The sequence below is a fragment of the Falco rusticolus genome, chromosome 1, assembly GCF_015220075.1.
Source record: "Falco rusticolus isolate bFalRus1 chromosome 1, bFalRus1.pri, whole genome shotgun sequence".
NCBI lineage: Eukaryota > Metazoa > Chordata > Aves > Falconiformes > Falconidae > Falco > Falco rusticolus.
In genome coordinates, this window is record NC_051187.1 from 121901792 (window position 1) to 122478507 (window position 576716).

A 576716-nucleotide genomic window follows, 5' to 3' on the forward strand; every position below is an offset into this window, starting at 1 on the left:
TTCTTATATAACTGTTAAGAAAGGGTTGTTAATTTTTTATTGTTCCCATCTCATTTGGAATTTTTTTAAAAATTGGTTTTTCAAGCTTAACAAATTCCTTTCAGTAAACTCACAGCAGGTTCAAGCACGCCACCTAGATATCCTTAGCCTGACATGAACAAAAATGAGGTAACTTCATGGGGCCTCAGTCCCCACAGAGTAAAAGCCAAACACCTGAAAATGTAACTCTAGGAGTAACAATTATCCAGTATGGTTTTCACTGTTCTCTCTCCTCATCTTACTTTTATCTCACTTCGAAATGTCAATCCTTTTCCCCATCCCAATTTGATAGGATGTATTGAAGTTCTCAAAAAATGAGTATTTTTAGCTAGTATACTGTACGATAGTAGGTATGCTTTATCTTTTATAAAAAAGCCTTTGCCCTAAAATGTAACAAAAACGGACTTTGTTCCAACAAACAAGCACAAAGCTTTAACAGAAATAAAGACTAAACAGTTGAACAGCTATTCCTTCCCTTTTCAACTGTTCAGAAAACACCGACTCAAATAGCATCGCCTTCCATTGTGTTTCCTGTCACACACCTGCATTTATTTGGCCTCATTTTCTTAAAAAGAAAAAAAAAAAGAAAAAAGGAAGAAAAAAAGGAAAAAAAATCCTTCAAAAATACATGAAAACAAATAGTAAGTGTCATAATACCCTGGAGACTTCAGGCATAAACTGCTCCCCTGTCCAGGATGGAGGGCGATGTGCAGGACAATGCTGCTGCGATCTCTCTCCTAGAAGACAAGCAGTTCTGCTCCGTCCAGCAGGTATTTTCCTCTCAAAAATAAGAGCCAGCAGACTGACTCCCAAGGAGCTGGATGTGCCAGTTGCCTCCTGTTAGCTCCCAAATAATTCAGTGGTGACAGACACCTGAGTTTGCAGCCTAGATCACCCTGTAGAAGTGTTTGGAGGGAAGAGCCAAAGGACCGGGTCTAATCCAAGCAATCCCTCCCATCTTTGCACGCAAGAAACCAGTGCGAGTCAAGTAATCTGGGATTCACCCGGAGTTAACCATTAGTCAAACCTGAGCCATCTGTCCACTTAATGAAGAGACACAGACTACTCTGGACCCAGGCATCCCACTCCCAACTAGCTATGTGATATAGGTGACTGGAGAAAAGCATAGGGAATAGTTCGCACTCAGATAACTACATATTTGATGCCTATTGCTAGGTATGATGAATCTCACACAACTACCTAGGATTTACATGCAAGCCAAAATATTCAGAATACTTCCTGTGGCTGATGCAGTGCTTCCAGGTGCATATTTGCTAAATACACTGTAGCCTCTCTTTCCTGGTATAAAAAATTTAATTTTGCACATATACACTTCTTTCATTTCTTACTTGCATCTTTCAGTATTTCCACCTACAGCTACAATCAAGTTAGAAAATACAGGAAAGAAAATGTTTGGAGCAGACCTTTGATTTTAAAATCTAAGGAAACTGAAAAATAAATACAGATTAAATACGTGAGCATGATTTCAGGAATATTACTAGTGGCTGCTCTAACAGTGTCTCTGCTGTGGGCAACTGATAGCGTCGACGTATCTTGACCTGCGTTGTGGGAAGCAAATAGACCCTGAATCCCCATGGCCAAGCTACTTAGTCTTCCTACGTACATGGTTCTTTATGTAGATGTAGTCTCACCACTCCAGTCAGAATATTATAGACCTCACAGAAGCTGAAACAGATCACACAGAAGCTTTAACAGAAGGCTTTAGGCTTGTGGTACATTCAGAAGGATTTGCTGGAGCAGAGCATCCCATGCATGCTGTGCGCTGCATGGATCGTGCTGGCACAGTATGCAACAACAGAGCCTCCCAAACCAGAGACAACGGCCCTAATGCTGGAATAGCTCAACTATTTAACTCAGCTGAGAAGCCTAGAAACAACGTGGCCCAAACTGAACGAGACATCCTTATAGATATAAAAGAATTCCTTTTCAGAGTTGGAATGTCTCGAGTATGTTGGTTTGTGCCGCATATGAACACCATGCTCTTTCTCTCCACGAAGTTTTTTTTTTAACATCCCTGAATATTGTCCCAACAGCTGTGGGGCCGGGGAACAAAACAAAAGCGCCCAACAGTGTTCACTGCTTTGCACTCGTGCTGCTGATCCACGCTGTACAAGGAGCACAGGTGAAAGAGAACGTTTCCTACTCGAACGCCTTTGCCCAAGCCAACGATCCGAATTGCTGCAGTGCCACCTGTTGATATGTACGGAAACTCAAGAGTTCCGGGTACAGAATCGGTAAACTGGAAGAATCATTCTCATGGCTGTGTGCTTTGAGTTACGCTACAGAGATAATAACCGACTTCCCATTCAGTTTTCCCTTTTCCTGCTTACACAGCTTCCCAATATTCTTCTTCTTTGTCCAATCGCGTTACTGCTGTAACAACATGAAATGCGTGTTTACAAAACCCAGCGTAAAGGCACCTGAAAAGTTACTCAAAAAAAGTTTCTATTTTCTAGGCTTCGGGGATGTTAAGAACCCAAAATACAGGGCATTACTCATACAGAATAATCTGCTCATTTCTGATGGAAGCTTTGCTTCTCTGCTCTATCTCACTTTTCTACCTATTCATGTATCACAGGACTCCGTCACTTCAGCACCTTTCTTGCATACCTTTTCCACCGCTCTTGAACAGACTGAAGTAACAGCAAGAACTTAGAGGATGAAGGGTTTAACATGGTAGCTAAAACTTCTGGAGTTAGAGAGGATTAAGATTGAAAGTATGGCAATATACAGTCACTCAGAAAATTAGAAGTTAGTTTAAGATCAAGATAAGACCAATCATCTCAAATCATGACCCATATGCACACGTCAAAGCATGCTACCTATATACATATATTCGGAGGCTAAATTAAAGTCTCCGTTTTCTTTTGGACAAGAGTATCTTTGCTGGGTTCAAGACACTTTAGCATGCATACACTGATGTCACATCATTACATTAGCTGGTTTATTTTTCCAGAGAATCACCTTCAAAATACAATTGGATCAAACCTGGTGCCCAGGTGATACCACTTACTGTTTATACTGACATTGGCTGGCAGCCCCAAGCAGCAAAGAAGTTTGCAGAGAAGCTAACAAGGACAGCAGCTACTTGCAGCATCCTCCTTGCAGCTACTTGCAGCATCCTCCTTGGGCAGTAACACCGCCACGTGTAACAAAATGCCTGAGCGAATAACCTTTAATGAATACCTCCAAAACTTCTTTTGGAGCAACACTGATTATGATGAGGATTTATATGCTGTGGCAAGAGAGAATACAGTTGGAGTCCTCAAAACTCATTGCTGGCACCAACTCGCCAACAGATAACAATTTATCTGTACATAGTCAACTGAGATCATGCAGAACATCTCTCCATGTTGTCTGTACATGGACCTTAAGACAATCCTCCTGAATCAGGAACTTGATAATGAAGTGAATACGCTCCCTGTTCTTATTGCCGTCCTTAGAAGGGAATAGATTCCTGCTTCTGAATTTACATAAACACCATATATTCTCCACAACTTGCCTTTAGGCACTTGCCATCTTTATGTCCAGCAACCTTTCCTGCAATTGCTGGCTTGTATACAGTAGCACAGCAATGTTTTCTCTCCTCTATTCTTATTTCCTAACATTTAACTTGCTTTCCTGACTGGCCCTGCACAACCAGTTGACTATTTTGTGCAAGTATCAGGTTACCCAAAAGTGTCATTCACGTGTGGTTAAGTAGAACTTGGAGCCCACTGTTCTACACAAAGTTCAGATTTCCCACACACAGACACGCAGATGTGACTTTACCTCTATCAACACTGAATTTCGCCATTCTTTTGCCCAGTCAGTCCTGCAAAGTTTTTCCAGAACTTCTTATGCTGTGCCCTTGCCCTCACTGCCCCACCATCAGCAAACTTCCCCAAGGCAAACTTCATTACAAGAACCGCATTTCCATCTTCTGTTCCATCTTCTGTTTGTTATCTTTCAACCAACTTGCTTCTCTTGCAATGACCCTCCTTTTGAGTCTACTGATGCTTAGAGTTATTATCCTTCAGGAAGGGATGCTGCCAGTTTTGGAAATCCACATGATTATGGAAGTCAAATCACCTTTTTCCATATGACTATCAATCATTTCAAACATTTCCAGCATACTTTGTAAGGCAGGATTTTTCTTTCCAAAAGCCACAGTGACTCTTCTTAATTACATTTACTCAGGTACCCACTAATTCATTTTTTTCCTCATAACATCTACTAGCTCTCAGTTTCCTAAATGCCCTGTGGAACCTCTTTAAACATTGGCTTCCCATGCACTGCAGCCCATCTCATTCTCAGTTATCATGGTAATTTAGAGTAAGAGGTTACATATCTCACTTAGCAATTCACCTATTTCAGAACCCCTGGGCAAATACCATCAGTGGCCTGCTACCATTTGTTGTAAAATGTTGTTCCACAGACTTGTTTTTTAGCCACTTCAGTTCCTGAGAGATCTTTTGGTTTCCTCATGGAGACAGTTGCAAACATTCTCGCTTTATTCCGAGTGGAACTTCTTAGTTTATTCTACACAGATAACTAATTAGCTTGCCTTTGATAGCCTTATCCTTTTTCAGCAGTCCTTTCATGGTTGATCATTGTGTTACAAACACTTCTGGAGCATTTCTTGCTCCTACATCTAAGAGAAGATCTAGTATTAATTTTTGCTAGATGTTACCTCAAACTCTTCTTTAGCCCATCTTTTATCAATTTTTTTTTTTACACTATATCTGCCAGTTTATCATCCTATTTTCTTCATTTGAATACATTGCCGCTTTCCTGAAGGATGTCAATAGCCCACTCACCATGCCAGTTAGCCTCTTCAGCTTCTCCTTTCCTTTTGTAATGGACTGCACAAAAGGATGCTGTGTTCATGTTCCCCTTCATTAGTTTTCCAACAACCTAGCAGAATTTCTCCTGCCCCTTTTAGTTTCTTTGTAAAGAGCTTTCTCATTTTTATCTCTTTTCACCTTTTAAAGATAGCCTTGTTCTTAAACCTTGCTGTCTCTCCTATTTGCTGTCCTCTCTCCATGCCCACCCTTGGGAAGGAGAAAGATGGAGAATCATTCTTTGAATTCCTAAACATTTGTTCTCCAACTCCAATTCGCTTTCTTCCTTCTGTTATGCTTCCTCCAATTTCCTTTCTGTTTTCATGGATTTTCTGACACATGGTGCATAAACATTAGCTGTATAATTCCATTAAAAAGGAAAAACTGTTGAACATAACTTTATAAGGGCCACTAGACATGAGCATTAAACTCCTTAGTCATCACAACTGCTGTTTATCAACTGGCGAGAAAAAATATGGTTTACGGCAACCTCTCTAGGCTGAATATCAAAGGATCATCCATGGGAGACTATCCTTAGAAGAAGGAAGTCAGCAAGATTTTAATTTTTAAGCCACAGAAGTGGAGGAACCACTCACGAACCATGTCATGGAATACAAAGTCCACTTCATAGAAAGCTTATCACAACAGATCAGACAAATGCCTTAACACTGTGACAGAACAGCTCTCTCCACCTGCCTTAAAACTTTCAACCAGATGTAGAAACAATAAATGAAAAAGGGATCAAGGCTGGAGTCGGTTTATATTACGACAGAAGTTGAATGGAAGACGCTATCTGCAGGGAGTAAAATACAGAAAAAGGTGTGAAGCCAGCACACCAAATCCAGCACTTCATCAAATCGAGAAGCAACTCCAGGCTCATGGCTGCCTTTACGGATGGCGAGTGAACGAACATACCTGTGAACGAACCACATCGTAGCACAAGAGGGCAGCAGGCAACTGAGAAAGGAAAACAGACCTCCTCCTCCTCCTCCCTCCCCCCCAGGACCCCCGGTCCCCCAGCTTTAAAAAAAAATCATCTCATCAGCCCTCAAATGTAGGGAAATCACGTACAAAGAGGCAGCTTTACTAAGAGCAGCTACGGTCCTCCCATTTCTGATAAAAGATTAATGATTAGAAGTTATGAAGCTGACTTCTTCAATACAAACTAAGATACTTTAGAGTTTGGTGAACTCCTTAGAAGGAAAATCCAACATTTACCCAACAACGACCCAAACTCCGTGAAACAGATCCGATCAGTCCTAAAAATAATTTTTTTTGATTAAGACATTGTCTGCAAAGACTATTAATTCTGACAGGTTAAAAACAGGGACAAGGAAAAAAATTAGAAAAAAGATAAAACATTATGTATCAGGTGTTTATAAAGCCTACTATCACTGCGTTACAGGACCCCACAAATAATTCATGTCATCAGTATTATCATTACTTCCTATTTTACCAGCGGAGAAATGAATCAGACACAAAGTAATCAGATGGCTTTCTCAAGCCCTTAGATAAACTCTGTAACAGAGGCATAGAGTGAAGTAAAACAAATCCAATCCAGCACCTTTACCAGACACCTATGAAGACACAAGCGTGCCACCCAGCAGGCGTGCACCCACCCTCCTAACAGCTCACCTGGTATCTTATGAGCACTTTTCACAAGGGCATGAGCCTCCATGTTCAGACAATGTGCACGTGCTAATGGTGAGGCCGATTTTAAATTCGGGATCTGTAAGGAAGTAAGCTGGAAGTTTCTATACTGTTTTTCTCCCTCCCACCCATATGATCTCTCTTTTCAAGGCTGCTTAAGAAGTGGAGTATATAAAGACACCAGTGAACTAAGCCAACACAGCAAGAAACATCTGGCTTACCTTGTGGTATACCAAAAACAGCATCAAAAAACTAAAAAAGGCTCTTTGCCCAGGTTCTGTGAGCAAGGAACACACAGAAAACCCAGAACACCTATCACATTTTAGTTTGCCACTCAAACACACCCTGTGATAAGACTGAACAGTTTTGCAATGTGGTGGGGTTGGTTTTTTTGAGTAAGAGCTCATTTTGTGGAAAACTGGTATTTTTAATCAAAAATATCTTGACATCAAATTTACTTAAACCGAAAATAGGCACAACCTTACCTATGAAGTTTTGAAAGAGTTCCTTGTTAGTTCTGCTTTGTGTTCTCTTCCACAGGCACAGTTCAAATGCCGCCTACTTATTAATTTCTATTCCCTCTTTCTATATTAATATCTTTCCCAATTTTACTTTACTCCCTCCTCATTCATTCTATCACTCTTTTTCTTCTGCTTTCCTTCCCTTCCTTAGATAAAGCCAGTTTAATGGTGCCTATTTACAACTGCTATACATCAACACCACACAGGAGAAAGCGTTGGCTAGTCCTTCCCCACCTTATGTCACAGGTCCTTTAATATTCAGAAAAAGCACTAAAATTATCCCCAGCTGCCAGTGCACCCTGCTTTTATAAAATGCTGAGACCAGCATGCTACCAGTACATAAAACCTTGGCTGTTTGGATACTGAGCAGCTAGGAAATATCCATATCATCGCCAGCTTCTCAGCTAAATACAGCCTGTTAATCACAAAATGCAGCATACGAAGGCACAGACCCCGAGTGAGATCCTTTATCGCATACATAAGTGCTGACTACATACAATCGCTCATCCACCCAGGTTCTGTCCTGGAATATGCCTACGTGCAGCAAAGCACCTTTGCGGCCACTTCACACTCCATGGAGCTGTTTACTTCCTCCGTGCTCATCTGAGGAGGGCTCTTCTGCCCCCATACTTACAACGTGGGAGCCTTTGGGCACCCCTCATTGGGAGGCCTTGGGCATGCCCCTCACTGCAGACAGGTGTGGTGGCATAATCACTCTGTAACCTGGCACCCAGACGGTGACCAAAGCCTTTTCTCAGAAAGGGCCCTTACAGCAAAAGCTGTTCCTATTTCGGAACCTACCGGTGAAAGCTCAGAAGCATTGATGCCACGCTGTACCGTTAGGAGAAGTATCACTTGAAACCAAATATACATATAAATCACAAATAACAAGCAGAAAAACGTACAGGTTCTTTGCTATCCCTGGAAGAATTTACACTTCCCTTCTAACAGTTTCTAACACAATTTCTCTCTGATAGCAATTATGAGCTGCAGCACAAATCAAAAGCTGATTTTTTGCAAGGGAACAGCTGGCTCAGAGTCAGGCCAGAGCTGGAAGGTAAGGCAGGGAGCCAGTGGGGTAGGAAGACATGTGGGAGGGCTCAGTGGTGAGCGGGTCCCTTGGAGCCATCCCTACACCAGCCCCCCGAGGGGCTCGGTGCCACAGTGGCCACCCTTCCCGTGGCATGGACCACTGCTGCTCTTCTGGCTTGGAGCGCTCAGCCTGCTTCTGAAATGCTGATACAGTATCTGCAGCCGAGCGATAGTTCTGAGCATTCTCCACCAGCTTACTGCCTTCTTTCTTGGCGGACACATCATTTTTGCTTAAATGTCTCAGTCTCTTCAGGTGTCCCACATTCTGTTTGACAGCTGCTACACTCTACTCCCCCTCTAGTTTTTTCAGTCCCTGCCTTTACAGGAATATTTTTAGAGAAACATAAAGGAAGTTTTGTTTGGTGAGACTAGCTTCAGAAATTTTTGTTCCTTTCCCCGTCCTCGTTTACCCTTTCAACTCAAGTCAATCCCAACCCTCCACAGTTGTCTTTGCTGGGCAAGTCTAACTGCAACTGCTCTTCAAACCTGAAATGATTCAGGTTAAAACCAGCCTTAGAGGGTTCTCTTTTCTTCCATTCTTTCCATTATCTGGTTTACACCATGGCCCTACAAAAAGCTGAACAAATACCAGGTAACAACCTCACCTGGCAGTAAGCATTTTTTATGGCACTGAAGAATAAAATACTGGCTACCGATTGCCTCAAGCTGTTTTTCCACCCGTGTTTCACCTGGCAGGGCTGGATTAAACCATTCCTACTTCTCCCTCCTACCAGCCCCCAACAGCTGCATCTTTGTGGGAAGGGGTGAGGAGGCAAGCTGTATTTCATCTGGGTCAGTTCTCTGACCCAGGCATGACAACTTGCACAAGGACACGAACTGGCGCAACAGCAGAAGCAGCCAAAGGATGGGAACAAGAACCAAGCACCAGGAGAAAGATGAGCCCAGCCAGCTCAAGGAGCTCCAACCATGGTGAGATCCCTGCCCCGGCCCCACACCCAGGACACCTACACCAGGTGAGGCTGCTCACCCCAGCACTCAGCACAAACACAGACCAGAACCTCACCCGGACTTGTTAATGCTTAACAAATAACTGCCTTTAAAACATGACCTCCTTAAGCATGAATGTTCCACACCATAAGATTTTCCTTAAAAAGATGTTGTACCAGGCAAACTCAGAAGTAGACTGGGCTGGGAATTTTTCAGTAAAATGTTTTTCCACTGGAGAATAACAATTTGTTGAAACTGAAACTTTTCTTTGCAACTTTCACTGAAACAGTCTGATAAAACTTTAAACAAAAAACATTTCTCAGGTCCAGGATGGAATTTCTGTTAAAAACAAGAGCATATGCACAAAAGCAGAGCAGACAGCAGGTTTCTGGGATGGGCATTCACCAGGGAAGTGACTGCTGGAGTCAGGGTCCAACCCCTGCTCTGCTTTATTTGGTTTCTCCATCTGGACATGCCCCACCACAATGCCAGAGGAGGTGCCTACGCAATGGGCTGTGGATCAGTATCTCTCTTTCTTGAGTGTTTTTTGTTAAAACAGTTGAAAATTTTCAACATCACTGCAGCATGACACAGTGGGGAAAAGGTCAAAATCGGGGAGAAAAAAAAAAGATGGGAAAATATTTTCTAGCTAGTTCTATCTGGTTCTCATAAGATTTATTTCAGCATTTCAGACAATTCTCTGGCAAGTTTCCCAGTCTGATGCATATGTTTAAATAAACATATTTAAATAAAATTCAGTGGGCAAGCACAGTGATAAAGATCAGATGAAGAGCAGCAGAGGTATACAGCAAACAGTAAATCCCTTTATGGAATAAAAAAACCCCACCTATAGGTTGAAAAGTCAATGGGAGAACAAAAATGGATAATCATCTCATTTAAAACTTCTCCCTCTGTGAAACTTTCTGTATGAGTATCGATCCATTAATAACCCATTTCACAATCAAAAGCACCCAAGGTGTTTTCCCAGCCCCCACAGATCTCCTCATTTTCCACCAAGACAAAGCACCAACACAACTAGTTCACTTCAGAGAAGTTGCTCTGCATCACCAGATCTCAGCAGTCACATGACTTTGGATAATTCATGCTCAGTTTTTAAATTAAAGGAATGATGATACATGCTTTAAAATATATGATAAACATATTTTAAACTCTGTAAGTGTAAGATAAATATGTAGCTCCATACATTGGTGACATAATATTTTATAATTCTCATCATAAGCTATTATTAGAATTGTGGTTCTTTCTGTTCTCTATTTTAATGTTAACTATATATAATAAATCATCCAGGCATACGTGACTAGCTACCATCACACAGTTCACATACATGCAGCATACACAGACCTTGATCCTTTTAACCCTAGAGATGGACAATTAAAAAATTCATGTGAATGTCCCATATTTCACTTATTGTAGGCACACTCTTTCACTGCCTGCCCAACAGGTAGCACTGAACTAGTTAGCGTGTCCCAACGTGATCGCACTACGCTGAAAATAAACAGGAAAAAAAACAGTCAACACCATACAGTGAAAAATAAACTTGATGTTTAACATTAGATTGCTGAAGTTGGCTGAGTTTTACTCATTGTGTAGCCAATGTAATTTCAAAACGAGCATTTTGGCCTTAAGCACTGTCAAAAGGCCCACACAACCTACATACAGACGGTGTTATATAGTAACCTCCTCTTTCAGCTGAATGCTTCGTGCAAAAAGGTTATGTTCCTATTTTTATAATTACTTCTAATAGATGTTTTTGAGATCGTTCTCTAAGCTTGCTGTCTGGGGATGTGAATTTTTTAGAGAGAGAAACTGAAGTATTGTTACAGGGGAATTTTTAAAACAGCACAGTGTTGACCAAGCTTGAATTCTACACTCTGAATCCTATTGCAACAGCAGCTGCAGAAACAGCAATTTGATGCTAATTACCAACCTGATTTTTTTTGCATCTTTTTGACATTATGGAGTTTTTGCAGTTCCAGATCCCCCCTTTCACCACCAACCAAGTTAATGAACACAAAGAATCAGCTAAAAATTGGTCATGTTGATGAATTTAAGCACATGATCTTAAAGAGAGTCAGACAGCAATTAGATCCCAGACTTTTGACATCCAAAATCATAGTAGATGTGGCCCAATACTTCATTATTATTTACACAGGTTTAATAAATTTTAGCAGCTTTGCAACCTAACAAACATGGAACCTGCTTTCCTGTTACTCCATATTTATACCTTGTTTTGCACTGTACAGCTTTTAATTCTTACCTTATCATGCAAGATTTACACGGAGAGGACACGTCCTCACCGGCAAAACAGAAGCACCACTTCCGACATCCCTCAAAAAAGCAAGTCTTAGTCACGGGTGTTAGAAGTAGAGCAAATTGGCTAATTTCACCTGGCAAGAGAATGCTGCTTAGGCTTACCTATTGCAGCAACGTTCAATTCCATCCCAGGAACTAACACACACAGGAGGTGGCCCCGAGCAAGCCAAAGGAGACAACAGGTGGAGATGATGCTCGTGTCACTTCTCACTACAAGTATGTCCAGAGCATAGTGAGGCAGGCTTGGAAAATAATCTGGTGGCGCTGCCTTTGCAGCTTCCATTAGTTGCATTCTCCACAGAGGCAGCATCAACAAATACGTGCCACCAGACATCGCTTTTGTTTGCGGTAGACTACCAGGGGAGGCTGAGGAGCATGAGGGAGCTATGCTGATGGCACATCTCCTGCCTTGGCAGTTAAGGGAACATCTCCTCACCAGCATGATGTGGCCTTCTGTTCCTTCGGCAGTAGCAAGGGGAGCAGGGCTGCTGTCTTATCATAAATCTCAATTTTTCACAGAAGTTATTGACCATTGTTACAGTGAGCTCAAATCGCAGATTTGCAAAAATTAGCAATATGATGTAGTCATTTCTATAAATAGATGGTCTTACCAGCAGACAACTATTTCACCTAACACTGAATGATCAACGTCACCATCTCTGGCAGTAACCAAGACACGGGTCTTGGATGCTTTTACCAGGAAAAGGTCCTATCCCAAGGCCCTGCGCTCAGTAGAGGCAACAGAACATATTCTTGTCTATCAACTGCCCCTTTGTACCCTACAGCTCAGTAAAAGGAGGCTCAGCTGTCGGCAGATGCCCCTGTGCACGGCTCTAGCCCGAAGGCTGCAGCAGCTTAACTCCCAGCGAAAACAAGGTGCCGTGCCCTGCTGCCGGGGCAGTCTGTTATGTCAGCAGCCACGGCTGCAGTGGCCAGAGCGTACAAATTCTTGGGTTCAGAGTTTTCTTAGATTTTAGTAAATACAGAGAGGCTTGACAGACCGGTATCCTGGCATAAACGCAGCACATCTTGCTTGACTCTTGTCAGCTGAGATGAAGCAAGGAAGCAAAAGTTTTATGACTTGGGATTTCAAGTTCTGCGATTTCAAACATCCCTGCCTGATACTACGATCTCATTGGAATTCTGGCCTCAGACACCAACGACTTTTCATTCTGCCTGTATCACTATGGTTAGAAGCCTAACCAGGCAATAAGCTGTTAAGAGAACATGACACTTTGCAGGACAATGCTTAGCAAGTGGTGCCTCGGCAGGGGCTCACAGCAAGGATAATGGTAGTTGAGAAGTGTCCGATGATTAGTAAAACACTGTGTATCCTACAGACTCAGGCTGAAGTGCGCTGCACGCTTGGCTTTGCAGGCCCTTTGCTGGCTTTCCGACTCAACTGAAGCAGCCTCGTGACACCTCAACTGTGGTCACCCCCACGCTACTCCCTGACCGCCCTCCTCACACTGCCCGATGGTGGTTCTTCCACGTCCATTTATTTTTCCCCACTCTCAGCACCAGGCAACTTCTTCACATAACTCAGTCTAGCGCTCTCAAATTGATTTCTAAGCTACTGTCTCCAGCCTTCCAACCTCCTACAATATCCAGCCCTTTTGCACAAAAGGCGGAAGAGCAGCAGACCCATGAGTTGGCAGGTGCATCGCAGTGTAAGCTCTGTAACTGTCTTGCAGCAGCCTGTAGTCTCATGCAACCTTCTCCTGCCTTTTGGAGATTCCAGTACATCAAAACCAGTTACACATTGCATGGGGAAGTCTGGCTCTGATATTTTAATTCATCTGGGAATACTGGCATCAACTCTCCTGCTCCTCTCTCCCGTAAATTCACTTAGAAAATATTAAAAAAAATTATTGGCACACTATATTAGTAGACCGAAATAAAAACACAGTAGCCAACACTTTGCTGTGCAGCAGTTACAGGACGTGATTGCACAAGACCAGGGTCAGCATCAAGCACCCTCACTGAAAGCAGAGGGACCCGAGCCCAAGGAGGACTGCAGCTGCTCCATGCCGTAAGGGAACGTACAGACTACAGTATGACCCACACCCCTAGGAAGCAGCCAGAGGAGGTGGCACCAGCAGATGGTGCCCCACAGCAGGTGCTGTATCATCTTCTGGAGCTTGCTGAGAATGCTCAGCCCCAGCAGAGACAGCTCCCTCCGCACCCTGCTCTGCTTGTGGCCCCGACAGCCGGGAGGAGGTAATTTCACTTTCCATAATTATCAGTTTCCCAAGTACCCATCCACTTCATTTAATATATACTTTTATTTCCTGTGATTACTTTTTTCAGTACTTACAAACAGCAAAGCTCCTTTACAAGAAGTCTTCCAGAGACTATGACTAATGTACCTGTACTTTTTAAATCTAATAAAGCCTTGAGTCAAGGCCTACTCATTTTCTTACTCTGATTTTTTTTTTCTTTTGTTGTTTTCTCCTTACAATCACACTCTGGACGGAAAAAAAACATTAGCTTAGTTTCTGAACACAAGTAGAAGTCCTTTCACTTCTACTTAGAATTCAGGATTCTCGCAAGCGCGGCAGCACAAGGGGTCCCATGCGCCCCTTTGGCTGTAGCAGCAAGAGAAATGCTGTCCATTTTCAGTACACTGCATGGTACACCTGGAGTTCTCCCAAATCCAATGAGCTTTTTCTTGCTTTTTTTCCCCCCCTTCTTTTCTCTGCTTCTATTGATTTGCGGAGAACATCCAGACACAGCTTTAAAACAAGTATTTGGACCTTTGTGTGTCTATAGGGACAAGGGGCAAACTACTTTGAATTCCAGTCGCCACTTGTGTGGACACAAAGGAATTGGCCTGAACTCCTAATCACAGGTGCAATGACAGTTACCTGGAGTGCATTTTAGTATGTTTTGAAATGCTTATATTAGTACTCTCCACTTCAACATTTTAGACATTCCATGTTATTGTGCTGCCTGGGTTTTGGCTGGGATAATTTTCTTCTCAGTAGCTGGTGCAACACTGTGGTTTGGGTTTAGTATAACGCTGATAACACACCGAGTATATCACCCAGCAACAACTAGAAACTTAAATCAAGGACTTTTTGGTTCCTCAGGCCCTGCCAGTGAGAGGGCACAAGAGACTGGGAGGGGACACAGCCAGGACAGCCAACCCAAATTGGCCAAAGGGATGTTCCATACCATAGAACATCATGCTCGGTACATAGACTGGGGTGGAGGGTGGCCAGGGGCTGCCGATCATTGCTGGGGGCTGGCTGGTCAGCAGTTGGTGGGTGGTGAGCAGTTGTTGTGCATGACTTGTTTGGTTTATTTGTTCTTTTGGATTTTATTCCTTTCTCCCTCTCTCCTTTTCATTACAATTATCATTATTATATTTAATTTTATTTCAGTTATTAAATTCTTCCTATCTCAACCCACAAGTTTTACCTTTTCCCTTCCCCCACCATCACATCCCACCATGGTGCAGGGTAGCAAGTGAGCAGCTGCATTGTTCTTAGTTGCCGGCTGGGGTTAAACCATGACGCGCAAACAATGAACTGCACAGAAAAAGGAATATTAAGCTATTATTAACATTGAAAAAAGAAACCCAAAAATTACTGATTGCCAGCTTTTCTTGTGCAAACATGCCCTAAGGGCCTAAATCCTGTATTTTCTGGGAACAGCCACATTCATTGAATAGTAACAATCCTCTCCCCATCACCTCCTAGGAGTTGTCACAGTCAATCAGTATTTCAGCCTCCACACCCACCCTCACACAAGAGCCAGAGCCCTTCCCAGTAACACCCTTCTGCCCAGCTACATCCATCTCCCAACCCACATCCTCAGGTAGCCCCAACCACAGCCTCTCACCTGTCTCAGACCCAGCTGCCTCCTCCCTCATTCTGTCTCCCAGCACCCTACAAGCATCCCTCCAGGCTTGTTTTTCCCCCCCCCGCTGCTCTTGCACCATTTCCTCTTCCAGACTCATTTGTTCTCTTTCAACCGTTCACTGCTACACCCCTGCTACCCATCTTGAGTCTGCTCTGCAGCCAGGGCTGCCTCACATTCTCACCTGCATCTCAGTCAAGCTCAAGGAACACCACAAGCAGCATATGTATAGACTGGCCTCCAAAAAAATTTGGATACAACTTTTATAGCAGTGCTAAACAGTTCCTGAGAGGGGAACTGGAAAAAAAAAATCTTAAAAAGTAAAAATCTTTAGGAGCTGAAAAGGTTTAGTTTTATATTACAGGCTACTTAAATATTACTCAATAATGCAAGTTTAAACATGAAATCAACAGGTTTTTTAAACATTGTTAAAAAAAATCACAGCCACGTGTGTTTTCTGTCTTTTTCCAGAAGTCACTGAGATAAAGGTAAAAATGAATCTATTAAAATAATCAGGAAATACGATACTTTGTACTGGCCTTATTTTTGGAAGTGGCCTGTTGCTTGCCCTTTCAAATGCAGATCAGCACAGACATCCCCAAGGCATCCATCAGGACCAAGAAACTGTGTGTACACTTCATGCAGCCACTATGTTTTTGTAACAGATGAACTCCATTCAGCTTTTCAAGCCAAACAATTTATAGGTAGCAATAACTACCTATAAACAGCTGAACTATCAAGACCAAGGTCATATAATATAAATATTGCGTAAATTCAGCTATAGTGAGGAGAAGTGTTGTTTACTTGAACAACTTTACATTTTCCTCCCAGAACCTGCATGCTGAAAAGACTTACCATCCCCACTCCATGTACAGTTAAGTTAAGACACAGTTTCCATTAGCTGTATTGTGTTACACAGCAACTCTAATGGCAGAATTGGCCAAAAAAAATTCCAGGTGTCCTGACCTTTCTGTTTTAACTCCATTACCAAATCTTTCCATTCCAAATTCCCATGTGCCTACGGCCATGTTGTTCCAATTTCATTCACTCAATATTAAACCTAACTGACATTTCCCTCCATGAAATTAATCATTTAAAAAGTGAATACTCTAAATACAGGAATTTCCCCACAGCTTGCTATTTGTAGCAACTCCATATAAATGACAAAATAGCACATCACAAATACAGCAACATACTCAGCCTCAGAGACTTCTGCCATGTTACTGATTTTTGCTGCTGGAATTTAAGAAACTCATATCACCTTTGTCTCTCCATTTCTACACGTGGAAAACAGGAAAAACTACTCATGTTCTTTATAAAGAACACATTAAGATGTACCAGATCACGCTGCTATTTAAGAGCTTGGTCTTATTACATCAAGAATAAGAAGCTACAAGAAACTACCTGCACAACACTAACATCAGATAATGTTAGTGTGGAACTCAAAGGGTAAACAGCTCCTTTTTCAGCAGTGGCTAAACCACATGGCTACAGTACTGGTTGATTTTCCTCCCACCGTTGTGTTTCGTAAACACACAGAAAGATTATTTCTTTTCACTGTTGTAATTTCCAGTTTTAATATTAAATCAGACAGCTTAGGTTATTTTAAGTTGCCCATAAATAAAATAATAGTCCAGGGGGGGAAATGAGTGAGAAAACCAACATGCGTACATCTATAGAATCGTTAATTATCTTTTTGCTAACATTTCCAACTCATATTTATGCTTCCTGTTTAACATCAGAAATTCATCTCCCCCAGATCTTGGTTTCACTCTTGGTCTTTTTCTTAGGCATTTAGACAGAACATTTTGACATTTTTATTTAGCCATGTATAGCTAAGATTTTTGGAGGCACGGTAATAATACTGGTCTATGAGATATATGCAATGCCTCAAAAATATTCCTTCCAGTTTCTCTGAATGTAGAATGTAAATGTGTAGATTTTCATAGATACGAGATGTCATTATACTTCAGGCAGTAACTGGAGAATTAAGTCTCGCAGAGGCATTGAACAAAGGGATTTCCCCCTTCCCTCCCTAGGCACGAACCATACAACAGATAGAAGCAATCCATTACACAGTCCCTGTGTATAACTTCAGCTCCCACTGCAGCAACAGGATTTGACAAACAGGACCTTGCCAGGAAAGTGCATAATTCTGCTTGCTAGGGCTATGATCTGAACTTAACTGTTGTGGGGGTTTTTTCCCTCTTTTTAAACTATGACTACATGGACTCTCCCATGTAACAGCTCATGAAAGAGCTGAAGAGCCATGAGCGTGCTACTTATTGCCACACTAGCAACCCAGCAACCATTTGTAAAATTTTACATGGGTGATGAAACGAGTGTCATGGAAAAATCATTTAGCCATATAATAGAAAATGCTCTGAAAGATTTAGTAACACAAGGCCTAAGTTGGGAAGGTAGCAGCGGTGCACCTTTAGCCAACAGTCCCTGGATGAAGTACCAAGTTCTGAATTTGAAAAAGCCCTTCTGATGGTCTGCAGGTGGATATGTACACTCAGCTGGATAGGTACAGTATGAGTGGCTTCAGCGCATGCAAGAAACTTGCAGCACCACAGCACAGAGTTATTCTGCATAGATGTGAAACTACGCAAGTACTCCTGGTAGTCAGAAATTGTCTCACTCTTGAGATCATGCTGCTCAGAGCAAGGTTTGGCAGCCAAGCTACAAAACTCACCTTCTCTCCACCTTCACTGCAAGTCTCAGGGCATTTCCTTGGAAAAAGATCTTGTAGCATGAAGCCTGCACTTTTTCAGGCAGAGCCATAATGAGTGCAAGAGAAAGCCATGGGGAGAGAGACCAACAACAGACCTTCAAATCTCCAACCCTTACGGTAAAAGCAGTGAGGGAATTTTAGATATGAGGTGTCACTGTAAAAACTGTCCTGAGACAGTGCTCATTTTTTTCACCCCTTATACAACAGTCTTCATTAAAAAGAAGTCACATAGCCTGCCTTCCTTTTGGGCTATGAACTAGAATTTAACCTTGGACCTTAACAGATACATCCCCGCTTCCTACTTTAAGGAATAATTTCCTAGGACTATGCAAACTTCTACTCATTACCATCGAAGATCACTGCCTAGTTGCTAAAGCAGTAAGGTGATGCAACCAGGATAATCAACATCTTAGATGCTGGTGTTTAAAAATCCATTTTTACAATGGCAATCCAGGAGTTAAATGTAATAAATAAGATTATTTTGGGAATAATGGAAGATATCATCCAGAGATATGGAGTGTGTTTTTTCAGAAGTACATGTCACCCTTACTACTGTCATTAAGCCAAAGTACATCACTACTTTCACCGGGAAAAAAAATCCAGAGCCAAAAATCAGGAGGTATTTGTAAGTACTCCAAAGCTGTACATCAAAACGAAGCAACTCATCAATGCAAAGCACTTCTTGGTTTCTGCGAGTTCAGGATTAGGACTGGATTATTCAGAAGTAGGCACAAAGTTCCTGCAAAATGTAAGTAGTGAAATTTCACTCTCACTTACTCACGAGTAAGATTAAAGCAGGAGTCAGCAACTTTCCCAGGTGACGGGGGAGGCAGTGTCATAGCTAGAATGACAACATGGGAGCCTCTAAACCACATCCCTGCTGAAGATCACTCTTCACCACACCAGGTAATCCATCCTACAGAAACCTATCAGGATTTGACAGAAAGGAAGAAATTAATATACAGCCATCCAGGAGAACAGGAAGAATTAGACTATACACCCAACTAAACAGGCAGGAGAGGAAACCCCCTTAATCACCACAAGCAAGGATATACCATACACCAGAGGGGGAAACCCCTGTGTTCTACACATGAATCACATTTGTTAATAATGAAATTATAACCCAAACCACAAAAGGTATTCTGCATTCAGCCTGACTAACTTTTTTATTAAAAAGATAGGAAATGGGGTCAAGATTGCTATTGCTTCTCACACTGTAAGAGATATCTTTCTCAGTCACGTAGAGTTTGTACGTTTAGTTTGAGAGACACTGGGAGATCAGTTTTAGCATGGAAAGACAACCTAGCATTTGGAATAGCAAGTATCCAAAATGAAACAACATTTTAGGCAGTTTTCTTGGTGTTTAAGTCAAGGATATCTGTTTGGCATAAAATAAATGACCCAACTCAAACTTTCATTGTACTAGAGCTACCCACATTACCTGAACTAAAAGCCCTTGGTCCTTCTCATTCTCTTGGTTCTGGTCTCACATTGGGCTGTGAAGCTGCGGGAGCTGCCACTGCCTGTGGTGTGGCACAGGACACCAACACAGCTGCAGCAAAAACCTGCTGTCCTGTACACCAGGAACAGCCAGGCTAGCTTTCACCTGTCGTGGTCCTGGCTAGGATTCAAAGTAATGCTTCCCATCTATTGAAAATATAGCCTATGAGATGAGAGAACCTGTCTCAATCCTCTTGTTAAACCATCTTACCTCTATGTTGCACTCCATACTCACACTACCCATATGCATATCCACTTCCTAGACGAGCCTCCTGAAATTACTGTCACTGGATAGCCTGAGATTCTACAGTGTTTTACTTCAGGCAAGGGCACTAAATTTTAAGTGCTGAAAGATTCAAGCTGAGATTCTCCACCTGAGATTTGATGCCAATTTCCACTGCTGACCATTTCTGCGTTACCCCTGCCCCGTGCATTACCAGCTGCTATTTCTCAACAGAGTTCCTCCATGAATCTGACAACACAGTCAAAGTCTAGGTTTAAAAAGCAGAAAGGCGGTGAACTCTTCTTAAATTCAAAGCTTCAAGCAGTCTTTTCAAAGTGACATTTTTATTTGGGGATAAATGCAAAAAACCCATTAACAAAAAAATATCATGACCTTAGGTAGCTTTTGTATAGATGTCACATACTGCTTCAGAAAAATCACACTGAAGATTATACAACTCTTACTACTCTATTTTCTACAGCAGCTGAGTCCCGTTTCACATAAAGCAGTCACAATTGTTCCGAATGACAGTCACTTCTGATGTTTTTGGCAGCAATTGCAAAAAGGGTTTTGCTATTACACTTACAAAAATGGAAGCAAAGAGGTGCTGTGTTAGGGCAAATCATGAACCTCAACGGCTCATTTTCACATGTCCTACAGAAGCAGGGAATGGATTATTGGATTTGAAGAGTCTGAGAACTCTCTTGCCAGCCTCTAGATGTTGGCATCCCAAAAAGTGACAACTTCCCAAGAACTTCCTTCTTTCCCTACATATGCTTCTTGCCTTTACTTCTTAGTTTTAGGAAACAGCTGGTCAGTTTGATTCACCAGTAAATTTTCTCATTTTCTTGAATGCTTAGTATTTTTAAGAGATTTTAGTTTATAATATTATCAGGTGATATCAGCTCCCTTTTTCAAGGCATGTAATGACTTGCATCTGCCATCAGGGAAAGTAATTTTCAGTCATGAAGTGTTTCACCGACTCAGAACTCCAAAACTAAAAGAAATCCCTCAGAAGGAATTATATGTATTTGTGGGATTTTTTTTTCTTTTCCCCATCAGCTTCAATTTTCAGATGCTCGTACTAACAAGTAAGTCTTACATCCATAGCCAATTATAGTATCTTGACAGGATCAGGAAGAACCATCAGCGTTAAATCTCTTTTCAAAACGGCAGGAATCAAGATCCGATTGTCATTTCATGTGAAAATATATAAAAAAATATGTATCGCACTACACCAAAACATAAGAACAAAATCTTTTGAACAGGAAATGTTTCACAGCGGTAACGTTTCATTTCCTTCTGGGAATGTCAAGAGCTTTCCCTGGGGCACTCAAAGGCTGATCAAAGCCTCCCATTTTGCACCAGAAAAGGCTTCTGCAAAGTAGGGATCATGAGCCAGCAGTAAAAAAACCTGCTACTTCATTTTAGCATCTGGCTCAAACCTTTATACCTCAGTTTAGGAATAAACGGCTTCCATTAGGTCACTCTGTTCATTAAACAATGAAAAATAAAGAGAATTATGTACAACAAAAGGAAAACATAATATAAATTCAGCATAAAAACAATGGCAAAGAGTTTCAAAAAGGGTCGAAATAATGACAATACTGCATGTTCACTTTTTTCTAGCCTCAGTCTGAAACAAATACACTGAAAGGTCCTTTTATCATTACTGTTATAATGCACAGTAGCAGTTCCACACAGGGAGCATCTATGGTGAAACTGTCCCTATACAAAATCCTGAAGCCTCCAAAATCTTTACATCCTATTTGTATCTGCAGTGTTAATGACCTATACGCTACATCAGACTAAAGTCCTTTGCTTTTCCATCTTCCCCAAGTGGAAGGTGCATTTATGTTTCCTGTTTTCATGGATTGGGGTTCCCCCCCTCCCCACTCCATCCTGTTCTCTCCCACCCTGGTTTCTCTTCTGTTCAGCCTTGCCTTTCAGAAAGCTGCACCTTAACATTTGGATGCAAATGTCAGGTCCATTCCATTGACAGCTCATCCCATAGACAAAAGGCATGATTACAGCCTAGTAAGCCACAGTCATTTTTGTACTTGTTTCAGTGACTGGTAGCCTCTGCGGTTAAAAAGAGAACTTTTCACTGATCACACATTCACTGTTCCCCAGCATCTCATGGAAGCCAGCCTTTCACAGGTGCTGTACTGATATGCTAACATTAAAGGGCAAATCCAAAAGATGTTTTTCTCAAAAGCTTTAAAATGGAACAGGCACAAAATGGACACATTCAAGGGCCTCTCTGCTCCTATTCATTTATATCAAAACCTTTACATTACTAAAACTTTTAAACTGGGATCTGAACAGGGCAGGGGGACAAAACGCTTACTCTCTCACGCATCTGGTTATGGAATATATGACTGAAATTGCTATGATGCATTCGCCACCAATAAATCACTGTCAATCTTTCCTTCAGCGAGATACGGAAAGTAAAAAGTACAGTAATTTGAATAATGGTGGGACGACCAATACCCAAGCAACTTTCTCCATCACTTTTGCTTCCACTGCCAAATTTGTCACTAAGAAAATCCAGAGACCAAGCGAGAACTCAGCACTAAAAGTTCAACCTTGCATTCCACAGTACAGTCTTCTAGCTTTCCTATATACCCATCACCCCAGATCAGCCTGCACTTTGTGCAGAGCTTGTATGCAATTTCAAGTCATACTTTGTGGTTTAATAGGCTTCTCTTTATAGAAAGATTGCAAGAACAGAGCAAGAAGAGAATAAACTCTAATCAGATATCTGTGGTCCTTTTGGAAACCTCTAACTACAATTGAAGTTTCAATTTCCTGCACTTTATTGCTGTACTTTACCATTTACTTTTGCTTATCAGATAGAATAAGGTCACAGACCAAATGATTTTATGGTGTTTGGATGCAGTAGCCCACTTTCCTCAGACTAGAATCCATTGCTTCAGGAGAGTGCAGTTTCTCTTGTGAAAAGCACTTTCTTTCTGCTACTATGCTGTTCAGTCTTACCTCTCTGGAAACTGCTTCCATGGCTGCAGAAATGCACAACCATCTTCCCTAAACTCCAGAAAACTTAGATGTGCAAGACTTAACACCTGAACTCTACGGAACACTAGTTCTCTAGGCTTTATTATTGCCCATCATTATTTAGCAGCATGTTCAGCGTAATACAACAGTAGCTTCTCTCCTGTGTTTATAAAGCGAACACAATGAATTTGGATTTCACTTGTCATGCCTAGGCATTATTATAACATGATTAACAAAATAATAGCGCATAAACAGAAAACACGTTCTAGGTCTGAAGTGTTTCACTTCCCTCTTGCAATTTTGCCAGGCAAGTAGTATCCACTGGTTTGGAAATTTAGTATTCCCAGTCTCCTAACTGGCTTCGTACCATAGGAACTTACTCCCCCCGCCACAACACAAATCTTAGAAAAACTTGCTTCTACCAAGGTCCACTGATTTTTCAGGGCATTTTATGATTCTCTTTAGACACTGAAGGGAAGAATCACACTCTAGTTTGATTTCTCCTGTTAGACTGAGAGATGGGCGCGAGCTGATATGGGTGCTGTAGTAATCATCCAGATCGCAACCTAGCTAGAATGCACAGCACCTCCTCCCCAGCCCACGCAACTGCATTTCCTTTCTGAGAAAACCAAGGTACAGGAGGGAAGGTGACGCACATATGGGTCTTGCTTGAATTACGGGGTCATGACGTGGCTGGGGCAAACATGCAGATCTAGGGACATGCACTCTTTTACAATTACCACAGATTTCAATTATGAAATATCATGTTACCATGCTATAATGCATAGTTTGTATTTTCTGTTGAGGCAACTATATCATTGCAGTTTTTTCATATACTTTCTACTTCCTCCAGAATTAGGTACAGAGCATATCCTGGATACTGCTGTCCTAGGTAGATGAATCATTTGGTAAAAGCCTTCTTTTAGGCATTTATACCTATGAGCGTACCTTCCACCCTTTTCCTTCAGCTCAGCCCCAAAGCTCTCCCCTTCGTTTGCACAAAGCTCGCCAACACTATGCACAGCTAAGCTATTTCTCACTAGTCTCCGCTCTAGACACGAGTCACGACAAGCTTATTTTTCCATCTCACAAGTACACATGCCACTGCTCTTCCATACTCTGTTACTACTCAGTTAACAGTGACTAACTCCTTTTACATTCCCTGCAGCTAGTAAAAGGCTTCCTCAACCAAGGGAACGAGGTAAACCTGGTCATGGAGTAGTTGCAAAAGAGCAAAACTGGCAACACACACAAACATCAAATGTAAACACACTTGTTATTTCATTGCAGAAAAGAGCACAGCATGACCCCGGTACAACTGTGGAAATCACCTGTGTGAATCAACCAACCTCTCTGAAGACCCAGTAGCAAATGCCCTTCTCCCAACAACTGCCCAAATATGTAACAAATCAAGCCCATCACCTGAGCTGTGCCAAGCCATACATGTGAGCCCAAGCTCCTGTTATCCCAAGGGCTTTACAAACAAAACAAAATGAGTACTCCTAACCTAAAGAGCAAGTCAGAAATTATATTAAGAGAGCTAGAGAAGTAGTAATGGTGAAGGACCTTTGCAGACCTTTCAATAGCCTTGTGATAAAGACTTTTAAGTCAAAAAACATCAAGAAAAGCAGGCATAGGTGTAGAACCACATCTACAGCTAGCAGTAACCACAGACCGAGACCACATTGTTAAAGTAAGGTTATAAGACAGAGGTCTATCTGCCCAGAAAGAATGGAACAGGCTAGGCATATTCTCATCACATTCACAAAAATATAGCTGTATGCTTAGAGCTAGGTAAGAGAGGGTCCTTCACTGAAGGAGGGTTCCTGCAGCCTGAACTTCGTGATGAGTATGGCCATTTCCCCCTGCAGGTAAAAATACCTTTATTTCCTCATAACATCATCTGAAACTTTCTTCCTGATAGGTTACCCATCTAATAAAGTTTTTAGCATTCCAAAAGCCCATAAAGATTTCCCTATTACCATTCTATTTTTCCTACTAAATTCACAAGCACCACATCGGTATTTCATGTACTGTCTTCCATGACTGATTATAAATTTTACTGAAAATACCCATTCCTTGGAGTACTTTCTTTTTCCTGAAACTAGTTCCTTGAGTTCTTTTCATTCCTACCTCCTGTCTAGAGGCCAACAATCAACAATCATCTGGGCAGCAGCAACGAAGTGTTGTGCCAGTTCTTAGCACAGAGAAACATCTTCTCCTTGTCTGGATTGCTAAGCCTCAAGTAATATGCTGCAAAGTGGAGCTGCACAGCAGGACCTGAAGGAGGTGTCTCCTCAGTTTCAGCCTTTTTTTCCTCATGCCAATATTGCCTTGACTGTCAACTTATTAAGCAAATGGAGAGATGTGTATAGAAGCTGTTGTATTTATTCTTCACCCCAATAATCAGAAACCATTTATTTTCTTTTTAAGGCTGTGTTTTCTAGCAATATTTCCTTTGAAAATGACACTAACAGGCAAAAGCAAGATAGAAGATGGAGTAAAAAAGAGGAACTCCAGGCATTTTTTGGTTCGGTCTTAGACGCCAGAAATCCGTGGCTATCCAAAAGTATTTTTCATACTATGCAGTGCAGGATCACAGAACACACATCTGGAAAGGAAACCACTTCTGTGTCATTACAAACATACAAAGAAGCTTTGATTGTGATATGATAACATGCACATTATCTGATTCACATCAGGTCTTCTGTACTTAAGGATATGCAAGATTTATATCACATTAAATCCAATACACCTTCAGTATCTGTCCAGAACTTCGCACAGGCAGGTACAGGTAAACAAATATCTGATGAGAGGACCGGCTGAACAGTTTATCCCCTTACATCAGTTTTTCTAACAGAACACAGTGCCCACCACCCCTTCCATCCCAAGATTCTCACAGCTTGCAAGAAACTACAACATTTTATCTATCTGATAATCTATCTGATCTAGCAAGATTTACCTTCTTCAATTCCCAGTACCGAGTCAAACAGTGCCATGTCATAAGGAACAAGTGAACAATGATGATTCAAGATTCATTAATTCAGGGGAATCTGAATGGGGAAGATATAACTTGTATCCTCTCAGAAATCCACAGTACAGTGGTCCCAATCAGTCAGCCTGCAGGTGAGAAGTACTGCAGAGCTTGTTTGGAGGGCTCCAGTCATACTATCAGCAGAAAAGCTCTTTCTGCTAGCTAGCTTCTGCCAGCATTTCAGCAACAACTCAGTGAAATTTCAGCTTCTGTATCATCACATCTCAAAAATCTCAAAAAAGTCCATTCAAGAAAAAAAAAAATCAACTGTTATGGCAAAAGTAGAATGTCTCAGAAAGAACCTTCTGACTTACTGCACATACTCCTTGCAAGCGTGTCAAGTGTTTAGTGTTATCCAAAAAAGGCACAGTGCTCACACCGATACTGTTGACACCTTGAACAGTATAAAAATTGAGCTCTGGTCACTGTACTACTGACCTTATGACACATTAACCGATTTTGTTATTTTTTCTACATAAAAAACCAAAACACTTGTGTAGAGCTTATGGTTTTTAAGTGAACTAGTTACTGATCTGCTGCACTTAATAGGAACATATGTAGAGCAAACTAATGAAAACTGCAATCTAGGTAGGGAAACATTTTTAAAATAACAAAGCATCGCAGACATATGATATTCAGCTTGTCTGTTACAGCGCTTGTGTTAGGACCAGAGATAGCTTTGCTCCATCTATCAGTAATGAAATGATTTTCAACATGAGTGGAAGGGAAAGAACCAGGAACAATGCTTAGCTCTGAATCAGCCACTGACACCCACAGAGGATTTTCCTAGCAAAAGATATTTTTTCTTCAGCTTTATGCTCAAATTCATGTTGGGCCAGGTCACTAGTACCAAAACATGCCTTTGTAACGAGTATCAAATTAGAGTTTTTATTCATTATTTCTGTGGTGTATCCATTAGAACTCCCACTCTTTAGACAAAAAAAATTTGCAATTTTTAGTTGTTCTGGGGACTCTTTTAAAGTTGATACATTAATCAATCTACTATGAGAAGACTAAGGCACTACCACAAATTTCACATGTTTTCTTTGGGACAAAATAGATATACTCACAAGGCAGAATTTTTCACACCATCTATACCCATTGAAAAAGAAACCACAGCCTCCTCATTTAATACAGCATCCTTCTTTCCCTTACCTGCATCATTACTGGTTAGTGAAGGTACAGTCATCTTAAGAAAGGGAACTGCTACAAACAACAGCTGCAAATCACCCATTCCAACTCTCTTTCAAAAAGGTCTCCCAAGTCTAACATTTTGTTTGACAGGACCAACAAAGGATGCCTGTTGCAGCACAAACAAACTAGTAGGCTACAACAGGGCCACCACCAGTCAGATTCTATTGTCCATGCTGTTTCTCCTTCCTCCAGAGGCCAAACAACACTGCTCCTCTTCCATCTGACCACCTCTCCCACCCTCCTTAGGGCTATTTAACTACTTAGCGGAACGAGCTACAGCTGCACATCATCCAGGTCAATCAACCCACCGCCTTCTAGGCAAGGCCACAGCTGCATGTTATCAATGCTAATCAACCCACTGCCTTCATTCCTCTACAGATGCCTGCGGAAGATAGTTCTCCAGTATAGTCTCTGAGTCACTTACAATTGGTGGTTTAAGAGCCTATTGAATAAAAGGCAGCACTTTTGTTTTTAAAGGAATGAAAATACTACTGGAACTTTTGGTATCCACAACATCCTATAGCAAGGAGGTCCTTCTGCTTAGCTACATGGAGATGGCAGAATGAAACCTTAACTTCACTTGGAACCCAACACCTCAACTTGTTTGACTGTTTATCTTCAACTACAGAAACATTCCCTCTTTACCCTCTGTCAGCTCAATGAGTTTATAGGCCTGTAATACCTTTCCTCATACACACCTCTTCCAGCTTGAAGAGTTTGATTCCGCTTAGCCATCTCTTGCATTTTCATTCCACCTGTAATCCACTTGGCCGTTATCTCTGTCCAGATATGGGGCCAGAACACACACACGCGATATTGAAGATGTGGCTGAACCTCAGGTTTACACAGCAGAGTTGTGTTCTCCTTTCCTAGTAGTACCTAGCATTCTGCTTTTTGATTAATGCCGGGTATTTAGGTGAAATTTGAACTGAAGCACTGTAATGCCAAGCTAGCCTTCCCGACCTGCAGCAGCTACGTTTCACCCACGTAAGGTCAGGACAATTTTTCAAATCCTCCTTAGTTTTAGGCCACTAAAGACCTAATTCAGACAAAGTTCTTTTAATAGATGACTTTCTGTTGAGTGTGAGCTGAAGTCTTACTTGACGTCCCCAACTGGCACCTGAACCTACCCTCTACATTCACATGAGCAGCTTAGCTGTGCCGCACTGGGCAGATGACAGCCTGCTTCTATCTGCAGAGAGTCGGTGGAGGGCCCAAATAAGTACCTTTGTCAGCGATGGCCCCGTTAATCCTCAAATGGGTCAATACAGGGCCGATTTATTTAAAATCTTCACTAATGACCTGCACAACAGGGCAGAGTGTCCTCTCAGCACATTTGCAGAGGATACAAAACGAGGAGGCATGGTTGACAGATGAGATGGTTGTGCTGCTGTTCAGAGGGACCTTGACAGGCTGGGGAAATTTGCCAACAAGAACCTTATGAAGTTCAGCAAAGGGAAATGCAGAGTCCTGCACATGGGGAGGACTTACAAAGGTGTATGAATATCTGATTTGTGGACGAGGGAGGTGTAAAGAAGAGGGACCCAGACTCTTCATGGTTGTCCCCAGGGACAGGCCAAGAGGCAATGGGCACAAACTGAAATACAGGAAATTCCACTTAAGCATAAGATGTAAAAAATTTTATTCACTCTCTTTTTTATTCAAAATGTCAACAGTGGTCAAGCACTGGAACAGGCTGTTCAAAAGGGTTGTGGAGTCTCTATCCTTGGAGATGCCCAAAATCTGACTAGGCATGACCCTGAGCAACCTGCTGTAGTTGACGTTACTGTGAGCAGTGGACTAGACAAACTCCAGAGGTGCCTTCCAATCTCAACCATTACATGAAAATAAGCCCTACTCCGATACTCTTAGTCAGCTGCCCCTTCCTCCCATGTCAAGCAGCACCTGAGGCGTGAAGACAATATTCAACAGTAGAGCACCTCCTTCCATTCCAGAAGCTGTAAGAGAAGTAATGTATTGAACATATAACAGGCAAGAAAAATGAGCAAAGCATGAAGAAATGTTATTTCTAGCCTGGGTAGAGCTACTACGTAGACTCATCTTCCTTGTGGCAACTGCAATAAGGATATGCACAATCCTTTCCTAAGAAGCCTTAAACTCTGTTAGCAGCTCAAGATGCATTTGATATTTATTACTAATTCATCACTCTGTTCCTCTAAGAATTAATTTCAAATGCACAAATAGAAAATGACAATACTGTCCAGCATTTTGAGACACTGGGTGACAAAGACTTAGGGACCAGTTTCTTCCCCAGCAAACACTGTATTTAGTCACTACTGTGTTACATTGAAAAAAATCCTTAAGAAGAAACGTGTCATGTGGTAGAGCACTCTACACTTGTACAGCCTTCCACATTTTAGATTTTGAAAGCACAGCAGGGACAAGTAACCACCAGCTGTAGTTGGTATTTTGAATAAAATACATATTTTTTATTCCTTTAAAAACACTTTTGAGTTTCTGAACACCTCCTTGCATGCAGGTGCACATACCGAATTCTTAGAATTCAGAAGAAGGGGCTGAGGCACCACTTGTCCCTTACTAGATAAACATCTTCACTTTAAGGATGAAGACCTCTTTCCTGCCATCACCCATCCACTGAAAGTAAATTTAATGAGGGTGTGCTCCTGTCTTTGAAACTAAGAAAAGAGTAAGACCAACCTATTCACCACCACAGCCAAAGGCAATATTGCCCCTCCACATTCAGACAGACAACTTGTTAGCTATGTCATAGTTATCAGAAGCCACCATGAAAAGCCACTTTAATGACAAATCTGCTGTCTTGACAACAATCTCATTTGTCCACAGTTCAAGCTGTGAGTAGTGGCATTTACAGTGTCACAAACACTACTTAGTTGTCTTCAACAGACCAGAAAAATGAGCAAGAACATACCTTTCAGACACCAAGGAAACACTAAGTCCTTGGACACCACATACAACAGGTTCACATGTAAAAAAGATATCTCTTTATGACTGTTACATACATCATCTAACAGGAACAGTGAAAATGCAACTCCTTTTACCTCTGAACCTGGAAAAATACTGCAATGACGTCACCTTTTCAGTTGCTATTTCATTACAAAAATTCCTAAGATTAGATATTAAGAAAGTAGATTCACTGTCATCCTTCCTTACATGGAATGACAGATTACATAAATGGTAAATGAAGGCTGCGTTGCTCTCTCTAAATAGCAGTTGTCACATTTTTTTTGCTGAAGGAGACACCCAACTAACCCTAAAGAGGCCACCAAACCGTGGCGGCAGTTAGTATCACTCCAAACAAAATCTTTCAGTAGCTGTGAGAAATACAGGGTAAGAGTTAAGGAGGGCTCTCTGCCTCGACTTGTTGTAAATCGCTTGCACGGTGGCTATAGCGAGCGTCGCTTCCCACCGACCAGAAGCGAGTCTTGCCGCACAAAATGGAAAAAGAGCTTTGTAAAATGCTTTTGGCGAGTAAAGAGAATCACGTATTTTTCACGCTCATCTAGATGAAGTCTTCATTTTAAAAGGATACGGCTTTGGGGTTTTGACTTGTATTCAAAGACAGCTGAAAGAAGAAAGCACGCCACCTCACACAATTTTGCCAGGAGTATATGGATTAGAGCGGAAGGAAGAGCAACACCCAAGCTGATGTTAGCACGGCAATGAAAGCAAACCCAAACACTGCAGAGATCACAGAGGCATAGAACGGTTTGGGTTGGAAGGGACCTTGAAGGTCATCTAGTTCCAACCCCCCTGCCATGGGCAGGGGCACCTCCTGCTAGACCAGGCTGCTGCAAGCCCTGTCCAGCCTGGCCTGGGACACTGCCAGGGAGGGGGCATTTAATTACCTGGTAATTATTAATTATTTAATTAATAATTTTAAAAAATAATTAATTACTGGGCTGGTAATGAACTACAACACAGCTGCTCGCTCACTCCCCCCTCACCCAGAGAGATGGGGAGAAGAGTTGGAAAGGAATGTAATACTCAAGGGTTACGATAAGAACAGTCTAATAATTGAAATTAAATAAAAATGAAAGAACAATAATAACAATGATGACAATAACAATTATAATGAAAAGGGGAAGGGAAAGAATAAAATCCAGAGGTGAAAGAAGAAAGGAATACATGGTGCACAATGCAACTGCTCACCACCTGCTGACCGATGTCCAGCCACACCCCAGAAATGATCGTCCCGCCCCGGCCAACCCCCCAGGTATATATACCAGGCATGATGTCCCAGGGTCTGGAATAAATTTTTGGTTAGTTCAGGTCAGCAGACATGGCTGTGTCCCCTCCCAGTTCCTTGTGCCCCTCCAGCCTTTTTGCTTTCAAGGCCTGAGGAACTGAAAAGTCTCACATCAAAGCCAAAACACAGCACCGTACCAGCTCCTAAGAAGATAATTAACTCCATCCCAGCTGAAACCAGGACTCTATTCACCCCTTATTCCATACAACTTGTGTCATGCCACATTTTCCAATACACCATCACCTCTCCTGTCCTTTAAGATAAATATGCAGATATCATTCCCTCAGTCTACGGACCATCCCTCTGAAGTCCATTGAGTTCATTTAGTCCATGATGTTGGGCTCTATCTGCTGTACCAGTCTTTCCGGGCGGGGAAAATGGTACAAGGTTTGGATTGCTGCATGTCGAAGCCAGTTCTGATTCTACTACAACGGCACTGATCTGGTTTCACCAAAGTCATTCTTCAGTTAAGGAGGAGTCAGGTTCAAATCTTCAAACCTAAAATAGTAGAGATGGGGGCCAGAAGGTATGCAGTACCAATCGCCATCCAGTCTCTACGGGGCTGTGGATCCAAATCCTACTGCTGCCACCAGGGACAATATACAACACAATGACACAATGAACATCACTCGGTTTATTGGCTGTTTTCACCCAAAATCAAATCCCCTCAAGGCACACATCTAATTTGCCCGTCCTCTTGCATTACCCACAAAATGCTCCCAGATCCTGGAGCAAAAACAATCCCATGAATGGGTTTGCCATTGCCTGGAGCAGGAATGACCCAGACCATTTTCCCAAGCATATTTTTAAGGTGCAGTACTGGAACTTTACCCTCCTCTACCATATGCAAAAGCTTTGATTGGGCAGGACCAACTCGGCTAGCAGATCCTCTGGTATTCACCAGCCACGTAACCTTTGCTAAATGTGTGTTCCAACGTTTGGAAGTCCCACCACCCGTTGATTTCAGTGCAGTCTTCAACAGCCCAGTACATCGTTCCGTTTTCCCAGAGGCTGGTGCACAATAGGGAATGCGATACACCCGCTCAATGCCATGCTCTTTGGCCCAAGTGTCTATAAGATTGTTTCAGAAATGAGTTCCGTTGTCTGATTTAATTCCTCCTGGGGTGCCATGTCACCACAAGACCTGTCTTTCAAGGCCCAGGATGGTGTTCTGGGCAGCGGCGTGGGGCACAGGGAGTGTTTCCAGCCACACGGTGGTCGCTTCCACCATTGTAAGCACATGGCGCTTGCCTTGGTGGGTCTGGGGGAGTGTGACATAGTCAATCCACCAAACCTCTCCTTATCTATATTTCAGCCGTTGCTCTCCACACCACAGAGGCTTTAACCGCTTGGCTTGTTTAATTGCAGCGCATGTTTCACATTCGTGAATTACCTGTGTGATAGTGTCCGTGGTTAAATCCACCCCTTGATCTCAGGCCCATCCATATGTCGCATCTCTTCCTTGATGACCTGAAGTGTCATGGGCCCACTGAGCTATAAATAATTCACCTTTATGTTGCCAATCTAAATCTGCTTGAGCCACTTCAATCTTGGCTGCTTTATCTACCCGCTGATTGTTTAAATGTTCCTGTTCATGTATAAATGTTATGGGTGATGCTGTTACTTTGGGGTGCAGCTTTCTGCTGTAGATTAGACACTTTAGATGCAATTGATTCAAAAGGTTATAAAGTCAAGTAAACCAGTGAAAAAACTCAACGAAATAAAGGATAATCTAAAACCACACCACTGAGTTACATTTACATTATGTAGCAAGTTTTTACAGGGGTAAATCTATTAATTATTAGTCCTACATCAACTGTCTATATTTTACTATCAAACTATAATTCTGTTTCCATTCTCTCCCTAATACTCAGCACTAGGGTGCAGGTCAGACCCACCTTGGAACAGCTTCCCAGACTAAGTTTCTCAGACACAGACTTGATGGGGAGCCCAGCCCGTGTCCAGGGGGGTCTCTGGGTTTGGCTTTGCAGGTTAGTGTCACTGCTAGGTTAGTGTCTCAGCGTTGCTCAGTTTTATTGTTGTGGTCACTTGGGTATGGGTGGTCTTGCAAGATTCTGCAACTGAAATTCACCTACAGTTGTCAGTACCAGTCAGAAGTCAGTAGTATTCATGTCATTCTGACATTCTTACGAGCGTTTTTAAGGCTAGGCTCTATCTCGTAGCCTCAGTGTTTCCTGTGTCTTGCTGCGTCATCTTGAAGGGAATTTTTTTTTCCATTCTTTTTGCATGCTGCTGTTAAGAATTTATCAAGAAGGAATCTATGTTAAAAGCATTATTCGACAAAGAACAACAAGGTAGAAAATGTTTATGAATGAATGCATTGCTCGTTTTCTCATCTTCTCTGTCGCACTGTGTTTAGGTATTACTGTTATTACAGGCTGTCGTTGGGAAGGCATCTGATTTGAGAAGAGGGTGGAGCTGATCTGTTTGTGGCTGGGATGACTGACAGTATTTCACTTTTCTGAGTCCTTGTGGGTGGGGACAGAGCACTCCTTCACTGTGGGAAGAGGAGGTAAGTAGAGCAACAGATACCAGATACCAGCACTGTAAGTATTTTTGCACTTTTGGGAGAAAGCTATCATTAACGCCTGTTTTCTCTTTGCAGCTTTCAAGAAAACTGCTGGGCTTTCCATGGCTGGCCTGTTTTTAAGTATAAGGTGAAATACTCCATACCACACCCACCAGCAAAACACATCAAAGACTAAACGATAGGCTGATAACTGTTGTTGTAGGCTTACTTTCATCAATTACAGCTGGCATTGTTTGCACTGAGTAGTGGGGCTGCGATTGCAAAAGATGCTCCTCTCAGTTGTTTCTTGCTGCATAAAGCTTAGCTGCACAAAGCTTACAACGGCACATGACCGACTCCATCTTCGTTTGAAGTAAGCACGTTGCTGAAGTTCCACAAAAAGATTTTTGTGAATACATAAGGCGGTATGTGTTCACATGGATTTATATGTTAATTGTCAATTTTATGTCAGTTGTTGCTGGGAGGAACTGGCTAAGTGTTCTGGGACATTGGTACCTCAGTTACCTGCACAGTTACTTTTTCAGGTGTGTTACTGTGTTCATGTTTCCCTGTCTCTGAAGATTTTCGAGAAGTACATCTTTTGCTTACACCAATGAGAAAAAGGCGTCCTGGAAAAAATATAGCAGAAACCCTGTGCAGCTAAGTAGGACAGCTCACAAAAAAAAGTTTGGGGTTTTTGGAGGAAGCAGTTTGGTGCTATTACTTCTATAACTTCTGCTCTATGCCGGCATAAACTGGTATTTTATATTGCTTTAACAAGGTTATCTGCAGGTGTCTTGTTTTGAGCTGGTACCTGTACACTTGTACGCTGGTAATGCTTTCGGGGGGTGGGGGTCGGTGGGATGTTTTTAGAAAAAAAGAGTTTAAGTCACCAGTGAAAAAGACAGCATCATTTAACAAAGAAGACTCCAGATGTGATTTTTATATGATACTGAAATTTATTAAATATAACATACAGGTAACTTTTAATAGTTTTTTTAATAAATAGTTGTCTCTATATGTTTATTGACAAAGCAAGAACCAATTAGTTTTCCAAACTACATTTTGAGCCCGTAGGGCTTACAGAAAGGATCAAATGTGATCTTAGAACAGACTGTCTTATCACCCAGACTAAGAACATACCGTGGTCCCAAAATGGACAGCAAGCTAGTAAGCCACAGGGCAAAATACATAAATTAGTCATAATTAAATATTTAAATAAATAATGTAGCAGTAAAAATAAGAATGGTTATCTGATTATTTTAGCATAGATATCAGAAAGTTTTTCAGTTCTTGGTGAAACGCAGGAAACTTTTTCTTGCCATTAGCTTCACATTTCTTGCATCCAGTTCCTCTGCGAATGAGGTCCTGCAAAACAGATATTTTTGTTGATTGGTGATAGCTCTCTTGCCAGACAGCTTTAGCAATAGCACATCAGTTTCTGTAGGTTAAGCTTTTCTTTTAAGAAAAAAACCCACCTTACTATTTCAGTACATTGGGTTTTTTTTCAGTTGGTAAGTGCTGAAGGATGGTATGATGAAGCTGCTGCTTATAAAGGAGATTTTTGTAAATGTAAAAATACTACAAGGTAAATACATTCACTCTCTATGATATATACTGCAGCAGAGGCAAATCTTAATTTCTAGCCTGAAGAAGATTTCTAAAATGATATAAGGACCTCTTAGCCATGGTATTTGTTTATACAGTGTATCCAGGTGTACTGTATTCATTGTTGTCCTTTACAGTCATAAATTTATGGCTCAGTTTTTGAAGTCATTGCTTGTGTAAATAATTGTTATGCCCCTAAAAGCAAGTTTTTGTCAGTATAAGATGCTTTGCATAGTTCAGTAAAGAAAATAAGTGTCATATTTTTCTAAATGTTGCCTTGTATAACTAGTAAAGGCTCAAATCTGTTTTCCTGTATTGGGGTATCATGCAAATAGATGTTGTCATATTGTTTAATGTTATATTTTTGTATAAAACCCTGTATTCTCAGGAGATGATAACATGTAGACCTTGAGACATAAAAATACTGATTCTGGCATTGTTTTTCACTAACACTCAAACACTTTTTCCCTTCTTTTTGTGGTTTTTTTTTTTTTTTTTTTTTTTTGTTGTTTGGTTTGTTTGTTTTTTTTTTTTTACCTGAGTAAAAAGATTGCCTACCGTAAGACTCTGGAGATTCTTCTTGATATTTCGAAGATTATCAATATCCTTATTTTCAATTTCATCCTCCAAGAGGTGCATTTCTGTCAGGTAACACTGTAGAGTTTGCCAGCTGCACTCCTAAAACAGTCAGCAAAATAATTATATATATATATATACAACTGGTTTACTGCAGACAGTTGATCCAATTAAAAAAAATTCTCAGTTGCCCATTGTTTTTGTCCTCATATCAGGAATTCAACTGTTGGTTTTCTGCAACATATAGTTCATTTGTTCCCCTTAAAAGCTGTACTGCAAGATGATACACATGGCCTTAGTCCTGTGGTAGATTATTGTAGCTTTTGAGAAGTGAGTAATCTTTCCAGGACACTCAAAGTGTTAGAATATTTCTTGGGAACACAAAATTGTAATACGTGCTCCTAAACCTACTCCTGGTTGTCATGTGGAAATCACAGCTTAAGCAAAAGGGTTAATAGTCAAAGCTGCTGTCAGTTTTGTAGTGGGCTTTTTAGGGCCATCTTTAGTTAATGGGCTTTAGTTGCATCTAATGTCTCCATCTGATCTGGCTTTGGAATATGATAATTAACTTTACACAACACTCCACAAGCTATTTTGAAGTCTCAGTGACAAGACGTTATTAATCAGCCTCGTACATTTGTATTTAAGCACTGGGGCTCTGAGATAGATACGTCTTGATGTTGCCACCATAGGAGAAAAATGACTCAGATAAGGAAGTGGTTGCAGGATCTGGCTTTAAATCTTTACTGAAACAAAGTTACTGTTAAGTGAGAATTCTTCTGGATTAAAAAATTTATTGGAGATTCAAAGTCGTTAACAGATAACTTGTGTACAGACTTTAACTGCTTCCCAATATTAAATAACTTGATGCTCTTGTTCCTTGGTCTACTTGCACATCGGATTAAACAGAAGACTAGCACAGACCCACAGCCTGTCAATGAGTAATAGCCTGTGGTAAATCTATACTTAGAACACTACCTGCACTCTGATGTGCAATTTTTTTAGAAAGAAGTGACCACGATATTAGTATTCTTGTGGAACTAAGTCTTAGGTATTCACTAAACATTCATAAAACGTGAATAGATAGCTAATATATCTAGAATGGCTTGGTAAAGTTTTGTTCCTGAAAAGAATAAGGTAGAGCATAATTGAGTTTCGTCATTGGTGGGACACAGAAGACTTACAGCATCTTAAACGGAACCTACCAGTGGCTCTGTGTCTAGTTTAGATAAAAAATGGGCAATTTCATGTAGATACTGCTTTATCTAATCTAAGTCTAGTTTCAATCTCAAAACTGTTCTTGCGTTAGTGTTAATACAACAGTATTGCCTCCTGCAAATCTAAACAATGCTTAAATAATTCATAAAGCATGTTTTCCTGTGGATTCAACCATGTATTAACAGGGAGGATTAATTTTGTCCTACATATTGCACAGAACAATGAAGTAATATTGTACATTAGCCTGTTAATGTTGGAGAATAGAAATCAAAAGCAGAAGTATCTTTCAGAAACTGCACTCCCTACGCTGAATTCAAACTGTTCAGATTTGCCTTTTATATCTGCCTTTCTGATAAGCAAATTGTTTTGGTGTAGCTCAATAATATATAATTTTAAAGTAGCCATACCTTAGAAATCTTTCTGAAAACAGAAAATTTAAACTCACCTTTTTGTCATTTGGTGTGTAAAGGTCAAGATCAATCTTCTGTAGAGAAGGGGGAGAAAAAGTTAATTTTTTCTGGAAAAAATAAATAGGAAAGATAAGTAGAAAAGGATCTTATAATAAAAGAAAATCAGCCACTTACGTCCTTGCTTTTTTCCAGGAGTTGTAAATCGCTTATCAAAGCTCTAAGAAGGCCATCTTTTTCTGGTGGCAGAGATGCTCCATAAGCTGCAGTCATAAGCATTACTGCTGAAATACAGCTGAAGATCAGTACCTTGCACATCATGTCAGTGTTCTGGTTATCTGTATGCTAGTATTTCAGTTGTGATGTATGATGAGAGCTGATAAGTTGTCACTAAGCTGTTTAGTGTATTTATACTTTTCTTTCTGGGGGGGGAAAAAGATGGGGGCGTCATGTAAAAGAGGTTTTATTACACATTTTTTCATATGTTCTACCTGTATGGCAAGAATCATTACTTTTGTTTTTCCTCCCCTGATGACACTTTGGAATTTTTATAAAGCAAGAGGGATTTTACCTACATTCACTGGTGTAAGAGAAGCCCACACTCACGTTTGGCAGTCTCTGTGCTTTCTGCATGAAACACTTTTTCCTTCATGCACTGTCCCACTCCTCCATAGAAGATGCTATAGAATATATCACTGCCACACAAAATGTTGTTCTAAAGGTGTCGAATCTAACTGTGTTGTTTATCTGTATGTATTTGTCCTTTCACAAGTCCTGAGGTATTGTTTAAATGAAGAAGAAAGAAGCATTCTCGTTTTAGAAATTGTTGATTAGACAACAGGAAGAAAGTTGGCTTCCTGCCTGAAGGTGGTTTTACCTGTCATCTTTTGCAAAGACAGTGTAAACTTACTTAGTTAGTCTTTATACTGTCAAATTTAAAATGTTTATGAAGGAAAACAACAGCAGGAGTCTTTGTTTTAGGATGTTAAACCATGTTTTCCGTTAATGTAGCTCTTAATGCTGTTCTTTTTTCCTTCTGTGCACCTTTCACTTTTCTCCAGCTTACAATGAAAATGCACTGCTTTTAAAAATATTTACAGATTTTCTTACTGATACCTAACCCGCTGCATTTTGTGGTATGTATCACAGTACTGACATTGAAAGTAAGCAGTCATTTGACTCTGAACTCTTGCATAATGTTGCTGAATTGTTATTCTTTTCTGGTTCAGGGGTCTGTTGGCCGGTATCTTTGGAATGCTACATGCCTTGTTTAAAACTAAGTTTTCTTCATTCTGAGTGTGGTTCTGAGATAAATACTCCCCCTGGTGCCCAGAAGTCTCTCACGTTATGTGACTTTTGCCCAGTGAACTTAGCGGCTGAAGCTGTGTGGAATAAATTCTGGGTTTGCACGCTATTGTGGTTTGAAGTTTTGCAGCGTTCAGGATGAGCAAGACTGGGTGGGTAATTACTTTACCTGCCATTGCATATAAAACTACATGTGGAAACCTACTCTATATTTTCTGATTATGTAATCTGAGCGGGGGTGGATCTGGTCAAAGTTGGTTAGAATATGCTTTCGCTTGGATTAAATACAGTCCGTTACTATAATTCTTTTTATTAGTGTCAGTTTGTCTGTTAACCATTAAACCGGTGTTAATTAGCAGTGCAATCTCAGCTCCTGGAGAAGTTAGTCTTCATTTTCCTGGTTTTGAAATAAGTACAAACATTTAATACGTATGGTCATACAGAAGTCCTAGTAGCTATTGTAGCTTGCAATATGTAGTATTTGTGTAGTTTGAAACCTTTTCTGGCACTATTACCTGCTGCCTTTTGTCTTTATCCTTAATAGTAACCAATTTCAGACAGGAGTTATGACTGCAGAGGTGAACTGCTGAGCACTGGATTGTCAGCCTTTCTCCAGGGTGTTAATAAAGTTAGGTCATTTTATTCAACATTTGTAGTCATTTGTTTAAGTTAATGTGTTTTGACTGTGTAAAGTATTAAGAAATACTGCAACAGTCAGCACAAGATACAATTTTGTTTGGAATTATTGCTTGCTGTTTCCAACACTATTCAGTCTTTCCTATGTCAGCTCTACAAAATTAGAGAGGTTTGTCTCTTCTTTATGTAATAGTCCATGGAAATACATTTGGAAGCGCTGGATTTCAGAATCTGAATCTGATGCCTTTCTGGAGTAGTTTTTAGCAGTTTAGAACAGAAGTTGCTCCGAGCACTTCCTTTGTGCTAGAGTATTGGGGATTTTTTGCGTCAGTGCTTAAAATAACACAGCCAGCACTGGATTATTACTTTATTTTCACAGCGTTCTACTGTTTTCTTTTACAAGTCTTGGAGAACTTAAAAAAACCCAAAACAACAACAAAAAAAAAAAAACCAAAAAAAAAAGAAAGCCTAAGCATTCTGTCAAATTTTTCAGCTAGTTTGAAGATTTGCAGATAGGTCCGCTAAAGAACTAACGCTGTTGATGTAACTCGCTCCCATGCATCTCTGACCATAGGGCTTTTAAGAACTTTTTCCTCTTAGGTCCTTTATAAGCCTTAGTGTACAAAACCACGATTTCAATTGTAGCCAAGGTGTAACTGGAATCAGATCTTTATCTGTTAATTGTTTTCAAAGATTAAAAGAGGCTTGCATTTCAAGGCAGGGAGGGGGGAATCTGAATATGCAGCATTTAATAAATTATTAATTAAAATTATTTATTAATAAATTATTTATTAGAAATTTAATAAGTTTAATAATAAACGCACAGCAGTTTTGAGTAATTAATTTTCCTATAACATTTCACTGCAGGTTTTGTGGTCCAATGGGAAAAAGCAACAGATCTTGTTTTGATGATTTGTATTGGATGTGCCAGGTGAGGGGGAGATGGCTTGGAGTTTATTGATAAACCCAGAAACAGCACAAACTTAGTTAATGTTAACACACTAACAAAAACTTCATGTTTGCATTATACCTTAAGTTTGGGGAGTCTGTTCTGCTTAAAAGCTTTAACCTTCACTCTGCTAGCTAAGCAGTTTCCAAAGGAGTTAGCTTGCTCTTACAGGCTATTCTGTTTTCATTGTGTACATGCAAGACAAACCAAGTCTGACCACAAGTAGTAGAGAGAAGTGGAATGTACAGGGACAAAGGCAGAAACGTTCATGGTCATGGTACTGGTAAGGCTGTATATCGGCTGTACGGTGCTCTTTGTGTCGTTGGTATGCTGACATGATGGCATAAGCCCCCCAACAATTCCCAACGGTACTGTTGTGTCTTAATAGGTTTGTGTCCCAAACATCTTTTTCTTTTTTTTTTTTTTTTTTATTATTATTTAGTGTTTTTCTTACTTGCATATTTTTCATTTAAGTGCTGTTTGTCAAATTATAACAAACCAGTAGTTCAGTGTATGCACAGGGGCTCATATTCTGTCAGAGGTGGATAGCTTGTTCAGATGAGAATATGCTGATGTGCTATAACTTTTAAATCCAGTAACATTTACCTCTGTGTGGTGCTGGACTTCTGTGCTGGTCAGATTTCAGTAATCACACTCAAACTGAGCTCTGGTTTTTTTTACTGGGCAAGGAATTACTTAGGGTTTTATTCAGAGGTAGAGTGGTTTAGATAGCCCTCCCAGCTTCACCATGGAGTTGATTGTATTTTAACAGGAAAGCAAATCACTCCTTTAAATTGCCTTGGAATCATAGAGGATAAAGTAGTGCTGCCAATGCTGATCCCCAAAATCCTGTCTTTAGAAAGTATTGGGGCAGATACCAGTGACCGTGTCATACCGTGGGGTTTTTTTGTTTTGTTTTGTTTTGTTTTTAATGCACAACTATGAAGGGTTAGTTTATTTCTATCTCATTTCCTTTCTAAATAAAATATCATTACACTACAACAACATTGTTAAGAAAAACACAGTAAAATGCACCATAACTGAAAAGCTTTAAGGAACACTTTAATCTTCCTTGACAATTTAGGTGAGGCTTTTAATTAGCAGCAAAGAAAATACATTAAAGGGAAACAATATTTGTAGATCAGGGAGCTGGCAAGGGAAAAGCATGTTTGTGTCTTTCTGTCATTTTAGTGAATTGTTTATACTTTTTGTAGTACTTGTGCCTAATATAAAGAATAAGGGCCCTTTTTCTTTATTTATAAAATGAATGGAAGTAAACGACACACAGAGACTGAATGCCTGATCTGTACAACTTCAGGTCTGGTTAAGTTTCTATGTAGGATATGACTCTTCTCAGTTCAGGCTCATTTTTTGTATCTTTCTGAACGGAAAGCTTGCATCTCCCTCTTCTTTTTTTTTTTTTTTTTTTTTTTTTTTCTCCTCCTTGCAGAGCTGATGACTCGTGAATTGTGGAGAGAAGTTTTGGGTTCATTGAGGTATCTGGCTTCTTGTTGATCAAGGTGCTTGCCTCCTTTCTCCATCACCAGAACAAAGTCTTCTTCAGCTGGAGCCCGTCACTGTGAATGTCTTGTTTGGTGTACTTAGTTCAAGTGCAGATGTTTTTCAGACTCCTACTATAGTAGCATGCTTTTACAAGATCACTGTCAGTAGAGTCACAGGAACCGCAGGAGTCTGGTGAAGGTGATAACCATCAATTTGTGATCACGGTCTGTTAACTCCTTCTAGCTGTGTTCTAGGCCTGTTTTCGAGTATTTTGTATAGTAAAAGTTGTCTTCTGTTTGCAGATCTCCTAGTTCTAAGCAATAACCAGTGAAAGTAAGCCTTTAGTATTCTTACTCCGCTCAGAAGGGAGAATCACATAAACACGCTGAAGTGAAGATCTGAATGAAGGGCTGAGTGGTGGTTGCTCTTCATGTGATTTCAAGCCATCAAAAGCAGATAGCCACCTCTTTGCTTCCTCAGCCTTTTCTTGGTCTTTCTCCTCAGCCAGGTGGTAGCAGAGATGCATGATCCTGCCTGCATTTAAGAACCAGAAAATTGATTTTATTGAAGGTGTTAGGTTAGTAACAAAAGACTAATAGGTTAAAAAAAAAATTAGCCCTACGCTGCATGAGCTTAATGCACCCTGTAAAATGGAGTGCTTGCTTCCCAAGTCCCTGTGATCCTAAAAATCCAGAATCTCTGACCTGTTGAAGAGGTGACTGCTCTATTTTCTGTTGAGCAAGAACAACCGTGGCAGTATCAAAGTTACAGCCAGTCATCCGTGTGTCCATGTTGCAGTACATTTTTAATAGATACTTGTACTGGGTTTGCGTGGCAAGGTTTTGGTAGCGGGGGGGTACAGGGGTGGCTGCTGTGAGGAGCTGCCAGAAGCTTCCCCCATGTTCCGCAGAGCCGATGCCAGGCGGCTGCGAGAGGGACCCGCCGCTGGCCGAGGCCGAGCCCCGGGGCGATGGTGGCAGCGCCTCTGGGGCAGCGCGTTTAAGAAGGGGGGAAATGGCGCAATGGCAACTTCAGCTGGGGGGAAGAGTGAGACTGTGAGAGCAGCAGCCCCCGGGCGGGTGCAGGAGGCCGAGGGGCTCCAGGCCCTGAGCAGATCCCCCCTGGCAGCCCCTGGTGAGGCAGGCTGGAGCCCCACAGGGTGCTGGGGCTGGCCAGGCCTGGGGCGATGGGCAGTGTTGGAGCTGAGGGAGCGCGGGGACCGTGTCCTGGGCCCAGAAAGCAGGCAGCCCAGGTTTTGTTGCAGCAGTTCCATATGGCTGCACAGGGAAGGTGAGGCCCAGCAACAGAATTCCTGGCGGGCAACTGGCAGCCAGACAAGTTTAACCCACCACCATCACGTAAAAATAAATGTGGTTTGGTTTTGGTGGGTTTTTTGGGTGGACAGCATGAGGTCTAGGAACAGGAGACTGCAATGACAGCCAGTGCTCCCAGCCTTGCGGAAAAGCATTGCGTGACAGCCATGCCATTGCTACCGCAAGGCGTCCTCTGCCTAGGTAAGAATGTGTGTACAAATAGTTACCACTTCTCTTGTAGCCGGTTCTTCTCAGTTTTACTTTCACAAATGTAAATATAAGTGAACTTGCATTTTGTAGTCGGTACCTTCCAAATTATTTTCAAATTGTGTGAATAAAACGTGAATGTCTGTGTATTTGTAAGCTAAGTAGTGTTTTTCACATTTAGTGTTGCTTAATGCTTTCTTTTAGATGTTTTTATAGGAATCTGCTGTTCTATAATGCAAATCCAGTGAGGATAGAAACACCTGTACTTGGCACTGCACCAGGCTCAAAGCTGCTTACATAAAGCAAAATACAGCTCGCTCGCTCTCTACATGAACCAGCTTCCAAAAGGAGCGGCTCAGGTAAAATCACAGGTGTGCGTGCCTTGGCATTTTCAGAGATGTTGTAGTGGAATATTTATTTGCAGTGACAAACACATTTGTGAGTGTGGAAAATACGCATTGTTACATGTTTCTACCATGGGGGGCTATCCTGCATTTTTTCTCGTGTTTTGCAAGCATTAATGTGCAGGGCGATAGTGATCAGGGCATGAGATACAGCTCAACGTGACAGCACAGGAACCTTTTACATGGGTTATAGCTTCAGGACGATGCTTTGTTTATTACAGATACCCACTTAACAGTTAACCCCCCTCCCAAGATAATCTTAACATACTAATAAATCATTAATTTAACCACTGAGCAAGTGGATGTGGTGACTGAATGCCATCCTTTGCACCACGGGCCTAGGCTATAAAAAACCTTGCACTGAAGCAGTTCCTGCTCTGCTTTGTGGAAAAAAAGTAATGAGAGAAACTTGATGGGACAAATATCCTCCTATGCTTATGTTTACACTTAAAACTTTCCAAAATTTAACAAAAGTTAGAATAGCTTTGACATTTAACAGCAGCAGTCACTGCTTTACTGGGTTACTATGAACATTATTTTGTGTCCCGTACAGTGGAATGATGTCCCTGAAAATCAGACTCATAAATTTTTCATGTAAGCGAGACAGCTGGCAGCTTTCATACTGCATATGTTTGGGTGCTGGGAAGGCAGAGCGGTTTATTGCAAGCTGTGCTGACAGGGGGAGCCCCTCCTGTTAGACCTGCAGAAGGCTTCAGATGATGTTCAGTGCCACAGGCCGCTCTTACAAGGAAACAGTTAATGAGACTTTTTCTGAACTGCTCTGTAACAGTTGATGGATTGCAGTGTCAGCACTTTGTCTCTTGGTTTTTGGCCATTCTGGCATGTGCTTCTTGAAACAAACTCTGGGAAGTATTTTTGTCTAACACAGCAGATTTGCTTATATATAGAGTTATTTAAAGACAGGTTTTAGAAGGGAGCTACTTGCTCTGAGTAGCAAAGTGGGGCCACTTAAAAGAGGCAGTAGTATGTTACTTAAGCAAAAACTAATTTTTTGCTTTATAATAATGTAGCAAAGCAAAGAAACCTTTGATCATAACTTTGTATGGGATCTTCCGCAAGGAATGGAAAGAGTTGATGAAGAATAATTTTCCAAAAAGGAGGCATCCAATGAAAATAATGCCACCTCTGGAGAAGAAACTGTGAAACAGTATTTTTTCTATGAACTGAATATTGGAATTGATTTTTCCAAACACTAATTTTGTGTAGAAAAATTAATATTATGTAGACCAATGGAAACATCTGCATTATTAGCCTTTTTCTTTTTTTCCCCTCTTAATTTGATCTTGTTTTGTTTAATAGGAAATGGAAATTGCAAACATAAAAGAGGGCTAGAAATAGCTATAAAACAGCATGTTGATGACACACATATCAAAGCTTCGCACGACTTATCTGGTCGACAAATGTCATACTTGCTTGGTAAATGCTGCATACCCAATTCAAATAGACTTCAAACAGATATCTCTTAGTTTGAATTGGTCATTGCCAGATATGTTACTGAAGGTTGCAGATGGATTAAATGGGAAAACCATAGAAAGGTCAGAATTTTTCTGTTATGTTAGAAATAATGGTTAGCCTTATTGTTTTGTGCTGGCTCAGTGGAGTAATATTTTTTTACTCTGTGTATGGAGGCCACAGTATTACCCAAATGAGAGACTCTCTCCTGTGTTTGGTGAACACATCCTATGACTAGATGTAGTTTTGGAGATCTTGTAACCTTACAGTGAGATACCAAGGCATGAGATTAAATAACTCTTTGATTTGAGATACCTTTATTCCATTGTCTATGATACAGAGCGTTTCAGTTTTCACAATACATAAAAACAATTAGCATCCTAGTTCAGATGTATTCCACTTTTGAAAACAGTTGTTGGTTGGCTTGTTTAAATTCTCATAACTGCTGATTTGCATTAGCTTTGTGTGTCGAAAGTAGAATCATGTGATCATATTCACAAAGCATTAGAGGGGTAGAAAAAAAAAATCCTGCCATGATCGGAGCAATATACCTATAATGCATTACTGAGTGTTATTATTCTCTCTTCATTTTGACTGTAGTTCACCATTCAGAAATGGCTCTTACATGGCAAGTTGCCTTTGCAAGGTGGCAATGTTTAGTTGCTTCAGATGTCTTGCCAAGGAAGGAGGATGGAATGATTTGCTTCAAGTTGCAATGTACCAAGAAGCAAAGGTAAGCTGGGGGTGGGGTGGGGCGGGGGCGGGAAGTTCTAGCAAAAGAATCTCTTAGTGCTACTCTCATACATATACATGTACTGCATAAAAAGAGCTACCTGCGAGAAGGAGGCTATGCACGTTAGGTGGAGCTATCCCCCACACATCCAGCACTGTCAATAAAGAATACCTGCTTAACAGTAATAGATTTGCTGTTGAGTGATTTTTCTTTGTTTTGTCATCATAAGATGAGGCAGCTACAAATTGCATACTTGAAACTATGTTGTATCAACTGTACAAAACATTGAATTAAACATGGGAGGAACAATAACAATGCAACACCACATAACATATAAGGATGCATTTGACCCATGGGGATACCTGAAAGCCAAAAGGGATCAAATTCCCAGCTCTCCCAGGTCTTGACAGGGACATGGGCCAGGTTTTGCATTCCTGAAGTAATATGTTGAACAACTTGACCATTATAATAAATTTTTAAACAACAAATAGAATAATTTATTTTACCACAGACACCCTGTTCTTTGGCTAGCAGGTAATTGAGAATCATTCAGTGTTGGAATATCATTGTTCACATCTGTGTGGCCTGATCTGCCGATAGATCAAGGGCACGTGCAGTCTCATTGGTGATAATTTCTAGGACAGCTTGTAACCTCATGATGCGATTTAAATTATAGATAGGTTCTCGAGCATCACTAACCAGTTTGTTAGGGTTCCATGGGACCGGCTGTATAATTTGTTCTGGTGGCCACTCCTCCTTTCCCCAATTCAGAGTGCTCCCACCAGTGACGGAGGTATCAATCAATCGTTTTTCTCCTTATTAGGTCATCATATATTCAGATTCCTAATCTCTTTCCTTGACAAAACAAGGGCCAAATACAATGTACTCCAGACCAATGAGGGGGAAAATTTTGTAGTCATACTGCCCACAAACCAAATAAGGGCTCTTTAGGACCCAGGTTCCTTTAGGGAAAGGACCAGTCCCTTTTTTGTCATTACTTAGGGCACTGTTAATATAAAATGTCCTTGTTTCCCAAGGGCCCACCTATAACACCTTTGGCAGAGTTGTAACTACATCTCCACGCTCCCCCATTTAGATTCCAGGAACAACTGGATACTAAGGGAGTTCCTGTTTGGTTGGTAGTAGCCTAGAATGCTTGCAAATAGGCTGTTTCCATTTCAGTATCGCTAAGCGCAACAGAACACTCATGCTGCGTACTTCTCTGCAGTGGTGTTACCTCACTGACAAGTTGAGAATACCCACATTAAATCCTTTATCCTTAACCACAAAACTGATACATTTGTGATTATTATAAGAACATAAGTGCCACTGGATAATGGAACATGGGCCTGATTCCACTTGTCCTTATACTTTGAACAATTATGAGGTTCACATTCTGCAGTTATACAATTGTAACCAGATGATAATGTCCATTCACAGATACTTTGTCTCAACCATACCACTACCAATTCTCCCACTTCAGTGCTACTTTCCCCTTCACTGATTATTTTCTGTTTGTTTTTTACTTGCAAGGCAGCAGCTTGATATTTCCATCTATCTTATCCTCTTGTTTAGCAGAAGCATCTGTAAACCAAACATTTTGCAAGTGTTCTGAAAATGGGGGCGGGGGGGAATGAAAGGGGATACAACTTGCACCACATGGGAAATTGTACCCTTTCCAGTTTTCAAGGCAGCATCTTCCTGAATAGCCAAGGTCTCAGCAGCACCCTCTGCAACCTGGAAAATATTACAGTAATGTTCGACCTGAGCATACCATTTCCACACCGGGGCTCATTGTGCCACCCTGTCAGGGGCTGGTGACACCATCAACAGAGGTTTTATCACCCTAAAAGGACCTCTGAGCACTATCAGTTGTTTATGTATGGCCCATTTGGCCTCTCACAGGGCTAAGCCGACCACAAAAAAACCCCAAACATTTTTCCAGGTGGGGTACCAGGTTCAGGGAGAAGACAGGTTCAGCCCGTCAACTGATCCCAGAAGTTATAATGGAGTCTTCCCGCCATAAGGATGCCTATGGCAGAAGAACTGTATCCTATGACTGACTCTTACTAGCTGATACTGTTATTTCAAGCTTATTTTGCTATCAGTGTACTACCATCTGCAATCTTCGAACCATATTCTGTCACAAACTTGTATGTTGTGTAATAACAACCTCTATCTGAAGTTCATTTTGTGGGAGTCCCCGGGGATTTGCGTAGTGGTTATAAGGGATGTGACTCGGTGATGCCATCAGCAGAGGTCCCTGGGCAGGTTACTCGAATCGCCCTCCGAAATGCGAAATGGTGGGCTGTCAAAAGGCAGGCAGTGGACAAGCCGGTCGGACACGCAGGGTCTCGTCGTTTTGGCGAAAGTGACAGGCTGATCAAATGCAACGGGTTCGAGGAAACCCTAGCGGTATCCATGGGCGGGGCTTGCTGCCAAGGGCGGGGCTACGCAGCTCCCGGGCGGTATCCATGGGCGGGGCTTGTTCCTACGGTCGGAGAACCGCTCTGTCGGGCGGTATCCATGGGCGGGGCTTGTCGCCAGGGGCGGGACCACGTGGCATCCCGCCAGGGTTAAACCACTACACTATGGAAGCTGTATTACTGATATGTAAAGAATCTCAAAATGTACATTACCCAACTCAGAAAGGAGGTCTTTTAATCTTATTTGGTATTAATAAAACCAAAACAGAGAAAGACTAAACAGATAAACAGAGCCTGCTTTCATGCAAAGGAAATGGTAGCAGAAGAAAACCAGGGAAGTGTAACCAGGTAAACAGGTAAAACAGCTTTCAAAGATGGCACAGACTTCTAAATTGCCTCATGTAAGTTTAAAAGGGGCTCTGCACCTTATGCTTCATCCTACATTTTGTGCCAGGCCAAGGAGAAGGAGCATTTGTTGTGAGTCATTGATTGCTACTTTGGAACGGATCAAGATGGCATTTAGGCATCTCCAGCAGTACACATTTACCTCACTTCTGAGGTGTTCACTGAGACAGGACTGCTGATGGCAGTAACATCTCCTTTTCATAAGCTCCTTCCTTCTGTGGTTCCAACCGAGTCACTCATGGACTGCCATCTTCCTGATGTGCAAGGGTAGACCCTGAACAGCTGCCTCACAGCTTCCTACCTGACTTTGTGAAACCCTTAAGAAGGCAACATATTGTTCACTCTGCTCCTTTTCAGTTCTAAAACTCTGGATTAGGAGAGCAATCTGTTCCCATAAAACAATTTCTCAGTTCAATAAAACCATTGCATATCTTCCTACTGATTGCTGCACCATGAACTGTATCTGCAGCCACTGAGGTTGCCTGAGTAGATGTGAGTGTAGGTGTACTCACAAGCCTACTGTATGAGCAAAATTACCATAGCAATTACAGCTCCCAGAAGTACTAGCCTATTCAGGCATTTAAAGATAAACCTAGCTTTGGTGGAACAGAAATTCAGCTGTGCATGCTAACATCACAGTGGTTCAGAGTGCACAGCACCAGGCAGAACCAAGTTTAGCATCTCACAGGACAGTTCTCTCCTTTAATAAACTGGGCCAGTATCTGCAATCCTGAATCTAGATCTATGAACCCAGATGAGCTGAGTAACAGCATAGCTTCAAGAAGTCTTCAAGACAGTACTGTTAACACAAGAACACTGAAACTCATTTCTTAAAAAAATCAGTGACTGTAACAGATCACATCATTCACTACCTGTTGCTGCAGCATACTTCTGTAGTGAGGGCTAAGAGAACTCTAAACAGCCATGAAAAATAACAATGTAAAACAATATTATCTTTTAAAGTAACTGTTGTAATAGCATAGGTAGTATCTTTCAAAACCAAGAAATCCTTACAATTATGAGTTGCAGCTTTCACCATAAAGATGCTTTGTAACAATTCCTCCAGTAGTTTACTTTTAGCAGGTTTTCAGAAGGATGAACCTATAACCTATATCTCAAGTAAAGAGGATTTAGGTGTTTAAGTACCACACTTACTTGTCAGATTTTCCCTCTGCATTTCAACTTTTGCCCATCACCTCTTCCCTCTACAGCAAACAAAAATTTGGACAGTAATCAGTCACCTTTGCCCTGGCAGTGAACATCCCAAGTATAACAGTGTGCTTGGCACAGTGGACAGTATTTGGAATGAAAATAGTTTCCTACCAATCAAGTTAAATTATAACCCAGACTAACCTCAGTACAAATTCTAAGATGACCATGAGCATTAGACAGGACAAAGTCAGGAATTCCTAAACTGGGAATTACAGCCAGGCACAGTGCACCAGTAGAGCCTTCTAGGCACCACAAGGACTTGCAGCTTCAGAGAATCAGCTTGCAAAAGCCTAACTGCTCGAGTTCATCCCTCTGGTTCCATCTTGATGTGACATAAAGGCAATAGCAAACAGAAATCCCTGCTGAGTTGAAGAGACTGGAAACAGGTAGGTGCTGAGAGGGGATGCACGATGGCTAGGCAATGCAGAGCTTGTGTCTCTGCTAGGCAATAATAGAGAAGGATGGGAAACCAATAACAAATCGAATTGTAATATTCTTAAAAGCTTGTGTTTTAAAGCAGGGAGTCAGAAGAGAATAGTTAGAGTAGAAGATAAAGCCTGAGGCGGGCTATGGTAGTTTGCTGCAAACTTGTTTCAAAGTGCTTAAAGTGAGGCTCAAGTGAGTGGAAGAAGTCAAAGAAAGCTGCCTCAGTCTAAGAGGTAGCTAAGAAAAATGGCACTGAAAAAGCCCACGGAAGGTAAGATGACATGGGATGTTACCTGTTGCTAAGGTTGTTGCTTAGTTTACTTCTCCCTGTAAATAAACCTAAAATGTGGGAAAGACAGGTGGAAGGTTAAACACAGAAGTTCAAGTCATCCTTCCTGCAGCTTATGCCATCATTGTAGGCACCTGCCACTCACAGGCAAGGGTCCATCTACCATTATCCCCACTTGCCTGAATGGTCTTTTCTCAAGATTAACCCCCTCAACATAAATCACTGCTCCCATTGTACTCTTGCTGCCTATAAGGTCCACACAGCAAATGGAAGTTGGACCCAAAGGCAGTGGTCACTCCAGGACAAGGTCTCCTCCTTACCCCACAGAACATACCTTTTTACATAGCTACAAGCCTGCCCAAACAGGCTTCACTTTGCTCATGGTACCATCACCACAGCAAGCTCTTGCCCCCCATATCTCACCTCACAGTCCCTGTCACCCATAGAATAGGCTCCCCCAACACATCCGCAGCCCTTCCTTGAGGCTACCTGCACCTGAGGGCCCCTTTTCATAGGGCTACATGCCTGCTCAAACAGAATAAGCTTGAATGCTTTAACACTGCTGCCACCACACCGTGGCCACAGCAAGTAGCAGCTGTGCACTGGCATTCACACCTGGACAAGGCTCTCTCCCAGTGGTCCCCTTCTCACAAAAAAACAGAACTGGACATGAAGCACTTTGCTTGTGAACACCATTACTAGTGCACGCTCGGCATTCCCTCCTCAGGGGAAAGATTTGGCCCTTGACAGAAAGTTCTCTATTGAGAGTATAGGTTCCCATAATCACTGATCTCTTCACTCCTCTGTGCCAGTGCTGCCACACATTCCTGCCACCTATGTCATCTTCACAGAATTTAAAAGCTACATACAGGCTCCTGCCCCACCTAGGGATGCCTATGCCCCTCCAAAGGATCACTTTTCACAAGATTACAAGCCCACTCAAACATGAGGCACTTGGCTCCTGGGTAAGGACCCCCCCACATAACAGGTCCTCTCTTGGAAGACAAGCCCACCTAAACATGAGGCACTCAAGCTCATGAATATCATCACTGCACTCTCCTTCCACCCCCACCACCCTCACACCGTATGGAAGCTGCACACACGCATGTGTGAGTCTTACAGAAGGCTGCCCTACCCCCAACAACTCTCTTCTCAAAAGACCGACTGCCAGCCTGCCTGAACACCTCTGCCCATGAACCTGTGCTACTGCAGCACACTTCACCTTGCCAGCCTCAAGGCAACTGCTCCTTCTGGACAAATCCCAGTCCCCCTCCCACCCCCCACCCAAATCTCTTTGCCACAAACTGCAAGCCCACTCAAATGCATCACATACTTTTCTAGTAAACATCGTCACCACTGCACATACCTGCCAGTTCTGCTGCCCTCCCAGACCATGTAAACCTCACACATGCATCTGGCCCTCCCTGGGGAGGCGAATCTTTTCTGCAGTGAACACTTTCACAATACAAGCCCTTAGAAACACTTTCTAGTTCACAAACATCATTGCAGCCAAATGGCAGCAGCACACAGGCTTCTGCCCCCGACCCCAGCTAAAGCTCCAACCCTGCAACAGGTCCCTTCTGCTGACCCAAGGCCACCCAAACATGAGACATTCAGTCTGCAAATGCAATTGCATGCTTATGCTGACCACATCACCGTCACAGCATATGGAAGCCACAAGCATCTGCCATTCCTGGGCAAGGCTTTCCCCAACCCCCAAGCAGCTCCTACCTTGGGAGACTAAGCCTTTCAAACTTGAGGAACTTCACTCAGAAACACCATCATACCCTGCTCCACAGCACCACCCTCACCCCTAACAGGAGGCATATACTAGGGTGCATTTTTGCCATGCAAAGCTTTCCCACCATCCTCCAGTGGGTACTTTCTCCACAAAAGCGACAATTCTTCAAACAGGAGGTACACAGCCTCTGAACACTAGTGCAGCCACACTCCTACTGGTTTCATAGCCACTGGAAACTGCTCACCAGCATGTGCCACTCTAGGGTACAGCTGCACTCCGCCCTAGCCGTTCACTTCTCACAGGAGTGCAAGCCTGACCAAAAACTAGTCCCTTATGTTATGAATACCACCATACACTCCTTCTGCCTGTGACACCCACACAAGCATGTGCCAATCCTTAAGGAGATTTCTCCTCCAGCCCCACTGCACATCACTTTTCCCTAGATTGTAAGTTCCCCTCAAAGACAAGGCTTTTAAGCTCATAGAGGTCATTGCCATAAGACACTCCTCCTTTTCATGTCATCTTCACAGCACATAAAAGCTGCACACAGGCATTGTCCCCCCCCAGGAAGGCTATACCCCACTCAGAAGGGTTCCCTTTAAAAAGGCCATGAACCCTTTTGGACAAAAGGGATTTAGACACCCCTGCCACCTCCACCACAAACTGCATATCAGGCATCTGCTTCTGTCCAGCAAGACACTGCTCCCTGACAAATTCCTTGTCACCAGACTGTATGGCCCACCAGACTTGAAGCGCTTAATTTAGAATACCACTGCTTAACCCTGCGCCTTCCTCAGGACACAGAAGCTGTGCACCACTGCTCACAGGTATCTCCCCCACCTTCCCCTCTACAACCCCAACACTTTACAGGCCGCTGTCACCATTGCACACTCCTGCCTCCTACATCACTCTCACACACCCACCACCCCTGGGAGAAGACTCCCTTTTCTCCATTCCCTTTTCTTATTTCTGTAACGTCACAGTTTAGTTCACTTGTGAAAGCCATCACACCCTTCTGCCACCCCCACACAGGTCTCCACCCTAGGTAACACTTTCCACCCTTAGTGCTCCCTTCTCCCTTAACACATGCCCACACCAATGCCTTCTAACAAGAGGACCTTTGCTCAAGAACACAGGCCCTGCATCACACAGCACCACACTCAAAGCGTATTGGCAGTCCTGGGAAAGGCTGCCCCTAGCACAGGAGCCATTTTATAAGTATCCTAGCTGCCAAGACACCTCCCAAACACAAGGCATGCTGTTTGTGAACACCACTCCCACTGCACGGTCCCTCTACCCCACCACCTTCGCAGCATACCAGAGATGCCCACATGCATCTACTCCTTCATAAGGAGACCTCCCCTCGTACCAGCCCCAACTCAGTCCCTTCCAGAAGCCCAACTGCAGTATTCACAGGTAACCTTGCACCTTTCTGTCATGACTACGAGCTCACCAGAGCACAATTCTGCCGCCTCCCCGGCAGAGACAGAGCTCTAAGGCACTCACCAAGCCTGGCCATAGCTCTCCTCCACAAGAAATTACCGTTTCGCATTATTACAAGACCTTCTGAAGGTACTTTGTTTAGCCAGGCAAGACCCTCACACTCTCCTGCCACCACCCAACAAACAGGATCAAGCACAGATGCCCACCACCCATCACCGCTACCAAGGATAGCTTTTCACAGAGCCACAAGGCCCACACCAACAGCCCCCAACACGAGGGCCTCTCTGCTCACGTACACCATCCCTGCTGCACACCTTAAAATCACCTACCACTCTTATGAAGTCTCCTCACATCTTAAGGTACTTTCCAGAAGGCCCCAAGCCACCCAGACAGTTGCCATACACCAGGTACAAAAGTCACAAACAGCAACACAGGCTTCCAGCTCCATGCCACCCCCCACAAGCCTCCTTCTTAAACAACTTCAGCCCCCAGCACAGTCACTCACAAGGGTACTGCGCTCAGCCCCAAGCACCAGTCCCACCACCTGCTCCCAGCAAATTCCCTGCGCCAAGGCACCTGCGTAGGGCTTGACCCTCCCTCAGAGTTTCTCAGAAGACCACCGGCCACTGCACACAGCTTCACAGCCCCCACAGCCACCCCCCCACAAGAGAAGGCGCGCAAACCGCCACCGGCCCTTTAACACCCACCGCCGCCGCGCCCCGCCCCCGCCGCCGCCACAGCTCTCTTCTCGCGAGATTATACGGCCGTCCGGAAGCGCGTGCAGGCTGTTGCTCCTCCATGTTGTGGCTCATCGTCATTTTCCCGCCTTCTGGCGTGTCTTCTCATGGCCACCCGCGCCACGGGAAGCTTTCGCAGGTACGTGGTGTGGTTTTAACTGTATAGGGTCTTTTGTGTTTAGTATAGTATGGTAGTAAAAGCTATGGGTGTGTGCGGTGTTTCTACTTGAAAATAGTTTGGGTTGTTTGTTTTGGGTTTTTTTTTTTTGTTTGTTTGTGTTGTTTTGCTTTTTTTTTTTTTTTCCTCTCCTCTGTTCTTTTTATAAAAGCCGACCGGTTATTTCTGGTAAAAGAAAAATGGTTATGGTCCTTGAGAAATGTTTCTTACGTTTCCTTTAATTTTGTAGCTCTGTGATTGCGGATCTGATCTAATTTAAAATCATAACTAAAATACCCAAACTGTTGGCCTAAATGGACAGCTATTTTGCATGTTTTTCTTCATGTTTGGTTCTCTATCTTAATGCCCAAATTGTTGAAGATATTGAGAAACTGTTTGAATACAGAATAGTTATGTAGGGCTTTGTGTTGTTTCTTTCTGTGTACTCAGCTGTAAAATAATTCTGCTTACAAAAAGCACGAGAAGTTCTGTGACTGTTTATTCTTGGCTTTTCTTGAGGGGCTAATGATTAATTTTTAAGGTTTCACACCTCCCCCTTAAAAACTTAATACAGGTCTGAGTACTTCAGAGTGGAATGAGTAGCTCCTTGATGACTGTTACTAAGCTGTTGTTTTACTAGCTATCATAATAGCTGTAAGGAAGCAGTCAGGTTAGGCAGTAAAGGCTTGTTTGGGAGAGTATTTTATCTTGTTTCATAGAAAGGTGCCAGTACTCTCTTGCTTTATAGTTGGTTTTCTCTTGTCAACTTTTTTGACCGTTTTTTTTTTTTAGCAGTTGTGTGCCAAGACTAAAACATTGGCTTCTGTTAGAAAGCATTAATTTTCTAACCTTTTACCTTCATATTAAAAGTTTGAATCTAGTAGCCATATGAGGGGCTAAAATTATGAGAAACTTAAATATGGAGAAAGCATATAGCTATTGTTTGGGGTAATGAGCTGCGCCAGTTCCTATAATCAGTTTGCTTTACTTTCTGCCAAATGAGGGAAGTGAGCTTTTTGGTATATTTAAGGAAAAGTTAAACATCTTAACCCATGGAGAAATTGAGTTTCTCAGTGAGAACTTAGTGGGTGTTGCTGCAGTGTTAAAATGGAGTGCCTGTTCTAGTCTACCATAAAGCAGAGCATTTAACTTGGCGATATTTGTTCCTTGTGGAAATGAGTTCAACTGTTCACTGTAATAACTGCTCAGTAGTATGCAAGTTCTAGAGTGCTAATAGCTATGAAAGCTTGTTTTCAAACCATAAAATCTCTGGACCTTGTGAGTAGGTGTGATTAAAAATGTAACTTGCTAAAAGTGAATACTGTGGTGTGAATGAAGAAAGCTTGTTTCTGCCCAGTTTCCTCCTACTTCCTGATTTTTCAAGTTATGCAGCTGTGTGATTTTTACCTTGTTTTTTTACCATGCCTTCCTGATTATGTTGATGATGAACTTGAATAGAGTCTTATTCCTCCTTAGAAGGAGAAAAGCCTTATGAATGAAAAGTTATATGTATTACCACATTAAGTTTTTCGTTTGCTTGCCCTGATAATTTGTCATCTACTTTCAAATGTTTTTATTGAAATTAATAACTGAGAAATTATTTCTGTGAGTTTCACTTCAGTGCTAAATTGAATTAGTAATAAAGACTTTGAGCTGGATTGAGAACATAGTCAAGATGTCTTTTTTTTTTTTTTAAACAAGTGTGGCTTGTATGCTCACTACTGAGGACAAGAACTGCTTCAGTATGTCTTCTAGACTTCTTAAAAACTTTTTATTGCTGTCATAATATTGGATTAAAGACAGCAGAGTCAAATAAAATACCACTAATTGGATGCTTACCAAAATAAAGTAATCCAAATACTGAAGAAAAAAAATCTTGCAAAGAACAAGGCTAGACTTCACACTAATAAGAACTTAGTACAGATAAAGTCACTGTAATTTGTCAAAGTTGTAGCAAGAACTACAGTTGACTTGACCCTGGGTAAAGCATCTGTAGACAGAATGTAGTTACGCCACTGTGAACTAGCTGTATATTCTGTGGCAAACGTGTTTTAAAAACTAGTTGATTATTGCTGGTAAACTGCTCTCAGTGCCTGTGGCTGCTGAGTAGTTGAGAGAACGTTTTATGCTTTTGTGGCGCTTGTAACAAAAGTGATGGAAGACTAGCAGAACACTAACTGTTCTACTGTGGCGAGTTAGTGAAAATGCAAGCTATGCTTGGCTCGTAAATAAGGTACAAGTTAGCCATCCAGACTGATCTTGGCATAACTCCTCTGCCTAGTGCTGCTGCGCAAGGCATGTGAGTTAAGAGTGCAGCCTATTATGTAGTAGTTAATTCCTAGTGGAATGGAAAATGAGCTGGGGTTATTTGTACAGTTTTACTGGTGCAAGGCTAGAGGGGAGTTTGTTTCTCATGGAAGGTGTATCAACTTTGGCAAAGGTAGAGAACTTTAATTTCTCAAGAAAGCCTTATATCTTTAATAGTTTATTTTTGAGGAAATAGTGAACTGTTTCAGTGCAGATTTTGAAGTGTGGTGTATGTGTAAAAATACCAAGCCAATCAAGTATCAACTAGATGCCAAGCTAAACTACAGTTACAAGCACATCTACTGGAAGAAAGGTAAAAGTGACCTTTCAAGAAACAACTGATAAGTGAAAAGTCTATGTAGTAGCACTTAAGAGTAGGTGGTTTTAGATAGTTCTGGATGCCTGTGGCTTAACTGAAAATTTTCTTGATTCTTCTGGAATACTGTTTCAGTCATACATCTGCAACAAAGTTAGTTAGCTGCCTGCTTTGCACTTCTTGGGGGTATGGTCTTGGCGTTACAATTGTGTTGGTACAGTCCACAGTGAGGACTGGAGACAGCAAAGATTGAAACTACAGTTGTACAATAATTGCAAGTTAGATGTGATAGGATAAGAAGTGAAGTCTTAGAATTTGCCTTAGTATCTACTGACAGAGAAGGAGACAAAAGCAGACGTTGCAGTCCTCGTAGCCTCAGGTAGTCCACTTCTGTTTAGCAATGTAACTAAATACTACAAGTAACTCTTCCTAATACACTGCTTTCATTAATCCCTTCTTTTGAACATCGCCTGTCTCCTAGGAACTACCTATTTAATACATTGTTGGGGAGGGAAGAGATGGAACAAAGATCCAGCTCTTAAGGAATGCAGTTCTGGGCAGGAGAAATGTAAAGTGTCTTTTGTAGTATAAATGGGATTTCAACACAAGGGGCTGCAAGCTTCAGCTGGTTTACTGACAAGGTGTTCTTAACTAGGATGAAGTGCTACAAGTAGTCTGTCTGCTCTTCCTGTAGTTACCCATTCTGCAGTTACATTCCTTGTTAACTCCGAGGCATTTTTATCTAGAGTGACCTCAGAGCATCTTAGTTAAAGGGAAAACTGATGCAGCAGAAACAAAGCTGGGAGGAGAGCAAGCGTTAGGTCCGGTGCTTCTGTTGTGTGAATTGGGAGGTAAAGATGCTTCTGAGGCAGGACAGTTTTACGCTTGTGTAACGTTCTGTTCCAGACTTTTTTTGTTATCCTTTTCCTCTCAGAGACGGCAACAGCTTGCAAGTCCTTCCAAGGACCTGTCAAATTTGAAATAGGCAGTGAAGATATTGGTGCTTTTTCTGCCCTAGACAGCTGCTTGCCTTGTGCCTTACGGTATTCACCTGGGACTAATAGTAAGTAGTGGGGTATCATGAACAACTGGAAGCTTGCACAATAATGTTATTCAAACCAATGTGCTATTGCCAATATAAACTCAAATATATTTAATGCTATCGTAATTCCCTAGCAGCCTTCCAAATTGGCTGGTAGACTCTGAAAGCCCTCTTTATTGTGACTTTGTGAAATCCTGGCATATTAGACTAAATAAATGGATGTTGTGTTCTTAAGCTTTTTAAAGGAGATTAAAATCTGTCAACTTTGCTGTCTACAGTGTAGCCTTGCATGGGCCCGCATGTTATACTTGAATGTGCTAGTGAGAATCACTCAGATTGGAAAAAATTACAGTCCCCTGGGGATGTGAGCACCTCTTAGGTTTTCATTCTTTAATCTCAAACTTGTACTTTTTATTTATTCATTGAAGTAGCGGCTGTTTTTTTGACACTTTTCATTTTGACACATAGGATACCAGCACAGACCTCTACTCAAGGCATTGCATTCCAGTAGTGTTGAAATCTGGCTGCCATGTATATTGTGTACTTTGAGGCTGGGTCCTATGAATAATTTCCAGAAACGCTATATTTAGGAGTAGGATTCTAGTTCCAACAGCTATTTAACTTTTTGAATGATGAGTGCTATGAAAATAACTGAGAATTATTTAGAAGAGCTTGCCATTTAAGAGCTACACAACTCAGTATTTAGTAGCCTAAGGGTATGGGGGAAAAAGCTTGTTTGTGGAACTGACATTGCAAGACAAGGCTACAGCAGAGAGAGGAAGCAGCTAATTCTTCACTATAAATGCAATGCAAATAAATCTGTCTATGCTTTTTCTTGAAGCCCAACTACTGCTTTCCAACCTAGCTCTGGTAATGTTCCAAGTCTGCAAGCAGGGCTAGTTCCTATGCAGAATTGAATCTGCTGTAGGACTGATGCTTCAGATAGCAGCAGTATGTTGGTGCCACTAGCTTTTAGCCTGTTAACACACTAGTTGGTATTTTTCAAGTGCCCTTCAAGTAGTGTGTAACATTTTTAATGGAAAACAGTGTTGAGCCCACAAAAATAATGGAATGGGGAAAAAAATACCTCATTTTTACTCTGTTAAATATTCATAACATTTACTTGATCAATGCTTCTTTCAACTCAGCAACTTGCAAACTTACAATAAATCTTGCTTTAACTGGAAGCAATTATTTTTTTAACAGCCAAAGCTGCTAGAATCATATGACACTTGACACTCTTGGTTTATACCTTAAAAATGAGTGTCTAGTTTTATGGCCACACTGAAAATATGAACCAAAGTGCACTGTAAAGGTGATACAAAGACTTCACCCCAGTTATTAACTTGACCTATTTGGTGAAGGGAGATAGCTGATCTTAGTTTTTAATGTTGAGATTTTGATTTAATAATGCAAGAATATTTAATTGTGGTACATGGTCTTCCTTGTTTCTGCTATGTGTTTGTTGTGACTTGAGAGATATTTCCTGTGGGCTTTTAGGATTTGTTACGATTATAGGCTTCTCTTCTTTATGCTGTCCTCCAAGCTATTGTTCAGGAGAAAAACCTACCTTTCAGTGGAACCTTGTAGATTCCCTTTTACAAGGTGAATTTAAGAAAAGATACTGTTCTTGTTTAAGGGGACTTCATGAGGATGACTGGCATAGCTTGTCAGAAGTAACTTAGCAGTCACATTAGTTTCCCCTGCAGACAGCTATGTATCTCTCATGCCTAGAGAATACCTGTGCAAAAACTTAAATCGTATGTGAAACTGCTTGAAAAACACCTTAAACTAGAATAATGACAAAGTAGCAGTGTTCTGAGATTAATATACTAGCTCTTTCTATGTTGAAGCTTAAGGTACGGATTTTATAGTTTTCTTCTTTTATCTTTATGTTTGATCTCTCTAACGAACCTGAGTTTAACTTTTTTTTTCTGGTTTGATATATCTTGATATTATCAGAGCTATGCATTTTAATTTCACTTAATGTACTTTGGCGTTATCTGTTTTATCACTGGAGAAGATTATGCACTGCAGTTTTCTCTACTGAATAGAAAAGAAAGTGTGTATGTAATCTACCAAACACAGATTTAGAATGCCAATTCAAATCCCCTTCCCTCTGAGTGCTGATTGAATTTAGCCTTAGTGAATTGTATTGCTCATGGATTTGAGTTCAATTGCCTTTACTCCTGTGGGATGACTGGAATGTGCCCAGCTATTGTCAGTGCCCCACAATTGGGCAAATGTAGCCAAAATTTTAAATAGATGATGGTTGACCTAACACATCTTTGTTATACATAAATGTATAAGGAAAACTTCAATTATGTAGATTTCTTTAAAAGGTTGAATGTAACTTGTAGTTGAATAAAATGCTTTATTTAAACTTAAAAAGGGAAGAAAGTATACAAATTGATCTCTGGCCACTTTGCATTTTCCAGTACAGCATGTGTAGTAAAAATGTTGAAGTTATTTGTAAATTGTACATTAAAAATAGAAGAATAGGTGTTGGGCCATTTACTTTCAAAAATGGAGATGTTGAAGAATTTCAGAGAGCCTCAGTTTCACATTCAAATCTGATATTTACAAGCACAGAACTTTAGATATTAGGTGCTCCCACTGGATTAAATTGTCCATGTACCTTTCACCTTGATCTTGGGAATCCTTGAAAGTCATTTCAGAGCTGGCTGCCAAACAGGATTTTTTGGAGTATAGTTGTCTAAATTCAGAAAAGTGATTCTGGGAGCCAGAGCTCAGCTGTTACTTGATCTTCAGTTAACCTTGGAAACTGGGATTTGTTAGTCTGGGGATTATAAAGTGGAGGGGGAAAAGGTTAAAGCAGGATATTATATGGCTTCTGTACATACTGAGAAAGCATTGTAGCTTTGGCAAGGCTCAGAATGTTAACACCAATGCACACAAAATCTCAAACTGGGTTCGTTGAACACTACTACCTGGTTGAATTTCTAAACATCCAGTTGTCTTACATAAGGAATAATGCGTAGAGATGACTGAAAGGTAGCCTGGTACTGAGAATTTACATAGTGTGTATGGTTGGAGCTTTTTCTCCCTCTTATGTGAGGAGGGTCTTAACCATGTTTCCCACTTAATTTGTGATCCCATGCTCCAGCAGGCTATAAACTGTTTTGTCTGCTTCTTGAGAACTCTTTACTGAAAAATGTTTCACAGGCAGGAAGCAGGGTATCAGTACAGGAGTGGAGGCCTGAGTCCTGCCTGGTTCCTGCTCCACTTCATGTGTACCTCATCCAAAGGCTACCCTAGATGTTTTTATGATAGCTACTGTGGTAGGAAGGAACCCTTAAAAGATGTGCTAATAACTTGTTGCATGTGTATGAAGAAGATAATATTAACTGAAGTGTCAGTGACACTTAGGTGCCCAAAAGCAGTGCGTTTGCAAGCACTGAAGGGCTTGGGGGCTTTTTGGGTGTGGTTTAGAGGAACTTCTGAGAAGTTTATACCAGAATACTTAAGGTTTTTAGTGGCAGAATTATCATTCTCTCTAAATGGATACAATATGACGATTTATAATATGCTGATATATAGTGCTCCTTAGTGAGCATTTACTATGTACTGCAACACCAGGAGAATGATCATCTTTATTGTTAAAAGATCAGTATGAATGTTGACATCAGGAAACACATTCTGGTTGTTCCTCTCAAAAACAACTGAGACTTGTAGATACATGTGATGTGCATGCCATTAGTTACATTGCATTGGTAATTTTATTTAGTCTAATAAAATCTAAAATAGATGCAAGAATGCTATTCTTGTTGAAGTGATGCCATACATAATACCCTTCTAAGATGGATTAGGTAACCTTATTTAACTCTATCCTCTAGAGGTCTTTAACAACCTTAACATATCTGTGATTCCTGTCTGTTTTAATTTAAGGCTGGTTATGCTAACATGCCTTAAAACTGGAAACCACCTGACCATTCAGTATTCTTTTAAGCAGATACAGCTTATAGTATTTTCAGAATATAAACACAAAGCTTGCTATTGTGAAGCAATTCATTTTATTAGGCTTGTTCTTGTTTAGTCTGCATGTAAACTTGGAAAGCTCTTAACCTTTTTTGAGAAGCTTTTCTTGTTTTGGAATTTACCCTCCCCCAAACCAGCTCTTGCTAACCTGCTCCTGTTTTTGTAACTGCTAGTTTTCCGAATGTGTCCCCCCTGGGAAATAACTGAGCTCAGCTGAAGGGTGAGCTGGGAGCAGTGAGCTCAGCAGCCATCCTGTCAGCCTTGCAAGGAGGTAGTTTGATGCTTCCCAACAGGTAACAGATTTGGTTATGTTTCTTCATCGTGCATGAATGCAACACACATGTTGTAAATGCCTTATGTGGTAGTAAAGGCTATGATGCAGATCACAGAAGAAAGGGCAACACTGGAGGATTACAGGCATATGCTGTATTATAACGCTATACAGTGTCTGCCAAGCAGACTGCAACGTTTCTGTGCTGGAGTGCTCTCATTTCAAGGTATTGATATTTTTATTATAGTTGAATGCTTCATTCAAAGGAGAAGAATTACAGGGATTGCCATAGTGTTGATGCATTAGTTAAATGATGTATTTCAAGGACGCACTTCTGTTATGTGAACTATCAGTTTGTTAAATAGCTGAATTATGTATTGCTAGCTGTTCTCCATCATTTGTTTTACCTCTTGAGTTTTAAAATAAGGCTGGAAGAGCTGGCTAATCACAGAAGGCTCTTGTTTCTGTTGCTTCTATAACTTGGTTTTGTGCGTTGCTGTAAGACAAGTGGCACTTATTTAAATGTGTAAGCAGAATCAGAGAGAAACTGCTGCTGGTGGGAAAATGCGTATCTTATTGCTGCTCTACATGAGTGTATTTAAGGAATGGTGAAAGGGGGACTGCAAACTGGAGACTAATGGCTGAGTTGAATCATCATGATTATGCAGTGGATTAGAGTAATGCAAATGGAAGTTCTGTGGAAGTGAACTGCATTAAATGTGCACAATGGTAACACTGAGTAAGGGCATGAGGACTGTCATAGTATTGTTGTTAAGAGTTATAATGAGCAAGCAGGTATTAGCACATTGAATACTTTTGTTCATTCCAGGACAATTTAAAAGACAGTTCAATGAGCTGAACCTAAAGGTCCACTGAAAAATTTACTTGACCAGGAGCTCTGCAGGGTGGTTTTTTTCTCAGTGAATATCATCTTTTGTCTTCTGTCTGTAGCATCTATTTATCAGCAGACATAAGTGTAGTTTGCTTGAGTAAATACAGTTCCTTTAAACTGAGGCTCACGTTTCTTGTTCTGATAGTTTTGGTTTTGTTGTACTGGAAAGCAATAACAATTGTATTTAATGTACATGTTCATAAATAAAACATGATACGTGGTCAGTTATGTTGAGCCAGTCCACATGTGCCACAGCATGGGGTTGTGAGTAGTGAACATTAAGTGTAATACAGAAACTGATGGCATGTTCTGAAATGATAGGGACAAATCAGTGTTCTGATCTTTGCTAACTTGCTATAATTTCAGCTTCTAAGCTCATCTAACTTTGTATCCTGATATGCAGGAATAAATCGGTCAACCGCTTGCATCCATAATACTCTATAAACTTTTAACTATTCCATATTCTTGCCACAGCACTGGCATCTCTGAAGTTAAGTGGATGCAGGTTATACCTTGTGTTATTTGTCAAAACACCTTTTATATCAGAAGCTCAGCAATCGCTATGATGGATTTCCAGTTGCAGATGCCATACCCTCTTTTAAAGGCTTCCAAACAAACTATTCTCTCTAAAATAGCCATGCAGTCCACAAATAATGTGTTCTCAGCTGAACTGTTAAACACAGGCAATTCCATTTATTTCTCAGCCAGTGGTCTGATCACACCTTTTTTTTATGTTGCTTTACTTTTGCTACCTGTCCATTTTTTTGTGTTTTGTACATATCTTTATTTGTGGATTCTCTACAGGAAAAAAAATGTTAACTTCTCATGATGATAATAAAGGTAGGAAGAGTTAGTTATTTTATAACCTGTCTATCTCTAGTATCTAAGAATTAGGTTATCAAATTGAGTTAGTGAAACCTAAATGTTCAAGTCTTTCGCTTCAGATATCTGTAATTGTAAAAAAAAAAAAAAAGTCTCAATGTTCTTCGAGCTGTCCTATAACAATTTTGAGTATTTCAATTTCCCCAATATATGAAAACAAAATATTAGAGGCACTCAGATAGCAAAAGGATTGGACAACTACCTTTAGCTTTTTTTCTTTTTTGTACCAAGTTAAGATAAGTTATCAGTGATTTACAGTTCAGAAAAGCAGTGCTTGCAGGGAATTTCTTGAGGTTTAGTAACTTTGAACTGCATATTTATGTGAAAGAAAAGCATTTTCTTTAAATAAATCCTTGATACTTTTCTTCTTAGGCAAATGTTCAACTTATTTCTAAGAACCAACTGCCTTTGGCACTGTGCGTAATGGAGAACCTGATCTTAAATAAACAGTAAGCAAAGCTATGCATGAGCCTGAAAACTGATTCCCCAGGGTGGATGTGGTAAAGACGAAGATGAGTTCTTTAGAAGAACAAAGGGGAGAAAATATATGGAAGTACCAATACTATTTAGAAAAGTCAATGCGCTTAATTTTGTAATTATATTTCTCTTCAAATGTTTTCCCTGGCAAAGGTACAAGATTCATGGGAGGTTCCTTCCAGGAAAGTTCAGAAGACTGATAGATTGTAGGTAAGCTTAGGCACAGAGCTTGGCATCTCTTTCTCTCCTTGTTAACGAAGGAGACTTTATAAAAATAGCGATTGTTTTGTAGCCCTCTTATGGATATGCCTTTCTAGATAGAACTTCTTCAGTTCATAAGGTGTTCCTATATGGTTGGAAGTCCACAAAGTACTTTTGTGGGTGATCATCTTGGCTAATTTTTTTTGAACCTGCCCAACCTGCCCCTCAGAGTAAGAATGAAAAATCTTCATTAGTCAACCACCTCTTTTCGTTCTAGTGAGCTTCGTTAAGCTACTTGGGTTTTTTTGCCTGTGTTCCTTCAGGCACTTCTTTCTGGAACAAGGCCAGTAGCATCCTGGCTTGCATCTAAAACTGCGTGACCAGTAGTGTGAAGGAAGTAATTGCCCCCCTGTACTTGGCACTGGTGACGTAGCACCTTGAATGCTGTGTTCAGATTTGGGCCCCTCACTACAAGAAGGATGTAGAGGTGCTGGACTGAGTCCAGAGGAGGGCAACAAAGCTGGTGAAGGGTCTGGAGCACAAGTCTTATGAGGAGTGGCTGAGGGAACCTGGGTTGTTTAGCTTGGAGAGGAGACTCAAGGGGGCATCCTATTGCACGCTACAGCTACCTGACAGGAGGCTGTAGGCAGGTGGGGGTCAGTCTCTCCTCTCGGATAACAAGCAACAGGACAAGTGGAAATGGCCTCAAGTTATGCCATGGAGGTTTAGGTTGATTATTAGGAAAAATTTCTTCACTGGAAGTGTGGTCAAGCATTGGACCAGTCTGCCCAGTGAAATGGTAGAACTACCATCCCTGGAAGTGTTTAAAAAAAATATGTGTAGGAGTGGTGTTTAGGGACTCGGTTTAGTGATGGACTTGGCAGTCCTCGGTTAACGGTTGGACTTGATGAGGTCTTTTCTGACCTAAATGATTCTATGATTCTAGGTCTGTAAAGAAATAATGGGCCGGATTTTTTGTTTATTTTTACTTTCTTCTTCCCATCTCTGGCAGTTCACAAGGATCACTTCCTTGGGATAACTTTATGTATTTAGCTTTCATCTATCTCCTATGGCATATGCTGTAAAGTGACTATTGCCTTACAAAGTACCTGTTTTCTGAAACGAGTCTCCCACATAAACACAAGCTGCTAATTGGGGATTTTATTTTTTTTTTAGACGTCTGGCATAGCAAGACTTTATCTTTCTCTGGATTTAAAATGCCATTTTACCTTTAAACGTAATGCTATGGACATTCTTGTTATGCTCTGTGCTTATGCTGACTATGCATATACATTATAAAAGATTCTGCAGAAATAACTTAAACTGAGGCATACCTACTCATTTCAGAGAGGGGAGTAAATTTCCTAAAATTCTGGTTCTGTTCAAAGATGGCTAAAATTAATCCTTTTCTGGGCATAAAATGCAACTCTTCTCACAGTTGGCTGCTTCTGGGCAGCTTTCTTCTCAGTGTGCTGGTTGCTTTAGATTGATTTGATAGGTTGGGTTTTTTTCTAGTTTGTGTCTTTTATTGGATTATAAATGCCTTAAATGGGTTCCCAGACTTCATTGCTGAAGCTGAATCCCCAGACATAATGGACATGCAAGTTCTATGTTGAGGTGCTGCATCCTATGAGAGAATTCATCCAAAGCTTGTATCTACAGAAGTGTAAGTTAAGCTACAAATAAATTTCAAATGTTCACTTCCTTGGTGTGCCTAAATCTGGATATAGAAGGGGCTGTCAGGTTAGAATAGCTTGCTTTTTCAATAAAGATTATTTCTTTTGTGCTTGAGAAATTGGGTGAGGTACTTCAGGTGGTCCAACTCGGCACCTTGATAATGAGATTGATGATTCAGTAGCTTAGTTCCGTTACTAAACTTGTAAATACAGGTCATTACTATATGTGCCCACATTAATGTTTACACTTAGATTTTAGACTCATCTAAAGTCCCAGTCCTGGAAATGGCATTACTCCAAGGTATATTTCAGGCCAGCAACCTTTGGCTTATTCAGGAAACTGGTAGGTGGGATACCATGGGAGGAGGTAACTCTGAAGTCCAAAAGCAGTGGAAAAAGCTGACAACTTAAGGCATGTGTAAGTGCAGGAACAGGCTGTCCTGATGATCAGGAAAGCACACGTACTGGGAGACTGGTTTGGCTAAACAGGAACTTATAAAAAATGCCAGTGCAAAAAGTATACTGGAGGAAGTAGGAGGGACATACTGCTGGGGAGGAATTTGGAAATACTGACCATGTAAGCATGTTGTTGAGAAAGCCATAGCTCAACTGGAATTGAGACTTGAAAGGGGAAACAAGAAAGGCTGCAGCTGCGTTAGTAGGCTGAACATGGGAAATGCAACTGCTGCCGAGGGGTGTGCATCATTGAGTGACAGTACACATGGATAAGGCTGAAGTACTTGCTACTTAGGTTTTACTAACAAGGACTCCCAGGCCTCTCAGTGAAAGGTTTGAAGGAGAAGAGCTACCAGCAGTAATTGGATGAGAGTTGTCAGGGATTTCTTCTGGAATTCAAAACAGAGGTTTTGGTGGGCTGTATGTAAGCTCGCTGAGAAAACTCTGTGCTGTCCTTTCAAGGCTGCTGTCTTTGGTCTTTGAAAACTTAGGGAGATCAGAAGTTCCTGATAACTAGAGAAGGGAAAATCTTGTATTCCCTCTCTAAAAAAGGCACGAGGGTTTAATCCTGTGAAGTACAGACTGATCAACTTGACTTTGATCCCTGAGAATATCATGGAATAAGTCCTCTTTGAGCACATGAGCACATGAAGGCAGTGATTTGGAAGAGGCAGCATGAATTTATCACGGGTAAGTCTTGCCTGACTAAACTTGATTGTCTTCTGGGATGATGTGACCATGTTATGGATAGTGCGGGTGAAAGTAATTTACCTTCACTGCAAGGGCTTTGTATACGGTCTCACATAGTATGTAAGCTCACATCCAAGTTAGGATAGTGTTATCTAGATGGGTAAACATCTAGAATGCGTTAAAAAAAAATAAATGAAACAAAATTGCATGACTGGGCTCAAAGGGTGGTGATTTATGTGTCATGTTCTTACCGGAGCCTGACAACAAGTGGTGTCTCATTTCGGAAATGTGCAGGTGGGAAAGAGTTTGTGTTTTGGTTTGTGTCAGTATTTCAGTGCAAGGTGACTTTCTTTGGGTTTTCACATTAAAATAAATTGAATACTACAATTAAAAAAACCACCAAAAATAGTTGAAGTTCCTGCAAAACAGAATATCTAACTATTTTCCAGTTTCGGTGCAGTCTTAAACTGAACTTTGTCATTTTTAAAGATTTGTGTGTAAGCTACTAATTTTCTTGCTAATAACAACATCTTTTGAATGGAACTAAGCAAATGCATCTGTATCTGTCTTTGATAATTTGTGTTAATTTCTCATTTGTCTAGTCCCTACCCTTCCTCTTTAGTATGGTCATGCCTTTTTGTCTTTAATGGAGGGCATGATGAATTAATTGTGTCAGTAGTAGCATAGGAATGCATTTAAAAGGCACAAATATTCTGTCATGAATGTATATTTAGTTAAATGGGATAAGGGAGCACAAAAGGGGCCTGCTTTTCCTATAGATCTACAAGAAGATAAAGAACCATAGTACTCCAGTTGTGGAGTGAGGGACAGGAGGTGTGGGAACATCTTTATTAAAACCTTATTAAGAAACTCCATTAGAAGAAGGTTAAGGCATCCGTTTCTGTTTCATCTGTAAAGTAAATAAAACCAACAATGTTTTCTTTATAGCTCTAGTGAGTAACAGTACAAATTTTAAGATCTCGCTGTTAATGGTACATAAAAAAAAATAATTTATAGAGAGGCTTTGGCTATGTTTCCATTAACAAGTAATGCAGCTAGACAAAATGGATATGTAGCATAAAATACATGACACCATAGACCTGTTATCCACACCGTGCTTCACAGGATTGTGCTAGAACTGGACCGAACTCTGTCGTGAAAGGTGTGCAGCACTCTAGTGACCCTGCACCTAGTCCAATGTAGTGTGTCATAGGATTAATGGCATCAGTGCCCCATGAATATGTTTAAAAATCAGTTTCCTTAGCAATTGTTACATTCTTTATTTCCCTACTTAAAAATTTGTGAAAATTGGATTACTTTTAGAGCTGAAACTTGTATTCGGTAGTACACTTGCATCTTTCTCTTCAAAAGTATTCCTTGTCTTGTGGTAAATTAGCAATTTATATCTTTGCATAATAAACTGAAGAAACTGTCTTTTCAGTAAAAAAATAAACCAAGATGGTCTATCTACCCAGCAAATGGTGTCATTGATGTTCTTGAGGGATACTTACAAATATTAGCTTATAAACAGATAAAATTCATACTTCAGAGCATATCACACACTAGGTAATCATAGCTTCAGTAAGAAGTTAAGCTTTTTGGATTTCTATATGTTTTCTTTCTTGTGTAGACCCTCAAATTGGTTATTACTTGTATCTCTATTTACACATATAACCTGATGTATCAGAGATTAAAGATAGTTTGTAATGTCAATTGCTTAAAATTAATAAATAGGATATTAGCTAAAAAGAAATACTGGCAAATCTTTCTGTAACCAAATTAAAACTATCTAATTGGTGATCTCAGTTATTTGTGTTAGCTATATTATTTGAGAGGAGATAATAGATGGTGTATTGAAATAAGTAAACAAAATAACTACTTTATCTGGTATTGCTTCATATTTACTGGAATTTAGCTGTTTGAGTAGCCAGCTATCAGATATAGTGTTTCTATTAAATGCCTTGCTTGAAAAACACAGTCTTTAAGTAATTAGTACTATTACTAGTAAGGAGAAAGGATAGTGTCAGGAGGGGAAGATTAACCTTTAGAGAAGTGAAGGATCAATTGACATAATCACAAATGCCTCAAGGTTATCATATAAATACATTATCTCAGTTCAGACAAAGCCAAATTGTTCTAAAATTTTTGTTTTAATTTCTTGTGCTTGTTAGACTTAAAATCGTGTTTTTTGTAGACATGTACACACTTTGTGTATACTTAATTGGATATTGAGCACATGTTCTTTCTGTAGAAATGTGCCTGCTTGTAAGTCTGACTGGTATGGCGTACAGAATGTGCCAAGCTGTTTTTGTATGAAGGTAGTGCTTACAACTGTGTGATAAAAGCTTAAAAAATGGGCTCTGTGTTTCATGGCAACAGACATGGGGAAGCAGGGGTTTGTAGCTCTTGCCAGAAAGTCTGTGAAACACACCAAATACTGCACAAAAGTGTGTGAACGGTATTTATATAGACCTAGAGTTCTAGTGCTTCAGGGAGTCCTTTCATAAAATCCTGCTTGCATTTGACACTTTGTAGCAACTTTGTAGTGCTCTAAGTGCCAAAACAGCATTTAGATATCAAGGAATTAATCCTCAAGATTAGTTTATGGAATAACTATTAGGAATAATGTATAAATATTAATATCACTATCCACTGTACAGGTGAAAACTTAGATGCATCATGAAGATTTAGACATAATAATCTGGAATCTAGAAGAACAAATCTGCTTTAGTAGTCTATGCAAGTGCTGTGTCCTCCTTGAGATAAAACTATGAGGAAGCTTGCCAGTACTGGTCAGAAAATGATCTGTGTGTCTAGGGATTCTCAAAATATCTCTCAGTTGTTGGATCGCTGTGCTCTGTTGGAGTGGTTAGGTGAAAGTGTATTTGGGAGGAGCAGTGAATGAATGGTGTTCTTGATGAATGGTGTAGCAGATCTTTCAGTTTTCCTGCATGAAAGTTGATAAGCTTATCCTGAGCTATAAGTGTTGTGGAGAGTGATTCAAATGCGACATAAGGTGTTGCCGTAACTTGGTGAAAAAGAAAAGCTGCTGCTTCTACTAGATTTCAAGATTTTTGAGGGAGGGAGGTAAGTGTATATTCATTCCTTCAATATACACCTTGGTTCTCTGCAACATGAAAATTCTAACCAGTCTCCACTAAAATGAGTAATATCATTTGAGTTAGCTTAGACTCTTGAAATAACTGAAATGAGTGTTTTACAAAACAGTCGCAATCCTTGCAGTATTACTGAGAAAAGCTAAACCAGACTGAACCTGTACCATATAATTATAATACATTTTATAGTTCATTTGTTGTATGCTGCATATAATCACATCTGTCAAATTAATGGTAAATGCTTTTCTGCAGTATCCTAATAATCGGGTTGTTCACTTTGTATTTCCCCAGAAGATAATTTTTTCCTTATGCTGCGTTCAATAATATACAAATCCTGCTCTGGCAGGGGACTATTACCAGTTGCTGTGAAATACAGGCAGACAAACTTAATAATGTCTTGTCTTCTCAGCCACATTGTTAGATATGCCAACATCATATTGATTCAGTATGGTGTTCATACAGATGCTGAGTTCTATTATATATGTACATATGCATTTTATGTAGTGTGCATTGGCCACGTGCAGGCTGTATACAGGCACTGAAGTTTCAAGTTCTTGCTTTTCCCTAATGTCACCATGCCTTCTAATATAGTGGCTTTTTCCACTATAGAGTGTTTTTTACATTTTTCAGGATAATGCTTGTATGTCTTCAGTGAAGAATTTGGCCAAGACACTAAATCAGAACATAAGGGAAATAGAATGTTATGTACATGTGCACTGATTTATCTAGACTTTGACAACTTTGTTTATAAAACCTCTATAGATAACAATGAACAAATGTATATGAAAGTAATGCTCAGCTTTTCTGATGGAGTAAGGAATGCATGTTAACCAGCTAGCCTAAACTGTCGAAAATCCTGTAGAATCAAGTTGGATGACAGTTTTGGTTAGAATAATGCTGTAGAAGAATAAAGCGCTCAGTTCCACCTCCACCACAGAGTTTTGGACCTAAATGTATTTAGGATTAATACCCCACGAAGGACTTTGTTACTTAGAATAAATACTAGGGTGTTTTGTTTTAATGCCATTACATTTAGTGCTCCGTGGTTAGTCTTACATCACAGTGTATAAGGGAGACTTTGGGACCTTAGAAGTAGGGTCTAAAATCAGAAATACATTGAGCTGTTGCCTGGAACCATTAGTTAATATTTCCTAGGATGATAAGAGGGTATCTTGACCCATGAACTAAGGCATGCCCTGAAAGAGCTGCTCTATGATTGTGAGAACTAAGGGGTGGGGGGGACACCTTTTCTGAAGGCCTGATAGAAAAACTTTTACCTAAAATAAATAACCTTGGCATCCTGCTAATGTGTTAGTGATGTAAACACATCGTAAAAGTCATGTAAAACTGATCAGGGTTTTTTGACCAGTAATGTAAAAATACACAAATGGCTGAAGCTTAAGGGTATCACTGACTAGGAGCACCTATGATGTCCATACTGGATTGTAATGCTTAATATTTTAAAGAGTCCTCAGTAGCTCATTTTTGTGTTGTTTTTTTATTTTTAAGTATTATTTTTAAAACTTGGGTTTTAACATAGCTGTTACTCTTATGTTTTTTATGTCCCCTAAAATTTCACACTTACTGTTTTAAATTAGGGTAGTTGTAACTGCTGTAATTCCCTATGGTTATTTCACTTTAAAAGACCAGGCAGAAATAATATTTTGCAGGCTCCTGTTAAATGAGAGAGGGTGTATTGAAAAGCTGAGGCTGAAGAGAATTTGCTGCTTTCAATGCATTGTGAATTGTTGGATTCAGATTACTTCAAGTAGCTATGTAATATCTTGCAAAAGTGGACTGCTAATGAATACGCAGATTCCAGGACAGAAGTTACTGTGTGCTGAAGTAAACTGATATTCTCCAGCTTCTATGAAACTATTCCCCTAAAAAGACCTGAACTAACATCAGAAATGGTGGGAACTGGCTTGCATTCAGGGTTTTGTTGTGGTCTATTCATATTTTGTGAAAGGGGATGGATTGAGAGAAACTCTTTTATATGCACTGTAATGGTTTACCCAAAAGGTATGAAAACATGAATAAAGATTTATTGAACTGAGATGTTTGAATGAAAATACACATGCTTTTGAGATGGAAGTTAATAAGCATCTTCTAGCCTTATGTTAGCATTCAGGTACACTCTGAGAACTGACCTAGCTTCATACTAGTTAACACAGGACTAGAAGCACTTAAACAGAAGTTATGCTGTACTTTTGCTGGACCAATTAGTTATATTGACACCATCAGACTGATCCAGTCCCTGAATACATGACCTCTGAGAACCAGTTTAATCTGCTTTGGGTATTTCTAATGACATTTTTCTGCACAGGTCTTTTCAATGCAACATTCTTAAGGCATGAAATTATTTTAATAGTGAGAATTCACTTACAGTAATAGAACTACTGTTATGATTCTTTCAAAAAATTAACAGCTGACATTTTGGAGACAAAAGCTGGATGAACAGATAGTCAAATGAGTTTCCATTTGGTGCTGAGGCTTTTATGATAAACTAGTTTGGGTGCTACTGAAACCTGTGGCAAACTAGACTTCTGTCCCTTAACCGTGACGTGTGTCTGAATTAATCTCAAATAAGTGCCTAGCTAGCTTTTACCTGAAAGACAAACTATAACCATTTAAATGCTCTTACACCAGTTTCTTATGTTAACTGTCTGTTGACTTGTCAAAGCCAAAACTTTGTGGGATGGAACAGTTTTTGAGTTGCCCCAATGCTGGAGGTGAAGAGGAAAAAGGAAGCATTAGAAACTTGACACTTCCGAAAGGGAAAAATTACCTTAAATTGAATACTAAGCTTACCAGATTTTTAAAACTAACAGTTTTGAGCAATCATGTTGAACATGAAATTAAAAGCTGTATGAAACACATATTTGGTCTGCATAAACCAATTTTTTCCAAGTTATCTTTATAAATGTTGTCACCCTAGGACATGAAATACGGCCCCAAAGGGGAAGAATGTGTTACAACACTCAACTGAAATGAGCTTGAAAGCAGTTTTCTCACTTGAACCAGCTTTCTTTAGAACGGAGTCAAGAAGGCTTCTGTCTAGGGTTTGATATATCTTTGGTAGAACATAGCTGTGACCGTGTTCAGTGTGCAAGCATAATTCTTCTGTAGAGTTGACATCCATGCAGGTGTGTATCCCTTCATGGCCATCCAGACACATTAATGGATGTGTCCCCAGTAAAACAGGAGCAGGAAAACCCTAGCTCTACTGTCAGATCTTTGAGATTATTTTTTAAAGGCCTGACTCTGTGCTTTGCTATAGTGTGTTAACCTTATCTGGCTGCCTGATGCCCACCAAGCTGTTCTCTCCTTCTCAGTGGGATGGAGGAGAAAATAAAATGGAAACCTCATGGATTGGGATGAAGACAGGAAGGTCACTCACCAATTAGCATCATGGGCAAAACAGACTTGACTTGGGGAAAACTATTTTTTTTCCCCCAATTGAATACAAAACTAAAAACTTCTTCCCCCTGATGCCCTCTCTGCCCAGGCTCAGCGTCACTCTTCACTCTTTTGCCTCCTGATATAGAACATGGTCTCTCTATGGGCTGTAGTTTGCTTCAGGGCATGTCCACCCGCTGCGGTATGGGGTCCTCCGTGGGCTGCAGTGTGTATTTATGTTCTGACATGGTCTTCCATGAGCTGCAGGGGCATCTCCGCTCACAGTGCCTGGAGCATCTTCTCATTCTTTTTCACAGACCTTGGTGTTTGCAGGATTGTTTCTCTCACACTTATTTCTCTCTCACAGCAATTTTTTCTTTTTCTTAAATATGTTATCACAGAGGTGCTGCCAGTATTGCTGATGGGCTCCACTTTGGCCAGTGGTGTGTCATTTTGGAGCTGGCTGGAATGGGCTGTGTCTGGCATAGAGGCAGCCTTTAGGTCTGGTCACAGAAACCACCCGTGCAGCCCCCTAGCTACCAAAACCTTGCTACATAAACCAAATACATCTGCATTTTTACCCATCTTACATGTAATAAGCTGCTCCACAAAGAAAGTAAGTTAAATGTTGGAAAATAGTTTTCTCACAATACATTTTCTGAAAGGAGTCTAATGATGCCAGACCTTGATTGTACTGACTTTTTTCACAGGTAGCTGTGTAGAAATACAGTTGTATTTGAGCCCACAGAATTTTTCAAAAAGGTGTCCCATAAGTGAAAATACCTCTTTAAGCACAGTCTCTGTGGGGAGTGTTTGGTAGGAACAGCCTATCAGTTACATGTGTAGGTTTCGGAAGCCAATGCAAATGTTTAATAGCTTGACCTAGCTGCTAAGCTATTAATGGAGCTGGATAAGCAAGATATTTTTAGTCTATGGAAATAGCTTCTTTTCAGTCTTTAGATTATAATATTAGATGGTACATAATATTTCTGTGGTTTGGAAAGATGTATAAATACCTAGTGTTTAATCCTGGTCTGTTGAAGTTGTACAGGAAAGCTTAGTTATAGGCAGTAACTTAAGTATTTAGTACAGGCATCCATCCAGACAGGTGAGCCTGGAGTTCTGTCTGTCACTCCACAATTAATATTTATATAATAAGTATTACTTCAGTTTGAGTATCATATTCCTAAGATGTAGAAAATAGGGGTGTGTGTCTACTTTTTAATGAGCCTTTTAAATGTGAAATTCTGCATCTGGTGTTGGGAACACAGATGAGGAGTTGCTTTAGTTAGAGGTTTGCCTGAAAGGCAGGAAGGATTTAAAGGTTTCGTTCAGACTGAAGAGTATGCTGAAATGTAGTTTACGCAGAGCACAGCACGTGGCATCTGAGCAACTGAACTCACTCTGTAATGTGTGGACTGACAACTGGTGATGCCACTATTATTATACAAGAGTAGTGTGAATTAGAGTGGATGAGAAGGTACTTCATACATGACTATGAGCCTATGAAGGTGTTTCTGCGTGTGTTGCTCTTGCCACTGTTCCAAGTCTGCTGAACTTAGCTGTCTTCCTGGAACTTAAATGTCTATGCTCTTCAGGAAGTACTGTCTACATGATACACTTCTTAAAAGGTGAGAACTTCCAGAGACCTGTAGATAGCCTGCCTAGTTTGGCACTTGTCTTTGCTATTGTTTGAAAGAACATGGTAGTCTTCAAAGTGAATCTGCTTAAGTTTGGCATTTATTTCTTCAGTAGAATACAAGGAAACTGCAGAAGATGGTAGATACGGCAATCTGTTCCAGAAGCACAGCAGGTTTCAAGACAGTTTTAGCTTAATATGCTACTTAGGATGGGTATCAGGGGGTTAAGGATATCAAATATCCCTTTCTTACATGGGAGTTATGAGATAAGTGAATATTTGAAAGGAATGATGTGGAGATACTAATTTTCAATTATTTACTTCTTGTCTTTAAGATCAAACATTAATCACATCAAACCCAACTATTTTCTTCCTACTTAAAGTGGGAAATAATTTCAGGTTTTACTTGCTGACAATTACTAAAAGTAGTCACTGGAGCTGACTAATAGTCTTTGAGTTTGGAGCATAAGCAGCTTCCAGATACTTGAGGAAGTGAGTAATTTTGTAATGCAAAGAAAGCAATATAAATGATGTTTCACAATACACTTATAAATTAAAATTATTTAGGCAGACAGGTAACTTCACATGTATGTTAAAGGTGTAAGTATAATGCTAAGCGAAGTCTGCTGTCTTAAGCAGACTTCTGTATTTACATGTGATGGATTTGTTTTAATGAATCAGATTTCTCTGCAAGGAAGAAATCTTAAGAATTTTCTTTAGAGACATTAAGGCGTTTTGCTCTTGATGTATCAAGACAATTATTTAGAACTTTGACTCAAGCAATACTTACGTTAAGAAATGTTTATTAGAATTAGGATATTATTGTAGGAAATTTATATTTACTGTGAGACAGGTGTGAGTCATATGCTAGGAGTGTTGATAATTTTGTAATCTGATATGCAACACACCTGGTATGGCTGCTCTGTACCTTTTCTTAGCTTAATTCCAGCAATACTAATTAGCTGCACATTGTAGCAGCCATGCACTTCCTAGTTTCTGAGTAACACCACTTTACTAAGTGCAGTACCACACCTTGGTGTCAAGATACAGCAGACCTCAAACTCTTCTATAGTAAAGTCTTTCAAAGGCTTTTATGTTCAAAAAGGAAGCAGTATCTCTAAAGCTGTTTATCTTCAGAGCACAAGGGAACAGAGCATATGTTGATCTGTTACTGTAAACCTCTACATGATTGCAACTTCATGGGTGTGACCAAGAAAGCTGTGATTATCAGTTAGATCTGTTTTTCAAAATAGTTTGTGCTGAAGTCTAACATGATTAAGATTTTCTTTAAGTATGTTAGGATTTATGAAGGAGTTGATTTAAAAAAACCCAAACAAACCAACCAACCTTCCCCCCCCCAACACCCTGAATGTATTATTTACACTGAGGGTTTTTTCCCATGGGGGGGCATAAAATCTACATAAAACTATACTTTCTACTTTTCTACTTTTCATTTCTACTTCAGGGGTGTGTGTACCTTCATAATTACAGGCAAAAGATGAATTCAGCAGAATCAAAATAAGAATTCTGCAGCACTCCTCTGGGGGAGTGGGCTTGAAAGGAACCTGGGATTTCATGCGACAGTGTCATTGGTGTCATGAGACTTATTTCCCTTGACTGTTCTTGTCTGGAAGGGTTCCTTGATTATGATGATGACCCTTAAAATACACTAATGGGAAAATGTATCTGTTAAAGATAGTGTCTTTTAGTGTCATTAGTAACTTACTCCAGGATCAGGGTTGTGTTGGCTTCTACTATCCATAGTGATGAAAATACAACAGAATCTGTGAAAACAAACAGTGGAAGCCACCTGTATGGCCTTTCATCCTTAGTTAATTTTCATGCAGTGATTTCAATACAAGGTGAATTCCTAGTGGAAATGGAGCAACTTGTTATTTTAACACAAGTTGGCAAGCAGATGGTTGAAAGTTAGTTCCCAAGTTCAGATGTTTCCTAGTTGGAGCCTGCCCCTTTTTCCTAGTGTGAACAAGTCCTACAAGATAGAAGGCTCGGAGAATTGTAGTATTCTAACATGGAAATGTTGTGAAAGCTAGGGAAGGGGGTTTCTTTTCTTCTATAACTTGCACTTTTCAACAAATTAACAGTTTCCTGTCTATCTGACATAGCGAGCAAAGTGGGATCCACAGTCATGAAAGAAACCATATTGTCGATAGTACGTTGCTTCAAGTATTAACTAGCTGATAGGTAGTGCTAAGCAGTTATCCTGTCTTGAATTTTCAAATTTATTATCAACCTCAATCAGTGTTTTCTGTTGGTTGTAATGCTTTCATTACTCTGTTCCATCTTTGCTGTGTCCTCTGTGGCCTTGATTATCCTTGGATGAGCTTAATGCTTATGACCCAGTCTTCCATAGCAATGAGTATGCTTTTTATGTCTGTCAGTTTCCTTTGACCTCATCTTAGTATTGTCTGAAAGAGTTTCCTGCTGTATTTTCACACAACTTTTATAAAGCAACCTCAATTGGCTTTGTTAATGCTAACTCATCTGTAGCTTTCCTGCCAGCATCAGTGTATGTTTAGGAGAAAAGTTTGTCCTGCTTTAATGTGACTGACTTTTCCTGAAATGTGGCTTCTCTGCTGATGACTGGATTGTCTTAAGCTTGATTGAGACTCAGTTTCCACTTGACTAAAGTGTTTTAAGTATTTCCAGTTCAAAACAAAAGGCTAAATTAATGTTTTTGTTGAAAAGGATGTTCTAATACTTTATATGAAGGTAAAGACAGGAGAGCAAGAGGAATCAAATCTCTTCTTTCCTTCTCTCATGGACAGAGCAGTGGACTGTATCAGGATTTGCAAAACACAATGATAACAAGAAGCCCTGAGAAGCCAGCTCCCAGGTTACCAGGTCCTCACCTATGTATGGTTAGGAGTCTAGATGTTCATCTGGAGCTTCTTAACCAGCACATGGGAGGAACGCAAGATTCCATGCTGGCTGGGGTGCGGCTGGAAACCTGTGTTGCTGGCAAAGAGCTAGGCAGGTTTCTACTGGGATCTCCCTCAGAGTTGGAGAAGCTCATCAGAATCAAAATATTATTGTAAAATATTGAGGCATCTACCCTTTTGTGTAAGAAACTAATTTTGATGGAAAACTTTCAGCAACTCTGGCTTCATACAGCCTGTTTATAAACAGGTATTTGAGGAGATTCTTGGGTGCCAGTGTGTGGTATTTACTGACAGATATTTGTATTTCTGTGAGTTTGCATGTTGCTTTGTGTAGTGCTTTTCATTCTGAAGAGCTGTCCCACGTAATTCCAAGTTGGATAACTGGTAGTTGCTCACCTTCATGAATTAGTTCATCTTTAGCATAACAGTGCATTCAGAACAACAATTTTCCTCATGTTCTATTTACTGTACAGCACTTACAGTACAGACTCTTAACTTTTTATAAATTGCCCAGAATTTATTTTCATGTTGATAATTACGTCAACTTCTTATTGTAATTCAATTTGCTTCCTTGAAAAAGATCAGATCCTGACTTGGTGCTATAGTTTTGACTACTTATTCAAATGAGCTTGATTTCAGTGCAGCAGGGTGCATCTGAAATAGTTGAACTTTGACAAAAGCCTTAGTATTTTCCCTGTGTTGCACTAAGAAGTGAGGTATGTTAATCATAAGGGCTTGATGACTTCATATGTGAAATGTCTCACAGTAAGAAGGTATAATGCCTGCACTATTCCATAAATTCATATAATCAAATATTATCCATGAATGGAAATGTAATACATGGTTTCATTCTAAATTATGAACGCGATCTTAAAGTTCAGAGTTCGTAGCATGTAAATGTCAGGTTTGGCAGTCAAAACAGTCTAAAACATAGCAATAGCTAGAACAGATAGTCCACTCTATTTTTGGGTGGGTTTTTTTTGGTGGCTGTTTTTATTAGTCTCCACACACCCTATGTGGTTGTTGCATTTATAGGTGTAGGTAAACTTTTATGACACAACTAAAACTCTTGCATTGATGGAAAAGTTCAGGGCTTTCTGTAGAACCTTGGAAAATTCTTTTATTAGACCATGGATTTCGTAAATCCGCACACCTCCCCCCCCCTTATTGAGAACTTAATATTTGCAGTTAGAAAAATTTTGACACAGATTTGTAGATCTGTTACTGCAGAATTGTAATCCAGCATAGACCTAGTAGGAGCTTTCAGTAGTTTGGGTTTTAGGGCACAATTACTTTAACCTAAAGTACGAAGCTGAAAAAACAATTTCCCCGGTTCAGTGAAATTGTTTATTGTTATGCATATGCACTGAACTTAGCAGCTGTTCTTATAATCAGTGGGTCAAAGTATGGTCTTGGCTATGTTGACCTATCTGTGTACTGTTACACCTTGTGTGCAAATTTGAAGGAAGAAAATAATCACATTACACACAGCTTAGAAACAGTTCACTTGAAGCAAGATGACTAAATTGCCACCACACGCTTCTGTACAGGGTATATCACAGCCATCGGTATGGGTAGAAGGAACAGGCCTTATAAAAGGAAAACTGCTGTTGAGGGTCACAGATGTCCACTCTGATTACCATTGCTAATTGCTTGAATTTTTGTTCTGAGCAGTTAGCTGTTTGCGAAGCATATGGTAAGCGTGTTTTTGTTTTCAATGCACTTGAGGAATAGGTTTGCTTAATGAATTAAAAAAGCAGTTTTGCTCACTTAAGAGCAGTGATTTGATTTATGGAAAGTGACTCCTAAATAAATAAAAAAAAAAGTCAATAAGAAGTAACTCCAGTCTAGGCCTGTTGACCAAGTGTTGCTGCAGGGATCTGGTACAGAGAGCCTTTTGGAGTCTGGGAGGAAGAGAGGATTACCAAGGTTAATAAAAAGAACTGCAGGGCAAGCCAGGACTTCATTGTGAAAGAGTGGCTAATTAACCAGATTGACAGTTCGATGCATTTGCTCTTCCTGCATTTGAACACTGAATCAAGCAAGGACAGATACATAAAACAGCTCTATGACAGGCTGGTAGAGTTACTTCATAGTCTTATTCAATAGTGGTAAAACCTTTCTGTGGTTTCTAACTTTACAGTGGTTTCACATGTTAATTTTTATTCTTATGCAGTGATGTCTGAAATTCATAGATCAGAATTACAAATCTGTAAAACTGAGTCATGAAAAGAATCTTAAATCATAACAACTCTGTTGTAAGGGTAGACCTAATTATCATTGCTTCAATAGCTGGTATTTTTTACAGTTATACAAAAACAATGGATTGCATTAGTAACTGGTCCCCAAAGATATTTTACAGCAAAACAGAACTACACAATGTCACATGGTGTGACAGGCAATACTGTCTTTACCCAGTAGCATCATGAGTCCACAAATACTGTCATTCTTCCTTACCCCTCGTTGGATTGGATGCAATAAATACCCAAGTCACTATTGTGTAAGATAGTTTGTTGCAGAATGAGATACACAGTTTTAATGGGAAGAGCACTCTGGAATCTTTAGTGGATGGCATTTTTGTTTCCAAAGTGGTGGGTTGGGGCTGGAATCTTTAGTGGATGGCATTTTTGTTTCCAAAGTGGTGGGTTGGGGCTTTCTGTTTGGGTTTTGGTTGGTTGGGTTTTTTTTTGGTGGTAGGGTGTTTTTTTTGGTGGGTTTGTTTTGTTTTGTGTGTGGTTTGGGTGGGTTTTTTGGGGTGGTGTTTTTTTTTTTTTTTTTTTTTTTTTTTTTTTTTTTTTTTTTTGTGGTTACCTTACTCCAGAAGGAGAATGTAGGATAGAATTGCAGAATGGCTGATATTGGAAGGGACATCTTCTGGTCCAACTTGCCTGCCTTGAAAGGACATGCAACTAGTGCAAGCTGCCCAAGACTGTTCTGATGGGTTTCAGACATCTCTAAGACTAGAGACTCCACAATCTTTCTGAGCAGCCTGTGTCAGTTTCTGATTATTCTTAGAATGAAGTGGGGAGTTCCTCTTATATTTAAATTTATTTTTCGGTGCTTCAGTTTGTGCCCTTGGCTTCTTGTCCTATCACTGGATACCACTGAGAAGGGTCTTGCCCAGTCTTTATAATTTTATGTGTGTGTATGTATGTATAGTGTGTGTACAAATACCATTAGATATTTATACACATAAGATCCCACAACATGAACCTTGTCTCCAAGCTGAAGAGTCCCAGCTCACTCTCATATGAAAGATGCTTCAGTTCCTTAATTGCTTTCATGGCCCTTTGCTGGACTTGCTCTAGTAAGTGCCTAACTTTTATGTAACTGGGGCGCCCAGAACTGGAGCCAGTATACAAGATGTGGCCTGGCCAGTGCTGAGGGGAATAGTCATTTACCTTATCCTGTTCACAGTGCTCTTCCTAATGTAGTCCAGGATGCAACTGGCCTTATTTGCAAGGATGGCTTGCTAGTTTGTGTTCAGAGTATTTTCCACTAGGATCCCAAGGCCATTCTCGGCAGGGTTGCTTTCCAGCTGATCGGTCCCCAGTGTGTATTAGTGCAAGAAGCTAGTTCTCTCCAGGTGCAGGACCTTATGCTTCCCTTGGAACTCCGTTAGCTGCTGCTTGGCTCCTTTCTCAATCCTGTTGAGGTCCCTCTGAATGGCAATACAACCAATTAGTAATATCAACCACTTTCCCAGATTTGTGTTGCCTGCAAAGCAGCTGAAGGTGCGCTCTGTTGTGTTGCCCAGACCATTAGTGAAGATTCACCGTAGGGTACAGCACTGGTGACCTGCTGTGATCATGCCTCTGTGGGCCTGGCAGTTCAACTGTTTTTTTTTAGACTATCTCACAAACCACTTACCTAGCCTGCATTTCATCAGTGTGAGGATTTTATAGGAGACTGAAAGACTTTATCAGGAGTGCAACTACTGTTCTCCCCTCATCCACTGAGCCAGTCATTTCCTTGTAGATGGTTGTCAGTTTGCTAAGCATGATTTCCCCTTCGTAAATCAAGGTTGACTATTAGCAATCACGTTATCCTGAACATGTTTAGAAAAAAAGAAAGCTAAAATACTTCAAATGAAATTCTTTATTTGAATAGCTGAAGGAATCTGATCCCTATGATTTTTAAAAATGTACTGTCAAACTTACTGCTGTCTGAACTGTACTACTCTGGGTTGTGTACATGTGAAATGTGTGAAATTGACCCTGTATGAATATATTTAGGCTGCAGAAAATGCAGGCAGAAAAAAGTGTTGATGCTATTGTTCATATTGGATTGATTGCTGGATTTTACAGGTAAATGGGGAGGAATCCACCTTTTCTGTAGAAAGGTGAGCAAAACTTAAATTCCTGTCAAGGGTAGCAGAGTTCTGTTTCTGGTGGACAAATTTGTAATTTGAGTAACATTAATCTTATGATGAAGCTGTATAGTGGTGTCTAGCGGTCATAATTCAGGCCTCCTATGTTTTCCCTTTCTGTAAACCGGAGATTTCTTTAGGTTGGCTTTAATCCAGTAATGAAAACAGCCGGTTACTTTCACTACATACTTTGAAATATAATTTCCCTGTAACTGGCTCAGATTTGTCACAGACATAGTAATCCTGTGAAGGAATTATTTGCTATAGAGGCTTTTCACTTCTGCTGTAGAAAAATAAAGGCTGGCAGAAACTACTTACCTTTCTCCGTTCAGCTTGGTATCTTATCTTACAGTGTGATTTGTAATGACATAGGTGGCTTTGTAATGACATACGTTGTACTGTTAACTGTGTTATTCTTCAAGAGAAGGTAGGAAGCAATGTTAAGTAAGCTTTTGTTTAAACAGATATGTTTACACTTATTTGTATGGGTAGGAAAGAACTTGAGAAATAGCTGGCAAATGACATGAGAGATAAAAAGCAAAACAACAACCCAGGATTTTTCAAAGGATGTTTACATTAAAATATTAAGTTACATTTTGTGAAAAATCCGAGACACTTTCATGGACATGTTTCAGTAATCTCTTGCATCTTCTGCTTTCCCAGTTTTCATTGTGGTTCAACTGTTTCATTCTACAGAGCTCTTAAATCTGCATGTTTCCTGACTGTCCTGAAAAATCAGTTTTTCCTAATGTCTGTCTAAAGTATCAAGAAACCTGAATGTTTACATGTGTTCCATAGGTGTGTATTCCTCCTTCTGTAGGAAAATTTAAATATAATTCTGCCCACAGTTAGGCTTCATGTAGGTGAAGCTAATATGGTTACAGTGATCCACAAACAGTGGGAATTTATGTAATCTACCTGTTTTACCGTCTGCATACCTACTAGTTTACCTTGAGACTCCTTGAAGACCCAGTTGAAGTTGTGTTGTGAAGAATCTTTGTCAAATATTCTTACTACTGGTATTTTACAGCCCTTTGGTCATCCATATATATCTTTGCTTTCCAGAATTTGGAAATCTCCCTACCCTTATCTGTAGGTGTGACTAGATGAACTCCAGAGTTGCCTTCTGACCAGAATTTTACTGATTATTTTCTATTTTTTTTTTTTTTAGCTTTTTCATTGCTGCTTTGAGGGATAAAAAAAAAAAAATGCTGATGAAAAAGTCCACTAATACTCTGTTGCATGGGAAACGTACATGGCATGCAAATAACCGGGCAGCCCGTACAGTATTTTCAGTTGGTTATTGCAAGCGAGTAATTTGCAAATGCTGTAAGAGCCACCGGGGGGGTTAAAACAGATAATGAAGTCAGTGGTGAATTAAGCTGATAAGGGCCTGTGTCCAGTGTGCAACATGTTCAGGAATGTATCCTGTGGCATAGTTCTATTGGGATTCTCTTAGATTACATAGCTTAAATGCTGTAACGCTTCAAGCAAAACCAATGTACTGAGCTTGCAGTGCTCCTGCAGACAGAAATTCATGATACTTGAGCCTTGTTTTTTTGGATACTAAAGACTTCTGCTGTACTTGAGTTATTTGATTGTCCTGAAGCTTTTATTCAGGTGAGGCAGAAGGCTATGCAATATTTTGGGCACAAAAACCTCAGCCTTTTCTAAAGACTTAAGGAGTTCCGCTCTCTGTCCATGTTGAGTTTTGTGCAGTTGCATATGTTTCAGACCCTGGTACTTGAAAGCTGGAAGGCGTGTAACATTTTTAGCAAAGATGCCTTTTGCAGACTGGTAAATCTACCTATGCTTAATCAAGTTAGAAAACTTTGGGAAAACTCCGAAGAGTAATTTAATTTAAGTTTCTAGATTTGAAGTGCTCTTAATTTTAGTCCTTCCCACTTTTGCCTGTGAGCATTGACTTTTTCAGTGCTACTAAATGCATTTTCCAGCTGTTACATATAAGGAAAAGTCTGATGGTGTATATCTAGGCACCATGGGTGTTTTGTCAGCCAGCCTCGGTAGAATGCCTACTGAGCATACTTTACATATAGGACATTACTAAAGGGAAGTAACTATTCATGCAAGTGAAACAACTAAGGAAATACAAATTGTTCTTGTCTCAAAGTAAAGCTTTCATAGAGATCTTACTCAAGCAGGTACTCAATTTTTTAGATGTAAATATTTAGTCAAGCGTGTGATTATACAGATGTGGGCTGGAGAGTTCAACACAGTTACTATTGTACCGCATGCGTACTGTTTGGTTCTAGTTTTAAGGTTGCTGTTCTGTTTGGTTTTTTTAATTGGAAAAGACAATTTTACCAAGCCTGAGTATCTGTGAGAGATAGGGGTGCACAAGATGCAGTAAGATGACTCTCATCCCCTGAAGATTTTGTTTGATGATAGAACAAGATGAGTTCATCAGGAAGCTGCCACCATTGTATGTGTAGGACAGCATTGTAGAAGCTCTCAGTTTAAGTGTTTGGTCCATTCTTGCATCCCCAGATGGGGATACCTAGGTGTAGTCTTTTTGAGAACAGTGTCATAATGATAAAGGGTATATGTTTGGGGAGTATTCCAGAAGCTACTCTGTAAACAGTATCTGGGTTTGGAAGTTTGCAATGAGTGCAATGAGAAGGAAATTAAAATCACTCCTATAAAACTTTTGGCAGCTGAGTTTCCCTGAAATGTGCGCTCAGAGCTTATTGTACCAAAAAAGAGTGATGTTAGGTAATTAACTTTGTACTTTATCCAAAATACACTCATATTTCTAAGCAGACTTTGTATTGGTGATAAACTGAAAACCTAGTAATACTAGCAAATTCTAGCAATGGATATTTCACATTATAAACGTGTTTTCTTTTAGACCAGAAAGCTATGGTCATTTAAATTGCAGTATAAAATGCTAGGAGTCTGCCAATTCAGCTCTCTGAACATGCAGTAAGTAGTTTAAAGCACAATGTGAGCAGCATTATAAAGAAATGTGGTTTTGGAGACAGAATGGCATCACAAAATTGTTTAAAATTGCTATTCCACAGCTACAAAATCTGATGTAGGACTTTTCTGTTTTCCTGTAATATTAGTCAGCTGCTGCAGGAAATATTTTATCTACTTTGGACTCAGAAGATTTCAGCTGACTTTGTGTTGTAATGTCATAATTATCCAGGTCAGACTAATGTGCTCCCTTTACCAGACTAGGAGTTAGTACTGAAGACTTAGATAACCTTCTTTGGCTGATGGAAAGTACGATAGGAAATGTGAAGCTGTAGAACCTGTCGGGGGGGGGGGGGGGGCAGGCTGGCTGCTGCTTTTATGGAGCAGGAAGCAGTTGAGAAGATTGTCTACGTAGCGTGCACAATCATCTATACCATTTTACCTGCTTTGCCAAGTGGTAGAAAGGGATTTTGGGGGATGGGCAAAACAGTTCCTTGAGTACAAACCAAAAAAAAAAATATCCACTGCAATACAAAGTTTCTGGTGTTTTCTTACTGCTCTTCACATGGGCTTTTCAGCTATTTGGGGTTAGCTAAAGAAAGGAAATTAAAGGTAGACAGTTGCTTTAGGCAAACATTCATTGTTCTGGAAGGTGCACCTGCAAACAGTTGGTGATAATACGCTTGTATTATTATTGTGTGCTTTTTGTTTTTATATTCCTGTACTTTGATGTGTGGATGAGTTAAAGGGTTTTATGTAGCATACTTGGTAAAAAATGTACCTAGTCTAGTATTCAGCTTCTTACTGTGGCAGACCATCCTGGCTGTACTTTCTTACTGCCTTTCCACCCGAGATCTGTCTGCAGTCACAAGATGTCCCCACCAACCTGCATTCACACCATGAACAGGAATAAGCTCAGTGTTTTGTACAGGACCTATTTCCATCTCTCATTGTCATGTCTCTAGGTGCAGCAATACTGGGCAGTTTGGATGCTTTCTGGAGGTATGGGGCTCCACTTCTACCTTCTAACCCTCAATACTTTACTGCTATGTGCATTCCCTTTCCTTCTAACTTGGATGCCCCTTTTATCTTCCTACCCCCTTAATCCTGACAGATACAAGCTTGAGCATTAGTACAGAAATCAGTCTTGGTGTGCAGTTGCAAATGCTTGAAAAAATAAATGGAGCAAGTACAAGTGCTCTTTGCTCTGTGTGTTCAAACTGTACTGTATTGCAGTATTGCACTGCTTGCTTAATGATTAACTATTTCAGTTTTGTCCCTGGTTTATTGACGATGTAGTAGGCTCTACTGGCTGAAAATTTAACTAAAAATGAAGTGGGTTGAAGTGGCTGGAAGATGAAATAAAGTAATTTTGTATTTTATTTCACTCTTGAAGCTTTGGATCTCTAGATGATTAATAAACACTGAGCTGATTCTAAAATGACAAAAATTCTTTTAAAAGGGTGTTTCACAAAGAGCAATTTTGGATATTGTTGCTATTTTGATCCAAAGTAGCTCATACATCTTGACATTGAGAACTCACTACAAAATAGCTTCACTGGCTTTTTTGATTAATGGGGGATTAATCAAGGGTTGGGGCAGTACTGGTTGGGTTACTATTTAGGATGCAGTATAATTGGTTAATATAACAAAGGCAGGAAGAGAATAAGTGCATCACTAACTGGAAAATGTACTGGAATGTAGAACGATTTATTAAAGTATTCATATATGAATTCTTCAGAAATTACTACATTAAGCATGTCTCTTGTTCTTTTTATCATATCATATGCTTGACTACCCTGAATTTCAATTAATTGCATTAAAAGCTTTGACTTCATAGTTCATACCAATTTTCATTCTAAAGAGCTAATTCTTTGTATTTACTGGACTTTGCAAAATTACACTTTGTTCTTTATCATAAATCAGTTATCTGTTTCTGGCACTCTTATTCCAGCCTGAACACTCTGTGTATTCCACTCTGTGCTTCTCTCCTCCATTTGCTTAAATAAATGGGACAAGTTTCTTTTCATCAGTAGTTTCTATGCTACTATAATATTCCCTTTGGCTTTTTCAATTAACTTTAAAAGGCTAAATTTTTACCCACCAGTTCTTTGGCTATTGCTTTGATTTGTTCTTAGTTGTCCTAAAATCTCTGGGAAAGCAATATGAGAGCTGTGCCGTTGGTATTTCAGTAAAATATATGCTCACTTCTTTTTTTCCTGGTGCTCATTTGAGTTTCATAAACTGTACAGTTCACATCAACAGCTTTTTAAAGATAGCATCAGTGGTCAGCATGGAAGCTTGGATTGCTGATGACTTCTATGGTGGTGAAGGCTTTCTGAACTTCATTTCATGTGAAATTTTGTCTGTAGCTTCTGAAAAAAAATGTTTAAATACCTGAGTTTCTATCCAAGAAAAGCCGGTAACACTTCTGGTGTGTATACAATTGGAATAGCCTCAAACTATAGCATGACTATGCCTTGCGTCATGTGGCTCTGTAGTTGAACCAAATGATGAGAGTTCACACAGCAGAATAGTAGAATTATTAATAATAGCAAAAATACAGACTGGTTCCTGCAAAACTGAGGAGGTGAACTTTGATCTGTAACTATTTTAAGTATATGAACACATGGGCTGAGATATTCTTATCTAATCATACTTCAGGTAATTTTTTACAAGGGCAGTCACAAACTATTTCATATGGCTCTTAAACTAGAATGGACAGATTCTAGGAAAAAAAATACAGTAAAGTGTAGTGGAAAAAGTATTTTGCCTCAGGTATGTGGCAAAGCCTTCTGTGTGGCTGTTACCCATGGCCAGAGGTCACACGCTGAACTGAGATTTAGTGTTTCTTGATGAGGACTGGTATTTGTTAGCAGTACAGCTTTTAAACACTCCCGAAAAGCAGTGGGGAACAGAGGACTCTTACAAAATTGGTTTGGATGTGCAAATTGTAGCAAATGTACTAGGAAAAGTAACCAAAAGTCACAGCAGAAGGCTCATGCTCATAAACCTAGTTCTCATTGTTAGAGACTTTTTTTTTAAAAGGGCAAAAAATAAAGTCAAGGGCAAAAATATAGAAAATGCTAATCTCTTTATCCCACTTATAACTGTAAAATAGCAGCTTTTGTAGCTTCTCTGTGAGCATCAAGAAGGGCACAGGTTTTGTGACATAGTGTTGAACTAGTTCCTTTTGGCGGAGACTGAGTTTAGGCAAACTGGTATATTAGACTGATTTTCAGTGCTCTTGTCCTCTAATTTCAAGTAGATTTTGGTTTTGTGATGGGAAGACAGGCAAAGACCCTGGCCTTGAGAGAGAAGTCTGCATGCATGCAGTATTTGACCAGTTCAGGTTCCTGTACTGTGGTACTGATGGGGAAGTACAGAGTAGTGAGAAGTCAATGGGATCTCTGGATGAAACGTAGATCAGGGTCTCTAGCGTAACCCAACATCCCTCTTTTCAGAATATCCTTTGTAGGGATACAGTTGGACACTGGAGAGAGTCTGTTTTTATTTAGGAAAGTGTGAAATTTAGTGTTAGAACTGAACTATGTAGTTGGGTGAACTGGAGATGGCTGTGGTAGGAGAGTTTAGAAACTGTTTAGTGAGACCAGCTTCAAACTTTAGAACAAAACTTTACTAAATTCAAGTGTTAGAATGGCATAGGGTTAGTTCTTGCCTGTAATCACATTGAGGTGCTGGAGTGAGTCCAAAGAAGGGCAACAAAAAGCTGGTGAAGGGCCTGGAGAACAAATCTTATGAGGAGCAGCTGAAGGAACTGAGGTGGTTTAGGCTGGAGAGGAGGAGACTCAGTGTCGGGACCTTGTTGTTCCCTGCAGCTGCCTGACAGGGGCTGTGGGCAGGTGGGGGTCGGTCTCTTCCCCCAGATAACAAGTGATAGGACAAGAGGAAGTAGTTTTAAGTTGCTTCAGGAGAGGTTGAGATTTGGAAGCTGGAAAAATTTCTTCACTGAAAGTGTGGTTAAGCATTGGAACAGGCTGCCCAGGGAGGTGGTGGAATTGACATTCCCTGGAGGTGTTTAAAATAAGTGTAGATGTGGTACTTAGAGGCATAATTTTCTGGTGGGCTTGGCAGTCCTGGGTTAATGATTGGACTGGATGATCTTAATGATGATCATCAACCTAAATGGTTCTATGGTTCTACACACCAGACTGGTCTTAATCATACCTTATGCTAGCTGTGAGTGTACAGTACATGGGAATTGATGAGTTATGTAATTAGAACTGGTGGCTGTGGTCCTTGATGCTCTTAATTGGAAAGGTTGAGATGATCAGGCTTTAACTCTGAGAGAATTCAGAACTAAAGTGAATTCCTTTTTCTCATCTTCATTCTTAGTTTTATACTTTTTGCCACTATTCTAAAAAGGAGTATGACTCCTACTTCAGTGCTGTTTGTCTTGTTTATAGTTTTGTCAGTCATCTTTCTTAGGTATTTGGCAGGATGTCCTGTTCTCTACAGTCCTTCGTGCTTATCTTCTTCTGATTTTCACTTTTCACTCCAGTGCTTCCAAAATGCAACTAGATAATCTTCTTTACGCCTTTGATGTCATGTTGCCCGTAATTGAAGTGGTTTTGTTTGGCTGCGTCATCAGTTACAAGATACTTGTGCTGTTTGCTATGCTTTCTGTACATGTAACACTAACTTGCCTAAAACCTAAATATTAAATATATCATATTTACTGCACATGTATATTTACAGACATCATAGCTGTCTGCTTTTAGCTTTGCAGGGGAAGAACAGAAAACCTTCTGTATATTGAATCTAAACATTCAGTTAAATTGAATCTTGATAGTACTCAAGTTGAGATTACTTCTATAAGATAATCCACATCCCTTTGTAAAATGAAGGTGAATTCAATTATGTTTTCATGTCGACAAATCACAGGCTCAGATGAAGAGGAAAAATAAATTGTGCAAACCATAGAAAATGTGAAAAATACTCAGTTGACAGGTTGATTAGAAAATGTACCTGGGCTTTTGATGAATTATGACCTGAACTTGAACTCCCTGGGTAATGTTGTGGTTAAAAGCTTCATGTCCTTTTGGGTTCTGGTAGCAGTAGATAGGATTACTTCCGTGTATTGCAAAGACCATGGAATGCTGTGCTCAGTTGTGCCTGTGTTTTCAGAAGGAATTGAAATGTGATGATGAAACTAAATATGGTTTAAAACCCAAGTTTTCTGTCCAAGAGGTTTTTTTTAAGTACACTGCGATACTGGGAAAAAGATAAAGCTGAGTCTTGTTCAGAGCCTATATATATAGGCCTAGAGTGTATGTATGTATATGGGATCTGAACCTATATACATAACAAAATAATAAGATACCTGATAGTGGTCTCCTCAAAAATGTGAATAGCTAATTCTTTATCATGATGAAAGTGTTAAGTCATATTTAAATGTCTTTATTATCAGTTGCAGACCAGTTGCTTACGCAGAGGCTACTGGTGTGTGAAAACTCAGAGTAAAATAAAGAACAGACTAAATGAAGATGGCTTTATTTAAATATGCACAAATTCCTTTCATAGCACAATTCTTGTTTTATATCGCATGTATAATAGGATAGTGCCAAAATACAGTGAATTGAAGATTAAATTCCCCTTTATTATAATTCAGCAGCAAGCTCCACTACTTTCTTTCTTCTGACATAGAATTTTAAATGTAACAGTCAGCAAAGCTGTGGGGTGCCTTAATCCTGCCTTTGCAGTTACTAGAAATATAACTTTGCATCAAACATAATGAAGCTTGAAGGCTATAGTTTGCAAAATATGCTTTATTTATTTTTGAGTAAAATTCTTAACTGGAAGAAACAATATTTGTATAAGCAGCTATGAGTTTAGTTATCTAATTTTTATCAGATAAATAATTAACAGATAAATTTATCAGATAAATTATAACAACCATGCATATATTTCACTGCTTTTCTCTGTCCTCTTCTGTATGTACAATCCATTGGGTGTAGTTGGGAAAGTTTATATAGAGGTACAACAGTCTTTAAGTTGTCTTCTGTGTGGGAAGAGCAGAAGATAAAATTATTTTATTACTGTGCTTTAGATTTTACATGTTCAATTAAAAACTATATGTATTGAGAATTGTTTAATGGGATTTTCGTAAATACATTGATAACTTCATGCTGCTTCTCCTGGCATGTAGTAGTTCAGAACTGTGGTCCTGTGGTATTAAAATCCATGATCTAGAACTATCTTGACTGCTTGTCATTGTTCAAGTCAGCTAAATTTTGTCTACTGTGATTTTTTTTTTTTTAATTTTTTTTAGGATACTGAGGAAGGAGCCCCCCCTTTTTTAATTGAAATTTTCTGCTAGGTTTTTTTTTATATCTGGCTTGAAATTGAGGGGTTTATTTGTGCTTTTGAATGCACTAATTTCTGTGCACTCAGATTTCTTTGACGACTTAATACTGTCACTTCAGAACTGCTACCATTGTTATAGCCATTTTTTGAATTCTGTAACAACTTTTCTGTTAGTCCAAGAACAGTGAATACATAAGACTATATCCTGAAGAAAGATATGTCAGGTGTTTTCTTGAAACTATGATTTGTCTAATCAAGCACTGCTTTCTCTACAGTGCTACAAAGAATCACTTGCCAAACCGCTTGGTCATAGACTTTTTCCAGCATTTAAACACAGCAGTTCTTAATCTCTGGAATAAACTGGACTTTTATTAATGCAAGTTCTGTCTGCTTTATACAGATCAATATGATTATCTACAGAAGCAGAAATAGCCTTTCTAGTTTGGTTGTTTGCTCAACAGAGCCAGTAATAGAAGCGTTTGCTGTGTCTGTGTTCTACCTAGGCCTTTGGAAAGGCATCCTTTCTTTAGCTTGTAATGCGAGTGAGAGGGATCAGCAGGGTGAGTGAAATAAGACAGATCTTTAAGGCCAAAGCAACAGTAGGACTTGAAACGATTCAATTTCTAAGCATGTACAGAAGTCAACTCTACAGTATGTGCTGGAAAAGATACTTGCCAACCAAAGAATTGGGTATGGTTTTCTTCAGTGAAGGAGAGCTACCCAGTGAAGAATGCTGATGGCAGGACCAGGCTTGCTTTCCTGAAGTTCTCAGTAGGGGCATATTCAGGGCTTGTAACTCTGAGGATTTTTCTGGTAGTAAACATTTAACTAAGTGCAGTTAAACAATAGAACTTTTCCTCCTTGTATAGCAGCATGATAAAATGTCAGGAAATGAAAGAACTGGATTCAGTCTCCCCTTGCCATGCGTTCTAGCCCAGTGTTTTGTCTTGCAGAATACTCGAGATTTGACTGCTCAAAGTGTGACAGTTAAGTGTGCCTGTTTTGTTAAGATGGCCTTTCACATTTCCATGGATCAGCAAAGGATCCAGAGCAAGGGCACTTACCTGGGAGGGCCAGTCCCAGGTTACAGTCTGCTTGAAAGGCTGGGTAAATACTCCAGCCTTTAATGCTTCAGTAAGTGAACATACAAGAGTCTCCCACACCCTCTATCTAACCACTGAGCTGTTCTATAAAAGGCTGACACCTCAGAAGGTAGTGCTGTTGTGCTGCACTTTGGGCCTTGGCTACCTCTGTAAGGAATGTTCCGGAGCATGCTAACTGCCTCTAGCCCACAGGTAATAAATAGAAATTCTTAGTTACTGAATCCTGACTGAACTGTTGTGAATGCTGTGGTGTTCAGCTGCCAAGATTGCTGATCAGTTCCAGAAGTGTGTTAGGTGCCTATGATTTTTTTAATTGACAAAATCTAGGTTTATTAGAAGGTTCCTCCAGGCTTAGATGACAGGTAAGAGTGATTGGTTTGGTCACAATTACACTTGCCCTCACTTCAAGTCAACCTTTTAACTTGCATGTGCATACTGTACCCTTAGCTTGGTATTACTAACAACAAGCAAATTTACTTCAGTATTACATGTCATGTCAGACCTACACTATTAACAGCCATTTAAGAAACTCAGTCTAGAACAAGAGTTAGCCATGGGATAAGGGACCTGGAGAATTGGGCAGAAGAGGAACCTCATGAAGTTCACAAAGGGAAATGCCAAGTCCTGCACCTGTGGAGGAATAACCTCCTGCACCAGTACACACTGGGGGCCAGACAGCTGGAAGACAGCTCTGCAGGGAAGGACCTTGGGAACCTGGTGGTCAGCAAGCTGACCATGAGCCAGCAAGCATTCACTCACAGCAAAGCAAGCCCATGGCATCCTTGGCTACATTAAGGAGAGTTTTGTCAGCAGTTTGAGGGAGGTGATCCTTCTGCTTCACACTGGTGAGGCCACACTTGGAGTATTTGGGGCTAGTTCTGGGCTCCTCAGTTACATGAAAGGCATGGACTTGCTAGAGCTCCTCCATGAAGATTAAGGAACTAGAGCATTTTTCATGTAAGGAGAGACTGAGAAAGCTGGGATTGTTTAGCTAAGAGAAGATAATGCTCATGTTGTGAGATCTTACCAATGTCTGTAAGTAACTAATGGAGTAAGTAAACACCCTTCCTGGTAATGCTCACTGACAGGACAAGAGACAGTGGGCGCAAGCTGATATATGTGAAATTCTGTCTGAACACAAGAAAATTTGAGTGATTAAACACTGGAAAAGGCTGCCCAGAAAGATCTGTAAAATCTCCATCCTTTTAGCTGTTAGACCAAAGTGGACATAGTCTTGGGCAACCTTCTGTAACTGACCCTGCTTGAGCAAGGTGTTGCTCTAGATGAGCTCCAGAAGACCTTTCCAACCTCACTGTTGCTGTAATTCCATGAATACATGATAGGGATCTTCAGACTTGAAGAATGCACAGAAAAGAACTGAAAAAGAATATAGTGCATCAGAACAATGCATTTATTTAATCTAATTGCTCCTGTAGTTGCTTTTGGTCAAAACTTTAGTAGTGCTAGAAATAAAATGAATACAGCTGATGTGGGAATAAAGTAGATACTGCACTATCTTCATCTGAGGATGAATTGCATGGTAATGTTTGACACAAAAATAGAGCATATTATCTTCCAAATACTAGTACATTTAAAAAAAAAAATTCTGAGCAGACAACATAACTAAACATTAGGAATAACAGCTTTAAAACTTGTAACCACATAATGTCACTGTATGTACATCACTCAAGCATTGCAGTAAAATTTCTACACCAACTTTGCATATTATGTTGGAATTGTACAACTTAAAGATATCAAAGATAACCCTTGAAACCGTAGGGGATGCAATGTACTTTTTGAGTTGTAAAAGGGAAGTATGCTCCAGGGTAATTTTTGCTACCTCAAACAAGCTGTGGGCTTACTGGAGGGAATAGTCAATAGTACAACTGCTGCATGGGAAATGAAATTAATTAAACCACTCTTCAGTTTTCTACTCATTTGAGCTCATTTTCAAATCGTGTTGTCTTGCTTTTTCTGGCTATTTTGTTGTGTGTGAATTTCATGCAGGTACTGTCTGTGTTATCTCCAGTTACTAAAGGCAGTTGGGAAATTTACTTCTTTAAGCACAAATCTTTAAAATGTGAGAAAAATACTATGTATTCTGGATTATGTGTTTGATATATTATGTTAGTACTTCATCTAAAATTAATTACATGCCTCTTGGGGAAGGCACAGATGATTTATACACAATAGCAAACATGTTCACAATACTTGGTTTAATCTTTAAGGACTTGAACATACTCCTACCCAGCTTGTTTATACTACAAACAATTTTTTTAGAGCATTTGAGGAAGACACTAAGTTGAAGCACTTGTATGCAGTGATGATCAGCCATTTTTAAATTATTCATTTTAGTCTATCTTGAGACAAATTTGAGATCCAGTTACATTGGTTCCTACTGGAATCACTCTAGAGTTCTGTGAAGAGAAATAAGTAATTTGAACTTACCTTCTGTATAGCAAATGTGCTCGGCACAACTATGTTCTTAAGTAGGTTGTAATTTTACAAAGTGCAGTGTTAAAGGTATTTACATGTTTACAAACATGGTTAGTATAGATTTGTTAGGTGACGCTGCTAGTCAATTTGAGAAATTCTTTTCTTTAGACTATCAGCAAAAACCAGTTGTCTTAATGAAATATTCCCACCCTGTCCACAAAAGGGTTTGGACTAGTGAAATACTATGACCATAATTATTTCTTTGGAGTGAGTTGGAAGCATATTTATGGGAGGGTATTAACCTACTGAATCAAGTTATATTTGAATTTCTAATTGTCATAAAGTCAGTCTTTTACGTATGCTAAATTAAATAGTTCATTAGAAAACTTGTCTTAATTTTAATCAAGACTGATTAAAACAGCACCAAAATTATTTTTATTTAGATACTAAAAATTAAGTTGTTTAAATGACTGGACCAAATTTTAGACTGCTTGAGTAGGGCTTCTTGAGAAATCTATTTTTCCACAGCTTTCAGAAGTGCATACACTGATTAAGGTTCTGACTTATTCTAATGTCTGTCTTTTTAAGCATTAAACTCCTTTCAGTCCTAGAGCTATAACTGTATTTGCAGGTAAAAAGAATACTTAAGACTTCATTCTTAAAATGAAAGAAGTCTTTACTTAAAAGCAATAGCCTCAATGGTTGCATCCCATGTTCAAGTAGTCTCTATAAATGCCATTTATCAGTCCAAAAGAATCCTGAACACAAACATTCAAGTCAGTAAAATACTTCAGGAACATGAACAACTCAAAACAGCGGTACTCAGCAGCCATTATACACTACCAGCTATCTGGCATTTCTATATAGCTTCCATTTACTACATTTCTGGGATTTACTTGGGCATCCACTTGGATAGATCAAATGTCATTACATTTTCATAGAACTCAACATAAAAGATTCAACCTTGCCATGTCTCTGTTTCTGTTGCATCACTCTCCGAACTATCAAGCTCCAACAAGATCTTTTTACCATCTCATACCAACATACTCTTCATGACAGTCCCTCTGCTGCCTTCTCCTGGTCTCTTCTCATCCAGGGCGCTTGTTCTCTTTTCTCTCCTCTCTGCTTCTTCCTCCTCTCTCTTCATCGGCTGCCCAACCCCTTAACAGAACCAGCCACACCTGCACCTTATCTACATTGGCCAACCCACTGCCCCTGAAGCCAGCCACAGTTGTAGATTATCAATGCTAATTAACCCAGCTTCATTCCTCTACATGTTTCCACTTTATAGTTTTGATTTGGTATATATTTGATCTGGGTTCATAAACCTAAAATCTTGTCTAACAGTTGACTGTCCTTCAGTTGTACTAGTCAAGTTCTGATGTGACATTTGTAAACTTACCATTTACTAATATATTTGAAAGCTATTCTATTTCTCAAGTACACTAAATCATCAGAATCTCAACTTAAAGCAGCCATTTAATGAAAGGAAAATACTAGTAGGGACAAGAAAGCGAATTCCATTTGCCAAAAGTGGGGTGGATTTCTGCCTAGAGTTTTACAACATCTTTGCATTGCATATATGTCTTGCCTCACCACTTATTTTTTTTATTTCCCTTTTTGTTTGGAGATTTTTCCATATGCATTTTTAAATACAAATGAGATGCATTTACATTGCACAGGAGAAAATGACACAAAAGGTATTAGCTGTTTTGGAACACCTTACATCCATGTAGAGATGGCACACTGTTACATTGTTTGGGACATTTAGCAAAGCTTTGTGCAAAGCTGAAACTTAAGTCTTTCAGGATTTAAAAAAAAAAATAAAAAATTTCTTCCTTCCGATAGTAATGTGAATTAGACTAACTACCAAAGACATGTCGCTGCACTCCATCCTGCTCTGGTCAGGCATAATTATTTTTTTTTTAATGAACTCTGCTTCAAATCTAAAATATTCTTTGCCACAGGATGCTGACTTACTGCTCACTTCTCTAGCTGGTAAGTTGTAATCACCATTTACACTATCATTCAGAAAAACCAAATGCTGCTGTGGTTTTTTTTCACTTAGAAAATGCTGGTACTCATTTCTTCATGGCCTACTTATGTAGGCAAGATTCTGGAGGTGTGTTGTTTCTGATGTGGCCAGTCTATAGTTTGACTTAACTTATTATTGTTTTGTTTGTTAATTACAGTGTCTTTGCCCAATTAAACTCAGCTCTTAAAGGACCCGAGTTCTCACTCATTTTCCAGGAAAGAGAGTCTAGATTTCTCATTTTTGCCACTAAGTAATTATACAAAGTTATCTAACTCCAGACTGTTGTTTTCGCCTAGGCTGTGCTTAAAAGAATAAGCATTTCTCAGTTCCCAAAAGGTGAAGTGTAACAGCCTACACATAAGCAGTAATTCCTGTGTGGATTCTGAGGCTTCTTTAACAGCTAGCAAGGAGATACTGGTGCATGAAATAGGGAGGGACATAAGTGCTTTCATGCCTTGCAGGTTTTTTCTGCCATTACTTTCTTCTCCTGAGCTGGCATCTCCTAATATATGAGGTCTGATTATATTGCTTGGTTGTGACAACTTTAAAAATATAAAAACTAAATCTGGTGTAACTGTGATAATTCTTGCAAGATTTCTTTATAAAAGGGAATATACCATGTCAGTTATATTCCTGCTCCTAATGAAATAAAATCAGTTTTTCAGGAATTACTAGAAATGGGATTTTCTGCACTGATCATCTGAAGGAATATAGTTATAGACTGAAGAATTCACTAGTACAATGTGCGTTCATGCCGGGGAAGCTCTGCCTCTAGTGTGTAAAGCCTGAGTCCTTTCGTGAGTGTGTACCATGCTTTAAAAATGTCATTATTAAATGTTGTTTCTGTTTCAATGTAGTTGAAATGGTTTCCAAGTGAGGCAGCTAGTGCCGTTGTGTTTACTCATATTCCAATACAGATTGTGGATAGGCTATTGCTTACACTTAGACAGGGATGCAGAAGAATACTGACTGTACATACCCTACTCTTGATAGTCTGTGAGTAGGCAGGTGCTTGCTCAGACTTGGATGGTACTTCCCCTGTGGCGCAACTTTATGTTCATTTGTCTGAAGTAATAGCTTTGTTTCCACAGTCCAGAGAATCTTTCATTTCTACTGTTCATGCTGATTAGTGTAGCTAATTGGAATTCCTGTAGTGACTTGAGCTTATTTTTCACAAAAAAATCAAACCGGTTTTCCATTCCTCCGTTCATTAATCAGTTATGTCAACTTAATGTTTTCAGTGTTAAACTCGAAAGCCCTAAAGCTTCTGTGGTAAGCAGTACATGGTGAAAATGCATCTACCTCATCAGTATGCTCAAGAACACATTTTCATATAAAAAATTAAGGAGTTATAAGAATTGGTGAGCTTTTATGGGTAACAGAGGCTTTAATCATTAAATATGGAAATAGATACTTGTCAGCTCTTTGGACCTAATGTGTAGTTCATAATAATCACAACTAGAAGTTGAGTAAGCATTGTAAGATTGAGCGGTTGAATAGAGGGATAGTTTAGTCTATGTTCTACATAGAAAGTAGAGGCAGGTGGAAATGTGCCAGATTGTGTATATGCACTGATGATAGCATTCTGTTGGTTTTCTACAGCTTGAAATGCTGTTTCTGGGTATATTCCAAAATAAATGCAAAGGGCGCAGAAAGTCCATCTCCATACACTTGATCAAGATCTAAATTGGAACGTTGCTGTCTTGAGTTAATGGTCCTTTAGTATTCAGCACAGGGCTCAGCTGCATCCAGACATAAAAGCTAAGGAGTAACAGCAGAAAAATGAGAGGGGGAGAAATGTTTTCAACAGAGTAATCTTGATGTTTTCCTTGTAATACAGCAACTATTTATTTTTAACTGTAAAGATAAATAGCTTATTTTAAAACCAATTGATCTGGAAGCCAATATACACAAATTCATATTAAAAACCTAGATCTTCTCCAAAACATGATTTGTAATGATAACATTCAGAATTTAGATGGAAAAGCAAGTTGCCTGTTTATGACAAACTATATTAGCAAATGTTGCTGCTTTTGTGGGGGTAATTTCAAGTACTAGAGACTTTTACAGCTGTTTCAATAAACACAATAGAGTTGTGATTTATGTGTTATGTAAATAACTATAAAGACTGCTAAGGCTTTGATATTTCTAAGTATAATGTGCCTGAGTTTTCCAGATGTGGATCATTTGTAGACATTTGCATTGTATGATACAATTTTAACCATTTTGTTCATTATCTTCTATGAAAAGCTCTTTGATAATTTTTTTAAGACCTCTCCTAAGTTTTCTAGTTTGGTGCTATCTCTGATTTTCTTCTGGAACTTGGTGCTTGGTGTTTAGATTTTTCTTTTTTTGTTTTGTTTTGTTTTGTTTGTTTGTTTCTCTTTACTTACATGAGGTGATTTGTAAGAATACCTGTGCTCATTTGGAAAAGAAATTCAGTATTTTCCTTTCTTCCGTTTGTGGTGAAGCTTTAAAATGAGACCTAGAAAAGCCTACAAAAGCCTGAAAAACAAAGTGGCTTTGTAAAACTGAGTTTTGAACACTGCAGCTAGAATTATTGGTAGTATAACTAGTTTCAGAGTTAGACTTCCTTTTTGTTGCATTTTGTTTTAATTGAAAGGAATTGGATAGCACGAGATACCAGATACATACTGAAGCCTTTGAACTGCTTTAAGGCTTGTTAATTCTATGGGGAGAGCTAACAACAGATGTTGGGTCTTAAGCGAATCCACTGGATCCCTCTGATACATAGATCACAGGTTGGAGTGATCTTTGTGCTACTTCTGGTAGGGATTAGAGAACACTTATTTCCAGGCTGGCTGTTGCTCTGCAGCATACATACCCTAGGAAGGGAGTTGGTGTAGTTTTAGATTATTAAGCTTTTGAGTGAAAGTGTCTAGTTATCCACTATGGTGTATATTTCACAATGTTCAATGTACATTTGTAACAAACTTGCGTTGAATCCCAACTTGTGCTATTAAGGAATGACAGACATGTAGTATGAGCTGAGGAATGTCTTAACAGCGTCAGTGAGATAAGCAGGTTGGTTTTTACTTGCTTAGGTTGGTGATAACTCCCTGAGACTGAATCTGATTTGCTTAGGTTCAGACTATGTTAGTACAGTCACCGAGCTCCTTTTCACAGCTTCAGTTACGAGATGAGTAAATTCGTGCAGATCTGCAGTACTGTAAGCATATTTTCTTTCCTGACTAAGTCAGTGGCGATTGGTAGCAACAGAAAGTATCAGGTAAGGGATATCTCTGGTATCTGACTACCCTGAGTTTGTGAACCTTGTTTTAAGATGCCTTGTCTGGAATACATATTTTATAAGCTGCATGAACAGCCAACTGATCTAGAACATTAGGACCTGTTTGAAATTTCCTAATACTTGCTGGGGTCTAGGAGTTGAGGGCAAAAAGCAAGGAAAAATTCACGAGGTTAAAAAAAAAATAATCTTTTGCCTTTTACATTCTCAAGACAGTGAAAACAAACTAGTCAGGGTCCCTTAGGAAAAGGAACTCTTGTCTCTGGTTTCTAAATTTGGACATTCTCTTGTTTTTTCTCTCTGCTTTTTCTTCCTTAAACTGGGTTAAGGTAACCTGACCAAATCATCTGTTGAGCTGAGCAGTTTATTGCTATTGTGACGATACAGGAAGGGTATAAATGATGAAGATGCTCAAAGTGCCTTATTCCCACACTCAGGAGTCACTTATCATGGACACTTTAATATTAATGTGGATTCCTGGGGAGCAGCAATTGATGTTTTACCAGTTTCCAGTAGCATACTGTATGAGCATGAAGAAAATAACCCTTTCAGGAAAGGCTGCAGTTTTTAAAGGTTACGCTCTTCATTTTTGAGTCACGGGAGTTTTAAGACCTAATGAACTGTTTATCTCTGAACTGAACTATGTTCCTGCAATGAAGAATCCCTCTACTGAGGAAATACCTGTGTTTCTGTATTTATACTGGGTATCCATTAGCCTGAAGGGTGATTTTTAACTGTGGTTGCTCAAATGCACTGAACATCTCTTCCCATGCCTGCACCTAAAGCTCGGTCAGTACAACTTCATGTGTCTTCCCCTGGTGACATTAGCAATAACTTTCTTGTATAGTTGCCTAACTCATGTTCTGTCCATTATCACAATTCAGAAACTACTTACTTCACATCCAAGTGAAGATTCCAGTAAAGGTTGAGCTAGAAATTGCTCTCTGAATATATGGCACTAATTCTGCTCTCTTATTCTAAACTACTTGAAGTGCTTTCCTCCTGTGCAAGGAGGTGGGATGGCGTCCTATTGTTTTTATTGTGTCCTGAAGTATCCTACTATCATATGGAATTAGTTAATTTATCTTTTTAAAACTACGAAGGGCAAAACTTCTTGTTTGACTATGAAACTTCACCCTATGTATGTGATCAGAAGGTTTTAACTGTTTGTTGCCGGTTTTTTTAGTACTTCCGGTTCAGAATGAAAAAAAAAAAAAAGTAGTAAAAAAAAGTAAAGGCAGTGCTTTTAACATCAGATAACCACTTAAGTGTTCTTTTTTTCCCCCCTTAGGCACATCCTACTTGCTGTGCTAGGAACTGCTTTTTTTCTTCTTTTTAAAAGGCTTTTAACATACTTCTTCAGATTAATCAAGAAGTGTTTAGATAAACGACATTGTGATACAAAAATGTTAGCAGCACAACTGGTTAATACTGGGGTTTCTGGTTTAGTAGAAAGTGGAGAGAATCATTGTCTGAAACTTCCCCTGAATTTGACCTTGTCAAACTTGGCAAACACTTCATTCTCTGAAGGAAGCCTATCCTTTTGTCTGATGTAAATAAAACTAAAGTGTAAAAAGTCTTAGCTTCACAAAAGCAGTTTTTACTACTTTATACTGTGTTAAGTGGTTACACAAAAGGAAAATCTGGCGGGGATTGCTGTGGAATATTCAAGTCAGTGTTTTTCTAGATTACTTCAGTGGAATACATACTTTTCTTTGGCAACTAAGATAACCAACTTCATATCACAAACATTTGCAGTGGATGTAATAAATTTAGGTTTTATCTTTGTTTAATATCAGTTTGGTCAAACTACTATCTGCTTCTTTAAATATAAGGGCATTCTTCTCCCCCCACATCTCAAAACAGTCGTCTTAGAATGCTTAACGCAAATAATGTGACCATGGTATTCATGTTTTGGAAAATCAGGAGTGCTTCTTGAGTGTTTAGTAGGTCCTATTTGTTTGATTTAGGATTTTTTTTTTCTTTTTTATAGAACTTAAGTTATTAACTTTATTATTGACTAGCTGGACTTGTTTGGCTGGTTGCTTCTGAAAGGAAAAGAGGAAGTTTTTTACTGTCAACAACTTATAGCCACTCTTGCTAGCCCTTAACAAAATGGCATTAGGCTAGTTTAAGGCTGTTGCTGTTGTTGGGATACTAGCCATTCAGGGCTTTCCAGGGCACTGGATATTCCATACAACTTGATTAGTACAACAAATGCCAAAGTAACTTCTGTTTGGGTTGCTGGAGCATTGACAGAAAACAAATTGAAGAAATCACAGGATTGCCACATAACTGCTCAGAACCATGTCCAGACAGATTTTGAGCATCTCCAAGGCTAGAGATTCCACAGTCTCTCTGAGCAACCTCCTCCGGTGTTCAAGCATTGTAAAGTTATGTTACGTTTAAATGGAATTTCCTGTGTTTCAATTTGTGCCTAGTGCTTTACTGTTCTTTTACTGGATACCACTGGGAAGACAAGGGGAAGGGAAACAGAGATGTCTTCCAACCTCCGTGCTGTGACTAGCCATATTCTCTGCAGCCATATACTTAGCCAGGTTAGCCTTGTCATTTTTCAAAACAATGCTTGTTGCATTCATGTGTTTTAATGGTCATTTACAAAAGCTCTCTTTAATGTCTTAAATACTTCCAGTGCAATGCTTTCTGTCTTAGAGAATCAACTACCCATTTTATCCCAGTGATGCAGGTTTCATCTTTATGACAAAACACCTGCTTAAATCTGGTAACTGTTGTTGGTTTTTATGAAGAGCAATGCCTGTACTGTAATACAGATGAGTTTTCATCCACTGCCATTGTGGAGACAGTTACAACCTGTTCTAGTGTGGAGTCTAGGATGTAGATACTCTTGGATGTCATGAACCTGTGTTCTCATGGTAGAGTTCTGAATGGAGTTCTTCACAATTAGCATGATTGCAATGCTCATGTCTATGGGCACAATAAGTAAAGTAGGCTTTTATGCAAGTTTTGGCTGAATCCTATAACCTGCAACTTTTGATCTAGAAGAGAACATTTTCACCCAAATAAACAAATTGTAAAAATGAACGTGTGTTTCTAATCTTAATTTTTTCTACAGTAGTGAGTGCACTGAAGCTAACACATGCTACAGGTGGCTAATTTACAGCTGTGTGCAGTATGTGTTCCTTTTAGCATGTGACTAACATTAAGTGGCTTCAGTGTATTAAATTTTCAAGTGGAATACAAAAATGCAATTAAAAATCCCTTTTAAAATTGAAAAACTGCATTTAGTAAACAGCTCAAACTGTTAGGAGGAATACTAGGTATATTTGGTAATGGTGGAGGTGGTTGGCAGTTACAATGCGTTCTTTTCTATTGACTTTCAAGATAGAGACTGTAAACTTAATGTACTTTTTGAAGTTATACACTGTATAAAAAGTAACAGCCAAAACTTAAAAGCAAACAGAAACCTTGTATCACTGCAGGAAAATGTTTAGAGGGGGACCTAGCAGACAGTAAAATGAGTATGCTGGTGTATTGATGTAATTTGTCCCTGAAATCTAACTTGTTTTTGGTGCAAGTGAAGATTGTATGTCATATCCAACAACTAAGTAAAGAGAGTTAAGATTTAATATGCATGAAAGCTGAAACAGCTATGCAATTTGGCCTTCTGAAAAATGCAGTCCACTTCATCTTCTGTTATTCAAATTAACTTTGTTGGATTTCTCACATTATCACTGAGGCAGTCACATAGAAATACACCCAGATTTTCAGACGTGGGTGGTGTTTTCAGGATCAGGAATAAAAAAGTGGAGTTGCTGCCATGCCAGTGACTACCTGCTGTGAAACCTGGCATACATTTGCCTTCATTCTTGGAACTGTTTCTGTAAAAGCTGTGCTTCTGAGAATGACAGGAATGAACTGTTCAGACAGGAATGCTGATTTGCCCAGCACAGTGATACACTGCCTAGAAAAGCTGCCTTTGTGTTTAAGGGGTGCAGATTAACACACACAAGAATTTCTAGTAAGCCATCTAATACCAGTTACTCATTTAAATATTTATCCCATGAAAATACAACATACTTTATATAGTCAAAATAAAACAGTAAAAAGTAAAAAGAAGCTGGTGTGTCAGAAGGTCTAATATGATTATAGACCTTTTGGACTTACACAGTTAAATTTCAGTCCTACAAAGTTGCTGGATGTTTCTCTACATGCTGATTTCCCTCTGCTCATGTTAACTTCACTGGGTATAAAGGATGTTTGTCTTCACCATCCAAATGGCCTGATGCTATGCAGGGCAAAATAGGCACTGTGTTCATATGAGTCCTCACTTGAGCCTAAACAAACACAGCTTTTAGTGCACATAATTTATTTCGGTGTTCTGAAATGTGCATATTCTTTTGAATATATGTTTTGAAATGTACCATGTCATTGTGTGGTAGTGATTATTGGAAGTCTTCAGGATTGCTTAATCTCCATGTACTTCTCTCAGCACTGGAAGCTTGCTGAGGGCTAAAGCTTATTTGTAAATGCACCTCAGAGATAAGATTAACTTGGAAATAGCAGCAAAGTTTCACAAGAAAATGCTTCATAGTGAATTTCCTAAAATATTAGTGTGATGGGAGGGGAGCTACGATTCATCTTGACTGAGGAAACAACTAAACACCTGCTATGTCAGTATTCTGGTTTATGATGCTAAGCAATAGACAAAGGAGTCTTGGCTATCATTTATGATGATCACTGATAAGAGCTACCTGTCATAAACTATGGCAGTGGAACATAAATTATGTCAGTGGAACTAAGAATTCCTGGGCAGGGCAGTTTCCAGCTGAGGAAAGGCTTTTCCAATTGTTATGGCTTTTGCCGATAAAACTTATTAAGGCAAAATCATAAGTAGACATCTTTGTGATGGATTGCACCAGAGTGACAGTATCAGTAATCGTAATACTGGGAATCCTGTTGCCTTGAGTCTGTAGAAGAAGGAGCGTTCTTCTCATGGGAGGGGATGCGTTGTTGCATTACTTTACAGTGGCAATACAGAAATCCTGAGGGGAGTTCCTGTTAAGCAGGACTAAATTTTAGCTGTGTACTTTAGGGTTTTTCTAGTGATGTTTTACATGTATCTTTCAACTTCCAGATTAAGATATTTTAACCTAGATTCAATGCTGGCTAGGTTGAAATAATCAGTGGAGGGCTGACTTAACTTTATGCTGAAATTTTTTCAAAGATCAAAGAATTTTTTGCTCGTCTTCCCAAACATAATCCATTCCCTGAAGCACAGAAAGTACATGTAAGAGAAATGCTGTATACTAATGATGCTCAGCAAAACCATTTGGTGTGCTAGAAATCGTAGTAGTAAAAGCTTTGTGTCATCTTAGTTCTGGGACTCATAACAGCTGCTGTACTACCTGAAAAAGATGTAATTTCTTACAGTTAAACATATTAGTCTTCTGTTAAGGTTTGGAGTCCTACTTCTTGAGAGGAGCAGGGAAGCAAGAAAAAGATAATTGCCTTAAAGAGAAGAATTAAATTCAAGGATTAAGTTTAATGTTAATTTTCAGCTCACTCTGAGTGTACAAGCTCTCCTAAAAATGAGGTGGTGATTCCTTATGCAGCAGGTAACTGAAAAATACAAATTCAAATTCACTTGTGATTTAAAGTGATTACATTAATCTGGTTTTGTGATCTTTCAGTCCATGTCATCATTGCTTTATTAATACACTTTAGATCGAGTTCTTTCAGGTAATGTATTCTTATGCTACAGAGTGCAATGTAATCTTTTTTTACAAAAAAGACTTAATATGCAATCTTACAGATTAATGCTGTCCCCATTTACAGTTGTTCTTCAGCTTTAAGTGTTGTGAGGGAGTTATTTTTTTTCTGTATCTTAAACCAATTGGTATATTTAACTGCAGTAATACCTAGGCCAACCCCACTACTCTAAATTGTACCTCTTGTTTGTTATATACTATTGAGAGAAAGGGTAAATGCTTGCACTGGCTAGGGACAGTGATTTTGCATAGGTAGCAGCTGGGATGATACGTGGCCTGTAGGATGTGTTCTGCAATCAGGCAAATCTGTATGGCCATAACTGTAGATTTCAACCTCTTTACAGCATAAGATCTAGCATTTTAGAAAACAAATGTACTGCTAAAATGTGGTGGAAGTGATCCAGAATAGAAATGGAACCTTACAATGTTACCTTTACAGGTATTTTTTGTAACGCCCACCTGTAGAACATAACCATTATGAATGCTGGGTACCCAGTGAATGCTTTTCATTGTATTAATAATCCACGTTTTTTAATGGAACTGTAACTGTTTCAACTGTGTAGATAACGCTGTCTAAGAGAATTAAATTATCTGTTTGGAAGAAGGCAAACTTATTTCTAAGTATGTTTTAGGACTGTGTCAGCTTTCAGTTATGCCACAGCTTTTTATAGCTTGAGTGGTGCTAATGATCTCATTCTCTTAACCTGATGATAATAATGGAGTACCTTGATTAACTGGAATGGCAGCTCCTAATTGATACGGTGGTTAAAATTAACAGCAGTGCAAGAAGTTGCCACCCTGTGCTTTATCTTACCTTATACAACCAAATAACTAAATAGGATGATAATTTGACTTAAGGAAAAAAAAAATCATTGGAGAATGTCATAATAAGTCTGTGAACAACTTCTTTAGGAAAAAAATCTGCACTATTTTTCAGAACACTTAAAAATAAGTGAGACAGATCCAATACAGATGTGACCAAAAATACTGCTAGTATTTTGACTTCACTCCACAGACCATATATAGTGCAGGCAAGAGGAGCACTACTGCTTCAAGGATAGCAGAGCTGCCCTGAGAGGGGAAAAGACTAGACAAATTTATTTGTAAAGGGAAATTTTAGAATTGGTACACTGAGATCTGGATAACTCCTTTAAAGCAGGTAAAGGACTTCATAGATCTTAGGAATACTCTCTTTGGGTGACTACTGTTAGTTTAGTTTAAGCTGACCTAGATGGGGAGAGGTTAGTGTGCTGTTAGCAGTTCTTTAGGTTGACTGCTACTCTGAAGTCCATCTGGTCTGTTTCATCCCTGCCCCAACTGAAAAAAAAAAAAAAAGACCAATGGGCAAGACTTGTCAAATTGGTAAGATACCTGGTTATATTTCTGTATTTCTGCAAGCTTTGAGATGCTAAAAATATAAGTGAGGTAATATAACTTTATAGACAGTTTGTTAGAATGGAACCAAATTCTTGTTTAAATAGACAAGGCTCTATAAGAAGACTTTGATATGGCTAAGCTTCTTTTTAAAGTGCTTTTCTGCGTTTGAGTTTACTTTTGACCATCAACTCACTATAGGCAGATGCCATTAAAGAGAGCAGAGGCTTTTCAATAGCTTCTAAAAACTGGCAGAAGGGATCTTAGCTGCATCATCAGCTTTTCAGCTGAAGTTTGAGCATCCTTATAGTGATATGTAAATCAGCATGAAATTATGAAAGGCAAATATGATGGTACCCTTTAACAGTAACTGGAAGACTTAGTTGAGTGTTAAAGCAGACACTGATTTCTCTTGCTGAAATGGTACTGAGAGGAATTTTGTGAGAAGTTAATGATAAACATCAATTAACACAATTCTGAAGCATGTTAAACTTGAAGGTACTAAAACTAGTGCAGGGCTTTTGAAGAAATTCAGACTAGGTCCTTCTCAGTTTAGCACATCAAACACTGACTTCTCATCATAGTTTTCTATACACTGATCCAGCTACTTACTCAGTTAAGGCTCCTACCTACCACTTAACCAAATGTTAGTGCTAATTCTGGCATCTCCTGTAGGTGGGAGCCCTAGCAGTGGAAGAGGCTGAGTTGTTTTTCTGTTCTCTTCTGAAGTATGCTCTTAGCAAGCCAGTCTTTCAACAGACTATATATAAACTAAGCTGATGAATCTCAGAAATGCACATACCACTTTGTTTATAGACCTTCAATGAATGCTAAATCATTGACAAAGTGTGAAACTGTAACTTTTAATCTAAAAAACCTGTGAGTCTGCTCATTTGTTTGGAATGTACAGTATGTGATTATGTAACTTGATGAATAGGTGACATCACTGATGACCTATCACAAAAGCTGCACTTTTGACTACGATTTCTATTTGTAGTATTCCAAATATCAAAGGTAAGAATATACGTTTGGCGTAGTTTTTATGGCAGTATTATCAACATAAATTGCTGCCAGAATCAGAAGTATTCAAAACCAGAAGAAGTGCTATAAAGTTTTGAAACGAAGTTCTGACTGCAGAGGAATTTTAAGAGGAAAAGGTAGAAAACATTTAAAGAAATAGCTATTCGTGAGGGCATGAGAGCAGTGTCATCTTTTAGCTCAACTGATATAATGGAAACATGTTCCTCAGGATGTAGGTAGTAATGAATGGATGCTTTTCTTAAACAGTGTTCTAAAAGAACATCAGCGTGGGGCAAGCTGCAGTAAGTGATAATAAATGATTCAATAAAGCTAACTCTTCAAAAGCTAGGAATTTTATTTGACAGACTTTGGCTTCCTTGAAAATTCCTTAAGTTTATCATTACCTTTCATGCTGGTGTCGTGTAATGTCCTGGACACTAGAGCTTTCCATTTGTTGAAGGGACTACAGCAACAGATTCAGAGTTATGATGAGGACATACATTATCACTCATACTTTATTCCCTCATTGTAGAATGCCTGTTGGAGTCCTTAAGAAACTAGCTCTGCATATTTCCCAGCCCTCACTGGAAGTGTTAGAAGGGCAGCTAGGTGCTGTGTTTCTGCAAGTTTTTGATTCTCAGCAGTGTTCTCAAAGTGTACACATTCCTGCAGTGTAAGTCTTCAAGTTCTCAAAGCAGATGCTTATAGGCAGGCTTGGTCACTGGGGTGCTGCTGGTGGAGCCTAGGGCACAGTCATGTTATTGGTAGAATGTGAAATGGAAGAGGTGGAATGGCTATATTCATGCTTATGTGTCTCGTGCAGGGTCTGATGCCAGCTGCTGCTGTTCAGGAAATAAGGGACAAAGACCTCGTGTTAGGAAATACAGTGATTTCATTGGCTTTTCTGTGAATGCATCTGAGACAAAAATCTTTACCTCTTCCCAACAGAATTTATCTTCAACTTAATCTAGTTGTTTGGTACATGATCTTTCTCCTATCATCTACCTGTCCTATGTGATAGGATATGGCTAATCCATAGACAACAAACCATTTTCATGTGGCTTTATCCATAACCATTTACATGCTTCAGGGTAGTTGTGAAAGAGTCCTGGTAACTGTAGTGCTATTGTCTAGAGGATCATCTGGCAGAATGCTTGCAACTGCCTCAAAGATCGCCAAATCGCTTGTTGACTTAGGTTTTCAGTTACTGCACAAGAGAGAAGTGCAATTTCTCAGCATTTTGAAAATTATCTTGCATCAGTATGGAACACTAGACAAAGTTTTATTTGGAGCCTGGGAATGCACATATACCCACCTAGTATTCCCTTGAAAGGTGTTAACTGTCCAGAATCAAAAGTAACTCCTCTGTTCAGAGTTGTTATCAGTAATTCAATTGTAGCTGCTGATTATGATTAAAAGTTCTTACCTTGAGCTATGAAGGTTCACACAGCTTCTCTGGTTGAACAGAGGTCATGCTTGCAGTAGTCTTGAAACACAAATCCTGATGCCATATGAAAGCATCTATAATGCATGAGGTCTTGACCTTTATTTTAATACATACATCAGACAGGGCTATCAGTGTAACTTCTGTCTCTCGTTTCACCTATTACTGGTACCAGCTCCCATTAATAAAGGTATATAAAGTGTAAAGGAAAATATAAAAAAATGTGAGAATCCTGAAAATCATGGCCTCTCCTACATCACTTAAATCTTTTCACATATCACTTCATGGTGAGACACGTCTGTTCACCTGTTCATTTACTGACTGTAGTTACCTCTTTGGGAAATAAATGTCTGTGAAGTAGCAAAAGGGTTTACTGTTTAAAATTTAGATAGGTGATCGCTGAATGTTGTCCTGAGGTTTCTTGGCACTTTGAAAATTGATTTTATTATTATTCAGGAGATCAAATGACTAGAACTTAAGGGATTTATTGAAAAGTTTTGGAAAACAAATCAAAAAAAGGCAAAATTGAGCATGTCTGATTCTTTTAACAAGGTACCTTTTAAAGCTTTGCTGCTTTGAATTTTTATTTCAGTAGGAAGACTTAGTTCAATTAAGGACCTGATGGCTTTGCACAGCTTTGGAATGATTTATTTTTTCCACTCAAGTTTCTAACTTCTGCCTAAATTCTAAAAGAGGGAAATTTTCAGCTTTACACAGTGAACATCTACCTCTTACAGGCTCTTGGAAAATGCTTTTCTCATAGGGAAAGAAAAATCATGACTATATTATCACTTTTTGATTCTTCTCTGCGCTGTGAATCATGCTTTTCATGTTCTTTTCCTTTTAACAAATTTAAAAAAAATAAACACTTTTCCTTTCAATAAAAAATATGATTTGCCAACATTTACTTTGGGGATTCCATGATTACAGTCAGAACAAAAGCCTCAAGTGTACCTCAAAGTATACCTCAAATACTTGTTAAAAATGAACTCCATTAGTAATTATCTGTAAGGGAACTTCTAGTACAGAAGCACTGAAAATAATTGGGTATGGAATGTGTTTTTCATTGCAATCTACAGAAATACTGAACAATGAAACTGAAATTTTTGTGGTGTGTTTTCTTAAGACTTACTGCCACTTATTTTCTTGATACCACAGTTCTTAATAGTAAAGTGTCTGACAAGAAACAATGTGTAAACACGTGACTGAGATTTGTCTTTATGCAAAGCCCATGAGCTATTCCATGGGCAATAAAATACTTTCTCTATTAATTTTATTTTCATATATGTTCATATCCCTTGCTATTCATAGCACAAATTATAAAGTCTCACTTTTTCAGTCGTGTATTAGGTTGTTCTAATTGGGAATACTAGATGTTGGGGGAAAATTAACCATCCACCACTATCTTTTTATTCTGACAAAGCCATGGCCATCTGTACCAACAAGGTTACAAAATATTTTTTAAAAGCAGAGCAGTGTTTTAGTTCCTGGGAAACAAGCTGTAGCGGTGCAGATGGTTATAACTAGATCTTTTTATTTGAAATTAAGTTCTGAATGACCTGGGAGAAATAAGGTAAATTTACAGGCCTTGTGTGTCAGCATTACTGTTCTGTAAATGCATGTAAATCAGATGGTCTAGCCTGGTTTGAACCAATTTGATAAAGCAGTGTTTAATAAGTCGGAAGAAATAAATAAATCTGGGTAGAACGTCTGCATCCTGAATGCTGAAGACTCTTTCTTCAAGAGTGACTCTGGCTGTGGTCCCCAACCTTTAGGGTTTTCCTAGCACGAGAGTAAATGATTTGGAACCGTGCAGCTGTTGTTCAAGTCCTAAAGCTATAGCATGGCTGACCTGCTCTTAACTTGGTGATTATTTGTACTTCTGCAGTGAAGAAGTGGCAGTGTGACAAAGTACTGTCTTGTGCTTTGTTGCTGCCATTAACAGAAGAGTCAATACTGGGGTTTGCACTGCGCTGCCAAATTCAAGGGGAGCAGTGACTGTACAATGCATTTCTCCTTCCCCGTTTTGGAATGCTGACAAGGGGTGGGGAAAATAAGTGGTTCCCATTTTCTCTGCTTTTGTAAAGGACTGGTATGGGTAAGAGATGGAGAGTTCACATGCCCTATTTTTTCCTTCTGTATCCTTGAATTTAGAGTTAAGATCTGGTACCTTGAGGATTTGCACATTGGAATGGGAACTGGGAGTGCAGTTTACAGTTGCCTTGTAAATGCAAACTTGTTATGTGCTCTGAACTGGAAAACTGAGTTGTATTTCAGATTGGAGCACTATACAGAAAATACTATAGTTCAGTCTCCTCACACATTTTCAAAACTTCAAGCTCTTGTTTCATTTAGAAGCTTGAACATTTAAAAAATTACCTTGGCCAATGGAAAAAAAACTTGGTACTCGTAAAAGGTGATAGTGTATTCAGAGTTTCTCTAGTTAAAAAAATACAACATTGGGAGGAGGAGAAGGGAGGGACAGGTCATCAAGTTTTCTGATAACTCAACAGAATTAAAAGGGAGGAAAATATTTGGAATTCTCCTCCAGACTAAAAGGTAATAAAATTTCTCCTGTCTGTTGCATACTTACTTCAGTCTTGTTGATTATAAAGTCAGGTTTATTGACTGTATGTCAGCATTTTCAGATGTAAAGCTAAAATACAAGGAGCTGGAAGCAGTGATAGTGTGAGGCAGGCAGCTGGGACTATTAATTAAGGCCTTGGCCACAGTAGAGAGGCCTGCTGACTGAAAGAGGTAGTAGTGCAAATCACGTATCTGCCTGTGAAGACTGATGGAGGGACCTGAGGTTGGCACTGGTATAATGTCAGATCACAGGGACTATCTGGGGAGGTGGACAGAAAAATGATGAAAGATGCAGGAACCTGAGGTTTCTCAATGTGGCAGTCATTGACCTGTAAGATGATTTTGGGCAAATTGCTTGTCTATGCTTGCTTACTTGCCTCAAAAGTGGCAGTATTTGTTGTCTTCGAAGTGCTTCTCTATTATACTAACATTGTTCAATTATTATTTTTTTTTAGCTTTGAGTATTTTGAAGTTACTGAAAATCTCTAGCTCAAGAAATCTTGATCTGTATTAATACTAGTTAGCTACAAAAACAAATGGAATGCATGTTAAAATTCGGTCCCAGGCACTGATAACTGTCTGAAAAAGATAAGGTATAAGTATATTGTAGATAACATTCATACAGCATGTATTATTACATCTAATGAAATGCTTACATAGGATTGATAAATTGAGTACTGCTGAATTTAGCCTGGCTCTGGTGAATAGCAATACTTAACAGCTAGCTTTGCAACTTAAGAAATGTTATAGAAACCTTGTACCTTCATCCTGATTGCCATCTCTTGCCATAAAATTAAGTCAAGCTTTTCTGTTCATTTTTGGCATTGAGACATCTTTCTCTCTGTTTCTGAATGAAAGATAAGCTATTCAGAAAGGATACCAAGAATTTGATCTTCCTTGTCCTGTTTAGTGACTCTCTGTGAGGAGGAAGTGTAATAAGTTCCTCTTTGTTCACATACATTCAATAGAAACCAGGTAACTTATTACCAGTTTCATATTTTCGTGGGTAAAGTTACAGGCCTGTCATGGAACAGTAGTGTATGCTGTGCCACTGTCCTGTAGTCAGAGCCAGAAAGATTTGTTAACCTTTCTGCCTTTTAACCTGTACCATCGTTCCTCTGCTTAATAAGCATGAGTGTGCTGTAGCTTCTAATAAGCAGCAAAAATACTGTAGCCAAAGATGATCAGTTATAAATTAAAAGTAGCATAGTGGGTTTTGTTTGCTTGTTGCAGTTACTGAGATTTGCACTTAAAAATGCTTGTGGACTGATTCACAAATATCTCTGAGTCTCTACTGAGGAGCCCTAAGAAAAAATGCAGTGTTTCCTGTCAGGAATATAATTTTGCCAACTGCTATTTACTAACTTCTGCAAAAACAGGAGCCAGAGTTCAGTGTGCTCTGTGAAGCCTGAACAGTGCAATTACACAGTGCACTTGGGCAAGAAAGGAAGGAAAGCTGACAAGTTATGTATCAGGACTACTAGTCTGCATAATTATTTTTCTCCCTGTTTTACTAGCCTAAAGTCTTACTAATCAAAACTGTCCTTCGTTACCTGGCAGGGCCCAAGCCTTCGATTTTTCCCTAGCAAAACCCATTTTCAGAAATGCGACCCTGAAACATTTGAGGAAAACAGAAATTTTCCCTAGAACTGCTGCTCAGGCATCGAACTTTTGTGGTATTACTCGTTTCAGCAAACGGAAATGTCCAGGTGCTGTTATAATCCCCTGGCGTGCACTCAGCATCAAGAATATGGTACTGTCAGGATGCTCCACTGCAGTCTCTGTGTTGTTTGAGTACTGAATGTGTGTGTAGGCAAAAGCTGGAGCTGATAGCATTTAAACTGACTGCTGCAGAACTACCTAGCATAAGCTGCAAATTAACCATTCACAGCTTCAAAACAAAATAAAATCTATACATAATCTTTCTGCAGTACCTTAATATCTGACTAGAAAACTGCAAAAAACTTGTTTTACATTGATTACAATGCGTGTGTCCAAAATTACATAAAGAAAAATCCCACTTAATTTCTTAGACTGTTTCATTTAAGGATTTTTTTTTTTTTTAAACTAACTTGATAAGTAGGGGTACATGGTCATATAGACTTCTTCCATTCTCAATAGTTCTGAGATTAAAATCAAAGCCAATGCCTTTTGGAATTGAGTAGCCTCATGCCTGTACTCTCTGGAAAGCCAGTAACTGGATTTTGGGGGTGGAATTTTCATTTCACTTACTGCACATCATACTTCTTGAGGGACCTACTACATAACAAATAATATTTTTTACTTGGCACTCTGAGTATCCTGGTAACAAATCAGTTATCAAACAAGATGTATCAGATCTCAGTTTGTTTTTCAGCAATAATAAAATAATTACATTATGCTATGACAGTTTTCATCTTTTAAAGGGGTGTTTCCTAAGACTCTGGCAAGCAAATTCCCAAATCTTTGAGGTACTATAGTTTTTAAAACTGCACAATCTGTTCTCATGTTTTCCATAGATTTAGACTTGTACTTTCTATGTGCAGTTTTTGTACAAAATGAGGTTTATTGTATCCAAAAATGTGCGCTGTAAAAACTGAAGACTTTCTGAGGGAGTTCAAAACTGAGTTGGAATTTTGTGATGTAGGTGTTTTTGTTTAGCTCTTCAAATGCAGAGAAGATCATGCTACCAAGTCATCTATTAGGTACTTAAACAGTAGTCTTTATTGAAGTTTTTTTCAGCACTACAGATATCTAGTGTTAATGCTACCTAATGTCTTACAATTTAGCTCTTTTAAAAAGACATCTGCTGTGCTGTGCTGTTGAACATTGCCAAGTGTGATTGCTAGCCAAGGCCTGTTTGTCCTTTAGTTACTGATAGTTTCATGACTGTGCTCCAGAGATGTGACAGATAATCAGCTGCCTCATGCAGCTGGTAAAAGGTAACCCTGACCTTTCCTACAAACAATTAGTGTCAATTATACTCACCACCTACATCCTTTCCTCCACTGTGGGGGGGGGGAAATGATCGTGCTTTTCCTTGTTTTGTTCTATAGTAAGTAAATTTAATAAGGAATAAGTAAAATTAGCAGCCCAGTACCAGAATTTTCTGCATAATTTGAGTACTGAATTGTATCACCTGGGAAACTGCTGTAGATTTTGTTTTTCAGGTATTCTATCCCTTGCATGAATTCCTGATTTCAAAAAGGAAAAGGTACTTGAAAGAAATTCCAGATGAGGAACAAGTCAGCTGATGAGGTCCTGGGTAGATACTGACTTTCCCTGTCCATTAGTAGCACAACACTTGAAAATTACTATTACACCAAACCAAGTGTTTGAAAATAGTATACTGAATTTATTTTACGTTGTAGACATTAATCGGGTAGCTGTAAAGATCCCAAGAAGGTTGTTAATACCCTTCTGAAACTTGGCTTTGGACTGATCTTTCCATGACATTTCCTTTTCATGATAAGCAAGAAAGTCTTTCTTGATCCTATTCTTGAAAAAGTCAGTTGCAAAGGGTAGAGGTCTGGCACTTGTGATTCTGAATTCCTTTGGCCATGTCCCTTGCCGTAACGAGGATGAAACTGGATGCATGTAGCAGTACTAGGTGGCTACATAACTTGCAATTGGATTTTGTCTCCCAACTTTTATGCAGATGAAAACTCTGAAGTTGTGCTACGCATCAGGTATAGACTGATGTTGTATAGAACTCTACACTTCGTAACGTTTTTGTGCGTTTGGCGCCAAAGTGGTTCCTGGAGTCTGGAAAGCACTTAAATTACAAGCTTATATTGTTTCATTTCTCAGAAATGGTGATATGGGAGCATTGTATACAGGGGGTTAGTTTTCAGAGGGAGGGGTTCAACTGGGTATAAAATGGTTGGGGTTGTATGCCTGTCACTTAACTATTTACTGTGAAAGAGACAGATGAAGGCCTTGATCTAGCAGAATTACAGTTCCATCTTCTCTGTACCAAGCATTGTTCCAATGCTAAATGTTATTTCTTGAACTGATACTGTTTTCCTTTGTCTACCCTAAGCTCAAAAAGTATAAATTCTCTCCTTTGCTTGTGTGTGTTATTTTTGGGTTTTTTTGTTGTTTTTTTTTAAATGGCAAAGCCGGTTGCATCAACTCTCTGAGCTGCCTGGAGGAGGAAGTTACAAAAAAGTAAGCATTTCAAACCTTTGGATCATCCAATTCACCTTGGTGCAATATATGCTGCTGCTTGTCTACTGTATCCTGTCTTTCCTTGGGGTCACTTAGGTCATTTATCCTGGCTGAGGAGGGAGATAATATTGGAATCTGCCTTTGCCAGTGAGTGGTGAGTGCACAAGGCACAACTGCATCAGCTGGTAGTATGTAGTACCTCTTGGGCTTAGCTTGCTAAGGAGTTGGGAGACAGGCTGTCAAGTACCAGTGGTGTTTTACTGTGCTGTTTTTACTCCTTCACTCTTATTTTTGTAGTAGGGTAGTTTCATAGGGTTTTGACTCCTTAACAAATGATACTTTTTGTGATAAATTGTATCAGTCCAAACCTCAGATCATCAGTTGATAGGCAATATCTGGTTTTAATTGGTGCATGGGGCTGTCCTTTAAAATCCTCACTGTGTTTTTGCTTGCTTTGAAGTATATTACTATGGAAACAGTATCAGTGTTATGAGCTTCTAAATCTTTAATACATTTGAGTTGTCTTGTTTTCTTTCGTCTTGTGTGAATGTAGTTGTTCTTTTCCTCCTGCACTATATCTGCAGCTTGTTTTGGAAAGTGATGCTGAGCAAACTCTTCACTGTTCCCTCCTTAAAGTTAAATGCTAGGAGACTGTAGTATCCAAACATTCTCCTACTGAAGATTCTGATGTTGCCTTTCCTGTTTCTGCTGATCTGAGTTTGATTCTGTTTGGAGAAATGAAAGATCTAAGTTTTTGTTCCAGAGAGGAATAAATATGACTATTAATTGCAAAGGAAAAACTTGGGCAGTTGTTTTTTGTTGTATCACAGAATGGTTGAGGTTGGAAGGGATCTCTGGAGATTGCTGGTGCAACCGCCTGTTCAAGGAGGGCCACCTAGAGCCAGTTGTCCCGGATGATGTCCAGAAGGCTTTTGAGTATCTTCTACGACACAGACTCCACAGCTTCTCTGGGCAACCTGTGGCAGTGCTCAGTCATTCTCACATTATAAACATGTTTGCTGATGTTCAGACAGACTCTCCCATGTTTCAGTTTGTGCCCGTTGTCTCTGGTTCTGTCACTGGGCACCACTGGAAGTAACCTGGCTTGGTCATCTTTATGCCCTCACTTCAGGTATGTGTACACATTGTTGAGCCTCCCTCTGCTGAAGTTTCTCTGGCCTAAACAGTCCCAGCTCTCCCAGCTGTTCCTCATGAGAGACCCTCCAGTCCCTTAGTCATCTTTGTGCCCCTTTGCTGAGCTCTCTAGTATGTCAGTGCCTTTCTGGTACAGGGAAGCCCAGAGCTGCACACAGTATTGCAGCACTGCAGGTGTGACCTCAGCAGCACTGCACAGGGGGGGAGGCTCACATTCCTGTTTGCATGTTGCAGCTTTCTCCTCTTTAGTGCTAAGTCTAGTTTGAGCTTCTATGACAAATAAACTCCTTGAGTATAAGTGGGGTACTTGATGGAAAACTGGCAGCAGACTTTAAAAATAATCGTGTTTCATAATTTTATACCTACTGCTTTAACACTGTTCAAGACCAAAAAGTAACACAGAGTTGAAAATCACTTCAGGCAAAAGGGAAGTGAATGGTGAATTAGATTTAAGAAGCCCAATCGTGGCTCAACCCAGAAGGTAATTAGAATCTGGAAGTCTTGTCACAAAAATTTGATTCATTTCCTTCAGGATAAAGGATTTATTTAGTAGGTGATCTGTGCTAAAGTTCCTAATGTGTTATGTTACATTCTGAAGAAAAAAGCTACCAAAAAAGTACAAACTCTTAACCTCTAAGTAGAGGTGGATGCTGCTATTATTTGTTTAAGCAGTTCTGGAATGCTTTGGCATTGTTTCACTTCCTAGTATAAAAGAAGAAATGACCTCTTCATGAAAAGAATGCTGTGGATAAGCTGGTTGGTACCTTATCAACTTTGCTATTGTGGTTATGCCAGCCAGACGTGTTAGTGTGACTTAGACATACTCTGCTATGGTATTTGTACTTCATCAGAGGTGTTTTGAGATTGATTGGTGACCTCATCTGGCATAGAGAGCTGCTGCCAAGTTCTCAGAATTGATAAAATGTAAGCCCACTGTACAAGGAGTTTTATTTAAAACTTCCTGGTTTCAAAGAACTTTGGAAAATATGATGATTTCCTAGCTTTAGCATACCTGTTTGCTACAGATGTGCTTACTCATCTACTCTTCCCAAATCTTGCTGTTTTTAACAAATGATGGTCTGAAGTATCATAACTGTTTGTATATCTTTCAGATGCTTTTGAGCTTAGGTTTTGAATATTCATTTTTTTAGAACTGTGCAGTGCAAAATCCTGCATGCAACGTGTGTGAGTTGTAATCTGTAAGGAAGGGCAAATTTTTACATGTCCTCTGATTCGCTCTGAGGAGTATCAGAGGCAGATAGGACTAGACCAACAAGCTTTCTATCACCTAATAAGCCAATCTAATCAGGCAAGAACACCCTTTTTGAGTTGAGAGCCACAAGTATGGTTGTGTGTCTAGGGGAGTCTTCTCTATTTTTAGTAAGCTGGTTATCTTCTGGCTCTCAGCATCATGAAATGTTGGAAGTACAGGGTGGAGGAGCTGAAAAGAGAACAGTTGGAGCTGATTTTGTAACTTAATTTCTTCTTTGCTTTTCCTATGCCAGATTGAACAAAACTAAATTGGTCAGAGGCATATTAAGAAACAGATGTAGTTTGTTGGGTGGTAGTGCATGGGGTAGAAAAATACAGAAACGTGTAGGTGGCTGACAGAGATTGATGCTGAGGGGAAAAAGGAATATAGATATGGACAAATGGATCGTTAAAAAAACCCAAACAACCAAAACCACCACCCCAAACCCCACATTCTAATTATTAGCAATGACTCTGCTATCGCTATATTTTAAGTTGCATAAAATAGAACAATTTTAATTACTTCTTCTTGGTTTGGGCCTTTGTTCCAAGCAGGCCTGAGGCAGAATTAATGAGAAGCTACAGGTGTGGTGTAAAAGCCTTTTGCAAAGCATTTGTTCCAAGAATTGTGGGCAACATTTGAAAAATCCATGCTCCTGCTCCACTTTCCCACCAGTGACCTTTTCTTCCTACCAATTTTTTTTCCATTTCTCACAATTGATATTCTATACAATTAGTGATTGGAAGTTAAGAATTGTTTCTCAAATAGGAAAAAAAAGAATGCATGTCCCAATTAGTAGAGCATGAACAAGTAGTCTAGAAATGTAGTGGTAATAAGGTGCATGCGAAGAAATTATATGAAGCCAGCTTTTGAAACGAAGGGTCAGGGGTAGATTGCCAGATCGGGATACATGGGCCTGAGCCTGTCTGGCAGCTGCTCTCAAGGAGTTGCAGATCTGAAGCAGTGGTTCGAGGAAGAGGAAGTGCTGCCGGTGAGAAGCTGCAGTTTGGTGGAACACTGGCAAATAGCTCAGGGCTGTGGCTTTGGGTTCAAGGCAAGGAGAAGGTGATGGCAGGATAAAAACAGAGAAGGTGAAAGCTTTGGATTTACATACTGCAAATGAAGGAAAGAGGAGGCTTGGAGACTGAGTGACAGCTCATCTTCAAAGTAGCTAACAGTGATATTTGATAAATACTCATACACTTCAGGCCGAGAGGAGACGACTGGTGCCAAAGCAGGAGGGAGAAGAACTTCTTGTCATGGATATTTGTCTATTTGCTTCTTCTATAAATTGCAATACATGAGGAACCTGTTATTAAGCAGTTAATAACATTTTCACTTTAGAATTCTAATTGCCCTACTCTTGTAGCAAAGATGGGAAAACATTTGCATTATGTAGCTATCAGTCTTATATTTGTACTTTTAGGCACGAGTGTCAAATATACAATAAGCCTTCATAATGCATGCTGTCAGGGTTGTTTTTCCCCTAAATTATGGAAATTTTGTGAATTTTGTAAATTTTGAAATTTGTGAAATTCCAAATTCCTTGTGATAAGTTCTTAAAATTCCAGCACTGTTAGCATTTCAGGCCTCTGTGAAATCTGATAGAGCCTTACTGCTGAGACTGATGTTTGGTGTCCACAGGAACTGAGGCTTGTAAGGATCTCCAGTTCAGAATGGAGACAAAACTTGATTTTTGGTGGGTACTGGGAATTGGGTGTTCTTCAGAATTTAAATCGATCTGAATTTCTGCTTAGGTTGTGAGTTAATGTAGCTTAATAGAACTGTCAGCACATGATAAAATCAGGACTGGAAAGCTTCCAAGTACAGATGGACCAGATAAACTATTAATTGTCTTGGCATTTGTGCATTTCAAGTAGGAGTTTTTCCTCGTTTGTTGTTGTTGTTGTTGTTTGGTTGTTTGGTTGGTTGGTTTGGGTTTTTTTATGTTTGTTCTGGTTTTTTTTTGTTGTTGTTATGTTTTGCTTTAGGTTGCAGTTGATGTTTTGCTTATTTTTCAAGAATTAGGAAGATAACTTTTATAGACACTTACTGACCTATGTGTTAGTTTTGTTTTGAAGGTTTGCTGTTTTCTGTTAAAACCAAATATTTTAGCACTGATTTTGGGGAGAACCCTGTATATTAATGAGCTCAAGTTCACCTTTTTATCCGAAATAGTGTCCTAGAGTTCTGAAAACAACATTCATCCATACTATAGCTCACATGATGTAAAGTCTGCTCAGTATTTCATAAAATTTGCGATGTCTTCTTGGGCTAAGTGACAGCAAAGTATGTAGGTGTTTCTAAAACATGGTATGTGAATGGATCCAACTGGTAACCGAGCACATAGAAACGGAAAATAATGGGTCTCTGTTTCAGGCTCTTCTTCACTTCACTTAAAATGAAGCTTAAATTAATACAAAACTGTATGTACAAAAGCTGTTTAATATAATTTTAGCAAAATTTCATATTTGAGAAACTAAATTTTTAATTTTTCATTTTTTTAAACTAAATTTCATCAAGAAGTAGAATACTGAATATGGGATGGGAAATAGAGTGGAAATTGCTCCAGGAATTCAGTAGCATCTTTAAGACTGCAGTAAAACATGAGGGATCTAGTCTTCCTAGGTTAAGACACTTTCATCTCTAATTACAGAAGAGCTTCAGGGTTTCTTTTAAAAACTTTTAAATATTTGCTTTAAAGAAAATCAAGGTTACTTTTCTCGTCTTTTTCTATCTCATTTTATGGCTGTACTACTTGTGATGACTAACATGTCTCAAAGGGCAACTGTGGAAAAAGTATATACATCCTGGGATAAAAATTTCCCAAATACAGCTTAGAAAATGTTTCTGAAGTGCTTTTGTGATTGTTTTATTTAAATGAATGCCGCATCTTAAATACTTACTCATTACTCTGTACAATCTAGATAGAATTCTCTGTCAGCATGTTTGCCAAGTATCTGATTGTATCCATGGTACAGAAAATTGATCAGAGTTGTTATTACTGAGAATCTGAAAATACTAAGCCAGTAGCTGGAGTTCTGCTCAGTGTTCAGTATCTGGAGGAGCTACAAACAAGTTTGACCCTGGATAAAATTAACTATTTTATGTTTGAATTCCAGTTCACTCTTCTGCAGGTTGTGTCTCGGGTAGCTAGTGATAGTGATGTCTTGGGAACTGGATGTCGGGGGTTTCTTCCAGTCACCTGGTGCCTTGGCAAAATTATGTTAACTAGTCTATACTTCAGCATACTCATCTAAAAATATCCATTCTGTTCACGTACTGCTTTGCATTTAAGCAGGTTGACCAACCAATATAAAAAAACCAAACAATACCCCCCCACCCCCGAAAAAAAACCCCACAAAAACAACAACAAAGACAAACCCACCGTGCTTTGGTCTTTTTAAGTTGTAGACCTTATAGTGACTTTTATTGATACATGATGCTTTCATTATGATGAGAGCAGTCCAATTTACTTTCATAATAGAGCATTTTTCATTTAAATATACCATCAAGTGATTACAGAGATGGAACAAGGATCAGAGAGATTTGTAATTGTTAATGATATTCAGGGTGGCTGAACCATAGGTCTTCTATTTGAATAGTCAAATCTAGGAACAATTACAATGCAATGCAGGAAATAAAATGCTGATTTTTATATAGTCATTGCTTCTTAACTAGAATCTGGTCTCTTGACATTCCTGTCTGTGGATGCCAATATCTTTTAGTATCTGTTCATGTTTTTTAAACTGTTTTAGAATGCACATTTACTTTTCATAAAAATGGATTTTAGTGAAACGTATGCAAATAACAGTTCTTCAGTTGATTGAAGAAGTTATAAGAATAAAATGTTGCTTTAATGGGGGTAATAAGTTCTACATTCTGCAGAGCTGGTTTGAGACAGCTGGATCCTAGTTTGTGAAGGAATATAGCAGGAAGGGCTAAATTACAATGGTGAAGGATACGTTGATACAGTATCTATCTATAGATGAGGCTGAGAATAATGCTTGTTATTTCTGTCTCTAAACTGAAGATTGCTAGCCATGTTCTGGTGAAGGATTGGTAAGTACTAGTTTTCTTTCAGCTCTGACCGTTTTTGATGTGAACAACTGTCCTCCGGGTGCTACAGTGGGATCAGGAAGCTTACTTGAATTCATGTGCAAGTAGGATTTGAGCAAAGATGCCAAATGACGTGTTCTGTTTTCAGATCTGTTCTAACACAGCAGGCAAGTGGTTATCTTTAAGCACTTAAATACTCATTGTAGGGTCAGTATGACTCTGTGCCTTGCACTTGAATTTTTTTATATGAGGGAAGTAGGCTAGCAGCCACAGTCTCAGATGCGTGATTCTGGGCCATTCCCAGACAGGCAGACACACCAGTGTAACTGAGCCTTGGGGGCCTATCAGAGGTTATTTGGTCTTTGGCAGCTGCACTGTGGGTCCAGTTCCCATCCTTGATGTCATGATTTCAGTGGGTTTTGCCAGGAGGAATTTTATGGCTGTGCAGAGCATGCAGCAGAAACTGTTTCTAGGACTTATGTAGAGCTTTTAGGTAATCTCAGACAGGTTAGGTGCTCACAATTTGTGCTTTGTTTGCTGAATTGGAATTATAATCTGCACTTGGATTAAGCGTCTTCTAACTTCTACCTAATCACTTACATCACTGCAGAAAAGTAAGGTGTGCATATGCATGTGTATCATGAAGTTCTATGTGCGTACTGCGAGCAAGAGCTCCATTACTCTTAACTGGATGGAAGTGTGCCTGCATTACAGAGTTCTAGACTGAATTACAAATATTGTAGCCTTCAAACAGGTTTTTTTATTAAAAAAAAAAAACACCAGCAAACAACTGAGCTTCAGGAACGTTTTTGTGAAAATACTGTGCTTCCGCTGTGTGTTGAGATACCTGTAGATGTATAGATATGGACAAACATCTTAACTTGAAACTTTCTGAGCTCAAGCCCGTTGATTAAAAACTCATGATTTCTGCTCTTTCAAAAGCTAAGGTTTTAGCCTCCCTGTAGAGAGTATTATGATAGTAACCATAGCAGGTTAGTGTGATAAAGTGACTGAAAACCTGCTTGCGTCTTTGCTCACTGAAGGTTTGGGGTTTTTTTTGTAGTCGGTGACTGTATCAATGCATTAAGAAGCAAGGGACTGGGATGTGCAATCTGTTTCACGTTGCTTATTAACAAAAAAGTTAGTGAATTAATCATGGTGAAATGGTATTCTTGTAATGCAGACCTGTTTTGTTTTAATGCTTACTTTGTGTGTAAATAATTTCTTCAGTAGTTTAATGTTTTCCAGCCAAGAGCTTCAGGATCAGGTTGCCAAATCAGCAGACATCCTTTTTTGATCAAAAACTACAGTGGGACAGTAATCATGGCACAGGAGGTGTGAGTTTCAGTAACGGGAGTTGGGAGTACTTTCACCTGGGGCTAACACAGATTCTTAGCCCCAGCTGCAGTTTGAGAGATGTGGACATCCACCTACCTCTTTTAAGGAAGGCTAAGAGGTCATGACACAAGGCTAAATCAGCATTATTGTTGAAGCACCTATTTAAATGTACCAGATGTTTCATCTCTGACACATTAGAAATCTAAACAGAATTTACCTGCTTGTTTCCTGGTGAGCTCCCCTACCCCCCAGACAACTTCCCTCTTGTAATACAGACTTTCAGAGAAACCAGCGCTTACACAAGGGAAGCAGGGTAAAGATGCTGAGGGGAGAAATGTGTAAAATCCACTGCGGTGGACCTTAGCACTCTGCCTGGGACTGCACTGAGAAACCACTGCCCTTGAACCCTGAGAGCAGAAACTCCACTTGGAGTGGCAGAGCAGCAGAGCGCTGTCTGCAAACTGTACTCGGAGGTGGAAGATCTGCTGTAGTCCTAGAATAGTACAACACCGAACAAGGAAACGCCATGATTTGTTACACATACGGAGCCAATCCTTGTTAATGCTAGGAAGGGACGGAAAAATCCTCACCAAACCAATACTCGGACATTTTATGTATCAAATGCAGCATGCTCCGGTCTATTTAACGTTTCTATATGATTTTCAAAGAACCTTAGGTTGAAGAGTGCTGTGTTTGCTTTCTAGCTCTAATTGCTGACTCCTTAGGCAGCTGAGACATGAGGGACAGTTCTTGAAGAGTGGGAGTATTTATAGGCAGTTTTCAGTTGTTTGCGAATGTCTCCTTTTCTTCCTACTGTGAACTGAACTGAAAAATAGTGTTATTCTAAGAAGGATAAAATTAGCTTGCATGCTGATTGCGATGGATGAAGTCGCATGATAAACAGTCACCTTTAACTCCTTAAGGTCAAGAAATGTGTTTACAGACCCGGGGAGTGACCGTGATAACGTCGGGGTTAGCTTTTTGGCAAAAGCCGGGGCCTTGCGGCTGGCGAAGGAGCTGACCATCGCGCGGTGGCTATCCCCGTTTCCCAAATAACGACGGCGGTTTACCCCCAGCGCTTACGCCGTGCCCCGCGGGCGGGAACGTTTCCAGGCCGCAGCGCAGCCGCCGGGCGCTGTGCCGCTCCGCGCTTGGCGTGCCCGCCGTGCCGCGCGCATCCCGGCGCCGCTCGGGCCCCGCGGTGCCGCAGGAGCCGGCGGCGGGGACGGGCGAGGGGGCGGTGCCCCCCCGCGGCCCGGCGGCGGTTGGCTGTTGCCATGGCTCCGGCAAGCCGGGGCGGCCCAATGAGCGGCCTGCGGCGGCGCTGGCAGCGCCAGCCATTTTGCTTATGGGAAACAATGTGATATATTATGCGCCGTGCTTTACCGGGGAATAAACAAAAATCTCGTCGGAGGCGACGGAAGAAACGGGCGTGTTAGTGAGTAATTGCAGCGGCTTAGCGTGCTCGCAAGCTGCCATTTTGGCAAGCCGGTGGCCGCCGTGCCTGCTTAGCCGATCGGAGGAGGTGGAATGCGGGGTGATAATGCTGCGGATCTGCTGTCAGGCAGCGGCGCGGGGTGTTGTCTGGTAAAGGCAAGGCTCCTCCGCAGTGTTGCCTCGGCCGCTCGCTAGCTGCTCCGGGGGAAAGCCTCTGATCCAGGAGAAGGGTGTTGCCCTTCCTTCTGCTGCCCTTGCGTGCCGCTGGCTCTGGGACTCGGGCGCCACTGACAAAGCAGGTGTGCGGCTCGGCTGGGCTCCCTGCTGCAGGCTGGCCACAAGCCCCTGCTCCGGCGGCCGGGCTGCTTGCGGGCGGGCTGGCTTGGGAGCTTTCGCCTCTGGACTCTCCTACAAAAGGCAGCTGCTGCGCATCTCCGCTTGTGCAAAGAGAGGTACGCCTTTGCCTAGACTATTTCCATTTTGTAAAATAAAACTGAGCAAAACTTCATGCAAGTCATAAGCTTCCTTAGATGCCTTGGCGCTTAAAGGTTGACTTCGGTCAGTGGCTTGTTTAGGGTGGTTGCTGAATTAATTTATCTCATTGCATTTTTGTCAGATATTTCAGTGTGATGTTCTGTACGGTTGCTGATTCAGAAGGACATTTCTGATAGGTGATAAGATTTCACACTTGCATTTTCTACTAAAAGGGAAGGATTTTTTGTTTTTCACTGCTTTTTACTGTCAGGATAACGCGGGTGAAATAAAACATTATAGAACTTGCGAGCATTTCTTAAAAGCCTTACGTCATTGAGTTCATCATTAGTGGAATTCATGCATTGTGCTCAGCCTCAATGTAACTCGATTTAAATTGTCCAACTGCTGCTGTGCAATATGTAGGTCATAATAAAAAGCAGCTTTTTCACCAGCTTTCAATGGACTGCATGCCTCAGTGCTGTGGCTGATTAGTTTGTGGCACATGTACTGTTAAAAGTAGTGGCATTACATCCAGCTCACACCTCCTTTTTAAAGATATTGCACATACCGTGCTAGACAGAGCACAACGCGCCCATTGTGTCCCTCCGTTTGGCGTTCAATAAAAGGAAGGAAACGAGCACTCCACATGGAGCACGAGCACATTAATAGTACAAGACGGTTAAACTTTTATTGAACAATCTCAGTGATTCTGAGACAGGCTAGAGAAGGTAGAGAAATATAAACATGAAGACAAATGTAAGGAAATAATTGAAATGGGAGAGGTCTTCTGGCTGGGTCTGTATGTTGCTGCTGTAGATTTTTGGTGTGAAATGAATTGTGCTGAATAGTTATTAATCACAGTGCATCTGCTTTGAGATGAAAACTGTAGTTAGACCCTGATCAATAAAACCACGCTCACCCACTACAGATGTTTGTGTTAAAAGTAGCATTTGATGAACTACTTTTATTCTCCCTGCGTAATACAGTTTCCTAATTAGCTAATACTGAAATGTATTAAATTATTCTGACAACTGACCAAATATTCTGATTCACCTTACATCTATAGAAAATGAAATGACATTTTGGTCTTAACTCTTATTTCATATTTATGTGGATTTAAGTCCCACTGAGATGAGCCATTTGTTTGAACAGTTGAGTAGGCGTGAAATCAAGTATTTGAGGCCTGTTATCTTTATAGTTAAATTAGTAACCAGTGCTCTGTAATTAGGAGCCAAATTCCAGTGTGTTATTTCTGTACTTATATCCTGCAGAGGTATTTGGACAAACATGTTCAGCAACTATCCCCTAGAAGAGACATTGCGTTTGGAAACAGCAATAGATAAATGGATTGCTAGCATGCATTTTTTCCATTAGAAAAGCTGCATCTTACTTGAATGGTTCCATGATTTTGTTGTTCAGTGAATGCACACCCCAACTTTTTTTCTATACCTCTGGATAGAGGTCACATAGTAAGTTCTTTAGAGAACTGCTTTGATCTCTGTTCTATAAAGTGGAATGTGCATTTACAGTTTGCTACTACATTAATATTTATGATTGAGTCTGTAATTATGAGAAAATGATAAATGAGCAGAGCTGGTATTTCCTTTAAGGTGTTTGTAAGTCATTAAGAAAGAGCGAGGGACCTTGTGTTATAACAATGAGAAATATGGATATAGCCATATACAATAAGGATCTTGCAGTACGAGGTGAACATAATCTCACTATGAAGAATTTATGGTATAAGAAAACAAGTGAAGACTAGCTATGACTAATCACTAAACGGTGTGCACCTATTAGGTGCTGATAGATGCATCTTATTAGTCTGTGTTTTCTAAAGCAAAATTCTGTGCTCTTTCCATTCTGCTTTTCTCCCTTTGTGGTTTGTTGGGGTTTTGTTGGGGTTTTTTGTTGTTTTGTTTTTTTTTTCCTCCCCCCTCATATCAATTCCCAGCTTCCCTGTGTTTCCTTACTGGCTCTTTGGCAACATCTGATCCCCTCAGAGCTATTTGTAAATCAAATCGGTGACTGTCAGTAATGGCCATGAAGGTGCTGCAATAGTCTGGTATGAAGGAAGAATTTAAATGAGTTAGAGGTAAGAAACAGCGACTAAGAGTGTATGAACTAATTCCAAATGCTATAAAGTGTAAAGGCACAGAATTGGGTCACTGATGTAGAAATGAAATGGGCATAAAGGGAGAGGGACAATTGTCAGCTCATGATGAACTTAAGTGTACTTATAAGCAGAAGGTTTACAAGAAGACCTTGGCAGTAATATGACACAGGAGACATTGGGTATTTTTGTATTGAAATGGATGACATCAAGTTCCAGTTGAAGTCCAGAAGTTTTTTCAGGTTTTAGTGGACCTACAGTTTTCTGACTAAGAGACGATTACACATGATTTTAAAGTCTGTAGGTTATGCAAAGTCAGGCTTTCTCTTGGTCAGCAGGGATGTAATTAACATCAGCTGTCATGCTTTAACATTACGGTCACTTCAAACACATTTTTTTTTTTTTTTTAGACATATGACCTTCAAAGGTGACTCTGGGCTGATGTGTTGTGCTCATAAACAGGATACCAACAAAGCAAAAGCAGACAGATGGATCCTAAAATGCTGTATCATAGTACCAGGTGCAAATAGTAATAGAAATGAGAGAACAGGATGACCAAAGAAGGTGGAATCGAGCATTGTAACAGGGTTTTTCTGTGTTGTTCATTTAAGGTAATCAGCTTTGAGCAAATAGTGATAAGCATCAAACAACCATGCCGTCTGTGGAGCACAATAACCTTTTGAGAGAGCTAGTGTGTGAATATGTTACCGACCCTCAGCCTATGGACTGTTGTCTGTAAACTTGCATACATGACCAGTCTGGGAGTAACAATACAGATGGCATGTGCCCAGAAAACACACTCAGATATCAAATTAAGGTACATTGTTACGCTGTGGAACAACCAAATGTCGCTTCTGTATGGGAAGGATCAGATATTGAATATAATACACCTGTTATGAGGTTGCACCTGGGAGCAGGCATCAGCTTGTGACCCTGGAACAGTTATTTCTGCTCCAGTGAGGCTGTCTGCACAAACATGGAAATAAAAGTTGATATTCCTGCTTGTTTGCAAACTAGAATTTTACAGATGTATACTTTGGTGTTGTGTCCTGCTACTCTGATACTGATCCTTTCCTGTGTCATTATTTCAGTATTGCATTAAGCATGGTACTCATTGCTAGTTTTTATTTTCTTTTTTTACTATTGGATGTAGTGTATAGACTGTACCACAAATACACAGTCTGTGTTCATTCTTCTTCAAATAGGGTGGTATTTTTTCATGTAAGTGTTTCAATAAGCTGATTGTTCTGAAATTATGAAGCTTTTAAACATTCTAGGGCTAAAACAAAAGCTAAGAAGACTTGCAAAGGCATTGATGTTAATGGAAAGCATCATGTATGGGAGGGAGAAAGGAGAGAAGTAAGTACTTAAAAGGGTAGCATGTATCTTCGAGTAAAGGCATGCTGGATGATCACATTCTAGATCCACTCCTGCTTTCAGGTTTTTTGAAGCATGAAATATATTTTCCTGTTCAGTTGTATTGTTCCATTACAGTGATACATCATAGCTAATGCTGCTGTAAACCAGACAATTCCAAAGATGGAGCCTTTTCTTCTGTTATTTCTAACTTCTTTCCCTATTTCTGTACTGAATAAAGATAGTGTTCTGATTCATCCACCCTTAAAAACCTCACCAACCACCATCAGGGGGTTGAATAGCACAGGTGCAGTTCTGTGTTCTTAAGTAACCTGAGTAACAGAGTACACTTTGGGTTGATGCTGAAGATCCCAAGCCTCAAAGGATTGTGGAAAACATTACGATGGCAGGAAAAGCAACCCTTCTTCCTCTCAACCTTCACGATTAAACTATGCAGTAAACCTTTTTGTTAGCCTTTTCCGAAAATAGCTGTTAAATAATGCTGAGGCATAAAATAATGAAAGCTTTACGTATTTTTGGGGCACTTGCCTTGGGTTTTATGTACCAGTATTAAAGCAGTGTACAGCTGAACAGTTTGGTGGGTAACTAAAACTATCCCTAGTTTAGCAGCAGTTGCTGATTAGCTAAGTTTGTCCACAAGTGTAGCTTGGGACCCAAAAGAAAAGGCAGGAATGCATGAGGAAACCCAAGGGGAATGGAATCAGTAGCTGTAATTCTCATAGCTGAAAATCAGATGCGTTGAGGCTTACATAAACAGTAAAATGCATTGATTTTTAAAGGTTGAATTTGTTTATAGGATCAACAGTTATGCAAATAGGAAGTGGGTGGTTGTGGCTGAAGGTCAAAATAGGTACGAGTCTTTGTGGTTTTTCAAACTAATCAAAAACAATGGGTCCTGTTTCTTACTGTGTTTTGGGGTTTGTTGGGGGCTTTTTGTGGTTGGTTTTTTTTTTTTGAGTGGCATCAAAAGGTGAGGTCCCAGTTCAACTGCAGTAAGACTGAAGGGTGATTGTAGGGTTGGATGGTGTAGCCCATGATGAGAAGGGTTAGGATCTGTGTCACGAGCAGGACAGCCATAGAGTGTTCTTTTCAGCACATTGCCACGTTGTCTGAGGACTCATTAGCTGTAGCCTGAATGTAAAGCTTCATCACCACAGTGTACCTTGAGTGTTATCATGTTTAATAAAGCCACATATCTCTGTGGGATAGGCACAAATGTGTGAAGCCACAGAAAAGCACAGCATGCCACCTTGCAAAAAGGCATAGGTACTACTTAAACATCATGTCCGTAGTAATTGATGATGCAGAAGGTGCAAATAGTTTTCCTATGTCAAGTAGTTATAAATATTCGTATCTTACCCGAGGTAAGAATTTGAGAGAGAAATTAGCCAATTATGGAGTTCTGATGGGTGTTCTTGATGAAATAGTGACCTGTCTCTCAATTTAGCAATAAGGAATACCAATACAAGAATAGAAATAGGGATTTCTGAAATTTAAATTGTAGAAGAGAGGTTAGTACTTGTGTTTATATATATAAAAGTCAGAATGAATTATGAGAACAGTGTGGTCAGATTTATATTTTGACTATGATTAGTCTCCTCTGCTTTTGCACTTCATCTCATTATATCACTAAACCTGCAAAAATACAAATTTCAATTCTTAACAGTTAAGATTAAGACTGCCTTTGATTGGAATAAAATACAAATATAAACAAAATGTCTCATGGCTGTTTACAGCTAATCTAATAAAGTGTTTTGAATCTGACTAGAACAAGGATATCCAGTAGAAGCCAAGGCTTTGCCAAAGTTTGGTTTTAGCAAATGACAGGAGGAGGCTGTCTGTGACTCAGTTTTGTCTAGATCAGTTCTGATATCTGAAAAATGCATAAACTAGGAATTACATGTTAATACAGAGTTCTCTGCATATGAACAATATTTTCAGTGTTTGAAGTGACCATGAGGGAAAAGTAGTGATTCAAGACAACAGAAAAAGAAAAAAAAAAAAAAAAGTGTGGGGTGGACAGTTAAATTGGATGCTTGAATGGAGCCTGGCTTCAATGTTCAGTTTGTCTTAATACTAAAAAATTAGGCATGGTTATAAACCAAAAATATTATTTTTTTTAAAAACATATACACAATCAGAAATCAAAGTATTGTTGGCACCAAGTTTGCAAGAAGGTGAAAATTATTTTTGTAAGGTACTAAATGCCTGTTTCTCACTGAATTTCATGTTCATTTGACAACCTCACATTCTCTATTATGCAGGTATAAGAGCTTTTGTAGTTTCTTGATCTATGGTAAATAATTGGCATGAGGTGATTATTTATTGGTGACAATTACAAAGAATTGTATTTTAGGAAGGTTTTTTTAGTAAATCTCAAGCACAGACTATTTTGCTCTTTGTGAACCAGCCAGTATGAGCCATCATAAGGGGTGGGTTAATGGATTAGATGGCCCCAGCTTTGGCTTGGTATTTTAGCTGCTGTTTCTAAAAATCATGAGAAGTCTATGGAAGTTTTGAATTTCAGAAGGACTTTAGCTTTGGAGGCAATCCTAAACTGTAGTGATTGGTATGAGAGAAGTATATAATAAATAATTCCCTTTTGAACATAGAGGTCACGCTACTGACTTCTGCATGGTTTGTGCTTTTCACTTAAAATCTTAAACAGCTGTTGTCTGATTTAGGCATTGACCCTGTATCTTTTCCTACTAATGGTAAGTATTTTCGAGACAAACAAGGAGTAGCAACCCAAAGGGATGCCAGTGGAAAACACTCCGTATGTATCATCTGAGTGATATATTGATCATATACATCACACTGCTCCTTCTAGCCAGTTATGCTTTTTATGCATTTTTAATAAGAAAATCCTAACAAGCTAACAGTTCCCAGCATGATTTTTACTTGGTTTAATTACTAGTGAATTTCTAATGAACAGGGAACTCTAAGCAATGACATTCTCTCAAATAATCAAATTCATGGTAATTGCGCTGTTTTTCTTTTGGAGAAATCTGTATTTGTTAGGAATCTTGAGGAAATAATAATTTCAGTGTGACTGATGCAATCAAATAGTTTACTCTGAATAAGTAAAATATAAAAGAGGCTAATTAATAAAGCGTTACTGTCTGAAAGCTAAGTGAGGTGCTGACTGCTTTGACAGTAGAATGAAGACCAAACCAAAGACTTTGTTTTGACATACGTACAGATCGTCAGGCAAATTCAAGTCTTTTTAACAGACCTCTTCTATAAGGGTCACTTTACAGATACAGATCGTGTAATCTGAGCCCTGCAGATTATCATTCTACTTTTAAACCACTACAAGAGAGAGGTTTTTAATTCCTTGTTTGCATAGCTGTAGGTTTACATGTTCACATGCTTTTGCCAGTGGCATTTGATTCACAGATGACTGATTTATGGTCTTGAGAAAAGGCCAGATTCAGGACATACTTTATTGTCAGGACTGCAAACTCTACAAAAATTGTTTGGAAGTCTGCACCTGTTCGAGTTAACACATAACTATAGCAAAGCATTAGGAGGATGCCTTCCAGCTTGAGGCAATAGTTTTCTTATGAGCAAGGCAGAAATAATTGCAGAGATGTTTTGCTAAATTAATCCAGGTGTGAATTTGTTTACTTTTTGTAATATTTAGTGGTGTAATTATATTAAACATAGTTCTCTAAAATCAATCACTGCTTAGCTAAAAACCACAAATGAAAACAAACATGTCAATGTGACTAAGAGCGAGCTACAAAAAAATAAAACAGCACATAGTTGTTACACTATTTTTGTGTAGATACTTGCTACTTTCAGTTCTGACATTCACTCTTCGTATCAATATCTTCGTATCAGTAGCCATCAGAAGAGAAAGGGCAGATGAATTATTTCCTAATGAATGGATAAAGAGACTGTCACCCGAGTTGCTGTTTGAAGGGAGACTCTTGTGTTTAAGTAATGGTGTACTTAATATTGCAATAGGTGGTGAACATAAAATATAAAACAACACTTGAATGCAAAGGTACACTGAAGCGCAGATTCATTAACAGGTGGCTTTGACCACTGCTTGGCCACAATACCAGTGATTTCCTGATTTCCTATAGCAGAAATAAAAATCTGTAAGAACTCTGAGGGAAAAGTGAATAGAAGCTTTGTAGATAAACCTGGGAAGTGTTCTTACAATAAAAGCCTATTGCCTCTTAGGGATGGATGAAACTTATGTGGGAAAATCTGAGCCGTTATTGTCCGAAGTTGAGATGAGAGTTTTGAGAGTTGCAAGAGGAGATGGGAAGAGAATTATGCAAGTGTTTGAACGGCAAAAGGAGAAAGATAATTGCTGCAGTGAGAAAACAAGGAGCCAGCTGTATGTGCCCACTGTTGTGAGGCAGAGACAGGTACGATGGCTTCAAAGCAGAAAACTAGACTGATCTCACAGGGTGCGTTTTACATAGATCAGAAAGCATTACCTAATACTGCGGGCCCAGATACTGTTTAAATTGTGTGATGACAGAGGCCTAAACAATAGCATTCCTGATGGAGGACCAAAAAAAGAAAAGAGAGATCAGACTTCAAAAACACCGTGGAGAAATCACTCCACTCAAGAAAAGCTATGATGTGCTACTTAGGAGAGTGAAGGGGAAGCAGGTGTGAGGAGAAATGAGCCAGGTCCTTGGGGAATTCACATGCTTGAGTATCCAAGATCTTTTGTGTTTAAAAAAAGAAAATGTAATGATATTTGTTTTCTTGTCAAATTTCTAACATACGCACAGTGTGCCAGAGATTCCAACAAATACTTTTAAGTTGTTTTTTAGTCTTCATATTTGCACTTAAAAATTCCAATCCCCATTTACATATTTGAAAACAAATTGATCCCCTCCTGTGGTTTTATTCTTTGTTGTAATTTATTTTTTGGAGACCCAAATGATCAAGTCTTGGGTTGCTCATAAGCACTTTAAATGAAGCATTAGAATTTGTCCATGTTTTCAAATATATAGTTATGTGAATATCCATTATGGAAATGGGATTCTCTGTAGCTGTCCTCCACCAGCAATGGAATAATGCTATTCTGAGGATGGGCGTCAGGCAGTAAGTAGTTTGGGGGCAAGGGTAACACTCTGTAAAAGAAGTTGCTGTGGTGCTTGGTTTAGCTGGCTGTTGTGGAAGAGGGAGCTTGATTCTCTGATTCTGAAGTCAGCACCCCAAACCATCTATGAAACAGCTATTTACACTCTGAGCTATCTGCTACTTTTGCTTTGCCTGTATATTTGCTGGCAATTCTCCATTTTAATTTCTGTTCATTGGTTTTGTACTAAATTACTGTAACTGGGGAAAACTTGTGTTAGAATGTTAGTGAGATACCTTGTGTGTTTGCTTTCTATACACCTGTGTATTAGGACTGCAGATTCTTACGGAAGGTGTCCATTTCTCAGTACACGTACTTGGTTTTCAAATGATCAGCTGAGCTGGAAGTCTGAAGGCAGCATGAGTTCAAACATGGCATAAAAGAATAATTATATTGCAAGCTTTCTTGTGTGTAGTCCTCTCAGAAATCTGTTACTGTACTGTCATCTTCAGTATTGTATGAATTTTAGTTAGATTTCTATGGACTTTATCTTCCAATATGTTTAGGAACAGCTTCTCTTTATGTTCATTAGAAGTATGTTTTCCTGAACTTATTGTAGATAATGCTGTGAAATTTCCATATTCGATAACTAAAATTCTAAAAACATTCTAATCATGTATGTAAATTAAATCTTCTTAAAAGGAGCCACTCCTTTTGTTATTGGACTTTCTCTAGTGTTGAGATGTAGATAATTTTTACTGAGGACCTTTTTAAAACACTGAAAGGGCTTTTAGCTTTTCAGTGCCCAAAATCTAGTACTTTTGTTAATTAACGTTTTTACAGGTAAATTTTGGAACTATATTCTGAGGCCCTTAGCACCTTTTGGTGGGTACAGTATATGACTGCAAAATTTGTAAGCTTAGATTGCAAAACTCTGAAATCCAGTTTCCTGTATCTCATAATCCCAAATCAGTATTTTGTGCTGCAAGTCCTGAAATTAAGATTCAAGTTTAGGCTTGTAAGAATCTAGTCTGGGTAAGACTCTCAAAAGCAAGGTTATGGCTTCAGGGTGGTAGTTCTTCTGTGACTTACCTCAAACCTGGGTGTATGTGGTTGGTTTGTTTGTTTTGTTTTTCCCCAAAGATACATGCTAAACAAAGAATGTAAAGTTTGTTTGTTTGTTTGAAAAGGGCAGAGATGAGTTTAGCAAAATGGAGCTTACAAACGAAATTAGTATAGACTATGGTATTTTCAGAAGCTCTTGTTGGTTTGGATTCTCCCTTTGAAGGCAATGATAAAGTCCTCCCTGAATTCATTAAAAATAGTTACAGGAAATTTAAGTGCTTTCAAAATGCCACTGAAAAGGCCTTAGTAACCAGCTCTTTACTATTCTAGTTTTAGGTTCAGCCCAAAATGCCTCGTAAATGCCTCTTGAAGAATACTGGAAAAAACATAAATAAAAGGTGAAAAAATGTGTTGCACTTATTTCAAGTGACAAAAATATACATAATGATGATTTTTTTAAAAATTCATGTAGGCATTTATGTTTTATTATCATTAGTAAGATCTGTGCTGAAAAGGTTGGCACCATCTTGAATGAATCTGCTAGCCTTATTTACAGTATGTTTATTTCTGGAAAAGGCTTTACATGCGTATACACACATTCTATCGTAATTTTTGGATGTCCTGGTAGATGCGTAAGTAGTTCTGCCTCTTAAAACTTGATGAAGCTCAGAAGGTACTTTGAAATTATGCTATGCATTTCAACCTGGGATCCCTCAAATGCTAATCAGACTTGGAAGTCACTGTGGTTTTAGTGTTTTATCATACTTCATTTTCTGTGCTGTGTCAGACACACCTGGAAGTTTGAAATGTCACTATGTCACTTGAGGTAAGGGGTCACCATAGTTTCATGAAAACAAATCAGGAAATAGAGATATTGTGTTGTCATTGCAAAGGCAGCATTGTTTCAATATTCTGTCATAAAAAAAATTGATTGACTTCTTTAGGTATGGATCACATAACAGTTGTTAGCGTAGAGTATTGTTTATATTCCAATGCTATTTTTGTTTTTAAAACTACTATAAAAATGATTTGAAGTACACAGCTTAGTAACACTTCAGAATTTGATCTCAGATCACATGTTTCTAGTTCATGCCACCAGTCTATCATAAGCTGATTTTGTTATAAATAACCAAAGGCTTCTACAGGCACTGTGTAAAACTATTAGTGACTTCCCCCACTCTGTTGTTGTACTCTGATTTCAAACTCTAGTCTTCAGATAACTGTCAATAGTATGTCGTTTCATCCTGCTGATCAGAATGCAAAACGTAGAAAATTAATATGAAATGCTTTTCTAATGTTTTCCTTATGAAAACTTTATTTAAATGCTGTAGGAATCAAATGTGTGTGATGTACAGCTCTGTAATTTGCAAACGTTATCTTTACATTCTCTTTCAGGAGGTAAGATAGAAAACTGGGATGATTAACTACCCTGTATAAATTTAGTACAGAAAATTTACCTTTCACCTTTCTCAGTTTTGGCTTTCCATATATGTAAAAGTTTCAAGCTGTTTTAGGAGAGGGTACCAGAAGTCACTGACTTCATCCTTTAGTTTTCTGTGATGCAAACGTTCATTAGTGTGTTGTTGCTTGTAGCGATCTTTCTCTAAGGGCTGGAACAGAGAATTTTTCGGTTTTCAACAGGACCAAGCTGATGGACAAATTGAAAAGCCTTGAGGCAAAAAAGGGTCTTTTGAGCTTTTATTAATAAGGGGTTGATAAATTTGAAAAATAGAGGATGTTAAAGTTCTGAGGAAGTAAACAGTTTCTAGGAAGGGAAATCCGCCTTTCCATATGTTTATTTTTCAAAGAGAGGAAATTACCTAATAAGTGTAAAACTTCAGGGATACAAAACAGAATATCTACTCCCAAAAGATATTAACTTTGACTTCCAGTTCTCACATACCTTAGGATCTACCTATGTGTTGTTTTCATTTTTGCTCCTCAAGCTGCCTTCTGTATAACTTAAACTGCCATGGTTTTAGGTTTATGGGATGGATACAGGTGCGTCTTCCTTTACCTAATGTGCAAAATAGGTATAGTAGTATGGTTGCAATTGTCAGTTTATTGCTGTTTGAGAATATTTTTGAAGACTCTTCTGTCCACCTCCCTAGTTGGCACTGGCCTTTGTTACATGAATTGGGATCTCTTAAAGGCCTGATTTTCGTAAATATACCCTGCATCCCTTGAAAAGTGTGTATACTCCTTCGTCCTGTGTCATACTGGCTACCAAAAACGGAGGTAGCAAGGAAGCATTATTTTAGATTTTTGTCTGTAGGCTGTCTTATGGAAGAATTTTTCTAGGTAGGGAAAAAAGTCTTTGGTAGAAAACTTGTTTCATCTTCTCACTGTACTTGCCACTTAAATGAGGGTCTGGGTTCTGTTAGCCAAAAAATTAGTTCTGGCCTGCAAGTAAGTCAACATAGAGCAATTAACTGGTGGTACAGCTGTAACACCTTGTGTTGCCTTAAACACATCAAACGTCAGCTTGTCTTTCCCTGGCTAGGAAAAGCATGAATATAGCTTGAACAAGTGTTTCAAACTAATAGCCTGTTCTGCAATTAACAGAGAACACAAATAGCAAACAAAAACTGTGAAAGAGCTCCAATGTTCACTTAGCTGAAGCAATACTGACTGAAAAAATGACTACATACCAATGTGCGTCTGTTAAAAAGAAGGCAAAAGAAATGAAAGCTCAGCACTGATTTCCTGAGCCATTCCCCTGGTGGGCTAGGGCTAATTAGGGTATAGAATATCTACCGAGCAACGTTGGCATTGCACTGTAACTTCACCTTTGGAAGCTGAAGAGCTTCCTAGAAGCCAAATCCTCCTTTCTGTCCAAGCTACTAGTGAAAGAACTGTGAAATCCCCAAAAATGGCGATCTTTGGGAATAAAGAGATTTAAACAGGAAAGGGTCAATTTTCTGCTTTAGGGACTTCTTGTTAATCATGTTACATAATACTACAGAAGACGACATTGCCCAGGTAATTTGCCATCACCAAAAACCAAAAGAGTTCAGCAGCTTCCTGCTGCTGCATCATGCCCTTTCTCTAACATCCGTTCTCAAAGTTACAATGGTCTGTATTTGGATTGTCTGGAAAGCATCAGTTTCAATAATGCTGCAGATGGACTGTAAAGACTTTTTGAAATCCAAAAAATTAGTTGCAGTCTCTCCAGGACATGAAACATTCTTGTATAATTCTGAACCAAATGTATGCAGTTATCAAGATACTATAGCTTTGGCCTGTCAAGACCATATGAGCATGCTGCTATCTAATAACATCCAATTGTATACATCCAGTGGTGACAGTCCTCTGACCATTGCAGGTGCACTTACATGTTGAGTCCTTACATATATCTACTGATGTGTGAGTGGGAAAGACAGCATGAGGCAGCTACTGTCTGTGTCTGTCAGGGAATCGCCAACAATTTGCTGCATGTTAAACCTTATTTTTGGGGACATGATCTATTTCATAAAGCCTGGAGAGCCTTGATGTTCCAGTGAAGATGTACATTGATATTGATGCTCTGAGTTTTCCATTCTGACTTTTGAATCCCTAAAGCTTTTGAACTTCTCTGCAGAAATTGTAGTTTGTCCTGTGCAAAATTAATCTGTTGTCTTTATTGTGTAGGCCTAACTTCATAAATTGTCGGTGTCTGCCAGTAGCACGAAGCCACAAGCTTGACAGCCCAGTTCTAGCTGATCAGAAGTGGAAAGGTGAGAAACACCTTTACTGTGCCCACTGAGCTGTAAATCTACTAGATGCACAGCAGCAGTGATTCGCCTCTACTCTTGAATGAGGTGATTTCTAAATCTGTAAGAGATTTTGAGCTGAAGTCCCAATCTAACGTAGCATTTCCTTAGTGTTATCTATTGGCTAAGCTTCACTGCTATCTGTGGCTACCCTGCATGCCCTCAAACTCGTTGTGCTGGCTGTGTGCAATGCAATATAAAGGTGTAGGCTGGCAGTTGGGCAGCTCTGGTCCTACTTTGACTTGTGTTTTGATGTTTGGAATTTGAGCTTGATTATGTATGTCTAAATCACTTGAACTACCATGTTTCAGACTTAAATTGCAGGAAAGGACACTGTGGTTAGAGCTAGGAAAAAAAATAATGCTGATGACTAGGTACTGGATTGTCTGAAGAAGCTGGGATATCTTTCTTGCTGGATGCCTTCTGAAACAGCTCGATCAAATGTCTGTCAGGAATGATATATTTACTGTAAATTTTTGCTGTTATGAAGCAGATGAACAAGATGACCTGGAGATCCTTTCTCTTTGATATGAGGGATCATAGGAAAACTGACTCAAATTCAGTCTGCTGCTGCTTCTGTTATTGCCTGAAGTCAGAATGGTTTGTGACTTCCAACAAGCTGATACGACTTGGTTTGTAGCCATATCTCTTTTTACACCCTTCATGAATAACCAGCCTGTCACTGCTATCCCATCAGAAATCCCTTCAGAATCACTCTATACAAACAGTTCATGTGAAGACATAAGAATGTGTGTGGTTTGGGAGAAAAAAGTGGTCATAAGGAGACTTGAAGTTGACTTCAAGTTCTGCCAAAATGTAATGCAGATAGAATCATAGAATAACAGAATGCGTTGAGTTGGAAGAGCCCTTTAAAGGTCACCTAGTCCATCCTCCCTGCAGTGAGCAGCGACATCTTTAACTAGATCAGGTTACTCAGAGCCCGGTCCAACCTGACCTTGATTGTATCCAGGGATGGGGGTGTGGGCATCTACAGCTTCTCTGGGCAACCTGTTCCAGTGTTTTACTACCCTCACCACAAAAAACTTTCTTCTATCTAGTCTGAATCTGCCCTCTTTCAGTTTAAAACCATTATCCCTTGTCCTATCACTACAGGCTCTGTGGAAAAAATTGTCCCCATCTTTCTTGTAAGAGCCCTTTAAGTACTGAAAGGCTGCAATAAGGTCTCCCCAGAGCCTTCTCTTGTCCAGACTGAACAACCCCCCAGCTGTCTCAGCCTGTCCTCATAGGAGGGGTGTTCCAGCCCTCTGATCATTTCTGTGGCCCTGCTCTGCATGTACTCCCAAGAGGTCCTGTGCTGGGGACTCCAGAGCTGGATGCAGTACCTCCAGGTGAAGTCTCACCAGAGTGGAGTAAAAGGGTAGAATTACCTGCCTTGACCTGCTGGCCACGCTTCTTTTGGTGCAGCCCAGGATACAGTTGGCTTTCTGTATTTTCTGTATATTCTGGAACTGCTGTTTGCCCAGTACCTGTGGTGCCCTCAGGTGTGGTGTGCTTGGCCAGCTTTCTGACAGCTCCCTAGTATGTGACAGACTGTGCCTCTTGGGTCAAGCATTCCTTGTGATGTGCCAGATGCCATGCTTTTCCAGTATACAGTAACGTCATTGACAAAGGCGTTCATGATGCCTGTGGCCCTGGTTAAGGTACCATCCTCTCGATGGATCTGCCTCAGTACCTTGTACTGATGGATGCAGTAACTCTCCTTTATTATTCTTAAGCTGCTTGTAGCATTCCCTCAGGTTTTGGTAACAGCATTCTTGGATTTCTTGGTGGCAGCAGGAGCTGACTTGGTAGACTCAGGCATTTTGGCAGTACCTTTTCTTACCAATAAGCAATGTGAAGGTGGGCTAAGGTGGGAGTATCGTGGCTGCAAGTGGCTTCAGTCCATTGGTGGCATGTACCTGAGCTCTTGAAATAACTACCTTTGCAACCTGAAGGACTGTCATGATTGTGTGAAACTGTGAGCTGCAAACTGGGAGTTTGCTGAGGCAATTGTATCTCAGTGAGCTTTGGCTGACTTTAGGTGTGTTTTTGATGTTACCATTTTATGTTGCAATTCGAGGTTGGAAACCCAAACACAAATGTTGGGTCTTGCTGAAAACCAGATACTGCCTTTGAGATCAGTCTCTTGAAGAAAAAAAAAAATCTGAAAAATAACAGACTCTACCAGTATTAGCTTGTGTTATAAAATGCTGAAGTGTTACATATCTGTAGCTGGAAGTCTTCAAAGCTTTGCACAGTTGCTTATGTCTTCAGGTTGTGTTTTCAGTTAAGTGGATTATAGTAGCAAAATGTATAAATTGACTAGAGGAACATGTAAGGAAAGAAGGTTCTCTATGCTGCTTTATCCTGTTGTTCGACTGCTAGTGGGAGGTCTTGCACTCAGTTGGGGTGACAAATATCATTCCCGTCACCCTGGGGTTCACTGCCTGAAAGCTTCAGTTGCAGTAGGTTTGCTGGCCCCTACCCTCAACGTTACAAGTAGCAGAAAATGTTAAAATTACTTGATTGCTAAAGTTAAGGACTGTTTTTCATATAGGTCCTTTTTTTTCCCCTTTACTAAATTGGCAGCTTAGCAAATTGGCTGAACACCATTGTTTTAATTATTGAGAATCCTAAATTCCTTTGTGGATTTAATCATGGTAATTGGAATAGAAACTCGGTGTGGAGGCGGTAAAGCTGGCCTAGCTGTAATCTGGTGGTTTAAAACCAGAATGGCATTAGGCTTTCTGTGCTCTGTAACGTCTTTGTGAAGCCGAAGGAGGGAACTGGGACTTGTGTTTTTTCTGTGAATTTCTTTTGCTTTGCATGGACTGACTAGCTTGAGAGTGGCAGCTGTGCACGGGAGCGTGCATGGTCTTAGAGCCTAGAGATGGCAGTTCTCCCTTGAGAAGGGGGCACAGTCTGGTCCCTGGCCCACTGTTGGAAATTGGAAATATTTTAGAGTATATGGTTTGGCTGTTAATACTTCAGAGTAACTGGAGGAAAGGCAGCCCCTCAAATTTTCCTTTCTTCTAAGAAAATTCTCTTTATTAAGCTGAGGAGTGCTAGTCTCTTGCTCTGTGAGCCACATGAAGTCTGTAATTACTCTATGAAAGGTGGGCCAGTGTCCTCAAAAGACCAGACAGTCGACTGATGCTTAGTATTCCGTGTCAGCAAAGTGGGAGATGTGACTGTAAATCTGTCAGGAAATGTAAGCCAGGTTTTCAGTAGTTGTTTTTTCTGTTTTTTTAATTTTTTGTTTGGGTTTTTCTTGGTGGCAGATGTTTTGATGACCATCAATACAGTGTTTTTCTAAAAAATATAATGTGGTGGGGTAACACCATCATCCATGTTTTTTATGAAGAGTGAAAAAAAACCTGAGAACATCTTATAGACATTTGTGCCTCAGACGCAAAGTTGATAAAACACAAGTTTGTACGTGATGGCTGTCATCAAAGTGTTTTTTCATCAAGGCAAGATGTCACTTGCTTGGTCCAGTAGGAGAGTTTTAGGTAACTGGGAACTTTACTGTTAAAAGACATATAGAGGGTTAGGAATTTGGGTATATGTGAAATGGGCATTTTAAAGATTGTCACTTTGGATTTGGACTCAAAAATCCTTTTAAGCAGCTAGTTCAACAAACCTAGTAATTTGAGTTGGTAAGTCACAATGAGCATTGCAGGTTTAGAGTCCTGGCTTGTTCACATGTCCGAGGTTTAGGCCTTCAGGGAAAACCTGCTCCCTAATGTGCCCCAACACCCTCCCAAAAAACCCTCACAATCTCACACAGTAGCTGAACACATTCTAGCAGAAAATGAGTCTGAAAGACAAATAACCTTGTACAAAGTTCTTCAAACAATGGACTAGTGATGTGTATCAAGACTGAGATAAACAATAAGGTTCTGTTCTCCATTTCCTGACAAGGCCTTTTCATATTTATTTCCTCATACATTTTTAACTGTTTACTCTTGGAACAGAGGAAGTTAGTTTTACTAGCAAAATAGTGCTTTTAGCAGGTATATCATTCTTTTGGTCCAATTTCATAGTGATAGGTGCAGTGACTGTAGTCAATTTTTGCATCATTAGGAGAGCAGTTAGGTGGTTTTCTGTCGGTTCTATGAAATAGGTGTAAGTATTGGAATTTGTTACAGTAGGTGACCAGGAGGCTGTAAATATTTAGATAATATGCTTTCATAGTTGGGGTTTTTTTAAATGCATGTGATTTCACTTCAGGCTTGAGCGTCTCCTTACGTTTTAATGTATTTATTTGGTACTCAGTTAAAGGTATTGTAATTTTTAAAGTATTCCATGTTATAAAATGCTGTTATGAAACATTAACAATTATAAATATTTAAATGACTGACAAAACATTGGTTTTGAATCCTTAGCTATCAAACCTAAGTCTGCAGCAATGAAATCCAATCCAGTTTTGCCAAAGGTAATTGGCAGAAATTCTGGTACTGGCTGTTTTTGCAGCTTCTATTTAGAAAACAGGTTAATTTTCCAATATCGATTTGGGTTTAGTATATTAGATCTCAGAGAAGTATAAAGAAGATCACAAATTCATAGGTGCTGATGCTATATTAAAGACTTCTACATCTTCAGAAACATCTAACCATAAAGACAGCCAGTGGTGCTTTGTACCTTTCCTAAAATTTATCAGATATATCAAGATTCCTGAAAAGCAAATTTTAAGTTGTATGTTAAACTCAGCTTACTGTGATGGCAGAGCTGGAGCTGCTTATTTACAAGATGTCTTTCACAAAAATCTGTCTAGGGGTTTCTGTCTCACATAATTATTTTTTGCTGTCACCAGACAAAATTTTATTATAACGGGGGAGGGGGGAGCAGACTTAACAAATCCCAGTGTAAAATACGAGAACTGAATATAGCTAAAGACACATGGTGTCTTTTAAAGCGAATGCAGATCTGCTGTTCTACAGAACAGCAGCAGAGGCAACTCTTTATCAAACATCTACCAGCTGGTGTTAATGAAGTGAGAGTGTGATTCTTCATACTTGATGTCTTGATCCATGTCTTTCAGATGTGTGAGTTTTCAGTGAAAGACTTCTGTAACAAATTCAGAAGGCTTCTTGGATATCCTGCTGGATCAGAGATTGCTTGCTAACTCTTGGCTGGCTCTGGAGTGCTTTCAGAGGAACACAAGCCAAACCCCCCTACGCCCCCAATTCCAAGCTTCTTTTTAGTCTTCCTCCCAGTTGCCAAGTTTTCTAATGAGTTATATAGGGATGAACCACTTCTATACCAAGCCTGGAGAGAAGAGTTTAATAACTTTATTATTACCTAATAGTATTAGTGAGGTGGGCCATCCTCCATTAATTGTTTGAAGGAAATGATGGAAAAAAAATTTCTTAGCCAGGACAGAGCACTCTGCTTTTTAATATGGAGACTTATTTTGGGATATACTGGAGAACAGAATTGCTTATGCGGAAACAAATGTGCTAACAGCAATTAAAAAATAGATTCCATTGTATGAATGTTGACAAATTTTACTCTCTTTTGTTGATGAAAGTACTCTAACCAAAGCTTCATTATGGGAATTATGAAGCCACAAATCACTGACAAATCCTGTGTGTGGCACTTCTGTACTATTCATGCAGGTTACAGTTTATTGTCGCTGAGGGATGTAGATAGTTTCCAACTTCTTGAAATGTCTTGACCGAAGATTCTATTGCCATGTCTGCTGGGACAGACAGAGATGTAAGAGCAAGACTGCTTTGTAGCCACTCTGGGAGACTTCTGAAGTATTCTAACATAATAACCATGGGTAGTTTATTGAGATAACCTATATTCTTTAGGGTTAGAAAAAATTCCGAGATGTAGCTGCCACAGTAACTTGGCTGCCTATGTACTCTTTCTTGCAATATTAAATCAAATGTTCTGAAAGCTTGAGTCAGTTTATTTTTCAATAGATGATCCACCTTTTTTCATGTATAGCTTTAATGAAACTGTAGTAGAAACTGAAATTCAGGATTTGTTGTTTATGAGGATTTTTTAATGCTGAGTTTTTTCAGGAGTTCTTTTTTGTATGATGGTCTAGAAAATTTCCAAAGTACTTTTTGATGCATATCGAGCTAAAGACGACTGCATGTGTCTTTGTAGTCATTGTTGTATATGCTGCTGTTCTACTACGACAGTTGTTAAGCTGCTGACACTACATGAGGCTGAAGCGTGCATGATGGCATAGGGCATCAAGATGTGTTTAGGAGTAACCTGGCTAGAGTGTCAAGTGCGTTTGATGGTAGGGGTGAGAGGGCAAGATCTCTTAATACAGAAGAAAGTTGTCTGCAGTGCTTTCCTGCATAAATTACCTACCTGTTAATCCTCAGTCAAGTCTTGATTATTGTACTTCATAGAAATTTCTTGTGACTTTTGATCAGTATATAGATCTGCTCTAGTGAGACTTTAAGAAGCTTTTATGGTTAACGAGGCCTAGAAATCCTAAGTAGCAGAAAGGAGCTGACATAATTATTTTATTCTTTTCTAAAGAAGTTTATATAAATGAAACTCTGGTGGGAAAATTATACCAGGTTTCCTATGCTAACACATAATGATTGATCCTAATATATTAAGTGGGAGAAAAAGTATAAACTGACCATCAGTAAATAACTTCCTAGTAGCTTTGTGGTAACTGTAAATATCTTGTGTCAGATATGCATGAAATAGAGCAGCAATGTTCTAAGTGAGGTGTTGAATATTTCTATCGAAGAAATTAACCTCAAACCAGTTCTCAAGAAACAGAGATACAGGTTTACATACATGTTCTGATTTACTTGTGAGCAATGTCACCCTTTCATTCCTGAGCATGTTCATGCTGAGCCTAGGTGAAGGCCAGTTACAACTCATCTGATGATGCCAAACCTAAAATACTAACTTGTAGCTGAACTCTAGAAATTAAACTGATGTCACCGGAGATTAATCTTTTCTCATCTATTTTCATCCTTTGGCTTTATAGGCATATGATGTGTTTGTCTGAAGATGAGCATCCCTGGCAGTATGTTCATTTAACATGTGTTCATGCATTTTTCATTTATTTTACATTAGTTAGGATCAACCACAACTAATGGTTTATATGATTGATGTGTAACTATGTATTCCATCCTGTCCGGGAGGAAAATGGCCACACTTCCTCATAGCTTCATTGCTTTTCAGCAGTGGAAGCTACTGAAAGCAGACCTGAGACATTGAAAAAAGATTCATTCTTATATGTAAGATCCTTCAGGATCATATTTGTCTAAGACTTGCAAGACTAGCTGAAGTTCAGGACAAAGCATGTGGTTGACAGGAATCTACAGAAGGACAGGAGGGAAGCTTTTTTTCCCTGTAATCTGGGACAGAATCATTTCAGAGATGAACATGATCAGTTGTATGGATGAACTCTCTTAAGGGACTTAAGCAATTGCACAGCACGTGCATTTTGCTTGCATTCTTTAATGTTAAATGTGTTTAATGCTGTCTGTCATAGTACAGTTAAACATGGTTATTTGGAAAAAATAAAAAAAAAAAAAAAAAAGAAAAAATCTTATGTGTACCCCTTATTTCTTCCTGGGGTAGGTAATATGCAATTCATGTAGATACCCTATCATATTACTAGAAGATATTACACTACTGTTAAAAGATCTGAATAGAAACATGTACAGAATAATACGAAGGAAAAATCATCTGGTTTGTACAGTGTTATGTACACACCTTGAAATTTACACAGGGAGACTTCTCAAAAAGAGAACTTTTCTTCAGCCATTCCATGTGAAGCTTCAGCGACTGAACTGTGTTTGAAAGGTTAGGTCTAGAAAAGTTGAGATTTCCTTTGGATGAATCGGTGCTGTGGAGCAGGTGTGCGGCTCTTCTGTCTGTCAGTGTCTTGAACAATTTTCTGTATCTCTCATCTATCAAGATTCTTTCCTCTGGTTTATCACAACTCTGTCCTGTCGTGTCAGGTCATGAAGCTTTTGTAGGAACTTGGTGCAAGTCTCCATTAGCAATGTGAACTGTACACTTCTTGGTCAGGTTTGAATTGCTTAATACCTACCATAGATTAAGTTGCACTGCAGCGTGCCACTAAGGAAATTACATGCTTTATTCAGTGTCGCTGATAGCCACAAAATGGGAAATATGATTATCATCAGCCTCTGAAAAGCATAAGGTGATAATCTTGGTGGTAGTGACATATTTGTCTGGTTTACTAATAAACATACAGATGTATTTTCTTCAAGACCTGCATCGTATATATGATATTTATGGCATTTAATGTTTCCTTTAGATAAAGATAATCCAATTTATATCCAGTAGTTAACACACATCTTGGTGTATACCGAAACAGTGCTATTTTCATGTTTAGCAAATACTATAATTACTAATAGGTAGAGCGTTATTTACACAAAAACAGTGCAGTATGAAGAAACAAGGTACCAAAATGGGTTAAGTGCTGACGGTAAATCAGCTAATGGTAAATCTGCCTTCTGAGAAAATGCTTCAGAAAAATGCTGCATTGCAAAGCATTGTGTGTTGTATTACTACAGCAGTAAAGTGATACTACTAATAATTATTTTAACACATTCTTCTGTTTTCATATTTGCATAGTATTAGTATTTGGTATACAGATATATATTGATTTAGCTTGTAACGGTTGGATGACAGCGTTACGGATAAGAAAGTAATGCAGCATATGACACTAGTGGTCTGGTGCATACTGGTCTTGTATTTATTGATGAACTATACTGTGTGATCTACCTGACTGTTACAGCTCTCAAGTTGGCTATAATTTACACATTGTCTGAAATTCAAGCTACTGGAGTTCTTACATTTCTTTGTTCATGGATCTCAAGTTAAATATAAACTGAGCCTTTTAACTTCTGTGAACTAGTTTTGTGGTAAGGCAGTAGTCCTAAACTAGCCATTTGGAATGAAGCAGCAATAATGATTAATATAATTGGTTGGTTTAATTGGGTTGGTGTTTTAGATTTTGTGGGGTTGTGTTTTTTGCTATAGCTGCTTTTAACTACAGCAACAGTAAAAACAGTTGGGATCAAATGGAAAAGGATGCTTTTGAGCTAATCCAGAAAGAATCTGTGGTATGTTTTTGCACATGGCAGCTTTTTCATTATTGTTATAAGTGTATTATAGCTAATGGGTTTTATGAGTCTTCAGGAACAGATAGGCTTTTTGTTTGTTTTTAAACAATGAGCATTGCTTTACTTTAATAAATAGCCTGTGTGCCTGGCATCCTGTTTCATATGTCAGTGTCACTTCCAAATAGTAACTCTTCACAAATAAATCAGCAATTAAGGTGACCCATGGCATTCTAAAATGCTTTCAAACGAGTGTGCTTAAGTAGTCTTGATTGGAAGTTTAACATGTAACGAAACATTTTGTAATTTTACCACACCAGTCTATTTTAGTTTTTGAGTAGAGAGTAACTTCAATCTCATAACTTTACCTTGAACAAAAGTAACAAGCTTTTCAGTGCAAGTGCCTAATAGTGTGGGCATGTATGAAAAGTTGTTCTGGTGAAGCGAAGTAAGTTGTGTCTGTCAGAATTGCTGAGACGTATATAGAGGGGTATCTTGGAAGTTTCTTCCTGTACCAGAAGGAGCTGCAACAAGTTAAATAACAATGGTGGTTTTCCACTGACTTAAGTTTTGTTGTATTGTCTAAAACTTGAAAGTAATTAGCTTTTATGTATTCATCAAGATGCTACTGGGTCTTTTCCTATAGCCATTAATTTGTATTGATACTTTGTTTTCCAGTAGTTTTTACACCATGGGAGGGTAAGCTGGCTGGTTAGGGATGTGGCACAGGAGGGCAGGCAGGTCTTTATGGTGACACTGAATGGCCCTGGCAGAAAAAACAGAGTGCTAGCAGCTTTAGATCACTAAACTTCCAAAATAGCACTAGTGCTGGAACTGGAAACTTAAGATGCAAACTAGAAACAAACTATTGGCTTCAGTCTTGTTAAACTGATTTGTCCTGTGCTCAGATGTGAATACCAGCCAGATATGATGAACTTAAATACAAATAGAAACACTTCTATCTCATATGAATGTTCTTGTAAAGAAGGTAAAGCATCTTCAGAAATGACCAAACTCAAAACGTGTTTTTCACAATAAAAAATATCCATGATGGCTCGTTTCCTGAACTGCAAGTAATACTCTTCAACATCCCAGATCTCCTTTTTACAGTATTTTCATTCATTATTCACAGTGGTTGTTCCCTGCTCTTTCTGTTTCTTTAAATAAAAATTTGGACAATGAACAGGGTTTTTTGCTATGGATTTCCTGAATATTTATATATATATATATATTTATTTATTTTTTTAAGCTTGGGTTAGGAGGCTGGTTATTCTGTCTTGCATTTTCATTTTGACTGTAGGCAATCCCATTGCTGCCGAAAATAGCTCAAACGTTCTTAGAACAAAAACTTCAGCCAGCAGCTCAGATTCTTTTTCTTTTTCTTTTGCAGAGTCTTGCATGCGAGTTAAATTCATTTCTTTAGAGAAACCTTCATAAAGGGCTAAATAAACAAGATCTACGTATACAGAGATTTCTTACTTCTCTGCATTTGAGACACAGCTAACCTCGTCTGGTAAGTCATGTTTTTCTCAAGATTTTGTCTTTCTCCCTGCCCTCATGACTTGCATTCTTGAGTGTCTAATTAGTGGTCAGGGAAAACCAGCTTCTGTTTGCTAGTAGTTCTGCTGCATGCTCTGTATAAAATACGGAGACTAATCTGTGAAGGAGTCACTACGCTGCTTTTACAAATCTCAGAATAGTAACTGTGATTCTGCATGGTACTTTGATGTAAGTAGGGTTTTAATAGTTTATAGAGTAGTTTCTTCTCAGTTTGCTGTAATGAAGTCATTAAATGTTTTAAAACAAAACTGCTGATTGTTCTGTCTTTAAATTATTTACTTGTTTGAATGTTCAGTGTTTAATGAATTAACTTTAGAATTTGTATTATAAAGTACATTCTGTGTCAAGTCAGAGTTCAAAAACAAACTTTCCCAGCAATTCATTCATGTCTCATTTTTTGCAGGTTTCATTTTGTGTAGTTAAAATAGGTTGATGCTATTGATGCAATGGTATATTTTTCTTGGTGATGTGCCTGTTTCATGGGACAGTAAGCGTGCTTGTCAGTAGTCTTTAATTTGATAATATCAATCTGTAACGGTTCTATTAAAGATACTTGTGGCTTACAGAGTTTATTCAGGGTTTGGTTGTACTGCTTGAAACAAATATGTTTTTCTTTGATTATGAAATGTTAACTGAGTACAAGGCAAACAAGAGAAAGTTTTGTCCTCTGCTTTCTATTTTTATTCTTTACTGTGATTAAAACGAAGAAAATCTCAGAAGAGCAAAAGATTTTTTTGCTCAGTGCTGTGGCTTTTCTAAGCAATTGGCTAGCATTAAATGGCAGCCTGTATACCTAGTCTGTCTCATTACATGCACTGTGGTGCTTTGGCTTACCGCAGTTACTGTGTACTTACGTACTGCATGCCCTTACTTTGTGCAGTTCATTTTGCTGCCTTTGATGTAGCCTAATGTTAGGGTTTTTTTCAAAAATATATTGAAAACCATGTCATATTTAAAAGTAGTTGTATATTTAATGTAAAACAGTAGTTATGCGTTATGTTTTTATAGGAAAAAAAATAGATCAGTGCTTTTCCATACAAGCTGTTTGGGGGCTTTCCAGAGAGGCTTTCCAGCTTAGTTTTGGATACAAAGAGAAAAACTGAAGCTTCTGTATACATTTTATATAGCATTTCTTCTTATTAAAAATACAAAATTTTTTGTAAAAAAAAAAATAAATTCTGGAATTTTCTTTGATAGTTTTTCAGAAAAACCTAAGTCTGGTTCAGTTGTAATGCAGTAATGTTTTATCCAGATATTTGAGAATCATGGATCTAGTTCTGCATGTTTTTCCTTACAGTAGCAGGTATTGATAGTGTAATGTAGGTACCCATTTGAACCCATAGGAATTTCAGCACCAAGCATACTTCGTTTCAAATGAGGCAGTTGGTATTCTTTTTCTCCTCTCTTATTTTTAATAAAGTACATTCCTCTTCATTTGAGATCTTCCCTGTTCCCGTCTTACTTGTCACATGTAAAGCTGCTTTCCTGATCCTGCAGATCAGTCACCCTATCGATGGGCTTCCTATGTTCTTTTGACCACCCTTGTCTTACATTGATGGTTTTCATATAAAAAGAATTTGTCACCTGAGACTCACTTCAGAAGAAGCTGAAGCTTCTGAAGGAACTTGAGACACTTGAGAAGCCATACTGTAAGTACTGTTTGACCAATGTAGAAATCTGTGATCCCTTAACATGTCCAGAAGAGATAGCTGGAGGAGAAATGACAGAAAATTAGGTTGCATAATAGACAAAATATTTACCAAGTATTTTCATTTGAAAGTGGAGCTTGAATTGTGTAAAGTAAGGGCCAATGATGGTTATTAACAGTCTTTTTTTTTTTTTTTTTTTTATTCATGTAACCTTGAAGTTACTGTAGTAAGACCAAGTTTTTGCTTGGCACTTAATTTTTGACTTAGTAATGGACCTGACTTACAGGAACTTGTATCTGGTGTGCTAACACAACCTGAACTTTAGTTGAGTAAACTTGGCACTAAATTCAACTAAAGGGAGGAAATCTCAAGAGAGCAGTGGAATTTCTTTCGTTGAATAAGTATACCTCTGCATTCATGGGGAACAAACGGTAACATTTTGTGCAGGTTTCTGCTTTTGACAGTGTGTCTTTGTTTGCTTCCCAAAGGTGGTCAAGTCAAATACATTGAAAAAATCAACAACTTTATTTGGATTTTTCATTTTACTTAATGATATGGTCCCAAGGAACCCATTAAGTCTGGAATGACCTAACACTGTTGTTTGTCATTCTTTGTGTGTGAAGAATAAAGGCTCACTTGGAACAATTTAGGTTACATAAACATGCTCTTGCCTTACTGTCTTTGTGAGCTTAGAGGGGTGGGAAGCAAGTGTATCTGTCAGCATTTGTTGACGGAATTATTTGATTAGAGCATCATAGAAAATGTTTCCTTCTTGCCAGTATAAGTGTTTTCCAAGCAGTGTATGATATTACTGAACTGTTACTTTGAGAAACAATATAGTGAATTACTTGGATTTCTTGTCAAAACCTTCATGCTGATAAAGATCTTCAATTAATATGCTGTTTAGTCACAGTGTGTCAATGTTGCTTCCACTGTGTGGTCTAAGTTCAATTTACTTATTGATGGCAACAGGGTTTTATGGTATCTGTTCTGTATGGAATTCTGATCCGCAAGCACAATTCCAAGGTGACAGGATTCTAGCAGCACATTATACTAATTTGTTGAAACTGCATAGGTTTAATATGCGACAATGGTAGAGAAGAAAAGGTGTTTTGAGAACTGGGGAGCAAGACGTGGTGATAGAGGAAATTAAACTGAAAGGCCATCACACAGGCACCTCTCCCTTGTGTTAGCCTCAGATTGAAGCTATACCAAATTGGAGGTGTTGAGAGCTTGTGTATTCTTATGAGTTGTCTGCACTGGGCTTACCTGGCCACATGCTATTCTCAGATAGCTCTGGAAAAAGTTTGTGATGTGATTCTGTATGTAACTACCTGCTTTAGAGGGGTGCAGATTTTACAGCATCCTGGTTAGCTCCTCTCTGCAGTAACAAAAGGTAGCAATGTGTCTTTATTGATTTTGGGGTGTAGGCTGTACTTGCCCTTTTGATCGATCCAAATGAACTAGGGAACTGGCAGGGCTCCCAGTTTCTCGCAGTAGCCTCTACTCATCATCATTAACCTGGGTTTTGGGGGAGGATGGTAAAAATTAATCACTTGGTCAAGCATAGCAATAAACATCTTCAGTCAGGATTAATAATTGTAACTGTAATGTCCAAGCTTTTAGTTGCTTAACCTTTCAAAAAAAAAAAACCAACCCTGTCCTGAGATAAACATTTTTCAGATTCTGCAACCTCAAAAGTAATAATTTTTCATCTTTAAAAAAAATATAAAAGTTGACAGTCAAAAGCAGATTTTTTTGCATATGAAACATACAGTAGTAGTTTAGTTTTCACTTCTGCCTCAGGCTTTGAGTTTCATTTGACTCTTGTGTTTGAATTTGAAAAATACTGATTTTGTAATAAACTTGCATGTTATGTAGTGGATAATTTTCTTGTTTAGCCACTTGTGTGCTTGTACTTTGAAGAGAAAACTGTGCTTACGTGCTGTCTCTTCTGAAGTAAGCGCTTAACCGTATTTTTAATAGTATGATTTAATCTGTTTTCAAGATGGCTCGCATAACCTGCTTATGTTTGTATGTAAGACTGCATTTGTCTCTGTATGTTAGGATCTTAAGAATTAGTGTTTCGTTAGTGGCTTGTGTCCCTAAATTTTTAATGCTGTTTAGAAGGCTGTGTTGTGCTTTACTACTGGAGGCATCTTGGGCACTTAGGCTGCTTCCACACTTGAGACTGCTAATGGCTTGTTCCACAGAAAGGGGTTTTTTTATTCCCTATAAATAAATCATTTAGTTTAAATGCATTTAAAAAGAAGCCAACCTGGTGCAATGGAGACCCTTAACACACATGTATCCCTGGTCTATGCAAAACCAACAGGTGACAAATGTGATAGCAGCTCTATCTTTTTGAAGCTAAAAGTGTAAGCAGCAAGTTCCTGTGTGCGAGAAGCCTCTTAACTTTGGAAGTGCTCCATGAGGCACCTGTGTAGGATTCTCTCACTTAGGTGATTCCTCTGAATAGATCTCAGTGAACTAAAAGGTGAGGTGTAGCTGGATGCAGCAGAACTGTATGTGTGACCCTGAATTTCTTTCAGGTGTCTGGATCTTCTGGAAAGCGGTGGATTTCTTCTCCAAAGTCAAAGGAAGTAAAGTGAGAACACCAGAGACAAAGAGTAGATATCTAATAAGATAATAGTATCTTCTTTACTTCCTGGGAGGGAAAGGAGCAGAGGAGGTGAGAACTGGAAGATAAGCTGTGTGGCTCGTGAGAAGGGACAGTTAATTTGGAACACCATTTGCTCAGTCTTGATAACTCTTAGTCTTGCAGTTAGAGTTGAGGTCTTTTCAGTAGAAGGAATTTTTCCAATAGTTTTCATAGCCTTCAATATACAGAATTAGTTGAATCTTCCACATGATGGTTAGCCAAATAAAGGCAGTTGGAACTTGCTATCGGAGGTCTCTTGGATCTCCAAATGGTGTAAAATAACTTTTTTTTTTTTCCCCTACTTCTGCTCTGGGTCCTGCACAAAGCTTTCTAGTGCTGAACAGGGAAGCTCATAGCTGATTTTTTTTTTTTTTTTTAATTTTACAGCTCAGGTCCAAAATAACAGTCTAAAAGTGAGAAGAAAAGAGAATAAAACTTGCATAAGACTTTGTTAAAAATGAGGATATGAGATGTGTGTTAAACAAAAAAACCTAGATGCTATGGCTTGAAGTACGTTCTGAAATACTGAAAGACTCTGCTTTTGTCTGTGACAGAAACAGTGATTAAAATTTACCTTAGAGTTCTGGTAGCAGAATTAAGCTAATATTGAAAGCTTTTGAAAAATATTCTGTGAAGTATTTCCCAACTGTATCTGCAGGCAGGTTCCTAGAAACCTACCTGCAATGTAAGAACGGAATGTTTAAAGCTAGATCACCACTTCATACAGGAGATGTCCTGGAGTAGCTTAAAGTAATTCCCATGAAGCATTTTACAGTAATGGCTTTGCATGAAATGAAAGATGCCTTATTAAAATTGAGCAGATGTACATTTTAATCTACTGTTTGAACTGGAATTCAGTTTTGTCTTAAGGGTGATGCTTCTGAAAAGCACCATCATAAACTAACAGTTTTTAAAAAAAGAAAGCTTGCAGTTTGCAGGCTTGAAAAATATAACTAGGCAAACATGTCTGAATTCCTAAAGAGCGTATGGGTGTACTGCAGATGGGCCATACTGAATTACTTCAAACTCCCGAACTTGACATTCTGTGAGTTGTGTATATGCTAGTGTCAAATGTTACTGTATGTTGGCCTCCCTACTCCGATCTGTTTTGACCTCCTGTATTTAAATAGAATAAATATAAATCCACTGACTTGGAAATAATTGTGTGGTTTCTTGCTTTGTAGCAACTGACTGCGTGGTGGTTTTGTAGCAAAACACTAAAGTGACGGGTGGCAGGTCAGCATGGTGTTGATCTGTCTTCCTGTGATCTTGGAGGTCTCATCCAAACGACTTACAGTGCCTAAATTTCTGTAGTGAGGTGTGCCAAATACTTGCTTGTAAAACCAAATGATTGATTGGTCAAGAAACATTTGTGGCTGTCTGGCTATATATTAAAAATAATAAGGAATTGGTGGATCAGCTGAAATGAACCAAGAGCTGACTTCTAAACAGAATTTGAACAAAACCTGTCAACTTACTTCCGATTGAAAATACTGTTGTTAGATGATATTGGTAGAGAGCATGCTTTTGTTTAGTTTTCAGGTCTTTGTATTCTTTGGGCCCAGGTAGAATGAAAAGCAGTAGTGTCAAGATAAAACTCTAAATTTTGAACTCTGTTCCCCTCTTAGCATTCTTAGGATCTGCTTGACCAAAACATTTATTTAGAGTTGGAGAACGTTTCCAGTGGAAATCTGGGCTCCTTTGAGTTAAGCCCTTTACAGCAGGGCAGTGAACACAATACTGCAAGTTTGAAAGACCTTTGAGTCAGCTGATTGAAAGTACTTACTACAAAATGCTTATTCATTGAGTTTGGAGTGACCTGGGCAAAAGGTTGTTCTTACTCTTAAGGCTTTAAAAGATTCATGTATGTGTCTGGGCCTATTGAACTGTCACTAACAGCTGCTACTTTGCAATTGTGCTACCAACACTTGAGTATTCAGTGTTACAAACTCTGGCTACCTACTTGGTCACAAATTACATTGTTTAGGCTGAACTTTGAGGATGACTAAACACTGATGAAATCAATAGGACACTGGCAAAACCTTTGTTATAAGAGAATGACATTAGGTGATAGTGTAGTTCAAGTTATTTTAAATGTTATTCCCTTGTTTTGTGTGAACTTGAAATAGTATCTTCAGGCTTTTGCATAAATTGCTGCATTCAGATTGAGAAAAAAGTTTAGACTGAGAAATTCTAGATTTGTTTTTCTTTTGAGGTTTCAGGATTATTTTTGTTTCTGCAAAGATGCGCTTCCCTTGATCACATGTTCCTTGCCAAATAGAAATGAGGCAGGTCTTAAAATACTTCTTTCTGCAAAGAGAACATCTTTCCCATCTGTTATACAACTGGAATGAACCACTTCATTTCTAAAAACCTTGGTAAGAAACACTGGCACAGTAGGCACTGAATGATACTTTGTGTTTTGTTGGACTGATGGAGTTCTTAGACTCAGTTTTTGTTAATTTCCATCCCCCTTTCAGTTTCGTGCTTGGTGCTCTGATGCATCCGTTTGAATTACATGAGAGTTGTTATATCCAAGCGCTTTATCATGCACAGTAGTGGTAGGCGGTGTTCTACAGCTAACAAAAGAGGAAATCTCAACAGAATTAAAAATGTAACATCCTGCATAAAGTCTGTGTGCTTCATCTATTAATTGTTTTTTCTGACAAGAAAGTTTCTGTGTGTAAACTTTCCAGTTTATTTTTCCTTTAACAATAGTATCTTAAGCAGACCTATTTGATGTCTAGTTCTTTCTCTGTTGTTATCACTGTGTAATTTTGCAATTGTTGTGAATAACTTTCATGTTCTGTTGCATGAGTTACTGTAACATTAATACTTGTAAATTCTTTTCTGAAAACTAGCAGTTTCTTTCTCAAGTGAGGAAAATAAAATGATTGCATGGATTAACTTTTCAATAAATTGTATAATGTGCAATCATAATATTTTCTAAATGCTATTCTAAGTCAATGGAAATGCATTGATTCTGGCATAGTTATTCAAATTACACAGAAATTTTTGTATCACTTATATGAAACCGGTAGAAAATATTCCTGGACATTTGTAGTAATACACAATTAAGGAAAAGTTCATCCTATCTGTCACTGCTGTAGAGGTGATGAACAAAGAATACGGATGTACTCTTTATTTGGACAGTACTAAGTGCAATGAAGCAGTGGTGGTAGCCCTGGCAATGAGAGCTACTAGTGCTGATAATCAACACCAAGACTGCTAGTGTTACCATGCAAATCACTGTTTTGCTATTGGCAAGTGGACAAATAAAGAAAACAAGGTCAGGTTTTAGTGTGAGACCGTTCAGTTTAGACCATGGTAGCTGGCTTGGCCCTTCAGATATGTCCCAGTTCCTGTTAAGCGCAGTTATGTCAAACCTTAGTTTTTCAGTTAGTTCTTTGACAGCTTTTTCAGTTTGTGCTGTTACCAGTTATGTGCCAATGCCTTTCACACTGACAGTGATAAAAGTCACTGATTATTTTCTATGTAATGTTTGCATGTACTGCATAGTAAATAGAATTGTTCTCTTTCATACAGAAGCAAGGAATGACAAATCCTGTTACTCTGAATGACATACCAAGGGAATTACTAACCATTGATTGTTGCCTTTTAATTAATAAATGTTTTGACTGTAAACAATGTCTGGAGATGCAATCAGGCCAAAAAATAGATAATAGCATATATAGGTCTAGGTTGCTAGTTTCAGTCTAATACAGGCAAGTAATGATCACACACGATTTACAATAGTGTAGCAGTTAGACCTTACGTGAAGTCAGTTAAATGCTTTAGTCCATTTGACACAGGGACTTCTCTGCTGGCAAAGCAGTGTTTCCTAAGGTGGGACCTCATGGTGGTCTGTGGCCTCTTCTGGGTCTGGAATAAGCAAGGAATAAAATCTGTTACTGTCCTTATAGGGTCAGCTCAAGGTATGTTTATCAAGTGAAGCTAGGATGTTTTTGGTTTTACTATTCATTATTCATCCCAAATATATTATGGGAAATAAATAGAGCAAAATAGAGCAATTAATTTTTTCTAGGCAATGGATGAGGCATAATTACATTTCAAAATCCAAGTGCGTGTTTACAAGACACATGTTGGACTAACTGGGAATTGCGTAAAGTTTCGTGCTGGATTTGCACATGATTGGAAGAGGTATAGGTACAGTCAGAGTATGGAGAATTGATCTGGTGTGTTGCATTCCAAAATCTGCAATATAAAGACCTCCTTTTGAACCCTATGTCTTTGGATATTTTGTAAATAGGCTTATTTTTGACCATAATGACCGGCATGAGAATTACCCAATTTCTAAATTAGGATGTAGATTTAGCTATGAATATGGATTTACAGGAAGGGAAAGAGACAACAAGCTGTAACAACAACAACAAAATCTGTTTCTCCATAAAAATGGGCTTATCTTGAGACTTCAATTCAGGCTGCTCATTAATTATCTTATTAGAATAATTGTGCCTTGACAGCTGCAGTAGATACAAAACTGACAGATACTGGGATTTTTTTTTTTCTTGCTTTCTAATAGACTTCAGAACTTGATGACCTTTGCTGAAAATAACTTGACTAGCTGCAGCCATAACAAGACAGAACTATTTGAGAACATGTGGTGAAGGCTCAGCTGTTTGGATGGTGTTTATCATTCCATGGATGTCATAGCTAGACAAATAGAGGAAGCAGAAAAATCAGTCATGACAGTGAAATATAAAACTAAAAAAATCTTCCCTACATCATTTTTTTTTCTAGCTACTGGTGTGTTTGAGGAGTATTTCCACTATTAAAATATTGTTACTTAAAATGCTTGCTGCATTTTCTCACCTATAATGCAGGTGCATATTGCAATAGTGATACTTGGTGTTCATGCTGAGGGCCATGAGAGGTCAAACTAGGTCTTCAGCACTGCCTTCATCGTTTTCTCTCAGCATTGCCATTATCAGTCAATGTTCAGTGACAGTTTCAGTTTTTGGGTTACAAGTACAATACTTGCCAAGAAAACAAGCAAAGATCTATGGTGGACAAATAATTGGCTTTTAGCAGTTCAGCTGCCAGTGAGAACATGTTAAGCATTCTTTTGATCATTTGAAGGGTTTCCTTCACTTTCATGTTCGCTGTGTTTGCCTACTAAGATTCTAGTGGAAAACAGTTTTCTTGTAACCAAGCAAAAAATACTGTTCTAATAAAGAATTTTACCAGAGATGTTACTGCTAGCTGTTTTATTTAAATGTGGTAGAATGCTGCAGAACTAGGTGGGTAGGTGAGAAGGGGCTGGGTCACAAATTTTTCATTTGGCGGTGGTATACCTAGGTAGGAATTCATTTCTACCAGTGTTGGATTATCACAGAAGGGTGGTAGGAAGGGCGATATACTTAAGCTGTTGTAGGTCAAGTTGTCTAAATATTATCTCTCTTCATTAGCCAATTCAAGCGTTAGAGCTGACAATGATACTGTTTATTAGCAGATAATTATTTAGAAGCTGCGTCTGCTGGTTTTGTTTATCTGATATATGAATTTCCTTGTGTTTGTGAAGGAAAATGCACAAGTGTAACATATGCTTTTTGCTTAAACATGCTAAAAATTACATGTACTGGTTATCAGAATAAAGGTGTGTGCTAGTTTTGTCTGGGACAGAGTTAATTTTCTTCATAGTAGCTACTATGAAGCTACATTTTGGATTTGTGCTGAAAACAGTGTTGAAAATTCCTATGAACTAATGGGACGTGGTTTAGTGGTGGGCTTGACAGGGCTAGGTTAATGACTGGACTTAATGATCTTGATGGTTTTTATCAACCTAAACAATTCCATGATTCTGTGATAATACAGGGATGTTTTTATTGTTGCTGATCAGCACTTACCCAGAGCTGAGGCCTTTTCTGCCTCTCACCCCCCCACCAGGGAGGAGGGCCAGGGGTGCACAGGAAGCTGGGGGAGGACTCAGCTGGGACAGCTGGCCCCAACTGACCAGAGGGATAGCCCACACCATATGGCACCATGCTCAGCAGATAAACCTCGGGGGAAGGAGAAGGAATGGAGGGATGTTCACAGTGACGGTGTTTGTTTCCCAAGTCACCACTATGTGTGACGGAGCCTTGCTTCCCTAGAGATGGCTGAGCACCCGCCTGCCCATGGGACGTGATGAGTGAATTCCTTGCTTTGTTTTGCTTGTGTGCGTGGCTTTTGCTTTACCTATTAAACTGTCTGTGTCTCAACCTATGAGTTTTCTCACTTCCACTCTTCTGATTTTCTCCTCCACTGCACCAAGGGGGAGTGAGTGAGTGGCTGCGTGGGGCTGTTCCCAGCTGGGGTTAAGCCATGACAAGGTAGATTCAGACTCTTTTGAAATACACATATTTGTAACAAGAGGGCCTTATAAGAACTGTTAAGTCTATTAAAAATTTAGTTAGTCTTGAGAAAAACTGCCCTGTGCTTGAGTTTGACAGACTTGATTGATACTGATGAGCTTATGAAGTAGGATGAATGTTGATCAAGACTGTAAGAAGCTTTAGCTGCTGTTGTGGCAAAGGATGTTTCTGTATCTTAGACCATTTGAGGTTTTGGGCTAAATCATCTTTAATTTGTCACAATGCTTTATTTCTGTAATGGAAGCCTGCCCTAGAAGATACTAGATTACGCTGTCATGGTACCGTCAACTATTCTGCTTGTTAATTGCCAGGATGTACTCTCATTGCCTGAAAGGGTGGGGAACTTGTTTAGTTTCATTATGACCTTTGGTACAGTCACTTGTTTTTCTGTGCTGATGTTTCAAGCCTGTCAGCTTGAAAGCTTCAGAGTGGCTTTTCAGAGCTGTGCCTTGGAGAATGCCGGGACCGTACAAGCTGCTCTGCAGAGGTCAGGAAAGGGCAGCTCCAGCAGCTGCTGTGGTGTGGCAGCCGCTGCTGCGCCTCAGGATACAAGTGTATCCTCAAAGATAACCTTGGAGCAGTCCCCATCGCAAGTCCTAAAAAGCCTTCAGTAGGTGTAAAGGGTAAAGTTTGTCGTGTGTGGGAAAAGCCTGATTGAAGGAAAGGAAGGAAACGGGAACTTGTTTCAGGCTTCTTAATGGTGCAAATATTACAGTGATTGTCAAATGGACGTTTACCTTTATATGTGGATACAAACCTTTGAACGTGTACCGAAGAGATTCTTATCATATTGATGCAGTGTTTCGTGTTTGTTTTGGTTTTGTTTTTTTTTTTTTTTAATCCACACCCCCCACCCCCATGACTGCAGCACACAGGGCCAGCTTTAATCTTGATTGAATTTACTTTTCTGCAAATAAGTGGGTTTTGACCTCATGGTGGACATGGTATCTCATCTCCTGAAGGAATTTGTCAGATTCAGGGATACTTGGTTGAATTAGAGGCACAATTGCAAAGTAGACTGTATCAGTTAAAGTTTTCAGTTGCTTCATTTTTGCAGGTGCAGTATTCCAGTTTTCTGCTATGTTTGTGTGTTGTGCTGTGGGTACCCTGATACTCAATCTAGAAAAAATGGCCCTGTATTTAGTCAATATTTATTTTTCAACAGTATTCCCTGTCTCATTGACATATACTTAATACTGAAAACTAAAACAGTCTTTGTGGGGAATTTGTTCTGTTTTGACCAGGCAATATACTTGAACTCATTTCTTACTGCTAATTCTGCAACTTAATTTCAGGTCACCTTTTAAATTGGACCTGATCTGGTAACTTGTTAGGTTTCTTGTTCCCATATTTTATAGATTAGGAGTAGCTTTAATGCAGCAGTGATGCATCTTCAGTCAATACCAATGCTGATAACAGTTTTTAGAACTGTTACTGTTTTAGGCATCATACTGCCCTTTTCATACCGAGCATGGTGTTTGTAATAAATGAATGGACTATTCTTTAGAAGTGCCAGTGGATTTTTCTTCTAAGTATGGCTGAGTAATGTAGTTTGTCCCCATTCCAAATGTCGGAATTTAAATACCTTAATTGATCTTTGTGCCCATTTCCCAGTCTCCTCCTCTTGCTGTTACAGAGCAGTAGGAATATTGTTGAAGTCAGTGTCTAGGGTGGCGTAAAGGTTGCATAGCGAAGAACAGAATTTGTCACCTTTATTACTGTTTGTTTGAAGTGGCAAGCTACAGAGCATTATATTAGAAAAAAATGATTAGAATATTCTGGCAGGAGATGGTGGTATTTGGAATATTAAGGAAAACTTACCTTTCAAAATTATTCAGTGTTACATCACTGTGTAAAGCAACTTGTGTGGCTAATCAGTTGTCATTCCTCGGCTTCCTTAGCTTGCCAGCTTTTTGGAATGATGAAGTCCTCCTCACCTAGACAGAAATACTAGGTTGGCAGTTGATACCAAGGTCTCAGAAAAGCTCATCTGACTAGTTGCTTGTTTTCAGTGGTGTAATTAAGCACATCAGGCTAGAGATGTAGTAAACTGTTTAAGCAAATGTAGTAAACAGTTAAAACAAATCTTTGAAAATAATGTAACTGCGTATGAAGTCTGTATGAACTGGAGGTCAACTATCTCTGTGCTTTCACAATCATTTTTAAGACAGTATAATGCTTGTAACTGAAAAAGGTATATGCAAAACCAGCTGTTAGTTTTTGGTCTTAGTTACAGGATTAGTTCTCATTTCTCATTTGGACCAGTGGATAAGCCCAACTCACAGGAAGTGATCAGTAGATCTAAAACAATGGAAGCAGAAGTTGCAAGGAAAGGAGATACACCTTTCCAGTGGAAAAGGAAGGATCCTAAACTGAGCTGAACCAACTTCAGAACTGGGTAACTTGTCCTTGGTAGCCTTTGTAGGAACTGAGAAAATGACTTTGTTCACAACCTTCAGACTTAATATACCCTACTAGTTCCAAATCTGTAGTCTTAATCATGTGTGTACACCATAGAGTGTTCATTGTAGGAATCCTCAGATGTACAGTTCATAGAAATCTGCTTCCTGAGGAATAAAACTTAGTTTCCAATAGCATTTTTTAAATACTTCATACTGTTAACTTTCATAGCAGAAGATAGGGGTGGTATTAACAGATGGTAACTCAAGCCTACTTGGGCCATTCTTGGTGACTGCTTTAACATGTGAAAGAACAGTGTTAGCAAAGGGCCAGGCAGGTTCTGATGTTTTCCTGTTGTTGCCCTCTGAAGAAAGCTTTGTTCATCTTTTTCCATAGACAGGGATGAAACCTGGAGGAAATAGCTGTCCTCACCATAACTTAGCCTGAGTTACTTCTCTTCGGGCCGCTGCATGGCCCACACAAACCTTTTTTTTCTCCTTTACCTCAGAAAGAACAGATGAAGACTCATTTGTGATATATATGACTATGACTGTCATGCCATGTTTGCCTGGGCCCCAGCAACCATGTGAAGTTAAAATACACAATATGAAACCTCCTTGCATATATGCAAAACAGTTTTCTTGTATGTTTTATTATCTGAACATCTTTAGTACTTGGTCATCTTCAATTTGAGAGGCTTTATCGACACTGTGGGCAGGGTACTGCATGTGCTGCTTCATGGCTGGCACACGGATCTGTAGCCGTAGTGGTGGGACCTGCTTTGTCCCTCCATTTGCACATATCTGGATGATCTGGGGACCCAGGCATTTCATGAAGAGTATTCCCCATGATGTAGAGACACAGTAACTTGGAGGCCAGGCTCTTCACTGTCTTTTAGCTATGGAATCCCTCTCACCTGATCAGAGCCGTTAATGACTTACAGTTACTCCCAGAATGTGGTGTGGGTTTTTGGTTTTGTTTTTTTTTTTGGAGGGGGGGGTATGTTTTGTTTGTTTTAACAAGCCTGTTACAAGGTTATCTTTTATTTTTCTCTCCTGCTGAAGCTGTATCTGAATCTTTCCCTTTGCATCAGATTTTTCACTCGTGTTTCAAAAGTAATCATTAATGTTAAGGTTTTATCGGTAAAAGCTGGTTTTATACAGTGTAACTGCTTGTGCAGTACTTCAAATGCAGCTCATTTCAGTGGTACACCGGTTCAGAAGGTGATGAAGAACTCTAGCACATGGATTGGAATAACTGGGAAGGCAGACACCTCTTCACCTCTTTAGTAGTTCTTCTGCCAAAATGAAGCCATTATTTAACTATATCTTTTTTTCCTTTCGCTGGGAGAATTTTTTTCCCAAAGGACTGTATTTAAGGAAATATACAGTGAGTTGGTTTTATGCAGGGTGCTCTTCAGGTGGGACCTAGTTGGGTGCTGATGGCCTCTACTGCTTGACATACAAATAAAATTGCCAACACAAGTCCTTTCACTGTTTCAGCACAGGCAGCACAAGAGCAGTGCACAGATAAAAGCAGTTCTGAGGTACAAGATTACCAAAAACCTATAAAAGCATGCTGGAGTAAGTAGAGAAGTCCCCCAAATAAATCACATCTTCCCACATTGTTGAAATGCCCTGATTTTTCTGCTGTAGTTGTAAATTGAGAGTGATCAAAGTTACTGTGTTTAATATGAAGTGCCTTCTTTAAACTGCTCAGGTGAACTCTGAGTGAACTAATACAATGGGAGAAAACCTGGTCTAGACAATCATTTTACGTCACTGCATGTTACAAATTAGTAGACATATGGTAAGCAACAGGATATTCGTCACACTACATAACAGATGATTGTCAGCTTTCCCGGTCCCCTGAGCCGGAGACGAGGATCCATTTGTTTCTTCTGTCAAGACAATTCTGTACTACCCCATATACTATGTTAGTTACAAGGCTGCTATTTAGTCATAAATGTGGTTGTTCTTATGCTGCTTCCTTAACAACAAAGTTTTAGCTGGCTTTTGTAGTGAGTCATAAAATAGGCAAAATCCTCTTCAGCTGTAGAGTTTCTTGATACATAGCTTACTAGTGCCACAGTAGGTTAGCCATTTTCTTAAAAAAAAAAACCCCCACACACAAAAAAAACCACCACACAAAAAAACCCCCCAAAACAAAACAAAAAAACCAAAAAGCCAAACCCAACAAAAAAACCCCACCACCACGGCTCCTACTGCCCTAAAAAGCAGAATGTGTTAAACAGAGATAGCAGTACATTTCAAATCCCAAATTAAATTTTACTGTATAGCAAAAATGGGAGAACAAACCAATCCAAATTACTGTTTTGATTATTTTGCACTGGAATTTTAAAAATCAGGAGTGTGCCTAGAATATAAAATATCCATAGCTTATGTGGACTTTTTGGAATCCCTTACACTAATCGGGTATGTGTCAAATTTTACTACTTATTAAACATTAAAATGACTTAATATATTGACTTCACAAATAACTTCTAGAATAGTGTCAGATACCGAAAGTCAAAACTTCTGAGGCTTAGACTGTGCATGCCGAACTTGCTTAGTGGTGTCAATCATAGTAGTGTTTTCTGCTGCAGACTTCAATGCTGGTGAGTTTAGAAACTTCAGGTGCAGTAAGTAGAAAATCTGGCATGTTCTGCAGTAGGTGAAAGACTTAACATGAGCAATGACAGAAGAAAATACACACTGAAAATGTATTAAAAACATAAACCATCTGAAAACCAGCAAAACAGAAGCAGTTTGGTGATGTGGATTTTGTTAAGCCTCAGTACAATACTGAAGACAGTGAAGGGAATTCCTCCAGTGTTGTTCCTGCTTGTTTAAGTTTTGCACAGGATGGTATATTCATACTGATTTGTATCCCATCAGGATCTCGGGTGCATCTAGCAAGAGGGGATAGACTCAGAGTTCACTGTGGAATCGGGCTGTTGGCAGTTGTGGAGAGTTTGGTTTTTGTTGGGTTTTCTTTTTAGTGAAAGCTAGCTTTTAATTTTCAATTTTGAGGAACAATGAAAAAAAATAAATTGCAACTCTATAGTATCTCCACCTACCTTGTGAATATCCTAGAGAAGGCTTGGTTTCTTTCTTACATGTTCCAGCATACAAACACCTACACTTACACTCTTGTCCCAAGAGACAGTCTCAGCCATTCTTTTAAAAAAAAAGTTTCATAAAATTAAATACTTAATTTTTGTTTGATCCTGTGTCTTAAAGGCTAAAAATTAATTACATGCTTCCCTTCCTCTTACTGGTTTTGTAAGTACTAATAGTTACTGTTATTACTTTATTGTAATATCTTATTTCATGTGTCAAGTGCAGTGGATTTACTGATGTTCTGATAGCTTCTACCTTACAAATTCCTTTTTGTTAGAGAATTTATTTTTTTTTATTGTTACCGTTTATTAGCAGAACACCTTCCCATGTGAATTTCAGAGGTTGTGCTTCTATTCTGAGCTCTTGTTTGTACCAGACTTCACAGCTCTGAAAGCTGTACCACGTCTTGGGTATGTAGTCCTACTACATTTGAGCTGCGCATGCACAAAATAACCACATGCGCTGCACACAAGGAGGCAAATCCGTCTGGAATCTCCTGTGCAAGGCAAGCTAGCTTGGCATTTAGCCATGTCCAGCATTCCTGTGAGATTACTAGCAAAACCAGCAATGCAGTCGATTACTGTTAAGAGCAACAGTTTATAAAGGAAAGTGCAATAGGGAGGTAGGTGCTATCATTGTGAAATATTTCTTACTGTCTGTTAGAAAAGTACAAGTGTTCAGGGAGAACTAAGTCCAAGATTTCAAATTCTCTTACAGGAAATCTGGCAGTACTTAACTGATACAGGAACTTGAAACCTATTTTATTAACCTTTCAAAGAAATATAATGTAATTCTTGAAGGGTTTACAGTGATAATATAATAAGGCTTGGGGCAGGTGCACAGTAGGAATTTCAAAAGCATCAAAGCCTGTAACTCAAATCACTGCGATGAGCAGAGATGCTTCTTGAAAAGGAACTGAGAATCCCGTGAAGTAATGTTTTTAGAATTGTACGCCTGAAATTCAGTATTTAAGCAAGACTCAGGTTGGACTCACTGAACTTCAGGCTTTTCACTCTTGTGCCAGAATTGGGATTCATAGGTAGTAAACAGCAGCTCAGTCAGAAGGAAATACAGTCTGGAATGCGCTTAATCACTCCTTGGAAGCGCCTGTATGGCTTGCTCAAATAAATAGGAGCTCCTAGGGAAATTATTCAGTTTTAAGTCAATGAATCCAGCTTGCAGTCCGCATTGCCATCTTTCATCATTTTGTGCACAAGTGTCTCATTTGTATTCCATGAAGTCCCACTTCTGTATCTCCTGGTATTAGCTGAGAATTTCAGCTTTGTTTAGTTGTGAAGTATCTACCCGAAGCTTGAAAAGACATTTGAGTTGTCCCCTAATCAGAAGTTAGGTTAGTTTCAGGTACAGAAGGTAAGAGTGTTTCATTTTAATTTCTTCCTAAGTTTTCATTTTGAAGTTTTTAACTGCCTTGGCCTAAATAGCTGATACTGGCAATACTGCTGAAATGTGCTGTTCCTGGAATTGCTAGATGCATGCATTAAAATAAATTAGAACTCCAGCAGGTGTCTGATGAAACAATTTACAATGTTTAGCTTAAACTAGTTTTAAGCACCCATTCTTGCCAGTATTACTTTACATAAGTGATTTAGATTCTGATTTTCTTTTATGGGCTCACTTGAGGGAAGAATGTTTGCCTCTGATTCTCTTACTTGGTTGGCTGGAGGAAAATGTGTGAAATATACCTTCTTGGAAGGGTACAGGATCGAGTCCCCAGAATAAAAGTTTTCTCAGGCAGCACCAGAAGTCCCAGAAGCATATGATGCTTCTCCCTTGGCATGACACCACTATGGAGCGTGCCCTCAGGGAAACTTTTTATCTAGACAAGTATGCAGTTCCTTTCTGTGCTGAGGCTGCCAATTAGTGCCAATTAAGATGGCACTTCTGGTTTTGGTCACTAGGAAATAAGCTGTATACAGACAAATCCATTCCACAATTTTAAAAATTGTGAATACTTTTAGGTGGGGGGAATGGATTGTAACTGTTCAAAATCAAAGGTTCTGAATCTGAGTAAGAGATGTAGAATAACAGCAAAGGAACAGCTGTGAAATTAGCTTAATATAGGACAGAATACTTTACCTGTTACACTATATTTTATTTCAGGGTGCCAGAGCAATCCCTGGGAAGTGTTCAAAGCAGTATGTTAACATTTCTTCTGATAAAAGAGAGAGCTTTGGGCCTTGGCATTTCTTTCCCCACTGCCACCTCGGATGGGCAGTGCTGACCACCCTAAACCCTGTGCGCCTGGCTTGGTTGAATGAGTTTTGTAGTCTTAATGTTAGCATTCCTGCTCCTAAGGGAAACAGATTAATTTTAATAAAGCTTTTAATTTTAAAATAAGTTATTTAATGTGCTGGTTTTAAAGAAAAATAAAAAATCTTCTTTATACAATGGTAGAAGTCTTTAGAAAGAAAACCTCCCTGATTAAACAGTTCCTTAATTAAAAAAAAAACAACCTGGCCAAACAGGTTAAAGTAACAAGCTATTTCTTCAGCTGTAAATGTGTAATCAAGTATTGACTGTGTTGAGAAATTATTTTGTATATGAATACTTAGATTACATTTCAAGTGGCCCAGGAGCTCTGAGTGGCTTTTGGTTCATTTACATGTTTTTTGGTGACAGGGATGTATCTAATGCAGTCTTCTGGAAAGCAACACGGTTTACTTAACTAACTTTCCCCTTTTAGAATGATAGAGAAAACACATTTTTTTTCATGTTCACTTATCTTTAAACAAATTTCACACCAGACTCTCAGAATTTTGCTTTGAAATAAACTGCTGTGCTAAAAAAAGTCTCTTGTTGATCTGCAGCAGCATCTCAAAAGCAGAGAAAATCATTGGGTTGAATTAGGATCAAATATTTAGTAAGCACTGGTAGATGAGTTGAGTGTATTCAATGATGGAGAAATTGTGGTAATTTGTTGTAGTAGTAACACACGAGGCATGCATGATTGAATAAATCTGAACAGATACTTTTCCTTGTGGATTGTTTTTCGTCTGGAGCACAAGTTTTGTTTACATAGTATATCATTTTTCCATCATTCTTGGGTATCTGAATCAAAAATTATTTTGAAGACTATCTTGTTAAATTGATAGGTTAAGGTGCCTAAGGGTATTGTATTTCCTCAAACATTTTTAAGTATCATTTTTCACCTGTAGTAAGTGCAAGTATGGGGAAATTGGTGAGATGATGAGAAATGAGTTTACTCATGAAGAGCTTGTGCACTGCATCTTTAGTGTCCAAGTACTGCAGTCTGTGATAATGAGCCAAACAAGAAGCATCTAAGAACCCAGGTGAGAAAACTAAATATGAATTATAGCTTACACTTTTTGTATTATAGCCAGTTGGCTAAATTCTGTCCCTTATCATTGGGACATGGTTCTTGTTGATTTACTAGAAATCAGTCACTATTGAGAATAAAACTTTGTTCTATAACTTAGAGATGCAACCTTGACTATTTACCACAAACACTGTTCTCTTTTACTGAAGACTGGAACTGTCACTCAAATTCATAACTGTGTCCTTTCCAAGCTACAATGCTTTATTGCATCTTTAGTGGAGACAGATAAAAGCAAGTGTGAAGTCACAAGTTGGTATGGCTACGATGAACGGAGGAGATGCTGCAGCCAGCAGTGGTCTGAACGTACTCATCAGCAATATGACCTTTTTTGAGATAGATGCCAAAGCTCTGCCAATGTCCCAAGATTTCAGAAGGAAGAATTGCAATCAATTTTATTGTTGAGTCTTACTTCTAGAATAGTATCTTAAGATTTGTAACAGTGAACAGTGATCATAGGACAATCTGCCTTCTTTTTAAAAAGAAATTTCGAAATTAGGGCTGAACTTTTCCAAAACCCAAGAAGCACTGCTCAAAGGGAGTTGCTTTCTCTACTTAGTCTCTGGACCTCAAAAAAAGTCTTTGCAAACTAATGTAGGTAAAATTAAACCGTGTAGCCTGTGGCACCCCCTTCAAAGCTTTAAATGTAAATGGAAGTGTTGGAATCAGGTAACTGTTTTCCAGCTATATTTTTTAATGGTGCTTAGCGTACTACTGAAACTATAGAAAGCAGTTGTTTCTGTCCCTGTAAAATTGTTGAGGAACAGTGGAAGGAGGAAACTGTCTGAGAGTGGCCTGATGGCAGAGAGTGCAGCATGTTGATGGCATTTCAGTTTCAATCTCTTAGACACCATTAAAAAGGTAACGGGGTGGTGTCATCCCTGCTAGTAAAGCGATGAGCTCAAAAACTAGAGGGTCAACGCAGGAAAGATGCTGAAGTGCTAGTTGTTATGATCTTCTCTGGGCAGCATCTGTGGTTGTCAGCAACCCACACTGATTAGTGCTTGTGATTCCAACAGCAGCCCTCTTCAGAATTTAAGTAACGAGCAAGAAGAGGCTGCAGTTTTTCAAGTTTAGTAAGGGTGCTGTAATGTCAGTGCAGTAAGGGTGCTGTAATGTCAGTGCTGTGTTTGGCCGGACCAATGCATGCAAACCCTTAGATGTTTTCTCACTGGGTAAATGCTTTGTGTGGTCTGTTTGTGACAGCACCCTAGCAGTGTGCGTTCACGTCCCCCAAGCTCGTGCGGTCTGGTAGCTGATTTAGCACAAGGACAAGCACCGCAGTAGCGCAAGGTGATTGTAGGCAAGCCAGAATAAAAGTGCTTGGCAGTGTTAAGTCACTGAGGTTTCTTTGTTAAGTAGGTGTTTTCAGATGCTCGAGAAACCCTAACCCAGGTTTCTGTGTAGTGCTTTTCATCCCATTGCATCTGATTCCTGAGTACTTTCCAGTTAATTGTATTAACTTTCTCCCTAGTGTACCAGGCTAGTGACATTAAGACCTTTTCAGAACTAAACCTGGTCAAATAAGGTAATTGCTAAAGAAAAAATGGACGTGGGAAATTTTTTGTGGCTGTTGAAGGAAAGGTATTTCCAAAAAGTGTTCTATCACAGGATAGGAATGTTTTCATTAAGTTTTACACAAATATTATTCTATTTGGCAAACTCTGCTTGACAATGCAGTAGATGCATGCTTTGTAACTTAGTAGTGATGCTACTCAAAACAGGCTTTAGAAGTTCATCTAGGAGGCAGACTAAGGAAATGCAGAAGCTACATGAGTGCTGGTAGTAGGGGAAGAGGTTTATGGGTGGAAATTTTCATTGTATTTGGCGATAGTATGTGGGTAGTACAAAACAGCAGTTACTCAGAAGTTTGCCGCCTCTCCCAAGCCTAGGCAAATACTTCATGGTTCCTGGTGTCATACTCAAGATTTACAGCCAGAAGTTGGAATATGAGTGCAGAAACACCCATTTATTGGTTTTTTGGGGGTTTTTTTGTCTTATTGTTTATTGTTTAGTTTATTGTTAGTCTGTCAATGTTTTAAGTTCAATCAAAACAAGTCAGTGCAAAGCTTGTTGGTGTTTACTATTAATGGCAAGAATTTTATGTGCTGGGCTACTCTGGACATGGCAAGATCGGCATAGATATTCCAAGTTTCCTGTGGCTTGTCTGTCATCTTCAGTTATGAGTTAAAGGGTGTGTCAGGAGATGCCTCAAATCTTAGATTTCTTATGTGCGTCTGGAAGCTACTCCTGTTGGAGCTGTTAGCTGCCTAGTGCTGTACGCAACCAGATTCATGTTTACTAAAGTGGGTGTCTTAAGAGATTTTCTGCGTCAATTTTATTTGTTACCAGTTTCCTAATCCCTTCTTGTGAACATTTAGTTATGAGGCCTCCAGTTCTCTCAGTGATTTTGGAAACATTTCATTAGTAATTAACTTTTAATTGAAACTTATTCTCTTTATAGCAAACCTGAGATTGCTGTGATAAGCAACTTGATCACTCTTCAGGACAGTAATTCTGAGGGAAGCTTAGTTACAGACCTTACGCAGTTACTTTATGCCATCCTGTAAGTCAGCTTTAATTGTATTGACCTTTAAAGAGAATTTAAGTGAAAAAAATCTACTATTTTTACCAAGGGGGGGGGGAATACTGTCCCAAAAGTACTTTTACGTAGAACTATGTTGTTATGGTGAGAGTGACCCTTAGTAGGTAAGAGTAATAAGTATTATTTCACTGTTTAAAAAAAATAATAAAAAATTACATACTGGAACTGCATGGCCTGTCAAACAGATTCTTGTAAAAAATGCCTTTGTAAACTTAAGTGGAAATTGTTGCCTTCACATTTGTGAACATTTTGGGGGTTTGTTTTTTGGTTTGGTTGGTTTTTTTTCTATGTGGGAAGAGTCTGTGTTAGAGTTTCTGACACTGCAGCCTTAGGACCAGAAAAATGTGAGAACTAAGACCTCTGTAAAACTGAAAGCAGACATGTCCATTTTTTCTGCAACAATGTCTTTTCCATTAGAAATAGGACTTAATATCATCACTGCCTAACAGCTGCTGCTTAAATACTCCACACTGAGGACAGCCGCTGAACCACTCGCTCTGTAGACTAAATTGGAAGAAGCATGTCTGATGAGCATCTGCAAATGATAGCTGGAAGGCAAAACTCATGACAGCTGGACCAGGGAATATAAAGACAGTCATGCTTAGTGTTCTGCAAAGACCAGCACTTGAGGCCCTGGTGAATAAATAGGGGTCATAGAAGATGCATTCTCACACACGGTCTGTAATTATACACACCATTTCGTGTATGTGATACTAATTACATACACAATTTCTGGCATGCTGGTCCTCATGTTTACCCAAGTACAGAATTTACATGTGACTTTTCTTTGTGTGTATGCAAGTTTTATCACTTTCGCACACAATCATCTGAAAAAGTGAGGGCACATTGTTGTATGTAGCAGGGTGTGCTCATCTATGGGCTGGGTCAAGACTGTCCCAGAATCATACCCAGCTCTTACAGCCTTGGAAGGATATGTGTTTTGATTATGAAATAAATTATTGGACAAAATATTTACCATGGTCAAACCATAATGTTTTAATTTTTTTTTCCTCACTTCTTGTATATTCCAGAAAGAGCGTGTCAGATACTGCATGAATTAAAAGCAGATTCTTCAGCTAGGTATTGGTAATGTTCTGTACAACTCAATGTGGCTAATGAAGCACTGCATGTTACCTTCGGGGCTATAGCTATAGCCTGGTGTGAAAATATGACCTTGACATGCTTTGAGTTGCACAGTGAACTAGTCAATAGGAAATGACGACAGTTCGTAATGCTGTGTAGTCACAGAGACGTATGTTCCCAACCACAAAGAGAAAGAAAAGCTGAGAAGTGACTTACCAGTCTTAAAATGTCCGAGTAAACTGTACAAAATACCCTTTGTTGGCAAGTTACATATTGGTTGAGATGATTGGGCAGTCCTTTCAAGTGAGTAACGGAATAGATGCCATCACGTTAGATATTCTAGTAAGACTTGATTCTGGCAAGATACAGTTTGTCGAAATGCCTCTACCTTTGTGGGATAATTTCCTGCTCATCTCAAAGGAAGTTGCTTCAAATTTGGGGGAAAACAACTACTATGGTGTTAAAAAATGAGGCCTGTATCTGTCGTAGTTTTGTTCATAACAACAAACAATGGGAACAACTCTGGAGTAGTGCATTAACTTTCATTTCTGTTTTTCTTGTGAAATTACTGACTCATGAAACTTGAAAACTGAAACAGTCTTTTTACAAGTTCAGTTCTGAGATGCTTTTGCAAATCATATGGATAGTTTTGAAATGGAATATATTGATCTTTTTAAGTATGCTTGTGTTCCTGAAATGACAGGGTAATACATTAATTGTGATGGAAATACATAATTTTAAACAAAATTCTTGACACCACAATACAGTTTATAGCTAAATTAACTTTAAATTCTTAACACTCAAAAGTTGTAGAGGTCAAGAAATTAAAAGGCAGTAGACTAGTTTTATGCCTCCTTTTGGTTTATGTCAATAATCTTAATTTTTAATCTCCTTTTCAAAGTAGTAGATCAGTCAAAAAAAACAGAGGTGAAATCTTTCTCCATGAGTTTGTTCCCATTTTCAGAATTGAATGTGTATTTTGACCTTAGCGGTGCTGTTATTGGAGATCTTGGAGTTTGTTACTGTCATAGGTGATGTCTGTGGGTTTTGCTCCTTCTTTGCTAAGTGTGTTCCTTCTCACTGTCTTCTGGTTGGAAGCTTTAGGTCTGTGCTTTTTCTTAGTGGACATTGGCTTTAACTCTTCAGCCCAACTGGATGCATTTGAGGAGCTCTCAGGGGTAACTGCTGAGCATGTGTAGACATAGGTTATTTTTTCGAGAGAGTGCTACAGCAGTAGAGCTCAACCAAGCTCTTATACTACTGTACTTCTATCCCATTATGTGAAGCTAAGTATGCTCTTAAATATTTCAGTAGGGCACAGGGCTGGCCCAAGATCATACAAATCTGACAAAAATGTCTACAGGCCTGGCCTCTCACCAGATCTTTCCCCAGCCATCTTTTTGTCTTAGATAAGGCTTGATGTCTGATATCCCCCTTTTGTAACAATCTGTCTTTTCCAGTTTGTGATTCCTTTTAACCCTTTAGCAAACTTTTTACTCCTTTTTCCTCTTTGAGATCCGTCTTCTAAAAAAGCAGCTGAAGATGGTTCTCGGTAACTTTCCTCACCAGTTCACTAGGTGACCTATTACTCTGACATTTTTCACCACTTTTATGTCTCAGCATTTTTAATCCTGAGTTTAACCGTCCCATGAGATTGCTCGCCTGAATGGGAACCATCAAGTGTTAGTGATTGTGTATTGTCCCTGGTCTGGAAGATGTGACATGTTACTTCATTCTGTGCTGCAAAAGTGTTAAAACCTCAATTAGAATTCATAACTGTGTCCAGAGGTTTCCCTGAAGCCATAGGAGAGTCTTAGTTTCTTTTCTGTAATACTGTGCTACGTATGGCTTTGCCTTCTGTATAAAAATACCACCTATGTTCTAATAGGTAAATCATGACTGTGGTCCTGATCTTACAGGCAAGTCTGATGTTGGTATGCTATGTATAGATTTATTCTGTGGCGTATATGCATGTTTCCCTTGGAAAACTTTTAAATGTTTTCTATGCTTAGAGTTGCAGCGTGCATGTAGCTTCTGTAGTCATACTACACATACAGCTACACTTGGAAGATTGCATATAGTTGTTAAACACGAAGTGGTTTCATTTATACTTTTTAAGGAGTCCAAATTCAAACCCCTAAGATGAAATTTCATTGTTATAAATCCATGCAATCATCCAATAGAGTTTGTTTACATTCCCACACATTCTGGTGTTTCTGCTCTACGCAGCGACATGCATAATTTTCCCTGGCTTCAAGAAGTAGTGTACTGCAAGAAGATGAGTTGGTTGTTTTGAAAACATTTGTCCAAACTCATAGCTTTGCCTTTGATTCTGTAATCTTAGTAAAGAATTTGGCTAGATATTGAATATCTGCATCTTAATGAAAAATGTAAATGCAGGGGAAAAGGAACTCTACAATTTAGCTGTGATGCATTTCCGTGCTTTATCCTCTTAGACTGCTGCTCTGACTGTTTGTGGTACCAGAGACATTCTTCCCGATATGACATAGGCAAGACTGCTTCCTAAACGTTACAGAGCCAGGGTCCAAGTCCCTGCTGCCAGAATTTACTTCAGTATAGAAATCCAACCTCTGCTGTATTCTATAGGGAACCTAGATGTAACAGTGAGTGGGCTTGAAATTTCTGAAATTCTTTAAGGGTCTGTGGAAAAAAAAGTTTATATGCAAGAAGGATTCAGATACCTGAACAAGAAGTGCAGAATTATGCACGTTCTAGGACAGACAACATGCAAACGTGGCACCATGCCTGAGCTAATAAGATGTGCTTCGGTAAAATGTTGGAGCTATGCTGCTCTTAGGGTAAGGTTATCTTTTGTGTTGTAGTGTACTTTAGAAACCTGGGAGTTTGGAGTGATGCTAGATTGAGGTTTCTATGCCACAGCAATTGAATGTTACAAGCATACACTTCGAAGGCTGGTTACACTAGACTAAGCAATACAATTATTTTATGTCTGGATTCTTCAGGTGAATTGGAATCCCAGTCTAAAGACTGTATCCTAGTTCTGTTGTTTCTGCATTACGTGCTTGGTGTCCATGGGAATTCTACAAGAAATTGGATAGCAGGTGTTGGCACTCGCACATCTCTTGTTAAAGAGAATTTACTTACATGTGCTCTGTCTCATTAAGAGACAGAACTGCATCTCTATTATGTTAGTAAAAGTTTAGTCAAATATTTGTCTGTTTACTCTTGTTGGCTGTTGTGTTCTGAATGTGAATTTATTCAGCAAGAGTTTTTCAGTGGTCTGTGTATTTTTCCCCTTGGTTTCTCTTGCAAGCCTATCTGATATTCATAGCATTGATGGTTATAGAAAGCAGTACTAAAAGAAGATACATAAAAGCTCAAGCCACTACCACCACCCATAGTTTTAAAAGCTGACACAGAAGAAACTGTCCAGTTCTTTTGTTTTCCTTTTTTAAAATGGAACAATCCTTTCTGTTTTGATCTCTCTTCTTTGAGCAGCTAGTGAAATACTTGTATGTAATTCAAAAATATTAAATACGCAGAATGGGCTGTATTTATGTACATTGTTCTCACAGCTACTGTATGTTGCACAGGGTGCCGTCGTCTTGTTCCCACAAGGGCTTGGGTTTTCCATCATCTATATTTTATAAGTGGTGTTACTTAACCCATTGGAGAGGGTAAAGGGGAGGCAGGAGTAGTAGTGGGGGGTGGGATCTGTTCTTGCAGCCATCAGGATGCTTGCTAATCTCATGAAATGTATACTGCTAACCTTTAATTTGAAAGAGCAGTCAGTGTACTGTTGAGTCTATAGAGCATGATTCTTAAATGCATAATGTAAGATAGGAAGGCCAAATTAGGAGACTGGATAAAAGTGAATATATCAACAAAATCTGGCATTTGGTATTAATCAAAGGCAGAGAATACTAAATCTTAGCAAGCCATCCCTGTTCAGCCCTGAGGTTTTGTCACCTTGTCATTGATGTTGCAAGTTCCTTGGTATTGCAGGTACTTTGTGTGTGAAATAAGGTGGGGGGAGGGTCTGAAGAAAATTACTTTTTTGTCAGCTCTTTAAATGAGCCAGGCACCTTCATCTACATCTGCTGTCGTCTTTTCATATTACCATAAATACAACCTCTAATGTACTTTATAAAGACAGAAATGAAGCAGAACCATGTAAATCAGTAGCAAAGGGGTTTGTGTTTGAGAGCCTTTGGGCAAAAATATACTAATAAAAGAGTCTACATAGTATGTGGTATAATTTTCCTTTATTTCTATGTGTATGTTAAACACTTCATTTTGAAACCTACTAGTAGTAGTTTGTCAGCAGAGGATAGCTATAAACACATAAATAGCCCACAATATGCGTGATGTCTGGCTTTAGAAACTAATTGTTAGGCTGTACCATGTGCCAAATGTTTAATAGCATTAAAATAAATTACTTTTTAATGCATAACATTTTTATTACTTTGAGAACACAACTGACACACCTTTCTGAATTCAGAGGCGTACTAGGGTTGTTTTAGGGTTTTTTTATTTGCTTCTATTTTGCAATACATGCAAAACAATTTTTCAACATTAACATTATTTAATCTTTACCATAAGGCGTGATCAGTAATGCAGTATCAAATGGTAGCTGCCAGCTACTTAACTTATTATTCTTTTCATTCAACTTGACAGCTAATTTGCAAGCTCCCTTACCCCACCTCATGTGATACTACAACTTTTAATATTCTCATAGCTGAATCCACTGACTGTAGCTGGAAATGCAAATTTAGTATGGTATCAACAGGATTCTTTTGCATAAGCAACCATATGCAGTGTATTAGAGGTCCAAGATATAAATGAGTTCTTATTTAATGCAAACAGGAAAAAAGATAAAAGAAGCAAAGGAAAAATAACCTTGTGGTTTTCACTGGAAATTTCTATAAGAGTGACCGATCAGGTATGTAGGGAAATCTGACTTTATAGGTTCCCATCTAATAGAGCTGCTCCTTTGTAACCACATACCAGACAAGAAGGCTTTGGATGCTTTTACTATATAAAGATATGTTCACATCAAGGAGCTTTGACTGACAGTTTTGTAAACTGAAATATTGTTTATTCTTAGAAAAGAAACAACATCTTGTGGCTAGATATGGAAAAAATACTTGGAGTGGATGTTTTTGGAATGAATTAAAGAAAGGAAATGGTATGTATAAAATGCTTGACAAAGCAGAAAGTATAAAAATATCTGTGAACTTGCTCCATTGCAAAACTTCTGAGTTAAAGCTGCTTTTCCAGTTCCTACAGTAGCCAAAAAATCATTTAGGCTGCTTTTAAGGTAAGCTAACTGTGCTCAGTTAACTGTGTGCAAGAAGAAAATGTCTGCTTCTTAATACGCAAAATCAGTACTCAAAATATGTTTAACAGGAGTTTTTTTCCTTAGGCCTAAATCTAGCAGATTTCTCCAGTGCATGCTTACTTGTAGCTTGGGAATAATCTCATCCTTAAACAGAAAAGCATTTGCTAAGGTCTCACAGAAGACCATGGATTGTATGAGCATGTATTAAGGACTTTGAAGCAGAGCCCTAATATTTTTAAACAAGAAGGCTAAGACTGGAAACCAGCTACAGGTCTGGTAGTTTTCTTTGAATCAGAAAACTGAATTCCTCCACAATATGCACAACATCCATGTCCACTAAATGCACCATAGCAATGTCTATACTAGGGAATATGTCAACACAGTTGCTCTTGGGGGGAAAAAAAAAATATATATTTGAAGGCAATAGTTTTTCTCCAACTTGATTTTCTTATTTTCTCAACTTCGTGCAGATTGCCTCATCAGAAAACTGTTGTCATATGGAATAATTATTTAACTCTAAGCTTTTTTAATTAGACTAAAATTGACAAGTAGGAAGTTCTTGAGCTGCTGATTCTGTTCAACAGTTTGGAAGCAAAGCTCACCCTTGGCCTTTCTCTGTGTGCAAATCCCAGGTGTTGCACCTGAACAATTGGCAGCTGCAGCAGGACTGTAAGATGCCTAACGGAGGGTGTGCAAGACCGGAGACTGCTCCGTTGCTGTTGTTTCAGAGCAGACACAGGCTCAGTACTGTGGTGTTGCTGTGAAGTTGTGGCATCATTATGTGATACAGCAGCATGACACAGTATTAGTATGAAGCCTTGAAGCTAGTGCCCTCATTTGAGAACCTGTGGAGGTGAAAGGTTATTTTGCGACCTTTGCATCCTTCGGGTATGGCTTATAGACATGTGTAGATGTGTTAACAGCATCATCGGTCTTAAGACAGGAAAGGGAACTTGCTTCGGGCTTTTCCATCATCCAGCTCGCAAGTACCGTCTTTGCCTACCTATCCTATTAGTGGAGGGTGGATTTTGAGCAAAGATAACTGTAGGCAGAGCACTAAGATCAGCTGAGGCTGCTGTGCTTTTGGAAGGACATAATCTGCCCAGGCGCTGTGCTGCCTGAGCCATGCAGGCTGTAGGTAGACAAGCAGGAGCAGTGTCTCTCTGCCTTTCCCGTCAGCTCCCCTCTCTTTGGCCAGCATGTCAGAAAGCACTGCGTTGCTTGGCCGGTGCTTGCTTATGAAAAATGTCTAGTGAAGCGCTTGTATGCCATGAAACAAAAAAAGCCTGGAAATTGCTACCATAGCTGTAAATTAGTCCATTATTTGAGGCAAAGTCAGGTGACACTGCAGTTTCTGTAGTACTTGGAATGTAATACCTTTTCTGTGACTCAGTATTTACTCTGGGAAGGAAAGCAAACCATAAAATAGTAAGCATACGTATCTTAGTATGGCTACTAATTTTGCTTCTGGTGCCTTGTGGCCTTCCTCTACATTGTTTTAATTTCTTCTTTCATGAGACAGCAAAAATTCAAAACATGCTTCTCTATTTAAAGTGTGTACTTTTAAAATTCTGTGGTATTGGGACTTTCATACACCTTTCTAGAGTGTGATCTGAACATTTCCTTTTAGTACATGCATGATTAAAAGAGTTTAATGAAAGGGTTTAATGAATCTCACCAAACAATTGTTTACATACAAAAAGCGGTTTGCACGTATGCAGTCTGGAGATGTTTCTGAATAGGACCCACAGTCATCTAATTAGACACGCATAGTATTAGTAGGCATTTGTAGTACTCACAGGACTAGTCCAAGGACGGGGGATCCCTGCTGAAAATATTCCATTAAAAAGATAATTGCATAGCACAAGGCCTTCCTAAAAAGCCTGCTGAAATTTTTAATTCTTTTTAATTAGGTGCTGAGATCTAGATCTAGAAAGACTGAAAATAGAAAAAACGTTTTCTTTCCTGGGTAGTAGAACTCATCATGCTGGCAGTGACTGTGGAATTGTGAAATACTCAAAACAGAGGTGCCTTGCTTATAGTTTTATGACAGGTTTTATGGTCTGATGATCCTGGTGAAACTGAATGGTCGGTATATACTGACAAAACATTTAATATTTTGCATTGCAGTATAACAGACCTACATCCAGTCAGTTAATAACTAAAGAACCTAGGTATACATTACCCGTACCAGGAGGCTCCAAACATTAGTTTTTCTGTAGATAAGATTTATGGGAAGGTTAATTCTTCACCAGCACCCTGTTGGGCTCAGTTATATGAAAAAGTGACAAAGGACGAGAGCATTGTCTGCCCTGGTATGGCCCTTATAACAGGAGATGATCAGAAAACATGGCTGGTGTCTGTGTTAGGTGGGAAAAGTGTACTCTGGTTACAAAAACCCAAAACTAAAATCAAAACAGCACAGACAAAATACCAGTTACTGTGAAAGAAGCTGTTAAATGAATTTAAATAGTTGTCATCACTGTGACTGGTAACATCAGTGTGAGTTACTAAAAGTGGATAAACGATTGAAGAGGAGTTTGCACATTTTCAGTCAGATTTGGAGAACAACCAAAGGAGTGATTACTGGGGTACTTTTACCGTGAAATTTAGATAGGACCCAAAAGTACAGTGAATTTCAGGGAAGTCGCAGCAGCTCAATATAGTGGGTACAGACTACATTGAAATAATCTGTTATTTTCTGTCAGCATAAAAGAAATTTAAAGACTGAGCTGTATCTTATTTATGAAGGGAATTAGAAAAAAATTGTGTGTGCAGGTAAAAACTGTTACAAGCCTTAGGTGATTGTGAGATGGTAATGGCGCTAGGGTATTACCAGGAGGAAGAGAGAAGTTGGAAAGAATTGTGTGAAACATCCTTTGGCTATTTATACTATTTTTCTGCTGAGTGTGGAGCATGCTTACTGAAACAGTAGCTTTTATTTTTTAATGAGGAAAGCACCTTCAGACTGAGGAACAGCAAGCGATCTCAAAGCATGCTCAGCAGAATTGTAGGATGGAAGTGAAATTTGCTTTTCAAGGACTGAAAGAGAAAACCAAAATACAGGTGATGTGGTGTTGTATCGATTCTCAGCCAAATAGTTGTTGCAAATTGGACCCAGCAAAGTGTAGTGGGTTTGCATGGCAAGGTTTTGGTAGCAGAGGGGGCTATAGGGGTGGCTTCTGTGAGAGTCTGCTAGGAACTTCCCCTATGTCTGACGGAGCCAGTGCCAGCCGGCTCTAAGACAGACCTGCTGCTGGCCAAGGCTGAGCCCATCAGTGACAGTGGCAGTGCCTCTGGGGTAATATAGTTGAGAAAGGGGAAAAAAACCTGCACAACAAATTGTAGCTGAGTAGAGGAGTGAGATATGTGAGAGCAAGAGCCTTGCAGACCGCCAGGTCAGTGAGGAAGGAGGGCCAGGAGGTGTCCAGGTGCTGGAGCAGAGATTCCCCCACAGCCTGTGGTGAAGCCCACGGTGAGGCAGGCTGTGCCCCTGCAGCCCATGGGGGTTATTGGTGGAGCAGGTACCCGCCTGCGGCCTGTGGGGAGGTTAACGGTGGAGCAGGTACCCGCCTGCGGCCCGGGGAGGTTAACGGTGGAGCAGGTACCCGCCTGCGGCCCGTGGGGAGGTTAACGGTGGAGCAGGTACCCGCCTGCGGCCCAACCCCACACCAGAGCAGGTGGATGCCCGAAGGAGGCTGTGACCCGCTGGGAAGCCCGTGCTGCAGCAGGCTCCTGGCAGGACCTGTGGAGAGAAGAGCCCTCACCAGGGCAGGTTTTCTGGCAGGGCTTGTGACCCTGCAGGGGACCCATGCTGCAGCAGTCTGTGGCTGAAGGACTGAACCCTATGGAAGGGACCCACGCTGGAGGGGTTTGTGAAGAGCTGTAGCCTGTGGGAAGGACTCATGCTGGCTCCCACGGAGGGACCTCGCACTGAAGCAGGGTGAGAGTGTGAGGAGTCCTGCCCCTGAGGAGGAAGGAGAGGCAGAGACAATGTGTGATGAACTGACCACAACCCCCATTCCCCCTTCTCCTGTGCCGCTGGTGGGGAGGAGGTAGAGAGTGAAGTTAAGCCCAGGAAGAAGGGAGGGGTGGGGGAAGGAGCATTTGGGTTTTGGGTTTATTTCTCATTGTCCTACTCTGATTTGAATGGTAATGGATTAATTTCCTTAAGCTGAGTCTGTTTTGCCCATGACAATAATTGCTGAGTGATCTCTCCCTCTTCTTATCTCAGCCCACGAGCCCTTCTTTATTTTTTCTCTCCCCTGTCCACCTGAGGAGGGGAATGATAGGGCAGCTTTGGTGGGCACCTGACATCCAGCCAGGGTCAACCCACCACACAGAGGTAGATGGTTTTCCTATCTCTGGCCCATACAAGAATTACAAGATACATTCATAGTACTGTTCTCCTTGGGCTGGGGTTGGTAAATCAGAAAGGCAGCCTCTGGACTTTGGAAGTCCTGGTTCTTGCACAAGGAGTGACTGACAGCTGTTTATTCCTGACACATGCATGGCCCTGCACATCTGTCCGTGCATGTGTGTCAAGTATGATTCTGTGCATGTTAGGGAGACCAGAAGACAGCCCAAGAGCATAATAAAACTGGGGAGAACAACTGATAGTCTCCTGTAGTAGACTTGAGATTTCACAAAAGTTTAGTTTGAAATGCTGTAAATGTACAGCAACTACTATTTCAAGACAGTGTAATCAGCTGAAGGTGTAAACAGCCGCACAATGGGATGTTCTAAAGGTGCCTTTCCTTCTAGATGTCATTCATGTTCATGAGCTTTTGAAAATTCTAAGAAGGTGCTTGAGTAACCATTATGACTTAAGAAGCAAATTAAAATATATGTATGTATCACTTTCACATCTTGGAATGTAGTTCCTTGCAGTAGTTGGCTCTTCCACCAATTTTTAGATAGCTTGGTATCAACGTAAAAATAGAGATGTCGGGAAGATTTTGAATGTTATTTTTTTTTCTCTCTCAGAAAAGAGATAAATCACAACAGAAGGATGCAAATGTAAAGGCTGAACATATGGCAGCAAATAGGTCCCAGGAAAAAAACAAATGGGGTCAGACGTCAATGAGCAAACTGGTCCCAGCTGGTGGATAGAGGAACTGTGAGTCAAAGCAGTTGACAGTTCTATTGAGGAAAGGGAAACATAGTTAAACTACCTGTTTTGTCTTTGCCGCTTTCAAATGTATGTGATGACCTGTGATGTGTTTTTAGTCTTCCATTAATCTTAACTGGAACATTGTCTTAGCAGATTGAAAAAACGTGATTTCCACCTCTTGAAAACAGGCTTAATGGCCTTTTTTAAAAGCGAGACAAAAATTAGCTACGTAGTTAATAAGTGGTTTAGATATGTTTAATGAGATGAAGAGGAAAAAGTTCAGCCTTGTGTTTTAGTCATGTTTTGCCTTCACTCAAGCCTTGTATCTGTTTTCAGCCACCAGCCTGTGGGTGGGTGGTTGCTGGTTTTTTTGTTACTTATATTAAGAAACTGAGAAAATAGTCACTGACAAAAATTATCCAAGCTCCTTTCATCACAAATGCTCAGTGAAAGTGTATAGCAAAAGGCTAGCTAAGACAGTTGTTACATGCCCAGCCATTTGCCTTTCTGGGTTACTGCTTGCACTGTGAGCTGTTTATATGATGTGGTGGCTTTGGTAGGTAATAAATTAGCAATAGCTGTTGAACATGAGTCTCAAAAGCTATTTTGCTAATGTGCAAGTATGGCCAATGCATGTATCTTTACAGGGGAGAATGGGAATCTTTCTGAATTTACTCTTGATTGGATATATCTTGAATATATGGCCTTTCTGTCATAAAGGCTGGAATACTAAAATTTCTGTAATTGTCAGGTTGGTCCAGGCAGGATTGTATATGGTGGCAGAAGGCAGTAATCATTTATAAAAAAGATAGTCTGTAATCACAGATTTTGAGTGTTTTGTTTCATGATTTTTCATTGGCATCTCTGTAGGAACTTCTGTTGGCTAATGGAAAAACAGCTCTAAAAAAAATAATCACCATCTTTTAGTAGACTTAAGCTTGTGCTGAATATGAGCTTCTGCATATTAAAATTTTCTGTCAACCCACTATAAGCATATCCCAGTACAGTTTATTGTAGGTGAAACCTGGAAGTTATATTCTAAAGCTGAGCTACAGAAAATGCAGTTCTCCCTTATGTCTGCAATGTTCTTTCTCACTCTGTTGATGATACACAGTGCAGTTGCTCAGGATGCTCTAGGGAATGGCTAAATCCATTCTTCTTCCCAAGCTTGTTTATTTCTGACTGCCATTTTCTTGGTGAGATCAAGGTGATTTTATGCTGCTTCCTCCTCTCCTGCAGTCTGTCTTTATCTTTGTCTTTATACAAAGCAAAAGAGCCACCCTTGTGTTTAACCCCTGCACATTTTCTGTCAATGTGCAGGTCAATCCTATTCAAACCTGACACTCTGGAACGTCTGGAGCTCAGACAGGTTGCCCACCTGTATTTCCAAAGCACAAAGATGGAATGTGTGTAAGAGTTAAAATGTGGCTGCAGGCCCAACCTGTAATTTCTACTAGTATGTCTCATTGCTGATCCTCCCCAAGCCCCATGATTTCAAAAGACTACTCAGAAGGTGTCAGGGAAGTTCACTTAGTGGCTGCTGAACTCAAGTGTTTTTTTCAAAAGGTTTTGCTCTGTGAAGAGAGCTGAAGAATAATCGAAACTGACCTATATGCACTTAGGGTACTGGCTGATACACTTACAATCATGCATCTAAAACTGAGGTTGAGGCCAACAGTAAAAATATTTCACTATTGTACTTTAATGGGTTGTCTTCTTTGTATTTAATAAAATAAAATTCTTTTTGGACTCCGTGTCTTAAAGAAAAGGTGAAACACTCACGGTAGTAGCATATTACATTAGAACCATGAAGAGGATCACATCAAACTTAGAATAAATTAGGTCATGTGGTATCTCTGGAGATCATGTAGTCTAATCTCCTGCACAAAGCATGGCTAATCTTGAAGTTAGATCAGGTTGCATGAGACTTTGTGTGGCTCAGCTTTGCCTGTTAGGATGGAGACTGCATGGCTGGGCCTGTTCCAGCGCTTGACTGCTCTTGTGAAGCTCAATTTTTCCAAGCATAGGATTCATAAGCACATCTGTTGCAATGTGTCTGTTGCGCCTTCTTCTTTCACTGGTCTTTCCAAGAAGAAATCTGGCTCTTGTGTTCTCTCAGCTCTTCTGTAAGTGACTGAAGACAGCAGTTGGAACCCCTGGGCGTTGTCTTTTCCAGACTGAACATCCACAGCTCCTTCAGCCTTTCTGCATGTGTTTTGTGTGCCATGCCCAGAGCTTGTTAGTCCAGGCTCTGCTGGACTCACTCTGCTTTTTCAGTATCCAGCTAGTACTGGGATGGTCAAAATTCAATGGAGTACTGCAGGTGTGGCCTTACCAGGACATTATACGAGGAAAATGACCACTTCCCTTGACCTGCTTGTGATGTTCTTGCTAGTGTAGCTTATATGCAGGTAACCCTCGTTGCTCTAAAGGCATGCAGCTGGCTTACGTTCAGCTTGATGTCCACCATGGATCCCAGATCCTGTTTTGCAGAGCTGCTCCTGAGGCTGTATGTGCTGCATGGAGTTATTTCACCCCTCATGCAGGACACTATTGAATTTCATGAGGTTCCTGTCAGCCTATTCCTCCAGCATTTGAGGGGTCCCTCCACTGTTACAGCAATTTCTGAAGGTTGGTGACCTCCACAAACTTGAATTTATTTGGTACTATTGCCAAGGTGCCTAATGGCCCATAAAAAACCAGCTGGACTTAGTTTCAAGGAATGTTTATTTTTTTTTAATAAAGAGCCAAACTTATAAGATTGGTAACCTGTCTTTTTGTGCCAAATGTACATGAAATTCCAGATAGTTCAATACAAAATTTCTGGCAAGCATTTTTCTTACTCCCTTGCAAAATACTTTGTTTCAAATATTTAACAAAATGACATTACCAGAATTCATATTGATTATTTGTTGAGAAATGTGTCCAGTACCCTGAGGTGCAGTCCAGTACCTAAAACCATATGGTTAATTTACTTTGAGATCCTTTATAGATGATTTGTTTAAAGGAAGCCTTAGCAGTCTAAATTAATATAGTAAAAAAGTTCATTAGCATGTGCTCCACATTGTCCCTTGTGGCTACTGTAAGTTAGTTCTTCATGTCTCAAAATTACCACTTTTTTCCCCTGGGAAGAATTTTCCAGGCTTCTCTCAAATGCCTTTTAAAAAGTCTTATCAAAAGCATCACAGAGAAAATGACTCTTGTAAAACCACTGCCTGCCTGCTCTGTTATTAAACACTTCCCATGTCTGTCTGCCTGGAAGCAGCTACATGAGCTGCAAAGATGAAACGGACGTGCCGTAGGGTAGCGTGGCTCAGCTAAGGGGATGCTGTGACAGCTCTGACCTCTGAATGCCTTCCGAACTCTGCATCCAGTGGAAGCTCAAAACAATGAGTGCCTGTCCAGCTACACCCAGATTTGTTTCCTGCTGCCATACTTTAAGGAAGTCTGCTCTCTGTGGGACAGCGGCTTGCAAAATGTTCTACAGCAGCCAAATGGTAGGGGCTGAAAACAGTGTGACTTACTGGTGTTGATGCCCATCCTCTTCGTGTATGAGTCATACATGCAAAACTGTGTGAAATGAAATAGTTGATAAACATAGTTAGCTGAGAGGCATTGGAGTGTGGTAATTCACTATAATTTAGGGTTTTATTCACCTAGCCTAGCATTCTTGGAGAAAGCAACAGGTGGTTTGATAACCTTCTTGCCACTCTGGGGATGAATTAGAAATTTGAAGTCCTGTGGTATGTAACTTCTTATAAAAAAAACCTTAAAGCATTGTTTTGACAAACGTAGGACTCCTTTTCTGTGACTCTACATCTCGGGTTTCTTAGAGTCCTCTAGCTTGGTAGGTGTTTTGAGGCTTTTTGACATAGCAGCTTTCTTAAATAGCTTATCAGCTCATATTTAGTACAAAAATTCTCAGACATAAGAGACTGATATCACTGGAGGGGAGGGTTCTTCATCCTCCCATGTCTGGGAACAAGGCTTGGGGTTTTTTTAGAAAAAAAAAGTGCTTTTTACTTGTATGTGCGGTGATGTTTATTTAACAGGTGACAAGATCAATCTTGGTTACTTCAGTAAAATAATGTTTTTACTACTGAAGTCCTCAAGACCTGGTTCAGATTTATAGATATGCTAATAATGGTTAGCTCTTAAAAAGAGTGAATTCTCTTTTTTTAAAAAAAGAGTTTATTAGGAGTACAGATGACGTTCTTAAGCTGGCACAGTTAGGTTTTCAGAACACAAGCTGAAGGAGTGAACCAGTGCAGGAGCCTTGCTCATCTGTTTCAAGTATCTACTAATACAACTGTGCTCACTGCATTCAGTTAAAAACTGCACCATTTGCTTTTTTAGAATGTGAATCTTAATTTGTGGAATTACATACTCAGCAGGGAAGAGGGAGTGATAGGTTTTTTTGCTTTGAGATAGCACAAACAAAAATGCTTTGTCTGTGAATCAGGCTGTGTCTGTGTTGGCAAGTTGGGAAGCCATTAGATACACTTGGCAGTATGGAAACATACTGGTGACTGTGATGGGAAATGATTAAGCCAGTATGAGAAAAATTCAATGACTTTGATAATCATTGATATATGTACAATGTATTTTGCTCTTGTAAACTATACTAAAAACTTAATTGATCCATAGGAGGAAAAAGGTGACAAAATTGCTCTCTGATAGTGGTTGATAGTTGCAACATTTTTGACACAGGTGACTTGAAATTCATAATAAGGTGATACTTCAGAGACTTTTGCATAAAAAATAATACAGAACTTGTCTTAAATCACTGACTATGCTTTGTGTATGAAAATTTTAAGAGAAATTCTGGTCCCTTGTTGTATGTATATTAATCACAATCCAAAATCATGACTTACCTGAAATGACAAAACCCAAAAATTTTTTCGGAGTCACTGAACAGCTTGTATCTGCTTTGTGGTGCTTCTGCAGCAAGTCCTCACACGGCAGCATTGAAAATATCAGATGTACATCCTATGTCTGCTTTCTGTAGGCAGAAAGGTAGTCTGTCGCCTTCCATTTGCTGTGGGGTGATACAACAATATATATCGTTCTCCATTAACGTTGACAGGCCACTACAAATGGTGATTTACCCAAGAACATTAAGTGTAGCCGTGTAGTTCAGTGGGTACTCATAGGTGACGTTAATGTATAGGTGTAGTTTTTTATTTCCATAGTCTGTTAAGGCTTAAATGAACGAAACAAGAAAGCCTGTGTTATGTTCAGTGTTGTAAGTAGTGAAAGAAATTCTATAGCACATAATGTCTGTTTACACAGGACTTTTTTTGTCTGAAAGGTGTTTTTTTTCAATAAATGTGCGATGATTAAGGGTTGGATCCTAAACTAGAGCAAAGGGGCACCGTTGACCTCAGCTGAACTGTGCTGTTTTGTAACAGCAGAGGAAATAGCAGGAAGTATTTGCATTCTTCACTGTTTCCAAGACTAGAAGATAGAGAAAAGAGCTGTGACTAGAGGACAAAGAAAAAGTTGGAGGTGTTAAAGAAAATAGTTTATTTTAGTTTGGGGTAGGACTTTTTCTTATTGCTTACATTATCCAAATAGGCATGTATTAACTCTGATGACTCACTTTTTACTCTTAGTTCATTTAATCGTTGATTGGGTACCATCTAAATTAGGCTGATACACTACTCTTGTGCAAAACTTCTGAGGCCATCAAGTTTAGGCACAGTTTCCTTACATTTTTAGCAGAAAAGGAGAGGACTTGGTGCTGCATGCTTACCCTAAGTGTAAGGTTTGTCCTTGGAGGGATCTACACTTGCAGCATTTAGTTCTATATGCTAATGGAAATGAAGAGGTTTTATGCATGCGTGGACAGCTTTTGTCCAAGTGCACACATTTAGAAAAGGTTTGCCTGATACTAGAAATGGGGTACATAATAGTGGCCTTCTACAGCCACTTAATTGTGATGGAGGATGTGACTGAGGTATGCATTTGTGTCTTTCTTGCTCATTAACTAGGTCATAGCTTCAGCTGGTATTAGTACTTCTAAAATCTACTGAACTGAAGCAAATCATCCAGTGTAAAGATGCTGGATGGAGCGGAAGGATGAATTGTATTTGCCAACCAGCACTGAGGCCATGAAAGACAATAAGTTATTCAATATAAAAAAGGAGTGCCAAGGGCACAAGGGAGCAGATAATCATTCTTGAAACCTACAGTGCTGGTTCACTTAATACTCAGAAGCATTTGCTGTTTCAGAGTTTGTACGCTTCATGAAAATTCAGTGGGTTTTGGATGGCATGGCCTTAGTTAATAATTCATTTCTGATGTATTCATAAGGCCTTATCTTCCACTCTGCTTTTTGTTTATGCTGATGTCACTCAGCCGAAGACTGTACGGAGCAGTCCTGCACTAGAGCACGGATCCAGTTTACAGCTTTCCTCTAAGCTACAAAGGGTGTAGCCACACTTGCTACCATGTCTAGTGATGGAGTGTTCTAGCATGTGACTTTTGTTTGAGAATTGCAGGCTTTCTTACTGGGAGAATGAATAATAAATCCAAACATCTTGGATTGGTACTAAATAAATGCTAGCATTAGGAAGAGGACGAATTTGTTTCTATAAAGACTGTTTTCACTAAAACAATTCACGTAAAACTTGGGTTTGTGCCCTTTTTTTAATTGATGGACTGTTTCACTTTCTGAAAGCTGGGGATGTACAGTAAATTCACTGACCTGATAACTAGAGAACGTTTTTTTGGCGTAGTCATTCTTGAGAATGGCTGCTTCCCATTATCATAGGTCCTAGGTAGTCTGGCTGTTGTTGTCATCATTTACTTATTGCGAAGGAGAGAACCCTAAGTTTCGCTGATTCGCTGCTGCATCTTTTCAAGGGCAGTGTGTATATTCAGTATGTATGATCCTTGCTGAAGTTAATGTGTATCAGTTCTTTAGTCTATTAGGGGGATCTCTCCTCCAGCTGTATTTCACCTAGGATCAAGAGAAGCTTACAATGAAAAGGCAAAGGAGGAGACCATTGAGAAAAAACTGAGAACTTAATACGACTTCCAGTCATCCCTTCCCCCACCCCCATTAATAGCATAAACCCAAATTCATCATCTGTTACCACTGCAGTGCAACAGCTTGCTTCCATCCTGGAATGTTGAAGGGTAGAAAGAAATGCAAACTTTTACACCCTTTCCATTGTGAGGAAGGTGTAGGACTGAACACCAAAGAAGCATCAATGTATGCACAACAAGAATGCTAGTGCTTTCAATCGATTCCATGTAATCACATACCATGTCTGTGACTTTGTTTAGGAGCAGGTGGTTTAGGTAGGCGTAAGAGGAAGCTGAAGTGTTCCTGTCACCAGTATTTCCTCTGAACTTCCCGTTATCAGTAGCTTAGGAGCCCCTTATAGCAGGTTTTGCATCTAGACAGTCATTTTTAATAGCTGCTGATGGTTTCATTTTCAAATATTTACTTATGGTTTATGTAAATTTGGAACAGATTATTATCCTCTGCTCAGTTTTTACCATTTTTCATATTTTTTCAGATCTGTGGTCCAATTTAGTATGCAAGATGTTTGTGTGTAACACAATTTTGACCAATTGCAAAATATGGAAGTATTATTCTCTTTATCTGATGCATATTCTAATGTCTTCAATAAGATGGAATAAATGTTTTAAAATTCCAAGGCCTCAGACCACAGTAAGAATTTTATGCTGCAGTGGTGTTTGCTTTTACATGTGTATGCTTTTACATTACAGTATGACTAGTAGATCAAATTTGATGGCAGTTGTCAAAGCAAACTAAGAATGCATGTATTCTCCTTTGTTTTCCCTCTTAGTTCAGAGTGACAGTGTTGATTTTCAAAATACTCACCGTTTTGTGGTATTAGCATTGGCTTACTGTCCAATATAAAAATTTCTAGTAAGAATTATTTATCTGTTGCACTGTCTTTCATTGTAGTGGTTGTGTTGAGACAGCCAGTTTTGCATTATTCTGTGAAGTAGTGAGGACATGTCTCTCTAGTAAAAAATAATAAAATAATTACACTGAAAACAGTGTGACAGAACACAAATGAGTTACAAAATGCATAGAAAGCAGGTGTCCCTTCCCCAAGCAACTAATGAGTTTCATTATTATGCTATATTTTAAAAAAATATTCAAAACAATAACACAGGTAGAAGCAGTGTAGGTGTTTAAAAATGAAGCATGATGTAAGAAACAATCTGAAGCAGCTGGTTTCAAGGAGGCAGAAATTACTATAAATAAGAGGTGTGGAGCAGATTCGAGTAGTAGAAAAACGCAGAGCTTATCTTCAATCTGGTGTTTGCCTTTTTTGGTTTCTTCAAGGTAACTAACGCTACATTAAAATATGCTTGAAGGCAAGGTGCTGTTGCTGTGCAGTATTTAAATGGAGGTGATTCATAGGGCAAAGCTACAGAGGTGAGGGGAGCTGCATGGGAAATTGTTACTTTGCTTTACAGGAATTGTTTCAAAATTTCAGGAAGTCTTCCTGACTTCCTAAGCAAATCAAAACCTGAATGTCAGTGTCAAATTTCTGTGAATGGAAAGAGCAGATTAAGACAATTTTTTTCAAACACTTAGTTTGTGTTGCTATTCTGAGACAATTTACTGTAAACTAACTTGTTTCTGGTCGTGGTTTAACCCCAGCCAGTAACAGAGTACCATGCAGCCGCTTGTTCACTCCCCCCTCATCCAGAGTGATGGGGAGGACAATTGGAAAGGTAAGTAAAACTCAAACAGTTGAGATAAGAACAATTTAATAACTGAAATAAAACAACAACAACAAAAAAAAAACCCCAACAATAATGATAGTAACAGTTATAATGAAAAGGAGGGAGAAGGGGAGAGAAACGAAATCCAAAGGGAAGGAATAAAAGAAAACAAGTGATGCACAGCGCCACTGCTCACTGCCTGCTGACTGATGCCCAGCGGGTCCCCAGGCAGTGATCAGCAGCCCCAGGCAACCCCCCTGCACCCACCGCCAGTTTATATACGCAGTTTGACATCCCATGGTATGGGTTAGCTCTGTGGCTAGTTCAGATCGGCTGTCCTGGCTGTCCCCTCCCAGCTTCCCGTGCCCCCCCAGCCCTCTCGCTGGCAGGGCCTGAGAAACCGAAAAGTCCTTGACTTGGTATAAACATCACCCAGTAACAACTAAAAACATCAGTGTGCTTCAACATTGTTCTCGCACTAAATCCAAAACACAGCACTGCACCAGCTACTGAGAAGAAAATTAACTTTATCCCAGTTGAAACCAGGACATTTCTAAACAAATATTAGACTAGCCTAAAAATCAAGCGTGTCATTTGGGGGGTGTGTGTGTGTGTCAAAACAGGACCTCAACAATTTTTCAACCTTTCAACTTACACACAAAACCATTTTCCAAAATTGCTACTCTTCTTTGCAATATTTTTTTCCTGTGAAACAGCATTTTTCTATGAAACAGTGGCCTTGGATGACAGTTCTGACCTCATCAAGATTCCAAAGAGATGCACATAGTGTTTATTAGCAATAAACTTATAAACAAGAAGTGTCCATTCTTTAGTAATAGAGGTGATACTTAAGAAATGGATGTTGAGTAAGAGAGGGAGGCTTCCAAGGGGTAGGGCAGAATGGGATGAAATCATATACAAAATATCAGAAAGCAGAGAGATGTTCACAGCCATACCTTTGAGATGAGAGGACTTTTATTTAGGAAGTGCTCAACTCAGAACAAGTGGAGGGGAGAAAAATTATCTGCAATCACTCTTCAAAAGCGAGGATGTCAGGAAAGCGAGATAGAGGTTAGAGGCGTTAGTGAAAACTGAGTATGAAAAGGATTATAGCACTGAAAGAAGGGAAGTAGAGAATTTCAGCAAGAGTCTAGGAAGAAACAACTAGACACGCATCAGCGATAATACAGCTAATTTGTTCTCTAAAACTGTTAGTTTCTCAAGTAGATCAGTTAATTTTTAATTATTGGAGAAGGTAATCAGAACATTAATCTGTCTTGGTCAAAAATTTCTTTAAAAAAATTAGTTTGTTCCTATATACTATGCTTTGCATGTGCATAGACTCAGAATTGGCTCATTTTTTGATTGGAAGTGCTCTGATTCCATTTTATTTAAATATGGGAAATAATATCTTACTACCTCAAATGTTATTGATCTTCAGATGAAGTGTTTGCATCACCTGGGACTAATTGTAAGGTGACGGCTTTGCAGAGATATTAAAATAGCTTTTTATGGTTTAAAAATTCCTTGTTTTCAAGCTTCTAGATTCTTGTATGCTGTGTTTAGTAAGCAGCACCAGCAACTGCTGTAAGGAATGAAAAAGCAATTGTGTTTTCAGTTCATTAACTTTACTAATTTGACAGCTTTTCACAGATAGCCATTTCATGACTTCAGGAAACTTCAAGACTACTATTTAGCATGATTTCTTTACTGGAGGAAAAAGATGTATTTTAAAAATATGTGCAGTGTAGTTTTAAACCCTCTTTTCTTCAGAAAGTTCAGGTGAAATATAAATAGCTTAAGCTACTCTGAATTCCTTAAAAGCGATTTAATATTGGTCTTTTAAATGTTGAGCGATCGGTTTGGTCCTTTAAGAAAGGAGAAGTTTACTTCTCTATCCGTCAGCCATACGGATAGAGAGTTCTGTTTTATTGTTTCATATGAATTCATTTCATGCATTTTTAAATGCAAATCATGTTAAAAAATGTATTTTTGGAATTAAATTATTGTAAAATTACAAAGTTCTGAACAACGTTGCTATGAGACAGACTATTAAATACAAAAATCTTAAAAAAGCAGAAGTAGAACTTCCTGATGAGTTCCACATTACCCTGTTTTCATGCCTATAGCCCTTTTTAAAAGGTGGTTAAAAATTTACCAGCCTCCTATATAGAACCACTATTTGCAAGATAATAAAAAATTTACCAATTACATCTGCAGATCTTGGCATTACTTTTCTGTCTGCAGAAAAGTCTGGAATTGGAAACTCTAAAGATGCTCTACTCTATTGTGAGGATCACTGGACTGCTGCTTCAGCATGAGAGCTGTTGTGATTTACGAGTGCTGAGAAGCACCCCAGAAAGCTGCTGTGCAATCCAAGTACTGCCAGAGCATCCCGACACTTCTTCCTGGCAAAAATCTCATGATTTTTTATATGGCTAAGCTGAAAGGAGGAGGTGACAGGCTGCCATGACAATATTGAAGCAACACTGTTCCCCTCACTGATCAGTATAAGGAAGATCTGAATCCTGTTTAAAATTTCTGATTTTCAGATAGCTGGGGGTAAAAGCAACAGAAAGGTAGGACTTGCCCATCCTTCTCAGTCTCTCTATTTTTTTAATAGTGAGATTTGTTTACAGTTAAATTTTAATTTTTCAAGTTACTTGAAATAGCTCTTCAGAGGGAAAATTACTGTAACTTGTTACGCCACATAACAACCAGGGTATTAATTAAAATCACGGAATGTCATTTACCTCATCGGTATTTTCCTTTTCTGAATGTTTCTAAAGAAAATCTGTGTGCCACCATGTTAGCTTAAACACGTTCATGTGAAATACATGTGTTAAAGTTGGAGTCTGTCTCCTTGTCACGTGAGTGTGGATTGGCATACAGTTGAAATCAGTTGTGCTTTACATAGCTGAGGAGTTTAATGAGCAAGTAACAGTGGCTTTTAAAATTATACACTGCAGTGCACTGTATGGTAGGTGATTGCAGTTGTAAAACTGTAATTGTGTTGGAACTGAGAACATCTGCTAAGGGAATGACACTGTTGCCAATTAAAAAACAAAAAACTTAATGCTGTAAAAACAGTATTGAGATATTAAGTATATGAGGTTAAGCTGAGGACATAATTTTAATAATTATATTAAGTGAATTAGGGGTAGTTCATGAAGGAAAATATTCTGTTGTGCTCCCTTATGTTATCTATCCTCTTTTTGTTATTCACACTGTGCTTGATGAATAGCTGGTATTTCAGCAAGGCATGTAACTGATCCACACAGTTTCATGAAACAGATACCATCTCATGTTCGAGCACTCCATGAATTAGTTGAGTGATGCTTACAATGCAGAACAGCGAGCCCTGAATAGCACTTGTGGTGGTGTTAGAACTGGGGCTGCTGCAGGTACATTTAAACCATTCTGATAACCTGGAAGTAACATTTCATTTGGGACCAGTACTAAACCGACTCAGTCAATTAAGGATTCCTGCTGGTGTCAGCACTCCTGGGGATGTACCCTTGGCAAAATTTCACTAGGTGGTTTAGAAAGCAAAACAGGCAACATACTGTGATACTAAGGAAACGAGCTTTGTCTTAAAACTTCAAAATACTGCAGCAAGTTTTTAGAACTGCATTATTAACCTCTGTAAACTAGCTGGAGTGGACTTACAGTACTGATTATTAATGAAGTCATTCATAGTTTCTTTTTTTAAGAACCTGTTTCAAGTTTCTTGTCAAAAGCTAGAGGTCATAATTCTATGATGTAATCATTTTGCCCACATTAAAAATTGTAGTCACCTATAGTTTAGCAAGGTTTGGACTTGGTGGGTGGAATACAGTTATAAACTTTTAACACAGCTTTGTTTTAGGGGTGTGACTTTTGCCTCCAGTTACAAAAACTGCACCACTGAAAAATCTGTTTGCAGGTGCTCAGTAGAGATTTGGCAAAAGCAGGGTATCTCAAAATCCATTCCCATTGCGTGTGAGTGGAAAATCAAAATTGAGTACTTGAATGCTTCTGAGTGCCAGGGTCGTATAGCGAATGAGTGGGACTATTCATGTAGTCGCTACTGCGATGAATGCAAGAGCAAGCTGAAAATAAGGTGATGGTGTTTGCTATTCTTTCAGACCCACTATAGACCAATCTTCGCAGAGGAAAAGGCTGCCTGGCTCTGAGATCGAGGGAATAAGAGCAGTAGACTGTGACAAATTGCCTCTGGCAGGGGAAGGGAGAGTCTGGTTTGGAGGGTAGCGGCAGAAAAACTGTGGTTGAAGTGAGTTAAACAAAGGTAAGACTGGCTGGGAAGGAATAAGGGGCTGCGAGCTGAGAGCTTACTGCAGCGGCTGGACCTCCACAGACGGAACGGTGGGGGCTTGTCTAGTGACTCCAGAAAAGTGATTTGGGTGCCCCTGTGGTGGCAGGTAATGAGACTCCAGGTATTTCCCCTTCCTTTCAGAAGGAAAGAAAATCTAGAAGGTGACATGAGAAAGTATTACACTAGCGCCAGTAAAAGCTGTCTTTGCTGCTTCAGTTTGTCCCCTCTGTGCGGAGGCAGTTATTTCAATAGTTTTATATCCAGCTGTTTCCTCAAATCAGCGGCCTCATCCAGAGCACAAGCTGGATCTCCCCCTGAGATGTGGGAGTAGGTTTGGGTAGGGAGCAGAGTCAGTAAGTAGACTTTTCAGGATCCTTCTTCCATTTGCTGATGTAGTTTGCTTTGGTAGTAGGGAAAGAAGTAGGAGATGGGGTGCTCATCCTGGTTTGTGCCCCTGCTGCTCTGTTGCTGGGGTGGTGGGTGTTGTGCATTGTTGTGGGGGAGCAGGGAAGCTCCCACGTGGGGTGGCTGCATGAGCTGCGCACGTTGCGCTGCAGGGCCACGCTTGGCAGAGCCGTGCGGGCACCCAGCTGCCTCTCAGGTGATGGCTGACTTTGTTCTGTGTTGGCTGCATGCCTGGCACAAACCTCTCAGCTGTGAAAATGCAAAGTGTGCGTGGCCACAGTTGCAACGAAGGGGGAGTTTGATGAGCACTATTAATGTTCAAAGTCTTCTGACCAGTTGGACCCCCAGTATCTCCAGTTCAGCTACCCAAAGTTACCGAGATCTTTATCTCCAGTCTGTCTCACTTCAGTGAGGGTACAGTAGTTTTCTGACCCAAAGTTAATTTGTTTGACGTGCATACCTGTTACAATGATCAATGTTTAAGGCAAACCTTGAGGAAGACCAACAGTTACAGATAAGGGGTCAAGGCTGTGTGCTGAGTAGTGGTCAAACATGGCATAGCTCCTTACAGGAAGAACATCATTCTTTCTGTACACAGGCAAATTAATTGTGGTGGGGTTTTTTGTTTGTTTTTTTTTCTAAAGCAATCAACAGTTTTATGTTACACTATTAAAATTCTTTAACTGTAGTTTGTTAAAAGTTACATGTATGTGTAGATTGCAGGTGAAAGATAACAGGCATGCGAGTATTTGTGTACATGTACAGGCACTTTCTGTACGTGTTTTCCCCGAGCATGTTTTCTCACAAAGAAATGCTGAGGGTTATGCTAGGTTCAAAAAAAGATATGGAAGTGTTCCTTAGAGACAGGTCTTTTAATTTTGCAGAATGTGTGTGGTCAGAGCAATTATGTCCTCTTTAAGCTGAATGAGAATTCCATTTAAATGTTCTTGAGGTTGTTATGAATATATGATATGACTCATAGAATTATCTATTATTCAATGCATTGTTATTATACAGTCAGAACTGAGAAGAGGCAATCTGACATTGATAAAGGATGATCTTGTCTTTGACCTTCGCTTTCTAGAATGCTAAACCAATGCATTGAGTGATTTCTTTCTCACTTAAGAGGAGGGAGACTTACAAGGGGTAAGAGTTGCTGCTTTATGCCCACACTGGAAGAAAATCAAATATTGGAATGGTATGTTCAGATAGGTGCATATAAAATCATTAACTGAGTGAGGGGCAATGGAATAGCATGATTAGTGATTAACATACTTAACCAAATGATTTACTATTTTACCCCATCAGTAAGAACATAGTATCTGTAATTCCTTTAGAAAACAGGGAACATCAATCCTCTGATTAATGAAGTTTTATCTGGTAATTGTAAATGTAGCTCTTAGAGAAATGAATGCTACTTACAGGCAGAAAATACAATTTGTATAAATTCTAATAGATAGTTGTATGGTTATAGGGATGATAATTTCTGTAGCAGAAACCATATACTATGTAGGTAATGGTTAGAGGAATTCTTACCTAAAGAAATGTAATATTAATAATCTTGGGAAGTATTAGTTTTAAAATGTGCTTAGAACAAGTTTTATTTTAATAATTCTAGCACAGTTTTGTGGTTGTAGAATCTTTCAGTGATTTTATTATCAACTCATTAATGTCTTCTCTTGGCAGCTGCTATTCATGCAATGAAGAAAAGGGTGAGCAGGTATAATGAAACTTCAGGCATTTCCTTTGCATTTGATCAACATTTTTAAAAAAATCTTTCTATAATATACTAGTGTTCTTTGTTATTTCCTTGACCACCATTGCAAATATCTGGAACTCATGCTCTCTGGTTAAACAGTCTCTCTTGCCAGCAACTGAAATATGAGGAATCAATGTTTATTGGTATTAGTACAAAGCAGCCTTCAGCCATTGAGGAAGGGGTACATGTTAGCAGAGACTAGGATCCTACCATGGTGTGTCTCTGGAAACAGCTGAGCAGAGGCAGTCCCTTTCCAGAAGTGACAGGAAGGGTAAGAGGAAGCTGAACTCACGATGTGAAATGATCTGTTGAAAATCAATGGCAGAGCCAGGTGTAGAAACCACATGTTAATGCCCTATTACAGGGGATAATCTGCTATACCATATGGCACCTGGCCTAAAGAAGCCTTGGAGTATGTAAGACTGCATGAAAAAATAGTTCAGTTCTGCCCTTGAAATGTCACTGAAAAGTTAAAGGGAAATGGTTTGAACTCATAAAAATAAACAAGTCCAATGCTGATTCTTGTAGAGTTATGAGTGACTAGATTGGCATGTGAAGCCATGAGAATGGCTATAAATTTAATATGTTTAATAGTGCACCCGTTTCATGAAGTAGAGTTTAATAGTGTACTCTACAAACAGATCTTAAATTGCAGCAAACAGTAACATCGATATCCTTTGTTTTCCTGATCTTTTTTACTTAGCGGATCACTGGGCAGTTCTGAGGAGATGGGGCGCTTCCCGTGAGTGGTTTTCAGCAGCAGGATTTGGTAATCATCAGTCAAGGGCCTGATAGTCTCTCTCTACTGTATAAGCAGATGCCATTTCCCTTTCAAAGGCTGATATTTTTAGGGTGGTTTTTTTTTCCCCAAGTTTTCCAGGTTGTCTTAGTGACTCCTGCTTCATGATTAGAACCAAGAACGCTAGGATAGTCTGCCTTTGGAATTAAAATTGCCACATAACTATCAGTAATAGAAATTTCTGCAATATGTTTTAATAAAATGCATTGACAGTTTGGTATAATTTCCGGGTGCAATTGTATCAAAAGCATACGGCAAAGAACTAATATATTTTTTACTTCATGTTCTTAAGTGCACTCTGCGTTGCTTTGTAGATTCACATTTGCCTTTGAGTCATTTGTCAGCCCCGCAGATATCAGACAGTATTATTCAGGTTTCTCATGTGCTTCTTTGTTCTCTTTCTGGCTGTTTTTGTCAAGTATTGTCACTTTTCTCCCAATTTAAAAGTTTTCTCCCCACGTTGCTGTGAAGACTAAGCCTTTTTGTATGCTTTCTCTCGTAATTTTTCCTATACCACTCTGCTTAACCTTTCTGAGTTTCAGTGTTATACGGTTTTCTGACTTGCTCTAGGATCAGCAAAGGATGAGCTCGGAAGCAGAAGTCTTAGATGTGCTGGTGGACAATTAAGAATTGAGAGGGCGAGAGAAAGACAAGCATCCAATCTTCAAAAATTTACCAAACTTCTAGAACTTTGCAATTCAGTTTGCAGGTACACATAGCTAGTATTAGCAGTTCTTAATTATGTGATTTTAACTGTGCTCCCAGTTATAATGGTTAGCAGTTCTTTCTTTTAGCTATTAACATGAGGAAGAATTGTAGCTTTTTTTGTTGTATATAGCATAGAGGCATGTTGGGACTTCGCGCAGACTAGCACTGTAAACAGTAGAAGTTGCGTTATTTTGATATGTATTATTTGGAAAAGGGGGAGTGAAGCTATGAGAATTCGAAATGAAAATTGGTAATTGTGCCCTTTGGGAAAGGGCAAAATATGGTATCAGCAAAACATGCAAATGCAAGCTTGCAAAGCTGATTTTACTGCTTTTCGTGTGTTGTATGTAATGAGTTTTCTTTGTTTTGAGAGCACATAATATTGCTGCTGCTAAATACCTTCTTTCCTGTAAACAGGTAAGTCTCTAACGGGACTACAGTTATGCAAAGCAATGCTAAGATTCTTCAGAAATGGCAAAGTGTGCTAAGAGTTAATGAGATAAACAGCATGGTGTATGGCAGGCTTTGTAGCAGGGGTGGAAGGTAGAAGTTTGTAGCATTTAACTTGCTTTGAAGCCTCCGAATGCCGAGTCATTTAAGTATCGAGGTATCAAAGTCTTTAATATTAAGAGAAGCTGAGAGAACTTCCTCTTCCAAAAGGCAACTGTGACTCTTGATGAGTCTTACTGGTTTGTATTTAAGAACAGTGCCACTTTTAACTTCTAGTTGATCTTTCTGTCACTAAAGTCTGATATGTTATCGGATTGAAAAGCTACCAGTAGTTCCCTGAGCAGCAGAACTGAGGAAACCTTATGTCTGTTCAGATAACAGCAAATGAGGCTTCTCTAGCGTTCGCTTCATAACTATACTCCTTAATCTGAACTAAAATCTTCTGATCATTCCCCATTTTATTGCTCTTTGGTTCATGTCATTGTGGGTTCACAGAATAGATCTGCATATCCACCAGCAAAACTAAAGTGGAAGATGGGCTCAAGGAAGGTGTGTGATGTGACTCCTCTGCTGAGAGGCACCTGGTCTGCAGGGCCGGAGTAGAGCTGATTGAAGTCAAGCCCCTCTGCAGGTGTCAGGCTTCAGCACCTACTCTTCTGCTGTAGAAAGTCATTCCTACTTGCTAGTGTTGACACACCCTTTGGAACTGAATCACACTAAGGCTGTTCTGTGAGTTCAAACTGTATGAGTCATCAGAGAATCCATGCAGGGCTTGGCATGGCATGAATGCTTTCGTAACCAGAAAAGCTTGAGTTCAAGTTACACCTTTTTAGAGAGCAGAAATATTTTGGTTATTTTTGTTGATTGCCTATATATATCTAAAAAGGCAAATTACAGGGGAGGAGTTTTGTGGCTGGGATCATAAGGTGTGTGAATTTATCCACACACAGCTCCTGACTCTTTCTTCCTGTATGATTTCACTTATATCTAATAATGCTAAGGGGTATTGCCCATTTGGCTTCGATATGATCTGTATTCTCCATGGGAATTTCTTCCAGAACTTGTAAGCCTTCAATGTTACTGAGACCTCTGCATCTCCGTCAGACTTAGCCAAAACTGGCCAACAGTTTTAAGTACTTAGTAGGGGTACTGAAAGTTTCCCTGTGTGAGCCCATCAAATTTTATTTTAGAAAATAAGGATTAAAATATTCCAGTGAATATCAGTCTTTTAAGTTATAGGTATTCTTTTTTTGTCTTTATGAGCATGTTACAAAAAATTCAAAACCATATCCTTTTGCTTCAGCATACTTCCTAAGTAAGGAATCTTACGTCACCTCACACATCGTCTGACTCTCTTAGCTAGACGTAACATTACCTAACTCTAGTTCAGGGGAGCATATTTTTATATTTAAGACAAAACCAATGGAAGGAAATTAGAAAAGGGTTTTTCTTTCATGAATGAACACTATTCTCACTGATTCTGTTGGGAGCGGTATTGACTCATGAGGGGAAAAAAACCCCAGCAAACTATTGGAATTCTGTTTAGGTGGAGATTTATGCACATTTAGTCTCAAATTGGTACATATTACATACCTAGTAGAAAGGACCAGAAATGCATTGTTTGTCATACTGTGTAAACATGGAAAATGTTTTAATACTTGAAGTATTCACATGACCAGTAATTTGTATAGTCGTGGAAGTGAGTGATGAAACTAAAACTTGCTTATGTTTCCAACTTTTTTGGTAGTTACTGAACGCTAATGAACCCAAATTTAACCCTCAACGGTATATTTTAAAGAGGAACGCTAATGAACCCAAATTTAACCCTCAAATGGTATATTTTAAAGAGGAACGCTAATGAACCCAAATTTAACCCTCAAATGGTATATTTTAAAGAGGAACGCTAATGAACCCAAATTTAACCCTCAAATGGTATATTTTAAAGAGGAACGTAGTTCTAATGCTACTTGTTGTTCATGTCTTGAGAAAGATGGAGAAATAGTTGGGTATTCTGGGAGTATTTGGACCTTCTGGGTAATAAAAATGTGAAGTAGATTTTTAAAGAATTTCTAAAAGATTAACGGTAAGGTGAATTCTGGGTACCAATGCCAAATATTCTATTTACTAAAAGATAGATACTTCATCATGCTGAAATGATTAACACTTCCTAATCAGGTTTCTTTTCTGTCACTAGTTTCTACATTTCCCAAGAGTGATGTAGAAAGCTGGTGTCTTGCTAGTGCTACATAGTTCCCTGTTCCACTGGGGAGAAAACTGGGCAGGTTGTGTCAACCAGAGGACTTAGCTGGGGGCCACAATGAACGCCACTTTCTGCTGGGAGTTCAGAAGCTGAAATATCTTCCTGAGCTTCTGCCTCTGAGCAGAACTGCCTTGCTGCCCGTCCCAAAGTGAAGCAACATGTAAATGAATGTCACAGGCATCCATCTCCTCTATGGGCTCTGGCTACCTGACAGGATCTCATTTGTAACATTTCAATTTACTCAACAAGGAAACCTTCAGAAGAACTGAGAAGAGGCATAGTGAGTTTTAGGTACTCTGTTTTGAAGGTTGGAGGGTTTTTGTACTTAGTCTGTGGACACCGATTACTGCATATCTGTTTCAGTGACGTGCTTTCACGCAGTAACCTTAAACCATTTCCAGCCTGCAGAACAAGTTAATTTGGACAAACACAGTTCCTGTAAAATAACAGGAAGCCAAAAGCAGGGAACAAAAATAACCACCAGTAAAAGCTTGAAATTTACAATTTTGTATTATTAAAACCAGTAGTAAATGTCTGGAGAAAAGGGTAAGAAATGTGACTTGCAGTCAGCAGTTAATGGAGCTTTTCTTTTTTTTGTTTACATTTAAGCAATAAAAATAAGGGGGGGGGGGGGGGAGTCACAAACACCACAAGCATGACTGGAATTATTAATAAAATTTGCTTTAGTGGTAGAGCATTAAGGAAATGCAGAATATAAAAGCAGTACTTTGTCCTCCTCTTTCCTTTTGCAGCTGTAAAAATAACCAGTAAAATGTACAGAATATTGTCAGCTTGAACAGCTTTCTTGGTATCCTTTTAGACTTGCAGTTATATTATTAGGAAAATGTTCTGATACTGAAGCATCTGAGTGGTATTTTGAGATGACAGCAAGTACCTATTTAGAACTAAGTGCAGAACTTTGACTTAAGTTTATTTTTCGGTACATAGCTGGTCAAAAGAAAACATAGCTAGTGAAAAACATGCTACAACAGGAGAAGTTTTAAGGTTCAATTTTTTTTTTCTAGAGAGAAAGACTTACTTTTAAGTTGATAGCAGTTTAAATACAAGTGCTTAACTTTTTCTGCTGAATACTGTATTTAATAACAAAGATTGCTGTAAGGAGCTTTCACTTTAGAAACATGTAGTCTTAGCTTTTGTCCCTCATCAGATACTTAGTTACTTTTCTCAATTTCATGAAGAAACAGAGGGAAAGGAGGAGATAATACCAGTTTCTCTTAATCTTGCATTTATAGGATTCTCAGAAAAACAGTATTAGAAAGAGTCCAGGGTCTGGAAAGAAGTTCCTGTGTGATCGGATTTATTCCCGTGCCTTCAGACAGCCACAGTTTTCACACACACTTGTCAAGTTCAGTGTCTCATAAGTTTGACCACAGCACTCCTGATAAGTGCTCCACACCTTAATTAATTGGCTTTCAGGAATAGAAACTACGTTATGATTTTTAATTTACACTTATGATAAATGAAATAGTTTAGTAGTATTTCTTGTGCCAACACTTTTCCTTTACTTCTTTCAGTTATGGCCAGTCCTTTGATGTGTCTATAGAGAATGATCAGCCATAGACTCCTGTGATGGATTCCCCTATACCTGGTGATCTTTGAACTCTTGCTTATGGGAATTAGAAATGTTTGTGATTTTTCAAGACAAGATCTTACCAGTGCCTTGAACAGTAATGCTAGTATTTGCTATGGGGAGTAGGCTTGTATGTCTGATAAGTCGTAAGTTAGATACCCACCTAAGTTAGTTTTTTAGTAATACTGTAGATGGCTGGAATATCTTCAAATTTTAATTCCTAATTACATCTTGGCAAAAACCATTAATTCAGCTTCCATGTCTGTTCTACTGCCTTTCCACACTTCTCAGAAATCACCTGTTTTCTGCTAGAATATCACTTATAACCAAAATTTCTCAACAGCTGTAGCGGGGTAACTACCCATCCCCTTCCAACCTTTTGACAGGTTCTCTGCAAGCACAGATCTCCTCATCTTCTCCCGGTCAGTTAAACCAACTCATGCTCTTGGCAGCCCAGACATGTCTCCTAGTATTTTGTGTCTCCCTAGATGATCCAGTAAACTGAGCTTTTGTATGTACAGTTTTCCCTGATCACGCACTTACTGCTGCTGACTATGATGTGACCTATATGTTGCATTCCAGTAGAAGTTTGTGGCCATGTGTAAATTATTCAGACATCCCAATTGTTTAATGACCTGATCAGTACATTTTCAGATGGTGTGCATAGCAACACGTGTACAGTGACACTGCACTTCACATGAGGATGAAGTCACAAACTTGTAAAGCATCATTTAAAAGTTAAAGTTACAGAAACTATGATGGCAGTTGTCTGTCTATGTTTTGTTCTTTGATTGTCTATCTGAAACCAATTAGAAATGGAGTGTTCAGCTCTTTGTAGGGTAAGGCAATGTGATCTGGGGCAAACAGTATTTATGTTTAACATTAAGCATAGAAATAGGCCTGTGGGGCCAACTTAAAGCATATGCTTAAGCATATGCTCAGCATATGCCTTGCTGGGCTGGATCTTAGTACAGGCTCCCTGCCATTTTGTTGTCTTGTTGTTGCATGTTAATGAAATTAAAGAAGGTTCCACCATGTCTCAGTACCTTCTCGTTTTTTATTAAGAGCACCGTTACCTATGCTTCATCAAACATTTTTTCATACAACCAATACATTTGCATATATGCCTGTCTTCTGCTTATGGGCTCATCAGGAGAGACTCTGCTCCTGGGGAAGCTTCAGATCAGTTGTTTTTTGTGTGAGTTGCTGTTGCTACATTCTAAACATTTTGCAGTCTGTCAGGCTCTCATTGCATTCTCATTGCCATAGTTGTCCTGCTACAGCTAAACATCTGAAACAATTTGGTTTAAACTGAAAGAAATAAAAGTCAGCTTCACTGTTTTCCAGAACTAATGCTTCATACTTTTTTCCCTCCTTCACCGAATGTGTAAGCTGGCGTATAAAGTATCTTGGCCTGTTACAGAGCTGCGAGCGGGAATGCTCTGCAGAGTCTGAATGATTTGCATTAAAAGAATTTACTACCACATGCAAATTAGGATATAGAATCCTGCCTGATGATAATATATGTGTTTGTAGATCACCTGCCATGTTTCAACGAACTAAATAAAACAATCCTTGAAGTAAAATCACAGTCTGATTTGGCTCTGTAATTTTGCAGATATTTTCTCGAGTAGATTACTGTCTCTAGCTCAATCTGTGAAACTGGCAAACAACATCGATGCAAGCCTGACACTCTTTCTCAAACAAATCTGGAAAGCTCCTGCCCTCTCCAAATATCTGGGCACTGCTGTCTACCTAAGACAGTGAAAATCAATCATTTTCCAGTCAGATCACACACACATCTATCCTGCTGTTGATCCAGCTGCACTCTGTATTGTAAACCAATAGCTCCTCTCACCGAAGGTCCTTGGGGTAGTATTAATTACAAAGGATAGTAACTAATAAAAGCATATACAAGATTTGGCTTTAAAATTAATACATATACTGTACCAGAAAATTACATTTTAAACCTGCTTTTTATAATACCTTTTGTGAAATGGCAGGGAGTAAATAACGGGTAACTTAGAATCTTTTAAAAAAGTCATTAGTCCGTTAACACTGTCTGGTCGATCTCTGTCATCTTAAAAAAGTTCGTTTGAATACCTTGGGGGAAAATATTTGGTTGGTTCAAGTCAATCAAACTCACAATTTACCCTACAGTACTCAGCACCAAGAATGCCTGTAATATAACTGTAAGGACCGCTCTTGGTGGGGAAGGGGGGTGGTTATGATAATTATTTTTTCTTTGAGCCTCTGTTCATACTCTGACTATATTAAGTAGAAAGGTCAAAAATATTTTCAGACACAATCTGTAGGGAAACTGCCAGCTTGTTTGGAAACAGTAGTAGAGTCTGTGTGTTCTGATTCAAAACATACCAGACAAGGTAACTTACCACCTTGTTCTTCAAGAGCCTTTCAAAACCTGTGTAAGCAAGCAGGCAACTAGCATCCTGGAGTTTGCCCCCTGGTTAGCTACACAGCTAGAAAACCTTGGATTTCAAAGGGGTCTAGGCTCCACAGCTACAAAGCAAGAGGCAGAAAGACCCCCAAAAGTTATCCATGAGCTTGGATACTTTTGATGTGATACTCCTATACAGCATTTAGGAATTTGCAATATATTAAGTTATTAATAATGCTGTAATGATAATTTTTGGAGTTTCTATAAGTGCTTTCAAAAAAAAAACCCCAACAACAAACCCCGCCAATCAATCTTCTTTCCTTTACCTCCCAGTTCTTTCTGGAATTTTACATGGAAAGGATATTCTAACCTGGGATGGTCTCTGTCCGTTGGTAGTTATGGATTGTGGTTATTAACAATTATTAACTTAATTCTTTGAACGAGGCATGAGCAAGCAATAGCATGTTACTATTCATTTAGGCGTTGATTCACAAAGCACTTGCTCACATTTATTAGTTGATGCTTGTTTGGATGTTAGAACTCCTCCCTTATGGCTGTAGGTGCTCTAGCATCTGATCAGTAATGGAATTAAACCTGTAACAGTAAAGGCATACGTCATATATTCATGAATAAACTGAGGGCGGGGAAACCTCCTCTGACTTCTCACTAACCCTTTTTATAGCTCCATATAAAGTGGAACAGAAGGGGTGACAGAATGTCTCCCTGCAGCACCCCACACTTCAGAACTTACCAGGAACAGAAGTGATTACAACTAGCTATCAGGGTCTCTTGCAGAAAATAGAGCAGGTGTCAATGAGATTCCCACAAGTATTTTCAGTAGCCTGTCGATGCAAAGTATTGCTGAGCTGAGCTAATCTTCGTAGTGCTATCAAGAAGTAGAGAGAGTTATCAAGAAGTCACACATCAGTATGTATTACGTATTGAAACCATAGTAATGGTACTTGCAGCTGTATTCAACCTGACGACCCGTTTTTGTGCATTGGCACAGTCATTCATTTCCTACTGCATTACCTCTGCCCCATGAAGCCAACTATAGAAGAATTCCATGAAGATTAATCCTGGATCTTCCCCTGCAAAAGTCAGGCATGCTACTGTGGTTAAACTTGGAGTTCTTTCACCTCAGCATCTAGGATCTGGTGTGAGCGTAGTAGAAAACCTGCCTGATCTAGGTGACTGAACAGCAGCTCTGATTTTGCAAACTCATGCGTTCCAGTAGCACTTTGTGTCTGCACAATAATTATGGGCATTCATTCCATCGCAGTGTTCGCTATCTATGAGCTGAGTGTCTTGGCCGATTGTTGGGCATCCTTTTTGGCAGTGAAGAGTATCTGATGCTTCCAGTGGAATATTCATTTTGCCTGTCAGAGGTCTATGTTAGAGCTACTTACAAACCCATTCACAAAGAAAAACTTTCAGGAGGTAATGAAGTAGGACCAAAAGTACAAAGCAAAAAATGCCCTTTGCTCTCTCCCTTCCCCCTTCTCCCCACTTTATTAAGTAAGGATCTTAAAGACTGCGTGAGAGAATGCTGAGTAAAATGCTTTCAGGCACATGGCTGTTAAGTTCATTCCATTTGTTCTGATCCTAGTGCTGGTATCATTAAGTATTTGAAGGCTAGTTTAGCTCCTTAGAAGCACAGAATTCCAAATAATTTTAGTATGAAATGCAAGTCTTACTATTTCCGTGAGTGCGATTTATATTGCCTTATTTACGTGCATACTTTTCAGGTATTGACTACCACACTTCTTCAGCAAAACGAGAGCGTGGAAGTGTTGTGATTTGTATGCAGTCCCTTGCTGTCAGCAAACCAGCCGAAGCTGTTCAGATAGAAAAACTCTGACGAGGACAAAACTGTAGTGCTAAAACTGAGTGTTGTCTGTTAAAACTTGAGTAGAGTTAAGCACGCTTTATGTAAATATATCAAAGCCACCTGCTAGAAATCATTTTGGCTCTGCAGTGTTCCAAAAGTTCTGTACTTGTTGGGTCTGAAAATAAATATCCCGTTGCATTTTGTTGCCTGCGTGTAGTACCATCAGTGATTCAGTTCTAAGCTAAAAGAAGGTTTGAAAATGGTGTCTCCTCTAGCAGCCTGAAAACACTGCAGGAATGTCAGGCTCTAAGGTACACTGTAGCTGTTATAGAAATTCACATTTTCAGTCAAAGACAACTTATCAAAAAATGAATAAAATAGAATTTGCCTTTATCTTTAAAAGGTCTTTTAGAAATTCTCAGAGGTAGTTTGCTGATAGCTGCAGAGTAAAACTTTATTCACTGCCACGTATCTTATTTCTGTAGATCTCAAGAAGTTTAGCGTGCATCTTTTTTTGTCACAAAACTGACTGAATAATAGCAGCAGAGTTCAGATAGTTTCTGAAAACCAGTAAGTTTTTCAAGCAGTGGAGAATCTGGCCTCATTATGAATACCAGAGAATGCAGCAATATACGTGTTACCTCAGAGGTACAGTTAATTCAGGCAGGGTTCCTGTTCGGTTGAGCTGGAATTCTGTTCTGATATCTTCTTGTATTAATTAGTATCTTGAGTCTCCCATTATAAAAAGGATCCTTCATGCGTACCTTCCAATTTACTCCAACATAGGCAGTTTATATTTTTAATGTATTTTTTGAAGCAGTATTGCATTAAAAATTCTGGTTTCCCCATTTGTTTTATCCTGAGCTCGATGTAGGAACAGTGTAGAGGGAGAATGACTTTTTTTAGCCTTCAGTATTTTGGCCTCCAGTGTGTGTGCCCGCTCAGTAATGATAGTGGGCAGGATATGTGTACCAGTACAGCTGAGACCGGCCAGTATGCAGAATACCATCAGAAAGCTTTTCTGCATTTATCTTTTTATCTCGAAAAGGGCCTGAATAGAAGAGGTAGTAAAGTTCCTGACCCTATGATAAAGCTGTGACGTAAACTGGCAGTAGATGGAAAATACTGTCTAGTTTGTCCTGTGACATACCATCAGTAGGTTAAAGTTGCCTGTTATTGTATGATGTCACGCTTTTTCTGCAGTTGTGGTTTGGTTTTGTGGGATTTTACAGTTTTGTTTGTAAGTACCGTATAGAGTTGAGATATCTAAACGAAAAGATTCATGTGCAATTTATATTATTTTGCTGCAAATTATTACCTTTTAAAAGTGCATTGGTGCACAGTGACTTGATTCCCTACCTGTTGACTCCATTGGGAGTTTTGAAATGGATTACTCTGGATACCAAGACACATGTCCTGATTCTGTGTATGGCAATACAGTGAACAACATTAAGAGTGTCAGTGCTCTCTGTAGAGGCATAGTAAATCACTGGATGAAAACAACCACATTTCCTGCTTATAAAACATTGAAAAAGACCTGATAACTTTGGCTGCTTAAAATTTATTTGGAGACCTACTCTCTATACCTTTAAGTTTGCACAAAGGAGTGAATAAAGCTTATAAGCAGCCTTTAAAATATTTCCCCATTACTGTATAGGGGAAATTTTTATGGTTTACAGTTTCAAGACCAAAAGTCAATCACTAGTTTTTTATCCCAGAGCATATGTTTACAACAGAGATACTAAAGACTTGAAAATAGAGTAGCTTATAATGGAAGAGACAGCTCATCTTTAACTTTGGAAGGACAAGCAGTACCAATTTAATTAAAGCTGTGTTAAAATAGGACTGTCATTTGTATCACAGTGATTCTCCACCCCTCTGAGAAGTCCTCCTGCCTGCCATTTTGTGCCACACATTCTTGTCTTGTACAAATTAATAGATCGTTTTATTTTCCGCAGGAAATCTGAAGACTTTTATAGCAAATCCTCCAGTGTCAAAATGAACACAGGTATGCTGCTTCTGCAAGATTTTTCTTTACTCTTCTGTGTTGTTTAGTAAGCAGAGAAGGTCCCTACTCTATGTAAATTTTCATGAACAAATTGCGCTTTAGTTAGTGGTGGACTCAATTTAAGCAAGATATTTTAATAGTATGTCTGCTTACGTGCATTTGTATTCCATATATAAAATTTGCATACATGTTTTTCTATGTATGGATATATATGGATATGTGAAATATACATGCATGTTTAGCCTTCTGTGATGAAGTTGTAAGTATCAGTTTTGTATGTGTATGTTTTCTGTAAAAATATGTAGTATAAGGCCATAACAGCTATGGAAAAGTGGTGTTAAAGCATCACATTTTCCTAGGAAAATGCACATGCTTTAAATATACTTTGTTTTCATTCTCTACTGTCATTAAATTAAGGCATATATATACACTACCATGTATTATTAGCTACATTTGTATAATCGGATGAGGGTAACTCTTTTATACTTGCAGGGGCTTGTATTTTCTCTCAAATTGCAGTGATAGATGTATTCACCAAACGAAGTACTCTATAAGCAGTTATCTTCATGATCTGTGACAGCATACTTATATTTGCTCCTGAATCATTGAAGTCGGTAGATCATGCTGCTGTTTTTGCTGGAAGTTGGAAGAGGCCTCCAAAAGCAGACTGCTGAAATCCTGGCCTCACTCGTGTCAGGTGTAAATTTTCAGTTGCAGTCAACTCTTCATACTCTATAGGGGAACTGTCTGGTTTGCAGATGAACTGTGGCACAAGAATAGGCACATCCATCCTTCGCAGGATTGGTTTTGTCATTGACTGTAGTGCTGCACCATGACAGCTTGAAATTAGCAAGATGTCTTATGTGGGACCCAAGGACCCGAACTACCTCTGAAGCAAGTTTGGGTGTCTCAGCAGAACGCTCTAAGTCAAAGGGATTAGCTTTTCCATGGCACAGGTTGCCATTATCTAGACCGCTGTATTAACGAGGCTTCCTGTTGTCTCGGTGAGTGACTGAAACTCAGTAGGACCAGGTTCTTGGAGGAATTTTTTAAGGCAAAGTTAAAATATATTGGCTCACTTGAAACCACTACATTTGTAAATACAGTCAGGAGGAGAAATGAAATTTCTCAGTTGGGTTTGTGGGTTTTTTTCCCCAGTTTTGGTTGTTCTTAATTGTTTTACAGGCACTAACCAGGGTGGTGTGCTTTTCATTTATGGAAATACTGTTTGAAATTTGTCCCGTTCTCTTTCATTTTTAGTGAAGACATCTATCTTAAATATGTCAGTGTGTAATTAAGGTAGTACTAAAATACTGCTGGCTTCGTAGCACCATAATTTCAGAAGTAACTCAGCTAATCATCATATGTTTGACTATGATTACATTGTGCATTGCAACCATATGAGTTAAAATCATATGATAGATGTCATTTTATAGCTTCCACTTTGAAAAATGTGGATAGAGTGGTAAATTGCCAGTTTGTGCAACTGCAGCTCTGAAGTATGGTTTTGTTCTACGTTGTACAAAGAGTTTTCATGTAAGCTAGAAATTCTCAATTTAAAGGAATCTCTGTGGCTGAATTACTTCTATTGGGAATTGGGAGTCCTCTTATCACACAGGAGCCTTGAAGAGAGACTTAAAGGATATGAACACGCCTGAAACCCTTTCCAGTTACCTAAGGGTATCATGACTCTCAGCTGAACTTTAATCTACTCTGCATTTAGACCGTAAAAATACTTTTCATCTTGTATGCTTGATATTAATGTGCATGTTACCAGCTGCACCAAAAGGAGGTATTGACAAAAAATGTGGTATTTCCAATCAGTTCTATTGATGTAGATTTTTTTTTCCTGACTGTAAAAACAAAATAAAATCTAGTGAGTAGGGTGTAAAAGTGAACATCTTGCACCTATCTGATGATAAAGCATCACTTCACTAATGAAGAGAGTGGGAGTGACTGAGGTGGAATTTGTTCTGCATGGTGTTCTGATCTAGTTGTTACCTCTTTTATTTTTCATACTATGTTGTCTTTAAACATAACTTGAGTGCTGCATTTTGTGGGTTTTTTCATATTTCACTGCTTTCTAACAGGAATTTCTACATGATGCAGTTATAGGTTATTTGATAGTATTGATTTGCCACTAGTTTGTTTTAAAAATACACATTTTGGCAATTACTCCTGCAGATAAAGGAGCACTCTAGTTTGATATGCCAGTAACTGCTGAAGTGGCAAAGCTAGCATATACGCAGCTCTAAAAAGAAAAAGTAAATCTACTGCTTAGAGTGGGCTCCTCTTAATCCAGTGTTCCCTGTGGCTGTAGACTTGGCAGTCTGTCTCAGCAAACCCTGCAGAAGATATTTTTGTCTACAGAGAAAATGTTTTGAAGAGCTTTGGTTTTCAGTAATCTACCATATATGGGAGGGATTTTTTAGCGTTTGATGTTAATTCTGTACCACATGTTAGGAAAGAATATTCAACATCATAAGGCAATGAAAAGTTTTGCAAAGGCAAAGAAAGAGATGTAAGATATAGGGGAGGTTTTCAGAAGTACCAGAGGTACTTTGGCTTACAGTTCTTTTGGTGTTCAAATGCTGTCATAATTTAAAAATAGTAGTCCAGTAGAATGTGTGCCTTTTTTAAACTCAGCATTCATCAACAGAATAGTATTTCAGACTATACATAGGAGTTCCCATCCACAGGTCTTCAGGTACGTTAACTTGGTGAGACATTTTGAGAAATTTAAGTCAGAAAACCTGAGCTGCCCATGAAGCTCACATCAGATTAAAACACAGGATAAATGTGCTTACTGTTCATACTACACATGTACATGTGTAGCTGATGTTGGGGGAAAGCTAATACAAAGAATGGATGCAAGCTAATATGCTAAAACAGATTCTTAGTGTCCATCCATAAATATTTTGGCTGAGTTTGACTCAGATAATTCTTGATAAATGCATCTAATTTTAAAAGTATTAAACGAGTTAGCGGTTTCCATTAGATGAAGCACATGAAGAGCATCTGAGTGAAAAAGAATGCAGTTCTGGAAGACAGAAAATATTTTGTGGTTGTTAAAATTATTAATGAAAGTCACCACATGGATTAATCGCTTACATTTTGTCTGCGAGACAAGAATAGAAAATCTTGGGTCCCTGCAGAGTTCCTGAATAGATTGTGAAGGCACTTTTGGATCACTAAAGCAGATGAGGTGGGCTTGAGTGTTTCAGGCATTCTACAAAAAATTTACTTTGTTGATCATTATTTGTTGTAGTTTAGCAGCAGCAAAGAACCAAGTAATAGTAGGTTCACGTGTGTAGTCAGTGTTAGGTTAGGTGATAAAAGGTGGTCTGCACACCCATGAAGGGGCTTGGAGCACCAGCGGCAGGAGAAGCTCAGACAGTAGCCTGCCCTGCCATGCCACTGCCGGGCCCACAGCAGCAGCCAGCAGAGGCCCATCTCCACAAGCCTGGAGGAGCACAGGGGGGCAGGAGCGGGCAGGAACCCAGATTAAGGACCTCCAAGGACCTGAAGGGAGACACAAGGGCCTCTCTTGTCCAGGCCCCTTCCAGGACTGTCCCGGGACATCCTCAGCCCTGGGGTCCAGTCATGGGACGAATGGCAGACTGAGGCTGGTTGCTGGAGGAGCACACCTTGTGCATGTGTGCATGTATATTTGTACTGGTGGACCTTCGTCCTGCTCCGCCAGAGAGGGGAAGGGGGTGAGGCCATTGTGCCGTCTGTGTTAGTGCGAGTGCTCTGAGCGTCTCTGATCTGCGTGGCCAGCCGTGTGTGTGTGAGGTATATACACGTGCTCTGGTGCACGTGTCTGCAGGGAGCACATCTCCAGACCTGCTACTGGTTGGACCTGGGGACATAGGGAGGCAGCGGTTTTGCCTGTCTGGGATGTTTGGATCCAGCGCTATGTATTTGCCTCAGAAGGTCAGAATGCAAACAGAGAGTAAGAATCCCTGGTCTAAAGACTTCTAAACTGAATTTACTGTGCAGGCAAAGGGGAAAATTATACCGTTCACAAGTACAGTGGCTAGAATAATGATCAGCAAACATCACGTTTGGGTGCCATTTCTCTTTGCTTATTAAAAATTTCCTGCCCCCTAGCTGCTGTGTCTCACCTCTTAGCAAGAGGTCACCATCCTTTCATCTTTGCCAACTTGGTTTATGCACTGCTTTTACTGATGCTCTGAAACAGGCTTTTTAAAAAGTTAACCAAAAAAAACCAACCCCAAAAAACCCCCAACAAACACCCCACGTTCCTAAATGAAAGTGGTGGTGGTTTGAATTGGCTTCATTCTGCTGTGGAGCAGGACCTGAGCAACAGACTCACTTAGGGTGATGCTGTCTGTAATGGGAGCGGTTGGTGGGATTGTGGATTTAGGGGGAAGGGATTAAAGTACTTCTTTGTGGAGAGAAACAGAATTAAGGGAGGGAGAGAAAGAAGTGAGGAAAGGTGAGGAATGGAGAAAGGCTGAAGAGAAAAATTGTAGGAGGGGAGTTGCCAAAGGGAGAGGCACTGAATGGTGAGCTAACAAGAGGGAGAGAGCATCCGGAGCCCCACCACAGGGAGCTTTAGCATGCATATGCAATTACACACATCCTCCTAGATGGAGGGCAAGCCACCACCTCACCTGTCTTTTCCAGTCAGTGGGTTGCTCTTTCTTTTTCTCTCTTTAAAGGTGAGTCTACAACATCGATCCTAGCGTTCAGGAGTTTGTCCCTATATGGCCCTTGCTCTGCAAGATACTGTCAGAAGCACATCTCACTAGATAATCCCCAGCTCCCCTTTCTCCTTCGTTTTCTGCGGTACCTGCTAAGGATGCTTATTTGTCTATTCATGATTTGATGGAAGTATGTAGGGCTTGCAAAAGAGTATCTAGGCACCAACCGTGCTAAGTCCTGATTTGTCCTGGACTTGCATTTTAGGCAGCTGTTTTGATTATGAATTAATTGCCCAATTTCATATTCTGTTATTGCCTGCAGACCTTAGCTGATTCAGGTCTCCTTTGCTTCAATGCTAAAACAGTACCTAGGAAGACAGAATTCTCGCTCCTGAAGAATTTGTCCTATCAAAAGCATAGAGAATTGTGCATATGTGTTTACATATTTGCACACATTTCATTTTTTATTTCATATGCATACATTTTGTATAGATTGTTTCACACATCCGCATTTGTTCCTTGAGTAAGAGCTGTAGGATATTAATTGCTTATAGTTTACAAGTGAAGTGAGCAGATGATCATTAATTCAGCCTGTCTTACTGTTTTTGAATTCTCAGTTCTCTAGACTTAGAGCTTTCTGGTGTTACGTGAACTTTAGAATCTGGGTGAATATAGTTAGTATTTGCTGGAAATTTGATGGAGCTACAGAAAAGGAATACAGGCTGGAATAAGCCTCTTGAACTTCCAGCTGTATAAGGCCATGCAGACAAGGGAAGCAGTTTGAAAACTGCCTCTTTTGAGGCAGCATGCAGACTCTTCTGATCCTCATTCAGATATGATGCCTTTAACTTAATGGGAGCCTGGCCTCAACAAGGATTGGAAGATGGAATTCATCACGCATAAATATGTGCTTGCCCATACACATTCATAATTTATTAGAAATTTTGCATAACTCTGTATGGAGTATCTGTGCACTTATGTCTTACTTGAGTGCTAATCGACTCTCATCATTTTGTACTGATACTGAGAACGTTATTGCAGGTACACACTTGCATATGGGCTTATATATATAGGGGTAAATGTTTTATATGTATATGTATATAGTCAGTTACAACGTCTGTTTTAGCTATCTTGAATGAAGCTATATCAAACAGGTCCACTAAGTATAAAACTGACTGAGTTCAGTTACATTAAAAATGAATTTGAAGTAGAATTTCTTGAAGTTCCAGTGATTAAATACTTGTAGTCAGTTTTCTCATTTTCTTCCTTTCCTGCCACTTCAGTTTCTCTGTCCTGAAATTCAGGAAGGTAACTCTTGAAAAAATACAAATAAAGTAATTGCTTTGTTTGATTAAAAAATGTGACAGTGTAACAAAATTATTTGTCTTTTAGCTTGTATTAGATAAAGTGTGCTGTCAAAGTCTGCTAATATTCAGATAAGAACAGAACCTCGATATCATCACGTTATCATATCTCCTTGGAATTACTTCTGGTGTATGTTGGTGGCAGAGGGAGAGGGAATACAAGAATGGAAAATGTGATTTTAATTACCATTGCCATTCTATATTTATGTAAGCAAACTAAAACAAGTGTGCAGATTTGATAGATGCTGTCTTTGTTTCACATGTACACCGCTAATAATTAATTGCCAGCAGTGTATTGCTTTCAACTATTGCTGACTGAAATGATTTGGCCTTTTGTCTTGGCACTTGGGATTGGCAATGAGTCTTTGGAACCACTTACACCTGAGGCAGTGGCTCTGATGTTTGCCAACGTTAACAGCTATTTAATGCGTATCCTGCAAGACCTGTGGCCAGAGGGCTCTGCTATTTCAGGGGAATATTGGAATGAGCAAAGACCGTAGCAGGAGCTCACTCCTCTGTCATCACATGTCTCTGGCTCAAATTACTGCTGTCATAGGAAATATTTTCTACTAACAGTTGCAGGGCTTCCTTAAGCATAATTTTATAAAAATCCCTGTCATAGGATACAGATATAAAAATAAGGCCTCTATCATAATCGTGATTCTTCTTGACTTCAGTGGGGCCCTGTATGAAATTTCAGTAATATCAAAAAAAAGAAAATCAAAGTAATTATTATAGTGAAGAGCAGAAAAATCTTCTAATTAAATATAATCAAGAAGAATATTTATTAACTTGCTTTTACAGTTACTATAGAGTTGCTGAAAAGCTAAGTTGTGGGAAAGATCCCTTCTAATAATAACACAGTATTTATAAAACAGAATGACAGCTCCAAATGGGTGAGAAGCAGAGACTAAGGAAAGAAAGGAGTCATGCACAATCCAGGAGAAAGGGGTTTTTTTCCATTCCTGTTTGTTTGGAGTGATTTTAGATTGCTAGTCGTTCCCTCGGGATGTTACTGGGTTCCAGACATACATTTTCTAATCTTCCATGAGATAAAATAGAAGGGGGGGAGGGAGAACAAGGATGTTCCGCCGAAACGACAAAAGAATCGTGCCATCCTTAGTAATTTTGTTTCTTGAGCTTAAAGGATCCAAAAGACTGAACAAAAGCACTTTGTCAGCTGATGAAACATAAGCTTAGTTTATGAATGATGTCTTTCTAATGCATACAATGAAATGATTTTACGGTGCAGATTATTGATTAATATTACTCTGGAATGCTTAATCCTTCATCTTGATTCCTTGTTTTTACTAATTAGCTATAATTAAGCAGTCGTTCAGGTAACAGGATCTATATATTTCCCTAGTGGATTAAGTATTAAATATTAACTTATTTTCTGTGAGGTTTATTGTTTAAAGCTTTTGAAATTCTATGTGCTCTGCTAATCTGTGAAACTCGCCAATTTACATGTTCCTGCAGCAGTTCCCTAACTGCATGCTAATTTTCATGTATGTTTGACGTATCTCACACTGTGATATGTTGCATGTGCTTGCTCCCTTTGTCTGGGGCTGCTGTCTGTATCGTTTTGTGCTTCCAGATAGCGGCGGGTGTGCTCGCAAACGTGCTGCAATGTCTGTCACATTAACAGCTGTGAAGAGAGTTCAGAGTTCTCCAAACCTATTGGCCTCAGGTATTGAGATATTACTCCTGTGAGTAAAAAAAAAACAACAAAACAAAACAGTGAGATATTACTCCTGAATATTATTCCTGAATTCTGTACTGTTATGCATTCCTGCAATATTGCTCTGCAAGGAGAAGGGTAACCGTATTTTTTGTTCCACTGACAAGTCTCTGACTTCTACAGTGCTCTTGAAAAGGTAGTCTTGATATCTCTCTGCCTATGCTTTGCAGCCATTAATGAAAAAAATTAGGAAGACTTAGGAAAAATTAGTTATTTATAAATTAATTTTGCCTTTGACATGTATTTTGGGTCTCATGTCCCCCGTTTTTTCTCAAGATAACATAGCATGAAAAACTAGGTTTTGCTTGTTACAAACTTTGTTTAGTGCAACTTGGAAAAAAAAGGAAAAAAAACTGAATCCTGTAGTAAAAAGATTACCAGAAGCCAGACTAACTTGAAAAAAAAATATTTATCAAGCATATTTTCCTTAAAATGTTTAAAACAATAAAACCGTGCAGATTATTCAGTAGACAGGCAGAAATGCTGCTTAGCAATACTCGTGTCTGGTGTTGAGAACTTAAATCTTAATGGGCATCAGCTGCCCAGGTTCACTGGTGAATTAAGTAGTTAGAGGTATAAATCAGTACAGAGTCTTGAGTGGTGTCGACTAATTTACGCCAATCTGAGCATGCAGTGTTCATACCGAACAAGTACGATACAGAAACCTGAATACAGAATGAGGCAGAAAATAATTGCAAGATAAAATCTTGGTTTATAGATCTCTTAAAATATAAGACTAATCCCCAGGAATAAGAACTGTTAAAATTTATGAAGCAAATAAAATATTTGATTGCTACTTTTTGTAAGGATAGTGTCAGGGTTGTTTGGATTACTTCACGTATGTAAATTTAAGAAAACATTGGGTTCTTATTTCTTAGCAGCTTTTCTAACAAATTTTTGTCATTTAAGCATGCAAAACAGGCCTCTTAATGTCTGCTGTTGCACTTAAAATTAGTGGTAAGGAGTGCTGTTAGTACTATAAATATTCTACATTAATAATATTTTAAATTCATTTAGAGATTTCATGCCTGTAGTTTCTTTAAGAGAAAAAAAAACACTAATATATCTACAAGTACTCAAAAAACCCACCAGAATTTCAAATCTGCTCAGTGCTGGCAGTATGTATGTATCAGTTTCTGTGTTTTGCTTTGAAGTGATGAAGAAAGCATCACACATTCTGGTGTGAAGGGGGAGAGAAAATCCTGACAGAACCTGTAGGCATCTTTCTTGGTTTTGAATTAAACCTTTCTAGTTCATCTTAAAGGAATGATACTTCTTTTGATACCTAGATTTTAGACAGTAGTATATCACAGTATTTACTGGGAAAAAAAACACCACAGCAAATATTTGTTTATTATTGGCTGCCTGAAATAGCAGTGATTAAATAACAGTAACTGTCAGCACACTACAACCTGTAGAAGTTGTGCCATAAACATTACACAGCTATCTGTGGTCTAGTATTCCGGGGTGTGCTTAGGTAACAGGAGGGAATCAAGTAACTGAACGAGACAGCTCCTACATGTTTTTCAAGTTGTGTTATCATGGTTTTACTTCTAACACAAATTAATATTGGATGTTTCTTTTTCAGGGTCTGATTCTCAGTCTTCAGATTCAGGTAAATATAACTGTTATTTATGCATCAATGTAATACCATGTAAGTGGACGAATTATAACAATCTTCCATTATATTTGATATTATTACTCCATACGTTCACATTCTTTAAGGGAAAGCACCACTGAAATTATAATAATAATTGCAAGCGGTTAAGACCGCAATTTCAGGTCTCATTTGAAAGCAGTATTTCCTATATCACAGTATATGTTGTCAGCAAATGAATTGTTGGGAGAATGCAGAGTGCTAATTTGCCACCTTTAGCTTCAGTGGCACTTGCTGTTTCATTTTTAGTCCCTTACTCAGCTTTGCAAGTTCTGCCCACCCCACGTAGCAGCCTGCTAACATAATGTGTTACTTTTCCCAGCCTCTTAAAATATTTTATCTTCAAATCTGTAAGTTGTTGAGGAAGGATAGTATCTCCTTCAATGTTGGGCAATGCCTTGAGGGCTTTTCAGCTCTAAGGATAAAGACAAAACATAGTTGGTTGGTTGGAAAATCAAGGTGTCATTCAGATTTGGAAATAAGATGCGTTATTGGAACAACTAATCTGGTACCGTGGTGAAATTTGGTGAAACTGCCGTGACAAACTGGCTTTACGTTAGCTGGAATGTTTTTCAAAATCGGACACAGCTGTGAAGTACAAGAACCTAATTTGTGAAAAATAGTTCAGCCTGCTTTATATGGGAGCTGAAGCACCAGTGTCTCAAAAGGACTCCCAAGGTTAAAATCCATAGTCTGTGTGAATGTTCTGGGGAGATACCAAACTGCTGCCAGCAGCATTGTCAGTGCTTGAGTTTTCTAAATTTTAAGGGTAAATGTTTTGTGAAGTGGCAGGATTAGCCCTGTTCGTGTAACTACCATGGTGATAACAGCAGCAACATCAGTTGCATAGTAGCTAAACTTTTCCACAGTTTAATAGCTGGGTTGCTATGATGATAGCAATATAAAGATCTACTAATCACAAAAAAAAAATGTTTCTTTTTTCGCCACAAAAGCTTGGAGATCTTACACTGATGGAAGTAGAGAGACACTGAATGGAGATGCTAGCAGTTCATCTCTTACAGCAAAAGGTTTTAGGAGTGTGCGGCCAAATCTACAAGATAAAAAATCACCAACTCAGGTAAAACCAAACACACCAAGTTTCATGCTTTGCCATTTGTGTGGGGGTTATTCTTGGGCATTAGCATCTGCAGATGGGACACCTCTATGGAACATTGTCCTGATGTCATCCAGATAGTGCGAATCATCTGTTCATATGGGTCATTACAAACTGGTTTACTGCACAGATGAAGTATACTCTGCACAGGATGCATGCCTCCAGGTTAATTACCAGAAATTGTGTTCAATGAACAAGACAGGCAGCTACATAAAAGTAGGTCATCCACAAATAAAAGCTTTCTAGGAGTGTTCCCAGACTTCAAAGAGTATTTATTAATATTTTACACTCAGAAAAATGCATCAGTCATCAAAATAATATCTGAGGATAAAGGTTCATTAATTATAAAATAGACAGTGTAGTGTTTCTGCCAGTTTTGCAGAGTACAAAGAGAACACACTAAAAATTCCCACCTAACTTGGAAACATTTATCTGTCAAAAAAAGATCAACATACTGATGTCAATACTCTCTCTGTTACTATTTTCATTCAAAGGTTTAAGAGGCTCTGTGTGTTTTATGTATGTCTGTTACCTGTGAATAATAGCTTGTTATCTAAGATCATGGACTGCATTTTGGAAATTACTTACATATCTGAACAATTTCACAGTAATAATTCTTATTCAGTGAATAATTGTTTTTCTGAAAGAAAAGGGACTATTGTGGGCTCTCTTCTGATCCCAGTTTACTCTGAGCAAATGGAACATCTGGCTTTCTAAACATAAGCTGTACAGCCCTACACAGCAAAGGTGGTGGGAACCTGACCAGTTCAATTGACCATTGAATTGAGCAATGTTGGGATGAAGCCCTTAAGTTGCTAGTTCCTTTATTTAAAGATAAAAGTCAAACCGAGTTATATCTCCTGCTAACATTTACTTTCTTTCTGTTTCTTCTTCAATGTTACTTTGCTCTGTGTGGATGCTTTTGGCAAATAAGGCACCTCTGCCACCCCCTAGAAAAGAAAGTTTTCGGAAAGCAAGAATAACTAATCACAAGAACAAAACTAATCTCCAGGCAGTAACAACTGGCCCAGCGAAACACCTTCCCACAGATACTGCCTATTACCCTAACGAGAAGTCTGTCCAGAAGACAATGTCTTCTCAGATATCTAACACAAGTGTCTCCTATGCACAAAAGATCATTAAACCACTGACCTCAGTCTCCAGTGCAGGCACAAGCACCGTAGCTGGTATTAGCACTACTCTCCATCACGGCCAAAGGCAACAGTCTCAAAAACGTAGGGTATCTACCCTGAAATTAACCCGGACACGTGACCCAGCGAGTAGGGTTCATTGTAATCCACAGCAACAGCTCAAGCCTGTTGAAGCGCCAGTATTTCCACAAAGGCCTCTCTCACCTGCCTGTAGCCCCGGGCCTGAGATACACACAGCATCTCTGTCCATTCAGATAGCTCCCATCCCTGACAATAAAGCAGGGCCTGAAATCCAAGAACATCCACCTAGTATTTCTCCAGACACTTCAAAGATGTCTTCAAAGGATTTGGGACAAAAGTCTACAGTTCTTCCTTCTTCACAGGCTGCAGAATGCCATGTGGTATATTTAATTTTTCCATCTTTTATTTTAGATCATTCATGAATCACTTAATAACAGTCTGTTTAGTTATACTTACATTATCAAAGTTAGACCTTGTGTTTTTTGGGTAAAACTACCTGTCACATGGATCAAAACAGAACTGAACAAAACCTGGAGTTTTTGGAAGGGTATTGCAAAATACCCTGAAAAGATTAACCCAGCTCTGAGCTGGAAAGTAGACTTCTCGGTTCCTCTGTGAGCACTTTCCGGAGTGCAAATGCACAATAAAAATAGTGAACTGTGGGTGATGCATCTGCTTAAGTAGCTCTTCCTGGAGGGGGCTGCATTAAAGCATTATGCTGCCATAGGTGCTGGAAGGATCAAGTATGGATAGAAGAGGATTGGATTGGGGGGCTTTCTACAGATGCAGCTCTACTAGTTTGCTAGGGCCGCCAAAAAATAAGTTTTGTCAGTTGCTTCTTTCTGCAAAGGCTAGTTCCATGTCTGCCCTGTGCAATAGTGGTTTTTAAAGAAAATGGGTTAATAAAAACTTTTGTCAAACACCTTTACGTGAAGGATCACAAGGCCCTAAGCTTTTAATTCCGTTTCCCCTATGCCTACTGAGACAAAAATTCTTTGTTAACTGTGGTGATCTCATCTAGGAGAAATGGAAGTATCAAGCACACGTATCAAGTATCAAGTGTAGGATCGGAGTTGTCTGAGCAGGGTTTATCGCCATTGAGAAAGTTACCAGGTCTTCACTCTGGAAGCCCCAAGTAACTGCATTAGCTGTAGGATAGTTTTACAAGTCGTAGTAGTGAATTCCCCCTTTCAATTCCCAAGTAAAAATTTTGATCAGAGCAAAGCTCTGTGAATTTGTATGGTAACAATTTGCAATGCTTCTTTTGAATTCATTAACAAATGGGAGCACAGAAGAATTAATCACATTTGTCCTTCTCAAGATTAGAGGCAAAGCTAGAATCTTAAACCCTCCTATTAGGCTACGCAAAATTTAGAACGTTTTGAGAAAAACAAGTTGCTTTACCCTTGAGAACTGGTTTGCTGCTTAGTGATTGTTGTCAGGTAGAACGAGTTGGTTCAACTCGAGGGGGAAAAAAAAAAAAAAAAGAGCCACAGCAAAGAAATCATGTCAGAAACGGTAATGAAAAAGGAGTAAGATCTTTTTCTGGTAGATAGGGGAGGTATGAAGATTATGGGAGGCAGGCTTGCAAGCCTTTAAACATGAGCATCAAGGGATATGGTCAGACAATATAACAGGTGTTGTTGTGGCTAGTACAACTTATGCATGTATGTTTTCACTTAAAAATAGTTTAGATTGTTAGCAATGTGATGTATTATATATGCTCAAATAAATTTCTCAAACAGAAAGTAGTTTTATGACAGCTAACAAGAATTAGGGGAAATACCTTTTTTATGATCCGGAATAATACTCAAACTCTAATCAGAATAATGAAAAATAATTTCTCTTCCAGGTAAACTTTTTATTTTTTAGAATTTTAAAAGTCAAAACGTGTTGCAATTTCATTTTATTTTAGAATCTGATTTAGTTTCACTCTGAGCTGGCAAAAGTCAGAAAAGTAGCTGCAACTTATGTGATTCTATAGGGGTTTTTTCTGCCTTCTCCTTGGTTTCAGTGCTTCAGTGTGTGGGAAGAATGATCAGAAATTTGGCAGCTGGGTTTCTTTGAATAAAATGATAAAAATTTCAGTTGATCACAGGGATCATTAAGGAATGTAGCCAGCTTTTCAAACTGCATACATTTATTGATCTCTTGCCTGCAAAATTCAGCTGACATCCTCTCTGATGTTCAACTTCGAAATAAATTCTAAAGATTAGTATGAAGAGGTGTATCTGGCACCACAACCGAGGCATGGAGCCAGTGGATTTTGCTAGCTCTGTGTTAAAATACGTGCCTAAAACTAGAGTACAAATCATCGTGTGAGGTGGTGTAAAATTCTGCATCAGGTGAGGTCCCAAATCCAAGATGCCATGGGCTACAGTTAGAAATAAAGGTTACAGTGATGTCTAAAAAGCTTTCTTTTTTGACTCAGTTCTCTGGTTGAAATGTTGGAACTATTCTAACTAATGTCAAAATTTATGATCCCCTTTAGCATTGTATCTTGTGGTATTTGCGAAGTTCACAATTTCTCTCATGTAGACAAATTGACTTTCAGTATACTATGCATGATAGTACTTTAATTTTTAAAATTGTTTTAGATTTGAAGGCTCTACAGGACTTCATACACCAGTTGAAGTACTTTTGTATATGCAGATCATAGGTTGTTATGTTAAGCTGTATCCTCTAGGGATGCTCTCAGACTGTAGATTAGGCCCACCAGGAATGTTCCAAGCTACCGCAGGAATTCTTAAAACCCAAATACATTTAGAAAGTTGCTGTAGAAACAAACAACTCTCCCTCTGCATCTGGGTTTATGTATGTGGAGGAGAATGAGGCAAGACTGGCTAATCATCACTTCTTAAGAGGTGGTAAATGAGAAATACTGCGCACATGTGGGTATCTATGTGTGTAGGGAACGTGTACAACTATATTACGTCATAAAGTATAGAAGGATACAGCCAAGAGAGTGCTTGTGCGGTCTAAGTTCATGTACAACCATTTTGCACTGTTTTTTAATGTATCTTGTTATGTTTGTGCTCCTATTTGCACTTTATTTCAGAGCTTATCTACTGAACCTGTAGGAGCAAGCAGAAGTGTGGTATGACTCACAGAGTGACATTTTGTAAACACTCCTACTCAGAGAAAGGTTAAACCCCTTACAAGTATATGTGAAAAGAGAAGCATTCAAGTTAACTCAATATTAGCTTTTTTACATTATTACAGTCTGGAGAGATGCTGCTGCTCTGTGCCATGCTGCAGATATGGGAGAAATAACCTAATCTATTCAGCAGAATAAATTAGTATTTGTTAGTATGAGACCAATGGAGGTAAATTCTGTTGTGCGAATTTCTCACAAGAAAAAGTTTTAAACTGATGAAGAATTCTGAGCTGCATCTTCTGAAATAAACACCTAGTATTTTTATGTTCATTTGTTCCTGGGTTCATAAATGTCCTCTTGTTCTGGACAACCATTCTCTAAAACTGAGGATGCAAAACATTTGTCATGTTTGTTTGAATCCCACGGATGAGTGAACACTTCGTTTAGTCCTGATGTCCTGGAGGAATAAAAACTAGTGTAATAGATGCTTATGAAAGTGTTTATTTTGCCAGCCTTATAGCTGTAGACAAGTGAATAAAGAGAGATAAGCCTGGAATTAAAAAAAATTGTTTCTGAATCCGTTTATCTAATACATTACTGTTCGGTAGGTATTGACAATACATTGAGTGATGTAGAAGGGAGAGAAGACAGGTTTCAGTGTTTTGGGGACAGATGGCAAGCAGAGAAAATTGCACACGTTTTCTTTCTGTGTCACCAGTGTAGTTTTGCACAAGGGCTGAACTCCACCTCCTATACTGAGTTTAGATTAAGAGGGCTAGGTAGTAAAAATGGAATGTAACTTGCAGCATCAGTTTGGAGAATTTGACATCAGCTTTTAACAATTAAAACTAGAGGTATTTTTACCCATTGGTGCAAGCGTATCGGTGTAATTTGATTGTTGACTACTAAACTCTACTTATGTATTAACAAAATGAGTTTATTCACTTATCTATGAGTCTCCGTATCTGTGTCTTGACTGTTGAAGCAAGGCCAGCACTTTGGTGTCATTACTGATCTCGCACAACTCCCCACAGAACTTACATTAAAATCATAGATGACTGGTTTTGAAACCCATGCTTAGGGTCACCTGCCTACTTCATGTTAATTGGGTAGCAAGTGTATTCCTCGGGCCTGACATTTTACCATTTGATGGAAGGTGAACACTTCTAAGGACCAGCAGAAAGCTGCACTTGAGATCTTCAATTCACTTCAAGGCTGTGATGACATTTCTCTCTCTCTCCACAACCCATGATAATTATGTAGTCTAACTAGTCTTTCATCATTCTAATTGATTAAGTACTTGTTTGGCATTTAATCTGCCTGATTTCTGCTAGCATTTCTTGCACTTTGACAATGACAAACCTAATCTGAAGCACACCGGGTGGAACTGGTATTAAAAGTTTTCTGGAATGCATTCAGCCTTGTCCTTATCTTATTTTTCAGTGATGAAAAATACGGATTATTAGTAGCCAAACATATCTGTTCACAGTTTACCAACACTCCATGTTTTATAAATGGTGTAAACCGTTTTTATTATTCAAAATATTATTCAAAAATAATGCTGTTTTAAATCGCCATTTCAGCCACTCTTCCCCAGGGTGATGATTGTACCTATAGCAGAATTCTAGAATCCGGCTGAATATTCAAGGTTTACTCTACAAGGCTGAGAAACTTCATGTTGGGAATCACTACCTAGAATTGCTGTATTCCTTCTATCTACATTGATATTCTCTTTAAGAATTTGGCTCGATGAAATCAGCTGTTAATTGCCAAACACAGTGAATTTAATTCTTTAAAAACTCAGTTTCACTAGCTCTCTGGATGCACCCTGAATATCTGTTCTTGTTTTGTCCATCCCATCTTTCCTCAAGCATGCAGGCAGTCTTCTTGGTTCAAAGCCAGAAGGCTTACTAGGTTTCTCAAGTCTCCAAAATTTCCTGTTATTTTAAAAATTTAGATACCAGATTACATAATTTGGCTCGGTCATATGTAACTTCTGGGAATGCTGAGAGCATATCTGGTCTCAAGAATTTCAGAGCTTCATATTGGTTCTGCCTCATAATTGTGTTATGATCTCCTGGTTCATGTGTTTTTCTGGAGATCTTGAATTATGACATGGGTGATGAAATTCATCATAAATGATGGTTCTTTCTTCCCTTTATGTATCTATGAGATGAAATTACTCTTTCTTATATGTGTACCTAAATGCACACATCTTAACCCCCCGATACGCTATGTTGCATAACCAGATGTTTCACATCTGCATATGATTGCTTCTCATGAAATTATTTTAATAGTATTCCATTGTTCTTTTGAAGTTTCCATTGGAAAATTAGTTATTTCTAAAAATCTTATCTCCTTTTATAATCATACACTCAATTATTGATTTTCTGAGTAAGAAGTAATATGTTCAGATTTACGCTATACAAAGATTTTAGTATGCTTTTTTTCTAACTGTATATGTGAAACATTGCTGTGAGTAAGATTTGGGTTTGAAGCTGTTTGAGTAAGTTTCTTCACTGTTTTAACTGCAGATTTGAACAGCAGCTTCTGGCTGTTTTTGTGTACCCCAGAGGTCCAGTAATGTCACAGAGTTCTTTTGAACTGTTTGGAATAAGTGACAGATATCTGTTCACATGCTTAAGATTCTTTTCTGAAACACTTATTCATAGGGATGGTCCCATTGACCTCACTAAGGTTATTTGTGTAAATTCTAGTTGATCTCAGCAAGAATTCTGGAACTGGACCCCCAGTGACCTCTCATAAGTAGCACAGTCTGGGTTGTGTTCCAAGTTTTCCATAAGGGCTTTAGAAGATATTTTCAGATTTTGGATTAAAATGCCAAAATGGCATTTTAATCTGATGGCTTGAAACATTTTTTGAATGATTAAAGACATCTGCCTATTCTGAGCACAGGAAACAACCATAATATTATTGGTAACAACGTGGTATCTGTGACTAATTATTACTTTTTTTAAGTAGTAATTACTGTGTATGGTATCTTACTGTCCTCTGTTTTACATAAATTTAAAATCCCAAACGCTCTTTCCCTGCAGCTCTTGCAGAGTTCCTCAGCCCTATCAAAAGCGAAACCGTTAGTGCTGAAGCAGGCAGTATTTTGACATACTCTAGGAACTGATTGAAAGCTTGTGGCTAATAGGCAGTATAGAAGGATTTGTGCAGCTGTTTAACAAAGATTGGATGCCAGCATGCTTTTCACGTATCCTTAATTCAAAAAGAAATTGCAGATGCCAAAAGCCAGTTTTGGGACTAGTTTAAACCCAGTGTCTGTGTCTGATTTGAAATAACGGAACGTAAAACCTCACACGTTGTGTGGCAGTTTTCAGAAGCACTCTCATGAGAATGTTCCCTTTTATTTTTAAGGAATTATGCTGAAACCAAACTAGCGTGTTTTGTTTCAGTATAAAGTCATCCCTGTCCTGTGCTTGTGCTCCCAGTCTTTGTTGTTCCTCAGATTTATACCAGTTACCCTACCAACCCCTGTGTCCTCTAATATGCGCACACCTTACCCAGTAGGCTGACAGGGTGCTTCCAGAGTGCTTGGAAATTCTAAGATCATCCAAACGTTTTTATCAGAGAGGCAGTGGAGAAGATGTATTCAGTCCCAAGAAGCAAAAAAGTCCACCACCTATTGCTTGCAGATCATGTGAACCCTCAGTACTAGTGTTTCCGTTTAGCTTGTGGTCCTGCCCATCTGTATATTACTGTTCATTTCAAAATTATACCTGTCTTTTGACAAAAGAGCGCGCAACATTTGCAGGCTTGCAGATCCCTTTTTCCTCTTACAAACAAAATGATTGTGACGTTCTCTAGCCTCATATTTATGTAAAGTATAAAATAGTGTGAACCTTCTAGAGGCACAACTGCGATCATTAATATATGCAGCACGTTATGAATATTCATCCCCAGCACACTATGGTTTCTGGCATTGCTTCCACTAGTGTTTGATGCATTCATTTCTTTCCTGTTTTCCTAATTTAATATAGAGCGTGGTTGATTTATTTCCTAATCCATGTGAATGTGAACTTCCTCGGGCTGCTGAAAAACTTATGCTTTTGTAATTCTCCTACACACAGCAAGAGGCAAAGGGAAAAGTTTTTTATTCATTTGGTAATCTGTTTCTTTTCTTATTTTTTTTTTCCTCAAATCTCAGCTTGGAAACCAGAAAGTAACTGCCACTGTGATGGAGGTAAATGCTTCACAGACACACAGACAAACAGCAACAGAAGCTTCTCCACTGCCTCTTCCTTCTCCTGTGGTACCAGTTAACAGAGCCTCTTTCTCACCAGACAGTGGCACCCATCTAGTACCATTTTCTTTGCCAACGCTTGATGAATTTTTGCCTTCACGCTTTTATAAAACCCCAGCCCTTTCACAATTGTCATCTAAATGCCCATACCTAGCTTCCGAAAGTATTATCCACAGGAACGAAACGGCCTCTGTAAGCGCAGATTCTGCCATGAGTGAGTGCTCCTCCCGCACAGTGAGTGAGTCCTCCACAGCCATTCTAGATGAGCTGCAGACTTGTAGCTATGATACTACTGACTGCTCTGAAACACCTTCCCCAACCTTGAGCCAGATGTCTGCTGTGTCAGATGGCACCACCTTAACCAACACTGCTGCCACTTCTCATGTAATTATGCTTCCTTTTTTCCTCCTCCATTTTGTTCACACAGGTTGTCAAAGCGGAAAAGAATTCAAACTTTTCTGTTAACGCTGTTACGCAGACAAGTATAACATTAGTAGTTTTCTGTGTTTGTAGTAGTCTGACAGTATGTTTTGCAACAGTTGTTTAAAAAAAGTCACAGATTTGGTAAGAGGAAAATGCTAGTAAGTTGTTGCACAGTTGTATGGTTGGCTAAGGCATGTCAAACACTTTGCTTAAAATAAATCGAATGGCTGTTCCAAATGCACTAAAAGCAAGCGGTCTGTAGAGTTTGAAGAGATTGGTTTAAAACAGTGTTAGCAACATACAGGTTTGTGGAGTTTGTAGCCTCCGGGCTACCACCATTTTTGGTTTATACTAGGTACAGATTTCAATAATATAACTTGTAAATTCATGGCAAATGTTAGCAATATTTAACACAGTTTTTTCCCCAGCCATGACCACTGACTGCATAAAGCTGTTTTTCTCTCCTCTAACTAACCTTTTCCTCTCTTAAGCACAGTTTCTTATAGGAGTGAACTTCATAAATAATCTTGTAATACCCAGATATCCTATTAATTTTCTCTTGGTTAAGTCAAGAAAAAATAGCATGCAATTAGATGTTTTATACATACATTCACTTTTCTGTACCTTGGTATGCTCATATATGGGTAGAAAGAAGGTATGGAATTTGGGTCAAATCCAGATCACTGCTGATTTCTTTTGAGATTATCTGCATGATTAAAATGAGCCAGAACAAAGCCTTCATTTAAATTGAGCAATTCATTGCTGAATTACAAAACAGAGAGATGTTCTGAGACCAGAGTTTTACTGAGTCACAACAGTGTTCAGACTTTGTTACAAGTACTTCAACATGCTATCATTTTCAAGTCTGAAAAGAACAAACCATGTAGACATCTTTTAAAGTTTCATGTATATTCTGTAAAAAGAATTTTGAGCCCAGACTTGCACATAGTCACCTGGAAAGTCAGTGATCCGTTGTCAGTGCTCTTGATGCTGTTAAAAACAAAAATAACAGGCATGTAAAAGCTGTCATTCCTAACTCTCGTAACAGCTTTGAACCATAATCAATACAGACTGGGGTGTGGAAGTAAGGCACAATTGCTACATGAGCATTTACTAGCTATGGGAAGCATGGAACATTTATATTTTCTTCTAACCTACTTCTAAAATAATCAGCTAACTGTATCTATTTTCTTTGAGCACCATTTTTGTAGCTTAAGTGAACGGTCCTTCCCTTTTTCTTTTTTTGGGGTAGTCTCCCTGGTGAGAGGTATTTACGGTCAGGTCTGACCACCACTTTCTTAGACACGGCAGGGATGAGCATAACAGTTGTGCAGTATTAATGGATGAAGAGGAAGGATGAGTCTCCCACCAAAGGACAAAAATCCCTAAGAATCTAAGATCACTAAAGCCCCACGGAAATTAAACTGCTGGCAAGAGCTACCTCTGCAGTGTAAAAAAGTCTTCATCTCCCACCCTCTGTAGGGGAGGGCCAGATGACTGTCAATGTATCTGGGAAATAAGAAAATGATGGGGAGGGTGGCACATCCACATGTGCTGCTCGTGGGTTTACTCCTGTAATGGTCGTCATCCTCAAAGAGGACTCGTGTTGCTTTTGTAGATTAAAACGGCGGAGGGAGCAATAAAAGTAATACAGGATGGTGCCATCCAGCACTGTGCCCACACAAGGTGGAACCATGCTTCCAAAGACGTCATGTCCCCGGTGGGGATGCTTGTTTGTTCTCGAGGTCCTTATTGAGAGCTTCGGCAAAAAGGGTTTACAGCAGAACTTCTGAGATGAAGAAACAGCATCAGGAAGAGCTGATTTACAACAAATTTGTAAAATATTCCAGGCAGAAGGCAGGGATAAACATAAAATGGCGCTTAATTTGCCATACTTTTAGTCACTTTAGATTACAGCTTCTTTGAAAACCTGAAGTGTGAGAATTGTAATTCTTGTTTGGGCTTATGCTTAGAATTGCAGTTAAAATGGGAGAACAGCTGATTTTGGAAAATATTTTTTCTGATTCTATTCCAATTACGAGCATTTCCCTTATAAAGTAATTTTCATGCGTTCTTTTTGTTTATGTAGTTTAAAATTGTGGAATCTAATGGAAACTTGGAAATGGAAGTACACGTTAGATTTTTGCCTTTTCCCAAGTGCCAGAACTGTCTTTAACTTCAGGAACTGATCCCTGAGTATTTTAGCCTGATTCAGAGTCTTGTGGCCAGGGCTGTGCTGTGCACAGCACTGCTCAGACATCCATCGTGGGACCTCTTTCCCTTTGCTGCCGGTCTCAGCAGAGAGAAAAGAAAGTTAGAAAGCCACTCCAGATAGGTGCTTTTCTCTGCTCTGATTCAGAAGTCCAGAGAGCTGCTCTTTCTGATGCTCAGGCAAATTAAAGGAAGTATGAGCCTGATACCTCGAAGGATTCTTTGCAAGAGTTTGATTGCACAGCAGCAGCAGGTGGCTCTGCTAGCAGTGGAGCCCAGGTGAAGTACGCTGGAGAAAAAAATAAATGGAGCCTAGGGAAATGAAAGAGCATGAATTAGATGAAGATTATCTTCCCAGTTAGCTGGGGAATAGGTGCATTTTGGCAAAAAAAGTTATTTTCTTGTATCATCTTATTTTGCCACAAAGGAGATTACGTAAGAAAGTAAAAGATCTAATTCACGAATAGGCGTCCTAAAGATTTTACTTCCTTGTATAATCTGGGAGCAAACTCTGTCACCTGAAACAAAAGCATTACATTCTCAGATTGAAATGTCAGTAGCTCCCAAATAATTCCAAGGGCAGGAGAGGCCCTTGAAACTTCACAACACTATCTTTTATAGCTAACCCTCTCACCAGTGCCAGATGCATCAGATAAGCAAATGCAGCAGCCACCTTCACAGAAACCTTCCTCAAAGAGAGTCATTAGGAAGTAAGAAATTCTAGCTGAGTTGAGATCTTCCCTAAGGCCTTTATAAGCAAACCCAAAAATGCCATATACGGACATGCCATATATATATTTATGAATGATGCAGGAGAGCTCCTTGTATGGATCCTGTTTTCATTATATTGTGTACTTAGCGTAAGAGCCTTACTGTCTAACCCAGCTATTTGGTAAAGCCCATCACAGAGGTTTCTTAATTTTTTATTACAGAAATCCATAGGAGTAGCTTTCTGGTCTACAAAGAGCTCCTGCTAGTTCTGCTCCTCTCTTCAGAGAAACAAAAGCTATAGTAAATTAGTAAGATTCTGAACATAGTTGCACCCATCCTTCCCTAGAAACAAACTTTCCCAAAAAGACAATATGCAGGAAGAGAGAATGGGTGAACTGCTGAAGTAGGGTATGGGTGGCGGGCTTCATCTAGGGACCTCATCTGAAATCATGGCTTCATACCTCTTGAAATGCTATCTGTGAGCTCGTGTAGCTTTTATATTCTTACTCCAAGTTCCCTTCATGGGGAGGATGGTGTGAGAAAAGCCAACTTAGTTTGCATTTTGGTTCTTGACTTTACTAAGAGATGAAACATTTAAAGAAAACAGTTTTAATGGAGACATCACCACAACGCAAACTTTTCAGTTCAGTTCTGAAAACGGGTGTCCTTAAAATTGAGGAACCTCTGAACGCACATAAGACCACATGTGATATCTGCTTAGGAGCTAGAATTTGTTTTGCTGTCTTAGCTATTGGAGGCTGAGACGTTAAAAATTTCAAGTCAAATCAGTAATCTCCAAAATATAAATGCATACAAGAGGTCACGAACCATTGCACTTTTAAATATAAAAATAATACGCCTTTTAGTAATGATTTTTACTTCTGCTTTACTGCTTCAGATAGTTTCATGTTTTACAGCATGTTTTAGTTCTTTTGTTATATAAAATTGAGCAAAGTTTGTAGCACTCTGATTTTGTTCAGGTTTAATGAAGAATTCTGCATTAAAAAGAGATGTTGCAGAGACCTTCCCTCCCTTTTCTGCTCAAGTATTGCTACCCTCTGATTTCATTCAGTGCTTTCTCCGTATCTGTTTTAATCCTGCAGTGCTCCCCGTAAAAGTGCTACAGCCCAGATGTGGGGATTCTAAAGCTGGGGGCAAGGAAGCAGGTTGTTTCAGAAGTACCTCTTGTGTCTAAAGCCTAAATGGCTTGTGATGCTGCTGTGATTACTTAGCTTTCCCATTTTATATATTTGACAGTTTTGTTCTGTTGTCTTGTGGTTGTGGTATTGTCTTTTTATTGGTGCTGTTTATTTTTGTTGTGATAGATTTCATATCAGCATCCCATAGTTACTCTAGCTGGCTTTAATTTTTTGAAGAAGTTCGGCTCACTCTCTTTAGCTAGTCTTAATGAGACTTTTCCCTTCAGTCTGCCCAGAAGTTCCCATTAATATCAATAGGGCTTGAGCATGTGTATTAAGGGAATGTGTCTCTTGGAGTGAGTGAGCAGTGGTAGGCAGCCTTTGTCGCACGATGAGAGGAACTTTCACTGCCATCTTCACTTTATATTGCTGGCAGACCTCTGCAGACCTTGATTGTGCCATCTTTGTTGCCTTGACCGTGGTGGTTCCGTCACCTTCCCATGACTTCAGCATGCTTCACACACAGCACTTACAAGGAGAGAAGAGGGGAGGCACAAGGTATAGAAGGAACACATTCTGCTCCCCTGGTGCCGAGTTTTGCATTTCAGTGAACGCAGATGCCGTTATGGCTAGGTACCTGACAACTGGTAATTGTTGTGTGGCTGACAGTCTTGCATCACTCTCTGTTTGGGATGGCAGTCGGAGGGCTTTGTGTGTAGTTTAATGGGATATTGTTTTGTTTCTCTCAGGCTCAGATCACAGTGAATGGGAACTCTGGCACTGCTGCCAGCCCAGTGAGTCACTTTCAAAGGCCTTTTTCCCCTTCTTCAGCTTACCCTCCACCAGCTTCGCTCAATTCCAACATTGTTATCATGCAGCATGGCAGAATGATGGGTAAGCCTCACACAGAATGTTTGCTTTATACATTATACAACATATTCCAATTCACGTGGCAAAGACTGCAAACAATTGCTGAGTGCTTCGTATCCATAATGAAGGTGTTGTCTGTTCATCTACCTTGGGAAGTAAATGCAAAAAACCCCAGCATTTATTGATAGATACAGTAGTGATCATGAGCTGGAGTTGCTGTTAAGTTTTATTACTTATGTGTGTGAGTGACCTCTTGCCAGCTTTCTACTAGCTTTGCCGAGGAAAAAGCATATAGCAAAGTAGCTCAACCCGTGCAGCCCCTTCAGATTTTGCCTTGAAGAAACCAAGGGTCAACTTTGTACATTGGTTCTCCCCACAAATTCCGTAATATTCAGTGGAAATACTGCCAACAAAGGGATGGGCTCCAGGCTTTTAAACACCTGTCATGTCAATCTATAATTTGTTTATGGTTGGGGTTTTTTTTGTAGGGCATTAATTAAAAAAAAAGACATGTATACATGTTCAGCCTTAGAAAGGTGCTTTGCCAGTATAATCCATTTTGCCAGAACAATCATTTGCTTGCTGCTTTTTCTACTAGTTAGTGTTTTGCATATTCAGATAAGATTATACATGCAAAATAATTTGAATGTGATCTTGAAGTTTACTTTTTTGTTGTGCATGCAGGGAAATTAGGTGACACTTCTCACTCTGAGCCTTATAGCTTAGACAACTGCTATCCCTGTCATAGTGACAAGGACAAAAACTGTATACAAGGGTTTCTCCACATCCCAGAATACTAGATTCTTTTGATTGCTTCTAGTTTGCTGATCTAAAGACCTATCAATTCTGGTTTGGATATACCTGAAATAAGTAAAGTGTTTTCCCATGATTTTTACTCTTGTGTGATGCGGAAGTTCTGTGTTCCACAATAACGACCTGACTTAATTCTCCTTGCTCACTTAAAAATGCTACTGATGGCCTCAGTTTGAGGTCTATGAAGAATGAAGGATCAAATCCAAAATGTTTTCTAAGTTTAGCATCATGCATTTTGGGAAAAAGGCCCAAATATTCAGACGTTTGCCATGCAGAGTTGCCCCTCGCCATATATGTGTAGCACTGAATTATTTACAGGATTTCAGACTTCTGTAAACAGCTCAAACAGCCATGCTAAATCCAGCTCTCTGCAGTAGAAGTGAGCTGAAGTATTTGAATTAAAATTAGAGCTTTCAGTCACCAGAGCTCCTTTTTCCAGTTTATACTACAATTCAAATATTTTACTTCAGAAGAATCAACGGATGTTAATGCACATGAAGGGCAATTGTAATCTTCACCAGTACTGTTAGAATATTTATTTTTACTCCCTACATTCGTTTATCCTGTGGTGGAAATGTCACACAAGCACTGTACCTGCTTTTGCAAAAAAAGATGATTTGTCATAGCAGCCTACTAATTTACTGAAACATGCTGCCTGAAGTACATCATTTGCAGCCATACAAATTTTCACGACATATCCCAGCAGTGAGGTGGGTTTTGTTAAATTACTCTGAATTTTAGAAAGAAATGGTAGTAATGACTTATTAGTTTTGTTAATTATAAAGGAAGATTTGGGAGAGAAGGGTCAAAATATTGCAAGTCACCACAAACCAGCAGCAGCCTGCAGGGTTCACCCAAATTATCGTAGGTGGATCATCAGATTGCTCTACAGATGCCAAGTTACTGAGGTCCATTTTTATGGACTATAGAGGCACTTAAACATACCAATGTAACTTTAAAGAATGAAAATTGTGTGTCAGAATTTGTTTTTAAAAAATATTCATGCATCAAAACTTAATGTTTCTAAATGTGTGCCACGTAAGTCTTTGTGGAGGGCTGTTTGGAATCTGTTCCTGTGATTAACAAAACAGCGATTTTCTAGTTTGCTAGAATGCATGGGGGTGGGGGGGTTGAAATTAGATCACTACTTTCAAGGAATGGGTAGGAAAGGTGCAAGAGTTTGATTTATAGGAAAAAGGCTGCTGCCGCTTTCTCAGTAGATTTTGGTGGGGTTGTGGGGTTTTTTTCCTTTTTTTTTCTTTTTTTTTTTCTTCAGCAAGATGCTATGAAAAAGTACACCTAATCTAAGAAGATCTGAGTTGAATAGCCTGTCTGGTCCTTAGATAAGTTTATAATCCTGTTAATGTAACATTAACCAGGGCAAAGCCCTAGCTAAGATGATTGTGGTTTTTAAAGTGTCGTATATGTGTGTGGTTAAGATTGTACAGCAAACATGTACTGTATATATATAAATATATATATATATGGGGAAGCATGTTACAACTGCAAAGTGTAATTATTGTATCGTTATACAATATTCTGTCATGTTATCTTTACAGAGTCCACAGAGACATACTCACAGCATGTTCAGACTGTTGGCAGTACCACCACCACCAGTACAATACCAATCTGCAGATCCTCAGAAGAAGAAAAAAAAATTACAGTCATTAAAGCTCCACATTATGCAGGGATTGGCCCGGTGGATGAATCTGGAATCCCTACAGCAATTAGAACGGTAGGAAATTCTGGGGAATCTGTGTATGAACTCATACAATGAATTGATTGTTGTTAATGGGTTTTTCACATTCTTCTAGTCTTATATAATGTGGAATACATTGTGCGTAATCAGCGAGCTCATGAATATAATATTGTGTGTTGACGGAAAAGGAGAATGCTGATGGGAGCATAATTGGGCAACCTCATGTTTCTAGCTTTAATTAGAAGTAGCCAAAACTCTGTGTCTCTTTCTTGCTTCTCTTGTAGTTCTTGCCTTTTGGAGATATGAAGTAATTGTGTTTGTTTTGTTATTTCTAAAATAAAGTTTATACATGCTATATATGTGTGTGCATACAAGTGTACAGATAGACACGTGTGTGTGTGTGTGTATATAAAAATCTCATGTTTTGCGGTTTTGGGGGCAACGGTTCTTATGTCATCAGGGTAGTGTAGGAATGAATAGTTTTGTTGTGACAGTGATCTAAGTGACCAGCATTTTCATAGAAATGCAATATATAATCATTTTCCGCCTTGAGTGACATGTCAACGAATAGCGTGGAAGCCCTTTCATTGTGACTAGCCCAGTTTTGATCATCTGCCACTAGTCACTGCTTGAGTGGTCCCAGGATGCCGAACTGAAGAGTTTTGTTTTCACCATGCTAAAGCATTCTTTCCACTCTGCTGTCAGGGCAGCCTCTTCTGGCTGGTCCAGAGAGCACAGTGGCAGCTGCGCTGGCTCTGTAAGGAAGTGCTTACTGGCCTCCCCAGCCAGAGAAGAAGTGCTGTGCTAGACGGAGAAAGAGTAAGAAGAGTGGGAGCCAGGATGAAGGCAGCAGAGCCCTTGCAGGTGAAGTCTTTGTGAGGTGCAAGGATGTAGCAGCTGTTGGATGTGTCCCCTCTGCTAATACTGATGTACGGGGCTGTGTTCTATTGCCCAGAACTGCTTCAATGGATTGGAAACTTAGGGGGAAAATCAGGAACTGATGGAGAAAAGCAGTAGGAAAAATTCAGAATAAGTGGTAAGATGGGGACAATTTTGATAAGAATGGGGGGAAACTATGGCATTTCTTGCTTTCTTTTTGACATAAAAAGTAATATGATCAGAATCTTTTAAAAATTAAGAAATTTCTTTGCAGCAATGCTCTAGCTTCCTACCCCATTTTTACGTAAATAGTCCCTATGCTTTATATAGGATAAAGTAGGGGGTTTTGTTCTTTTTTTTTTAATAGCAGATTGATCTAACAGGGTCCGTATCAGTTATATAAGATTATAACAGAAATCCCCCTGAAGTGTGCTTAACAGAGTTGGCAATCTGCCAACGTGTATTTAACTTTTGGATTATATGGTCTGAGTCTCTCCGATTTTCCCCTAAAAAAAACATAATGAAATTTGAATTAGCACATTTTTTTCAGCTGAACTTGTTCTGGGTTTTGTCATGTTTCGATTTCAAAATATCCTGTAGCTTGTAAACTTATTATTATAGAAATCATTCTCACAATGAGATATATGAGTTAAAAGATTATGCTAGCGTGTGTGTGTGTGTGTGTGTCTGTGTGTGTGTCTGTGTGTGTCTGTCTGTCTGTCTGTGTGTGTCTGTCTGTCTGTCTGTGTCTGTCTGTCTGTCTGTGTGTGTCTGTCTGTCTGTCTGTCTTGTGCTACTTTGTGTCCTTACTCTGCTTCCTTAGGACTTAGCTGAAAGTGAGATTGTTTTCAAGATACTGATTTGAGATTACGTTTTAAATGTGCACAAGTATATTTGATCCCCATGTATCCCAGTCATGTAAGAACAAAGCTGGTATAGTTACCAGCCAGAGACTCAAACATGCTGTACCTTGAAACCTCTCAGCAATGCAGTAGTATGCAGAAACGTGCAGAAGTGCTATAACTGCATTTCCCATGAACAGAAGAAGGTAGGATATGTCATTCACTCTTTTTCTGAGGTCAGTGGGCAATCCAAATGGAAATCTCCCAGAAAGTTCAGCCCTGCTCCATCTGGAGAAAGAAAGAAGTCTTCAAATTAGTTGACTTTGTAATTCCATGCAGTATAAAAGTTTCTTATTCTACCATCTTTATAAAAATGGCAACAGTCTATCAAAAAAGCAGTAAATGCAGATTCATGGGCGATAGGTAACGTATGCGATGTTCCCAAACGCTATTTGTACTCAAAGGTAAGCTTATAAATAAGAACTTATTTATCTGTAAGGAAGTATCTGTATTCCAGATTTGGAGTGCTTTTCAGGAGTAGAGAGATTTTTCAAGCTGTGGTTATCTCCTCCAAGTCTATTCTTCCTCTCAGAACATAGTTTGTGACAGCTGTTTAACCAAGGAAAGCAGAGCGATGTTCTCTTCTTCTTTTCCTGCAAACCCTCTCTGCCCAAAGCTGCTGAGAGGGGAAGGATTCCTGTACAGCTTTCCCATCTCTCAGAACCCCCGTGCCATGTTAGCATGTTCCTTCCATACCACTTGAGCTCCTGCCAGCTCTGGGAAGTGCAACTCTGAAGCCTGAAAATTCAGATCATTGTTAAGTTCTGCCACCATGCCAAGCCCTGCCCCAAAGATGGTGAAATTGCGAGGCATTAAAAAGGAAGTCTTTGAAAAGGGACGGTAAAATGCTGTTCACTCAGAAAAGCCTTCAGTCAAATGGCACCACCAGAGTTTACCACCAACAGGGTCACAGGAAAGGAAAAAACAGATTCATGGAAAGCAGTATGACTGCACTGTTTTAGACTAGCCAAAATGATTCCTTCATGTCTAATCATCAGAATCAATCTGTAGACTGAGAAGGCCTCTGTTTATGAAGAATGGAGGGGGGAAAAATCAAGTCCCACCAGATTTCTTTTCCATCCTTAGTGATGCAATATTTTAGCTTGAAAAAAACCACCACAGAAGGTCCACTGAAAGTCATACATGCCTCCTTTAATTGCGTACTTTCTGATGGATTATTAGAATACTTGCAGCGATTATGGGCTCTCCTAAGTACCAACTGCTGGTATTTCTTATGTCCTCTTCGTGCTGTTTGGCTGAGTGTTCATTCACGTATGGTGATACTGTGTTCCAACGTTTAATTGCAAGAACTATAATGTCTGCAAAGCAGGATGGCATCTGAATGGCTTCGTACGTTGTGAATGCTGTTGATTCCTCAAAAAAACGTTGGTATGTGGGATTAGTGAATATAAATTGCAAAAAAAATACTTTAAAATAGGATTAGTTAAGGAATAGAATAAATCCATCTGGTTTATAATGGAAAGCCAAATTATTGTCTGAGGTTTTAAACCCCAAGGGTGGGGGCTGGGGGGAGAGATGATGAGAGAAGCGTGTTCAAATGTTCAGAAAGATTTTGGGAGACCACCTTCTCTGGTCGCATGAGAGCTTCTTCATACTTGATCTCTATGTGGAAGTCTCCTGTGCTTTTTGTGGAGGACCTGACTCACCTGGCAAACAGATACCTACGTGCCTTTGTCCCTTGACAAGCAGTAGGGTTATGGAAGTAGTATTTATACGCTGTTTCCGTTCTATTCATCTATCACTGATTTGAGCTCTGTCGGAAGACTCTTCTTGGCCCAGTACAATCAGAAAGGCAGTTGTGGTATCACGGGACCACTGCAATTTCTGCTGCTGTGGGAAATGAGGAGTACCGCGGAGGCTGTGGCTATCACCATGAAGTCCTGTAGACCTTCTGGACTTCGCCTTGAACTTTTGAGTGTACATGATCTTGGAGCACCAAACAGCATACTTGATTCTGATCTACCTAAATTATTCTTACCAGAGTTCTGCTAGTGTAGATGTTTAATGCCTTTAGGGAAACAATGTTAAAATGGTCCAAACCTGCTTCCGAATATATTCTCTTTGGCAGAAGTCAGGAATATGTTGGTAGGTGGGGGAAGGGACTGGATTTTGTTACAAAATTATCTGTTTGTCATCTCTATCTTGCAAGCAGGTCTGGGTAAAAAGCAAACCTTCCACTTCAATTTCTTTCTTCTCCAGCAGATCCCAAATTCCTTCAATTGACTGTCAGCTCTTCTTTAGAGCAATTTTTTGTTGGTTTTAAATGTCATTTAGTAGCAATTTTATGAGAACTTATATTGATTCCTCAAAGTACGGGAGCATTTTCTACCTAGTCCCTTATAATAAGAGCTCACCATTGTTAACAAAAAAGATTGATTATGTACAGTAGCTGTAACAGGTGTTTAGGGCAGAAGTGTGATTCATTCAAGATGGCACAGAGCCAGGTGAGCACGCTAAGTTCCCTCAGTTTTGTAGAGAAGAATTTTTGGATTTTCACTTTTCATGGTAAAGAGCAGTGGGCAGAGTGACTGCAGATTTAGTATTAGCTAATGCAAGGTAATGCACATCAAGAGGGGTCTTTTGAATTACCCCTGTGCACTATGAAATTTGAAGATAATTCTGTACATCTGCGCTAAAACTTTGGCTTTTCTGACTGCTGTGGAAAAAGTAAAATTTTAGGACCTAAGAAGGATAAAACTGAAAACGTTTGCCTTTGTGTTACCTCCTTTTCTGAAATACTGTCATCCTATCTCAAAGAAAATGGCAGCAAAAGAGAAAATCCAGAAGGATAAGAGATAAAAATTATAAGAAGCATGAGCAAATGTTGATGTGAGGAGAGTTTGGGAACTTTGGGATTGCTTAGTTTACAAAAGTAAGGATAAGTTTAATTTAATGAGTGGTTATTGAAATGTATATTTTATTCACTTTTCTCAAAATAGAAAAATAAGTTAAGTTGTCCGGAAAGGGAATTTAAAATTGATAAAAGGAAGTACTGTTTGTTTAGAATCCAAACATTAACTCTTAAATATAACATTATCTTACTTATTTTCTCAGAAGTATTCCAAACTTTTTCTGCATTATTTAACAATGAAATTTTGAAGATAGAAGTTGGAAATTGCCAAGAGTTCAAAAAAAGCTTTTCTTACACACTGGTAATTGTAGTTGCTGAGGCATTTGTATTTCCCTGTAACGTATCTAGCTTTAATCATTGTCCAGTATAGGGCATGAAGAAGGTACACTCTTGACCTGGCACTGACTCCTGTGTCCTAACCGTTGTACCCTCAAGATCAGAGTCCAAAACTGACTTGGTCTTCAGTGTCTTTCAGAACTTGTTACAGGAATTCCTAGATGAAAAGCATAAGTACACCTTTTGAAATAGATGGTACACCTTTTGAAATAGGTGGTATGAAAATGATTATATTAAATAGGGGATAAAACATAATAGACTTTGTATCCAAATAACATTAAATGTCTTGATTGCATCTGTACACACAGGTATTTTTATTTCTTTGTTAATTATTAAAAACTTTATTTTATTTAGACAGTTGACAGGCCGAAGGATTGGTACAAGACAATGTTCAAGCAAATCCATATGGTTCATAAGCCTGGTAAGTATGCTTTTGTCTTTGCTGGGTGGTTCTCAGTGGCATTAAAAACTGCAGTGTTTTGCATTTTGATTTGTCTGCTGTGTGAAAACAGAAGTGTTTATCAAGTGTCAGGTAATGAATCAAATCAAATGGGTAAATTCAAAGACAGATTTTACTGCAGAGCACGCTATTTTCCTCTGCTAAAGGCTCATTAGCTCTAATGAGTTTGTTTTCTTACTAAAGCTAAATAAAACCTGAAGCGATTAGGATAGGTGTGCAGCCTGTATGATTCCGTGTCACTGGGGAACTCAAGAAGTGATCCTTATCTCCACTTTAAGGGTTAAGAAATTGGCCACTGTACATCTCCTAACATACCAGCTTTCTTTTGGAGAGCTCGTGTGTTAGAACAGCATGTGCTAGTAAACAGACTGTTTTAAGGATACGCTTTCTGTCTGAATTGCATTTTTTTTATAGAATGTCTTATTTGGTTTTGCTGAAATGGAGCTTTGGTGTCATCGCTAGTGTTAATGTACTTTATCATATCATGATTGTCCACCAAGGATGCCAAGAAACTGTATAAATGGCAATGATGCTCATTAGACCTCTGGAAGGAAAGAGACTATTCATCTGAAGTAGAGCTTTGCATTCAGTATGGTCATGCAATGTTAGTGGGAGAATAAAAAATGTAAGCAGGGAAATTAGGGAAATTTTGCCTTACAAGATCTATGTTGAGCACTAACCACATAGTAGATATTTGAGGATGCTTTTTGTGATAGGAACAATAATGTAGTAGTTTCTTGTAGAGGAGAGCTGGCAAAAGGAAGAAATTGAGCTTGGGGAAGGGAGAAGAACAGACAAAAAGCTCTAATTTGTGATTCGGTGCCAACAGTAAGGACACAATGTGGGCGGCGTGACCAGAAGATACCATTTTACCGATAAGGTGGTGGGATGGTAAAAATAGGCTATGGTAAGTATAATGGGAAGAGAATCTTCACAAAAGACCTGTGAGATGAGGAAAAGAAATATGGGGCTGATCGCCTACCAATCATTGTTTGTATTTGCAAAAACAAAGCTGCGTGGCTGTGATAAACTGGCATGTATTGCACTACTGTAACATGTGTATTTCTTTTTATAGATGATGACACAGACGTGTATAATGCTGCATATGCATACGGTACTGGTAGGAATTATTCCCTCACTTCAAAATGAGTCTTTTGTTAATGTCAGCAAGTAATGGGGTAGTTAACTATTCATGCTTGCTTTTATAATGCTTATATAAACACTTTTTATCATCTTGTTTGATCTCAGTTGGTGTTTTTTCCATGCCTTTTTCACCAACTGAAACAAACTTTAATTTTGGTTTCATTCTTGCCACTGAAATGAATTGCAGCTGTGGGCCTCTTACTGCAGATGGAATACACTGTAATGCTGTAGTTTCTTGATTACCTTGCATTTATTTTCAGTAGTGATTGTGAGTAACACAGCCTTTCCTTATAAAAATGAAAAGGGAACTGCGCTGTTCTGCTCTAATGCTAATTACTGACATGGGAAGACAAAAAGGTTGTAGTGAAAACACCTCTTAAAATACGCAGTAAGAGTGCCTAATAAAGATGATTCTGTGTTACGATCTACGAGTTTTTGCTGTAGGCACTGGTGTTGATATTTGGCTGCAAGAAAGATGTATTCATCTAATAAATATAATTATGTCTTTCAGAAGATTATAACCATGTGGTAGAATTATTTACAAAATCAAAAATGGAAGTGTGAATAGACCACATGTGCAAAAAATCCATAGTGCCTTGTGCAAAAATGCCATTCGAAATTCTTCTATTTCGGTGTTTGTTGCGTTCAACATGCTCTCATGCCTTTTTTTGTACTGTTGAGAGCATTTGTTGTGGGTCAGTTATTTGAGATCTGTTTGGACTCTTGTGATCCTCTTCAAGTTATCTTACTGCCTAGTTGTCCCAGAGTAACTAATTATTAAAACAATGGAAAAATGCATTTCTGCCTCTTCGCTTCCCTCTGAACACAGAACAACTGAGAGGCAGGATGAGCCTGGGGATTAATTACAGCTGTCATTAACAGCTCTGATAGACTTATATACAGCCATTAACTTCTCCCCTCCTCAAATTAATCATTAATTTATTTTAATTATACTGCACTTTTTCTATGTGTTTGTAGTTTTACAGAGAAATATATAAAAAGTATTCTAATGAGCTACATAGTATACAGCAATGTAGTTTTAGAAAATGCATTTACACATTTTTGTAACCTTGCAGCTCTGTTGAGCTACTCTGAGTTCTTGTAGCTTTCCATGTTGTGTTTTATTAACACTCATGCTGTGAATATTTCTGGGTTTGTTTTATATTAGGTAGCTACAGTCCATCCTTCTCTGCTCAGGCACACCCAGCTGCAAAGACACAGACATACAGACCATTGTCTAAAAGCGCTTCTGACAGTAGCTCTGATGCCTTTAAGGTCTCATCCCCTTTACCACCTCCACATGTGCCACCTCCAGCACCACCACATCGTCTGAGGGAAAGGTCTATACCAGAAAAGTAAGTTAGCGTATTTTCAAAAAGTGTTCTTGGTATGTACAGTAACCCAATTACAGGATATCACAAAGGATAAAATAACTGCTGTAGAATAATATGACTTTGAGGACTTTATTCAAGGGACAGTCAGGCGATGGGGGCGAATCTTCATCAGTAGTGTGGGCATCATGCATGGTGCTACCATTTCTTCAACATGCTAAAGAAGTGTTTATTCCTACAGGTGATACCACCATGAGCATTTAAAGATTTTCATTCTCATTAGCAGGATTGTCCTGCTTGTTGTATTTCAGAACAATCTGTGCTCTAGCAGCTGTTTTGACTAGTTAGTCTGTGAGTAGGAAAGGCTATTTATGACACCCAGCAGCAAGGAGGAAAGGATCTAAAAGATGCTGTAATTGAAATTTGAGGAAGAGCAAAACTGTAAGCGTGTACCATTCAATGCCTGTTTCCCCAGAGCTCAAAAGTGCTTTATATCCCCATTTTTTCAATCTCTGTCTCCATTGTTGTAGACCTGGAAGGCGTTTACAGATTAAAGGGGTATTTCAGATTTCTCACGGTTTTCCAGCTTCAAACTTGCTGCACAAAACCAGGTCCCAGCGGTTAGAGTCCTGTCCGAAAGATCAATACTTAATAACTCAGGGAAGAAATGCTTATCCTTCTGATAAAACCATGCAAAGTGCCCTGCACACAAACTCTGTAGACTCTTCAGCATACCTGTAGCTACTACCTCAAACAAAAAGCTTTTTTGTTAATGTTTACATTCTTGAATACTACATGTTAATGTAATATTATGATGATATGCATTTTTGTATTTATATTTATAAGTGCGTGTGTGTATGTACGTATATATTTTATATATGAGAAGGGTCGTTTTCCATTTACGGCTGCGTACCCACCTCTCTTGGTTACACTCAAGCAACGAAACAGAATTTGTCCATTTTTGTCAGCTTGAGCGTCGTACATTTTTTTATATGTCAAAATGTAATGGTATTAAGCGGTTTCAAATAACTTGCAGTTTGCATAAAACATTAGGAGAAAAGACCATACTAAGTGTTTAAAGATAAGACTATGACCATGGCTTTTTGAAAAATTCATAGGTAGTGGCAATCCAAAAGGTAATCCAGCAGGTACACATACTGCAGAGGAAAAAGGTTGCTCAGTAGTTACTGATTTTGGCTCCTCCTGTTGCTGAGGGCAAGCTGAGAAGAGGAAATGCTAGGGGTAAGAGTTCGGCTACCTCCTCAGGGTCGCGACGTTAGAATTGGGTTAGCAAGTCATACAGAAGTGCAGATTTTGTTAGCAAGGCACCAAAATGTGGATCTGCTTGGCTTTGATCTCTGAAGTGATGTGAAACTGAGGCCGGTTGCAGTTCCTTTTGCCGAGCTTGAAAATAACTGCTGCAGCACCGAATTTGAATGCTGAGCCTCTGCTTTTAATCTCCTGCTTGAACAGACAGGCAGTGGAAATCTCTGTTCTCCAGGCCAGGGGACGCCAAACATGTTAGTTATGCTTCGCCTGCTGCTGACAGCTATAGCTCGTCAATCTTTTCCTGCCATTGGGAGATTCTTTTTTTAATTGCCTATAAAGCCTGAGTATTTAAAATCTCACGTAAGAGGCTTAGGTCCCCATGTATCACAGTTTCATAGCTGGGAGGTAAGATATGGTTTACATTAACAGTTAGACTCCAAAATATATTCCGTAAGGGATTACAGGCTGAATGCTGTAAATTAGGTGAACTTGAGTGTGAATCAGAATTTCAGTAGCATGCTTTTTTCTTCAGTGACTTGCAGTATAATACAACGTGATCACAACATTGCCATCTTCCTGTTCATTCTCAAGAAATACAACCTTTTCTGCTCTGAAATATTTTTTTTCCTCAGTGAAAATAAACAATAGAGCCATGTAGAACTACTTCATTTGAAATGTAGGGCATTTTATAAATAGAAGTGTCCCAGAACTGGCACTCACAAACATACTGTAAACAAAAGCTACCCCATAGATTTTTTTTAAGGCACGTGATAATGTGCCTTGATATGTCAGGTCACATCAAACCAAGTCGCATCAGAAAGCCTGATAGAAGCAACAGAATTTAATCAGTGTATGCTCTTTCTTATTGTAAATACAGGCAATAGCTGGCAGGATTTCCTCTTTCCTTTCCCCTATTCTTTGAGATACTAGCTGGTCATTGTACACAGAGCTAAGCAAAAAGATGTGTGAGCTACAGTTTTTCAAATGCGTCATAGGTGGAGACTACAAAAACTGCCATGAAAAGATAGTGTTCACTGTGATAGTAACTAGCTAACTAGCCCCCAAAAATGTATTGGTAGCTATTAATATAATATGGTAAATGTCTGAAAAAATGTGGTAGCAGAGGTTACTCTTTATTCTTTATTCTTGCCAACTGCCAAATTCTTGTTCTGGTTTACCTATTGACATTTCCAAGGAAAGAGTATACTGCTCACAAGGATATGCAGGAACAGTCCTACTACAGATCAGGGTAAAGAGCATCTCTTAGATTTTCACACTGTCTTTTAAAATAATTTCGTTGGGTTTTGTCTCAGAAAATTTTTTAACTTTTTCAATACGGACTTAATGTTGTATTGGGTGATGACAAAAATATCTACCACTTGCCTGTATTAGTATAGTGCATAAAACAAAACACAGTAAATTTGCAATTGAGAAGCATGTCTTGGTATTTTGATAGTATGTCAGGGGAGTTTTTAAACTGGTCTGCTGGTTATAACAAAAGTATGAGTGATCACATAGGCTGGACATCTCTAGTATTTTTCCTGCTGTAGTGTATATACCTGCTGTAAACAGGTTAAGATGATACAGTGGTTAAAATATTGGGATGCTACGCCAGACATTTCACAACTGGAATCTGGAAAGAGAAACCATGCTGAAATTCATTTGCTTTTACGTATTTCTCTTGCACAGAGCTGTAAAGCAGATGATGATGATGACAGGAAATTAACTAAATTGCTCTTATTTGTTGTTTAGAAATGACTGGGATCCCCCTGACAGAAAGGTAGATACCCGCAAGTTCCGTTCTGAACCAAGAAGTATTTTTGAGTATGAGCCAGGAAAGTCGTCAATCCTTGAACATGAAAGACCGGTAAGACACATTAAGTGAAAGGGGTAATTCGGTAAGAGGTTTGGTGGGAGTCATCTTTTTATCATTTACTACTGATCATAACCACTTGGATGAATACTGAAGGTCCTTTTTCAAATATTTTGCAGCAGTTTGTCTGCGCTCTTTCTGATGGTTGTGTTGGAAATGCGGCTTTGGCTTATTTGCTAAAGCGAGAGCTTGTGGTATTTCCAAGAAATCAGACCACCATTGTGCAAACCTAATGGATGATGAGTAGAACTGTGAATTAGTGGTAACTGCTTTTTCTCATTGGCGTGCATCTCCAGCACTCATTTCCAGTAGTATTAACAGCACGTATGATATCTGAATAATCAATGCATAAAAGTCAACTATTTGTATTTCTAGGATGTGCCTGATTGTACATCTAAGGAAATTTTGGTTAAATACTGGTCAAGTTGCTCAGAGGGGCTGTAGATTCTCCATTTCTGGAGATCTTCAAGACTCAACCTGGACACAGCCCTGAGCAACCTGATCTGACTAGACCTGCTTTTAGCAGGTGGTTGGACTAGAGGACCTCTGGAGGTCCTTTCCAGCCTCACTTACTCTGTGATTACTGAGTGTACATTAACATGTAATTAGAAGTCTTTGTTACTGCTCTCTGAATAATGATTGCAATTGTGGAGTTTGTCACAAGCATGTCTGATAAAGCTATGCTTAATGCACGCAAAATGACCATTAACGGAAGTTCTCATTTGCTGAAAGATGCATTTACTCAGCCTTTCTAATTTACCTTTGTGCTTTCTCGGTACTTTCTTATTTTAGAGACACTGTTACGTGTCAGTGGCAATATTTTCTTTTCTTGGTCTTTTACTTTGAGGTTGAAATGGTTGAGGGAGTCCAGTTTTAAAGAGGGTGGTTATGTAATCAATACTGGATTATTATTTGCTTTTGTATTACTGTATTACATAATTCTTCACAGAATTTATTTCACTAATTTAAAATAAATTAAGCAAATAATGGAAATCCAGAATATGTAGTATGTCAACAGTGTGAAACACCTGTACTAAGAACCTTTCCCTTGTGTTTTTCTGGTCTTTGCAGGAATATAATTTTCATTAGCCAGAAAAAAAATATAATATGAAATTAAGTTCTTGCAGAACTGATCCATTTTTCAAAAAGAAAACTGCCATTTCTATAGGAACTGTTAATTAAACAATAGAATTAAATGGAATTTAGTATTTGTTGTGAAGATGAACCTAACAATTTTATTTCAAAGGTAGTGACATCTGTTCTGAGCACTTTCTTCACTGCTGTGGTTGCATTATACACACTGAGGTCATTTACTAGCCTTCCCAGTGCCAAAGAATAATAGCAGATTCAAATCAAGAGTAAGATAATGACAATGATGTTTCAAGAAAAGCCTCGCTTTTCTAATAAATTTACATTTTCTATTAATGTAATGTGAAAAAACTAATTCATATAGCAATTGCAGTGCTGATGAAGTGTCACAGGTGTCATTTTTAATTTTAGCAAACTAATCAAATGACAAAAAAAGCAAACTTTGCTGACTCTTCCTGAATCCTTCTTTTTTTTACCTTGCTTATGCATTTTATTTTTTATGTTCTCAATCAAGAGTTTGGATTTTGAGCTTTGTTTGGTCATTAAAATATTTTTATGCAGAAAAGCCTTTAGGTTGTATTTACTGAGCTGAAGCTTAGACTAGAAGTTTAGACTTAGCTGATGTAAATACAAGGAAACATCTTTTTGCTGAATACATTTTAAAAGCTGAGGAAATAATTTTTGCAGACAGAATGGAGAGGTATTTTATGTATGTATGAATCAGCTGTAAATATTGGAAGACAGGGATTAATGTAGAATATCAAGAGATGAAAGCTGTGCTGACACTAGTGTAACATTATTAACTGATATAAAAATAGTTGAAGTGAGCTATCACATTATGTCAGTCTGGAATTTCTGCTGCTGATAATGATGTTTAGCTTTATGTATTTAGATACATCCTTTGGACCGTGTTACAAAAAGAAAAAGATTTTGTATCACTAAAGCATTTGCTTTCCTTGTTTTCCTGGAATGGGTTATGGAAGGCAGAACTCATGACTTCTATCGGCAGAGTAGGTCATAAGATTTTTCCGTGTGTGTAGAAAAACCAAACATCTGAAAAGAATGCATAAGTTCCAAATTCAGATGAGAACGCTAAATTCTCAGCTGTGTCAGTATTTCATAAGTTATCTCTTTCATCTTGATAATCTCTAAAGGTTTGATTTTTAATGTCTGAAAAATTGTTCTCATGGTACTGGAAGAAAATACTAATCAAAATATGGAAAATAAATATGATTCATTAATATTGTAAAAGATGGACATTTATAGCATCTGAACTAGAAATTCTTACTTTATTAGTTTGCCAAAACCAAAAAAGTCAAAGGGGATTTCTCCAACACTCCAAATCTTAATTTTTTTTCTGAAGCCGCATCATTCCCATGTCTACAGGATTGCATTTTTGATGGAAAAATGATCTGGGGGGGGAAAGAATTTTTACAGCTACCGTATATGATAATAAACAGAGCAGATGAGGTTTGAAAGATAAACATTCCAGTTATTGATGTAGGTACTACATTGGAACCGGTTGTGATTAATGTGGAGATTATAAACATGGGGAGAATATAATAAAATGAGATTCAGTGTGAAACTAACATTTAGTGGGAAATACTATTCAGCAGATCCTGGTTCGGTAAGTCAAAAGAATATAAGAAGTATACTTTAAAAAAACTTTAAAAAAAATCCTTCACAATAAACATTAAATGGAAAGATTGGTTAGGGATAGATGATTATCTTTGTTAGGGATGTAGGAAGATGAGTGTAATTTCAAGCTGCAGTATCACATAGCAGTCTTCTGTCATGAAACAGGAGATTAATGGGTTTTTGCCTGTAATTTGAACTTGTAAGAGTGTAAAACGTAACAGAAAGGAGGGGCTTGGGATTGGGCCTTTGAGATTACAACTAAAAGTAAAGTGACATTAAGCTGTTGAATAGTCTTCCAAGCAACGATGCGGCAGTTCCTTTTTTTCTTGTTTCTATAAGCCCATAAAACATTACCATTTCTTCAATAACACAGCACTTGATCAGGTGGTACATAAGTTGTTCTGATGTATGTTTCCATCTCCGATGCCTGTAATTCAATAAAAGGCTCTTTTTCTCTAATATCATCTGGAACATGAATTTGTTTCCTAAAATGGATGTTTACTTTCGGTGTAAAATAAATTGTACTGTAATAATTTAATTTTACTTGTATGAATATGAAGTTAGATTTTTATTCTTTGCTGCTTTCAACCTAATATGTGTGAAGTAATTTGTTCATGCATATACATTTTTCTATTTCTGCAGTGAAGCAAGTTAGGAAAAATCTTAGTTTGCTGTAAAGAAAGACTGTAAAATTGGTACAAGCAATATTTTATTTTCATTAGGTGTTTTAGTCTAAGCATGAATGTGCACATGTGCTAGTCAGATAAAACTTGTCAGGTTAAAGTTTAGTTCTAGATGTTTTTATATATCATCAGTATACAAATGTTCTACTGAGTTTGTATGCAAGAGGATTTAATGATCAGAATAAATGAAAAAAACATTATTATTTTGTCAAATACCAGAAATGGACTGAGCTTGCACCATGATGTATGTCTGTTGGGTTTGAGGTTTTTGGTTTTCTTACTGTAGTGGAGAATTGTGATTTTCTTTAGAATATGCAGGTTCAGTTGCCTTTGACATCTCAGGCTGGTTATCCGAATATTCTGCTCAGTGTTGGTTGAGTTACTTGAGTAACACTTTGTCAACTAAAAAATACTGTCTGTGTGTTTTAAAAAGAAATCAGAAATTCTACATATAGGTATGTTTTGATACGACATTAAAAAATACGTCTTCTCATAGATACAGAGAGACGAAGTCAATCTGGTAGTGGACTTGGAGCTACAACAGCTGTTTAAAAGTAGGCAAAAGGAAAAAAGGAGAAGATAAGGCAAACTCTTCAGAGCTAATAAAATGCCAAAGCCAAATTTACAACAGACTTGTCAGTACGTTGTTCCAAAGGGGCTTCATTATGGTGTCTGAACTTGCACATGCAAAATACCAATTTGACCATGCAGTTCGTGTAAGAACCATTTAACTCAGCAGCTTAAGTACACACTTTTGATTATTGCCTGTGAATGTCTGCTTGTGTGTATCAAATCAAGCACGAGCAAAGCTGCTTGCAACTCTATAGAAGTAGTTTTTTAAAACGACAATGCTGTTTTGTAGTCGAGTGTGTCGATGCAGCGCTGTGTTGACCATCTGATGCAAATGGCAGAAAGAGTGAAGTTACTTACTGGTCTTTCGCATTACTTGGAAATATACTACTGATGTTAGTAAATGACTAGGTGAAGGATAGAGTGTAGGAACATGACTTGGTTTGACTAACAAATCATAAAAAAGGGAATTAGGTGCTTTTACCTTCTGTTCAAGCAGTTTGGGAGATACTGTGTGAGACTGAGCCAAGTTCATTTTTTTTTTTAAGTCAAAATTATTTGCTCCTTTGAAGTCTCTTAGAGGGGGAGATAATAGAAAAACGTCCATCGGGAAAATCAGATCTGAAAGCCAAGTGGAATCAGTTGCCTGTGTGGTGATCTGGTAGCCCGGGGATGCAGAGGCATCTCCAGAACGGCCAGGCAGCAGTGCTCAGTTTCTTTCAGTTTGCTGCCCTCTGCGGTTCAAGCTGAAAGCAAAAGTGGGACTTGTGTGCATGCAGTTAGAGCTTTACGTGCTTTCTCCTGTTCTCATTTTATTTGCACTCTGCCACACGAGGAGAACGCAGAAACTTAGAAACTACATAAAAATGCACTGTTTCGAGCATTTTCTTTACAAGCAGAAGCGCAGGGGGGTTAAGCTTTCTGCTAATTGCAAGGATATTTGAAAATAAAATGGGAGCCGACTCCCGTTCTCATTTTTATCTCCTTGACGAGCTGGGTGGAAGCGCAGCTGCTCTGATGGTGTGTTCTGGTGCCCTGCAAGAAGGGACACAGGTCTGTCAGTGTGTAGGGGGGGGGCTGCTGCCATCCGGGGGGCCTTGAGGCTGGCAAGGCTGATGCTCACTGCCCAAGCAGGTACTGTCAGTACGCCTGGATTTGTAGTGCCAACAGCTCCACAGTTGCAACACCATGGATCCATTTCAAGGGAGTTATTCATTTATTTTGTTTGTTTAATGTAGACACACCCAATTGTAGCTATTTCTGTGAAAATTAAGTCATTGGTATAATACAACTGTGAAAATGTGCTATAAATACTTCAACATAATGTAACTTAGTTTGGAGAAATAGTGAAAACGCAATTGTTTAGTCTTGTCTTTCAGATTATCCAGATCTAAATTGTGGAAATTTTGTTCAGGTAAACAAAAAAACTCGTGAATATGCCAGTCATTCTCTGTAATGGGAATCAAGCTGATGCAGAATGAAGTTATCTTCTGCGTTGTGAATCTGCCGTTTTTGCCCTCATGCCTCCATCTCTCGGTAGAACAGAACCAGATGTTTTTTCTGAAATCAATTGTAGGCTCTACTAAGGTCCCAAATCTTTTTTGGTCAGTTCATGGAGCTAATTTCAGTGGCGTTTTTCTACTGAAGACTTTGGTATGTATAGCTGAGTTGAAACAGTTGCCAGTAGTAGTGCTGAGTTAGGGCTGTGGATGGTGGAAATACGAGGGCAAAACTCCAGAGCAGCTTTACTTTCTAACCCTGCCATGGAGCACAGCAAGTTGTTCGCCACTGACATTCACTTCCCACTCTGTTCACAGGATTAATACTTCCCTTACTTGAAAGGGAAGTGTAATTTATCTTCACATTGTGAAGATAAATCTCGAAAACACAGTTGGAGTCCAGATTATTTCGTGAACAGCTCATGCATATTTGAGCAGCGAGGTGGTTCAAAAGGGTTGTTAGCCTTTCAGTAGAGCAAAGTTGGCAGTCTGTTCCAGTAAAGTAACATCAAAAGCAGCAAGAGAAGTGCCGTAAGATGTTTAATCACCTGAAATGGTCAAGAGCATGGCGTTATCTCTTGCAGAAAACAGGAATAGCTGGATGTGATTGCTCTGGTGTATTGGTGACGGCTCGACTCAGGAGGAAAAGGTGTTACATACTTAATCACCAGTATCATTCTTTATGCAGGACCCTGTCGTCATCTTTGAGGATTGCTTTCTAGGTCACACCATAATTACTGTCTATGCTCTGAGAACTACAGCTGTGGCAGACCAAATTTTACATTCAGAAATATCTTTAACAAGAGGCTTTCTCTGTTTCAGAGATCTTTAAGCCAACAGTTCACTGTAATTCTGTGCTGCGTGACAGCTTACATCAGACTGTACAAAGGAACTGGAGCTATTTAGAAAATAATTAATGCAGCCCAGTTTATGGTTGGTTAGCTGTCCCACTGGGAGCTCTACTGTTTTGCACTGTCATGTTTTCATGCTACTTGAATAAATCTGTCAATTATTTTTCTGTTCATTGAAGAATTTTCTTAATGCTATCTTCAATTGCTACTTTATCCCTTTGCTGTGAGAATTCTCAGATGAAAACAATGTATTTCACTGTGGAAAAAAATGCTTCGTTACATCAAGTGGGAGATAAAGCATTACAAAATACTGCTGAAACAAATATTATGGAATGTATCATTTTTTGTTCCCTATTGTTTGACCATAGGATTTAAAATATACCAGTTCCATTGCATATGCTGAAGTGGCTTTTTGATATAGTTATGCCTGCATGGTGCATCTCTTATCTCTGCTCAGCGCTTGCTTCAAGACAGCAAGATCCAGAATTAACATGCTTTGTGAGAAGACAAGGAATGACTAAAAGCAGTACTGATAAAGTAATGTCTTTATTGCTGATCAGGTGGGCACTTTCTTGCCTATGCTGAAGATTACAATCATTTAAACCATCTTCTTAACAAGGAATCTTTAGTATTAGCATTAAATGTACTTACGTTAATAGAGTGATGTTTACAGAAATGGTCTAAGAGCCCTCATAGCTTTAAAAGAGTAATTCTAAAATGTTTAACATCTTCCAGTCATTGGGAAGAACAGCAACAAAAAGAAAAGTATTAAAGCTACCGGTCAGTGACAGCTCTTGGACAAGAATATTCTGTCTTAAATACCATCTTCATTCTTTGATTTTACTCCATTCCTTTCCCCATACTTGTTTTGTGTTCGTGTGTGTGTTGTTGAAGTGACATGGCATTTCTAGCACTTGGCTCAGTGTGTGCCTTTTCCTTCCCTTTTCCTTCACAACTGCTCCAGACTGATCGCATAAACCCAGATGACATAGATTTAGAAAACGAACCCTGGTATAAATTCTTTTCAGAACTGGAGTTTGGACGTCCGGTAAGTGAGGACAGAATATTAATATTTAAACATTAGGATATTTTTTTTTTTATATAATGAGGAATTTACGAATTACCAAATTCAGCAAATATATGCCAGTAAAGCTAATATGATTTTTTTAAAAAAAGGTCAATAAAGTGATCTCACACATATAATTGGGTTTTTTTCAAGTGGCCCTTAACTTGCCAGAGTTGTGGCTTTAATAGCTTTAATACAGACTACATATTAGACACATAGTAGTGTGCAAATATTTAAGAACCACACAAATTGGATGTTAAACAGGCATGTTTACTAGTCTCCCTAAGTCTTTTGCATTTGGCTGGATTATTTTTGAACAATCTTTCAGAGCAGAAAAACATGTCAGTTTGCATTAGGGATGCTAAGTTACAAATCACATATTTTACTTGGAGGAATGTGTCTACATTTAAATGCATGCAGCCATATACAAATCTCTTATGGCAGTAAATAGTGATATTTTTTTCCTTTTTTCCCTCTCTTATATGCATACATGCAGAATATGTATTTTGTACCTGAACATAGAGATAATGGGTTTGCTTATTTTCAAGCTGGACACCTGCCTGAACAGACAGGCTTCAGTTCTGCTCCCATTTTCACAAACAGGCAGGTCCAAAAAAAGGACTCAGGCAAACAGATGCTACCTTAGTCCTACTGCAAGCATTTACGTTTAAAATTATAAACTTGGAAAGCTCCATGTGGTTGAAGCACCTGAATGTTGGCGATATCTCAGTTTGTCACCTTTAGTTGCCTAGGCACTTGCAATACTTCTGCAAAATACCACCGGCTTAATTAAATGTGAGCACCAAAAACTGTTCGTTTGTGTTATACAAGGATAAAACAGCGACATTGTCCTTGAAGCAAGACTGAGGACTAGGTTTAGCTTCCTCCCTGCACAGTGTGTGCCTTAATGACTAGGTTGGAGATGCACCTGCTCTTGCTTTTAAAAGCACACACCCTCTGTGGCTACATGGAGCTCAAATTCCTTCCCGTACCCTCTGACATCCTTAGGGAAAAGGATAGCGAATGCCTTCCTCCTGGAGGAATGCCTAACACGGCGGTTAGAGTACTTTCCGGGTGGGAGTTCAGATCCCCTCAGAAAAAGGAGGGGGGTAAACCCAAGCATTCCCTCGCTCTGGTAAAATATTCTCATAGCTTCCCAGGATCCTGCGGAGCTCGAGGGGGAAAAAACAAAAGTCCCTGCCCCGGAGAAGGAAATCCCAAATAGGCATGGCATTTGAGCTTGAGAGGATCAGGATTGAAAACATTCCCATTCTTGCATTTCCCTGTTAGTTAGCGGTTCTCTGGAGGCCCCCCTCAGCACGCTAATTACTGACACCCCTCAGCACGCTAATTACTGACACCCCTCAGCACGCTAATTACTGACACCCCTCAGCACGCTAATTACCGACATGCTGGGCTACACGAGGAGCCCAAGGAACTTGAGGCAGGGCCCTGGAGGGCGGTGTGGGAGCCCGGTGCCTTAGGCCCTTGGGGTAGCAGCCATAGGCCAGGGTCAGAACTGCCAGCTGCTACGTCAGAGCAGAAAAGAAAGCAAACCACATACCTTTTTTTTTGTTTGTTTTTAACTTTACTTTTTTAATGATAATATTTCAAAATATAACTCATTGGATACCACCTGAAAAAATTTTTTTTCATATATATTTGGGTTTCATTTGTTGTCCGGTGGTCTATAATATATCATGTTTTCACTGATTACCTTTTATCTCCTTTTATCTAGCCATTCAAGCTGTTTTGTCATTCCTCCTTCTAGGTGGGCAGAAACAGTCCAGATATATTCTTCTGATGAACTGTGTGTCAACAATACTTTACTGATAACGATAATGTGAGAATAGTATCTTCTGTAAGAGAAAATATGTTGAGATTTCCCCACTAGAACATAACTGTGGTGCTTTACAGTCTTCTGTCTCAGTATTAAAAACTGCTAGTATTGATTCAGCCATTCCGGTTGTAAATTTTACCACCTAGTTACTAACATTTTATTAAGATGCTTATAATTGAAAAAATATTGTAACACATTCTTCCTTCCATTCTACCCATGTGTGTCACTCTTTGTATCTGACGTTGTCAACACTTAGTTTCTAACTGTGTCACCTTCTCCACATGTTTCATTCCTTGCTGCCATTGATTCTACTCCATTTCATCTCTACACTTCTGCTTTTATGATGCAGCCACCTAAAAAGCTTTTGGACTATGTTCGAGACACTTCTTCTGGTGTTTCCAATGAGGTAAATGAATGATTCTTGTTCAGATGATTCTCTTGGGAAGAAGGGTTGGAGTGCTCACCATTTATGTCTCAAGTTTGTTAAAATTTAGTGGTTTCATTCTGATAGCTATGAGACGTTTCTAATTCACAATCACTGTATCTTTGTCTTCATATCTTTCCAGATCACTAGTGCATTTGGATGTTGATCTTATTGTCCTAGGAACTGTGAGTCCTTATCTCCAAAACTTCTCGGAGATTAACACTCAGAATTACACACAGCCCATTTCTCTAACTCTTCGACAAATTCCCACGTCTTCAGAGTTGGGCAGGTGCATTGCACAATTAATACATCAGCACAGTAGTATTTTTTATTAAAACAGTTGACTGCAAATTCTTCGTGTCAAGTGAAAGCCTTTTGGCTAAGCTATCATTTCACCAATTAAGTATTTATGACTAAGGTTGCTAATCAGGTAAAACAGCAATTAATAATCCTGTTGCAAATTTATGACTGCAGGATTGACAGTCACTGTCATTACTCTGAACAGAATGCATCAAGATCAGGTAGTGGGCTGTCATTGCCCTGCTCTGAGTGGGAGAGATCCAGGCTTTCATTCCTTCTCCCCTCCCTCCCCATTTTTAGAGCATTAGGGCAAAAGTCAGTGATTCCTGTAACGACAGCTTTACTTCATTCATATTCATGATTCACTTTCATCTTCCGTAGTCTCCAAAAATTAAGTGAAAATTGTGGCCTTGAATTGTTGACTGTTTGCAAGTTATTCTGCTTTGGGTTTGAGCTCTGTAAGTCCGGGAAAACCTCATGATTGTGAAATTTGGGCCCAGTTCTCTGAGACAATAAGTTTCTAGGCCTTCACTAATGCTTGGTAGTACCCTATTGAGGAAGACAATTTAATACTAGCATGATTACTTGAAATCTTACTGTGTTCAGTAGCTCTCGGCAAAATGGCTGTTAAGTAAAACTGGGGGGTTTTCTTGGTTTAATTTACAAAGACATTTATTTTTAGACTTTAAAAATCTTTGAATATAATAAATCATATTCACAGTCTACAGTAAATTTAATACTCGGGGGGTGGGGGTATTCAAAAGAACTTGTTGATGTATTAGAACCATCGTGCAAACAAGCCTGTTTGTTTGTTTACAACTTACTTTTCCTAACTTCATTTTCAGTCACCATTAAAGCCTTGATGCATGAAAAAGGCGAGAATATTGGCTTAATTGTAAATGTATCTCTGGGTTTTTTGAGTAGAACCAAATCAAAGTATTTAAGAAAGTCTGTATTTGGTAGGTTTGGGGTATTTGTATTTGGGGTGGTTGTCTCCAATATTTAATTATTTTTGTCAGGCAGCCTTTATCCATATAGGGCAGTGTTGAATATTCTGGAAGATGCCTAATTAGCTTTGGAGATTGGGGAGTGGGGGAGATGTGTTCTGTTGGGCCACTGGAAGTGGCTTGGAGGGATCGTGGGTCAGTAAATGCCCAAGCGGTGACAGGACAACTACAGCCGGTGGTACCCACTCTTGGCAGTAAAAACCAACCCCAGCCACTGTTTGCTTTCCCCTGTATGTCATATCAGTGTGGCTCTACCTGTGGGTAGAGGGTATAAACTCCGCATAGCCTGCATATAATAATGTATGTCTGTGATAAAAATTAGTATTATAGAATGTGCAACATGCAGTATCTTTCACACAGAAAAAACTTTAAAGGCGGCATCAAAGAAAGGGCAAAAGGGCAAGTTACGTTCAAGGTGATAAGAGTATCTTAAAGGACAGAAATCAAAAGCCATGCAGTAACCGAGCAGTCGATTTTGGCACGACACATACTTCTTGCTGTCTTAGGCTAATCACTAACACACACTGTCTGGCTTGGGGAACCCAGTGGATAAAGAAGTTCTCTCCGGTTTGGTTTCAGTTGTGTGATTTACCCATCGCCATCCATAGGAGGCAGTGGGAACCTACAGTGCCCTGGGGATTGACATCCTGCTCTGTATAGCCCTGGAGCCGTTCCCGGTGGAAAGGAATCACTGCCTTGTGGCTGTTTGGCCAGTAGCGTGTAGCAGATGGTCTTGATCCAGGCTCTAATGGAAGGGGTTGGCACCTGTGTGAGAAACCCCACGATGACAATTAATCAGCAATGTTTGTATTGCCTCGTGCAGCAGTTCTAACAGGGATCACCAGTGAGCCCACACTTCCTCTGCTGGTACTGGGCTCTGGGGGTAACTGGTCAACGAAGATGAGGTTGATAGTTGTGGCCACTTTTGAAATGAGACTCTTGACATTTACCAGAGCAGGCTCAGTGTGTTTTGTGGGTAGCGCAGGGAAGTGCACAGAGCTGAGGTTTTTGTTTCCGTGGTGCATAGAAATGTGAGGAGAGCCGTGGTTACGCTGGCTGTTGGTGTGAGCAGCTCCGCTGTGGGTTTCTGTGGTTGTGTTGCAGGCAGAACTCATAATAGTAGGTATTTATCGTAAAAGCATTGAAGTTGGATAGTGGTGGCAGAATTGTCATAAAGCAATTTCCTTTTTTCAGAGGATGTAAAGAAAAACTTCAAACTAGGAACTGGGTGAAGAGTAAAGACTCAGGAATAATAGGTTATTCAGAATATATTTTTTAAAGACAAATACAATGGTAATTTGTTTGGACAGAACAGGTAAATGGTAATGCACTCATCATGAGCCCCATACGCATTCCAAATGTTGAGAAATAAAATAGGGATCATTTCCTGAGTGCCAATAGCAGGTTTATTGCCTGTCTGGGAATGTCTGATGATCATCAGCAGACCTCCATAACCACCTGGCTTCAAAACACAGGCTTTTATTTCATCTGCCTGTGGAAAGGCGGTTTGACTCTTTACTCCTTTCCCAGAGCAGATGGATTGGTTTTGTTTCACCTTCTAATGTTTAAGTGCACCGAGTTCATGATCTAGGTTACTGTACTTAAAATACTTTGGTCAACAATTACCTGTTTCTGTTCTTTACATTCAAATCCTCAAATCAGTTTGTATTTTAAAGCATCATGCATGGTTCGTTTATCACCTAAGAACAATGCAGTGACAGGTGAGGTCAAAAAAAACCAAAAAGCACAAACCTCGAAATCTCTGTTTGTCCTGGTTTCAGCCAGGTGGTTCCACCACGACAATGTTTTACTAGGAAAATGAAACTTGTAAGAAATAACTTCACATTAGTTTGCAGAAAAATAAGTTGGTTTTAGTGAATGTGGCAAACAAAAATCCAGTGCTGTGATAAGACTTGATGGTATTCCACAGTCTCATATTCTCTCCCATCATGGAAAAAAGCGTATGTGGAGCACCACTGCACCGAAAGCCACCTGTGAAAGGGATACATCACTGTATGAGTGAGGTGAACCTCCACTGGTTGGGACACCTAACACTGGGAGAAGCTGGGTACATGATCAGTAGTGTTGGTAGTTTTCTTCCAAAGGGTTATTGCTACGGCACACGTGCCCCACTGAGCAGCCATCCTCCTGACATCACTGATGCACGCTTCCCTGTTCCTTGAGAACAGAGGCTACGTCCCACGACCTCACCTTGCTCCTCTGGGTAACAGCTTAATTCCCAGATTGTGTGAAGGTCTGTCATACACAAGCTGGAAACTGCGGATGTGTGGCTTGAGGACATGCTAATTTACAAAGAACGAACACAATAGTAATGCCTAGCAGGTGGGCGTATTCCCATTGATACTTTTTTAATGCCACTTTCTCTTTCCTGTTGTCGTGCCCACACTGTGGGTTGCATGCATGTCATTCTCTACTGTAAATGAGATGCAGATGAATAGAGGAGAGATCATGTCTCCTCTCATGTGTCTGGAGGTTGTGCTGGATGAACTGAAAATGACAGCATGACAAGTAGCCCTTTTTTTTTTAGCATTGCACTGAAGCAATTTTTGGAGCTTTTATTTCTAGCCTCCCCTCTTTTGACCGTAGCAGAAGTCACTGAAGCAGAGTTGTATGTCGCCAGAACCTGAGAATCAATTTCTACAACCTGAAAATCCAGGATACAGTGCAGCAGTGGAAGGATATGAATGAGAAAAAGAGCAAACCTATTCTTTTGGTTTCCCATTCTATTATAAAACGAGATCGTTATCATACAGAACAATGTAGCGCATTACAGTAGAATCACATTTGTTGTTTGGAAGCAGTTTCAGAAGTTTGGGGCTAATTGAGCTCTGACAGGAACAATTCAACAGTATCCATCAGGTAAGAATTGCAGCAAGCAGCAGCAGAGAAACTGCCTCAGCTTTGCCTCTAAAGGGGTGACAGAATAGTAAAAAAGATACTTTAAAATCTTGCAAAGGCGCATTGCTTCTAGAGCTCGTGACTCTTAGTTACAGGTATTCCCCAACTCTTGCGTTACTTCTGTTCTGAACTGATGCAGACCAGCAAGTTTAAACGCACAAGTGACTAGAACAGTGATGTGGAACAATTGTCGTGGTTTCATGATTTAGCCCAGTAGCCTATTTCATTGCAAAATAAATTGGAAGGAAACAGAGCAGTTATAACCAAAACTTTGCATTTCCTTTTTTCCTAGATACGTGCTTACTTTAAGATTCCCCCTAAAATGGCCTTGAAATAGGCCAGAAACTAAATTCTTTCAATTACAGGCCAATTCCTGTGCTGTCTCTGGGTGAAACAACAGAATTGCCATAACCCTGTTTGCCAGTCTTACAACCGAATGTTGTTGTCAAAATTTGTTGCTTTCAAAATCTGTTGCCTTTGAAATTTCTGTTGAAATCAAGAGGAACAAGAGCTGTGCACAAACACTACTGACAGGATACAGCACATATTCATAACGCTTAATCTAACGGAAACGCATGTTAGAGCTAGTTCTGCCACAGTGTTGTACGAGTTAAGCCAAGATTGACTTGCGAGAAGTATTGGGGACCTCGTTCTGCCATTTCTAGGGGTCAGGTTGATGTTACTGGTTTTTGCAGAGAGCATTTTCTTTATAAATCACCTCAGATTTGGAATCTCACTTGAGGAGGGATCCTGCCTTCGTGTTTATACAGCATGTTTTTCAGATCCAGACTGGAGCTTATGAACATAAAAGTATTTAACAGTGAGAATAATAGTAGTAATAAGTAGTAACACAGAAGAAATACTTGAAGACTTGTCCACAAATCAAAGAACTTTCTTTTCAGAAAAAAAAAACAAACAACTATTTTGAAACCCTATGCAGAGATCACCTTAAATATAGAGGACTTATTTTCTCTGGAAAGTAACTTTAAATCTGTCTATTAATATATTTTAGCTGTTTACATCTCAGATGCTCTTCTTACCAAAAGCCGCAAGGCTTTTTTACCTGATTTTTAATGTGATTTAAATTAAACTACAGTTAAAAAGTTAAAAAGTTAAAAAGTACTGAGAAAATCAGAGTGATCTTAGCTCAAGTTTTAGATATTTGTTCCATACAGGTCTTAAATACTGAAGCCTACTGACAAATGAACTCTTCACTGAACAATCATATTGTCTTTATAGTGCCCCACCTGTGAAAGTAGTTTAGTTACTCTAGAGTGTCATGTAGGGTATACAATCCCTATTTAGTAAATAGTAAAATCTATTTCCAAGTATGGTCTTATACTTCTAAAAGTATACATGTCAGTTAACAAATCTGGGTGAAGTCCTATTCATGGACTCGCAATTCAGATCACTGGAAAAAAGACTTACCTAACAGAAAAAGCACTTGCACAGGCCATGAGTGCTGTTATTTCTGCGGTCTTTCTGTACAGAGGAAAGTCTGTACAGATTTTTTCCCGACAGAGAAGAAGTCTGGAAGGCTTAAGTAGAGAGAAAAATAGTTCCTGCAGCTTACAAATCTACGATAGTTCTATTTCCAGTCCCTCAGGTTACCTCTGAAATGGCATGCCAGGAATGTGAAACAAGTTTGACTTTTGAACCACGCTGCTTTGTACCCATGAAGAAATACCCCAACGACCATGCAGTTTGTTCTAGGTTCATACCTGGTTATCAGAATCGTAGTATTACTGAATTCTGACTGAGGGCTTGAGATGTATTAAATGGTGGTTGTAAAATTAATAGTCATTTAAGATTGACTTTGTATTAATAATAAGATTATGGAGCAGTACTCCCTTCCATCTTCCAGGGTTTGTGCAGTAGCTACTTTTGTAACTCCATTAGACCGAATAATGTTCAGTGGTAAGAATTTTCTTACCAGGAATACAGGGTGGTCAGCTACTAGCCACAAACATCACGGGATTTACAATTGTGATTGTAATGGGCTGCAATTGACTGTGGGATTTTGGTAACTGGAGAGGAGGAGAAGCTGTGCAGGCCTCACTTGCGCATAAAGGAATTATTTTCATGTTTTTATAGTACAAGTTAATTTTAACTGTTCTGTATCTGGTTTTAAAAAGGTTACGGAGAAGCATGACTTGGGATCATTATTTAGCAGTGCTTTAAAATAAAGAAACATTACTGAAATGGAATAGGAAACAAAATCTAGTGATGCTTTTTAAAAACTCGATAACTGTTCTCATTAAATATTGCAGTATCTATGCTGGAGTGCCCAGGATGATAATCATCATAGTCTGTTTTGATTGGGTTTGTCACAGAGTAACCAAACATAATCAAGCATGATAAGCAGAAATGGTCACCCTTTAGTCAAATACAGACATATAACAGATTCATATATTTGTTTTTACAGACTTCCTTATATCATCACTATTCAACGGACAAAGGCCTGGACAGGCCCTCTAGGTAAGAAATGCAATATATGATTTCAGTAGACACAGATTACGCAGCCTGTGGGTTTTCCTTTGTGACATGTAAACCAGTAGATGTTGCAAAGAGTCCGATTGTGACATTCACCTTGTGAGCTACTGACAAAATAGAGAGATGCATGAAGAGAGTGATCGTGTTTTGATACTGACATGTAAATTTTACTTCTCTTTTACAAGGACTTAACTCCTTCTGTTCCAAATAAGCCATGCTGTATTCTGGGTCTTCCCACTGACGTCCCTGAGCTCGCTCTCAACCGCAGCGATCTATCATGTAACCTCGCTGCCTGCAGCCCTTCCAGTGCTATTCCGCTAAGCACACTACTTCATCCGTTCTCTGTCTTGTCTTTTTCCTGTCTTTGCACTGATCTTCTAGTACCAAAAAGTAGTCTAGAAAGACTTGATGCATTTGTTTCAAAGCCTTCACTATGAAAATGACACGGCAATTTTGTATAATACTTTAAAACAATCAGGTAAAGAAGAATTTCAGCTTTTCTCTGTGACATATGCTGTAAGATGTCTGAGAGTGGTGCTTCTCCCCTTTACGTGTTTTTGGTTTTTTGATACATTTGTCCTGGGTGTTGTTTAATCTACAAACCAATAATATACTGATGAGCTTCCTTCTAAAATTCCTGAATTCTGATCTTAGGATTAGACTGCTGCTAACACTGCTTATTTCTGTAGTTCTGCAAGTACTGCGAGTGACTACAGAAAACGAAGGAAGTCAGAACCTGCCGTAAGTCATCAGAGGGCACACAGCGATCAGAACGCAAACAGAGCGAGCCCGGGCCGTCCAGATGCACAAGGCCCATATACCACCCTTAGAAAGCCTTTAACTAGCTCGTCTCCTTCTTCTCCATCAAGAGCAAAAGGTAAGAGATCATGTTTGTTAGCAGAGAACACCTGATGATGTGTTTTAGAGTACACTGGTAGTAAATACAACTGTCTGCTGTTGCTCAGTGCACTTCGCTGGGGGATTTACAGCTTTGGGGCCTTTCATGAAAGGCCAGCTTGTTTATTTAAGATGAAAAGGTGGATTTGTAACAAGGATTTTTTGGTTTCAACTGCTTATTGTAACAAAAGAAAACCAACTAAAGACTATGATTTGTACTGCAATATATAAACCTATCAGGTTTTGTTAACTCCATTCTTGTCTTATTAGATTATTGTGATTTTTAAATTGTTTTCAGTATACACAGAAAGTAAATCAGGACAAATAAGATTATAGGATTAAAGCTAGGTTTCCAGGATAGCATACCTTTCAAGTCTATAGATGATGTCTTGGATGTTGTCAGCTGTCAGGACCTAATTTAATCAAGCAAACATTCCTAGTCCAATTTTGTAAATCCTTGAAGTATTTACTACAGCACATACAATCTAATTAGCTTCTTTTTTCAAATAACTCGCCATTCTATTACTGCCCTCCATGTCTCTCCAGAAAAGAGATAATTGAATCAGTTGTTAATTTGGGTTTGGGGTTTCAGGTGGGTTTTTTTAGCAAGACAGCAGGTTTCCCGTAAAATATATGATGGAAGTAACATACAGAGTAATATGTATACAATACATCTCCTTCTACATTATTAATTCAATTGCTGTATTTTGTAGCTATACTAATCGGCCTATAGCTGCATTGGGGACCGTTTAAAGCAGGGGTCCTCAAACTGTTTAACCAGGGGGCCGGCGTGCGGATGCAGTGGCAGGCAGCCATCTGCGGCTGCTTGGTTTCCCCCCGCAACCCCCAGCACGGGGGGGTCTGGGGGGTCTGTAAATACCGGGGGCCGGATTGAGGACCCTGGGGGGCCGTATCCGGCCTGTGGGCCGTAGTTTGAGGACCCCTGGTTTAAAGCTTTGTAAACATAAATTCCCACTGAAAAGAACACAACATCCAGGCTGCAACAGAACGTGTCAGACAAAGAAAACTAGTGAGAAATATTAAGAGTGCAGTGATGGAAAAGCAAATATATTTTAAACCCAGTGTTACAGCAGGAATTTAAAAAGCAGGTAGACTCATCCGTTGGGTGTACCAGGCCAGGCAGTGAAGAGTTGGTAAACTCCATTCACCTCCATTGACCTTTGACTACACCGCTGATAATGAGCACTTACTATGACTTAAACACGTCCTGTGTTTGAAAATCCTTCCCCTAAGAACATCTAGCACAGCTAATTAACTTCAGGAAGGTGACCTAGCTGTGTCACTCGGTTCTCTCCCAGCATCATGAAACCCACTAGAATGTTAATTTTTCTTGGAATTAACCATTTTGTTAAAGAAGTAGCACGTCATAAGCTGTTGGATCAGCATGGATTTTGAACTCTGGTGTTTCAGTTTCTGATCTGCATTCAAGTTGTTTTAGAACGCAGATGGGGCTGTTGGAAGCATGTGTCTTGAACTGAATGTTGACACTTGAACTGAACGTTGAGACCATTTTTGAAGTTCAGTGCAAGTATGAGAGACCGCAGTTCCAAATTTATCTCATAGTGACTTACAGATCTACCCTGTGTGTAAAAATGTCTTGAAACTTACTTGAAAACTCAGGCTTCGTTATGGAAGTCAGTCTAAGTGTTTCTTCCACACGCTGGTTAGGCTTAGTAAGCTGATACATCTTCCTTTACACCTATACAGCAGTTCTCAGCCACTTTGTTCTGCCATCCGTGAGGTGTAGAAACCACCACTCCCTTCAGTGATACCACTCTGGGGAAGAGCAGGCTACTTATGCTGCCCGTGAACAACTGGGAGAAATTTCCCATTTGATCATATATAAAGATCTATCTTTACCTTAATTACCTTAGAATATGCAGATGCAGTGAACTCTATGAGCATTATTCACTTTCAAAATTCTGAACGGCTTCTTTCAGAATGCACAGGTGGAAAATTCAATATTTGACTGAGGTCTAGATTTGTTGTTTGGTTTCGTCTTTAAATCCTTTGCAGCTTTTATTGTCTTGTTGACCTGCTTCAAAATCAGTTTTAATGATTGTTTTCTTGTGTTGCTCTGGCAGGGGGGTTATGGAGGGGGTAACATCTCCATAATTCATAAGGAATTCTTTTTGATGTTCAAATTAGCATGACTACATTTTTACAGCTGGAAAATAACTTAATTACTAGCTCTGCTGCTCCAGGCTGTAGCAACCTATGTACTGACCTAAGCTGATAGATGCTTTAATTGCTGTCTCTTTTCTAGTCTTTCTAATACTTACTGATGCTGATTCCAACTTTCTGAATCTTTTTAATTTCTGGCAATGTCTCTTTTTTACCATGCTGCTCTATGGATTATAAAGGTGGGGATATTAGCAAAGTATATCCGTCCCTTTTAAGTTACTCAGTGCACAACCACAACACCTCAAATGAATTAGATTACTGTAGCACTTACAGACAGCATTTAGCTGTTCCGAACGATTCAAGAAGGGCAATCAGCTACAAGAATGGCTGGCAGATGACTCGTCAAAATGCAGAAGTCTGGAGCAGCACAGAAGAATCTGCTTCTCCAAAGAGAAAATCTCGTAGCTGTGATGATCTGTTAACAGATGATCGTGATGGCTTTCCCGATGCACAGGCCAAGTCGGAAAGCATGGGCTCTCTGTTGTGTGAGGAGGACTCCAAAGAAGTGTGCTCAATGAACTGGGCCTCCCCGTATGTTGAGGGCCGTGGTAGCAGTAGGTCAAGAGTTCGTCACAGATCCGCACACGATGCCCCCGGTTTCCTAAAAATGTACAAAAAGATGCACCGCATCAATCGCAAGGACTTGATGAATTCTGAGGTGATTTGTTCTGTGAAGTCCAGAATACTGCAGTATGAAAAAGAACAGCACAAGGGTATTCTTCAAGGCTGGAGAGAGTCCTCTACTGAAGAGGTGCCCAGAGACATGGTGCCAACCAGAATATCTGAATTTGAAAAATTAATTCAGAAGTCAAAATCCATGCCGAATCTAGGTGATGAAATGTTGTCAACTGTTACGCTAGAGCCTCCTAAAAATGGCTTATGTCCAAAGAGGCGATTTTCTATTGAGTCCTTGCTGGAAGAAGAAAGTCAAGGCAGACATCCCTCTCAGGTACAACGGAGCTACAAGTCGAAAACCCTGGTGCCAATTCATATTGAAGTGACCAGTGATGAGCCACCACGTTCGCATATGGATTTTTCAGACAGCGATCAAGACGGAGTGGTTTCTGACCTCAGTGACTTTATCCAGATAGAGGGTTCATCCTTTTGTAGTGAAAGTGACTTTGACCACTTTTCCTTCACATCGTCTGAAAGCTTCTATGGATCAGGCCACCACCACCACCACCACCACCATCACCACAGGCATCTTATCAGCTCCTGCAAAGGGCGATGCCCAGCATCCTATACCCGCTTCACCACCATGCTAAAACATGAAAGGGCTAAACAAGAAACCACCGAAGATCCAAGGAGGCAGGAAGCAGAATCTGGCCTTTCTAAGATAGCATTCCTAGTCAGTCCAGTGCCTTTCCGGAGGAAAAAAAGTGCAGCTCCTAAAAAACAAACTGAAAAGAAAAAATGCAAGTCATCTGTATTTGAAGCACTAGATTCAGCACTTAAAGATATCTGCGACCAAATTAAAGCTGAAAAAAGAAGGGGAAGCTTGCCCGACAACAGCATATTACACAGACTTATTACTGAGCTGCTTCCAGACATTCCAGAAAGGAATTCATCTCTTAAAGCTCTGAAAAAGAGTCCCATGCACCAGCCTTTGCATCCACTGCCTCAAGATGGTGCTATCCATTGCCCCCTGTACCAGAACGATTGTGGAAGATTACCTCTTAGTGCCTCTTTCCCAGACATGGACGCGACTAACAACAATGATAGTGCACTGTGTTTCCAAGGTGGATTAACTTTCTTCCTCTGTCCTTGTGATTTAACTCATCCGACCCGACTCCCCGTGTTTCCCACCCTTTCTCATTCCACTTCTATTTGCGTTGTCTGTAAGAAGCTTTCATCCCACGGAATTCTTAATGAAGGATGTCGTTTATGTAGGTGATAAGGATAGACAAATTTGCGGTCTATTCACAAAATACAGTAATCTGGACAACTAGAGTAATGTATTTTATCTAATAGGTCATTAGTGCTATAAATTACAATGGTGGTGTTAATTTCAGCAACGTGGGGGGTTTTCCCCAAGAAAAAAGACTACAGAAAGTAATGCATGCATCATCAGATGCTGGTCAAACAGAAAACACTAAAGATGATGTCCTTCCTTTATTATTAAAAAAAAAAAATCTCCACCTAAAACGTGTTGCACTGTATAGTTTTGTTACATGTAAGTGATAAAAATGCGGTTAATCCTGCCAGTATCATATAAAGTTGATTCTGTTTTCATATGAAAATGCACTAATTCCACTGCTCTATATTACTTTTTGTGAATAGACCTTAAGGTCATTTTAGGAAGTTTCCATTTCCACTGTTCAAACAATAGAATTTCCAATTTCTGTGGCAGCAAAACTTGTTCCTCTCATAGAATTTTAATATATCTCTGAAGTTTTTAGAAATTTCCTCTCCTCTTAGAAGGGAAATTCTCAATAATCAAAACTTGAATGAAATTTTCAGGGTAAGTATAACTTTAAAAAGTCCATCTGGACAGTGATCTGGTCTTAAATTCACTACTTTGAGTTGTTTGTTGCTCTGCTGCTTTTTTTCTCAAAAAAAAATTGAGCTAAAAATATTTTTAAAGTTTAAGCCTTGCAATATTAAAGGAAGCAAACTAGATTCATAGCAGGAGTGCACTAAGGTGTATCCCAGATTATTTTAATTAATGCTTTTGGCAAGTCTGTAATTTCTTTCTCTTTTTAAATGGTCACACTTCTGTGTTAAAGAATTCTGCTTCTAGACATACAGTCCTCTGTGACAGAGCATCTCTGAGAATTTAATGACATTACAAAGCTATTCTTGAAATCACAAAAGGATGTAAGAGAGAATGCCTTTAATATGTCAATTATGCGATATTTGATCAGCCCTCTTTCACTTACCTTTAATCTCGCATTTCTATAACTTTTGCAAGTACCACGCTAGTAATTTGTATTTCGAGAGAAATCAGAATTGAAGCTGTTCCCGTCTTTTATTAACTAGATAAAACAGATGTATTGAGAACAGGGAATTTAGTCGAAAAAAAGAGCTATAAAACCAGTTCAGAATTGAATTGGTCATACTTGAGGCGTGAGTGTGATTACCCTGGCAGGCAGTACTACATGGTGAGACTGAAGTGTTGGAAATTGCGCTGGTCACATATCACAGTTGAGAAATGAGAATTTTCCAGTCCTCCAAAATAAGGAAATGCACAGTGCAGAGTGAAAACAGATTCCTAATAGCTCTGCAGCTATGAGGGAGCCTGGCATGAGGAAGGTGGTACACTCTGTCAATGTTAATATCTCTAAAGTAGCGTGGAGAATGAGTACAGCAGAATATTCCATTGACTTCCATTAGCACCAGTCATGGCTGAGCTCTACTTCTAATCGAGTTTCATGTTTTGTTGGATCTCTGTGTGCCTCTTCCAGCCACCACCCACACGGAGACTTCAAGGTCATAGCAAAGACCACTGAAAGCTACTAACATTGACTCCGTAAGGACCTGTATAGAGACAAAGGGAATTGTTCTTCCTGAAGCCTCTGCGTTTTCACTCCTTCCCTCCCCTGTCCGGCTCTTTCTACTAGAGTGTAAAGACAAAAAAGGATAGATGTCTTTGGAGGCGTTTATCTTTGGGCTTATGCAGTAAGCGTAGATCCGCATTCACAGACATATCGGGAAGGCTGTCCGGAACTGGTACTGTGACATACTTCTTGGTGATGACATACTTGCAACCAATGACATAAATAATACAAGTATCTTGGGGTTTGCCTCCACTTTTTTTTAATTAATAGCCCCAAAGTTTTTGTGGCTTAGCCAGCGGCCCGCAGGAGACCATTTACATCTTTCTTCTGTAAGACCCCAGCCTAATGGATTGGATGCTTTCAGTTCATTTTTTTTTCTACTTGTACTCCTTTAGAAATGTATGGGTTTGGTGAGAACAGATTGTGTGAACGAAGTCAAAGGAAGACAAACATTGGTCATATGTCTCCACTAGCAGGTATCACTGTGGCAGCAGGAGAGTAAAACAGTAAATCTGAGTAGTCGAGAGGCAGCCCAGTTCATCCTCTGGTCTAAAATAATTCCATTACGTTTTCGTTTCAAATCAGCAACTCGCAGAGCTATAAAGAGTGTAAGATTTTGATTTTATTTTTATTAAAACTGAAAAAATGTATTCACCATCCTATAATATACCATTCTGGAACAAACAACAGTAAACTGTGCTTTAGAGAAAATCTGCCACATAGATTGGTGACTAATAATTTGTACTCCAATACAGAGTTGTTTTTATGGAATAACATACTTTTAAATTCCTTTGTGCTGCCTAACACGTGCCCCTGGTAAAGTAGAAATGCATCATAGATCACTGAGGAGGAAACAATTTTTTTCCACTGCTTTCTCATCGAAGCATGCTTTAACCATGTTTTGTGCATCTAATTATATTTGTTGACATTCTGAAACAGTTCCATGCGAGCTGACTGAAGTCCCAGTACTGCTGTCGTGTCTTCAGTGTGGCCCAGTAGGGGTGCAGCCCTTCCTACAGCGAGGTGTGATTTTGCCCTCTCGATCCTCTATCATACATTATTCTGCTGTGGATCAGAGGACAGCCTTTGCTTGAGAGTTATTACCTCTTTTTTTCTTTAAAGGTGCACTTTAGCCATCATGTCTATTAAAGGTAAAACAATAGATTTCAGTGTCTCCTCACCCCCCCTAAACGAAAGCAAGCAGCATCACAGATTTGAATGGTGGTGTTTAATTTACCGTAGTTTCACGTGATTTCTGTTTTCAGTAGACCAGGAGCCTCCTGGAAGCTATTCTTCTGCTTTCACTGGTGTGGGACGATGTACTCCAAGGGATAGAAGAGGAATCACAGACAAAGAGGTAGCAAAACAACAATAAATAATGCAGAAATATCCATATGGAAAATGGGTAACATATCTGAGATGAGATTTTTGTTGGCTTTAAGACACTGTAATGACACAGACCAAAGGAACAGTTACTTATCGTATCATTAGATGGAACAGCATCCTTCTTTTTCATTAAGGAGAATGGTACTTCAACAAATTAAAAGAATATCAAGCTTTGTGACACAAACTGCGTCTTCTATTTATGTTTAAATAGATATGGCCATAAATTTACTAGTCATTGATAAGCTCTGTCAAAGTTGACCGGAGTGGGTGTTCGGAGAAGAGAAGAATAGCTGACATGGCTGGGGAAAGGTTCTTTTGAGCGTTACACAAAAAAAATGGCTCAGTAATTTTAAAACGTTTAGAAAGAACATTTGTATTTCACCATTATTTTTGTTTCGAAAAAGCAAAACCACTTCTGTTAATGCATTAGACAAAACCACTTATTTTAAGAGTGATCTCTGATTTCTGTAAGAGTTGGTGATTGCTTATATTAATGCTTTGGAAGAGGAAATGGAAGTAGGCATACAACCTTTAAAGGAACACTAAGATCGCTGAAAACTGTACACACAAAAAGCGGAGTATATCATTCAGGATCTTAAGAATATTTCTAAATCTAGAATAATAAAAGCTCTCCAAACAGGCTTCAGGGATTTTATTCAATCATAAAGTACAACCAACGTCTACAGACCATAGATTATTAACATTTTCCCTGGATTTTTATTTAAGTATTGCACAAAATAATGACAGCATAAGAGAGTCCTGTATTTTAATTGCTAATATTTAAGTTTTTGCTCTGGACCACCTACCTTGTTAAATGGTGGTACAGGTTAAAACCGGTTGCAGGATCTGAATTGAGATCCACTTACACCCCACTGACATGGTTATATTGCTGCAATTTCATTGAGAGTCAGATTTCAACTAAAGACTCCTCATTACAAAACGGAGGTTAAAAACGTTCCAGGAGTCATATTGTGTGTTCCTTTTAAAGGATTTTGTGACATTGAAAGTCATCTTTCAATTTTGAAAATGTGTAAAACACACTACCAGCTATTCTTAATTAAGATTGCTGTTATTTAAAAAGGTGAAAGAAGGCTTTTCTGTTTCTGGTATGTTTCGTACATTTCAAAGTATTTTGTATTTAATCAGCTCTGGTGTTCTTTTAATATTCTTAATAACCCTTCTTACAGTATTTGCTTTAGTAGTTACAGCACCAGCTGTACCAAAACCAGGAAAGAGTAAAAAGGCTTAGCTACCATTTTATTTATATATATATATATATATACATACACACACACACGAATATCCCCTCCCATCTAAAAGACTATTTTTAACAACAGCAGGGAACAGAAAAATGCTTTAAAATTTAGGCTATCTTATTTGAAGGTGACCTGTAATGGAAAATTGTATGACTATTACAAAATGCAAGTTGACAGGATCCCTGTAATAACTTTGGGGACTTCTTCATTATAGCAGAGACAATGCTCTAGGTATGCTAAATTCGCTAGCCTTTAGATGACAAGAAGGGAGAGAACCCAGTCGAGAGCATCTGGCCTGGAAGAAAGGTGAAATGCTAAACTTACAAGTATCCCTTTGTATTCGTCTTACAAAAAGGATGTGCACCCTTACATCATTACAAATAGTATCTCTCAGAAATGGCATAATCAGCTCATCATCAGTCACTAGCGTATCCTGGTGGGAGATATTTTAAAAATGCAGCAGTCTCATCTGTGCCAGTACTTGCAGAGAAAAACTAAATCACTTTTCCAAATACCCTCACATAATACTGCTAATCACTTCTCGCACCTTCCTCTGAAGTATCTAGTGCTGGTTACCTGTCAGAGGCAGACACTAGATGAGTGAGGCTCTTGGGTCGGATCACAGCTCGTGTTTTCAGGACAGCTTTGAGAACAATGTAAGTGTCAACCACACAGGTGAGGAGAGGTAGGGTTTGTTTTAACAGTTTTATTTTTGAGACAATGTTGAGCTTACAGATACTCGGTGGTAGAACTTGATAACTATGTGAAAGGAATGATATGATCTGATTGCCTGTGATAGCAAGAGAGCTGCACAAATGACTCGGGAGATCACTTCCGGTACTGTGTTTCTCAGACTTTCTTAAAACTATGAACGTGATTATAGAAATTTAAAATATTCCTAACCTTTTCCAGCTGTCAGAGTAATTTTTCATATACATATAAAATGTGATGCAGTGTTTGCAGTTGAAATTTGCCTGAAGAGAACAAATTTAACAGGAGAGGCATCTAATCTCTAACAGGACTAGAGAATTCTAAGCATGTGAATTTCCATTGTACCTACAGATCTAGTTGCCTACAAGTCCCATTGGCATTTAGTTAATTTTTTTTTTTTTTTACTTTTGTAGTTCTCTTAAACATAAAATTGCAAAGCACTCTGTATTAAAATTTAGCTGCTATTTCTATTTTTAAAATCCTAAGGCCCAAATGCCTAACTGCTGTAAAAAAGGAAGTTGTATATTTAATTGCCTGTTACTGCAAGAACCACTGTAAGGCACACAACCTTTTCTTTTGGGGTCTTGGGTCACCTTTTTAAGGCTGAAACGTGTTTCCCATGTAGTAATACTACCTGAATGTATTAATCACTTTGCCTACTTTTCAGAAACTGCCAGCTAAAGCCGTATATGACTTTAAAGCTCAGACTTCTAAGTAAGTACTAACTTTTGTTCATTTGAGCATTCATGATTCAAGAAAACTCTAGCACTTGTGGCAACTAACTGCTGTTCTAGCCAGTTTCAACAGCAAATGCTGAGGAAGCAGACGACCCTGCTGGCTGTCAGGTAGTCTGTGCATCAGCAAACTGTGGGAGAAGTTGCTTTGTAATATAAATGTCCTAAATCGCCACATTCGCCATTGTATTTGTTTGAACACGTGAATGGCTGTGCATCCCTGAGGGTGACCCACTGAATGCTCTTTGTCATGAATTTTATTTAGGTTACACAAGGTACAGTGCTTAAAATACTGCCACAGATAGTGTGCTTATCGAAATTCTGTATAACGCTTCATCATCTTCCAGTCTGTCTTAACATACACAGGCTCTCTGCAGGAGTGACATGTCCCATACCAAGGCAAACCGCAGTGGTCTATAAGAAAAATAAAATCAGGAAACACTGCGTTAGGATATGAGAGAGTCGAAGTAGAGTGCCTGCATTTCATTCCTGCTGCTGCTTTGATGATCCAGGGCACGTAAATGATCTTTAGATATAGCCAGACATCGACACTAGAATTACATTAGCTGTGTCTGATAGAAAACTCACAGCCTGAATTATCAGAGCAGCAGATTAGCTCTGGAAAAAACAAGTGGATGATACAGTAAAGGACTCCCAGGCCAGGATCTGAAAATATTCCTAATGATTTGGATAATGCCCTTTTTTGTATCCAACATTAAGCCTATCACAGGCCCTGCATATCAGAAATGGTGAGAACATAATCCTGTGTTCTTCGTGCCTCTGAACAGCTGCCTTGAAAGAAAAATGCATAGAGCAGAAGCACGCCAAGCTGTGCTGCTGCATAAAGGTAGTTACAGGCCATCGAGATGTGGAATATATTTCTGTAGTTTTCCCTACTGGTTTCATAAGGAACAGCAAATATCCTTCAGCTGCCTGTCGTAAGAGCATAAACAGGCGAGCCAAAAGACATCAGACTTGCATGCAGACCCTGTGCTAAGTGCTCTGGTAATAACTAGCAATACAAACAGGCCTCTATACCTTAAAGCTAGTACCTGCAATTCGTGAATGGGAATCATTTCATTTTATATGGTGTAATCAACTGGTAAATGTACCACAGCTGTGACACTTTTTCTTCATACATTTAGTTGTCACATTCTGTTTCAGTTCTGAACTGTAAAGATCTCTGAGACAATGCAGGTGTAAGACTCAAATGTAAAGCTGTAAATATCTGATCTAAATAAATTTGTTACAGAGAGCTGTCCTTTAAGAAAGGAGATACTGTCTATATCCTCAGGAAAATTGATCAAAACTGGTATGAGGGTGAGCATCATGGAAGAGTTGGAATATTCCCAATTTCTTATGTTGAGGTTTGTTCTCTGTTTTGATTCCTTGAATTACTTTGTGTAATAGGGCCACAAACTCATGAAAATGATGAAAGTCTGTGTTTTCTCTTTTTCCTTAGAAACTTTCTCCCCCCGAAAAAGCACAGCCTGCCAGGCCACCTCCCCCTGTACAGATTGGAGAGATTGGAGAAGCTATTGCCAAATACAACTTCAGTGCAGACACAAATGTGGAGTTATCGCTTAGAAAGGTACGGTTTAGAACTATCGTTGTCAAAATACCATTACAGTGTCTACTGCTGCGCAGAATTAATGTATAACTAAATACTGTGCTGTGGTGCACTCTGCATTCGGTATTTGCTATGCACAAAGCAATGTCATGGAAGGAAACCACTAACGTAATGGGTTACTGGCTTACGGTCTGTCACAGCTACCTGCTGTGAAAATAGTTTAAATACGTTGTGCATGTAAACTGGATTGTGGTAGATAAGCACATGAGAGATACGCAAATATCTGCTGAGGGCCCGCCTAAATTTCTAGTTTTCACTTCAATTATCCATTCCTTCTTTTAATAATTATTTCTTGCTGTCACAGTTATCATGATAAGGGTTTTAATATAGAAGAAATAGAAAAATACATTATCCACTGGAAAGTTCTGCCTCTTACTCTTAATTCTTAAAAAAAAAAAAAAAAAGGAGTTCATAGAATTTATTCAGTGGTTTGTCTTTCTTTTGAAATAAAATTAAGGATAGAGGTTTTTGATGCTGACCTAGAGCCCAGTCCAGCATCGCTGAAGGTAATGGGTGTTTTTCCACTCATTTGAGATCAGTAAATATTCAGAGAGATCTAAATAAAAAATCAGGAATAGGAACTTAGAGAGCTAGGGGTGGGGGCAGTTTCGCGATTTATTTCTTTTTAAAATTCTCTTTTGTGCTTATTGTGGTGGTCATAATCTTGACAGCCCGCTTTTGATTTGTTTTTAAACGATAACTTGCATGTTGCAACTTGTTCTTTTTTTCCATCATGCTAAAGATAATTTTAGGGTATTCCACAAATCCACTACAGAAACCCAAGAGAACACAAAACTAATGGGGAAGGATTTGAGACATAAGGACATATGGTAAAAAGCACATCATGTAAAACAAAGAAGGGAGTAGCTCATGAAGTTTCACTACAGGGAAGATTTTTGAATAGAAAGTTGATATTTCCCATTTCAGTTGCTAAGCTCTCTAAAACCAGTGAGTGACCAACTGTCCATCTTTTTTTACACAGGAAAAACGCATCTTTCCCATTAACTTCTCTTCCAATTTTTTACCTCCACTTATTCCAATTTTACTTACAACAAAGCACTTGCTTGGATTTCATTGTTTAATTTTTATCACTTTTAAGGAAAAACGTTCATAGCACTCACTGTTGCATATTAGAGTTAACATGTTAGCTTGTAGCTTGGCCAATTATCAAAACAGATTATGTTCCTTAGAAAAGTTTAAATATTAATCTCCCACCCAAGAGTGGGAGACAACATGAGATTCCCCTCTGACCAGCGGTCCATTTTGCTGGAATGGTAGTTGTATACGTGTTTATTATAAAGAGGAAAGCAATGCAGAGATGGAGATGATGCTCAAGACTGATGGGATACAGCACTGCTGGGAAAATAATTCTGGGCGTGTCCCGGGTCTGGCCGAGCCCCACAGCACCCTCAGTGCTGTGCTGGTGGCTAGAAAGGCGGTGACAACACAGCAGCGTTGCGATGCCGCTGAGCAGCGCTGGCACAGCATCACGGCTCTCTCCAACCTGCCCCCGCCTCACCTGTAGGCTGGGGGTGGGCAAGGTCTTGGCAGGGGACACAGCCAGGGCAGCTGACCCAGACTGACCGGTGGGATGTTCCATACCGTATGGCATCTGCTCAGATAGAGAACCCGAGAGAAAGGAGAAGGAAGGGGGGGCATTTGTTACGGTGTTTATCTTCCGGAGTAACCGCTATGCATATGGAAGCCCTGCTTCCCGGGAATTGGCCAAACATCGCCTGCTGATGGGAAGTGGAGAATAACATCTTTTGGTTTCTTTCACTTTCACATGCGCTTTTGGCTATTGCTTCATTAAACTGCCCCTGTCTTGACCCATCTTATTTTCTCCCCCTGTTCTGCTGAGGAGGGAAGTGATAGAGTGGCATGGCGGACACCTGGCATCCAGCCAAGGTCAACCCCCCACAATGTGTTAAAATACTATCTGCTGTTCAAAAAAGTAATTTACAATGTATTTGCTGATAACTCGTTTTCATAATGCATTTCAGGGAGACAGAGTAATTCTCCTTAAGCGAGTTGATCAAAACTGGTATGAAGGTAAAATACCAGGAACCAACAGACAAGGCATCTTCCCTGTTTCCTATGTAGAAGTCATCAAAAAGAACGCATCAAAAAGTGTTGATGACTACCCTGATCCTCCAATACCCCAAAGCTATTCTAGTGACAGAATACACCATTTAAGTTCAACGAAGGTAAGGATATTTTTTTTTTCTTTGCTGTCAGCCCTAGAGTGGGTTTAGGGGTTGGTTGGTTGGTTGTTGGTTTTTTTGTAACATAAAGTGATACCTATTTTTTGCATTAAATACACTACATTTTCTTTCCTGCATAGGTGTAATTGCATTATTGGTATTAAAGTATTTTAATAGCTGAGTACTCTTTTCTTCATTAGCTATCACATTATTGAGCTGTCAGGCAAAATGTGGGCAGAAAAATCAAGCCAACAGAACAAAATGTAATTGGGAGCCTTAGACAGAACGTAAGCATTCATGATACGTCTAGCAGCCTTTTCACAGTGCGCTGTGAAGATACTCCCGTGACACAGCTGTCCTAAAAGCCTGCAGTCCTGTAAGCACACAAAAAGCAGGAGGGCAGTCTGCGTGGGGCCACAGCTTGCCCAGACCAGCTCCGTGCCTTTCGAAGTAAAGGCGAACAGCCGTTGGTGCTGTACTGTCCCTTCACCCTTTTGCTGTTCACCCTCTAGAAGTTGGTACAACGGAGGTTCTTTGGCGCGGTACAGCAGCGACAGTATTGTTTCATTTAGCAGTGAGGCAGATGTCATCACACTGGCAATGAACTTGGATTCAGACCTTTATAGTTGTAATTTTTCACACCAAATGTCCGTCACAGGTTCTGAATTCTTTTCCTTCCTAATCTATGTAACCATCACACATCATACTACAGGATGTTGCAAAAAAATTCCTGTATTCCAATTTACCATCCACTTGTGAGATTTCATAATCACCTCTGCAGGGAACATAACCTCTTTGGCAGTAATGGAAACTAAGAAAGTTTCTACATACAAACTGTGATTAGCATTACTGTATTATCAATGATTTTGAACATTCAGGATGGAAACTTTTCTAAATCATCCTCTTTAGCTTTGGTGTTTCTCTCTTCAGCGTGGGTGGTGGGCCTGTGTGTGTAGTTACAAACTTCTTACCCTGCTATTAATCTCTTACTTGTTTTTTTAGTTGGGTTTTTTTTTCCCCTTCTTTCATATACTTGTATATTGGTGCTCATTTACATGCTTCAGCTTTGAGATAAGTTCCACGTTTACTTGCAGCTTTGGGAAGAGCTCCCAAAAGATACCATTTTTAGAGAACAGTGGTCTCTGGAAATACTACTTATGAGTAAACAATAGGAGCTGGCTTTGGACAGTTGCTAGAACAGGTCTTGTCTGGTTTTCCAGAACATGTCACAACAGAGAACGAGCTCCTCTCTCTTCCATCCCAACAAAACTGTTGAAGTAGCATCAAATTCTGTAGCTGCAGACCGAGATGTTCATCAGCTAGGGACCCTTATTATTACAGGAATCCAGAGGTTCCTGAGGGCCAGTCAGCAGCATGAGGCAGCTTAGGGCTCCATTACGGAGCTGTCTCTGTTTGGAGATGCCTCGCTCCCAGTTTTCTGTGGAACAGGCTTGTCTCTAAGGCAGCCTGCAGCTAAAGCTGCTGTCTGTGCAACCCCTGTAACCCTTCTGAGCATAGGTGATGCTTTAGAGCATTTACATTCAGATGACAAAACTGTCCTGCCACTATTAAGTTCGATATTACTATATCAGTTACGTAGGGAAGAAAATTTGAAGAAGCCGCCTTTGTAACAGAGGAAACTTCTGCAATCATCTAGGTTCTAGCATAAGTCAATAAAAAAAAAATATAAAAAAAAAAAAGAAGAGGAAGAAAAAAGAAGCCTCTACTGACACTTTTACAGAGACATGTCGTTTCTGAGTTCAGCTGTATTCAGAAATGGCAATACCGTGTAAGAACACATCTTGTTCCTGACTGCCTAGAAGGGCTTTAGCAGTCCTGAAGATGTTCTGGAGTTTACCACAATCACTGAATCCACTTTTCCTATTCCTCTGCAGTTTTTAGCATATATCACTCCCTGCTGCTACAGCAATTGCATTAAACTTCTCTGGCCTAATGGCAATAAAAATAAACATGCAATTCAAGTCAGGAGCAAGCTTTGCTCTCCTTAACTTGGTCTAGACCATCTCTAGCTCTAGCGCAGCCTGTAGCCATGGAAAAGTAAAAACGGTGATGTCTTCTCAGCAGTTTTATTTACCTTAAAACCACAGGTTAGAGAGCCTTGTTCAAAAGAAAGGGTGACGGAAAGAGACAGAGTATTGCTTGTAACAGCCTAGCTCTGTTTTAGCAAACTGCATTGGATTGGTCTATACTATTTACTTTGGTACACAAAACTCTGTAAGTAAGGTTTGTCTAACCATAAAATAAAGCTATTTGCATCAAGAAAACACAAACAGAAGGTAAGTAAATTAACCTTCCTATTCCGTGACGTTAATTTAGTCTTTCGAAATTATTTTCCTATTCTAGAGTAATACTTAGAAGTTTAAAGTAGTCCAGATAACTTAAAAGAGATGTACATCTAAATAGTCTGGATAATGCTAACAATGAGTTCAAAATATTTTTCACTCAATTTTAATGTTGAGGATTAATAGTAACAAAAATGCATTTTCAGTATTTACTGAAGCAATGGATATCTACTGATGCTGTGTACGTATGACTCACCAGTCTCTCATTCTTACGAAAGGACGTTTCTTTTACCAGAAGGATACTTCAATCAATGTTATGTAATGGTACTCAAAATATACTGCTGTGTACTGTGCTGTCATTACTTTAAAAGCATTGTTGATGCCTACATTCAATTAGAATTGAATGTACCTTTCACAAATATTGGTGTGATTTTGAACTAATAGGGTTACTTTTGGGGAGAAAATAAAAAAGCGTTCTGTAGCTGCTCATGCCTTAATAAAAGTATGCAATATATTAAAGATGTTTCTTAAACTAAGAAAAAGTAGAAGTATTAACAGTAGGATAATTAGAAATTACTTCAGTTGTTACAGTTTAAAAGAAATACTTAATGACACCTGAAGTGTACTTCTGAAAATGTTATTCTCAAAATAACAGTAGTGGTTTGGGGAAAATGACATTAATATTAATTGTATGATTTAATAACCTGTGACAGGCTCACTAACAGAGCACCATAAGTAACATAACTTGAGCAGATCAAATGCAGGTCAAATTCATGAATGTAATGATTCAGAGCTGTCTCCATGTTTGACATTTAAGCCCCAGGCCAGAACCCGATACGGTTTCATTTTTCAGATGTCTTTCCTGCTGCTCTGATTCATCTAGTAATGATTTCAGACACCCGTGCTCACTGAAGTGATACTCTATAATCCAGACGATGGCACAGACATTTTTCTTTTCTAATCATATCTTACTTCTTTGTCATGCTTATTTATTTATGTAAATTCCCGTGTTTTTCTTATTTTTGAAGTTGCCTTCCCAAGCACTGTCCCCACTTCCCAGACACCTTTCCTCCTCTTGGTCATACATTGATCAAAAGATTCTCCAGGCTGACACTAGTGACTGGTTTTCAAGGACTGTTGGTTTTTCACCTTCAAGCATGTGTATCTTACCTGCTCTGCCGCTTCCAGACAGTTTTCTTTGTGACTTAGAAGAACTCAATTCTTTGGCATTAACAACATCCCAGACTGTAGCAGTCTCCCCAGGTAATAACATTCACCAAGTTAAGGAGGAGCACTTTATTCCAAATACAAAGGTTTCTCTCAGCTCTCCTACAGCTCTTCCTCTGTCCTTTCTCGCATCTACCTCTGTCCCATCTTCAGCCAGCCCATCTCACGACATAGCGTATAAGCATACCGACAACAATACCAAACCAGGAAGGGGTAAAGATTTGAGAGGTATCCTTGACTCTTCGGTTACTGAACTACCTAGAGACTTGTCAGATCCTACAAGAGAAAGTGAACGTGTTGGCACCATCTGTAACGTCCCTTCGCCGCAGGAAGGTGGCTCAGTCTCCAGGGCGCTAGCTGCAACTGCTGAAAACCGAGAGGAAATCCATACCGCAGATCTGTCAGTTAATATAGGGGGTCAGTCAAAGCCTCGAGGAGCAGCACAAGACACAACAGAAGAACTGACAAGACTCTATATAGAGGAGGATCTGGAACATGACAATTTAGAAATCCCAATAGCAAGTGGAGGAGACTCCATGGTATGCTATGAAGGATACACTTCACCGAATGGTGACAAGGTATTTTGATTTCTGGAAAACCTGGCTTCTGTGTTCAGGTAGCTTACTCAGTATAATTATTCTCTGCCTTTCCTTGTATTTACATGTTTGTATTTTGCACAGGCACGGTTTTATACTATTGCAGTCGATAAAAAGATTTTCCCCCTCTCAGAAGCAGGCATTTACACACCACTAAGTTCAGTGGTGTATCGGTTCTGCTGGTCCTTTCCCTTCTGTCCTTGTTAGCTGCCGTCAGGCTTGTGATGCAGAAAGGCAGTGAACTGTTTGCTTCACTGGCCCATCGCTTGCCACCCTTTTGTGCCAGAGGCCCCAGCAAGCAAATGCTGTAAGCAGCCTTCAGAGGAAGGGACACGCCTCCCGCAGGCACTCAGCGGTTTGTACTTCACATGTGTCACTTCACCAGCGGATATATTTATAGTAGACTCTGTTACGCGAATGTGACTAATAATAACAGATCAGATTATGTTTGGCAGTTAAACAAATGCTTCCCCTAAAGCCCTCCCCAGTTCCTCGTTGGGACAGTACATCGCTGAACTATCCCAAATGTGTGCAGCCATTAAATGCCACAGTATTGCTACACAGTTCGTGGGGCTCCTGGGCAGTTTTAGAAGAGGTGCTTGTCTGACCAGCACTTATTTCAACAGTATGTTCAGGCAGTCGCTTTGGCTGACACACGCAAACATGCAGATCAGATACTTAGGACAATATGTTTTAGGCCAAGTGTGAAGCTATTTAATTAGAAGGATTTTGTAGGCTGCATCTACCCTTACTTGACCTGAAAAACACAGGAGAAAACCATAAGAATAGAGGTGAAATCCACATGGATTTCACAGCCACGAATTGACAACTTGTTTTGATTCCTGAGGGAAGATTTTTCTTCCAGAAAAGTAGACTGACTAATAATAAAGGCAGCATCACATTTCTCACTGTTCAGGTTAGTTACCTAACTCCTTGTCGAGCGTTTTACAGCCTTCACAGCTGGTTTTATAGCATGATTGCTTCCCATTTTTCTTAAACATTTAAGCCAGCTCTGCCTTCTGTGGGAACATCAGAAGACTCTGATCCTCCTTTCTGCATTTCTTCTGATCGTCCATTTCCCTCTGCCAAGGCACCAGCTTCTCACTGTGTTCCTACAACATCCCCGTCCACTGCTTCCCTCTCACCTCCTCTCCTTTCTAAACCCTCACGTCAGCAGGAGAAAGACTCCCCACAGGTAAAGGTCACTGCACCTCTCGAGTATGGATTGTCGCAAATCTCCATGTATATTAAATAACTGCAAGGCTAACGCTGAGTTTGGTATTTTCAGATGTATTGTTTCATTTACTAATATTAAATAACATTGCACATGGAGTATTGAGACAGGCCCTCTTCAAATGAAACACAAGGTAAAACTATAACCGTTAATGATAAAGTGAAACAGCTTAAGGGGATGCCAGTGACAGGAAAGCGGAAAGTCTTCAACTCAGTTTTAAATCCATGCCAGCACATCAGTGACTCTTATTTAATCAAAAGAAACAGAATCATATTCAAGTACACAGAAACTGAAAAACGTTTCTAATTTGAAGTGTTTTCAATTTCAGTCGAAAGCCTGGGAGAACAGTCATAAACTTCACGGCAGAGCACCACTGCAGAGGGTCACGTTCTAAATACCAATTCTGTTAGTCAGAGAGTGAACAAAGATTATTCCCTCTTCAGGACTACGCTTTGTGTTAGCATTGCAGCTCTGCGGCAGAAAAACAAGATCTGGAAAGTTGCTCCAGATAGATAAAAGTCAGTTTCCAATGCTGACTTCCAGAGAGTCCATTTGCTCGTGAAAAAAAGAAAAATAATGTAAAAAATTTAACAAACCTATCCTAGAAAAAGTAGTAATTACACTTATGGCAAAAAAAAAAAAACCCAACAACATACTCTTTTTAAAAATCTACCACATCTTACAGTGTGTGTACATGGAAACCCCAGACATAATAGACTTAAGGAAGTCTTGAGGTTAACCAGATCTGTTGGGTTTTTTTCCTGAAGTAGGGAAGAGTCATAAGGGTTCTTTCCAGGGCATGAATCTGTCAGGGGCTTGGGTATGTTGCACCTGAAAGAAGGGGTAAAACACAGTATCGCGTTTGCTTCTGCAACTTTGAGTAATTTATCAGTTGTGCAGTCCTTTTGATGGGTAAGTTTTGCTTAGCCTAGCCAACAAAATTCATAAAATTCCTCATCTACACCCAAATTCATTTTAGGTGACGCTGATATTCCTTGCCCTTGTTTGAGCAAGGTATATTGATCCCAGCTGAGAATAGATAGAAGGAATACCCGTGTTAAAGCTCTGCTTCTGGGAACCTCCCGGGCAGTGCGTTGCTCCTCTTCGTGGGGCACGGCAGGAAGCGTGACACAAGTAACCAGGGGAGGTGACTCATCTTGCAGACACAGCAGCCAGAGCACTGGGAAGAACTGCAGGTCAGAGGGGTCATTACAGAGTTCTAGCTCAATTATTGTTTTCAAACTGTTTCAAGCCTGGATTATTTTTGAAGTCTAGGGATCAGATTCCATTATAAACTTCACCAGTATAGACTTCTCTATTTGAAAATTGTAGAAATTATTAGATACAGTCCTATTGACAACAGATATTTTTTTTTGTACAATATTTCCAAAATGAGATAAAGATTTATTTCCTCCCAAGAGTAAGCAAATTTTTTTCAGCAGTCAACACTGACTACATTCCCAGGATAGAGAGCTGAAGTATTATATATATAGCCAGGTTTTGGCTGTCGTTGTTTCTTGCTACTTAGCCTACAGGCTGGACCCGAGAAGGAAGGATAGTGCCCGTCATTTTCTCTTTATGCATGTTGTCCGTGATTAAAGTCTGCTCTCAACTGCCACAGCAGAAAGAACATGAGACCTTTCCAGGACCCAAATGTCACAAGGGAAGGGAGGTTCTTCAGAGAGTTCTTGAAACTATATACTGATACTTTGGTAACTTTCGTTGATGTAAAAATACGTATGTGTACATATATAGATGTGGCATGTGGCTCAAATCTAAAGTATGACTGGAGGTCTGGGCAGTGGAATACAAGGAGCTATGGGTGGGAAGTGTCACTGTGCTCCATGGTGCTGGGAGGGATGTGTCCCTCAAAAGAACTCTGAGGACACTTCCCAACGAGAAATGCTAATGTTTTCCTGCCTTCTTGGCCTCTCTGGGTATCCGTTGTTGTTGTTGTTACTCACCCTCTTAGCTCCTAAGAGGAGGCTGTTCTTCTGTCTTGCCACATTCTACTGGCAAACAGTCACAAATACCAAAGTAAAACTTTTCAGTGTTAGCGCTCCACTGCTGCATTCCCCCTGACTCGCCCCTGCCCGTGAGAATTCACACTTGCTGCACACGCACCCCTGAAGAGCAAAATTCTGACAGGTATTTAGCTGATTTATAGTAACATCACCACAGTGAGGATTTTCCCTTGAAGTCCTTTCCGTCAAGCACTTACTTGCTTTCTAAATGCAGATTTAAGGTGCGTGTTCTGTTTAACAGCCAGGAGTTGCAACATTTGGCATCGGTGGTTCTAAGACAGTATTTCTGCTCTGTGCTGTGGAGCCGTACTGTGTTATTAACTGAGCTGCTTCAATGGGTACACTTGCAATAGCTGTTCCAACTGCACATGCTCTATGTGACTAATCTTTTAACTGTCGTGTGTAAGGGCATGTGCCAGAGCCACAAAGCCTTGGAAAAAAGATACAGTGGCAACAACAGAAAATACCGTATACTAATAGTACCGTTATTTGCGCCTGTAACACAATTGCTTTTTGTTACCAAGAAAAGCATGTCCAGTTTGCATGTATGAATGAAGCAAAAAAAAAAAAAAAATATCCCATGATGCTTCATTCTTAAACACTCACTTGACAATTTCTGTGGTTTTTCTAGGCTAATTTAAAGAGAGAGATATTTGTTATGGGTAAACCTCCTCGTAGCCCAGTGATGACTAAGAGATCCTGCAGCTCACCTGTCAGAGGTCACAGCTATTCACACAGGGTACGGTACTGGATGCCCAGTGTGCAGTAACAGCATTGCCGTAGAAAAGGAGCTCAGTGTCTAGTCTTTCAGTATTTTGTTTTTGCCCAAGTGTCTCGATACTATCAGTATGCCGTGTTTTCTTCCTGTTGTACTCCTGTGCTACGTCTGAGTAAAGCCAACAGGTCTGTGTGTGCCGAAACGTACTTTATGAATCCATTAGCATACTCTTATCTCTGCAGTACTGCATAGTATTTCCAGTGCTACAAGATGTTCTTTATACTTAGCCGTTTTTTTTCTAAATTATTCCTCTGTTTCAAAGCATTTCTAGTTTATTAAAATCACAGCTTCTAAGAGTCAAAACTTTAAACTTCGTTGCATGTATACAGGCTTTTGTATACAGGCAGAATTCTTGGTTTTGAATCCATGTCCTTCTTCTCAAAATGTTTTGTTGCTGCTATGTTATTTTCACTCAGACTCCTTAGCCTTTCCCTTCATATCTGTAATACAGCAGTCATAACTGTAAAAATTTTACCTAGCAGAAAGTCAGGTTGTTTAGAGTTTGCATGTGTTTCGCTCAGAGAGGTGAGCTGAATTATGAAAACAAACAGACCGAAACTGTTAAGAATTAGAACTTGTGGGCTATGTTTCACTTCCAGTTTAGGACTAAATTTTTCTTTGCGTTGGTTTCTTAACGTTTGGTTCTTAAAACTGATAATGGGATGAACTGTTTTCCATGCTGTTGCTGCTGATTTTAGGTTATCATCTTTCTGGTGGTTCCCTTTTTAAAATTTGAAGATTAATTTAAGATATTCAGGCTTCTTGTGTAACTGTCAAAGTCATGGCTTGCTGGCAGGCCTCTGTTTACTACCAGGAATGAGGGGACAGTGCTTTCTTCATCACTGAAGAGAGACAGGAGAGAAAGTGCAACTGGGAACAAGATCCATAAAAAAGGGATTAAGCTCTATTTTAATTCTGCGTGTTCCTGCAAATGAAGGGCATGTAATCACTATATTAAGAGGACTGCATTGGTCAATGTTTACTGCGTTTATGACTTTAATTCCAAAACTACAAGAGCACAAATTACACACCTCATTTGCATGTTCAGAACTATACAGAACTACTAGATGCAAACGCGTATCAATCATGCATGAAAATTAGGTGTACAGCTGGGACCATTGACTTGACTGCACACTTTTTAATGTTTTTGGGATTAGGCCCTAATTTTTTTCCCAGAAAACAGTTCACTCGCTCTGCTGAGTTGTAGCTGAGATCTAGAAATTCAAAGCACCAAAAGCTACCCACAGGGTGATGCATTTCTCTTGAACACAATTAGCCAGACCTTGCAACAGTCCCTATTCTAGCCAGTGCCACTGTATGTGGGAAGGAGAGCTTAGGGAAACAACATGGGAAGAAGGCTTCTTGATGCCAGCCGTGGTGCCCTTGAGGAAGGCATTTGGATAGAGGGCGACCTCCAAGGCGCCCCTGTTCTGACATAGCACAGATGACTTCACTCTACTTTTCACAGATTCCAGTTCTGTCTAAAAGTTCTCTCTGTGGCAAGAACATAGAGTTGAAAATCTTCACGCGCCTTGATTTTCCGTCACCTGTTTCTATAATAGTTAACTAGCAAGTAAATGTTTTAAAGCATTGAAGCATATGCAGAAAAAGAAGGTAATAATGACCTACGCAGTTTCTTCCTGGCTCGATACTGTATTCAGAGCATTAAATCATTTGTAGTATTGCTAAGGACATTGACTTTTATTGTTTGCAAGAAAAATCCTTAACCTCGGTTGAGTTCTCTTGCATCTCTGACTATCTTTGGCATTCAGCTCAGTTATGGGTCTGATGAAAGATTAGCAGAGAATAAGGTCAGACACCAGGCCAAACACCAAGCAAGCTGCCCCGTGAAATACTCTCTCCTTGCTTGACAAGCCAGCTGTTGAAGCGGGTTTACTGAGAACTGAAATGTCTAATTTGCAATCTTTCCCGTTGGATTCTTCAGTAAAAGTTATCCACCTTTCTTGTACGGTGGCAGAGGAGAGTTAAATGAGGAAGAGAAGAGAATCAAAGTTTTTGGACTTTGATAAACGTCGTTCCCACCTAGCTGTCATTAATATGAAAAGTTCTATAATCTACCTGCCTGCATCTTTAGGCACCTTTTTAAAATTATACTCTACAGACTAAAGATGAAACAGAGAATGCTCACAGTATTTTCTGCATGTGCACATACAAACTTGATGAAAAGAAACGTAACTACAGTTTCATATTGAGGTGTTGAGGGGCGGGGGGGAGCGGCGGGGAGCAGGCAAGGGAAAAAAAAAACCCCAAACCCAAAGCCATACTGTGTTTCAACATTCAATTTGCATCATCAGGCTGTGGGTTGTTTACCACTGCCTTCTCTCATGGAAGACTGACTGCATCATCTTCAAGAGCAAAGTGAAGCAAGATACACCGAAACAGTCAACCCCAGGAAAGAGGGACCCACAGAGCAGTAAGACCAATCCCATGGCTTCAAGATCAGGTTGCAGTTTACTCAGTTCATGAAAGAAAATGCTAGGAGCTGCGTTTGATACCCGCGCTCCCAAAACAGATACAGTTCCCAGACTTGCTGCTGCAGCGTGACCATAGGGCACCCTCAGCCAACGGAGAACGTGGGTACTGCTCACATCAAGAGCTCTCCCAGGCAGCTGGTCTTCCTGCGCCCGTTCTGGCCCCGGCCAGATTCTACCCAGCGTCAGTCCGTGTCTGTCTAAGCAGGATATGGCTTCTGCAAGAGGTTAACGCTTTTCCCTTCCATTGCATCCAGATTTATTGGATGTTAGTGGTGGGTAATGCTCTATTAAGAAGGAAAGTAGTTCCTTTCATAAAGCTTTGCACTGGAAATACAAACTACTTTTTCCTCTGAAGTTAAAGTGTTAATTGTTATTTTCACACAATTACATACGTTCTTTCAAAAATTCTTTCTGCTCTTTGCCGCCCAGCAGCCTGCATGGCTTTGAGATGAAACAGAACTAATTTAATCAAAGCGTAGCATGTTATGCCTGCCAAGTTAGTACTGCGTGTGTGTCATGTAAATTGGTATGTTGTTTGTCTGTGAATGTTCTAAGTTTTGCCAGTATCTATAGGAGATTTTATTTCTGCTTATCTAAAATTATACTTCACCCAAAGAATGTATAATGTTCATCAGTTGCATCTGATTTTTCTAACGCTATTTCTGTTTCACAGTGAAGAGGCAGCAGGGTTCTATTCCAACTTTCTACTATACTATAAATAGAGTGGACTGTTGATGAAGTTCACTGTTCTGTTTTAGTTTTCATTATCTCCTCCAAAAATCAGATCTTTAAACCTGCCAAGATTCTGTTAGTTGCCATGTCTCAAGAATTCATTGGGGGGGGGGGCGGGGGGGAGGGTGTTATTTTATGCCAGGTAGAATATGAACTCTCAAGTGACTATGTATCATGCCCCTATCCAACTATTTGGACCTTAGACTATAAATCTTTATTACATTTCAAATCATTTCATTTCAGCCACAGCGCCCTGTGCTTGCTCATGAAAATATACACAGTGGGGGGGAACCGTAAGTATACTTTTTATCTACTAAACCAAAACCTGACATTTAGAAATAGCCAGAAAATCAAAAAGTAATTTGTTAACCTGCCAAGTACAATTATGAAGAGATTTGAGAAATTTACAGGTAACTGCATGATGTGGGAAGATATCCAAGAAGGTCCCGGAGGGCAAAGCCTTAGTTGCTTAATTTACACTAGACTCAGACGTGCCAACTTACAGTTCTCCATCATTTATACTTAAAAGGGATAATAATTATATAAAGTTTGACCTTTTTTGTTATTCTCTCCTTTTTTACATCGCAGCAGAATGCCAATTAAAGATTTAACTTTGAGTCAACTCAATACTGTGGCTCACGGGAACAAGGGCTCACACTTTTTAGCGTAATTTACATGTGCACTTTAAAAATTAGGTGCAAGAAAGCCTTTCTGCAAACTGGAGAAGAACCTAGATCTCAAGCCTTATTTTCACAAACAACGTAAGCACTTGAGATGAAACACATACGGCTGTTGTAGTGCTGACTGTTAAAACGCAAGTTTGGAGCAAGATTGTTTTGATGATTATTTTTTTCCCCTCCAGTCTTACACTCAGGTTCTGCTTCAGTGATCATTGAAACTAGTAGCCATTCTTCCTCTAACATCAGAGCACTTCTAAATGTAACTAGTGCTTATAAACTAAAAATACTTAAAAGTTTACCCGTTAGTCACTTCCAGAAATGGCAAGAGAGAAGAGAGAGCAAAAAGTTACAGATAAGTGTGTAATGAAAAGCAGACACGTCTGTTTCAGTCTCACTAAAACCGCACGCTCCTGTTGGTATCGTTGATTATCCTGAAGCATCTAACTCTGTGTTCAATATAGCTTACTGCTTACAAAACAAAGTTAATTCTCCAGTTAAGTAGCTCATTATTAAAGTTACTCATCCCTAAAATTTAAAACAAATACATTTAAATTGTCAACCAACCATTCTTTGTCTTGAATACGTATTCTGTTAGTCTTGTAAGTGGTAGCAGAGTTTTCATATTTCAGAAATCCTTAGGTTAGCAAAGAGAGAATGAAATGACTACAAAGGAGTTATTGAAATGGATTATCTTGAAATGACTAAGATTAGATTCTAAAGTACAAAGAGTACTAATTGGGAAGTTCTTGTTACAGTATTTGAGTAAGTAATTGGCTTGAGTCCCATTGGTGACACATTACATCTGCAACTTCTCTACCTTTGGAAGCTGCATTTAATCGGTTCTTGGATTATTATCATAGCTCTGCTTTCCGGGAATAATGATAAGCATGACAGAAAATGTTATTGCCATTTCATTTTCTACACAGATTGTTCTTACTTCTGCTACACAAATTGCCAGAGGTAATTGCTTAAATAACCAGTCTCGTTCCATTTTGTTAGTGTGATTAAAACATAAAATTAGACTTCTCAGAGCTGGGGAGATAACAGCCAGTCACAAGAAATTAAGTGAAAATCACTTTTTTCTTGGAAGTGTCTTTTTGGCATAGTTTATTCAAGATGACCATCATTACGCTAAGCGTAGCGCCAGTCTGTATACAGGTTTTTCAAATAGAAATTTCAGAGGCAGAATTTTTTTGCTGACATAAACATCTCATTTAAGCCATGGAAACTTTGCCTGAATGATACAGAGCTAATGGAAATATTCCATACCAACACATTAAAAGGGACTTAGTTTAATTTTATTGGGGAAAGTGTAATATCATTAAGGTTTTAAAGTCAGTGAGCCGTTACTAAGAGGGAAAAATAGGCATGATTTTGGGGGGGGTTTAGTATTTTGAAATTAAAACTATTTCCTTTGTAGAGTTTCTGCAGTTGTACCCTGCTCCTTGACATGCAGGCAGTTACAGCTGGGGCATAAGTGATTAGAAAAAAAAGCAGATTCTGACTGCAGGACTCACAGGCTTTTGCAGCCCAAGCACCTTCAGTTCCCCCCATTAAGAGTTTATTGTCATTCTTTCAGTTTCCCGAAACTCAATTAAAAACTGACAAGGAATGAAAGATAATAAGCCTAGTAACCTCATACCTCTTTCCATTTATCCATCTTGCATCCCTCAGTGTGCAGCCCCTGGCTGGCGTGGACATACAAGCCCGTGGCTGAATACTGTTCGACTTTCCACCCTTACGTCCCCTGATTGGATTCAAGCCACTCCCTCACTCGCCGAGAGATGTTTTTCAAATATATGGCGGGGGCAGTTTTAACCAGGAAAGGGGTTATGGATGTGCGTGCCCAAAGAGCAAGTGCTCTCCACCTTCCCCACGGCGGGAGGCACCTCTTTGACATGCAGAGCTCCCGTAGTGCCAGGTCTTGCCTCAGCAGCTGCTACTGAGGAGCCCGGCGAGGTCCCCCAGTCAGCGTGGTCGTGTGAGTGTGTGTATGCGTGACAGCCACCCCTGGGCACCCTCCTCCACCGAGTACAGGGTGCCAGGCACCTTTCTTGTGCCGTGTGGCACTTTGCTGCAGCAGAGAATGCTACGCTAGATCCAGCTTTGCAGAGTGTAAAGGCAGAGCCAGCTTCAGGTGCTCACCACGGGGGGGTTAAGGAGCTAGCGCATCCACAGATCCCCCCTCTAGAAGTCCTCTGTTCGGGTGACTCAACTATAAAGTAACACTTAAAAAAAATAATACTAGAATTCTGTATTCAAAGCAACTGGTCGAGGAGCCATCAGGCTTGCCTGAAGTTGTTAATGTCTGATGAGTTACCTTTCCAACAAAGTTTTGTCTGTTTACTGTAATAAGTACCTAGGCCCTGAAGTCCACCAGGCGAAATAAACCCTTCGCCCCTATATTTGCAAGAAGCATTACTTATCGATGTTTAAACCACCTCCTTTCAAGTAAAGGTGCCAAGAACTCTTACCTCTTTTTAAAATGCATCATTTGTCCTATTTAAGGTTTCAGGCTCTATATAACTATACTCCTAGGAACGAAGATGAATTGGAGCTCAGAGAGGGAGATGTCATTGATGTGATGGAAAAATGTGATGATGGATGGTTTGTGGGTATGTTTTCATTCAGTTGCTTTTTCTTTTTTCCTTTTTTTTTTTTTTTTCCACTGACCTTTGCTGCCCTCTTTGCTTGGTAACTTTTAAACAAATCAGGTTTTGGTATTTAGTGTAATAAACCTGAACCTGGCTTTATCAGGAGAAATCCCAACCAAAACCCACTGAAATTAGTGGTTGATTTTTCACTTGCATATTTTTGGAAGTGAATTGATGGACACAAATGGACATGTGCGTCCAGTTTGTTGTACAGCACTATTGTCATTCTCACGTCACACAAAATGGACTATGTAGTACTGCTCTCCTCATAAAGACCAGGTAACGTACAACTTTTTGCATGAATACATCTACAGAGTTGACTACTTGTGAGAAACAAGTATTACTGAACAAACAGAAATTTCATAACGAGGCCTAGATAAGGTGGCTTAATCATTTCGTAAACCCTCATGCACACAGTGGCTAACTTAGTCATCTAACTAGTCTTCAGCATTTGAAAAATTCAAATTATTTAGGTAAGACTTGATGATGTTGAGATTAAGTGATTTCTATGTACCAAACCAAAGTTTTAGCACAGCTTTTAATCAGGCCTAACAATTTAATCAAATATGCCTCTTTATTTGGTTTTTCCTTCCTGCAGCTACAAATTTGTTGAAACTCACAAATTAAATTCAAAATAACTTTTTGAAGTTATTAAGAAGTATAGACATTTCTGTTTGTGCACTATTAAACATAAAAATTTAAAGGCCATGCTTACATAGCAATTCCCTGTTGTTATTCCCATCTTTCATCTATTGCTTCTAATTTCAGGAACCTCAAGAAGAACCAAATTCTTTGGTACTTTCCCTGGAAACTATGTCAAGAGGCTGTGAAATTTTTTTTCTACTTATTTATGCTGCATCTCTGCAACACATCTGCATAAGGCTGCTAGGAAACATGCTACGCTGGTCTTCTGTTTTCTTGCTTGCAGTCTCAAATAGAGGCCATCTAGTTCATCCTCATCCCATCCCACCTGCCAAACTGTTCCAGCAGTATTACAGCAACCACCACGGTGTGAATAACTAAGCTTTTCTGAAACAAGAGGAATCGTTTCACCACTGAAATACTCCCTGCTTTAAAGCCTTTTCAATTTGAACACAATAGGAAAAGCCTAATGACAGGTACACAGATCTGAGTTGCCATGGGGGGTGGGGTGGGGAGAGGAAGAAACTTTTAATTTAGACATTTGTGGTATTATCATGAAGTCTGATGGGATTTTTTCAGCATGCATGTGATGCAGGTGGAAGTTGCTGTTTACTATTTTTAAAAAAAATTGTTTCCACATTCTTATTAGCTTGGCAGCATTTGTTGCTTTCACTTTGCGGTATCACAGGTTTGCCTATTGTACTGGTTTACAATGTATGACAAATTATAATATAGATTTTTTGCCTGCACTTGTAACGTATGCACAGTGATTGTAAGATCTCGAGCAAGCGTAGTGAAAAATGAAAGAACTGCAAGTGTTCCGAATGGGTGCAATGGTATTGGCTAAACCTTTTTTCTTTTTTCCCTAATAAAGCTGTAGTGTTTTCTGTTAAAAGGTAAAAAGTGCAAGAGGCATAAAATCTCAGGAAAGAGGATTTACTGAAGAGCCAGGCAATGATATAAGCATAGACCATAATAACCTGCTACTGATGTCTGACATTAAATGGCTGTAATTGAACTGTAATAGCAAGCAACATGACATTTGAGAGGTTCGTGGGTTTACGTATCAGGAATTTTAAGGAGCAGGAAGTAAACAATGTTAGTGCAAAGGGTTGTTGGTTTGGGTTTTTTTCCCTAATATAGCCACCTGAAAAATATTCACAAGTATCATGTACTGATTTACTTCACTATATATACATATATATATATGTATGTATGTTAACAAAACCCGAGTTACGCATTTGTTCTAGGAATTTGGTACAGAAAAGAAGTCACAAGTCACAAACTCATACATTTTAGAGGTTGGGTTTTCTTTTTTTCCTGAAAGAAAGAAGTATTTGAAAACATAATTTTCTGTAAGCATAAATAGTAATCGAAATTAAGGCACAGGATGATAATGACTATGGCTTCCTAAGAATAAAAATTCAGATTTGGTTTCTTCAGCACCTTATAGATGGCAAAGGCTTCTACTGGATTTCTCAAGGGTAAAGGATTGAAATTATCAAAATGTATGTAGTCTCTGTAGCATTTTGTACATATGTTTGCTTTTTTGTACAGAGCCATTTGGTTGTTGATTTTTAAAAAATTAAGTTCCTTATTTGATCTTTGCCCTCTTCACATACAGAACATTTCAATGCATTTTTCTTTTCTTGCTCTATTTACCGTAAGCACATCTGGATAGTGCAATTCTGTAAGATAGCATTTTATGCAAAATTTTATTAATTAAAATATGGTTTACCAGCCAAATCTAAATGTACATATATCTTTATTACTGAGAAATGTCATTAAGACAAAGGTAAAGAAACATCTTTGCGCAGCATACCTTTATTATTGCAGATTTCATGGCAAAAGCTTTGTATTCAAAGGCTTTCAATTTTAAACTAGATCTGCATGCAGCTTTGCTGTGAGATTAATACCTATCTTTGATGCCATTTATGATTGAAGACTTAAATATCTGTTGCCTGTGATATTTAAAAAGTACTGTTTCTACTCTGTATCTGATTTTAGAAAAATACAGGTTTTTCATACCTGGCTTATCGGGTAACTGACTTTGAATTCCTACAAGCAAAAGGTCTCTGTGGTTTTTTTCTTGAATAGACTTCTAATAAATTTTGCTTGGAGTACACAACTGTTTCCCCCGTCATTTCTCAAAATACACATAACCTATTACTTAAGCATTGCAAACTGCTTAACTCTTCAAGTTTATATGCAAATAGTTTTGCCTCGTACAGAGGTTTTTTCCCACCACAACCATACACTAATCATATATACGGGTAGCTAGCGCTGCCCACACAGCTCTCAAGCTGGTCCACTTCAACATCGTCCCTAAAACACTTGAGTGCAAAAGCAACATTACAGACTTTCTGCATTGGCTGTGCTAATTCGAGATAGTTTTTATGTTGCTAGAACCATCCTTCACTCCAGAAGCACAAAGGTAAACACAATGGTAAGCCCCTTACACCTGGCCGAAGTTCCCACACCCTAATCAAAGGCAAAACAAGAATGCCTCTGTAAAGTGACCGCAGAAGCAAGGTTTAAGGAAAATACAGATTTTGGGGGAGCACTTTACACATGGAACTCTGCCTGCAAAAATGAATTATCCCGTACTAATGTCTGCCTGGCAAGGAACAGCCATTCAAACAAAACCAAAACCCGAAAAGAGAAGCAAACAAGCAGCAGCTTCCACCACCACAGCTGGTAACACAGTTGCCGTGAGTGGCTCAGAGTGGTTCTGTGTATCCAAGACCCACTAGCCACCAGCGCTGGGATGCCTCCTCCCGAACACTGTGCCATACTTCAGCTGCTGAACAACTGTTTGGACAAGAAAAACCTGTTTCCTCAAGCCTGATTCACGCTCAGCGTTGCCTCCACAATAGGTGGCAAAACCAAATAAATACATGAGTATCTAGCTTACTACTGTCAGCTTTGTCTACAGGAACGCTAAGACCACAGACTGCTGTCAAAACTCCAGCAGCTAAACTCCTTCCTAAGTATTGTCGGTACTGGGAGTGCTTCAGTTTGGACGAGGCCTAATTTAGTCAGTACATTATCACCGGGGTAAACGTGCCCTCCCAGGGCTCAGTTCCCTTAAACCCACCGCACGCGTCTCTTCGTACAGCCCTATGACCAAACAGTGGAGTATACAGCCCAGTGCTGGGTGGTTTGTCCTTTCTGGGGGCCCAGTGTGGGGTCGGGGCAACGTGGAAGCGCTGCTTTGTGCCATACACCCGTAAGAAGGAAGTCCTGTGCTCCAGTAGTCTTTATCTGTGAAAGCCAGCCTGACGGCACCAGCTGGTTGGAGTAGTCTCACTAACACAAAGAAATTCTGGGTTGTTAAGGGTTCAGACAGCATCCTCTTTGCTCATTCGCAAAGGGGGTAAAAAAGGGGGAAAATACAGGCCAAATTAATAAGAATAGCAAGTCTTTGACACCAGGAAACACTGCACTGTTAATGTTTTAGTCAAAAAGTAGAGAAAGACTAAAATTATGTCCAGGTAAACCAAATATATTCAAATAGGCTAAGTCTGCTGAAATCCCACCTACGCTGTTTAAGGAACACGCCGAAGGATCCTTGTATACTCCCCTATACATTCCTGAAGGAGACCCACAGGACTGGGTGGTGCTTTGTCCTTAAGGCCAGAGGAAAAAAGAGACCTGGGGAATTAGTGGCCAGCCAGTGTAATATCTGGGAAGAGACCTAAACAAATCCATTAAAAGCCTCAGATATTCACAGATTTTTCTAGAAAAAAAGGTGTATCAATTTATCTTGTTGGGACATGTAGCATTTACAGATTTCTGTTAGAATTTTCTCATTGGTATGGCATGGCAGCTGCGTTAGCCTGTGCCAGTCCATATGAAATCAAGTTTGTTGCAGAGTTGTGTTACGTTCCAGATAAATAGGTAACGTAAACAGAGCATCCAAAAAAACCCCAAAACCAGTAGATTCTGCTGCCTACCCTGCAGCAAGCTGTGTGTTTGCCATTGAGGCAAAGTACTCAAAACCAGAAAGCCCACAAGACACAAACAAGCCAGGGAGCCCAATTCATGACCAGTTTAGGGTAATGATCTATATCCCAAACTAAGTGAAGGGTCACCCTAGCGGGTTTAACATTCTGTCACCCACACCAAAGCAAAGCATGCTGTCATCCTGCAATGCCTGGTATTTACTAGTTGCCTTTTAAATGCTGATGTACAGAAGCGGGACAGGAACACCAGGTGCTTCCTGTGCATTTGAAAAAGCAGAGCACGAGCCAATGGGAAGCTCGAAAGATGAAGTCAGTAGCTCTAGAAGGACCTTAGGTCAACGGCAAGTATATTCCCTTACAGCATTTATAGTTACATGGTGAAACCCTGCCTTCGCTGCAGTTAACAGCAAACTCCATTGAAGTCAACAGATCCCACCGTGCTGGTAATGCAGTTTCTATGTTAGCGTGAAAAGAAAACTCCACAAGAAGTACTGAAGCAACTGAATGTCCAGGTTGGGTTGGGTTTATTATATTGAAAAGTATGAGTGCAGGCAGAGACTAGAAACTGCTTTTTTAACTCCTCCCGCTACATAGCACAGTGGATAGAAACTAGAGAAGGGAACTGTCAAGTCAAAGTCAAGTCATATGTGGCTCCAATGTTGCACAAGCGTATTGATAGGGCAATAATTCCATTTTTCAACATGTTTAGACAGCAGAACCCTTGTTACACCTAGCAAGTATCAATTCCAACCAAAACCTGAAACCACCCTTCTACAGAGCAGGGAACTTGCCAGGCCAACATGTAGAAATGGTGCCTCATCCATAAACAGTAAAGCAGGAAAGATGAGTTTAATAAGGCTTTCTTCTGCAACTCTACAAGTAATCAAGCAACATCATGCTGTTTATTTGACTGGATGCAAAAAGTGCCAGTTTACTTTTATCCTGCCTGATGGCCAGACAGTTAAGTCCCTAAGTCCTAGCCAAAAATTGCCAATCTTACTCGTATGAATATAAACACGTTCCTTTGAAAATTAAAAATACTTTGACATGTATCTATGCAGAATATGACAGAAATCCACTGAAAGGGAAACAGAAGAATGAGTTAGTTCCTGCTTGCACAACCCTGAGTCAGATACTATTTAGGCCAAATAAAGTGATACCGGTGACGTACAAGCTCTTGTTCATGCATTTATGTCACCTCTGGAACAAAAAGAATAACATAAGTTTCTAGGATAATAGGCAGTGATGAAACCAGGGAAGAGCCTGAACAATCCTGCAGGTACAGTTTTTGGTGTAATCCTGCTGGTTGGTTACTTTGCACCCAAAACTCAAAAGTTTCATTCACGTTGTGAATGAAACAACGTGAATCCCATATATAAAGCATTACATAATTATGCCTTCTAGTATTTAACCTCTATTTCCTCAAGAGTCATAGAGAAGGAGCAAAAGTTCTGCGTTAACACTCTTGAACGTTACCAGAAAGTAGAAAGCATTCTTGCTTAAAACGTATCGCATGTCTACAATAACTATCGCACAGCAATTTTTTGAGCAGCCTTTGTATGGTGCCGTCACATCTAATTACGGATCGGGCGCACAGAGGGTTCCGCTTCAGCGGAATAGCATTACATCACAAGTGACACGGGGAGGGGGAGGGGGGAAGTGTTGACTGACAACCAGAAATGCGTTGCTAGGTTTATCCTCAGTGCAGATACTCACATCTCAACAATTTACATTTCTTCCTGCCAACACAAATAACAAACTTGGAAGCCATTATTTCATCACCCGCATACACGCATAGCGAAGTAATCCTCCGACATTTTCCATCCATCAGAGAAGTCAGTAAACCACTTTAAAAAAAACCCCAAGAATAACGTAATTATTTCTACCAGTGAATAATTACCAGAGTTACACACTGACTCTTGACACTTCTCTCTGAAAACGTGGGGATACACTTCTCTGTCGCCAGCCACTGTTCCCCTTTGCAAGGGAGGGTCCTGTGTTCACGCGAGCCCACTTCAGGTGCCTAGCTCTAGCGCCAACTGATCCGAACTGAACAGTAGTTTGCTGTTTAAATATCTTAAAGGATCCAGTCCTTTAAGACTTATTTTAATGTAAGACAGCCAAAAAAAGCGGAGGCATTTGATTTCAAGACTTTCTACGAGTGCCACTTGAAAATCCAAGTAAATGGACTGTCGGATTAAAATAATAATCAAACCTTCAGTCTTTGGCATTGAGATTTTTTCCCTTGACACAGAGTTAAGAAACCAGCACTGTAGACGGGGAACACCAAAGAGCCCGAACATGTTGTTCTAAATGGGTCATCACACTGCTTCTGTCGCTGTGATTTGCTAGATAAACCCCGAGCACGCCATGACCCAACTCATGCTGCCCTGGGTTAATGCTCCAAACTGTAATGTGAAACATGTACAAATACTGGCTGGCTTAAGACCTGCTACAGGCTTTTCTTACACTGCCACGGATTCATCTGTTATAGATAGGGATTTTTCATATGTGACTGGAAATATCTGAACAGGTGAGCATCAACCCCTCCCTCCTTAAACCATCTAAGAGGATAAATGAATACACCCAGTCCGTCTGAGGTAGTAGAGGGCAATACTTATATGCCACAGAAGAGTTCTGGGAACTATTTATAGATTCACTTCATCTGCTCCTGCAGCCAGCTCCGACGTACAAGGCACAAAGCAACACTACACACAACTTGAAGCACGAAGTATGAAAGCCAGATGCTATCAAAACCACAGGGAAACATCTTGCATACACAAAAAAAAAAAAAAACACCTTGCAAGCCACCAATCCATACCCATGTTCTGAAGCAAGCAGACAGCTGTAGAGGGGTGCAAAATTTTTGTACCTAACATTTAAGTCAAAAGGAGTTCTACAGAAGAGTCATCAGAGAAATAAACAGGCCTAAACCTATATCAGCATCGGATAATAATTTCTGATGATCACAGTTTTAATTATAAAACCGCTGGGGTTCAAGCTGTTACAGAAAACAGACTTTTCAGCAGCACACATCACTGATAAATGGTAGCATGCTGAAACTACTGCTTACTGTCCAAACCCTCTTCATTTTTTGCAACACAGTCTTCCTTTGTTTATCTATTTCGTCAAGTGGTCATAAACTGTAGACTTCAAGACAGGAATAAGCCCTCTGCAGCTTACTTGTACAGCACTCACGCTAAGAGGTCCTTGGTACTTTAAGGTCTTAACCATTGCTTCAACACGAGGGGGGGAAAATCACTAAATTAAAATAAATCGTGTCACTTACAGATGTATATTCACAGACACATCCTGTACCTCAGAGACAGAAACGACAGATGTTTCAGAAATACAGGTTACATTAGTCTTCCACACACACACACACTACAGCCAAAAAAATAACCAAACAAAACAAAAAAAACCACGACCAACCACACCAACCCACCAAAAAACCCAACAAAACCAGAGAGGCAGGGTGATTACTGGTGCAGCAGGAGCAGTCGGTTCAGAACATCAGAGGCAGACAAGACCAGGGAGAGCTGTTTCAGGCTCTGGAAAGAGAATACTTGGCCTGTTCCGTGGAGCCAACCTTGCCAACCTTCTCCCTTCACCACACGCCGCCTGCACTTCCCAACCGATACATCCCCAGGAAAGCCTTAGCAAAGCAACTGTTGGAGTCAGACCAGGCTAGGAAGAGAAAGGAGCAAGATCAGCAGGGGAAGATACAAACCGCTATGGCAAGCTCAGCAGAAGTCAAGCCATTTCTGAAATTCTCCAGGCTCTACTGGCCTCTTACTGCCCACCCCGAAGGGCAACCTACCTTACTTCTCCCTCCCGTTCTACCACTCCTCTTCCTGTCAGTCCCAGAGGGAAGAGGACTATAGAAGGAAAGGCAGCCAGCCGTGGAAGTAGGAAACGTTTTACAACTGAAGAATACTGCCATTCTGTTTTATCACATTTAAGGTCTTGCACTCTGGCCCTTGCCTTAACATTATCCAGAGGTCTACCAAGAGCATTGCCTGCAGCATCTTGGCCATCGTCACTGAAAATCCAGAACTTCCAAAGACAGAAGAGGTCTCCTGCATCAGGCCATAAAAAACGTGCTGGCCAACAGCTCCCACAGCACACAACCAGTGTTGGTAAGAAGGTCCCAGCTTCAAACATCCTGACATTCCCTCGCCTGAAATTCCTGACATTCCCTTGCCTGAAACTTTGGCAAATTACTCTTAAGCTCCGAGAAGCGCAAAACAGAAATTCCTAAATTGCAGTGGAAATGGACAGGCAAGAGAAAAAACTCAGCCTTCAGGGAGACTTTTTTCATGTTTCTGAATAGGTTTTTGTTTTCAGATTTTTTTGGTTTGGTTTGGGGGTTTTGGGGTTGGGGTTTGGGTTTTTTTTTGGGGGGGTGGGCGTAGGTGGATGTGGTGGTGCAAGGGGGGAGGGGCAAGGATTGTAAGCGAGACAGTTTCCAGGTCTTAATTCCAGGTAAATTTTTGATTGATCAGGTAAAGGAGAGGTTTACTCACATTTCAAAGCACTATTTGTATATACCATGATTTACCGGTCTTCACACTTCACATTGTGGAGAGAGGATTTTCCTTTCAAAAGCTGTGGAGGAACTTCACTCAAATGCTGGCCTAGATTTCTACAGTACTAGAAAACTTCAAAAGCAAAAGTTTCCAGCTATGGTATAAATTACATTAACTCCCTGCGTGCTGGAGCATGGCAGCAATGGACATATGAATATCGGTTTTAAGATTGTTTGTGTATATACATATCTGACAGTTTTCACATTGACCATTCCAGGTCCAGTAATTATATGTCAATAAAACAGAGAAGTTTGTCCTAATTATGTTTCTGCTGGCTTTGTCCCTGCTGTGCTTACATCCCCTCTCACGGCACAGCCAGCTTTTGCAAATGTTTTCCCAAACCTGTGCACTTGCTCCTGCATTCACCGAACAAACACAAGCAAAAAGTCCAGTCAGGGCAAGGTGTGAAATGCATAATTAATTTACTTTACATTCAGTTTCTTAACAGCAAAACATTTACTAATTCATGGGCATGGACAAGCTGACGGTGTCCTTTTAACAAGCAGAAAGAAGTCGAAATTTTAATGAGGATAATACTTAATGTATAAGCTAAATTTAAGGTTGAGCCTGAGTAACTGCAGTGTGTGTCAGGACCCTAGGGTCCGGATTTGTGGCTAGCTACGTTCTGAAGTTGCTGATCTCTGGCTCAGGGCCCACATTGTTACTTAAACCAAAATACCATATTTGTCTTTTCAGCTGTTGCCGTTTGTCACAACCCAATAAACATGGCTAACCCTTCCCTAGCAACTGCTGCTAAAATGCTAAACCCAAGCCACAAGGTGAAAGCAAAACAGATACTGAACACAGTACTTTATGGAACATAAGATGACGATTGTATATTAAAAGAAATTCTGATACTTGTTTCTTAGAGAAAACACTCAGAAGTTTTGGCACTTGAACTACAAGTGGCGGCGGCCTTGCATGTGATCTTATCGTTTATTTGTGTATTTATCTCTTGGGAGACCACAAAATAAGATCAAGGTATTGATCTGATCGACACATGCTTTGGAGAAACCCTGGACTGCTCTGTACTTAGAAATATCCATGTATTCTTTCAGGCTTAAGGCAGAACAACTTTTTTTTTTTTTTTTTTTTTTTTTTATCTGCTGCTTCTTCTTCCTTCTAAGCTTCTCAGATAGAGATTTGGGTCAGTAGACTAATACAAAACAATTGTAAATGCCTATTACTAAAAGTATATTTTTCTCATGCACACAAACACGCACAAACGCAGAAAGCAGTGAATGGAAGGGCCTGTCCATTTCAGTGACACAGAATAAGCCACCACGGACCATACCCCAAGTCCTTATGGTCTCCTATTGCCTACATGCCTTCAAAATCCTGCAGCAAGCCCCAGGAAAACACCGGGGACACACTCTCAATGGCGTTCGCACTGTTGGAGTACAGTTGTATATAAGCACTTTGCTCTGCTAAATCTGAAGAGCCCTATCAAAGAGTGCTATTTTACAGCTGAGGATAAAGACATGGACTAAAAACTGCTCAGAATGAAAACTGGAAGAAACCTCAGAAGAAAACCCAAGCAGGATGGGCAGCCTCCTACCTTACTTGTCTTCCATAAACATACTTTGTAGATAGCACTAGCATCCCCAGACTTTTATTATCTGTTATTTACAATGGAAGGCATTCTCAATAAGTCAAAAGTAGGATAGTAATTTAAAAATCATGGACAGGAAAAGAAAAAAAAAATATATCTGCTTTAAAGATCATCTAGAGGAAGGCTAAAGCTTAGACCAGGAATAGACTACGAATCACAATCATGAATATTTTCTTTACCAAGAAAGCACTGTTCTTTTCTCGACACTTTGATTCCCATCTTTTTCCAGATACAAACTTTCACCGACAAAAATGAACTAGAAGAAGGAAGAAAACATACACAAGGAGACAAACACTTCGCTACAGACAGGATCTTGAGGTGACAGTTCTACCACTCCAAGAACAAACTTTCTCTTATCATCCAGTAATGACTAGAAGAAAGCCTCTTCAAGAAGCAGTTTTTCCTAAAGTAGCGCTGCTACTACCTCCTGCCTGACTGGTTTCTCTAGTCACACAAATTATACTATGAGTCTGTTCTTAAAGTCTTGAACTTTTCAAAACTCTCTGAAATTTTTGTCACATCAAGTGCTACTGAATAAACTCAGCTCCTTCTCCAGTGGCAGTGTAGCTGATCTCCACACAAACATTCGTTTTCCTGAAATTTACCTTTTACCTTGATTAGTTAAGGAATAGAAGGTGGCCAGCTCTCCCTAACATAGCAGCGCCATACCATAGCATTCTGTGCCAATTTTAGTTTCTGAATAGTGCGGACATGGCAATTCACATCCCATGATTGAGACTTGGATAGCAACAGCAAAATGCATGTCCAAAAAGAAAGCAAGATGTGCACAGCAGAAGCTGACTGGGTCACATCTGAAACACAGTCATCCAACAGCTTCTAAGGATCTGAAATTACTGATATTTTCTGAATTACATGTTAATATAACCCCTCAGAAGAGATGTTACCTCCATCACTTCTACTGCCTGTTTCCTTAATCCTCATCACCCTACTTCCCCCAGGACTGCCAGATAGCCTCCTCTCTTCTGTGCATTGCCAGTACGTATCACGTAACCCAGCACAAGATGTGTGGTTAGCTACCACTGGCATACTAAAAGCATTCATATATTTATTTTGGCCTGCACAGACACAGGCACGCCTCCCGTTTTCAGCCCACACACCCAGGAAAAGCATGATCATTGATGCTTCACAGCCTCTGCCCTCCCAAAACGTCTGGGATGAAGAAACTACCCAACTACTGCAAAGTGTTTCAGGCAAACAGTAATAAAGCCACCAAAAAGCACTCCTGCCCAGTTCTATCACGGTCCACAGGCAAGGCAGCAACATCTGCTTGTTAGTGGTATCTGGGGCAATAAGCTGTCAAAACTCACATTCATGCCTGTTCATAGCCACTACCAGAGAAAAGCTCATTTGTAAGAATCATCACCAGCCACTGATACTAATCTAGTGGTAACGTTCACATTTTACCCCTATAGTTTGGAAAGAACAGGAGATAAGTCTCTTGATCCCACTTGATCTCTTCACCATCCCCTCAATAAACACGATAAGCTTTTCTTTGGAAAAGACAACAAGGTTAAAGTTTCCATGTAGCAAAAAAAGATTAAATGATAGCTAGATGCATAGAGTCACAGATGAAGTCAAGAAATAGGACTAATTATTGTAGAAATACAAAATGAGACTTTGCTTTCATGAGAGGCAACGCTGGGTGTCTGAAAAGTCATGTTATGGTTCTTGCAGATACCTATCATTACACACCTAATGAGGCATTTTAACTGTTTCCTGAATGCTGCTCTCTAATGTCTATCACAAAAGAGATTTCATAAATCTGATCATTCCTATGCATTCTTTGTTCAAGTAACGTTGGGTGGCAAGCACACCAGAGTCATTTAACAGCTACCTGATATTGTTTAAAAACTTATGTGTCAGCATCTTCATTTATGAAGTATACTGGACTTAACTGTTGGCACGGAGCCTTGCTAACTTCATTCCAACTCTGCTCCTGTGGAATGAGCTTATTCAGTTTCCAGTGCCAAAATGGGCTTTAACTTCAAACCAAATAAGGCATCAGCTTGCCAGATCTGGAGGCGGTGTCTGACTGTAGCTCTTAAAGGGAGCAGAACCACTGATGAGTGAATGAGCTGAAAAGAAAAAACAACTCCTTCCTCACAGTCAGCTTTAAGATCCTCCATCAGAACTTCTACGGGCTGTCAGAACAGGAAAACACATCCTCTCAGAAAACATTCAACTCTCATAAAAGTTATTAAGCACATTTGAGACACATACTTTTTGACTAGGAACTATAATTAAAATGTGAGCTGACATTACATCAGGCTCACAAAGAAACCAATAAAAACCAAAAAATTTCTTCCCTAGTCATGATAATATCTAACCCCAGTAAAACAGGCAAAGGTACAGTAGAAATATACTTCAGGTAACCAAATGCACTACTCAGAATCTTGGCAACGCAGATGGAAAGTCAATACATGCATGTGTCAGTTTGCAAACAATTTATAGAGATGAGTTTTCAAAATGAAGGCTAAGAGCACTTCAATGCCTTAATGTGACTTAAGCATCTCATTCCATTCAACATGCTCTTTAGAAATTTTTGAAACACTAGTCATTACTTTATATATGCACCCAACTCCTGCTCTACATCTTTTGAAAATTGAAAGGAAAAAAAGAAAAAAAAAAAAAAAACCCGAAAAACACACACACACACAAACCAGTGCATAAGTTTCAAATGAGATGAAAACTCTTTTCAGCATTTTTATCAGAACTAGTTTATCACCATTGAAAGATTAATGAGAAGGAAACAAAACCTCACAAATAAATTAAAAAAACCAAACTCCCAAAACACAAACTAGGACATTCCTGGCTTCCTGAGCCTGCAGGCAGAAAATAAAAGAAGATGTTATCAGTTGCAATTTGCTACTCAGTTTGCAAGGGAGGTGGTGGTGTAGGTCTGCCACTCCCCACCTCACATGTATTTCCAGCCTGGAAATTTCTAGTGCCTGGGACAGGGGTACAGTACCAGAGCCCCACTCCTCCTCTCTTTCCCAGGTGCATGAGATGAATACCAGAACTTCTTGTCATATCATCTAGGAAAAGAGGATTTCTCCTTTGCCAGGAAAAACTACAGGTCCTGATAATCTATCAGACATCCACCAACCGAAAGCTGACATGAAAAGTTCACCAGGATCCAAGTTATTAACCATTCCTGCACCCTGGCTGCACAATTAGGAAAAACTTCAAACTGTACATAAACAGTCATACCTTACTGCTTTGGGAAATTGTTTTAAAATAAATAGTATTTATTATATTTCCCATACACTCATGTGTTTTGAAATAGAAAACAGGCTGTGCAGTAGGGAATACGCTGGCCTTTCACCTCTGGAAAGCCAGTTTAAGTACATGCTGTTCCACATGTGCAAGTAATTTTAAAGCTCCATTTAGTATCCTAGGCTGCTGCTGTCTAAACTTCACAAACAGTGGCCTAGCCCAGTACAGTTTATCATGACAGAGACTAAGCTCCAAAATAGGGCAGGAGGTTTATGACTTAAAATGCACACTCCAAAGAGGAGTTTTTTGTCTCTATTTATTCTAGTTCTACAGCCTGCAGCACAGCACTCCGTGAGTTTACAGAAGCATGAATTGGTTTTAAACGTTTGTTACTTATAACTTATTTTTCCAACTCTCAGTCTGCCAAATTGTCAGGAAAACAATATTTCCTTCCACCAAGTCAAGGACATACTGGGTGAGAAAACAGGAAACCGCCATCCAAATATATTCCGACACGAGTTAGGAAGCATGCCTTTCACTAACACCAGGGGAAAACAATGCCATGCTGTGGGCACAGGAGTTTGATTGTCCAAAGCTAGTGAGGTGGCATGGTATGCAATGAATTTGTGCATCATGCTACTACTCTGATGTCTAACTCATGCCCCCAGCCCCCAAATCTCAAAAACTTCAATGATATGAAGAAAGTTGACACAGCTTCCCCACTGCCCATAATTTAGGTAAAAAAAAAAAAAAAACCAAAAAAAACCCCACAAAACAAAAAAACACAGTTGCACTCTTTTGGATTGTGGTGTGTAGAAAGATAACATTTGGCACAAAAATCAAATGAAGTACCAGTCTTTCATTTCAAGATTTACTTATTTAGAAACTGCTCAGTATGTCTATCAAAGCCTGTCCCAGGACAGTATTCTTATATGTAACACGCCTTAAACCAGGCAGGAGAAAAGAAAATAGCCTTTATTTCACTGATGGGAGTATACCTTTATCAAGTGGATTAAAGGCTCTAGCTCCAATCCAGCTGGTCATTTCGGGAGGTAAAACAAAAAACATACACATACTCTGTAAACGGGTGAAGGACTTTCTTAAAAGCCGTCACTGAAAAGAAGCTAGGAAACAGCTTTATATTACAAGCATCAATTCAGTATTGCTTTTCAATGTTCTGTTTTGTATATTTTTAAAATTATGGAAGGCAGGGAGTGGGAGGCAGGAGAAAGGAGTGCATAGATTTAAAGCTCAACCCATGATACATCAATAAACCTGGATGTAGCAACTACTGTTTGAACAACAGCACCTTGGAGAGCAAGTCACCCTGCCAGTAAACCGGGCAGGGGGTGGGGGGAAGAAAAAAATATCTTTGATCCAGAGCTCAGTCTAATATAAGCATATGACTTTCACTAAAATTAAGAGCAATCACCTGCCTAGAAAAAGGTTAAGCCTGCCCTCCCCCTGCACGTATCTAACAAGATTAGAAGGGACACGTGAGCAGATCTCAGTATAGTGAAGAGACATGAACATACTTTACAGACACTTAAGCAATCCCAAGTTATTTTAACCAACTAGGATTTACTAAAAAAAAAAGTTAGGCTACACATTAAGATATAATTCAACAATTTACAGGAATTTGGAAGAAACTCTCAAGTGAACAAGTTACTATACAAGTATGATTTCTGACACTGGAAACTCAGAGCTTGATCATGGGTTTGACCTGATACAGAAAATCTCATATTGCTGATCCCTTTTCTACTGAAGGACTCGCTGTTTGAGATTGCCAGTATTCAATGAAAAAAGAAAACGCAAATTGCACATAAATGAACTCTTTAAATGAATACATGTAATACACTACGCATTCCTAGGTACAAATCAAAAGACATTACAGGATTCACTAGGGAAAGAGGGGTAAAAAAAAAAAAGGGTACCAAACATGAGAGTTCTTTCACTCAAAACATATCAGGGTGGAAGAGAAAAGGTAAGAAACCAAAGTACCACTTACTGATAAATTCTGACCTTGAACACAGAACGTAATCCAGCAAGATGAACTGCATAGATTGCAAATATATTGAAGGCATATATTGAAACAACCTCAAAACATATCAGAGTATATACATTACCCACAAGAAATGACAAGATTTTTCCCCTTGACTTCAAAACAAAATGTTTGACCTACCTAGATTGAGATACTCCTGCCCTAAAACCTACCTTGACTTGTTTCCTTAAATGTGCCTATCTTCCTTCACATCCCTAATATACACTGTGCCCCACGAGCTCATAACGACTGTCACACCGCAAGTTCTTTGTGATACAGATATGGTTTCTGATAGGTTACTTTGAAAGAGTGACTAGTATTTATTTTACTACCATCAGATTGTGAAATATACTGTACCGACAGAGAAGGTCTTTGAAATATTCCAGACAAGAACACAAATACAAAAACACATGATGAACCCTACAATCAAACCCCAAGAAAACACACCCTTGAAGGCTAATCTTCATAGCATAAAAAAAAACCACACACACACAACAAAAAACCACCCAAACAAAGAAAACCGCAAAACAAACAAAAAAAACACCACAAAAAAAGGCCATCCCACCTCCAAACAAACAAACAAAAAACAAAAACAACCCAGAAAAGAAAAAAAAAAAACAAAACACAACACCAAAACTCAGATATCTTACCAAGAAGGACTTTAACTACGCAGACATCACAGCACACACAGTTAAGGACATTCAGTAAGTTAGAGATGGAAGCCAATTTCATATTGAAATCTATAGATGAACAAATTGCCCATACCTGAAGTTACATGAATGGTTTGAACCTGCATTTTACTATTCCATCCCACTTACTGCTCTTTCTTGTCCATCAGACTTTTTAAGCAAGCTACAACTAGTTAAGAAAGGAAAGTGCACAAAGTGAAAAAGCGCGGTAAATCCTCTGCCACAAGGAACACACACACAAAAAAAAGGGAAAAAATAATCAAAAAAGCCCCAAAAGAAAAACAGCAAAGCACACAAAACACTATCAACAAAAACACAAAACAAACAAATACCAACCAGAAACTTTCTGCAAAGGTAGAAAAATTATGTGTAATGTTATTACACCAAAATATATCTCTCATCAGTTATTATTCTATCCAAGCTCTCACTGACTTGCCATTCACTCATTTAGGTGGAGGCAAGATAAAAAAAACCCAACCCAACAAAACAGCCCCAACACACCACTGCTGATGAGAGCTATAGATACTGCCCTAGAACAGGTCAAACTTTGGGCAAATAGATGCTTAAAAAGCGTCACCCATACACATATTAACTTTGCTAATATTACATCTAAAGAGAAATCTGTAACACCACGGTATGAAAGTGAGCAAACACGTACACCATCACTGAAAAAATCTCTACCCCTTTTTGAACAAAATTTAAGGGATACGGAAGTCAGAATGAAGCTGATCAAGCTGATGCAAGAAAACCAAAAGGAGTGCAAAGCATTTATTCAGCAAACACCAACAACCAACAGGAGGTATCTGCAACTGTCTTAAAAGAAGCCGAGATTTCTACAAAGAGAAGAGACATCACCAACTAATACTGTGTTTCTCAGTATGAGAAATATGCATGACCTCAGTCCAGATTTTTTCGAGCCGTTAGAGTCGGTGCATGCCATGGTCTCAAGTGACTGTAGCTTAAAAACTCAGCTGAAGGGCTTGAAGGACTTTTTAGTGCAATAAAATATTACAAATGAAAGAAGATGCAAAGCAGAGTTTGGGATGGGAATTGCCTTATATATATATATTTCTGTTTACATGAAAGAGAATTGTGTACAAAGTCAGAGCACTGCATTGCATAGTTGAAACAGCACCAGCAATGTGAGCAGCAGATATCAAACGAGCAACAGGGTCGCTTTAAGAAACCAGAAGGACACTGCATCCCGAAGCTTACTGATTGTCGGGCTGAGGGGGACGCTGAAGCAGCAGCTAAAGACGATGTATTTGTTGCAAACTTTCCAGCATTCAGGCTTTAGTTGTTCGAGTTTGATACTCCCCTCTGTGGGTGGAGAAGTCGAGGGACTGGCTGACGTCACCCAAAGAGCAGGGATAAAGCACAGTACCCGCAGCTGTGGGATGAGTAAAACTTCCTAAGAGGTATACAAGGTCAGCTGCCCTGTGCGGCAGGTGCTCTGCTGACAGCACCCTTCCCCCTACGGTTCTGCTGCTCACACAGACCTAAGGAAAAAAGAACAGCAACCCAGAAAAAGCTATCTACAATGCCACAGAACGTTATTCTCCAAGGACCAGCACCCTGGGGATTCAGGCTTTCAGGAGGAATAGATTTTAACCAACCCTTAATCATAACGAGGGTACGTACTCTTTCCATTTCCTTTCTATTTTCACATTTATTAGTTGTTGCAGGGTTTTGCCCTTTACTTTTCTGGTGTTCAGAGATGCAGATGAAGCTGTGAGCAGATTAGCAAGTAGTTGCTAGTTCTGAGGAGAGCCAGCTGAATGCTAACAGTTCTTACAAGTTTTGTGTGACATGTTCCTGGGACTGCTTTATTGGTCTGACACTTTAACTGCATTTCTACTTATGCCTTAAAAAATTCAATTCAAGTGCCTTGGCAGCAGAAAAACTCCGGCGTGATTACCCCAGGCATTCAGATAAGAAAATCAGTTTTGAGCCTACTAAAGGCCAGACCCTACTTCTATCATTTTCACAACTGGCCTCTGCGATCACGGGGGGACAAGACCGCTTGGCAGCAGGTCCTCATGTCTGGAAGTTTGTGCTTTGCAAACTCCGCGCCAACTTTACAAGACTGATCTGACTCTCATTTAATTAAATCAAGTTCTGATTATTGCCATCAAAGGCAACAGCACCTTTTTTACACATGTAAAGGTTTTCATTTTCAGGAATGCTAAATCTGTGAATTATTAGAAAGTTATCCAGTTCTGAATGTGAAGGAGATCATTCTTTGGTGTTTTCTGCCATATTTAGAAACATAATTTAGCATAGCCTCTAAGGAAGAGCAGGAATCCGAGCCTTCATTATTTCATGGGTTTTGAGGTAATAATTGAAATTTATTTAAGAAACCAGTTACTCAATGAATGGAGCATATAAAACACTGCCTGCTGTCCTGCACCTACAGGCATAGATCTACCCAAAAGACAGGATATGTCATTTTGATAATTTGCATATTTTGAAAATCTTGTTCAATCCACATCAGACTAGAATTAGTTCTCCTTTTACTTTTGCTGCTTTTCAGAACCTCAAACACACCACATGTGTGTTCCATGAGCCTCCAGATCACCAATGCTTTTTTTTTTTTTTTCTTCAAAGCCCTGCACTATGACTCAATATATACACTATGCCTGGTATTAAATAAACATCAAGAGCCTTGAAAGATGGATACCGCTGGTGATGTCTTGCAGTAAATATGCTTCTAAACAAGAGTCTGTAGAAGGTTTAAGGACCAACCTTTCACATATTATACCAGCAAAAATTCTTTTCATTTGATTACTTATTCCAGATTTATATAAGCATAAAAAAAAAATTATTTAAACAGAAGTAAACCAGAGTGCTATTATTTGACTGTATGTAGCTAATGTCATGTTCATAAAAAATACTCATAGGACATAGCAAAGCCTTTGAAGAAACAGGAGACAAAAACATTGAATAAAAAAAGGAAAAAAAAATCTCTGGATGTTTTTGGGCCTTCATTGCCTTTTATGGGCCTCCAAAAGAAAAATAGTTTCCATTATCTCTAATGAAAAATATTTTAGCGGTGTCTGGTTTGTATTTTCTTTGTGTTTAGATTAAGTGCAACAAAGTTTAAAACTGCAATAACAAAGGATGTTACTATAAATGTAACTTTCTAAAGATTATTTTGCAATTGACTCATACCTACCAAATGCTTCACAAGACATAAGTCATAGGTTTCTAGCATATTACAAAAATGCTCAAAAGTCACATTTCAAGTAGAACTACAAAATAAAATACACACAGAGAAAAATAACATGTTTGCTTAGCTCAAGTTCAAGAATATTAATGGTAGATTTGTTTAAAATTAATATTTTTGTTGCTGCAGCACACATTTAGAAGAATCCCTAAAGAAGTATTCATGCAGTACCCCTTAAGAAGTAGTGAATATTTTGCAAGATCCATCTGCCTTTTCTGGGGGCCTAGGTGTTCCTTTCTTATAAGGTATCACGAACAGCCCATTCACATTTGGCTTAACTGTTCTGACAAAAAAAAAAAAAAATTGCCATTAAAACAATAAATAGAAATTATTTTTAAACACATTTTGAATAAAATAATGGGAAAGATGTGAAGTTTGATTGCTTATAGTCCTTGTTCAACAAGAGAAAGCTTTTACCAGGACTTGTCAAGAGAAACAGACAACATAAGAGATCATTAACTACCTGTCAAAAGAACAGATGTCATCAAGAAACCTATCCAGAAATTGTTCTGTTGTTTTGACTGTTTCAATCAAATGCAAAAACCACAGATCATGTTCACTGGGAGAGTAAAAAGAATAGGAGGGGACTAAAAATAAGGATACTCAGATTCTATTACGGTCAGAAACAACGCTAACTAGAAATAATGAAAACTTTTCTTGAAGTAGTTGGAATTTACATAGATGCAAGGAAATTACATCAATGAAACTGATCAAAATCCTAGTCTTAATGGATCTGAATAATTTCAGTTTATTCAGTCCAGAAGATAATATTTTGGGTTAGGCATTTAGAGGAATGCAATCCTAGAATGCAAGTCATAGTGAACAAAGCGTAACAGGAACAACAAACTTGTAGAGGCTGGAGGGGATGGTGAAATATTATCAAATGTAGATTTAAATTCTATTCTAATATAAACCTTTACAGATCACAATGCAAGTATTTATAATAACTCAATTTTATATTTAGCCACCCTGTCTGCAGGCATTCATAGCTCTCTTCAGAAAACACAGAGCCTGAAATATTTATGAAGATGTAACATGATGAGCTTCACAAGTCCACTAACAGATGCAGGGAGGTTTTCTTCAGAGTTTCATGGGAGACGTTGCCCTTCACATAGTTAAATAGTTATCCAGTCCCTGACAACATCTGAATGCTCACATTTGTATTTATCCAAATCTGAGATACCTAGGATACAGGAGTTTTGCCATACAGACATGTCCTGAAGAGCAAGGCAAAAATTTTCCCAAAGCACCAGTAGAATCTTCCTCATTAAGCCAGGATGAGCAAGCAACAAACACTACAGTCATAATATGATTCTGAGTGTTAACAATACACGTTTAATGCTTCACTAATAAGTTCCTTAAGAAACAGTATCACCTACATTACTGAGGTACCCACAATATCAATATTATACCCACAATACAGCGTGATCTTGCAACATGCAAACTGGTCCCTTCCTGTAAAATGTAGGCTGCAGTACTTTCGCTTGTTCCCCTTCCCCATCAGCAACAGTCGAGACTTCCCCCTGAAATGTTGAGAAGAGCTGGCACCCAGCCATATTCCTCCTACCACATCCTAGCAGCCAGTCTCCAGCCCTTTCCATCAAACCCAGGAAGAGCAGATGAGGGAAAGGATTATACAAAGGCAGGTAACTCTGTACCGCAGAAGCCCTGGGCAAGTAGAGCTCAGCACCCCCATCAAGTTGTTAAGGCCCAAACAACACATCCCAGAAGCCTGGCAATAATCAGTTCAGCTAAGGAGTAGGAAATACAGACTCCTGGCCCTCTCCCTCCTTCCTCCCTCCAAACGCCGGTAATCCCATTCAACCATATAGTAGCACACTGTCACAGCTGGTGACAGCATGCTAGAACAATCCAGTGGATTGTGCATTACCAGCGACACAGTGGGTTAGGCTCTACTAGCAGCGCAGCTGCAGGGGAACGTACCACGCTAGACAGATATGCTACTTTATAAGGCAGGATCACCATCTCCGTACATTGCTGCAGTATGCCACAGACACAGCAGAGGATCCGTTGTGACACGTAGAAAGCATAATCTACTGAGTAACCTGTAAAAGACTTATTCAAGCAAGCTTACTTTTGAGAGGCAACCAAGAATGGCTAGTTTTGCCCATTTGGGATATTAGAGCATCAACACCCACACTCAGACGCTAGGAATCCTGCTGCCATTTCTCGTTGCACACGTGTCCACAGCATGCTAAGCAAAGTCAGAGCCATCCCAGGTTAATGGGACAAGCATGATTGTACCTCTACCCCTGTCTTTTCACAATAATACAAGCAGCGCCAGTGTAGTTCATTTACCCTCAGAGCTGTTGAAGTTTGAGAAACAGACAATTTTGGAGTCTTCAGACTTAGAGTTTATGAGCAACTTCCTTGATTCATACTCAAACAGATTATTCAGACACCTTAACGGTTTGTTGACCACGCAGTACACGAATCCATTCTTTTGGAGTGTGAGGGGCTAACAGCTTCCAGCTGGTCACAAATACCTATTTGGAAAGTTTGCCTGACTTGATAATAACACATGCATTGCAGTTTGTTCCAGTGAAATCAAAAATAAGTTTACATGCTGGAATGCAGAAAAAGCCCACAAAACAAACTGCAAGTTCTTGGAGCATTCAGACCCACTTAACAGAGAGGGACAGCTGGAAAGAGGAGAAAATTATGCTATTTGGCTAATTTTTGTCATTATTTCAATACTGATACAGTGTAACACATATTAAAAATAATATTTCTATTTGGCTTTATGCTGACAGTTAGTACCGTCATCTTCAGAGGCAACAAGTCTGCCAGGTTCACCATAGATAGGGTTCAGAACATACTGGAGTTATACTGGGCAGCTTAGTCTCTTCCTCTGCTGGAAAACTGGGGAACACTGGAATTGAAGAACATTTCCATAGCATGCTTTCCAGTCCTCCATAACACTTAATTAATTTTAATAATTGAGACCACACTTGCTTTGGATGTTGCAGAACATGGTGAGAAAAATTCTCTCCAATAGCTTTTTCACCTCATATACGGCACAGATCAGAGAACTGCTCTTGTAAGCAAGACTACATCGACATTTTTGTCCTTCACACTGCAATTCATTAACTTCAGAATAAGCAGCTAGTGTTATTTTGAATGAAACAAGCCATTTCCTCTGTTCTGCTGTTCCAGAAGGACCATACTCCAGAAGCTTATGTGCTACATCCATCAATTTCATGTTGCTACCTTGGTTATCAACGGTCACCTAAAATAGCAATACACACTTAAGGGACCTAAATCCCACACAGTGGCCAAAGATCTACTTAAATGGTATGGTGATATGAGAAGTCACCTGTTTGCAAATAAAGGCCTGGAATTCTAGAACAAGCTTTAGTAGCATCTAAGGTCTCTCTACAATACTTATTTCAAAACAGAATTAAGTTGCATTTCAATTATTTTAACTATGATGTAGACAAATATCAACAGAGTAAGTACAGAAAGATAAGCTTAGGGCTATTTCTATGAATGCCACTGACGGTGGTACATTTCTGTGAGGTATGAATTGCACCATAGAGATCACCATGATGGATCAGGGCCACTGATACTCAAATGCAACAGGACTTAGAGCTAAGCACTTTAAAGAGTTCACAGTCTGGATCAGACATCAGTAAAGAGAAAAATGTCATTTCAGTATTATTAGCATATTACTGATTACTTAGCAACACAACATGAGAGGCCAGGCTAGCAGAAAACACACTAACTGCTGTATTTGTCCTTAAATGTTGTAAGACCTCAGGTAGCTTTCTGTATTATCCTGACAATGGCATATCATGCACATGAACATTAAGTAGCACAATTTCTTAACAGTTCTATTCTTCTGCTATTGCCTGGAGTTGTAAGAGAAAAACTTAACTCGGGGTTTTTTTCCTAGCAAATTACACAGTGGTAGTTGAGACAGAAGATTCAAAGACAAGCTACAGTAACTACAGAAATCAGAGTGAAAACCATTTAATGCAGAAGTATGAAGATAATTTCCATCTAATTTGAAGTTAGGATGAGTAAAACATTTATATGGTGATCTGAGAATAGAACTGCAAGAGGGCCTGGCAAAATTAAGAACTCATTTTTGTAAGCAATCATATGCTTGTTTACAGGCCCTTTCCCTCCCTAACACAATAGGAAATAGGGCAGCATGGTGAAGTTTATTTCTCTATCAATTTTCAGGTATGTATGATGCTTAATTTTTATTAATTTTTTTTCAGATTACACCTGGAAGCAAGGCTTCAGCTGCCAACTTGTGCCCTGGTGATGTTATTGTAGCTATTGATGGTCTAAGCACAGAGAACATGACACATAACGATGCCCAGGAGAGAATCAAAGCAGCTGCACATCAGCTTAGTTTGAAAATAGAAAGGTATGTGTACACATCTACATACTACTGAAAGAAGATACTACCCAACCAACCAGCTAGACAGTACAACTATTATATAGTGTAACTCTTTAAAATAGTTTTTGATAATTTCACAAAACCTTTAAGATTACAGGCACCCAGACCTACCTCACCAAGTCCAGATAAGACAAGACTCCCCAGAACATGTCTCCATGGGCACAAGAAGAATAGCTTCCCTCAGGCTACTCACCACTTTTGTTGAACTGTGAGCTGTACCACCCACTGCCTCTGCTGACTCCACAAGTCCTATGTTTGCCGCCAGTAAACAAACAGTTCTTCATATTTTGGGGAAGTAATAAACCCCTCAGCTAGCCATCACTTGTTCAGTTACCACTCTGCTCTAACACTCCCTTAGCCACAGGTGTTCCTCCTGCTCCCAATCACAAAGCTGCCAGTATATCCTCCCAGTCAAAGGAAGAAACATCGTGTTAGACTTTCATAAGGGGTGACAAAGCAGGAGGTTTAAAGACTTCTTTGGCCACAACGTATTAAACCAACCACAGGATTCTCAAAGCAATGTTAAAAGCAAAACAAAACTAAAAAAAACATCTCTTACCTAAACTGCAAGAGTCCAGAATCTTTTTGCATTCATTTAACGGGTTGGACACAATGATCTTCAAGGTCTTTTCCAATCTAAATGATGCTATGATTTCTCTCAGCTAAAGCCAGCAAGAGAAACAACCTACATCTTCACGTCTCCTAACTGAGCTTGCTCAGCCTTTAATCAGAATCACCTAGCACACTTCCAGCTGTCTCCAAGAATCAGGCAGCTCTGATTGACCTGAGGCCCTCAGGGAGGCACAGCACTTTATTACAGCTGATCACAATAATTTCTTTCCAAATACAGAACGGGAATGGGGTGGGATTTGAAAGGAGCACTGTCTAATTACTACAGCGCACACCACAGTTAAAAATTCCTACCATTAGTTCTAGGTTCTATTACAGATTGCTATATGCTATTTAGCAACTCTCAGGAAGCAATTTTCAACATACAAGTGTAATTGCGCCTATGAAATATGTGCATATGTTTTAAATGCAAAATATTTGTATTTATATAACAAGCAACTAGATTAATATTTAACATTACACTATTTTAAAATTAGCTGCCAACTTTCACTTTGTCAATGAAAACAGAATTGTAACTGAACGATCCCTGGAGGTGTTTAAAAACCTTGTAGATGCACTCCTTAGGGACATGGTTTAGTGATGGACTTGGCAATCCTGGGTTAACAACTGGACTTCATGATCTCAAAGGTCTTTTCCAACCTAAATGACTCTATTATTCTATGATATTTGCATAGTATTTATCTCTGGCTAGATGACTTGAAAGAATCATCTGTGCAATTTCTTATTTACAATTGCACATATACTCTGCATACCTAGATTTTGTTCCTACACCGAAAAGCAGGCTTTACATGGATATTGTTATCATAAAAAAAGACATTTGTGTTGTTGTGGTTTAGGATTATTACTAATATATTCACTTATTTCTGCAAAATAGTCTAAGGACCCAACATTAATTCTATCAACCATTCAAAAAACAAAACTGTAAAATGTTTGGTCAGCTCAGGTCAGAAAGGCACTAATTCCCCTTTCGTAACTGCTAACAAGTAACTTCCCATTGTTCATAGCATACTTAATTTCTTTAAAAGTAAATACAGTTTTATATATTGTTTACATACAGTACACAGTATATATCATTGAAGTATTTTTATGTCAAAACATTTAAAAAGCACAGAACAAAGTGCAAATTTTCAAGCTGCATTATATTTTACAGGGACGTATACAACTCTATACAAATTCAAGTTATTTAAATCCTGCCTTTCTTTCTTTCTAGGTCAGGAACTAAATTGTGGTCCCCACAAGTTTCAGAAGATGGTAAAGCACATCCCTTCAAGATAAATTTGGAAGCTGAACCACAGGTATGAATTGTTAAAAGTTACCTAACCATTTCTATTCACCCTTTTACACTCTATCTCCCTTGTGGGCATTAAAATTTTTTTAATAACACTTCATGCATTATCTGCCAGTTTAAGCTAATACAAACAACCACAATTTTGATAGATCTGAATATCATTTTATCTGACTGGATGGTTTTGATTTTTCAGATATTAACAGAAACAAAATGTTAACAAGTTACAACACATTCTCATTTTCCTTTAAAACTGTACATATCACCATAGTTTTATTACAGAAAGAAAATACTTCCTTTTATTCTGATATGGTTTAAGTTGCTTTAACTTTTTCAACAGAGATTCTTCATCATATAAGGAAGTCCTTCATTCAGGAATAAATGTCAAGTATCAAAGCAATGCACTCATCACATCACAAAAGTAATTTTGATATAACAGTCAGTTAAATAGAGAGATCCATTAATGTTGGGTCTCTTTACTTCCATACATTTTTATACTACACCACAGACCTGGAAGTTACAAATTTGTAAAACTCCCATGTACTGATCAATAAGTAAACCATTCAACACTTCTGACCAGCAAAGTCTTGATCCTTGTATATGACCAAAGCCAAATCAATCAATTGAACTCCTCCTCTCCTTTCAAAGTCACACCCAGCCCCTTGTGCAAAGCTATGAGCCGAAGTCTCTGCATCGTTAATAGCTAATTAGCTAACTACTGTCTACAACTAGTACTTTATTCCTTTGTCATTCCTCTTTAACCTACATGAACATTTGCTGTTCTCTCAAGAGGGGGGAGGGAAGAGCATTCTGCTGATCCTGGAAGGCCAGGATCAAAGCAAGTATGTCAAAGTATTTACTCTGTGCTAACCTAGAAAAAATGTAAGTGCAGATTCCATTTCAATAAATCCCACGCAATCCACCAATCCTGTTTTCATGGCGACACCCCCAAACATAACTATGGTATTTCAGTGTTCCAGTTCTTTCTTCTACATTCCAATCCAAAAACTTGCATTAGGTGATACAGCAAACTTCATCAGAAATAACATAGTCTCTTCAGCAGTAGAAGATAGTACAGTGAAGAAATAAAACTATTTTAAATGCATATTGTTGTGGAATAGCTAGGATACATGTAAAATAGCAACAGAAAAAATTCACTAAAAAAGCTATAAAGAAAACCATGTAGGCATGTATGACTGGAGAGTAATCCCTTTGCATGAAAGCTACATTCCTAAAAAGGGTAGTTACTTAAAAATAAATCACAGGTTTTTACTAAGTGCTACTTGGCAGACTATTGAAAAGAGTCTTCATTGGGCAATCAGAAAAACTGTTTCTCCTAGATTAAATAGCCAAACTCTTCATTTTAGTATATCTCTGTCTTCCCTTCCTAGGAAAATCAGGAGTACTGAGTATATTCAATAAATAGCAGGCCTCAGAAAGGCAGCAATGCTTGTAAACAAACATGCTAAACCATTCTAGGGATGATTTATATTTTAGATTAAATTCTTCCCTGCAAGAACATCCACCACTGATCTCCCTGTGGAAAAAAAAAAAAATCTACAATTGCTGAAATTTTAAATTAAGTTTTACTGCATATTTAGTCACAACATATGAGACCCAGCAGTGTGTATACTAGTAGTGAAAACAGAACAATATCAAAGTTTCTTTAACCTGAGATAACAAATTGTTGCACAACTATAACCTGTGATGTTGGCATCCTATTAGAGTTTGCTGAATAGTCCAATTATAAATTAAGACAATGAAGCCCATAGAAATGGAGTAAAATCCAAAAGCACTGTAGTTACCTCAACTGTAAAAACAGTTTATCCAAAAGTATTGTATGCATTAACTGGTGTGCAGAACTGGGAAATCACTGAGTTCTATAAAAAGCTTTTCCTCCATTTATATAATAATTAAAATTAATTAAAAGTCATATGTATTATAAATGTAGTCAGATTTTTTTTCACCCTTGTCAGATAGGCATTTCAAAGTTCACTAAAAAAGTCTGACAAAAGTCATTAAGGTACATTATAAGCCAACTAAGTAACAATAAGAGATGAAAACATATCATCTTCTCAGTAAGAATCTAATTTCTATTTGCAAGCTAATAACAGAGAGCTATAAATGAAAGTAAAACATATTTTAGATTGCTCACAAATTTGGCCGAATACTTGGGCAAAGAATGCTCACTTTAACTTTAATCAACAAACATTATTCTACAGATTCTTGGAGATGGTTATGTGAAAACTGATAAATACTGTGCCTACTTGTAGCTGTGGAACGAGGAACCTTTACACTGTACCAAACTTCTGCATTAGGCTGAGCACCCTCAAAGAGTCATTTGGAGATTGATGTAGGCAACTGTCATAGCACAATGGAAGTTCCCACTGTTTTTTTCCTTTGGGAAGAGGAAACTGAGGCAACCATCCTAGTAATTGTTATTACAATGACTATTACAGCAATAAGTGGCTGACTGAGAGCCACTCCTGAAAGCTACACATTCCCACATAAAAACCAGCCACCTAATGTTGTTAGTCTGGAGCGACCCATAGCATGACAGCTAAACACTATTAGACTACCTGAAGTATTACTAATAGAGTCACACTGTATCCTGTATAAAAGCAATTTAGAACTTAAATTTCTCAAAGAATATAATTAGAACGAGAAAATAAAACAATCTAAATGGCAAACTGTTAATTATTATTATTATAATAATAGTATATTATAACAAGAAAAAAATTTAAATCCTTTCTGCTGCATTGTCAATGTAAAAAAATACCATGGCCTGTAAATTTTTTCTGTTACAATCCCTTTAACATCATCTAAAATGACTTTCTTTCAATTACCACAATTTCTTGAATTGTTTTTCTTTGAGCTTTTCTTTTTTGCTTCTGTCTTTGCCTTTGAACATTTTGTTCAGTGAGACCAGGCTTTTGGCCGTGAAGGACATTATACATTCCTGGGAGGTATAAATATACTATACACATAGATAAGGATAAAGATCTAAAAAAAATCCCAATTCATTATTCTAAAAAGTTTATTTATAGTCTGTTACCACTTATAATAAAGTTTTGAAACAATGTAATTGTGCCAGTCTAGTTTTGAGGACTTACCCCCTCTTCTATAACAGCATTGAGAGATAAAGATTTTAGCCACATGATACCTCCAACACGTAAACATTTGTATACTGTCAGCAATTATCCCCAAGGAATGCCATCATATGGTCCATGTTGGAAGCATTTCTACAGATTTTGAGAGCTACATTCATTCTATTCCTGATACCTATATTAATGCAAAATGTAGTTAGCCCTGCAGAAAGGCCATCAGTCATCTGGAAAAAATTTAAGAAATTAAATACTGTAATTCTCAAATGTTCCTGATTAGGAATCAACAGCCTCCAGTTCTCATTTAGCTTTTGAACTGAAGGAGGACTTTTCTCAGACTCAATGAGATCCAATAAACACAAGAGCTGGACTATTTTTGCTGCTGTATGTTCTGTCACTGACATTTTATATGAACAGATAAGTTAAAAAGAAAATGGAATTTAAGTCTAACTAACTGCAAATACTTGTTTCACAACTGTTATATTGTAAACATGCTATTACGGTGCCACATGTCTTCTGTGCTGTTCATTTGTCAACAAGAAATTAAAAAAAGAGGATGGAATTACAATGTTCATGGTTGTTTTTGTTCGTTTTGTATCATACATGGATTTAAATCAATTTTAAATACATTGACATTAATGTCTTTCATTAAGCAGACATGATTCTAAACACTAGTAGATTATTTCCATTTACTAATACATTTTGTTAACTGCAACCCAGTTCTATAAGACAGAACCAAGGAATTGCAAATATAATCTTTGTGCTTATTTATCTGACTCTTGCTTTCAGTAGCCTCTTACAATGCCATGCTGCTAAATATTTTCATTTAATAAAACTGCTTTTTACTGTTTGCATTTTATGGTTGCATATTCCATATATCCATGACTTTTCTTTAGGTCTGTTCCTAAATATATTTCTGAAACTGTTGTTTCAAATGAAAACAAAGGGCAAACCCACATTCAGGTTTTCATAATTTATATAAATTATTCACCAAAACTTTGAACAGAGATTTGATATTGTCTGAGAAAGGAAATACTGCTCTGAGAACTGAATAAAAATCTACATATGTCAAAAATGTGCCCATACTTATCTAACTTGCCCTTATTATCTTGATTTATTCTGTGGATTTGAGTATTCAAATATCTATTTCGGGGTTTGGTAATAGATTTTTTCAAACTGGAAATTTTTCTAACATTCCTGAAGGCTGAGGTAATCTAAAAAAGGCATTTCTGCATCAAAAATTTACAGTTTTATTTTGCAGAACAAGGAGACTAGTTTGTACAGCTTGCAAGATGTACATGAAAGACCACAATTGCACCTGAGTAATTTTAAAGCTGAAAATGTTGACTGTGTCACCATTAAAAATATGTGATGGCAAATACCAGACAGCCTAAACTGTACACAGCGATTAAGCCAAAATCTTCAGTACCTAAGTTACAAGCTTCAACAATTTGAAGTAAATATTCAGCAGTATCAGAACTTAGACTGACTATAGGTCATATCACACAGCGGGATAGCATCATAAATACAGAAATGGTCTATAGTATTGCAGATGTGTTCCTAGTACACCAACCACACTCAAACCCAAAGCCAAATCAGAGAACTCGCAAAGATTTCTACAACAATTGAAGTATTAATGACCTGTGCTATCTTAACATTCCAAGTTCCAGTCTCTAAAGAGACCAATACAGATTGTAGAGACCTATTTGTTAGGAACAAGAGCTTTTTATTCCATATTGATGGAAGTTAAAGTGCTCTTGCAGCACTGTCTCCAAATAGCACTGCAGGACATCAGGACAAGGTGATGGACTACAGCTGCAGATGTTCTTCACCACTAGCACAGAAAGGGAAAAAAAAAAAAAAAACCTCAGTAGTGACAACACTATTTTTTCCAAAGTCTCTTCTTCTGTGGATTAGGGATGACCTGAGCTGACAGAGACTCAAAGGAGGCTTTACTAAATATGCACGATACCAATAAGTGAATTTTCTTCAGTCTTTATCATCCCTAGACAATCACTACAGAACATTTAAATTATCTGAAAAGTCAGCATAGATTTTGTTTCCAGATTTTACCCCTATGATTTCCACAACTGGAGGAAATTTCCTGGGTCAACAATGAACAAAATCATATTCCAGAAATAAACAAACATAGGCAGAATAATTTCCAGTTTACCCATTTCTGGGTTTTCCTTATTTTTGATGATTTCACATTATATTACACAATGTCACAGGTTTTGATGCACAGATATGCTTCAAAGTATGGAACAAGTTCAGAAGAATATCCTCTAACTGATGGACATTCAAGACTATTTCAGTTAAAAGAGGTGTTAAAAATTACGTGTTTTCTAGGCAAGACATTTACAATAAAAGCTTCATATTTGCAAATCCCTTTTATCATTATGCAACAAAAATGCAGAAGCCAGAGATAAGCCCTAAAGCAAAGCAATGAAGCTAACTACATGAAGTGTTTCTAAAAGAGGAATGTAAACAGTGCAAAATCTAGAGGACAATACAACAGGTTAGTACAATAGTCATCCCTCCCATTTCTTCTTTAAATTACACGCTATTTACAAATGTGGACTGCCTTCTGTTTGCCCTGAGGCAGGAAAATAATAGTCTCTGAATGTGTATGGCTTAAGTAACATACAGAAAATTCATGGAAAAATGCTTGCACCAGTTAAAAATTAACAAAATCACAAAAGTAAAAAATGCAGAGATTAACAATACTGATGTCAGATTTACTCATTACTAGCTTGGGTGTGCATTGTAGCTTTGTGTATTTTGTCTGCCTATCATGTACAGGAATTCAAGCCTATTGGTACAGCTCACAACAGAAGGGCCCAGCCTTTTGTTGCAGCAGCAAATATTGATGACAAAAGACAGGTAGTGAGCTCCTCCTATAATTCTCCAATTGGGCTGTATTCATCTGGCAATATTCAAGATGCGCTTCATGGACAACTGAGGGGTCTCATTCCTAACTCATCACAAAAGTGAGTACTTGCATTTACTTATGATACATGGTCATTGGTGGTATATCACTATCTGTTCCGTTTTCAATTGGAAAGTCCAGCTCTTGCTGTTTTTTCTGATAATGAGTTTATTGATTATCCAAAAAAATGGTGATAAATGAAGCCAATTTTTTCCAACAGAAAATTATCCATTCAGCACCATAGTAGCAACGCCACAGGTAGCTAAAATTTGCCTTCTATGTTGGGCTGCAGCACTACCTACCATTCTTCTCGTATAACTGCGCTTTACTCTGAATGTTTCTGAACACTAAAGCGATTGTATTTTGAGTACCAGGAATGTGCAAACTAAACACGGTTAATTCACTGTTAGAATTTTAAAACTTCTTTAGATAATTTTTAACTAGAAATAAGCATTTGTAGGCCAAAGAAAGTTATTTTAACCCTCTTTTCTTTACAGGATATGAACTACTTTGAACACAAGCATAATATTCGGCCCAAACCTTTCATAGTCTCAGGCCGAAGCAGGTTATCAACTCTGAGTGCTGTGCTGGATTTGGATGCATGGTGTTATTTTTTAATGGATACTCACCGTTCACATTAATAAAGCATACTGATGCATTTGAAATTTACTTCTAGTAGTATATAGGCTAACACTAAAAATAAATAAAATATGAAACGGTTTACTTGCAGAGATCAGGCTTGAAATTCAAATTTCTGTTTCCAAAAGAAAGCAGGTCCACTCTCCCATCTCAATTATATTGGAAAAAGTCTGAAGTAACTGTATTCGTCAACCTGACTCAGTTTACAGTGTAGCACCAGATATTGTATACTTATAAATCTATGGCACTCTGCAATTCTTCTGGCCAAATGAAATACATATAATCTGTTAACTTGCTAAATGAAAGATAGCTAGTGATAAAAATTATCATCTAGGCCATTCAGAGATTTTACGTTTGCTTTTCAGCAGCCCTCTATTCAGAAGGCAACTTAATGCAGAGCTAAAATAGAACTATCTGATGCCACAGACTTGTAAAGCTGTAAAATGTAGAAAAGCTTATATATTTACATCCATCATTTTAGTGTAATATTCCTCTATCATAGCTGGGAACGAAATGCTTCATTTACTATTAATTACATTATTAAACATAGAGGGGGAGAAAAGCAATGCAAACTGTGGCTAAACGCAAAAGAAGCTCAAAAGCACTTGAGTGATGCAATATGTTGTGATGTTACCCTTTACCCTTGCTAGCAGTAGCAGTTTTTACCAGTGGACTCAGTGTTCTGCATTTCATTCTAAAAGTTTAAAATGACTGCATTTCAATTATACTAATTTAAGTCTCGCAAACTACACCAGAAAAAACAGGATAATTAATTCATGTGTTCAAAGGACAATCTCATGTGGATTATCAGTTTTGTGAGATGTGTTAAATTTTTCAACCACCTGAGCGATAGAGGAGACTGTAGAAGATGGGTAGAGTCCCATCCTTCTGTGAACAAGAGCTATCAATGTAGAACACCACCGCAGTGGAGGAAAAGTGCCCATCTCTCTTTGCAGTCTGATCCTGATACAGGTTAAGTGACAAACCAGTCCTTAGCAAACATGCATGGCCTCTAACCATAGGCAGCACTTACATACGGTACCTAAACTGACTTTGGGGCCACTAGGTACCATTTACAGATACCTAATCGGATTTACAGAGATTCAAATGAGTATATCAGGAACCTAAGTGCCTAAATCAGAAACCTCAATTACACAATATTTTCCATGAAAATATTGGAGTGAACGGTCATTTTCCAGCAACTCAGGTAGAGAAAAAACCCGCGAAAATTAACTTGGCAGCAATACAAGTTAGCTGTCAGGTATTCTAGCACTGGAGAAGTCTGTGTTTACAAACTGCAGAATGACCGATGCAGGGAGTTACATCTACAAAACCTTGGCTGTCACACTGTTTGTCTGCTACTTTTTCATCAGTTTGGCTCAATAGATGTCCCATGCTAAACACATCGAAAAACAGCCACCTTGATTGACTGTAAATATCCTTTAGGACAGGCAGCTGAGGCTAAATAGGACTTTGACTAAAAGAAGAGCTGATTCTGGACTGAGGGTTTGAGCTAACAGATTGGATGTTAGCAACAGTTTTGGCAAAACTGACTGGAAAATATATTTAATATATAATTCTATTTTATTGATACTTATATTCTGTTTTAACATTACTTTGGCTGCTCATAGCAAGAGTTGTGATTTTTCTAGCCTTTTCCTACTACTTTCCTCTTACTAACACTATCAACACTGACAAAACTTACTCTACTGCAGGATCTAAATGTGGTCTTGATTCTTCAATAAGTCAAGACAGTAAATTTGTAAGTTGTCCCCGTGTGAAGTTTTTGGCTGGCTCATGCTAGGTGATGATGCAAACTGTACTTTTGCTTTAAATGCTTGCCCACTATTTCTGGTATTAGCTTTGTTTTGATATATCTTTGATGGTGGAGTATATATTTCCCTTTACCTTTTTGAGAAAGTGGTCCTACACAAATTCCCCTCTGAATCAAAGGGAGAATTTTGGGTTGCCTTCACCACCCAAGAGTAGCTACTGGGCAGAAAGAATACTGTATGATCAAACTGGGAAACGGAGTATTCTCCCAGGTTTACACAGAACCATTCAGCTCGGAAAGAACAAACCACTGCCCTGACATGCAGGTTGGAGGAAAGAGATTAAGCATTTATCATCTCATAGCTCCAAATATCACATAAATGTAACCAGTGACTGTGGAGAGCCTGGGTTATGTGCTGTTACACAGCAACAGCAAAGAAATCCCATAACAAAGAAAGCCTCTGAGGTGCTACGGAGAAAAGACTGAAGTGTTCAAAATAGTGGCACTGAAAAAGACTGGGCTTAATGTTCACACTATTTTACTAATCCTTTTCAAGAGATGTCAAATTAGTGTGCAGAGCCTTTCTTCAGTGACACTAAGCAACATCAGTATTTCTAAAAAACTGTCCATCTTTTTTGTTATATATAAATTATATGTAAAATCTACTTCAAAAGTAGTAAAATTAATTCTCTGAATACATATCCATTGTTCTTGTGAAGGACCACTTTACCTTCCACTGGAAACACTGTAATTTAGAAATGCAAAAGTAAGCCTGGCTGTTTTACTATCTTTTCTTCTTTGAAATGTTCAACAAATATTTTAAAAATGAAATATATTGTTAAACTCATTTTAAAAGATTAATATCTTATTGTAAGATTTAAGGAAATCTAGGAAAATTCGCATTCATCATTTTACACTAATTTATAGTAGTCTCTTCAACTGTGGACCGAGATGGTTGTGAGGTACAGTACCGGAATGTTGTGTCTCGGATTCCAGTACTGCAGGTGTTTATTCTGTCACCGACATGGACAACTCACATAACTTTTGTAAGCTACCCTTTTGTAAATGGTAGTTAAAAATGTAAAGTAATGTTATGTTCTGAATTATCCAATTTATCAAAGAATTTTTACTGTCTTTAAAGAAAATGCATGCCAGAATTTCAAGGACTGCTTTATAACTGGCGTTGATATATTTACAGGAAAATACTTTTCAATGACTACACATACTTTCGCTATTCTCTGCTTTTTATACTTCTGCTTCTCTGTATCTGTTCTATTTATGCTTTTCAGCCCTGTTAACATCACCGTATTCCTGTACTTTTGTCTTTATTCTTTATAATCCGATACGCATTGCACACTCTTCTGTAACCTGGCTATTAACACAGTGGATGCAGCACTCCTTCGGGGATTGACTGTGGCAGTGGACGCAGTACCCCCTCTTCAATTAGCACGGTTAGCTCTATCTGCCCTAGCGAGCTGAAAGCAGTGTCTAAGATGGCCCCTAACATTCCCTTGGAAATGGAGCTTCCCGGTGTCAAGATCGTGCACGCTCAGTTTAACACACCTATGCAGTTGTACTCAGATGACAATATCATGGAAACACTGCAAGGCCAAGTGTCTACAGCTTTGGGGGAAACACCCATAATAAGGTAATTAGAGCAGATATATATATATAAAGATATAAATATATATATAAAGATATATATATAAAGGTAGAAAAATATCTTTAATATTTATAAATATACAAAAGCATTAATAATATCGCACTGTTTCTAATGAAAATTGGTTAAAGGGTTAGGAAAAACCTAAGTAATTCAAAGTCATTCAATATTTTTGTTAAAATATTAGTAATTTACTATTTTTAACCAAAAGTATTAAAGGAGATTTCAGAATTAACAAATATTTCATAGGAAAGAATCTTGTATTTGTCACTAATAAATAAAAACTGATTATACTACCTGGACTATTAGCTGACTGACCACTCCAAATCAAGATTCTCATTCCCTCCAAAATTCAAAACTATTATAATTATTTATTTAACAAGTATTTAATAACTTATTCATCTTAATCTAATAACATATTATTAATAATAAATTTATTCCAACTGTTGAAATTCAGGTTATGAAGCTTAGGAAATCTTGCAGATGTTTACAGTGTTCTAGGTATTTAACTCTCATTCAGGTTAACTTGTTCAGTACAACTAGCTCTTTTCCAAAAAGAGCCGGAATCGACTTTGTAGGCTTATTAATCCATCTTTGATTAATGAATTCCATCCATTGCAATGACTAACAGTCAGGTAGGCACCTTACGTATCTGGATAACAATGATGATTACCCAGTAAAAAGTTTTAAAACACTATCCATTTTTTTTCAAGGGACAAATCATTGTTCACGTTACTTTATATTCACTTTTGCACAATAGTAACTTACTTTTCTGTTTCACAACAGTACTTTTGTGTAATTAATGTAATTCATTATATGTATGGTGTAAACTAAAGCTAATTACTAATATTTTAAATAAGCACCAATGAGCTTTCTTCAGCACCTTGCACAATTGGACTGTTACTAACTATAAAAATCATATTCATATAGAAGTATTTAGTTTAACCCTATCTGATGAAAAGAAAATCTTAGTTCATGAAGTCTTTGCAGAGTAGTGTTAGTCTACTGCATTAACATTTATACTCAATCACAAGTAGAGAAAAGAAAGATTTGGGTTTTCTTCATTCTGAAACCATTAATTAAGCCCAGAGTAATCAGATTTCACAAATGTCTGTGGCATTCCCAGTTCAAGAACTGATTCTCTACACAGGTTTGAAATGTCTCTTTTGTTGTGGGATTGGTTTCCACTATGTATGCATTTAAAAATATTATCTACACCTTTGTGTCTGGTTTTTTGCCTTCTATATGGAATTGTATTATCACTTGTCTGATATCTATGAATATTTCAGTAGAGAGGAGAGAATCAAGGGTTTGATTAGCCATTGGTGAGAACTGAAAAACTAAGCTCCTTCTATTCATTAAAAACTTATGACAAGAGAAGAAAGTGGTAGTTTATTCACCAGTTTAAAGATGATGGCTCAGAGAAATCTATTGATTGATGAAGATGCAAACAATTAACATAAGCAACCGGGGTCACTGCCCAGCTGCTGCTACTCTTACTGTGCCATTTGACAGCTTAAATGCTACCCTGGGAACTAAATCAAACCATTTAAAGCAAAACCCAGTCTAATTCCTTGTGGAATTAGTTGCTTATTTCCAGGGGAAACTTACCTAAGTTTTAACAGGCAGTAGGAGACCAATGGTAACAGGAAGTTTAACCTAGACATCTATATATATATATAGCAGTGAGGTAACAGACTTCATCCAAGTATACTCTGGACTTTTTCAATTAGCCCCAGCAGCAGTTTGAAATTTACAGATGCCACACATTCAGCCTAATTCCTGCCAGTGCATATAGTCATCTGCTCTTCCTCTCATCTACTTAGGATGTTAGTTATCATGATCGATTTAAAACATTCAGCACAGTTTAAACCACCATGAAATATTCTCAGTAAAATCTTTAGCTCCTGGGTCATCAGAAATTCAACCATCAGCTGTTGTTTGGACAATGATTGATATTTTTATGATAAAATTGGCGTTACAAAAAGTAAGCCATGTCCCATTCTAATTAAATTAAGAAATATAATTTCCATTCAGCAGTGTTCACCTTACAATGCTTCCTGCTGTACTATACCTACTTCACTCTTTTTTGTCATCTCCATAGGTTAAATTAGTAACAATTATCTTAGCCAAATAAGCACTATATTAACTAGTGATTGAGCCAACAGAGAAAACAAAGAACACCTTCACATCATGATACTCTCTCAAAAGATTTGTTTGCTTAGGTTTTGGCTGGCTCTACGTAAAGATATGAGCTGTGACTTTAACAACACTTTTGAGGCCAGCTGCTGTGAAAATAGAACTTCTGGATACTGTACCAAAGAACACCTGGCAATACAGCAACTGGTTACAGGAATGCAACTGCTTTGAGGTTAAACACAGGTACTGGCCTATTTCCAAATGCCGTTAGAGCCAGAACGGTAACTATGGAAATACTTTCATGAGTTTGTAGATTTATTTGTTTCAACAATTGCACAGATATTTTTTTTTTCAGCACTTTTTAGATCAAGAAGAGGCTATACAAAGCAATGCTACCTGGAAGAAAGTCTTTCAGTAGTAGAAACACACAGTATTTATGTTAGTTTCCTGAATCATATTCTATGTCTGGTAGAGTTATTGCTTTGAAGTTACATTTATTAAACTGCTTTACCTGCTTTTCCTCCCTGTAATACAGTGACCCAGCTCCCAACTCAGTGCCTCAGTCTGACGTGTACAAGATGCTGCATGCCAACCAGGAGGAGCCCAGTCAACCTCGCCAGTCTGGGTCCTTTAAGGTCCTCCAGAATTTAGTCTCCGAAGAAGGTGGTTAATAATGACATATTCTACCTGTTCAAAGCATTTTTAAATGTTTGTGGGAAGGGGGAATCTGAGGAGAAAACACGTGTGATCAGAGCTGTAAGAATTTCTGAAAGCCCAATTCTTAATCTTACAGATAGTACACCAGCCTCCTAACGTTTTTCCACCTTGATTGTATAGCTAGCAATCTCCTGTGTGAATAAAATGGGGGTGCTAATCACATTTTTAAGAATCTCCTCTCAGATTTTTAGATCATTAATGTACAAAGCTGACTTTAACTGAATATCAGAAAGTTTTATGTGAGAGAACTTCTGGGACAAGCTGCATGTACTCATGACACCAAGTAAGAAAACGCTCCCTTCCACATCCAGGAAAAGAGAAATTTAAACCAACTCCTAAAATAAGTTTTACCCATCCCCTCCTCATTCTAAATAAAAATTGAAGACCACAATATAATTTACAGTCATGTTCCCTTCAAATGAAAAAGTTTTCAAAATAGCATTACTGAAGGCTGCAAGTTTGTTGTATTTACAGTAAGTGTAAAGAACAAAATACAATCAAAAGTAACCTAAAAGATAAATATTTAAAATTTTAATTTTTCTGTCTCAATATTTACCAGAGAAGAGATAAATGCATCTAATTGTGTGTGTATATATATATATATATAAAATTGTGGGATTTTGCTTGACATTTTCTTGTATTTTGCTAGTTTGGGATTCATGTTACTAATCTTTCTGAATTTGTTGTATGGTTATTTATATAAATAAGAAGCTTTCTAACAATAGGTCTTGACTATGTTATGTTGCTATGTTAAAGCCGAATCCTATTCCTTCTCCTTCTATACCCAAGACCTACTATCAGAGAATCAGATGATATCTGTGACACAGAGAGCACTATATATATAATAATTTTTGTACTTACATTTTGGTTGCAGCTACACAATATTTTTCCCAATTCCAAAGAGCTGGAATCTAGCTCACTAAACTTGTATAGAGAAACTTCATTGTTTGTTGATATAAGTGAAAGCCTGTAAACACATCCAGAAGTGTATTTACAGGAAAACTATTTTACTGCATCAGATGCTTTTATATTAGTCTGTACATAATGGAATTTTTTTGGTTCTCAGACGGACGCCCTGTGGGTACAAGAAGCGTGAAAGCACCTGTAACAAAGATACCTACTGCCATGCCTGGTGTCCAGAAAGTGCCACTGTGTGACAAGTGTGGGAATGGGATTCTGTAAGTTATCTCTTTTTGGTTCTAGAAATGTCTTGTTCAACCACATGTTCTCAAACACCACCACAGACTACAGGAATGCTTTCCAAGTGGTGGTCTTGGTCTCCACTTGCACTGGTAGAAAAATGTTTCTAGAGAACAGAGATGTAGAAATATATTGTTCTAAATCACAAATTATTCTCAGGACCTTTTGCAAGTCACTTATTAACACATACATAACAAAACCAGCATTTACCTGTGCTGCATTGTCTCAGACTGTGAAATCTCAAAAGTTTCTTTGTAGTGTAAAACATCTTTCTCCCAGCCCAATGTAAGTACCCAGAAACTTCTGTGGGACAATTTCAAAACTACCAGATTTCTATCCGAATGACATCACTAACTTCAGCAAAGAACACAGATGATGATGAGCTCAGAGAACACAGTCACTGTGAAAAAAAGAAATGTGGTTTTGAAACTCATTTTGTCACCGCTTTGATAGCTTAGACTGTGTTTTCTGTGTTGTAACCAAAGTAAGATGTTTCCTCAAGCTCTAGTTTTCTGATGAACTATTGAACTATGAGATCAACTCTATGGCTTTTTATGTCACTTACTCAAACTCAGCTTCCAACCTTAAATTATGTAGTAGTTGGCAAAACCACCAGATGAACAATCTAAAAGCCTTAAGATAAATACCTAGAATGAATTTTCTGTCATATTGTAGTTTCTTCTCACTTTACATTCATATGAATTAATTGGGTTTTTTTCTTTTAATTGTTTCCATATAGAGGAACAGTGGTGAAGGCACGTGATAAATACCGGCACCCCGAATGTTTTGTGTGCTCTGACTGCAATCTCAACCTGAAACAAAAAGGCTACTTCTTTGTGGAGGGCCAACTATACTGTGAAGCTCATGCACGAGCTCGCATGAGGCCACCAGAGGGATATGAAGCAGTTACCGTTTACCCAAAATGTTAGTCTTAACATTAACACACAAATATATGCATGCACACAAAAAGTCATTAACAGCTTAGAAGTGTCAGGACTTCTGCCTGATTCCGAAGTAGCAGCTTGTAAACCTTTTCTTGTGGGATTCTGAGGGAGGTGGAAGTCCCTATTAGTCAGCAGTAGCATCCTATACCAGTAAAATTCTATTAAAATATTGCCTTTGAAGTTGCCGGTATAACTCAACGAAGTATCAGCTAAAAGAGCTGTACTGAAATAAAAAAAATGTAACAGCTGAGGTGTTACATGGTTACTACAACATGTACATAGGTGCTGTAATCGAGACAACATTATCTGTGCAAACACCCAAGTCATCAAAGTGTTACAGGCTGGGCCCTAACAAATGTAGAAACTTGACATATCATTAGAAAAGCAGCTATTTCACACGGATAGTACAAAACAAACAGTGGTTCATGTCTGCTTCCACCATCTATTATTCAACTACCATTAATGTATGTCAAAAATAGATTTTGCTTACTTTGCTTTAAATTTGGGGTTATATTGACTTAAACTTTTGATGCAGCAACTGTGATAAGGAATAAATATCAAGTCATACATTAAAATGGCTAGTATAATAAAGACTGTTTAGTAAGAAGCAAAACAGAAGTTCTATGTTGTTTTAATGATTTGCAATGAAATCAGCTTTCACATCACTTAGCAGCAAATTGTTCTGAAGCATGCACACACATACATTGTTTTTGGGAAAAAAAACCCCTACACTAATAGGAACTCACTGCAAATTCAGAATGAAAGTAAATTTTAAAACTTTTCTGCAGAAAATGGTACTGGGGTTTTGTCCATCCTTCAATTTCCGTAAGAGAAACAATGGGAAAATATCATAATAACTTTATTGCTGGTAAATTAAAACTTGGAAAACTTTAAAAATAAATGTAACTTAAAATATGCAAATGAAAGATCTTCTGTAAAAAGCCTGGTGAAGGCCTAAGGGAAAAAAAGGCTGAAGGAATGCGGTTTTAAAATCAATTTCTGAAACTTTTAAGGGCTACATTGCTTTCAGGTAGGTGCCAGCTACATATACACACCTAACTGACAAGCCAAACCTTAGTATTTTCAAAAAATATCAACATAATTAATAAATGTTTCATTGGGGTATTTTGAACCCGCTTTAAAGTAGAAAAATCTACAAAATTTTATATCAAGTCTACAAGGCTAGCACAAATTAACAACTCAGTGGCAAGCAATCTTACATATTTTCCCATTCTACAATATAAGAAACTTAAAATCTGAGAAGAACATGGAATCAAAATAATAAGCTGTATATACTTCAAATTTATTTTTAAAATTCAGATGAGTCCAAAAGCTTGAAATACAATGTCCACATATTTGAAGACTTTTCAAAATGTCTTAAAGTATCAGTTTGGAATGTAAATGTTTCAAAAAATGTTTGAGTCACTGCACTTATAGTTTATGTCTGCATCCCAAAAGTGGACATAAAAAAAGTGTTGCACTCTTTTAAAGGTTAGTTCCTGAATTATTTTGAGGGCACAAAACATAATTCTGCTCCTCATGTATCGTGGAGGCTGTGTAGCATTTATATTTATCCACTGATAAAACCCATAAAATAAATCTGAAAATCCTTTTGAAAGTGAAAGTGCACATAATGTCTATTTTTACAAACCTGAAGTGTCATTGGTGTTTTAAATTATTTGCTTAATGTTCATTTCTTTGTGGAGTACCTGAAGGTAAAAATAAATCTACTACATACAATAAAGATTCTGCGTTTCTTTTCAATTGGTATGAAAAATGAGAAACTGTGAGTATCAAGTGACTTCGCAATAGTAGAAGTTTGGCATTTATGCTTCGGATTCATCAAACTGCTGGTAAGAATGAAACACAACTTTTGCATTAGGCATTTGAGGATATAATCTGGGCAAAATTAGTTTTCTAAAACTGAATGAGATCATGTGTTTTCAAAACTGAAGACCTGAAACTATTGCAACTACACATCATCAGTAGGGTAACACTCACCTGTCTCGCGACAGTCTAATTCCAGGCCAAACATATCAATTGAAATGTGGGGAAACTCTCAGAAATGTAGATACAAAAACTGTTAGGTTAAAAGAAAGTCACAGAACATGACCTGATGCCAAAACTCTGGGGAAAGTTCAGTGGGATTGCATCATCACATGGTGCTATTTTGAGAGGTTTGAGGTTGGACATGACTTTGATAGAATTAGAAGGTAAGCCTATCTAATTGCAAGTACTGACCTAATATGAAAAGTTTTACACCAATATAACATAAAGCAAATCTTAGATTTCAGTTAATGCAGATTCTGAAATCCTTGATACTGATAGAAGAGAAAAATAGGAAATTGAATACAGAGATTTAAATGTGATAGAAAGATATAGCAATTCTCTCTACCGCGTGCTCAAGGCTGAATTCTTTATCTTAGTAGGGTGTCAGTGGTTCCTGGCACAAATCCTCTACAGTGTCCAGCTAAAGAGCTATCTACTTTATCTTCTGGCTTAAGAATGGCATAGCCAGTAAATCATGATAGCTTAACACTACTATGCCTTTCAGCTGTGTCCAGACTTTTTTATATATGTATTACAAGCCGAAGAGAGCCATGGCATTTATATTTAGACGGAGAGAAAGATAGGAAGTGTGATTTCACATGCTTGTTATCTCGACTCTTCAGATGTTGATCAACAGGTGTGAAAAGCTTTCCCCAGCTATGCTACTGCTGCGTAAACAGCAGGGCTGTTCTGAGAGATGTTAAAAAACTTGTATGAAACTGTAATACTCCAAATGGATAAGCCAAGAATTGCATCTGAAAATATACAGATTAATTTATGCGGTACTTTTGTATCAATTGTTCCAAGACAAATCCTTTTGGTCTTTTAAGTAATGCTGAAATGTTGCCAACAATTTGAAACCTAAAAAGTTGTCTAAAGCAGTTAAAAGAAACAATGTTGTTTCCATCACCCAATAACTTCTTTCAGTTTTTCAACCACATTTCATCACTTAAAAAATTAAACCAAGACTTGTGTTCACATGAGAAGTACGTTACTGAAAGTAAACACCCCCATCACTCCCACTTCCTGCATTTTGTTTCACAACACACAACAGCTTCTGAGTGCACAAAGTGGTTTCCTTTACAATTAATTCAACCAGAAGATGACCTCTGGGAGCACTGGTAATGTGCACCGATCACTAATGGGAATTCAGTCCACAGAATCAAACCAGAGCTAAACAGCCCCTCCCTGAAACACATACTGGGTAGATGCCACGTCCTCAGTACCAACTGATCTGCTCCTACTGAACAACGCTGCCTGCTAATGCAGACACACCTTGAAGTATTTCTTGCAACTTTCATAGAGAAATATTTTCTTAACAGAAATTAAATTACTGACTGTTTAAAACTAGAGGTATGTCCAGTCTCAGAATTTGGACCCGGCTTCAGACGTTCCAAAGCTCAGAGGTGTTTGATCACAGATTTTGGTTCAAATTTCTATAAATAATATAAAAAGAAACAAATGTGCAGTTGGGTATAGACCTGACTTTCACGTAAAACACATGCGCTTGATTTAAACCCTATTTTAGGGGTGCTTTTTCACAAGGACAAAATTAATTTTTCGCTGGGGGCTTCATACATTTATAAATAAAATGGTGGGAAATAAAACATGTTTGATGGCATACATCCAGCAAATTTTATCTCTACAGGCAACCATACTCTGCAGATTTGCCCTTTCATGTGGGTTTTTTTTTTTCTCCTCTCATCCAAGCAAGCTATTCAGACAGCTTTTTTTGAAACTGTTAACAAGAAACTTCCACAAGCAGATTATTCATTTTTTTCTTAATACATGAAGTTTTAAAATAAAGGCATACAAGTCTTCAGCATATGCTCAGTACCACCAACTAAAATTTTTGTCTCCACAGCATATGCTTGGTAAGTAATATTATCTACACAACGTCCAAGTTCACAAAGGATTTTGTTTCTATATATGGTAAAGCACACATTTGTTTTAGCATACTCAGTGAGTCTTTTTAGTTGCACTCAGTCTACCTAATCCTCCCTCTCCCCACACCAGGGCATGATCCAAAGACCAGTAAAACTTTTAGGAGAGTCTTGAAAGATTGTATATTATATTACTCTGAAAAATTTTCTCTCTTTGAAACAGGCTAGTACAGCTGTCCAAAATAAAACTTCAAAGAAACACTGTTGCATACAGTTCATGTGCTGACAAAATTACAACTGTATTGGAGTGACAAAGCCAGAAACACAGAAACTGTAGACTAGTTAAAGATTATTATTTCTTACTCAGAAAACAAAATATTCAGTAAATACCAAGAGGATTCTGAGAAAGAGGAAAAACCTCTTGCAGGCTGTTCACAGTCTTTCTTTTCCAGACACTGTTCAAAACTAGATTTTTATAGATGTCTCATTCTCTGTACAATTATTAAAAAAAAAAATATCTTTTTCGTATATTCTTGATTTAAGAGGTTTTTAATGATCCTGCTAAACCAGCAGTCTATAAAAAGTTAAGAAATAATTAGACCAGATACATTGAAGACTGGAACAATATGTTCAATGGCCAAAAAAAAAAAAAAAAAAGAGAGAGAAAAAAGGTAACGGGCAGCCAAATTGTTTCAGCACATTCAGGCCAAAGAGCAATGTTGTTTATGGTTTTACTCAAAACCTGTAGGGTGTCAGTAGCAGCCCTGTACACTCCTGCCACAAGGCACTAAAATATTCAGTCCATTTACGTATAGAGAAGAATATAAGTTTCCCAGCAGCAGCTTTGCAGCCAGCATAATTACAAGGTGCTTGCATGTTGTGCAGATACACAAAGCACAGGCATAGGTAGTATTCTTGGAGCAAGACTAAGTCCCAAAAAGAATCTATGATTGCACAATTAGGCCTTCAGTCTACGTACAGGTAAAATATCCTTTTCACATGTTGACTATTCAGTTTGTGTATAGAACTTGTTCAACCTATTAATTATAAATGAATGCTACCTATTTAGTAATCATATTTCTGACTTAAATTTTTCTAACTGGCAGGGTCATAAATAATTCTCATCGCTGATATACTTTGCAGAGATTAGACTTGTAACATTTTCACTTCGACAGCTTGCACATTTATGACAGTTAGGAGTGGGTTAAAACTGTCAAATATGAGACACTTAACTAAAATACTTTTGTTTTGGCTTTCTAATCTTTTCCAAGAATTGCATCCCTTTCTGCTGTTTTACTCTTGCAAACTCCCTCCATCTCATTTTACTTTCACTGCAAGAATACCCCTACCTCCCAAACCACAGTCACTTTTTACAGACAGCTCCTGTTTGCTGCTCTAGATCTCGCGCACCTCTTTGAGCAAGCCAATTCAAAACGATATGCAAGTAGGATGTATGATTTGGAAAGTATAATTGTTTCAAAGTGAGATTATTCCACTGTTTACCTTATCTGATTTTATTATTTATAAGAAAAGCGTATATTACAAGAACACTCAGAAGCAGAGATGGTCCAACTGTATCAGACACTGTAAGAGTAAGAAATGATTCATAGCTCACAGTTTAGAATTCAGAGTAAGCAGTCAAGGCAGTTACAGTATGGAAGGGAAAAGGCACATTATGAAGGATAAATAGCACAATAATTCATAAACATTTTGTTCTTTTGCTTTTTTTTCACATAAGGTTAGTGGATTGAGGTTGAAATAAAGAAGCTGTCAGAGTTACAAAATGAGAGAAAAACGCACAAATAACCATTCAGCACAAAGAAAGAACACACAGAGTAAAATGTGTTAAAACTAGTCATACACCAAGACACCAGCAAGTTTTTTTATCAGCTGATCCAGCTGCTCTCTGGCTTATAACAATTTCTCTTTTCCCTAAACTCAAATTAATTGGAAAAATGAGAGACCAGGTAAGGATCCTGCACTGGGTTAACAGGACTAGTTCTTTACACTTCTGTTTGAGCATAAATTTATTTAAGACTACACAATCACAGGGATTTCAGGAGATTCTTTCATCCTAATATAGGATTACAGTTCTAAAAATAATAGAATCATCAAGTGGTTTGGGTTGCAAGGAAGCTTCAAGATCCTCCAGTTCCAACCTCCTGCCATGGGCAGGGACACCTCCCACTAGACCAGTTGCTCCCAGCCCCATCCAGCCTGGCCTTGGGCACTGCCAGGGATGGGGCATCCACAGCTGCTCTGGGCAGCCTGGGCCAGTGCCTCACCACCCTCACAGTGAAGGATTTCTTCCTTATACCTTACCTAAAGCTACCCTCTTTCAGTTTAAAGCCATTACCCCTTGGCCTATCCCTACATGCCTTCGTAAAAAGTCCCTCTCCAGCTTTCCTGTAGGCCCCCTTTAGATACTGGAAGGTTGCTCTAAGGTCTTCCTGCAGCCTTCTCCAGGCTGAACAACCCCAACTCTCTCAGCCTGCCTTCACAGGAGAGGTGCTCTGGCCCTCTGAGCAGCTTTGTGGCCCTCCTCTGGACTTGCTCCAGCAGGTCCAGCTCATTTCTTCTCTGACACAAAATTTATCTATCCTTTCCCATTCTCACTATGACTTGTTATGAGATTCTTCTCTGTGAATACATACAACACACAGCTCTGTTAATTGCCTTTCCTACATACTTCCTATCCACTGCTTATTAACAACCAGCCTTCCTGAATCAAGACATACTCTGACAGAGTGTGAAAGTGTAGCAATTTCAGAAATGATGCACTGACATACAGTGCTGTCTTTCCTTACAGGTCCACAAAATGCTAATGAGTTAAGCCCCTTTAAGCATGGATTTCTAATGGCCCTGTGACATAAAGGCTGTTCTTTGAAAGTCACACCTAAACACAGTTGTAGCTTTTGATGTCTGTTAGCAAAAATTATATCAGCTACTGTCCTGATCTATCCAGAATTAAGGATTGAGTAAAATATAGCTTACAGTGGTAGCATCTCGCCAATTAATTGTCAAATCAATCATGGTTCTACACCACCTTTTTCTTCAGGAAAAAGGCAAAACCTTTGAGGCATTCAGACTGCAGTGTTGCACCGGATCTCATTCCTGTTTGCCAAAAGGCTTTTCATGGCAATTAAATTTCCTGAAAACAACCCCTCCTCCAGAATGCTGAAAGGGCTCAAACTCATATTCTCACCACAATACAAAAGATAATACAGTAATCTGAAAGTAGGACAATCTCTTTTTTCCCCAAATTCCAAGGTCAGACAAAAATGCTAAGTGTCTAACCTTGTATCTTAAGTACCAACAACAGAGGATACTGTACATGGTAAAATGGAATTAGTAGAGTAGAATATAATAGTTACACTTGTACAGATCCCTACACATAAAAGCGGGCAAGCATGCCACAGTGGTGATAAAAGAAACCTCTTCTTAATTTATATCTCAAATGACTCTGCCCGTGGTACCTCAGACCTCCCTGAAAGACATCAGTTTATGTAAACTGACAGTAGCTCCAACTTATACATTGCCTCTCAAGGTAGAGAGCCAAACTGACATCTCCAAATATTTAACGTATTCTGTCTCCGTGATCGCCCTGTCAGATCGCAACGCCTAACATACTTGAATACTTACTGCTATCATGTTTTAATAAACCTAAGTTGCACCTGTTCAAAGGTTTGTGGAATATGTCTACTCATTGTCTCACAATAAAGGGTGACAGCTGTCCCTGTAGCTGATTCTAACATTTCTGTCATAATTAAGGACACAGAAAAAAAATTAATTAGCTGTTCATATGTAGCCCACACTTCATGAAGAAGATTCATGGGGCTACAAAGACCTGAGCCCCAGATGTTGGCATCTGTTACCGCAAGTTATGAGAACAATAGACTATTTCTAGATATTTATATCTCTCTTCCTTTTTTTTAATAAATACAGTTAGTGAATACTGTTGTTGACTCTTCCTGTGAAAGTTTTCTTTAAGGAAGAATAAATCAATGCCAAATACTGGTTAAGGAAAATACTAGTAATCATTGGTACTTTTTGCACCCTCATACTAAAAGAGTAATGCCTGCCATTTTTCTAAAGGTTTGCAGTAGGTGATGTTGAAGTGTTTTGTAAAATAAATCAATATTTTTGCAGTCTTTTTAAGGGTGGGAAATGTATTGAGCATCAGTTTTTAAAAATATATTAATTCTTATATTATTCAAATTATATCCAGTCTATCATACTGCTTATTGGAATCATCATCAAAAGAAAAAGAATAAGAATAAGAAGGAAAAGCAGAATTCTCCTCAGATCTCAAGGAGAAACAATTTACCTTCATCTTCAGAGAACGTCTCTTCCATCTTAAAATGACTCCCTGTAAGAGGTAAGAGAAAGACTTACATCATAAAATGAAATGCTGCTTCACATCACTGGCTATTAGCAACCTCTTCCAAAGGTTTCTTTTTTCTGCTTAGCTCAGCAGCTCAAGACAAGGGCCAAGCAAGCACAGGGGTTTTTCCGTTCACTCAAAATACATCATTTGCCCTTCCCTCAAAGAAGAATATTTTACTCCAGTACAGATACACATTTTTCTAAGTATCAAAGAGGTTCAGAGGTTCACAGCTAAATGGCTATAATTGCAAGAGGCAAGAAGTTGGTATGTAAAGGATGCTTATTTTCTGCTCCTTTGAGATGAGACCTGAAGACTTCTCCCATCCCTTCTTTCTATCTGCTCTTGTCTAGTAAGCCCACCAAAGGAGTAACTTCATGACAAACTATTGACTAGTTTGTACATATATATCTCAAAAGAAGACATGTTGAAATGTATCCTCCTCATTTATTGGAACTTGTTCTACAGCTTATATACTCCTCCTGAGGCCTGGAATAAGCATTCTTTGTCAAAAAATAGTTATTTAGCTTACCTTTTCAAGGTCAGGTTTTACCTCCACATCTAATTCACCTATCCACAAAGCAGAAATCATTTTCCGGTGATGTGACCAAGCAATTACATACTTTCATCCCACAACTTTTCTTTTCTTTTCCCCCCCCCGCCCCGCACCAAACCCTTTAATGTGACATTAGTTTTCACATTCATCTGTTGTAGCACTTCCCACTTTAAAAGGGATCCAGTCAGCAGCCCTCAGCTCTTAAGGCAAACAACAGTGGGGAATGAGGTGAGCGAGCCACTCTAGGTACCACACAAACATAACGTCATCCACATGGTCCCATTCAGAAATTAATGCCAAAACAATCTTCTGGGGACCAAAGGGAATCTCCACCACTTGTACACAGAGAGTGGGACTGTGCAACAAGGGTTCTGCTGAGGGATTTCTCCCCTGTTCCTGTCTTGGTGGCCACAGAAGTTCTGGTCTGGCAAGCTCTCTGAAGAGCCTCCATGTCTCAAGTTATGGGAGAACATGGGCAGCTGAGAGGCCTTGAAAGTTTCCTTTGAAATACTCTTCATTGCACAAGGTGCTGTACATTGTTCCGTTATAGGGTTGTACTGTCCCTGTTTGCTGGCTTTGTCAAGAAGGTTTTTGCTCTTGTACATTACAACTGGCCACTGCATTTGTTTATTTACTTCCATTAAGTGCATGCCTAGCTCTTCCCTACAATGTAACTGCTTGTATCATATCATCTCCTCATAATTTTTACTCTACTTTGCCCCTGCATGTTTCAACAGATTTTCTTTTCTGTTTTCTTTCCCAAGGTTGCAATCTCATAAATTACCGATAATTTTCATTTATGAAGCCTAGCAAATTCCAAAATGTCACCTTTAAAGTGAACTTTAGACTTCTTCTACCAGGCTTTTCCCCCATTTTTTACTCTCTGATGACCATTAAAATTTGAGGTTGAATTATGGATTCTATCAGCTCTTCCAAGCCTGAAAATTTTTAAGAATGCTTCATAAATATCTTCATATTTTAAATGTCATAAAAAATGATACATTGTGGAAGTGGGATTTTTCTCACTAAAAACAGTTATTCCTCAAATTTAGTAATAAAATCTCATAACTAATTGCCTTGTTCTTACTCAAGTAACTGCACACTGCTAAACAAATCCTATTTCTCAGAATCCCGACTACTCCTTTCCTCATTTTACTTGTCAGCGCTTCCTGAATTTCACCCACTCACTGTTATGCTTCTGGCAATTTTCAGATGCTGCTCTATTTTATCTGCTCCTGTCCTTGGGTTTCAGTTTCTTTTCCCTCTACAACTCTTGTGAATATTTTTGGGTGTTTTTAATTAAGAAGCCTGTTGCATTGGAGCTGCAATTTAGATGAGTCTTCATCTTAACAACAGGTAACCATTACGTAAAAGAGCTCATGAGAGAAGAAAGGACAGCTAACTACATTTCCACTGACTGCTAACACAGAACTCAAACTGGCTAAACCAATTCTTCATTTGCAGCTAATTGCCTAATGACCCACTGTTGTTTTCTGTGATTTTGTGCAGTGTTTTAACTTTCTTGGCATTTCTTTCTGCACTGGAAAATTCTCCTGTACATTGCATAAGAAATCCAAAAAGAACATTCTGCTATTTTTCACTGGTTTTCCTGCTGCAGAAATACAGAGGGCCTCTCATGGGTCAGTTTCCAGACACGTGTTTATATAAAATGATGTGCACAATAGTTTGTTTCTAAACAAAACAAGGTACTGGTCTTGTTTCAGATAAACAAGTACATCAGAATTTTACAATGATTATATTGTTTTCAGGCCAAGACTTCCATATGTTTTCAGGCCAAGACTTCCATACCCATTCTCAGTTTGTCTCAAATTTGGGATTAGACATTTCTCCCTATTTAGGAAGCTGTCTTATTTTCAGACAGCTGATCTTGTTCATTTAACTGTGAGCAGGAGCTGACAACTCCAGAAGGCTTTTGTTGTTGCCCTCACTGTTATTACTGGCTTTTCAGGAATCCAGGAAGATCACAATGCAGATATACTAAAAACGGTCTCTGTAGCGCCCACCCTGATGGTGCAAACAGGCAGCAGAATACCATGAAGAAACTTCCAAGTAAATGTTATTTCTCAGGGTAGATTTATAGTTTAATTATTTAGAACCCTTCTTTGGTCTTTAAACTGGTAGTATGCCACAGGATTTCCTCTTTCCCTGACTGAAATTCACACAGACTCCTGGTAATACCAACTTGGTGTGTTGCATATGTCAGTTCCTACACTTACCAGTGGCAGAACTCAGTGGTCTCAATGATTCCGTCTTCACTGAAAAGGCAATATTCTGAGAAATTTCCACGATTTGGATGGCTTATACCAACATCATGAAGGGGCTTAGCCTGAAAATTATTTTTACATTTATGCAAATGGTGAATTTTTCTTGCATCACTAGTTCATTCTTCTTCTTCTTACACTGGTTGGCAGCAAAGCCTTCTGCTGTCTTCCAGATCTTTCATGGTACAATATGGTCTTTTACAACTTACAAACATTTTCTAAGTTATCTTTGACAAAACAGCACAATGTAAAAAAAAAAAAAAAAAAAAAAAAAAAGTCATACTTGATTTACTAGCGTAGCTTAAGGAGAAGCTGAAATCCTAATTCAAAAATCGAAAACATTAGCTGTTAGAAAGGCATTCCCAAAACTTTAAGGGAAAATTTCTCCATCAATAACTCCCAGTAAAAAGTTCCGATTCTAGTTCACAGAAGAGTACTGAAGAAACACCTCAGGAGACAACATTGTCACCAACATTAGAACAGGGTCCAAAAAAATTGTAAATGAGGGACACATTACAGTGACAGATTTTATATTCTATTAATTATGGATTGCAAACATAGGCCAAAACTTATTTTCCCCCTTATGAAGTCACAAAAATGAAAAGAAAAAAAAATATTTCTGGGTTGGTAAGTAAGTAGCTAAATATAAGATTTATGTTTGTTGGTGTTGTGTAATACTTCTGGACTAATTCCAGTCACTAAACTCTTCAGCTGTCCAGCAACAGGTGGAAAGGGGTTTCACTAACTTTGTACTTCTGCAAAAACATGTTAGAACTATTTGGAGACCCTGAAATCCTTGAATATTACAGCTATGCCATTCTTAAGGACTGAGAGTCATGATCCTAACTTAACTCTTGTCTACATAATCACAAACTATCTTTCCAGAATGATGTTCAAGTATACCATTATTGATGTCTTTGTCAGTCCATGGAACTATAATTTTCGGATGGTATAAGCACATGTGTAAACCTTCAGCGTAAGCACTGAATGACAAGCCTCATGACTGAATACTAAAAAACGTAAATTTCTTCAGCATATCCCACCAATTATATCATAGATTTCATCCACTTACTCCCTCCATATTAAAAAAAAACCAAAAACCAACGTTGAAAGGAATAACTACATACAATTTAAATGTGAAATAAATGGTTGGGGTTGAATTTGTTCCTTTACCAACAAATCTCACCAGATTTTTAGCTTTTATGCAATAGCGCATCTAAAAAAATATACCGCTTCCACTCATGAACTGTTATTGAAGCTTTAAGTTAAAAGCCTGAGACAGCTCTAAATTAAAGTTAGAAAAAGCACTTTACCTTCAGTAGCACCGCTCGGGGACGTGTGTCAGCAGCTGCTGTGGCAGCTGGAGGAAACGTTTCCCAAGCAGGTCAGCCTTACAGGTGTGTTACAAGGATGGGGCCTAGCGGCCTGTGCCTGGGCTGTTCGCCTGAGGCCTGGCTGTGTGCGGAGCCTGGCAGCCCCCTCACGCCGCTGTGGGCTCCTCAGAGCGAAGCACAGAACACACTAACAATAAATACTGTTCATATATGTTTTAGGAGCTCCAAATATTTTGGTAGGGAAACTTTTTTCTGTGAGGTTTTTGTGGTGGTTTGTTTTGAGGTTTTTTTCCTGGCAGGCTGCAACTAGGCTCACGCAATCTGTTTAAATTTAAACAACGTGTGGCAGAACAGTACTTTTAAAATGTAAATGACGAAAAGGTATCACAGCTGTGCCTAGCTACAGAGCAAGCTCACCCTGAGTGACGACAACACACGGAGGTCTACGCGACAAAAAGCTCCAAAAAAAAAAAAAAAACCAACACAAATCCCTCCCAAGCGCCCGCAGCCCCGGCCACCACCACAGGCGGGAGATCCCCGCGCGGCGGCCAGGGCCGGCCCCTCAGCGAGGGGGGGCTCCCGCCATTTCGGGGCGAAGGGCAGCCACCCGCGGGCACTGGCTTCCCGGCCTCCCTCCGCCACCCGGCGGGCTCTGCGGGCCGCCTGGGCAGGCAGCGGCGGGCGGCTGGCCGGGCTGCCGGCGGGGAGTGCGGCGGCGGCGGCGGCGGGGGGCACCCCGCGGTGTCGCTGTGGCGGAGCGGGGCGCGCCTCGGTGCAGGGGGGAACCGGCCGCTGCGCTGTGCCCGCCCTGCGCCTCGGGGGGGCCTGGTATGAGGCGGGCCCGGAGCCCCCGGCGGAGACAGCGGCTGGGCGCCGGCACGCAGGGCTACCCAGCCTTGCCCCGGGGCCGGCCCCCGCGGGTGACAGCAGGCCCCCGAGGTACGGGTGCTGGAGCCGCCCGCTGGTGGCGGGTGGCGGGAGCCGGGGCTGCTCCCCCAGAGCCCTCCCGGGGCCGGCCGCCCTGCTCCGTCCCGGCGGGAGAAATGAGCAGCTATGTCCTTCGTCGGGCCGCGTTGAGTTCCCTCAGTTTTCCCTTGTTATACCTGAAATCGCTCCTCCTGGCAACGTCCCCCTCTGCTAATGGTAGAAGCGTCCCTCTTATCCGCAGGTAATCACACGCAGCGGGAGCAGAAGGCCCAGCTGCCCCACAAGCAGCGCTGGAAGGAAGCCCGTTTGGTTCTGACTGCGGACGGGAGCAGGGTGTCTGGGTGTAGGGAGCCCTGTAGCTCGCAGGATTTCCATATGGTGCATTCATCCCAGCGCAGAGACGCATCTAGTGCCAAAACACCGGCCAACAAACTGGCCTGCACCAGGCTTCGCAAGAGTGGCGTGGGCCAGCTACTCACTACAGGTGCCTTGCTCCAGCAGCTGCTGGGGTGAAGCGTTAAATCCCGGTAATCACAGACCTCTAAATCTAAAGGAGTCTTTTTTACATTGCTCAGCAAATGAGGAGTGCTTGATACGGATGTAAACACCGTGATTGATCGTTTCAAGATACTTCTGTGTGCAGGGCTAGGACCAGACAATAGGAGCTGTCACTCTTTGTTGATGTTTTTAGTAGGAAATCAGACTTGCTGAATTATTCTGAAAGTACTTGGAACTACAATTTCCACTTGAATAATGACTAGCAAAGTGCATTTGGGCTTTGGCATCAGTATAGTTGCATAACTCGGGTATATGATGTACGGTAGTTCTCTGCCTGCCTCTTTTCTTCCTCCTTCACATTTTGGGGAATCTTCTTCCAAAGCAGCACTCACAGAAAGCTAGACAAATCTTGTTCTATGCACATGCTCATTCCCTTACCTGAGATTTTTCACTAAGCTTCTGAATTCTTGTGACCTAAGAATTGATTCATTCAGAGAAAACTCCTTTGATATATGTAAAGAATTTGCACTATTTATTTTAAAGCACTTCTAAGTCATTAGAGCTTAGCCGATGTTAATTCTGTTAATGCAGGATACTAGGGTTCCCCTTTAGTAATCCAAGAGACAGTCCAGCTTCCTTATGTTGTCTGACCAGTATGCCACAGTCTAAACTAGAAAGATGATTTTTGGAACTGAAGTATGAATTCTAGCAGAAGCACATTTGGTCTCACGGCAAAGAGAAAGATCCAAAGTAGTGTCAGATGTGAGAGTGCTCTCTGTAACGCGAGCAACTGTCTGTGAAGAACTAGGCTGAAATCCTTCCAGTAGTGTGACTAAGTTTCTAAACAACTATTGAATAGTGAAAGAAGCATTTGATGAACTGTTGACTCAGGCTGGGTGCAAACTGCCTTGGAACTGGAAAAGAAACGTAATTTCAACTGAGAAAATATCCTAACTCCGCTCAATATTAAAAAAAACACAAACAATCCAACCAAAAACCAACCACCACAACCAACCAAACTACCAAGCAATTTTCTGATATTTATTTTATACATTTTAGATTCTTCAGCAACAGCTGGAATTATTTCAGACATTTCGGCAACAGAGTCTGGAGAATATTAACACGACAAACAGAGAACACAAACACCCTTAAAATACAAAAGCCTCCTGCTGCATTTTTAGATACTTTTAGATCTGTGTTTTAAAATCTGTTGACTATTGTGTACTTTAAGCATACATTTAGTCTTCTGTCCATCTTAAAACAGCTGATAATATCACTTCTTACCCTTTCTTAGTCACAGTATTATTTGGGCGCTTATTAACGATTTTTTAAAACCTCAGAAAAACAGGAAAAACAAAACTGGGGGAGGGGGAAGGAAGGACTAGATCCTTCTCTCATTTATATCGCTGTAAACTCAAGGAAGCTTTGTTATTTTCAAAGAATTTAATTCCACATTATGTCACTGTCAGCAGAACCTGTTCTATAGTTGCAAGCCACCACATTTGACAAGATGCTAAGCCACCTTTTCAGGAGCATTTTTCTGCCATTGTTTTATCTGGTTCTTTATATAAAAGCTGAATAGCTGGTGCTGAAAGGACATTTAGCTTTAAAGTTTGCTGTTTATAGACAATTCCATATTCCTACATGCCACTTCTCTCTGGCTCTGTCCTTCCTAAGGAAGAACTTCTTGAGTAATAGGATGGTTTTGGAAAATGAAATATTTCTACATTTAAGTTTTCTGTGAACAATCTCAATCTTTTTCAGGTACAGCCTAAAACCCGTGAGATACTAAATAAAAATATATTTGAAATGAAAGCTCCACTATGTAGTTCAGACAAGATTCTGATGACTTGCATACCAAGGGATGCATTTCTGGTCTGTTCAACAATTTTTACCTACAAACCAGTTGTTTTTTAGCTGGATCTTGGGTTTTGAGAGTAATGTGTTTTTTTGAAAAACAATCCAAGGGGTATTCTGGATTAAGCAAAAACCTAAAAAACAACCGTATCATCTTCCTGACCTTTTTCTGGGTAGGAGAACTTTAGCCATAATTACATAAACTATTCCCTCCCACCCATTATGATTAAAACTCACTTTTGCTTTGCACAGGTAAAACTGTAACCTGATCTTCCTCAATTAATTTGAATTATTTTCAGTGGGCACAGAATACAATGCAAAGCATATAAGGAGACAGGGCAGACAGTCAAGGAGAGAAGAGAGAGAAATGAGGGCAGGGAATACATTTTGTCCCTCTCCTATCAAAAGCTGCATAAACCCTACTTTTTCTGTCTATATTTAGTGTGAACTCCAGTTAGCCCTTATTTCATAGGGACTGGGATGACAAAAAGTCTCCTTAAGTCATCTCTCCTCTGCTGGAAATATACTTAATCAATTTAGGACACCTGGTATTTTGTGCCTGCTCCAAAGCCCAGTAATCAATGAAATGGGGTGTACAATAATTGTTTAGATTCTTTTAATGGATAAAAGGCATTGGCAGAAGTAAACTGTACAAGTCTTGATTGATAAGTGGCTTTCGTAACAGTTTATTTGTCTTATGTTTCTAGTACTGCAATGCTTCACAATTTTTACAACATGACAAGTTTTTTACTTTTGGTTTTTATTTTGTGGGGTAGCTGATGGTGAATCCTGAATCACTGTCTTCTAAGGGAAAAGTTCAACATGATCGAGAACCCTGCTCAGATGAGCATGTGGAAGTAAATTCCAATATTGGAAATGCTGTCAGTGATATAAATATTCCACACAGGATTTCGCTTAAAACTATAGCAACTGAAAAGGTTGAAAATTCAGAAAATTTGTTTGGAAACAACAGAATACTTGCAAGAAAAAATGAACATAAATGTGGATATTTGCTAACTGGCACTGATTTGGAGACAGAAATGCTGAATGCTGCCTATGAGAAGGCCATTTTGAGTGAATCTAAACATCATGTACCTTTTCCCAAAGTTTGGAAAGAATTTCGTAAAATAGACAATAGTAACTATCCTACCAAGCTGCTGAAACAAGAATTTCAGAAGTCAGTTCATAATGATCTGGATCTGTTAGCAGATACTACAGAAAAATCTAGCTTTTTATCCAAAGAAAAATTAAATAACTTAAAAGATAAGTGAAGAAATTGTGACCTCTTTAGATGAATCACATATTGGGTTAGTTTCAGTTAAAGAAAATTGCCTACATTTTGATCAAGAATTTTGTAAAGACTCCAAACGTGCCAATCGATGGAGTGGTTCCTCTACAACAGTATACAGTGAAAAAGCAGAATCTCAAAGCAAAAATGTACATAAAGAATTTCGAATCAATTACAGTGAAGGTGACAGAATCCAGGTTCTTTTCCTGAAATGGTGAAAGATAAGCTACTAATAGTTGATAACAAAGAGCAACTAAAAAAAGAAAAACAACAACAGACCACTTTAAATCAAACATTACTAAGGCCAGGAAATCAGAAGTTCAGCAAAATCAAAGTAGCCTCCCGATACAATGGCAAAATTGAAGCATTGCAAAAGTCCCTGAAAAATCCTGAGCATCTGCAAAAAACAGTACATGATCTTCCACATGAAAATTTCTCTCTCAAGAACAAAGTGGAAATTCTTAATGTTACCATAGAATCTTTGAAAGAAAAAATATAATGTAATACACAAATCAAGAATTTAGCTGAAGAAAACAGAAGTGTGCAAATCCAGTTGGTTAAATCACAAGAAGATAACAAGGAATGTATTAAGGAAGCAAAGAACTTCTTAAGCAAATGCAAAGAACTCCAAAACCAGAAAAACATCCTTGAGGAAGAGAGAAATCAACTCAGTAATGGAAACCAACATTCAATACAGATACTGTATGTCACAAAACATGACTTTTACATTAGGAACCAGAAAGTAAAAGAAGAGATGAGTGCTGTTACCTGTGAAAGAAAGAGGCTTGGTATAATCCTAAAGTTCTTGCAAAGGGAATGCTTCAAGTTAAAAGAAACAAATAAAAAGCTTAAGATAGAAATATCCCAGGGGTTTACAAAAGAAAATAGCTCCCTAGAGACTGAAAGCTTTCAGGAGCCTGAAAGCCTTCAAGAGCTTGAAAGAAATCAGACTGAAATGCAAGAAATAAAAGAAAACACAGCAAAATCTGAACTGGAAACTCATCTTCAGTTAATGCAAACACATCTTCGATTAATGCAAATATATCTTTGGCTAGTGCTAACACTGGAAGCAAAAAAACTTTACCTTTAAATGACCCTGCAGGAATATTATACTAAACAGATGCTGCAGAAGGACTTTAAGAAACTCCAGTCAGGTAAAGCTCATGCAGAAAAGAAATCAACGGCTGAAATCAGAAATGCAAAAGCAGATATTGATCTTTTAAAGTCTAACTTGACCAGTGCAAAAGGAGAATGCAAGAGGTTATCAACAGCACTAACAAATGTCACGGAGGAAAATCAGTTACTTAAGAAGGAAATGTGGGAATATAGACAAGACATTTCCATATATGAAAGTCACATTAGAAAACTGACTGAAGAATGCTTACTATTAGAAAATCTCCTGTGGATTACTGAAAATGAGAGATGTATTACACCTTGAATTCCACCATTTGCATAAGGATTATATTTACCTCGGATGCCAAGCTACAGCTCTAGTCTGTGGGCAAAGGAAACCTGGTTACCAGGTACCGTGGTACTGCTACCATGCAATATAACTGGTACTCTGAATATTACATTAGAATTTGTACAGAAATCTCTGTTCTAAGTATAAAGCCTTGGAATATGATTCACAATGTATGAGCTTTATTTTGCAATATCGTATTAGCTGAATTTCTTTTCCAGGTAATACCTGATAATCTGCAACAGTTTATTGCTTCAAATAAATGGTAGTAAACCATTTTCTTTTGTAAAACATTTACAATTCTGATGTCCAGTCATTTCCATGTTTTTGTAATGTTCTAAAAAGAACTGCCTGTTTTGTTGATACTTGGCTGACTTTCACACATTCACAAAAGCAGATCTTTACACTCTCTATGTAGTACAAAGAAATTTAATGGAACTGTGACAGTTTATAGGAGATAGAATTCAGTCCCTAGGATTTCAGAGTCAGAAGGGAATCTTAACAACCTTCTAGCTGAACAGCTTAGTACATGCCACAACATTTCACTGGTTATTTCTGCAAGAACCCCTAAATTAAGTTTAAACTATGTTTACGTATGTTTTAGATGACATCTCATTCTGGTCTATGTTTAACCAACACAAGGTACCCTTTATCTCTTTTATACTTAGAAAGCTTATTAGTTAAAACATTAATTTTAACATTTTCAGTGTCAACATATTCAGAGAACATGGACGTAACTATGAAAGGTGCAAAAATTACCCTCTTGAATACAATCACTGCATGAATTTATTCCAATCTTAGATTTAGATTTAGATTTAGATTTAGATTTAGATTTAGATTAAAATCTCTCCAATTTTCTCAGCCTAGGGACCATGGGGAGGAAGAATTTCTCAAAAATACTGTATATGATATTCTGTAAAGTTGAAGCTGCCTGTATGCAGTGTTTCTACAACACTATTAGGGCTACTTTTTTAGAAACTTCTTTTTTTACTCACTCCTTAATAAATCAGGAAAGTAAACCCATGTAATTAGTTATTGGTGTTTCCAGAACAGACGTAGAGGTAATTATTTATCTTCACTTCCCTATTAGAACAACACTAGGTGTACAAGCTCCTGGCCAATAAAGGGCATAACCTCTTCAGAGACATAAAAGAACTGATTTCTTCCTGTTTCTCCAATAACCCATAAAGACAGGTTGCAGCAAATTAACAATTATTTATCTGGTTTACAATATAAGACTGTAAGTGTAATAGAGCATGTTTTTGTATAGTGAGTAATACATATAGTAGAATGACTAAAAACTAGATTAAAGATCTAAGTCTGGTTCTTAATGCTTTTTCCTGTAAAAAAATGTTCAAAAGATTGTTGCAGTATTCTACTGGAGATAGGCAATAGTATTATGCCACAATTTTGCAGTGCACACCCGAAGTCAGTAAGAACATTAAAATGGTAAATACGTGGGCTATCGAGTAGATATTTGGGTGTTTATTTGCATTTAACGCTTGCAAAATCATGAAGTTGCTTCAGATTGTAACTATTAAGTTGTGGCCAGAATCAGTTATAAAGATAACTGGCTATATCAATACTGTAACGATGTAGGGAAGCTGTCACTATGAAAACAATGTAAGTAATGTCTAATGTCCTTCTTACCTTAGATAACTGGGTAATAAAACTCAAGAAAGTTCTAAATTCTGCCATCACAGTCAAAGGTACTGCCAAGAAGCCAAAGGGACACAATTATAATTTGTATTAAAACAGCATACTGAGGCCCGACCTAGAATTGGGTGTGAGGTCCATGGGACCACACATTTTCAGGGGGGGGACTTGGCAGGTGAAGTTATTGGCTCCCATGATGGCTAGTCCACATACCCTAACATCTCAAACAAGCTGGACTGGTTTGTTGTTTGTTTTAAAATTAAGCTCCGTATCTTTTAATCAGCTTTCAGTATTTTCATCTCGTTACTGAATGAAAAGAGTATTGAAATACAGCAGAAAATAGAAGTGGAAGAATTACAAAAAGAGACAGAAGGACATAAAGAAAAACTTCAGTGCAGCCTTCATCAGCTGTACTACACCAGAACAGGAGTTAGAAGGAAGTACAGAACAGTGCTGTGACTTCACAAGTGAGCAACATGGGTGCTCGATATTCTGTACGAGGACGACACTAAGGTACCTAAGGTCAGCACCAGTATCGTTATATAATACAAGGTATAAACAAAGAAAGAAGGAATTCTGTGATAAGTCTTTGCATAAAGAAATCATCAAAATCCCTGTAAATTAATATTTTCAAATATTGTTGGGTCCTGTTGATCTCAAGGTAAGCGGTTTTATGCTTCAACATATGCTGGAAGACCTGACCACCAATTCTTGGGTTTATTTTTATTTTCATTGATGCCAGGAAATGTGAGATCCAGTCTGGAATTTCTTTAACAAGCTATTATCCTGTGAACAGCAGTAAGGATACTATTTCATAAATATTCTAGAGTGATATGACAAAACTTTAATAAAAATTAATAAAGAAATTTCGTCTGCATGTAATAATTTGGATAAATAAGTGCTGAGTATTTTTTTATTTTTATAATAAATCAGTTTTGATTTGCATGAACAAATTTATTGGACCACGTACAAAAACCTGACAAAAATTATTAAGATGGAGGTAAAGCGTACATTTAAGGTCACAGTTCCATCTGAGAAGAAGCTAGTTTGAAAGACAGATCAGATTTGTTAGGAACCTTCCATGTACACAAAGTGAAATTAAGCTGTTCTTGGAGAACATGGCAGCACTTAGATTTGTCAGGAAATTGAGGAAGAGCAGTAACAGATGCCGGTAAATAGAGGTGACTCTTCCTAACAGCCTGCTTGTGGTCTGGTTTTGATCAATGCTTGATATTGGTCATTTTGAGAAGGACATAAAACCTAAAAATCTTATAATTTTCAGACAATTCTTTAAAAAATCATAGTTGAAATACAGTACAAGTTGTAATTCTACTAAAGGGAAATGATGACTTTAGTTTCACTGTGGGCCACATAACTAACTTGGTTAATGCATACACTGATACTCACTTTAAAAGATACGCAATTTCTTCCACTGCAATATATAGTCACATTGCAATCCAAATTACTCATTAGAAAGTATGTTTTCTAAAAGTAAATTTCAAAAGTCCAGCTAAGCAATAAGATGAAAATATAAATAAAAATACAAACTTGGACTGAATAAATAAATTATCTTAAATTATTTATTATAGCTTTATATTTAGAAACAAAAGATTGCATTCTCAATCATTAAACAGATTGAATTGCCCTCTATACTTGAATTCCATTTTTCACATTTTTGTTTGCCTTGTTAACCGTTTAGTCTAAGAAGTGCACCCTTCTTTTTGCCGTTTGTACCTAGTAAGATCTCAGCTGTGCAGTCTTGTAGTTCTTTACATTTAATGCCCTGAAATGTAAATGAAGAGAAATTTATAAGATTTGTGTAAAATATCACTGTACAAATCACAAGACCTTTTGTAAAAATGAAAAACTGTGGCACCCTGTCCTGTAATTAGATTTAATGACTTGAATCCTCATGAAGTCAAGTTTCTTTCAATAATGCACTGCCCAACAGCAGGAATCTACACTAGCAAATCCAGCTACAGGATTACAGTCCAAATAGAAGATAAGCTTTCAGTTGGGAAGTATATAAAGAACTGTAATTCAGTGGGGAAGCAGACAATTTGAAAAATGATTGCCACGTTTCTTAAAAACTATGAGCTTCACACAATAAATTCAGTTCACAATTCTCATTCTATTAAACCTAGGAATAACAAATGAAAAATAAGTAAGTTCTTTAAAATTCTTAGGAGGGAAATAGTAGTATAGAATTTTAAATACTAGTTTTAATTTCTCTCTGTGGAATTTCTGTTGGATATGTGAAATTTTTCTCTTTACAAATATTTTTAATGAGTCCACCGTAACTGTATTTGTGAACACTTAAGAGATTCTTCACAATCAGTCTCCCCCTTTCAATTCTGAAACCTACTTCACATACAGTCAGGGTTCTTTTCCAATAAAAACATTTCATTTGGGAACATTAATTTTTATTCTGTTGATAAAACAATAATACAAATAATTACACCAATTAGAAGGCTACTCAGACCAATATAACATTGTTTTTCCCTTTTACTAGTTTAAAAACGCTAGTGCGTACAGGAAAGGTTGTACTTTCTTACATCAGCGTTGCCAGTTACCATGCTTTTTGGTGTACCAAAAAGTTACTTTCAATTCTTTCTTACTTTCCATTAGTAATGAAAAGCAATGTGGAGTAATACGTAGCTTCTGGTCCTGCCTTGTCAGTGTAAATAAAAACTTCGAACTATCCCTGCCATTTAAAAAGTGATTATGCAAATGCCAATACGTGGTGAAATAAAGGAAACAGAAGAGCACTGGGTGAATAAGGGAGGTGTATTTCTTAGAATTCACATACGATATGTAAAAGACAAATCACAAATGTGAAACAGATTCCTCTAAGACAGTTTTTCAAATTTTAATCAAGTATTTCTAAAATACCTCACTATACTCATGGAACATGCAAACTAGTATGCCTAACTGTTCTACGTGCAATCTTAGAAGTCTGCATTTGAAAGTGATTCCTCTAAATAACTGCAGTCTTGATTTTCTGCTTGGATTACAACAGAGCCAAAACTAGGAAACAAATTTGTTTAAATCTAAGGGTTATACCTTGATAAGGTAAAAAAATAAAGAATTATGTGCTTATCTACCTATATACATGCAGTGTGTACTATAAATCTATAAACATTGCACAGTACGGGTTTTTAGTTAGGAATCCAATTTCAGTGTCATTGTCCCAGAAGCTTCACAAGCTTAGATTACCTAATGTTATGTTTGCCAGCAGAGGGAGTCAATATTATTCCAAAAACAAGGGAAAACGAAACCAGACTTTGTTTTTAAGAGGAACGTTCCTGGTCTTTCTACATTTATCAAGTCAGAAAAGAATAAAAAATAATTATTTTTCAGTGACATCTGTATAGCATGATTTTGAAGGTCTCTATGATACGTAGAGCCTTATAAAGTAACCTGAATTCACAGGAGAGAGTAGGAGTAAATTTGGAAAGCCAAGTTACTTATACACCGCTTATCCTTTTGTTAATAATGCATTCCTGCATTTATTCAATTATTTTAGACAGCTAAATGTAATGAACAGCTGTGCTAGTGGCTTTTGGTAGACAGCATACATGAAACACAAACTCAGATTAAAGGAGCTTACCTTGTGACATTTAGAGTTATTATGCTTGTCACAGGTCTGCTTTTTGGTCCAGGAGGAGGATGAAAAATCCGTCGTTCTTTATTAGTTTTGACAGCCTTAGATTTTTCAGTTACATAAGGGTCAGCAGAATGGCTTGGGTAAGGATCAAATGTGCCTCCTTTCATGCCCCCTGACTGAAAATAAAATAACTTCTCAAAGTGCCAATCTACAATATAATTAATGAAAATATTTTTCATGCAAAAGCAAATAAGCATACTGAATAGCAGACTGCATCATATTATATAAAAACCAAAAAACAGATATTCTTTAAATTTGCAATGGAAACTTTAAGGAAAATTTTAGTCATTATTTTGATGATTTTTTAGTTTTAAATGTTCTTTCATAAGTCTGGATTTTGAGGAAAGGATCTTAAAAATGTGACAGAAAAGGTAAAACCATAACTCACTAAAACGAGCTATGTTGTGGCCAAAAAAAGGGAATTCCTATGTCACTATTAGTTTACTAGCATATTTCCATGTCCAGTACTGGTGTGGGATTGTTACATACAGTAAGGCTCGGGCATTATAATCAATTTGCTTTCTGACATATACATATAAATACAGCACTGGCTTTTCCCAGAACGTTACGTCCACTAGTACTATAAGAGTGGCAAATTTTACTTTAAAAATACATAGAAACCTGATTAATTCTTTGCAATCCCCTAGTACAGCTAAACCCCACAGTCTGCTGAGGCTGCGTTCCTGAAAAGTGCAACAGTAAGCGATTCAATCAACAATAAAGCCATTTTTCCCATAAGAATTTATATAGCAGAGAGGGAAAGTGTGCAGTAGCTTGGGAAGTACACATAATTTAAATATACGGGGAAAGCATATGTGGTGTGAAGGATGGGAAGCCTGGAGCAGGATCACCAGCACTGTCAGCCAGATGAGGTGCTGGCTTCCTAGCAGCTAACTTTTCTGAACAGATTTCCATTCTGAAAGACCTCCGCTGCCTCATCTACGAGGCCAAATGCCTAACACAATTAGTTGTGTGCAAGCATTTTTGCTGTCTCTTTCTGAATAGTCATATCTTCTTTGCTGTCATCACCTTCCTCATATGAATCAATGTCAGTCAAATAAGTCAAGGGTGAAGGGCATAATAATAGGAAAACAGTGGTTAGCAGAGGGCAGCATTAAATTTCTTACAATGGAACTCCAAAATGAACAGCTGAAAAGTGACAGATTAAGGGAGTCATTTAAGAGAGAGGTATTTATGCATCTTGAACACATTTCAAAGTGAAATTAAGGTTTCACCTAAGATGAATGGCACACATTTAGTATCTCAAAAAAATGTATCAAGATGGAAATAGAATGGAAAAATACCAGTTTAGGTTTTAAGAAATAATGACACAAAGCAACTGGAACTAATGAACTACATTCCTATATATCCTTAATGCTAACTCCAGGCTTTATTTCTTATGCCCTCTAAGCCCTTCTGCATATATTTCTTCCCAACCTTTTCCTCCTTTTCTCCTAACTACTGGAGAGTGGGTAAATTCACAAGCAGATTCCAAATTTGTGCCTGCTGATAGACAAGCAACAGATAACTCCGGAGTTTATTCTGCAGCCTTTCCCTGAGCAGAAGGACTAACCGAGTTTTTCTGCCCCTTCTAGCTACCCATTCCCATGACACTTTCAGGAATTATCTTTTAGATGCTTGTCTATACAGGCTGAGAGTAATTAGCAGGTTCAAAAATTATGAGTGACTGACAGAGGCTAAAATAGGACAGCATTTCAATTTGCTACAATAATCTAGTCTTACTGTCATTTATCGCATAACCTTCCACTTTGTATCCTTTTGTGGTGTATGCAGTCAGTTAACTGTATGTTAACAGCACTAGGCAGATTTTAAAGAGAAAGACTTTTCAGGTAACCTGGAGCTGGTTAGCACTTGTTGTTGAGTCAAACAAGATCTCACTGCTTTGTGAATTGGAAAAGAAAAAAAAAAAAAGTAAATGGAATAATAACTTTTGTAAGAAAAATAAGAAATTAACAGCAAAACCAGACATATCTTTATACTTTACGTACTGCAAGCAAAGCTTTTACCAGGAAATATCTGAGTATTTATCTTTTGTCTTCAGTAGCTATAAGACAAACTAACCTTTTTAGCAGGAGAACTTGGTTTGAAAGGTGGTACAATTGGCTTCTTTGGAGGTGGTTTCTTCACAGGTGGCAAAGGTTTGTCATTAAAATAGGGATTCACATCAAAATATTCCTGGGGATACAGTTTTAATTTGAAAGGCCCTCCTTTAACAAGCCGTTTATGTTCCTCTTGTGCTTTCTGTAAAACAAATACTTTAAAAGAAACAATCCTGAGGATTTTTACTGTATGTTATCCTAAGAAAAAAATGGAAAGCATTAAAAATAGTCTTGGGAAATGTTCGCTCTAACTTTCTTTGCTCTTGTTTGATGATCAAGGTATTTTATATACTCACCATGTATAACAGAACATAGATTCACTGACTAGGAAGTAGAACAATCACTATGAAAGTGTGGTAGGAAGATGTCAGAAAAAGCAGTGTCCATTTAAGATGTGTTTAACAGTATTGTATACCTGTATCTTGGGCATAAATGCACACATACATGCTTGAAAATTCTGCCTGCATGCAACCCAGCTGCCTACTCTTGCGAACCCTGACCACTACATTCCCCAGATTGTGAGCACCTTACTAAGCTGAGCTTCTCCAAGAATTGGTTCTTTGTACCATGGGAGATATTGACTCTTCTTCCCAGATCCAATTTTAAACCAAAACAGGTTAAAACATTATGAACAATTAAAAAACAAGCATAAAAAGTACCATCAGCAATACAGTATCACCCGTAATGCATGCTAATGTCTCAGAGCAAATTCCTTTTTTTCTATCCAGTGGAAATAATCCCACATCCCTCTTTCCTCTGTTCTTCTCATTTTCTGCACTGGATGCTTAGTTTTGACTCTGAATTTGTCTCAACAGGTAGCTGATTTTTTTCTTCTAATCTTGTTCTTACCCTAGAGCAGAAAATGTCCTTCTGCTGCCATTTTTCACTCCATATGATGAAAATATATACACAATAACTAAAATCAGTGAAAGCAAATTTACGCGTTTTCTTAGATTTACGAACTTAGATGAAAAAAGAAGCAGGTTTTTTTTTATATAGCATCTAGGATAATGAGGGCCCATTCTTCTGACAACATGGAAGTACTATTGTTCTTGATATTGGCATTGTTTTGTCATTACTGCATTGTAGCTTAAGGTCTCCATATAAAACAAGGTCAAATCCTGAATGGTAGAACTTGTGGGGAATACTGCCAGATGTCTCAAAGGAAAAATAATAAATGAACAATACCTAAATCTTTTTTATACAGGATGGTCATTAATTTTTTTTTCCTTCCTCCCTTTTGTAAATAAACATTAGTGTTTTCAAGATAAAGGAAACACCTCAGGGAACAAAAAGTTCACGTAAATTGTAATAAATAATCATAATACTAATAGATAATAAAGACAAACAGTTTTACCTTTGCATTTATTCTTTCTACTTCATACCCATCAGGTTCATGTGGATATTGTTCACCTATGGTAATGTTTGCATAACTGTAAAAACAAAATTAATTACTTAGGTGTTCAAAACTCAAGAAACATTTAATAAAATACTCTTCAAGAAGCAATATTGTGAAGTTACCCATATCCAGTTCCTTTCTTTCCTGGATTAGTATAAAAATTCTTCCCGGGAGGAATGTATCTTTCTTTGGCTTTCAGCTGTGGACTGAAGTATGTATATGAACCTCCTATGGTTCCATAAAAGCTGCCAAGTCCGCATCTAAAAATAGCAAATGAACACATTGATTAATGTTTTGCAAATATTTCAGGCTTTCCATACCTAGTATGCTAAAATGACAGTAAGAAAACACCCAAACAATATCTACACCTCAATGGTTAAATATAAAACCAGCTCAATCCACTGTCCATGGATCTACTCCTATAGCAATTCTGTGCACAAGGTTATGGACAAAAAAGAAACAAGATGGCAGAAGAGATGAAGTTTCAGGGTATCTTAATAGTACAAATATGCTTAATAGAGGTTGTTTTAATTTTGCACCAACAAGGTTAAGTAACATTGGCAGAGACAGTTTCACAAACAGAGATGCAGACGAATAGGTTGGACTTGATGCTGGATGACAAGAGGACAGTCTTTCCCACGAGTTTACAGAGAACAGCAGGTTAGTGTTGGTATGATAATGGAGTGGCAGGCAATGTGGGGTACCAGTTTTAAAGATTTGTGAAGGGGGGGTGATGTTGGGAACAGTTAACTTTCTGCTGTGTCACAACAGGAAAGTAAAAGGAGGCACAGCTCATTTAGGAGAAATACCTCTGCCTACAAAGCTGCAGGAATTCACAAAGACCTTTTTTAAAAAAGACCAACTTGAAAATCAGTATTTGCTGACAAGTGTATGACATGCTCAAAGTACATGATCATACAGGCACTAAAGGAGAAAAGGACCAAGAAAAACTAAGGAAATAGCTGAATGGCAATTTGGTCCACTAAGCAGCTGCTACAGTGGTCCAAAAAAAAACCCCAACCAACCCTCTGTCCCCACATCCCAAAACCGAACAGAAAAAAATAAGCACAGGCTACTGTATGAGATCTGCCAACTACTCCAGATAGCCAAGATAATCTGCTTTGCCTGTACTGTCTGTAATTACTGTGGGGAGAGAGTAAAGTGTCTCAAAGAGTTTCTGCTGAAAAGGGCTGTTAATGAATACTGACAGGATTAGGATGCCAAGATAACAGTTGTCATCTTTGCACAGAACGCTAACCTGCCTGTTCGTTACTTTCCCTTTATCTAAGGACTTCATAACCCCATATATAGAAAAAAATAGGCAAACTGACAATGAACAACCTTTACCTTGAGGTTTCCTACCTCTTAAGTGCTTTATTTCATATTCTTTAAATGTCACTTCTGTGTGAATTTTATTAAAAAAGATTTTTATAGGCCAGTAACAAAGTAACAGAGAACAGACACATGAAGAAAAGAAAGGTCCAGGCTTCAGTCACATCTTCAGAGTATGAAATCTTCGCAACCTTTCCACTTGCAGCCAACACCACGTGTGGCTCCAACATAAAGGAAAGATCCCCAAGAGCTGCTTATCATTCAGGCAGCCAAGAATAACAATTCAGTGAACAGCAACAGAGCTCAGCACTAGTTCCTTGGTTATGATGGGAGTCAGTTTTGGATGTAAGAAACAAATAATTGCTCTCTATAATTGCTTGAGGATTCCATTAAAAGACAACCTAACCACTTTCCCAGCCTCTGCTTTGTACTATTCTGCCAGTACAGATTTAGGGGATGATAAAGACAATAAAGAACATTTCCTAAAGTTCATGTCTAGAAGAATTTAATAGTCTTACAACAAGAATAAGAGCATGAGCTGCTGCACCCACACACAGCCAGAAAATGCGTTTGTGGATCTAGTACACAGAAGACAGCACCTTAGCAGATGTTTATTATAAGCAAGAGTCCCACTGTTGGACTCAGAACACAGAAAGTAAGTGAACAGGACTCTCACTGACTGACGTGGATTTGAAATCAGTGCCTAGGTGTTTCTAACAGTCAAACCCTTATAAATAATTTGGTTACTATAAAGTCAAGTTGTAGTTGAAAGAAAATTTTGAACAAGGGCTCACACATTGTCTGTGGTTAAAATTTCTTAAATTGATTGCTGCTTATGAAAAAGTCTTTGTCTTTAATTAGTGATTGCTTCACCTAGACAGTGAGCTCAGGGAGCTCTAAGACAACTTTAATGAGCAGGTGGTGTTTGTCCTGAGCCCCCTGAACAAGCAAGACGTGAGCAGGACCATCCAGACAGTAAATACTGTGTGCAGCTGTGTCATGACGATAACTCCACCTCGCTTGGGCATTTGGCCAACATCCCTGGTGTGTGTGAAGCTTACCAACCATGAGACAGCGCACGCCTGCACTTCACCTAAACTTAAAAGTTTACATACACTAGGTGTGTAAACTATTTTTGTTCTTCACTGAGTGTAAAGGCAGGCAAGCTGCAGGACTGGACAGCAGCCTCACCTACGGGTGGACACACCACGTAGGAACTTTCCCAGTTACCGAGAGACTCCTGGTGCCACCTGCAGCGGGGCTTCCCAGCCGAAGTGTGGGCCTGGATGGTGTTAAGGTGGTAGCTGGTGATGTGTCCTTTTCTCAGTCTCTGTAACGCTTTGCAATAATGATTTGGTGCTTTGCTCCTATTGCTCCTTTATCATAGTGTGAATAATAACTAGGACTGTTTCCTTTTGTCATATTGCATGCTATTTTTCCTTATAGCGGAATACAATAAATTGCATGTATTCGTATATTTGATTTGGAATTCATTTTTGCTTGGTATATAGTCAATTAGCAAAAACACTGTCCCATCAGAAATAGCACATGTATATCCAACAGAAAGCCTATACAACATGTCTTACATTCCTGTTAAAAGCCAAGATGTTCCTGTAACGTACAACAGAACATAGCTAATCCTTGCATCCTAAAATACATATATATAAAATAAAGAAGAGGTTACACTTCAAGCTTTCCAAAAGCAAAGTAGAGAAAGATATGACTAAATATAACCGTAAGACTGTAAGAACTAGGCCCTGTACACAGACTGAATCCTCCTGTCTCTTATTGCATCAACAAGAACAAAACAAGACTGTACAGTTATAAATGAGTAACCAGGCTCTAACTGTTTTTCACATGTGAATAATAATAGTCTTACACATGAATAATAATAGTTGCATTGGTGTCATTTTGTCATGCGATATGTTGCACAAATAGCAAAGATGCATTTATTTTAATATTCTGCACATACTCCTCAGCTCTGTAACATCTTCTGATCATCCTATAGGACAATTGTTATTTTTTCTAGTAAAAAGATAACGGATATGGATTCGCTGGGAGGAAAACATTGCACCTGGATAATGGCCCCTTTTCCTACAATGCAATATATATGCCACCTCTATTTTGGGAGTCCTAGAAATGGAAGGGTGAAGACATTGTATCTAATAAGTTCCAACAGATTTCCTCCTCAAATTAAAAAGAAATCTTCATTTTTTAATTATCCGCACCTTTTTCCCATAGCCATCTTAATTTCCATTGAAAATAAAAAAGCTCAAGGGTAAGGAAACTGATTACAGCAAACCCCAGTAGTTAAGGCCAAGCATCAGGACCTGATTTCTACCTGTGTTCAGCCTTCCCTGTGCTGCTGCTCAAAATTCTTCACACGGTACTGACTAACGCTACGTTGTATGAAACAATATTGTATTCTCATTACAGGTTTTATAAGAAATAACCTATGAAAATATCTTCAGTGTACAGAAAAGAAAAAAGGTCAATTTAAAACATTTTCACAACACTTACGGCAATTTGTCTCCATTACTGGGAAGGAAAGCTTTGCCCAAATTTTTCTTTGATTCTGCCATTCTGTAGCGTCTCCTCAGCTGAACAGGATTTGAGTAAGCTTCACCATTGAAAATCCTCACAAACCGAGGCTCAAAATAACCTGTCTGCAGAGCTGAAAATGCTTTGGTTCCCCCAGGTAACATCTGTCTGTTCTTGCTCGCAGCTTCATTAAAAGGGCCTTTAAAAAATGTAATAACAATACATAACTGTTCAATGTTAGTGCTTCTCTTAGCCTACATATAAAAAATTAAGATCTGGATCTAAATGGCTCAAAGAATGTACTGCAGAGCGTTTAACTTGTAAATCATGCATGTAAATGATTGTATCTGAAAAACAATGCTATGAGAAGGTGTTCACAGCACCTGGTTTTAGTTTTCTAACCCCTGCACTTGCTTTACAGGCAATGAGAGAGACTGGTTACTCCAGACTACAATTCGGAGCTAGAGCCGATGCCTATTCATATATACTACAAGTTAGTACTTAAGAGGAACATCTCTCCCACTGATTACAGACCAGGTAGGAAAAGTTAGAGTGCCTCCAGTTGCGTCTTGGATCCCCAGCACCACAGAAGCGGTGGAAGTGTACCAGCCAGGGTTCTGGTGGACATGTTCATCACTGACACAACACCACAGCAGAAACGTTTGTATTGAGAAGCCAGGATTACTTTGCATTACCACTTCAAAGCAGCTACCAAGGATTAACCTCTGTAACCTTACTAATTACAAAAATTACCGTTGTTAAAGAAAATGTATTTTGAATTCAGAAATCTGCAGTGCTGAAGCTGCTAAATGGCAGAACCAGGCCTTGGCCCTTGTATAGCCCTACTCCAAGGCTGGTTTAAAACTTAGTCAAGTTAATCAGTAGGAGAATAGAGAAACAACAGATGATCAGTTTGTATACACAGGTGCTCTCAGAAACACAGGTGTTTTTAGAAATATTAGTATATGTGAATGGGAATTGCTTGTTCAAAGACTAAGTGTGCTTGAAGGATTGTGTAGAGTTAAAGCAGGCAGAAGGAAGCTCATGATCCAAGGAGGATCCTGAAACCAAGGCAGAGACTGGAACCGAACAGATCAAATGGGACAGAGTCAGGTGCTGGATTCGCAGAACTGACAAGACCAAAGGAAACTTCTAAAAACTTTGGACACTGACTAAAGATTTGATAAATGTATATAAGCTGTGCTGTATCCCTTTGTTCTCTGCCACTCACTGAGGCAGTGGCCCAACTCTGAGTTGTGATTAAAGCAAGCCTAGTGGTACCCACGTCTGTGTGAATTTTTCCTTTAACAACCTTTCTCAATGCGTATTCCCATTAAACAACCAGAAAAGGAGAATATTCTTTAAAAAGACAGGATGGGGAATCTCACACATGTGCGTGAGATCAGAACAGAAAAAGAAATTGCAACACTAGTTTAAAAATAATGGCAATTGTCAATAACAGAAAACCAGTTGAAAAAGCACAGGAAAGAAAATTTTTTTTTCACAATACCAGTAAAATACTGGTACCATGCAGATAATTAATATTAAAAAGAAAGGTATACACTAAAAGATTTTATCAGTCTATTATATATACATATTTTTCCATTTCACTGGATTTTTCCTTTCTTCAGTATACTCATTCCAACATATCAAGGCTTTCTCTTCATAATACAGACCTGAGCAAAGAATATACATGAAAACGCAGCTGCCTCTAATGAGGAAAAAAAAAACCATCAGAAAATAGTGATTTTGAAAGTACATGGATACTAGAGGTGGTCCCTATCACTAAACAGCGATTCAAATTAAATGTACTTACGCATATAATGTGATGTATATTTATCTCCAATGGTAACATAACTCATTTCACTGAAGAGGCCAATCCTCTCCATATCACTTTTCCTTTCTGCAGGCATGGCTGGATCTGTGTGACAGTGAACTGCACTAAACGGGTTGAAGTATCCTTGTTTATTTGCTCTACTGCGAAAACTATAAGCAGTTTACACCTATAAACACAAAGTTTATATAAGTAAAATGCAAGATGTTTTGGTTAAAAATATAAGCAATAAATGTAATCTGAAGAAAGTAATCTACAATACGGTTGACATCTCTGGTGCTTATAGGACAAATGGACTATGTGGCAGATTTAGACACCGTTGTATCCTCTCTGCTAAACAAACTCAGAAAATGAGCAGAGAGAGCAAATCAAATGTATTTGTAGTACAGCTGGTGCAACTCTTACTGAATTTACATAATTTGGGTCAAAACTTATAACAGGTATCTTCAGAGTACTAAGACGAGAGGTTTTGGTGGCATTAAGAGCTAGTAATAAAACATGCCAAGCAGCCTCCTTCTTCATCTCGTGGGTTATCTCCAGCAATGGTTTTCAGTCACTTTCTAATAATGGTATAGAAGGATAGTAAATGGACAAATCTGGGGTAAAACATAAAAGTAGTTTTGGAAGCCTTCTAACTAATCCCAGGCCTGGTCATGGTAAATATCTCCCATTTCTTCTTGGTTTCAATGCAAATGATTTACATTAAATATTAGTTTTCCCTCATCATCCCCTTCATTGGAATCTGCCAGAACTAAAGAAAATGCCTAGCCAACAAGTGTAAGGAACTCAAGAGCCTGAACAGAGAGCAGACTCAGCACTACAATTACCAGGGATCTGATTCCCAGAGTGAAAACCAGTAGAGATGGAAATTGGAATCTGCTAGAGGAAGAACTGCCTTGAGGAAGAAGATATAAATATATGGTAAATTCACCAGGAACAGAAATTAAGGTAGAAGAAATCAGTTAACGTTAGGAAAGCTGTTTCTTAAGTCATGAAATATAAGAATTATCCCAAAATATCAAGAATATGCAAATAACTGAAGTATCTGTGCTCATACAGCTCAAAAGCGAGCAGGGGAGTTAAGAAATTAGGGTGGAATACAGATCAAAGACAATGCAGATCAGGTCCCATGTGGGTATTAACTATGGGCAAAGGCAAGATGGAAGACAGTAACGAAAATAATGAAAATAACGCAGGCAGCAGAGAAGTCTGAAAGGTCAGGATCACACATCAACTGTATCTGGCATGTGGGCGCAGAGTAGAAAAGCAGCAGCAGCACAGCAGTGAAAATCTAGATAGTAACATAGATTTTATACATTTTTACTGTAAGAAATAATATGCTGGAACGTTGTGTATGATGGGCTAGCCACACATTGCTTATGCTCAGCACACAGGACTGACAGCATGCAGGTTTTAAAAAGTTTGAAGCTATCTTGGTTTTTTGTTTTTTTGTTTTGTTTTGTTTTTTTGCAACGCGTAGGGGTTCCCACGGTGTAAAATGCATGTGTTGCTTCATCTGATTAAACAGTACTGTTGTTTGGTTAGCGGTAGATCTAGACGTCGGTAAGGAACCGAAGGGCAGGCAACAACAGATAGCACCGAAGGAAGACATGACAGAGAACCGGCCCTTGGAAGAAAACAAGGCTTCGCTGTTGTGAGGCAAGCTGGCATTACTGGCGAGGACAGGAATAATTTATCGGCAATAAACAGGCCTAGAGTTAAATTCTACAGCATAAAGCAAAGATGGCTGATAAAGGGATGAACGGAAAGGATTCCTGGACCTCAGCAGCTCGACCTGACTGAGACGTGACAAGACGGACGAGCCTTGAAAGCCCTGAAGCAGCGGCAGGGCGAGGCAGCACGACTCCGGAGCGTCTCCCAGGCAGTCTGAAGGAAAGCTGAGGGAATAGCTGTCTTTTTCCACAGAGCGCCGATACCGCGTAAACTGGATTAAGCACAGCCAGGGCCGCCCACAGCTCCGCGCTCCTCAGGGCAGCGCAGGGTCGGTGAGTCAAGCGGGGCCTGCGCGGCACCGCCTTGCCGGGGCCGGTACCTCACGCACAGGAACGGGCTCCGCGCCGAGAGGGGCGGACGCGCCGCAGGGCGGCGGCGGGACGGCGAGGAGAGGCCCAGGCCGCCACCCTAGCGCCGGTTGCCAGGAGACGGGAAAGCCTCGCGGGCGCCGCCCCCCCGCCCCCCCGCTCCCCGCACCGGTGCGGCGATGGCGCCTGCGCAGCACCGCAGTGCGGCTGGGGGCGGGGGGGCGGCGCCACCGACCGTCCGTGCGGGCCGCGGGGCGGGAGCGCGCCTGCGCGGGGAGGATGCGGCCGGGCACGGCCCCCGCCGCGGCGCTGACGGACGTGGTGAGCCCGCCCCTCCCCCGGGGACCCCGCGGCGGGCTGGGGGGCGGGGGGCTCGTCCTCAGCGCGGAGGGCGCTTTCGGGCGGGCCGGGGGCTGGCGCTAGAGGCTGCCCCGGCCGCTCCCTCCCGCTCGCAGGGCCGCGGGCCCGTCCTGTGGCGAGCGGGGCGGGCTGGGGGCCGCCGGCCCGCTCCTGGTGGGCGCTGCGCGGCGGCGGCTGGGCCCTCGGCCCCCGGGGCGCACCTGGGGGCGGGTGGCGGGGCCCGGGCTGTGGCAGGCGGGGCAGGGGCGCCTCCCGCGGAGCCCCCGCAGCCGCCCCCGCCGCCCCGCGGGAGCGCGGCCTGCCCGGCCTGTGGCGGGGGGGCGGCATCGTCCGCGACGGGCCGCTATCAGACGGCCAAATCCGCTCTTACTCCCCTTGCAGAGCTCTGCTGCTCACTCATGAACGTGTGATAATTAAAATAAAAAATAGTTAAAAAAAAAATCTTTCACATCAACCGAGGCAAACTGTTTTTCACATGCTGGCGGTTGTGGATCCCACGCTCCAAGACCTTTGTAACGTAGAAATTGTTACCTGAAATACTTCAGGATTATGCTTCAGGAACCAGGATGTTAGATGTTGCAATCTTGCCTTTTTGCTTTCTTGGAGTAAACTTTATTACTCCAGAATCCCGGAAACCTGAAAATCCTTTGCCCAAAGCTGAAAGCGTAGATACTTATATTTTCATCAGGCATACATATCTTTTTATCTATTTCTGCTTAGAACACTTCTAATGGAAAGGAAATTAGCCCTGTGTTTCGATGTTTCTGTTTCACGAATAATGGTAGCGTTGCACCTGGAATTTTCCCATACTTTGTAAGCAAACAGTTATGCGGTAAGTCTTTCCAAAGGGTCTTAGTGTAATTTTTCTTACAGGTGTTTGGTGATGTTATTTTTTTAGACCAGTTAATGCTGTAAAGCATTTCTTTTCATGGACTGTTAGACTGAGCAGTACCCACGCATTTTCTGGGCCATCGTCACCTTTTGTTCCTCATTGTACAGGCATGGCGGTGGTGGTGGTGGTGGTGTGTTGAACTTGCCCAGGAACTGCTCTGGCTGAAAAAGTCTTCTCTCAATAAAAGGGTGGTTTTCCATCTGGATGAGTTATTTGATGAAGTTTGTGTTAAAAGGTCTGCAAGGAGCAATTGTGGGGACGCAGAGCAGGGACTTTGGAAGGGGAAGGAAACAGCTGGGTGGTTTCTGTGCTGGCATAAGCAGCTTTTCTGTCAAATGTGAAACTCAGCGTGGGTTTTAGAGGTGGTGTGTATGTCCATTTTAATTTTTTTTTCCCCTGGAGCTGTGATTTCCTAACCAAGGCAAGTGCACACTTATAGATGTGCTTAACTACCTTTCTGCTGTAAAGCTCAGAGCAGTCCTTGGTTTACTTGATGTGGAAGAAGACCCATAAAATGGGAAAAATGACATTTGGAATTGAAACAGTAAAAACATTGACAGTTTACTCAAACTATTTCTAAATGGTGAAAGTGTAGAATTGAGACTTACTTGTTTAGTTAGGAAATGTGTGAAGGACTGTATTTGTAGCAGTACTGATGTAATTTAGGTACTGGCAACTATGTGCTGCTGTGCCGCTCACCAGTTTATTCTCTGGCCTTTTCTATCCTGAGCAGCTGCAGTAATTACCAGTGTGCTTGCATGCCGTTGTATAATAACAGTTAATTGCAACTTCAGAAAATGCATGTTCAAATAACTATTAATTTTCATTGCTTCTTTTTTCTCCTTAGGTAATTCTAGAAGCTATGGACGTACTCTTTAGAATAAGAGGAGGCTTGGATCTTGCATTTCAGCTAGCAACTATTGATGGTGGGTCTGTAAGACTATAATACAGATTTCTTAACATTTGTATAAATAAACTTTTATTAATTAACTAACTAGTTATGATGTTTATCTTCGTGACATTTCACCAAATGTGAAGTGCTCCCTCCCAAACCCATAAAGATTAAGTACAAAAAATGTTTTTCTTTTTCTCCATTCATTTTGTGACAGTCATCTTCCATTGCATGGTTTTTTACTTTAATTTGAAGTAAAGTTTAAATTGCCATTTTTTTGGTCATTTCATTTATGTATTTTTGCTACTTATGGATCTGGTATTGGGATCACTTTTCAGTTTGAATCCAAAGTTGACCCTGAAATTCTAAACTAACAGAATAACTTAACGACAATGAATTTGGTTATAACAGGATGATATTAATAGTGCAGTTTTGAGCTTGTGTTCCAGTCTTTCTAGAGAAATAGAGAAGATGAACAAGCTAACTAGCTACTGAATTTAGGTGGGATTGGCTACTGCAATTCCGTGTGATAACAAGGAACTAGACCACGTGGCATTAAGAGGCTCCTCTAGTTCCACGTTTTTACAGTAATGTCACATTCATTTGGGAAAGGCTGCTCAAGGCTATTAGTGGCCATTGAGCTATCATAGGGTGGAGTGTGGTAGGAGAGTGTCTTCAGCTCGGTTGTAGCTCATTCTGCATCTTAAAAGGTCGTTTCTTTACTGGAAACTCTGAAGTCAGTGCCAGTGAACCTTGAAAAGGAACTTGGACTCATTTCAGTTCACAATATGGAACAGAAGTAGTGAGTAGGTTAGCCTAACGCATAGCAACTTTTTTGTGAATTGCATCCTCAGAGAAAGGCTGTTTTGACTTTGTTTACAATGTAGTGAATTTTAAGCACAGTGAAGCAGAGTGATATTCGGATTGTCCAAGTCCATGGTATTCACACCTGTTAGTGTGTAAATACAGCAGAGCGTTCCTTTGGAGGGCAGTGAGTTTTATCTTTTGGAGGAGTTCTGCTGGATTTTTCTGTTACTGTAGTTTTTACAGACTTCTAGTGCAAAACTCAACTAATAGTGTCCAAATCTAATTTAATGCATTAAAGAAGTAGAATTCAGCATAGACTTTGATAGCTTGTCAGGCTTTGTATAATGTGTTGCATTCTAAGTAATGGTTTTTAATCTCCCCTGTGAGGCAAGCAATGCTGGTAATGTGCAAAAGTTGCTCTTTTGTATCCAGTGTTGATTCAGGTTGTAATGAGCGGGTGAAACTTAAAAAGTAGAGTCAAGCTCTGAAAGACAGCTGTCTGTACAGTTAATAAGGATTCAGGCTGACCAGGGTGTGGCTTACAGTTACAGATTAATGTTGGCCAGAATTTGGTCTGCAGCTGGAGTGTAGGCCCTGCTTTTCCAAAAATTTAGTATGTTTTTGGTTTGTATTTCTGAATAATTACTTGAAGTCAGAAACATGTGACTCAGGTTGAATCTTCCCAGGATTTACTCAAAAGACTAAATATAACCATACAGAGAAGTTTGTCTGTACACAGAAGTTTGTAGCTGTAGGCTTGGTCAAGAGTTACTGGTGTGAGAATCGACTACAGTATAGGTTATTCTTCTGTCATTTGTTCAGCTCTTCATATTTGGCAGCATCTGAGAGAAACGGTACGCTTTTGTTCAGGCAGGTGTCTGTGTGAATGTCTGAGACAGACCTGCTAAGTGCAATCCTGTCTCAGTTTTTGTTTACATAGCCATTTTTGTGATCATAACAGCATTTAAGGTTCTTTTCGAAAACAAAACACATCCAAAATTTTAAAAATACACACCCAGCATCTGTAATGAAAGTGAGGGGATTTTCTAGGCTAATTGTATCCTTATTGTGTTTCAGAGGCATCAACAAAAAAGGCATTAGGATATGTTTTCAGTGATCTTGCAAACAAACTGTCCTCAGATGTTCTTGTATTAAGAATTTGCCACAGTTCGGTCTATGTGTGGCCTAACAGTGGTGTGAACACTGTTCCAGAGCTGACCGATGAGTCTGCTTGTAAGGAGATAAGACAATTTATACAGTAAGTATGTTTTTAAATTATTTTTTAAATAGATTAATTTCATATTATAGAAATTTCTCTTTCTGTTGATACTTCAGATTTGATCAAGATGAGGAGACCAAACGAAAGCTTGGCAAAAGAAAGGATAAAAAGTTACAAGATACGGTATGTGTCTCATTACACTAATAAATTACAGCAGACAACCCATCATTTAAACATTTTTAGCACGAACGCAGAGATCCACTTACAGTAGATCAGCACGTAGAAGATTGTCTTTAACATTACTAGCTCTTTTTTAACCCAGGTATTTCACTACTGAGTTTGATACCAAATATCTAGTCTTAATTTTGCCTTCTTGGTGCTTGTGTTTGTTGGAGATGTACTATTGGTGTCTTCATTCTCTGCAGCAGCAGATAGTCAATGTAGACCTGATGCTGGAAATGACATCTCCGCTAGCTCCTTTGGCTCCAGTCATTGAAAGGGAAAATAAGGAGCACCACTACATAAATATGAAGTTACCAGTTGATGTGGTTGTGTCTGTTTCTCCAGAAGAAACATGGGGAAAGTAAGTGCTACCCTGAACTTCTAATTTTTCAGCTTCATTTCTGCTTTTTCTTGAAATAATGAAGTAAAGCGATATCATTGATCAGTTTAATGAAGTAGCATATGCTGTTTTTATAATGGAACATAGCTGTGTTAATTTCTAAATTAATTAACTGTGTTAATTTAATAATAATAATTAAAAGCTCCTCTAGACAGCTGTTAGCTTGAATAATCTTGAGACACAACCCTTCTGCTATCTAGAAAAAATTCAGTTTATCAGTGCCTGATAGATTGGATAACTCATAACCATTGCTTAGTAAGGAATTGGGAAAGTCAGGAAGATGTTCTAAAAATTCTTGTAGTATGTGAGTGTGTGTAGAAGCAAGAGCTGGCATGTATTTGATGAGTATTTGTAATCCCAGCACTATGTTAGGGGCTCCAGCTGGGTAGGTGAAGGTGGAAAACTTTATAGAGTCTTCCTCTGTATTTTTTCCTCACATTTTTTCTATAGGAATTGGCTCTGAAGGATGCTAATGAGGTGGATAAAATGCAAAAAAAAAAAAAAGCCCATATAGTCATACGTGTAACTTTTGTTTTGGCAAATGCTCATAATGGTTGTGTTCCTGATGGAAGTACTTGCAGTTTGGAGGGTTGAATCACTGGGGAGTAGTTTCTGTGTGCAGACATGCTTCGAGTAAAGCATGGTGAGGTTGTGTCTGTCTTTGTGGGAGTGGGAACATGGAGGTAGTAAGTTCCTCAGACCAGATGCAAATACACATGTACGGATTGTATAACTGTCAGAGCTAGGAGAAAAAATGATCCACTGTCACTGTTCTATTTTAAAAGTATTCTCCCTTATACTTTGCAGGGTACAAAATCTTCTGGTGAAAGCAATTCACAGGCAATTAAATGACATGGAAAGGTGCATCATGAAATATGTGAAGGGAACATCAATTGTGGTACCAGAACAATTTCATTTCATGTTACCTGGAAAAAGTCAGCTCGTAACAATCTCGTATCCTACAGGTATTTCAGATGATCAACTGGAAAGTTACAGAAAGGTAAAGCCAACAAATACTAGCAGAACCTGATTTAAATAATTTTTTTTATTATTTAATTATTATTATTGTAACTGAAGCAGCGGTGAAGCTTTTCATTTAGCCAATGTAGAATAAATACTAACAGATACTGCTATATTTTTGGTTAATTTTTATTATAACTGAAGCTGTATACTGAACATGGAAGCCTGATTTATCAGAAGTTATTTTATAAAATGTGCCAGATATCATTTTTCTAAGGGAACAGTAGTAACCTTAAAACTATATAGGATTTGGTTTAGATAGGTTTTATCTAAATTATACTTCTGGTACTGTATTATTTGAATTTCTCCACTTCCATGGCAGAATATAAAATTGCTTGTAGTGTGATGTTATTTTCAGGCTTTAACAGATGTCCAGAAAGGTTTAGGGTTGGGTTTTTTTATTTGATTTGGTTTCTTTCTTGGGGTTGGTGTTACTGGGGTTTTTGTTTGTTTGTTTTGGAGACCTGCTTTTTGTGGCTGGCAGCTGACCAGCCTTAAGCTGGCTTTTGTTTGGTTGGGTTTTGCCCTCTGTGTTGGCACATCTAGAAAAAAGAATACGGATGGGGCAGAAGAATGTTCTGATGTGGTGCTCCTTTTGGACAGAGACATGTACCTGGCCGATGCCGGTTCAGGTCACGCAGTTACACACACTGAGAGTGGGGAAAGTCTCCTACCGCCTTAGAGGTGTAGAAGCCGCGGGGACTTTTCATTTTCTTCTTCCATGTGAAGCATTACTGGGTGTATACAACCTGATCTGTTCCTTGCATTTGCAGAGGCCTCGGGCATCGGTGGCACGTTACGTCTTTCCTGCTCTCTGTCTGCTGTTGAGTTTTACCCACTGACTGCGAAGTGTCCCTGTAGCTAATTAATTGGGTTCAGTGTTGGGTCATCGGCGTAAAACGTATTTTATCCTAGATGATCTCATCATTCTTTTCACTTCTAAGCTCTGTGAAATTAGACAATATCTCTTCAAATGTGGCCGCTGTGTTGTAAACAGCGCTGAGGAGATTTAAAAATAGACTGAATCTGCTTAAAGTGTAAGCTCGGTATCTTTACTTTGCCTCAGTATGTTGCATTTGTATGTCTTATTAGTTAAGATTATAAGTCAGAGTGTGTGTCTATACTACTTCATAGATAAAACTGTAATCCTTTTCTATTATGGTGTATTTTCTCATACTCGCACAAGATGCTTGTCACTCATGGCGTCTTCAGCGGGGCTCCCGCAGCAGGTGTTCTGCAACAGGACTGTATCAAATAGTGGGCCCTTTAGGTAGGAGGTAAGCCTGCACAAGCTTCCTGTGAGAGGTGAGATCTAGTAGTAAATGAACATGCTGGATGTTTAATAAAGCAGATTGTAATGTATCAATTCGCTAAACCGTGCTGTTAAAATTGTTTGTATTCATTGTTACTTACAATGTGATGTTTCTTTTAATCCAGAATTTGAGTCGCGCTCTTTATTTTTATTTGAACTTGCCTGTAGGAATTGCATGAGTTATTCAATCTGCCTTGTGACAGACCGTATTTCAAGAGAGCAAATGCTTATCATTTTCCAGATGAACCATATAAAGATGGATATCTCAGAAATCCACATTTACATCTAAATTCACCTGGTACACAGGCTGGTATGGTAAGTTTAAATTGAAACATTTGTGAAAAAGTACTCTTTATTTTACTTGAGATTTGTTATTAAAAGAAGTCATTTAGTAGTCAATATGGTATAGATGAGAAAGTGAAGCAACTGACTTGGCCTTTTTAGCATATGAGCTTTCTCTGCACAAAATGATATTGCTTTGGCTATATGGCTGTATTTGTCCCAAAGAGATTCTATTTTCTTGGAAAAGGATGTGCATGTATTTTTAGCATGTGTTTTAGAAGTTTCTCAGAACCAGGACGAGAAACTAAAACTGTGAATGGAGGTGTTTAGGAGACAAAACCAGGAGGAGTAATTGTATGTGAATAACAAACCTTCAGTTCTTCCAGCGACTTGTAATCCCCAACGGAAAGCTTTTACAGTCCAAGTGACGAGTCGTATGACTTGGCTGAAAATTGATGCAAGCGTGATCAGATACATTTGTATTATCCCTTTCTGTGCAGGTTTATTTAGTACATGGTGTATATAGTTATCACCACTATATGCAGGATCGGATTGATGACAGTGGCTGGGGCTGTGCCTATCGGTCTTTGCAGACAATCTGTTCTTGGTTCAAGCAGCAAGGTTATGTTGATACACCTATACCAACACACAAGGAAATTCAACAGGTACAGAACGTTTAAGCAGATTAACTGTTTTGTGTATATTTGTCCAGAAAAGTTTGCACAGCATATTTTTAAAATATCAAATTCATATATTGTAGACTTCAGATTTATGTGATATTTTTATCTCTTAAATTGAACTACAGTAGTTCTGAATTATTATTTTTAACAAGTTTTGTTATAGGAGATCTGTCTCCAAATGTTTATCAGCATTGGGTGACATGATCTGTATGAATAAGACTTATTAAAATAGTCTTCTAAATATTTCCTTGGATTAATGTTTTATTAGAAGCTGAGATTATGACATGTTCACTGTTCTTGCCAAATGAAAGAAAACAACCCAATGAATGTATCGTACTAAAATAATTTTTAAAACTTACTTTTGTATTTGGTGACAGCTGGATTAGTTTCCCAGATGCTATGCATTGATTTACTGCTACCTTTTGCAACTTTGCCTCTGAGAGTAGTGGGCTTGTCCTGGTTTTTAACTTGTCCTTCACTTCTTTTTCTATTGTGAAATACCCAAATTCTATACCTGAATATGTTCATTTTTTAGCAGCACTGAAGAAGAACTGTAGACTTGGGTAGCTAATATTGATTGTATGCCTAGGAAGAAATAGTGCAATTGGCTTCAGTTTTCTAAAAATAGTACGTTGTGTTATTTACTGAACATTTTTAGCAAAGTCTGGTTTGGGTCATAATACAGCTTTCATCGTACCTAACAGGGGTGTGAGCACTAAAGTTTAAGCTGTGTTTGCTGAACATTTCTCAGTCCACACCTAAAGCTAAAAGCAACTGAAGTCCATGCACTCCTGTAGTATTTTCAGACACCTAGAAGAGGGCAGCAGCCTTCAGGAGACTTTGTGGGCTTTGTATCCTGAGCGGAAAAGGCCCTTCTCGAGTGCTGCATGTAACATACAAGGCTCAGAATGGAGAAGAGTTTAAAATAAATCACAACCCTCAGTGTATTTCAGTTGGCCTCTTCCTCAGAGCACTGTTTTATGGATCCTTTTCTGAGATGCTCTGCGTGGGAATCCAGGTACTTCAGTCTGTGAAGTGGCTTCTGCAGGACAAACGATGCACTCCATGATTAGACAGCCCAGCGCTCACCATCCCAGCCTGGAGTCTGCCTGTGGACCTGGGGTTATATTCTGTGCTTGCAGGCACTGTTCTATATTAGCATTCAAGTAACATTTCCAAAACAGAACTGCAATGAATGAATTCAGCATCGTTTTGTCTGCTTTTGACTGGCTAGGATCAAAATACGTTCCCGTATATATAAACCAACTTTGTTCACAAAAAGTGGTGGAATTGCCTACTATATGTTGTTGATGTTTGTTTTTATTCTTTCTGATGATGTTGCAAAGGCACTGGTTGATGCTGGAGACAAGCCTGCAGCATTTGTTGGGTCACGGCAATGGATTGGTTCAATTGAGGTACAGCTTGTTTTGAATCAGCTTTTTGGAATAACATCAAAAATACTATTTGTCAGGTAAGAATCAATATCTGTTCAATAGCTCAGTAATTATTAAAAAGACTGAATGCTTTAAAATGCAAATTATCGTTACAATACATGGGAGAATAGGGAGAATAAAAGAGATAATACATCTTTTAAGGGTTCCTTGTTCATAAACCCTGTATTCCTGCCTTTGGTTGTGCTGAGTGCTTACAGATGAAGGTGTTGCTAAATTTCTTGGGGGGGGGTTGGGGTTCCAGTTTGCAGTTGCTATAAATTGCTTAACGATATTTAAACTCATGTGGAATTCAACCTATTCCTTTGCATCACAAACAATCTTTGAAGCAGGCACGTGCTCTGGCAGTCATAGTGAACTGAATGCACACTGACAGTAAATTATTACTTTGTCCAGGGAGCTAACCCATGAGAGTGCAGGATTGAGGCAAATTGTTGAGCAGCCTGGAAATAGCGTTCTCTTTTTCTGGGTTTGTGTGACAGATAAAACAAGGGATTTGTTTCCATTCTGACAATCTGATGCACTCATACACAATAAAGAACCCTAGAAATATATTTGGGAGAAAAAGAATAATGTTCAGCACTTGTCAGAAGTAAAACGACTGGATTTTTATCATTTAAGCAGCACTAAGCAGGCTAACAAATCCCTGAATGTTTTGTGATAAATATGGTTGTGACATAAAGAATATATACTAGCTTAGTGTGTATGAAAATTCTAGTCAAACAAAATACTACTCATTAGTTATGTTTATTTAAAATAAATTCTACTGTAGATATTGTAAAAGAACATCTGAGTGTGGTGAATCTTAATGGTAGGAAAATAGTTCTGTTCTTCAGTATTCTGTAAAGCTTTATACAGCCAATTTTAATCTTTTTTTGTTCCAGAGCTTGTATTTGCAGATGATCCACGTATTATTTATAGCAGCTGTGACAGGCCCTGCCAGTACAAAGATTTTTATTCCTGCACATAAGAATATAGAATAGATTCCTTTCTGAAGTGGGTAGAATTGCTCATGGTGCTGCTACAAGGAAGCAGCAGTGTTTTTCAGGATTAGGAAAAGCCAGCATCACTACCATGCTGAGAAGAAATGTCATGCATCTTTTTCGGCTGGTCACTGGCAGTGGATAGCATTTTTTTCTTGGGCTTATTTCCAGCTAGCACCTCTAACTCTTCATGGAAATAAGACTTCACAGCTGCACCAGCAACACTAGTACTGAATCTGTTACTGTAAATGCACCATTTCCCAGAGTTCTGGTTTTGTACTGTCCGCATTTAATCTCTCTCTCCAAGAACATGAGAAGCAGGCAAACGAGCTTTCTTTGGGCTTTCGAAAGGTTAACCACTACATGAAGAAACATAAAGACAAGATATTAAAGATATCTGTATTTATTTCCTTGCCTAGCTTCTGTCACCACTTTTGGGAGTACTGTCAGTCTTCTAAGGGGAGTACGCGTCTGTCAGCTCCAGATCCTGGAGTATGTGCACATATTGTGTGTGTGCCTTTCTCTTCCATGCGGGCTTCTTTTGTCTGTGGCTGGTCCCCGTAGTTGAAAACGAAAGCAAGGAGATCAGGACAAAGCTAAGTTCAGTGTTGCTTTGGACAGATGACTAATTTTATCTGAGATTTGATTTTATTTTTTTTAAAACCAGCTTGGGTATGAGTACTGCAATTGCTGGTGCAATTACAGCGGAAACCTATCTGAAGAGGTGTCATTACAAACACCTGTACTGACATCTTATTTTTGTTGTTTCTGATGAATTTCTGTTACTTCAGACTGCCTTGCTGACAGGTGTAGCCAGTCTGTTTTTCAGCCACTTGGAGGGACCTGTGGGGGTTTACCAGCTGCCCCTGCTGTAGGAGACAAGCAGCAGACACTACAGAAGCTGGGTGACTCAAAGCGCTCCAGTGGCAGCTAGGCTTACAACGGATGCGTTGGGCCAACCAGAATCTGTACATAGCATTAAAAACCTTTTTTCTGATTGCCCTGGAGCGTTTACACAGGAACACTCTAAGCCACTTTTTAATCAGTTACCTTTACGGTTAATGAGTATAATGGGTAGAGAATTAAGCCTAGGGAGGATGACAAATATATTGTTTTTCTTACCTAGCCAAGGTTCTGAACTAGCGTTGCAAGGAAGAGAGCTTGCTAATCATTTCAAGACTGAAGGAACTCCAGTTATGATCGGTAAGTGCTCAAGGATTGAAGAATGGTGATGAAAGTGCATGGCTTCCCTATGATGAATTTCATTTCAGTTAGAATTCATTGTTTGCTGTGCAAGAGTTAATCAAAACTCTAGATAAATTTAAAACTATGCTATTCCCAAGGGAGCCTAGAAAATGGTACAATTTAGTCTGGCTGGTATCTTTTCACTTGGTATTTCTCCCAAGCTCAATATTAAACCTGGTAAGAAAAATCTTCTCTAAATGGTGCTCTTAAAAACTGTTGTTAAAGTCAGAACGCGAGAGCTGACCTTTGCTCTCTAGAGGAGCAGAAGTTCATACAGTTCCCCAGAACTTCCCATCACAGAAGAGTAGTGTTTATCTGGCTTTGAAGAGAAGAGTATTAGCCAAATTGTTTCCAAGACAAGTTTTAATAATCTGAAATGTTGGTAACGTAAGAAATGCCGTTTGTAAGAATGCTGTAACCTTAACTGAACTATTTCAAAGACAGCTGTCATTTATAAAGTGAAGAATATTGAAATACCATTTTCAGCTTTAATAAAATTTTAGCAGTTTTCACAATCCGTATTTGGCACTCCATAAAGACAGTGTTAATCTCTCAAATTAAGGTGCTAGAAGTCCAGATTTTGGTATGAAATATTCTTGTCCTTTCAGCAGCTTTTTTGTCCAAATGTCAATAATTTAGAATCCTATTATTGAAAAATCTTTGTAACTTATCCTTCCCTGTAATGCTGTCTTGCAGAGTTGTTTATTTTGTTATTGGAAGGGTGCAGGTTGGCTTTTTTGGTGGGTTTTGAGGATTTTTTTTTTTTTTGCTTCTGTTCTTTTGGGGGTTTTTGCAATTCCTATCTGTTGTGTGAAGTCATTACTGTGGTATCCCAAGGACGTAAACTCCTCGTGCTATCTGAAAGAAACATGCAAGAGTCAACCTGTGGCCAGCTGACCAAAATACCCCTTTTCCCTGTTTGCAGGCTAGAGAGAGGGGAGTCGGAAATTACTGTTCTGCCCCTAACAGCCATTGATGGAGCTTAGTAGAGAACAGCAGATAACCCTTACGCAGGAATTCTGATTTCTCTTCTTAGTCTTTTTACAACCAGGAAGTTTTCCAGATCGCTTTTCTGCAGTTAAGTTTCTTTAAAGAAAAAGTGAGCAAAACAGATGTTTGAAATATTAGTGCCTTCATCTGGTGGAAGTGTTAAGGACTCAAACCGCCTTGACGACACGGAAGAAATTTGGAAAGCAAATTCTGTAGCTGTAGTAAATAAAGTAAAATAAGTCATCCTCCCTAGCTCTGGTAAAGATAATGTATGTAGAACAGCTTCAGAATCATTTTGCTATCCAGGCTCATCTGTTAATAGAAAGTGTTGATGTACATTTTTTTTAGGCTTGCGCATTTAGCCGATCTCCGTGAAAAATTCTTAGAAATTTGTGTTCCTCCTGTTTTAGGTGGAGGTGTTTTGGCTCACACAATATTAGGAGTGGCTTGGAATGAGGTTACAGGGCGCATAAAGTATTTGGTTCTAGACCCACATTACACTGGAGGAGAAGATCTGCACGTTATTTTGGAAAAGGTGAGACTTGATGCACATATGTATACACACATCCACACATGTATGTATATATACATATATTTTGGCATTAAACAAATAATGTACAGCCAAATACGAATTGGCTGTTCTATGGGTCCTCTGTTCCTTGTGGAGGAAGTGCTGATCCAAGTTAACCTGCATATATGCTACTTATTGTTAGTTTCTGAAACTTGGTGTCTTTGGAGAAGACATATTGAGTCAGCAACTACAAAAAGTTACTATAGCACAAAGAAATGTTCTTTCTCTAAATTAAACCATCTCCCCTTTTACCTGGTAATACATACAGTAAATGTGTTTGGTATTTTGAATGCAACAGAAAAATCTGTTCAGCCTGTAAAATGCTGTTACTGAAGCAGAGAAGATAACCATTTATTTAAAATTTTTAAAAATGCAGAAAAAGAAATCCAACACTAGGCATTCTCCTACTAGGCCTTGAACTAAATTTAAAGGGCAGATACTGAGCTTTTTTGAAAATCCGGGAAAACTCTGAAGAGCTAAAGGGTATGTAATGTTATTTCCATATTTAAAGCCACTAAAAGGGATGACACAGCACGATACAAAACAGCAAACGTGGTGTCAAAACTGAAAATGGCTAAATAATCCTGTAGCTGCTTAGTAATCATTTTTTTTTTTTCTGTTCTTCATACTAAGTTGCAAATAGCAAGTTTTATTGTATCTCTGACACCCTTGGGTTAGGCCCAACTGAAAAAGCTGTTGAAACGTCTTGCTAGCCCTATGATGATCAAAGGGTGAAACAAATACAGAAAGAAACCATTTCCAAAGAACACCTGGAACCAAAGGCTGTTACAGCTACAAGGTGTTCAGGAATGGTCCAGGAGGATAAAACACATGCAGAACCCCCCTTCCTCATCAGAAGTAGTGGGGGAGGAGAGGAACTGAGGTTGACTGGAAGTTTGTAGCTCTTTTCTTCAAAAACCCCTTGTACAATTATGTGGTACTCCGCAAACTTAGGAGCGATGTTACACTGTTTTTCTGCTAAAGCACGATAAACAGCGGCGCTTGTATCTTCTGATAGTAAGAGCTCTGTTTGGCTCCGAAAGATCAACAAGAGAAATGGAAACTATGAGAATGACAGAGTTTCGGAATAATATTAGTCTTTCTGTAGCAGCTGAAGGAAGTGGGGGAGAGGGAGAAAAAGATGCTGTTTTTTAGGAACTGCGCTGGGGTGGGGAGGGAGGAAGCGGGAGAGAGAGAGACTATTTTTCAATAATGTGTTTCCAGGTATTTAGAGAACTTCCTGAAAACTGTGTGTCATTGCGTTCTATAGCTATTTGAAAGTAATTCTTACAGCTTAGATTAAAATTATTAGAATAAAATAGATCCAATAGTAGCAGATAGTGTTTAAATCTAAGAATTCTGGTTTTCCTATCTTGCTTGTTCTTGGACAGGGCTGGTGTGGCTGGAAGGGCTCGGAGTTTTGGAACAAGGATGCCTATTATAATCTGTGCCTACCTCAACGACCAAAAACCATTTAAACTCCACTCTTATGCTGGAACATACTAAGCCAAGCCACAATAGTAGCTAAACTAGATACAACTGTCTTGTTATTTATCAAAATAATGCTTTAAGTCAGTCATAGAAATCTTGCTTGAGTAATTTAAATTAAGAAATATTTTTTTTTTTTTAATGAAACCTCTAAAAAATAAGAGTTATCTGCTGTGAACTGTATTTCTAAGTTACCTAATAAATGTATTTGTAATTCTTCTTTTGCTTAGGACAATTTTATGTTTATATAGCATTTTTTGTTATGCCAAAAACTTTACAGATTAAATGCCCAATCCTTTTATTTTATGGAATTCTTTCTTGCTGAGAAGATGAACTGTCCTTTCCCTTCAAGTTCCATATAACCAGCTGTCTTGTGCACTATGAATCTGTTCAAAAGCACTGTTTGCTGCTGGAACTGTTGATAACAGTGTTTTAGAAGAGGAATGGGAGAAAAATGGCTATATGTACTGAATTTTATGAACTTTGTTCTTATATTTACACAAAAAAATGTGAGAGAATTATTATATGCTCATTTATTTATAGCTGTATGAATACAACTATTCTGGAAAAAAAAAACAAACAACAACACAGTCTTCTGTAAGAAGTAAAAATAAACGAGCTTTCCTCCTCCTCAAAAGGAGACAGTGCACCAGCATGCACGCACATACAGCCTAGTCATGTTTCTTCAGACTTCAGATTCCCCTTGATTTCATTGTGGGGTTACAAGCTGTTTCTTTTGTCAGCTAGGAGACAAGATCTGTCATATGAACAAAGAATAAATCTGTAGCTACTCCATCAGTACACAGTAAAAGTACCAACCATTTCTTCCCTGCCACCCCCATTAGTGTTTTCCATAGCATGGCCCACGTACTATCCATTTTTTATAAGAACCATAAATACCTATGCAAGTTAATCCTTACTAGCTGGCTTCTAAAGCCAACTGCTACCTATCTAACACCAAATTTATGTACTTAAATGCTAAAAGCATTACAAAAGATTTCTGACTTGTAGTAAACTAACAGTATTACCCACCACCTGATCTTCTCCGCTTCCTGCTTATGGACCTGCTGGTTTGATTTTCTTGTTTCTGCGCAGCTGGATTCTCTCTCGGCAAGCCATGTCTGTCACCGCGTGGGTAGCCAGACTGTCCTCTCTGTTTCATTGTCTGAGTGTGCTGAATTATTGTGAGGAACTTGGCACATTCCAGAAAGCCGTAAGCCAGTGCGAGGTCTGCTGCTGTTTGTCCGCTGTTGTTGCACAAACTGGAACACACAATTAACAATAACCATGCGATTAAATTGGACTGCGTTATGAGCAAGCACTGAGCAAGATTAATTATGTGGTGACTTTAGACAGAGGTGTAAAAATAAGTATGGAGTATCGGTACCAAGAAGGCTTGTCAAGGATTGCATGGGGCTCTACTCGTACAGAGGGCTGGTATTCAACGCAACAAGGAATAATTATTTTAAAACAGATTTGTCAACAGACTATGACTGGCTTAGTATATCAGAAAGGCAAGAGGAGGGTGAGCACAGCATTAGTCAGAACGGAAAACTAGCAAGGAGAATTTATGATCAGGAATATTCTCTTAGCAGTTACTGTAGAGGTCTTTGATGTGGAACTAAGCAGCAGCATACAGTCTGTGCTGCTTTGGTGTTTATGTCTCTGGCAGTTTTTAATACTGCTCTTATGACTATAGTTGTGCCACATTTACAGTCTTGGCATGCACACTGAACAAGAAAAAGTACATGTAAAATGTGCGTATCCTTTGATACTGAAATGACTAAATGTAGTTCAACTTACTCAATTTTGGCATCGCCAGCAACAAGGAGAGCAAGACATTCCAAACTCCCAGCTTTTGCTGCTTTGTGAATCGGGGCTTCTCCAAAGCAATCCTAAAAACACAATTTATACATAACCATCACCTGAAGGAAGGGGAAAAGGATGAAGCTATCTTGTTCTCCAACATGACTGTTCACAGGGCGTTAGTCTGTAGAAGTGTTACTCTGTATACCACTCTGCCGTGAGTTGAGAGAGAGACCAAAGGAATATAGCTAGTAAAGAGTACTCAGGAACTGCCGTTAAATATTTAGTGTATTCATCACAGCAAAGTAGGAATACTGTTGCGTGCAATACTCGTTCAACTTTTACCTTCTAAAAGATTATTTACACAGAATCCACTCTATGCTGATTACTGGCGTCTTTCAGCATCATTCAGGGATTGCCGTGACCAACAGCTTGCTGCTACTGGCTCAGAAGTATAAACAAATTAAACTTCACAGCTAGAGGAAGAATCCTTATGGGGTGAAAATTTCAGAGGAAAAACGAGTACTCATTTGTGTAAAAGAATTTAGTTATTTTGACATCTGTACAGCACAGTAAGAGTGAAAATTGCATTATACATAGTAAATGAAATCATTAACATGGCACACAGAGGATTTCTGGTTCATCCCTGAATAAAGTTACTCTAAAATAAGCAACCCCAGGTACTTCATGCACCGCAACTGTGCATATAAACCCTCTCTTAGATAAAAAAATACGTAAAGAATATAAATTGGATTTACTGACATGCCAGACCGGAAGGGGAGAAGAAAAACTTATGTATTTTTTTACCTGTTGATTCAAATTCGCTCCTGTCTGCAGCTGCCAAAGTAGGAAGAAAGCTTCACCACCACAAGCAGCCAAGTGAGCTGGAGACTGACCAAAGGCATCTGCAGGTGCGTTCACACCGGTTCCTGCCTCGAACAGATTGCTGAAGCTACCAGACTAAACCAAATAAGATAGAAATAAATAAATAAATAAAGCACACCGTTATTGCCAGCCTAAGCCACGGCAAGCCTAAGAACACCGAACCGTAGCAGAAAACATCCCCCCATCGGACCTCTACGTTCCTTGAGAGTGCCCGTTTTCCAAAAGCAATGCAATGACTGTTTTGGCTTTTAAATCTCATAACCAGAAATACCGACCGGCACCCGGCAGTGCGCAGCCTGCCCAGGAGCAACCCCGGGCAAACCGCGCCCCGCACGGTTCCGCAAGAGACCGACCCCCCCCCGGCTCACCTCCGAGGCGCAGCCCAGCGCCAGCATCGCCCCTCCGCGCCGGGGTGGCCGAGCCGCGGGGCCGCTCTGCCCTCCGCCGTGCCCCGCGGGTGCAGCGCAGCGGAGCGGCCGGCCCAGCGCCCGCCCACCGCGGCCGGCACCGGCACGTCCACCGGCGGGCGGGGGGAGCCGCCCGGCACCAGCGCCCGGCCCAGTGCGCGGCCGCATTGGCCTCCCGCGGGGGAGCGGCGCCGGGAGCGGGGCCGGGAGCGGAGCCGGGAGCGGGCGGGGCGGCCATGGCGAGCGGGGCGGCGCGGCACGTCCCGCACACACTCGCGGCCGCGCCGGGGGGCGGCCGCCCGGGGCCCCCTCCTGCCGCTGTCACCGCGGGGTCAGCGGTCCCGGTCCCCGGGTTGCTGCTGCCAGGCGCGACGCCCGCAACGTGCCTTAGCGCGGGTTCGGGAAGGCTGGATCTGGGCGGATTTGGACCTAGGAAAGGAAAAAATAGAGGATTAACTTGGAATTTTTCCCCCAAAAAAGCTTGAGTCAGCATAAAGCAAACCCTGCTTTCCTCCCGCCCCAGCGCTGCCACTGGGCTCAGGAGCCTGCACAGGTAGGACAACATCCAGCCCCGGCTTCCCACTGGGGCACACACCACAGCACGGGCATCACCAGTTTGAGTGGGACTAGCACTGGTGATGGTGCCGGTCGGGACAGCCACCTACTACATCTCTGTCCAAAACACACCGGCAAAACTTACACTTCATTGTCACTTCCTTGAGCACTACGTGTCCCAGGGACGCTCGGGCCACTATGGGCCACTGTCACAAAGAAGCTTTCCACCCATAGACCTTTCTGTGCTGGAGACCAGAACCAGCCACAACCGTACCCAAGAGTTACCATCAAAAGGAATTGCTTGGTATCTATTTTGAACATGGTGACAGCGACGTTTCATGGTGACACACCTGCTTTCCCCCCACAGAGCATCAGCACCAGGTGTTCGGGGGCATTGGGAAAGGCAGGGGTGGGAGAGCTGAACGCTCCATCACCATCTGCTTCGAGTTTTCAAAAACAACTGCGTGACTTCATTTTGCACGGACACAGTCTTCGCTCAGATTACGTTTAAAAGCAACTGCCTGTAAATCAAATCGGACAGAGGATTCAATTACCACTAATCATGCTTCGCAACTGAAAGCCCGAAGAGAAACAAAGAGCACCTTAACGCAGTGTCCAAGGTATACAATGCTGTTTCCTTAGCACTGTAGCGTTTCCTTCTGTGTCAGATCCCTACGTGTTTCTTATGGAAGTTATTCATAACAACTAGAATAATTAAAAAAAAAAAAGGGGGGGTGTGGTCAAAAGTCATATATTGTTTAAAAAAAAATTGCATGTTTTGATAAAGTTAGGGGAAAAGAAGACTAACAGTGTTCCTTTAGGGTATACATAGTCCTGAAATACATGTGCAAACATTACAACAACTACTTCCTGCTTCTCGTTGGGGAAAGCAAATATAAATTATTTAAGTAGTGGAATGTGTAATTTTTAAAAGCGCAGAAATCCAGGTAAATAGGTAATGTATCAGTTCAGCAGAATTATTTCATTAAGTGACAGTTTTCACCTCTCCTTTCATACAGAAAGAAATAGACCTGTGTAATTACCAAACATGTTTTTTTCCTGAACAGCTAGCCAAGCAAATTAGTTAATAAACAAATAAAATCCCTACACTTCTAACTATGCATTGTTAGGGATGAAATACCTCTGCACAGATGCCAGAAATCCACAGTTGTTGTTCATGCAACTATAAAGACTCTTCAGAAAACACACATATCCAGAAGTAGTTTAACACTGAATAGTCTTGGATTGGATCGGCCAAGAGCTTGTTGGGGTTTTTTTTGTTGTTGTTTTGGGTTTTTTTAAGATCTTCCCTCCCCTACCTGACCTCAGCAATTCATAGGTTTCAAGCTGCACCTGAGGAATCCCATCTTTCCAGCCTAACCACTTACACAAACCCTCGCATACTGCCAGCCACAACTCTCTTCAAATTCTCACCATTCATTAGTTCTTGAGCTTCTGTCACATTTTTCTCACCTCATTAGTGCCTGCAAAACTCTTCTGCCTCTGAATAACCGATACTTCTATTGGTTATAAACAGAGATGTAACAATTCCGATCTATCTCCTACGGCCCAGCCCAGGTGCCACTTAAGGGCAAGGCTTCCCAGCTACAGCTCTTCTGGAACACAACTCACTAAAGTTTCCTCTGCGCTTTGTATCCCAGACCACACATCTTGCATAGGTGTCAGGAAAACTAAATTGGAAAAACTGGTCTTAATAAATGGCTGCAAGTAATCAGATAAATAAACCAAGGCCTGGCGTTGAATCTCACACCCTTCAGCATCAAAAGCAGCAATGCAGCCCAGCACTAACTGCCTTTGCTGAAGGGTATCCTTGCTTTCAGACTGTTCTTCACTCTGCCTGTTAAATCAAGTCGTTCATTGATGAATTAAGAAAAAAGTTTCATTTCCTGTAAGCTTCTTAGGCTGTATCATCTATGCAAAATGAACCAGGATGAGTTTTAGGAGTTTTTTGGCGCTTTACGTCAGTTGTGTCTGTTGGAAAACATCCTGCGGAGCCCACAGGTTTAACCACACAGGTTTAACCACACAAATCCACAAGCATTACTCTCCTGTTTTGACTGTTGCCTCTGTCCCTGTTGCTATAGAAACAGATTGCGATGCCAAAAATGGAAGGATGATAATCATCTGGGGGGAAGGAAAAGAAAAAAGCAAAAAAAAAAAACCAGCTGGGAATGCAGCTAAAGATTATTTTAAAAGCACTCTTGATGCATTTTGGTCTTATATCCCTTTTTACAGAAGACACAGCCAGAAGCTACCAACAGAAGTGGAAACAATGCCTTACATTTTGGGAGAAACCAGCTACAAACCGCATCTTTCCTCAATTATCCCTCAAAATATGGTAGTATCTATATGGGGGAAACCAACTACATGACAACGAACAGTTTCTGACCCTTGGAAGTTAAGTCCCATTTGGCAGACCGAAGCTTCGCAGCCTAGTGCCCTCATTAACTGAACTGCACTCACCGTTCCTGGGTTTGCCCGTATTCACTTTCGGTCGAGCACTTTGGGCTTCTAAGTTTAATTTGCAGCCAGCCCAGGCGGTAGCAGGTGAGGTCCCGTGGGTCCCCAAAGCACAGCCTGTCCTACGCCGTCACCTGTGTCCACATGGCCTGGCCACCAGCTACCTGAGAAAGAAGGTAGACTTGGAGAAGGGACAGGTAGTTCCAATGTAGATGAGCTCCACAGGAATGGAAATAAGGAGCCTTCTGACGAGGACATGCTAACTGCTGAAAGAAAACAAACCAGGGTAAAATAATTGTGGTAGGAATAGATCAGCAACCAAATAACTGCCACCCTGAAGGTGGTGGATCCCCTGCCCGGGATCACGCTGATACGGATTAAACCCAGCACAGGGTGGGCAATAAGGAAGGGCTCATCATTAGCCAGCAGGTGCTTTAAGGTAACAGAAATTAAATAACCGCTAATATATGCAAAGATAAACAAGAAATTCAGGTAACTGCCCAAGGAGATGAAAAGTACGTGTTGAAGAGGCGCCAGAGGGAGGAGATGCATGTTCGGAAACCTGATGTACATGCGGGGCTTTGTATACCGAGTATCGGGCTGCTCGTTGAAACGCTGTGCGCGCTGCACCCGGCGCCGCAGTCACGAACCTGCTCGGGCTGTGGAGCTCGGTTCCCCGGGACAGCGGGGGGGACACCCGCCAACGGCCGCTTCACAGGCCGGCCGAGCCCCCCGCAGGCCCGCGGCGGCGCTGCCCGGCAACCGCGACCGGGCGGAGGCGGCGGGGCCCCCCTCGCCCCCCCGGGAGGCCGCCGGGGCGCGATGGAGCCGCGCAGCGAGCGCCCGCCCCGGGCCTGCAGGCCCCCGCCCGCCCCTCGGCAGCCAGGTAGGCACCGGCCTGCCGGGCCGAGCCGGGCCGGGGCCGACCCCGACCCCGACCCCGGGCCGAGCCGGGCCGAACCGAGCCGGGCCGAACCGAGCGGGGCCGGTGGGCTCCCCCTGCCTCGCTGCTTCCGGCCCGCACCGAAAGGTGCTCCGCGACGTGCAGGCCCCGCTCCTGTTCTGGTTCGTCTCCAGGCTCTTCGCGGCAGCAAGGGTCAGGCTGTCCGCACGGAGCTTCTCCCTTCTATAAAATTGCCCTCGCTGGCGCCTTAGTCTTAAAAAACGCAGTAAGAAGTGACCCCACCAGCTTCAGACACTCGGTGTGCTTACTGATGCTGTTCCATCTGTTTTGGGAAAAAAAACCCCAGCCCAACGCATGTCTGTTTGTCAGCAGGGCACGGCAGCCGCATGGCTCTGTTTGCCAAGGCAGCGGAGGTGCTGGAGAGGAGAGCGGCAGGTGGAGATCCTCTGGCACCTTTTCTGAAAGGACAACTGTACTATGAAGAGGTTTGTGCTTTCCTTCTTCTAAGTAAATATTATAAAGCTGACAATTTTCAACACCGTTTCCTTGGGAAAAGAGAGACCTTTAAAAAAAACCTACAAGAGATGCCTGTGTCTTTTTTTTCTCCTGGTGAAAATCACAAGGTGTTCCCCCTACGTAAGGTTTTCCTACACTTTCCCAAGCATCTAGTGGTGCCTTCCAGTTGCCTCCCAGTCTCCCGAGGACCAGGTAAGGCAAGCGGCGGTTTACCCCTACAGCTGACTTCCAAGCCGAGCTGTTTCTTGACCAGCTGACTGACCAAACACAACACGCTGCATTTTCAGTTACACGGTACTGGTCCCTGACACAAGGCACAGCTTTCCATCTTTGTCCCCTACCTAGCCACTAGTTTCGATGCAACAAGTTGAAACACGTTATCTTGTCCCTGCCCGCTTCGGTCACCCATGGATTCGAAAGTAAATGCTCAGGGAACAGGGCCAGACTGGCTGGCAGGTGAGCTTAAACCACAATTCCTTGTGAAAATTAGAATAACTCAGTTCAGGAAGATGGAAAAGAATGTAGTACAAGCACCGATTCACGTATCTTCAAATGTGATGTGCATGGATTTGGTACTGTGTATAATGCAACTAGCGGCACGCTGTAAATCAGTCTCAGGGTTTGCAGCAGGGACAGAATTCACTCACTCAGGTTTCTGCTTCCTGGGCCCTGTCCTTAATGTTTCTGTTAACGAACGGCCTGATTTTAGCATGATTGTGGCTGACCCCATCCAGAGCAGAAGACTTTTGTCTTTCTTGATGAGCTGGCTTGGATGTCCATGTTATATCTTGCTGTTCATCCCTAAATTTATTCTTTGAGCAGATTTTGATTTCCAGATTTTTGTACATAAGTCTGTAGTGCCTAAAAATGCATATTCTCATAGTAGTGCAATTTCAGGTGTTAGAAAAAACATCACTGCCTGATCAGAGTCATATGACCCCTTACAGCACTAAATTCTCAGGTACAGGTGCCTCCCATACTTCTTTTTCTGATGCTCAGGCCAGCTGGTTGTAAAAAGGCACTTGGTGGTTGGTTTTTTTTCCCCAGAGTTCTTTAAAAAAACAAAGCCCACACAGTCGTAACGGCTAAGCTCCTGAGACAATTAATAGTTTGGACAGTATTAACAAGGGGCATTTTGTCATTGTGAGGATGTTTGACTGACTACTGCGCAGTTCTAAGCTTTTGCAGTCTGGTATTATCAAAACATACAAAAAACTTGAAGGAAAAGTATAGAGAAGAGCATTTTAATTTCAGTATTGTTTTTATCTAGCATGCATAAAAATATTTTAGTAAGGACAGCAGGCTCAGTTAACTGTTAAATTACAGTTGTTTGTGTATTTTTAAATATAGTTTCTTTGACTTAATGCAGAAGCATATACTCTCCAAGATTCTTTCTTAGAAGTGAAAGTATCTCTGCGGTTGCAGGTGATGCTTTCATAGGAAGTGTGGGGCAGGCAGCTGGGTCCATAAAGTCTTCAGACATGCAAGTTTAGCCTTTGCGAAACCAACCCTTAACTGAGATGTAAAAGCAGACTCTTAAACCCTGGAGGTAGAAGAATAGCTCACCTAAGTTAAGGATGTCAGATAGATAGGGCAGGGCATCTGAATTAGATTCTTATCTCCTTAAACTAAGAAGACTACATCTGGGGGAAGGAGAAGGTTGTCAGAATGTCTTAATTTCAGAGATGATTGTATACCAGTGCTTATATTTAGGATTTTTGTAATATATATATAAAATGAATGAAAACCTGTTTGAAAGTCCAAAGTGCTTCCACCCTATCCAACTTGTGGTTGTTGACTTAGTTATATTTCTGTTTTCTGCCACTTCTATGGTTGCAATTCTTTTTCCTTTCCTCATGAGGGGAAATGCTCCAGGTTGAAAAACTGTAAGAGAGTATACACTGGAAAGTTAAGCTGCTATATGTACTCCTTGTTCTGTGTAGTGCATTGTTTATGCTGTCTTTCCCAGGGATTGTATGAAGAAGCATTAATACAATTTGAAAAAATCAAGGATACTGATTTTCAAGCCATGTATCAGCTTGGTGTAATGCATTATGATGGGCTAGGCACTAAGGAAGACCCTGTGAGTAATCTAGCTGTACGCTTTTTACTTTAAACGTTAGCTGATATTATTAAAAGCTGCTTTGTAAGCATGATTATGTAGTTTAAAATAAAGTCTTTGATTTAGAATTAGTTTCATGAAGCACAGATATTTACAAAGAATCATTAAAGAGAGGGGTTCTGGGCTGAAGGTGTTCTAAAAAATGGCTATAAAATTGGTTTGTCTGAAAAACTTAATTTGGATTTTAAAATACAACTTCTGAGGGTTTGTTTGTACTTTGTGTGGAAGCTATGTTTAAAAATCGCTATTAATCTTAATTTCTAATGAGCAGTACATACAAATTAAAATAAAATGCGTAAAAATGAAAATCAATAACTATATTTCAAAGTGTAAAACATCTGTTGCACAAAGATGTTTTTAAGGTACTTTCTGTTCTCTTAACATGGATGCTAAAGAAGATTGCGCTTTTGCCAGTGGTTGACAGTAATATTTTTAAATTAGGCAAATGAAGAATTACATTTGCAAAAGTTTGAAAACTCAAAATTCAAGAATTACATTACAAAAAAGGAAGATAAAGGAATGAATTGCTATAATAAGAAGAAAAGATTACATTTATTGAAGATGATAGGATGAAAGAAAGGGTAGATAAGACGGAAGGGCAAAATGATGAATGAAACAGTATATTAACACACCAGACTCTTCTCTGATGCTTACAGGATTGTCAGCAGAGCACAAAATATTTTGCTGGTTTTCAGAGGCGGTTTGCTTGTTCTGTATGCCTGTATAATTACCATATTGGTTTAGCCACAAATAAACGTTTCAGTAAAGTTTCATTTTCGCATATTATGAGAGGTGAATAAAAAAGAAACCTTTTATAAAGGGCTACTTCTACTGTATTTAAACAGGATGTCAATGCTAAATTGCAACAGTGTAAATCTTGTTTCCAAAACACTTCTGAGGCCCTTGGATGATAGACGATACAGCTCCTCATATGCAATGTTCTCCACTTGCTTATCTAACATTATTCTTTTGTTGTCCATTATGAATCAAACGTATTTTTAACGGAGGGACTTCGGAGCGTACTATTGTATCACTTTGCCTCCTGCTAAAGTTGTTTTATGATTTCAGATACATTATGCAATATGAAAAAGTTTAGAGAGGTCTAAAATTGAAAACATAGCAAGTTTAGGATGTGACATTAATGTATGTAAGAACAAGAATATTTTTCAGAAAATTTTTATCAGCGAAGAATAGTATAGTATCAGATGAACATTTATAAGGAAATGTTTCACATTAAAAATACATTGAGAATCAAAAATCCAGGTTCTGATTAGTAACCAAAGATGAGTTCTGCATTGGTATGACACTGTTCTCCAGACTGTCCAGCCAATATGCCTCAGACTTCCTTCAAAGCGGAAAAAATTACCTGTCTCACAGAAGTTAGTGGATTCTCAGGCTTTTTATTTCATCCTCTTTGCAGTCTGAGTGTAATGACTAAAATGTCTCAATTTTAGGAAAGAGGAGTGGAATACATGAAGAAAATATTCTACTCTGATTCTCCGAAAGCAAGACACTTGAAGTTCGCAGCTGCATACAATCTTGGCAGAGCCTATTACAAAGGATGTGGTGTTAAGCAGTCAACTGAAGAGGCCGAAAGGTAATGGCAGTCAGCAATTTTCCTGATGAATATAAGATGCTGTGTTACTTACAGCTTTCTTTGTCCCCATTTTCTTAGGTTATGGCTTATTGCTGCAGACCACGGCAATCCAAAAGCAAGCATAAAGGCCCAGAGTACTTTAGGAATGCTTTATTCTGCGTCAGATGTAAAAGATCTGAAGAAGGTAAGGCCCACTTGTACCTTTTCAGTGTCATAAGTCCCAAATAAATTCGAATTTCACAGGAAGATTACAGTGATGTATTTGACTCTGAAAGTTGAATTTTAAGTACTGGTAGGCATTATTACCCATGTAAGCCTGTATGAACAGCCAGAATCCCTCATTTTGACTCACTTGACACTGCCAGCCAAGATTATATATTTTTTTAAAACTTTATTTTTAATACGAGTATCTGTGAGAACGATGGAATGAATTTGTCAGCTTTGGTAACCTTCATAAATCAAGCAGGTGTCACTGATTGACATCTCTGACCATAAATGACACAAGTTTAAAACCCTTAGAAGGATTCTGCTTTCTTTTATGTATAAGCACTTCTTACAGGATGGTTGATGTAAAAGCTTTTATGTAAACAGTATGCAACAGAAGCAGCTAAAGTAAATATATTCTCAACTTTGTGCCTCTTGTTTAGGCCTTTTTCTGGCATTCAGAAGCGTGTGGCAACGGAAATCTAGAATCACAGGGAGCACTTGGTCTTATGTATCTCTATGGACAAGGTGTACATCAAAACACCAAAGCTGCTTTGGAGTATTTGAGAGAAGCAGCAGAACGTGGAAACATCTACGCTCAAGGCCATCTGGTGGAATATTATTACAACCGAAAATTCTATACAACCGCTGCTGCATTAGCCAAAAGGTAAAGTTAATTTTGCTGTATCTTTTATTATGGTTATTCATGTAAGACCATGTAACTTGGATTAAAATGATTAGTAATTTCATACTCTTGTCTCTCAAACTCAAGAGAAAGAAACAGTTGAGATAATGAATTGCAAAACTTCATCTTCAAAGAGGGATGATCACAGATGAAATTAATACTATAAAGGTTCTTAATTACTTAGTACAGTTGAACTTTTCTTTCTGATCCTGTGAAACAAGGGAGTCTTGAACTAGAATGCCAAGTAGACCAAGCAGAAGTCCACATGCAACCCTGCCTTCCTGTCTCCTCAGTTCACAATCTCCTCTAGGCTCCTGCCTTCACCAGTCCCTTTTAAACCCCTACAATCATAGAATCCCAGCTTGAAAGGGACCTCAAGGATCACCTGGTCCAACCTTTCTTAGCAAAAGTACTGTCTAGACAAGATGGCCCAGCACCCTCTTCAGCTGAATCTTAAAAGTTTCCGGTGTTGGGGAATCTACCACTTCCCTGGGGAGATTATTCCAATGGCTCACTGTGAAAAATTTTCCTCGTGTTCAATCAGAATCTCCACAGAAGTAACTTGTACCTCTTTTCCACGTAAAGTGTTGGAAAAAGGAAGTCCCCACCTTCTTTGCAGCCACCCTTTAAATACTGGAACATGGTGATAAGGTCTCCCCTAAGCCTCCTTTTCTGAAGGCTGAACAAACCCAGTTCTCTCAGCCTTCCCAGTCCTCTGATCATCTTTGTGGCCCTTCTCTGGACACGCTCCAGCCTGTCCACATCTTTCTTGTCTAGCAGGGACCAAAACTGAACACAGTATTCCAGGTGTGGCCTTACCAGCACTGAGCAGAGTGGGGTAACGACTTCTTTGTCTCTGCTGGCAATGCCCTTGTTCGCTCCTGTTGAGCTTGTTACCCATCAGATTCCCCAGATCCCTTTCCACAGAGCTGCTCCCCAGCTGGGTAGATCCCAGGCTGTGCTGCACTCCTGGATTATGTTTTCCCAGGTGCAAGACCTTACACTTGTCCCTGTTGAACTTCATAGATTTCTTGTTAGCCCACTCCTCCAGCCTATCCAGGCCTTCCTGCAGGGTGGCTCTCCCTTCCGAAGCATCCACTCCCCCACTCAGTTTGGTTTCATTGGCAAACTTGATCAGGGTACACTTGATCCCATCATCCAGATCACTTATGAAGATATGAAACAGTGTTGGGCCCAATATCGATCCCTGGGGGACCCCACTTGTGACAGGCTGCCAGCGTGAAAAAGAGTCGCTTACCACCCCGCTCTGGGCGCAGCCTGTCAGCCAGTTCCCCCCGCCCCCACCGCACCACACTTGTCCAGACTGCAACACACCAGTTTCTCTAGGAGAAGGCTGTGGGAAACAGCATCAAAAGCCTTGAAGAAATCCAGGTAGACAATGTCCACTGCTCACCTCACATCAACCGAGCAGGTTACTTTGTCATGGAAGGCAATCAGGATTGTCAAGCACGATTTGCCCTTGGTGAACCTGTGCTGGCTTTTCCCAATCACATGCTTCATTTGATTTGCGATGGCTCCCAGGAGGATTCGCTCCGTAACTTTCCCAGGGACTGAATTAAGACTGAGGTAAGACTGATGGGCCTGTAATTTCCTGGATTGTCCTTTAAGCTCTTCTTGTAGACAAGGGTGACATTAGCTTTCTTCCAGTCTTCTGGGACATCCCCCCATCTCCGTGACTTCTCAAAGATTATGGCCTCACAATGACATCGGTCAGCTCTCTTAACACCTTCAGGTGGATGTTGTCACGGTCCATCCATTTGTAGGGGTCAACCTCCTGTAATAGTTCACATACCAACTCCTCCTTCACCGATGGTGGGTCTGTGTTTGCCTTAGTCCAGATTTTTGTTCCCAAGGCCTGGGACCCAACAGGGCTGGTAAAGACAGAGCTGAAGAAATTGTTGAGAATTTCTCCCTTTTCAGTATCACCGGCAACTAATTTACCTCTCCATTTAACAGTGGGCCAATATTTTCCTTCTATTTCTGCTTGTTATTTATGTACCTGGAGAAACGTTTCTTGTAGTTTTTGACATCTCTGGCCAATCCCAATTCGAGCTGAGCTTTTGCTTTTCTAACTGCATCTCTGTGTGTCCTGGCAATGCCCCTGTAGCTCTCAATGGGTACTCATCTGCTTTTCTGTCTCTGATATGCTTCTCTTTTGGTTTTGAGCAGGCTCAGAAGCTTGCAGTTAAGCCAAAGGGGTATCCTGCTCCACCTACTTCCCTTACCTTTAAAGGGGATGAGCAGTTTTACTGCTTCCAGGACAACATTCTTGAAAAATGCCTAGCACTCGCTTTCTCCTTTATCCTCCATGGAAGCTTCCCACAGAGTCCTTCCCAAATGAGCTCTGAGTGAGCTGGTTTGCTCTTCTAAAACATACCGCCTGTGTTTTAGTACTAACCTCCAGCGTGCTCAGCAGGATCCCAAACTTGACAATATTATGATCACTGCAGCCAAGGCTATGACTAACAGAAATATTTACAAAGCACATTTTCTTGGTTTGTGAGTAGCAAGTCCAGCAATGCCTCGTTCCTGGTTGGCATATCTAACATTTGCATGAGGAAGCAGTTATCTACGCATTCCAGGAAGCTAATGGATGACATGTGAGCTGCTGTATTGTTCTTCCAACAAATGTCTGGGTGACAAAAGTCACCCATAAGAACCAGGTTCTGGTGACCTGAAGCTTAAGTAACCCAAATACTGCTTTGCTGGCCTTACTGTCTTGGTGTAAAGTGTTCACAGCAGACACCAACTGTTAGATCCCCCTCTGATCTTGACCCAGAGGCATTCGATAGGGTTTCCACAATCATCGTAGCTGACTTCTATACATCCAAGGTTCTCCATAACATAGAGCATGATTCCTCCTCTTCTTCCCTGCCAGTCTTTACAGAACAGCCTATAGCCATTCATCATGATTCTCCAGTCAGGTGAGCTGCCTCACCACATTTCAGTTATTCCTACGATACAGTATCTTTCTGACAGGGTGTGGATCTCCAGTTCTCCTGCTGTTGCCCAGCCTGCATGCACTGGTATACATACACTTGAAGTTGCTGGTCTTCTGGTTCTCATCTTGGGAGGCACCCAAGGAACATTTGTCACTGCTCTGGTTGGTCTGGCTTATTCCACAGCTGGTTGTAATGGCACAAGCATTGCCACTTTGTACCCTGCCCCCCAGGTCCTTCAGTTTAAAGCCTGCCTCACCAAGGTGGCCAGCCTGCTGCCAGAGATTCCCTCGCCTCTTCTAGATGGGTGATCCCAACCCTCCTTACAGGCTACAGTCATCGAAGAACATCCCATTGTCATAAAAGCCAAAACCCTCATGACAGCACCAGCCACAAAGCCAGAAGTTGGGTTGCACCGTGTATTTCTGGCTGCACCCCTTCCTAGTCTGGTAAAATGGAAGAAAAGGTAACTTGGGCACCAATACTTTTTCACTTGCACCCCCAGGGCTTTGTAGCCTTCCTTGACTCTGTCCAGGTTCCAGCTTGCAGTGTCATTCAAAACAACATGAAAAAGTAGCAACGGATAGCAGTCTGTGCTTGTGACAAGCTGTGGCACCCTCTCGGCAACACCTTGGACCTCAGCTCCTGGAAGGCAGCATACCTCTCGTGACTTCCCTGTCAGGCTGGCAGATGGGCACCTCAGTGCCCCTTAAGAGTCACCTACTACAAGCACTTGTTCCTTTTTTCGGCGTCCACTGCGTGCTGCTGTTACAGTTTCTCCTTGCTGACCTTGCTTGTGGTTGTCTACAGCTGTTAAAGCTTCATACACTTTTTCGGTTGAGATACAGGAAGGTGTAGACTGAAGCAGAGTCCTGCTTTTGTGGGTCACCAGGGTCCAAGATGCCTCATTCTCTGTGGTGTCTGCCACAGCAGCATGGTTCTGCAACCACTCATCTATCTCCACCTCACCCCTCCAGTACCGCAAAGAATACAAGTATTCCCACCATCTTACATCCCATCATTTCCCTTGCTCTGTGGCTCAGCGTGCTTTGGTCCAGTTCCTGTGTCCTTTACAGGAAAAGCAAGCATTGATACTGCCTGGGATCCTGCATTAAGCACTGTGAGTAGCACAGCCTGGGACCTACAAGTAGCTGCTGCACACAGTACCAAGTTACCACCCTTTAGTTTTCCGTTGCTGCTTACAGGGATGTGTACTGCACAGGCATTTTGAAGCCTGGACAAAAAAAAAAAGGCATCTGCATGCAAGCAGTTTCTGGTGATTGCGTAGAGGTACAGCTCTGAGCCACAATTACGCAGCACTGACCGACCTTTTCACAGGCAATCGCTGTGGGACTCACTGCTCTACATACTCTGGCGTGGTTTGTGTACTGCAGAAATAGCAACTTCTGTTATAGGCTGCAATATTTAAAATAGCCAGTCTGTATCAAGTTTCTGTATCTTGAACTACTCATGGAGGAGAAAAGCAACGTTCGTGACAGTTCTATAGCTGATCAACAGCACACTTCTGCAACAAACCTCCAGAGCTGGCCAGTATATGGTTAAAAATTCAGTCTGTCCGTCAGATTTCAATTTGCTGGAAATAAGATGCAGACATGAGTGCCTACTTATACAAGCTACACATAGTATTATCCATGCTTTCTGTGGTATGTTTATAAAGCTGCTGCTGCCCAGCAATAAACATGTCACAACTTACCCTCTTAGAAAAGCTGCACCCTTGTATATACATGTCACTGCACAGCAGTACCTCCGGTAATTCAGTAGTTCAGCTGTGAATGCTGTTTGCTATACTCATTGCTGAGAAGGATTGTTTTCTCTCTGAACTGTTTCTTTCCTTTTGCACTTTAAGTAGACTGATAGCCATTCAGTCCAGTCTAGCTTGTCTTGCTTGGAATGCATCCCCTCCAGTCAATAGCTACATGGTGGATTATTCAGACAAGTAAACAGTGCACTTCATCAGCTGCAATTGTGATTGCAGAAAATAGCAATGAAATCCCCTATACAGCCAGAAGTGACAATTTCTGTACCAAAAGATACTGCCACCATACTTGAAATCAGTTCCACTTAACTGGGATTGCAGTTGGCCTTGAGGCAGAAACCTCAGCAGTTCAACCAGCTGTATCAAGCATCAGTACCTTTTCTTCTAAAATTTTTCCTTCTGTGTTCACACCAACTATGCAGTTTGTTACGTTATGTACAAACATACAAACATGACATGATTACGTATGGTAGAACCTCGCCTAATATTTGGAGTCTAGATCACCTACTGATACTTCACTTCAAATCACAACTTCGTTATCCCACACAGTTCTACTTACCCATTGCTACGGTAGGTTCTCGAAGTCAACTGTGCTGAACTGAGTTTTTGCCTGACTTGACAGGATATTGTTATTTGCATGAGCATTCTGTTGTGCACCTTTTGGAAAGGAAGGCAAAAATGCTATGCATCAGAAAACATAAAAGAGGTAATAGGTTAACGTTATTATATTTGAATGTTCTTGCCAATAAGCTTGCTTTTTTTTTTTTTTTTTTTTTTTTACTCCTGTCGTGTTACTGCATTTGTTAATGGCACCAAATTAAGTGGGAGAACATTCCTCTCAACACTTTAAAGTGATTTAACAAGCCCTGACTTGCAGGGGGTTAGTTCAGAATAATCTTTCACAGACATTGATTTACAGAGAGTAGCTACAAACTGCAGCGACTTGCACTTTTTTGTCAAGTCTGTGACTATTTGACACAACAACAAACTACAATGATGTGTGAAGCAGCATATAATTACTGTTTGTCTCTGGAAAGGATATGGGGCTTGGGAGTTTCTGTTTTAAGACAGTAGTTAGAAAAAAAATAAATCAATTCCCACTTAGAAAATGATGTACCTAGTACTAGAGTAACAATGCTAGGCAATTATAGCCTGATAGTTAAAAAAAAACGTTCACTTTGTCCTCCTGATTCTTAAAATAGTTCTTAGTAAAAACAACATGCTGAAAATAAGGTGACAGCAAGCAGATGCATGCAGAAGATCAAAAATAATTGAGCTGAAACAGTTTTAAGTGGTTGTCGTAAGTGGGTCTTATAACCTGAGGCTCTCAAGTAAGTCCAGGATCTTCAGATCACTCAGATTTGCCAATATCCTAGCAAGAAGTTGGAATTCTAGAACCACGCACTGGTTTGGGTCGGCCTTTTAAACACCACCTAGTCTCAGCCCCCCTGCTGTGGGCAGGGACACTTTCCACCAGATGAAGTTACTCAATTGTATGAAGTAAGAGCTTTGCCTGTCTTCCATATATATATATTTATTTTGATGGAATACTTTAAATAGGAACAATTAGCATAAAATATGCTGCATTTTATAACTAATGTAACAATAGTGAAAGTGACTGCAAAAGTTACGTATTTGTTTTGTATTTACTATCACAACATCCAAATAAGACTAACTTCAAATCAAATACTCAATAGAAGAATCCTCATCAGGTTGCCACATACATGTAAATTTCAGCTTGTTTTGGATTAATGATGTAAATGGAAGGAGGCATTGTCAAGTCATGTACGGTCAACTTTAATTATTGTTTGAAATAGCATTATCTAACTTAATGCTGTAAATTCCACAACAGGGTTACAGAAAATGATGACATCAAGATGCTAGCAAAGATAACTGATTGTCTTCCTAAATACGTAGCCAAGGGGGTTGCTATGGCTGCTTTCTACTTGGCTCGATGCTTCCAGCTTGGCCGAGGTGTACAGCAAGATCAAGCCACTGCTAAAAAATACTATTCTAAGGTAAGCTGGGTAAGTCTTACAGACCAATGTAAGTCTCAGGAAATTGCATGATACCTTAGATTTGAGTCTTTAAACTTGCTGTTTGGTTAAAGATTCCAACATTATTTATGTTTGAAAAAAAAATCTCTGCAAGAAAATTAAGAGTGATAAAATCATATTGAAACCTAAAAATAGTCGTGAAAGGTACTATCTGACCACTTGCTTAAGCAAACAACTCTGCCAACCAAAAAAAAAAAAAAAAAAATATCTGTGATAATCACCACTGCAAAGAGCTTGGTAACTTGCAAGATAAATTAGCCAAAAGATTTGAATAATTTTATCCCCGAATGATTTCCTGTCTGTCACTCTCTCAAGCTGAAAAAATTGTAACTTCTCCTCTAACAATTACAACCTTCATTAACCATACTTAATCAGTTGTAACTGGTTGTCATGCTTATTTTTATGTTTACGTTTTTAGCAATAGCTGAGCATCTACTGTCACTGATACACAGGGGAAAAAATAGGCCACATTTTTTGGTAATTCTGAAGTTTAAGTAGAATTTACTGCTTGAGGAAAAAGATCGATAATGGCTTCTAGAAGACAAATCTGATAAATATCAGTGATGCCTAAAGGTACTGTTGAGGCAAGATGATTATGCCAACTGAACAGAGCGTAGCAAGACTGGATCTGTGCTTCAGAGAGACTCTTGATTTTTGTGCATGTAGAGACCATTCGTTTCCTCAAGTAGAATAACTTGATGTCCAGCTTGGTGCAATAAATGGAGAGTTATGTAAATGATAGATTACAAATAACAATTTTTGTGGCTCCTTACTCAGGTAAGCCACTGACAGAAGAGGCCTAGGAGAGCAGGTTGTTCTCTGAATACATACATTTTATATGTTTTGTTGTCCTGCTGTGGGAAGTGCTACAGAAGATAGGATGAGGCGCAGATGAGGAAAGAAATACGAACTGGGGTGTAAGGCACACTGTAGCCAGCAGTCCTAGGTAAGCCTTAAGGCACAGAAGAGGCCCATCAGGATTAAATTGCCGCACTGCTTTGTAATTACAGAAAATTACAACTTTCAGTCATCATTCTGTAGCTATATGTCTGAGACTGATCTAGGAACGTCACTAACTTCTTAGTGTAAAAAGAGATGATTTCTATTGACTGGCGCCATGCATCTCTATATCAACAACAAAAGAGAAGGAGCAGAAAATAAACAAGAAAGCTACCCGAAGCCGTAACTTGGGAACAAGTAAAGGACAAGAGCTGTGGTTGTGTTCAGTTTCTTTTGTACTTGGAAAATATTCTGGTGTTAACTGTACAATTATACCCACTTAAAATTAAAATCATGTTTGCTTTTTTAATTAACTGCTCAGCTGCGGTTTTGACCTACTGTTCTTGGACCCAGTCAGTTTTGAAAGAGGCAAGAAAAAAAAAGATGGGTATCCCAGGGGGTACTGAAATAGATGATGGAAGTGAATGAAACTGACCCAGTCTGTATGCAGATTTGTGTTTCTGACTGGTGACAGCACATGCCATAGGGACAGAATAAAAACAAACTCAAGACTATAGTCTAAAGTACGCTCATTTAAAATACTGAATTTTTCTTCCGTGGCATCAGAAATAGGGATTTAAAGCTGAATATATTAACTCTAATACTTTAACAAATTCATTATCTCAGATAATGTCACCAAAACTTCAAAGACCTTATTAATGTTACATTGACAACATACAATTTTATTTTAGATATCAACTAGAGCTCCCTATTCTTTGTTTTCAAAGGCATGCCTTCTGGATCCTGGTGTTGCTTCTGACCTTGAACTGGCAGCCAATCTCGGGAAAATATAGTGTTTCCTTTAACTGTGACTGGTACAGAAATGTATTTCCTACAATAAACCATCTTTAATCTGTAGCAATTTTAGACTGTTCATCACTTACTGCCTGCTTTTCAACTTTCAATAAATTAAAAAAGAATTTGTAAATTGCTTTATCTAAAAAAAAAAAGGGAAAGCAAAATGCTTACACTCTTTGTTCAGCTGAGATGAGGCAAAGGCAGATGTTTTAAAATGGTATTGGAGACTTCAGGTTTATTAAGGACATGTTACTGGGACAGATGTCCTGTGTTGTCTTCATGTGTACTGATAATGGCACATGAATCAAATCAAAACCAAATAAAAATTTCTTTTCTGCATTTTTAGTACTTAAACATTACATTTTAATTTTCTTGTCTAGTTTTCACATACAACCCATTCACAGGTCAGAACCATTTTTACATCTTGTGAGTGGTCTGTATACTTTCTTTCACATGCTTTTGCAATGTCTCTCAATCTACTCACATGTCTTAATGCATTTTACTCTTGGACTGCAGAGAGTCTAAGTTAGAAATCGGCCCGTACGACACTAAACTCGACACTGTTTGAACTGTAAACTTTGAAAACTAGCAAATACTAACAGAACTATGAAAAAAGCCCACTAGTATGGCAACACTGAATATACATGTCCCCTGCACAAGGCCTGTACTCCTCAGTCCTTCATACTACATTTACACTGCCTCTGTTTGTATTGGAAATAGTCGAAATCTTTTTGGCTAGGAGTGTGTACGCCGGAGCAATGTTATGCTGAATCTTTTATCAAAAGATACTTCGATTAACTGCTAGTAAACTTTGCTGATTGCTATGGTAAGCCTGAGCATTTCTAAATACCTGTTTATTTGTAAAAGCTTGCTTCTTGGGATCTGCACCACAACCTAGAACTTTCTTGAATCTGTTGGAACAGAAGGCTAGATGTTACTAAAAACACTGATTTACATATAGCATGCAGATTTTACGTACCTTACAATATAGCCGGTCTTAGCTGCAAGCAGTTTTTCTAAAAGCACAGCTATACTGAATTTAAAAGAAAGTAATGACTGTCACCTAGGGATTTTTGATGATGTTTAATTATTTAGATGTGCATTAAGACCATATTTACATATTTTTACATAAATTAAAAAAACCCACTGAAGACATATAGTTTTCTTTCCTTGTATAAAATAAGGGAAAGATTTGAAAGTTGTTTGAAATCGGGATATTTGAATAAAACAGCCCTGAGTAATATCAGGGAAGTTATTAGAATGGTTTAATTAAATGTGTACTTAATCATTCATAGAAGCAATTCATAAGCACTAGTCTCTGCACTAACATTTAACACAGGCATTCTGTTAGGACATACCAGTTTACAATACATATTTTCGACACAGACTTCAAAGTAATGTAGATATTCCTTACGAAACTAATGCTGTCAAACTCATTCATTAGTTATCAGTACAGCCTCCTTATCAAGTACTGCAATCCAGTTATTTTATTGCTTACAAATGCTTCAAACTATGGGAAATCTTTGGTAAAAACAAAATTGATAAAATTTTCACAATAGCTTTACATGTAGTATTGCACGACAAGGCTTTTTCAATACACAAGAAAAAAAGGAATGCTCAAATCCTCAGTGAGGAGATTAGAACTCTGTACAACATTCATTAGTTTACCACTATAAGCAAAATTTCCTTTCATAAATGTTTAAAATATTTTCTGTTTTCTTTCAGCTTATATGAATGTTTATTTTTTAATCTATATTTGAAACAGAGGAGTAGTCAAATAGAACAATTTAAATAAAAACTGGCAACTATACAGCGTTGTTTTGTCTACCCTACTACAGCATCAGATCTTTTCAAGTCTGTTTACTTCACAAAAAACTCAAGAGGAAAGAAAAATGCTAAAAATAATCAGTCCTCAGCCCTCTATGGAAAAGAGGAAAATAAGTTTCATGTCTATTATTGGACATAGACATTTCGCTAGTGGTCCAATTGTGCAGATTCAAACCTAAGTGGCATTAAGCTGCTCCAAATGAGCTCTTAGCTCAGGACACAGTTCAGTTAGCAGCAGTTCCAGCAAAACCTGAAAAACAGAGAAGAATTAAGATGAGTGCAGGTGCCGTATGAGAATTTTTCTGCCATGTTTCTATCCCATGCTGAGGCTGCGTTATGCGACTGGCTGCTGCAGGAAATGAGCCAGAAGAGACTGACTGAGCGGGAAAGTCTGATACACTTGGATCCAGCTGCATACTCCAACCACTCCCAACCAAGAGCAGACCAGTGGGACTTCTGGAGAGCTATCGTCTCCTAACTGCGAGCTAGGCCTGGAGCTCTCCTTCCCCAGGATTCTCCAAGGTATGTTTATTTTTCTCAGCTGTATAAACAAATTACTTGGCACCTTATGAAGTCAGGCAAGTTGGACATGGCAGAGGATCTCTTTTAGACAAAAGCAATACTGTTTTTAAGCTTAAACAGGTTTTCATTATTCAAGATTAGTCAGATAACGGAAAAAAGTATGTTTTTTCTGACTTATTTTAATAACAAAGCAATTACTTGCATATGAAACAATAGTACAACATAGATCTCTGCAAAAACATACACCCCAGGCTTTTTAATGAAAGCTCAGCAATTAACAGGATTATAAAGTTAAAAGGTTACTTTTCTGGTTACTCACATAGAGTAGATGCTTGTTAGCCTTTCTTTCTTGCAGTGCATTGAACACTTTCACTACACCATGACGCGCATTTTGCTGTCCAACAAGACTCTGCAGAGTATCTGCAACAAATGTTACTTCAGCTTATATTGTTTCATTCCCGCCAGGCAAAACCCTCAGCTAACCCGTAAAGGACAGGAAACAAAACCACTGCACTTCACAGCTCTTGGTTACAAGATACCTAGTCCCCACTCATCAGTCTTACAAAAATCACGCATAACTTAGGTCACAGCTTGAAAAGAGAACTTGGGTAACTTGAGAATAAGGGTAGATAATAGTGTATGCATTTCAATGATAACATTTTAAGTATTTCAACATGATATATAGTATACGTTTAGGTAGTTTACCTTTCAGACTCATGTCTAATCTCATACATTATTAAACCACCCTAATAAATACACCTTCAGTCACAAAGACAGAATTCCTACAATGGTTAAAATAGATTTAGCACTTTAATTGCCTCTCAGTCTTCACAGAAAATACTTCCCACAAGTAAGCAGAGAAGAGAATTCTAAGTCAATTATTTATATTTTGGATTATATTAGAGGATGATCTGATGCTTCATCATTAAATTAAGGTGCATGCAGCTATATCCTGACATACCTCTCCAAACATGGAAACAAACAAAACCAGAAGCCACCACTAGCTGAGTAGGTGGGTATATAACCGAGTAAATGGAGGGCTGCTTACACATCAAATGATGACTATTTTACATGCATACCTGCCAGTATTTTTGCAGAAAAAGTTGATTAAACAAGCTAATGCAAGAGGGTGTATGAGATATCTCAGTGAAGCCATAAAATAGCTCATTAAAGTACATTCTTTTGGACGGAGGGGAGACAAAAAGCATTCAACCTATGTTTACGTGCATTTCCCATGGCTAAAGGGAATGATTTGGGTTCTTCACAGTTAGGCGCCTTTGGGTTTATGTGACTTCTGAAGAGTCAGAATTTTGTAACTGGTCTCCTGTGAATGGGATGGGATAGAGCATCTCAGAATGGTGCTCCAGAAATGTGCACGCTGACGAGGAAGCTGCCTGGGCTTCGAGGTAAGGGCAGGCAAAGGACAGTACTGGAAACCCCACTCAATCTAGAACCCTCCCTAGCATTTCGTGCCTTGAAACCTCTTATAAGAAACAGACAGCAACACACAACACTGACAGTGTGGGTAGACTTCCCTCTTCGATTTTGAAATGAAAGCGAAAGTAGTAATTGGGGGGATGCCACCCTCCCTATTTGTCGAGCAGTTCCAGGTAGCAGAAGCCCCTGCTATTTGCACAGAGAGAACCAGCAGAGTCTTCCCTTAACTTCAGTTCCTTGATGAATACTAGATGCAGACAGAGGTACAGTGATACTGGACTTTGCATCCACCGATAATACCTGAATCCATCTTTTACCAGACAGGAAAGGCCAGAATTATCCTTATTTATGTAAATAACCATGACTTACAGCTCTACAGTAAAAATCTAAAATGCAGCAAAACAGTACTTGATTAAACATCTTCCTTACTAGTTATTAAATCCGTGATTAAGCAGAATGAAAGTGATCTCACCTGGAATGTTTTCAAGTAGTTTTTGCTGTGCTCTCTGTTTTGTCTCTTGCTTTTGTTCGTCACTCTTGGCTCTGGGTGGTGGTGCTAACTTTCCATTTGGCCAAAAAGCATCTCGAAACACACCAATGTAGTAAACAAGCATCGGTTCACTGAACATCCAGTGCACAGTGTCACGGATTTGCCTGTAAAGAAGTGCAAAGGGAGCACATCAGAGCTAGTCTTTCATGTTTTATGCAGGTTTATTTTTTTTTACTCCTGAAAGTAGTGGAAGCAATGCTCATTTTCATGTAATTATCCCAATTTACCTGAGCTAATTTCAACAGCATCACAACAAGTCATGTTCAGCTCTGGGTATTCTAGGACCTAGGTCACTCCAGAAACCTGACCAAGATATAGAGGAGGCTACATTTCAATGTAATTTGTAATATATGTTTGTGGATTACAAGTACTACATTGAAATGTACATTGAAACTGCATTTCAAGGATGGGCACTACAAAGGCCTCTCTGGAAAAAGACATAAAATTCAGCTACGTAACTGTAGCAAACTCCAAGCTAGCTGCATGCACAGACATGCCTATTGGGATAGCAACAGATGAAGTTTTGATAAAAGCACAGTAAGCTCCCTCACAGATAGCAACAGCACGTTAGTAAAGGGATTACAAATGGAGATAGCAGCCTCATCCTGTGGCTGCAGGCACTCACTGTAGCCTTCTGTAGCAAAAAGAGTCTGAGGCAGTACAGCAGGCTCCAAGCAGTACTGCCTAACTGTGCCACAGTACAGTCAAAACCCTTAGAATCAAGATCTTTTTTTGGTAGAAATTTGGTAGAAATTCAACCAGCACACAAAAAGTTATACACCAACTCTACATGCATGCTACGCTCACACACACACACTCTCTCTGTCCTCTCTCAGATGTCTTTCATGCTAGTTATCAGCAGCACGTAAACAAATGAACCAATCAATTTAAAACTCAGTGAACGGACACCACCAGAGACCAGTCCAATTTACTGCTGCATAACACACGAGAGGTTTTAAAAGCCATGCTGGCATGTGCAAATTTAGTCACTGACTGGACAAAAGAAGAGCCTGTTCTGCTGGTAGGGTACTTTTCCACAATTTTTCTGACCAACGATGTATCTTTCAACATGAAGAGTGTGCACAGACACACACACTTACTTCAGAGCCTCAATCAGGCTTCACTTGGCAGATTTGTCTTCAAATGATACAAAAAACGCCTTCATGAAAACACATCACTGTTACATGTGTACATGTTTCATGTTATGAATTAATTGTTCTCATAATGCATAAAACATTATTTCAGTCACTTTAGAGAAGTATGTATTCGACTTGAAATCAGTTTCAGATCTGGCAAAAAAATCTTCATGCCACTGAGATAAAGCACAAACTATCAAAAGCCATTCAGTGCCAGCCCATTCAGAAAAACAGGATAGCAAGCCATTTTATATACGTGTATATATATGCAATGCTGCTTCACTAACAAGAAAGAAAAATCTCTTTTTCTATGTCCATCTCCCATGAAATATTGTGTTCTTCCAAAAGCAAAACCCTGTGTAAGGGGAAAAAAAAGAAGGAAGAAAATTCACCTGTGTCTTCTCTAATCAACGTATTTGTAAACTGAGCTGTGGGAAACAAATGCAGATTATCATATGCAACAATGTCCAGATTTTGTTTTTCCAATTTTTTTTTTGTTAAACAGTTCTGCTCTCAACCCTTTTTTCACAGGACAATGATGCAGGTACACTTAAACCAATAGCTACTTACTTGTTGATAGTTCTTCCAAAAGTGACTTGTACTAGTGCAATTAATGTTTTTCTGACCCACTTGAACACTAGAACAATGAAAAATGACGGAAAATAAAGATCAGGGGGTTAATAATTGGGAACCCATGATCATGTCCAAAACCGTCCCCCATCCCCTCCCCCAAAACCCAACAGCCTACCCCTACAGTAAACACATCTGTTACAATCCTTTCTAAGATTTCACTAATTGTACATGGGTCTCATTTTTCTTGATTGTTTTCCCTGTACTGTTTGCTGTATAGTTTTTAAGTCCTGAAGGTTACATAAACATTCTATAACATGTATTTGTAGTTAGTACTGTAAACTTGTGTTTATTTCAAGTTTCTTGAGCCATACAACTACCTATAACCCTTTTTATACTAGAAAAAAGAAAACTCAAGATTCACACCACTTTCATACCTACTAGTATAACATACACACAGCAGCAGCATTAAAATTCTGAAAACATTTTCACTCAAATAAGCCAAGCAGTTAGCTTTTCATTACAAATAAAGGGAACAAATGTGAGTGCTTCCTAGTAATTACTGGTTAATCTTTCTTTCATGCTGTTCACCATCAGCACAAGAAAGTCTATATTTGGCAGATACATCTGCCATTTTTGGAAGGTGCTGCATTTTTCTAACAGTTACCCTGTAAATAATTTTACAGGGTGTCAAGTGTGCCTGCAATTCAAATATAAACAAAACCAGTTTTCTTTATTATCATCATTCAGTTATGTAAAGGAGGAAAAGAAATGTGGTACTGAAAAATGCCACAATTCTAGCCATCTTCTTCATTGTACAAGACTTAGAACTAAAATGCATATACACTTAAAACGGACATGAAAATTACGTTGCTTTGTCAGTGACATGTTCTGTAATGAAGCCATCTTCCTCATAATTCATACATTCTAACATGTAGCCTGTTAACAGAAAATGTGCTTTTACTTTTCTGGTTTTTCCAGATTTACTTTTTTAAATGAAAAACTTAAGAATATCGAACACAAATGCTCTCCCCTCCCAGTTACATTTTTACTGCCACGTTATACTGGAATTTCACTATTGAATGAAAGCTCCAAAATTCTGTACTTAAAAACAGCTCTGTTCCAGACAAACCGGCTATATAGATTGCAAGAACATTTCCGCTTACGGGAACAGCAGGAAAATCTGAATTACAAAGTGGCCCAGATTTCTTGGTCAACAGATTCCACTAGCAAATAAGCAGGTTTACAGCTTACTTCCTCGCAGCTCAAAAATCTCTCCAATAAGCATGAAACATGGTTCAGCAAGAGAGTCCCTCTTCCCATCCACCTCCTCTCCGTAGTCCGACAGGTCACTATCTTCTTCTGTTTCTTCCTAGGAAGAGAGACACAGTATGGGCAATGCACTGCAGTTCCCCATCCCTCTTCCAGAATGGATTTAGCTACTACCATGCCCTGGAGAAGGAGCACAGCCAGCCCTCCCAAGAAAAGGCGTTAGAACCAACAACTCTGCTGCTGGCAAGATCTGGCAAACAGGAACCTCATCAGGGAGTCTGAAAAGGGATTGCACTTCCCACTGGACAAGAGTGATGAGGACACTCTGCACCGCTGGAGTCATCACCACTGCTGTATCTTCCACCTGCACTCTTGCCCCAGTAAGCATCTCAGTGTTGGGTGGATTTGCTCAGATTTGCAGGGTCCACTGCCTATACTGACTTGTCAACACTAGCTGGAGAAGTGAAAGCTGTTAATATGGGAGCCATGTGCTGCTAGGAAGCAGGTGATGTAAGGAGAAGATGGCACTCAGAGCCATTGTGATTGCAAAGCCTCCTCTGACACAACGCCCATGAAGGACATCCAGGATGGGGAGCCAGCCAGCTGGAGCTGTTCGGAATGCAAGCAGCTAGGAAGAAAGGGCAAGGATCTGGTTACTGCACAGGAAGCAGCAGATAGCTGGCTCCCCTGGAGAACAGACAGTGCTCTGCACAGCTGAAGCCACTCAGTGGGATCAGGCACCAGCAAGTTGTCCTTGCAGTAAGCCAGGAATCAAACCCAGCAGCAGAAGAGGAACTGGCCACTGCAAAGACAACAACCGTTCATGAGTATCAGTCCCAGGCAGAAACATAATATGGCAATACTTAGTGACCCAAGTCTGAGGATACCCAAACTGAGGGTACTGAAGGGAGCAGACTTATTCAAAATCGACTCACAAGAGAAGAATGGATTGAACCACCGCAGTTTTGGCAGTACCATTTATTCAAGAATGGAGAGCAGACGTCAGGTTCTTTCTCAGTGTCATGAAGATCTGCTTCAGCATCAGGACTACACCACCTACCATTACTAATGGCAGCCAGCACATCCCTTTGCTTTCCTGGATCTTTCCCTGCCTGCTTATGCCTAGAGCAAAGCCTCTGTGATAGACCTGACCGCCACTGAAGTTGGTGCAATGCCCCAGTCTCTGGTTCAGGAATGGTCAGAATGCAGAAAAAACTTCCTTTCTTCTAGTTTTCAAAGAAATCTATCATCTCTTCCTTATCATTCCATCATCTAATACTGCCTTCCCGCTACCCCCCCCTCCCCTCATCATCTAGTCTGCAAAACCTGCTTCACAGCTTATTTCGCTTGCAGTATTTTGGGGCCTTTCTTGGCCTTGTTCTTATGGTCATGATTTTTCCGTCATCCCTTGCCTGTCATTTGAACCCTGCTATACCGAGTACCCTACACTGTCTCAGCTGTACATCAGTTTGTCTTACTTCTTCCTCCCACTCTCAAAATCCCATCATTGACTTCAGGTACATTTCCAGCCCCTGAATCTTCTCCAGGCATGGCACTGCATAGTACTATATAAAATACTAACTCCATAGCATTGCATATTCCAACACTTATATATCCTGTACTCTTCACTTCCTTTGTCGCATTTAGCATTTTCACTAGCGCTGCTTCTTTCCTCATAACCAGAAAAAAAAGAAAAAAACCCACAGCAGTGAAGTGCACTGTAAACATCCATGCAGACGCCCTTGTTTACTGACTCCCACAGCTTGATGTGGCCCCAGCTTTTAAAGCTTTCTCCTAATGTTAGGCTAAGCTGTGACTGAGGGCAGGGAACAAAAAGCCACACCGATCTGACAAGAAGTGCCACGCAAGGAAACCACAAATCATTACCCATCTTACCACACAAGCACATTAATTCACTGAAGATGAACAGAGTTTTCTCCGGGGACACAGTCTAGAGCAAAACTCTAGTCCCGTTCACTATCTTCCTTTGGTCAACTAGCTTCTTGTTGACCTTCATCATTTTGATTATTCAAGAAATTGAGTTTTATTTGATTTTTCATAGTAGACATCATTCTGTATCTTCATTAAGCACTTAGGCAACAGAACAGAGAATAAGCTTACTGAATTTTCAGGTAAGCTTACTCAATTTGTAGTTGAGCCCACAGGATGCAGTTTGATAAAGACAGATGCAAAGCAACAATAACTTACTGTGTAAATGCAAGAAACAAACCAATTGATATCGATAATACTACAGAAAATACTACAGGGCCATACTGCTGTGGAAAAGGCAAATGTAGTATCATGAAGTTTAAGCATGAACACTGCATAACATACATACACATACAGGTATAAAAATTACTTTCATACATTGAATAGGAAAATCCAGGGAAAGCATCTTGTTTCAAGTTTTAGTCACCACATTTCCAAGAAAAATATGGTTAATCAGTTAAGTCCAGAGCAAAATCATAAGAACCAAAGAAAACACAACCTAACAAAAACTAGGAGAAATTGGGGCTGCTTAGTCTAAGAAATAAAAGAAGAAAAGAAAAAAGGAAAGTAGTAACTTCTGGTAACTGAGATGATCCTAACCCAAACTTCTTGCGTTTGCTGCAGACAGGACAAGAGCTAGCTGGCTGAAGGGAGATTTAGGTTAAGATGGTAAGAAAATGTTTCTAACCACTAAGAGAGCTGAGAACTGAGATATGCTGCCTTGCTCAGAGAACATCAGTTACCAGAGGTTTAAAAATGTTAAACAAACCCGTACCAAGAGTTTTCCTGGTACTGTTGAGTCTGCTTAGAGCAGGAGGGTAAACACGATGATCTTTGAAGTCTCTGCTCTTTTTTTCTGCTGTTCAGTGTATCCCCATCATTGATCCCAATGGAATGGAAATTGTAAATTCTTACACCATAGTGCATTTTCTATCCACTAGCACTTCATAAACCTAAGAGCCCTTCCTCTAGGTGATATCAACCGCATTTTTTCCTGATTTGGTTTTGGTCTTCAGAGCTAAGAAACGTGTTCTAAAGCTAACCCTGTCCAAGGAGCCGTGTATATATATATATGTGAGATCTGAAATTGGTGCACCTAATCCTGAAAACAGCACTCAAGAGCTAATACTGTTGTTCTAACACATATTTGAAAAATGTGAGATGACATAAAAAGCAAAGAGGGCTGTAGAAGAGGATCTTCTCATACAAAGTCCAAAATACAAATGAAAGCAGGAATTCTTAGTTACAGAGAGAATGCAACTGTAACAGATTTGTAGCATGTGGTTTAACAATTTCCTTAATGACCCTGTATCAAATGATTTAACTCTACTTTAACTGCTTCGGTAAACTATCCAAAATGCTATCACTGGGCAGGACTGAGCTGATCTAAAGCTCACACTGAAAGACAAGGGTGTCCAACAAAAAGCAGAGCTGATCCCAGACACCCTCCCAATTCTCCTCCCTCCATTTAATTTCATCATTATTTTTAAACCAGGACAAACGTTTGCCTTACTGATTCAGAAGGTTTAACAGTTTCTTATATTCCATCTGTATTTTTGTTGTCTCATCTTATGTGTTTAAGCTTAGGGAAGGAGGGGAGAGGAGGTGGAAGGTAGATAGAGAGTGGGACAGTCTTTGTCTAGATTTGCACAGTGCCTGGCATAAGTCTAGTGAAAATTGAGCTCCTAGTCCCATGAGTAACAAGCAAGAAGTAGTATTCAATTTAAACCGAGGAAGAAGTTATGTTCTAACTTCTCTGTTGCCACATTCTCTGGGCATTTTTTTGCTCTGCTTCCTTCGGTTTTTCCGTATGCTTGCTTCATTTGTTTGTTTCCTCTCCTTTCTCATACCCTTCACAAACTCCCTTTCCTTCTCTCATATTTCCTAACTATCTCCTCCTACACACTCACGTAATACAATCTACATGCAGTCTGGTTTTCTTCCTGAGGATGTTTTTCAATTAAATAGTGAAATACAAATAGCTTCACGCTTCTATGCTTTTATGCTACCTCCACCCAACAGTCATTTTAGTGAATGCACTTTTCTTTTTAGAGCTGCAGTACTTCTATCAAGGTGTAAAAATTAAAGCTTTCTTTATATTTATTACTCTGAAATGAGATATGTGTATTCAGCAATCTAGGTGCAAATACAGTACAGTTTTGAAAATGAAAACATAGGGTTTTCTTATTCCCAAGAGATGCAAAACCACCTTTTTGTCTATTAACAGGCTAGAACTGTACGGGGTCCCCAAACTCCATTTATCCTGCAGAAGGCCCACCCACTGCAGACAACTACAGCATGTAAGAAAAGAATTATTTCATATAATGTATAACTAAAAGGGGGAATAGAAACAGCCCCTTGGTTTGCCTATCTGCTACGTGAACCACAGAGAATAGAGTGCCACGGAAAAATTACGGTCAATTTTAGCCAATGAGCTATTTCGGTCACTTATCTATTTTGAAGGACAATGTTTTTTTATGGCTTAGTACCCAATCCTCCAACAGGTTTGCCCACATGGGCTCCCACCTGTATCTGCAGTGAGCTTGTGCTGTTTGCCACAGTTCTTTGTCAAAATTAGCTTTGCTTCAGAAGTTGTCCAGAAATTACGGACACACAGCTGTTCCCTGCCAGAGAAGCTTCCTAAGAGCAGTTACCTTCACCTGTCAAAAACCCTCTGAAATATGCGTATCAGGAGCACAAAAAGTGGGAAATTCTGCTTAAAAAAAAAAAAAAAAAGATAATACCACAGGACTACAATTAGTTTGTGATACATTACACATTTGCCTATATATATCTATCAAATTTTCATATAAATTTATCAATTTTTATCCATTTATTTAATTAATAAATACGTTTTAAATTCACAGACAGCTCTTATTTCTGACTCTTTGTTCACTTACAGTAAATTTAAAATTACCTTTGGAAATGCCTTCCAATATTACCTGCCATTCAAATGCATTATATTAAGAGTTCTCCCTGCTCATTTTGGGTAAGTAATTACATTTGGGAAGATTACTTTTCTATCACTTACCTCCTGATGAGAAAACAAATCACCAGGAAGTCGTTCCAGAAATGAGGAGAGTGAAAAAGAGGACTTCTTTCCTTGCACATCAATAACTTTGAGATGCTCTGGGGAAGGGCTCAAGAAGGCGTAAAGTGCTTCACTCTGGCAGAGTCTTTCATCAGAGAGCAATTTCTATGAAAGAAAAATAATGACAGAAACAACGTATCAATTAAATATTTCTTGTTAAGGAACAACACGTATCAGGCCATCCAATAAAACTGATTAAGACATGGATCAGATGTAGAGCGAGGGAAAAAAAATATCCATGTCTCACAAAGATACTTCAAGAAGCCAGAAAAAAAAAAAAAAAAAAAAGGTTCTCATTTCTATGGAATATGTTGTGAAGTGTTGTAGTTAAGTGGCAATTACAGGATTCATTATTAGTATTTCTTAATCAATCAAAGTTTAAATTAACTTACTACTAGAGAAATAGTCACTACCGGCCAAACTCATCTCAACTTCAAGCATTTTAGACAACTTTGACATTTTTAGCATCAAACCTTACATCTGATCCATTTGTTTTAGGCTCTCTCTTTAAACAACAGAGAGAACACATCCACTCAGTTCTCCTGTTTAGATATCTGTTGGTTTTGTCTTTGCTTTCTTACCTGGAGAAAGTTATTTAGCTGGTTCTTGGATTTCTCCATGAATTTCTGGTCTACAGATTTGAAGGGCAGCTTGCTGAGGGAAGGCAACTGAACTTTCTTTAATGATGGAAAACACTGCGGATGAGAAAGGAGAGCTCACTTAATATGCATGTGCTGAAAACACAGATGGTTCAGAATGGAAATGAAAAGACTCCTTTGTACTCTCATCTCCCTTCCATACCCCTCTCAGCACCCCGAAACAAATCCTCCCTTACTCGCCATGGGCCAACATAGCTAAACCCTCTCTCTTCACACCACCACCGTTATCTATCCCTTAGCAGCAGACAGGTTCAAGCACTGTAAAAGGAAACCACCTCTGTCCCCAGAAGCTGTCATTTCTAACACTCCCCTGGAAGCCAGAGACAAAATCTGGTATTTAAAGCAGGCTCTTGCATGACTGTGCAGCACATATACCATTTTGACATCAGGTTAGTTCACTAAAACATTCATTATTAAGCCCCCCCCCAAAAAAAATTATAAACAGGTTTTATAAGCATCTGGCAGAGGCCAGAAACAGGCAGATGGAAAACTAGCTCTGAAAGGCTAAAAGCCAAAAGGCTGGTATAAGAACTAGCAGTATGAAATTTTTATCTGGTTTTCCCCTCTCCAAACATCATTCTGACAAATTTTAGCAATCTCCCCTAACCAAGATTCGTACCTCACTGAGTTTCCGGTGTAGGTTCTGAAACTCACTGAGCTTCCGAGGAACACTCCAGTTCTTAGTTTCAGCTCCACCAACTTCTTGTAAACTCACCATGACAGAGTAACAGGGCACTTGTTCTCCATTCTCTTCTAAAACCTTGTGGGAAAGGAACCAAAAGGTAAGGTATACCACTTTGAAAGCAAACAGTGGAACATTTGGGCTGCCAGACGGGTTGGCTTGCAAATTCAGTTGTCATCAGTCCAACGCTTCTCTTGTGGTTTGAAGGCTACACATGGAGCAGTACCCTTAATGAACTAAACTTTACCCAAAATGCTGTCAGTCCTGAATCAGGCCTCCAGCTAACCACTAGTATACTTTACATATGGCTTTGCAATGCTGTCCATCAGCAATCAAATCTCCCTGACATGTCTTTTTCAAACAGCTGTGCACCTACCACACAGCCTTCTGATTGCTGACCAATACTCCATCTCTCCCATCTGCATTTTCCTGAGTGTTCCTGTGCTCTCCCTTTATCCCCAACACTTCTTTCCCAGTGCTTGTGCTGAGGCTCACCCACACACCAGGCACAGCAGCTCTGCAGCTGGACCTTGCAGCAGCTGGTGCCATCTCAGAATGATTTCTCTGCTCACTTGTGCTATTCTGCACGCACAGAACATGTGGCATCCATGCTGTGTTTATTCCTGAGGGACTCACAGCTTTATGAAAATCCTAATAATCAAGCTGTAAACAGCCAGAGGAAGGAGGAGCAATTAACCAAATAAGAAAACTACAGCAAATTAAGTTAAACGTTTTTCTTGAGACAATGGCAGCAGTGTGACCATATTACTTCTTAATTTGAGGAGCCACCCAGAATTTCATCTTTATGTCCTAATGGTAACAGATTTTTGTTTACTTCTGTTTATCTTAAGGAAACAGCTAAATAGATTATGAAAGGAAAATAAGGGGAATTCATAAAGCACTTTTTTTGGCCAAGCCAAACTCTCAAATGCTTCTGTTAATATACATACAAATAAGAGAAAGCTAATTATAAAATACCACCCTCACACCTTCTGAGAAAAGTAATACCTTTTAAACTTTTGCAGTGTTGGGTTTTTTTGGTTTGTTTTTTTATGTATGTGGTGTGGTTTTTTTACAGAATTTTTAACTAAGCCAATCAGGGTAAGAATAAACTTTAAAATTCATACAATTATGACACATTTTCTAAGAAGCCTGTAAAGGTCTGACAACACTTAATGCTAGTGACAGATAATCTGACAAGCAGTTGCATGCAATTGTAAAGACACACCGCTAAAATGTACCTTCACATTTTTATGCTATTCAGAACTGTACAGGGAAAATATTCCCTGTGATGCACTCCTCTCCTAAAGCTGCACATGGACCACTGGGAAACCTGGTCTGCAGCCTAGGTTTCACATCTCTAAAACACCAGCTGCAGCAGCACCCTGACAGAACACAAAAGCACCAACATGAACATCTGAAAATGTGTCTGGTTCCCAGCACAGCTATTTGGGAAACTGCCTTTCTCCTGCCAGACCACTGCAGAAAGAGATGCTTGAGTAGCCTCCAAAATGTAGATCAGAGGGACCTGGCACAGAGCAGCGACTGGGATCTCCTGGGACAGTCCCTGCCCTGTCTATGCCTGAACTAGACTGGATTTGTGTTTGCAGGTGACTCACAAACACCTCCTGGCAGCCACTTTGAGAACTGGGAGATCAGTGCTGAAAATGCTGATTTGAGTCATGCATATCGTTCTCCATTACACATTCATCCCTGGGACAGGGATTTGCATGGGTGTAGTAGGGTCATCTGAACCGTAATTGTCAGGAGAGCGTCATCCCTCCGGAAGCACATTCTCAAAATGGGAGGACTCTGTAATCTTCCTGCTTTCAAGTTAAGATCCATGTGCAAAAAAAAAAAAATCATTTAATTTAATAATAAAATCATTCTAATTACTAGACTGGGACACATTACAACTTCCTTCAAATAACCTCATATAAATATCTTAAGAAGATCCTGAAGACTTTCAGAATGCAGAATTTTTGACCAACTTCAGTACTTTTGCATTTGTTTTTCCAAATTAATGAGTCAACTGGAAAACAGAGAAACAGAATGTTAGGTGGTCTACTAAACCAGGAGGTCTAGTCCTTTGCTGTAACAGGCATCATATCATAAAACTGCTATGATGAAGGAATTCAAACCTGTGAAACAATTTTTTTTTCCACCCCTGTTACACTAAAGTCTGCTCTGGACCCTCACCCTGGTCACTGAAAGCCCCCCTTTCGATTTCCAAACTCCTTTCTCATCTGCTCCAACAGCTCTGCACCCCTCATTTATGATGTTTACCCTTATCAACGTGTTTCTATAGACAGCCCTATTCCTCTGATTCTCCCTTTTGCTAAGATAAGCAAACAAAAGTGCTTTCACAGTCACTTCTCATTTAAGCCATTCAAATCCACCCTTCTAGAATGCAACAGCCCAGCACCTGCAGAACAACTGCAATGCTTCCTTGGCTTGAATGGGAACTCCTCTCCCGACGAATTCAAGGGCCACATTTGCCACAAGACAAACTGCACATCTGACAAGCCACCAATCTACCTACTGCTTCCAACCAAAAAGCACTCCAGGGGCTGGAGCTGAAGACCAGAGTTCCTGCTCAACATCAAACCCCTCATGCCTCTCTAAGACTTCACTACACTTCTAATATTCCCATCCTAAATCTCCTCCAGCTCTGATTCTTCATGAGCATAAACTTAATGTTTGTGCTCTGGTTTGGTTTTCCAGGTCCAAAGGTCCTTTGATAGTCTCAGCCCTGATTGTTTCAGCACTGGCAAGGGCTCTCAGAATTAGCCCCTAGGATGGCATATCCAAAAGTCCTTTCTCAGCCCCTTTCCTCAGATTATACGAGTCTTCCAGGTTATTCACTACTACTTATCTGGCAAGAACAGAATCAGCCCTCAAGTACCCACAGAGGCTTCAGGCTACTGAGTTTTTTGCACTGGCAGCAACTCCATAGCCTCAAGACAATGTAAAGATTAATTGTTTCAGAATTTACCGTCTACTAGCATGCCATAGATGCCTAGTCCACAAAGGGTAAAGATTTCTCCCTTCTCCCTGTGAGGCACAAAGTCCCAAAGTGGGTGGAGATATGACCTAGGATGTTGAGACACCTACAATCAATTAATAAAAACTACAAGGTGTATGCCAGTGGTGAGCACCTCTTACTGGGTTGTGTGGTGTGGTAAGAAACATGCAGTGAAATACTGCAAAAACAAGTATTATTAAATACTTTCCAGGAGACGCTATAGCTGTTAGCTGCAGTAGGTAAAATGTAAACTTAACATTAGCAAAAACTGTAATCGTTCAATAAAGTAACAAGCTGCCAAAGAAAACCATTGAATCACCTGCTAGAAAAACTAAGGGCTGATCCAGACATCTGTCAGGAATGACTAAACATTAACAAAAATTAGCCCAGTTATTAAGCCAGTGAAGAACTGTAGAACTCACCAGCAGCTTCCTTCAGAGCAGCTCCCTGAAACAGCCCACCCAAGCTGTGCGGCAGTGAAACCGGCTAAACAGACTGATGTTTAAAAAAACCACAAAAAGTCCCTTAGAAGTCGCTTCTAGATATATAAAGACCATGCAGAAGGTGTATTGAGTACACCTCAGTTCACAGGAACCCAATTTGCTTAACTTCCACTGAGCATGAACATCCTAATATCCAGTACAGCTAAATGAGTAAGACAAGCTATTTTCTTCCACTTCATTCAAAGCTACAAACTCAATTCCTTATGAAAGTAATAGATTTTTTAAAAGATATTATGCTCTGAAATAAGTCTTTCTTTGGACAGAGGAAGCAGAACGTCTGCTACAATACAACACGATGCAAGGCCAAAACCATTAAAGCAAGTAGAGCAGGTTAGGTTACGTAGCTGTAAGTTTACATGTCATGTGGCAGTGACTCATGGAATTAAGATGAGTTGTTACCATGGGTCCCATCATTCTTCATGTTCCTACTGTCTTTTTTTCAACCTCTACCAGCCAAAACACTGAGTCTCCAACAATAGTTTTATAAGAAATATCAGTTACCAAAGGACACCTATAGGTTACATTTTTTTTTTTTTTTTTTTTTTTAAAAAGTAAGTATTTCACACACAGAGCTAGTGCATTTATATAAAGACTGAAAGATTCAAACTAAGAAAGTACAAACAACAGTTTGGACGCACAGTTTTTTTTCTCAAGTTTTAAGTAATTGTAGTTTTGCATGCATTTTCTATTAACCGGTTTAGTAAATCCGTTTAAAAGGTCAATGACAGGCTATTACACTTTCAACTCAAATTCTATAGCAAAATTTACTTTTAACTAAGCTTTTCTGCAAAAAAAATATGGCCACCAAGCTTTTCTCCATTTAAAACCACAGAGCTACATGCTAATTTTGCAAACAGGAAGGCAGTGTCACCTACTCATGCCCCCCGAAACCATCAACTGCAGCCAGAACGCTCCTGAGCAATTAATTAACATGGATAACTATAACAGTCGTGGTTTCTCCAGCTTACTCTTTGAAGCACAGAGCTGCAAATGGCACAATTAATGCAAGCCTACATTTAATTATTCAGTCCAGTACTACCTGTATTATAGTTAACGCAGCAAGTAATTAGAAGCCTCCCCCAACCTCCCTCTTATTTAGCCACACCATCTTCTCATCTGGTAGTGAGGGAGACACTGGGCAGATCTGTATGGTACCCCTTACCAGAAAGCTGCCTTTCTGCAGTTCTGCTGCACACAGTATTGCTGGTTTTTAAAACCAGACTTCAAAAAGGTAGAGAGCACTCTTAAAGACAGTTTAAGACCCTCACTGTTCTCAACCAGGTCACCTGCAGACAGCATTAAAGCAAAACCAAACCCAGATATTTCTACATTGAGAATTTGTTTATTAAAACGGCATCTTAAGTTTTTACCCTGTTGGATTTTTTTCTTCTTTCACAGACAATGAGTTTGACCGTTGACAGACCTATCAATAGTTTGTAAGAGCTGAAGATGCAACCAAATAAACTCAACAGCACATCATTTTTTCTCCAAGAAAAATTACCTCAAGGAAACTACTTAGATAAGACACATCTTCTTAATAGCACGGGAAGGCAATCCAGTAGAGATCCAATTAATCTTTATTTCACTGAAGTGATATTGTCAAGACGATTGCTTATGTACGGTGTGAGCCCACAGTTACTATATAACGTTTATTGGGCAAATGTTGATAGAAAGCTATGAAATGGTAATACTTTTTGTTTCCGTTACAATTTTTTTTACATTCATTCCACAATTGTCTGCCTACACCCAAACAGAAGAGCAGAACAAGACTGAAAAAAAAAATATTAACTTCTCCTTTACCTTACTCACAGATTTAAAGCGCTTTCTTTCTGGTTATCTTAGTCCCTTGAAACTGTACTGTTGTTAAATACAATAATACAAAACATAGTAAGTACTGCATCTTTGAGACTTAGCAGACACGCAACTGCACCCAAGCGTGATAGCATGGTAATAGAACGAGAGAGACTGTTCTCATGAACACCACCACCCCTAAGGTAGCAAATTACCCAATGCCCAAACCAGTTCACGTACATGTAGGTACTTTTATAGCTCCATTACAACAGGGCCTGACAAACATATGTTTTGCATATATGCATCACAGCAGTCACTGGGGAAACAGAGGAAGAGTTAAAAAGAAGTTAGCGTTTCCTCCCTGCCCCAAGTAAACATGAAGCACACACAGTGTACACCAAGGTAAAAGGAAAGTATATACAGGTTTTTATTCTTCTCTTCATGGAAGTTTGAACTGACCCAGAAGACAAAGCCATAAAAAACCCCAAACATACCTCGCCTGAGACAATGAAGGCTTTCCACATGCCAAGATTCTCACACCACCAGTCCGTTCTTGCAATGTGCAGCTGAAGGTCACTGTGCTCTCTCTCCATCAGAGTAATTTCATCCTTCAGCTTAGAAACAATCTGCAGAGAAAAGTTTATTGATCATAATTGCTAAGAAAAAGTTTGAGCAATACGCCTCATATCTTCAGGGACACTATTCAGAAAAAGGTAAAGGTATGAAAGCAGGGAGAGAGAGAATAATTCACGGGGGGTGGGGGGTGGGGGGGGGTGGGAGTCTTAAGTGAGAGAACCTATGATGCCTTTTATAAATTTGTGGAATACACAGTAATCCTAAAGAGTCAACTCCAATATTAAAATAAAAAACTACTTAGAAGTACGTCCTACTATTGCACTATCAGCATAAAAGGCACTTTAGATAGGATTACATATTACACACACACACACACACATTATATGTTTTCTACAAATGTGAAATTACAATCACTGAAATATGCGTTACTGAAGACATCCCCCTTACCATTTTCAGATACAGAAACCTGGGAACAGATTTCATTTCTAGGAACTTAGCTATGTTAACAATCACTCAGAAAATTACTACTTAATTCATTTAAGTTTTGGAAAGGGAGGGATTTATTTTTGTGGAAAGCATGCATTTCAAAAGACGTTCTCATCAAGACATAGCTCACAGTCATAATCTCATAAAGGATAAATAGCGTATCTCATGACATCAACAAAAAAACCAAGTAACCATAAATACTACTAGAAGACAGCATGACAAGAAAAGGGGGAAGTATACATAAGATGTGACATTAGAAATACAGCAAAAGAAGCTAACGCTTTCTTTAAAATATGATAGCCCACATAGTCAAACTTACAAGTCTTAGTTGTAAGATTTAAAACACGTGGTACATCCTGCAGAGCTACAGTAATTGTCTTTTTCAGAATTTTGTATCACATAAGATGTAAAATACTACCTACACATCTACAGCTGTATGACAACTTTCTGGCATATACCTAACCTTCGGAATAATTTTGTATTTTACTATATTTACTATGGGCATACAGACTGCTCTGCAGTCACCTTACACTGACTCCTACAAGTGGCATCCAGGAACAATCAATAAATACAGAACTGGTAAGGTTTCATTATAAGTAAATAGCTACTACGCTTATAAAACAAATACTGAGACTTTATAATGATACTGGATCTATTTTATTATTCTGTTTCAAAGACGTATATATTTTCAAAGACAAAGAATATTTTAGGAACAAAAAAATACAGGGAAAACCCCACTACTTTCTAAGGGGTACAATCCCCACCTCCTCAAGACCTTAGGTGTAGAAAGAACATGGCTATTATTTCTCAAGAATGCAAAGGGAACATACAAGTGCTACATCCATGTGTATGCAACAATACGTAAAGGTTTAGTTATATAGTACTTTTTTATATCAAAGAAAAAAAAATCAAAACTATAGTGCTACAGAAACAAATGGCATGGTCTAACTCACACACACAAGCATGCTCACTTCTGTTTAGTACTTCTCACTCTTTGTGGTGGTGCATCTCGCCCCCTCCCCTAGACCACCCCCCACAGTCTCAGGAATCCCCTTTAGGCCTTAGCCCCTGTGTAATGAGTTCGACAGTTAAGCATCTCTTGACTGTACCAGCAACACCTGCGTGGCTGAGCTGGGAGACAGCACTGACAGCCAGAAACATTCTTTACACAAATCCTAACATCCCCAAAAGCACTGGAGCACTCCTTACGTGAATCATCTCCTGATGAGCCTTGCAGCCCACTGTCACTGGGATTGTGAAAAATTCCAGTACTTACCAGCTCAGATTGTGGCCAGGATGGAAAAGTCCTGTTGACTAAAAGCCAATCATCTCTGACTCTATGAACAGTGGTCCTAAGTGAGGACCATTTCGAGCTCCTTTGGTCCTTTGAGCTCTCCTGGACTGCAGGGGGCTGCAAACAGCATCTCCCTCTGAGCAGGATGCCTCTCAGAGCTCCCAAGCTCGCCGAGTTAGGAGGACTGTCACCAAAAGCTGACGCCAGCCTGGGCTGATAACCCCACTCCTCAAGGCTCAAACCTTTGCCCGCTGAGAAATGCAAAGGCGTTCAACATGAATATTTCACTGAACTTGAGGAGAATTTTTAGCAGGTATATATACACCTTTGTACAGCTGTACATTTATCTCTATATTTTTGTGTTTGTACGTGAGTTGATTTAGGTACCTCATAAGTGTAAGTATTACCATTTCAAATCTGTAGTTAAACGGATTTTGTCATTTAAGTAAATCCTACTTTGTAAGTATTAATCATGGACTAAGTGCTGCTAAAATCCTATGATCAACCTTAAACTGTGAATGTTCCTTACATTCCTTTAGATACAAACTGTTGTCCAAGTCGGACTAGGATCGGATCTAGCCACACCTAAACTCTATCAAGAGTTTAGAAAGCAAGGGGGGTCCACTCTGAACCTCATGACTCAGATAGTAGGGTCGCCCTTGTCCTTTTACATCTTTAGTCTCTGTGTAAATCATTCCAGATTAATTTTAATTTGATTCGTCTTTGTGTAATTTCTCTATGTAATAAGTAACAGAGTGAACCTCGCTACCAAACTTTGTGAAGTCACAGTCCTACAAATTCATATTAAAACTACTTTGCTAATACCTTTGATGGTGATTCTTTAACATTTATGGCCCATGGTGCAAATTTTAACTTTACACCTAGTTAGTTATAAGAGTACCTCCTACAATTTTTCCAAGTGACTTTTATGTTCACTCCTGGTACAGGTCCACTGGAAATACTAAAGATCTGAACAAGTTAACAGAAATTTCCTCCAGCTTCCACATAACTCCTGATAGAGACTGAGGCACTTCTCCATTCAGTAAGGTCCCGGTTAATTTCAGTAATTGTGTCACAGTTTTCTTTCAATATAAGGCTTAGCAAGCACCAGAAGGTGCTCTGCGTGGGGAACGTTAAGATGTTGCTTTGCTACTGACAATGACAAGACCGAACTCTAGAAAGAATGTGGTCCTGCACATTTACTGTGGCTGCACAGGATGGCATGAGACAGCACTCACAAACACAAGGGAGATAGCCACCGAGCTTCGGGCACGAGACATGCACCAAAGTCACAGACCTCCAAAGATCAAGGTAATTTTCTATGGCAGTGGGCCTTGTACATTGGAGACATTGCCTGAGACCGCTTACCATCTTTCTACTCTTTATATTCCAAGAAGGAACTGAAACGAGACCTCCCTACAGAGCATTTTCTTTTAAAACTAGCAGCGTTTCACATGCAAGTCAAATGAGCAGTTTTCTTCCCTGGCTGACTGGCATCTGAGTTGCAGGGTGCTAGAAGTCACTTGAAGATGCACATATGTGTTTTGTATGGGTCTCACAGCAAACATTTCAAAAAGAGAAAACAACCCAGGAACAGCTTGAGGTTTAAAAGTTTAACACAAAAAATGTACATGACATTCCCCTTCATATGGCACAAAACTGTGGAATTTTTAGAAACAGTTTTTACTTCATATGACCAAGAACCAAATTTTTATCTGCCACATCCGGAGGTGGGGGGAAAAAAAAAAAAAAAAAAAAAAAAAGTCCTTGTAACAAGGTGCTCTCACACTGTCAACCTTAACAACCCATTTAAAAGCTCCACAGGTAAATGCTACTGCAGTAATACAGGCATTTAAAAAATAAAGGACACACAAACACATCAGTGCTCTTACTACTCTGAAGAGCAATGGTTGGATGACAAGTAAAAGGTATCTTCTGCCCGCTGAAGCCACACACACAGCAGAGCAGCTGTGAGCGGGACACACCAGAAGAGCTGCAGACACATTTCCAGTTGTCTGTGGTAACCTCTGGCAGAAGGGAGATGCAAAAGAGACAGAGGGAACAAAGCTAGCCAGTGTGGTCCCAAACACTACTGTCCACGTCTTTCTGCTGGGGCAGCAGAGAATGAGCAGGGTGTCAACCGCTACTCAGACCAGCATCCTAGCACTCACCCCTAGTGAAGAAACAAATGTATGAAGAACCCAGGTCCTGGACAATGACTAATGCCCATGTACATTTTTGCTATCCCTCGCAGGAGGCTGTTTTAGGGAGATACCTGGCTACTTGTTAGTCTCTAACCACCACCTACCAACCACATTACGCCTGAAAAACTTGGCCCGACTGCATCTGAACAACAGTCCTGTAGTATCAGACTCAGTAGGAATGCAAATGAGTTGGCCTAAGCCAAATGCAAATCACTTGCTTCTGCCCGAATATGTTCTTAGATTGCTTAATCGTTGCACTTTGCAAATAGAAAAAGATTTTTATTTTTCATTCAAGCCCGGAGAGCCAAAGTTTAATGTCCCTCAATTTTTTGTCTGATGAAAGCATGCTTTGCAGACTTCTCCTGCTCCTTATAAAGGAAAGCAGTCACTTTTACAGATTCAGGTGGTGTGTGTCCCCCGCCCCTTGATTAGAACAAGCCAGTTACAACTGCAGATTCTGAAATTGCGCTATGCTACCAGAACGCCAGCAGAGGGAGCAGAACTAGCACATCCCTCCGCTGCAGTGCGCCAGACGCGGCAGGGAACATGAAACAAACTGCCACAAAGAACTACGCAAATACAGGTGGGTACAGCAGCAGTAAGGAAGAAATACTATAGATCACCGTCAAAGCTGCAAGCCCACTGGGAGAGGTCTTTATTCTACGACAAAAAAAAATAATATTTGCAATTTTAGTTACATCAGCTTAAAAAAACCCCTAAAAAACCAAATTAAAAATAATAATAAAAAAATTAAAATAAGCTAATTTCAATTTCTATAACAGACCGATTGAAACAGTAATCTGAGCTGTCCAGAAAGAGCCTGAGACAACTAGATATTACACAAACATACACATAATTTTATTTTTTTTTTTTTAAGGGAAGACACTAAAGGTAGTTACCTTTTTGTCGGGTTTTGGTGAATTACATATGGAATTTAGAGCCTGTTTTTTATATTCAAGCTTGTCATTTAGCTGGCGAAGTTTATTTACAGCATAACTGGCCTGTTCATTAATTCTTGTGCTGCATTCTTCAGTAGCTTCTTCGCAACCTTGGCTCTAGGAATAAAGGATGAGGGTAACTGCATCATTAATATGAAAAAGGAGAGTTATTGTTTGCTCCAAAAGCTTTTATGTATAAGAACTCTTATTCTTGATACAGAAAAAAATGTAGGTATAAGAGATTCTAACAGATATTCCGACCATCAGATCCAACATGAAACATGTCTGTTAAAAAAACCTGAACAAGCACACACCCAACCAAACACACAACAGACAAAGCCTAATACCATTTATACTACAGCTCTTTGGGAACTCTTGCCAACTATGTAAAATGACCTTCAAGCTAAAGCTTTAGTGTAAATGAGAGGCAGAATCAAAGTTTATTTTAAAAGCAACAGCAGCTTAGTAGTCATAATCAATTTTCAGAGCCAGATAGAAAAGCAAATACTTCACTCTGAGCTGAAAGATAACAAGACAGGGGAGCGGGGGGGGGAACAGGGACACGAAACCAAAAAAACCCCTACAGTTCTAACAAACAGTCCTGCCTCCCACAAACCTTCACAAAACAGATTTATCAGCCTGCAGAACAATCTAAACCAAGTCCTTTCTCTGCATGAACAGATTTTACTGCTGTTTTTAGAAGTGTTAATAAAAACGTGATAAAAGCACATACGCATTACTCTAAACTGATAAATAATTTTCTTATATTCATTCAGACAAACCAATAGCTTTTTCCATCTTGTGTACTACAGGCATGCGAAAAAATAGTTTCACACCTTTCAGTGACGTTCTCATTAACATCATCTGGCATCTGCCTCAGTCTCCTTTCTTACTGTGCTACCCCAAACAGGCATGAAGACCTTGAGATCCAGCAAACAGCACTGTGATGTTACTGTTGCCATCTTCAAAGATCTCTGAGGTCTGCTTGTGACTGAACACATCTGTGGGAAGCTATGAATCTAATCACATGAACTACAGTTCTCTAATTATATTCCCACTAAGCAAGCTTTATCTGTATGTAATGACAAGCTAACAGAATGAAGTCTCATTGTCTGCTAAATTCTGTGAGCTTTAGAGACAATCCTACTGTAAATTCTGCAGTATTTTACATCTTAGTAAAAAAAAAAGTCTGAGAAGAGATACAGTAGCAACAAAAATTAATCTTCTTAGTATAATCCTCATAAGGGAGGGCAACAATGCAGAAGTCAGGAGTTCTAGGCTAAGAAATCCATGCATGCCCTTTTCCAGTTCTGCATTTGCCTGCTATGCGGCTGAGTAAATAACATTAGCTCTATGTCATGTCCTTTGTTCCGTCTATTCTGCACAGACTGTAAACTCCTCAGGTCTGAGACTGCCTCCAAGCACATGTACAGAGCTCACAGAAGCTCATCATCATCTCCTGGCACTACAATAATACAGATAATTAACAATATCAGGTGTTACTCAAAACACTACTACACAGACCCATAGAAGTAAAAAAACCTTAACCTTTTTAGGAAGCACAGAGGTCAAAAATAAACGAAAATTCTATTTTTTACACTGAAGAATTAAAAGACTTTTCATATGAGGTGTGGTACTAGTAATCAAAGGATTGCAATTAATTACAAAACAGTAAGGCCCTGCTCCCAGAGATAGGCTGCATGGCTTCTGCCATTAACATTTCAGACACTTACAGCAAAATACACTATTGAGTCACTAGGTTTATCACAAAAATACTAGAATTACAAGGTAACAAGTTACCTGTATCCAAATTACCAAATAAACAACACACTCAAAGCTGAGATCGTAAAGGATTGTGCTATCTTCCCTTGACTGCTAAACTGATAATAACGACTTCCATTTCTGTGAGTGCTGCAGAACACAGACTGGGGCTCATTTTAGCAATCTGACACACACAGCATTGATGCAACCACCAGACCCTCTTTCCTCAGTGCTGAATGCAGGCACCGCTTGCTTTTGGGTTTTTACATCTGCTCAAGATCTTTCAAAGGAGGTTTGTCCAAGGAGTGAAAAGTCATGACTGATTGAAAAGAAGAGAAAGCTTGTTCCACCTGCAGTTGAACCAGCAAAGTCTGACCTTGCCCTGTTTCCTGTCTTCCAATTTGATCTCCTCGTGTTTCATCAGGGCTCATCCTTTTGTCCCCCCTTCCACAATGACACTAGAGAGCTTTTTACCTATCCAACTATAACAGTGGAATTTATAGAAAATTAACATCAGTAACTCCCACAGTGCCACAGGAAGCGAGAACCTGAGACATTCAAAACTCAAACTAAAATGAAAGCAATTAGTATCTGGTAACACTATGGATCCCTCCAGAAACATCAGATTTCTCAGCTGTAGTTGAGGGAGGGGGAGCAAAAAACCCCAAACCTATTAGCCAGTAGCACATTTTCACCAACATTTGAAAGACCACTGGAAACTTCAGAAATAATCTATTCTCACCTCAAAGACCCTGAACCATGGCACAGAGCCATCAGGATTGCTCTATTTGAGAGATGCTCTAACAGTATATGCTACTTCATACTTAATTTGTTGTTAAAAATGCAAAAGAACTTCAACTATATAAGCAAACTTGGCAATACATTAGTCTTCAAGGTTTCACAGCTGACACAGCCCTCAAATCTGGCAGATACATATCCAAGGACTCAGACAAAGGACAGATGATGCTGATGTTAAAAAAAAAATAATCTAATTTTTTGGCAGCTATAGTAAATGTTATCTGACAGGACAGCTAGACCTAAAGTGTTGTGTCAGTCTTCTTAAGAGAAACTGTTATCTCTCTTAGACTGAATATATATAGAGATTAAAAAGCACAACGTTTAATACTTAGAAAGTTCTGGACAAAGTCCCAATGACTACAAACACAAGGACAGAAAGTCTTTGAAGTACCTCGTACCCTCAACACATAGCTGAGTTAACAGTGAGAAAAATAGAAAACGTGTCTTGGATCTTTTATCAAGGAAAAGATTACAGAGAGAAGAGTGAAAGTTCAGCAAGCTCTCGAAGTTCATATTGGAAGTAATTTACTTAGAACAGCTCATCTCTGCAGATCTGCTGACAGGTGGACTACAGAGACGATAAAAGCTCACTACAGAAATTAAAGCCATATTTAAGCGGTAAAATACAAAAGCCTTGGGTTCTGGAAAAATTGTTTCTAAATGGAAGAATGCAGATCAGCACCTCTGGATTCTGCTTCTTATTTGTCCATTTAGATCCAGTATTAGACAAACTATCCCACTTCATTGTGCTCTGAGCAAGTTCACATGTAAAATGAAGATATCCATGCTGATCTGAAGTGGCAGCCTGACAAAGATGCTCCCTAGTCTGAGAGATGCTCTTGTCAAAACGTTCTTAGATAAATATAACACAAGTTCCCCTGACATGACCGATTTAGAGAAGCCACTGTAAAACCTGCCCCAAGAGATCTGCCATTAGGTTATTGCTTATAACATTTTGAATGCTCTGGCTTACTATTTACAGTTTTAGTGCTATTTTAATCAGTTCTATCTTCCAACATAGTCTACTAATCTATTCCATAAATAAAGAGTACTAAGGTTGTATTTTTTTCTTTTCTTTTTTTTTTCAACTTTTAACTAGGAAATGCACAGGGGACAGGGAAAGACAACATTTAGACAGAAACCTACTAATGTTTCACCTTGTTTCAGTGTTTTCAGCTTGGGAACATACCAGGTTTACCCAATGGAACTACAAGAGTGATATCATGTATAAACACATCCAAAAAAAAAAAAAAACCAGTCCAAAGGTCAAGGACAGAAGATGCTATTACGTGCTTTACTCAGGATCATCTGCAGATCACCTTAAAACAACAGTGAAATTGTCCACATGACTCACCACTTCGTCTTTGTCCTCAGGAGTTAGCTGAGCAGAACTTCTTTCTTCTTCCTTCTTGACTGATCTCTCATATAAATCACTGACAATGAATGAGGGGTAGTATCTGTCCTTTAGAGTCTCATAAACATCTGCCTGAATTCTGTAGAATACTTCAATGCCTTTATTTCCCACGAGACTTTGCTGTATTTCTTTATAAAGGGATTTTTCCACAGGTATTTCCCTGTTTTCCACAAAAAAATTCTGATAAATTTCACTCACCAGTTGAGGTATTTCAGCCTAGGAAGCAAGGAGGGAGAAGAAGGGAGAAGAGAATAATGAAAAAACTTTAAAAATATAAAGATGAATCACGATCCAGGTGCATAATTTGAAGGATGATCAAGCTAATTTCACTCCCAGATGTATGAGAACACATCTGTGACTCTCTCACTGAGATCAAGCACTCTGCCTGAGCACCTATGCTAAGCAGTCAATTTCACAAGATAAATACGGATATTTTTAAAGTGAAGAAACAGCTGTGCTCTAAAATTAACATAGCTTCTGCACCCACTGCTTTTAAAAGTATGCTCCAAAAGCTGGTATTAAAGGGGGCAGGGGTGGAAGTGCTAAAGCAACATTCTGATCACCATTTTAAGTTCAGATTGTAGAGTTCAGCTGTATTGGCTCTCCTGTTTTCTGCTGGATAGGACCAACTCACTTTATACATGACTATAATTCTATAATTGGGGCGGGGGGGGGGGGAGAAAGCAAAAATAACAAGGAAAAAAGCAGAACCAAAGAGACATTTACTAGTACACTGGGCCAGGTATTTCCACTGAGCACAGAAGAGCACACAGGATTGAACTTTGTAATAATGAACAGGAAAGAGGCAGTAATGCTGCACAATCCTTCATCATCTCTCTAAATTAACATCCCTCTAAACTGACTGCAATTACAAAGGTTTTATCCACTCACTCAGTACGGCACAATGTTCTTGCCTGCCTCATATGACAGTATCGCAGCTACACGGCTGCATGATGCTACTTTTTTGTAATTAAAGCTGGTCCATGGAACATAAAGGTTGCCCGTCACCACAGGGGCAACAGGAGCACAGTATGTTAGAATCTCTTTAAAAAATGGTAAGTCTTGAATAAAGGCACTACACAATTTGTTTTGAAAGCAAAGAGAGAAATCACAGCTGAAAGGTCATAAAATGATTTATAGCACCTTTTCCAGTCACGAGCAGTTTGCAATCAAAACTGATATACAGCTCTCTTCACAGTGCCTGACAAAATCTTTTTATAAACACCTTCTAGCCCGAGTTGGTTGTTAGCCATTTCTTCAGATTATATCAATGGTTCATTAATCACGATCCATAATTTGCTGCTTTGGTTACAGGACATTATTTGTATTTTCCAATTGATTAGAATCTTTTTTCATAGGAGAGTAATAAAATTACAGTGAATAAAAGGTTAACTGATACTTAATAACGAAATTCATATTTCATGCTAGCATGAATCCCAGAGGTTTAAAAGTTTTCCCCCCAGATCCACCCCACTAGTCACGAACAGAAAGTTTGTCCTCTACATTCCTGCTCTGCACCATTACTCCAGGATACTTCTTGCAACTTTAAGTGGTATTTCCTATCCTTATTTCAGGGTTCTCATTCCTTTATTTTTCACTGTATATTGTTGTATATTGTATATATTTGTATTTTTGTATATTTTTTGTATATTTTGTATAATTGTATATAACTAATATAATTGCATATTAATATACAATACAAATTACAATATAGCATCGTTGCTTCCCTCTAAACAGTAGCGCAGCATTCCTGGAGAAACTTAGCTGCTTATAAAGCAACAGAACAGGGAAAGGAAGGGGTCTTAGAAAGCAAAATCTCTCTTTCGAAAGGATTAAAAACCCCACATATACACACCATTTCATGGTTTGGGACTGAATGGACTACCTGTAACTGGCAAGGTGAAAAGTTTACATACAGACTATCAAGCAGCAACGTACTTTAAAGTTTCACATGAGCTGATACAACTAAAGCCAATATATTATTGCAACTTTCCCCTCTGGTCAAGGGGGAAAGAATTCTACTACTTTTGCATACGAAGTATCCCTTCTACCAGTCATGCTGCTACACAAAACAACAGTAAATCGTCATCACAACAGTTTAAGTGCCATATTATCCTCAAACGTTGACATGAAGAAGTTAAAAGAACTAAATTGCTTAGTAGCTATCCTATGCTATTGCTATTTTAAAAACAAATACAAAGATATTTCCTAACATCAAGATCACAGCAAGCAGAGATTCCCATTAATGTACAAGGACTTGTAATTTCTTCCACCTTGCTAGCGTTCTTCAGATACTCCACAGACTCCCAAAGACCGATCAAAGCCATCTTGTCCATCCTTTCCATGTAGATTCGGAAGTGCTCTCTGTATGAAGGGTTGGCTAAAATTTCTTCAAACTGAAGAATCTGAAGAAAGAAAAACTAAGAGTAAAATCTGGGGGGATACTTAAGTCCAGCTCCTCTCCATCTGTTATGGGGAGAATATTTTCATTTTATGTGCCCACAGAGCACCATATATACCACAAATATGTACTCTATTCAACTGCACAGACTCTTTACGGCAATAGGTTTTATATTTTTTAATGAAGAAAAAAAAAAAAAAAAGGAAAATATGAGTTGGAAGTATTTAGAAAATAAAGGCATCTACACTCCCATCAGATAGAAAATATTTCCACATGTTTTCTATCCAGGAGGTTAAGGCTACATTTGAAAAGACTAAGATGACATTTCAAGTCATTCATGAAATGCTACTGCCAAACATTTAAATTCCAATGTTCCTGCAAGGCAGAGGAGCCAAGCTGAACACTAACCAACCTACTCTTTGCTTAATCCAAACAAAGAATAACACCAGCAGTTTCCATGCCACAGGCCACAGAGTTTTGAGATGTATCTCAATTACTCCCAAGGCCACAGAGAAAGATGGAGTATAGTTCTTTATCCTGGCAGCTAGGGCGTTTGGTGGCTAGTTCCCATTAACTGAGCGTTATTGAAAAGCATCTATCAGAAACGCAGCCAGGTAAGGGAATGGTCTGCGATGTGATGCTCAGAACTCTACCTGAAATGAGAGAGGAATGCACATGTCACACAGAAAAGAAAAGAGACTTCTCACACCCCATCAGATGCTGTGGCCGTTAAGATGCAGGATTAAAAAGACGTTACCATTTCTCATCCTCTACTATTTCTGTGAATCCAGGCCTTTTCTTTGAAACACCTGAAAATAAAACACCTCCCTGACAAAAAGAACCAATCTTCCCACGTTGAACAAAATGAACGACCCTGGCTTTCTTTGGAAAATAGGACCAGTTTTCAAAGCACCCTATCAAAATCAGACATCCCTTCCTCTCCAACTTTGGAGTCCAGCAGCTGAACCAGTTTTCATGTTGCTCCTTTAGTGCCTTTATTTATGTGGACAGGAATCCAAATACACTGGAGTGGTCTTGGTCTCTTGTTTTGTACCTCACAGACACCAACCAATCCTCACTTTTTGCTTTTAAAAGAAAATCTGATCCTTAAGCACTGGGGCTAATGAATCTTTACGGTAAAACGCCAAGTCACAGGAAGCTAGGACAATTTGGTACAGAGCAAGTTGTGAATTCCAACCAGGACTGAGGCATTAATAATTTCTCTAATACGGGTTTTTCAATACCTTATAATAATATAATTCAGGTCATGTTATCAGCATCTTTCTCTCAGAAGACGACTTTTTTTCCTAAACCTAGTACCTCAGACTCTACCAACAAGTCACATTTAGAAAAAAAATAGTTTGCTAGACTCAAGCTGTGCGGAAAGAAACTACATGTATGTGCACGTACACAATTACGAGCACAAGTCACTTCCTTAATGAATCAAACTGAAGAAGGTTCTTTAAAAACTGTAGCCACCTATGTTTTGTCTGAAACAGCTCCTCCAAATTTTGGGCAGTGTTTAAGTAAATAGCATTTGTCTCAGCTGGAATGTTCATTTTCATCTTCAAAGTTCCTCAGTGACAGTCATATGCCATCCCTCTCTCCATACTTCACCATACCAGGAATCTTCTGGACATGGCTTGCTCTTAGATTCAGTGCTATTCAGGTACATGAACATAAACTTAGAGCTTCGCTATAGAGAGAGATACAGAGCTCACTATAATCCTCACTGAACAGCACAGACAGGCAGGCTTGTGAAGCTAGGCTTGCTACAGAAACAGTGATCAGACTGTCAAAGAGAAGAACAGAGAGATGACCATTCAAAGCCCAGTCTGTGGCTTAGCATTATTGCTGTGCCTCATCATACGTTTTATTCAATAGTTTTATCAAGATAGTGATTTAAAATACCCGTGGAAGAAGTGTCCTCCAGCCTCTTGAACAGAGGTCTTAATCTCTGGGACTTTTCAGCTCTGTAAATGATAGCAGAGGCAATAAATATATCACAATGTGGAGCACTGTCCTGTCACTTCTTGAGCAAGAAGTCACCTTGGTCTCTACGCCTCTATTATCCAAGCTAGCCCTACTCAGGCTGCCACAGCAAGGAGAGTAATTAAGAAATCTCCCCTCTCAAAAGTAACTGTGGCTAAGTGCCGCTGCAGGGAGCAAGGCAAGTACAACCATCCCTCTAGCCTAACAAAAGTGCTCGCTGCACAGGTGCCCCGTGGTAATTAAAAAGTGGTGGTGCCTAATAATGCTGTTACACAAACCTCCTAATAGTTACCTTGCAAACTGAAATACTTCAACAAAATTGATAGACAGAAAAGCTTATTTAAATTTCCCTTGCAGAAATGAGACCTCACAAACTTTTTTTAGGTTTTTGTTTAAGGCTTGACTATCCTAAATTATTGAATAGTTTATAACTATTAAATATGTTACAAACACCGTACTGTAAACATTATTAAGCCTTCAAAGACAGTAACGATGGACAAAAGATGTTTTTAGGTTTGAGGTGGTTAAGTCGTTACAAAACACATGCAATCCAGGAAGTATTCTGAGGAATACAAATATCTCCATTTTCAAGAAAGAGATTCTGCAGTAATTTTTAATCCTCAGTAGAAGATCATTTTATGACTCAGTATCAGCACGAATTAAGAGCACAAAGGTCTAAGTTACATTGGCATACATGCATGCATTAGGGCATGTGTACACCCTCAAATCCAATATCCAGTTAGCAGACATAATCTTGGAATTACTCAGCCTCAGCAGCAACACTTCAAGTCCTTTTAACTTGAGAACAGCTTCCGGGCTTGGAAAAACCAGCAGTGACATCAATTTCCTACTTCAACAGGAAAGTAGCTAATACACTACAGCTGGTGACAGGCTCTGCCAACGACTAGGAAGGGGTTAGATTCCTGCCCTCCTCCCTGCCCCAAGTGGGGTGCTTTAAGCAGCATCCCTAGCATAGGGGGATACAACAGAATAGCCTTGTTCCTGGCCCTACAAAGCAGAGAACTGGTCCTGGCAAGTCCCTAAAGATAGTCACAACCTCTCTCTGGAGAGGAACATCAAAACAACTGCTTAATTTGGAAGGGCCTGAATAGGCACCAGATGTGGCATAGATGTCTTTACAACACACCAGGTTCCCCTTCGCTACAGCCACCTTGGCCTATAATGAATAATCACAATAAAGCTGGTAACAGCACTGCAGATCATGGGCGAGTTGAGCAGAATTTAAGTCAATAACGCACATGTTCTGCTGGAATGATGGCACACAGACTGCAGGATTTCTGTTTTCATTTGTTTGTGGGGGTTGGTTGTTTTTTTCTTTTTCGTAGAGGACAGGAAGAAGAAGAATATAAAAAATAATACTGGAAAAGTGTCTCTCTTTCCAAACTGCATTTTAAAAAACAGTAACACATTCTCTGCCCACTGACTAAAATTTAAACATGCAGTGGTGTCGTCATTTTTCAAAAAGAGGTAAGTCATCAGAAGGCTAGCTTTGTCATACACAGCAGTAGCTGAACCAAATGCAATGATTAGTTGCCTGTCAGGAAGCATATACTACATAAGGTGTCTGGCTATTTCACTGCACATACATCAATGGAAAAACCCCTGTCTTGAGACTCACATGTTCACGAACATACTTCTGTCGCAAGACACCCTACCTTCAGGCAAGAGGAGAGCAACAATTGACACTTGCTCTTTATATCCCCAAATTCTGTACCATGAAGTATCCTGACATAACGTGATCTGAAGCTTAAAAACCGCAGTGAAAATCTGATCAGTCACGAGTTATATCAGTATCTATCCACATATGGTGGAAGCAGGGTCTTCCGTAGGAGTTCTTACTTGGTCCTCGTCAGCAGAATTCCAAACATGGAACTGCCTCCGCCTCAAAATACACTCAGATGGTGGATCAGATCCCCAGAGCTCCTACCACCCGTGGTTCACAGAACAGCTCCACCAAGGAGATACTGGGACTCTACACATCTCGGTGATGTGGCTGTTGCGCTGAACACAACAGATCACACAAGTGATTTGCTGAACGCACACAGGCAACAAGAACTCAATTAATTACTACAATACTGTGCAGGTACAGTTTCTAAGAAAAAGCACTAGAACTGCACTGGACCATAAATAGATCAGAAGAGATGCTTTATATATTACACTAACTGAAACTGCAAGTTCCCTGAAATCTAATACCCAGGGCAGAGTATAAATCGGTGTCAGAGCTAATGACAGAATTCAGATTCAGACAGTATCTGGGGTTTGCTTGCTTATAAACATTTGGTTATAATTCACACATTCAGGATTTCCCTAGAGAAGCTGGATACAGGATAATGAGGTGTGTGAAACGTGCAAAGTCAAATACATAAAAGTCACAGGACTGTATAATTAAACAGAAAACCAACACTGTTTTATAATTAGTTTCTGCTGTAAAAGGGAAAAAAAAAAAAAGGTATTTCAAAACACAAAATATTTCTTAAGTCTGTAAGAGAACACTGACAGCTCCAAATAATCCATCTCCACATTTAAGCCCATAATCAGAACACGCATTAAAAGTTTTTACCATTAATGCTATTATTCCCCTACTACTGCAGGAAAGAGAAAGCTTTCTGTAGGACGCAGAAGTGAAACCAAAATACAAGGTTAGGCCCCTAGCCAATTTGTTCTTTGTTCAATTGGACCAAATAAGTCAGTAACTTATTCAAGCTTCTGTATATAATACACTTACATAAAATAATTCAAAACACCATCAGTAAATGACCATTTCTGACCTATTTTGACCTATTTCATGCAAGCTGAAGAAAGGAAGGCAAACTTCCAGTGTCCTCTACACAAGGCTGTTATTCTGGAGGTTAAGCGCTAGGTAAACCAAAAAAAACGGCACAGCTGGACTACAGAGAGGAATTATGGACACCAGCAGTGACTTACCAATATTAGCGCATCTCTTACATCTCGAACACTCCCCTGCCATTTTGCTTAGAAAGAGGCCTGAGTGTTCAGTCAATACTGCCCACGTAGTAGGGTGCAGCATCCAAAATAACACTGATTGCCTTGAAGTAAGAACCCAGACTGCAGCTAGCACAGTTCAGGAAACGAATGGGAAGAAGCAACAGTGAAGACAGTCCCCTTCCTCAGCCAAACCCTGGGCATTTTTCTGTTCTCTGAAGAGAACAGTGTGGCCCCCACCTCTCATCCAGCCTTTTTCCTGGCAGCGAAGAGTTGGGTACAAGAGAAGAGAAAAGCGGTTTTCCTATTTTCCATGCTGACACAGGCGTGGAGTGGGTCTAGGGCTTCTTCACAGAAACAAGTCAAAACCTTAGAAGCAGAGCAGCCCTGGACCCCGTTGTTTCCACCATCACTACAACAAATGCCTGTGGAGAGTCTTTACTCATATTAATAGTACCATTAACTCAGTATGGAGCTGTTCATTAGTACGTTTGCAAGATATAACCCTGGGTCAGCAGCTCCCCCCAAAAATCCATCGGGTTATAAAAAAATGCAACATTAAGTCCTTTGATTTTCATTATAATAATATTATATTTTATTGTATTTCTGACCAAGCCCTGCCCCTATCCAATGCAGCTTCACTACTTGATCTCTCCTCACAAACAATCTTATATTACCACGTATCTATCCTGGAAAGTCCATAACATCTCAGCAGGCACCGAAAGTGGCATCAGTGGCTCATGCAGTGCTGCCACATGCTTCCCTCTTTCCTTTTCTCCTTGGCATCTCTCGCTACACCCATCTTCAGGAAACAGATCAGGACTACTTTGGCACAATCTATGACACACCATCTGAAATCCTGTTTTAAGGACAACAGGAGCAGGTGGGGAATTGCTGTCTTTCAGACCCTACTCAAGAAAGATGAAACACAAATAATAAGAACTGTTTCTCTGTCATGCAACTTTTTCTTATGCGCCACTAAGCTACAACTTTAAGAACATAATGAAAATTAAAGATCCCTGCATGAAGACATAACTTCTCTTCTACCTACACGCAAAAGGTAAAATCTTCTTTCCAATTTGAACATGTGAATTACTGCACTTCGCCCAATGGGGACAAAGTGATTACACAAACAAGTCACTAAATTTATTAAAAAGTTTAGCAAGGATAAGTAGCCATGATTTTATTTTTACAGGTCCTGGCTAATACAACAGTAGTTTTTCAAATCCAGACCACAGTGATGTTGAAAACCAGCATTTAGTCAACAGCTTTACCAGAGTTTTTCTGCAACAATTGCCCTTAATATTGTCAATTGCCTTTCGTAAGTGTTTGCTTTTGAATAACTTAGTATTTGCAAACACCCAAGGTATTTCCTACAGTAAATGTAACAAGGGCTAAAGAAAGCCAGCACATAATGTTGGCAATCTTTTATTTGAAAGCACATTGCTACTTTCAGAAATGCTGCTACCATGTCTTTATTAACTCCCTACATGCAGTATGTCTGAAAAATCACACATGCTTAGGAGCCGCTCAGTGCTTCAGGAAGTTTCACATCTAGCAACATTCCAAGCTGGGTGATCAGTATGTACTTCTGGGTACTGCAACTATCTTTTCCCAAGATAAACAAACTATGCTGCAATTAATTTGTACTTGACTCCTGAGGGAAGGGAGGGATTAATGACAGTGAGGCTAACGCGAGCCAGTGCTAACACATTCAGAAGGACCTTCAGACAGTGTACATGTTTTTCAATTTATACCTTCTGACTCTGGGGGCCATCGCCTTCATCAGAAATGCCATCTTCCTGCTGATCATAAGCAGGCCCTCCCAGGAGCCTTATTCTCTTCTCGCACTGCTTCTTTGCCACTGTCAGCTGATTAATATACCTCTTCACATTGCGAGCCCTCAGTAGGTCAGCTTTCATAGCCGCAGTTTCTTTTCCTTTTGAATCTAAGAATAAACCAAATCAGAGACAGTCTTTTACAACATGAAATCATCATCGCACTGTTGACTCTGTGACCTGCCTGATCAAAGCATTTGTCATTCAGGAATAACCTATGCACATGAGCACAGATATGGAAAGTTTGTATTTGAAACAGAATGATGATTTTGAAACATTCTCCAATGATATTTCAAGGGCTTATACAAGACAGTTGAGAAAAAAGTCCTTATTCAAACGTCCAGTGAAATCTCCAGCTCTCTTCCCATAGCTTGCTGCAAGCCACAGACCCAAGACTTGTACTATGGGATGTGTATTTACCAGATGGTGTTAGGAAGTTACCTACAGTCATGGTGTACAGTAACACATAGAGCTGGTGGCTCATGTAACCTACTGAATGCAACATTAACTGCCTAGAGTCACGAAGGACTGGACTCGATCCCCTCCAGCCCAGCAGGACACATTCCCATTGCATCTCATGTACAAATACCAATTTCTTGAGCCTGATGCAAATAGCGTATCACACTAGCTCCTCCAGACAACAACACTGACTGAAGCTCACTCAAAATTATCGGATGACCAAGGAAAAAATAATTTAAACAAATCTTACAACGCTACATCAAGACTGTACAGTACTGTTAAATAGTAAAGTAACATGAAGATGACAGTCAGTTGAATAAGACTTAGTAATACAAGATATAATATGTTTGTGCATTCTACATTCCAGCCTCTTCAGCTAATTACCAGGGTCTAAAAAAAGAAGCAGCTGATAAAGCAGATTGAAAAACCCTATTGCATTGAAATCATTCCTGTTTTATATCTGCAGGATGCAACCAATTCACATTTATAGACATGGGGTTTTTTTTTCTTTTGTTCAATGATAATACTCCTGCTTTTGCAGGCTGCAACTAAAGGTTGGTAGCAAAGTACCTCGCTTGTACTTGGCTCTGGATTAACTGCTTGCTCAGGGATAGAGATCTATTCTACTATGTTTTCATACTATCAAATGCTAGTAAAATGATGAAAACAGTGTTCCATTTTCAAAACTGCTGCTGGAAAGAAACCACCAGACAGCTCAGTTTGTGAATGCATACACAGAAAAAGGAAATCTCACAGGAATTTTTTAAAATAGGTATTTTCAACACATTTCTAATACATTAAGGTACCTTCTCCTTTTAGGACCGTTTTCATCCTTTTATTTCCCTCTCAAAGCCACATGTAACTACTACATATGACCGTACGTTTTGTCACTGTATACTAAGGGACAACTCAAGGTACATGGAGGTCCCTGAAGTTCCACATGTATGGTGAGCACAGATATTCTCCCAAATTATTTTGCCATATTTTTAATCTCACTTCGTTCACTGCACTTATTTAGGTATGTTGGTAGGGAACCTTCCCGATTCAAAGACTCTTAGTGTTTTAACAGATAAGTATCATTTGCATCTGAACTTCCATGTAATAGTGAACGACAGTGATGATACTTGCTGAGGCAAATGATAAAATGAGTTTACCATGGAAAAAGAAAAGGCCATCTGTTTTCCTGGTATGTTATCTCCACAGGGAAGTCAACAGAGCATTTAATTTAGCGTTTCAGTTCCCTCGCCAGAGGTACTAGTATTAATGAGGGAAAAAAAGGAAAACAACAAACGGCAGGAAAAGACCTTAAGGACAAAACAGCTCTCCCCCTCAATTTAAAACATTTACAGCTAATACAAATACATGGACAGTAGTTTAAAGTGAAGATTAAAACCCAACATTTTCCCTCCTGCACCTGATGCAGATAATTTTTAGAAGTTCTAAATTCTTTCAGTAGTTTAATTACTTTGGGCTCAAAATGCATATTGAAACCCCACACTTTGAAAACTCACGAACAGTGCTACACAATGATCAATTATTCAGCCTCCTTAAAACAAAAGCACCCTTCTTATTGAAAATAAGGCATTCTTGAAGGGTTTTCAAAGTAAACACATCTACTTTACCTGAAGTCTCAGCATCCTGTGATTGCAGCAGGCCTTCAGGAGAGGCTAATGAGCCAGCCCTACATCCCACTTGCTTCCAGCGATTAATTACTTTATTAGCCAAGAATCTTCAAAACTATTTGCCTCACTCAGGTCTTCATATCCATAAGAAGCCACTCCATGTAGGAAATACTCGGGTCAGAGTGATGAAGATCACACTGCCAGCCTGTTCCTGCTCCATGGATAAACAGGACTAGTCACTGTGAAAGCCTGGCAGTGACGTCACTTCACAAATAAACAAGAGGCTGATGAAGAGCAGCCCAGCACAGAGCATGGCCTCCAAAATAACTCTCCTTATCAGGGGAAATTTTAACAAGACACATACTGCCATGGAGGAACTTCAAAACCCCAGAGGGGTACTGTGCACTCCTCCCGAGGGCATCCAAATGCAATCAGTACCAAAAGCAGAATTTTGAATTCTGCTTATCAAACCACAGCTGTTGATAATTCAATTTCACTGAACAATATTAAAATGCAAACGGTCCACAGGAGCTCAGACTTCCCAAGCAATCAAAGCTAAGCTGACTGTGCAAATCTTTTTTACTCCATGCATTTTTACACATCTACAGTAATTTCTGACAAAGCTTCCATACTTTTTTCTGTATCATTCATAACCACCTTGATTGGAGCTAGGCCAGGAACAGATCCTAGAACCCACCAAAGACACTTCTAAGAATGGATTCCTCAGACCTAATTTTATTTTCTCTTCTTTTTTGGTTAGTTTTGCTACTTGGTCAGGTTTATATGCGCTGAATACATCAAAATGCTGTACATATTCACACTGTCCCATTTTTCAGTCAGAATGCTGCACCTTGCAAACAGTCATGTCAACAAATGCCACACAAACTTTAAAACCAGAAACTACAGCAAAGGATACAAGAAGAATCACGTAAATTAAGACATACGTAAAGGCTGCTTAAAGCACAAACTAAACTGTACTGTAGTACTGCATGAACTGTCCCCTCTCTTAACAGTAGCAGCATAAAACAAAGACTTCTTGTTTTAACTGCAAAGTTATATACAGCGAAAACATGATTAAAGCTGAAAGTACAAGTTCTTTTTCCTTTACGGTTTCAAGAACTACAGATACCTGACACCTGGCAGCATGTACAACAGCACTGACTCACCTGACTAGTCTCTGAAGGAGCTACACACATGCACACCATCATATGCATTTCTGCAAGACTTTTTGCAGGAGCCAAGTTAAGCACATGCAGTGCCTACTTAATGCCACGCTGAAGTATTTAAATAGCGCACATCGACTTAACATTTTCATATAAACAGTAACCATAATATTCTACATATAATTTACCAATCATTACAGACCTCTTTGAACTCTCTGAAACTTGGAATTACACATTTTCAAAGCCTACACAGGCCTGGAAAAGTATTTGTTCAATTTTGCAAGAGCAGGTCAGACTTCCAGAAGAACAGTACATACAGTTCTTCCACTGTCCGCAGTAGAAGCAAAGGGAAAACCAGCTCTAATGTGGTCAGACAAGAGAACGAGTAAAAGAAGTGCCAAATCCCAAACACTTGCAGCAACAGACCTGGGGGAAGGGACTTAAAAGGGAGATCATGAAGAATTTAGGCACTGACCATTAGCAATATATAGCGCAACACAGCCTCCCACATCACAGCCACAGCTAAGCAAAACAAAAAGCAAAGTGGCAGTATGGTAAGTTTGAGCACGGGAGTTAAGCATACCCTAAACAATGAAATAACATCCACCACCTACTGCCTCTGTGTACAGGTCCCTGTGTGTCCTTTGGTCACATCTATCTGACCAGACAGCCTCTCCCCTCCCTCTTTCACTGACAGGCATCTCTCCAAACCAGCTGTGGACAAGATGCGTTACCATCAGTGGCGCACAGACATAAGATCTCAGAAGCATGAAGAAGAACCTCCTCTATAAAACTGATTTGAGAATCACAAATCAAAACAAGTCTGCCGCAGTCAGAGTCACTGTAGCCTTCACCTCATTCCACAAGGATTGCTTCCACACTTAATGCTTGAGCATGACATGCAAACACAATGTTCGCTCTTTAAGTCTTGCCAAAAATCTATGCAAAAATAATTGCATATGCGTGTTTATCCCTGTGTGGAGGATGGGGGTGTGGGGGGGAAGAATCATAATACAGTTTTGTCATAATCAATTTAGATGGCATATGTGATGTGCTGGAATGCAGAAGTACCCAATTTTACTTGACTCTAAATTATCATCTTGACAAAACCCACACATCACAACCCACACACCCAAGTTAGCTGAAAGAAAAATCCCTTTTTACAGACACACATTCAAGCCTCTTTTGGAACCACAGGACCCAAGAAGCCTGCCCACAGACAGTTTTGTTTCTGTACCAGTTGTCAGTTCCGCTTATAAAAGATGGAGACTGGGAATGCTCAGCAGGAGGAATCTTCTGCTGCAACGCAGCAGATCTCTCCATACAGAAATGGCCGCTTATTTCATCTGTCTCGCAATCCCTGATTGGAAAAGAGCAGTTTTCTCAGCAAGGATGCCCAGGGGTTGATTACAATGTGGTGTGTGAAAAAGTCCCATCTGGTTGTCCAAGGGTAGTTTCCAATCATGCTGTGAAGCCAGGTATAAGGCATAGGAAATCAAAAGGCAAATCAAACAAATCCCTCTACAGTGCGTGTGTTGTGAAGGGGGCATAAAATAAATAAAACTGTTGAGAGATTTCTTCTGTTTTTCCCCTAAGATAAGGTACATGCCTTCACGGGGTTCTGTTTTAGAGAGAAGCTGGTAAAAAGGGATCCTTGCTAAAATTCTTGTAGGATCCCGTAATACAGTATCAGTAAGAGAAAAAACAAAAACATGGCTGTTAAAATTAGAACTAGCATATTTCAACGGTTTCTTATTCACATTACAGCAAATATCAAGTTACTACAGCAACTAACTTTTGTTGCTGTTTCAAAATTGTATTTTGAAGCCTTATCTCTTTAGAAAAATTAAGGTCTACTCTTGCTTATAGAAACTCAGGTCCCTCTCACTCACACTACACCACCTGATCTGCGTATTTGTCCTCTTTATCACATAGCTTTTGTAAAAAAATCCCCTAAAATACCTAAAATTTCACTCAAATCCACTTCAGCACTTCTGAAGAATCCTTATCAAAAGGCAAGATGGAGAGAGCACAACAGTTAAAAGATCAAGTAAGACGCGATTCTTTCAACCAAAGCAGACATGAATGTAAAGCAGAGCACAATCCAAAAATACCAGTAGGTAGAAACACCGAAGATGAGTTTTAAAAAAACCCACCAAAAACACCCCCACAAAACCAGAAAAACACACCCAAAACCAAGTCTCCTCCTGCATTCACTTCTGGAACGACCCTGACCATTCTGGAAGAAGATACATAGGAGAACACAGTTTGGAGAAGTAATGCAGATAGATACATGTACACATCAGATTCAGCACTTCTGTGCAAGCGTAAATGAGGGAAGCAGTGTAGTGTCAGCATGCAAAATAACAGCTTCTATTTACAGTGGTCTGCAGCATTCCAAAATAAACCAAATCAACACCTCTGCGAACAATAATGCTTCATTAGGGTTCTTATTCAGCTTTAGCAATGACCAAAAGCAATTCTCTTGGCCATGAAGATTTATCATCCACCCACAACAGGCATCGTACTGTGAACCTCTCAAATTGTGTCGTCTCAGCCTTTTTTAAGACATTTGACTCTCTCAAGGAGTCAAATGCAAAACTTACTGCTTAACATGAATCAGATGCTTTTGTACGTTTTCGTTTGCTCTCCTACGCTCACATGCCAGAAGATTCAAGTGATAGAAATCTGAAAAGAAAAAAGACCCTATAATATGCCATTTTTGACTACAGAGGTTTTTAATACAATGATGTTTAGAAGCACTTTAAAGTACTCCATCCTTTTATTAGAGGTCCATAATAGGTAAATATTTTGCCAATAGGTGGCACCAACACTAGTTAAATCAAGCATAAAGAACCTGTCCTGGCTGAGAGACAAGCCTTCCCCCTCCAACCCCTCTGGGCACCAACATTAAATGTATATACTTTGGTATCACCAGATAGAATAGTACGTCAGGCAACTGTAGCTTAGATGGGAAGTCATCAGTCTGAAACCTGGTCCTCAGGCTACTCATCCTTTAATAATACCCACCTAATCTTTTTATAAATGAAATATTTTCGGTCAGTTTTAGGGACTTAATTATGTCTTGTCAACCAATAGCAAAGGTACACAAACCTGCTCAGGCATAGTTATTGCTAGTCACGTAGCACAACACTTACTTTGCTTAGATAGTAGCTAAGCACTCACTGCTGCAGAATATTGGCCATGCTGCTGCACTAAGTGCTCCTGACATCTGTTGCTGTACCTTTTTCTATCGAAAACACTGCCGTGGGAAGCTCCCATGCCTCAAACTGATGGAGGCTGAGACTATATCCATGTACATATTATTCTATACTTGTTCTGCTTATAGTCTAAGAGCAGATACCAGGCTCCACAGGCTGCTGGCCAGCCAAAGTTCAGTTGTTCTAGCTGAACACCTAGGCACTGAAGAAGCAGTTACATTTTTAGGTCCCAACTTGACCATCAGAAAAAGGAAATAGCCAGCAGTAAGACTATCTCTCATCAGGCTGGAATCAAAGCTCAGAGATGCCCATGACACAAAAGGCAAGACCTCGTTTACTAGCTGGAAAGGGACGACTGTCGTATACATCAAACACCCAAGCTCACATACATTATGACAGACATGCAGCAGGTACAGGGGGAACATTAAAGAGAGAGAGAATGAGATGGTGCAAACACACTTCCATTTTGCATAAAGCTTACATTTAATTATTCACTATGAAATCCAGCTGTTGCAGAGGTAGCACTACGCTGTGGTATCCAGCAAGGAAAACATCAAAAGGTGGCATAAGGAATATGGTGGTCTGTACTACAAGAGTTCAACAAATCTTTGTATCAGCAGCAAGCGATGCTGGGGTTTTTTGTTAGCTTTGTTTTGTTTTAAGGAAGGTAGCAGAGCTTCTTTCCTTAAACTTTTCTTCCTAAAATTCAGAAACATGTTAGATTCGTTACTGCATTAGGAAAAATGTCTCCGCCTTCTTCAGAAAAAATATGACACAAAGCCGCCTTTAGAACTAGATTTTAAACCTCTACAGTTTTGATAGCCCTCTTAAAGTTTACTGTGTATAGACTGAGTCTGAAAATTATTGGTAGATTAAAACCTTAAGAGGAATGAAACAGATTAGAAAGCTGTGCTAAATTCATGTGACCTGTAATTAACCTTGCATTGTATGCCTCTGTTGGACATACTGTTCCACGTGTCAAGCAAAAAAAAGTCACCTTTTTCTTCAGTAGAATGAATCATTGGCTATTTAATAAATAAAAGGTTTAGCCACAATAGCCTCACTGAGTAATACAGCCAGTGGTGGTAATCGACTCTTAAATGACATAAAAGGCTGTTAATAGGTCTAAACTAATAATGAAAGTTGACACCTTAACACAAAACTTCAGTGCAGCAGCTAGTGGAATATCTATTGGATATTTTCTAATACAGGTAAAAGTCAAGAGCCCATAAAAATGCAGAACCAACTTCACCACAGAACAAGTGGAACCAGACCTATTTTGGCAGAATAAATAGCAATTATTTTTTTGTATCTGTTCTGCAGTACCAGGCATTTGTAGCTTCAGAAACACATCTCTTCAGGGTTTAGAACCCTGAATAGTTAACTAGATAAACTCAAGTGAGACAGAGGACAGTGAGAAAGTAATTAATTGTAGGAACCCAAACCGTATAAAAATATTTCCCAAATCAATTCTCGTCACAGCAAAGACCAATGGCAGCACAATTGGAAATACAGGCTTCGAAACATTGATTTTTCATAATGTACTGAGTTAACTTCCTTGTTTTCATTTTATTACTTTATGAAACAGACTTTCCATTAAATTAACTTTCATCTGAGAAATATTAATACCTCTTCCTGTAATGTACACTTGAGCAAAACCAGTGCCTTCTTTTCCTTTTGCCTTGGTTTGACACAAGTACTTTATCCTACAGGAATGCACATTTAGCTCTATTTTAGAATGTAAGCAAAAGGCATTTCAGCATATCAGTGTTGACAGCCTTACTTTCAGAAACTTGACCACGGACCCCCAACTCTTCAGACTGCCCAAAGATCATACCATGGCATGTTTATTTTCTGTTTCTGCATTTTTCATTAACACTTGACTGACTTTTAAAAGCTTTCCTTTGTGATACAAGGAGCTTGAAAAGGATTTTATTTTTTTTTTTATACCTGACAAATAGAGATTACATGAGAACCTAAAAGAAAGATCTTTTAGAGTTGTATACAAATTCATTTAAATTGTCTATTGCCTTTGAACTATGCTTTGATATACTTTAAGCATATGTCTATGCAAAAACTTCGTCTGTAATTTTGCCATCAGTATAATCTCCTGAAGATACACCACTGGTTTGCTACATTTGGAGAACCATAAAAAGCAGTACATATAATAAATATAAGTACAAATGTAAAATGCACATGCATTTTAAAAGGCAGACATTGCCAAAACACTGCAGAAGGATTTAAGAGCACTCTGTATTGCAGCACAAAAACATAATACAATGAAGAGTCAAAAATAAAAGCTGACTGACAATTATGCTGTATCATTCCTTCTTCTGTGTTTTGAAAGGATAACAGAGTGAGACTTTGAAGAATGGGTTGTATGAAAGAGGAAACAAGATTCTCAGCATACAAATTTGTACTGCCAAAAATCCTTAGCTGCAGCAAGTTCTGAAAATAAATGCATCATAGATATGACCTTTCTCATGATCCATCAGCTTAGATGAAGATGGGGTGGGGGGATAATCACACCATGGGAGTTTCTGGAAGAATCAGACAAATGAAACAGAACTGAAACACCAAAGGCATAGAATTCCTAAAATCTGTCTAAAAATCCCACACACACTGATTGCATATGCATGTCAGGAGTTCAAACAGCTTTTCAAGATAAAAATAACAGATGTGACTTAACAAAACGGAATCTTACCTTTCTGCCTCTTCACTTGGGGAATATTGCTGATTGTGGTTGCCTGAACTATTTCCACTACAATCTGATACCTAGTTTTAAAAACAGTAGGGAATAAGGGTGAAGAGAAGAGAAAGGAGAGAAGAAAAGACATGTATTAATTTTTCACAACGTGTTCTTCATACAGGACACTTAAGAACTAACAAAACCCAAAGACTTCCACCTCCTCCTCACCTGCAAACAGTCATGTCTCAGAATATCTGCAACCTAAGGGTCGCTGTGCATATGGAGTAGAGTAGGGGGGGAAAAAGATTATCTTGAAACAAAAGGAAAACATCCAACTAACATTAATACTGCTCCCTTCTCTCAATTGCTGGCACTGCACAGCCAGTTAATATCAATGAACGCAATGTGAAGTCATGTTCTTAAACCCAAGTTTTCTGTAGGCAACTAGGATTAGAGTTCAGTTCAAAAGCAAAAAGCTGTCTTTAATGTTATTCTAGCTAATGCACTCAATACATATACGGAGCATATATAAATTAGAAGGAAAAAAAAGTATTCTACTAAAATAAGTTAAAAGTACCACACTCCAGGAATTATTAAAACCTGTTTATCACCGAAAAGTCTATTACACATAATGGAAGATGGCTAATGCAGTTAACGAGCTGAGTTTTAAGTAAAACCAATCTTGTAACTAACAGACACCATTCACTCAGCAAAGAAAACGACTGCCAGTTAAATCTTTCATAAATGTCAAAGTTCTGGTCATAAACACTCAAATTCCTCTCACTGCACTTACTTTGGCACCTATTAATACTAGTAATAAAGCAAGTATTCTAGAGAATTTAACTCATTCCTGTAGGAGTTCCCTAACCTCATCACGTTAACCCCTAGATGAAGGCTGAAGCCTCCTGTACCGTCTGCTTTGTCCATGACTACTAATTCTCTGTTTAAGAAAGGGTCTACGACCCTTAAAATATATTCCTTTTCTTACATGTCTACTTCTTTCACCAACGTTATTCAATTCCCCCCATTCCTCTTGCCTCCTATAACTCTAAGGATTTTGATTGTCGCTGCCTCTTTGTATAGACATACCATTTTACACACACAGCATATGCTCACTTATAACTACACTTTCAGAGTTTATCTTTTTTTTTTTCTGCAGTAATCTTTACTCAACTCCCTCAATTACCAAGTTGAAACCTCAGAACCTGCTCGCAATGCTTTACTTTTTCTAAGCCTACTTCCTTTTGCCATTACTCTATCTTGGTTTTTTCCATCTGCCCACCAGTTCTTTCCCAGTCCTTCAGAGGAAGGAGGGCACCAAAGTGAGGGTGGTATTTTTGTGCGCAGCAGTCCCACAGTTCATTCCCTGCTCAGACACAGACTTCCCAAATGATTCTGGGCAGCTCACATGGACTTTTGTTGCCTTAGGTTATGTATCTGTAAGTGCGTTATAAACAACACTCATTCACCTCTCTCAGGTGTTGTACGGTAACTGTGAACATTATGATTTTATCAAACAAGGTACAAACAACCAAGTAAATACTGCACATGGAAGGTAGTTTCCAATTTAACCTTGCAACATTTTTCCTTCCAAATTTAATGCCATTTGTTCACATTCATGGTTTTATGTGGTTTTGTTACCGATACTGTAATACAGCATCTCTTTGTTTCCTGTTCCTCATATATTACCTTAAGCAAGGGAGATCCTCCAAGTTACATCCTCCAAAACACTGTTTAGTCTGTTCTTCCTAAGCGCTGTACTCTTGCTGTTTACTACTCAATGAGAGCACTGTACAGCACTGCACCACAGAGACACCACTCTGGCTACACTGCCAGACCACAAACCTTTCTCCTTGAAATCCTGTTCCAAACATTCTAGCTGCTACATATTCTCTGGTGCTGGTAAGTAAACATCTAAGGAAATTTGAAATGTCATGTATTAATTTTATTTTCAATAAGTGAACTGGACCAATCATGGGCTCACATCCATGTAACTTCTTCCCACTCTTACCTCTTCCCTATTCAGTTATATTAATCTCTTTCCCCCATTTCTTAAGTAAAAGATGACACAGAGCCAGTGATAATGTTTCTTACCATGAACTGTGCAGTGACCTTTTGCTGCTATACTAACAAATAACAGAATAAATGTAATACTGATCTTGAAAGTAGAATGAAAACTATCCACCAGTTTATTTCCTTATCACTATTTATTTTCAGCTACGTTAACTCATTACATCTTTTATCTCTAGTCTTCTGACAGAGCAAGTAAATTTGTTTCACATCTGACACGGAAGAATTCATCTTTTCTTTCTTATTTGTAGGAGACTTCGAATTTATCCACGCTAACTTAAATCTGAGGGAAAACGCAGGGGAAATTTCACTGTTTAACTTTTCCTTCTTGAAAGAAACAGGGGCAACATGGTTTTTGTGGAAACTTGATAAAACAGGAATAAAACTGCCTCCCTTCATGACTAGCAACAACACAGGCAAACATTATGAAAAGTGACTTTGAAGGATGTTTATAGATAACCATATAACAGACCCTTCTCTGGAAGCTTTGTTAGTTTGGGGTTTTTCACCCCAAACAAATCCACGTTTTCAGACTGCAAAGGTATGAAAGGGGAAAAAAAAAACCAAAACAAAAACCCACAAACAACCAAAAAGCTCCTTGGAAATCAGCAAAATAAGAACAAACATCAGGTCCCCAAATGTCCCCTATAAAAATGAAAGGGATGTTTCCACAAAAACCACGGACAGAAGTACTACTAATAGATACAGTGACCAAACGTTAGAGGCCTGCTATAGATATTAACGAACCTTGAATTCAAAAGTATCTCCAAAATTAATGATAAGTAGTTCCTGCATCATTTAAATAAGTTGTAAAAATAAAATCCATAAAAGCAATGCAAAAAATCAATACGATATTTCTTCTTAAGATACTGCTCCTAAGCAAGGAGAGGGGGAAAAAAAAAAAGTGTAAAAAATCCTAGTACCATTACTAGCCTTTCAAGGACAGCTGTTTGCAAGGCAGAGAGCTGGCACACCTGCTTACAAGGAGATCCAACATACACAGACTCCCACTCTTTTCTGATTTCCTGGGCAAAAGCAACACACACCCTTCACCCACAGGTTTCCACCGATCCAAGCTGGGGATCTGTCTTTACTTTGTAACAAATACCTGGTTCTAGTCACAAGAAATCCTAGTAAAACTCTGTTAATGAGATCAGCGTGGAAGGATGCCTTAGAGGACTTCTCTCCTGTAATGTCATGTGCATCCATCAAGGAGCACCCAGGAGTCCACGCTTTCTTGACTATGGTCAGTCAAGAGTCTGAAGAAATGTTTACCAGTCCCTCATGGCCTCCCTCATGGAGCAAGGTATTTTATGTTTATTTTAGTAACTAGATAGTAATTAATCTGCAGATAAGAGCATGGCAGGAATGTTTAAAAAAAAAAAAAAAAACCAACACAAACCTAGTTTCCCAGCAACTGTAGTGCCTTGGGATAAATCTCCCTCAAAGCTAAGCCTACACAGAAAATTGTTACTACTTATATCTGTTCTTTACCAAGATGTCACATGGCAATGCTAGAAGTCATAAGAGAAAGCTTAGTGCATGAATGCCATGCACTGGCTTTGAACGGACAGTGAAAAATCATTTCTAAATAAAACCAAGAAAAGGAATTTTTGATAAACAAAATATTATTGCCCAAAATAGCATCTAACTGGAAAACTTGTTTAAGTGCAACATGCCCGTAATTTATTGGTTGTAGGAAGAGAACTGGAAGCATTCTCCCCACTCCTGTCATTCTAACAGATTCTGGGTTTCTCAGTGGTAACTGTACAGTGGCTTGTTTCTTCCTCTTTAATTCCTTCCTTATGGATATTTCCCATGGTTCACTACTGTGAATTACAACCCGAAATACCATTTAGTTTGTTCACCTAAAATATCACTTTTTTTTCCCCCATCCATATATGGATCACTGTTTAGTTTTCATGACATAAATTTGGAAACTTTCACTGGTAAACTATGAAAGCTTCGCAAAATATACTACACAACTTTGAGATGACTGCAGGTTGGTCCATCTCTCTCTAGGTGCACCTACAGTGCTGGAGAACAAACAGAACAGGAATCTCTCCCCCCACAGGGGAACATGTTCTTTAACCACCTTCCCAGGGACCAGCCCTATAGAAACAGAGGAAAGAGCAGCGCTGCCTCTCTTCAAAAACAAGATACATTTTCTCAGACATTTTTCATTCAAATACTGACCAGCTCAACATTTCATTGGGTGTAGAGGAACCCGTTTCAAGATGATGGTAGTTGGACTCCACAGGCTAGGAAGAAAAAACCTAAGTGCAGCCAAACCCACATAATTTCATAAAGCGAATGTGCTAGATGGTATTAAAGAACACAATTTAAAGTGACCTATTAGCTAAAAAGAGAGCACATCGAGCATTAATGTGCCTGAACAACAACAACAGAATAGTTGGGTTTCTTCTGAAACAGATCCATTAGTGTGATTATGCTAATAAATATGTCAATTAGGTTTTAGACAGTCTAATAGAGACTAATTTCTGCTCTCAGGAAAGGCACACTGGCCCAGAGTAAAGAGCAAATTTTAAAGCAGATGAACAATAAGTAGCCAGGCAACAGAATCATTTCACCATCACCCAAATGTATTTTCCAATCTCAGAAACGCAAGTGGTTTCAGATTCAAAAAGAAGAGTCAGAGAAAGTAAGATGTTACTTATGCAGCCCACATACTCCACCCTGCTAAACCATCACTTGGCCTGATCAAGTCAAGTCTAATAAAAGGCGTGGGTCACAACAGATAACAGTGCAGCGAAGGAGATCAATGTGCTTGTGTCTTTCAGATGCTGCTGCAGCCATTTAGGAAGAGAGAGAGCTGACCTGCAACAATAACTGAAGGGAGTCAGCAAAGAGGGAAAAATACCAGTTCTAGTTGGTCACAACAGGTTAGGACAAACACTCTAGAAATGGCTTCAACAGTCCCTCCAAAGCTTTGATGCAGCTCAACAAAACCAACTCACGGTCATCTAAGGAGATGCAGCAGTATGTCTGCTCCCTTCTTCCCAGTCAATTGTTCCTTATCCTTTCACTTCCATCAGAAATCTGAGGAGAAATAGCTCATCTAGGTAAGGCAAGCATAAACATCTTCTACTTGGGTAAGCAGGCTGGAGATGCAAGTGGTATCTCACGATGAAAGATGGAAGGAGAGAGATGAAATTTTTCGAGGGTGGGGAGTTAGTAAGAAAGTGGGCAGGTGCTATTATAAAACAGGACATTGAACAAGCCCATGATACGTAGGAGCTTCGATGCTGGGGTTTTTTTGGTCTTTAAGGAATTCTTCAGAGTTCATTAACATGTTAAGAAGGATGCAACTGGGAAACCCCTCCCCTGCAACAGTACAGAAAAACCTCAGATCCAGTGGTAAAATGTGCTGAACTTGAACTGTAGAAGAATGAAGCTGGGTTAATTACCATGGATAATCTACAACTGTGGCTGGCTTCAGGGGCAGCGGGTTGGCCGATGTAGATAAGGTGCAGGTGTGGCTGGTTCTGTTAAGGGGTTGGGCAGCCGATGAAGAGAGAGCAGCCAAGGAAGACAGAGGAGGAAGAAGCAGAGAGAAGGGAGAGAGTGTGGGCCCTGGGTGAGGAGAGACCAGGAGAAGGCAGCAGAGGGACTGTCGTGAAGAGTATGTTGGTATGAGATGGTAAAAAGACCTTGTTGCAGCCGGCTAGTTTGAAGAGTGCTGCGACATTGAACCCCTCTTTCCACGTCACAGAAACACAGCAAGCTGCTCTGAATAGCCAGTGTCCATAGGATCACTATGGCTCACAGCCACCAGATCACCATGGCCAGCCATACTCCATAAAGATAATCAGGAGATAACAACCCACCAGTGGGAATTCAACATGTTATTTCATCGAACTCCACCGAGGCAAGCTGTAAAGAAGGGTCCAGTATGCCTTTCAACAGGACAGTTATCTCCAGTATACTACCAAGCAGAATTTTCTAACATTTTCTGCCACCAAGCTAAAATACTGACTACATCAGAGATTTAACCACTGTTGCGGCTTATCATCCTTACTGTCTCTGCTTCGTCAAAAGAAAAAGAAATCTGAAGTTGAATTTAAAAAGAGAAATCACCATTCATTCAAATCTCAGTAACGGGCTGGCAAAAGAAGCATGTTTGGTTTTGAATGAGCTACAGTGAAACATTAAATACCTCAGTTGTTTCAGGAACTCAACATCGGAGCTGCTGTTAATGAGCTTGATGAACTCCTCATAAGAAGGAGCATATGTGTAGTCTTTCTTTTGATGCTCATTCATCTGTTCTCTGTACTCCAGCTGGCTGAGCAGCATTCGGTTAATATAATCTGGATCACTCAGCAGTTCCACCACTGGTTTCAGTACTGGAGAGGAAAAATATTTTAAAACAAAATCCTTATGCTGAAGAACAACTGCTGTCCTTTAAAAGAAAATTGCAGATAAAAAGCATGAATAAATACGCAAGCTGATAAACATCTAAAACCAGTTGTCTGGACTGCATGGTACATTTGAGCTTGCATGTACCTTCTTGATAAAACTGTTTATTCTGTTACACAAATAGATTTAAGTTGACAGAGTTCTACTGAGAAAATTCCCAGTGTTTTTCTTTCTGCTGTGCCTTGAAGGCTATAACATTACAGCCGCTATAAACGAAAATTAAAAGTAAACTGAATCGCGTAATATACTTTAGTCTTCCTAATTTCTGAATTTGACTTCAGTGACATAAAGAATGACTAGTGTATTTGTAATCAGATTGAAGTGTAGTTGATAAATTAAAAAGCAGAACAGAAACCCCTTAGTTAAAAAACCCACACTGGCTAAATCCAAGTCTAAAAAAAAAAAAATTATAAATCTAGTATCATGATTCAGTTATAATCACCTCCTTAAGTCTATGGATTCTTGGTATCTGAACAAAATATAAAAGGCCAGAATTATTCATATAATCACTAAACAATGCCACAGAAGACTGAAAAAGTGTTCTTCTATGTTAAAAATAGGAAAACTGAACGGATAAATTGTGTTTTATCCTGCAAGGTGCTAGACAGCCTGGCATCAAGAGCCAGGTAAGTATATGCTTGATTTTGAGAATATTAAGTGTCCTACTGGTTATCACAGAAATTAAGTTTCAGAATTTAAAAGCAAAGTATCAAGACTTTAACATAACAAAGTCTGTAATTACTACTATTGTACAGGTGCAAATGGTTAATCATCTCTGATCTTTGATCTACCTTTTGTTGCAAGTATTTCTGCAAGGACTATGCGCAAGCTGACAGACTGGACATCCTTTGAGGGTAGGAGACAATACACCAGAATTTGAGAATATTTTTGCAGGAATCTTACTTCTTCATCAGAGCTCCTCAAGCACGGATGCAGCAAAAAAGGTCTCGGTGGTTCTTCCTGCCTAAGGGTGGTGGGGAGAAAGAAAGGAAAAAAAGAGAGAACTTACACACCACTTGCATCATGTTTAGTTGCTAATTGATAAAATATCCAAGTAACATTATCAGATATGTAACTTCAGTCAAGAAACACTTTAACGCATGTATACTTTTCAAAGCTTGCTGATTTTTCTGCATGATGTTAAGATACTTTTCCAAATTCCTTTGTCCTGTCAATGTTTTCACCTGCCAAAATACCGTATTTTAAAACTGCATCAAAAAGCAACAGCCTAGCAAGTAGGAGGAAAAGTTTCTCTGAATAAAAACCCCAATTGTTCCATCACTGAACTTAGTGAAATTTTGTCCAGTTTTTCAGACAAGACAAACTTAGCAAATACATTCTTGTAGAGCAAACTATTTATAAACCTGAACCTTGCAGAGGATTTGGGATCACACCCAGTTTGAGAAACAGGTCTACCTGTTAAGACACTGAAGCTACCACCTTTCCTTTGTTACTGGCAAATAAATCTCCCAGCAAGTAACTGGCCTGTTTGACATGAATTTTCCTGTAACAGGAGTTTCCAACTTGCCACCTGCAGCCTACATCAGATTAGTCTGTGCAAGTTGCCTATAAAATAACAAACTTGGCGTTACCAGCCATCTACACTGCAAGTAGAAAACCAATTCAGAAAAAGATTTCAAAAACCCACCCACAGATTTAGAAAGAGGGTGGAATCATGATGACAAACAGAGGAAGGTGAACTGACTCCCAAAGTGTAAAGAAATCTGGCTACCAAGTCCCTTCAGTAGCTCAGCAAGTGAGAACAGACCACACTGTTACCAGTATCAGTGGGGTATACAAAGCACGAAACTGGAAAGCGAGAAACTGCAGGGGCTCAGAGTGTGCGTGCAAACCTACCTTTGGGGCAATATCCCTGCGGGCAGCATGCTCACCCCACGGTGGGCGAGAGGCCCTGCACTTTAGGCTCTGCTCTGTCGGATAGGTTTGAACCTGCATCTTCCAAGTGCCATCCCGAGTCACCTCTTGATCAAATGACAGATTTGGTGACTCATCTCTTGGCCAAATCAAGTAACAAGACTTGCTTGGATCCAAGCATCTCAGGCATGCAGAGATCACAGAGCCATTCAGAGAAGAAACAAGAGAACTTGCCTCAAGCTGAGTCCTTTGATCAGCAGGCTGAAGCTGGAATATGCTTATGTTTTATACTAATAAATCACCACAGATTAAAGAACAAGTAACTAGGGAACAAAGTCACATCCTAAATGTTTTAGAGTGAGGGTCCCATCCTGTCTGCCTTCCGTGTCCTTGCCTTTGGCTAATTCCGATTCAGTTTCAAGAGGAGCAGGAGAATACACTAAGCCAGAATTGCTCTCAGCCTGCAGCAGAAGGCATTCACCATCATCCACTCACTAACCGTAATGGTTATGCAAGCTGGATACTAATGGATGGAAGAAATTCAAAATTTCTTGCTGGTTTCACTTTGCACTTAGTGAAAGAATTAGGCTCCTAACTTAAAGGAAGTACATCAGGCCTGGAATTAGAACAGGTATAACGTGCTATACTATGTATTATACAAACATATTCCCCTTCCTGCCACTGAACAGGCAAATGGGTCCTCCTTGCTCCTAGCAATCACAGTAGGCGCATTTTGGGAAGATGGCAAGACAGAGTCTTTCAGAACTAACAGCAAAGGGATGGTTGTAAAGCACTGGGTGGGACATGCACAGCAATGTGCTGCTGGATGAGCAAGCTCATGATAGTACAGCCTGTGTTGTTTGCAAGCTCCCCATGCAAACCTCCCCCACCTTGATTTTGTGCCCAGTACCAACCAGGTTCATCTCCTTGCAGGTGCCAAAGGCTTTCTGGACTTCTCAGAACATGTTTGACTGGACCTGCCAAGGGAACTCCTCAGTGCAGGTCACAGCAGGACCTTTTCTTTATACAGAAACAGGTGCAGAAGCAGAGACAAGGTGCCCTAGCAGCTGTTTCACGGCCATGTGCCTGATGTGCTCCAGTCACAGATTTACAGTTTAACAGCAAGGTGAGCATGACAGTGGTTACAGCAAGACAGAAGCAGTGTCACCTGAGAGGCACAACAGCAATTTCCAAGGCAGCCAGGACTAGTTTTCAGTAGAAGGCTCTAAGCTGTTAACAAAGGCTCAGGTCTGTCACATCTCACACCAGTGCCTCCTCCCATTGTCCGTAACATCTGCTTCATTCCCAGAGATGGACACTGCTGTCCTGGCTAGAGTCAACTGAATGTTACTCAGAGAGCTGCTCCAAGCAGTCTCTACATGAAAAAGCGACCAAGAACTATATACAGTCAAAGTAAAAGCTTTCAGTTACGCACTGCTACGTGGCCACTAGTGACAGGCAGCATTGTGTAACAACTCATATTTGCTAGTCAGTCCAGGAGGGAGTAAATATGTTGGAATAGTAACAACACTCTAATAACTCTAATTCTGTTCTAGTAATACAAGTAGTTTGCCTCAAGGTGACAAAAATTTTAATTAATTTTCAGAACAACAAGAATGCAAAGATAACATTTGGTTTCAATTTGACTGAAGCCTCTTATTCAATCCCAAATCCAACGTGGATCACGGAGGGGGTTTCAATTGTTACAAGTAAGACAAATTTCAAAACAAGCCCCTTGGAACAGCTTGGATGCAAATACTCCATTCTTCTGAGGAGCACTGGTTTATGAAGATGATGTGTTGTCTTCACTATCAACCAGCACAGGTGGTGCAGCTGACTGAGCTCAGAAAGCTGTTTATCATGTTCTGGTAGGATCTTTTCTCTCTGGCAGTTGAATACCTAGCTATTTCACTCAGTACATTTCCATTCCTCATGCATACTCCAGACATATCCTAAAGCCCTCTCTACACTGCATCAAACATTCCTCATCACATGCTTTCCCTAAAAGGCATTCATTATTTATCCAAAACCAGACACGTCCCAGGCGGACTACTGGCAGACAGGAAGTCTTAGTTGTTTACGTACTTACGTGAAAGTTGTTACGTACCTCTTACTAGGAAGCAAAGGCTTCCTTTTCTGGACAGGCTGGTCCACCCAAAGTCTGCCATTTAGAAACACAGCTAGAAGCATACCCAAAATTCTGGCAAACAGGATGACTTACACCGAACATCAGGTGGCTATCAGCAAACTAACCTAACAACTTGGTCACGTGTATTAACAACACTAAAAGCAAGATTTTTTTTCCCCCCCGTGAACACAAACACACCATCGTTTTTCAATGCTCTTCCCTTATTTGTGGGACATACTGCATAGTTATTAGATCAAGCTATACTTTCACAACATGTGCAAAGCAGAAAACAGAACTGTAACACACATAAAATTTCTCAACTGAGATGAATCGTCTTTGCCTCCCTACAAGTCTCTGGAGGAATGCTGGTCTGTTTGTGACTGCAAACACCCTGGAGCATTAACTGCACTTATACTATCATCCATGCAAGAGAAGTCCTTTCTCAGAATTTCTGTCTCCCCATTGTACAAATTCATTCCCAGTCAATACCCAAGACATACAGCTTGGCTGAGTTGTACCTATGCCAGGACTTTTCTGATACACAATCAGCAGAACACAAACAGAAAGTGGAACAGAATAAACAAGCAGAAAGGCAAATATTTGATTCTTACCCTCCTGATCTAATGTGTTCCTGCCCACAGGAATGCAAGGGGGGCGTGGAGTTGCATACTCTCCAATTGACAGGCCATTTAAGAAGAGTTTTAATTTTTTCTCCATTACCTAAGAATACATGACTCCCTAGAAAAGGGGTTATTTCCATTGTTTTCCTAGCTAAACAGTACCTACAGTGTGATCTAAAAAGCAGAAGGGAAAGCGCAATACCCCACCAGATTTTTATGAAAAAAAAAAAAAACCAAAACCCAAAAAAACCACAACCAAAAACCAGAGAAACAAGGTCTTCAGGAAATTTAACTCTAATCAAGCCTTGCATATCAATGCCAAACAGTTGTGTCAACGAATCCTGCAGTTTTCATTGCTGTTTGGGCAAGAGAAATAAAGGGGAGACTGAAAGCAGGCAAGGGAGCTTGGGGGAAGGCTTAACAGCTACAAAATAAACCAGTATGCCAGTGGTAAAACAGAAAAGACATCTGGGCTTATATCCTCCTTTGCATTTATACATGAAGCATTACAGTTCTATTTGCCTCAATGTAATCACTGATCAGCTTGCAGGGAAAACGTACTGCGCATCAACAGAAGGTCTGCCCAGAAAAAGCATCCCTTGTAACTCGGGCTTCCCCTTCACTGATATCTATTAAAAAAAAAAAAAAAAGGAGCTGTGAGTAATCACGGAAGTATTAATACCACCACTCAGCTACCAAACCGTGTCCACTTACTCTCCTGGAACAGAAGCAATGGTGTTCTGATCAGGCATATTGTTAAGGCTTGATATAAAACCTCAGTCTTCAACTCTGTCAGAATGGGATCAAGAAAAAAGGAAGGCGCTGTTCATTTAGCACAGACCAAGAGGAAAAGCAGAAACCTAACTGCAGTCTGCATGCATGTACACAAAGCAGAGTGCTGCTACACAACTCCAGTGTCAATAAAGATATTAAGCCCCATTAAATAACCTGAATAGTAACAAAGGCATTATTTCTCTTCCTATTCAATTTTGAACATGTTATTAGAAATGTGTGGTTGGATTTTCCAAACACAAGGTCACTTAGTAATCACAGAAAACTCTTAAGTAAAACTGTGTGCAGATATTTTTAGAGAGCTTTGAAAGCCCTGCCAATTATCCATAAACTGTGAGCACAACTGTGTGCAGTGAACTAATATAAATGTGGCACTCTAGCAAACAGTTCCAAAACAGGCATGATACAGGCTTTGTAAACCAGGCTCATTTAATCTCTTTAGGCAATAGAAAAATAATGGCAAGTGGCAACTTAATTCATTTGTGTCTTCTTGAACAATCAATACCAAAGTAATAGTGACATATATTGGTGTATCAAGATGCAGGTGTCTTCAGTGATTTAAAACAGTAGACAGAACCCATGCTTCACACAGCATGCTTACAGGTCATATCCCTCTTCACTCTGCCATGAGCTACAAAGCCAGGCTTAACCCTGTGTAAGTTCCTTTTCTGTAATTTTCATTTTATGAAATCTTTAAGCCTGCTCTGAATTTTTAACGCTATCTATTGCTATTTCATAGTGCTAGAAAACAAAGGGGTTTCCTTCAGTTACCCCCTAAACCAGTGGAAGATCGGGCAGCGGTCTGTGAATATAGATCCATAGGCGGGGTCTAACAAAGCTAATTCCTTTGTACCACGTCTGTTCCAAGCAGTACTTTTCTTTGGGACTAAACTGACACCTGCTTTAACTGTCCCGTGCTCTGAAATTGTTTTGTGCAATAACTGATTGTGTGTGCCCCTAAACATCATTACTAAGACTTTACCCTGTTGCAAACCTGCGAGTTCATCCAACACTTTATAAAGAAAAGCACAACAGTAGATTTACTGTGGTATTGCTGAAGCAGTTAAAACAGTTACAACCAGTGTTACAGAAGTAACATAATTTCCTTCCTATGCTATAACTAAGCAACTCTGAGCCACTATCAATACCTCTGGACAACAGTTCCCCACTTCTCAGGGCTGCAGGACCCACTGCAGTTCTTAATACTGGACTATCATCCACAACTGGGCTTCCAGGTTTCGCAATACAGAGACCTCATGGAAATCTCTATCTAGGATCTACTCTAGATACCCACAGTTTTAATAAGGACCACCTGGTAACTGCCTATATTGTAAAGATTCATTTTAAAGACTGTCATTGTAAAAACAGTCAGAAGTATTAAAAAAACTCCTGGTATTTGTGGTTGGGTTTATGCCCCTGATGTGAAGCATTGTTTTTATTTTGTATAGTCTCAGCCCTCAAGATGGCATGGAAAAGCTTAAAAATGAATCTGAAAAGGGGTGAAAAAAGTTAAAAGCCAACCCCAAAGTTATCACTGTCCATGCAACTTGGGATTTTGCAGCTTTGGGGTTGGCAGCACCACTGGTTCAAGGACAGGAAACCCCAAAATAAAGACAATGATTAGGAAACATGCATGATCAGGAACTTAGTGTTGACAAACTAGATAAATCCATGTGCTTTGAAAATAGGAAGCAAGCAAATAAATACTAAAAACAAAAACCCACCCCAAACCCCAAGGAGTCTGTAAAAAAATTAGTAACTATACAAGAAATTACGTAAGGGTCTTTTTTCTTTAAATAAATAATCGCAAAATGTTCCATTCAGCCTTGTTATTTCTTTATTTAGTCTTTCAAGAGACAGTCTTGCAGAGTTACATTTAAGTATCAATCAGTGCAATTGTGAGCTGAAGCACACATACAACTCTAAATGACTTTCATCAGTACATTCAACACCACGTGTTCATTAAACTGATTCTGAGAACAGAACCACATGCAGCCTGCACTTCTGCACCTGTATCACCCTCACTCAGATCTCTAAGCTTCTTGACAATGCAGAATGACAACTGCTTGATCTATTTGAGTTTTCTAAGAAATACTTACAAGTCAACATCATAAACACACCTAAAAAAAGTACCTACTAAAAAAAACCCCGCATCCTCTGAAAACAGACCACCACACCAAACCCAAAAAGCACAACAAAGAATAAAGACAAAGCCAACACCAAAATTTCCACAGCTGTCATTTTTATCAACATACAGCAGCAAGCTTTATAAATCACTTTAATATTTACTGTGAAGATAACCATATCATTTATACGCGTCAGTTACCTCTTTCAGGAAAGAGCATCTGACATGTCATATCGACAACAGACTCCAAGAATTCATGAATGGCTTACAAGCTGTGGTATGATCGTATCAGCACCAGGAGGTCCTAAAGCTTATTGTGGCGTCTAGGTCATACTCAATCATCAACAGGAAACACAAACTTTTCACACCAAAGCTTGAAGGCAGTGGTGAGCTTTAGACCTGGTGCTACCCATGAGTTAACTTTAATAACGTGGGCAGACCTTGGCTGTTCATGACTATTTTGTTCTCAGCACTTTCATACAGCTGCTCCCACTGCAACAAACCTCCACAATTTCAGACGAAACCTCTTATTACTCCTTTCCAGAGACTGGGTGTGATAAGCAGTTCTTGGTATTCCTGGTTTGTGGGTGGCAAATGAAATTACAGAAGAAAAACAAGAACTGTGGGAGGTGTTTAGTAGCTATCTTGACAACTTGGATGCATCTCTAGGATTAACCAAGTTAAATCTCAAATGTTTAAATTCCCTTTGCATCAACCTGCTCTTGATCAGTTTGTGATGGCAGCACCTTTTATTTCTTAGTATCATATCACGCTACATATTGTAATCACAAAAAATACCACCTTTATGTATCCTATACATGCAAAGGCGTTCACATGGGCCAATAAAAGAGAGTTGTCTTCTCTCCTTACCGTGGCAGTAATACATAAAAAACCAAAAGGAATATTATCAAAACATGTACAACATGAACTTAAATCCCCAAATCATTCGTCACAGTGATCACTCAAATAGCAATTTTCCCACAGCACTTCCCCTCTCACATTTTTCAAGAGCTTTCAGCCCTTGAATCGGGGTTCTACATCAGTGCTGAGAGTAGCCTACAGCCCTCAAGCATTCATTTTGTTAACTCATGACTTATGCTGCAAGTCCAGAAACACCCACACAAACACTTCTTGAGCATCCCATCAGATGTCATGTAGCAGTCAAGTTGCCAGAAGCAGCCTGCAACACCACATATCTGTATTTGCATAAAACAATTTTTTCTCTGCCTTTAGGATCAAGATGTCCCAGGTATAGGTTAAAAGACAAACATAAAACACTCCCAAACAAATGATTTAGGGGGTTGGGAACCAGTAGCACAGTGACCTCTTCTCACTGAGATTTGTTCAAAAAGCGCTGCTTGTCAGGTGGTTCAAGAAAAGGCAAACTCTCTTCAAATCTTATTTGCCTACACTGCAGTTTAGAGACCACCAGCACAGCGTGTTATTTATTAAATGTTACTGGTTCTGTAGTACTATTTGATGTGGTTATTCTTGGCCTACAATAAGCGTAAGTGAACTTCCTCTTCCTCTCATGTGAATGCTTTACAGAAAGACACTATTTGTTTTCACTTTGCCAAGACCTTCCAATACTGACAGTGCAATTCATCCAGAGGAATAGCTGCCTCTTGCTTTCAACATACATATGTTACCACAGTAAGACTACATTCCCAGGCTCAGGTAATTCTAGCCCCCAAGAAAGTATACTACCACCACAGACAACATTGAACCCGCATACCAACAAGGATGTTTCCAGCATTATACACCACTTTACTCAGCTTGCTTATATTCTGCTTAAAGTAGCCAAGGAAAGACACTTGAATGAACTATAAAGAACTGAAGGGATAAAAGCTGCTACAAAGTAAGAATGGCCAAATACTGTCCTCTCTACCCTGCAGGATGCACTTGGCTAATCCTGTTATAAACGCATTCCTGATTCCGTGCAACGTAGGGGAAACAAGCAGTGGCTTCCATCAATAAATCCAAGGGTGATTTTTCTTCTATCTCTCAAACTAGCTAACACTGGAAATAGGAAAGTATCACATTCCATTTCTATGCTGAGCAAATATTAGGAATGAAATGGTTTCCTATGTAAAATACTCTGAATTGCCACAAATTTTAAGTGAAAAGTGACAGGATCCTTTGGAGCACCAAGTGGAACTCAAGGTACACCCCAGGAAAGCATATAAGCTGAAAAACTTCAGAAAGATGAAAAACTGTCTTGCCTACAGCTTATGCGGCTCTGTATTACCTCGGACCGTTATGCTCATGGCTAGAGGAGTGTCTCTACCCTTATTTCACTCTGTAGAAGTGTCTGTCAGGCACAGGAAAGACAGTCACCGTTGAAGAAAGCCAGGAGAGAGAATAAAGAAAGGAGAAACAGACTTAACACTGCCAGGCTTCTCTCTCCTAATTCCCTGCTCTCCTCTTCTCATACTCTCCCTCATTCAGAGAAGTATTTTTCCTCATCTGTTGGTCTCTGCTGGCCTTTACCTTGAGCGTTTACTACTAAGCAGAGCCTCACAATGATTGAGATAAGCCAGAAGGAATGCAAGAGCAAAGGGAAGGACTGTAATACCATTCCTTTTTCTGAAAGGTTGCACAACCTACTTCCATCTTCTCAGACACTCTGATCTATCAGATATCACAGGTCCAAGTTAGTCAGTGAAGCAGAAAAGTAAAAGGATTTCTGGGGCTGACATGCATCCAATGACAAAACACGTGAACTTTACACTGGAAAAAGACATGTCTGTGTTCCTGTGCACAGAAGGTTCCTTTCCATTACTTTAGTGGATTTATCTGTTGTCATACAGGAAAACCAAGACCAAGTGACTTATGAGGCACACCCTCCAGAGATGGTACGAGAGGTATTTCAAATTTCAAAAGCCCAGGTAACAGACAAAATGCCCTTCGCTGTCACACTGCAGTAAAAACTCAGCACAGGAAACAAGATGCAGTGCTCCAGCAGGCATCACAACAGGAAAGACACCTTGCTCCAATTACAGTCTCTGTTCCACTGTATTTACCATCCAAAACTAACTGGATTCATTATTAGAGACACAGAGAGGAAACACATGAATGCCAATTTAAATTTACTAGTGTTTTTAAAATACTGACAGAAAGCAAAGATAGATCAAGAAGATCTGTGTCCCCTACCTTAGGAAAAAGAATTTTCTGTGTTTGAATTGTGGCAGTTGTGTTTTCACCTGGCAGGCAGCTAAACACCACGCAGCTATTGCTCACTCCCTTCCAGTGGGATGGGGGAAAGAATTGGAAAAAGGTAAAATTTGTGGGTTGAGATAAAGAGAGTTTAACAGGACAGAAAAGGAAGAAAATAATAACAACAATGCAGAATTACAATACATAAAACAAGCGATGCACAATGCAATTGGTCACCACTCACCAACTGATGTCCAGCCAGTTCCTGAGCAGCGGCCCCTGGCCAGCTTTCTCCCTAGTTTACATGCTAAGCGTGATGTCACACGGCACGGAATATCCTTTTAGCCAGTTTGGGTCAGCTGTCCTGGCTATGCTCTCTCCCAGCTTTTTGTGCCCACCTGCTCACCGCTGGCCCCCACCCCCCCCAGCCTCCTCACAGGCAGGGCAAGGCGAAAAGGATCCTTGACTTAGTGTTAACACTACTTGGCAAGAACTAAAACATCAGTGTGTCATCAACATTATTCTCATCCTAAAACCAAAACACAGCACTATACCAGCTACTAAGAATAAAATTAACTATCCCAGCCAAAAGCAGGACAGCAAAATAGAAATTAATTGAAGGCTTTCCAAGAAACTATCTTCCAAGCTAGAAGTGACTGACTTCGTAGTTCTCAGCCTACAGCTTAAAACGTCAGGAGGTTCTAGCACAGCAAAATCCATAGCAGTAGGCCATTTAGCGTAAAACTCAATTATTCTTAAACCCACAAAATCCCTTAAAAAGAAAACAGTATCAGCTGCGCTTCCAGGCTTATTACACGCATGCTCAGATCACCTAGCAGTACAAATTCAGACTGTAGCATATGAGCACAATGTCACATTTCTGCTGACTTTGCCACAGTACATATACAGCATTTAAGCCCTCTCTCCATCTGCCAAGAAAAAGCAAGTCCTGTGCAGTTTCCATAAAGCTTCCCAGACTTTCTGAGAAAGTCTGGATGAGCAGCATGAGGATATACCAGTGCTTCACATCCTGCATCATGCAGCACCATGCCCCTGATCTGCTCTCAGGCACCTTAAAACCAGACCTTCCCCCTTATGAATTCACAGCCTTGCAGTATGTGAAAAAACAGTCAATGGATCCTATTTCAACCTATACAAAGTCTGCAGTTACAGCTGTGGGGTTTGTTGGGGTTTTTTAACCCATTATCTTGATAGGATGTTTTTCATTACCACATTAATGCAGCCTGCCTTACCCAGCATTGACTAAGGTGCATTTACCATTCCAAAGTGATGAAGTTAATTGGAAAATACCCAAGAGAATTTATTTTAGCTCTATATAGTGGAAGTAACAATCCAACAAAAACCTAAACGAAGTGGTCATATTTCTCAGTAGAGAAGGAACCACATCAAGAGTCAGTATTAATAATAATTAATAACTCTGGAATTACACGTCTGTGGCCCCAGCTTCAAACAAGAAAACAATACTTTTTTTAAGTGTAAATCCTCATCCTTTAACTGTTCAAATCAAACTCTTACCAAAAGCAAGCTCTTTACTGCAATAAAGGGCAAGTGTAAGCACAATGCTTAAAAATCGGGGAGCACACTTAGGAGCTTTACCTGACAGAGAGTTCTATCACATTCCAGAGCCGAAGGAAAGCACTATCTGGAATCCAATGCAAGATCTGCTGCAATGTGCATACACCTTAATTTTTTTTCTTTTCTCGAATGTAAATCACCCTTTAGGTGTTTTTTGGTCTTTATTTCCTACACATCAGCCTACATAAAGCTGGCGTCTACCACAGATACATTAACCCTATCTTCTGCTCCAGAACAGAAAGAAGCATGTATGGCAACACACAAGACTAGTCACCGACAGAAAAATGTTGATGTTTTTCCTCTGAAGGGGTATTAAAAATGTGGATTTAACTATACGCAAAACAACTTCATAGCCTAAAATGTATAGTTTAAATCTGAATGACCAAAGCATATTTCAATTAGGATAACTGAAACACAGTAAGTGCAGACATAAGCCCAAATTTCATGCACAATTACACAAATCGTGCATTCAGATGTGGGAACTGCATAGGCTAAGAATTCCTATGTGCAATTACAATTTGGGTTCAACTCTAGTATTTTAGTGGACAGTGGACCTTTTTAAGTGGACAGAGAGCCTTGCCAAAAAGGAAATGCATAGAATTTGCAAGATAACAAAAATCCAGCCAACAAGATTTCCAGTAGAAAAATCTTGTTACTGCAGGACAGGCCACTTACAGAAGCCACAAGGCTTTGCTTTCTGGGGCTGAAGAAATGCAACACTGAATGGAATTAGCTCTGGTGCTATTTTGGGGAAGGTGCAAATAACTTACTTTCTTGTCTGTTGACTGCTCTGACAGTGCCTCTCCTTTCCCTTACAGGTTCACACTACTTGCAGGAACTGCTCACACAGCCCACCTCCTACCGTGAGCAAAGGACTCAAGGATAAAACAAACAGCAGTGAATCCGAACTCTGAGAAAAAGGTGGACAAGTGTTTCCTTCCACAGATCTTATAGATGCACTGAAGTCTGCTTGATCTGTAAAACCTAATCTGTAATAAACTTGAACCATTTTCTTTACCGGTTGCCTACAAAAGCATTACACTCTTCATTACTTTGATGTAGCACATCTGAAAGTAAAAAGAGAAACAGAAAATGCCAATGAAATGCAGAGTTTTGTTTTTACCTGGTATTGGCTCCTTTAAGGTCACAGAAGTGTGAGAATAAAGCTTTCACTACATCACTGCAAACAACTTTAACTACATCAATGTGACTCAGCCTCTGTCGCAGCTGCTTGGCAATCTCCCAGAAATCTTCAGATAGCAGCTGGTACAGCTGTCCTTCATCTCTGCTGAGTTGCCCATACCAGGACAGGATATAATCTCTATAGCTGTAGTCAAACACTGAAAGGAGAAACAAAACATTGAATAGCAAACATTGCAAAAGGGGAAGGCACATCAAGAAAGAAAAAGCTTCAACCTCCACCCTCCTCCTCAAAAATTAGATGGGTAATATGTTACTTATCTTCTTCTTTGGGTTTAAATTCTTGCCAAAGAAAGTAGGGTTGGCGAAGTTACAGAAACACACACCTAACAGGTTACTGGAGGTCACTTTGCAAAGCAAAGCTTGTAAGTGGATTTGCTCAGTCAGGTTACTTGCTCACACAGACCACAAACTAATACCTGTCTCTCAACAGTGGATTTGGTTATATGAACCATCATATATGATCTGACTGTGTCTAGGCTGTTGCAGACTGAAACCAGCCTTCTCTACAGAGGAATTCAACAGCCTCCACTCCAAAGCCAGAGTTAGAAGGGGAGGTAGTGGAATTTTTGGATTTCAAAAGACATATACAATACGGAACAACACTGCAGAAAGTACATTATAGGATCACAAGAGCTTAAGAGAGAACAAGTAGATTAGCAAGACAGCATGAACTTCAAAAACGATGAGGTATTCCAAACCGCATCTACAAGCAATAACCAAGATTACTGTAAATGCAAGTCCCATGGCAACACCATCTTCTACTGCTCTGACTTTCCTTTTTGACAATGTATGCGTGCTGCCAGTGTTACTGATGTTTCACTATAACACATGGCCCTGGAGGTCTAGGGGGGAGGAGGAGCTGTTCAGGGAGCACATGAGCTGTGTTTAACAGTTACAAGGTGGGGAAAAAGCTGGGGTAGAAGGCAGAGTCAGTTTGCATCTATCAGAGGGATAACTGAATGAGCAAAGGGAAAATAAGCCATGTGCCTGATAATCTGAGCAGCTTCGGCTTTTTATACCAGAAGTACATCTTATTTGTCAGTATAAACCCGTGGTGCAAAGTAATCATGTGACTCCACTATTTCTTACTTTCCACTTCAACAGAAGTTGTTTCTTCAGCAGCCGAGTAACCTAGAAAAAGCTCCCCGCCATCATGACAGTGAACTAATAACAGAACAACTTAAGTTGAATACTTTTGCCTGCCTGAAATACTAGCAGACCTCATCCAACATTACCTTGTTAAAAACATTTCAAAATGCTAAAATTGATAAAAACTTCTAGTCAAATACTTCATAAATCAACCTCCTCAGGTTTATAGAGAAACCGAGTATGCTGAAATATATAGTTAAAAGCCTTTTGCTAAGTCATTTCAAGGCTTTTAAATTAATTATTGGGGGGGGGGGGGGGGGGAGTAGTTTTGATTCTTTTTTCCAATCCAGGAGAGAAAACAAAAATATGCAGAGCCATACTGCAGGATGGACACTTCCAATGTTGAAACATATCCAATTTCATTACTTCTCTAAAACAGAAGAAATCATATTTAATTGAAAACTCTCACCCACAAAATCTACAGAGCAATAAAAACAGTTATAAAAGGTAGCAGTCTTCTGATAAGCAAGCTGAGGGATAATCCCTTAATACACTAAAGAGCAAAGGGGAACAGCATTTTAAAAACTTAAGTTTATTACTTATCTCGTCTCCCATCACAATACACATTTTAAGTATCTATTTTTCCACAGCTGTCCCCATGTCCTTCTGCAACCACCTTTTTGTTATAGCTTAGTTAACTCTCTTCTGTTGCAATACCTGAAATGCTGTGGAAAACAAATCACAGCACGGATTTTTCCTTTTCATCTACTCTACAGGAGACCCGTAATTTCTCAAGTGCATGCAGAACACTGCACTGTGGTATTTATTACAGTCATCACTGCCAGATAATGACTTTTTCAGATTTTCTTACAGACACCCTCTCTACTCTTTGCAAGGGTGCAAAGCAGCGTTATTTCTTCAGCACCTTTTGCCTAAGCCACCAAGTCCTGGTATAGAGTGGTGCCTCCTACACGTATCTATTGGGCAGAACTCAACAAAACCAGAAGAAAACTTGTAATTCAATCCCTTAAAGTATATTCTTTTTCAGAACATAGATCTATTGCCACTGACCCTTAATTTATTACTGTATTTTTAGGCAACTCCTCTCCAAGATGAGCTCAGTTCCTAGTTCACTCTATAATCCCCGCACATCCAATGTTAAGTCTCTCTGCTCTGGCAAAGCACAACATTCAAACATATAGCAATACTTATTAGTAAAGTATTAAGAGAGTACAACTCCTGCAACTTTACTATACTCCCAACTGAAATACCTGAAGCAAGATCTATTACGGTAGGAAGACTCCTGATCAGACACAGCAAGATGATGGTATGGTTCTTCATCTAGGTGTATCAACGTAAAAGAACCATGAAATCTAGTGGCAATAGCAAACTAAAGGCAAAAGATTACCAATCATCACCAAAATTTAAGTCATGCAGGTATGAAATACTTCACTTCTGTTTCCCTCTGCCACTTACACACTTTCAATACCTTAAATGGATTATCCAACTTTAAACCATGTTTTCCTTCACCTACCTTATACAAATCTCTTCCTTCACGTGCTTTCTGTAGTTTCCCTGTCACTTTCTGAGCCTTGTTGCCCTTCCCGCATCACAACAGTTCAGCCATGCTGTCCCCTATAAAATTTGGGGTACTTTAGAGCCTAGAATGTATGCCTAAATTACTAATGAGACAGCTTTTAGGCCTCTGTTAAAGAAATTTTTTTAAAGGACACCCGCTACAGACACTAACAGCAGTCTGTGCTAGTGTAAGACACTGCCTCATGCGTATGTGATGCATCCTGGCCATGATGTACTGCTGCTGCTTTAGTTTCATGCCTATCTATGCAACCAGTGCCTCTTTCAGCACTTTGAAGAAATACAGGAAAGAAATGTAAGATAGAGCACAACTTGCTTCCTTCAGAGAAATCTGCCCATGCATTTACTCGCATTTTTTTTTTTTACACTGCACGCTCCCTAAAACGTTGAAAAGAACTGGTCAGAATACAAGAAAATAAGAAAAGCAGAACACACTTTCAGGACAGTACATTACTACCACTAACTTGGTCTCTACAATCATCAAACCAATTTCTTCTGATCAAATTAGATGCAGTGACAGCAATGAGTCTAGTGCATAACTGTAGAAACTTCTACTGGGTTTTCTAAATTAGTTCACAAGATCCAAGTCCCCAGTTGTTATAATCCAACTAACGTGTGAATGTGCAGTTGAGCCTCTTCAACTACTCTTTTTAAAGACTGTAAACTAAAACGTTGGGAGTAGAGAGCCAGAAGCTTGTGTGGAGATTAGCGAGGACACCTCCTCTAGGTCCTTACTTCATTCCTAACCCCACACAGATCTACAGTAACTGCTCTCTCTTCTTCTTCCACATTCATTCATTGATGAGGTTCTGCGGTACCACAAAAGCCACTAGATCAGACCAGGTTCAATCATGAAATTTGCAGAGATTTACATAAAGTTTCGTGCTGCTAAGATTCATTACCCAAATCTATGAAAAATAACATACAAGTCTGAATAACAAGGACTAAATTCCTACCCATTTTCCCAAAACACCATTCAAAAAAACCCCAGAAATATTCTCCTTATGCAAATGCAGAAACCGACTTCCAAGATTCAAGCAAGAAGGAAATATCTTTTCCTGAAAACACTGGAGAGACCAGAATCATTATATTAAATTACAGTCAAATCCAACTCTCCTGTGACTATAAACAGCAGAAGAGAAAGTAGAGCTACAACACCAGCTTGAGTTCTGCTGCGACAGCAAGTATTGCAATCTGTAAAATAGAAATGCAACATTAATATGAATTGTGTTGAGAAGCTGCATAGGGAAACCACCAGAGTCAAGAAAGGTTATTATAATGCTGTGCTACTACAACACTACGTTTAACATGTGTGATGTGGTTATCATAAGATATACTTGAACAAAAATACTTTCAATAAAAATTTAATGGAAAAAGATGACAGACTATAGCACTGTAAGTACCTGGCAAAGAACTGTTCTATAGAAGAAAATGTTAAATACTTAGTTATTTGTTACAGCTACTACTTTTCCCCCCTGCCAAAAGCCAATTCAGTAAAAAAAAAAACAAACCACCAAAACCAAACCACACCAAAAAGTACCTTATCTTCATCCTCAAAAATCAAACTAAAATATTAAAGCCCCTATACTGAAGTCCCTAAAAGTTGCTAATAAATACTTTGAATATGCACCTCTATCATTTCCAAGACATTAATTTCTAAATTTAAAGAGATAAAGGCCATTATTCATTTACTGTATTTTATATTATATTTTAGCTATACAATACAAATTAAGATGATGAAGTTTTATACTTAGTATTATCTGTCTTTATTGAAGTTTCTCATGCCCACTAAATCTTTATTTAGACTGTGGTGTTAAAGGCTGGCAAAATACTGCATAAATGGCCAGACTTCAGTGACTAGGAACCTGCCCCAGTCACTAATGATAGTGATTTATAGTTCTCTCTGTTCTCTTGTTGAAGTTTGTGCTAGGAAAACACTAGCATTTCTTGGTTTACTTGCCTTTCAAAACATTAATCAAACTCTACGAAACTGTTAAGTTTAATAGACTAGATGTTATCATTGTGCATAGATGGATAGCCCACCTGCAAAAGGGATCATTACCCTGACAGTCTCCCATTCCACATTGTTTGGTTTATTTTTAATATCTTCTTGACATTTGCTTCTTTAGTAATTATGTGTAAAAAACACATAGAAATTTCCAAATATATTAAAAAAATAGAGAAAAAAAGTGTTTACAAAGATTAAAAAAAATCAGAGATATTTCTGTTCAAATAGTTTTGCCCATGTACCCTTTGCCAAGAGTTCTTAGCTCCAAGCGTTTGAATGCTGGTAGCAGAGAGAATATGAATTCAAATTAAGTCTTGCTTGTATTTTGGACCCAAACAACTCATTTTTTCAGAGCTGTGAAAAATGAATACAGTTTTTCAAATAAAGAGTGGCAGAAGCTACTGTGTTTTTTTCCTAAATGTCAGTGTGTGGATCTTAAGTTGGAAAATGAGATAGATGGGAAAAAACGCTTTCTGTAAAGGGAAGTCCTGCCTTACATCCTAAACAGGATTCTTCTAAGGGGTTAATAAGAACACAGACAGGCAAGATCTGATCCACAGATACAATCTAATTAAATTCCAAAAATATTTCAAACAAGGTCACCTCAAGACAGGGTTAAAGGAAGATAAGTCACAATGAAAGAAGAGCTGGCTCAGTGGCATGAAATATTTTAAGAATCGAGGAACACAGAAAACTAATAAACAGTCAATTTTCACAGCAGGAAGAATTTCACCAGTGGAGGTTTGCTGGCATTTGCGCCATGGCCCGCACTATTTTACTGACTCATAAATTATCCAGTAAAGCAGGTAAGTAATACGGAGACCAATTTTCCTGGCACTACTAGAGCAGTGAAAACAAAGCCTGACTATGAAGAATAACAAAAAGACCACACAATATGGGGCAAAAGAATAATAACAAAAAGACCACAGGATACGGGACAATAAAAATGGCAGATTAAATTAAGTTCCTGGAAGAATGGCTACACACAGGGCAGGTAAGTCTCATTGACAGCTACAGCCTTCAGCCCAGACTGTATGCTGCAACAGCAGCATGAGTCTTGACTAAGCAGTCTCTCCTAAGAGACACATTCCTTAACTACCATATGATACGGGCTGAAAACATGAAGCTACCAGATATGCAACAGGAAATGTCAAAAGGCTAAAATTATCTTAAGAGTGGGTCATCTTTTCTTCACATAAGATAAACGAAAGCAAAAGAACGACAAATCGATCTATGGAGAAAAAGGTTGAAAAAACCCCTGAAAACAACATTTCTGTGTTAGTCACTCAAGTATTACCAGCTGAAAGAGGGACTCAGGAGCTTAGAACAAAAAAGGCCTTCTCTTTCTGCCATATTCAACAAGGAAAATCTTGTTATAATGTTACGTTTGTTCTAATTTTGAGCACTTAGATTTCATAAAGCACACCTCACAGTAGCAGGGCTAATCTGCAGCTTTCCCTCACCTTTACAAGTATACTATAACTCAGAATGAAGTAGCACTCTGAATCACCATCTTTTTATACTACTCTGTCGTCAGTGGGAGATAGGAAAAAAATTTAGAACTGAGCTGTAAACCAATGCAAGCAGGAGTCCCTTCTTGGTGGCACTAAGTGACTAACACTGTAGAAGGACAATTCCCAACAACACTTACACAGGCTTTGGCAAGACAAGAAGGTATCCAGGACATAGGCAACAATTATCAGCCAATGACCATCACAAGAAACCTATCTAACCACCATCATGTTTTTAATTTTATTGAAATCAGAATGATGGTTTTAAAATGGAAACATGCATGACTCCTTTAGTTAAAACTAAGGATGATGACTGCTATCTATTCTTTCAACTCCATTAACAGATTATGATGAGAATATCAGGAAAAATGCAGTAAAGCAAGTGACAGCTTGTCAAATGAGACATACCACTCTACCTCAGGAAAGCAACTTTTAAACCCAGAGAGAAAAATCCCTACAGACTGGCTGTAGCACCACCAAAAGCATGGCATGACTGAGTGAGTGCCAACAGGCAATTTTTGAGGGGTGCAAGATAGCTAGCAACTAACAGTAAACTCTAAGCAAACTTAAGGAGTCAGAATTAACCAAAGGGCCATCTCTTCATAACCTGTAATAGCATTTCTGAAATTAGATTATGCTAGCTCCTCCGAACAAGTTATCCTTGCATCTCTGAGTTAAAGAGAAGTAAAATCAGACTAAAAGAACACTGCAAAACACCATTGACTATGATAATCTGACAACACCTACTCAACATCTCAAGTGGCAGTAGGAGTCTGAACTGGTCTCCAAGATTAAAACCTCAGGAGAAATGAGTGTCTCCTAATTAAATGAGTAAGGCCTTTTAAAACATTTTTTGAACAGCATGTTACATATAGACAGCAAGAAGTCGGCAACAATTCCTGGGATTTACAAATACTTTCATCTTCATCAGTGTAAGACTGGAAACAGAAATAAAGACAGCACTTTTTTTTATCATTAGTAATAAAGCTTTATCTAACCATGCACTTTTAAAAGAAAAAATAATCATAATATCAAGACAACTACAAATTTCAGAACTGTCACAGGGCAAGGAATGTATCCTGTCTATTTTCAGACAGACCGATCGTTTTACTCTAACAAGTGAAGTATTTCTTTTGTGATTCATTCAGTATCTCAAACTTGTTGACTCGGACACCTTCCAAAATCAAAACACTTGCTCAAGTCTTTGTGTGGTAGAGTGAAAGGTACAGTCTCATCCTTGTCAAACCGCCTAACAGAAGAGCAGTTGGCTTTGTCACTTAGGCCTGGAAGAAATACAACCAAATCCGACACATTTGCTCTCCAAAATTCAGAGTGAGAATGGAGAGTAAAAGCTACTCTGAAAAGAAATACCAGAAAGGCAAGTAAGCTGTCACAACAGAACATCCTTAACTCCATAAAAATGAATCACCTAAATACTGTTAACTTACTTTCAGCCTTACTAAGGACAGACTCATGCATCCATCTGAACAATCTATGGGATAAATACCTTAGATGAAGACAGTTCCCATATTTTTTACAGACACAAGTTACTCGTATGTGCAAATGACAGGAAGGAAGTGTAACACAACTATGTTTTCCCCAGTATTCTACAATACCTGTTATCTGTCTCCAAATAACCCCACTATCTCCAATTCTGTGCTAATTATGTCAAGCCTTCGCTTCAGATTCCACGGCAGATTATCCAAAATGTAAAGTATGCGTGTGAGTGAATAAAGCAAACAGCTTGTCTGTGCTTGTTTCATACATGTAATGTTTAGACTCTACTATCCTTTTCACATCAAGAATCCTATAATCTCACTAATTCCAGATGAAAATGCTGCCTAAAATGAAATTACAGTATCATAGTTCACCTTCACAGAAACATGATACAGTAGGATTTTTATATTTTAGCTACGTATACTGCTAATAGCTATTCATAAAAGTAACTTCAAAAACTAACACATCCCAAGAAGTTTTCATAAGACAACCAACCTGTTTAAAGCAATGATAATTTTAAAATACACTCTCCAGATGTGAAAAAAAGATAAGGGAAAAAAAATATACAACTGAAATCACATCAAATACTATAAATATATTCTAAAAGCTACAATACACAACTCTTTAAATGTTTTCTTCTTTTAATATACAAGCTAGTTTCCCCCATCATCTTTACACTCCGACCTAGCATACTCTTTGAAGCAATTTTTTTTCATTATTTCGTACTTCAAACTGACACTATCCTAAATTCTACAATATTTTATATTACCAGGATTCAGTTGAAAAAAAAATGCATGCAGTAGGAGTTATTCTTTAAAATAAAGAATTGTAAATAAGATACTTTAAATCCATATGATCATAGTTCACATTTTACAATGCAAATCCTAGTGAATGTACTAATGATCCACAGAATTCATAAACCGTATCAGCCAGAAATTCAAAATGTTGATCTTAGATTCAGTTTTCATGGCAAGAATTGCACTAAATAGAAGACTGTAAGGGTCTACAGGATTTATCAGTTCAGGAAAAGCAAATCAAGAATCTTTTAAATGCTATCCTTTTGTTTTGCGCAGAAGCATTAAGGACCCATATACTTCTGTAAAAAACAGCCACTAAAATGACAAGGTATCAGCTAAATTGCAAAAACATCAGCACACTACTTACTACAGTGGACCTCTTGGGAAGACCAAGACCTTGCACTTTTATATCAAGGAAGAAATCAGTGTCATATTCTAAAATTGTGGATTATTGTGCAGTCATGTGGTTTGCTAAGAGGACAAAAAAATATTCGGAGTTTAACGCTCCTTTGTCTAAGTTAAGACTTACCTTCTTTCAGTGCTTTATCCATGTTGTGAGAAATGACCACTCTCCTAGATTGGACTGAATCATGGGAGCTTCCGGACCAATTACTCTGAAATTTAAAGAGAACATGCATCGTAAGAGGAAGGAATAAACCAAAAAATGATGGAAGGAATAAAACTGGAATTCAAGGTGACAGTAGTGTATCATTTGGTCTTTATACATTGTCACCCCATATGGTTAAAAAGGACAAGTATTAATTGTCTGTGAGGTTATTCTACACTGCTCATTAAGCACATATTAACACCCATTTTTATATATTGTACACTGTACAACTTCCCAGGTATCTTGTATTTTTGGTAGAGGAGAGCTGTATTGACTTGCAATTCAATGCACTAACAATAGGACATGCATTTAATAAAACAACTGGAACTCATCTATTCAGTATTTTCACAGCTTTCTAAGATCTCCAAGATAGATCAACAGAAAATAGAACATCATTGCATCCTACTGTCACAATGGACTTCATTTAGCCTCATAAACGATTTTTAAAATGAAAGTGAAGCCCTTGTATCTGCTACAGTAAATTTGGTTCACATTCTCTTGGGCTTCTTCCTTCAAAGACACTTCTGGCCACTGAATTTTAAGCTGCCGTACTATATAAATAGTTGTCTACATTGGAGTATTAGCTTTTATAGTGTATAAATAGGTGGGCAGATGGAGAAACATTTTTCAGGGCATAGACAAAAGGCATGATTCACATGGTCCTTATATAGAAAGGAGTACAATTCGAATCAGAAATAGAAGGTGTCCCCACTGCCACTCAGCTTACTTCACTCCCCTTGATGGGAGTTCAGAATCTCCTCAGTAACGAGACCGCTTCAGAAACGTCCCAATCCATCCAACATTCACTAAATAGAGAATAAGCAAGCAGTATGAAATTAAGTTAAAACACTGTTTTTAAAGTTAGTATGCCATTATTTCAGCCAATTTGTAGGCTATTAGTGTATTTTGGTGTAATATGTTTTTCTTCTACTGCAGATACACACATATAGTGTCTAGTATGAAGCACACCTAACGGGACACCAATGAAGGAGTCTAAGCACTACACTAACAGCAAATATAAAGCTTCTCAGACTTGCTCATTTCCAACACACAGCACTGCCATAGATTCTTTCCAGGCCTTGAATGCCCTCCTTCCATCCACAGTTAATTTGTTTCAGCTTTTGGGTGAACACGGTAATACTTGCTAGACTTCTCCCAGTTGCACAGTGCTAGACTCAACTGCGCAGTTGAGACCACGGCTGTGGTCTTCCAGCCATTTTTTCCCCCCCTTGACAACACTATCAACGGCAAGAACAGTAAGAGTTCAGCATGTTTACTTCCATTTGTAACCCCTCCTTATTACCAAAACTATAGTTAAGTAAGGGTAGGAACAGAGTATTATCTGATTAGTGAACCACTTCAGATTTTCACGGCCCCCTTTTACCTGAACACAATACTGGCAAAAGCTTAAACCATACCACCTAAACAGCTGCAAAATACAACAATATTTGTAAGGCCCAAACACACCACCTCTGATTGCTAACGCTGTTGTGCTTCCTCCCCACAAAGCTGTGTCACACAATTACTTCAGGATTTTTATGCTTTATTTGCAGCAGGAAATCAGATGATTCATAACCACCCCAATTTAAAAAGAGAAGAGACACACTCACAGAAACATTAAACATTTGGGAAGGGGGAAGGGATTCAGAAAGCTCTAGTAAGCAAAGTCACACAGGTCTTTGAAGAAAACACTCCTCAACAGAAGGCCACAATCCTCACTGAAGCTCTATGCTCAACATACTCATCTTCCTTAGCTTAGGTATCCTACAAGACTAATCCTTCTGCTAAACTGAGTCATACATGCATAGAGGTCAGTAACCTCAAGCCCCTAACTTAGGCACCAGCAGTTCTCATTTGTACACAGTTTGCAGGAAGTGGGTTTTTTTTCTGCCTAAGGCATCAGTAAGTGCTCTCACAAAGCACTAGCTAAATTACTCCTTTCAAAAGTAGTTTAAATACAAGCTGACATAAGAAAACTATAAATGCTGAACTCTTACTTTTGCCTCCTTACCTGCCTCAGTTAGACTTCTTTGCAGCAGAGGGAGCAAAACAAAAAAAAAAACCAAAAAAAAACCCAAAACTTCAGAGGAGATCCATGGTTGCAAGTACCTTGCTCCACATCACCACCCAACCATCCAGTCTACACAACTGCACAGAGCAGGAACTGATCCTTTTATATTTCCACCTTGAAAATTCATGTTAAGAGCAAGACAATTACTGCCTCAGGGAAATGCTGCCTCTTAAATACCAAGACAAACTCACATTTCAGCTTGCAAAAATGTATTTCATTGACAGTGCCCTCTATGATTGGTATGTTTGCCTTCTAAAAGGCATTGGCTTTTCATTTAAAAAAAAAAAAAAAACCAAAAAGTAACATCAGTGTTTAGCGGGAAGTAGTAAGACAAATGATCACAAATAATTTAAAAGGTAAGTGAATACCACCAGCAGCAATGATGATTCTGCTGCTGCACAAAAGTAATTACTGCAGGGCAAAGGAAGATACGTGGGATATCAGATTTTCCGAGAAATTTTCCACACTCACAGATATTGCATACACCACATGGTCTGGAGGAAAAGCAGAACAAGAAACAAACCTTGCTTAAAAACAAGGTTTCAACTTTGTTTAAAAACAAGTTTTCAAGAGTAGATGGAAAATCTAATATTTGCATAAACAGAAATGTTTAAATGCAGTAGAATTACATTGGTCGGGTTAGCTCAGGCTTAAGAAAAAACAGTTGAGGGAGACCTTATTGCTGTCTCCAACTACTGAATGAAAGGGTACAAAGAGGGAGCCAGACTCTTCTTGCAGATGCACAGGACAATATGCAAGGTTGCAATACTGGAAATTCCCATCAATTACAAGTCAAAACTATTTTGAGGCTGATCAAATACCAGAACGGGGGCGCTGTACCAGAAAGGAGGGTGTAGGCAGGTGTGTGTCAGTCTGTTCTCCCATGCGAGGCAGTTTCTTCTTGTCCTGTCACTTCTTGAGTTGTACCAAGGGAGGTTTAGGTTGGATATTAGAAAAAATTTCTTCACTGAAAGGGTGGTCGAACATTGGACCAGGCTGCCCAGGGAGGTCGTGGAATCATCATCCCTGGAGGTGTTTAAAAAACGCATAGATGCGGTACTTAGGTTTAGTGATGAACTTGGTAGTCCTGGGTTAATGGTTGGACTTGATAACCTCAGAGGTCTTTTCCTACCTAAATGATTCTATAATTCTATCCTTGGAGATATTCAGAAATCGACAGGAGAAAGCCCTGAGCAATCTTAGATGGACTCACTCTGAGCAGGAGGATGGACTAGATGCCCTCCAGACATTTCTTCCAACTCAAAGTCTTCTATGATTCTTGATGATCCTTCAGAGAACTGTTAATTGAATTTAGTGACTGATAATGGATCAGATCTTAAGTTGCCTTCTCTTAAACAGCTGATCAAATTCCTTTTCCTTTCAGTCTTATCAACCTGCACTTAGCAGAATCAAGTCCTGGTAGCTTAGATTTGCTTTCAAAAAAATTCCATTTCTGTGACAACAATAATGATGAATTACCTAAGTAAGCAAGTACCCCTGAGTCAGCTGACACACAGCAACAACACCTTAAAACCAACAGTAACAACCCGGTAACACAGGTGTACCAGCGCCTGTGATAAGAGAAAGATTTATGAAGATTCACAGCCCAAACTCAGCTCTAACAGCTGATATGATTTCAGCAGATTTCACTTCTGGAATCTGCTGGAATCGGGAAGATTTTCTTCCCACCTCTGCCTCAAGTCTGATGGAGGGCATATACAGAGAACAGGATCAGTCAGAAAGCCTAGATTTGAATGTTTTCATTATTTTTTTTTCACATCACTCATCTAAAGGAAAATGGTGCTACATTTCATGAAACAGTTGGCATAATCCTGACTGAGCCAAAGACGTTCGTAAATAGATTTAACAGTCAAAGCTCTGGCTTATATGCTTTTTTATACTGAATAAAACTTGCTATATTCCCATTAGTCCTGACTTGCACTATCACATCCACTACCAAAATTTTTTTTAAAAACAGAAGTAATAAAAAATGGGCTCCACTCCATAACAGTTTGTTGTTGAAGGCAGGCAGAAATCAGACTGAAACTTAAATAAGGCTTGACAAAATTACTTGAAGGGGTAGGGGTGAAGCACATTTCAAAAGCACGTGCAAAGAATGAGGTTGCTAACAGGGAAGCCTGTTTCCTGGAACAGTTCAAGTTTTCCCCAATTTTGACTTTGTTTATAGGCTGAAAAAAAGGGACGTACATATTTCATGGAGACTTCCAAACAATACTCATTGTTTGAAACTTCTGAGAATTATTTAAGATGCAGAAAACAACAGTCTGAAAGGCCCAGAAAAAAAAACTCATGGCTGGCATTGAGCCTGAAATTTTGTCTTAGGTTCAAGAACCTACAGATGCAAAAACTAAGTTAAATGTCATTTATTTATTTAAACAATTTAAGTAATCTGAATGATGAAGAAAACTATGAATGTTAAATAATAAAGAATTAAGAAGTTGTTTCAGTAACTATGCGAAATAAATGGCAAAGCACGAACAACACAGGAGTACCTTCCAATATCGAGACCCATTCACAACACTGGATCGTCAAATGCAATTTTTGAAACTTAACAGCAGAAAGCCAGGCACATGCTACAGGCACACCACACACAGACTTACTCTGCTATGGAATTAAAGCCAGAAGCAGAGAAAAAAACCACAATTATTTCTATTACATTAACTCAATTACAACAAAACTAGAACAGAGCTCAGGACAGATCCTACAATATAAATAGGCATGGCGTTTGAGCCATTAAGTTTAATCACTGATCTAAAAGGCAAAGACTGCATCTAATTCAGCATACAGGAATTATCCAGTTACCCAAAGCTACTTGCTCCACCCACTGCTGCCCTATTAACTTCTTTTCTTTGTAAAACATATATTAACATCAGACTGGGCTTTGATGATAGACATTCACCTTTAACTGATCTGGATAGATGATCTCTTATAGTAGTAAATATTTCTTCAACGTATGATGCAAAAATAAATTTTCTGTTCACAAGAGTTAATATTTTTAATTAATACCTATAGTGGTATTTAAGATTGCAAAGCAAGTATGAACGTGTCACATCAAGTATTAATCTACATATATTAAGGGATACCATAACTACCAATTTAAAAATCAACATACTTAAAGCATATTAATCCTATTATGTTAAGTATCATTATCTCAAAAACTATTTTATAATATCAGCATATCTTATTTCCACTAACACAGCTTCTGGAACACAAACTGCGTTTTTCTTATATTGGGAACTTCTATCTTAAATGTACCATATTCAAAACTGATAAAACTAGTAGCATAACAACCTTACCATCAGGGCAGAACTTCCTTCACTTGAGATTTCATACAATACTAGACAGGTAAGAATATGAAAGTGACACTTTCCTCAGGTAATACCTTCATTCCTATCAGTACAGCTAAGAAATAATGGGTAAGTTAGCATTCAAATTTCTGCACAGCAAGAAATACAGCATTTTTCTCTGCTGTGATGTTTAGTATGACCACCAAAATAAAGGCTTACATAAATTCTCAGTGTACATATACAGCCCCAGTCAGTATACTAAACATCTCCACGCTCTCCTCCTCTGTTAAAAACAAGACAACAAGAACCCATGGCCTATACTTCAAGGCCAAAAAAGCCATGTGCTATGAAGACTGAATTGCTGGCAAGCCACAAAAAACCTGCACACAGACTCACGCCTCAGCCGCAGTCTCAGCTTGACAATCACAAACTCCTGCGTTGTCTGTTGCTGTACCTTCCCTCCCACACAGCTTTTCACTGTACAAAGGTAGGGTGCTCTCTCTTTTTAAGAGAGCATCACAAAACATGCAGAATTGTCATCATTGATTTTATTAACATTACCTTGTCCTCTTTCACTGTGCATACTTAATAGGGGAAAAAATGGGAGGTTTATATGATCAGTCAATCTGTACCATGGACACAACACAAGCTTGCTCCCCTTATAACTACACAATATTACTATTTATTTTTTTTAAATTAGTTAAGGTGGTAGCTTGGGAAAGGATATTCTATTCTATGTAACTGCCTCTTCCTTGGGTAAATTTTGTTGCTCTCCTTTGCAGAGCACAAGGAACCAACACCAGGCAAAGAAGAAACTTGATCAGATTTTATTTCCAGATTGTTTCTAATACATGTGTATAGTATTTTCAATCCCAAGGCCTATCTTGAATGCAAAAATCTTTTCACTCTTGATCTTATTACAGAGATTTTGGTTCCACCTTCAGTACTCCCTTGCCAGAGACCTGGACAGAAAGCTCCCAATGAGATCACCACCTTATTGACTTAGCGTGGCTTGGTTATCAGGAGAAATGAACTAGTTCTCAGTCATAAACCCCTTTTCAAGTGAGAAACAGTCCCTACAAAGGTAAAAGCAGCCTAATTTAACACAATGTTAAGAAAATTAAATGTCAAGCACAATACAATGCAGAGCTGAAAACAACACAAGATACAATGGAAGGAAACAGAAAGGGTTGCATGACAAAGACAAGAAATTTCTAAATATACATGATGAATAAAAATATACAGGGAAAACTAAGTCTACCCACCACTAAGGAGTTATGGGAAAAATAAGTGAGAGACAGTCTGAAAAACAGTTCATTTCCTGAGATCAGTCTCCTGTGAGGATAAAGTTATCACTTCAAAGTTATACCTGCAGGTAATCAACTCGCGCAGTCCTGACAAAACTTCAATTCTGAAAAAGCTTATAAATCCCTAGCATTAACAGCTATTCCACAGATCCCTAAAAATAAACTGTAGCAGAAATGTATATATGTAACAGCCTCCACTGAACTGTAAGTGAACATTTGCAATTCATGCAACATTCTCTTAAAGTTTTAAAATATCCCTGAAATTGGTAGGCAATGCTACAATACCTTTTCATTACTTCCCTAGTAGTAAGCTCATCTGCATCATCAAAAGCGGATTGCTAACCTACCCATATAAGAGATAGCACTAAGAATAAAAGCATCAGACTCTCAGTTCTGTTAAAAACAAACCAAACAAACATATCCTCTCCTTTCAACCCAGAAACAACCGATAAATTAGAAGAATGGCAGCAGATCAGAGTATTTGGTTGCAAGCCCAAAAGGATCCAAAACAAGCATGACAGAAGAGCAGCAAGCAGAGACTAATGACTGGCAAAAGTAACAGTAGAAATCCTGCAATATCAGAACCCCCAATAATCCCTAATGGACCAGAGAATGAGACAGACCGTACTGCACACTTGGTTTAGGTTGATAAAAACCCCATAAATGCTTTTGAAGACTTACTAAGGTGTAAAGATCAATACTGAAAGGAGTTAGGAAGTTTCTCCTCTGCCTCACAGTTGCTCTGAACTGCTCGTTACCTCAGGAACTGCTTTGCATCATGCTTGAAATGATGCCCACGGATGGCAAAACCTTCCACTTCCTACAGCTGCTGGGGCTCCTGCAAGCTTACCTTCACAAGCTTCATCTGATGGCAGAAGTCCAACAGTGAAGGAAAATTAAACTGTGCGTCTTTTCTCTCTGCTTCCCTTATGTTCCTTGAAAAAGAACAGAGCACTCAGCTTGGATACCACGACAGACACTCAACTTAGGTTGAGCTGCCATCCTATTTGAATCACTCGGACCAGTTCCAATAATCTCACAACTCATCCTCCTACAGCTCAAGCAAAAACTAGTACTATCTTCCAGGATCCAGACATTTCAACAACCACCTGATTCAATGAGAAAAGATTTACCCATGCCCCTGCATTAATGCCAGATTCACAGAAACTCCATGTTCAAGGATGGAACAAGCTTTTAGGAACATAAATCACAGTTGGGTATGTCTCCCTCGGGCCAGAAAGTCAGGGTAAAGTATTTCTGAAAATGGAGAGCTACTAAACAGAAGTGAACAAGTGACCAAATATTTGAGTTTTAAAGAGATACTCCAAATCACTGGCAACAGTTAATCATAAGAAACTAAACCCAGGACGTTAGAACCAGTGTACCATTTTTGCTAGAATAAAACTTGTTTATTACTTACTTTTCTATTAGTCCTGCAAGACAGACTAGGTAGATCATTCTCTATACACAGTAGCCTTCATTTAATCTGAATTTAAAATGCAGCACTTAAATCTAATACAGTAATCCTTGGGTTTTGACTTATTTAAATTAATTTGATAATCCAACTCTATTTTTCAGAGTTTTTGCTTTGAACCAGAGTCAAAACATTAAGCTGAAAAGAAAACTCTGTCCTACCAGTTTTTTGGGCAGCGAAGCAACTCATGCTAGAAGTGTGGGAAAAAGCATTTTCCTTCCCCTTCCCACTAATTTGGTTAACATGGTTCTTCATATGAGTCAAAGCCACCTCCCCTACAACCACACAAGTTAAAAGCAGCGTAGGTAGCAAGCTTGAATTTAAAGAGGTGATCCATGCTCTAACCAGGGCTATCTTTGGTATGAACAAGTCTACTGATACTTGAAAAGTTAAAATCCCCTTTGAGACAGGCATTTTCATGAAAGTACAATTGGGTCACCATGCCTTTTCACTGTCTTGCATTTTGCTGTCCTTCACCACCACAAACAATCTTGTCCTCAAAAAGCTCCTGAGAAGTGCTTAAAAATACCTGACCAATAACAATATATAATTTCAAGTTGTTTGACTCCCACTGTTTTAATATCAATAGAAACTATTTGCCAGTATTATTAATGCCTGCAAGTGCTTGAATTAATAAGTAAATAATATTATGAGTTGCCTGTACACCTCTCTTCCCTTCTCTTTCCAAGGAAAATATGAAAGAACACAAAGCTTTATGTGGAAGCCAGAAGACTACCCAGATATACCTTGTGATCACAGCTGTCACATACAGGAAGATTATGCTGAAAGCACATCTCATCACGAGGATATAAACTGTGCACCTTGTTTTGCAGTTCTCAGCAGATTTCAGATGCTCTTGCTGAGGTACCTTACTTTAGCAGAAAGTCTTCACCTTTCAAGTCCCAAAGGGGTTACACAAACAGTATTTAGGACAAAGCACAGCTTCACATTTGGAAAGATGGCTTCTCTAGTAGCAAGTTCAAGTAAAAAAGGCACACACCTTACTCTTCTGAACCTGTAACACAGCACTTCCTCACCCAAGTTACTCGCTTGCACGAACAGGTCCATGAAAATCAACAGCACTAAACTCACATAGTAAGTGCTTGCAGAGCTGAGAATTTACATAAAGCTCTTTTTTCAGCACAGCATAAAGAACTCAATCCGAATCCCTCTGAAGTTGAAAGAGTACTCCCACTCACCTTCCAAGAGCTGAGCTTGACTGCCACTAGAGTAAATATTTATTACCGAACACTTAGTATTTCATTTGTTAACCCCAACGTGAAACTCACTCAAGAGAACAAAAAATGAACCTATCTGCCTTGAGTTCATGTACATACGACACATGCAGAGCAAGATGCCAGCCATTAGACTTTCTCCTAACAAAACAAAAAAAAATATTTTAAATCATTAGGCCAACAGAGGGTTCTTCCCTATTCTTGAAGAAAAGATGCAACAAGGCTGAAGAAATTCTAGCTTTACAGTCATCCTTCTACTGGCTTCCAGAAGAGACAATGGGATCATAAGGCTCTATGAAAAATGGAAGAGTAACAACTGAGAGATAATAAATCAGTATAAACATAAAAGTATGCACAATAAGAAGATTACCAATTTCTCAAAAACAGTACAAAATTTTTCAAAAATAAATGTATGGATGAAACTTTGCAAAAAACATTTTAGTGAATGGCCAACACTTCCATACGTGGACTATATAGGCACTATTATTTACCTAACTGGTTCTTCAGCGACATGTAGGTGAAGAAATCTACTTACCATATACAAAATTCTGTTCAGAAAAAGTATGCCAATGAGCGTTGCAGCCCCAAAGCCATTTTGTATGAGAAAGAAAACAACAAAACTAAATTAAAGGCATGAGAAACTCCCGTAAGTTGCCTGGAATTACAGCTTCTAAATAGAAAGGAGCGAGGTATTTTACCCTTTTTTGACAGTCTCTTTCATACAGCCAGGTTAAATTTTAAGAACAGTGAAAAGCAGAAGTAAAGAAAAATTTTAACTGAATCAGGGAAAGGGTAAAGAAAGAATCCTGGAAAGGGGTTGCAGCAGCAGGTACTGCTGCTTTAGTAGCAGCTTTTAAATACCAGATTTCAATTACCTTCTGAAACAATGAACACATACCACAGAACTACAATAAATACAAATACCACATACTAGACTACAAAAAGCAAGAGCAGGTATGCACTGTTTATGCATATGAATCCAATGGATGGACACAATAGAACATGTTGAATAACAGGCAGTAACATACCACAAAAAGAAAGTGCATATGGTACAGTATACTGAAGTGGACTGTGTTTGTTTCTGGACAGTTCTAAAACCACTGAACAGAAGTGAAACATGTATTATGTTTTTCACAAAGGGAGAGAGAAAGCAAGCAATACATTTTTTTTTTCCTTCAATTCTTGGCTTCCCAAATTAAAAGGATTTCCATCGTTTGGCTGTTTCACAAATATGAAAGTTGCTCCTCATTGCAGTAGCAGGGAGAGAGATTTCAGTTAAGTTTATATAAAGATTGTTTTGTACTAGGTAGACCATATATTCTCCTAAAAGTATATTAACACACATCCAGGTGTTCAGCTAAGTGTATCAGCACATCAATGTCACTGGAGCTATGGCATTATCACTGCAATATTTAATCTTGCAAATCTGAAGGCAACAGGAATTTATTACCGATGCATTTTTGTTCTTTTTCTTTTTTCTTTTTTTTCCTATTTGGTGCAAAGTAGTTGAATGGTGAAATACAAAAGCATATAGTCTTTTACTACTCAGGTGCTTAACACACATTTGTTTCCCAGCATTCCTATGACAAAAAAACAGCTGAACAATCCCTAGCTGTACCCACTTCCTACACTACACACAGAATAGGTACCTTCTGCTTATCGGTTGCTGACTTTTGTGTGCTATGTCTTCGCACTTCCCCATTTCTAAAACTCATACACACTATTCTTTGCTCCCTTCAAAAAAACTGAGTATGTCGAGTCTTCAAAGCAAAGAGGATTTAGTCTACTGAGAAGACAAAATGAGTACCATACACACCCAACCACCACAAATAGAGCCTGAATGCACCTTTACAAGTTGTATTATTCATTGAAGTCACCAACCTCCAGCCAAATGATCCCTTCTACTGACAATAATGTCCTGCCAGTCTTCCTTAAATGCAGGCCTGGAAAAACATATTGCTCGCAAACACTGGCTCTTTCCCTCCCTTGGTCAAAGAACAATGAACTACTACTGCAGGTTGTTAGCTGATTTGATTGGCAAGAAGGAAAGACAACCAACTATGCCAGCAAGTGATTTCTAACAGGTTCTCTGCCCTGCCAGCACCCTCTGCTTTCTGCAAATTCAGCTGCATCGACTGCATCCCAGAAACACTGAAATGACAGCATTATTTGCTTGCTGCTAACAGGAAGAGTACATGTACTAAACTTAATGAACTGGGTCACCAGAACAGCTAGGCTGTATGCCAAGGTGGCACAATTATGCTCCTTTGCCTTTGTAGACTGCTCTCAGGTATCCTGCCTGACACTACTGAAGTGAAATAGCACTGAGGTGGTGCTGTCTACTACTGCAGCACTTCACACACTAACACACCCCACCAAGGTCTTCAACTCATCAGTGAGAGGCCAAGGGCACTCAACTGCCGTCACCAGCTGCGATGTCAAATGCCACATCCCTGCAAGCTGGCAGCACAAGGCAGATCCTCATTTCCAGCAGCAGTTTTTCAGGCCTGTCTAGGCTCAGCTCCGGAGCACCAGATGACTCAGTGGGGGGCAGGTGCATGGATGGGAGGAAAGTTATTTTGACCAGCACCTGTAGTCAGTCTCCAAATACCTTATACTACCAGGCCCATTCAGAAGAAACCAAAAAATACTAAGCAGTGAGCTACAAAGAGCTCACAAGCACTAATTAGTACATTTTAGAGAATGTACAGGAAACAAATTTGTGTTTTACACAGAAGTCTGCAGCAGTTTCAGAACACACTGGCACTCCCTTAAGGCATTATGAAAACACCATCTGAAGCTGTCCAACTTCAGAGCATGCATTCATGCAGCACTATGCTGGCTCTCTGAGCACACCTCTCTTTTACTAATGACATCTCAACTGAAGGAGCAGAAAAGGATGCGAGGGACAGCCAACAAACTGTCGCAGGAGCCCTCCGCAATCCGAAGGTCTCTCTCAGAGCAGTCTTGATTTTTCCTGTACGCCTGCCACCCTCCAGCACAACTTTTCCCATTTAAAGCCCCGTCGAGCGGCAGGGAGCGGACAGACTCCTTCGGCACCGGGGGGACAACGGGACACCGGGTTTGGGCGGCCCGGCGGGAGCGAGGGCCGCGCCACCTCCGTCCCCCTCCTCCCCGCTCTCCCGCTGCCGGGAAGGGGAGGCCGCGTCGCGGAAGCCGCCCGCCCGGCTGCACTCCCCTCCTGCTCCCGGCCACTTACCCCCGCCACACGCAGGACCGGAGCTGCGGCGGCGAAGTCCGGAGGCGGCAGGCGGCGGCGGCGGCCGCCACACATCAGGGCGATCAGGGTGCCCAGCGCGGCGGCGGCGGCAGCGCAGCCCGCGTAGAGGGCGATGCGGAGCAGCAGCAGGGCCAGGCACGGCGGCCCGCCGCCCCCCGCCTCGGCCCGCTCCTGCCCCAGGTGGACGACGGACACGGCCAGCAGCCCCAGCCCCGCCGCCAGCACGAAGCGGGATGAGCCGGGGTCCTCGTCCTCCTCGTCTTCTGCCGCCTCCTCTTCGCCGTCGCCGGCCACAGCGGCGGCCGCCGGGGCGCTGCGGCGGCCGGCCTCGCCGCCGGGGCCGTGCGAGCCCAGCGGGCCAGGGGCGGCGGCCCCCGCTGCCTCGGGCTGCCCGGCCGTACTGCTAGCGCTGTCAGCACCGGGGAACATGCTGCTCCTGGCGCCGCTGGGAGCAAGAGCATCTCCCGCCGCGGCAGCCCCCTGCGAAGGTCGCCGCTCCTGGGCTCCCCCCTCTCCTCCTCCTCCGCCGCCTCCTCCGCCGCCTCCTCCGCCTCCCGCCGCCACTAGCACCGCTGCGGCCGCCGGGGGAGCCGGAGCTCATGCCCGGCGGCAGGCGGGCGCGCGGCGGCCCAGCCGCCTCCTGGCGGCCGCTCAGGCGGCAGCCCTGTCCGCCGGTGGGCGGCGGGCGCTGAGCGTCGCGGAGGCCCCGCCGCGCCACTCGGTGTCCGGCAGCGGGAAGGGGAGGAGGCGCGGGCGGCGCCTGGCAGGCGGGAGGGCCGGGGACCTGTGGGCCCGCTGGGCCGCCCCGCCCCGCTCCGCCCCACGGCGTGGCCTGGCTTCCCTGCGCCGGGGTATGGCCCGCGGCGCTGCGCCGTCCGCGCCCGGGCGAAACGAGGAGGCGAAGGTGCTTCCCCACGGGGGTTCCCGCCGGCAGCGGTGTGGAGCTGGGCCCCGCGGAAAGCACCGGGCGCCCCTCTGACACGGGCAGCCTGGCAGAGCTGGGGGGCTGCAGGCTGGAGGCCGCGGCTCGGCCCAGCGGGACCCAGGATGGTTTGGCTGTAGCACCGAGGCCCTGAGCTCAGGACAGTGCCTTGACCTGGGGCATCACTGAAGACCAGGCCCCCTCCTGAGTAAGCGTTGTACACACCCCTCTGCCTACACCCCCTCGGTCAGCCAGAGGAGAACTTAAATAACTGTTTTCAGAAATAAAAACTTGATGGAACAGTGATTGAAACGATACAACAGCGATTGTGCAAAAGCCATCGCCACCGCCCCAAACGAAGCCTGCCAGTTCTCCCATTGCTACCCTCCCTCCGCCGGTCTGATGTTTTATAACTGCTTGTGGCAGAGTCTGAGAACAAATTCCTCGGGTGGCAGAAGCCTTGCCGTATTTCAGCTGTGCTGGGGATGCACGTTCGCCTCGCCATAGGCTTGGTGCGATTACAGCTCCTCTGAACTGGCAGGTGTGTAGCAGTTTCCAACCACAGCCAAAGTGAGAGGCCTTGATCCCTTCAAAGTAGGCCTAAAGGGCAATGCTTTCCGTAAGGCAGCCAGACTGCGCAAAAGTGGATTTACAAGCATTTACTCATGGGCTTCATTTTAAGAGCAGATACCCCATTAAGAAAGTTAAGCACTGCAGAAATGTTTACACTTCTGGGAAGCCCTTTTCAGATTGCCACGGCTCTGGCGGTCTTAATGTGAAAAATAGCCCTCAGTCTTATCTTGAAACGACAGCTATTGTTGCTGAGGTTACAGCCCTTTTGATTTATTCACATTCTGTGAAAAAGTTTCTTCTGGAAAATTAATTATATTAGCCTGATGAAAAAAAGGTACAAATATCAAGGCCCTGATCTTGTGAATATTTACATTTCCACATAACTTCATGAGTGCAGCTAGCACCATTTCAAAACCAGACACCAAACTTCCCTGTGCCACTGTAATACTAAGCGAGCCGAGGCATTGAGCATGAATAGTACAGGTGTCCAAAGGCTCAGTGACAGCCCTGACACTGCCCTGTAACAGGGGGTTCGGTGTCAGCTCTTGGTGAAAAACTGTGATAGAAACGTGCACGCTACAGGCACAGAGCTAATCGGGATTCCACGTTCCAGCAAAAGTTTTACTCCACAACAGTATTTTCTAAACTAGTTCTAACCTAACCCACAGTGCCTGATGGTATGATCTGACTCGTGTATGAAACTGTCTCCATATACACATGCCTTTATCTACTAGAGGTTTACGTAGCAATGGATTTCCTCTCAAAATCCTGAAGTAGTTTTGAAGTGATTTTAGCTGCGGTGTTAGTCACTGACCAAAAGAGACGCTGCTCCTTAATCTGATCCAAAGTCCTTACAGTAAGTTAAATATAATTTTATGACACAGTTTATTCTATTTAGTGGATATTAGATTGCAGAAAGACCTTTTCAGTGCTAGCTCAAACCATTCACAGTGTCCCAAACTGATTTAAGTAATGTCTCTAATGTGATTAAAGGTGAAAATCATTACATCATAATAATGGAAAACACTATTGCAATGACAGTCCCTTTCCATGTGAACTACCATGTGCCAAAACATCCTAATGCTTCACCAAAGGGCTTGGGGACCATGGTGCTTTCAGTATGTCTGATCATTAAGACCAACAGATTCTTGCAGAGTCTGAAAGCTTTTGGATAAGACCCAACATGCCAGAAGGTTTCCTATAAAGCTATTTTATTCTCATCAGGTAGAAGAGAAAAAGCAAAGATCCAACTCCCAGCACACACTTTATTCCTCAAAGATTTCAGAAAATACAGGACTTTGGACCGAGTTCAAGATCTATTCTGGGATCTTAATAAAGATCCACACAAGAAACCAGACAGAGTGTGTAGATGCCTCCTACTGCAAATGCGTTCAGGAAACTGCCTGGGCCTCTGTCAAAACTACTTAAGGGAATTGAATTTTTAAATTAACCTGAAGCAGACCACGTAATGTTGTTAGTCCTGTGTCAACAGAAATTATTTTCTTATTAAAGTATTAATTCTCAGAAGTGAAGAGGAAGAGGAAAAAATAAACCTACCTGCAATAATGGTTTAGTCCTGCAGCGCTTAATGCACAAAACCTGTTCTTGTCTGAATGAGTAATCTCACCAATTTTGGCTATGATTTACCAAGCTTACATGAATTAGATATGTCTAAATCAACTGAAATGTGTATCCATAGAGTTAGAGCGAAAGTCTATTGTTTTTCTTTCAGTTTTTAGTAATATTCTATGACTTTTCAACCTGAGGGACAATTCCTAATATATTAGAGGATATCCTAGCTCCGCTGAAGTCAATGGCAATTTTCAAGTTTCCTTCAGTGTTATCTGAACTTCCCTTTTTGTACTTCAAAGAGTACCCTCCTGTACAAGACAAAAGGGCTTCAGAGGTCAATTTTCTGTCCATGGGGTTATTTTATTCTCTTTCTGTAACTTACTTACTCAGCCATGGAACCAGTTTATGAGATAAGGAATTCAATTTCTACCTTATTCAAGCATTACAGCAAATACCTTTCCTACAAAGATAAGACTATTTTAATCTTGTTTTAAAATGTAAATTGTGTCTTATTTGAGAGAAGAGTCAGCACTTTCACTTTTTTCCTTTGAGCTACGAGTATAGTTTACCTGTTTATAACATAGCCCAGACAAAGCCCCACTGGTCTGAACATATTTCTGCATCTTTTAGTGACTGTCTTGCAACTTGCACCTTCACAGTACTGCAAACTTTAAACGTCAATAAATTTGCACCTTGAAAATGTTTAGACAAGCTTAAAATGAACGCTTTCCTAATGGCTTTTTCACATTTACTTCGTTTTGTGAGCCCTTCTGGCTCAGATCATATTGTTATAAAGGTTAGCAAATTAAAATAGAAATTTATTATAGGCAAAAATAAAGGTGTGTAAAGTACATAGTTTATATTTTTAGCATAGCTGCAACTCTGAAGTAATTTCATGCTTTTTCATAACTGCTGTGGTGCTGCATTGTAGTTACAGTCACGTCAAGAGTTTACAGAAATTCTTAAAAGCCTCTCGGGCACAAAACCCAGAAGTACTTGTGAAGTCTTAAACTTGGTATGGAAGAGTGATAACTAACACTGTTAGAAACAACCATAGGAGAGAGAGAAAACAATTTTACTGGGTTGATGCTGTTGATTTCATTAACCCTAGCTAATCAAGCAAGAGAAAAGGGGATTGTCATATTTCTCAGTACCTTGAATCTTATTTGACACCTTTCAAGACAATCAAGAAAATGATTGTGATTATTTCTCAAAGGCTTGCAGAATGAAAGGGCTCAAAATTGTCAACCTTTGTTGCCTTTTAAAACATTCCCTGCAACGATAGATGCTTTGGACTTGATTGAAAACTTAAAATGCAGACACATTTCAGTGGAAACCTTATAAACAATCTGCCTCTATAAAAGCAGACACAATTTGTCTGATAAAACTTTACATCAATGTTTATATATAACAACTGCAAAACTTCTACTTAGACATGTTTTTTTCCTTACAAGAATTTGTAAAGACATTATGATATAGCCTTTACAGGATCATACACTCACTGTCTTTCCATTAGGCCCATTCCTCCTTTACTGAAAATCAGCTGAACTGCACACAGAAGATAACTATTGATTTTTGTGGCCCACATTTCCACAAAATATGTAAGTTACACTAACATTAACTATTTGTTTTTCACTACACCTTTTGAGACAATGGTATTGTATTTTGCCTGTTTGCAGATAGGAACCTGAACATGCAGGTAAAAAGGACAAATGCACCCACTTAGATAAGTGGGTACTATATAAGATAAGGTACCTAAGACCTCACATTGTGAGGTCAGCAAGGGCTCAGCATTTTGTAGCACTTGATGTTTTCCAAATACAGCTTCCATTGATTTCAGCTGCAATTGTGATTATTCAATATTTCAACAGTGAGTTCAGTAGGGTTCCAGAAAAATAACAATGAAACACATACTAAGTATGAAAAGTTAGTCTATATTACTTGCAGAACCTCCATTAAACACTGTGTAGCACAAGTGGGACTAGACTCTGGTTAATGTAGGGACATTCCGTTGTCTTAAGAGATTTTCTTTCTTTACTTTTAGCATTCTGGCACATTTACTACATATATTGATTATATGTATGTATAGTCACATATGTATGTGCTTCTGTGTTGGTGTATGTTCATGTGCCAAGTGAAATAGGGCTATACACGACAGTTGTCTTAGCTGTACAGCCCAAATCAACTCAAAATTCAGTATGCTCAGAAAATAATATGTGATTATGTCATTAAATCTTTTTCATGATGGACAACGGGGCCAAAGTAAAGTTAAATTTTTAGTTTTGAATGTGTGGATCAGTAATCTGGAAGTCTTTCTTTTCATATAATTCTTTCCTACTTCGTTACAAAGTAACATTACTGTTATTAAAGAAATGCCAAGGTCTGATATTGCAACTGACCCTTTCAAAAGAGGTGGAACCTTTCCCACCTTTACACAGGACACAACCACTTCCCAATGGCAGATCGCTAGTAGGTAGTCACCACTTACCTAGTCAGTGCTTCTAGAAGGAATGGAACTCTGCCTGAAGGCTTCATCCATGTTTCTTCGATAATTATACTGAGATTCAAGGATGGTGAGATCAGGTTCACTCCAGGAAAGGTCCTGATCCAAAGCAAAGATTTGGGTCAGATGTCCCTAGAAGCTCTACAGATCAGTTTCCCCCTGCATTTCCTCAGGATATGTCACTCGGCACCACAGCCCTGCCACTGTAATGTGGGGGCCATCGCCTCAGCATGGGGTCATGTTGCCTTAACACAGGGCACCATCCCCTCCATATGGGCTGCCAGCACATCAACCAGGAGCGCCGTCATCCCAACCTGGGGCACCATCATCTCAATCTGGAGCACCATCACCTCAGTCTGGGGCACTGTTGCCCCAACATGGAAGACTATCGTCTCAGCATGGGGCCTCATTGCCTCAGCCTTGGGCACTGTTATCTCCTTCTGCGATGCCATCACCTCAAAATGGAGTGCCAGCACCTCAGGCTGGGGCACTATTACCTCAACCTGAGGCACCATCACCTCAGCACGTGGCCCTGTCACCTCATCACGGAGCCCCATCACCTCAGCCTGGGGCACTATCGCCTCAGCATATGACCCTGTCACCTCAGTCTGGGGACCTTCACCTCAGCACGCAGCCCCATCACCTCAAAACTGCAGCACCACCAGATCAGTCTGAGGCACCGTTACCTCAGCTTGGGGCACCACCACCTCAGCTTGGGGCACCACCACCTCAGCATGGGGCCCCATCGCCTCAGCGAGAGTCACAGCTCTCTCCCCCGTTCCCGCGGAGCTGAGAGGGGCGGGAAAAGAGCCTCCGCCACCGCCTCCCCGCTTGTCTCCCGCCCCCCTCAGGCACCGCCTTTCCCCGCCCGACGACGCGAGGGGCCGGCCCGGGCTGCGTAGGCGCCTGGCAGTCAAGCGGGAGCCGCAGCACTGCGCGGTTACCGCTTCCCGTTCTCTCTCTTCCGTGTGTGTGTGAGTGAGTATCCGCCCCGACTGCCTGCGCGGTTACTACAACAAAGCCGGGGGGGCAGGCAGCGGCTGCTGCGGCTTCCAGGGAGCTGCCGGCCCGGCCCGGTGGCGGTAGGGCCTCCGTGCGCCGTCTCGGGGGTGGCCGGTGCCTCCTCCCCCACGGAGGGTGCCGGGAGAGCCGGTACGCGGCGGTTGGGGGCGGCGGGAGCGGGAGCCGGGCGTTTTCCTCCCCCGCCTGTGGTAATCTTGTTGCCAGGTCAGAGAAGGTGGGGATGTGTTTTGTTTTTGATATATATACCTATATTATTTCTAATTATTTTATAGTTTATGTTTTTATTATTTTTTTAATTTGCTGTCTTTGGGTCCCTGCCGGAGTGACGTGTATCTAGGTGTCTCCCAGGCATGCTGTGCGTGCTCTATTTGGAGGGCTGCAGCTGGCCAGAGTTTAGTCATGCCGCTGTAATATGTATTTTACCCCCCACTTCAGTGCTGTGCCTGCCCTCTTTGCTCCGTGGGGGGATTGGAAAAGACCTGGGAGACTTTCTTCCAGGGCACTGGCCCTCGTTGGCTTTGGGAGCAAGCTGCTGCGTCGTGCGTGCCATCCTTAAAGTTACCGACTGGGAGGGACAGGTTGAAGCGATGCTTGAATAGAGTTTAGTGAAGTGTTGGGTTTAATTAGTGGGAATTAAGTCAGCTGAAATGATTGTCGTAAACGGCTTGCCTCAAGCGTGTTAAATCATCGCAATAGTCACGACTCTGCGGCTTCCTGGAGGCGCCGGTGCTGTAACGCGCCCTGCCGTGCGCGGGGCTGTGTTCTGCACCAGCAGTTCCCAAGGTGGGACTGTAGTTTGGAGAAAGAACCAGCCACCGAACCTCTTGGCCCCTGTGGGAATCGCAAAAGGGGTAATTGTAAATCCCGGGCCTTCCCGGGGGGTTGGTGCATCCCTCGCAGCAGAGCAGAGTACTGAATTCATGCAGAAGTGTCTCAGTGAGATGATACAACAAAAAGCAGTGTATGTTGCGCTCGTAAGGTTCTGGTTTTCTTTTTCTGGAGTTTTCACAGCATGTTAGGGGAATTGGCATTTTTAAGATACAGTTCAGCGTGGCTTATGGCGGGACGTAATTGAAGGTCGTGTAACTTTTATGCCTGGCTGAAGTTTTTCCCTTACAGTTCTGTTAAACACAATTTTTCAGAAACTGCTTTTATTATAATATGCAAATATTTATACTTGTTCATTCTTCCTATAGAACGTATACAAAAAGCACCTAGTGTTTGCATTTTGACATGCATATATTTTAAAATTGGTTAAAATTTCTGTGCGGTATTCATAGAAACAGCAGGAAAACTATGGGATGGAATGAACATAACAAATAGCAATGCTAAATTTCTTTTGTATCCCTGCTTTTGGTCTGTTATGGGGTGCTCAGTACAGAGCATAGTGTGTATGGTGCACACTTTTGATTCTATGGAAAAAACAGTTCTTTTTTTTTTTTTCTTTTTTGAATAAAGGCCATTACTGAAGTTGTTAATGGAGAGAGAACAAAATACCACAAGGATAAATTCTTTAGAGGAGCTATAAGTCATCATTATTAGACAGTTAGTCACCTGACATTAGCTTAAGAATTGGTTTGTAAAAATAATAAGCATTTTAAAATACAGTTTCCAACAGTTTGGACTTGGCTTTTGGAATGCTGCAAGTTCTCCCACCACTTTTTCCTGGGTTGTTTTTGCAGTGCGTATCTTGTTCCTTTGTATTTTCTCAGCCTAGATAATCCTTGTAGTGGCACAGAATAGAGACCAGAGAAAAGGAGAGAACAAGTAATTTGGGGACATACTCTTCTGGATGCTTAAAGCTTTTATGGCCTGTTTGGGTTTTGGTTTTGTAGTTGCCCGGGTTTAAAAGGGCACTTGGAGGGTCCCATGTTTCTCTGTAAGACTTACCTGGGCTCAGAGGGCCATCAGGACTGCAGACCCTGTTGAGGCTTTGAAAGTGTAATTGGCCGTTCCCTTTAGAGGCTTGACCCAGCAACACGTACAGGTGTGAGTCTTTCAAAGTTTGTGGGGTAGGTGGTTATATGGTCTTCTGTGGCATAGATAACAGGAGCATCTGCAGGCTTCTTAAGGTCTGCCCAGTTGTATGGCATCATAATATACCTAAAGCTTAGAGGTAAGAGTTTGAAAGTGAGTCAGTTCCTAGATGAGCCTGGGTATCCCCTTAAATTCATGAGAGATAGGTAGACTGTTACTATCACAGATGTACCTTAGTGCTTCCAACCAGAGCTGCTTTTTAAAGCTTTTGCATTCTTTGCTTCCTGGTCTTATGCTCAACCAAGACTGGTGATAGTAATGGTCTAAAACACAACCTGTGTTCCTTGGTTAAGATTTTTTTTTTTTTTCTATCCAGCAATCTCAGCTGATGTTTAAGTCACCATTCAATAATGGGTATTTGTCATTCTTGAAGGTTTTCATTACTGGAACTCTAGGAAACCCATATTACCTTGCATTTAAGGGGGCCCTGTGTTTTAGCATTTTATCTACTTTTCCCCACTGATGTTTTTCGTCTGAAAAAATTAACAGGTCATAAAAATACAATGCAAGAGAAGTTCTCGGGAGGCCTTTGCCTTATTTGCCCCCTACACTCATTCTGAGGAAACATAAATATACTTGGACTATTCCTAAGTGGTATTCAAGCTGTTCTTTATATAGTGATTTAGTGACTGAATTTCTGTCCTTTCCCGTGCTCATCTGTACCAGACCGTGCTTGTTCCTCTTACATAGAAGTAAGGAAATTACAAGAATTGCACCTTATTTTCAATGGCTGTGGAGAATGTGATCGTTACCTCTGTAAAACTGGATGTCTGTCCTACAAACTGTGATATTAGGTGTCATCTTGTGGTCACAAAATTTGTTATCTCTTTAATCTGTGTAGAAGCACATCTATGCAGTGTTGAGGGAAACGCTGATGACGTGCCTGTTTGGGCTGTCATGTCACCAAGTGTACTAAATCCGTAACATCAGAAGCACAAACAAACTTCTAGTTCAGTGAGCATTTCTGTTGTTGAAGTTCATGTGCCGCTTGTTAGGGATGGCCTGATACTTTGTGGTATGCTGTGATTTATCTGCTGCTGAAGTCTGTCAGTGGTTTGCGAAGTGTACTTGCTTCCTTTGTGGTCCTGCCATCTATTTCAGGACTGGCTCAGGCAAATCCAGAAAATGCCAAGGTAAGTGGCATGTGCGTAGTATAGATGGTCAGCTCCTGGAGGAAAGTTTCAGTGCTCTTGAACTCTATTACAGACTTATTTTTGAGGTCTGGCTTCTCAACCAGTAGCAGATGGGTATCTGTGGATTATAAACATTTCTCGGCTGTACCTGTACTGCATGCAGTGAGTGAGGCAGGAACATAGGCTGGTCTGTTACAAGGTGAGAGTAGGGGGAAAGTTACTGTACAAATATGGGTGAAAGAATTGTTTCTCATTTACTTTTGAACTGTGATGAAAGAGTGGTTTTGTGCCTCCGTGTAGTTTCAAATGGGGAATGATCAGTGGTTTGAGAGCTTGGAGATGTACACAGAGACCTTTGCTGAGGTCTGTGCCACCCTTGGGTTGTACTTCTTGAGACAGTTGATAAAGATGTGAGTGTTGCTTACATGAAGTGATGTAGCCATTGTCATTTGGAAGATAGCAATACCTGACTCCCAACAGTCTGTAGCAACTGGTTGGTCTAGTCTCAGCAGATCCTAAGGGATCTGATGTTTGTCTGGTGTGCTTGAATCTTTAGGCAGGCATGCACAGGTAATCTGGTGCACCAGGACGATGGCACACAACTCCAGCCTTGACACATCAGGTATACTGAATTTTTGCTTTAATAAGAAGAATTGTTTTCCTTTTTCTTGCACGCCATTGTGGACTGCCGTGCCAAATTCATTTCCTTCAGTTGTGGATACCTGGTTGGATGCGTGCTGTCTCAATATTTAAATCTTGATATCTGGCAGAAATACTGTGTGTAGATCTTTACCAGTACAGTAGGAATGAGAAAACTCAGCTCTCTTTTACCTTCCTCTTCACTCTCAATAGCTGGCAGTAGAGTCTGTCCTTTTCTGAGCTTTTCATGCCAGTATACAAATAACTTTGCCACCGGGAACTGTTGAACATCTGTCTGTGACTGAAAGACTGTGGCTTGGGTCACTTCTGAGAAGGGTCAATGCCTGTGACCAGTTTCCCGCTAGCATCTTACTGCCTTTTGGTCCCTGAGGTAGCTGGAGGTGGGATTCTTTCAGGCAGCGAGAAACGGTGTATGGCAGTAGGCCCGTGAGACTTTGATGTGGGTGGTGCCACTTAAGCTTGTAAGGATGGAGGGCCTTGTGAAGGAAATCCTTCCAGAAGCTGCTGATACTTTCATCAACCAACGTATGATTTGTTGTCTTTTATTTTTTATTTTAATTGTAAGCTGCTTCTGTTTCCTCTGGGTTTGGAGGGTTTGCTGGTTGTTTTCTTGGAATTCTGAGCAGTGAGTGAGTAGTCATGACCTGTTTAGACAGGTCTGATGGCCCATCGTTTAAGCTCAGTAGTCTGCTGCCCAACCTTTCTGCTCATGAGGTCACAAGATGACTTTTGCTGAAGAGCAAACATTTAATGTGGTGTATACCAGCAAATTCCTAGATCAAAGATCCATGCCTCTCAGCATGATGTATTGCAGTTTGTCATAGTAGGAGAATGACTTATTTCTGGTCATTTCTTGCCTCCCCTCCACCCCCCTTTTTTTTCCTCTTTTGCTTCTCTGCCCACACCTCCACACCACTATCACCACCACTGCCCCTGCCTTGTACATTAACTTGAAAGCCTTGACCCTGCAGTCATCTAGGGTGCTCTGGTGGTCATGTGCTTGCATTTGCTACAACAGATGATGGGACTTGACTCTGTTCCAGAACTTTCTAGTGCTCATCTGTTGAATTGAATCCTTGCTTGAAATAGCTAGGAGACTCAGGGCTTTCTATTGGAATCCTTTTAAAAGGACTCTAAAGGGCTTTGGAGCATCTCCAGTGGGGCTGCGTCTGGAGACAGAACTGCTGTTCTGAGAGTTAACTTGTCGTAGATTTGGGAGTTACTAAACTGTATCTTTCAGCATACAGGGAAAAAGTCTTCCTTTGTGTCCAGTAGAGAGAACCAGGGCAAAAAACCCAAACCAAAACAAACAAAGCAAGCAAACAAAAAAACTCAAGAAGAGGAAAAAGGGCAAGTTGCGTATATTGACCCCATAAATTTGAAGTAGCAGGTCTTCCCTCCTTCCTCTTCTGTAGACAGGCACAGAGAATCAGCTGGACAAGTGGTTTGAGGTACACTGGAAACAATACTAGTTCTGATCTGAGCTTGAATTAGGTCCTGTCAGATCTGGTCTGTAAGGGATGAATGGTGGTTCTGCGGCCTGTTCAGATTACTGAGTTCAGGCACAAATCTACTACAGTCTTACGAGCCAACAAGTTTGTAATGAATCAGTAGTAAATACTTACATGCAGGTTGTAATCTGAGCACAGGGATTCATTCCCATGTAGTTATATCTGGGTGGTTCATCAACAGTGATGTGATTACCTGTAGCTGAACAGAGCCAGATTTTTTTTGGAGGTGCACCATGAAAGAACAAAGGCTAACAGTTGCATGATGTGATGCAAAAAATTCTGGTTAAAGAAAAAAAAATTCACAGTGAGGGTTGTTAAGCACTGAAGCAGATGCCCACATAGGATGTGAAGTGTTCATCCTTGGGAGTTTTTGAAAACTTCGTTGTACAAGGAAGGCCCAGAGCAAAACGAAATCCAACTTGAAGGTGACCCAGCTTTTAGCAGTGGACTGAGGTGGATAATGTTCAGAGCATCCCTTCCAACCTAAATGTTTCAGATTCTAATTCCAGCTCCTGTCTGCTTTGTAGCGTTTTGCAGAATAATTTGTCTGTGCCTCAACCAGCCCTTCCACCTCAGGGTGTAGGAACAGCTCTAGGGCAGGGTGTATAACCGTGTGGAGGAGCAGAGCTTGTATAGGTTTGTAGTGTTGGGGTTTATTGTGAGCTGGGGTTGAGGCCTTGGGTTTTATAGATTGGTTGTGAACCAGTCACGGTTTGGATTGGGGAAATTGGTAACCAAGTTTGGAGAGCATATGGTGTGCAGAACAGATATAGCAGGTACTGTGCTTTGAGCTTGGAAAACTAGAATATCTACTGAACAGGCTGGCTTTTTCATTCATTGGAGGTTTCCCTCAAGGGAGATAGTTTACTGAGAGGTGTATTTCCACCTTTGCGTGCTTTGTTGTTTCTTAGTAGCAGAAATAAAAGCTTTCATTAAAGAGATGGTAGGTATAGGCTTGGTATGCATGGTTTGTCACCTGGCTGGAAGCAGCTGCACTAGTTGATCTTTACCACTGTTGATTGTATCTGAGAACAAACTAAGTTTTGGGTTAGTCTTTTACAGGTTTTGAGACTTGTTTCCTCTCTTTTAAACTAAACAAACCCCCCAGAAGCTGAACTTTTCTAGCTGTCTTAAAATTTTTATTGCTCTCTTCTACACATTTTCAAATTTGTCTTTTTGAATTATTAATTTATTTAAGCCTTAGCGAAAAATGAGGAAGGGAATGAGACAGAGGTGGGTGGGGTTTGACTAGTGTGTTTTCTACATAGTAATGTGTTTAATGATTGTTATTCTTGTAAATGTTAGTCAAATGATAATGTTTAGCATTTTCACCCTCCTTCAGGTTCACCATACAAAGAAGCGATTTGGCAGTCAGCAGGTTTAAGGGGGCAGGATCTCTTGACAGAGGGGCAATAATAAGTAAACAGGGGTGTTTGGAGTGTGCTAAAGAACATGTGCCATTGACGGTATAAATCTTTTTAATTAAAACACTTCAGCTTTCCAACCCCTTAGCTCTCAAAACACTTGTTTCTGCTCTCTGAGATCAGGAGGGTGGGTCCCTCTTCCGAAGAGGTAGAAATTTCCAGCTGAAAGGAGAGGTGCTATCTGTGGGAGCACTAATTGTATGGGCTGGGAGAAGGTTGCCTGCTTGTTTACTTCTTTCAGTGTGAATTATGCTTACAAAGCAAAACTAATAACCCTAAATCAGAAGGTGCCTTCTTGGAGCTGAATACGTTATTATTGCTCTGATACTTTACATATATATTTTTAATACATCCTAAGATGTCTGTTCCTTTTTGTTGCAGGAAACATATCGTTGACTCATCCTGAGAGTACCGTAGCTGTGCTGTATTATGACCTTTATGGTGATGCACAGTATGCACACAGTAACGTCAGAAATTTCTGTTTCAGCCCACAGCATGTGTAAGGGGCTTGTTTTCCACTTCTGTTAAATACCAGAATCTTAAGATGTCCTGAAATCACTTAGGGCCTTCAGAGGATGTATAGCATAGAAATTCAGTGTGGTGGTATTCTGGATGCTAGGAATTTGTATGTTACTAGATAGGGAAAAAAAACCCCCCAGCTTTCCTCTCCATATGGACTATCCTCTTCCGCAATTATGAAAGTAGAATGTTAAAAAGAAAAGAAAGTTGATCACTGCTTGTACTTTGTGTGGGTTTTTTTTCTTCTGTGGCTTATTTCAGTACTCTAATGTACGTATTGCAGCTAGCCTGCATTTAGAAAAGTGAAAGATTGATTGGATAACTGTTAAAGTTTAACCAAGGTTAAAACGCCTTGAATCTTTCAGTAGGTAATTAATGCACTTTGTGTTAGTTCCCAACATTCAAAAAATGTTATTAAAAGGCAGTATATGCTGTTTGAATATGCAGTATATTCAAACACAAAACCACATCTAAACCTGTATCCTCACTGTATCACCTTTTATGTACTATCCTACCTTCGTATAAGGTACTTTATACTGCTGCCATGCCTAAAGGCCTGCTGTTAGGCATTACCTACAAAAATATTTTGGTGCTGTAGCTGGCGGGTTTGTAGTTGGCAGGGGAAGATCACTCTGTTTAGCATGAATAAGATCTTGATCTTTGTTTAATGTTGAGGGAGGATGTCAGAATGCTGCTTGTCCTTTGGGCAGTGCAGCAGCTGGCAGGGGTTGGCCTGTACAGGAGCTGAGTGGTCATTGCTTTTGCAGTTGTCTGGCTGGTAAGAACGTGGATGTGGTCTCAGTCAGATGCTCGGTGCATCAAGCTCTTGACCAGAAAGTGTGGGTCCCTACTTTCCTGGCAGCCAGACTGCATGTTCTCCTTGGCTGTTTGGCTGCTTTGTGATCTTAAATGGGTCAAGCTTGGTGTTTACAGGCAAAGGGATTAAAAAGTGGTATAAACTAGGAGGAACTGTCGTGAGGAAGAGACAAAGACGGAAGGGTGCCCTTGGCTGTGGTAATGGATGGGTGTTACAGTTACGAAAAAATAGGGGGAGAGAGGTAGAGAATTATGCGGGGGGAGGAAATACTGCAGTACAAGGAGGTATGGCAAATAGTTAATGGCCAACCATTAATAATGGCTCATTTGAGTTAATCTATTTGTGTTAGAAGGTTTCATGGCAGAAAGCCACAGAAAACTTTTTTTTTGGTAAATAAATACAATGGTCATTAGAATTAGCAGTTAATGACAAGTATTTGACTCTAATGAAAAGTTTTCTTGGGATTTCAGAATATCACTTGTTGATTCTGTATTTTAACAATTGATAGCGTAGCAGAACTAAGCACTTCTCACAGAAATAAAATTACACTCTGCCCTGTATATAAAGAGGGGGATGGTGTGTGTGCACACATAGCCAATTTATTACTTTGGGCGTGATTTATCAGCGAAATTGCATTTTCTGTGTTGTTGCTTCTTGGCAAATTCCAGCTCCCTTAAAGACATTCTAGTTCACGAGGGGAATAGGAACCAAGAATGCCATCCCTTCATTTATTTCTTCTTGTTTGTTTTTAATGGAAACTACAAAATGAATTAATGTTTAGTTTTTGAATGATTAAGAGTGTCGGTGAAATAAATTGACCAACACAGCATGTCTGTTTTCCATTAAGATCAAGGCTAAAGTCTTTAGGGGGTTGTGCCGGAAAAGTGGAAGAGGCATTTGGCAATGAAATGACTGGTGTTACAGCTGCTACTCCTTGGGCAGTCAGACTGCTAAACTGCATGTCTCCTGTAGCAGTGGTTGCTGTCCATGAATCGGTTATGGCTCAGCCTTCACGGGAAACAGCCCACTGGCAGGTAGGCTATCGCTGAGGCATGCGGAGTGGGGAAGTTGTGCGCTCCTTGGCTGGTGCTAATGGTGGAGAGGAATGTGCAGCCTCCTTGCTATCTTTTATCAGCTTTTGCCACCATCTTGGGTTAAATCCCATCCTCACTTAAGAGATTGTGTGCAGAAAAGAGACATCTGAGAAGCTGTGGCGTGACCATGTATGATGTTTATAGCTGGTGAGATACTGTTAGTTTAGTCTTCTTTGCAGGAGTAGTGTTATTTTTATTTATATAGTAGTTACTTTTATTTCATAAAAATACATGGTTGTGTATATTACAGTCAACGCTTTATATTTCAAGCTGTACTAACTGGTTTGCATCCACCTGCAAAAACCTGGCTTTTGCTTTATCCCCTATGCTTTCACATGTACAACAGTGGTAACAGTGTATCAAGTCAATGTGTTTTGAGACAACTGAAATACACCAAATGCCTATTTTACCATTCAGTCATAATCTGTCTGAAGCTACAAACTGGTGAGATGCTAGTGCTTTAAGTAATAAAAACCTTGCATCATGGACAAGAAAGGTTTTTGTTTTGTTTTTAACACTGTACTTGGTATATTCATTTTGTTCATAGAATTTACTTTGCCCAAGTTGTACTTGCTAAATAAATAATTCATGATCTATAGTCTACAGGTAATGCCAAAATTCTGCTTGGTTCCCTTCTGGTTTAGGTTACGTGAAGTAGAAAATGAAATGTAGATAATGTTTTACTCTTCTGATTATTTTTTTTCTATTGTGCATGTTTTAATATATTAAAATGCATTATCTTCTAGAAAGCTGCTCTAGAAAAACTTCCAAGAATTCACATGGCAGTTGGGCATTGCAGACTGTGCAAGCTGCCTGAAGCCAGGGGTCACAAGAAGTGGCATGTATATAAAAAATTTCTAAATTCCATGTAGCATTTGAAATTAAGAACTCCCAGGTGGTTTACTCCTTTGTTCTGTTGCTGTTGGAGGAGTTAGGTGCTTTAAAGAGTTTCTCTTTCAGTAGTACCAAAGCTGACCTCTGCTTCTATGGTTTAATAGCATTTTCAGCTTTATACAACACCTAACCTTATCAAGTCTTCTTCAGCTCTTTGGCTTTGTGAATCTTAAACTATAGGAATTCCACACTTTCTGTTTTTAAGGTTTGTGTTGTGCTTTTTGTATTTGGGGTGCGTGCTTCAAATTCCTCTAAAACTGAGTTATTATTTGAGAAGTGGCAAAATAACTGAGTGACATAGACTTTTAAAAATTCCGTATTTTGAAGTAATTTTAGCTAGAAGCTTTCTTGGGAATAGTCTTGCAGTTTCAAAGCAAGTTTAGGAATTCCTTTTGCAGCTTTGTTTGCCATGGCAACAAACTATATGTGGTTTAAGGCAGACCCGCCATCTTGTAAAAGATTCTGGTTCTCCTGCCTCGTGTAGTTGCTTCCACTGCCTTTGGTTTTCTTGGTTCTACAGAGTGTTGCAAATAGGAGAAAAGTGCTGCTGGCTAGATGGGAACAGTCATTTTTGATACTAGCTAATTTTGTTTGGTTGTGGAGTGTTTGGGCTTTTGTATTTTAATTCTGTGTGTATCCTACTAATGAGTGGACACTTTCCTATTTCTCCTGCCACATGCATAGGATCTAACACCATATATTTTTGCAAGAAGTGTGACACAGTAGAAACGAGATTTGTAGAGCGAAACAGTTAGTGCTTAGGAAGTGATGTCTACTTTGTATGTATTTGGACTAGCCGTAATCTGGTTCCATGGGTTGAATGGTGACTGCTGGTTTAAGTGCCTAAGTTTTATGCATACAGCATGCTTTAAAGGTTAGTTTCATCTGAAAGAATCAAGTTTGCTCACTGTACGCAGTGTGAGTTAGAGGACTGTCAAGAAAAGCAGGCTCCTGATCAAACTAAAACATTGTCACTGACACACTGTACATGCTACAATTTAACCTACAGAGCCATGGATCTTTTGATGTAAATTGAAATTGTTCCTACTTAAAGTGGTGAAAATCTACAGCAGAATGGTTGCGTCAGCCAAGACAATGACCACCACACACAAACAAGGTTTTAAATATAAAACCCAAACTAATGATAGCTCACTAGTGGCTCTAGCTTAAAGGGACACAAGAAAACACTTCAGTTGCTCATTTATAATATTTAAGACTCCTTAGCTGCTAACAGTGTTTGACTAATTTCCTTAGGAGTAAAAGTTTTGAAATCATGATGGCTTTTGTTGTCTTAAAGGAAAGCGTTTCAGTCTAACATGTAAGCTGTGTGTGATAAGGTGGCACTAAATTTCTCTATAGAACTCACTACAGAGTTGTCCCTAGCAACATAACGTTAATTTCAGAACTGTAAATTACTAGAGCTAGAAGAGTAAAGAACAAAACTGATATACTGAAAGTGTAGTTGGATCTGTTCTTATGCTAACCTTCGGAAACTTTTTGTGATGGTTGCAGGTGGCTCTTCCTATTTCACTATGGACTGCTTTGAAGATATATCGGATGGTGAAGTGGATCATGCTTTCTTTGACAGTGATTTTGAGGAAGAGAAAAAGAAAGCTGAAGAAAATGGTGAATGCATAGAGAAAGGAAGTACAAAGGCAGCTCTTGCGGGCCCTGATTTGGTTTCTAGTTTAAAGGATGCGAAGTGTTGTGAGGAGGAAAGTGAAGAAAGGCAGGAAGATTTGCGAAAGGATCAGTCCCTAGAAAATAGCACAGATCATCCTGGAGATGCTTCATCTTTACCAGTTTCTACAGTTGCGGAGAATGCAGATACATTTCAAGTGACATCTGTAGCAAGTAGGGGAACACAGGAGACTATTCCTGCTGGTATCCCCAAAATAGTTAAAGAAGGTGAAGAAGATTACTATACAGATGAAGAAGATAGTAGTGATGACGGCAAAACCCAGAAGATTAGACCAAAGTCAGCTAAGCAGTCAAACAACATAAAGAAGGCTAGCAAAAAATATACTAATACCAGCTCTTCTTCCTCTTCTTCCTCCTCCTCCTCCTCCTCCTCATCCTCAAGCTCAGATACAGATTGTTCTGATACAGATTCCGACAGCTGTTTATCAGATTCATCTCATTCTTCCTCAAAGAGAAATGCTTGTAGAAATGCTCTTCTGTCTCCAAAGCAAAAATTCAAGTCGGCAATGAAATTAGCAGAAGGAAAACCAAAGCTTGGTGACTACTTGGAGGAGTCTGAAGACACAGTGACTGATGTAACACCTCTGTCAACTCCAGACATCAGTCCTATCCAGTCTTTTGAACTTGCAGCTTCAAATGATAAGAAACTAAAAATAAAGAGGCAGGAAAATGTGAACCAAGAATTATATGGTAATTTTCAAGAATTTAAGTACAACACAAAATTTGTAAAACCAATGGGGCTGGGAAATCCAATCTTATATCTGTATTTTTTTCATTAGATTCCGAGTTTGATCGCAGATATAGTCGAAAAGTCTTGCATGATGCCATGGACCTGAATCAGCTTTTGAAAGGTGACTTCTAAATTATTTTTTTTTGCAAAGTATGACATCTGTATATTATTGGGAACAATTGAGTTCTAATAGAAGAGAATGAGGTTTTAATGTGCCACGTCTATTCCTAAAACTGGCTTGTGATGAAGCTGCATTGATCAAATTCTTTGAATTCTTATTTATGTAGCTAGTACTCATTCTGCCGTGGAAAGAAGCAGCATGTGTTGGTATGCGTATACCTAGAATTAAGATATATAGATGGGGTGAATCTCTAAAAAAGATTTGTTGTATTAACAAACTGAATGATAAAACTGCAAGTGTGTTTTGAGAAATGAGAGTTTTCTGGACTATACCACAACTTACAATCTAAATTCAAACACCAACCTTTCTGATAAAGTGCTGAGTTATCAACCTTCCAAATTGAAAGGCAATCCGAAACTACATTGTATGATAAATAGTATTCATATTTAAACTTCTGGTACCTTTTTGATAATGAAACAGAATTAATTGAAATTCTTTTTCTGGAGTGTCTGCCTTCTAAAATACCATAAAGTGGAGTAAAGGTATTTTAAAGAGAAAAATAACAGATAATCTTTACTAAAACTTAAGTGGTTTCTTCTTAAATAGATTTAAATCTTAATAATGAAGTCTAAGAGAGTGAACTTGGAATCTCTTTCACTGCATTCATTGCAAACCTTAATTGTATGGGGTGAGAATGCATTGGATGATCTCAAGGGCATATTTTAAGGTCTATACAGTGCTTTTGCACTTGTTTTCATGGCCCAGTTTTCAGTAGTAAAATCTATAGTATAAAAGAGACTTGGCTCAAGAAATCTGCTGACCTCAGGTGAGGAAAGCCTCTTACACTTTGTCTGGTACTTTTCAACCCAAGTTTGCTGTATTGTGGTAGGTCTGGCATGAATAAAACTGTGTTGACTGTCTTCTCTTTGCACCTTGCCAGGCTAAGCCTCTAGTGAGTAAGAATTCAAAATATATTGTGTGCATCATTTAACTTTCCTATGAGTAGAAATGAGGATTTTACTTACATGGAAATTTTTCTGATGGTAAGAAAAGCAGAGCTAGCCATCCAGAAAGGTAGAGCCGATTCTCATCTCTGGCACTCCTTGTGCTCCAGCAACTCTTTCATACTAGAAAAGGCTCCAACCACTTGTCAAATCATGATGTTAGAAGAGTTGTTGCTAGGCAATTGAAATTATGGTGTCCTACATCTTTATTTGTTCTCTGATAGCAAGAAGCTATTTAATAACTGGTGATTATGGAAGGATTAATCTCATCCCCAAAACAAATGGGCATTAGAGCTCAGAGTACGTATACTCAGAGATGAATCTCTGTTTGGGGGCAGGTGGTGGTGGTAAGAATTTTTTCCCCAAACTGAAAACCAATTCTAAATAACAATAGTAAAGATTGAGTAATGAGAGGTACAATTCATATCGTCTGACAGCTAATGTTCCTGATTTACATGTATATTACTCCTAAGTGCCTCCCTAAATTTGCAAGCACAGCATAGCTTAATTACTTCGAGTATTTTGAGGTTTAAACGAGGAGGGATTATTAACGGTGGAAAGTAACTAACTAGTCTGGGAAAATAGGAGCTAATCATATTCTGAGTTATTGCTTCCAGTTTTTCCATACTCATGTAAAATAAAAACAAACCCCGCTCCATCCCCAGCCTGCATTGAATGTTCATTGGAACTGCATAGGCATGAACACTGTCAAGCGAGAACAGTATAAACCCAGGCCTGAGTGCGTGAAGCTGTATTTAAATGATCATCAGAATGTCTCAGATTTGGTTTTGAAGTATAATAATCTACCAGTAATCTATACTGATGAAGCATTCCATTTGAGATTTTTGTCAAATATGCTTGTAATATAGCTGGGCCTAAGCATTTACATCAGTTACGTGAGTTTAATTTCCCAAGGTCCCCAGAAACTGGCAGAATGTCAGTGTGATCTGTTACTTGTTGTTTCTAGGGGGCATGCAGTAATTCTGTACAATTCTGTGCATTGGTAATGTGATCATTTGGGAAGAAGACTAGAATCTCTTCAGTTAAAAAAGACTCACAAGAACAGAGAAAGGGAAGAAATCTGTTAAAAGCTGCATGGTGTTCAAAGAACAAGTTTTGGACTAGAACAAGAATCTGGTTATTAAGCAGCAAGGTAGCTTGTGTATCTTAAAACAATTGATTTTAAGCATTTAGAAAAAATGTTGCAGTTAAATGAAAAAAGAGTTGAAATAAGTTTTCCTTTATATTATATGCTCTTGTGTGTGATATATATTTGTGCTCATATGGCAAACTACTCATTTTTTATGAGCATTTAAAACAATAATATTTAGATTAAAAAATTTATCATGCCCTTATATCTCCTAAAGCTATGCTTGTTCTTGATAGAAGCCAAATTGTAAATGATGCTGTTCTGAATAACTTAAACTCACAAATAACAGTTAGTTGGCAAACTCAATAGTCTCCATGCTCTGTATATTGCACTTTGAATGGGTATTGCTGTGCAGCATTATCACTGGTTTTAGAATATTCTTTAGTGGCTAGAACTCTGAACAAGAGATCCATAAAGATAAGTGATAACACTTGGTTACTACATCAGGAAGTTGTCATTTTATGTACCAGGTGCTGCAACTTGCTGTGCAGTCTCCGGTCACCCTATGGAAAATAATTGAACTACTTTTAGTCTAAGTGGCAGAAATCTACTTGGTAACTGTAGCTGGGGGTGACGTGAGGATTATGCTTGAAAACTGGGGAGAAGCAAGTTCTGCATGTTGCCAAAGTCAAAGCATGTGAATGTGGTCCTTACATTGGCATTTATTAGACAGGAGTCAAACCCTGTTTCAAAGGGAAGGATGAAGTACAAAAAACCATGCGGTTTTCAGCACTTGCAGGTTGTATGGCTGAGTTGGCATGGCTTTGTGCACGTGCTGATGTGGGAGGAGCGTGTGAACAATAGAGCAGACTTGAGAGCAGATGCAGCATGAAGGAAGACAGATAAACACATGTAGTGAAGAAATTGTGGAGCTGATGTATCTGTGAGCTACAACGTTAAGGTATGGGGTGCACACTCACGGTGTTTCAGATGTAAGGAGCCCACAGTTTGCAGTGGGAACGGCATCAGTAGAAACTGCAGGCATGTTTGTGCTTTCCATGTGAAAGCAGAGATGGTGCAGGGTAGGTCGTTAAACTCAACTTTTTGGGTCAGTTTCTGTTGCTTGTTTCCAAATCGCTCCAGTGCAGTGTCTGATGCTCTGTTCAGAGTTGCTTGGGAGTTCAGGGAGCACCTCTCTGCAGCATCCTCCTTGAGGAGCAGAGCCTGCCCCACTCACGTGTACTGAAGCCCTGAAGCCGCAGAGCCTGCGGTACTAAAGCCAGCTTGAATCATGTTATAATCTAGGTCCACCTGGACCGTGTTGCTAAAGTTACTGGACTTGGTGAGTAGCTATTAATCCTGCATTGTGCATAAAAGTTCTTGGGTTTATCTGCAATACTTTTTTGGTAGCTGTGAACTGCTGAAGTTTAATTGTTCTTGCTAGTGGTTTTTACTTCTGCTTATGAAAATCACTTGCTGTTTAGGTGGCGTGCTTATTTAAAATTTTTATCAATGCTAAATATAAGTCACTTGAATCCTCTTTTCTACAGACATAGAAGTTAATGTTTAGGAGGCTTGCATAACTTCAATACAATGAGAAGACTGATGTCATGTAGCTGTTGTCATTATGTTGTCTAAGGACTATTGTAGCACTGGAATCAGACAGCCACACTGCTTAGGAATTCAAGTATCTTATCAGCGTGGCCAAGAAGGTACTCACAATTTCAGTTACTCAACGTTGATAGGGTTCATATTGTACAGATCTTTCCGTACTCTTTACTTCTCTCTTTTTGCTACCTGCATGGGGAAAAAAAAAAAGTGTGATTATAATTTTTCAGGTGATAATACAGTTCTTCAGCTATTTCATGATGTTATGTAATTTTTTTGTATGTAATTCTTTTGTGAGTCAATGCTGTCTCTGCTATAAACCTTAAAGAACTTTCAGAAAATTAAAATAATAACTCAGAGCAATTTCAAAAGCTATAATAATAAATGTCAGAGTTATCTCCTTTGCTGTACACTTAAGTAATCTGAACACAAAAAGAGAACTAAATATGCCAATGCAAGGAAATTGGGAAAAAAAAATTGGTTTTGGAAGTACTTTCATGAAGCTCCCATGTTAGAAAGGTGGGAATAAAAAGATTGGAAAATCTTCTGGTGCTGTTTTGTTTGGTCTTATGTCTTGATGCAATGTCCCATGTAATTTTGAGGAATTGAGGTTATGTAGATAGAGAGATGGGTTAAGCGTACAAGTGAACTAAGAACTCGTCCATTTCCATCTTGTGCTACAGACTTGCTCTCTGTCTTCAGACAAGTCGCTTTATTTCTGTAGTTCAGAATACAGAGTTGTATGCTAAAAATGCTGTGTATCCATTTATCTGGGTTTATGTTGGGTATCAATAGTGCTAAAGAACTTAGCACTTCATGTTTTCTTTTCTGTAAAATGGGGTTGATACCTGCTTATTTTGCAGAAGTCTCTGTGAGAATTAGTCTGTAAATCCGTGGTGTTAGCTATTATTAACTTGAGGAGGTGGTGTGATGGGTTAAGTAGGACAGTGGGCCGTGGACTGAAGACCTGAATGCTATCCTTGAAGCTCTCGCTGACCTATATACTTTCTGATAAATCTCTCTGCCTCTTCCATGCCTTTGACTTTTCTGTTGTAAAATAGTCAAGAGCTCACTTCGTGAAAAGCACTGTGACATAAATACAATGATTATGAAAATAAAAGCTCTGTGTTTCTGAATAAAAGCTATTGTAGAAAACTAAATAGCTTCAGCAGAACATGTAGCAATTCTGTAACTTTTTTTTTTTTGCTATAATTTGTCACTCAGGAAATAGAATAAGCTTTTTGTAACTGGAATTTTCCCCTCTTAGGGTTATGTTATCTGTGTGCTCATTCATGCTGAACTAGTATATTTGTGGAGTAACTGTTAAACAGTATCTGAAATTAAAGCAAATTCTTATGTATGTACATAACACCCAAACTCTACAGTTGAACTAAATGTATAGTTTTTTCACTGAGTTTTTTAGTTTGTATGTTCAACGTTTTGAACTAATTGTGTGTGTATATATGTATACATTTGCATCGTTTTCACAAGTCTAGTAACTCATGTTGAGGTAGAAGAGCAATTACAGGCTTATTCTTATATTTAGAACTCGAAAACAGATTGAAAAAATCTTTGTAAAAAGAATCAGACTTTCCCAACACCCATAACAAAAAGTGTAATTTTGGGGAAGAAAAATTAGTTCTGCATCTGTAAGGTATCTGTTAGCTTTCTCATGACATCAGGAAATAACTAGCAGCTCTATTTAAGCATATTTAAAAAGGGAAAATTTATACTTGAAAAGCACATTCTTAAAAAAAATTATGAATTCTCTAAAATCCTTTTTAAAGAATTCTGTGAAATGAAATAATGGATATTTGAGGAAATATTTGTTTAGAGGTATTACATGGAAATAGTTTTAGCTTGCAACTATTAGACATTGATGAAGAACTGTGACTTAATCCTCTTACATTTTTCAGATGTGTTACAGATGTGGTAGTGGAGCAGTATAAAACAAAACAACAGGCAAATTCAAAAGTGTAAGCACTGAAGCACTTTGAATGCATTTTCCTCTACTAGGATTTAACTGGCATTATTTTAATTTTAGCGTTAATGCTGTTAGGACTGTTGTCTTAATGTATTTGACTTGCTAATTATCGTGTATTTTATATAAGATTTGGCCTTTCTCACTCTGCAAGGTCATTTCAATGCTTGCAAATTGAAAGCAATAAACAGCTTGCTTATTGCTTAAAAGAAAGTCAGGTGTCTCTCCATGGAAACCAGCTTTCATAGAAATCCTGTGAATACCAGCGAATTTTCTTTTCCTGTTTACTAATAAATGAGAAGGAGACTGCACACTGTGCAAGTCTTTATGCAAATGCTGGTGCTTGGTTATCCCCCTCCCTGAAATTACTGATTTATAGTCTGGCTGACAGTGAAGTGGTAAGTAGGGATTTATTTGAATTATTATGCACTGATAGAATATGAAGCTACATGTAAATAATTTTTAACTGTTCCAAGGCTTACAAACTCTTTGGAACCTTAAATTATGACCTTAAACTTTAGTGTTACCCCATGTTGTCATTGGCTACTGCAAAAAGTCTAATAAACCATTGAAACATGCATTGTGATTAAAGAGCAGCGTGGGTGCATTGCTGCATAAACCGTTGAAATAACTCTGAAACTCAGTTATTTGAGTTATACAATGCTAACTGTACCTGAAATACTTAATAGCATTTAGAATAAATGTATTTACCTTTTTACATGGGGTCTTGATTCCTTTTTGTTTGTTGGTGGTGAATTCGCTGTGATTTTGTAGGCATATGCTGACCTTGCTTAGACACACCTACGGCCTTTGTCAAGAAAACAAGGTTGTTGCCAGTTAACGTTAGAAATGCATTCAAGGCGTACTGGACACACATACCTGCTGTGGGTTACCTAATCTTCTGTTGTAGTAAGTGTGCAGAGAATAGGAGTATGATGCTGTATAAGTAGTACTTTGCAGAGTGCAGGTTGGACAGATTTTTAGCCTGGTAACTTTGGAACTAGTGGAAGCTATTACTACAGATTTGGAGTTCTGGGGTCAGAAGCCTTATTCTGGACTGTGGAAATAGTGTCACCTCTGCTTCAGGAAGACCGGCAGAACCTTTTGCTCACTGCTTCATTAGATTGCTGCTGCAGTTTATTTGACCATTGTTTAAGGTGTAGTGATTTCATGGATGTCCCCTGCCTTCTGCTTGGTTTTTTGGGGAACAAGCACTTACCCTGTAGTACTAGTGATCCTCTTTCAGCAGTTGACACAGTATGCATTCTGTTGCTTGGTTGTGTGTTTTTTTTTTTTTTCCTCCTAAACTTCAAACTCTACTGTTGCTCAGTTCCTAAGGAGATCAATGTTGCATTTGCTGTGGTTTAGAAAAGGTTACCTATAGATAGGTTTCAGTCAGTTATCATTTGTTTTGAAGCGGTGTTTGCAGCTTAAATTCTTCCTTAACATATTCTTAACTAAATAAAACACAACTCTAATTTATTAACTTAACATAGAATCATTTAGGTTAGAAAAGACCTTGAAGATAGAGTCCAACCATTAACCCAGCACTGCCAAGTCCACCACTAAATGATGTCCCTAAGTGCCACATCTACATGGTTTTGAAATACCTGCAGGGGTAGGGACTCAACAACAAACCAACTACTTTTTAATGTGTTGTCTGATCCAGTGCCTTGGTGTATTGCAGCACTGTTGCTGTGAAGAGCTACTTGTGAAATTTCAAATATGGTTCTTCCTTAGGTTGTACAGAAGGCTAACTATAAAAAGATAAGTTGAGGAACTGAAGAAACTAGTGAGGAACAAGAGAGTTTTAGATTGATCTTTTCACCCCATGCCCTTGAAGAAAATTTGCTGCTGCCTATGTTGTATCGGGTCTGAACTTTTGGTGCAAAATCAATGAGTCTTCTGTAATTCAACAATGTATCAAGAGATTAGTTGCTGGGTTTTGGCAGTCTTCTGCTCCAGCTTTGCTGAATAACTTGACAGCAGAACCTTCATCGTGACCTTAACAATCCTTTCACTTTATTAATATGTTTCTCTTGAGTTGTGACGAACTTGTTATCGCTGTTAGGGAGCCCTTAAACTCAAGGTTAACAGAAAGCTGTCTGCAATAGTAGTCAGTTTCTACACCAAGTATAAATAATAAATACCAGGCTAAGAATGAACAGCAGACTGAAGAGAGTGGGCTGATGTCTCTGTTCTGCCTGCTGCAAGTGGGAAAAACTGTCTTTGTGGTGAGCTGATAAAAGGTGTGGGTGAGACACTGCAGAAGGAAAATATATTGAAAGGAAAAAGATTAGCAGAGGCTAAGGAAAGGAGGAAGAAAGGAGAGGTGAATGAAGGAGGAAAAGTGTGTATGTTGGGGAGTGTGTGACTGAAGAAGCTGGAAGGTAAGAGTGAAGTTAGTAAAATTTTCTCATGCCTTACTCGCGCAAGTAGCAGCATCCAGTAGAGCAATGCATGGGAATGTACATAGATAACGTATCCACACTGTTTTAAGAGCTGTTAGTAAAATACCAGTGGTGTTTAATGTTACAGAAGTTGCATACCACTGCCCCTGAGGAGATCTGAGTGACAAATTAACACAGGGCTTGTTGAGCCCTGCGGGTAGCAATCGCTGCAGGCTTCCTTGAATCCTTATTTTTGAAAGCATTTACTGACCAGCATTGCGGGGAAAGGGAAAGGTGTTTGTTCCATGTCACTACTCTGGTTTTATTTTTTTATCACAGTTAACAGAGGTTTTCCAGAAAAATGAGCAAGTCAAAACATAAGTAATTACCTTGATGCTTATTTATTTCTAAGCATTTTTAATCTGTGTTTACTGGTTGTAGTTCATAGCTGCATCAAAAGAGTATACGCTCCTCACTGAAGTCTAGCCAGCTACCCTGTAGAGAATTAAAATGATCGTGTACCAGTGAAGACACGAAACCTGTATTTCTAATTAGAAATGTCCTCATTCAGAATGCTGTTGCTTTAAATGGAATTTGACTGGTTCACATCTTTCACAGAAAGAAAAGAGCTGTTTGGAATTTTCACTGACAGTTATTCAGAAGCTTAAATGTGTCTTGTACAGGACAGCATCATAATAGCATTGGTGCTACAAAGCTAGGTCAAGACTTCAGTTGAACAACTCAACTATTCTTTACCACTACCTGATTTCTGCTCTTGGATACGATGTGTGGTCTTGTTTAACCTGTGAGATGCTATGGTTGTAAGGCAGAAGATGAAATTACCTTTCATAGCTGTGTAATAATACAATTATCAATTAAGGGACACGATTTCTAGTTTCTTCTTCAGATGTCTGCTCAGATTACTTTCTTCCAGCTGTGTTCTGCAGTGCTGGTTTTGTATGTTCGCATAAGGACGTATTTAATTAATTTTTTTACTAAGAAAAATGCTGTAGCTTGATGTTACAGTGTGAATTGTGTGGCTCTAGTTATTGTCTGTACATTTCTTCTCATACCTTGTAGGTGTATCCAGATGAGTCTCATCCCAGGTTTGTCTCCTGAAATGGTGTTGATGGCTGTACATGTTTTCCCTTGAGAATAACTTCCTGAATTGTAAAAATGCTTTCAAAGACGTTTATACTCTATTAACCTGTTGGTTGGCACACTTGATCTGCACTAGTTTGCATTGTGTCTTGATTTTGAAATAATTTGCATCTCCTCTTGGCAAATTAAAACAGTATTTGCTAACGTGGATGCCTCAGCCTCACGGTTAGAGCTGCCTAGGGGCAGTTCTTGCCTATATTGGCTAGCATACTGACGGTGCACGCTTACTGATTTCCAGAGGGATTCTGAGTTCTGGATGCTGTTTCTAAATTTCTTCGACAGTAGCAATATTTTCTTGCATCGGTTCTGGAATAAACTCAGTTGAGATACTGCAAGACAGATTTAATTTCATTTTGTTTTGAAGTAAGAACACGCTCATCATTACTTGAGGTTTTTAAGCTATTAAAGGATGCCTTGGACATCCTTAGTTTAAAAATTGCCGATGTGAAAGTGTTTGCTGCAGAAATGTTACTGCATGCCTGCTTTTCTTTCTGCTTTGGGTGCTTGTTTTACTTACGTGGGGCTTTTAGGAGTAAGAGTGATGGGTATCTTCTGGAGACACTGTGATATGGGAGGAACATGGGGAATGGCTTGAGTAAGCCTTGCTTGCCTGTGTCTTAGCTCCAAAAATCTGTTTGATCTAACCTGGTATTGCCACCCCTGTACCGTCGTTAATGCAGTGGATTTGGGGGTAACGTGACAGCAAAGCTTTTAAAACAGTTGCTAGAAGATCTACTGCAGAGCTTTAGAAAGCAAAGGCTTAGAAGTAGGTCAATAGCAAAGCTCCAGTGGAACTATAATAAACATAACCAGATTTGGCGGAGAGTGAAGTTTTCAAGTTACTGTCTTGCAATTCTGCAAATCTGCCTTGCTGTATATTTATAAGTGTGCATTCTTTGTTCTTTTGTCTTGAAACCTCACATCCTGGTTTAACTTGTTGGGTTTTTTTACTGTTAAATTGCCAGGCCCCAGTAATTTTTCTTTTCTTATATGTGCTTATTCATTTCTCTCTATCCATTTAATTTAATTTTCATTTTTCCCTTTGCAATTCCTGCACCGATATGATGTAGGATTGCTTCAGGAGCAAAGGATCAACAAAATAACTTCAGGAAATGCATTATGTGTCTGAGTCATGCGTTTCCAAGTGTCAGTTTTCTGTCTGAAACATCATTTCTGCTCTGCTTCTCAGCTGAGACAGGTATTTTAGATAGCTTTGGAGTGAAGTTTAACTCTTTACATCTGACACATCTAAATACTAATTTATGGTTTAATTCTTGGTTACTTAAGTTATTTCTAGTCCTGGCTTCCTGAAGTTGTGTTTCCTATTGCTTGGAAGACTCCTCTGATGCTTATATTGGTACCACAAATGATACCACCATGGTGATGATTACGTTCAATGTTGTTTTAGTGCTGTATAACGGTAGCCCTGTTGGCATAGATATAGATAGATAGATATAATTGCCTGTACTGATTGCTGGTACCATAGTAACTACAGTAAAAATATTTCAGGACAGAAGCCTGAGCATATTGTGTTAGTGTAGAAGTTGCACAAGCATACTGGTAAGGGTAGAGATCAGGGGTGATCACGGTCGAAGCAGGGATCAGGAGAACTGACAGTGCAGAAGAAATGACAGCGCACATAAGGCTGACATATCTGTTACTTAAAAATCAGAATGTATTTTACGCAAATGCTTACAGGGTGTGTGCATATTGCTGATTCTTTTGTATCGCTCAGTTGTTTGCTGCATCTGTTCAACTCCTCTGGATTACTAATCATAAATGGGCGGGAGGGTAATTCCTAGTGAGAAGGAAGCAGATGGGTTTTAACTAAGGCCAAAATTAGGCCTGATTTTTGTGGTGAAACTTGTGTAAAACCAATGTACTGAGGACATCTGAGCATCCCTGAAAAATTCTGAAATGCATAAATCTGGAATTCAGTTGGGGGAGGTGAAATGTACCTTGTTCTTTCAGATCTGTAAATAAACCCTGATAACAGACTGCAAGATTTGTATTTGGCTTGGGTTTTTTTTAAATCTAAGTATCTTCATTTTTGCCATTTCAAAGCTTTCCTACAGTTGGACAAAAAAGAACAAAAACTAACCATCGATCAACCATCTAAAGTAACGAGGAAAAATTATTCTTTCACAAATGAAGAAGTAAGACAGATTGATCGGGAAAACCAAAGGTTGCTAAAAGAACTGTCCAGACAGTCTGCAAAGCCAAGAAAAAGTGCTACATTGAAGAAGCCATCTGTACCGCCTCCTAAATTGTACCACAGTGCCCTCAACAGGCAAAAGGAGCAGCAAAGAATTGAAAGAGAAAACCTGGTAAGTTTTGAGAACTGATTTGGATCAGTAAATGAAGAACTATTTGTTGTCAGAGAACTACTGCTAAATACGTACAAAACTGTGAAGGCAGCGCTTGGTGCTTTACTGCAGTAGGTCTGCAATGAATTGCCATTACTATGCTGTTTGCATAACTGTTCATATGTGGGGTGGTGGGTTTTCTTTTTTTGGTGGGGGGATATGCTATTATTATGAGTTTGTTCTGCTTTAGTATCGGTCCGTTTAAGAGGAACAACCATTATTATTAACGTGCTCGTAACTTTTTGTGGCGAGCGGTCTAACTATTCCTCCTGCTTCATGCATCATGGTTACTAGTCTCTTAAGAACAGGCTTGCAAAAAATGAATCAGTCAGTGTGATGGCATCAAACCCATTGTATATGAAATACAGAGGATACAACGTGAATGTCAATTTTGGTTTTTGACTCACTATAGCTCTCAGTCTCTCAGCAGTTGCAGTGCTCTGCTTGTCACAGTATTTGAATATAATGGCAATCACAATAACTTCAGTGGAAAACAAATAGACTCATAAGGATATTGGCAGAGTTGTTTAATATAAAAAGTAATACTGATTTGAAGAAGATATTTATAGTGATTTAATTGTAATATATATATAAATAGAATGACACCTTCATATCTTCTAGTTGTTCTTTAGTGTGTTTGAAAAGGAAATGAAATATAGTGAAAATATTTGGAAAATTTATAGTGGAAATAATTTATTGACTTTTCTTCTCTGTAGGTTGCAATTTCCTTTTATATAGATACTGAAATATAGATTCAACTTGGAGAAAATCTAATTGACCTATTCAGGAAAATGTGTTAGGTTTTAGTTCTTCCAGCTTTCAGACATCTAGATCGTTGAAACTTTTCAAAGTAGGAAACTTTATTCTCAGCTCTACTAGACTACAGTTGACCAAAAGAACATCACACGCTGAAAGAATTTGGCATAAATATTTGCTGTAGATGTGTGATACTTCTTATTGTCTGGGGAGGAAATGTTTTTAGGCTTCGATGTGTTTAGGTTGGTCGGAGGGCTTTCTTCATGTGTTGGGCAAGGGGGGGTGTGTGTTTTCCTCTGTTTATTCAAAAGGTTGAAAGCAGGACTCTTCCACATGAAACTTAATATCAGAGTGTATTCTTAGGCTATGGGAAGGAAGTGCTGTGTCACAGTTGCTTACAATCTGCTAGTAATACGCTGTACTATGTAACAGTAGATGATTACTGATATTTTACAATATGTTTCCATTTTCTCAAAGCCACAAACCTTTTGTCTTATGATATATTGCAATTTTGCCCAAGAATGTCTTGCGTTTCTAACTTCTGAATCAAAACTTCAGCAAACCTAAACACATACAGTCACTTCACATGTTGCTGTTTTAGTACATGTTAGCAATTAATGGTGGTTGCTTGTAGTCCAAGAAATAATATCCTTCATTTACTTACTCATTTATACTTGTTATCATCAGCAACATGAGCAGACATGTTTGATACCAGAGTCATTCCTTAGAAATTAATGTCAGGACATGATGCTCTTTTAGACTGTAAAAACACTTGGTTTATTCTTTTCCCAAAACTCAGGATGATACATTCTGCCCTTCTTTGTGTGAGAGTGATTCATCAGTTTTATTTTACTTACATTTTATTTACCATTGCTATAATTTTTAAGCAATTCTGTTTTACTTTTTTATTCTGTTTGAAGGGTATGTGCACCTAGAGCATCTCAATTGTAACACACTGATTTTTCTAGCATTACCTTTTGGGATTACAAGTATGACATGCTTTTCTCAGAGACCGTAAATGAAAAAGCTGCCCTACCCTGCCCATTGATGAGGTTTTCTGCTTTATATAGCTAAAAGTATGTGCTTTATGAAACTGCTTTCTTCACTTTTGTGGACTGAAGAGCTAGAATTCCATGGAACTTCCTGATCAGTCTTTCTTCTGTTACTTGACAGGATTTTTTTCTTATACAAGGCTTGAGGTACTACATACAGGATATGCTGCTTGATACATCCTTGAAATGTTTGTTGGAGAAGGTTGCAGAGTTCTGTAAATAATTCAAAAATAGAAATCTACAGTAGTAGTCTGTGCAGGGGGTTAAAAGTCTTGATGCAGAGATATTTTTTTTTAATTATTTTTCCCTTGTTGGATTCAGCTTTTGTAACTCCTTGCCCTGAGGTTAGGTTTTCCCCATTGTCTAGGCAAAACTTTCACTTGTTCTGCTAGAGCATTCTGTGAGTAATGCCTAGATTTACTGTTATCAGAAAGTTCTGGTGCAGGCATTTGGCATCGGAGGTGGTGCATGAAAAGTGTTTCAAATATTAGGAAATCAGAAAGGAATCTTAAGTGGTCTGGTGCTCTCTAGCTTTGTGAAAGCGCACAGGGACGTACAGGGAATATATGTTGCTCCCACAGACTCTGCTAGAAAGAGATGTGATGGAATGAAAAGGTTCATTGCTCTGAAGAACAGTAGTTATAAGGTAGTGATTAGCAATTTGTGGAAAAAGCACAATTACCAAAATAGATTGCTGTTAAAATTAATGTCAGAATTTTGTACTTGCTGCTTTTGACTGTGTGCTTTCACAAGTGGAACCTGCTTTTGATTGCTTATCTGAACTAGCAAGATCAGAGTCTGTCTCTTGCCAATAGAGGATGCTGCTGATCTGGAAAACATTCTACTCTTGTGTTTGAAGGTACTGTCAACCCAGTCCCCTCTCCTGTGGAAAGGGAGATATGTGACTGGTGCTTCTTTTTTTCCCATGTCTGTATATATGTGTCTCTGTCTATATTGACATATTATTTCTGCCAGTATAAATAAGATAGTCAACTTCATAGACAGGACACTACACACAATGTAAACTTCTAATGGTTTATGGTGTCATGCAGAAATGTATACTGGTACATACAGGTACATCTTTGCAGACCCTTAAATACAGATTTGCCGCCACAACACCTTTTTTCAGTCACGTCATCTAAACTTAGGAGTAATTAATTTCTGTATTGGGTTTTTTTCATAATTTTTATTAGTTCTGAGTAGGATTTAGTTGTTGGATTACCTTGGTGAGCTAAGCTGCTGTGTTCAGCCAAATTCTAGGGAACAAGTGACTTTTTGATTTCACACTGGAAGTTCACTAGAAGATCTCAGCAGATCTGGGACAGCAGTTTTCAAACCTTAGATCAAGGGGGATGAGAGTGTTCTTCTTTTCTGTGGATATTTGGTGTTCCCTTGCATCCCTGTGCATTCTTCCTACCCCATGCTGTTATTACTCACTGCGTATAACACTCCCATGTTGTTCATTCCCTGGCCTCATACTCCCCCAAAATGTACCCTAAGCCCCAACAGATCCAGCTCTGATCCCAGCTCCAGTATAGTCACCGTCCCACACAAAAAATAATAAAAAAATAATCACTTTGTTTCTCTGCCAGGACTGTCTTTCTCTTTTCACCTACTTGGTTCCCCAAGTCATCGGTGCTGCAGATGCCATTAATGCTTCTCCCCACCACTTGCCCTAGTCATTGTGGCCTCTACCAGCACAAAGATCCTTCAGCGAAACTGTTGCCCTTCTCTTGCAGTCTGGGCTGCCTTTGTCTTGTTGGGAAACCTTAACCTCCTTTAGAAATGCAAGTACTGTAGTGCTATAAATCAATGTATATTAATTTGTCCCAGCTTGATTTAATGGTGCTGACGTGCTGTGGCAGTTGGGTTGGGAGAAGAGGGTAAGGGAAAGATAATGCCTCTGGCCATTCCCCTGACTGGCTGCCACCGCGTACAAAGAATACACCTCATCTTGAGCCACAGCCTTCAGTCCTGTGCCACACTGCACCTGCCCTGCTATCCATGTCATGCCACGCCACAACCAGGGAGATAACTTCTAAGCATGGAAAGAAACAGGATTTGGAATGGCACTGGTCTGAGGGTTGTGCCTGGGCACCTTGTACTTTACTTTCTTGATTTATTCTGCTTTTTCTCTGCCTTCCCTTTGTCCTGTCCCCAAGGAACACCCCTGGAGTCTGAAAGCATCAGTCTTGGATGCTGCATACTTAATGTGGTTGTAGAAAGAATACCAAGGCTGTTCGGCCTTACTGGTCTCAGTCTGGTGGACAGAGCCGTAGGGAATGCAGTTGTGGAAGAAAATGTAGTCTTCTGGGCTTTAGGAGCTCAGAAGTATTTGCGTTGGCTTGGTGGCTCCTTAGAAACTCGAGCATACAGGGGTTTTTAAGGTATTTCTACTTAGTGGTTTAAAGCCATTGTATGCCAAGACTAAAGACAAGGTGGTTTCTGAGATTACAAAGTGCAGTGCAAAAAAGAAGTTTCCACGGCCCTCTCATCAGGGGGAGCTATTAGGACATGGGATTGGCACGTAGATGTACCTTGCTGCAATATACTGCAGTACAGTGCAAATACAATGTAGTTCTGTGATCATAGTAATTAGGCTATAGGTTCTTTTGTGGTTGGATTATTTTTTTTTTTGTGTGTGGTCTGCTGATTCCTGACCCAGACTCAAGAATCCTGAATGCTGCTGTAACAATTATAATAAAGACTGACTAATCAGCGGGTTCAAAGAAAGTTCTGATTATTTTGCACACTGCTGAGTTTTGTGGGATATATTTTTTTTACTCTTAGCCTGCTTTCCTTGGTGGTGCCAGCTACGTGTAAACTTGATAGCTGTTCGGTTAAAAATACTTTTCTGTAGATTGTCAAAAAACTCTTAGAAGTTCTTCATTTAGAGTTTGTCATGTTAGAGCTAATTAATGTAACTGGCAATTGAAGAAAATTGCAGATACTTGTATTAATAAAACCAGAAAGCTGTCCTTGAATGCACTGTTACCTAGTTCCCCCTCCCCCACCTGGACTCTGCAAAGGGGACAGTGTGGTCACTAACATCAGTGACACTAGAGGAGGCATAATATAAATAAATTTGAACAGCTGTCAAGGCACGCTAGTCAGCTGGTTAGGATTGAAAGGAGGTGAAACTGAAGCCTCTATATGTTTAAAAAGCAAAGTAAAACAAACAGTAATGTTTTTTGCCTTCTTTCTGAACTCAGTTTAGGAATGCCACATTTCTGCGTTTTTAATGGGGTTTTTCTTCCTCTTTCAACATAGCTGCAGAAAAGTGTGTACCGATTATTTTTTTTTTCCTTGTTCTGACAGCACTAGAACTAGCTTTAGTGCTCTCCTGATATGCAAAAAAATGAATTAGCAGCATTTATCTTGGCCCACTGTATAGCAGCAATCTTCTGATCCAGTGTCACGTTCCCTTGTTCTCCTATTGTAGGCAATCTGACACTTCCTTTTGTCACTGACTATATATTATAGTGTCTTCACAGATGCTAAGCTATGACCAGGTGCCTAGATTTATGAAGGATTGTTCTATTCCTAGAAGCTAATCATCCTGTGATTTTTTTTTTCTTTTTTATTATATATTATTATTTTACTTTTATTGTAAACTCAGCATTAAAGTAAAAGAAGATGGCAGACATAGAAGCCTAGGGGGACTTTTGCCAAGCAGGGAGGTCGCCAATGATGTGATATATATGTACTGAGCTCAAATCAAGAGCTCTGAGGAGCTACAATGCAATTTAGAGCAACTGATGACGTTCCTGCCATTGGTGTCTGTTACTTTTTTTTATTATTATTCCTTAAGTCTGATTGGGAACATGTATTTGGTTCTGAACACCTGGATTGTGTTATGTGCTCTGATTCTTTTCGTCATCAAGATCAATGATGGAATTTCTGTTTACTTTAGTGGTGCAGGATTAAGGCTCCAGAGATTTAGCACTGCAAGAGAACAAGGAAAGTGGCAGTATTCTTCAGTCCGTCTCTCAAAAGGAAAACATAATGACAGAATTGGTAGATTTATATGTATAATTGAAAAAGAACATTTGTTCAAAGTATTTGCGCCATTATACAAGGTTGTTTCTGTTTAAGGACCTCAAGATTGTAGGCTTGATAATAAAAACATAAGAATCTGATTAGTTCCGGGTTACAGATTTAGTAGGTCAGGACTGCCTTTTCACTGTGGTGTTTAATTTCTGTATGCAGCAAGCTGTTCTGCAAACTGCAAAATTCATGACCACAAATAGCGTGTAAGTTAACATGCCCTTGGTACAGTTCACAGCAGAGGGCAAGGCAACCAGGGGAGCGATTCTCTCATTCTCTGCAAGTGCTTTTCTTAGAACACTCGTGCACCGCAGAATCTGTATCTGCTCTTTCTGTAGCTCAGGGCTGTATCAAGTCCAGTGTTAACCTGCTCAAAAAGCAGTACTTCAGTATGGAGAGAGGTGTGGTTTTTTGGTTTGGTGGTGGTTTTTTTCTTCTTTAGTAAATGGGGACTTGATAATTGTCAAAAGGCAAACGTAAAAGCAAAAGCAGAGAATTGTATTTAAGCTAGAGCAAAGCAGGCATATAAAAATATTCAAGCTTGAAATTACTGCAGTGTTGAGGTATGCAAATTCTATGGGGCTGTTACAGTTGCAGTGTAGACTCGAAACATGCTCGACTTTCACAGGGAAGTCACTTCTACAATCTACCTGATCCATTTGTGGTTGAACTGAATGTATTGAGAGCTTCCATTTTTAATATTGAAGGTAAATAAGTGATCTCTGAAAGTCTACATGTGTGTAGATGTATGAGAAGATGCAGATGAAGTTGTGAGTAAAATGGTGGGTGTAACATTTAGAAATAAGTCTACAATTTCATGTTCTGCAGCAGGCTTTAGTGAAGAGCTATTTCTAGCTGAAGTCTTCCTTTGACTTTTGCTTACTTAGGTATTTCCACTCGATGAACTGACTGGCACTTGATGCAAGCACTTGTGACATACTATTTCTGAGCCAAAATCACTTGTCCTTCCTCTCTTGTGCACTCTGTGCAGGTTTCCAGTGCCTATGCATAAACTACCAAGAGTTTGTAGATTCCTGTTACAGCTAGACAATGGCAGCTGACATCCTGGGAATACTGTACTATTTCCTAAGTCACTTTCTGTAAACTTTTTTATTTTTTCTAAAAGAAGAATAATCCGTACCTGATTGGGAGTGGAGAAGAATGATAATTCCATACAAAGTGCAGTTTAATGGCTGTACAGATTCTTGACTCCTACCATATAATTACGCACCTAGACAATACATCTTTATTAACATGCTTATTTTTGGTACTTTGGAGACTTGTGTAATCGCAGTTTGCATTGTCTGTCATTGACAGGATGCATACCACAGCCCTGGCCAGCAATGGCTGTGTCATTGCCAGATGGTTGTAGGCCATCAAATGAATCGAGATTAGTTAGTGGAGGAAATGTATAAATCTATGCGAGGCAAGCACTGGAGGCGAAATATATTAAAAATAGGGAGTTGTTAATTGGAAGTTGTATGTAGTTAGGTACTTCCAAATTTGTCCTGCCGTCAGGCTCTGTTTTTGGAGTATGGAAATTTCTTAAACCAATAGATGCTGTTTCAAGTAGAAGTAGTAATGCAGAACGGGAAACTTGTCTTATCTTACAAATACTGTGTAAGCAGCTGTTCTGATTTAATACTTGCTGCATGATTGCCAGGGTTACTTTCAACGAGAGGAAACTATGTCTGTAACAATCTTTTTAAAATTATACTATGGATAAAACAAATAGTGTCCTGTGGGTGTTGGTGCTTTCCTTTCAGCATTACTTTCACAGAATTGAGGTCAGTAATTCTCCGTGGGGATCCTGTAGGGCAGTATAAAATGGTCTAAATAGGCTTGCAAAGCAGAGCTTAAAAAAAAAACAAAACAAAAAGAAAAACAAAACCCCCAAAAAACAACTGGAAATTTAGAAGAGAGGAGTAATCAAAGGTAGGATTAGAAGAGTGCAGCCTATTTTCCCACCACGTTTAACAATCATCAGACAAATGTGTTATCATAAATTTCAGAGAACTATGCAGTACTGAAGATATCCTCAATGTAGAATTGATGACATCTAAGGGGTAGTTATTAGTTGTGTCGCAACACTGAGAAAAGATTCGGATGTGAGCAGAATAACCTGTGCTGGTCACCAGTGGAGGAGTTTGTGTTGTGCAGTGCTAAAAATTTGGGGCTTTTTTTGAAGTTCAAATAAAAATAAAGCTGTGAATGTTTTGTAGCTTCTTGTTTATTCTTACTTTCTTGTATTTTTCTTTGATATTAAGGCTTTCCTGAAAAGACTGGAAGCAGTGAAACCAACAGCTGGTATGAGGCGTTCTGAACAACTGATGGACTATCAGCGCCAGATGAGTTATCTAAGTTCTTCACCTTCTGTAAGAAGAGGAAAATCTGCTTTCAGTCAGCTTAGTCCTTCAAGTAAGTACTTTGAAGTTGCAGATTCTTGCATTTCTTTGCATGTGTTTAGCTTTTTATAATTCAGGATTGTGAAGCACTTACTGCGAAGAATAGCAAATTCTGTCTTCCTTAGATTGATCATTTATCACACAGAAATCATTAGTGATTTTTTAATCATACTGAAAGTATGATTACAGTTTGCATTGTTTACTTACTGTCCTAAATTTCTAATCAGTTATCTTGTTAATAATTTTTTCCAAGGTCAAAAAAAATGCCTGTTGTAAAGAAATATTTCTCGTCTTGTCAGCGCTCTTTGTTGAAAGAAGGAGAAAAAAAAACAAAACCACCCCACCCAAAACAAAAATCCCAAAGAATGTTCGAATTCTCCTTCAGAGAATCTAAATCTAAAGTAGCCTTGTTTCTCTTAGAAGTTGTGTGTAATGTTTGGAGGTAGATCGTGTGTTCCCTTAGAGCCATACATGTAGGGTTAAAGAACCACAGCACTGCAGCATAGGCTTGAACTTTATCCTGACTGTTCAGAAACAACTCGTATCATTTTTGGGTTTGTATTCAACTTACTGCGATTTTGTTGTTTCTTCTGGAGACTATAGCAATGAGTGTTGCAGGACTAATCTACTAATGTAACACGTTCTCACTCTTTTCTGTGTGTGTTAACAGGAGGCACGTCAAGAGCATCCACTGTACCAAGTACAATGAGCCAGAGGAATGAAAAACCCATGTCTGATTCAGCCAGTGGGGCATTACAGAGACCTAAACCCACTAATGTTCGTGCTGCTTGGTTGTAAGGGCGTTCTTTGCCTCACATTCTGAGATGATCCTCAGACTTCTATTTTTAGTGCTTTTGTAAATTCTATGTGCGCAAAATATTTTCTGCGTTGTTCAGTGATTAAAATGCATTACATATGACATAATTGCTTGTAAAACAGTTTTAAGTGAACATTTTCACTTCAGTCAGTGTTTTCCATGGCAGGAAGAACTTATAAAAGAGAAGGAGGTATTTAAACAAACAAGTTAAAATAGCAAGTGCTAATTATTATTTAGTTCTGAAATCGTAAGTGGAATTTGTATCTGTAACATGGAAGGACATAATTAGTGCACGATAGCTGCAAGATGTAAAGAAAATATTAACAATAATAATACTTTAAAATATTGCATTAAATTCGTACGTATATACTTAATTCCTAGATCATCCTGGCTTTAGGCCTTCTGAACCTTGTAGGTCATGTTCTTATGACTGAAAGAATCTTCTTGGTACAGCATGAAGGGATGACGAGCAGATTGCGTGTTCCTGCTTAGTCAGCTACAGTAGAGGCTGCAGATTATGTTCTGCTACTCTTGCACTCCAGGTGTTGGAACATTTGTTTTGTACTCAAGGCTCTGTCTCTTCCAGATTTAAAAGAATCTTGGAAGTTGTGTTGGGATCTTTGTGTAGGCAAGAAGCATCTGATGCTATTTGAACAAGAGTAAAGACTGAAGTGAACAACATTTTCAGTTTCATTCTTACTCACTCTGAGTAAGTTTTAGTTAGTTCTCAAGGTAGAGAATACTAAGCAAGGGGAAAGTATTTCATGGCCCTGCTTTTGCAGATCCTTGCCCTTCTTGGTGGGGAGATATAAACTTGAGCTCCAGGAAACTTGAACATCTGATTTTGAGAGTGACTACTAACCAGGATTTTTAAAAACAAAGACCAAGTAGAAAACAGAAAATCTTGTTAAGCTTCTTAACCTGTTTTTTATTGTCATGTTCATACCAAATATTTGTAGTAGTGTCACATAAGCTTTAGTAGTAACATCCATTTACAAGGGCAGCAGAATTTAATGGAATTGGTAATCGTAAATAGTAGGTGGTATGCTTTATTCTATGTATAAAAGCAAACTTTCAGTGGACTTATTTTGTAGGACTGTAGTCTTATAAAGAGCATAAATGTGATGCCACTGTCCATGGATACCGCTGGAACCCTGCTTGCTTCCCCAGCTTTTTCCTGGGAGATACACAGGAAATCTTTGTATTATGCATAAAGAAAAAAGCTGTATTCAGTAATGCTGGGCCTTAGCCCTGTGAAAAGGAAAGTTTATTATTCTTTGCTCGTGCTTGCATGAGGGCTTAGGCTTTCAGGTGTTCTGCGTTGTAACAAACTTTTTTACTTGGTCCCGTGTGATAGTTTGGCAGAGCTGCTGCACCAGGTGACCTGCCAATTAAGTTTAGCTGATTGACAATATTTGAACTTTAAACAGCATTGTGGCAAACAGGTTTTTATTGCAATTATTATTCATTGATAGGGACTGTAAGGAATATTTTTGCATAGTGCTGCTGTATTTATTTGTACTATTGTGCTTATAAAAATTACTGACTATTTGAAGATTTTTGTCCTTGAATGTGAATATCAGGGTCACAGTTTAAATCCTTTTGAATGTTCGTATGATAGATTTTTTTTTTTTCTGTGAAGGAATTCACGAAATGGATTACTTTTTAATCGCTTCATCTTACTTTATTTAACTTTGGTATGAAAGACTGTCAATTTTGTATGTCATTTTTGTAAATCATAAGAAATAAAATATTTAACGTGAATTGTTAGTGCAGTGGCTTCTTTCAGAATTTTATAATCGGTATTGAAGTGTAAAGAAGGTCATGGGATAAAAGTGTTTTGTACTATGTGTAGTGGAAAAAAAGGAAAGAATCAGTTTATTTGTTGATACACTTACCTGTTAGTGAACTTGTGGGTTTGTTTCTTTTTTTTTTTTTTTTAAATAAGCCATACTGACATGTCTTCACTAACTTAGATAAGCTCATCAAGACTTTTTTATAGCAAAAAACCTGTTTCTAATACACTTGTTTTCTGTCTTTTTTGTAAGCTGCCACTTCATGTTCTCTTCTGCTTTTTTTGGTTTGTTTTATACCTTCCAGAAGATGTTTCTGAAAGAGAAGTGCAAGCTGCTTTGCTTCCTCCTTAAAGTGAACTGTCACACTGGTTTGGCACGCTCTTTCAGGTAAGAGCTGATCGCCCTGCTGAAGTGACAGGATTGCCAGTTTGGGTGACAGCACTGGTGTGTTGATCTCACCACTGCCAGAAATGGACTTGATGCCTCTGTCATGTTTTTGCTCTGGAAGTGTTCCCTGCCTCATTGTGGGCCCTGCTTCTGCCAGAACAGGGTTCTGCTGTGTAGTCTGTCTACAATACTGAATGTCTTAAAGAAGGTCCTAGCTCAGATCCCTGACTATATGAGAACAGGGTGTGATGATGTGTCTGGATAGGTGACACGTGAAGGGCATTTTCCCAAGCTGACCACTGAATCCTTTACAGAGCTCAGTTTTAATCCCGGTGAATGTAAGAGACTCAAGCTCATTTGGAGGTGTTGCACAAGGACATTCCTCATATGGAATGTGTAGGCTTCCCTGTGCCAGAGCATGTCTTCTGTCCTATTTCTTGCAGTCTTTACCGACTATCCTGAGGCATCTCTGCTGTTGTCCTGCTGCTGAGGTAAGGGTTTATCCGACTTGTCCTAAATCAAGTGGCTGGCTGGATTTATGTCTTCTGCGATGTATGTAGAGTATCATCAGCTGTATTTTCCTGGTTGTCATCTAATGAGTTTCAGGATCAACCCCTGTAAAAAGCCTGAGACACTTGCTTCTAACAGGTTTTTATCCCAGTGCTTTTCTTCATTCTCCTTGGTCAACAGACAAAAATATTCTCCTGCCTTCCCAACCTGGGTAGCTTTTTGAGTCCTCTGGTAGGTAAGAGCTTATGCTTTTCCCTGGAGGACAGTCTGCACATCAGTGTGGTGGTGGTGAGGGCAGTGAAGTCACATCAAGCCTTCTAGCTGTGCAGTCATGGCTGTCACGTGCAGGTAATGATGAGTATTTCCATTGTGATACCAACAAGAAAATGGGGGTGGGGGGTGGGCGGTAAGGCTGCTTGTGCACAGAATTGTACCTTATGAGCCAGGTCCACTGAGCATCAGGTGCAATCTTTGTGGTGTTTACCTGCTCCAAGTCTCGAGCAAAGTAATGGGTGAACCATGTTATTTCCACCTGATGAATGAGAAACATAGAGATAAGAGCTGCAGCTGGAGCCATCTTCCAGGACTGAAATTTTGTTGGTTTTTACTTACACTGAGGTCATATTGTTTTGGATACCAGCAGGGATTGCTAATGCTTGTGATGCAGATCTGGTTTGTCTTCAGGATGCATGGTTCTAGTAACTTGGTCAAGAAAGCTGCTATGTCTCCTGGTAACTCTTCTCCTGGCCAAGGTGAGACAGGGTTTGGCAGCACTGATCCTTGTAGCTGTCACTTCTGGTTCCAGGACTACCTGTGTTACTCACTGCAGAGTCCTGAAATGCTGATCTCCATGATTTTTGTTCCAGATGGTGCTTGTATACAAAATCATAGTTATGTCCACTGTATTGTGTATGGTCAGAGCTTGGAACTGGCGTCTCGGTTCTTTGCACATGGCTTTTAGGACTTGAACAAGCTATTGAGAGATTTTGGTAGTTTTAAGTGAGAGGGACTTCCCAAGGGGAACATGGGTGGCAGAGATTTGCCACCTGAGGCATGATGCTTCTTTCCCTGATGCCCTAGGGTAGCTAGTGGTATCTCCAGCTGAGATTATCCAGGAACTGTGGCATCCCTGCAGGTGGGGTGTTCTGGGTTTTGTTGGGGGGGGGGGGGGGGGGGGGGGGGCACGGTTAACAACAGTTTTCTCCCTTCTGCTGTGCTTCTCACCATGTCTTCAACTTTTCGCTATGGTCTTTAAAGAATTGATGGCTGCTCCTTCCGTGATGAGTGTAGGGCAGAGAGTAGAGGTTATCACCTTCAGAAAGGTAGGGAAGGTTCAATCTGCTGTCATAGATTCTATGCACTAGGCCATCCTCTTTAGAGGCAAGTTTATCTTTCAGACCTGACTGAATTTCCTGAATTAATCTCATCCAAAAAATCAATGTACCTCAGTTCCCTCCCTCGGTAGCATCCTTTCAGAGCTGGGTGGTACAGTATATGCTGGGTGGTAGTTGGGCTTTGTTTTTCTGTATTAGTAGGATGTATTACCAGGCTGTTCAGAGCAGGTTTCCCAGTGTTCAAGTGTGAGATGTAAGGGGGATAACAGTGTTGATGCATGTTTTGCCTGCATAGTTTGTCCATGACTATTGCAAAGGTGCAGAAGGACTGGGACAGTGATACCAATTGTCAGTGACAACTAAGGTTTATCTGACTGGACTTCAAGTAGTGATTAGTAGTCTGCAAGTCTTCAAATTTCCAGCTTCGCAGAGCTGATAGCTGGACTTTTAGGTTATACTTCTAGCATGTCAGCCATGGACTCAGTGCAGCACTGCTTTTAGGTAAAGGTTATTTCATTTCATCGACAGTTTTGAACTCTGACCCCAAGTATCTTTATGGAGAGTACTGCCTAGAATCTGCTATAGGATGTACATGTGCATTTGAGCAGCAATAAGGAGCTGTTCACCTGTTAAATGTTTTCCGTATGTATTATTTCATGTATTGTCTTTTCCCGCAGTGGAATTTTCCTGCATCGATATTCCTCACTCTCCTTTTTAATAGCCTTTGCTCCCTCCTTGGGTTTTGCCCTTTTTCTTTTTTTTTTTTTTTTTTAACAACTTAATTTACACTCACCTGAAGTTTCTCTTGCATTCTTTTAATTTTCTTACTGCTCATTCACACATACAGTTCCCCTCAAGGTTTGGTACCTCTGTGTATTACAGTCTGTCATTGTCTATGGTATCTTTGTAGCCAGCTTGGATCTCTAAAACATCCAAATGCCACCTTGACAGTGAGGTAAGTGTGAAATGAGTAGTTGCAGCATGTTAGCAGGCTTCTCACAAGGAACCATTCGGAACGTGTGGAGGAAGGAGAAAGGGCAGAGGCAGGCAAGTAAAGCTTTTAACAAACACTAATGCAATAAGCACTTTGAAAAACAGTAGGAAGACTTTCTTCACAAACTTATGGTTCAACAGGTTGCAACCATGGTTATTTACTGCTGGGAAGAAAACAGACCAAGTATCCAGGAAAGCAAGTATTTAAGATGGTGAACACAAAAGAAGGGAGATGAAACAATTGTCTTTGTGAGACAAAAAAAATAGATTTAGGTAATTTTAAAACAGGCTATCACTTTTGGACCCATTTTTTCCCAAAAGCTTCAGTTCTGCAGGTGGATAGATGTTGCTTCCAGGTAGGACTACTTGCATCTGACAAATTTAATGTCCAAGATAGGAAAGGGATAACTGGAAGCCGTATGTATGAAGTAAGAGATGCAGTTGAAAGTTGAGTATTGCTTAGTGGATAGTAAATACTTGTTTATGTAGTCTAACTGAAGTGGATGCAACTCACTTTCCCTCCTTTGCCTAATTAGCCTATTCTTCAGAGTTCACAGACTAAAGTTTAAAAACTGTATTAAGCATGTTCTGATCTTACTGGTAATTAAAAGCTCAAGCTGTTTAGTAATGGTGTAGTTGGAAGTATAGTTATTTTAATAACTGGGAAGTATTTCATTCTACAATACTACAAGTAAAATAAGCAGTAATAACTTCACTATCAAAGACAGTTACTTCAAAGTTAAGGATAGTATAAATGAATTACCAAAGCAGCTAAGACTATAGGGTAGCTTATCTGTAAGACAGCTGGCTGTAGTACCCTCAAGCTGAATCCACTTGGTTTTGCTGTTGTGGAATTATCAAGAACCATTTCACCTACCTAAAGCTCTATTGAAAAAAACCCCAAAAGGCTTAGGCAGTATCAATCAGTAATAGTGTGCTGATGTGCTCATTACCTTAAAGGACATGTACTGAAAACAACAGAAAAAAGTTCATTAATGTATTAATTTATTTCATTACTTCAGTTAGTTCAATTGAACATCATAGCAGACAACTTTTGGCTTTGTGACAATAAAGGGAATTTTTGAAACACTATTTCCATATTCTATAAAGTATGTTTGAAGGATCAGATGATGGTTTCAACTGTATGTGTCAAGTGAAAAGGCTGCAGTGAGGAACAGCCAGGTGCTTTAATATAGTTTGTATCTTCAGACATGCTTTTCACTTGATACTGTATTAAAAAAAATACAGCTTTAAAAGAAAACATGATTTTAATTCATGTTATAAATGTCATCAGAGTGGTGGGTAGCCTAGAGACTCCACGTGGTACAATAGGTATTTCTGAAGATCTCATTCTAATAAAGAGATCAGAATATTAAGTTTTAAACTAGGCATACACCACCTAAGTCTTATCTCTAGATAAAATGTATTACCTGAAATTTGAAGTATAATATATACACAGGTTCCAATACAAATGTTGGATGACTTTTCATACAAAATATAACTGTGTTGTAGTGGACAATTTTTAAATGAATGTATTCTCATCTCAACCTGATGTTATGAAACTTTATTCCGTTTCCCTAGGAAATATTTTGTTGTCCACTACATCACAACAGCACATTTTTAAAAAAAAGTTGATTGAGAACAATTGAACTAGATTAGGATGTTAAGTTTTAGACGTACTTCTTGATTTCATCGTAAAGTACTAATACAAAAGCTCCACCCATGCCTCTCAACACATTCGACCAGGCACCCTTGAAGAACGCTTTGGATCCTTCATCTTTAGCTATCTTCTTCCAGCAATCAATTGTGCCCTTGTACATAATATCAGCTGTGGAAACAAGACAAAAAGGTCAGAAGGCTTTAAGTTACACAGCAAGACTGGTTCAACTTTCATGTATTTAAAACAACAAGGAATAGGCAAAGTATAGCCAAGAATTTAAAATTAAGTAACCAATTCTTGAAAAGTAATTTTAGTTTTCCACATGGATATCTAAACAAATAAATTCACAGCCTCTTAAGTGAACATGAGAGACATAACCAGCACTCTGCTTCCCATGGCTGGTTTTTGGGGGTTTGGTATTTTTTTTCCAGAATTCCAGTGAGACTGTCATTAGTTTTCCGTAAGACAAAAAAAAATCTCTTCATTGAGATACAATGGGTACTTTCTGCTGCCAGAACACTATAGGAGCACTTATTCTTACCTCCCTTTCGGCCAGACTGCATCATCATCCTACGTCGCACAGTGTCAAAAGGGTAAGAAACCAGCCCTGCTACTGCAGTGACACTCTGGGCGATCATCCAGCTGACTACGATATGCACATTCTTTGGATCAGGCAACATACCTGTCGTCAAGAACAAGTGACAAGAGTCAGTACAGAGGGAAAAGGTTGTGGGAAAGATGGCTGTGGAAGGAACAATCGCCCACCAACTCCAAGAGTCACTCAGTCAAGCCTGCAACTTCTTCATTCATCCATAGCTGACCATTAACAGCTACTATGAGTGAAACAAGTTTATAGGACTTTTGGGTTCTGGGATCTAAGCCCTCTTTCTGCTCCCTGACCAAAAAGTGTCTCCTGCAAAACCCTCCCTGGCTTGGGTCTCTAGCAGTAACGAGGAACAGGCTACCATACAAGCTCATCTGTACAAGTGTTAAGACAGAAAGAAACCAGGAAGTGTCTAAAAACACACTGCAAACCCAAGGCTTCTCCTCAGAGCAGCAAGTTGAGGGAGGCAGGAATGCATTTCAGAAAAACCAGTGCACATTCTAGCACCCTGAAGGGGTGCCGAGCCAAGTCCTGCTCGTCCTTATACCACCGAGTGCCCTTACTGGATGGATTGTCCCTTGTAGTCACTTCTCCATGCACTTCTTACCCTTGGCTGTGTCATAAACCCCAAAATAGGCCGCTCTGTAGATGATGATGCCCTGGACGGACACACTGAACCCTTGGTACAGGCCCTTCAAGCCATCAGACTTGAAGATCTTGACGATGCAGTCGCCCAGGCCAGTGAACTCCCTCTCGCTGGCTCCTTTGCCCACATCAGCCGCCAGCCGGGTCCTGGCGAAATCCAGCGGGTAGACGAAGCAGAGGGAGGTGGCTCCCGCCGCGCCCCCGGACGCCAGGTTCCCCGCGAAGTAGCGCCAGAACTGCTTGTGCCTGTCCACTCCCCCCAGGAAGATCTGCTTGTACTTGTCCTTGAAGGCAAAGTTGAGGGCCTGGGTGGGGAAGTACCGGATGACATTGGCCAGGTTGCCTCTCCAGAAGGAGATGATGCCTTGCTCCTTGGGGATGCGGACTATGCAGTCGATGATGCCCTTGTACTGCTTCTCGGCCGTGATCTGTTTGCTGGCATGCTGGACCTGCAGGGCGAGAGGCAGGGCGGTCGGGAGGGGGCCGCCGCAGGGGTGACCCCGCAGGGGTGACCCCGCGGCCAGGGCGGCCCGCTGAAGGGCACCGTCGGGGCCTGGCCCAGCTCCCGCCGCCCCCAGGTGGTGCCGCAGGGCCCGGGCGGCTCCCGCGTCACCGGAGCCGGCCGAGCTCCTGCCCATATTTAGCCCGGCCGGCCGGTGCCCGCCGCCCGCCGCCGCCGCCGCCTCACCTGCAGCAGCAACTTCACTCTCTCGATGGGGGCGACAGCCGTCTTGGAGATGGCGGCAGCGATCCCACCGGCCAAAAAATCCTTGAGGAAGCTGAGCGCTTGGTCACCCATGCTGGCAGCCGCTCCGACACCCCCTGCCCGGAGAGAGGCAACGAGCCGCGCACCTCCCCGCCCGGCCGCCCCCGCGCACCGCCGGCCAAATGGCCCCGCGCCCCGCGCCGCCCCTCTTATACCCCGCAGCCTCTCGCGATAGGAGGAGGCGCACCCCCGGGGCGCGGGCATTGGCTGGGACCCCCCGGAGCCCGCCCCCGTCGGGGGGCGCGGGGCAGTGCCGCCATGTTGCCCCGTGGAGGGACGGCGAGGGCCAGCGCGCTCGGGACGTTTAAAGGGCAAATTAAAGTTATCTGGTGGCTGCCGGGGAACGCTATGTCAGAGCATGTGCCTGCTGTATTAATAGCTCCTGGGAGGCACAGGAGGGGACTGAGGAAGCTGGCAGGAGGACCTGTGGCAGCGTTAACTGTTTCACGCAGGCCAGAGAGGCCTGGCCGCGGCGGCCGGTCAGCTCGGTGGAGCAGGAGCGCTTTAAGCCTTGGCTTCGTGTGGGCGCATTCACACCGTGAATAGCGAGGGGGATCTGGGCGCCGGGCAGGCATCCTGGCGTGGCCGGCATGCCCTACAGCAAAGGTCACTGGGGGTGCGTAGTCAGCTTGGAGGTGATGTAGTGGTGGTTGGTTCACGAGCGTCCGTTGCCAGGAATGGGGCTAGACCTCTCTGAACCAAGGATAAAGAGAGCAACTTCATGTCTGATACGCTGCACGAGCTTGCAGGCGTCGAGGTATTTAAGTACCCTGGCATGCTCCAGGACCTGGCTTTCCTGAAGAGGAGACAACGTGCCTTACTGCATCGTACCCTCATTTCAACCCTGCGAGGCCAGACCCTCACAAGAGTGGCGTTCAGTCCCCTCTGAAGGGGGAGGGAGGAGAGGGGACTCCGGGCAGCACTGCCTAGGCACGCTTCACGTGCTTGTCTCACACCGAACGTGAGAGTCAAGGCTGTAGTCAAACCCTGCCTTCATTCACTGTCTGGTTCTTAGGGAAACTTTTGAGTCTCAGATGCAGATTAGATGGTTCCCTCACTTCGTTTCCCTGTTTCTGATCTGTTCGTTTTGGCTAACCCCCATAAGAAAGCAAGAACTTAGGATTCACTCGCTGTTGGGTGATTTAGTTGTGTGGAATAGTTACGGGAAAGCTGATGCAGCAGGTTGTAGATGCATACTTAGGAGTTTGCCTTAAAAGAGGCACAAAGATGTGCCCCTAGGGCAGTGTTATACTGAGGAATGCATAGGGTAGCGGAGTCTGCTTTGATTTGGTAACATGGTGTCAATAATGGAAATAGGATTCATCTTCATGTAGTGCTAAAAGATTGGCCGTTCCACAAAAAGACATTCTATTCAGGACAGCAAATCTCTTCTCACTGACGCGTTTGGTAGCACAAGTCAATGAGACGGTAAATTTGATCCCCTGTCTCTCTTGCCCTCTGCTGCTCTGTTGAGGTAGAGATCTCTTCTCATGAACCTCAACTCTGGGAAGTGGACGACAGCTTTAACTTCCAGGAGCACCCTTTGCTCCTTGGCCATCCTGAGCAGGTGGATGCAGCCTTTCCTTAGCTTCTAAGAAAGGGGAAGAGAGCCCCCCTGAAGAGACCTTTTCTCCGAGCAAGGACTGAAAGCAGGTGCAAGCAAGAAGCGTAGGGGATCCCTAGAACTAGACTGTGAGTTGAGAGGAGTACCGTTCAACGTATGTAGCTGCCTGGTACCCTTGACTTTTCCATTTTCTTCCTCATACTTCACCCAGGTCTGGTGTCTTGTCTTTTCACAGGAGAGTAAACGTGCCTTTTAACATCTCAGAGCTTCTACTGCTGGTTTCATACAGACCCGTGGGATGGTGATGCTCACACTTGCTGCCCGACTGTCCAGACTGATAAGGTCTCACCAGTGTGTGCACTCAGGTGTCAACCAGTGTCCTGCTGACTGGTGTGTGGTGAGTGAGAGGTGGGAGAGTGGCAGTGGGATACTGCTGGGGAGGAAGGACAGTGGGGGGCCTGGAGTGAGAGTTTGATGGTGGGATCTAGCCTGAAAGGGTCTTTTGCCTGCCCCTTTCACACCATTTTTGGGTTAGCCCATTTAAATTGCCTTTTCTTAAAAAAAAAAAAATGACATTGTAATAAAGTCTTTACATGAGAATCCCAGTTAGTTTGTGAAGTTACTGTTGTGCATCATCATCCTACTCCACAGAGGCTCTTTAGTTTAATAAATATTTCTGTAGCACTAATACTATTTACCCGTGACTGCCAGTGTTTAAGAAAGCAGTGCATAAAAAATGAATAGCCAATAGCCACTTTTTCTGCTTTTGCTCTCCCTTCCTGGAGCCCAGATGTCTTATCTACTGCCTTGAGATACTCAGCTTCCAAACAGTTTTAGCAAAAGCAAGGCTAGACCAGGACATGTGTCTGTTACTCTGAGAGTTATTCTTTGTTTGTTTGTTTTTTGCTGCAAATGCCCGAGCTGGATCTTTCCTATGTATGTCACCGAGGCTTTTTATGCTACTTGCTGTAGGAGTTCAAATGTATCCTGTAAGGAACTTACTGCTAACTCCACCAGTACCACCAAACTCAAGGATAAGCATTTCCACTAGCTGGAAATGTCATTTTAAAAAAAAGCAAAAGGAACTTTGGCTTTTCATACACTTGGTGTTTAGTGCTCTATATTCAGAATAGTTGTTACTTTCGTAGAGAAATGGTTACAATAGTTCTGAAAATGCAAGCTTTCCTTTCTGAATTATTGAAAGCCTCATCTTCCTTAGATCTTCGCAGCTTGGAAAGGATTAGCTGGTTTTCTAGGCTGAGTTTGTGGGTGCTTTCTATAGCTGACAGCATAAAAACACTTTTTTCCTAAAAATTCTGAGCTAAAAATAATAACCTAGACTTACATTTTCAAGAGGTATTAGTGACTGACTGCATTGTGCTTTGACATGTGAATAGCCAGCTCGAAATACTAGGAGATCAACTTTTACAAAATAGTGTGTACCCGTGTTTATTTGCATTTCCAGGACACCGGGAGCCCTAGTGTTGAGGCCAGGCCAGGCACAAAATGTGAGAGCTTTTTCTCAAAAGTCAGCAGTCTGAGTCTGACAGCAGACACACAAGGGAGCACAAGGAGTCGGTCAGACCATCCTGCCTCCCAGCATAGGCAGTGATGGGGTAGACAGTGCATTGGCAAGAATGCCAATACCAAAAAGTATGTGGAGGGTTTTCAGGAAGGATTTGTAGGGTTGTAGTAAATTCTCCTGTAGGTTTATGTTTGTGGTCAGGAGGAAGAGAGTAAGAATGCCCAAAGAGGCTAAATGAGAATGAGAGTTATAGAGAAATAACAGGGTTGGTAGTGACAAAGATGATCAAGAAGAATGAAGGAGTGTGGGTTTGGAGTTTTGTCTTGGGCAAATATTTGTGAGGGCAATTTTATCTGGGTATTGGTATTATCTGGCTTAGGAGCCTACATCGAGATGGAGAGGGGGAAAACTGGATAGTAGGTGTAAGCAGCACATTGAGGAGGGAAGTGTTAGTGCTGGAAATAGCAGTGGGAGTCAACATAGGGTATGTTTGTTTATTAGAGCATCTGTAAAATTTCAGAAGAAAACTGAGGAAGTGGATGAAAATGGATATGAAACAGATCAGCAGTTTCATTGTAACAGGACAAACGTGGGGTGGACAAGCAGGAAAGAAAAAATCCCCAACATGCCACACAGGAATACACTTGCAGGAAGGGGAGAGTACCATGTTAATATTTCCTTTGGTAAGAATTTGTGCAGAAGATGTTCAGGAAGAGAGCATTTGAGAAGTGCATTTGAAGTGGTGAAAGGCAGCCAGGTCTTCAGTTAACTTGCAAAAGCAGGAGAAAAAGTTAGGAGGGTGGCACAACTGGAAGGGGGGGACAGTTAAATGGTTGTGGATGAAGTAAGCCTGATCGCAGGCCAGCCAGGAAGCTGAAGCTGAAGGCAGGCTGACGTATGTGTGGGTGCAGGTGACATGAACGGACCAGGGCAAGGATATGTATCGGTGTCTGCTATAGGGTGTCAGCAGGACATCAGCATGAAGCTTGGAAACTTCACGAGGATGAGTGTGAGAAATTGTGAGGAAAGGAAGGGAGTCAGTTGAAACCACAGAGGAAGGCTGATAAGGAGGACCTGGCTGGCTCGCTGAGAATTCTTTGGAGGGGAAAAGAGCTGAGCTGTTGCTCAAAACCAGATCAAAAGTGACAGGGAGGGTGAGGGCAGCCCCAGTGTGAGTAAGGTGTGGGATGGTGTGAGAAACAGAGGTCTCTTTAAGAGACTGAAGCTGCAGAGGGGGAGTCAGACAAGGGGATCCAGGACATGCGGACATTTAATCCAGGACATTTAATAGGCCTGTGGGAAATACGTGAAGCGTATCTTCCAGCGGCAGTAAGTGAAGAGAAGAAAGGGGAGTGGAATGGGCAGAAGGACAGAACGGGAACACAAGAAGGGCTGATTGAGCAATGTTAAAGTCTCGCGAGTGGGGATGGAGATGTGGAGGTGCAGCAAATGTCAGTAAGGGCAAAAAGGAGGCAGAGTAAGAGGCAGAGCTCAGTGCCTCAGGTAGGTTGTTTAAGAGAAAAGAAGGAGCAGCTGAAGGAATAAAAAGTGAGAGAGAAGACCAGGTTAGGTGGGGAGGGAAAGCTGGAGGCGTACAGAAACAAGCTGCAGCGAGAGGGCAGGGTGAGAGATGTCGAGTAGTATCCCACAAGCAGGGTTAACCAGGTTAGGCAGTCTGGTCTCTGTTGGTTGGTTTCTTCGTTGTGCAGTGTGTTGGCCAGGCATGTTATACTTTTGACATTCCCTTTTCACTGAACTAGTAATGAAAGTGTATGTGTTGACTGAGTGTCTTCTGCTGCGTTAAGGGTTGCCCTGGTGAAGGCAACTAACCTAAGGTTAATTTGTTTCAATTTTCAATGATCCATTGCCTTCACTAGTGGCTGCTCTGAGGTAGTGGAGGAAAAGGCAAAGGTCACTGGAGAGAACGGGTCACAGGGAGCCGGGAACAAAGAAAACAAGCAGTAATCCTGTAGGATTTGGCTCTTCATCAGAGGTTTATTTCACACAGTTTTCAGAACCTCAGTTTCTTCTTTAATTCTGTTGCAGTATCAGGTATGACAACGTTGCTTTGAGTCAAATCAGTCAGGCGTCAATTCCTGCTACACTAGTTGTCTGAAGAACTGAAATCACAGTCTTTACTCTGAAATGAATTTCATTTCACTATAGGACTGTATAGTAAATCTTGGTACGCTGTAGGCAGAATAACAATATTGCTGAGATTTAGAACTTAAGTAATTTTTCCTCATAGGTCTCAACATACTTTGAGAACATAAACCATCTTTTATGTCACAGGTTTGCATTGTGGTAAATAATTCATGGATCTTACAGGCTTTCATAAACATTTAAAGTACTCTAGAACATCTGTTTATTGTTTGATAATTAACGCATTCATGCCAAAAATATAATTCCACATTAGAGATTATGGTAAACTCATTAGTCAGAGGCATTGTGGACAGTTTCTAAGCCGTGGATATAAACAAATGAATGACCTGTAAGACTCCATAATGGTTGATTTACTATTTATTAACTCTCTTTTGGTAAATATATTTTTGATATCAAGTATAACTCAGTATCCTCAGACTGTATTTTGGAAGAAAATGCAAAGAAAAGTGAAGTGACTTGCTCAAGGTCATTCTGTCAGCATGTGGCAGAGCAATGCATGAATGTAAGTTTCCTAGTTTTGCCAGGTTCTTCTTTACATACTATTTGTATATAAATTTTAAATTTCCTTTCCCTTCTCACCTCTATTTTTTAATGGCTCAGGACAACCAGCTAACATTGGAAACTGAGCCAGAAGCAAAGAGAGTTTTATCAACAGTAAAATCAGGGTGCTGTCCCAGTCTGGCACACAGCTTAGAGCTGAAGTAGATGAGCTAGGAATCTGCTCAAATGCATGTAAGTAGGTAAATGGGGTAACGCACATCCTGAACTCGGGTTTTGTATTCAAATAACTGCTGTCAAAAGAGTAACTTTGGTAGTTTCCATTGCTTTTGAAGTTCTGTTTCCTGTCTAGTTTGATATGTGGTGGTTTGTGATGCTCTCAATCAAACAGAAAGGGTTAGCTGGCCTGAATTTGTACAGTTCAGTTACCTAGTAACATTCTGCACAGGTATTAGCGCGTAACTGCATAGTGTTACACACGCTACTTCATTGTTATTGCAAAATCAGTTTATCCACACTGAACCGTGCCCTCACTCTATTATTCATGGGCAAGACCTGCTGAAGACAATAGAAATGAGTCTGGAAAGGAACCAAGTAAGGGTGTCGGAACAGGGCTAATAGTTAATAGGTTTCTCAAAACTGTAAACTGGCAACATAAGCCACTGCAATATGAAAAGTCAAAATCACTTTTATTCCAATAATACCAGCAAAGCTTCTTTAGAACAGGCACAAAGCAGAATTTGAAAGCCTACTTGCAGCTGAAAGGAATATTGTACTTTTTCTTTTGGTGTAGATCTCAGCAGAAAATAGTTGTTGCCAAGCATGCATCATTACATGGTGGAGTGTATATCCCTTCTTGGATTCAGAGATTTTCAGGTTTTGTGCTTCCAGAAAAAAATACATGCTGAGAGGATCTCTGATGTTCATATATTTAATTTTCAATTTTAAAAAAATTCTAGCTGGAACATACTTTGTATGAAGAAATGGGATCTGGAGATCATTGTGCTCAGAAACTGTGACCTTCTGGGCAAAGAGAAGGTCAGGAAGGTTTTTTTCTCAAGAAGAGCTTACATGTCCAGGGTGCTGATCTTTTATGTTTGATAGATACTCAAAGATTAGTTTTCCTACTTAGTACCTTGAAATGTTCTATTTCCTACCATTTTTTGTCTTACTCTTCTTAAAGATACTAGTTTGCTTTTGGTTTTTAAATCAGTGCTAAGAGATGATTAAAATTATACTTCGCTTTTCTACATGTTCCAGTTCACTCTTAAGAGATATGCTTCTCATGGTGTTGACCAGATTTCTTGGAAGATGTGACTGCTGCAAATAGTATCAACAATATCTGGGCAGGTATGTGATCAGAGAAAAGCTAAGTTATGGGCTGAAACAGTCTGTATTTTCTATAATACACGATAAAATTTTCCTTTGCTACTAGCAGGTAACACTTTCCAGCAGTTTGGTTTATGTCCTGATCAGGAAAATGAGTTGTTAAGCTAGTTTTCCTACTTAACTGGTGGTTTTTTATGTTTGTCTGTTTCCAAACGGGAGAAGCGTTGGTTTGCATGAATGCAGAATGCAGATGCACCTGCCTGAATTGCATGACCTAGAAAACAGGTCTGATTTCTTTTCAAAGCTTAGTAAAGCAATGCTAGTAAAAAGTGAAAGTATTAAAATAAATTTTTCTGACTTTTTGGCTGTTTGCAACATTTCTTTCTTCAAAAAATCTTCTGGGTTGAAAAAACATCTAGTAGGTAACCTAGCCCTCTTTGCATAGTGCAACATTGTTCTCAGCGTTCCTGCAATACTGAGTGGTGGGTCTCGTGCAGCTTTCTATAGCTCTTGTGACTCTTGCATATTGTTCAATTGCCTGCTTAGAGTTGTGGGGACCTGTTCTTTCTTCTTATATTCATGTAAACTAGTAATTATCCTTTTGAATCACTGATAGAACATTGCTGCAAATCAGTGTATATGAGGAAATCTCATAGCCTTTTTTAGTGTTTGGGGTTTTTTTACTGTTTTGCTCAAGCTTACTTTTCTAAACATTTTTAGATCAGTCTTAATGGGTTATTGAAAGTACTTGGTCTTTGCATTGTTCTTTCTTTTTTTTTTTTAAATCATCCTTTGTGGTGCAGTAATTTTGGAGTGTCAGAAAGTTATGTTCATCTTTTTATGTTTGTCATCTTTACTTCTCGCTTCTATTTGCTAAGTTGCTTCTGTGTGTAATTTTACTGTTCTGGTTGTTTTATCTTTTAAAAATTCATCATTTCAGGCTGACAGATTTGAATTAAGTGAAATAATTGAAGTGATTTATTTGGTTTCCATCTCGTATTTCTGACAATACATCTATTATAATAATTTTCTTTTTAATAACAGTGTCAATATTGTTAGCTCATGCTTAACCTCTTTCCATCTTCAGATATTTTGTAGAGTTTCTCATTCTGTGATTTTACTTTAGACTAGTATTCTGTGAACTAGTTTGTAATTTTCTTGCTTACAGTAATTTTATTTTCATATGTTATAGGACAAACTTTAATCATTTCTGGCAACAATACGTGTTTAACTGAATCACAACTTCGTGCTTGGTCAGATAACCTGCAGTGCAATAGCAAAACAACGTAGTAATATTTTTATATTACAGAAACAATTGCAAGCATTAAGTGTAGATGTCACTGTTAGACATACTTGCAACAGCTATTGCCACAACAGCTTTAATAGACATTCAAGCTTATTTTCAAGTGAGTGAGAAATAACGAATTATATTGCTCAGTGGCTGAATCATCAATTTCTTATCACCCTACATGCTTGTTGAATATTCACGAATACACTGTTATTATAATTCAAATATATTATTATGCCAGACATGTTTTTATTTTCCAACAAAATGGCAAATTAAGGCCAGCTCCACACAGCTAGCAAAAATCTTTATTTTTTTCTAAGCTACCTCTCTGCTAAGGAGCTTTGTTAATAGAGAAATTAGCTTTATCAGATATCCTTGAGCGTGCAACAGTTTTCTGTATTTGCTCATATACTTGCCCTACACCTGTATACAGGATATTCCCACAATGAAGGAATAGATAGGTAGTTGTTAAGAATAGATGTGTATGTCTGCAGCCTAATTTCAGGTCATGTTGGAGATGACGGAGTGGGACTGTTGCTCCAGAAAATGTGGTATCTGGGGCCATTGCTCCAGAAAAGACTGTATTCTGATTTAACAGATCAACTGAGGTTGGTGAAATGGGACAGTGAAATGAAGAGCCTAGATTCTTTTTAAATTATAGGCATGCTAGTAGCAACTTTCATTTTTTTCCCCAGCTGGGATCCTTTGTTATGCCTGGGTGTTTTCCTCATGAACCCTTTTCGTCTAAAACTACCTGGAGCAGAACTAGTCAGGACTTCACCAAGAACAGCATTTTTTTCATCAGAAGCTACCCAAATCATTAAAACATAAGCAAAGAAATGTATTTATTTCAGAAAAAAATCCTCAAGTCCAGCATATATGCATGAAGGAAAGAAAGGTCTGCAGAACCGCCGAATAACAGACCTTTTAATACTTTGTTATAAGTCATAAGAAAGAAAGGAAGGTGCTGTATTAATAAACATTCTTAAGTGTTGCTATATTATTTGAAATTAATATATAGTGTCTAAAGTTGTATCATAGATAGGTATGAATGAATATATGCTGTAAAAGTGTCTTTACAGGTCAACACTGTAGAAGAATTGTCCTTCTGCTCTATTTAATTTCTTCTAACTTATAGTAGGGTGCAGTAATGGAAGAAACTAAGCTATTGTCTATCTTCCATAAAACTATAATGGGGAAAAAAAAAGAGAGTGGATGTTCTGAGTATATGTAGTGGGGAAAATGGAGATCGTGGGAACAGTCATCCAGATATGAAACAGTCTTGAAATAGACAGAGATAAATTATCTGGACCTTCTAAGTTACTTCCAGGATCATAGTGAAAGAGGGGTCACCCACAAGCTGTGTGAGTCTGCTGCTTGTATATTATTTGCCCTTCCTTTCAGATATTACAGTGTTGTAGACTGGCACCCATTTTCTGCACATAGAACTAGACCAGTGACTCAGGTCAGAGGTAACAGTTCAAGTACAATACACAGATCTTTGCGCGGTTGAAAGTAGTCTCTGTGTCTTCCTTGTATTTCCATTAGTGCCGTGCTTCATTTTTGTGAAGCATTTGTGAAGGTGCAGGCTTTCGCATTCACCGGTATTAATCCACAGGCAGGAAGAACGTAATGGAACGTGAGACAGCCGTGCCCCTGGTACCCAGCAGCTTATTTATTACACACATTGGTCTCCTGTTCTGCCCCTCACCTCTGCAAAGCAAGATAAAAAAATCCTTTAGACGGAGCACTCCTCTTCCCCTTTTCCCTCCACTTCTAAAATACCCTCACTTCCAGAGAAGAGGTCCCATTGACAGGGCTTTTGGGAAAGCTGTCCCAAAGCTATGCACTTTCTCCTACTGGGCACTGCTCAGCAGGGGAGGTTGTTCTCAGCTTTTAGCAGTGGTGATGGGGATGGAAGGAGACTGGTTACAGCCAGGGATGAGAAGCATGCATTTACATAGGGTCCTTTTCCCTGCAGCCTCACCACTCACCAGCAAGCATGGGTTTATTTTAGCATTGGCCTTCTGAAGCAGGATTAATTTTCCCCTGAAAAGGTCAGCCTGGGACAGGGCCTTCCAGAGCCGGGGTGACTCGGGAAGCCGGAGATACCTACGAAGTAGACAGGGCCTCTAACTGCTGGGCCTGTGCCCAGTGCAAGTATCCTGGAATAGCCTTTCTGATAAACAGCAGGGGAAAAAAAAATCCACGTGGGGTCTTTTTTCAGAGGCTGGTGTCAGACTAAACCAAGCGATAGCGCTGCCCTCTGCTGTTGGGATTCGCGGAAAACAGAAAAGGCAGGGAAGATCCAGAAAAACGTTAACAAAATATAACTAGGAAAGCAGCAGTATGTGAGTACGTGTATTATTTCATCCTCTCATTTCTTACAGTGCTTCAGCCAGTGGAAATGTGCCCTCGTATCATCACAAGTATTTCAGTTTGTAGCAACGGAATATAGCTAATAGTTCTGTTGGGTTTGGGGACCAGTAGTGTCCTCATGGCTGTGCAGAGCATCTTGTGACCCAGAAATCATACTTTCTGGCATGCTTCTTTGTGTTTCAGTGGGCAGCACTGAAATTTCCATCAGTAATTCAGACTTTTGTAACTTTGGTTTTTTCCTTCTTATTATGTAGAATTACTAAATTCCTTACAAGGAAGACCTGGTTGACTACAAGTGCTGTCTACATAGCTCAGGTTTTTGGTTGGCTAGTATTTGGTTCCACCACATCAGCATTTGCAGTGGAAAACAATTCTAATGGAAGATAAAAACCAGACCACTTTTACTTATAGTCTTAGAACTTGAGGGTGTGGGTTGAGAAAAGTGGAAACGGGTAAAATCTGTGTCTTTTCTTTCAGAGATTTCACACAGAAGTGGGAGATGGGAGAATCAGTCCAGCATGTGGAGTGACGACATTTGTTTGGTTCAGTCCGATTTCATTCATTTCACTCTTTGCTACATTCTAGTAAGCATCTGTGCAATCAGCCACATTTACTTTGTTTAATTTGTAACCCCTTTGTGAGTGTAAACTGCTGACATCTGCAAAATTCGAAACACAGAAAAATCTCCTGTGATAGAAAAGAGGGATCTTTTGCCAAAGGTAATAGTCTTTGGACAGGATCTCACACTTCGATGCTACCACATGAGCACCTTCTGAGACGTGTCAAAAAATCATGCATTAGATATGTCTATATCTTTCCTTTATAGTTAGCTAGTTGACATGTAGACAAGGACTCTGAGTATCTGCAGTGGGACAAGGTGCATTGCGTACCAGTTTCCTGCCTGCACCAATCCTGCAATGTGAAAGGAGAGCTGCTGAGAATTCAGGGGTTCCATTGTATGGAAAGCGGCAGCATCCCCAAGTTCATTTCAGGAAGGGAAATTTGCAAACACTTTCAAGCACAATGAGCCTTCTTCCATTAGGTGGCTTTTATAGATCCTAGGTGTTTTGATACTGTGGGTCCTCCTAATTTATTTTTTTTTGTTACTGTGACTTGCTCTGCAGAGGCTCATCCATCAGTGTGCTCTCCATCCCTTAACAGAGGCAGGCAAACCACAAGCAGTGATCAGTGGAGAAATTGTCAGTCCTTATCACCTTTGCACTCCTCCTGCAACATGAAGCTGACAGATAAATGGTTTAAGGAGCCAGGTGGAAATATGCCTTGTGGAAGAGAATCCCTGGTAGCTTGGAAACCTTAGCATCTGGCCATCAGCTGGTGGGTATCTGGCATGCTCCATTCACTGCCTATTTCTGCCCCTCGGTTACCAGAAATGGTAGCTGCTGGACCCCAGAATGATGCCTGGTCTCATCTTTGCAGAATGCTGTATCTGCCCTGCAGTTGGCGTTTGGCAGTGTTAACAAAAATTGAGTGTGGATTTCATGCTATATATTTTTTGCTAATGCTTCTAAAATGGAGACTGGGGTGCTTTTCAGTGCAGTAGCCTTTACTCTGGAGGAGTTCTGGTCACAGAGGACCAGTTCAGAAGTAAATGTTTACTTTGAAACATGCCAGCAAAGCATCCTGAATGATTCACCACTGTGCTCAGTTGTTTGAGATCTCTGATATGTTGTTTATATAAGGCGGTATTTTTGTAAACCCTATTAAGTCTTATGCCATTCCTGTACAGTGTGGGCTGGAGCTGTATACAGGGAGGGGGAAGGGAAACCATTTTCCTCTTACCGTATAGGGTAGGCAACATATTTGAAATGGAATTGGACCCTTTCTCCAAGTGACGGAATCTCTGGTTAAAGTAAGTCACTCCTTTAATCTGGGGCTCATTTATTTTCAATGTGTATGAAGTTGTGTTTTCTTAGTATTGTTTTGTCTTTTTTCTATTTTTCTCAGAAAACCTGAAAAAATTAAGAGAAAGGTTATTAGTCAGCAGGAGTTTCAGGCAGCAACTAAGTGCAGGTAAGAATGATTTTCTTTATCCAGAACCATCTAGCTTGTGGGGAGGGAGAATTTTAACTTCCTAGGAGTGTCTCCTTAAGCACACTTTTTCACAGTGCCTGCAGCTAAGTGCATTCAAGACGTACATGTTGTGTTTCTGTGTAAGAGAAACTATGTGAAGTAACCAGATTATTTAAAAGTCAGGGAAATAATGGATTTTCTAGTTTATTTTTCATTTTCAAGCCATAGCTGGACCATCCACTGCTACCTCCCCATCCTCAGTGTGCCCAATGTATTGATGTTCTGAAGATTAAATACATGACAAGCTTTTCATTATTCTTAGAATGATTATTCCTGCATGTCCTGGTCAGTCACGTTCAAGATTCTTGCCCTTTGTCCAAGGCAATGTCATATCTGTAGCTTCAAATGATTGTAAAGGTCACTATATAATCCTGTGTAGCTTTAAAGGGAATATTGCATGACTACTTGGTTTTATTTGCACTTCATTCTGAACAGTTAGAGCAATTTTCCCCTACCACCAGGTAAGCAAGGCAGACACATCTCTGAAGTTTCAAGAGTTGTCTCCCTGGGTACACGTTTCCTGCCATCTCTAACAGGGAAATCTCAGCACTGTTCAGGAATGAGTTTGACAGCTCCTGATAATGCTTTGATTGCAGTCTGCCTGCATGCATGGAGGCATCAGCTTCATGGGGGTTATTAGTCACCAACTTATATTGCTTCAGCACAAATTTTCTTCCTCTTCAGCACTTTCCTGTAGGTCAGATTTGTTTCAGATACTGAGTTTTTTCTGCTGTCAGTGTTTTCACAGCAACAGATGCCTTTACATAAGAGCCCTCCTGATCCCTTCAGATGGAAGCCCAGCTGTGCCCAGCTTCTGTGTTTTCTGGCCATGGTGTGCTTGTGGATGGCTGGTGCTGAGTGTCCAGGATTCTCTAGTCATTTCACCCGTTTCACTAGTGGGCATTTCTGGGTGTTGTCCTGGATGGAGAGGAGTCACTCTGAGCTGGAAAGTAAACGAGGTTTACTGTCAGAGAGGAGGAGATCGCGCTTCCCGCTCCCACAGATACAACCCAAGTCTCCCAAGACTGTGGGGGATATGAAGCTATCCTGTCAAACAGCTTAGAAACTGGTGTTCACAGAGAGCTGTCTTCTGTGTTCAGCTCTGGGAATAAAATCCTTTTTTGCATTGCTTATTCCAAGCTGGAAACAGCAGGCTCTGCTGTTTCTCCTGCAGTCTCCTTTCCACAAGGAAATAACAGCTGTCCCGGTTGTCACCAGGAGCTTTAATTCTTCACTGCTGCTTTCTACCTCACTTTTCCTTTGGGCATATTTAAAGACCTCCTTGTCTTGGAGGTGCCATTTCAGTACATTGTTGCATTATCAACAGAGCAAAAGACTGGAGCTGGACCATCAGCTCTGAAATGTCTGTCTGTGGTATCTGCTATGAAAAACTAATTGGATGGGTGCGATGGGTTGACCCTGGGCAGCAGCGAAGGGTACTCACACAGCTTCTCACTGTCCCCCAGATGGGACAGAGGAAAGGATAGGAAGAGCAAAAGTGAGAAAACCCTTGGGTTGAGATAAAGATGTTTAATAAGCAAAGGGAAAAATACAAAGTGATGCAAAGGCAATCACTCGGTGCCTCCCACAAGCAGGCTGATGCCAGGGCAGTCTCTGAGCAACAGCTACGATGGTTACCTTGGAAGACAACCCGCCACCAATTGTTATTGCTGAACATGATATTATACGGTATGGAATAACCCTTTGGCCAGTCTGGGTCAGCTGTCCTGGCTCTGTCCCCTCCCATCTTCTTGTGCCCACCCTCCCCCAGCCCACTTACTGGAGGGGGGCAGCAGCAGAAAACGAGAAAGGCTTGACTCTGTGCAGGCACTGTTCAGCAATAGCCAGAAGACTGGTGCATTGTCACCAGTGTTTTAGTCACAAATCTAAAACACAGCAGCATACGGGCTGCTATGAAGTTAACTCAATTCCAGCCAGCTGCTTAACATTCATGCATAGTAGATCAGAAATTTGAGGGTACAGTTTCATAGCTGGTGTAAGAATCCTGATGACTCAATGGCAGTTCTCAGCTTTCTCCCTTCCCATCACGTTCCCCATCTCCTCTCATGTCAGCACTAGCAATCGTGCAGCCTTGCAAAAACTGAGTTTTCAGCACATCCTCAATACTGGTTTGAAGCTGTTGTGTAGGTGGGGGGGTTGGGAATGTCTTGGCTGGGGATGGGGAAAATGACAGAAGTGACCTTTCTGGAATAGACCTGTCAGTTTGTGACATAGGTGGTTGGTATACTGTGGTTGTACTTCATCATTCCTTTATTCCCCTAATTAATCTCTCCCACCTCCACTTATTCCCTTCTAAATGACTACTTGTCACCATGTGGTCTGTAATTCCTGCTTCAGCTTTAGAGCAATTAGCTAGAGAAAACTGTATATGGAAAAAAGTAATCCAGTGGTTTGGTCCTTTGAAGCTATGATGCATGAATCTCTCATTACCAGTTAACTAGGAAAAGGAACTTGATATTTAATGTATGCTACAGAACTAAATAAAAAAGTTGGTCATACGCTATCTATTTCAATACAATATGGATAGAGGAGATTCATTTTTTACTTCACGTGTTTGTGTTTTTTCTTCGTGGCTTTCTGCGTAGGTCTTTAGAATGTGATATACAGTGTACGATGTTTTGCAACTTGTTTGTTTGTGGGGGTTTTTTTTGTTACATCTGAAACATGAACAACAATTGGGGAAGGTGTCCGTATGTTCCTCTTCTGAAAAACCGAGTGTCCTTTCCACTAGATGGCAGGGCGCCTTTGGGTAAGGGAAGCACTCGGCAGGCTGTGTTCGACACTCGGCTGCTCTCAGCCTGGCAGATCTCTCCTTGAATTTATGGGGAGTTTTGCTGGAATGAGTGGGTGGAGTGCGGGAGAGACCTGTAATTATGTTATGAGCCCTTGACAGTACTGGCATGCAGTTTTAAATTTTCTCCAGTACAATAGATGTCTTAATTGAATTCCGTAGAGCTTGACATAATAAGGGAATGAAGAAAAGCTATGTTTCAGCTACAATTAAACCTAAAGTCCGTGTTGGTGAATTTGTTGGAGAAATCTCTGCCTCTTGTACACGTGCTGCATTTGCTGTGCCAAGTTCTGAAGTACTCAATCAGTCCTCGAGGTGAATTGCAAAGAGGAGATTGGCCCAAGTCGTGACCTTGGAATCTGGCTTTAAATGGTTTGGACTGACAGTTTGCTGCAGGTGGAAGGTCCAGTTAGCATTTAGAAGAGTTAAGAGCTCTAATTTTCACTCTTTCATACCAATTTCATCTTAGTGTAATTCAACTGAATGAAACCTGTGTAATTGTGCTAAGAATTCAGCTGGAGTTGTTATAGTCGTTAGAATATTAAGATGAGGAAGTTGTGTGCATTTACCGATCCCGAGTATATAGGTGCATATGGGAAAAATGGGTGTAACACCCCTCCATGCCTGCAAGGAGCATTACACATCGGCAAATGGAAGTGACCACACTAAGAACAGGTCCACATCACTGAGCCTGTGAGCTAATGAGTCGAAGGTTAAAAGATGTACTTAACCGGGTGCTTTGTCATGTTTTTTGTAGCATTACACTTATCTACTAATGCATCTAGAAAACTTGCAGGGAAATTCTCAGAATTCTGAACTTCTATCTTTTTAGTTGATAGAAAGCTGTATTTTAAAATCAGTTGACTCATTTAAAAAATATGACAAGGTAACATTAACTTTATCAGGGCATATGATACTCTTAATACAATAGCTCAAAACAAAATCAGCTGTTTCAGAAAAATGTCAGCATTTTCAAGTTTATTTGCTGTGGTGTTTGAAATTGATTAGTTTATCTTTTTCTGGAATAGTTTTCTGTACTTTATTCCAAAAATTTTAAAAGTCACTTAAAATATATAAATTCATTTGTAAAAGGAATGTGGTGACAAAATCAAAAGTGTAAGTCCAGTGAAACAAATATTTTATGAAAAGCTGTTTCAGAGAGGGCATTGTTCAAAATGTTAACTTGTGCAAAAGATATTTTCAGATGGTGTATGGTGTGACATGTTGTGCAATTTTTTAATGACGTTTTCAGAAGCTACTTGTAGTATTTGCCCTGGCTAAGCTTTGTTACAAATTACCCTGCTTAAGCCTGTTGGATCATGACTTGGATCCTTTGGCTTTAATGAAATTTTTTTGCCGAGTTTTGCCCACACTCAGTTTGGGAAAGATCTACATCTGCTTTCAGAGAAAAAAGCTATCAGCTTTCCTAGCCTGTTACACAAGGATATAGCTCTCTTGAGGCTGCCTGCATTGCACGTACACTACTTGCTTTGCACTTAGCCTTCTTACCTATCTTACTCAGCTGCATGCAAGGCAGATTTTAGAGCACGGTGATCTCACTGGTGGACCTCCAGTAACATCTGTACTGGAGTTGAACATCTATTTTTCGAGGGTATCAGACACGAGGTATCTCTTGTGCTTCAGCAGGAAATGCTATATTTTTAGCATCCTTGTGAGCATGAGGGAGCAGCTGCAGCGTGCAGATCCCAGCTGTGAGGAGAGCAGGCGGTGCCGGCAAAGCTGCAGCTGGTACACTGCTTCTAGCTGAGGGGTGCTTGGTGGAATTGCCCAGAGAGCCTCTGTGAAAATGAATGGAGTAGCAACTGCTCTAGTCCATATAATGTAAGATTTCTGGTTTGCTGTAGCAAAAATACCTCCAAGTTAGTTGTGACGTTTCAGAAGTTCTTTTTCAGAGAAAACATTCAGTGTGGATGAAAAGCTCTTCTTTTTTGTATCATTGTTTTTTGTGTTTTGTAACGAAGATTCTTTTGCTGCCTGCACTATCTGAATGCTTTCTTTCGCTGCGTCTGCATCTAAGTTTGGAAATCTGATGTAACATCTCCAGGGATTGGGAAATGACACCTCTTGTACCCTCCAGGTACCAAACACTGCAGCTTTTGAGTCAGGGAGCTGCTTCTGAAAGAAGCAAGAAATAATCCTTTATTCTGCTTGATAGCCTGTTACCCAGCCTGGATTTTTCACCCATGTTTTATAGGCATGGCAGTGCTACTAGGATCAGCCAAAGCAGTTCACACCCTCCATTGCATATAATGTCAACAATTGGATGAACAGCTGGGGTTTACATCACCTTCCTTCACATATCTCACATAGGTGATGGGAGGCTGCTGGGTAACTGTTGGATAACAGGTGTTCTTAGGCCCCAGTGACATGAAAGCTACATCTGAGCACACTGTAAAGCAGCCCCAAGAGTGTATATGGGGGACACTGCAGTGGTCCTGCACGGTGTCCCTGCTTATGACAACCTCTCCGAGCTTAGCACCCGCAGAAAGATAACTCTGATAATTCTTGGTCCTGTGTTCTGGCAGAATCCCCGCGAGGCCTCTTGAGGTGGTTTTTGTCTCGTTACCTGCTGTTGGAGCAGTAGTAAGGAGATGGAAGTAAGGCCTTGTACTTCCCGTAATTAACGTACGGTTGGCAATGTAAGTCTCCTGTTGCCATTTGGTAAACTGACTGATGTCTCGGAGCTTGGACCCCAGTAGCTGACAATGCTTGCAGCAATAGATCCTTAATGGTGCTGGTGTCAGTTTTACCAGGGAAAGGTATGTAATAGGCAAGCACAGCTACGTTTTTCCCATTTTCATTTTCTCCCAGTTCCTGTTGTTTCTACTGCTTGACCATATTTAGTACAAACAGGTGGTGACAGCTGGCAGGTTTTAACCACAGCTTTGCTTAGACCTCCTCTGAGCGTGACTTTTACAGTACTACAAAAAACATATGGTATCATTTGAAATAGCTTTGAGGGGAAGATGCACAGAACTGGGACCTGTGAGATTCCTTGTGGTAAGGGTAGAAAGGTATTGGATTAAAGGAATGGTTTAAACAGCATGAGAGTTCACAGGACCTGGTTCTATTTCCTAGCATTGTCTGGCTGTGGACAAAGCACCCCTAAATGCCAAGAATGGAGGGGCCTAGTTAATCTGACATGTTGGGGAGTAACTCTGAAAGGGTGAAAAAAATGGGTTAATTGGGAAAACATCCCGCAAGAAAGGTGTTACGCAATAGCATGAACTAACGATGACTTGGAGTTGAATTGCAGCGCCTGGGTTATTTGAAGCATTACAAAGCAGAGGGACATGAGCATATAAGGAAAGAATGAGTGGGAGGCAATCTGGTTTTTCTTTTCCTTTCCTTGCCTCTGAATCTTGCAGATCAGTTTTCCGAGGCAGTGTTTCACACAGAGATTGCAGTGGTTCAGCTTTCTAAGCTAGTTTTTACGTGTTAGGTCTCTCCTTCAGGAAAGCTGCCTGACAGATGAAGACTGGTGAGATACATCTGGTGTCTTCCTTAAGAGTGATGAGAGGATTAAAGGGCCAGATAGGCACCAACACCACAGATGAGGACATGCAGATACTTTTGGTGTTTGTACCATGAGAGGTGGAAAAAGGAAGGTTTTCTGGAGGGAGGTAGAACCTATGATTTATGGCAATAAAATGAAATTTTTAGATTCTTTGAAGTCCATTGTTAAATTCTCTTTTCATAAATATTGAAATACTCAACCTGTTGTTGCTGTTTCCTTAAAAAATGCCAAGAGAGATTGATTCTGATTCCTTTGCGACTCTCTGATTTGTTAATGTTGCTTTCCAAGTCAAGATACCTCATGATCTTGTATAAAATACACAACATGTGCTGCAGAGAGGCCATGTTTTTATAAGCAAATGCAGCATGTAGTGAATTCGTGCTCTGCCTGCCAGCAGAAACCATGATTTCCAACAGGTTTGCACAGAGGAACCTTATGGCTGTGCACCTCACAACTGCCTGCTATTTCTCAACAATTCCAAGTCCCTCTGCCTTGCCCTTGTTCCATGGACAGATCTGAGGTCACACTGCTGGAATAATCCCCTCAGCTTATCTTTCTGGCTATATCATGCCCTGTTTGAAAATTCCTCCCACTTACTTCTCCTTACAATCATATCACTATAAATGTCTCGTTCTTGCTTCAAACGCCCATCAGAGTTTTAGGCTTACTTATCCCTCTGACCTGGTCTGCTGTCTTATTTGCCTTGCCATCTCTGCTCCTGTAGCGTGCTAGTCTTGACACCCTATTAAGTTTTTCATCTCTGCTTTCTGTGCTTCTTCCCAATTGCTTTCTTGCAGAGGATTTCTTTTGCATCTGTTCCACTAATGACCTCTTAAAAGCACAGTTACTTTGGTACCCAGTAGTGGTGTCTTTATAGATGATTAAGAGACGCTGACTAAAACAGTTGCTGAATTTCCCAATGTACCTTATCTTCCTCTCTGTCTCCTTGATTTAAGATCTGAGAGGTGAGAACTGCCTTTGTTTGGGGATATTGCAGATATTAAACATATGATAAAATGGAAATAACAATTTCCCAGTCTGCATGTGCAAATGTAGGTATTGATACGATAAACCACATGTGACTTTTTGCAGGTGTTCCCTTTGCCAGGGTTCTGGGCTTCTTGCCAAAGCGTTTTCTCTCAACCTCACTGTTAACCAGTCCCTTGCGTTTTGCATCAGCTTCTGTGTAAATAGGCTTAGCCCTCCGGTTAATAGATATCTTTTTCTCAAGCCCTGCCCATTGCACCTGCCTTTGAAAATGTGCCCTGGAGAACCCAGTGATTCATTTGTTGCGTGCTGCTGCGTTTGATTAAATCATTGCTTAGTTTCAGGTGGCTGCATTTGCATGCTGGAGCACTTGATCCTCCTGTTTACTGCTTTTGTAAATCATGGAAGTGTTTGTAAAGCTTGAGGGGAAGTTCAGAATGGAAGGTATAATATCAGTGTTTGGGATAACAAATGGTATAGGCCATACACTCTCGTCATTCAATGCTTTTTCTGTTTCCACACCAGTGAGCACGATGGATGTAATGTAGTCACAGCATGTTTCCAGAAATCCTGAGATCAGTAATGTAAAATAGGTCTTTGGAATTTTAATAATGGAGAAAATGTCAGTATGCAAAGTTGGTGCAGCCTTGTTCCTCCCTTCCCCCGGTTTTACTCCTTTAGACCAGTCTGTCTTCTGACCTTGCAGATATGACGTAAGGCAGGGATAGAAACCCTCCAGAACCTTGCATCGATTCCCCTCCTCTTCCAATAGGATTCACCACCCTACGAAGTAAATGGATATGGGCATACTTTTAGACCACACCTTCAGGATCAGTTCCCATCTCCCTGGATGCATTTGGGAAGCTTGGGGACCTTCAACACTGAAATTACTTTTGCCATCTCCTAAGGGGGACTGTGGCACCCAGAGATCTCTGGGGTCTTTCCAGACCGCTGTTTTTCCCCAGCCGTGTTCAGGGATGAGTTGTGTGTCACTGGCAATGCTTCAGTCAAAACAGTTTGAAGGCGGTTTTGTACTACCAGAGGTGAACAGCGAAGCGTTGAAGGGAGCGTGATTCTTACCCAGCCTTCTCGTTGAAATGGCATTATTTATTTATCTTGTTAAATGATGGTGGTATTTTGCTCATAAAATATATTTGTACGCTGTCAAGTATATGTCTGGGGTTTCAGAGATCAGCTGCCCAGGTGGGGTATCACAGATCAGTTACAGGCTAATGCTGGGAATAGGAAATTATACAGAGGAAAGACACAGTTAATTCTTCCGTGCGTGTGTAAGTCAGTCCCTCTTGGCAAGTGACAGTTCAGTAACTTTTCTGAGCATTAAACTTAGACAACCTTTTTTTTTTTTTTCGGTAGTGTCTTCACGTAGCTTCGTATGGAGAGCAATTTGAGACGTTATTCTTACAAAAGAAGTATGACCAGAAACCCTCATTGTGATTGCTGCAGTGACGTGGTTCACTCCCTGTTAGAGAACTGCCTATCTGGCTCAGACCAGCCAATAACAAGTTACTAGCTTCCCTAAGTGAAATCAAAGAAGCAGTTATTCAGGGCTATACTGAACCTATAGAATGAGTAACAAGTCAAGATCAGATCGGGTTCAGTACCAAGAAAATCCTTACTCATTTGCCTGTCAAGGGGTTTTGCTGAGGGTTTTTTCCGATTGGTTACCAGAAGAAGTAAAGATTTTTCTCCCTCATTTTACATCAAAAATTTTCTTGGCCAGCAACAAAATCCCCATAGTTTATGGGAGGGTTTTTTTCATACAAAAACTAATAGTGGCACAATCAGAGCACCCGTCTTTTTCTATGGAGAGGGAAAAATAATATAAGCCAGAGCCCCCAGAGAAGTCTGCCTAATTAGTGATTGAAAGATTATTTATTAGCAACTAAAGGTGCTGGAGTGACCTGTGTGTGACTTTTTGTCTCCTTCCAGGCTTTACAAGTTCTTGTACCACGGCAAACAAAGCTGCGAGAAAAGTAGGGCCTCCCTTCAGTAATTATTTCGTCTTACTCTAAAAGTGAGGACAAAATGGGTAATAAACATTAAGACATAACTTCCAGACTTACGAGACTATTTTCCCCTCCTTGTTCCAGTTTTTTAGGTCACAGTAATTCTTTGTCTTTAATTCCACAACAATATTCAAAAAGCTTAATTTTGCTTTTTGAACAGTAAGTGATTTTTTTGCTCTCCTGTCTGTTTGAAGATAGTGATGATGAATGTAAAAAGCCTTTTTCTTTACCCCAGATACATATGCTTGCTATACAAATCCGTAAATATTGCACTAAGTGCTGTTCTTTTTCTTCCTTGGATCTCATGTTACTTTACAGGGAACCTGTTTAGCTTTCTTCTTAACCATGGTTACACAGAGAGGAATAATTTAATGACTGAACAGTCTGTTTTGGTTGCAGAGCTGGAAGTTGACCAATTTACCTAACTTTTTGGTTCTCAGCATAGACTCCCCTCCGCTTATGCCTTACGTACAGACTAAACTAGTTTCTGGGATGGCATCCCTTGATGCAAGTGATGGAGAGAAGGATTAGGAGACAGCAATAATCAGGAGATTTTGTTTAACTGATTGTGGAAGTAAATAGATTTTGTCCATTTATCACGTATGCAAATAGCTGGTCTTTGAACGACCTGTGCAACAGTGTTTAACCCCAGAACCATTATAGATTCCTGAAAAGTTGTTCTTACTGACACTCCCCAGCCAAGTTAGGTTTTATATTCTTCATAGGTAAAAAACTCTACAGGTTTACCTTCTTTCTGTGTGGGTTTATGTATATTGACAGAACTCCAGCTTCCCTAAATGCACGTGTCTAAATGAAAAGTGAATGTAGATAAGTGAAGCTGAAAGCCAATAAAATAAGATGCTGTCAGCTGAGGGCAAATGCAAAAGCAGCTGTATCTGTCCTCCTCAGCAGACTTCCTCAGAAATAAAGCAGGGTTAAGGATTCTACAGAATGAGCCATTCTCCATGCTCCAAACCTCTGAGTCAGAAATCCCCAAAATCAGTTAAGGACAAATGGCACTCTGACAGAAGGGTTTCTTGAGTTACGTAAAATGGGAAAGCATGATGATGAAACCAAAACAACAAATAAATAGTGTGTTTTGCATACACTTTCATTGCCTTGCCGAAAAGAAAATACATCCCCCCAAAAGTCAGCTGAGTTTTTGTGGCTTTGCAAAATGATGAATGAATGCCTTGTTCTTTATTATTGCTTAAGTCATTCCTACTTATGCCAGTATTTCAAGGATTATGTTTTAATTGTTCTGAAGAGGTGAAAACACTTTCTTGCTGATGAATAAACACTGCCACTTTTAAATATTTGTATGCAAAATGTCTTTAAAGCCATTATGAAATGCTTTCCAAAAGCACTAAGAAGCTGTTTCCCGAAAAGACAGTTTTTCTCTACATTTTCTTTCATGCTAAACAGTCCAAATGAAAAGCCTTTCAGAGTTAACTAGTTTAAGCAATACCACTGTTTTAGTGTAATGAATAACTTTTTATAGAGGACAATTGCACACAGTTCAATATGCTAGTATTTCTATTTCTGTGCCCCACCAATGCCGGGATTCTAGGGTAGAATTTCTTTCTTTGAGAAAGCTGAAGCGATCAAAACCCTGATTAACCTCTGATATTCACGTGGTGCTCTTGATCTTGAGGACCGAAGCAGTAACAAAGAGTTAATGGCAGCCATATGCTCAGGGTATTGTGGGTACTGTTGACCCAAATGTGAACTCCGCAAGCCAGTGCTGCTAACTGCTGTTTGTTTCAGGTTTGGCGTGGAGATTACTGATGAAGAGTTTGAGCTGCCACTTGACAGAATCCCCCTTGATGAAGATGGAAATGTCAGATACCCCCACTTGATGGCCAGGTTTGATTCCCGGTATGCAGCGTATGTATTTTATTTCTCATCTGTGAGTAGAATTATTTTTAATCTGAAAGGCTCACATAACATTTCCAGACTGATTCTCATTTCTTGAGTGTGCTCCTTTATGACATATTTCTTTCATGGCATATGCTGATTACATTTAAAATTAGCTGATGTTATGGGTATATACTGTTTGTAATTTAGTTGCTCTTTATAAGCTAATCACTTGGTTTAGAAGGAAGACTTCAAACGTATGTAATATACCATCATGCTTTCTGAAGGCTGGGAAATAAAACAGACTTTAAAAAAACCTAATTCTTTCCCAAAAATGGTAATAAATGTACTTCATATCTCTCTCAGAATGTGAAATGTTTACAGGCCCTATTATGTAGTCTGAAATACTTCTGAGACAGTGATATTGGTTAATAGAAACTCTACTCAGCCTCCAAGGCTTAGCTGTGAATTAGAGTTTTATCAAAATAAAGCATTGGACTAGATAGATGTATTTTATTGTTTTCCCAAAATTAGAGCTCGATCCCCAAAACTGTTACACCAGTAGTGGGGCAGAAGCCAGTGACATTGCTGAGGCAAGTGAGGGTCTTGTGGAATCTGGGACTGGAGAAAGCCACTCCACGCATGAAATCTGGAGATGTAAATTCCAGCACTTTCACACACACTTGCATGTACACACAAAAGTTAGACTGCTCAAACAGGAATGCAAATGGTTTTCAGTTACTCAGCAGGTAAGGCTGTATCTAGTTTGCATACACACGTGAAGGGTAGGTAGAAGTCTGAGTTCAGTGCACTGGAACCACGTGGGGTACCTTTCTGCACTTCAGGTAACAAACCAACCAAGTATTGCAGACCTGATGCAACTGCTTCTTACCTCCTGTTCCATTAACTGCTTTTCCACTCTTTCTCTTTCTTTTCCTCACTCCTTGTCTTCCTGCTGTACATTTACACACAGGACTGTCGGATATGACACGGGATTCATGAGACGCATATGACCTTCCAGAATGGGATCCCCTAGGCGATCTCCAAGAGTGTCTCAAATAACTCTTGAATGAATCTGTGTGGGCTCCTGTTCCTTGCATATTTTTACTGCCAAGGCCTCCTCTCCAGTTCTTCCTTTTATAGCCTGCTGGCCGCGTTGAAACTATCCTGGATTTGGTTGTGTGTGAATTTCTGTGAGAAGTGTCTCAGCTCCAGCAGTTTTCCCTGGTTGTCCTGTGGTAAGGGTGTAAAGAGGAGACAGAGGATAAAGACTGCCTAGAAAAGCTGGCCAAGCTTTGAGAAACCAAAAGCATCAAAATTAAAATACACAGAGATGCACAACACCGGACCCTACCTCCTCCTCCTTGCTGTGCACTCGGCTGCAGTATCCCTCCTCCATGCTTCCTGCCTCTTTCTCATGCACACGTTGCTTCAGCTCCCGTGTCCAGATAAATTCTGAAATGAAGAGAAGCTGAGGCAAGATGCTTCTCAGCAGTGTCTTGTCTTTGTGCACCAAGCCATGCATTAAGATGGATCTGGACACTGCCTTTACTTCGTTTCTTGTTGTTAAAGTGACACACTTGGACCACAAAGGAGCTGCATTCAGCCCAGGGTGTACCACTGCCTGCAACCTTGTCTTGAAGTGTGTCCCTAAGAGTATTCACAGCTACTTACAGACCTTTAGAAGAGCTGTCGCTGAGCCCTTATTTCAATAGTAAAAAAACTGTGCTCTGTAATATTCTTGAGGCTGTCAGCGAGATAGTAGTTAACAAGCAGGCTTGCATCTGACATTCTTGGGGACCATGAACAACAGAGAACACCGTGGCTTGTAGGGGCATGTGGGAAGCCAGATTTGTACTAGCCTAGCTCTGCCACCTTTAGGCCCTCTGCAATCCGAGGTGAGCTGGGAACACCCTGGGAAATAAAAACCCACCTCTAAGGCTGACACCTAGCAGGGAACCACAGGTGACACCCTGGACTTTGCTGCCGAGTTTCCAAAGTAATTTAAAACACTTGGTGCAGCTATGTTAAGCAATGAAGGAAGGAATCTACAATAATTGGCAAGTTAAAGCTGCCTGCTGTAAATGGGGTACGCTAGGAAGGGAGCCTGGAAACATAGCAGCCAAATGCCACAGGAAGAGAAAAAAAAACTTATGGGATTGTGAAAACTCTTTTCCCTAGGTCAGCCAGGGACCTATGGACGTGTCTGGCCTCCTGTCTTCCCACAAAGAATCATGGAACCCTAGAAGCTGAACTACCATCTCTTGCCAGTGAAATACTAAGAGATCTCCTCAGAACATCTGGAATCTGAATGGTCAGCTGCACGAGTGGGGGTTTATATGGGCCAAGTCGTTGTTTTGCTGTCACATGCTACCAAGAATTGGCTTAGGTTAGACACACGGGCACCAGCAACATCTGGGCTTCTTTGCCAGGGAACCCTCAGACATACCAGCATTGTCAGACTCAAACGCAGACCATAAAAAGGAGGGTGAATATTCTAAGAAGTGGTCTGTCTTAATTGCAGGAGAAAGAGCTGTTAGATTAGAAACTTGGAATAAGGGAGGAGGGTATTTTAGGGACTAAGGTTAAGCCTGGATTTTGTCACAACAAAAAGAACAGAACCTGATCATTCAGTGCTGAAATCCCTTCTCTGCAGTCTGTTTTTTAACTGATCTGTCTCATTTCCAAGTCAACCTTCAGAATTCACTAAACCTAGAAATTTTGAAGATTATTATCATGCCTACACCTGTTGTTTACAAATAACTAGTGTTCATACAGAAATCATTATAACTTCCGTGGCATAATTCTGTATTCGAATGTGATCCAAACAAATAATTATATGTGCTCACTGGAACTATTGCTGCTCAAGTCAAGTGGGAGAGAGTCCACAGGCCCCATAGCATAGCTTAAGGGATAGCTCTGTATGTGCTTTATGGTGAGAACTGGAGGCCAGATGCTTCTTTCAGATTAATTCTATGTTAATATGACATCATTTCTGCAAAACCAGAGTGTAACTGAGAACACAAGGTAGGACTGAGATATCATTTTCACTTTCATCATCTGCCTCCCCATGTCTTTCCTCCTACAAACCCAAATGTTGCTTTCAGGCATTGTCCCAGATTCTCTGCTCTATGTGGTGAGTTGGCCCCAGCCAGCAGCCAAACTCCCACCCAGCTGCTCGCTCACTCAGTGGGATGCAGGGAGAAAGTAGAAGGAATAGGAAAGAGAAAGCTTGTGGGTTGAGCTAAAGACAGGGAGATCACTTACCAACTCCTGTTGCAGGCAAAATGGACTTGACTCGGGAAAAATTAATTTAATTTGTTGCCAATTTATATATATTTGTGGTGGTTTGTCCTTGCTGAATGGCAGATGCCCACCAAAACTGGTCTGTCACTCCCCTCCTAAACCAGACAGGGGAGAGAAAAGTATAGCAAAAGGCTCATTGGGTCAAGATAAGGACAGGGAGATCACTCAGCAAATACTGTCATGGGCGAAACAGACTTGACTTGGGGGAAATTAGTTTAGTTTATTAGCATTCAAATCAGAAAAAAACCCTTCCTCCCTCCCCTCCCTTCTTCCTGGGCTTAACTTAATTCCCAATTTCTCTGTGTCCTCCCCCCGAGTGGCACGGGGAACGGGGGTTATGGTCAGTTCACCACACGTTGTTTCTGCCAGTCCTTCCTCCTCACGCTCTTCCCCTGCCTGCTCCAGCCTGGGGTCCCTCCCACAGGAGACAGTTCTCCATGAACTCCTCCAGTGTGAGTCCTTCCCGTGGGCTGCAGTTCTTCACACACTGCCCCAGCATGGGTCCCCCATGGGGTCACAAGTCCTGCCAGAAAACCTGTTTCAGTTTTTCTGAATTCAGTTGCGGGCTCTTCTCTCCATGGGACCTGGGGACCTGCTGCAGCAGGGGCTTCCCAGGGGGTCACAGCCTCCTTCGGGCATCCACCTGCTCTGGTGTGGGGTCCTCCCCGGGCCGCAGGCGGGTACCTGCTCCACTGTTAACCTCCCCACGGGCCGCAGGCGGGTACCTGCTCCACCGTTAACCTCCCCACAGGCCGCAGGCGGGTACCTGCTCCACCGTTAACCTCCCCACGGGCCGCAGGCGGGTACCTGCTCCACCGTTAACCTCCCCACGGGCCGCAGGCGGGTACCTGCTCCACCGTTAACCTCCCCACGGGCTGCAGGGGCACAGCCTGCCTCACCATGGGCTTCACCACAGGCTGCGGGGGAATCTCTGCTCCAGCACCTGGACACCTCCTGCCCCTCCTTCCTCACTGACCTGGCGGTCTGCAAGGCTGTTGCTCTCACATAGTCTGACTCCTCTTTCTTGCTGGCACAGATTTTTATTTTTTTTTCCCGTTTTATATGCTAGCCCATAGGTGCTACCACCATCACTGATTAGCTCGGCCTTGGCCAGTGGTGGGTCCACCTCGGAGCCAGCTGGCATTGGCTCCACTGGACATGGCAGGGGAACCTTCTGGCATCTTCTCACCAAAGCTACCCCTGTAGCCCCCCCGCTACTAAACCCTTGCCATGCAAACCCATGACAATATTTAATTACTAATTTAGGAAGAAAAAAGAGAAATGTTAAGACATAAGTAAAAGACCTTTCTTCCCCCACTTCATTCCTTCACTCCAGATTCCTCTCATTACTGCCACCAGTTACACTCGGTCCCTTCAGCAAGGAAGCCAGTGAAGTGGTGTGGAGCAGGGAGGGGGTTATGATCAGGTTGTAGTGTTTTCTCTCTGCTGTTCCTTCCATCTTGCTCTTTTCCTCTGCTCTGTCACGGGCTTTCCACGGGCTGCTGTCCATTCCAGGGTGGAGGAGGGCCTTTTCTGGAAGGCAGGGGAAATGTGATGTATCTGCAGTAGCTGAGTTGATTTATATCTCCTGTAGCTCTGAGATGGTGCAAATGCTTTCTTCCTACCTTGTGCAGCTGCTGCTTAACAAGTTTAGAAGACCTGGCCGGAGACAGCCGCCGTGCGCTGCTGCAGAGAGCTATCCATGTGAGTGTGCTGCCCATGGAGGGAGGGCTCCCTCTCGACGGGCCTTTGGCAGCTCGTTTGCCAGGGGAGAACATAAGATACCACCATTAAGGATAAGTCAAGTCCATGTCTAAATCACACAGTCCGCATGAGTTGCAGCATGCCATGGAGTCACAGCTCCGGCTTCTCCATATGAAGGCTGAGTCTGGAATATGTTGTGGTTTCTTCCTGGTCTTCCCACTGGCGGCAGGGCGTGCAGGAAGGAGATGCTTTGATCGACCCGTGTCCCTTGAATGAACGTACGATGTAACCTCAGTAGACAGCCAGGCCAGGAGTCTGGAGCTGTTCCCAGCTGTCTCAGTTTTGACGTAGTTTCAGAGTGCTTCTTGCTTCCATGGACCTTTCTTGCTTGTTTTCTCTTAGGAAAGGAGAAATCTTGCTTCATTTTTTTCATACCTGTTCATCTTCAAGTAACTTCTATGAAACAGGAAGTTAAAAGAAGCGTTTAGGAAATTCTAAGAAATCTCATTAAAATGGCAATGGAGAGGTTTCATTTACTGAAATAACATTTAAATTGGGAATAAAGGAAACTAAATGTATTGTTTATCTTCAAATAAGGTGTTACTTTGATTGGAAAGGAGCGTTTTTAAAAGATCTAAGTCTAGCTGAAAAATGGCTCTGCATTGGCTTGTGAAGGTTTGTCTCCCTCATCCTTCCCCCGTTATCCAGCCAGGTAGGCCTGAGGACAGACCATAATAGTATGGGATGAGCCCCATGAGACACAGCATCTGAACAGCATCTTCGTTCCCAGTCTCACAGATAGAAACAAGAGGATAACTTAAAAGAATTGCTCTGACTGGAAGCAGGAGGTAGTTTGTGAGCTTGAGGGAATACAATCAATAAGGATAACATGGAAACTTTTGGCTATGGTCATAGATAAACCATACAGAGGTTTAGTGTAGCAAGAACAGTAAAATCTAACTTCTTTTTCTATAATGGCATTTCATACTAGCAAGGATGGTGAGTGTATTAATTAAGACAAAAGTTATTAAGAGTCTGCTATAGGTATACTAGCTATAAGTGAGACAAGATTTCTGAGGAATAGTAGTATTTTGTATATTAATTTTGGAACGGTAGAATCAGGCTTATGTGCTCAAAGCTGGTCTGTTATCTCTAACTGTATCAGCTGACCTAATTAGACCATGTCACTATTACCCGAATGCTCTAATATGTGTGCATCTGACATTAATCATGGACGCTTTAGACTTTAATTAGTCACATTATGGTGGCATTTACTGCTCATAGACTCCAAGAGGAGGCAGCTACCCAGAAAGCAAATACATCAGTAGCTTGGCTCCTACTGCCAAATGTGCAAATTGCTGACTGTAGTGGTAGCAGGCAACAGCGTGCACGAAATAGAAAGAAGGTGGTATGGCAGAATCAGGGCACTGGTTGCAATGTTCCTGCCTCTGACCTCTTTCCCCTCACTGTGTATTCATAGAAGTGAAGGTTTAGATCGGCTCAGTTTTCTTGATTTCTGTTTGATAATAGTACTTTTGATTCCTCGCCTCTTACAGTGGAGCTTTGTTGTCACTCTTGCCTTGTGAGTGGCACAGCTGGAACTGACTCCTTCGGTATTTGAAGGGAGATTATGTTGTGTTCATTCCTCATACAGTACATGCAGGAATAAATTATATATGCCAATAGGATAGGATTTGAGAAGTGCTGAACGTATACCCCGATGTCAGTGAAAACTGTGGTTAAACCTCCTCCCAAACTTCATTTTTTCGATTGAGCAGCTACATAAGAAATGCTTTTGAAAATCCTGAGTAATTTGCCTTAGCAAATGTATTTACTGCTGTTCTATAAAAAGAGGAAATTAGAGTGCGAAAATAGTGTGAGCTGTTCTCCCAGCTGATAGCTTCAGTAGGGAACACTGACACCAAGTCACTTAGGTGAAAAGCAAAGAGCCACACAACCTTGCAGAACAGTTATTTTGCCTTACAGATGAGCTTCTTAAA

General features: G+C 39.7%; 9 protein-coding genes and 3 long non-coding RNA genes across 36 annotated transcripts in view; 7 read left to right on the forward strand and 5 right to left on the reverse strand.

Moving 5' to 3' along the window:
• Window positions 1-50324: 50324 nt before the first annotated feature.
• On the forward strand, window positions 50325-299063 carry SORBS2 (sorbin and SH3 domain containing 2). 13 transcript variants are annotated; one of them, XM_037398456.1, is made up of 27 exons: window positions 67600-68154; window positions 151561-151683; window positions 212609-212658; window positions 220290-220382; window positions 222022-222048; window positions 223044-223168; window positions 224139-224756; window positions 231648-232127; window positions 236977-237121; window positions 239470-239645; window positions 244953-245019; window positions 246134-246178; window positions 247370-247556; window positions 250554-250668; window positions 257969-258052; window positions 260260-260316; window positions 266986-267038; window positions 267743-267930; window positions 270335-271894; window positions 274918-275009; window positions 277673-277719; window positions 278992-279106; window positions 279202-279330; window positions 281373-281576; window positions 293206-293255; window positions 296151-296257; window positions 297065-299063. In XM_037398456.1, the coding sequence occupies exons 3-27, from the start codon at window positions 212649-212651 to the stop codon at window positions 297124-297126; spliced, it is 4836 nt and encodes a 1611-aa protein (XP_037254353.1). In that variant the 5' UTR covers window positions 67600-68154; window positions 151561-151683; window positions 212609-212648; the 3' UTR covers window positions 297127-299063. The 13 variants fall into 13 exon arrangements, with proteins under 13 accessions (XP_037254413.1, XP_037254436.1, XP_037254353.1 ...); XM_037398448.1 differs by lacking the exon at window positions 67600-68154 and adding an exon at window positions 127159-127702; XM_037398463.1 differs by lacking the exons at window positions 67600-68154; window positions 151561-151683 and adding an exon at window positions 198311-198422.
• On the reverse strand, window positions 277735-351470 carry LOC119152846. The gene is made up of 3 exons (XR_005105948.1): window positions 351342-351470; window positions 346010-346051; window positions 277735-278153 (listed from the first exon to the last, which is right to left on the reverse strand). It is a non-coding gene; the product is annotated as an uncharacterized LOC119152846 (long non-coding RNA).
• Window positions 314443-339469, forward strand: PDLIM3 (PDZ and LIM domain 3). 2 transcript variants are annotated; one of them, XM_037398559.1, is made up of 8 exons: window positions 314443-314704; window positions 320545-320696; window positions 322570-322654; window positions 329175-329242; window positions 332475-332738; window positions 335425-335552; window positions 336673-336784; window positions 337546-339469. In XM_037398559.1, exons 1-8 carry the CDS (start codon window positions 314612-314614, stop codon window positions 337733-337735), a joined length of 1092 nt encoding a protein of 363 aa, XP_037254456.1. In that variant the 5' UTR covers window positions 314443-314611; the 3' UTR covers window positions 337736-339469. The 2 variants fall into 2 exon arrangements, with proteins under 2 accessions (XP_037254456.1, XP_037254450.1); XM_037398553.1 differs by lacking the exons at window positions 329175-329242; window positions 332475-332738 and adding an exon at window positions 328551-328738.
• Window positions 351471-359485: 8015 nt separating the features above from the next.
• C1H4orf47 (chromosome 1 C4orf47 homolog) lies at window positions 359486-372992 on the reverse strand. 3 transcript variants are annotated; one of them, XM_037398614.1, is made up of 8 exons: window positions 372612-372992; window positions 370799-370985; window positions 368962-369181; window positions 365232-365369; window positions 365068-365143; window positions 363673-363852; window positions 361534-361706; window positions 359486-359706 (listed from the first exon to the last, which is right to left on the reverse strand). In XM_037398614.1, exons 2-8 carry the CDS (start codon window positions 370893-370895, stop codon window positions 359658-359660), a joined length of 933 nt encoding a protein of 310 aa, XP_037254511.1. In that variant the 5' UTR covers window positions 370896-370985; window positions 372612-372992; the 3' UTR covers window positions 359486-359657. The 3 variants fall into 3 exon arrangements, with proteins under 3 accessions (XP_037254511.1, XP_037254505.1, XP_037254520.1); XM_037398608.1 differs by having other exon boundaries at window positions 372598-372992; XM_037398623.1 differs by lacking the exon at window positions 361534-361706 and having other exon boundaries at window positions 372598-372992.
• Window positions 367239-370282, forward strand: LOC119152900. The gene is made up of 3 exons (XR_005105966.1): window positions 367239-367738; window positions 368878-369139; window positions 369404-370282. It is a non-coding gene; the product is annotated as an uncharacterized LOC119152900 (long non-coding RNA).
• Window positions 372993-373092: 100 nt separating the features above from the next.
• On the forward strand, window positions 373093-387891 carry UFSP2 (UFM1 specific peptidase 2). 3 transcript variants are annotated; one of them, XM_037398597.1, is made up of 13 exons: window positions 373132-373179; window positions 373939-374050; window positions 374958-375036; window positions 376887-377067; window positions 377145-377211; window positions 377454-377611; window positions 378458-378650; window positions 380151-380297; window positions 380765-380929; window positions 382291-382415; window positions 384505-384581; window positions 386024-386148; window positions 387576-387891. In XM_037398597.1, exons 3-13 carry the CDS (start codon window positions 374973-374975, stop codon window positions 387660-387662), a joined length of 1389 nt encoding a protein of 462 aa, XP_037254494.1. In that variant the 5' UTR covers window positions 373132-373179; window positions 373939-374050; window positions 374958-374972; the 3' UTR covers window positions 387663-387891. The 3 variants fall into 3 exon arrangements, with proteins under 3 accessions (XP_037254477.1, XP_037254485.1, XP_037254494.1); XM_037398580.1 differs by lacking the exon at window positions 373939-374050 and having other exon boundaries at window positions 373093-373179; XM_037398588.1 differs by lacking the exon at window positions 373939-374050 and having other exon boundaries at window positions 373093-373179; window positions 377457-377611.
• ANKRD37 (ankyrin repeat domain 37) lies at window positions 385367-391945 on the reverse strand. 4 transcript variants are annotated; one of them, XM_037398635.1, is made up of 5 exons: window positions 390732-391945; window positions 390286-390438; window positions 389476-389567; window positions 388705-388934; window positions 385367-385481 (listed from the first exon to the last, which is right to left on the reverse strand). In XM_037398635.1, the coding sequence occupies exons 1-5, from the start codon at window positions 390936-390938 to the stop codon at window positions 385423-385425; spliced, it is 741 nt and encodes a 246-aa protein (XP_037254532.1). In that variant the 5' UTR covers window positions 390939-391945; the 3' UTR covers window positions 385367-385422. The 4 variants fall into 4 exon arrangements, with proteins under 4 accessions (XP_037254532.1, XP_037254540.1, XP_037254558.1 ...); XM_037398643.1 differs by having other exon boundaries at window positions 385367-385477; window positions 390732-391944; XM_037398661.1 differs by lacking the exon at window positions 390732-391945 and adding an exon at window positions 390554-390712.
• A 4377-nt stretch (window positions 391946-396322) lies between these two features.
• LOC119152914 (LRP2 binding protein) lies at window positions 396323-408565 on the forward strand. The gene is made up of 6 exons (XM_037398702.1): window positions 396323-397309; window positions 398803-398945; window positions 399024-399129; window positions 399593-399816; window positions 406424-406589; window positions 408356-408565. The coding sequence occupies exons 1-6, from the start codon at window positions 397148-397150 to the stop codon at window positions 408419-408421; spliced, it is 867 nt and encodes a 288-aa protein (XP_037254599.1). The 5' UTR covers window positions 396323-397147; the 3' UTR covers window positions 408422-408565.
• A 928-nt stretch (window positions 408566-409493) lies between these two features.
• Window positions 409494-497779, reverse strand: SNX25 (sorting nexin 25). Of its 2 annotated transcripts, none has more exons than XM_037398683.1 (19): window positions 497022-497779; window positions 484329-484413; window positions 475222-475438; window positions 462598-462770; window positions 461547-461733; window positions 455315-455385; window positions 446065-446255; window positions 439224-439355; window positions 436891-437166; window positions 432939-433094; window positions 427974-428105; window positions 422098-422238; window positions 421401-421514; window positions 420760-420924; window positions 415722-415839; window positions 414468-414534; window positions 412684-412865; window positions 411094-411194; window positions 409494-410502 (listed from the first exon to the last, which is right to left on the reverse strand). In XM_037398683.1, the coding sequence occupies exons 1-19, from the start codon at window positions 497469-497471 to the stop codon at window positions 410428-410430; spliced, it is 3033 nt and encodes a 1010-aa protein (XP_037254580.1). In that variant the 5' UTR covers window positions 497472-497779; the 3' UTR covers window positions 409494-410427. The 2 variants fall into 2 exon arrangements, with proteins under 2 accessions (XP_037254580.1, XP_037254587.1); XM_037398690.1 differs by lacking the exon at window positions 497022-497779 and adding an exon at window positions 491943-492089.
• A 5702-nt stretch (window positions 497780-503481) lies between these two features.
• CFAP97 (cilia and flagella associated protein 97) lies at window positions 503482-538717 on the forward strand. Of its 4 annotated transcripts, none has more exons than XM_037398716.1 (6): window positions 503482-503590; window positions 515237-516115; window positions 516205-516276; window positions 527575-527837; window positions 535999-536149; window positions 536807-538717. In XM_037398716.1, exons 2-6 carry the CDS (start codon window positions 515257-515259, stop codon window positions 536932-536934), a joined length of 1473 nt encoding a protein of 490 aa, XP_037254613.1. In that variant the 5' UTR covers window positions 503482-503590; window positions 515237-515256; the 3' UTR covers window positions 536935-538717. The 4 variants fall into 4 exon arrangements, with proteins under 4 accessions (XP_037254613.1, XP_037254621.1, XP_037254629.1 ...); XM_037398724.1 differs by having other exon boundaries at window positions 503495-503586; XM_037398732.1 differs by lacking the exon at window positions 503482-503590 and adding an exon at window positions 503612-503849.
• Window positions 538718-542961: 4244 nt separating this feature from the next.
• On the reverse strand, window positions 542962-545767 carry SLC25A4 (solute carrier family 25 member 4). The gene is made up of 4 exons (XM_037398749.1): window positions 545571-545767; window positions 544845-545331; window positions 544175-544315; window positions 542962-543801 (listed from the first exon to the last, which is right to left on the reverse strand). The coding sequence occupies exons 1-4, from the start codon at window positions 545679-545681 to the stop codon at window positions 543644-543646; spliced, it is 897 nt and encodes a 298-aa protein (XP_037254646.1). The 5' UTR covers window positions 545682-545767; the 3' UTR covers window positions 542962-543643.
• An 11107-nt stretch (window positions 545768-556874) lies between these two features.
• Window positions 556875-576716, forward strand: part of LOC119152949 — a 25212-nt gene continuing 5370 nt past the window's right edge. The window contains exons 1-5 of the long non-coding RNA XR_005105988.1: window positions 556875-556978; window positions 557519-557729; window positions 558360-558425; window positions 569617-569727; window positions 574647-576716. The exon at window positions 574647-576716 is cut by the window's right edge and continues 5370 nt beyond it. This is a non-coding gene — a long non-coding RNA (uncharacterized LOC119152949). The remainder of the gene's footprint in view (window positions 556979-557518; window positions 557730-558359; window positions 558426-569616; window positions 569728-574646) is intronic.

Coding starts and splice junctions, on each gene's coding strand:
- LOC119152914 (XM_037398702.1), top strand. CDS start 397,148: ATGTACTCCTTGTTCTGTGTAGTGCATTGTTTATGCTGTCTTTCCCAG. Junction 398,946..399,023: donor TCAACTGAAGAGGCCGAAAG/GTAATGGCAGTC, acceptor CCATTTTCTTAG/GTTATGGCTTATTGCTGCAG. Junction 399,817..406,423: donor GCTGCTGCATTAGCCAAAAG/GTAAAGTTAATT, acceptor ATTCCACAACAG/GGTTACAGAAAATGATGACA.
- C1H4orf47 (XM_037398614.1), bottom strand. CDS start 370,895: ATGCCTGCAGAAAGGAAAAGTGATATGGAGAGGATTGGCCTCTTCAGT. Junction 365,144..365,231: donor AAGAAAGGAACTGGATATGG/GTAACTTCACAA, acceptor TTGTTTTTACAG/TTATGCAAACATTACCATAG. Junction 359,707..361,533: donor ATAACTCTAAATGTCACAAG/GTAAGCTCCTTT, acceptor TTTACATTTCAG/GGCATTAAATGTAAAGAACT.
- SORBS2 (XM_037398456.1), top strand. Junction 277,720..278,991: donor TTTAAAGCTCAGACTTCTAA/GTAAGTACTAAC, acceptor AATTTGTTACAG/AGAGCTGTCCTTTAAGAAAG. Junction 296,258..297,064: donor TGATGATGGATGGTTTGTGG/GTATGTTTTCAT, acceptor TTCTAATTTCAG/GAACCTCAAGAAGAACCAAA.
- SLC25A4 (XM_037398749.1), bottom strand. CDS start 545,681: ATGGGTGACCAAGCGCTCAGCTTCCTCAAGGATTTTTTGGCCGGTGGG. Junction 544,316..544,844: donor GGTTTATGACACAGCCAAGG/GTAAGAAGTGCA, acceptor TCTTGACGACAG/GTATGTTGCCTGATCCAAAG. Junction 543,802..544,174: donor GCAGTCTGGCCGAAAGGGAG/GTAAGAATAAGT, acceptor TTGTTTCCACAG/CTGATATTATGTACAAGGGC.
- SNX25 (XM_037398683.1), bottom strand. CDS start 497,471: ATGTTCCCCGGTGCTGACAGCGCTAGCAGTACGGCCGGGCAGCCCGAG. Junction 446,256..455,314: donor CCAAGTGAAGAGGCAGAAAG/GTAAGATTCCGT, acceptor GTTTATTCTTAG/ATTCAAAAGGAAAAGAAACT. Junction 411,195..412,683: donor ACTACTTGAAAACATTCCAG/GTGAGATCACTT, acceptor CATTTGTTGCAG/ATACTCTGCAGAGTCTTGTT.
- CFAP97 (XM_037398716.1), top strand. CDS start 515,257: ATGGACTGCTTTGAAGATATATCGGATGGTGAAGTGGATCATGCTTTC. Junction 516,277..527,574: donor CCTGAATCAGCTTTTGAAAG/GTGACTTCTAAA, acceptor GCCATTTCAAAG/CTTTCCTACAGTTGGACAAA. Junction 527,838..535,998: donor GAATTGAAAGAGAAAACCTG/GTAAGTTTTGAG, acceptor TTTGATATTAAG/GCTTTCCTGAAAAGACTGGA.
- ANKRD37 (XM_037398635.1), bottom strand. CDS start 390,938: ATGCGGCCGCGCACTGGGCCGGGCGCTGGTGCCGGGCGGCTCCCCCCG. Junction 390,439..390,731: donor CGCTGGGCTGCGCCTCGGAG/GTGAGCCGGGGG, acceptor TATTTGGTTTAG/TCTGGTAGCTTCAGCAATCT. Junction 385,482..388,704: donor GAAGCGGAGAAGATCAGGTG/GTGGGTAATACT, acceptor TGTTTCTTTCAG/ATAGCACGAGGAGTTTACGT.
- PDLIM3 (XM_037398559.1), top strand. CDS start 314,612: ATGCCACAGAACGTTATTCTCCAAGGACCAGCACCCTGGGGATTCAGG. Junction 322,655..329,174: donor ATTTGGAAGCTGAACCACAG/GTATGAATTGTT, acceptor TTTTCTTTACAG/GATATGAACTACTTTGAACA. Junction 329,243..332,474: donor ATAGTCTCAGGCCGAAGCAG/GTTATCAACTCT, acceptor CTATTAACACAG/TGGATGCAGCACTCCTTCGG.
- UFSP2 (XM_037398580.1), top strand. CDS start 373,138: ATGCGGCCGGGCACGGCCCCCGCCGCGGCGCTGACGGACGTG. Junction 378,651..380,150: donor AACTGGAAAGTTACAGAAAG/GTAAAGCCAACA, acceptor ACTTGCCTGTAG/GAATTGCATGAGTTATTCAA. Junction 380,930..382,290: donor CACACAAGGAAATTCAACAG/GTACAGAACGTT, acceptor GATGTTGCAAAG/GCACTGGTTGATGCTGGAGA.